Source organism: Perognathus longimembris, chromosome 6 (genome assembly GCF_023159225.1).
Source record: "Perognathus longimembris pacificus isolate PPM17 chromosome 6, ASM2315922v1, whole genome shotgun sequence".
Taxonomy (NCBI): Eukaryota; Metazoa; Chordata; class Mammalia; order Rodentia; family Heteromyidae; genus Perognathus; species Perognathus longimembris.
The window spans coordinates 68,757,944-69,272,781 of NC_063166.1; the positions used below are offsets into that span (position 1 = coordinate 68,757,944).

Below are 514,838 nucleotides of genomic sequence, written 5' to 3' on the forward strand. Positions count from 1 at the left end.
CCGCCACTCAGGTGACATTACATTTGGTTCCTGTGTTGAAGATGAAGACCTCTGCAAGAGCCATTGATTGATTGACATGAGAGCCTCCATCTCACTTGCTAGTTTGAGACAACAAAAATTGGTCTAATCCAGGGGCTGGGGATATAGCCTAGTGGCAAGAGTGCCTGCCTCGGATACACGAGGCCCTAGGTTCGATTCCCCAGCACCACATATACAGAAAACGGCCAGAAGCGGCGCTGTGGCTCATGTGGCAGAGTGCTAGCCTTGAGCGGGAAGAAGCCAGGGACAGTGCTCAGGCCCTGAGTCCAAGGTCCAGGACTGGCCCAAAAAAAAAAAAAAAAAAAAAAAATTTGGTCTAATCCAGTACCGTAGCCATGAGGCTTGAATAGAGCTAAGCTACTAACTACACAAGTAGACCTATTTGACACCTTCCTTTTATTTTTGGTGCCAGTCCTAGGGATTAAACTCGGGTGCGGCTAGTGCTCTACCACTTGAGTCACAGCTCCACTTCTAGCTTTATTTGTTTGGTAGCTAATTGGAGATAAGAATCTTACAGTTTCCTGCCTAAGATGGCTTCAAAACAAAACCCTTGGATCTCAGCATCCTGAGTAGCTAGGATTGCAGCTACTAGCACCTAGCTGGCCTTTTTTCTTTTTTTTCCTTCTGGGATTGTGATCTTTTTCAATCTCATTCCTCTCAATCCAATAATCCATATATGAGATAGAGGGACTCATTCTATAACTATCTTCCAGGATGTTTAGGATCCAGTTACAGCAACACTTCTATCCCTACTTGAAGATCTGGGGGTGCATTCCTAATGTTTCCAGCATTTGATAATCACTGTTTTATTAGTCCTTTTTAAAAACGTATGTAACAATTTTAGCTTTACAGAGCTCTGTTGCAAAGATAGTAGACCTTGTGTACATTCAACCAGCTTTCTTCAGCACAACATCCCACATCACTAATAGTTATCAAAACAAATTAACACTAGTAAAACTGCTCTTATTCAGATTTCCTCAGTTTTTCCACCAGTGTCTTTTTCCTTAGTCTCCTCTAATTTTGACAATTCCTCACTCATCCTTTGTGTTTTATTGGCTGACACCTTCTAGAATATCCCTTATTTAGGGTTGAATATGTCCCACTACCAGTGATACTAACTTGATCTGCTAGGTTTCTTCACTGTAGCGATTGTCCAATCACCTTAACAGGCAGTATTTCCTGGAAAGAACAATAAATCCTTCCCCCTGAAGAGAGGCTACTTGGAATGAAAATGTGGAGGTTGATCATCAGCTTTGAATTCAGTAAGCTCCAGAGCCAGAAAGAAATGGCATTTGTGGAGCTGGGGATATGGCCTAGTGGCAAGAGAGCTTGCCTCATATACATGAGGCCCTGGTTCGATTCCCCAGCACCACATATACAGAAAACGGCCAGAAGTGGCGCTGTGGCTCAAGTGGCAGAGTGCTAGCCTTGAGCAAAAGGAAGCCAGGGACAGTGCTCAGGCCCTGAGTCCAAGGCCCAGGACTGGCCAAAAAAAAAAAAAGAAATGGCATTTGTAAAGTGGAGATGTTACTACTCAACTATGAGATAGGCTAAATTATGGACATTAAAGTGTGGGAGATCTAAGAACACTATCGATCAGTAAGTTGAAGTCTCTCACCATTAGCCTGATGCACTAATGATTTCCTTGGAGTTCTGGATAAGTCCGCCCCCCCCCCCAAAAAAAGGAAAAAAAAATGACAAAATCTCACCCTTGGACTGAAAGGAAATCTTGTTAAAGGCAAATAACAGTCTCTTGATAACGGGCTTCTCTATTGTAAATTTTAAAGCACCTGGGTCTGTGGGAATCCCAAACTTAACCAGTTCTGAGAACATACAAGATACAATTAGATGGAGTGGGAATGTGGCTTAGTAGTGGAGTGCCTAGCATGCATGCAGCCCTGGGTTCAATTCCTCAGTACCACATAAACAGAAAAGGCCACAGGTGGTGCTGTGGCTCAAGTGGTAGAGCAGGTAGCTTTGAGCAAAATATAAGTTCAGGCACAGTGCTCAGGCTCTGAGTTCAAGCCCCAGGATGAGCAAAAAAAAAAAAAAAAAAAAAAAAAAGATGCAATTAGAGGAGAGTTGTTACAGCAAATGATTACCACGTTAGATGGTTGAAGGAAAGAAGACAGCACAGACAATTACATGTAACTCCTAGGCTGAACTGTGCCTTACAGACAGGCCTGATATAGGACTTGGCCACTTCTCAGACCACATTTCCAGCCTATTGAGGAGTGCTTTTGTATTTTGCGTTGCTAAACAAAACATAAACGCATGCTCAACCTTTCAACTCTTGTGTGTGACAATGTGAAGAACTAGGTCGACATGGGGGCAGGAACATAAGTCATAGCTCCGCGTCCTAGTGTTGAGGGTAGGTTCTCTGGGAACCTCCCTGGGCTTGAACTGGTCCTAGCTGCAGCTGGGGATGACTCAAGTACGTGTTCAGACACCAAACTCACTAAATGGCGATGTTTAAACAAGTTATTCCCAACTTGGAGGGAAAGGTTTTTTTTGGTCGGCGAGAGTAACAAATTTAAAAAGCAGAACAAGGACAATATAGGACTCTAAAGAGTCCCGTTCCCCCTTCCCCCGCCCCCTTTTTTTTTATTTTTTGGTGCGGGTCCTGGAGCTTGAACGCTGCCCCGGAGGTTCTTTGCTCCTCTTCAATCCTGGCCGTTATTTGGAGATGAGGGTCTCGCAGACTTTCCCGCTCGCGCTGGCTTCGTATTTAAGGGCTCAGCCTCCTGAGTAGCCAGTATTACAGGCAGGAGCCACCGGCGCCAGACCTATTTTAAAGGTGGCAAAATGAGCACCACGACGTAACGCGGCTTTTCCAAAGTAATGGGTGGGGCCGAGCCTACATCCCTAAATCCTAGACGCCGGTGGCAGCCCGACCAATTCATCAGGGTTTGCATATCAGGGTTTGCATGGACCGTTCCAAAGGGGGAGAGCGCATTCTGGCTCGAATGCGCCCCTCTGGGCTCTCCGTCACCGCTCCCGTCGACTTCATATTTTCCCACCGCCCCTACCCAGGGTTTTCCAGACCTCATTACTGTTGAAAGAGAGGAACAACATCTGTTCAACACCGCGGGAGTTGGGAATTTCCCGTAGTTCAAATGTTCCTTTGCTCCTCGCTTTTGGACAGTGGAGAGCCAACTAATGGCCTACACGCCCTTGGAGACCGAGATCCGCGCTCGGGCCCGCCCCGATTCCAGCGCTAGCTCCCGATAGGCTGCCCACGCTGTCCGTTCCGACAGGACGCGGTGCGCAGGCGCAGCTGGGAGCGCGGAACTGGAGCTAGTGTCGGCTCCGCGGTGGTAGAACATCCGTCCAAGATGGTGAGTATCTGCCCGGGGCTAGTGGCTAGAGGATACTTGCCACCTCGCGCCAAGCCGTCGGTCTTCCTTGGGAGGTCCCAGAACTCCAGGCCAGGAATCCTCGGGGTTGGGCGGGGACGCAACCGGACTGGAGAGCGGAACCCGGGAGGTGCGGGCCTTCCCATCCCTGCTGAGGCGGGGCCACAGGATGTTGCTGCTCCTTGACCGGAAGCAGGTCCGTGAGGCCAGAGCTCCGGCCCTCACGGCCGAGCATCCCGAACCTTAGCGACCCCCGCCTGTACGGGTGGCGTTTCCTGCAAACTCGGGGGTTGGGGCGGGCACTGCTGAGCGCCCTTCGGGTGTTGTTTGCCCTCCTCACGGCGTTGTGAGGTAGGTACGGCCTTACGTGTGGTTGCCTCAGAAATGGCGGTGTGTGGACGCCTGCCAGCCCCGGTGGGGACTTGGCCCGCGAGCCGCTCACCCTGAGGCCGCCGTCGAGGAGCCCCAGCCCCAGGCCTGCCTTCCGCCTGGTGGGCCGCAGTTGTGGGTGCTCTCATGGTGGTCCTCACCGGCCGCCACAGAACTCGAAAGATCTTTTAAATGGGGAACTGTGGAAATACCTTGCCCTGTCAGAAGTCCTAAGTGGAATGTAAAGGTTATCACAGAAATTGGTGATATCGCCCTCACCAGTTAGGCGGGTCACTTCAGCCTTTTTTTTTTTTTCACTTCAGTTTAGCCGCGGTTGAATCTTCACTCGTGGGTTCTGCGTTTTGTGCAATTCCAACCACTAAAAAATGTCTCCACTTTGTGAAAAAATAATGCTTCAGATATCTGTGACTTCATCTTTCACATCACTGCTTGAATGGAAATAATTAACAGAAAAAAAATTTAAAACCTAAATGAAAAATCTCCCCCCTAACCCAAACCTAGGGAAAAAATCTTCCCCCTAACCTCAACTCTAGGTTCATTCTCCATCATAAAGAACCAGTGCTGGTCTTTTCATACACAGAGGATAGCGTTCTGCAGTCTACTGTAGTGTTCTGTGTTTATACTCAAAATCAACACTTATTTAGATGCAAATTGGAAAGAACTCAAGCATCCTTGTTCTATATAATAGAGAAAGTGCATGAAGACCCTTTGTTACTGTGTCTGGTCACTGCTACTGGTAATTGGTGGTCTTTCCAGATTTGTTTATTACATAAGCATGCAAGCATATATATGTATATAGACATACATATATATATATACATATATATATTTGTCCACTGCATGAAACTATGAAACTGGAGCATGCTTATTTAAACATGGTAACTTTAAGCTGTATGTAAAATATACCTCATTCCACCATCAGCTTTGTTCATTTAATATAAAATATTTTATGAAACCCTACATTTGAATCCCGGTCCCATTAACAGTCAGTTTTCATGTGTACATACACAAACCTACTTCATTTTAAAGCTGTATAGTTCTTATTTCCACATACACATTTAGGTGGTAGCTTACAGTTTTCATTCTGGAAAGTGTACTAACCATTATTGTTTGTTTGGTTTTTAAATAATTCTGCTAATGCTTATACAGGATAGAGTCTACTTTGTTGAAAACTGCTTGCTAGAACAATGGTAAAAAAAATCTTCAATAATTCTCACAGAGCTATTTTCTTCTTTGTATGTTCTCCTTTCTCTTTGTCCACAAGTATATGTTTTCAAGGTGTGCATGCTAGTTTTTCATTTTTGCCTAATGTCCAAAGACATTTAACCTTGTTGCTACATTATCTTTCTAATAAGTTATTTTTATGATTACATACTAGTTTGATAAATAGTTATACTATAAGTTATAAAACCATTTCCCTAGTTACATTTGGGTTCCTGCTGTTTCTTAATTGGTAGTCATAATGCTATGGTGATGCTACTCTGTGTGTGTGATTTGTTTGGAGTGTGTGTGTGCGTGTGTGTGTGCATGCGTGTACACGCACATGCGTGGGTTTTTTTTCTGTTTTTGCCAATCCTGGGGCTTTTTGCCAGTCAGGGCTTGAGCTCTGTCCCTGAGCCTCTCTGGCTCAAGGCTAGCACTCTGCCACTTGAGCCACAGTGCCACTTCTGGCCGTTTTCTGTATTTGTGGTGCTGGGGAATTGAACCCAGGGCTTCATATATGGGAGGCAAGCACTCTTGCCACTAGGCCATATTCCCCGCCCCGGAAAATAATTTCTGAGGCAAAGGGATTGATACTTTTATGATCTTTACAATATATTCTATAGCTTTTCCAGAAAGGTATATTGAGCCCAGCAATGACAATACTGGAGTTTACAAAAGAATTTTAGCATTGTTAGGGTTTCCCATTCCTTTCTTTACAGGGATTGATTCATTTTTCTATGTACTTAAAATTTAGGTATATGTTCTGCTACCTATTGGATTATTGCTATTTTTCTGAATAATTTTATGTGATATTTTGGGAATTATTCTTTGATGCAAATGTTCTCCTGTCTTGTGTGATGCCTTAGTGCTTACAGAGGTTAACTGTTATGCTCAGTCACCAAATTGGTCACAGTTTCCTCATGAATCCTTTATTTCAGATGCTTATCCCTCCTGTGCTAAATCAATAAATAGCCCTGGAATTTTATTGCTGCTTATATTTCCATCTGTCAGCTTCAAAGGCCTGTACTAGAGAACTCAGGAATTTTATCTCCTTTCTCCATTGTTTTTCCCCATTTCTTTCTCATCATTTAGCTTAGGTTGAAGAATACATTCTCAGGTGTTCCTGAGCACACTAGCCAGAGTAGCATCTTTTACCTTTCAGCTTATCTCTTGCCGTACAAGAATCATTTTAAAACTTATTGCTGAATGCTGGTAGCTCATGCTTGTAATCCTAGCTACTCAGGAGGCTGAGATCTGAGGATCATGGTTCAAATCCAGTCTGTAAGACTTATCTCCAGTTAACCACCTACAAAAACAAAAGTGGAGCTGTGGTTCAAAGTGGTAGCACTAGTCAAGAAAAAAAATTCATGGGCAGCTGGGAATGTGGCTTAGTGGTAGAGTGCTTGCCTTGCATGCATGAAGCCCTGGGTTTGATTCCTCAACACTACATAAACAGAAAAGGCCAGAAGTGGCATTGTGACTCAAGTGGCAGAGTGTTAGCCTTGAGCAAAAGGAAGCCAGAGACAGTGGTCAGGCCCTGAGTCCAAGGCCCAGGACTAGCAAGAAAAAAAAAAAATCTCAAGGACACTTCATTAGATGTAGTCACGGTATCTTCAGCATTTGGATAGAGTCTCACTGTGTTGCCCTATCTGGTCTCAAACTCCTGAACTCTAGACTTAATTCAGCCTCCCTAGTGCTGGGACCACAGGCTTGTGGTCCTGTGCTTCCCTTTAGCTTATACTTTGATCCTTATGTGCTTTTGGTCAGAGCCCTTCTTTCTAAACCTCAGTTTCCTCATCTGTAAAGTAGAGATAATGCTAATCATGGAAGGTGAATGAGAGATTCAGTTGGTAGTTTCTGGTAAATGTTTGCTTTTAAACAGCCAGATCATAGTGCCTGGTTCTCCAGACCCTGTTTGTTTGGTAGTACTGAGGCTTGAACTCAGGACTCTGTGCTTACTAGGCAGGCAGTCTACCAGCCTGAGCATGTCCCTTCTCAGTGGCTAGTTTTCATCAAACTTAGGACTGCCTAAACTTTAGCTTTTGTTCTTCTGGTCCTCCAAGACTGTGTACTTACAAGGATCAGACCATAGCCAACAGAGCAGATCAAGTGATGACTTTGGCTTTCGTCTACGAGGACATGTGGGGGCAGCAGGAAATTGTGGTGAGCAATGGGACTGATGTCCATAAAAGCCAACTCTTGCTGAATGCACATAGCCTTCTGGAAATCCTGCCTCGCACGCTGGAGGCCCTGAGCTCAAAACCCTAGTACCACTGAGGGTGTGGAGGACCTTTTAATAGGGACAATCTAACAGTAAAAAGGGCTATTTTAAGGGGGAAAAAGGAAAGGATGATGGAGAAGGAGGAAGGAGAAGAAAGAAGTGGAGGAGAGAAAGGAGGAAAGAAGGAAGGAAGGTCTATAATTTTTCATGGCCTTCTTGTCATGCATTTGTAGTCACCATGCATTTTACTTTTGCATTTTGTGTCTCAGCATCATATCACAGACCTTTTGTGATAGTGTCAGTCTACCATTGTTAGTATGTGTAATTATGGGTGAGCATTGCCTTTTTTCTAGTTGTTGGACATTTAAAATCCTTTCTGGGGGCACAGAGTGCAGCTCAGTGGTAGAGTGTTTGCCTAGCATGCATGAAGCCCTGGGTTCTGTTCCTCAGTACCACATAAACAGAAAAGGCTGTAAGTGGTGCTGTGGCTCAATTGGTAGAGTGCCAGCCTTGAGCAAAAGAAAGCCAGGGACAGTGCTCAGGCCCTGAGCCCAAGACTGGCAAAATAAAAATAAAACATAAAATTATTTCTGCTTTTTGCTATTGCAGCTATTACTGCAGCAAACATCTTACTATGATCTTTTTCATCCTGTTAAAATGAATGTCTGGAGAGTAACAAGTCAGAATGTACACTGTTGACCTATTGTACTTATCTCTTGACTCCAGAATAGCTCCTGGTCATAGTAGGAGCTTTTGGATGACAGGACCTCCAGCATGCGTGACCCACAGCTTCCACAGAGCCAACCCTGTCCTTTTATTCAGGCTTCAGATATTTAACTGCTTGCTTTTTCAGGAGGCTCTTGTGTGCCCTTCCCTGCAACCTTTGAGAGTATTCTTACTTCACTGCAGAGTTGGTGGTAGTGACTGGATTGAGGCTATTAATTGTGCTATTTTGTCCAGCTATTGTTTAGGAACACACACACAAACAGAGAGAGACCAGTTGGCCTCAGGGTCTTTTGGTAAATGGAGCCTCTGTTTCCGTGACTATCAACCTGTGAAGCCCTTCTGACCAGATTGTGGGTGGTCTGGAAGGATGTTCTGAGAAGAAGCACACACTTAGGCCACAGGAAGACTTAGGCCTAGGTTTGTTGAATGTTGTGCTCATTAGCCTCTCCCGGCTCGGGTACTTACTTCTTCTTTCTTTCCACACTCCCTTTCGCGCCCTCTCCCCTAGTCACCCGACCCACAGATAAGCTAGGGTGAAGCGGGGGAGTCAGCACCGACCTGCCATGCATGGGGCCTGGTCGAGAATGTGTGCCCATCTCCTTACCAATAGACGAAGTGAGACGTACACATGCCTCGGGGTTAGCTTCTTAGAGCTAACTAACTTTATTGAGACAAGGGTGATGGGAGATGATTCATATTCCGAGGGGAGGGGATTGGCCAGGATGCCGATAGGCTGAAAGCTGTCACATGATCTCCCCTTGAGCTAACGTCACTAGCGCCGAGCCAGGGCGGAGCTGGTAGGTGGGCGGGCTGGCTGGAGAGTTGGGGGCTGGGTGCAAGGGCGAACCCAGATAGGGCAGCTTGCTTCCGCATTCCCCAGGGCTGGGGGAGGGGCATCAAGCCCCCCCTCGCCAAGGCTAAAGACCGGATCCCAACAGTTGAACAGTTGTTTATCAAGCTTCTACTCTGCAGACCATTTTAAGGATTCTATGTAGTTAGACAAATGCCTGACACATGTCCCAGAAAGATATAGCCAAGAGCATAGGGAATTAGAGGTAAGCAAGAGTCCATTCACTGTGTTGGGGATCCATAAGGGCTTTGTAGAAGAGGTGATGTCTTGGGTCAGGTGTGGTGAGACACAGTTATAATCCTACTCAAGGCAGGCATCAGGAGAATCATAGTTCAAGGCCCTGGAAAAAAATTAAGTCTCCATCTCAACAAAGAAGCCAGGCATGGTGGTACATAACTATAATCCCAGATCCCCAGGAAATGTAGGCAAGAGGATCACAATCTGAGGCCATTCTGGACAAAAAGCACAAGATCCTATCTGAAAAACAATGAAGGTGAAAAGGTCTGAGGGGAATAACTCAAGTATTAAGAGCATCTACCAGAAAGCATAAGGCTCTGAGTTTGAACCCCAGTGCCACCCCCACTTAAAAAAAGGTGCTATCTTAGGTAGTGTCAAAGACTTTGGGACATCAGAAGAGAAGAACCTCACAGGATAAAAAGATATGACAGGAGGTGCGAGCAGGTAGATGGAGAATGGAAGGGAAGGTGTCGGGGTAGGGAGGGTTTACAATGTAGAGGGCCTTGCATGACAGGGTGAGAACCCGAACATCATGGTTGCCTTACATGACAAATCCCATGTGCTAGAATACTCGAATATCTCACCCTGACTGGACAGTCATGACTAATGGCCCCTTCCTGCACATACCTCCTGTGACTATGTGTCATGTGTCATAGTGTCTCAGGTGTTGCCTTATTATGTCACTGAGTTTATCCTCATGGAGTCATTTGTTTCCAAATATTTTCAGCCACACATGACACAGTATCTCCTTCCTGTTAGAAATTGCTTAGAATATAAAACCTGTTGAAATTGTTTTAAGAGGAGTAGGATGGAATGGAAAAGAGTCCTAAAGGGATTGCAGCAGATCAGGATAAATTGTATACATGTGCACAAATGTTGCAAAGAAATCCCCTTGCGCAAGTAATGTATACTAATTTTTTTAAAGAAAACTACTGTTGGTTTTGACTTTTCTTTTTGCCAGTCCTGGGACTTGAACTCAGGGCCTGAGCACTGTACCTGGCTTCTTTTTGCTCAAGTCTAGCACTCTACCACTTGAGTCATAGCGCTGCTTCTGGCTTTTTCTATATATGTGGTGCTGAGGAATCGAACCCAGGGCTTCATGTATGTCAGACAAGCATTCTACCACTAGGCCATATTCCCAGCCCCTGATTTTGACTTTTTTCACCTCCCAACTGTACCAGATAGAGTCACATTCCCCAAGGAATGTCTTTATATTCTGCTCCCAAATAACTGAGGGACACAAGGCTAATCACATCTGCTGAGCGGAGGGCCAGGAGCAGCCTGCCTCATGCAGTGGTATAAACTGATGTCTGAGGAAGTGATGACCTCAGCACCCTGCAACACAGATGACCTCACGCAGGGTGGGCCTTGGTGATGTGCCAACCAAGTGCCTGATGGTACTATTTGTTAGTGGAAGGTATATCTGCCTGGGAACAAGCCTGCCTGGCATCTCCTAATCTTGGTCTTGTTTTCTAACAGGCAGAGGTGGAGGAGACACTGAAACGACTTCAGAGCCAGAAGGGAGTGCAGGGCATCATTGTGGTGAATACAGAAGGTACAGCCTCCCTCCAGCCGTGACTTACACCCAGGCAGGGCCCCAGCCGCAGCCAGACTCTGCTTAACCTTGGGCTTGGCCTTCGTGTGGTTACTATCATTTTAAATTCCCTAATGTTTTCTTTTTAACATTCCCAGTGTTCTGACACTATAATTGGAATTGGCATGTTTGTTTTTTTAAACAAAGTCACTGTGTAGCTCAAGCTTGCCTTGAACTCATCATGTTCCTCCTTCCTCAACCTCCCAAGTGCTGGGATTACATCTGCATGCTACCAGGTCTAGAATGCTAGTAGTGTAATTTTGTCTTGTTTCACTTTTGTTTTCTGGTTGGTCATGAGGCTTGAACTCAGAGCCTCAGCTCTGTCCCTGAGCTCTGTTGCTCAGGGCTAGAGCTCTGCTACTTGAGCCACAGTGCCACTTCTAGTTTTCTGGTGGTTAATTGGCATTGAGTCCCATGGACTTTCCTAGGGCTGGCTTTGAACTGTAATCCTCAGATATCATCGTATTTCATAGAAACAAAAGCAAAACAAAGCCAGCTAGGCTGGAAAGTCCATGAGACTCATCGCCAGTTAACCCAAAAAGCTAGAAGTGGGGCTGGAATGTAGCTTAGTGGCAAAGCGCTTGCCTAGCAAGTGCAGCGTTCTGGGTTCAATCCCCAATACCAAAAAAAAGAAAAGACAAAAAAAAAAAAAAAAAAAGCTAGAAGTGGAGCTGTGGCTCGAAAGGTAGAGCCACCAGAATTAAACATAAAAGCTGGGGCAGGGGATATGGTCTTGTGGCAAGAGTGCCTGCCTCATATACATGAGGCCCTGGGTTCGATTCCCCAGCACCACATATACAGAAAATGGCCAGAAGTGGCGCTGTGGCTCAAGTGGCAGAGTGCTAGCCTTGAGCAAAAAGAAGCCAGGGACAGTGCTCAGGCCCTGAGTCCAAGCCCCAGGACTGGCAAAAAACAACAACAAAACAAAACATAAAAGCTAAGGGCTGGTACCCAGGCCCTGAGTTCAAGCCCCAGTATCACACAATGAAAGAGACAGGAGAGGAGAGGGATAAGAGAGAATATTGCAACCTATCCAAAGGGAAATGGGGGAACAGAGCGAGAAAGAAAGAAAAGAAAGAGCAAGGAAGGAAGGTTGGGAGGGAAAGGGGGAGGAGGGGAAGGAGAGGAGATTCAGCAATGTATCCAAGAAAGGAAGAAGAGGGAGATGGGAGAGGGAGTTTCAGCAACTTATCCAAGAAGGAGAAATGGGGGAACTGGAGCGAGTTTGACTCTGTAGCCTCTGTCCAGGCTGCCCTCATGTGTCCAGGCAGAGGAATGGCTGACAGATGGGAGAATAAGCCCCCAGTGATACTCTGAAGCCACAAATACAGCCTTCAAAATATTTTCTTGTGGGCTGGGGATATAGCCTAGTGGCAAGAGTGCCTGCCTCGGATACACGAGGCCCTACTTCGATTCCCCAGCACCACATATACAGAAAACGGCCAAAAGCGGCGCTGTGGCTCAAGTGGCAGAGTGCTAGCCTTGAGCGGGAAGAAGCCAGGGACAGTGCTCAGGCCCTGAGTCCAAGGCCCAGGACTGGCCAAAAATATTTTTTTTTTCTTGTGTTATTTGGGCCATAAATGGTACAGTGCTTTTTTTCCTATTAGAAACTACTGTTGGTTAGAACTATGGTTAAACACCCAGCAGAGTGTCTGCTCTTCTGTATTCCCAGGACCTAGAACAGGTTTGGTACGTTAGTACTTAGTAAGGTTATTAATTTTTCTTGCAGTGCTGGGGACCAAACTGAAAGACTTGCACATATTAGGCAAATCCTCTACCACTAAGAAGCAACATTCTTAGCCTCCTTAAATTTTGTAATGTTTTTGTGGTTGAAGAAACTAAGTGTGGTGGGAGGCCCTGGCTGTACAACCACAAGACCTTCAAGCTGCAGCTTAGAAATCATGCCTCCCTGAGGGCTGGGGATATAGCCTAGTGGCAAGAGTGCCTGCCTCGGATACACGAGGCCCTAGGTTCGATTCCCCAGCACCACATATACAAAAAACGGCCAGAAGCGGCGCTTTGGCTCAAGTGGCAGAGTGCTAGCCTTGAGCGGGAAGAAGCCAGGGACAGTGCTCAGGCCCTGAGTCCAAGGCCCAGGACTGGCCAAAAAAAAAAAAAAGGAAATCATGCCTCCCTGAAACCAGCTACTTCCATAGGCAAGCCAGTTGCCATTTGTGAAGGCAGAGGCCACCTAATAATTAGGCCATCACTGAGGTCTCTCCAACTTTAGTATTTTATGAATCTGGAGTTAGTCCTTTGTCCTTAATTCTTCCCACTTTTGGTCCCTCTGTGTTTTGTTTTTAGAGTGAACCAACTAATGGCTCGTTTCTTGTCTCATTTATAGAAATGGGATCAAACTTATGCCAGGGTTTATCTGAACTACTGAAAGTAGGCCCAGTTGTCAACAGCATAAATTCTTATCACAGACTGTGATAAGCAATTCAGAGTGAGGGCACAGAGAGTTTACAGTGTGGTGGGCCACACTGTGGTACCAGGGTTAAGTAACTGCTCTGAGGACAGTGTAGGGTGCTAGGCCATAGAGGAGTGGCACTGCCCCTAGGAGTGGGTGGCATCTTGAGAAGGTAGAGTACTGAGAGATTAGTGAAAGTTATAAGTGAATTGGGGAAGGAGTGAAAGCTCCAGGCGGAAGGATCTGCAAAAAGGTGGCTCTGTGGTAGATAAATAAGAAGGGAGACAGAATGTGTGTGGTGGTACAAGCCTGTAATCCCAGAGCTCAGTAGGCAGAGGTAGGAAGACTGAAAGTTTAAGGCCAGACTGAACTACAGTGTGATACCCTGATTCAAGCCAAAATAAAAGTCAAGGGTCAGCTGGGTGCTGGTGGCTCACACCTGTAATCCTAGCTACTCAGGAGGCTGAGATCTGAGGATCAGGTCCAGGCAGGAAAGGCCATGAGACTCTTATCTCCAATTAACCACCAGAAAACCGGAAATGGCACTGTGGCTCAAGTGGTAGAATATGCTACCCCTGGGTTGAAGAACTCAGGGACAGCGCCCAGGCCCAGAGGTCAAGCCCCATGACAGGAAAAAAAAAAAAAAAAAAAAAAAAGGTCAAGGGTCTAAACACCAAGACCCTGCCAAGACTTGAGACTAAAATTTTAGTCTTCTTACCACTTGGGTAAACCCTACAGAAGGTTCCTGATCGGGTGATAGCAACAATCTGTCCTGGCTCCATCTGAACTCTGGTCCTGACCCTCCTTAGATGGGCTTCATGTTAGCATTGCTTCGGTAGGCTTAAGACACATCCCCTCAGGCTATAGCGTCTCTCTCTCTCTCTCTCTCTCTCTCTCTCTCTCTCTCTCTCTCTCTCTCTCTCTCTCTCTCTCTCCTGGTTCTGGGGCTCAAACTCTGGGCTTGGGTGCTGTCCTTGAACTCCCTTTTTTTCAAGGCTAGCACTCTACCACTTGAGCCACAGTGCCCACTTCTGGCTTTTTCTGTGATTAATTGAGGATGATTTCTGTGATTAATTGGATTTTCCTGCCCAGGCTAGTTTCTAACTGTGATCCTCACATCTCAGCCTCCTGATAGCTAGAATTACCAGTGTGAGCCATCGGCACCTGGCTGTCACATTTATTTTCATTTTATCTATCTATCTGTCTGTCTGGTCAGTTGTGGGCCTTGAATTCAGGGCCTGGGTGCTGTCCCTGAGCTTTTTTGCTCAAGGTTAGTGCTCTACCACTTTTAGCCACAGCTCCCCTTCTAGTTTTCTGATGGTTAATTGGAGACAAAGAGCTTCACAGACTTTCTTGCCCGAGTTGGCTTGGCTTTGAACCATAATCCTCAGATCTCAGCCTCCTGAGTAGCTAGGATTATAGGCGTGAGCCACCAGCACCCAGCTTTCTCGTTTCTTAAGTGTGTATACTCTTTTTGTTGTTGTTTTGGGGTTTTTTGTTTTGTTTTGTTTTTGCCAGTCCTGGGCCTTGGACTCGGGGCTTAAGCACTGTCCCTAGCTTCTTTTTGCTGAAGGCTAGCACTCTGCCACTTGAGCCACAGCGCCACTTCTGGCCTTTTCTATATATGTGGTGCTGAGGATTTGAACCCAGGGCTTCATGTATACAAGGCAAGCACTCTTGCCACTAGGCCATATCCCCAGCCCCACTTAAGTGTGTACTCTTACAAAGCATTCTTTGTTGTGGTTGTTGTTGTTGTTATTTTGCCAGTCCTGGGGCTTGAACTCAGGGACTGGGCACTATCCCTGAGCTTCTTTTGCTCAAGGCTAGCACTCTACCACTTGAGCCACAGCGCCACTTCTGGCTTTTTCTCTTTCTGTGGTAATGAGGAATCGAACCCAGGGCTTCACGCATGCTAGGCAAGTACTCTACCGCTAAGCCATATTCCCAGACCTTACAAAGCATTCTTAATGAACTAAGTAGTGCTCCTTGGCATAGTAGCACTTTGAAGCAATGGTTTTCTTTTACAAATGAAGTGAGGGAGACTAGAAGGGTTAACTCACTTGCCTAAGGCCGCACAGTACTGATGGGACAGAGCTAACTAAGCCCAGGCCATGAGAGTCCGAGTCCTACTCCGTCATCACCCCATTATGGACAGATGATAGCAGCGGACACTGCTCCTGCCACCTCCTTAGGGGGGCCTCATGGGACCTTGGAGTGTACTGTGGCCATCCAGGTCCCAGTAGCAGCTTAGCTGTCCTTTACAGGAACCACTGCAGCCTATGCCAGTGACTCTCAGAGGAGCCTCCCAGTTCTGCCTCTTTTGCCACCATATCATCTTCTGCACATGCTTGTGCCTCTGGTGCCTAAGAAGACACGGTCGTACTCCTTTGTTGCCACCCATTGGTTGGACTGAGGATAACTGTCTTTGAATAATCGCTGGGCTGCTCATTCATAGACCAAATTAGCAGAACCCTGCCCCAGTCTGACCCCTTGTATGTGAGGAGTTGTTCCCACCACACTCTTGAGAAGTGAGTGTCAGCTGGTGAGTCCTTCAGTCCCGTGGGTGGAGCCTTCTGCTAAGTGACAACCAAACACAGGCACCCAGTAACCCCATCATGACCTGAGGTGTCCACTTGATCGTGGCTGAGCCACATTCCTCACCTCTCTCACAGAAGGTGCCGGCCAGTGAGCCATGTACGTTTGTTTAGTATTTTTTAGCCTTTGTTTTTATTAGTTTACATTAGAAGGGGTTTTTATTGCCTTATTTTCACACATGTGAATGCTGTCCATTTAAAATGCTGTCCATTTTTTAAAAACTTGATAGACAATAATACTCATTGCCTAAATCATACGCAGCCTTGTTCTTTTTTTTTTTTTTTTTGACTATCAGGTTTTTATTACTTTTTTTCTTAAAAAAAAAAAAACCATGTCAATAGAATGCAAAATGAAAATTAAGGGTATATGGCATATTCTTTTTAGAAGTTGTTTTCTTTCCCCCAGAGGACTAGCTAGTTGATTTAAGCCATACTCTCTGGACATTTCAGCCTTATTCTTAAAGTTCTGACTTTAAAGTTCTCTTAATAGTAGGCGAAGGGTGAGTCTACAGATTGATCACTTAGTGATTTTCTTTTGTTTTGGTGCTGGGAATTGAATCCATGATCTTACACAAGCTAAGCACGTTTTATCACTGGCTGGAGCCCCAAGCCCATCATTGGCTCTTTGAAAGAGGTGACAGTGTTTCTTTTTTTTTTTTTTTTGCCAGTCTAGGAGTTTGGACTCAGGGCCTGAGCACTGTCCCTGGCTTCTTTTTGCTCAAGGCTAACACTCTACCACTTGAGCCACAGTGCCACCTGTGGCCATTTTCTGTATATGTGGTACTGGGGAATTGAACCCAGGGCTTCATGTATAGGAGGCAAGCACTCTTGCCACTAGGCCATATTCCCAGCCCAGGTGACAGTGTTTCTACAAAGGGTGTGCACAGGCACAGACTCATGCTGTAATTTGGGAGGCACCATCACGTGTACAACCATGTTTACAACTGGGCCCTAAGCTTCCCTCATAAGCTGGTTGTGGTGGCTCACACCTATTATCCTAGCTACTCAGGAGGCTGAGATCTGAGGATCACAATTCAAAGCCATCCCAGGCAGGAAAAAGTCTGTGGGACTCTTATCTCCAATTAACCACCAGAAAACCTGACGTGGCTCCAAGTGGTAGAATGGTAGCCTTGAGCACAAAAGCTCAGGGATAGTGCCCAGGCCCTGAGTTCAAGCCCCACAACCAACCATTAAAAAAAAAGGAATGGCAATAAGTTACTGGCAGTTTTTTTCTTCTTCCTCCCTTGTTGCCCTCCTGTTCCAAGCATTATGAAATAGCATCTCTCCTTTTGTTACTGGAACCAGTCCAGCAGTGTGGCCCTGGGAAAGGACTTGCCGTGGAGCCCAGGGTCCTGGCCTCAGTGCTCATCTGATGTGAGCATGTTGGCTGCTCACCCTTTCACTTAGGGCTCCTGTTGCTTCATTGGTAAATGAAGATGGCCACAGCACCCACAGAGGGTTCTGGGCCTGCCTGACACTGATATATCTAAGTCTAAGCACTGTGCGTGTCACAAAGCATTAAGTGTTAACTGCCAATCCATGTATGGAGTCAGGATCTTGGCAGATAGGGGCCCCCATGTCCTTCTTGGTTTTTGTCTACTCTTCCCTCAGGCATTCCCATCAAGAGTACCATGGACAATCCCACCACTACACAGTACGCCAGCCTCATGCACAACTTTATCTTGAAGGCTCGGAGCACAGTGCGTGAAATTGACCCCCAGAATGACCTGACCTTCCTTCGAATTCGTTCCAAGAAAAATGAAATTATGGTTGCACCAGGTAAGGTTTCCTCTGCCTCCCCACATAGGAGCCGCCCTCAGCACGTTCTGTGGCCCCGCAGGAAGCCCTGGCAGGAAAGGCCTAAGGGGTTGAGGCAGTGCCTTACTGCCTAGCCAACAGGTGTCTCCCAGCAGACCCTGATAGTGACTGTAGGCCTCAGCTGGGAATCTTAGACTAATGGGGAAGAAAGACACACAGGGGTAACACAGATCAGCCACCTTGGCACGGGAGATTCCAAGAACATTAGGAACACTGTGGGAGAGCATGATAAGGTCTGCCTGGAGCCATTGCAAAGGCTTCCCAGATGCAGAAATGTTAGAGCTGAATCTTGAGAGCCATCAAAGGATGGGGGTAAGTGGAGGGATGCAAAGCTATTTTTTAAGCTATATTTGAAGGGAAAAAAATTAGCAATTCTAAGCAAAACCAAACAGCCAGCACAAAAATAGATTGTTGCTTTTGTTTTCCATGGAATGGCCAGTTTGCCTTTGGGACTGTGTAGTACAAGTGTGTGTTGAGGCCTGACAATCATTCTTTTTTTTTTTTTTTTTTTGCCAGTCCTGGGCCTTGGACTCAGGGCCTGAGCACTGTTCCTGGCTTCTTTTTGCTCAAGGCTAGCACTCTGCCACTTGAGCCACAGTGCCACTTCTGGCCATTTTCTGTATATGTGGTGCTGGGGAATCGAACCCAGGGCCTCATGTATACGAGGCAAGCACTCTTGCCACTAGGCCATATCCCCAGCCCTGACAGTCATTCTTGAGGTGACAAGATGCTCATCCTAGAGGAGCCTACAGATGTGGGGACCACAGGAGGCATCCTCAGGGCCCCTTCTGCCCTGCCATGCGGAGGTGGCCTTAAACACTGGCCCCTCCCACATGCCACCCTTCCTGGTCACCCCACCAGTAGCTGCTTATATACATTTTGAACAGTCTTCTTCACTAGCCAGTAAATTCCATGTTCACATAAACAAATATTTATTCAGTAAATAAATGAAAGGCTTAGGCCAGGCATTGGTGGCTCATGCCTGAATTCCTAGAAACTCTAGTGGCTGAGATCTGAGGATCACAGTTCAAAGCCAGCCCAGGAAGGAACATCCATGAAACTTGTATCTTCAACAAACTACCAGAAAGCCAGAAAGGAGGGCTGGGAATGTGGCTTAGTGGTAGAGTGCTTGCCTAGCATGCATGAAGCCCTGGGTTTGATTCCACAGTACCACCTAAACAGAAAAAAACAGAAGTGGCACTGTGGCTCTAATTCAGAGTGCTAGCTTTGAGCAAAAGAAACTCAGGGACAGTGCCCAGACTCTGAGTTCAAGCCCCAGGACTGTCAAAAAAAGACAAGGAGGAAGCTCATCCTAAGCAGTGTCACAGAGAACCTAGGCAGAGTACAGCAGTGAGATTCAAATGGCTGAGGTAGCAAGAAAAGGTTCTGTGTACCCACAGAACCCAAATTGGCATTCTCATTAGAATCAGAGGCATAGATGGTGTGAGACCAAACTCCCACACGTTCTGCAGCCTCTTTGCCCTCAGCAGATCTTCAGTGGCAGCTCTGTTAAGCTCAGGCAGGTTTACTTAACATCGCTACAATGGAAATGTGTGTTGCATAGGGTTACCCAAACCTGAGTCAGTAAATGAACTTCAGGCTACAGATAGAGCCCAGTGGTAAGGTTCCATCTCTAGCACTACAATCAATCAGTCAACAAACAAACTAATCACAGCATGTGTATGGCAGAGTCAGTAACAAGTGAATTACTTGGACAAATAACAGATGACTGATCTCTTAGTAAATAAAGCATCATCTTCTTGGAGGATCTGATTCCTGAGAATTGCATCATTGGAAAAGAAGCAAATAACTTCCTGTGTCCTTTCAAATTGTCTCCATGGGGTGAGGTGAAGAAAAAGGCGGCCCATTTTGTAAAAGGTGGAGACCAGATCAACAGGTTTATTCCCTTGGTAGTTTTTAAATCCAGCCAATTAACAGAGTGACCACTGTCCATTGAGAAAGAGGCTCTCCCCGCAGCCACACTGGCTGGTGCCCACAGGAAATAGGCACGCGTTTCTTCTGATTCTAGCCCGGGGAGGCAGCTTTGGCATTGATGCTTTTGATTAAGGTTTCTTCTCTCTTCCAACCGCATTTTGTAGTTAGTGATCTAAGAAATTATTTGCTTTCTAGTATTGTGTTTTTTTTCTCGTTCCATATTTAGTGATTTATTTTTTCATTTTTTTCTTTTGCAGATAAAGACTATTTCCTGATTGTGATTCAGAATCCAACAGAATAAGCCACTCTTGGCTCCCTGTTCATTCCTTAATTTAATGCCCTCCAAGAATTATCATGTCAGCTGACCATAACATAAAGATCACCATAGATCCCTTATAAGCCAATCCAATGACCAAGGGTGGGTTGGCAGCTCCCCCACCACTACCACCAGGGGGAGTAATCTCCCCGCCCCCTCAGGCCCCAGAGCTCCCAGACACTGCTCTTCCTTCCCTTCCAGGCTTTGGAGCTGCAGCTTAGGAGAAACTCCCACATGGCTTCCTTCTGACCTTCAGTTCACTGTTGCCCTTTGGAAAGGTTGTTTTTCTGTAACTAAAAATAACCAAGCCACTTACTCTGCTGTTGTGTTTGTAAACACTGGGGTGGGAAGGCCCTGCCTCCCCATGAGTGGTCTGAATTCTAAACTCCTGCACTGGATGGTAGATGGTGTTTGCTCATGGGCCTCAGGCCTGCTGTCCTTGTGCTGTGGCCTCACTTCCTCTGTGGAGCTTGCCCTGGTTCCTGGCCTCGTCCAACCCCTTTTATCACTTCCCACTTCTGCCCAGATTTTCCTGTCGCACTGCTTGGGGAAAGGAGTAAGGGATCTCTATTGAGCCTCCTGAAAGCATCACCATACCTTAAGATGAACTATTGGGTATATGCTTGGCCGGATAGGCCGGGGAGGGTGAGATAGGGTGGGATTGGGGAAGCTCCTGAGGCCTCAAGCAGGAATACAATTCTCCAACTCAAATAGGACCCCTGGATGGGGGCTGGGAATATGGCCTAGTAGTTAAGTGCTTGTCTCATATACATGAAGCCCTGGGTTCAATTCCTCAGCACCACATATATAGAAAAAGCTGGAAGTGGCACTGTGGCTCAAGTGGTAGAGTGGGACAGTGCTCAGGCCCTGAGTTCAAGCCCCAGCAGGACTGGCAAAAAAAAACACCACCAAAAAACCAGAATCCCTGGATGGTCTCCTTCACCTGAGGGGAGCCCCTTTCAAGTGATCATCCACCCTCCCGCATGAAGCCTACCATAGATGCCTACCTGGGCATGTTCCCCACTTAGAAACCATATGTATTTGGCCAGGCATTAATATAAGCTCATGCCTTTAGCCCTGGCTCCATGAGAGGCTGAGATCAGGAGGATCCTGGGTCAAGGCCATGTGAGCAGAAAAGCACACAAGACCTCAAGCAATAAAAAGCTGGGCACTGTGGTTCATGTGTTATCCCAGTTGCCACAAACAACTGTACTTAAAAAATAGCAGCACTCTGTGCTAGAGGGCTCTGTGCTCTGGGCTAGAGGTATGGCTCAGGTGTGGAGCCACTAGCAGGTACAAAGCCCTGAGTTCAAACCTCAGTACCACACACATACACACACAAACCCACATGCTCCGTCCGTCATTCAGCGCCTGTAATCCTACCTACCCAAGGTCGCAGTCCATGCACACACCTAGAAGGGAAGTAAGACCCTATCCTAAAAATAACCAGGGGTGTGGCTCCAGTGATGAGCACCAGCCCTTGGTTGAACCCCAGAACCACAAAAACAAGCCCAGTGTATAATTGGTTTTGATTAGATTGTTCTCTTCCTTGCTGCTCTACTAGAGCACAGTGGGGAGTGGCCATGACCTTGTGCCCTCCACATGGGGAGGGGAGAGAGGAAAGTTCACGGTTGCCACATCTGGCATGTGCCAAAAGCAGAACTTGGGCTTTGCCTTCATTTTTCATGAATTTTCCAAGATGTGCCCCTCCACGCTTCCTTTTTGGTTTTCCTTTGTTGATCCACCTCCTCCCTCTAAGTGGAGAGGCCCATCTTGGCTTCACCCCCTCTGCCTCGAAGCTCCTTCCCCTGCATTGGCCCCGGGCTGTAGTCTCACCTTGTCCTGTGTCCCCTAGGGTCCCCTCAAGGGACCAGGCTTTGGAGATAACAAACACGCAGGTGAGGCCAAGCTCGTGCTGAACTACCTACAAATGGGTTGTTCTAAGCCAGGGCTGGGTGGCTCATGCCTGTCATCCTAGCTACTCAGAGGCTGAGATCTGATTATCAAGTTCAAAGCCATCCTGAACAGGAAAGTCTGTGAGACTCTTCAGTTGATCACCAGAAAACCGAAAGTGGCGATATGGCTCAAGCGGTAGAGCGCTAGCCTTGAGCTAAAGAGCTCAGGGACAGTGCCCAGGCCCAGAGTTCAAGCCCCAGGACTGACAAAACAACAACAAAATGAATAAGTAGGTCGTTCCTGGCTTTCTCCAAAAGGTAAGATGAAAGATTGCCAGCGTGTCTTCCTTCTCTGGGGTTTTATTCGTTTTGTTTTTGTTGCCAGTCCTGGGGCATGGACTCAGGGCCTGAGCACTGTCCCTGGCTTCTTTTTGCTCAAGGCTAGCACTCTGCCACTTGAGCCACAGCGCCACTTCTGGCCATTTTCTGTATATGTGGTGCTGAGGAATCGAACCCAGGGCTTCATGTATACGAGGCGAGCACTCTAGGCCATATTCCCAGCCCTCTCTGGGGTTTTGAATGCCTCTTCCATGCTAGGTAAAGGAGCACACTGCTCATCCCAAGTCTCCTGTAGACTTGGAACAGGAAGCTGCTCTGTGTGTCCATCCTCAAGCAGATGCAAGTGTCTACTTTGTGCTGACCTCATCTAGACAGAATGACAAGCATCCTCCTTGTGAGGACAACGCAAACACCTGCTCAGGCCCCGCCCAGCCCCTCAGTCACAGATGCTGAGAGAGAGGCCTGGGCCACCTACCAGGGTGCAGACCATTGATGGAGTCCCCTAGGCCCTGGTTGAGTTCAGACATGGGAGAATACTGGAGCAATTCAAAGTATGAAGGGAGGGGCGCTGTGGCTCAGGTGGTAGAGCGTCAGCCTTAAGCTGAAGAGCTTGGGGACAGCACCCAGGCCCAGAGTTCAAGCACCACGATCCAAATACACACACACACACACACACACACACACAAAGGAGTTGGGCACTGGTGGCTCACACCTGTAATCCTAGCTGCTTAGGAGATGAATATGAAGATCATGGTTCAAAGCCAGCCTAGGCAGAAAAGTCTGTGAGACTCATCTCCAATTAACCACCAGAAAATTGGAAGTGGTGATGTGGCTCAAAGTAGTAGAGTGCTATCCTTGAGCAAAAAGAAGCAAGGACAGTGCTCAGGCCCAGAGTCCAAGCCCCAGAACTGGCCAAAAATAAAAATAAAACATTTTAAATCAGCAGTACTAGGGTTTGGACTTAGGACCTTGAGCTCGCTAGGCAAGTGCTCTACCACTTAAGCCATGCTCTAGACCTAATAAATTTAAAGAATCAATCTTGGATATTCAACCTTAAGCAGGAGTTCCAGGACTGAGAACTAGGAGGAAAGTAATAGACAAACGACAGAGAAAGTCCCAGAAATAAGGGCATACATTAAATCAAAAGGCCTTTGAATTTTAAAAAGACTCAGGCGCAGCCCCATCATCTTGAAATCCTAGAACAACACAGTAGGCAAGTTAGACACAAGATTAGAAACTAGAACAGCACTAGGCATCGCCAGAACCCCCAGAAAGTAGAAGACTTCGCACCTCAGAGGTCTGAGATTCAAGAAAAGCCTGGGTGACGCTTGAGACCAGCACGGCCTACACAAATAATACAAGCCACTTCCCAACTACATTGCTCTTCCCAATTATTCTGTCAGACAAGTGTAAACTAAATATTTTTATTTCCCGATTTAACAAGGCTACATGTGTTTGTGTACACCCATCTACCCCTTCTCAGGGAACTACTGAAATAAGCAAGAAAACTAGCCAGGTATTGTAGCACACACCTGTAGTCTTAGCTAGGCTAGAGGCTAAGATCTTGGAGGATTGAAATCGGTTTTACACCTGGGCAAAAAGTTCATGTGACCTCCATCTCACCAAAAATAAAATTTGCTTGGTGGCACACACCTGTCATCCCAGCTATATGGGAAGTATAAGAAGGAGGACTGCAACCTGCTTTTTTTTTTTTTTTAGAATGCCAGCCACTAGCAAAAAAGCTAAGCAAGAATGCAAGGCCCTAAGTTCAGGCTGCAGCACCTGGTACTCACGCGCGCGCGCACACACACCCTGTAAGGACGTGCTGGTGTCTGGGGCCTGAGAAGCAGAGCATCAGCATTTCGGAAGTGGCCTGCCCGATGCCAGTGTGTCTAATAATGTGCTGGCCAGATGAGGGGACCTGCATTAGGCTTTCAACAGAGGTAGCGGGTAAAGGAGAACGCCACACAGTATTCAGAAAGGACAGAAAAGTTTATTACTGAACGGCTGGCCTGTGGCCGAGATGATACATGGCTGGAGAGAAGGATCCCCATCTGGCCCTGCTTTATCTAGAGCGGGAGGAGAGGGTGGCCAGGTGGATTAGGATGTGACCTCAAGGAAGGGGGAGCTAACTGCCTCCAGGTCTGCTGGCTACCCAGGCAACTGGGTGCAGACTTAATGAAGTGGGGGTGCATCTGCATGGAGCCCTCTGGGACGGAGCTTACACTGCACACATGGGCACACTGGTTCTGCTGTCCACACTGGATGTGTTAAGGAATTGTAGAAAGAAGGTGTGATAATTCCACACATGCATCTAATGTCCTTTGAGCAAGTTCTACCCTTTATTACTTTTTTTGGTCTTGGGGCTTGGATTCAGGGCTTTGTGGCTGTACCTGAGCTTTGGTGCTCAAGGCTGGTTCTCTACCACTGGAACCACAGCTCCACTTCCAGCTTTTTTAGTGATTAATTGGAGATAAGAGTCTCACAGACTTTTCTGGGCTGACTTTCAACTGTGATCTCAACCTCCTGAGTAGCTAGGATCACAGGCGAGCCACTGGTGCCTGGTTTCCATGGTGTTTTGTTTTGTTTTGCCAGTCCTGGGGCTTGAACTCAGGGCCTGGGCACTGTCCCTGAACTTCTTTTGCTCAAGGCTGACTTTTGTTCTACCACTTGAGCAACAGCACCTTTTCTGTGTATGAGGTACTGAGGAATTGAACCCAGGGCTTCATGCATGCTAGCTGAGCACTCTACCACTAAGCCACATTCCCAGCCCAGATTACTCTTTCTAATCCCCTTCCTTCTTCCATCCTCCCTTTTGAGCAGTTTTTAGTGGGTTTGTTATTTTCATACACACACACACACACACACACACACACACACACACACACACACACATATATATATATATATATATATATATATATAAAATTTTGATCTTATTTACCTCCAGCATCTCCCTTCCCCCTCTATTCTAACATCCATCCTTCAGTTGATGGGCACCTAAGGCTGATCTCATGTAGAGCCATTGTGAACTGGGCTGCTATAAACATGGGTGTGCAGATGCCTCCATTGTATTTGGATGGAGCTACATTCCTTTGGATTTATGCCCAGGAGTGGTGGAGCAGGATCATCTGGTAGTTCTATTTTTAGTTTTTTGAGGAACCTCCATACTGACTTCCATAGTGGCTGCACTAATTTAGTTCCAACCAGCATTGGGTAAGGATCCCCTCCCGCTCCCTGTCCCATTGTTTTCCTTTTCTTTTTTTTCTTTTTCTTTTTTGCTAGTCCTGAGGCTTGAACTCAGGGTCTGGGCACTATCCTTGAGCTTTTTTTTTTTGCTCAAGGCTAGCACTCTACCACTTGAGCCACAGTGCCACTTCTGGCTTTTCCTGTATGTGTGGTACTGAGGAATGGAACCCAGGGCTTCACACATGCAAGGCAAGCACTCTACCATTAAGCCACATTCCCAGCCCACTCTTTTTTTTTTTTTTGCTTTTGTTTTGGTTTTGCCAGTCCTAGGGCTTGAAGTCAGGGCCTGGGCACTGTCCTTGAGCTTCTTTGGCTCAAGGCCTCTACCCCTTGAGCCACAGCACAACTTCCTGTTTTCCTTTCTTTTTGTGCCTGTTCTGGGCCTTGAATTCAGGGCCTGGGCACTGTTCCTGAGCTTTTTTGCTTAAGGCTAGTGCTCTACTACTTGAGCCACAACTCCACTTCTGGCTTTTTGGTCTTCAACTGGAGATGAGTCTCACAGCTTTGAACAGAGATCCTCAGATCTCATCCTCCTGAGCAGCTAGGATGACAGGCATGCGCCACCCAATTTTCTTTCTTTTCTATTATCTTATTATCATTAATGATGTAGTTGTACAAAGTTAAATTCAATGTCAGGTTATGAGTATAATGTTCCTCAATGTCACCCCTTCATTCTCTCCCATTTTCCCCCTCCTGTCCCTATCCACAAGTTTTTTTCTTTTCTTGATCATGGCCATTCTCAATGGGGTGAGATGGAATTGCAATGTAGTTTTGATTTGTATTTTCTTTATGGTTAAGGATGTTGAACCTTTCATGTATTTGTTATTCACACCTCTTTAAGAACTCAATTTATTTGCTCATTTATTGTGTTTAAGTTTTGGAGTTCTTTATATATTCTAAGTATTAATCCTTTATCCGATGAATAGCTGGAAAGGGTTTTTTTCCATTCCATTTCAGTCTTTTTCTTTCTTTCTCTCTTTGCCAGTCCTGGGGCTTGAACTCAGGGCCTGAGCACTGTCCCTGGCTTCTTTTTTGGTCAAGGCTAGCACTCTACCACTTGAGCCACAGCGCCACTTCCAGCTTTTTCTGTTTATGTGATGATGAGGAATGGAACCCAGGGCTTTGTGCATGCTAGACAAGCACTCTTCCATTAAGCCACATTCCCAGCCCAGGTTTAGATCTTTGACCCATTTTGAATTACTCTTTGTGCATGGTGAGTAATAGGGTTCTGTCTTCAGTCTCCTACCTGTTGTTTGCCAGGGTGAAAGGCGGAAGTTCTCAGAACATGGAGAATTGTGCTCCAAAGGTATCCCCTGGGCCCCTCGGGGTGCCATGGGACCTTGCTCAGAGCAGTGTCCAGGAAAGCCAGTCACAGAAGCTGTTTCATTTAGGGTACAGTTCAGCTGCAGGAAACTGAGAATAACGGGGACTTTGATGCAAGAGCTGACCTGGTCAGCAGTCCAGGACTCAAGTTTTTTTCAACTTTCATTTCCACCACCTCCAAAGGGACCCCTGTCCTTATTCAAGAGAGCTGCTGGTGCCCTGGATATCACACTCAAATTCCAGGCAGCTGATGGAGGCAGAGAAGGATCTTCAAGATTTCCCAGAAGCCCCAGACAAATGCATTGGTGTTTCATGGACCCAAGTGGAATCACCTTGCCATTCCTGAGGGGAGGCTGGGGCACGAACTCCTGGAGCTGCGTGCATGGCTCCCAAGGACACACAGAGCCCACAGCCTCCGCCACAGAAGCTGAATTTCCAGAAGGAAGTGGATGTGAGGAGAATGGGAAAAATGCGGGTTTCAGATGGATATGGTGTGTGTGTGTACGTGTGTGTATGTGTTGCCACAATCAGCTTGTTCTAGTTACAAAAGGAGCAAGGGAGGCTGGCACCCACGACCCGAGGCAATTCTTGGAAATGGGATCAACTCCTCAGAAAATGGGGTGCAAAGGAGCAGGCAGTGGGGGCACAGGCAGGGGCCTGGAGGAGGGCGGGGAGGGGCAGGCACAGGCCCACTTGCTGGTTGTGTTTCTGGACTTGGAGGCTCCAGGCAGGAGGCCCCCAAACAGGCTCCCGGACCAAGCCTGTGACCCTGTAGCAAAAGATCCTCATCGTCATTTTAGGACACATCAAGGTAGAGAACAGAAAAGTTTCTTAAGCACAGCCAAGGCAAGGTGGTGGGCATGCAGGCCCTGAAGGATGGCAGCCGTGGCAGAGGCTGAGCAGCTCCAAGCTGGGGGTACCTGTGGTGCACACACATATGGGGGGGCCGGCTCACGCTTGACTTAGGATGAAGTGCCCCCCCCATTTTGTTCTGACACTTGGTGCCTTTAATCGGTTCTGCTGCTGCTCTTTTATCAGTTGGGCTCAGGGATTTCCAGGCTGGTTTAGTAAACCTGGGCTGTCGTGACACAGGGTGGGCGTCTTGTTAAATGAAGGGCGTCTCTGCCAGGTGCCCCCTTGAAGACAGATCCTTCCCTGAAAACCATTTTCCCTTGCAAACACTTTCAAGGCCCAAAGAGGTACGTTTCCAAGTGTCCCCCTCCCCCCCAGGACAAATGTGTTGCTTGAGAGCCCTGGTCTCACTCAGCTCCTGGCGAATCCTAACGACTGTATCTGGTCACCCACACAGGGCCAATGCCAAAGCGCTGCTGCTCTTCTCCCAGTACGTTGTTGGTGCAGGAGAGGGAGATTTAAAGCAAAGACAGTACTGTCTGTGCTTCTCCTCCCCTGCCCCAGAGTGCTGAGATTTGAACTCGGGACCTTGAGTTTGCAAAGTAGTGTGTCACGCTTTATGCCCAGAAAGGCCTGATCTTCAGTCCTCCTACTTGCTTCCCTGTATTGCTGGGGATGATAGGTGTGCACCCCGCCATTGACTGAGATGCAGGTTGAGGAGCCAGGGCCCTGCTCAGCCCTAGAGTGAGGGCAAGAGGGCGGGGCCGCGCTCGGCAGGCTGAAGGGAGGGGGATCGGCCTCGGCGATGACACAGGTGCAGGTGGAACAACCGGATGCCCAGAGCTGAGGCCAAGAGTGCCCTTCTCGGCATGTGTGGACTTCGAGGAGCGCCAGCCTGCAAGGCAGCCTCCCAGGTGGGCAGGAGAGGCTGGACATGGGGGGAGGGCAGCCGGGGGCGGGCCCCAGCGGAGTCTAGCGGCCGGGAAGGCAGCCCCTCAGGTGACTGCCAGCTTGGAGGATGGGCGCTCCAGGACCCTGTGGCTGGGGAAAGTGGGGTTAGACCTAGACAGGCTCATGAGGAGGGCGACAGGGAGAAGACCCAGGGGAAAGGGCCAGGCCAGGCCTGACCTGGTGGGCTGGAGGTGCCGCCCTGGCGGGTCTCTGTCCCTCCCTCCATCCCTGGAAAACTCCACTTGGCATCTGTAAACAGGAACTTACTCAGAGGCAATGACTCAGAGGTAATGGCGTCCTCCTCGCCCTCCCTCTTCACCGTCCTCAGGTCCTCAGGCCACCCCGCAGCCCTGCTGAAGTTAGTCCCACTGATGCCTGCGCCCGCTGGGCCCGGGCGCCTTCCTGACCCCCACTCACAAGGGATGTGTTTCCACTTTGCGGACAGAGACCCTGGGGAGAAGGACATTGCTTGATTATCCTGCAAGTGGCAAAGCTACTGTGGACCCAGTTCTGTCTCTGCCAGCGTGTAAGGCGCAGACAGCTCAGAGAGGATGTGTGACCCACCCAAGGTCACACGGCAAGGAGAGGTCACCACTGCCACGGGCAGCAGCTGGGTGGGAGTGGGGCGGGGGAGGGCACACTGTGAGAGGCAGTCCTTGCCTAGCGTGGGCAAGGCCCGCAGTTCAGTCCCCAGCACTGCACACACGGAGAATAAACAAACCTGTTGTTAGGGGCTTGTATTTTGTTTTTTGTTTTTGCCAGTCCTGGGGCTTGAACTCAGGACCTGTGCACTGTTCCTAGCTTCTTTTTGCTCAAGGCTAGCACTCTGCCACTTGAACCACAGCGCCACTTCCAGCTTTTTCTATATATGTGGTGCTGAGGAATCGAACCCAGGGCTTCATGTATACGAGGCGAGCACTTTACCACTAGGCCATATTCCCAGCCCAGGGGGCTTGTATTTTCATTGGAAGAAGAAAAATAAAAACTTGAAATAGTCTGGCATAGTAAGTTTAAAACCACAGAATCCATGCACACACACTACCATGGCTAAAATATAAAGAATGACAACACTACGTGTTGACCAGGGTGCAAGGCAACTGTAACTATTGTTGATAAGCATCTAATATAGAAGAGCGTTTTAGAATAAAAGGGATGGTAACTTAAGAGTAAAGCCATACCTGCTCCCTAGACCAGTATTCACCTTGGTATGTGTGCAAAGGAAACTAAAGAACATGGCCACAAAAGATGTGATGGGAATGCTTATGGCGATGTGCTAGTCTATGGATGGGAGAATGAGTAAAGTGGTGCACCCACACAGAAGGGCCTCATTCATCCTGTCAAGAAGCAGTCTGGGGCTGGGAATATGGCCTAAGTGGTAAAGTGCTCACCTCCTATACATGAAGCCCTGGGTTCAATTCCCCAGCACCAAATATATAGAAAACGGCCAGAAGTGGTGCTGTGGCACAAGGTGGCAGAGCGCTAGCCTTGAGCAAAAAGAGCTCAGGGACAGTGCCTAGGCCCTGAGTCCAATCCCCACAACAAAAAAGAAAGAAAGGGAGGGAGGGAGGTCCCGTGAGCCAGGCACAAGTGGCTCCTGCCTGTAATCCTAGCTGCTCCGGAGCCTGAGATCTGAGGATCAAGGCTCAAACCTGAAAGCAGAGGACCATGTGGAGATAATCACAGACAGGAGAAGAAGGGTTCATAAGGAGGTTTATTACTGGGGCCCTAGTTCCCACGGGAGAGGGAGCTACATGGCATCTGCACCTTATCCAGGTGGCAGCTTCTCTCTCTGGGGGTAAAGGGGAAGTAGTTAGGTAGTGAGTAGGAGTGGCTCATTAGGTATGAGTGGATCTGGGGGCTAGTGGGAGGAGCTGAGGACCTGAGGCTAGGGAAATGCTAACAAAACCCAGCCCGGGCAGGAAAGTCTATGAGACTCTGATCTCCAGTTAACCACCTGACAACCTGAAGTGGAGCTGTGGCTCAAAGTGGTAGAGCGTTAGCCTTGAGTAAAAGAGCCCAGGGACAGCATCCAGGCCCTGAGTTCGAGCCCCATGACTGACATGAAAGAGAGAAGAAAGAAAAAGGAAGGAAGAAAGGAAGGAAGGAAGGAAGGAAGGAAGGAAGACAGATGTCCTCTGTGGCATCAGCTCAGGGGAAGATGCTCGGCTGTAGGTGCTGCGAAGTTGTAGGCCAGCCCAGAGAGGGCAGCCAGGGCCTGGCCTTCCTCACAGCCTGAAACAGAAGCAGCCATATTTGTGTGCTGTATCTTTTAAAAAATTATTCTTAAGGTAGATCTTGCTTATGTCGCTCAGGTTGATCTCAAACTCCTAAAGTCCACCTCAGCCTCCTGAGTGCTGGGACTAGACACCCAGCACCATCCCTGGGGCGCTCCTCAACCCGCCGCCGGGGGAGCCAGGCTATGAGACCAGACTCAGTACCAGGGGACCTGCAGCCGTCTGCCAGCTTCACAGCTGGTCTTGTGCAGGCAGTACGGTACAAACTGCAACAATATTTTTGTACATAGGTGGTAGATGAAAGGCGGGGCTGGGCATGGGGTGGGGTCACCCCTTCTCTCCAGCCATGCATCATCTCCGCCACAGGCCAGCAGTTTGGGAATAAACTTTTCTCTCCTGCCTGAATACCACGTGGTATTCTCCTTTATCGGCTACCTACTTTAATAAACCTTACAACATCCTTATTCTGGGAAGGAGAGCTAAACAGTAAACAGCTTACAATTTGCATAAACCTAAGTCTACAGTTTAGGGTGGAGTTAGCCCACACCCAGGATAGAAATCTGAATTTCCATTGAGCAGGATGGATTGGCCTTTCCCGGAAACTCTCAGCCTTCAGAGTATGAGGGGAGGAGGCTTTCCAAACTCCCAGTCCTTTTGAGGGTATCACAGCCTGGAATTTCAGGCTCACCCTGGCATGTTCTCCTTGATAAGATAAGGGGTATCACATGGATGTGTGTGTTTGTCAAACTTAACAACCAGTGCTATTAAATTTTGCCCCAAAGGAAAAAAAGAACCTAAACGGACTGAAATGCATGTGAAAAGTCAAGTGGGGGAGAATGAACTGGTCTTTGCTCTGAAGTGCAGCAAAAAATGGAGATACAGGGTTGGGAATGTAGCTTAGTGGTAGAGTGCTTGCCTGGCATGCATGAAGCTCTGGGTTTGATCCCTCAGCACCACATAAACAGAAAAGGCTGGAAGTGGTGCTGTGGCTCAAGGGGTAGAGTGCTAGCCTTGATTGAGCAAAGAAGCTCAGAGACAATGGCCAGGCCCTGAGTTCAAGCCCCAGGGCTGGCGATACATAAACAAACATAAATGAAGATGCAGAAGTCAGATGGGGAAAATAAATTTTTTTTTTTTAAGTGGGATCTATCCTCCTACTTCTTCAGGCTCTGGAATTCCAGATGTATGCCACACCTGTGTGTGTGTGTGTGTGTGTGTGTGTGTGTGTGTGTGTGTGTGTGTGTGTGTATTACTAGGGCCTCAGGAATGCTAGTACAAGAATGCTTGTGGTCTCACACTTGTATGATTAGGTATTGAACGCTGTCTAAATAAAGTGCTTTAGGATTATACAGGGGTTGAGGATGTTAGGCAATGGTAGAGCCTATGGCTAGCATCGGTGAGGCCTTGGTTTCCATCTGTAGCCCTCAAAAACAAATTAAAAGCTTATCAGGTGATAACCACTCAGCAGAAAAATAAGTAGAGAACAAGATTAAGGAGGGAGAAGGAGGAAATGATGAAGAGAGCTGAAAAATAAGACCACATGGAGCCACATAGAGCTCCCAAGGTGGTGTGAGCTGCACACAGGACCCTGGGAAAGAAGAGTCCAGGCTGCAGTCACAAAGAGAGGGGGACTGGGAATGTGGCTTGGCGGTGGAGTGCTTGCTTAGCATACATGAAGCCCTGGGTTTGATTCCTCAGCACCCAAACACAGAAAAAGCCAGAAGTAGAGCTGTGGCTCAAGTGGCAGAGTGCTAGCCTTGAGCAAAAAGAAGCCAGGAACAGTGCCTCGGCCCTGAGTTCAAGCCCTAGGACAAGAGAGGGAGTGGGTAGATGAGGCTAGGGGGACTGGCAACGTGGGCCTTTGATTCCTAGTATGACCCCCAGGCACACAAGGGCTGAGGGGGCACCACTGAGAGGAGGCATTGCTTGCAGGTAGAACTAATGGGATCTGAGGATGGACTAGGTGAGGGGACAAGAGGGGGGAGACTACAAGATTTAGGACCTAAAAGACAGACAGGAAAGCCTACAGTTGATGGACCTTTTAGGGAAAGCCCACTGGTTTGTTCTGGGCTGGTCAAGGTCGAGGCATTTGTCAGACATTCAGGTAACATCAAGGAAAGGCCAGGCCTGTAGATTCAGTGAAGAGGGGCAGCCCAGGCTGCTGGGAGCAGGGGGACTGGCAGGCTCAGCCTGCAAGTGGCAGATAAGAGGAAGACCACATGTAGCCTTGGGGCTGGAGGACTGGCCCTCCTCCCCCTCTCCACCCAGGGCTCAGGGTTGGGTCTGACTAGAGACTGGTGTCACCTCTTACCCAAGGCTGGCTGACCCAGTTCTTCCACGCCCTCAGCTCCTCTGATCGCCCTCAGTGGCTCTGATCACAGCCTCCTGCTCATGGTTGGTGAGGTCTGTTCACAGTGACACAGCTCTACCTTTAAAGGAAACTGAGACCCTCAGGCTGTTTCCACAAAGTTTTATTGGGTTGCCCGTGCCATGCAAGTTGAGGCTGCCTTAAGGTCTCAGCAGAACCAAGTGGTTGTCAGCCAGAGACCTTGTTAGCTGCAAGGCTTCAACTTTACTGTTTTGACTCCAAAAGTTTGCTGATGCCTGTTCTCCATGACACTGCAACAAGAGGCTATGCCGCTACAGGAGCATGATATTTAAATGAGTCCAAACTATATAGTACATAAATAAACTTAGGAGAGTTCCAATTTCTTACTATCAAATTTTACAATAAACATCCTCTGGTACAGGGGCTTGAACTCAGGACTTTGTTAACTTAGCTTTTCTGTTCAGTTGGAGCTCTATCACTGGAGCCTTGCATTGTCTGGCATTTTGCTGGTTAATTGGAAATGGAGGTTGTTTTTGTCAGTTGTGGGGCCTGAACTCAGAGCATGGGCACTGTTCCTGAACTTTGTGGTTGTTGTTGTTGTTCAAGGCTAGTACTCTACCATTTTGAGCCACAGCATCACTTCATTTTGTGGGGTTAATTGGAGGTAAGAGTTTCACAGACTTTCTTGCCTGGGTTGGTTTTGAACCATGATCCTCAGATCTCAGCCTGTTGAGTAGCTAGTATTACAAGTTTGTCTGCTCTCTATTTTTAATACCCTTTATGGCCATTTTTTTCATGTGTTGACCATTACATGTTGCATTTCTAAACTTTTAGTGATCCCTGTTAGGAGTTTGAAATACACACTTAACTAGGCCAATGATCAGTATCTGTAGTTTTCTCCCAAACATATCAAATTCCCTAGGACATATTCATTTTATTGCTGCTATTTCCAGTCCTGCACGTTCTGTGTCCCAGAAGTGAACCACCCAGTGTTCCTGGTTGCGGAAACATATTCTCTAAAACTCTCAGCCATGGTCTTTACTAACTCTAGGACATTTTATCTTTTATTCCACCCCCCCCCCCCCCAGTCATTAGTTCTCTTTTCCTAGTTCCAGCGCCGGGCTTGAACCGAGAGCCTGGAGCTGTCCCTTGTTGGCTTTCGCCCCGGGCAGCGCTTTACTTCTGGAGCCACAACTCCACGTTTCTGGCTTTTTGGAGGTTAACTGGTGATAGAGGGAGATAAGCGGCTCACCCAATTCCCTACCGGGTTGGCCTCGAACCGCACTAGGATTTCAGAGGTGAGCCACGGGTGTCTGGCTCTCCCTAATTCTCGAGTTCACGGATGCACAGTTGGTTGACAGCAGTGGTCTGAAGAAACCGCGGGATCCCTGGCCTGGGGCGGAGCTGCGTTCCGGGGGCCCCGCGGACAGCAGGGTCTCTCAACAGAGGTGAGGGGTCACTATTCACATACTTAAAACCCCGCGCCCCAACGAAGCTGCCGGCGCCCGCGGCACCCGGGCGTGATGCCCCGAACCCGCCGCCGTCCCCGGAGCGCCACGCTCCCCGCGCCCGGATAGCTTCGGTCCATCCTGGCCGTCGAGCCCGTTTGGAAGTCCACCAGGCCCGCCCCTCGCCCCTCCCGGCTCCCCGCAGGCCGTTTTCTCTCCCCGAGTCTAATCCGCCTCACCCTTTGAGCCCGAGGCTGCTGCGGTTCCGAAGCCCCGCGTTCCCCGTCGGTCTCCGCCGCCCTCCCGCCTCCCGCGGCCCTGGCTCTCGGCGCTGAGCTCGGCGGCGGCCTTGGGCGGAGCCTCCGGGCGGCGGGGCTCCGCGGGTTCCGAGCCCGCGGTCGGATGTCGGGGTTCGGAGACTGGAGGCCGGGCCGCTGCCCCCCAACCCGCCTCACTTCGGCCGGCGCGGGCCGTGACGTCACGAGACTGTGACGCGCCCCTCGCCCGCCCCCTCGCGTCCCGCGCCGTGAATCCAGGCTCTCTGCGCCGTGACATCACGGGTCCGGGCGGGCGGGTTTTACGTCGGCCCAATGGGAGCGGCGCTCCGGCCTCCCCTTTAAGGAATGTTGTGACCTGACGTCACCCGGGCGAGTTACCTCCCGCCGCCGCCGCCGCCGGGCTCAGCGCGAGCCTCGAGCCCGTGAGCGCCGGCCCCGGAGTCCCCGCAGCGCCAGCCGCAGCCCCAGCCCCAGCCCCGAGCCGCGCGCCCCGGACACCCGGCTGCGCGCCCCGCCGGGCCCGCGCGATGCCCTCGGACCGGCCTTTCAAGCAGCGGCGGAGCTTCGGTGAGGCCCAGGGAGACCCGCGAGGGGGGTCGGGCTGGGGGGGCCCCGGCCGACCCCGACGGCCGCTGGTGATGTCAGCCGCATGACGTCAGGCACTGACCCCTGCCGGAGAGGGCACTAGGCCCGACGGGGGCCGCCCTGCTCCCTACTAGGTCCGGGGCCCGAGGGGCCTGGGGGCGGGCGCCGGGGCGGGGCGGGCCGGGAGCCGCCCCCGGCACGGGCGGGGCGGAGCCGGGGAGGTCGCGGAGGGCCTCACCCCCTCTGCCTGCCGTCCGCAGCCGACCGCTGTAAGGAGGTGCAGCAGATCCGGGACCAGCACCCCAGCAAGATCCCGGTGAGTCCCGCGCCCCCAGCCCCGCCTGCCGAGGCCCCGCCCCGGCCCCGCCCCGGCCTCACGCTGTCCCGGCCCGTCCCACCCAGGTGATCATCGAGCGCTACAAGGGCGAGAAGCAGCTGCCCGTCCTGGACAAGACCAAATTTCTGGTCCCGGACCATGTCAACATGAGCGAGCTGGTCAAGATCATCCGGTGTGTGGGCCGCGGCGAGGGGGCCTCGGATGGGGTGAAGCCAGAGGCAGGGGCTGGGAGGCTGGGGAAGGTCACCGTCCAGTCGGGGTCAGATGGGGGGGGGCGGGGGAGAGCCAGGGGAAGGGGCTGGGATGGGCGGGAGGGGGGAAGGGAGGGGAGGCTGGAATTACTCTGAGGAAGGGGTGGGTCAGAACCAGGCCCAGCAGGCTGTCTCCTCACCCACCCTGCCCTCCTGACCTGCAGGCGCCGCCTGCAGCTGAACCCCACGCAGGCCTTCTTCCTGCTGGTGAACCAGCACAGCATGGTGAGCGTGTCGACGCCCATTGCGGACATCTACGAGCAGGAGAAAGACGAGGATGGCTTCCTCTACATGGTCTACGCCTCCCAGGAAACCTTCGGCTTCTGAGCCAGCAGTAGGGAGGGATTGGTCTGGGCGTGGGGGTCTGGGTCAGGCTCTGCCAAGGGAGCCGCTGGCTCCTGAACTGCGCTGCCTTGCCCCTGGTGGGCTGGGCAGGGATGTGGCCCCCTAGCTAGAGGGCACCAGCCAACCTGGGCCAGTCATGTTTAGGTTGCTCCTCTTTCTCTGGGTGCTGGCTGGGATGGGGGTTGGGGAGGAGCAACCCTCAGCACCCTTGCTGTGTGATTTGTCTTTTTTTTAGGCCCATGCCTGTCTGCCCACCTGCCCCTCCCTCACCTGAGGCTCTGCCCCTGCCTGGACCTGCCCACCCCTGAAAGACTGGCCCTTGGCTCCCTTGGTCTCCACATGGTCCTTGTCCCTCTGCAGAATAAAGATTGCTCAGGCCTGCCTGGCCCTTTGTGTCCCGCTGTTTCCTTGGGAGTAGGGAGGGTGCAGGGGACTGCCCACCACATCAATGGCAATCACCAGGAGACTTGTGTTCTATGGACTTCTGGTTCCTTTTAGGGGCCCACATATGCCTGTAGGGTGCCACATAGAATAACGGACCTGCTCACCCCCTTGTGAGTGCAATATGGTCCCACAGTCTTCATAACAAAAAATTTATTAAGAAGCCATAACCTATTAAGCCTTGCTCACCTGCTCGCCCCTCCTGCCTGGAAGGGGATTCCTCGGTGTGCAGGCCACAAAGTGAGGGTCCAAGGGTGCTCAGAGGTGCTCCCCATGGGCCTTGCTCCCAGCAAGGATGCCCTTTGGTTCTAGAGATTTGTGACCCTGGACTTGAACCTCTTCTGCCTGAGGTCTTGCCTGCTGGCAACTCCGGATGGGGGAGTCTTGGCCCAGCCTCTGGTCTGTCCCCTCTGAGGTCTGTACAGCCCTGTGCCAGCCAGGTCTATTTGAGCACAAGCATGGCCTCCGTGCCGTCCTTGGCAGTCAAGTAGAGGCCGTGTGTGAGGTAGTACTCCCGCCGCAGGAAGGCGTAGAAGTAGTCAGATATGAGCAGGATCTAGGGAAGAGAATGAGAAACTGAACGGGGCTCCCAGTGGGGTTAAACAGGTGCTGGGTGACCAAAGAGGCCCTGCCCAACATCTCCACCGGTGTCCCAGGCTATCCCTGCACCAAGAGCCAAGTTCTCATCTCCCCTCAGAGCCTGGAAGACCTCCCTGCCCCTCAGCAGATGCCTGGGCCCCACTTCCTCTTGCCCACCTCCAGGTCTATATCTCCACTCCAAGCTCTGGCCTCAGAACTGGTGTTCGTGTACCCAGTGGCCTGTGTATCTCACTTCTCGGTGCCCATAGGCACGCCCACCCAGTCAGACCCCCACTTCTCCCAGTCAAACCTGCTCCCACCACGGGTCTGGGTCCCCACCTCCATCCAAGAGTTCAGGCTACTAATACTCCTCTCCTATACCCAGACCCATCAAGTCCTCTCCCTGCATTCTCAAAACCACCATTCCTATCCATGAAAAGCCACCAATGGGCAAAGCCACTCCCTGCTCCCAAACCTTCCCTTGTGAGAGGTAGCTTTTTCCTTTTTCTTTCAGTACTGGGGTTTGAACTCAGAGCCTTGTACTTGCTTAATGCCCTATCACTTCTAGCCAAAGCAAGTGTTTCAAAATAAATGATCCATGCTACTGCCCGGCCTGACCCACTACTGACCTCATGGTGACCCAGAGAGGAACAAGGATTTGTCAAACTCCCTACAAAACACACCTGGAAATCTATAATCCTACTCAGCCCAAACTGCCTGAGACCTTGGAGGAGGTCTACCCCAGGGGGGAGGGGAGAGGGGCCACGACAGCACCTGTGGACATTATCTGACCCAGGCACCTGTTAGCACAAATGTGAATTAACAAATACATAGGGGAGAAGAGACAAAAATTCCTTTCGGAACAATTCTAGACAACATATACATAAAGTTCTTCCACTCCCCTGCCCCTGGTGGGCTAGACTCGGGCACTTACTTCCTGCTTGGGAGCAGGAAGAAAGAGAGACCCTTGGGTGGAGAAACCTGGCAAACACTGAACCACGGGCTGAGGGATAACATCAGCTTGAAATCACACAGCTTGCTGGGTGCTGGTGGCTCACAACTGTACACCTAGGTACTCCGGAGGCTGAGACCTGGAGGATCAAGATTTGAAGCCAGTCTAAGGAAGAAAGAAAAGTCCAGTGGTCTCCATCTCCAACCAGCGAAATGCCACATTGAAAGCCTGGCTGAGTGGCAGCTATGAGCAAGAAAGAGAAGCCACACTGAAAAGCCAAGAGAGGGAGGCAGGAAGAAAGGGAAGAGAGAGGGAGGGAGACAGGACAAAGGGGGAAGGAGACGGAGATGGAGAGGAGAGAGAGAGGGAAGAAACGAAGGAGGGAGAAAGAGCGGGGATAAATTACACAGCTTATGGGGCTGGGGATATGGCCTAGTGGCAAGAGTGCTTGCCTTGTATACATGAGGCCCTGGGTTCGATTCCCCAGCACCACATATACAGAAAACGGCCAGAAGTGGCGCTGTGGTTCAAGTGGCAGAGTGCTAGCCTTGAGCAAAAAGAAGCCAGGGACAGTGCTCAGGCCCTGAGTCGAAGGCCCAGGACTGGCCAAAAAATAAAAAAATAAAAAAAATAAAAAAAAATTACACAGCTCACACCCTGAAAGGAAGCCCTGAGCAGAGCGCCTCAACTGGGGATTCTTTCCAAAAACTCAAACCCCAGTCTAATGATAAGCATCAGACAAACCTAACAGGATTGTCCACCAGGCACCTGACCACTGCTCCTTAAAATAATCCAAGTCTGAGTATGAGTCTGAGGAGCAGAGCACATGGGACTCCTATAGAAGAAGAGAAGGGCAAGACTGGAAAAAATTTGAAATCTTAATCAAGCCTGGCACTAACTAATGGTAATTTCTGGCAATGTTTCTTAGTTTGACAGTTTAAGATATTAACACAGGAAATGCGGTGGGACACAACAGGACTTCTCTGTACTATCTCTGCAACTTTTCTGCCACTCTAAAATGATTCCAAAAGAAAAAGTTCATCTAGGGGCTGGGGATATGGCCTAGTGGCAAGAGTGCTTGCCTCATATACATGAGGCCCTGGGTTCGATTCCCCAGCACCACATATACAGAAAATGGCCAGAAGTGACGCTGTGGCTCAAGTGGTAGAGTGCTTTGAGCAAAAAGAAGCCAGGGACAGTGCTCAGGCCCTGAGTCCAAGCCCCAGGACTGGCCAAAAAAAAGAAAAAGAAAAAGAAAAAGTTCATCTAAAGAAGCCAAGTCACAACAGGGATGAACCTCATAAACATTCTGGAAAATGGAAGAAGGCGCTGGCAAATATACATGTGAGATGTGTGGTTTTCAATGAATGTTAATTTTCTATATGTAAATAGTGAACTCTAGTTACTGATATACTTGCTAACATTATCTAGTAGGAAATATAGATGTCTGTACTGTCAACCTGAAAATTTAAAAATAAGATAAAGGACGAATATCCTGATCAAGGGGGTACAGCAGAATGTCACTGGTGGAATCCATGTGGCTGGGAGTGTGTTCAACAGGTCAAGATTTGCATATAACAGGGTGCATAGAAGGGCCCTCCTCCCTCGGGCACACATTCCAGCTCTCCCTTGGCTCGCAGCTCAAGGCTGGAGCTCTACCACTTGGGACACACTTCCAGCCCAGATCACACATTCTTGAGTCTTGGGGGTGTCCAATCTCCAGAAGGACACCAGGCTGGCTTGAAGCCTGGCTCTTTCCGAGGGACGTCTGTGGCTAGTGATGAGCTGGCTGACCTTGAGGCTGGCAGGAGAAGAGACTTCCCAGAGGCCCTAGGACTCTGCTAACACAACCCAGTCTGGGCAGTGCCCAGTGGGTAACGGGCACTGAAGACAGCATGGGCGGGTCACTGGCTGTTTGATCCCCTGTAAGTCACTTCCCCTCTCTAAAATGCACTTTCCTTATCTGTAAAATGAGGGTAATAAACTCTAGTCATTAACTCACAATGGTGGTTTCCTGGGACTTAGGGGTTCCAGAACCTGTCTCTTCTCTCCTTTATGGACCTGAGGCCTATTCTTAGAAACTGTCCCACCAGTGTGGCTGAGCTTCCATGCCTCTCCCCTCCCATCACACATGCTCCCCAGACCTGCTTCCCAACCCTCTCCCTGCTGGAGGTCTTCTTCATCACCCCTGGCACTCGAGAGATCCTCACAAGCAAGTGCAGTACACAAGTGCATGCACACACAGATACACACAGGAACACACAAGCCCTTCAAGACAAGCTCCAGCCTCGGCTGCTCCATTCTGCCAAGGCTCGCCTGCCCAGCAGCCTTGAGGCTCCTGTGATTCCCTCATCATGGGCTCAGTTACGTGAGCACAAACACAGTGGCACTGGCTCCGTTCTGTGGCCCCTGAACCAGCATGGTGTTGGCTTCCTGGAGCTGTGTCCATTCCCATCCTCTAGGCACTGTCTTCCACAGACAGCTCCATTGGACCATGTTCCTATTACTGGCAGCCATGACAGTCCCAGCCAGACTGTGGTGGAGACTTGATGGGTGGCTTGATGTAGGGGTAGCTAGGGATAGAGAGGGCCAAAACGGAAGTAGAATGAGACTCAGAACATGTCTTCTTATTGGGTGAGACAGGGGGCAAAGAGGGAAAGGAACATTTTTCTGCGTCTCTGCCCTAGGCGAGACCTTTTAACAAAAACCAAAACAACAACTAAAAAGCTATACCCTGAACATATCTGCCCAGGATCATATGGAAGTAAGGGCCAGGCTACATCACCAGTCTTGCCTGTCTAAGGCCAAAACACAAGTTCCTCCCACTACCCATAACCCCTTGGGCTCTGTACTCAGATGCTGAGTTCTGCACTGGCCTGGTCTGGGGAATTTGCCCGCTACATCTCTTGTAGGGATGCTCAATGCAGTTCATAGCTCTGTCACTTAGCCAGGAACAAAGAGATACTTTTTGGAAAAGATGAGCAAAGTACAGGAGACTTCCAAGCCAGTGGGAGTGACTAAATGGGTGTGCTATGAACCTGTAGGCCTCAGGATAGCAGCCTCTGCTAGCTGAGGCCTCTGGGCTACAATTCCCGGAGAGGCAAATGTGGGCACCCAGGCATGTCTTGGTCTTCCAGATCCCTAGATTTTTCTTTTCTATTCTTTTTTGTCAGTTGTGGGGCTTGAACTCTGGACCTGGGTGCTGTCCCTGAGCTCTTCGGCTCAAGTGGTAGAGTGCTAGCCACTTGAGACACAGCACTTCCTGTTGGTTAATTGGTGATGACAGTCTCACGGGACTTTCCTGCCAGGGCTGGCTCTGAACAAAGTCCTCAGATCTCAGCCTCCAGAGTAGCTAGGATCCCTGGCTTCTGTTGAAGATGTTGACACTCTTGGGCTCATTCATATAGCTGTCACCATTTGCAAAGTACAACTTCCTCTGCCTACCTGCCTAGAGTCTAGGATAGTGGGCACCAGAGGAGGACTACAGGTCATCACAAGACCTGACAATGCACAGGCCTATCTGGTCATTGTGTGGAAGGAGAGGACGAGCAGACTCCACCTTATAGCTCTGAAGGTACACACCAAGAGCAAAATCACTGGAGGTCAAGCTCACCAGGAAAGACTGCAGGTGGGGGCACAGTGGCAACTGTCATTTTTGTGGCTCTTTTTCTTTTTTCACTGTGCCAATACTGTGGCTCAAACTCTGGGCCTCATGCTCTAGCTAGGCCATTTCAATCACAGTTGGCTATTACTTGATCCATGTCTCCAGTCCAGCATTGTGGTTAATTGGAGAGGAAGTCTAGTAGATTTTCTGTTTGGGCTGTCTTTAAACCTTATCCTCTGATCTCAGCCTCAGTAGCTAGGATTAAAGGCGTGAGCCACTGCCCTCTAACTTATGTGGCCTTTTTCAAGTCTCAAAAGCACTCCGGCCCAAGTCCAAACTGAGTGCTCACAGCTCCTTTTCCAGGTGAGGAAAAGGGTCTCACTAGCAGCCTCCTGTGGCGGCCATCTCCCCTCACAGCTTGGATCCAGGGCTGCTGCCTGTGGAGTAGTATTCCAGATTTCTAGACTTTACTTGACCAGGGAAGAGGCAAGACAGGCGGAGTCCACTGAGGATGCAGACACAAGGAAGGGGGCTCTCAGTGCCAGGCCCCAGGGCAAGCGGGGAAAGGGCCCTGCCTGACACTCTAGGAACCCACCAGATCCTACCACAGGCCTGGCTCTGATGCAAACAGCCTGGAAGGTTAAGGTGTATTGTGTCAGTCACTGGTTGTAAAATATGGTTTCTGATCTCAGCTTGCATCCAGGCATTGGAATTAGTCACTAGAGAGTCTACCAGGTGCTAGATACAGCCATGAACTGGACGGACACAGACCGCACCAGTGGAACCTAAAATCTACGAATGTGACTGATAAATAAGACCACTTTCTGAGCTCTGTGACTCTGAATGAGTCTCATCCGCCCAAGCCACTGCCTCTTCATTTCTATCTTGAAATTTCTTTCATGAAATACTGCTTCCCTCAAAGAGCTGTTATAAAAATCAAATGAGTGCCTTCCTTACAACAACAAAACCACCATCACTACCACCATTACCATCACCAAAATCAAAAAAGGAAAACAACTAAAGGGCTTCAGAGAGCAGTCAGGACTTACACAAAGAGAGGGAGATTCTTATATTCAACCAAGGTGTTTTATTAGACTAAAACCCATCCTTTACAAGCATATTAGCACTTGGAAATGCAAAGGGAAAGGTACAGAGGCTACATAAACACATGATCCAGAAGATTAAAGGATCACATGGGCCAGCCTATAATAAACACTCCTTAAGCATGAGACACTATTAATAAGAATCTTATGGTAAGATTGTCTTAAGTTCTGTTTTTAAGTTTATTTAGGGTGACTGGGACAATTTACTGACTTTAAAAAGCTAAATTTATCACTTTTCCACTTATATGTAAATCCTTGATCAATATTTTTCTTCTGCTGCTCACTGACCCACAGAAGAAAAGGTTTTTTAAAAAAATTGGGGGGAGGCTGGGAATATGGCCTAGTGGTAAAGTGCTTGCTTCGTACACATGAAGCCCTGGGTTCAACTCCTCAGTACCACATATATAGAAAAAGCCAGAAGTAGCGCTGTGGCTCAAGTGGTATAGTACTAGCCTTGAGCAAAAAGAAGCTAGGGACAGTGCTCAGGCCCTGAGTCCATGCCCCAGGACTGGCAACAAAAACAAAACGAATAAAACCCCAGAGAAGGAAGACACACTGGCAATCTCCTTTCATCTTACCTTTTGGAGAAAGCCAGGAACAAGCTAGGGACAGTGCTCAGGCCCTGAGTTCAAGTCCCAGGACTGGCAAAAAGAAAAGTCAAAACCAACAGTAGTTTTCTTTAAAACTGGCAAAAACAAAAACAAAAAAACAATTTTTTTTTGTTGTTGTTGGTTGTAGGGCTTGAACTCAGGGCCTAGGTGCTGTCCCTGAGTTCTTTCACTCAAGGCTAGTGCTCTACCACTTTGAGCCACAACTCCACTTCCAGTTTTCTGGAGGTTAACTGGAGATAAGGAGCCTCACTGACTTTCCTGCTCAGACTGGTTTTGAACTGCAATCCTCAGATCTCAGCATCCTGAATAGCTAGGATTACAAGTGTGAGCCACCAGCACCTGGAGAAAAGGTTTCTATTTACTTATTTATTTTGCCAGTCCTGGGGCTTGGACTCAGGGTCTGAGCACTGTCCCCGGCTTCTTTTTGCTCAAGGTTAATACTCTACCACTTGAGCCACATTACCTCTTCTGCTTTTTCAGCTTATGTGGTACTGAGGAATCGAACCCAGGCCTTCATGCATATTAGACAAGCACTCTATACCACTAAGCCATATTCCCAGCCCTCCTCCTTCTTTTTAAAGGCATGGGCATTCTTCTGGTTTAAGGATTGACCGCTGATATTCTTGCTATTTCTCATGTCAACACACAGTCAATACAATAGGACCCACACATTATGTGTGCTAGACACCCTATGAGATGGAGATTATGAGCATGGATTTTGAGAGTGGGAAACTAACTCAGAGAAGATAAATCACCTGCTGAAAGCCAAACAGTGAGGAAGTAGGGAAAATCTCAACCAGTAGATCTCTACCTTCCCTTCTGTCTCACCCGTGCACCCCATGGATGCTTTACTGTTACCATTTCCTGCTACTGACTCTGAGACACAGCTGTAATTAGCAAACAATGTGTGCCACATGCTAAAAAAAAATACTTAATGACGCCCAGAGGAGAAGATGGGCTCTCAGTCACTGGTGCCTCCTGGTATAATAATCTACACATATTTCATTCTTTAATAGGGCATGGCACTGATGAACTGAAATAGAGCAGGACCTGAACAAAACAAAAAAATCAAAAGATGTTCTTTATATCCTATACAAATAAAACTCTTGATTTTGGTAATGATGGCCCAGCTCCCGGATGCCTACTTCTTTCTTCTGGCAGTGCTAGGGATGGAACCCAGGGCCTGTGCCTGCTAGACAAGTGCTCTTGATTTTCACTGTTCATTCAGAATTCTTTTATTTTGTTTGTTTGTTTTAAAGTACTGAGGTTTGAACTCAGGGCCTTGCATTTGTGAGGCAGCCACTCTTATCACTTGAACCAGGCTCACAGTCATTTTTGCTTCTCTCCTCCCCTGTCCCCTTTGGTATGCTGGTACTATGGCTTGAATTCAGGGCCTGGGCCTCACACTATCCCCCCCACCTCTCCCCAACCCGGCCCTGGCACTTAGATTCAGGGCTTGAGCACTGTCCCTGGCTTCTTTTTGCTCAAGGCTAGTACTCTGCCACTTGAGCCACAGCACCTCTTCTAGCCTTTTCTATATATGTGGTGCTGAGGAATCGAACCCAGGGCTTCATGTATACGAGGCAAGCACTCTGGCCACTAGGCCACATTCCCAGCCCCTTCACACTATTCTTTTTTCTCTTTGCTGGTACTCTACCACTTGAGCCATATCTCTACTTCTAGCTTTTTACTGGGGTCTGTAGATTTGCCTGCTTGGGCTGGCTCCTAACCATGATCCTCAAACCTCAGCCTCCTTAGGACCTAGGATTATAGGTGTGAGATACCAGCCAGACTGTTTTTTTTTTTTTGTTTTTTTTCAGATTGTTTTTTTTAACGATATGGTTGTGTGATTTTTTGCTCCAGTAGCTTCAAAATTGTAATTCTAACTCTGCCTCCCAAGTTGTTGGTATTGGTTATAGACATGAGTCACCAAGCCCAGGCCCTTGTTTGATTTCTTTGCTCCAACAATAATGAAGTCATGTATTACTTGTATAATTAAAAATGCATTTAAGGGCTGAAGGCATGGCTCAAGCAGTAGAGCATCTGTGTAGTGACTGCAAGCCCTGAGGCTTTCTTCAGTACCACCACCACTGAAGAAAAAAATTGCATTTAAAAAGCTATTTTTAGGGGCTGGAGATATGGCCTAGTGGCAAGAGAGCTTGCTTCGTATACATGAGGCCCTGGGTTCAATTCCCCAGCACCACATATACAGAAAACGGCCAGAAGTGGCGCTGTGGCTCAAGTGGCAGAGTGCTAGCCTTGAGCAAAAAGAAGCCAGGGACAGTGCTCAGGCCCTGAGTCCAAGGCCCAGGACTGGCAAAAAAAAAAAAAAAAAAGCTATTTTTAGGGCTGGTATGTATGTAGCTCAGTGGCAAAGCACTTGCCTACCAAGTACTACGTCTTGGGTGTGATCCCCAGTACCAAAAAAAAAAAAAGACAAAAAAAAAAGATATTTAAGATAAATGGTTTTCCTCTGGAGTTCAGGTACCAATGCACTTAATCCCCCTGCCTTTGCTTTCCAGCCCAGCCCTACATACTCTTTTCCACTAATTTAGTGTCTCCTGCCTTGGATGGCACCAGACCACTTACAAGCACTACAACCCTATTTCCTGAGCAAAACTGGAGACTCGTGTCACCCGGCTGAGGGCTCCACGTTAAATGCACCAACCTCTGGAGGGGCCAGGCAGGAGCAATACCTGCCCGTGCCAGCACCCTCACATGTGGAGATAGGGAGGGGATTCCAGCAAAGACAGAAGAGCCAGGACAGCCTTCTGGGTTCTGTCAAATAGGAAGTCAAATTCTTCAGATTTCTGCTAGTGTGGGACATAGGCAGGTAGCACGCTGCCCATTCTCCATCAGTAACTGCCACTCAGGCTGAGGCCCTGCCCCTTCTACTCTCACACCAAGATGAGCTAGATGTACCCATTCAGGAACCCCAGGCCCATCACTCATTTGCACAAATACTAGCCCTTCTTTCCTTCTAGCAGCTAATCTGGGAGGCAAGAAGTTCCCTGGAGCCTGCTCTCTGGCAGAGTGGATGAATCCATGGAAAGTTTGCTAGATTTCACTCCACCAAATGTCTTGGGAGACCTAGTTAAAAATATAAGACCCTGGGGCTGGGGATATAGCCTAGTGGCAAGAGTGCCTGCCTCGGATACACGAGGCCCTAGGTTCGATTCCCCAGCACCACATATACAGAAAAAACGGCCAGAAGCGGCGCTGTGGCTCACGTGGCAGAGTGCTAACCTTGAGCGGGAAGAAGCCAGGGACAGTGCTCAGGCCCTGAGTCCAAGGCCCAGGACTGGCCAAAAAAATATATATATATATTAAGACCCTGTCCTTGTTTTCCACACTAAATCAACATCTCTGGGAGTGAGACCCACTGCATGCTGGCGCTGGGGCTTGAACTCAGGAACTCATGCTCTCACTTGTGTTTTTGTTTTTCTTAATTCTGGCACTCTACCACCTGAGCCATATCCCTCTTCTGGCTTTTTGCTGGTTAACTGGAGATATAAGAATCAGGCAATGGGGCTGGGAATGTGGCTCAGTGGTATAGTGCTTGCCTAGCATGCATGAAGCCCTGGGTTCAATTCCTCAGTACCACATAAACAGAAAAGCCGGAAGTGTTGTTGTGGCTCAAACGGTAGAGTGCTAGCCTTCAGCAAAAGAAGTTCAGGGACAGTGCCTAGATTCTGAGTTCAAGACCCACGACTGGCAAAAAAAAAAAAGAAAGAAAGAAAGAAAAAAAAAAAATCAGGCAATGACCCCACAGCCTCTTCCTCACTACACTGAGCTGCATAATTTACAGAACTCACCCAATAGCCAGAAGGTCCTACTCTTCCCTTTGTGTGTTTTTCCCTTGAATGGAAGGCCATCTGTCCAACCTTACTTGGTTGTACCCATCTAAGGTGCAACCCAACACCTCTGCAGGAAGGTGTCTCAGAAATCAAGCCTTACCTGAATCTGGTTCTTGGCTCCACTGACTGACTGAGGAGCTTCGGTCCTCATTTTATAAGCTGTAGATGACACTGTGGTCACTAGGCTTGTAGTGATGCAATGAGGTGATTCTCAGGATAGTACTCAGCAACAGCTGGGTTCAAGGACAGATTGCTCACCTGCCTACCTCCTGACCTTCTCAATGAGGCTGTGAGCTCTTGAGGGAGGACCTGACTGCAGGCAGAAGATGTCACCGCTTTGTGCCCAAAGCCCTAGGTTGGGAACCCAGAGCCTTGGTTGGACACCTGAGATGACAAAATGAATCCCTCACCCCTCAGTCTTACCTGCCCAACGTTGAAGGTCAGTGTGATGGCATAAAAGAAGTTAGAGTTGGCACTTCCTGCATAAATCCAAAGGTGCCACAGGACAGGGAAGAGCAGGGAGCAGACGATGATGATGCAGGCGAGGACAAAGATATTCCGCAGGACTGCAAAGACAGAGTCACAGTCAGCTCAATGCTTGTTTCTAGCATGTTCTCCTTGCTGTGGCCCTACAAGGCAGAGAGGTTTAGGGAACAGCTTGTGTGGTTCAAAGCAGAGGATCCCAAGAGGCACTAGAGGGCTGGGAATAGGGCCTAGTGGTAAAGTGCTCGTCTAGTATACATGAAGCCCTGGGTTCGATTCCTCAGCACCACATACACAGAAAAAGCCAGAAGTGGTGCTGTGGCTCAAGTGGTAGAGTGCCAGCCTTGAGCAAAAAGAAGCCAGGGTCTATGCTCAGGCCCCGAGTTCAAGCCCCCGGACTGGCAAAAAAACCCCAAACCAAACCAAGAAGCACTAGAGTCGGGTGCCAATAGGAAAACCTGAAACTCCTGAGTCAAAGCCCACCCCCCAGGCCCACAGCTGGTCAGAGCGCCTGCATTTGGAGCATATGCCCCTCTGTGGGCTTGGTTGGCCAAAGGCCACCTACCATCAGCAATGCCAAGAAGGTGAGCTCTGAAAAGAGGCTAATTCAGGATGACACCAGCCCCCCACTCTCCAATCTTAGTGTCCAAGAGAAACGCCTCTTTCTCCCTATGGCCCAGTGGTGCGTGGGTGGGAAGTGCAGCGTCAGCCTTGGAGATGAGTCCCACAGTGACTCTCCATGGTGCCACGATCTTGGGGTTTTAGGAATACATTTTGTACTCTCCTTAATTGGTCTCATGTACTTGCATTGCTCTTTAAATGCTCCTCCTTAAATAATTTACAAATCTCTCTCTCACTCTCTCTCTCTCTCCAGCTCTGGGGCTTGAACTCAGGGAGGGCCTTGCTAAGTTTTTACATTCCTGGCTGATGGTCTACCAATTGAGTCACACCTCTGCTCCCAGCTTTTTGCTAATTAACTGGAAATAAGAGTCTCTCAGGTTTGTCTGCTCTGGCTAAATTAGATGATGATTCTCAGCTCTCAGCCTCCTGCATAGCTAGAATTATAGGCCTGAGCCACTGGCTCATTCTTAGGACTCTTGAATACCTTTCCTGACATTACTCCCTGCTCCACAGGAAATGCTGCGACCCTTAAGGAGGCCATGTTACTCAAGGGTGGTCGGCAGACAGACAGGCATCGTCCAGCTGGATAGGAAGGCAGATGTTGGCTGAACAGACTTTGTGAGGGAAAGAGTGGAATTAAAATCCTTATGTCATCCATCAGCAAAGTTCTCTATGTCTCAGCTTCTTTATCATTAAAAGGAGTCAATAGCCAGGAGCTGGTGGCTCACGCCTATCTATAATCCTAGCTACTCAGGAGACTTAAGATCTGAGTATAGAGATTCAAAGCCAGACCAGATAGTAGTCTGTGAGACTCTTATCCCTAATTAACCACCAGAAAGCTGGAAGAGAAGCTGTGGCTCAAAGTGGTAGAGTGCTAGCCTTGAGCAAAAAGAGCTCAGGGACAGAGCTCAGGCCTCAAGGTCAAGCCCTACCACGGACAAAAAAAAAAAAGTTCAAATGCCATAGGTGTGTGACTAAACCTGATCTGTGAAAGGGGGAGGCTATGGATGCACAAATCTCAGTGATAGAGGACGTGACTAGTATGTACCAGGCCTTGAGTTCCATCTCTGTCGATTCAAAATAAAGATAGTAAATGAGGATGAGTACAGTTTATTTGCAAATAATAAAATTGTATAACGATACCTGATAAAACTGTTTAAGAGGAGGGAGTATGGGTAAGGAGAGTGATAGAGGGAATGATTTTGATGGGGGTACATTGTATGCATATCTAGAAATGTCACAATAAAAGCCCCTTGGGAAAACTAATGTATGCTAATAAAAACATATTTAAAGAAGATATGTGAGGGGCTGGGGATATGGCCTAGTGGCAAGAGTGCTTGCCTCATATACATGAAGCCCTGGGTTCAATTCCCCAGCACCACATATACAGAAAACGGCCAGAAGGGGGCTGGGAATATGGCCTAGTGGCAAGAGTGCTTGCCTTGTATACATGAAGCCCTGGGTTCGATTCCCCAGCACCACATATATAGAAAACAGCCAGAAGTGGCACTGTGGCTCAAGTGGCAGAGTGCTAGCCTTAAGCAAAAAGAAGCCAGAGACAGTGCTCAGGCCCTGAGTCCAAGGCCCAGGACTGGCCAAAAAAAAAAAAAGAAGAAGATATGTGAAATATGAGCATGGTTCTGCACACCTATAGTCTCACAGCACATGGGAGGCTGAGGCTGAAAGATCTCAAGTTCTAGGCCAGTTTGTGCTGCACAGTAATTCACCTCAAACAACTAAAATGCAAACAAGGAGGGCTGGGAATATGGCCGAGTGGTACAGTGCTTGCTTTGTACATATACATGAAGCCCTGGGTTCGATTCCTCAGCGACCACATATATAGAAAAAGTTAGAAGTGATGCTGTGGCTCAAATGGTAGCCTTGAGCAAAAAGAATCCAGGGACAGTACTCAGGCCCGGAGTTCAAGCCCCAGGACTGGCAAAGAACAAACAAACAAACAAAAACATTTGAAAAATGCAAACAAGGAAGTAGCACTGTGGCACTGTGGCAAGTGGTAGAAGTGCTCGGGGACAGTGCCCAGGCCTAGAGTTCAAGCTCCATGACCAATCAAAATATAAGTAAATAAAAAAGCAAACAACAGAGATATGTGAAAAAAACTGGCATAAATATTTCTGTGTATGCAAGTTTTCTACTGTTGCTGTAACAAATTTCCATAAACTTAGTGGTTTAAGTAATATAATGGATGATTATTAAATAGTTCTGGAGATCAGAGTGCAAAATGGGCCGACCAGGCTGCCATCAAGGTCTGGGCAGGGCTGTGTTCCCTCTGGATTCTCTTGAGAGGAACCCCTTCACTTGCCTTTTCTAGCACGTGAGAGCTGCCAGCATTCTTTGGCTCGTGACCCCTTCCCATTTCAAAACCAGCACTGGGGGAGGGAGACCTCGTAGTTTATCCGCTCTGACCTCGTCTGCTTCCTTCTTCCAGTTTTCATTGTTTTTTTTTTTAAGTAGACTTTATTATTTTTAATGCAGTTTTAGACTCATAGCAAAATTGGAGGTCACATATACCCTCATCTTCCACCACTTCCACTTTTAGAGATACTTGTGATTACACCAGCCCACCTGGATAACCCAGGCTAATCTCTTCTTGAGGTCCGTAAAGTTCTTTTTTTTTTTTTTTTGGCCAGTCCTGGGCCTTGGACTCAGGGCCTGAGCACCATCCCTGGCTTCTTCCCGCTCAAGGCTAGCACTCTGCCACCTGAGCCACAGCGCCCCTTCTGGCCATTTTCCATATATGTGGTGCTGGGGAATCGAACCCAGAGCTTTATGGGTAGGAGGCAAGCACTCTTGCCACTAGGCCATATTCCCAGCCTCTGTAAAGTTTTTTTTGTGGTGTTGAGGTGACATATTCACAGCTTCTAGAAATTGTGAGGTGGCCATCTTTGGGAGTTGAGAAGAGGGGAATTAATGCTGTCTACCACATGGTGCTGCTTGTTTTGCTTTTGATTTAGTAGGGTTCTTTTTAATAGATGTTTTTATCTCTTTATACTTTATTATATTTTCAAAAATGAATAAACATTATTTAGAAATAAATTAAGAGGATAATTGAAACAACCAATTACCAGCCATCTGTCCTCATTTAATAGGATTTTTTTTTAAATACAAAAGATGCCTGCCATTTCTTAATAAAGAATAAACTGGCTGGGCACTGGTGGCTCACGTCTTGTAAGTCTAACTACTCAGGGGGCTGAGATCTGAGGATTGCAGTTCGAAGCCAACCTGGGCAGGACGTGCATGAGACTCTTATCACAAGTAAACTACTCAGAAAAAGCTTGACGTGATGGTAGCATGCTAGCCTTAAACACAAAAGAGGCTCATGACACTCCCAGGGCCTGAGTTTAAGCCCCAGGACTGGCAAAAAAAAATTGTATACTGACAGCAACCATCATCCAGAACTGTACAATATATTGTTCACTTTCCACTTCCCAGATGGGTGGAACTCTGCATCAGACTATCAGGCTCTCAGACAAAATAATAGCTTAAAAAAAGAAAAAGGGGGCTGGCAATATGGCCTAGTGGTAAAGTGCTTGCCTTGAGCAAAAAGAAGCCAGGGACAGTGCTCAAGCCCTGAATTCAATCCCCAGGACTGGCAAAAAAAAAAAAATTCTGCATGGCCTAGTTCCCAGCATGCACTTGATAAATGGCAGGACCTGTCTCTTCTCTGATCCTGAGTTTGGGGAGACTAAAGGGATGGGGAGACCACAGGCATGCAGTTGGACTCTCAGTTGTGTAACCAGAGGGTAGAAATGCACTGGAAAGGGACTGGATGACACAGGTAACTCTCAACCCAGGGGAAACCCTAACCAAGATGAAGATGGAGGCTTGAGGGTGGGGTCCAGGTATCGAAAGGTTTCACAAGTTTCATGAGTAATTCCAATCTAGCCAACACTGAGACCATGACAGGCTCCCTCTAACATGCTATGATGTCTGGAAGTCGAACTAATCAAGACAAAGTAGTCTGCAGTTCTTCATAAAGAGGGATGTTGTCAACATAGAGTTCTTTCCCCCTTCCCCACACCCGATACCAGGGTTTGAACCCAGGGCCTTATACCTGTTTCAATGGGCTTGCTTCTTTGGCTTGTGTGCTACCACTTGAACCATGCTTCTGGCTCAGAATTATTTTTTTGGTGCTGGTACTGGAGCTTGAATTTAGGGCCTCATGCTCTTGTCCATCTTTTGGTCAAAGGCTGGTGCTCTACCACTTGAGCCATACTTCCACTTCTAGGTTTTTGCTGGATAGTTGGATGTAAGTCTCAGGGATTTTCTGCCCAGGTTAATTTTAATCCTTCATCCTGAGTCCAGCCTTTCGAGTAGCTTGGATTACAGGTATAAGATATCAGAATCCAATTTGTACCCAGCTGGGTTTTTTTTTGGGGGGGGGCGGCGAGGAGGTGGGGGGCTGTCCTGGAGCTTGAACTCAGGGCCTGGGCACTGTCCCTGAGCTTATTTTGCTCAGGGCTAGCACCTTAGCATTTGATTTGCAGCTTCACTTATGGCATTTTGGGGGTAGTTCATTGGAGATAAGCATCTCAAGAACATTCCTGCCCAGACTAGCTTTGAACCAGGATCCTCAGATCTCAGCCTCCTAAACAGCTAGGATCATAGGTATGAGCCATCAGTAGCCAAGTCAACCTAGCTTTTTTTTTTTGCCAGTCCTGGGGCTTGGGCTCAGGGCCTGAGCACTGTCCCTGGCTTCTTTTTGCTCAAGGCTAGCACTCTGCCACTTGAGCCACAGCACCACTTCTGGCCATTTTCTGTATATGTGGTGCTGGGGAATTGAACCCAGGGCCTCATGTATACAAGGCAAGCACTCTTGCCACTAGGCCATATCCCCAGCCCGCCAACCCAGCTTTTTGATGGTGAACTGGAGATATCTTGCAGATCTGTCTGTCTAGACTGGCTTCAAACCTTCATTCACTGTATCTCAGCCTCCACCTTCATTCACTATATCTCAGCCTCCTGAATAACTAGGATTATAAGCATAGACCACTGGAACCAAGCTCAAGTTTATTCTTGATTGAGAAATGACATTTTCATTGTTTTAAAAAGTTCTATTTGAAAACAAAAAGTCCTATTTCCCATTAAATGGGAATGAGTGGCTATTAGTTGATTATTTCAATGACTTAATCAAAACAGAAAGTTGGCAACTGCCACCAGGATTCTGAGAACTATTAGTGGTCTAGGAAATCCCATAATTAGCACAGTGGCCTGTAGGCTTGGACATCCCCTTTTCTGAGTTGAAACCTCTATTGTTCAGATCGGAGGTTATCGAAGCTGGCAGTTAAAGCCCTGGATAGGCCTCCAAGACCTCCTAGGGAAGCCTGGGCCTCTACTCCTAGGACTACAGGGCCTAATAAAAGCGATATCTGCACTGAGACTTATTATTATTTTTGTTATTAAGCAATGTTACAACTCAAGAAGGGGAACCCATCTGCTTGCCACTCCTCCACTACAATGTCATTTTTTTTTTTTTTCTTTTGGCCAGTCCTGGGGCTTGGACTCAGGGCCTGAGCACTGTCCCTGGCTTCTTTTTGCTCAAGGCTAGCACTCTGCCACTTGAGCCACAGTGCCTCTTCTGGCCGTTTTCTAGATATGTGGTCCTGGAGAATCAAACTCAGGGCTTCATGTACACAAGGCAAGCTCTCTTGCCACTAGGCCATATTCCCAGTCCCAATGTCATTATTTTCATTTCCTAGTTGTTCTGTCTCATTCCCTGGAAATTTTTCTGATGAAAAGAACATATGCTATTCTGACAATAACATTTCTGGGGCCTGATAGCCCAGTTGGTTCTTGGTCCTGTGCCTCAACCAGAAATGGAGGCTTCAGATAGGGTGAGAGGAAGTAGACTGACAACAGAGACGAGAGAGGTTCACAGGCAGCCTCTGGGCTGCCAAGAGACATTCCTGTGTGCCTGGAGGACTCACCAGCATCCAATTGGCTTTGGGCTGCTGGTGACCTTTGCAGGAAAAGGGAGCTGCCGCTTACCCTTCCTGGCTGACAGGCTGGAAGATTAAAGCTATATGCCAGAGCAGATGGAACTGAGGATCTGGGGCACAGAACAGCTTGTTCCAGGCACCAGGAGGTGTCAGAGACGAACAGGGACTAAAGAGACAAAAGGGTTCAGCCTTCATCAGACCTGCAAGGCCGATGGAGCCTGGCTCCTCACTGCATTCACTGCTTATCCAATGTGGCTCCCCAAACTGATGAACAGCAACTTTTGGCAAGCTTCCTTCCTCCTCTGAGCCTCAGGCATTCAGAAATAAAATGTCATTGAAAAATCTGATGTCAACAGCCAGGTGCTGGTGACTCACCCATGTAATCCCAGCTACTCAGAAGGCTGAGATCTGAGCAGTTCAAAGCCAGCCTGAGTAGGAAAGTCCATAAAACTCTTGTTTCCAATTAACCACCAAAAAGCTGGAAGTAGAGCTGTGGCTCAAGTGGTAAAGTGCCAGCCAGCCTTGAACAAAAAAGCTCAAGGACAGTGCCTAGACCTTGAATTCAAGCCCCGAGACCAGCACCACAAAAGAAAAGAAGGAAGGAAGGAAGGGAGGAAGGAAGGGAGGGAGGGAGCAAGGCAGGGAGGAAAGAGAAGAAAGAAAATGTGATATCATTAGGAAGCATATAATAGGAATTAGGGTCCTCAAAGGTCAAGGTGATATTTTCTTTCTTAAACTACTAGCTGTATACATGGGAACTTACTGTGCAGTTATTCTTTACAGTTTACTCATATTTAGTGAATATTTTTATCTTTAAATAATAAAATTAATGAAAACAAAACAATAAAACACAGAAACACTCCACTCCAGGCTCTGCAGCTGGCACCTGCTATGCCAGCAGGCTGCTCCCTAACACAGCAAGTGTGCATCTGTCTGACTCATCCTGGACTCAGACTTCCGAGGCCAGGATACAGGCCTGCAACCAGGGCAAGGCCCCATTCCCCCTCCCTCCCCATCACTGACCAGTACAGAGAAACACAAGGGTGAGGCAGGAGCAGGGACACTGTATTTCTTTCTTTCTTTTTTTTTTTGGCCAGTCCTGGGCCTTGGACTCAGGGCCTGAGCACTGTCCCTGGCTTCCTTTTTGCTCAAGGCTAGCACTCTGCCACTTGAGCCACAGCGCCACTTCTGGCCATTTTCTAGATATGTGGTGCTGGAGATTCGAACCCAGGGCTTCATGTATACAAGTCGAGCTCTCTTGCCACTAGGCCATATTCCCAGCCCCGACACTGTATTTCTTGCATTGAATATATTCAACTAGGTCAAAATAGTTCTCATAGTCTTTATGCCCAGGAGTTCCAAGGCTCAGGGCTAAAGATGCTCATAGCTGGGCATAATGACTCACAGTAAAGTCCCTAACAGGTGCTTCATTTTGAGTACTCCCCACTGCAGGTGCAGTGCAGCAAATGAGGGTGGCAGCCACTGTTCTCAGCAGGAGCTTCAGACAAGATGAGTCTAAACTCCTTGCCCTGCCAGTCATCAACAGCTTCTATGAGATCATCTGGATTTCTGGAAACCCCACGCTTCTCTGCCTTACTACCCCCTCAGGGCCTAACACAGCTTATTTCAGGAAAGTTTTTTAAAAATTATGTTTGTTTCAAAAGAGGAAATAACCCTCAAATGTTTATCTTAATGATTCTGGCTGCCAAGCCTGATGCTTTGATAATGGAAATACGCAGGAGACTCTCCTGCATAATTATTATTGATGATGGTAATACAGTGCCATTGATATAGTTTCTTTTTCAAACTTCAAGCATTCCTGGTATCTATCCTTCCTTCCTTCATCCCGTCCTTCCTCCTTCCCTCTCTTCCTTCCTTCCCTCCTCTTATTTTGAGACAGGACTCTTTAAGTAACCTAGGCTGGCCTTGGACTCTGGATTCTCCTGCCTCAGCCTCCCAATCATTATAGGTATGAGCTATCACACCCAGCTTGTTCTCATTATTTAATAGGTGGGAAACTCAGAGGTTCAGAAAGGTCAAACGATTTGTCTCAAAACATATAGTTAGGGCTGGGAATGTGGCTTGGTGGTAGAGTGCTTGCCTAGCATGCATAAGCCCTGGGTTCGATTCCTCAGTACCACATAAACAGAAAAAGCCAGAAGTGGTGCTGTGGCTCAAGAGGTAGAGTGCTATAGCATTGAGTAAAAGAAGCCAGGGACAGTGTTTAGGCGCTGAGTTCAAGCCCCAGGACTAGGGGGCATGTGTGCGTGTGCGCGTGCGCGTGCGTGTGCGTGTGCGTGTGCGTGTGCGTGTGTGTGTGTGTGTGTGTGTGTGTGTGTAGCTAATGCTGGGAGAGCTAGGATGTAGTCTCAAGTCTGTTTGCAGACCAGATCTGGCAAAGTAGGATAGGAAATAACACTAAGAGGGGAAGAAGCAGTACCCTATGAGACAGTCAGCCAGGGACAACCAATTTTGGGGAAAAAGACTAATGTCCCCAAGACCTACCCTCCCATAGAAGGTCCATGTTTTGGTACCCTCATGGTTTGCGACTGGCCAATGTGCTGGGGCCACCACATCGACATGGAGCCTGATGGACTGGGCAATCGCTACAATGAAGATGTCACAGGTAGAAGATGCTGGTTAGCGCCCCCTAGACCCAGGTTCATCACCGGCAGAAGCAGCTAGGGCTTGGCTCACCCACTCAGATGTTTACCTTCACTCCAGGGCCTATCTATACCTGAAGGTAGGTTTCCTACTGACAGCTGGTCAGTTTCATTTCCTGGTTGATACCCAACCTCACAACAATAACAAAGTCTCACTTCCTCTGAAGCCTGCACTCCTGAGTTCATTCCTGACACCTTGCTGTTCTCCAGGTGAAGAAAGTTCAACAGTTCCCTTACTAGCTCTGTGATAAAGAATCAAGTGGGTTACTGACATTGCATTCTTTTTAGACTTAAAAAAAATGCACAACAGAAAAAAAAATAGTGGTATAGCACCTGCCTATCAAGTGCAAGACCCTGAGTTGAAAACCAGAGGTGGAGGCGGGGGGGGGGCGGGGAGAAGTCCCTTCCACAGACACTGATTCTTCTGTGTGGAGCTCCATCCTGAGTGCTCAGGACACAGGAGTCATGATAGCTGTCCTATGGATGCCCCCAGACAGAAAAAAACATCTCAGAGGTAACCCACAAGTGGATCAGGAGCATCTTGGTTTCAGGCCAGCCCAGGAAAAAATTTGGCAAGAGCTCAGCCTGCTCCAAGTTACTCAAGAGGCTGAGATCTGCTTGAGATTCAGAACCAGTTAGGGCAGAAAAGTCTGAGAGACTCTTAATTCTAATGATCAAAACACTGGATAGGAAAAAAATGCTGAGCAGAGTGGGAGAGCATTAGCTAGAAATGACAAAGCCTAGTGAGTATATAAGGCCATGTAAGTTCAAGCCTACACACACACACACACACAAAAAGACTCTTACCTCCAATTAACCACCAGAAAAAACAGATGTGGTTCTGTGGCTCAAAGTGGTAGAGCACTAGCCTTGAGTGAAAAAGTTGCACTAGTGATTACCCCGTTGGCCTATGCAGATATTGGGCATTTCCATCACCACAGAAAATGGGGTTGGACAGCACTGGGCAGGGGTCACAGATGTGTATTCTAATCCTAGCCCTTAGGTTATGTGGCTTTGTTTGTTGGTTTGTTTCTGACAGTCCTGGAGCTTGAACTCAGGGCCTGAGCACTGTCCCTGGCTTCTTTTTGTTCAAGGCTAGCATCTGCCAACTTGAGCCACAGCACCACTTCTGGCCTTTCCTATATATGTGGTGCTGAGGAATCGAACCCAGGGCTTCATGTATATGAGATGAGCACTTTACCACTAGGCCATATTCCTAGCCCAGTTATGTGGTTTTGAACAAGAGATTCTACCTTTCTCATCTGTACAATAGAGCACTTACCTCAAAGGCTGCTATAAAGTGAAATGAGCAAATGAATGTAGCACTCTTTTTTCCCCGTGCCAATACTAGAACTTAAACTCAGGGTCTGGGTGCTATCCCTTAGTTTTTTTTCACTCAAGTTTGGTACTCTACTACTTAAGCCAAATCTTTACTTTTGGCTTTCTGGTGGTTAAATGGAGATAAGAGTCTCATGAGCCAGGTACTGGTGGCTCACACTTGTAATCTAGCTACTCAAGAGGCTGAGATCTGAGGATTGTCATTCAAAGCCAGCCTGGGCAGGAAAGTCCGTGAGTCTCTTATCTCCAATTAATTACTAGAAAACTGGAAGTGACACCATGGCTCAAGTGGCAGAGTGCTACCCTTGAGCATAAAGAGTTCAGGGACAACACTCAGGCCCTGAGTGCAAGCCCCATAACCAGGGGAAAGAAAAAAAAATGTCTCACGAACTTTTTTGCCTTGGCTGGCTTTGAATACTGACCCTCAGATCTCAGCCTCCTGAGTTGCTAGGATTACAGGTGTGAGCTACTAGTGCCTGGTTAGATGTACACTCTTTTTTTTTTTTGGCAGATCACACACAGGACTTGAACTCTGGGCCTAGGCGATGTCCCTGAGGCTCTTCAGTTCAAGGCTAGCGCTCTACCACTTAAACCACAGTACCACTTCCAGTTTTCCAGTGGTTATTTGGAAATAAGACTCTCATGGACTTTCCTGTCTGGGCTGGCCTTGAACTGCGATCCTCAGATCTCAGCCTTCTGAGTAGCTAGGATTTATAGGAGTGAGCCACTAACACTCAGCAGATGTACAACTCTTAGACACACAATAGTTAGGTACACAGTAAGTGCTCCATCAACGGCAGTTACGCTATTGCCATCACAAGTCATAGCACCTAGAGGCACATACTATGTCTCAGGCCAGTACCACTCTCCTAGTACTTCCAGTACAGCAGATGCCCAGTGCATGCCTATCAATACCTTTCTCCCTGGCTCTTTCACCAAGGGTCAGTCTGACACAAATCTACCATCAGGGGGAGTGAAAGTACTCACATCTGTAGAGATGGTTCCACACGGGGAAGAAAGCCATGTAGAGGGCCACATCCCCCACTGTTGGATAGGACTTGAAGATGGAGATGATGGCAATCTGGATGAACATGAAGAAGATGGGGTGCTCCCTGGGATAGAGCATGAGAGATAGACAGAGAAGTCAGCCAGAAACCAGGCCAAGACTCTTGATCCCCTTCTTTAAACCAAAATCTCCCAAAGGAACTTGAGGCAGGGGCTAGCCTGTTACCCTCAGGCATAACAGGCCAGGTCCCAGTAGCAAAGCAGAAGACTGCAGAGATTCAGAAATGCCCAGGTATGGATCAGGCCTGGCAAACACTAGAGAAGTAGCCCATAGAGACATTACCCATCTACATCCACCCCTGCTTCTTGCGGCTCTGGGCTTTCCCCCAGGAGCCACAAGGAAGAAAACAAATGAAGTCACCATTGCTATTGCCAGGCCTAAATGACTGCTTGTCAGAGAAATCAGGCACTCTTCCCTACCAGAGGCCCCTATGACAAAAAGCCCTCGGAAGGGAGGTGCTCCTGGCTGATGCTTTGCTCACTAGCAATATGGTTAGTGGGGTGTGCATACCCTGGAGAGCTTCAGCTCTTTAAGGGCTGGACTAGAATTCCTGTTACCTTAAACTAACAATAGTTGAAACTGTAATTTTTAAACTAAAACAAGCGATGTCCTGACCCCTCACTATGGGGTATGCCCTGTGCAAAGCCTCTCTTACGCTTATCTCAGGAGATCTCCACAGTACCTCAAGTGTCACTCCAGGCAGGGAATTCTATTTCCTGTCCTTCAGATGATGACACTGAGGCTCAGAGAAGTGAAATGAGTTAACTTAGTAAGTGATAGAGCTGTCCTCAGAGCTCCTAACACCACTATATTGCTCTCCTGAACACTTCACAAACTTCATGGCCTTCATTTCCTCTTCAAGGAAAGAGGAGGGAACAGAGTTCAGCCTCCAGTACCCCTCTGAGAGCAGACTGAATGCTAGAGGGAAGTGAACAGGAAGAGGTCAGATCTGTGGCCTCTTCTGTGACCTAAGTGCATACGCATGACCTACTTCTGCACAGCACTTGGATGCTGACTGCTCATGAAGGTTTTCAGAGGACAAGCTTTCTGAAGCCAGGAACAGGGGATCACTTTCAAAGCTACTGCAGGTCCTCTCCTCAGGAGTCTGGCATGGCACAGGGATAATCATAGACTCTGGAGCCAGACAAACCTATGTCTGAATTCCAGCTCCACTGCTTACTAGATGTGTAATTCTGGGGGAAAAAATCACCTCTTTCCACATCCATCCCTCAACTATAAAATAAGAGCAATGGCAATAAGATAATGCTGACCTCTCTGAGTGACTGAGGTAGGGATGATTCTATTTTAGTCTAGAAAGGTACCAGGGAATGAGATGGCTCAACATACACTTGCTCTCTTATAGTGCAGAAGAGCTCCACAGACCACTCCATTTGAGAAAACCTGATTAGAAGATTAAACAGAGCTGGAGGTGCCCAGACTCCCAGCCAACCCAGGCTAAGTCCCTCTTGGGACAATCCCTGGAGTGTTGATCAAGGATGTATTCCTTGATCTACTGTTTCCAAAGGCACCCCCAACATAACACTTGCTTTTGCCCCAAATGGTGAGTGGGTTCAGTAGCCATGTGAAGTGAGGCGAGGAGAAGGCCAGGGTTATAAAGCACCCTCCTTGTGGCCTGCACTTGTTTATGACTATCAACTGTTGGCTCCGGCTACTGGCACCTGAGGTGACTGAGGACAGGGCTCCAAGGGCAAAGATGCTATAAACCTGATGGCAGGTGCCCCTGGTTGGCAGGGCACTTATCTAGAGGTAGAGGAGGAGAAAGGACCAAGCAGCAGCGGATCCTCCCACTTACTTTAGCTTGATGGCTAAGGGGACAGTGTAGAAGAAGACGTTGATCTGAAATACGCAGACAAAGAAGAGGCTGAAGTGCTCAAACATCTCTGCAAAGAAGTACCAGAAGAGACCAATGTTTGGAGTGAGATCTGGAACAGAAAGTCTGGAATTAAGAAAACACAGGGAGAGAGAGAGAGAGAGAGAGAGAAAAGAGCAGAGTTACAAATGGTCTGGTTTGCCCTTGTTTTCTCCTGAAGACAGAATCCTGGCTGGGCAGCCAAGACTGACTTCCTCCCTCTAGAGATCAGGGCGTGAAGGATTCCTCAGGTACCCCATATACAGATGAACAAAAACTAGGGCTAGGCACAGGCAATGACAAGCCATAATAAATATAGGTTAGGTAAAACAAATCTGAAACAAGGCAAGGGTTTATCCTGGATATCAAGACAGCAATCACTCTTTTCCTGCTCAGCACAGTTCACAAGCAGGAGCTACCAGAACTATAAATAAGATCTATTTGGGGGCATTCCAAAGTCCTGCCCAGAGGAATTAAGTGCAGAGATTTTGCTCCTTCCCATTCTTGCTCCACCTCCCCACAGCAGGAGGGACCCACAAGACTGTGCTTGAACCTGCAGTGAGACTTCCAGGGATGGCTTCAAGAACCTTTAGCAGGTTCTACCAGGGTCAGAGAGTTCATTTAAGAAAACAGGGTTTTGTGCCAGAGGCTCACACCTGTAAATCCTAGCTACCTACTCAGGAAGCTAAGATCTGAGGATTGAGGTTTGAAGCCAGTCTGGGCAGATAAATTTGACAGACTCTTATCTGCAATTAAGTATCATAAAGTTGGAAGTGGAGGTGTAGCTCAAGTGTTAAGAGAGCCAGCCTCCAGCAAAACAGCTAAGCAAGAGTATGAGATCCTGAGTTCAATCTCTAGTTCCAGCATGCACACACATACAATGAAACAAAACAAAAAAGTTTTATGAAAGAATTTTTGTCTGGTTATCAAAGAACAAGCTATGTATCTGGCTCTTCTAAAAGTTTACATTATATATACATACAAATTATTACATACATACATATACACACATTCATACATGTGTATATATGTAAAATATATATATAATTATTAATTTCTAGTCCTAATAATGGGAATTGAACCCAGGGCCTGCAGCATATTAGGTAGGTGCTTTACCACCAAACTACATCCCAAGTCCTATGTTATATTTTTTTTTGTTAAAATAAATAAATAAAAAGAACTGAAACTGGCCACAATTCACAATTTCAAAAGGACAACAGAGGGAGGGACAGGTAATATTTCTTGACTGAAGCCTCCGCCCAGGGGAAATCTTTGTCTCTGTGGCAAGTATATTTCCTCCGTGAATTTTGGCCCAGTAGAGAACCAGGAAAAACTCTTTACTAGACATCACAAACTCATCCAAGGCAGAATACAAAGAGCTCCAAGTCCCTGAGCTTTTGTTATGCCCAGCCAGAGTTTAACAAAAGGAAGTACCCTAGAGACCCAGCTAGGAGCTCTGTCTCTCCCATCTCTTTCTCACCCTCACAGGTTTAAAGTCTGTCACTCATCAAGCTGTGAGTTTCTCCAGGCTTAGGGAGCAACCAAGTTCTTCAGCACCTAGAGCCTGGCATACAATATGTGAAAATGTTCAATTTATGAACAATCATGAAAGCCTGAAATATTGCAACTCATCTGATTTATGTTAAAAAAAAAAATCAGGGGCCCTCGAGCAATAATGAATGGATACATTTCTGCTTGAAATTGAATGCGTACCTTCTAGTCAGAGGCTAGTTGGCTGTTTCTAGAAAATGTTTTCTCTAATCCCACCAAATGAAGGTGTGCATTAGAGCAGAAGTTCCCAAAACGTGTTTCTGAGACCAGAGGCAACAGCACCATTTGAACATCAACCCAGACCCTGGGAATAGGCCAGCAAGCCCCTTGAAGGGGTTTTGAAGTGACCTCCAAGTGTAAGAACATCTGCTATAGCTGCTGCCTGTAGGTCTCTGCCTCATTTCAACAGGAACTATGAAAAACAAATTAGCTTCCAGATTTCTCTAATGAGATCTTTACTTACATGAAGCCGTAGACTGCAGGGATAAAATCCCAGGAGCTGAGAAGGAAGAAGGAGAGGCAAACAATTACCACTAGGCTTCCCACATACATCATGGCATACTCCCAAGAGAAGATCCAGAAGGCTTTGCTCTTCACTTTCACAGGTATGTACTGCCGCTAGGAGAGAGAGCAGAAGAGGACATTTAAGGGATGCCAAGGACAGACAGCTCTCATCTAGTACCTAAAGATTCCTCGTGCAAAACCATGCCATGACGCATAGATTTAAGTTTTTGCTATCTTTATGGTTGTTTGGTTGTTGATTTTGCAGATAGGGTGTTTCTTATTATGTAGCGCAGGCTGGGCTCAAACTCAGGACCCTTCTCCTGCAGCATCCTGAGTACTGAGATTACAGGCAAGTGACTTTGCTGTCTTTAATTAAAACCAAAGTATGTAAGCATTTAAGAAAGTGTCAGGTGCATATACTCTGACTTGAGACTTAGTAAGATCATTCCAGGGATGCATCCTAGAGATAAGAAAAAAATGAAACAATATTCACAAACATGAACCTTTCAGCAGTGGAAAAAATAAACTGTGGTACAACTGTATAAATGATACACTGTTTAGCAGGTCACATGAATAAGCTGTACCTATTTCAATATAAGTAAATGTCATAGTAGTGCATATATGTAATGTCAGCACTTGGGAGGCTAAGGCAGGAGGATCCCACGTTCAAGGCCAGCCTGGTCATACAATGACTAACACCTTGTCTCAAAGGGGATGGTAGTGGTAAGGACTATACAGAAAGTGAACAATCAACGTAAAATCAAAATATCTGTAATATTTTGAGATTATGCCAAACAATAGTATTTTATTTATAGGTATATAGGAAAATGTTCTAGATGTTTTATAAAACAGATTAGAAAGATACATTCTGAAACCATACATTCTGAAACCATAAAAGCATTAGCCTCCCAGAATGGAGAAAGCATGATTTAGTTTTAGTATTTATAGAAAGTATATCAAAAGCAAATATAAAACAATATGGCAAAAAAAAAACCCAAAACAAAGCTTATTGGGTAAAGATAGCTCATGTCTATAACGATTGCTACTGAGGATCATGGTTTGAAGCCAGACAGGGCAGAAAAGCCTGAGAGATTCTTATTTCCAATTAACCACCAATAAGCTGGAAGTGGAGCTGTGGCTCAAATGGTAGAGTGCTAGCTTGAGAAAAATAAAAATAAAAAGGCTTCTAAGTGCCAGTGGCTCATGCCTGTAATCCTAGCTACTCAGGAGGCTGAGATCTGAGGATGACAGTTCAAAGCCAGCCTGGGAAGGAAAGTGTGTGAGACTTATTTTTTTTGCCAGTCCTGGGGCTTGGACTGGAGGCCTGAGCACTGTCCCTGGCTTCTTCAAGTTGGCACGCTGCCAACTTGAGCCACAGCGCCACTTCTGGCCTTTTCTATATATGTGGTGCTTAGGCATCAAACCCAGGGCTTCACGTATACGAGGCAAGCACTCTTGCCACTAGGCCATATTCCCAGCCCTGTGTGAGACTCTTATCTGCAATTACCTACCAAAAAATCCAGAGGTGGAGCTGTGGCTCAAGAGCTCAGGAACAGTAATCAGGCCCTGAGTTCAAGCCCCACAACTGATACACATACATACATAGACACATAGATAAGCAAGCTCAAGGACAGCATCTAGGGCCTGAATTCAAGCCCTAGAACTTGTGTGCGTGTGTGTGCGTGCGCACACATACACATAGTGAAAAATTTATGCCAGGAGCTGGATGCAATGATATACATCCATAATCCCAGCCAATAAAATGCTAATAAAAATGCCAACAATTGGCTGGGAATGTGGCTTAGTGGTACAATACTTGACTAGCATGCATGAAACCCTGGGCTCGATTCCTCAGCACAGACAAAGCCAGAAATGTCACTGTGTAAAAGTAGCTCAGGGACAGTGCCCAGGCCCTGAGTTTAAGCCCCAGGACTGGCAAAAAACAAACAAAAAAAACCCAAGAAGTCATGGCATGATGTGAGATATTAAAGTTTATGAGATTATACCATATAGTAAAGTTTATGGAGAAAAACAAACATGCAGAAGCAAATACTGATAAGGAAGGAAACTATGAAGGGAAGACCAGCCATATTAAACTTGCGAAAAGAATTCTAAAATCTCAATGATTATACAACCCAGGAAGATGGCATAAGAAGATGAAGCAGGAGTCAGGAGGATCTGGCAAACCTGGTCTGTATAGGGATTCTGAGTATAGCCTGAGCTACCTAGAAAGATCCTGACTAAAACAAAAACCAAACAAATAAAAACTTATGCTAATATGTTGGAAAGCTTAAGAGAAATGAAAATATTCTAGGGCTGGGAATGTGGCTTAGTGGTAGAGTGCTTGCCTAGCATGCATGAAGCCCTGGGTTTGATTCCTCAGTACCACATAAACAAAAAAGCCAGAAGTGGCGCAGTGGCTCAAGTGATAGAATGTTAGCCTTGAGCAAAAGAAGCTCAGGGACAATGCCCAGGCCCTGAGTTCACACCCCATGACTGGAAAAAAAAAAAAAGTCTGAAAAATATGAACGATGCAATTATACCTATGTCCTTTTCTAAACGGAAGAGAGACCAAAGAAGATGATAATGAAATGTAACACATGATCTATGATTAGATCCTGATTAGTTCGTCCCCACAAATCCTACAATGGTCATAAATTGGAGAATCTGAATTTGAAGTACATACTATACCATTCTATCAAGGTTAAACCTCTTGGGTGATAATAGTATTGTAGTTGTACATAAAATGAGAGAGACAAAAAAAAGGATATACAGATATAGACAGTATAACAAAATTATAACTGAAAAATAAAACCCTAAAAAGCATACTATGCATTCAACTTTCCTGAAAGCCTGGTATAAAAAAAAGTGAGAAAAAAAAACCCACTAATTTGAGGAAAAGTAGAAATTTTGAATGGTTCCATAACCATCTGAAAATTTGAATTAGTAATAGGTAACTTTCCCACAAAGAAAAGAGCAGGACTAACAAGTTTTACAGGCAAGTTCTTCCAGTGTTCAAGAAGTAGATAATTCTAATATTAAATTAACTCTTCCAGAGTAGATATTATAAGCTTGCTACCAAAAATACTTACCAACACAATCACAAATGCAAGACTATGAACTGAAGTTTATATAATTCAGCAATACATGAAAAAGATTATGATAAAGTTGAGTCAAAAACAGGTTGGGTTTGTTCCAATAATTCAAGGTTAGTTCAACATAAGAAAAGCTATTATTTTCTGTATTTCAAACAGCTTAAAGAAAACAATTATCATCTCTGTACATCAGTTTGATAATAAAAATTTGAAGAAAAAAAAAAGAAAACAATCATCATGATATCTATAGAAAAGTAATCCACACAGGCTGGGAATATGGCCTAGTGGCAAGAGTGCTTGCCTCCTATACATGAAGCCCTAGGTTCGATTCCTCAGCACCACATATATAGAAAAGGCCAGAAGTGGCGCTGTGGCTCAAGTTGGCAGAGTGCTAGCCTTGAGCAAAAAGAAGCCAGGGACAGTGCTCAGGCCCTGAGTTGAAGCTTCAGGACTGGCAAAAAAAAAAAAGAAAGAAAGAAAGAAAAGAAGAAAAGTAATCCAATGACAACTCATGTTAAAAATAATTCAAACAGGGCTGGGGATATGGCCTAGTGGCAAGAGTGCTTGCCTCCTATACATGAAGCCCTGGGTTCAATTCCCCAGCACCACATATACAGAAAACAGCCAGAAGTGTCTCTGTGGCTCAAGTGGCAGAGTGCTAGACTTGAGCAAGAAGAAGCCAGGGACAGTGTTCACTGAGTCCAAGCCCCAGGACTGGCCAAAAAAAAAAAAATAATAATAATTCAAACAGAGGAGGGATGTAGCTCAGTAGCAAAGTGCTTGCCTAGTAAATGGATTCAATCACTCATACCAAAAAAGAAAGACAAAACAATAATACAGTTAAAAGAAATAATTCAAACAATGTAATTAACTAAAGTTCCAGGCATAGCTTTTGTTATGAATAAATATTAAATGATTTAAGTATGCAATGGTAGGAAAAAAAACACATATAAAGTAACAGAAAGACGAAAAGTTGGAAGTCCAATTTAATAAGAAATATACAAAACCTATATAAGGAATTTTTAATGTGTGTGTGTTTTTGTATGTACTTGAACTCAGGACCACATATTCTCATGTGGCTTCTCTACCATTTGAACCAAATTTCTACTCCTCGCTTTTCGCTGGTTAACTGGAGATAAGAGTCTCATGAACTTTTCTGCCCAGGCTGGCTTTGAACTGCGATCCTTAGATGGCATTGTCCCTGATCTTCTTGTGCTCAAGGCTAGCACTCTACCTACCACTTGAGCCACAGTGCCACTTCCAGCTTTTTTTGTTTATGTGGCATTGAGGAATTAAACCCAAGGTTTCATGCATGCTAGGCAAGTACTTTACCACAAAGCCATATTGCCAGCCCTATCCCTTGTTTCGATTCAGGATAAGTCATCGTCACAAAGACATCAGCTGGGCCTAAATTAATTTAAAAATTCAATGCAATAATACTATGCCAATAAAAGGCAACAAGTCATGGAGATATACCAGACATTAAAGTTTATGTAGTTATACCAGAGGAAAACATGAAGAAATTAGGAAAACATTGATAAGAAAAATTATGAAGGGAAACTAGTCCTAATAGACTTAAAAAGTACTCTAAAATCTCTATAATTACACAGTAACAGACATAGTCACCTAAAAACTAGTAGCACTATGGCTCGAGTGGTAGAGCACTAACCTTGAACACAAAAGCTCAGGGACAGTAACCAGGCCCTGAGTTCTACTAAATTCACAGCCAGCTTCTACAGATTTTCACTCTGAAAATTCTGTTAGTAGCCTTCAATTTTAGTGTGCTACCATACTATGTTCTCAGTAATTTATTCAACTTAAAATGTTACAGTTGACCTCCCCAGATGTTCCAGTCAGTCCTGAGCTCTGCAAGTTTTTCAAGACAAAAATATGTACCCGTGGGGGGCTTGAAAAAACAGCAGCTGGTTCATATCCTTACAGGGGTCAAACCATTCCAAGTCAGAGGTTGGAGGGATAGCCAGGGTCATTAGATTCAGTCACCATGCTGATGTTGACACCAGAGCTAGGACTCCCCAACAGGTGCCAATTATCCACTGGCCTATAACACTGACTCAGGAGTCACCTCACTTTGGGACAAAATACTCCATTCTGTTACAGAACTGTCCCATACTTAGCTCACTGGTTTTTAGCTTCTCTCCTTGCAGCTTATGGATTTCTGTGAAACTCAGGTCTAAAGGGTCTACTGAATGGGTCTAAGAGGAACTTAGCCCTGAAGGATAATTTGCTTTTCTGGTTCTTCCTTTCTATTTAGACAGGAGGGTTTGCTTTCTGGATGTGACTGCGTTTTCCCATCATCCTACTATGCTTTTTAGGCTACTTTATACATCTCCATAAAGACATGTGCCAGGCGCTGGTGGCTCACACCTGTAATCCTAGCTACTAGGGAGGCTGAGGACTGAGGATCAAAGCCAGTCTGGGCAGGAAAGTCCGTGAGACTCTTTTTTTTTTTTTTTTTTCGTGAGACTCTTATCTCTAAATAACCACCAGAAAACCAGAAGTGGTACTGTGGCTCAATGTGGTAGAGCTCTAGCTAAGCTGAAGAGCTCAGGGACAAAGCCCAGGCCCAAAGTTCAAGTCCCACAACTGACCAAAAAAAAGAAGATATAAATAAGGTTTGGGCTAGAATTTTATTTAATTAATTAATTAATTTATTTATTTATTTATTTTTTGGGCCAGTCCTGGGGCTTGGACTCAGGGCCTGAGCACTGTCCCTGGCTTCTTTTTTGCTCAAGACTAGCACTCTGCCACTTGAGCCACAGCACCACTTCTGGCCATTTTCTGTATATGTGGTGCTGGGGAATCGAACCCAGGGCCTCATGTATATGAGGTAGGCACTCTTGCCACTAGGCCATATACCCAGCCCCTGGGCTAGAATTTTATTTTATTTTTTTTGGGCTAGAATTTTAATTCCTAGAAAAATGGGGTCCTGAAATTCATCTCAAATTCTTTGTAACTCTCATCCATTTCAGAGGCTGCCTCCAGAGCAGTCTTTGGGGTGCTCTCACTCGGAAACCTCAATTGCAGAGAACAGCATGTGTCTAGCACACTGTAGGTTTCAGCTCTGGATAGTTGGTGGGAAGAGCCAAGTCAACTAAATAAAGTGATAGGCCTAACTGCTGGATCTCATGACTCAGCCCTGTCCATTATTGTCTGGAGACATTTCCTTGAATTTTAAACAAATTCTTTTTCCTCTCTCTTCCTCCTTCTAGTATAACTGCATATTGTTATGTGTAAAATGCTTGGATTCAACAAAGATACAGAAAATCAAAACAAAGTAACTTCATTCTGTGGTAATACCTCTAATGAACCAGTAATCATAAATAAAACTTGAAAAGCGGGGCTGGGAATATGGCCTAGTGGTAGAATGCTTGCCTAACATAAATGAAGCTCTGGATTTGACTCCTCAGCACCACATATAGAGAAAAAGCCAGAAGTGCCACTGTAGCTCAAGTGGTAGAGTGCTAGCCTTGAGCAAAAAGAAGCCAGGAACAGTGCTAAGGCCCTGAATTCAAACCCCAGGACTGGAAAAACAACAACAACAACAACACAAAACAAAACCTTGAAAAGCCAGTGCTGGCAAAATGGGAAATAGCTGGTTTACTTGTCTTCAGACACTGGTAGTAGGTAGCACTGCAAACTGACTCAGGTTTTCTGGTAGCCAACCTGGTATTTCATAATGAGAGCTATAAAAACAATGATTCAGCTGGAGGAACATATCTCAAGGAAATGACTTAAAGAAAAACAAATTTCAGCGACAATAAAGATAGTTCCCTAAAGCTAACCATGCATCACTGTGTGCATCACCTCAACACTTATTACAGTCACTTAAAATGGCAAGCATATGCCCATATCAACAAGTGGAAGCAGTCAGCCTTCATTGCAATGTTTATGTCTAAAACAAGGGCTTTAGAACTGGACACTTCTGAGTTTGAGTCTAGATGCTGCCAAACTACATGCTTCCAGCAAATATTTTTCTTTCTTTCTTTCTTTTTTTGGTGCCAGTCCAGGGCCTTGAACTCAGGGCCGGGTGCTGTCTCTGAGTTGTTTTGCTCAAAGCTAGCACTCAACCATTTGAGCCATAGCTCCACTTTCCACTTTTTGGTAGTTAATTGGAGATTAGTCTTATGGACTTGCCTGCCTTGGTTGGCTTCAAACTGTGATCCTCAAATCTCTGCCTCGTGAGTAGCTAGGATTACAAGAATGAGGCATGAGCGCCCAGCTTTCAAATATTTCTAATGTGGATCTTGTTTTTGAGGATATATGTACTAGTCTCCTTTTTTGGTGCTGTGGATTAAATCCAGGGGTCCTCTATCGTGGAGCTACACTAGATCCCCAGCCTGACATGCATATTCTTATATTTTTTTGTGCTGATCCTGAGGCTTGAACTCAGGACTGGGTGCTGTCCCTGAGCTTCTTTTTTCCTCAAGTTTGCACTCTACCACTTGAGCCATAGCACTACTTCCAGTTTTGTTTTTGTTTTTGAAGATCTGTTTGTTTTTATTTATTTTTATTTTTTATTTTTTGCCAGTCCTGGGCCTTGGACTCAGGGCCTGAGCACTGTCCCTGGCTTCTTTTTGCTCAAGGCTAACACTCTGCCACTTGAGTCACAGCGCCACTTCTGGCCATTTTCTGTATATGTGGTGCTGGGGAATCGAACCCAGGGCTTCAAGTATACGAGGCAAGCGCTCTTGCCACTAGGCCATATCCCCAGCCCCTGTTTGTTTGTTTTTGTGTCAATTGTGGGGCTTGTACTAGGGCCTGGGTGCTGTCCCTGAGTTCTTTTCCTCAAGGCTAGCACCCTACCACTTTGAGCCACAGCTCCACTTCTGGTTTTCTGGTGGTTAATTGGAGGTAAGAGTTCTTAACTTTCCTGCTCAGGCTGGCTTTGAACCTTGATTCTTAGATCTCAGTCTCTTGAGTAGCTAGGACTACAGATGTGAACCACTAGTGCCTGGTGCTTTTTATGGTAGTTTTATTAGAGATAAAAAGTCTCATGGACTTTTCTGCCTGGCCTGGCTTCAAACTATGATCCTCAGATCTAGGCTTCCTAAATAGCTAGGATTATAGGCATGAGCCATGGGTACCCAACTCTGAGGTATGTATTTTTATTAAAGTAGAAAAGAGGGATGGTTAGAGAACAAACTGTCTCATTAGACTCCCAGAGCTATCACTTGCTGGACTTGGGTAAGTGACTTAACCTCCTAATGTTCTAGTCTCAATTCGTGTATATAACATGGCTACTATGACCTACAGCATAGAGTTTTTATGAGGTTGAAATGAGGTCGATACCTGCAGAGAGCTTATCGTAAGTGTCTGACATGTAGGACATTATCCATAAGGTCAGCAACTGGTATTCTTCAATTACTGTCATGTACTGATCATCCACTCCATTCCTGTCATTGCATCAAGAACACCCATTACATTTAATTCCTGTAATAATCTTATAAAATGAATGCTATTATAAAGAAAAGCTAAAGATCCTGCTAGGTGTTGGAGGCTTGCATCTATAATCCTACTCAAGAGGCTGAGATCCAGAGGATTATGGTTCGAGCCAGCTTGGGCAGAAAAATCTATGAGATTCCATCTCCAAAATAACTAACAAAGAGCAGGGCTAGAGGCATGGTTCCAGTGGTAGAGCACTAGCTGAGAAAATGTATAAGAATCTGAGTTCAAACCCCATACCAGCAAAAAAGAAAATAAGGAAATGTTGAAGAAATAAGTAGAGTAGGGATTATGTATATTAGGTAAGAAAAATGTAAGGCAGATGATCCCAACTACAAACATGCAAAGACAAATATGCTTATACATTTGGAATGATAGGTATAGTTAGAGTCTAATGATCATTAGGTCTGCTTTGTTAAAAGTTAGTCAAGTTCATCTTTTCAAGTGGAATCAAGCAGGTATGAGTTGGGAGACCCAGTCCCCAGTCCCATGCCCTTACTTCCCCCATAGGGGCAGGTTTTGTAATGTCTCTTGGTGCTGGCTTCTGACCAGTGAGTGCTTACCTGGAGGAGATAGAGGAGTCCTGGCACAAACAAGGTGACTGGGTACAGAGACTGGTATGTTGCTATGGCGAGAAAAATCGCACTGAGGAAAGCACTGCCTGTAAAAAGAAATGAACGTATGGAATAACCCCGCCTCATCAATCAGGCTTAGACTCAGCAAGTCCCTATCATATCAATATAAAACTTTCCATAATAGCTCAATCACCTGCCAAATGCTTCCTGGTCTTATACAAACTCATGTGCACTGAGAGCTTCTTGGCTGTATTCCTCCATGAAAGGAAACCAAGGAAATCAAAACCACCCACCTTTAGTAACCTGAGATGCCACAGGCATGTTTCTTGTGAAATTTTCAGTCCCAGAAAGATTTTACAAAACTTCAGCCAGGGCTGGGGATATGGCCTAGTGGCAAGAGCGCTTGCCTCGTATACTTGAAGCCCTGGGTTCGATTCCCCAGGACCACATATACAGAAAATGGCCAGAAGTGGCGCTGTGACTCAAGTGGCAGAGTGTTAGCCTTGAGCAAAAAGAAGCCAGGGACAGTGCTCAGGCCCTGAGTCCAAGGCCCAGACTGGCAAAAAAAAAAAAAAAAACTTCAGCCAAAGACATACAAAGGGATCAATCAAGTCTGTTAACATCCACGTCCCACTTAATGCACTAGTTCACTAAACCTGCAGTTACTGCTTGTAATATGTGGAACTGTGAAACTATTCTGTTGTGTTGTATAATATTTCATCACACTATCTGACACACTCCTTCCTTCATTATCTTTTTTTTTTTTTTTTTGGCCAGTCCTGGGCCTTGGACTCAGGGGGCCTGAGCACTGTCCCTGGCTTTTCCTGCTCAAGGCTAGCACTCCGCCACTTGAGCCACAGCGCCGCTTCTGGCCATTTTCTGTATATGTGGTGCTGGGGAATCGAACCTAGGGCCTCGTGTATCCGAGGCAGGCACTCTTGCCACTAGGCTATATCCCCAGCCCCCTTCATTATCTTTAGTCATGTGCTTCCTTTCTTTCTAAGTGTATGAATTTTTGTTAATAATGTTCCCATTCCCTATATAAAATGAAGTACTATGAAATAATTAAATGTCATATAAGAATTTGTGATGAGAAGGCTGGGAATGTGGCCTAGTGGTAGAGTGCTTGCCTAGGATACATGAAGCCCTGGGTTCGATTCCTTAGCACCACAAACACAAACACAGCAAAAGCTAGACGTGGCACTACGGCTCAAGTGGTAGAGTGCTGGCCTTGAACAAAAAGAAGCCAGGGACAGTGCTTAGGCCCTGCGTTCAAGCCCCACGACTGGAGGGAAAAAAAGAATTTGTGATGACATGGAAAGATATTTATAAAATCCTAGTAAGTTTATAAAATAGATATACACTGTGACTTTTAAAACATGATCAAAGGACTGGGAATATGGGTTAGCCGTAGAGTGCTGGCCTTCCATGCATGAAGCAAAGTTCGATTCCTCAGCACCACATAAACAGAAAAAGCTGGAAGTGGCACTGTGGCTCAAGTGGTAGAGTGCTAGCCTTGAGCAAAAAGAAGCCAGGGGTTGGGAATATGGCCTAGTGGCAAGAGTGCTTGCCTCCTATACATGAAGCCCTGGGTTCAATTCCCAAGTACCACCTATATAGAAAATGGCCAGAAGTGGCGCTGTGGCTCCAGTGGCAGAGTGCAAAGTTCGATTCCTCAGCACCACATAAACAGAAAAAGCTGGAAGTGGCACTGTGGCTCAAGTGGTAGAGTGTTAGCCTTGAGCAAAAAGAAGCCAGGGACAGTGCTCAGGCCCTGAGTCCAAGGCCCAGGACTGGCAAAAAAAAAAAAAAAAAAAAAAAAAAACCACAAAGAAAGAAAAAGAAGCCCAGGCCCTGAGCAAGCCCCAGGACCAGCAAAAAAAAAAAAAAAGTGGAGCTGTGGCTCAAGTGGTAGAGTACTAGCCTTTAGCAAAAGAAGCTCTGCATCAGTGCCCAGGCCCCGAATTCATGCCCCAAGACTGGCAAAAAATAAAAATAAAAAATAAGAAAGAAACATCACCCCATTCAGTCTAAGGAGTTTCATCCCACTACCAACCCAGCACCAGGGACAACAGTCAGAGATGATCTCTAGCTCCTCTGCTCAACAAAGTAGTCTATATACCAGAAATACCTAGAGCTACCCTGGAAGATGGGTGGGCATGGGTCAATGAATGTGATCACTTCATGGAGGAGGGAGTGGAGAGAAAAGAATTTTGGGTGTTCCATTTTTGAAACTAAAAAAACTTTTAAGCTAGGAACAATCATGGTGGGCAGAATATAAAGTGGAAGGAAGCAGAGAGCCAGTGCAAATATAATCAACTGTTTGGGAAGAAGAGATGAAAAGAATGGCAGTTTGAGACTAGCCTAGGGAAAAAGCAATAAACCAGTAAAATGAGCCAATAAAATGAGCAGGGTGGCATATACTTAAGATCCTAGCTATGCAAGAGAAATTTGGTCTGAGGCAGAATCCAAGTAAAAATTCAAGACTCTACTTGAAAAATAAGTACAGCAAAAAGAGCTGGAGGTATGCCTCATGTGATAAAGTGCCTACTTAGCAAGCACAAGGGCCTGAGTTCAAATCCAGTACCACAGGGGGAAAAAAGACAGAGAAAGAAGGAAGTTGGGTACAAAAAAAAAACCAACAAAGGATAAAGGGCAAAATTTCTCAAGTGGGGCTGTCCCACCAATTCATGAGTGCTAGGCGAGATGTTCAGCACCCAGGGTACTTATAAAAATGACTGAGCAGGGAGAGGAACAGCTAAGTGAAGCCACCAGCAGAGGCCTCCACACATCCATGAGCACCACACACCAGACTAGCACCAGAACCACGCTGGAGTGAGGAGATGGCACTAGTGGGAAATATAAGTCCTGACACCTAATGGTGAAGATGGCCTCAGAATGCTTGGCTGAAAATCTGAATGATGTTTTGTGGGGGAAAAGTGCAAAAAAAATAAAAATAAAACAACCCACAAACAACTTTTCATTTAGCATGGTTTTCTACACACAAACGTATTAAAAGAAACCAATGTTCTTGAGGAAGAATTCATGAAGTAGAAAATACATGGGCAAACACAAATCAAATCTAACTCTAGGCTGGAACAGAGCTTACAGAGGGCAGGGGCTGGGCAGGAGCTGGGCACGGGCATGTACTGTGGAATAATGACTGGATGGCTGAAGTCTGAAGGCTGCAGGCAGAAACACGGTGCTACAACAGGCAGTGGCCTAGTGTGGGTGTTCTGGGTGTGGGATGACAGGACAGGTGTGGATGGGCACATGCACAGCGTGAGCAAGTGAGGGGGAGTAGGCAGGCACACAAGACTCAGGAAGAGCTACTAAGTTTTGAGAAAAACTAAATGGGGCAAGAAGAATAAGTTCAGAAGGTACAGCTGGAACAATATGTGCTTGGGCAGGGGCAGGACAGATAAAAGTAAAAGGTGACTCCAAACATTGTAGACAAAACTGTGCAATAAGCAAACACTGCTGAAGTTTGCTCTCTGCCAAGCATGTGCTGGGTGGTAGGGAGACTGGTGACTCAGATAGCCTGTGTCCTCAGGCAGCTCCCATGAACAATGACAACACATGAGAGGAAAGGACAGGAGAAGCAGAGCTAGCCCATCGGGGACACTGACACCAGAGTTGTGAACAGTCAGTGTGTAAGGCCTAACATCTAGGAAATGGCACATGCGGGGACAGGAAGTGTGCTGGAGTGAGGTGTTGACAGCAAGTAGTTCAGCATGGCAAAACAGGGTGAACTCGAGGAATGACTGAAAGAAGCCCCAAAGGGGCTCCAAGGGCTCCTGAGAATGCTGGTTACATTCTGTCTCTTAATCTGGGTACTAAGACTCACCATTTTGTAAACATTTATTTATTTGTACATTATTTCTGTATACATTACATACCTCGATAAAAAGTCACAATCTAAAAAGTCTTAGCAAGCAGCCTGGGGTCAGATCATAGAGGGCTTAGCTACAAAATTCATCCAAAACATCGACCTACAGGCCCAGACAGGATACTGAAGTAATGTCTGAAATAGGGCTTTGTGTGGGCAAGAATGAGGGCAGCTTGCTACCCTAACCAGGTCAAACTATGCCAAGAGGGATATGAATTTTACCCCAAAATGATACCACTCGACCGTTGTCTGCTAGTGCAGCCAAGATGCTCATACTGTAGGTTTTCTGAACAAGTCTTGGTCTCAGAATATTGGGGAAAATCAATCAAGCAGGTTTGTGCACTTGGCTGTAATATCAGGGAACATCATTATGTACATAATCTAGCTTTGAGTATGTTTTCCAACTCTCCATTTGTGTCAGGGTGGGGGCCAAAACAAGCCTCCGCAAGACTGGAATAACATTTGGCCTCCAGGGACTGTACCTTAATCTGGGCCGGGGTGGGTGGCACAGCTGCAAGGGGAAGCAAGAATGAAAGGGGGAGGGGCTTGGGGGATTGGCTAGGGCGGGGGGGGGGGGGATATGAACTTCAAGGAGAGTGAGCAGAGAGCCAGAGACAGGCACAGACAATGTCCTGTCCCAGGATAGGCAGTGGGACCAACTGGAATGTGGGTAACAGGGCTACGGTCCCATGGGATTATCAGAAGAGGAAGATACACCAGTGACTGGGGCAACAGTGAGAAAGAGGGGTTGGTGTGGGGGTAGGGCAAGGCTGAGGCTCTACATTCCCTGCCGAGTATGCTCTTCTATCAGGGTAGGTGCAACATGTCCTGCCCAGTGACCATAAACACTTTACTTAGCCCCTTCTCTGTTCCAGCCACAACTATCAGCAATTTGCATGTCATGTGTCTTTTAGTCCTTTCAGTAACTCCAGCAAGTCAGTACTATTACTCTCATTGTACAGATCAGAGGATCACAAAGCCAGTGAATGACAGGACTAGGACGGATCCCAGGCAGTCTCACTTCAGATCTCATACTCCTTTCCTAGATCACTATGACAATCTCTTGATCTCAATTTGTATTTGAACCATAAAAAACATAATAAAGCAGCACAACTATTCATTGAATAGATTCTGCTAAGGACTCTGTATTTCTCATTTATTCCTCCACTAACTCTAGGAGGTAGATATCTCTGCGATCAAAGTGAGGCTCCTGAAGTAACACTTTTGCCCAAGACTACAAAGCTTATAATTAGAAAACCTCTTATGCTAGGCACTGGTGGCTCAAACCTATAATCCTAGCTACTCAGGAGGCTGAGATCTGAGGACTTAGGTTCAGAGCCAGCCTGGGCAGTAAAGTCTGTGAGACTCTTATCTCCAATAAACGACCACACAAACCAGAAGTAAAGCTGTGGCTCAAGTGGTAGAGGGCTAGCCTTGAGCAAAAGAAGCTCAGGGACATTGCCCAGGCCCTGAGTTCAAACCCCAAGACTAGCATTTAAAAAAGCAAGAAAGAAAAGAAAACCTCTTATTCTGATCTTATTATCCATGGCCCTTCCTCATATTATTCCTGTTCTGTCCTGCAGCTGTGTGTCTCTTACCCAAGCCCAGAAAAGACTATTTTAATCCTGACAGATCTTTACAAATGGCTACTACTAAGAGTAACAATCATCCATGCTTAGTACGTGCCTCTGTACTATGCACCATCTCATTTATTCTTTCCATTTGCTGTATAAGGTAGAGGCTGTTTCAATCTCCACGCTATTGGTAAGGGAACTACAACCCAGAACTGTTAAGAGACTTGCCCAAGGTAATGCAGCCAGTTAACAGTAGAGCTAGGATTAGCCACGAGATCTAACATCAGAGCAGCCTGAGCTCTTAATCACCCCTGACTGCCTTCTGATGGTACATCCTGATCCTTCTGTCTCCTTGGCAAGGAAGATGTGTCACATGGCTTCTTTTGGAGGAGTAAGCAAAGTTGAAAGGATCCTTACTGGCAAACTTTGTTTCCTGTTTGGAATATCTCATTGTTGACAAATACCAGCAAAGAATAAGCGGGAGTACCTATCACCATCAGTCAGTTTATTTTTCTTTTAAAAGCCTAATGAAGACTACTTCACAGGGATAAAGTATTTTAATTAGCTCACTGAAAGGCACAGTGCCCTTTGACCAAGGCAATAGCCTTCAAAGTGAAATCCATGCAGTTCACTATATTAACATCAACCCTACTCACAGTCCAGTGTTTCCCTGACAACACTCCATTAAGGACATCACAATGTAGTGACCTCTGCCTGGGCCTGCCTTGTCTCTCTCAGTGTGTCCCAGGCAACCCTGGGCTGCCACAAAGGAAGCCAAAAGAAAGCAAGTAGAAGTCAAGGGATCAGAGCAAATGAGGCCACTCTTCTTGGGGATGCCCACTGCAGGGAAGTCTAGGAACCTTTATATGCCTATATTATCACTCATTAATTTATATTTTAAATGTGATACTCTATTCCTATTAGCCAAAATGAGAAATAGTCCAAATATTTTTTTTGTGGGTGTGTTAGTACTGGGGCTTGAACTCAGGACCTCCTGGTCCTGAGTTTTGCTGAAGGATAGCACTCTACAATTTGATCCACAGCTCTACCTTTTGACTTTTGTGCTGGTTAATTAGCAATTAAGAGTCTCATGGACTTTTCTTTTCTGCCCAAGCTGGCTTCAAACTGTGATCTTCAGATCCCAGCCTCCTGAGTAGGTAGACTTACAGGTGTATGCCACCAGTGTCCAGCATCAAAAAATATATTTTTAATTCTCTTACTGAAAGAACTTTGAGAATAAAAAGCATACAAAAGAAAATAGAAATCACCTATGAATTTACTTTTGAGAGACAAATATTTATCTATTGGGGTATATTTTCTATTTTGTTGTCTTAAACTAGTTAAGTTTAATTAAAATATGTAGTTTTATAGTCTGCATTAAAACTACAAATGTCATTGTATACATGTGGAAATGTCACAATGAACCTCCTACCCCCTTGTATAGTTTATGTATGGTAATAATAACTTTAAAAAAGTCTGGCCACTGGTAGCTCATCCTAGCTCTCAGTAGGCTGAGGTCTGAGGACTGGGGTTTGAAACCAGCCTTAGTGGTACAGTGCTTGCCTAGCATGTATGAAGCCCTAGGTTTGATTCCACAGTATCACCTAAACAGAAAAAGCCGGAAGTGGCACTGTGGCTCAAGTGCAGAGTGCTAGCCTTGAGCAAAAGAGGCTCAGGGACAGTACCCAGGCCCTGAGTTCAAGCCCCAGGACTGGTGCATGAGTGCACACACACACAAAAACCAGAGCTATGGCTCCACTTGAGAGCAAAAATGCTCAGGGACAGCACCTAGATCCCAAGTTCAAGCCCCAGCACCAGCACCAAAACAAAACTTCAAATGTTCTAACATAATTTACAATTACTTAAAAATATCTACTATTCTGTTTTACTTAATTTTCTCTTAACCATTCCTCTATTTTGAAGTATTTTCCATTTTCTTCGACCCCAAATAACTCCACTAATAACTTTTGTATCATAAAAGTTTTATCTGTATTTCTACATTACTTCAGGGTAGGTTCTCAAAAGTAAATTTAGGAAATCAAAAAGTTAATAGTATAAAAACTTTAAGATTACTGCCAACCCCTCTGTACATCACCTGACAATAAAATTAAATAATAAAAAAAATTACTGCCAAACTTCTTTCCAAGAAGGTCATATAAATTTCTAAATAAAATTGCTATGTGGAAGATTACCTATTTGACAGAACCTTTGCCAGTACAGAGAATTATCTTCTAAAATCTATGCCAATTCCAAAGGCCAAGTGAGGTTTTTTTGGTCACCAAGTTAGAGGCATAGTTCACGTAATAGCTTGCCTACCTTAATATGTGGAAGGTCCTTGTGGATTCAAGTTCCAGCACTAACACACACATACACACACACACACACACACACACACACACACACACGATATCCTTATTTACTTCAATTTGCTTTTTTATTATCGGATTGAGTATTCTGGATTTTTGAGTGATTTTATATTTTCTTTCTTTTTTTTTTTGGCCAGTCCTGGGCCTTGGACTCAGGGCCCTTGCACCATCCCTGGCTTCTTTTCGCTCAAGGCTAACACTCTGCCACCTGAGCCACAGTGCCCCTTCTGGCCGTTTTCCATATATGTGGTGCTGGGGAATCGAACCGATAGCTTCATGTGTAGGAGGTAAGCACTCCTGCCACTAGGCCATATTCCCAGCCCTATATTTTCTTTCTTGAGGTTCTTTTTTCCCCATGTTCTCTTTTTAAAATAAAGACCAAATTAGAGTTTTAGTAATTTTACTATACAATAAAAATATGAATGCAGAAAAAGATATTGGGAAATGAATAAGTGATCTAGTTTTATTGTATAATACTTTTGAAGAGTCAAAGTGGTTCACAGAGCCAGCTAAAATAGAACTCTTCAAATATTTTAACAGATTAGGAAGTTGTTTGTGATAGTCTCTATTTATAGTAGCCACAATGGAAAACAACTTAAACCTCCAGTGAAAGGGAAGAGAGCTGGGACTTTAAGCACAGTTTTCATGACGAATGGAAGTTGGGGTGGGACAGGATGAGGAACAACTTATTTTTCAATTGATATGCTTGATTTCTTTTACTTAAAAAAAACAAAACAAAACATGGGCTGGGAATGTGGCTTAGTGGTAGAGTGCTTGCCTAGCATGCACAAAACCTTAACACCACATAAACAGAAAAAGCCAGAAGTGATGCTGTGGCTCAAGTGGTAGAGTGCTAGCCTTGAACAAAAAAAGCTCAAAGACGGTGTCCAGGCCCTGAGTTCAAGCCCTAGGACCAGTTAAAAAAAATTTTTGAGGCTAGCCTAATCTACATAAAGAGACATTTTCAAAACTATCAACAATGATAACAATAAACATGCTTATTGATATAAATGGTGGTAGATTGTACTTCAGGCTCCAATTCTCTACCTCTCTCTATATCCAGGCCCTTGACCATATAACTTTACAGTTATATATGGACAAAACAGAACAGTTCCCTGAGCTCATCATATGTTATATCTCAATCAATGGAATACTAGCATGTCTGATACAAGCAGAAATTTAAAGTGAATTCCTACTTGGGCTTGCTCAGTGTTGTAACTCTGCTATTGCTCTAAGAAGATTATGCTTAAGTGAATCCTCTGATTTAGGAGAATGACAAACATGTGAAGGAAGCCCTAGGTTAGATTAGCAAACTCCAGTCAGCCACTGATGCATGAATGAGCCTCACTGACTTGGCCAACAGATCAGTGATATCCACCCTAGAACAGTAGATCCCTGGCTTACATGTATGACCTAACCAAATCATTGTTGCTGTTTAAGCCATTGAGTTTTTGAGTGGTTGGTTAAATAGTATTTCTATGGCCTATCTAACTAATTCAATACTTAAGGATGTGGAAGAAAAGTGGAGTAAAAACTTTTGGAAATATATAATCCAAATATTAATGGAGGGACTTGTAGTTAAAAATGGTAGATTGGTCACATGTGTTTATCATTTATCAGAAAACCTCACTAAATGATGACAAGGGAATAAAACTAGCACTAAAGCACAAAGATTACAGAGCAAAAATATTTTAGAGCTGGGCATGGTGAATCACACTTGGAATTCCAGCACTTGGGAAACAGAGGCAGGAGGATCAAGAGTTAGAGGCTAGCCTGAGCTGCATAGCAATATCTGCCTCAAAAGAATTTTTTTTAAATGTATCTTTTTTTTTTTTTTTGGCCAGTCCTGGGCCTTGGACTCAGAGGCTTGAGTGCTGTCCCTGGTTGCTGCTTCTTCTTCTTCTTCTTCTTCTTAATTAAAAAAATTTTTTTCTTTGCCAGTCCTGGGGCTTGGACTCAGGGCCTGAGCACTGTCCCTGGCTTCATTTTGCTCAAGGCTAGCACTCTGCCACTTGAGCCACAGCGCCACTTCTGGCCATTTTCTATGTATGTGGTACTGGGGAATCGAACCCAGGGCTTCATGTATACGAGGCAAGCACTCTTGCCACTAGGCCATATCCCCTTGATCTCACTTTTTCACCAAGAACAAAGTGCAGCCACATACCCCACCCCCTCTCCACCCCACTGTATTCCACCCACCGGAGACCACAGTCTGAAGAAAGTTAACTAAAGAAGTCCAGGAGATACTAAGCCCAGTATAGGAGAAGTATGAGCCAAGAAGTAGTAAGGGGGCTGGGGATATAGCCTAGTGGCAAGAGTGCCTGCCTCGGATACACGAGGCCCTAGGTTCAATTCCCCAGCACCACATATACAGAAAACGGCCAGAAGCGGCGCTGTGGCTCAAGTGGCAGAGTGCTAGCCTTGAGCGGGAAGAAGCCAGGGACAGTGCTCAGGCCCTGAGTCCAAGGCCCAGGACTGGCCAAAAAAAAAAAAAAAAAAAAAAAAAAAGAAGTAGTAAGATTACATGGCAGTCTAGCTGAAAGCCATTTTCCCATTCCTGCTCTATATAGCTCCAACAGCTAGACATGTACCTTCTACTACAATCCAACTCCAAAAATTACTACCAACAGACAGGAAACAGGTGGATTCTTCTCCAGAAAAACAAAATAGCTTCAGAGAAAATACGATCTATATTTATAAAAGGATGGTATTTAGGAACACTTGCAACAAAAAAGGCCAGCCTACTTCCTAATCACCCTACAGTGGGAATGATCCACCAATAAGCCCTGCATTCAGTCTCAAGACAACAGGTGAGTGCCCCATTCTTTTTTAAGCAATTAATTTACTTTATTGTTATTATAGAGATGATGTACACCACTCTTTTTTCCCACATTTTTATTACCACCATCAATCAATTGCACAGGGGTTTCATTTTGACATGTCCATATATGCATACAGGTACCTTTGATCAGGCTCACCCTCTGTCACTCTCCTTCATTCTCCCTCTTGCTTCCAAATTACAACAAGCTTATAAGTATAAATGTTTCAGGTGACTCATGCCTGTAATCCTCCCATTCAGGAGGCTGAGGCCTAAGGATCCCAGTTTAAGGCCAGCCTACACAGACCAATCCTAGAGACTCTGATCTCCAAGTGACTAGCAAAAAACCGGAAGTGGAGGTATAGTGCAAGTTAGCGCATGCTAACCTTGAGCAAAAAAAGCTAAACAAGAGCATTAGGCCCAAAGTTGAAGCCTTAGTACCAGCGTGTGCATGCACATGTGCGTGTGCACATCACACGTATACACATAGGAACAACTACAATAAGAATTTTCATGTCATGCTTAGGTAGAGGTCATGCTAATCAATATCATTCCAATTTCAGTGTAAGTGCTGCCCAAGCCAGCACCTACTCTTAAATAAATAGACAGCCAGGATCTGTCTGTATATAATAAATAAGAGAAAAATCCTCCCATGTAAAAGAAATGTCACCAGAAAGACAAACTATGCTTGAATAAAAACTAACTGGGGGGTGGGGCTGGGAATGTGGCTTAGTGGTAGAGTGTTAGCCTAGCATGCAATGAAGTCCTGCGTTCAATTCCTCAGCACCACATATACAGAAAAAGCCAGAAGTGGGCATTGTGGTTCAAGTGGTAGAGTGCTAGCCTTGAGTAAAAAAGAAGCCAGGGACAGTGCTCAAGCCCCAAATCCAAGGCCTAGGACTGGAAAACAAAAACAAAAACAAAACTATATAGGGTCAGGAGCCGATAGTTCATGTCTGTGATACCAGCAACTCAGGAGGCTGAGATCTCAGGATAAAGGTTTGATGCAAGTGTGGGAAAGGAAAGTCTATGAGACTCTTATCTCCAAATAACCACCAGAAAACTGGAAGTAGCACTAAGGCTCAAAATGGTAGAGCACTAAGCTTGAGTGAAAAAGCTCAGGTACAGTGCCCAGTAGCCTGAGTTCAATCCCTACAACTGACCAAAAAACTAAACAAAACCCTAAATATGTATGTATATGTGTGTGTATATGTATGTAAACACAGTATACACAGAGAGACAAGAGGATATTGTGATAATAAAATAAGTACAGAATGCTTTAATGAAACAAATGGAAACCAAAAATAGAATCTTAAATGCAATAAATAAAGTAGGAATGCAACACACCACCAAATGCTATTTTAAAAAAGCAGAGGGAGGAATAGGAAAATAATGGAGATGGAAAATTTGTTCAAAGTATTCTGTGAGTGTATGAAAATCTTAAAATGAAACCCCTTCATATTATAAGTGTATGTTGTTAATTAAAAGTTCAAGGCTAGCCTAGGCTGCACAAATTCTGGGCTGGCCTGAGCTATGTAGAGATCCTGTCTCAAAACCATGAAACAAAACAAAGGAAAAAGTCCAACATCAAGAGGACAAAGAAAATACAGCATGAAGAAATTGAAATATAGCACAGGAACACCTTCTAGAACTAAAGTATCTTAGTTTCCATAATGAAAGCACTAACCAAGTACTCAGAATAATAAATGACGCCTCATGAGGCTTTAAAATACCAAGGGTAAAAAGAAGATTCTAGGGCTGAGAATGTGGCAGAGTGGTAGAATGTTTGACAAGCATGCATGAAGCCCTGGGTTCAATTCCTCAGTACCACATAAACAGAAAAGGCCAGAAGTGACACTGTGGCTCAAGAGGTAGAGTGCTAGCCTTGAGAAAAAGAAGCTCAGGGTCAGTGCCCAGGCCCTGAGTTCAAGCCCCAGGACTGGCCCCCTCCCATTTCCGTAGAAAGAATGGTGCTAAATGCAATGCTATTAAACTGTCCAGTCACAACAAAGACACTTCCATGTAAGTGAAGCAATAGCTTCAAAATTCTGAAGAAGAGTTATTACACTCCTAAATCCTTACCAGCCAACTACCTAATGTGGTAGTAAACTAGAACAAAGACATTTTTACAGATAAAGCATCACTCAGTGTATCTATCCTATACACCCTTTTTTTGGCCAGTCCTGGGGCTTAGGCACTGGGCACTGTCCCTAAGCTTCTTTTGCTCAAGGCTAGTACTCTACCACTTGAGCCACAGTACCACTTCCGGCTTATCCTGTTTATGTGGTACTGAGGAATCGAATCTAGGGCTTTACGCATCCTAGGCAAGCACTCTACCACTAAGGCACATTCCTAGCCCCCTTAAAAAACTATTATAAGAAATATTTCAATAAAGCCCAGGAGAAAAATCAATAAATCACAATGTAGCAGAAGAGAATTATGAAGGGAAGTTTCAGTGACAGCTTTGCACCAGGACCATGTAACAAAAGGTTAGAATAGATGTGTGAAAGAGTTCTCAAGAAAAACCATGTAACTGACAGGTATTTAAGTGTTCTCAAACAAAACTGTTAGGTACTTACTTGACAGATCTATTAGTGCAAATGAAAAAAAAATGTTTGCTACCAAAAAATTAGCAAAATACTAAATACTAAAAGACAATTGTTGCCAGGTGCCAGTGGCTCACACTTACAACCCTAGCTACTCGGGAGCCTGAGATCTATAGATCAAGGTTTGAAGCCAGCCAGAGCAGGAAATTACATAAGACTCTTATCTCTAATTATTAACTAGCAAAAAAAAAAAAAGTTAGAAAAGTAGAGTTGTGGCTCAAGTGGTAGAGTGCTAAGCCAGTGCCCAAGCTCCATTGACATTAAAAAATAAAATAAGGGCTGGGGATATAGCTTAGTGGCAAAAGTGCCTGCCTCGGATACACAAGGCCCTAGGTTCGATTCCCCAGCACCACATATACAGAAGCGGCGCTGTGGCTCAAGTGGCAGAGTGCTAGCCTTGAGCGGGAAGAAGCCAGGGACAGTGCTCAGGCCCTGAGTCCAAGGCCCAGGACTGGCCAAAAATAAATAAAATAAGGAAAAGAGAAAAAAAAAGTAGTCATAATTGCTACTGTGCAACAGAGAACAATACATAATGAGTCATAAAATAGAGGTATTGACTATGGATATTTTTCTTCCTTTGGAATAGTAGTGATTGAACCCAGGACCTTGTGAGTGCTAAGCATACACTCTACTATAACTATACCTCTATCTCTGACTTCTGCTTTCACTTAACACTGGTTAAGTGAAAGCAGCAATATAACTATAACAAGAAAATCAGAAAAAGCGAAAGTGAGAGTATTGGTACAAAAAAGGCACGGGAAATCTTTTCTATATGGGAATGCAATAAAGAGTATCTGAAATGTATAATTCATGAAGTAGCAATGTAATACTACAAAATGTATTCAAAAATACATAAGTACAAATAATAAAAGCCAAAATGTAGTTCAGAACCTTTAAAAAAAAACTTACATTAATAATGATTCTGAATAGATTTTCAGGGTGCTTTGACTTTTTTCTCTTGTCTTATCAAAATTTTCTATATTAAGCCAGGTGCAGGAGGCTCATGCTTATAATCCTAGCTACTCAGGAAGCTGAGTTCTGAGAACCTCGGTTCAAAGCCAGTCCAGGAAGGAAAGGCCTGGAGACTTTTATTTCTAATTAAACACCAGAAAACTGGAAGTATTGCTGTGGCTCAAAATGGTAGAGTGCTAGTTTTGAGTGAAAGAGCTCAGGGACAGCCACCTGACCCTGGTTTCAAGCCCCATGACCAACAAATTTTTTTTTCTATAATAATCTTATATTATTTGTATAGTTCAAAAGATACTAAATGTTGTTTAAAAAAAATCATAAGCTGGTTGCCAGTGGATCACACCTTTAATCCTAGCTACTCAGGAGGCTGAGATTTGAGGATCATGGCTCAAAGCCACCCTGGGCAGAAAAGTACCCAGGAGACTCCTATCTCAATGAACCATTCAAAAACTGGAAGTGGTACTGTGGCTCAAAGTGGTAAAATGCTAGCCTTGAACAAAAGAGCTCAGGGACAGCGGCCAAGCCCTGAGTTCAAGCCCCATGACTGACAAAAAAAAAAGTCATAGCAGAGAATAATCGATGATATTAATCTGACTAAATTATAATATATGCATATGTGAATTACCATGGTGAAACCTCTTTTTTTTGCCAGTCCTGGGCTGTGGACTCAGGGCCTGAGCACTATCCCTGGCTTCTTTTTGCTCAAGGCTAGCACTCTGCCACTTGAGTCACAGTGCCACTTCTGGCCGTTTTCTATATATGTGGTGCTGGGGAATCGAACCCTGGGCTTCATGACGAGGCAAGCACTCTTGCCACTAGGCCATATTCCCAGCCCGGTGAAACCTCTTTATACCATCAGTGTTCGCTGAAAAGAAATCAATCTCAGAAAAATAAAACAGGCCATGTTGTGTGGCAGGAGGAGGTGAGGTAGAATATGGTCAAAGAACTTTATATATATCTATGAAAATAATGAAAACTGCTGAAATTGTTTTAAAAAAACAATCTTCATCAGAAGGATGATGGAAAGAGATGGATATACTAAGTTTGATGGATGGAAATGTCACAAGGAAACTTCCTCTTATACAATTAATATATGCTAATTAGCATTATTTTAAAAAGCCATTGCATAGGTGTTATAAAACCCTACATAAAAATCAGGGACTAGGCCTTATATAGCCTCCTTGGGGCCTTACCTTTTATCGTAGTCAAAATGAAGAAAGCAATGAGGGTGTTGTTGATGGCGCAGGTAGATTTTGCAACACAAGACAAGACCGTGTAAGGATTTAAGAGATAGCTGGGGAAAAACATACATATTCGGTATTAGTAACCCTGATCAATGGACCTGTGTGTTCAGGCCACCACAGCCAGAACAGGAAGATCAAGAGCTTTACTAAAAGAATAGTCAGAAGAAAGTGATTGTTTCTTTCTTTCTTTCTTTTTTTTTTTTTTGCCAGTCCTGGAGTTTGAACTCAGGGCCTGAGCACTGTCCCTGGCTTCTTTTTACTCAAGGCTAGCATTCTACCTCTTGAGCCACAGCACCACTTCTGGCTTTTTCTCTATATGTGGTGCTGAGGAATCAAACCCAGGGCTTCATGTATGCTAGGCAAGCACTCTACCACAAAGTCACATTCGCGGCCTCAGAAAGTGACTTCTTAGAAATAAGTTCTCCCAAGTAAAACAGAATGAAGTAGAGCTGGGGATCAATGAGAAAAAAAGTACTTGACATTATGCTGTGTTGTATATTCAAAGCCATCATATTTAATCATCCCAAGATCCTACAAACTAGCAATAATATTATTCTAGTTTTGTAGATGATGAAATAGATTCTGATTAAAAATCTTGCCCAAGGTTTCACAAGCTAGTAAATACTTTCAAAAACAAGTCTTTCTGGCTATAAAGGTAACATTCTTTCTCCTACTTATCCCTGTTAGTAGTCAATCAGTATCCACTGAGCCAGATCATGACAGAAAATATATCTCCAGAATTTAACAAGCCTGGCATAGACATTGACAAGACTTCCTGACCTTCCATTGGGAAAAAAAAGTTAAGTTGGAAAGAATGGACTGAAAAAAATGAATATGAAGTGCTTGGGAACTAGGAAATCTTCTATACTCATAATGGATTATTTTTATTGGTTTTTATCCTGCTTCTACAGAAGATTTGCAGTGGCTAAAATGAGAACAGATAATAATAGTAGTAAATATAGCAATAATCAAGACCAAGGGAAAAATAAATAAAAGGAGAAAAGAAAGTCAAAGGGAAGAAAACCAAATGTGTTTTCTATAGTTTTATAATAATCGGCCTAAAATCTGACTCTGGATTTCCTAGCAAAGTAAAGGGGAGGCCAGTTACATAATTCTGACTATCAGAAAGGAAGAAACATACCAGTTTCTTAGGGAAATATTTTAATTATTATTCACAAAGACCCTAAATCTATACCTCCCAGGACTGTAAGATTAGCAATTCTAAAGCCAACAGCCTAGCATATTTTCCCTCAGCAATTGTAGACAAGCTTATTACATGACCTTTAAAACAACACCCGCTGCTATTTCAAAACTACCCCCAGGAGACATACAAGTCCATAAGGATTCATAAGGTTCATCTCTGGTCCTATAAATTAGTTCCCATCAATGTTTTTGAAATATATAGATGTGAATTGATACTCCAAATTTGTTTTGCTGGAAGAAAAAATAGCCATTTCTAAATAGCAATGCTGAAGAAGCAGCTGCCCAGATATCTAATTGGAACACTGAACAAGAAATTTACACAAAGGGCAAAGGACTGAATAATCCCTCCTTATCAGGCCCCTTCTAATTCTGAAACATTCTTTGTGTATGTTTGTGTGTGAGTATGTGCTGGTATTAAGGCTTGAACTCAGGGCCTGGGTGTTATCCCTGAGCTGCTTCTGCTCAAGGTTAGTGCTCTACCACTTAAGCCATAGCTCTACTTCTAGCTTTTTTTTTTTTTTTTTTTTTTTTTTTTTGCCAGTCCTAGGCCTTGGACTCAGGGCCTGAGCACTGTCCCTGGCTTCTTTTTGCTCAAGGCTAGCACTCTGCCACTTGAGCCACAGCGCCACTTCTGGCCATTTTCTATATATGTGGTGCTGGGGAATCAAACCCAGGGCTTCATGTATAGGAGGCAAGTAGTCTTGCCACTAGGCCATATTCCCAGCCCTACTTCTAGCTTTTTTAGAGGCTAATTGGAAAGAGTTTCATGAGCTTTCCTGCCTGGACTGGCTTTAAACTGAGATCTTCAGGTCTCAGCCTCCTGAGCAGCTAGGATTACAAGTACGAGCCACCAGCATCCAGCTTAATTCTAAGGGCAGTTTTGGGTGTTTTGTTTTGTTTGGTGGTTGTAGTTGTTGATCATGGGGCTTAAACTTAGGGCCTGGGTATTGTCCTTTAGCTTTTTCATTCAAGGCCAGTGCTCTACTACTTTGAGCCACAGCGCCACTTCTGGTTTTATGGAGGTTAATTGGAGGTAAGAATCTCATGGATTTCCCTGGCCAGGCTGGCTTTAAAACTTGATCCTTAGATCTCATTCTCCTGAGTAGCTATGATTACAGTTGTGAGCCACCAGCAAAGAGCATGTTTTTCCATAAGGAAATAGTGATTGTTTACTGTGTGCTCTTAGAAAACTGAAATATTACACATATTTAATAACTGTTGGTTGACTGAATAATTATCATGGGTCCATGTCAGGAATATAAATGGGAATAACCTGAAAGAAGTAAACTTCCTGGCAGCGCTGAGTACTCCTTGAGAATTCTTTCATAAAGCCTCAGTAAATTCTACTTCTCCACACTGGTCATCCAGATAGGATGGTTTTGCTTGACATTTTACTTCCATTTTCTGAATTACAAATGAGTAACTAAACTGTACAGAAAACATAGGAGCTGCTTGAAAACAACAACCATATAAAGGTCAGAATTTTATTTAATCCATATATTGAAACTTAAAAACTATTTTTTAGAAACAGTAGTTACAAGTAGTAACTAGCTCAACAACACTGAGTCAGAAAGCATTTGAAGGGTTTGATTGTACATGTCCCTGAGTGAGTCTTTGTCCCAACAGAGACAGAATGGCTCTGTCTCTTTTGCTGGCCAGAACCCCAGTTGTGCAACACAACTACAGCAAATACTTGATGACTAAGATTGAAAATCTCCAAAAATACAACAAACAGCATGGGAAAGTCTCATCAGATTTTCCTCACATTTGTTGGCACTGAGCTGTGGTTTATCAGACAATACTTACAACAGGGCCACTTTCAGAGGGATGTACCGCATTTCCACAGGAGTGCGGATGAGTTCAGCCACATCTGGGGCATACTGGTCGAGTTCAAGGAGGAGTTTCTGCTTTTTAAACTGGGGAGGGAGGCAGAGATAACAAAACACATGAAACAAAAATGCTTTTAGGATGAAGACAAGTCTGCCATGGTCCTGCCTGGTCTGTCCCTACATCTCCAGGCTCATCTCATACTCACTCTCCCTACCCCATCCTTTCTGAGTTCCAGCAAATGAACAGGCCAAGCTCCTCCTACTCCCAGGCCTTTGCAACTGATCTCTTCTCTTCCTATAGTCAGTTTCCACCACTTCCTCAGGAAGACATAGTATCCTTTACCAGGCACCCCACTGGTTGAGCAACACTATTACATGTTTTCATTGCTCATAGTTAGAATTTTTCTCATTTAGTTGTATAACTGACTAATGCCAAGCTTTCCTTAAGACTATAAGTTCCATAATTGTTCGCCATGTATGCCTAACACCTGGCACAGCTGGCAAACAATAGAGATCTGTTGAATAGCAGAGTGAATAGTGAGTGGCATGACCAGTTCCTAGCCATTTTGGAGATCAGTGGTCTTAGGATTCAAAAACTTCATTAGCAAAATATGTTCAAGCATCCTCTTTCTCTGTCTCAAGGTTTCTTTCTTTTTTCTTTTTCTTTTTAATTCCCATAAAGGAGGAGTGGAATAGTCATGATGAAAAGGAGAGCTGGGTGTGGCTGGGAGCTGGAGAGTTAATATGGATGGGGGTGGAAAGTCCCTGCCTTCTCCTGATGTGTCCCAACAAGTTCAAGGGTGTGTTCCAAAAATGAAAAGAAAAAAAAATGTAGGCAACCTTATAAACAAACATGGGTTAGAATATGTAAGGTAAAAACCTCTTAACCCCAAATGGATAGCCTTGCTGATTAAGTGATCAGAGAATCTTTAGACAACATAAAACTGTGGTAGAACACCAACCTTGAGTTTAAAAAAGCTCGGGGACAAAGCCAAAAATTAATTTTGTACCAAGAGTGTTTCAGAGAAGCCAAAGTGAAAAGCACTTTTTCTATGCATGATTAAAGATTTAACAATTAATAAGAAGATAACAATGGACTATATACTGCATTATGCCATTTTTATAAGCTTAAGAGCATATAATTTTTTTTTTTTTGCCAGTCCTTGGGTTTGGGGCTCAGGGCCTGAGCACTGTCCCTGGCTTCTTTTTGCTCAAGGCTAGCACTCTGGCTCTTAAGCCACAGTACCACTTCTGGCTTTTTCTACATATGTGGTGCTGGGGAATCAAACCTAGGGCTTGATGTATGCAAAGCAAGCACTCTACCACTAGGCCATATTCCCAGCCCGAGAGCATATAAAATTTTATAAAATTTTTATGAAGGAATTTAGGTGTAACTCCTTTGAACATCTACATACTATTTACCAAAATAAATTTTGGGAAAGAGAAACATAGGTTTTCATTGTTGGTATTGTTGTCTGTTGTTGTTTTCTTAAGTTTTAACGGGGGGTAAAGTGGGGGGATAAGAAATGGAGGAAGGGGGGCTGGGAAGCCCTGGGTTGGATTCCACAGCACCACATATATAGAAAAAGCCAGAAGTGGCGCTGTGGCTCAAGTGGTAGAGTGTTAGCCTTGAGCAAAGCCAGGGAAAGTGCTCAGGCCATGAGTTCAAGCCCCAGGACAAAAAAGAAAGAAAGAAAGGAAGGAAGGAAGGAAGGAAGGAAGGAAGGAAGGAAGGAAGGAAGGGAGGGAGGGAGGGAGGGAGGGAGGGAGGGAGGGAAGGAGGGAGGGAGGGAGGGAAGGAGGGAGGGAGGGAGGGAGGGAGGGAAGGAGGGAGGGAGGGAGGAAGGAAGGAAGGAGAAAGAAAGAAATTAAAAAAGAAAAAAGAAAGGAGGGAGGACAAATACAGTTATGATATTTAATATGTACCGTGTAAAAATGAATTATGCAACTTGTAGACAGGAACAGGAGGGAGAAACGGGGAAAGTGAACAAAGAATTGACACTGTCCAAGAATTGTACTCATTACTTGACTTTTGTTTGGTTGGTTTTGTTTTTGTTGCCAGTCTCGGGGCTTGAACTCAGGGCCTGAGCACTGTCCTTGGCTTCTTTTTGCTCAAGGCTAGCACTCTGCCACTTGAGCCACAGCGCCACTTCCGGCTTTTTCTATATATGTGGTGCTGAGGAATCGAACCCAGGGCTTCATGTATACAATATGAGCACTTTACCTCTAGGCCATATTCCCAGCCCCCATTACTTGACTTTTGAAATGGTAACCCCTCTGTAAAACACTTTAAAGATAACAAAATTGTAGTTAAAAAAAAGTTCAAAGTCAGTCTGGGCTACTTTTTTTTGTTGTTGTTGGTCCTGGGGCTTGAACTCGGAACCTAAGCACTGTCCCTGAACTATTTTGCTTAAGGCTAGCACTCTACCACTTTTAGCCACATTGCCACTTTCATTTTTCTGGTGGTTAATTGGAAATGAGTCTCTTGGGGGGGTTGGGAATATAGCTAGTGGTAGAGTGCTTCCCTAGCATGTATGATGCCCTGGATTCAATTCCTCAGCATCACATAAACAGAAAAAGCGGAAAGTGGCGCTGTTGTTCAAGAGGTAGAATGCTAGCCTTGAGCAAAAAGAAGCCCTGAGTTCAAGGCACAGGACTTGAAAAAAAAGACTCTCATGGACTTTCCCTTCCAAGGCTAGCTTTAAACCATGATCCTCAAATCTCAGTTTCCTGCTAGCTAGTATTACAGGCATGAGCCACTGGAGCCTGCTGCTATGACATTTTTTTAAAAAGCAACATTTAGTATTTTTAAATATGTAGCCCAGCTAGGCTACATATTAAGACCCTATTACAAACAAAAATAAAAGTTGGGTGCCTGTGGCTCACACTTGTAGTAATCCTAGCTACTCAGGAGGCTAAGATTTGAGGATCACAGTTCAAAGTCTGCCTGGGTAGGAAAGTCCATGAGACTCATATCTCCAATTAATCACCAAAAAAGCCAGAAGTGGAGCTGTAGCTCAAGTGGTAGAGAACTAGCTTTGAGCAAAAGCAGCTCAGGGACAGTGCCCAGACCCTGAGTTCAAGCCCCAGGACCAACACCAAAAATAAATAAAAACAAAACAAAATATGAAATTAAAAGATTTTTCCTCTACATACACACTAACTTGCAGAAGAATATAGCTACTGTCAATCTATCTTTGGATTCTTTAGCTTCTGGTTCTCATGCCCAGTTATTTTGCCCTTGGTCCCCAAGGGAATCTTGTTAGAACATTTTTTCTTCTTCTTTTTTTTTTTTTTTGGTCAATTCTAGGGCTTGAACTCAGGACCTGGGCTCTGTCGCTGAGCCTCTCTGTCCTCAAGGCTAGTGCCCTAGTGCATGAGCCACAGCGCCTTATCTGGCCTTTTCTGTTTATCTGGTACTGAGGAATTGAGCCCAAGGCTTCATACACACTGGGCAAGCACTCCATCAGTAAGCCACAGTCCCATCCCTTCTTTAAAAAAAAAAAAAAGAAAAAGAAAAATTAAATAGTTGTACAAAGATGTTGCCATTCAACATGTCAGTTCCTAAGTACAATACTCCTAGATCATTATCACCCCTTTCATCACACACTCCTCCATGTTAGAACATTTCATCCCGGCCTCTAAAGTTTCAAGTTGACTTTATTAGTAAGATTTACAGTCCCTAGCCTTAGTAATAATAAGTCTTCCAATAGTAGTTCTTAATCCATTAGGGGAGGAGTCAAAGGCTCTGAATAACAATAACAGGTAGGGACTCCAAAAAAGAATCAACACATTCACACACATGGGCGGGGGGGGGGGGGGTAGGGGGTGGGGGGTGGTGTGTGTGTGTGTGTGTGTGTGTGTGTGTGTGTGTGTGTGTCAGTCCTGGGGCTTGAACTGTGGTCCTGGGTGCTGTTCCTTTGCTTCTTTTGCTCAAGGTGAATGCTCTACCACTTGAGCCACAGTGCCACTTCTGCCTTTTCTGAATAGTTTATTGGAAATAAAAGAGTCTGGCCGAGTTTCATGCCCAGCCTGGCTTTTAAACAGTGATCCTCAGATCTCAGCCTCCTGAGTAGCTAGGATTACAGGCTTGAGCTGCCACCACACAGCTCACATATAATTTTTTCATACCATTTCAAGGGTTTTAAAGACCACTAAGTCTGGGCTGGGGATATAGCCTAGTGGCAAGAGTGCCTGCTTCGGATACACGAGGCCCTAGGTTCGATTCCCCAGCACCACATATACAGAAAACGGCCAGAAGCGGCGCTGTGGCTCAAGTGGCAGAGTGCTAGCCTTGAGCGGGAAGAAGCCAGGGACAGTGCTCAGGCCCTGAGTCCAAGGCCCAGGACTGGCCAAAAAAAAAAAAAAAAAAAAAAAAAAGACCACTAAGTCTATAAATGGTTCCCAAATTAAGGATCTGAAATCTAGATGTTTAAAAATCTTTCTGAGAGCTAAAATTCTAGAACTCAACAGCTTTATTTATTACTGATGACCAGTGTCACAGCAACATAGACTTTTATTTCTGGTTCTATTACTTGGTAACAGAAGTAAAAACGAACCACAAACTGGCAACACAAATGTGATACAGCCTTATCTCATGCCAGCCAAAATCTGCTCAGTGGCTCCTAGCCAATCAAGAAGGACTAAGCCAAAATTAATTAGTTTTATAACTACAAGGGAAGTACACATGGTTAATCTGTTAATTTCCTCAGATCCCAGAGGAAGGAGAGTGGTCCCAACATGCAAGATCCCTTGGCTATTACATAGGGAAGAGTAAACTTGCTGGGCACCAGTGGCTCATGCCTATAATCCTAGCTACTGAGTAGGCTGAAATCTGAGGATCAGGGTTCGAAGCCAGCCCAAGCAGAAAAGTCCCCATAAGACTCTGATCTCCAATCAACCATTCAACAACCAGAAGTAGAGCTGTGGCTCAAAGTGGTAGAGCACTACCCAAAAAAGTCACCACCTAGACCCTGAGTTCAAGCCCCATGACTACCCCCCCACCAAAAAAAAAAAGAGTAAAGTTTAAACAAATACTTTCAATAGGCATTCATACATGCCAAATTTTCTAATTACTATTTGGGGGCTAGGGGTTCTACTTCAATGGTAGGGCCCTTGCCTGGCATTTATGAAGCTCTGGATTCAATCTTTAACACCACCACTCCTGCCTCCACAAAGATTACTCTTGGGCTGGGAATGTGGCTTAGTGGTAGAGTGCTTGCCTAGTATCCATGAAGCTGGGTTCGATTCCTCAGTACCACATAAACAGAAAAAGCCGAAAGCAACCCAGTAGCTCAAAAGAAGCTCAGGGACAGTGCCCAAGCCCTGAGTTCAAGCCCCAGGACTGGCCAAAAAAAAAAAAAAGATTACTCACTATAGGGAAACTGTATCATCAATACTGGGAATCCAACTTTTATCTCAGAGAGGTCTAACATAGTGAGCTAACATCTATATTTATTTTCCTTTGAAAATAAAAAAGAGGGGCTGGGGATATGGCCTAGTGGCAAGAGAGCTTGCCTCGTATACATGAGGCCCTGGGTTCGATTCCCCAGCACCACATATACAGAAAACGGCCAGAAGTGGTGCTGTGGCTCAAGTGGCAGAGTGCTAGCCTTGAGCAAAAGGAAGCCAGGGACAGTGCTCAGGCCCTGAGTCCAAGGCACAGGACTGGCCAAAAAAAAAAAAGAAAAGAAAAAAGAAAGATTGTAAAGATTTTTAGGAGGACTCAGTAATATAACTACCATTCAGCTTTGTTCTGGAAAGTCTCAGTTTACGTGGGTGTGTGGCTACTAATAAGCTATATAAATTAAGCTGACATTTCTGTATCTACCAGTAAAACTGTCTGGTCAATATGGGCTTTTCCACTCTAGAAGCTTAACTCCCACTTGGGTTTTAAAACAGTTGGATCCTTAAGTACATGACCTTTGATTCTTTGCAAGAACAAAGACCAGCAGGCTACCAAGTTCCACCAGCTTGGTGCCACCCGCTAACTACTTACCACAACTTTATTGAAGTCCTGGATTGCAAAATACAGGGCAACAGCAGTAAGTGCATCAGCTATCTGTCAAGAAGAGAAAAGAGAAGTAATAAGAACAGAAGAACTGTTATTGTAGGAGGAATAGAATGCTGGCGGGCCCTCACTTTGACCACTCAAGAGGTCAGACTCACTCAGGGAAGTAGAACTGGAAAATTCTCAGCATTAGGACACATCCAGCCCATTTCAGTCTAGTGTCCCACATCTGCTCTACAATTATCAATTACTTCAGCTTTCTGTATGAGCCTAGTTAGTGCTCATATATGTCAAGTGTCTAGCACACAGAAGGTGTTCAATAAATAGCAATCATTAAAAGAAAACAATATAAATTTATTTCAGATGTATACAAGGCAAGCACTATTGCCACTAGGCCATATCCCCAGCTAAATTTATTTCATATGTAACAGTAATGTTAAAATTCATCATTTTATTGGGAGAAAAATGAAGGAGGTAACAAGTTTGACAAGAAATGTACTCACTACTTTATATGTATGTAAGTGTAACCTTTCTGTACAACACCTTGATAATAAAATTAAATGTTAGAAGAAAATCGATGTTTGACCAGGAGCTGGTGGCTCACATTTATAATCCTAGTGGAAGCTGAGATCTGAGGATTGTGGTTCAAAGCCAGCCCAGGTAGGAAAGTCTGAGACCCTTCAATAAACTACTAAAAACAGCCAGAAGTGGTACTGTAGCTCAAGAGGTAGAGTGCTAGCTCTGAGCACAAAGAAGCTCAGAGACAGCGCCCAGGCCCTAAGTTCAAGCTCCAGGAGCAGAAAAAAAATTTTTTTTCTGCAAGTTTAATTCTTTTTTTTTTTTTTTTGGCCAGTCCTGGGGCTTAGACTCAGGGCCTGAGCACTGTCCCTGGCTTCTTTTTTGCTCAAGGCTAGCACTCACTTGGGCCACAGCGCCACTTCTGGCCATTTTCTGTATATGTGGTGCTGGGGAATCGAACCCAGGGCCTCATGTATATGAGGCAGGCACTCTTGCCACTAGGCCATATCCCCAGCCCTGCAAGTTTAATTCTTAACTGCACCAAGTAAACTTAGGCATTTTAGTGTTTTTGAAGTTATTTTCTCTAAAAACTGAGAAAGCCTTTCTTTTCTAATATCCACATACCATAGTTTCAACAGTTCTGTCTAAAGACTTTCAATTGATAAGTAAAAGACTTTGGAGATACTGCAGCACTCCTTTCCCCAAATGAAAACTAATCTGGACAAATTATTTCTTGCATAGACTTCTCTACAGATTCTTTTCTTTAGAACCTAAATGTAATTTTAACCTAATTGTCCCACAGTAAAAAAAAAACTATCTGTCCTTAAATGTTTTTTGGGTTGGTTTTTATTTGCCAGTCCTAGGCTTGAACTCAGGGCCTGGGCACTGTCCCTGAGCTTCTTTTATTTTTGCTAAAGGCTAACACTCTACCACTTGAGCCACAGTGCCACTTTGGCTTTTGCTATTTATGTGGCACCAAGGAATTGAACCCAGGGCTTCATGCATGCTAGGCAAGCACTCTACCACTAAGCCACCTTCCCAGTCTTTTTTTTTTTTTGGGGGGGGGGTGTCAGTCATGGGGCTTGAACTCAGGGCCTGGGCTCTGTCCCCGAGCCTCTTTGTGTTCAAGGCTAGTATTCTACCACTTGAGCCACAGTGCCACTTTCAGTTTTTGAGTGGTGAATTGGAGATAAGCGTCTCATGTGGGTGGGGGGGGGGCGGCTGGGAATATAGCTGGGAATGTGGGGGACTGGGAATATAGCCTAGTGGTAGGTGGAGTGCTTGCCTCGTATACATGAAGCCCTGGGTTCGATTCCTCAGTACCACATATATAGAAAAAGGCAGGAGTGGCGCTGTATCTCAAGTGGTAGAGTGCTAAACTTCAGCAAGAAGAAGCTAAGGACAGTGCTTAGGCTCTTGAGTTCAAGCCCCAGGACTGGCAAGAAGAAAAGAAAAAAAGAGTCTCATGGGGACTTTTCTGCCAGGGCAGGCTTCAAGCCATAATCCTCATATCTCAGCCTCCTGAGTAGCTAGGATTATAGGCATGAGCCACTAGGCCAGGCTCTTAAATGCAATTTTAATCTATCCCATAGTATATGTGAACACTCTTCATCCTAAGGCATGATGCCAGTGGCTCATGTTTGTGATTTTAGCTATTCAGGAGGCTGAGATCTGAGGAGGGTGATTCAAAGCCAGACAAGGGCAGGAAAATCCTTGAGAATCTTATCTCCAATTAACCGTCCAAAAGCCAGCAGTGAAGCTGTGGCTCAAGTGACAGAGTGCCAGTCTGGAGTGCAAAAGCTCAGGGACAGTGCCCAGGCCTGAGCTTAAGCCCCAATACTAGCAATAAGAAGAAGAATGATGATGCTGATGTTTACCATTTACCCTACATAGAGATAAGATTTTTATACAAGAATCTGACATAAGATACATATTATGTATTTCCTTTAAAGTCAAATAACAGAAAACTCAAACCTTGGGTATTGTTTTAAAGTCTAATGAGAACATTTCTTGAACCTTTATTACTAACAATCTAAAAACTTTTAAATATTAAAGATGGAGCAATGGGCAGAAAACACAAGTTTTCAGATATCTCTCTTCCTTAAAAAGTTGTAATTACTAAGAAAGACTTCATTGGACTTCTTAGGTATTTCCTGACCCAGATTTTCAACACTAGACAAATGATTCAAACTGCTGTGCTCTCAAAATATAGCCATCATTTCATTTTTCAAAATGTTTGTTCTTGAAAGTCTTATCAGACCTATGCTTTCTTTAGAGACTCTCCTGGGAGAATGCTTAGAAATACCCTCTACACTGGCACAAAGAATAAATAACAAAGAAGGAAGTAGAACTGGTCATAGGTTGGAGACTGTTTTTCACACAGCTATAATTCTGCCGCAGGTCCATGCTTTTCAAACTAAAATCTTAGCTTTTATGAGCTTATATAAATTCTTAAAACAATTTTTCCCTTAAAACAAGATAATTATAAATTTAAAGTACAAACATAGTGACCTTGTGTAAGGTTACTTACCATAAATACCAATTCAGCGTAGTCAATTAGGAAATGAAAGAGGTATATTATTAGTGGAGTCTGTAGGAGGAAAAAAAATGCAAAAAATTTAGTAAAATCTTACTACAAATGATCAGTTGTAAATGAGGGAATAGTTTTAGCAAAAAAAATCTGTTCCTTCTCCATAATACTGTTTACCCAAGAAGAGAATTTTAGTTCTAGGAACTATCAAACAGCCAATGGGAACACTGTAGAGAGCAGAACTCATAAGCAAACTAGGAAATTATACCTTTCTCTATTTTCTGATAAATCTGTATACAAATGCTACTTTCCTTTGGTACAATTAATACACACCAAAAAAGACAAATGACAGGGGTAAAATAGGATCTGTTGGAAGACAGAATCCAGTGGAAGAGGGAAGGGCAAATGGAGAGAATGAATGAGAGTGAATATGGTTGAAGTATTTTATACACATGGATAAAAGCAAAATAAGAAAACCTGTTAAGTTTTCTTTTGTTTGTTTTTGTCAGTTGTAGGGATTGAACTCTGGGCTTGGGTGCTGTCCCTGAGCTCTTCAGCTCAAAGCTAGTGTTCTACCACTTGGTTGGTTTTTGGGTTTTTTTGGCCAGTCCTGGGGCTTGGACTCAGGGCCTGAGCATTGTCCCTGGCTTCTTCTTGCTCAAGGCTAGTACTCTACCACTTGAGCCACAGCGCCACTTCTGGCCATTTTCTATATATGTGATGCTGGGGAATCGAACCCAGGGCTTCATGTATAGGAGGCAAGCACTCTTGCCACTAGGCAATGTTCCCAGTCTACCACTTGAGTCACAGTGCCACTTCCAGTTTTCTGGTGGTTAATTGGAGATAAGAGCCTCATGGACTTTCCTGCCCAGGCTGGCTTTGAACCATGATCCTCAAATCTCACCCTCCTGAGTAGCTAGGACTACAGGAGTGAGCCACCAATGCCCGGCAAGATTCTTTTAAGAAGTGAAGAGGAGGCCAGGAACTGGGGGTGAACATTTGTAATGCTAGCTACTCAGAAGGGTGAAATTTGAGGATCAAATACAACCCAACCAGCATAAAAAAGTGTAAGAGACCCCCATCTCCAATTAATCAGTAAAATACTTATCTGGAGATGTGGTTCAAGTGGTAGAGTGCTGTGTGGGAAAAAGCAAGAATACAAGGCCCTGAGTTCAAACCCTGGTACTAGCAGGTCCACAAAAAAAGGGTTAAGGGCTGGGAATATGGCCTAGTGGAAGAATGCTCCTCTATATGAAGCCCTGGGTTCGATTCCTCAGTACCACATATATAGAAAATGGCCAGAAGTGGTGCTGTGGCTCAAGTGGCAGAGTGCTAGCCTTGAGCAAAAAGAAGCCAGGGACAGTGCTCAGGCCGAGTTCAAGCTCCAGGACTGACCAAAAAAAAAAAAAAAAAAAAAAAAAAGTGGGAGGATGGCTGGGAATGTGGCTTAGAGATAGAGTGCTTGCCTAGCATGCATGAAGCCCTGGGTTCAATTCCTCAGTACCACATAAACAGAAAAAGGCAGAAGTGGTGCTGTGGCTCAAGTGGTAGGGTGCTAGCCTTAAGCAAAAGAAGCTTAGGGACAGTGCTCAGACCCTGAGTTCAAGCCCCAGGACTGGCAAAAAAATAAATAAATAAATAAAGAGTGGAAAGATAAGGGAGAGTGATAAAAGGGGTTAAGGTGATGGGGTACATAGTATTTTTTTGGAAATATCACAAAGAACTACTCATACAACTAATATATGCTAATAAAGTCCTTGAAAAAAGTCCCCCACTATGATTACTGATATATTTCTTTTTTAGTTCATTATTTTTGCTTTATGTATTTTAAAACTATGCAGATGCAGAGTTTTGTTTTTTTAAAGCACTAAGGCTTGAACTCAGGGTCTTGAGATCTTGCTTAGCTTTCTCCCTCAAGGCTCTACCACTTGAGCTATACTTCCACTTCTAGATCTTAGTCTCCTGAATAGCTAAAATTTATAGGCTTGAGCTGCTGGTGCACCCAGCCGAGGTATATTTTTTTAAAGAAGTATATGGTTATTGCTCCTTAATCCATCCTGAAAGCTCTAATCTTTTACTTGTATTCTTAATATATTTACATACAATGCAGTTACTGATATACTGGTATATGTTTAACATCTTAATTATTTTCCAATATTCAAACTTCTCTTCTTTCTTGCTTTTTTCTGGATTAGGTTATATTACTCTACTTATTACTCTACTTATACTTAGCTTGTTGGTTAGACATTTAGCTACTGTTCTTTTAGTGGCTAACCTACACACTATGACAGACATCCTTCACATCAGAGTGTAATACAAATGATCACTTTTACTACACCCCAGACTGTATAAAAATCTTTGACCATTTTAAAGTCACACAGTATCTACTGGATTTATAGAGCTTCTTGAATACCAATCCTTAGTAAATTTTGAGGGCTGAAAGAGTAGCTCAAGTGGCAGAACATCTGTTTAGTAGGTACAAATGCCAGTACTAAAAAAAAAAAACACAACTTTTCAAACAATAACATCTTTAAATGCTGACTTCTACCCCATTAGTACATAGATCTACCCTTCTTTCTGGGTCTCATAGGCTTTTGAAAAAGGCTATCTTTTTCTTTGTTTCCCATCTTTTTTCAATTTAAATTTGAGTAGAGATTTTCCTTCCTTCTTTCCTTCCTCCCTTTCCCCTCCCTCTCCCCACCATCCCCACCCCCCCTTCCTCCCTCCCATGTGTAGATGTGCTACTGGGGCTCCTCAGACCAATTCTCCTGCATAGCTTAGCAGATTACAGAGTCACCATCATGCACCTCCCACATAGCTGGAATTACAGTTAAACCATGGTGCCTGACTGACCAGTCTAGAAATTTCTAAAGACTTTATCTTCCAGAACACTAAGCTTCTCTTTAGTTCTGTATAATCTGTTAAATTTCTTCTTTTTTTTTAGCCAGTCCTGGGCCTTGAACTCAGGGCCTGAGCACTGTCCCTGGCTTCTTTTTGCTTAAGGCTAGCACTCTGCCACTTGAGCCACAGTGCCACTTCTGGCCGTTTTCTGTATATGTGGTGCTGGGGAATCGAACCCAGGGCCTCATGTATACAAGGCAAGCACTCTTGCCACTAGGCCATATCCCCAGCCAATCTGTTAAATTTCTTATGCACTATTAATTTTTTAGTTCTAGGATTTGGATTTATTTTTATATATCTTAGTTCTCTGGTGAATTGTTTTATCCTGTCATCTTGAACATAATAATCATTGAAATTGAGTTTTGATACCTAGTCCTGGCTGGTCTAGAACTCACAATGCAGCTCAGGCTGGACTCAAACTTAAGATCTTTCTGCCTCTCAAGTGCTGGCATTACAGGCTTGCACCACACCTAACTGAGCTATTTTAAAATAAAAGTTTGATCATTCCTGTATCAGATTTGCTCATGAATCTATTTTTATTGCCATTCTCCTGTCTCTTATATTGGTAATTTTTTATTGCATGGTGGACACTATCTGAAAATCACAGAGCTCTGGATGAGGCTAGTCTAGAACTTTTGATGCCTTAAGAAAATAACACCTCATACTATTGGCCCCACTTTTGAATTCTGCTATTGAGTTTTGGTTATCTTGGTATTTTCCACTGTCTTTCTTTTTTTAACCAGTCCTGGGGTTTGGACTCAGGGCCTGAGCACTGTCCCTGGCTTCTTTTTTGCTCAAGGCTATCATTCTACCTCTTGAGCCACAGTGCCACTTTCGGCTTTTTTTGTTTATGTGGTACTGAGAAATCGAACCTGGGGTTTCGTGCATGCTAGGCAAGCACTCTACCACTAAGCCACATTCCCAACCCTTTGGTGGGCTTTCTAAGAAACCAACATTGCCTCAGTTTTCCTGGGAAACAGGTTTTAAAGAACCAATTTCATGCCACTTAGCACACAATCTCTTCATGAATTGGGAACTGTTTACAACTTATTTGCCATTAAAAGTAGTCATTTCTACAAAAGTCTCATTTATTTCCTCAAGTTAAAATCCTATTCTGGATCATTTCCACTGAAATTTTGAAACTTCCTTCTTATGAAGATGTCTAAAAATGGGGCTATTTCCAAATAGGATTTTCAAAAATAGACCTTTCTAAATGTTTGTACAAAACAGAGGCTAGGCTTTGGTATCCACAACTGCAAACTTCTCTTAGTACACTGAAAAGAAAATAAGAACACTTACTTCATGAAATACTGCTCCAGAATACGGAGACACTCCCAAGTCCAACAGTGAAAGGCCTTCAACCACTGGAAAGTAAGACATCCAAGTTTACTCAGATTTCAGAGACAGCAGCAAAGGGTCATGAACTAATGTTATGCTCAGGATCAAGAAGGGGCCTTAGAATTTATCTAACCATTTTACTTCATCCCCAGGAATAAGGACTTAAAATAAGGGCCTTGTGCTCTCACTCAGCATTTTCACCCAGAGTTGGTGCTCTACTACGTGACTATGCCTCCAGTCTAGTCTACCATTTGAATAAGGCCCTGAGTTCAAGCAGCAGTAGCCACACACACACAAAAAAATCTTGGCAGCCAAACAGAGAGGAATGGTGGACAAATTCAGCCATGATATATAAATTATTTTGAGTATAATTACCACCTAAAGTACTCATTAAATTTTTTAAATTTACTTTTATTGTCAAGGTGATATACTGAGGGGTTACAGTTACATAAGTTTACAAACTACCTTAAGTACTGAGTACATTTCTTGTCAAACTTGTTACCTCCTCCCCAACACTCATTAAATTTTAAAGTACTCATTCAATTATTTGAGAAAACAAATATGTTCTGGGAAAAAATGTCTACAAAGCCAGTGCCTACCTGCATTCCCAACACTTGGGAAGCTGAGGCAAGAGCAGTAAATCTGAGGCCAACCTGGGCTGTATAGTAAGTTCATGGCCACCTTGGACTATATAGTAAGAACCTGTACCTGTTTCAAAAACAACCAAGCCCAGGTGCTGGTGGCTCACACCTGTCATCCCAGCTATTCAGGAGGCAGAGATTGGGAGGATCATAGTTTTGGGGCCAGCACTGGCTAGCCTCAGGAAAAACAAAAACAAAAGCCACAGAAAAAGTTGAGCAAGGTGAAGTCCTTGCTATGGGAGGAAGTGTAAATAGGAGGATGGGATAATGGCCCAGGCCAGAAAGTGAGCTAGTATGTCAAGGGAGAGAAAAAGAGAGAAAGAGACGAGAGAGAGGAGGGGGAGGAAAGAAAGAATGAAGGAAAGAAACAAAAGCAAAAAGGAAAGAATTGAAAAGAAAAAAGGGATGGAAGGAAGGAAGGAAGAGAAGCAGGGAAGGATGGGAGGGAGAAGCAGGGAGGGCAGGCAAGCAGGCAGGTAGGCAGGCAAGGAAACATTCAGTAAAAAAGAAAGAGGGGGCTTGGAATGTGGTTTAGCGGTAGAGTACTTGCCTAGCATGCATGAAGCCCTGGGTTCGATTCCTCAGCACCACATATATAGAAAAAGCCACAAGTGGCACTGTAGCTCAATTGCTAGCCTTGAGCAAAAGGAAGCCAGGGACAGTGCTCAGGCCCTGAGTTCAAGCCCCAGGACTGGCAAAACAAGGAAGGGAGGGAGGGAGGGAGGGAGGGAGGGAGGGAGGGAGGGAGGCAGGCAGAGAAGGAGGGAGGGAGGGAGGGAGGAAGGAAGGAAAAAAGAAACTATGAGAACATTTTCTTCCTCTGGAGTATCTTCTAAAACAGTTATGTCAAAAGTACAAAAAGAAGGGCTGGGGGTTGGGAATATGGCCTAGTGGCAAGAGTGCTTGCCTCGTATACATGAAGTCCTAGGTTCAATTCCCTGGCACCACATATATAGAAAATGGCCAGAGGTGGCTCTGTGGCTCAAGTGGCAGAGTGCTAGCCTTGAGCAAAAAAGAAGCCAAGGACAGTACTCAGGCCCTGAGTCCAAGCCCCAGAACTGGCAAAAAAAAAAAAAAAAAAAAAAAGAAGGGCTGGGGAGGGTGGCTCAAGTGACAGAAGGCCTGCCTAGTAAATACAAGGCCCTGAGTTCAAAATACCAGTACTAGAAAAGAAAAAAAAAAGTATATCAGAATAATTGAATAACATTTTTTGTTTCACAAGATTATTTAATTACTATTTTGAAACAGTTTTATCTTTATGTAGTCTCATCTCTCTCTTTCATTTGGTGCTGGGGACTGAACCTATGGCCTAATGAATGCTAAGCAAGCACTCTACCACTGAGTCAAACCTCCAGCTCTAGAGTCTCTTAAGTTTAAGAATTCTCATTTAGTTACCTTGGTGTTCTTTTGTTTTGTTTTTTTTTTTGGCCAGTCCTGGGGCTTTGACTCAGGGCCTGAGCACTGTCCCTGGCTTCTTTTTGCTCAAGGCTAGCACTCTGCCACTTGAGCCACAGCGCCACTTCTGGCCGTTTTCTGTATATGTGGTGCTGGGGAATCGAACCCAGGGCCTCATGTATAGGAGGCAAGCACTCTTGCCACTAGGCCATACCCCCAGCTCCTACCTTGGTGTTCTTTTCCTGTGGGTGAAAGTAAAAGCATAGCACCTAGTATAAGACAAACACTTTGAGTTTCCCCTGTCAAGGACATACATCCAGCATGCTCAGGAACAGTGACTTCCTGATATCTCTAGCTGAGAGGGCCTAAGAAGCCCTATCACCCTAGTCATAATGAACATACTCAACACCCAGGTCTTGGTTGGTTGATTTTGAGACAGACTCTCACTTTGCAGCTCAGTTTGGCCTCAAACTCACTACACAACACAGGTTAGCTTTAAATTCTCCATCCTCCTGCTTCAGCCTCCCAAGTGCTATACCACCAGGTCGCTCCAGACTTGGTTTTGAAATATTGTTTTCCAATAAAAAGAGCATCTTCTGGTTCTGGTCAATTAACTTCAAAACGAAAGCCCAGCATAGTAATGCATGCCTGTAATCCCAGTACTGGAGAGACTAAGGCAGAAGGATCACATGTTTGAAGCTGGTTGGGCTATATAGTGAGAAATAAGTTGGAGGACAGCCTGGACTACATACTGAGACCCTGTCTTTAAATGAATATATACATGCATGCATACACACATACACACACACACACACACACACACACACACACACACACAAAATAAACTGATAACTAAAATAAAACCAGAATGGTTTATAAATCTGAGAATAAAATAAATAACGAGTCCATACTGATATAAAAAAAAAAAAAAAGATTGGGTAAGCCAGGCACTGGTTGCTCATGCCTGTAAGTCCTAACTACTCAGGAGGCTGAGATCTAAAGAATGCAGCTTGAAGTTAGCCTGGGCAGGAAAGTGAAACTCATATCTCCAATAAACTACTCATAAAAAGCTGGAAATGGCACTGTGGCTCAAGTGGTAGAGTGTTAGCTTTGGGCAAAAGAAGCTCAGGGACAGTGATCAGACCCTGAATTCAAGTCCCAAGGCTGGCAAAGAAAAAAAAAAAAAAGCTCAAGGACAGTTCAAGCCCCAGGACACCCCATATCCCTACTCCCAAACAGCAGTGATACTGGACTTTGAATTCCGGGCCTCACACCAGGCAATCCCTCTACAGGAATCAAGTGGCCTCAACTGAACTCAACCAAGTATTACATGCAAAAATATCAAATCCAAGTTAATATCTCACATATAAATTATTAGCACCTTTAATACCATTCACCAACTGAGAAACTTGGGCAAATGACCACTCTAAATCTGTTCCCTTGTTTGTAAAAAGGGGGAAAACTGCCATCTGCCACATAGGAATTACTGTGAGGACTGAGAAAAGGCAGATAAAAAGGCTTACCATAGGGGCTGGGAATATGGCCTAGTGGTAAAGTGCTCACCTCGTATACATGTATGAAGCCCTGGGTTCTATTCCTCAGCACCACATATATAGAAAAAAGCCAGAAGTGGGGCTGTGGCTCAAGTGGCAGAGTGCTAGCCTTGAGCAAAAGGAAGCCAGGGACAGTGCTCAGGCCCTGAGTCCATGCCTCAGGACTGGCAACAAAAACCAAACATAAAAGGCTTACCATATTCCTTGATATTTACTAAATATTTTTAGGAACTTTATTAATAAAATAGCCATTCCTTGTGTCATTCTCCATTCCAAAATGTTTATGGCATGACATCAAAACTCAAGCACTTAGCCCAGCACAGGTGGCTCATGCCTGTACCTACTCAGGAGGCTGAGATCTGAGGGTCATGGTATGAAGCCAACCCAGGCAAGAAAGGCTAAAGCTGGTCGGGGCAAGAAAGGCTGTGAGCCTTTTATCTCCAATCAACCACCAGAAAACCAAAAGTAGAGCTGGGTTTCAAAATGGTAGAGCACTAGCTTTAAGCAAAAAGAGGGAACTCAGGGACAGCGCCCAGGCCCTAAGTTCAAGCGCCATAACCAACAAAAACAAAACAAAACTCAAGCACTCGAACTTCCAGGATACAAAGGAAACTTCTGGGCAGGGTAAAATGTTGTTTCTTGATCTATGTGCTGGCTACCTGGGTTACATGGCTCATAAAAATTCACTAAGAGGGCTGGGAATATGGCCTAGTGGCAAGAGTGCTTGCCTCCTACACATGAAGCTCTTGGTTCGATTCCCAGCACCACATATATGGAAAATGGCCAGAAGAGGCGCTGTGGCTCAGGTGGCAGAGTGCTAGCCTTGAGCGGGAAGAAGCCAGGGATGGTGCTCAGGTCCTGAGTCCAAGCCCCAGGACTGGCAAAAAAAAAAAAAAAAAATCACTGAGCTCTGTCTATAGTTATATATGAATTTGCATGTATACTGTATTTGAAAGTATTTTTCTTTTATTTTCTTAATCATCAAACTCCCCCAACCTAAGCCCGACCATCTTACTTCTCTTCTTTGTATTTTTCACACCCATAAACATGTCTTGGCCCTATTTTTAACTTCTACTACCGGATATTTCCCTTCTTTCTAGTTTCCTTTTCCAAAGTCTATATAGTTCAAGAGTCAGCTCTAACCTGGAGCTAGTGACTCACACCTGAGTAATCCTAGCTAGTCAGGAAGCTGAAATCTGCAAGATGGTAGCTGAAGGCCAACGCTGGCAGAAAACTCTGTTAGATTCCATCGCTAAGCATCAAAAAGCAGGGCTGGAGGTTTGGCTCAAGTGGTAGAACACCATCCAAGCAAAGGGGGGGAACCTTAATTCAAACCCCCCAGTACTGGGCTGGGAATATGGCCTAGTGGTAAAGTGCTCGCCTCATATACATGAAACCCTGGGTTCGATTCCTCAGCACCACATATATAGAAAAAGCCGGAAATGGTGCTGTGGCTCAAATGGTAGAGTGCTAGCCTTGGACAAAAAGAGGCCACGGACAGTGCTCAGGCCCTGAGTTCAGGCCCCAGGACTGGCAAAAACAAAACAAAACAAACACCCGGTACTAGGGGAGGCAAGAGGCCAAGCTTTCCACTCTTCGAGAATCTAAAATACGGAGGCAGTTTATTCTGTGTCAGTACAATAAGAAAATAACTATGTGGACACACAAAAAACATATACTTTTCACAAATAATTACAACTACTTGTGTATCTCCCCCCACCACCACCACCAGTTCTGTGTCTCCTAGGCGCTTAGCATAAACCAATGTATGATTTAGAAAAAAGAACGCTAGGGCAAACTTCACTGCGAATCCTGCCCTGAGCCTAGGCGCCAAGTGCCCTTCTTCCCCCATTCCAGCTCCCGTCCCCAGCGAGCCGCTATCGCGCGGACCCCACCCCGCACCCAGTCCCTCCCCGGGCATCCCGCCGGGTCCTCGACGCCAGGGCCGGGGACACGCCCCCTCCCGTGCACCCCGCAGGGGTCCAGACTCCGCGGCTCCACCTCACAGCACCTCCACACCCCCTCCGCACCACGCTCCGCCCCCAGCTCGTCCGGGGGCCCCAGGCGCTGGCCAGTTCCCACAGAACCGCGCGCTGGCCGTCACTGCCCCTGCCTCCCATTCACCGAGTCCGGGCCCGCGGGCCCGGCCTGGCTGTCTACGGGAGCCTCATCGAGGCCTCACCTCTCTTCCAGGAGCTCAGCGGGGACACCACCTCCACCCGCTCGGAAATGAACTCGGCCAGACTGGAGCGAAACAAGGCTGCCCGTACAGTCACGGCCACCACCAGCACCAGGGCCAAGGGAGCCGCCATGATAACTAGGGCGGGCGCGCCGGCGGAGAGGGAAAGGGAGACGGAAGACCTCGGCCACCTGCGCGCCGCTCTCAGTAGTTCTGTGGTGGAGCGCGCGCGAGCACAGTCACCGGAGCTGGCCGACCAGGGAACTACCACCCCCAGAAGCCCCTGCGGCAGGACGAGCTGGACGACGGAAAGCGGAGTGTATCAAACTTGTGTTTGAGCGACACCTTCGATTACAGGTTCATTGTAAACTCGCGCAAGGACAAATCACAGTACCATTGTTATCTTCCTAGGATTGTGAACGAGTTCTAAAGATAACCTTCACTCTTGTGTGTATGCTTAAAAAAAACAACTTTGGAATTGGAGCTGAAAAGCTCAGAGACCCTGCCCTGAGTTCAAGCCCCACGACCGATTTTTAAAAAATGACTTCCCTAAAGCATTAATAATCTTAACCTTTATTGAAATTTAAACAATTTATTTCTATTATAAATGTGATGTACAGATACACGCATGTTTTTAATGTTAAAATAAAATAATGTTAAATTATTTAAAGAGTGCTAAATGTATTCTTTTATTCTACCATTGTTTATTGACCGCCATCTATCTGTCAGGCACCACATTGAGTTCTAAGTATGTTTTGCAGTAATAGAGTTAGTAGCACTGTGACCTTCAACAAGTTGCTTAGCCTGTCCTGTGCCCTATCTAAAAAATGTTTCGGTTGTAGGCTTGTGACTGAGATACTGATTAGAGAATCCAAGCCAAGGCATCAAACTATGAGTCAGGGAAGAACAAGATGTATTTGCTGATTAGAATGGAAATCAAATGTGGCCCAAGTGGAGAGAGTAGTAGAAATTGAGGATAGAGACACAGGAGACAATCAGGAAAGGACTTCTTGGTCATCATTAGGATTTGGAGCTTTATTCAAAAGATATTCCATGTACCACTGAAAATTTTTAAGCCAGAAAAATGGTGTCATATATATATATATATGTATGTGTATATATATATAATTTTTTTTTTAATTTTCCTTTTTGGTGGTTGGGATCGGGGTTGTTGGTTAGTTGGTTTGGTTTTAATGCTGGGGATCAAACCCAGGTCCTTGTGCACACTAAAGCATATTCTTTACCACTGTGCTAAAACCCTAGCCAATAGTATATTTAAAAAAAATATCTGGGCTGGGAATATGGCCTAGTAGCAAGAGTGCTTGCCTCCTATACATAAAGCCCTGGGTTCAATTCCCCAGCACCACATATATAGAAAACGGCCAGAAGGGGCGCTGTGGCTCAAGTGGCAGAGGGCTATCCTTGAGCAAAAAGAAGCCAGGGACAGTGCTCAGGCCCTGAGTCCAAGGCCCAGGACTGGCAAAAAACAACAACAACAAAAAAAAAAAGATGTCTATATTTGCGAGCCTGTTTTGGGTGTTGGAGAGTACTGCAATGATAAAATTTCATCTCCTGCCTTTCTGGAACTTGGAGAGTAGTCAAAGACATATGATAGCCTTAAGAATAATGTATGTTTACTGAGAATTGAACTCAGAGCTGTGTGCATGTTATACAAGTGTTCTGTCACTGACCTACCCCCACAGCCTATATGCTGTCCTAATGTCCCCATTTTCCAAATTTGTAAGAAAGTGTTCTCTCTCTTTCTCTCTCTCTCTCTCTCTCTCTCTCTCTCTCTCTCTCTCTCTCTCTCTCTCTCTCTCTCTCTCTCTAATCCAAGGGCTTGAACTCAGGGCTTTGGCGCTGTCCCTGAGCTTCTTTTGCTCAAGGCTAGCACCACTTCCAGCTTTTTCTGAGTACTTTATTGGAGCTAAGGGTCACATAGACTTTTCTGTCGGGACTGGCTTAGAACTGCAATCCTCAGATCTCATCCTCCCGAGTAACTATAAGATTACAGGTGTGAGCCACTAGTACTAGTGCCTGGCTGTCTCTCTTATAAAACCATCTGGTAATAACAATCTAGTTGATTCTGTTTTCATATACAGAAATATGCCATTTTAAATTATTAACACAACTAAACCAGGATGAGAAGGGGACTAAGATATCTAAGTGGAAAAGCAAAGAAAGAGTACAAGGGCTGGGCTGGGAATATGGCCTAGTGGCAAGAGTGCTGGCCTCCTACACATGAGGCTCTCGGTTCGATTCCCCAGCACCACATATATGGAAAATGGCCAGAAGGGGTGCTGTGGCTCAGGTGGCAGAGTGCTAGCCTTGAGCGGGAAGAATCCAGGGATGGTGCTCAGGCCCTGAGTCCAAGGCCTAGGACTGGCCAAAAAAAAAGAGTACAAGGGCTGGTAGAGTGCTTGTCTCATGCAAAGCCATGGGTTTGATTCTTCAGCACCACATATATAGAAAAAGCCAGAAATGGCTCTGTGGCTCAAGTGGTAGAGTGCTGGCCTTGAGCAAAAAGAAGCCAAGGACAGTGCTCAGGTTCTGAGTTCAAGCCCCAGGACTAGAAAAATAAAAAGAATTACTTGGAAGTTTGTTTGTTTGCCTCTGTACACACATGCATTCATGCATGCATGTGTGCTGGTTCTGGTGCTTGAACTCAGGGCCTGTAATCTGTCCCTGAGCTTCTTTTGCTCAAGGCTATTTGATCCTCAACTCCACTTACGGCTTTTTTGGTAGTTTGGCAATAAGAGTCTCATGGACTTTCCTGGTTAGATTGACTTCAAACCATGATTTTTGTATCTCATCCTTCTGAGAAGGATTACAAGTGTGAACTACCGTCACCCAGCAAATTCTTTTTTGTTGTTATTGTTGGTCATGGGGCTTAAACTGTGGGCCTGGGTGCTGTCCCTGAGCTCTCCAGCTCAACGCTAGTGTTCTACCACTTGAGCCACAGCACCATATCTCATTTTTTAAAATTTATTTTTGTCAGTTGTGTGGCTTGAACTGAGGGCTTGGGTGCTGTCCCTGAGCCTCTTTGTGCAGTGTCTCAAAGACTTTCCTGCCCAGGCTAGCTTTGAACCGTGATCTTCAATTTCAGTCTCCTCACTAGCTAGAATTACAGGCATGAGCCACCAGCAAATTCTTTATCTTTAAAAGTAATGCTAATGTTCACTCAGATGCCATACCTTGAAAACCCTAACCCTGCTGGTATAAGTATCCAGTAGCAGAAAGAGGAGAATAGAAATAAGTTAGCAAATATTGAGTGTTTATTAAGTGCCAAGCACTGTTTTTAAGTGCTTTACATATGCATGCACAATTACAGGTACTATTATTTCCCCATCTCCACCCACATATGAGAAAACTGAGACACAAAGAGACTTAGTAAATTGCCCAAGGTCACAGACAAGTAGCAGAACCAGGATCTATGTACTAGCTCCAAATATTGTGGTTAAGCTACTCTACCTGAGAAAATGAGAGGAATTTGGGTTGGGTTGAGTTGAGTTGGATTCTTTAGTTGTTACAGTTGGGGAAGAAGAATAAAGAACAGAAAGGAGGGAGTGAGCAAGCTGTAAAACCAAACAACCCAGATGATGTGTGGGTTAACTTGAGGAAGAAACCAAGGCTCTGAAACATTAAGTAAACAGTTTTAAGGCACACACCTGGGTATATTTTTCTTTATCATCTGTTGAGTGGCTGCCATGACTAGATCCTATGCTAAATTGTGCAGATGCAATCCATGCAGTATATTTGGTGCGTTCCCAATAGCAAACTGATTGCAACTATCATACACGTAAAGGAAATTAGTTAGGAGCCCACAGGATCAAACAGTACACCAGAGCATTAGCATGGTCAGGTGAGCAAAAGCATTGGCCTACCTGAACTTTCAGGTGTTGTTGCCTAACCTGAATCCTGACTAATCACATACAGTTCACTCATTCCAGTGTGAACTGCAACTGGTTTTTAATGACCTTGTACCATGTCATTCAGGAGTTACTATTCTTGGAAACCAAGTGATATTAGGTTCTGTACCTGCCTGTTGGCTGTGTATAGGGAAGCAAGGAAAGACGTTCTAAGAGAAGTTAGAAGGTGAGTTTACCATTCTTGCCTTAGGACAGGGCTCTTCAAAGGGAGTTGGGTAAAGTCAATTCAGAGACAGCAGTGGGGTATTTGATGCTAGGTTGGGGAAAAAATAGCAAACACCCACAAATAATGGTGACAAATAGGAAGGGCAGTCCTTTCCATATTGGAGTTTATAGTCTCACAGGGAGTTGCACTAAACATAAGAAAGCAGGAAAATAAAATAGGGTTCGTGATAAGACTAGGAGCAATGATAATGAATAATGGAAGACCTGTTGGTACAATTAATACTAAAGATTGAGTGGTCAAGATCTGTCTGAGGTGTAAACTGAAGTCTAAAGGAGTCATTGCTGTAGAGTTGACTGTGGAGTATATAGGGAGGAGAGGAATGAGCTCGCCAAGAACGTACAACAAGGGAGACCATTGTGGTTGGAGTGATGTGAGCAAGAGGTGAGATCAGAGAAGTAGGCAAAAGCCAGATGGCTTTTGTAGACCATGAATCTAAATTGAATTCTCACTCTAAAAACAGTGGGAAGTCAGCCAGACATCAATGGCTCATGTCTGCAATCCTAGCTACTCAGGAGGCTGAGATCTGATGCTCACAGTTAGAAGCTAGCCCCTTAGCCACCAAAAAGCTCCAAATGGAACTGTGGCTGAAGTGGTAGAACATTAGTTTTGAGGGGAAAAAGAAAAACTTCAGGGAAAGTCAGGTGCTGGTATTTCACACTTATAATCCTATCTACTCAGGAAACTGAGATCTGAGGATCAAGGTTGGAGGCCATCCAGGCAGGAAAGTCTATTAGACTTTCTAAATAAATAGTCTAAAGACTATTATCTCCAATTAACCACTAGAAAATGCAAAGTGGCTCTGTGGCTCAAAGTGGTAGAGTGCTAGCCTTGAGCAAAAAAGCTCAGGGACAGTGCCCAGGCCCTGATTTCAAGCCCTAGGACCAACGTACCCCCCCAAAATGGGACAGTGTTATTCACTGTAGCCAACCTGTAGAATTAACCAAGGTGTAAAATAACTGATAAATGGATAAAGAAGATAGGATACATACATACCACAGAATATCACAGTCATAAAGAAAAACAAAATCATGTCATAAGCAGGAAAGTGGATGGAATTGAAGATGATCATATTGAGCAAGATAAGTCAAGCTCTCATGTGCTCATTTGTTTGTTGACGCTAGAAGTAAAGGACATATATATTCGTATTTGTACTCATTAATATTTACTAAGTATTTGTTTAGATAGATAGATAGATATACACATATACATAGAAACAATTCTAACTACAGGATAGTTTAGGAGGATGAGGGTGAGGGGAGAGGAAAAAAAGATGGAGGGTAAATAATCATGAAATACATTGCAAGTGTTTTGCAGATGGCATAAAGAATCTCAGTGAAAGCTATTGCTTCTGAGGGACTGAGAAAAAGGAAGCAATAGAGAGGGTTACTCTGATTAAACTATAATCTATGCACATCTGAAATGCCATGGGTAAAACCTCTTGGTACAATTAATATGCTCTTTAAAAAATGAATGATGGGAAAGTAAACCAGGTTCTTTTGGCAGGGGACAGGTATGGTGGGAGGTGATGTGGGGAAGGTGAATGAAGAGGATGAATGAGGGGTGGGGGGAAGTAGGAAGCCCATTATATAGACTGTAAAACTGAGGCCCAGAGAGAAACAATGCCACACCGAGGATCACACAGCAAGACAGTGGCAACACTGGGAACAGACACCCAGTGTCTCACCAGCCTCCTATTCCTGAGTGTCTCTCTGAGGGCTCCATAACAGTTCCTTCTTCAGCCCTCTACTCAAGTGTTCTAAGAGTCCAAAAGGATCTGCACTTACATAATGTCCTGAGGACAGGTTTCTGCAACCCAATACCCCTAGCTGTACCAATTTCCTTCCTGTCCCTTGCTCACAATAGGCCGCAATTTCCAAAGCTATCTTATTAGTACAACAAGAACAAGATGTAAACTAGGCCTAAAACTCAAAGCCGAGGGTTGGCTTCCCCACTCCCCGCCTCTTCTCTTAGAACCCCTGACCCTCTCTGGAAATCACACTCCTCATATCTAAGCATCTAAGCTCCTTGTGTCTTTGCCCTAAATAGGCCCATACTTCCCTGCTCTGAGAAAGGAAGCACATACAATAGGTTTTGCTTGTTGCTGTCTGGCATCCATTCCCCCTTTCTCCTTTGCTAACAAGACGTTGAATTTCTGAGCCACATGATTTGAATGGGATTGACCTCAATCTCATACCAGGCTTGGACTCTGAAAGGCCTGAAATAAACAACTCTTTGCCAGCCCCCCCATCCATCATGATTGGTCGAGGGATGAGCATATGATACATATTAGGCCAATCAGAGCCGACAAAACTCAAATCTGGGATTTGGGGATGGAGCCATTTGGAGAAACGAGTCTATTCTTTCTGAAATAACTACCCAGCCCCAGGAGCGTGTGGCAGCCACTTGTTAAGTTTATATTTACAAGCCAAAGCAAGACTGAGGCTGAAACACACGACGAGCCACATTTAGATTTAAATCATTTGTTACCTGCATCAACAGCGAGAAAAACCAGCCAGCTCCTTGTGATTCTGTCTCACATACCCTAAAAAGATGAGAATGAAGCAAAATGAGGCCCCGATTGCTACTCAACTCATGGGGTACTATTCTGTTGTGGAAAAGTCAATTCTAGAGAGCAAATAAGAAGTTTTATATTCCACATGCAGCTGTGTGCTGAATGGGAGGGGTGAGAGGGAGCAAACCCCATGCTCATCACAACCTAGGAAACAATAAGACTCCCATGTTTGTCTCCCAGGGAACATGAGAGGCATGGGAATGGCCTTTATATCTGAGAAGCCTCTCACCCTCTCATAGTCTGGGAAGGTCACAGGGCATTCTGCCAAGATTCAGATCAACTTTTCCAGGCCTCTCCCTTTCCAAGCTCCTAGATTAATCGAGGGTCTTAAACCCTTAGGCTGCAATCCCTAGCTTCATCTCCACAAATACCTGTTAAGAGCCAAGCCGTTGCAGGTTGACTTGAGCCTTTAAAAAGATATTTGTTGTTTTTGTTTCCAGCATTTCCACGTCTGATGTGGCAGGAAGTTCCAGATATTGTTAGAAAAGGAAGTCCAAGTCAGTAGATTCAATCATCACTATCTGTTTACTTGTGTGTTTTTCCTAGGAGTTTCAAGCTCTGGGAGGGTAGAAACTGAGGCTGACTCATCTCTCAGACAAGACACCAAGCCCAAGACCTGGCACGGAATAGATATTCAGTGTATTCATTGATACTAGCTTCTAGTGATGGAGAGCTCACTTCCTCCTAGGTGGCCTCTTGGCTTTGGAAAGGATTGGGTACCAGAGGGACCATTTGGCTGATGGGGTACAGCTTACCCCTTTACCCATAAGTATCCTTTCCAGTTCTCAGGATTGCTCACCCACTATTCTGCAGCACCAGGCTAAGGGCTTGGACTATCATTGACTGAGAAGGAAGCACACTGGCCAGGCCTCATTCTAAGGGTGACACTTTCATGCATCACTGATGGAACTCATTTTGAGGGATTTGGTAGTGTTTAGCAGGGTCTGTTTAGTTTGAAAAGTGAATGCCAGTCTTGTCGTGGGCTGGGAATGCGGCTTAGTGGTAGAGTGCTTGCCTAGCATGCATGAAGCCCTGTGTTCAATTCTCAGTACCACATAAGCAGAAAAGCCAGAAGTGGTGCTGTGGCTCAAGTGGTAGAATGGAAAAACACAAACAAAAACAAAAAATAAAAAGAAGGGGCTGGGAATATAGCCTAGTGGCAAGAGTGCTTGCCTTGTATGCACAAAGCCCTGGGTTCAATTCCCCAGCACCACATATATAGAAAATGGTCAGAAGTGGCACTGTGCTAGCCTTGAGCAAAAAGAAGGGACAGTGCTCAGGCCCTGAGTTGAAGGCCCAGGACTGGCCAAAAATAAATAAATAAATAAATAAATAAATAGAGTCACTGGAACATTCTTTGTGATTAAGACACTGAAACTGCCTAAATGTCCATCAATAAACGATTAAAATCTATATTCAAACAATGGAAAATAGTAACATACTTTTAATTTAGAGTATGTATGTGTGTGTTTGCATGCACATTAATGCATGCACTCACGGATCCTGGGGCTTGAACTCAGGACTTGAATGCTGTCCCTGAAGATTTTTTTGTTCAAGGTTAACATGAACCCACAGCTCCACTTCTGGCTTTTTGGTGGTTATTTGGAAACGAGTCTCACAGATTTTCCTGTCCAAGCTGGCTTTGAACTGTGATCCTCTTATCTCAGCCTCCTGAGTAGTTAGGATTTACAGTGTGAGCCACTAGCTGCATCATCCTCCTCCTCCTCCTCCTCCTCCTCCTCCTCCTCCTCCTCCTCCTCCTCCTCCTCCTCCTCCTCCTTCTCTTCCTCCTCCTCCTTCTCCTCCTCCTCTTCCTCCTCCTCCTCCTCCTCGAGCTTGAACTCAGGACCTGGGAAAACATCTTGTTTTGTTTTTTTCTTCCTTTCTGCTCAAGTCTGGCACTCTACTACTTGAGCCATATCTCCACTTCTGACTTTTTAGTGGTTAATTAGACATAAGAGTCTCAAAGACTTTTCTACCTTGGCTGGCTTCAAACCACGATCCTCAGATCTCAGCCTCCTTAGTAGCTAGGATTACAGAGACAAGCCACTTGTGCCTGGATATGCATGAAATGTACAGAATTCTCTGGAAGGAATTACAGGAAGCTTGAATTGGCGGCTGCCTCCAGGAAGGAGACTCATGGTTGGGAACTAGAGGGAGAGACACCTGTCTTTCATTGGATTATCTATTAATCCTTTGGAGTTTTGAACTGTGTCCTTGTAATTATGTAAATAAAAAATAAAATATAATTCTAAGACTAGAAGCCAAACAAGCCCTAGAGGGGAGAGAAAGGAAGAATACACTCCATATGGTTGGTAGTCACAGGAAGTCTCTGTCTCCTCTTTCTGAAGCAAGGACTCAGACTACTCCCTTGGTCCCACGTGCCTCTCCCAAGGACAGCCTGGCTTGGAGAGCAGCACCTGGGCTAATACCGACATCATTCCAAACAGCCTCTCCTGTCACCTCTCACTCACTTGGCTCCTATCACCAACATGCTGGACTGAAAAGCAGAGCCAATTGACCATAGAGTCATATTTCCAGAGGGCCTATCAATGGAAGGTAGGGTGGAGCTAAGCCAAGAAAAATAAGACATTTGATTTGTTCACTTTTCCTCACCACATTTTCCCAATGTGTGTTTCTCTCTGACTCATTCTGTGGATAAAAGGCATCTGAAAGTTTCATTTCACTCCATATGTAGGTGCTCAGCTTTCTAGATTAGATGTGTTTTAGGGGGTGTCAAAAGAGGGCAATGTTTATGAAGGAAAGTTTGAGCAATGGTGGAATTTCTGGCATCCTTAAAGAAGAGATTCAGAGACAAAGAGACTTTGCTCTCATTTTTTGCCATACTAATAGGCAGTGCCGCAGAGTGCTTAAGGCTCTGGAGCCGGCTTGCCAGGATTCATAGCCCAACCTGTCCCTTAGCACTTGTTGATTCTTGAACACTTGTTAAATCTTCAAGACTGGAATAATAAGAATAGCTTCCAGGGATTGGAATGAGGCTTAGTGGGTAGAGTGCTTGCAAAGAAAAAGCTGGAAGTGGTGCTGTGACTCAAGTGGTAGGGTGCTAGCCTTGAGCAAAAGAAGCTCAGGGACAGTGCCCAGGCCCTGAGTTCAAGCCCCAGGAATGGAAAAACAACAACAACAAACAAACTAAAAAAAAAAACTCCAGGGGCTGGGGATATAGCCTAGTGGCAAGAGTGCCTGCCTCGGATACACGAGGCCCTAGGTTCGATTCCCCAGCACCACATATACAGAAAACGGCCAGAAGCGGCGCTGTGGCTCAAGTGGCAGAGTGCTAGCCTTGAGCGGGAAGAAGCCAGGGACAGTGCTCAGGCCCTGAGTCCAAGGCCCAGGACTGGCAAAAAAAAAAAAAACAAAAAAACAAAAAAAACTCCATAGGCTAGAGTTGTAGCTAAAGTGGTAGAGTGCCTGTTTATCTAGTATATAGGAGACTATGAGTTCAATCCTCAGACCTACAAAAAGAAAAAGAAATCAAAATAAAAAAGAAAGAGAGAGATAAAGGAAGGAAAGAGGAAAGAAAGAAGACTTTCCTCTTCAAGCCTTTCTTCTTTTCTTTGTTTCTCTGTTTCCATCCTAGTTCTGTCACCTGTTATCTCAGTTCTGTATCTTTAAAACCTTGAAGGAAGGAAGACAAGACAAACTTTTCCTTAGTCCTGGACAGATAAAGGCTCTACACAAAAATCTTCATCATGCTCCCATTGAACAGATAGAGAAATGGAGATTCGCCAAGAGCTAAAGTCATTCATGGTCATATTGCAAGTAAAAAAAAACAGAACCAAGAGCTGAGAATGTGGCTTAGTGGTAGAGTGCTTGCCTAGCATGCATGATTCCTTAGTACCCCATGAACAGAAAGGCCAGAAGTGGCACTGTGGCTAAAGTGGTAGAGTGCTAGCCTTGAGCAAAAACAAAGCTCAGGGACAGTGCCGAGGCCGTGAGTTCAAGCCTCAGGACTGGGAAAACAAAACAAAAAAACAAATACTACAGAACCAAGACAAGAGTTCAGGGCTCCTAATTTGAAATAGTATTTCCAGGCCTTTTAGTCATTTGTTCAAAGGTTGTTTATAGCCTGGCTCAAATGTCCTCTCTCCCAAAGACACCTTCTTTGAATCCTCCTTTTTTGAATTCCTTTACCATCTCATTTTACCCACTATTCTAGCCCATATCTCCACATAGTCAGTCTAGAGTCTCTGATTATGTTTCTGTTTACATTGAATGAAGTTCTTAAATATAGTAAAGGCCATCTGCCTACCATAAAATCACACAGGCATTCCTGGTATGTGGTAAACTGAAAGTGTACAGTGATGTGAGTTAGGCCATGTGTTTGGGGGGCTCCAGGGGCTCCCCACCCAAAGAAAGTCTGAAGAACTTCCTGAAGAAAGTGCCATTTGGGGCTGGGAACATGGCCCAGTGGTAAAGTGCTCGCCTCATATACATAAAGCCCTGGGTTCGATTCCTCAGCACCACATATATAGAAAAAAGCCCAAAGTGGTGTGGCTCAAGTGGCAGAGTGCTAGCCTTGAGCAAAAAGAAGCCAGGGACAGTGCTCAGGCCCTGAGTTCAAGCCCCAGGACTGGCAAAAAAAAAAAAGGTGCCATTTGGCTGACACATAATTGTAAAGTTGTACCCCACACATTCAAATTACTGTTTCAACTATATAACTGGCAAAGAAAGACAGAAAAAAATTGTTTTCTCCAAGCGTAACACTATTTACAAAAATAGTTGCATTTAAACAAAATATACAAGAGTAAGATTAGTACTTCAAGTTGTTCCTCCACTTCAAGCATGTTAGGCAAATGAGCTATAATCTGAGCTATAATCCTGGGTCATCAGTTTTCATGTAAAACCAATCCAAACCACCCAAAAACTCTTCTTAATATAAATGCATTTCTGGGATGGGGAAATGGCCTAGTGGTAGAGTGCTTGCCTCATATAAATGCATTACTTTTCTATTGCTGCATAATAAACCACTACAATCCTAAGGGCACAAGACAATGCCCATTATTTAGCTAATAGTTTTGTATATCAGAAATCCAGGCCAAGTCTTGTAGGTTTTCTGCTCAGGGTTTCACAAGGCTGAATCAATGTGTTGGCCACCTCTGTTCTTCTTTGGAGGCTTAATTAGGGAAGACTGGCTTCCAGGCAACTTCAGGTTCTTGGCAGAATTCATTTTTTTTTTTGGCTGTATTACTGACCCCTCACCCCATTTTTCTATCTGTTTGTAATGGTTACCTTCTCCTTTAAAAGGCCTTCCTTGAGTTCTTGTCATGTGGTCCTGTCACATGATAGTTTACTCAGGAGGGTCTGCTGCTCAAAATGATTTTGTTATGTCAAAATACAATGCATTTGGGCTCATGCCTGTAATCCTACCTACTCAGGAGGCTGAGATCTGAGGATTGCAGTCCAAAGCCAGCTCAGTCAGGCAAGTCTGTGAGACTTTTATCTCCAAATAACCACCAAAAATGCTGGAAGTGGCCAGGTGCCAGTGGCTCATGCCTGTAATCCTAGCTACCCAACAGGCTGAGATCTGAGGATCGAAGTTTGAAGCTACTAGAGCAGGAAAATCCATGAAACTCTTAGTTCCAATTAAAAAAAGTTGGAAGTGGAGCTGAGGCTCAAGTGGTAGCGTGCCAGACTTGAGCAAAAAAGCTCAGGGACGGTTTCTAGGCCATGAGTTCATGCCCCAGGACCAGGATGCACGTGCATTCACATACCCACACAAGTAGAGAGGGTCCAGACACAGGGAGCTTAGGTGAGTGCCAGACAGGATTTCCTAGGAGGAGAAAACTGCAAGCGTAAGTTGCTTAAAGCAAAAGGTGGTGGTGGTTTGTGGAGTGTGTTCATTTGCATTTTGTGTGTACACAGAGGGAAAGAATAGTAGACCGTGCTGCTCACCTTTCTAGTCCATCTGGAGTCATGTGAATTTCAGCTTGGAGTAAGAAGCGACACTGTGACCAGGAGAGAGAAATGGCTCAAGCTTCAGGAGTTTATTTGTTTCTGGAAGAGTGGTGGTTTCTGCAGGCGGGAAGTCCTGTCCATACTCTCCTCTCCAGCTTTAAAGCCTGCTGGGGACTAGGTCCCTAAGCCACCTTCCAGGAGGGAGGTACAGGATCCAGCCCTGCTCGGGCAAAGGCAGAGTGCACAGCCCTAACACCCCTTCCTTTCCTTTTGTTCCTGGATGGCTCCCAAGCTGTCTCTTCCCACCACCGATGGTCAGGAATGGATGCAACCATTTCTCTCTAAAAAGTCTACAGTGAAGGAATCTATGATGAGCACACAAATGGGAGTAGTTCACTTAGGTTCTAATCCATATTCACAAACACACCTCCAGGGTCTTAAAGTTGCCACCCTACCCACACACCTTGGGTAGATAGATAAAGCTAAGCCAGGTCTGCTTTGGGCTTCTAGCCACTTGCCTCCCTCTCTGAAATAAAATCTTGTCCTGATGATGACTTCCTCCCTGACAGGGGCACTGAGCACAGTTCACACAAGCAAACCTGAATGTTTAGAGGTTGACATTGGAGAGGGTACTGCTAAGGGAGCCTGGAGCCACCTATTTTGCAGTTGGGGAAATGGAGGCTTAAAGAAAGAGTGTGCCAGGCTGGGAATATGGCCCAGTGGTAAAGTGCTCGCCTCGTATATATGAAGCCCTGGGTTGGATTCCTCAGTACCATATATATAGAAAAAGCCGGAAGTTGCGCTGTGGCTCAAGTGGTAGAGTGCTAGCTTTGAGCAAAAAGAAGCTCAGGGACAGTGCTCAGGCCCTGAGTTCAAGCCCCAGGACTGGCAAAAAACAAAACAAACAAAAAAGAAAGATAGTGGCTTTCCCAGGTTTTATACTGAGACTTGAACTCTGGACCAGATCTTTGTTCCTGATCTTTTTTGCTCAAGGCTGGCACTCTATCACTTGAAACACAGTTGTACTTCTGGCTGTTTTGGTGCTTAATTGGAGATGTCCCATAGCCTTTCCTGCCTTGGCTGGGTTTGAACTACACTTCTCAAGATCTCAGCCTCCTGAGTAGCTAGGATTACAGGCTTGAGCCAGTGGTCCCAGGCCTCCACCTTGATCTTAAGGCAAGGGTGGAGTAGAAAAGGAGTAGAGAAGGTGAGCCAGTTCCCCCACCAGGAACACAGACTGCTTCATACCTTCAAGCAGACTCAAGGTCCTGTGAGCAGCACACCCAGGCTGACACATGCCTGCCCTTCGAAGTGGTGGCCCCAAGCCAGTGGAGAGTCCTCAGGGCATAGTGTGGACAAGACCAAGGCAGGAATGGTAAGGTGTCCTCTTGACCTGTGATCTTGGTGGCCATAAAATTGGGCAGGTACCCACATCTGGCATGGATGAGATGGACATGGGCAGCTGTTTACCCCATGAGTGTAAACCCATAGTGCTTGTGTATATTCATACATAGACGTCTACAAGTGTATGCATGCATATCTATGAAAATGCATGTAAGTACACAGGAGCAGCACTTTGTGTCTGGTTGGAAATGAAACTCCAGGATTACCCCCAGCAGGCTGCTGCCTCTTTGTGTGTGCGTGTTGGGTGTTACTGAGCCTGGGTGTGCTACTGATCTACCTCTCCAGCCCCTTTTAGTTAGTGCTGGTTATTTTTTAGGGTCTTGCTTCTGGCTCAGATATACATCTGGACCAACACCCTGTCTATTTTAGGTTTCCTATCATATCTGGGATAACAAGTATGTGCCACTATGTCCAGCTCTTTGTTGCCTGGGCTGACCTTTAACCACAATCCTCTCAATATCAGCCTCCCAAGTAGGTAGGATTACAGGCAAGAGCCACCAACACCAGGCTCTGCTATTTCTTCTTATAGCCCACAGGCTAAGACTAGGGTTCTAAAATACTAATTCTACTCCCTGGGGCGAGGGTCAGTAGACTGGCATCTGGCCTAGCAGCCTGCATTTGGAATGCAGACAATACTGGGAAGCAAATTGAGGTCATCTCAGGTTACCAGCATACATATGAAGAGCCCTCTGATCTAGGGTTGGGGAACCATAACACTGTGACCCATAGAACTCAGTCTATACCAGGATGGAATATCCAGATATTGACTCCTGTGCTGTTCACCCTTGTTGAGCTTCAGGCTGCAACTACTGAACTTTTGATTCTATTCTATTCTGTGACACACCCACTACAGGCTGAGTAGAGAGTATGCAGTCAAAGACCTTGCCTTTGGAATGCCAACTGTCTACTTGGGGGATTTTTTTTTTTTAATGTGTGCTAGTCCCAGGGATTGAGCTTTTGATCCTAAGATTAGTGCTCTACCACTTCTAGATTATTATTAGTAGTAACAGTAGTATCATCATCATCATCATCATCATCATCATCATCATCATCATCATGTTTAATTGGAACTAAGAGTCTCACAGATTTTTCCTGCCCAGGCTGTCTTTGGACTGCAATCCTCAGCTCTCAGCCTCCTGAATAGCTAAAATTACAGGCATGAGCCACGGGCATCCAGTGTTATTTACTGGTTTGTTTTTTTGTTTGTTTGTTTTTTTTGCCAGTCCTGGGGCTTGGACTTAGGGCCTGAGCACTGTCCCTGGCTTCAGTTTGCTCAAGGCTAGCACTCCATCACTTGAACCACAATGCCCACTTCTGGCTTTTTCTGTATATGTGGTGCTGAGGAATCAAACCCAGGGCTTTATGCATGCTAGGCAAGCACTCTACTGCTAAGCCACATTCCCAGCCCCATTATTTACTTTTTAAAGTAAATGTTGCTTGGGCTGCCCCCAAATTCCTGGGGTCAGTTAGTGCCTGTAGTCCTGGCTCCTCCGAAGGTATGCTACAGAAACATACAACAGCCAGCTACTTGCTGTTTATTGAACAAATAAATGACTATCCATCAAACTGGCCATTGACAATAAATAAATAAAAAAATTAAAGCTGAGATTAGTAGAATCATTTTTTAAAAATATTTTTTCTTTTTTATTGTCAAAGTGATGTATGGAGAGGATACAGTTTCATACGTTAGGCCTTGGGAACATTTCTTGTACTGTTTGTTACCTCCTCCTTCTTTCCCCCTCCCCTGTAAGTAGAATCTTGACAACAGTAAAAATCTGGATTTCAGAAAGTCCTGAAGAAAGCTTAAAGAAAATCACAGAGGTTAGTGCACATTGAAGAGTCTAATGGGGAGTTTGACTTTAGCACAAAGTGCCTGGAGGAGAGAAGATGGCGCTGGAGAGAACTGGGTCTGGAGCATGGAAGACCACGAACGCCATTCGGAGTGTGGGGCTTTGCCAGCTGGTTTTAGAGCAAACAGTGGGTGTAAGAGACGAGGTGTGTTAGGGATTATCTAGTCAGCAAGGAGCCCAAGAGAGGGTAGAGGTTTAAGCAAGAAGTGTCTGTGACAAGTGAGGAATGAGGACACTTTGGGGTCACCACTCCAAGGAACACAATATCACCTTCCCTTTTCCCAGGTAGCCTCTGGAAATTACTTCCCAGATCTTCTAGGGCTGGGTCCTCACTTGGCTTCAAATTAGTCTGGGATAGGTTTTGTTTCCTTCTGTCCATAGAATGATCTTCTGGACGAGCTCCTGTTAGCCGGGCGGGTAGCTCCCAGAACCTCACTCAATAGCCCTCCTCTACTGAGAAAATTAAAGCCTTTGGCCCTGGACATTCTTTTTTTTTGTCCATAGTGGGGCTGGAACTCTGGGCGTGGCCACTCTCCCTGAACTCTATCAACTCAAGGCTAGTTCTTTACCACATGAGCAGCAGTGCCACGTCCTGTTTTCTGGTGTTTAATTGAAGATGAGTCTTGAAGACTCTGGGCTGGCTTTGGAGCACAAACCATGATCCCCAGATCTCAGCCTCCTGGGTAGCTAGGATTACAGGCATGAGCCACCAGCACCTGGCTTGGCGCTGGACATTCTGAGAATATGTATCTATGATCTCTCTGCAGGTGTCATGTAGGCCATCAGGAGAGCCAGGGCCTGAATCACGGAATTGGCAGAATCTTGAAGATGGAGAGTTTAGAAGACTCTCACAGTGAGCTCTGAGAAAGCCTGAATATGACAAGGAAACGGAGGCCTAGAAAGGTAACCTGACTTGCTTGAAAGCACACAGCAAGTTTAGGGCACAGGACTGGAAACCAGGTCCTCCTGGAGAGACTGAAGGAGTCTGGACTATAAACACTGATTGCAAGTAGAGTGGAAATATGCATTTAACTCCTGGCTCTGACATTGGTTACAGGTAATTACATTGGGAACTAGGCTTTCCCAGTGTGTTTACTCAACTGTTAATTGAGAATAATACTTTTGGGGATTTGTTGTGAAGATAAAAACCATAGCTGTGGGGCTGGGAATTTGGCCTAGTGGCAAGAGTGCTTGCCTCATATACATGAGGCCCTGGGTTCGATTCCTCAGCACCACATATACAGAAAATGGCCAGAAGTGGCGCTGTGGCTCAAGTGGCAGAGTGCTAGCCTTGAGCAAAAAAGAAGCCAGGGACAGTGCTCAGGCCCTGAGTTCATGGCCTAGGACTGGCCAAAACAACAACAACAACAACAACAACAACAACAACAAAAAAAACCCACAGCTGTTGTGTTGAATGTTGGCTAGTGGTCTCCTAGTGGCAACAGTAGATGCCCAATAATTTTTTTTTTTTAACGCATCCCTAAGTATGAATTCACACACCAACAGTGAGATTTCATAAACCTGTTTTTCCGTGTGTAAATCAGTTCTAGTAATCCCTGTCGTGTCTCTCCTGTCCAGTTCCGGTAACGACGTGGAGTTAATAAGGTGTGCAAACATTCCAGGGCTGAGCTGTCTTTAAGTGAATGTTTACTCGGCTCAGAGCAGTTCCTGTCCAAGTCCTACTGTTTTGCAAAATTTCCCGTCAACCTAACTCTCCCACATTTTCAGGTGCTCCCCTGCAATTTAGGAAGGGGCAAGTCCCCTTTCCCTCAAGTTTGCTGAGGGAGAAAGAGATGTGTGTGTGTGTGTGTGTGTGTGTGTGTGTGTGTGTGTGTGTAAAAACAGAAAATGTGTAGAGATAAGGGAGATGCGACAGTAGAGGCAGAGTAGGCCGAAGGGCAATGTGGAGAAAGGAGGTGCACGGGGAGATGTAATTTAAAAAAGGGTACAGACACATCGGGGGTCATGCAGGCGATGTGGGAAGGAGTGGAAGAGTCGAGGGTGTTGGTACAAGTACAGGCAGAGCAGGAAGAGGGGGACCTGTGGGAAGGAGCTGGGGTAGCCTTCCGTGAGAGGTCTGCGAGTGACGGAGGACCAGGAGTCCACGCTCCCAGCAGTCACCTCCCCGAGGCTCAGAACGCGACTTCCCTGCTGGAGCCCGCCGCCACCAAGCGGTGAAGGGGCGGGGACGGGGGGGGGATCCACAGCCTGTGATTGGCCGCCGCTCTGCCGGCAGGTGACGCGCGGCGGGCGGGCCCCTTTGTGACGTCACAATCAGCTGTTTGAACGTTCCAATTTGTGCCGTGAGCCCCGCCGCAGCCGGCCGCACAGACTCACAGCCCCGCAGGTGAGTGCAGCCGCTCGGAGCGTTCCTTCGCTTCGCGCTGCCACCTACCCGCCCGGCGGCTCCAAGATGCGGCCCAGCCTGTGAGCAGCCGGCCACCCTGGGACGCCCGGCCGCACAAACTACCTCACGCATCCCCGCCCGCCGCAGCGCTCCAGCCCCTAGGTGAGTCCTGATTAGTGCGGGTCCCAGGGGCTCCCCGCGCCCCAGGACACGCCCTGCACCCCTCGCCGGCCCTCTGGCCTTTGTTTGTCTCCGCCGGCGGCCGCTGGGGCTGCTTTCCCCGCTTGCGATTGGTTGCCGCACGCCGGTAGGTCGTGACGTCGCCATATTTGCATATGACATTGAGACGTCACCAAGGCCAGCACCGCCCCCCCCCCCCCCCCCCCCCGGCTTGAGTTGCTGTCCTCCCGTGACCCGGTGGGCGCTGTGTCGGGTTGGGCCAAGGGTGAGAGACGCAGAAAAGGCAAGCGGGGCCAGAGGGCACTCAGCTGTTTCCTGGGTAATCTTGGGCTGGGGTTAAGCCTCTGACCTCCTGCATTCAACTTGCGACCTGAGAGAGGGTCCCACGGTACAGCTGGATCTAGGTTGGTGTGGGGGTGGGGTGGGAGGATTCGTTAGGGGATGAAGCCAGCCTGGAGATCCAAGTCTTTAGGACAGCGCCAGATGGTAGTGGAATCCCCTCTCCCGCTTCAGACTCCGCCCCAGAAGGACTAACATAATAACAACCTAATCCGGGACTTGTGTGCGGTGCCTTAGTTGATGTCACTCAGCCTCCAAACACGGAGATCTTTTTTTTCTCTTTTTCTGTTTTGGCTGTACTAGGGATTGGATCCCAAGTTCAATCCCTAGAGGTGTGTGTGTGTGTGTGTGTGTGTGTGTGTGTGTGTGTGTGTGTGTGTGTGTTTCCATTTCATGGAAAGGGAAACTGAGGCACAGAGAGCATTAGTATTTCACTGGAAGTCTCATAGCCAATTAGAGTCAGGGTTACTGAGTAAAGTGATGGATACATAGTCATGGACATATATATGATAGGAGTTCAATTTAAGTAACAAGTTGCACATTCTTCCCTTGAGAGACTATTTTGGGCTCTGCACCCATCCTGATAAAGGGCTCCTATGCTCCTCAATCCCTGGCCCTTTTCCATAAGATCTCTGGAGATTGTGTTTCATTCATGGCCCTGATTCCCTCTACCCTCACTGTACTTTAGAGCCCAATAGAATTGTTGTTCTCCCAGCTGTTTTGACCAGAGAAAAGTGAGTCACTAGCTGCCCGCCTCTGGATGTCTCTAGGGCTGATGCTGGTTAAGGGTGAGGTGAGGTTCTCTCTATTAGCTCCTCATCTTCTCCACAGCTTCCAAATCTGTCAATGACTAGGAGGGACTCAATATTCCTTAGTGCTGGCATTTCAGAAGTTGAGCTGTCCCCTCTTCTCTGCTCACAGAGGGGTAGAAGGGGATAGAGGAAAGCTTCTGACCTTCCATATGGGTGGACATAGAAGCTGTACCTGGAACCTTATGCCCAGGCTAGGGTTTACTCAAGAATGGGCCGGGCTAAAGGTGGCTTTGGACACAGATGTTGTAGTTATAAAAGGGAATAGTTATTCCTGGAGCCAGAGCTGGGAATCTGAGAACCAGGAAGCTGGCAGGCTGGGAAAGAAAATCCAAGAGCCATACCCTGGAGTGGTCAAGGGAGGGGAAAGGCACTGGTTGGCGGGTGGGGTTGTCATTCTTGGCTGACTGACTTGCTATTTGACCTCAGGGAGGGAGTACCTACTTGGAACCTCCCTTTCTTCTGTTGGTCTCTAACTGAACAGGCTAAGTGCAGGCTTTGGTATACAGTAGGTAGTCTGGGAGATGTGTGGTGAATCTTGGTACCAAGAACCACAGATATTTATGGAGGTGGGCTGAGCGGAGGGGCTGTGGCTGGATCAACGACCTTATCACTTCCCTAACGTCTGGATCATTATATCCTTGGATATTTTCTGTTGAGGCTTTCCTACCTGTATATAATTTGGACTGGATGTTCAAAGACTTGAGACTAGACTTGCTCCACTACTGCCTAGTTATGTTTGGGGATTGACTTTTGTTCTCTTAGATTGCAAAATCAGCTGGAGTAGATCTATAGATACCACTTTGGCATCTTCATTCCTTATCTTAGCCCAGAAAAGGACTGGGTGATGGCTTGGGTTCTGTTCCAGCCTTTAGTGCTTATCATTAGGGCTTTTGGGACCTATCAAATCCCTTCCTCCCTCATCACCTCCCACTGACCTGCAGTCTCACTGGGGCCAGGCAACCCCATCATTTTCCTCTTGGCCAGGATGCTGTCCTTGAGCAGGATCCTGGAAAAAAAAAAGGGGGGGGGGTTCAGTGGGGGGAGGTACTATGGGGAATAGGATTTTAGGATCTTCATATCTCATCTGACAGATATGTATGAAGCTTGCCCAGTCTCATTTGTGAGATCCTAGTAGTTCTGTGGGGTTTCTGCTAGCCAGCACTTTTCAAGCCACACAGGCTTCCACAGTCGTTTTTAGTCTCTGGGGTAAACGACTGCTGTTTAGGAAATCATGATGAAATTCAAAGTCCTTTATGGCTTCAGTCACCAAGTTCAAAATGCCTAATGAAGACACACAGCAAGCAAAGGCAGTATACTACAGTGGTTGTGAATGCTGCTTCTGACTACACAGGTTCAAATCTCTCACCTTTGTCTTATTAGCTATGTGACCTTGGGCAAATTACCTTCCTCCCTGAGCTTCCTCTGTTTTCTTCTGCAAAAGAGAGATATGCCCACTTTCTATATTTATTGTGTGAGGTAATATTTGTCCACTTGATAGTGCCCATCACATGGATACTTATATTTTATGATAATAATCACAATATGGACAATTCATTCCCTGCTTGGAGAATTTCTATTTTCAAGGTCCAATTTGTATGTTTCGTCTTTTGGAGACCTTCTGTGATAGAGTTGGTCATATATCAGGCCTTCAAAATTCCTGCAGAACCTTATAGTAACTTGTTTACTAGTTTATTGAGTGACTATCGTGTACTCAGACCCTGTTAAGTGTTTGGTTCATTCAATTCTTTTTTGTACTGGTCCTGGGCTTGAACTCAGGGTCTGGGAACTGTCCTTGAGTTCTTCCCGCCCTCTTTCATCTTTTCCTTCCTTCCTTCCTTCCTTCCTTCCTTCCTTCCTTCCTTCCTTCCTTCCTCCTTCCCTCCTTTCCTCCCTCCCTCCCTTCCTTTTCTTTCCCTTTTAAACTCTGGGCATGGGTGCTGTCCCTGAGCTTCTTTGTGCTCAATGTTAGCACTCTATGACTTAAGCTACAGCTCCACTTCTGGTTTTTGAGTGGTTAATTGGAGATAAGTCTCACGGTGACTTTTCTGTCCCAGCTATCTTCAAACCTCGATTCTCAGATCTCAGCCTCCTGAGTAGCTAGGATTGCAGGCATGAGCCACCTGTACCTGGCTTTGAGTTTCTTTTGCTCAAGGCTAGTGGCTACCACTGGGGCCACAGCTCCACTTCAGACTTTTTTTTTTCTCCGATTAATTAGAGCTTAGAATCTCACAGATGTTTCTGCCCAGGCTAGCTTTGAACTGCGATCCTCAGATCTCAGCCTCCTGAGTACTTAGGATTATGGGTGTGAGCCATGAGTGCCTGACTCATTTAATTCTTATTAGAGGCCAGAAAAGGGTACTTACTATTAGTAGTCATTTGACAAAAAAAAAAAACAACACAGGTAAATAACTTCCTAAGTTCACACAGAAAAGCCTGGATCTGTATGCAGAAAGACATCAAAAGTCCCCCCCCCAACCCCCATTCTTTTCACTAATGGGGGCCGGCGGGGGTGGACTTCAGCCATCCTGACGCCTTGCTGTGATCCCCAGGATTTTACACTGCCATAGGGCGCCCCCTTGAGGCCGTGTCGCCCCTCCACCATGTTCCAGCGCCTCACCAGCCTCTTCTTCAGCACCCCCTCGCCTCCTGAAGAGTCCGACTGCCCCGGCGCCTTCGTCTCGGCAGAGGATGAAGTGGACGGCTGGCTCATCATTGACCTGCCGGGTGAGAGCCGAGACCCCGGTCCGCACTCTGACTCCTGGGCCGGAGCACACGGCAGTGGAGGGGAAGATCGCTCCTTGGGGGTTGGAGGTCCCCAAGACAACTGGCAAACTGAGGTTGGAGCCTCAGGGGACCCTGGAAGTGGGGTACCCTGTCCCCTTCCCTTGCAAGCCTGGGCTCCTGTCTGTCCCCGAGCGGCAGGGTTGGGGGCCCACCCCCTGGGGTCCCTTGGGGCATCCGGGAAAGACTCCCATGGGTGCTGCCTGGGCAGGACGACGCACAGGGCTGCGGGTCTGACTAACGATGCCCTTTCTCTCCCCGCCCGCCCCCTGTGTCCGGTATGTGTGTGTCCCCTCCCCCCCCACCCCGCCCCGCTCTTCCCCCTCCTCCGCATGGCTCCCGCCTTCCTGCACCCCGTAGACAGCTACGCGGCTCCCCCCAGCCCCGGGGCCGCCCCGGTCCCTGCCGGCCGCCCCCCACCCGCGCCCTCCTTGATGGACGAGAGCTGGTTTGTTACCCCTCCCGCCTGTTTTACTGCAGAGGGTCCCGGCCTCGGGCCCGCCCGCCTCCAGAGCAGCCCCCTGGAGGACCTCCTCATCGAGCACCCCAGCATGTCTGTTTACGTCACCGGCAGCACCATCGTGCTGGAGCCCGGGCCTCCTTCCCCGCACCCTGAGGCTGTCTTGCCCGACGGCGATCTCAGTGAAGGGTGAGGTGCAGGTGTGGGCAGCGGGGGGGGGGGGGTGGGGGCGGAGGTGTCTGAGGCCTGCTATGAAAAAAAAGGCCTTCGGGTAGAGGGCGTGGGGGTGGTGGGCGGGGCTTTCGAGCGGTGGGCGGGGCCTCGAGGCAGGGGCGGGGCTTGCTGGGACCTGGCTTAGAGACTCAGACCAGAGAGGGCCTGGTGGTTGGAGCTGCCCAGGGGCTTGTACAGATTGGGAGTTGGGGGCTGTCTCCCCTCCCTCCCTCTTCCTGGTCCAGTTTACCCGTCCCAGGGACTAGAACCAAGGAGGCATTTCCAGTTGGTGTCCGGAGAAGGGTTGTACCCACCAGTTGGATGTCAGGTACCCCCACTGACCCGCAGAGTGAGAGTAGGAGATGCCTGCGGTGCCCCGGTTGCAGGTACCCCGACAGAGCCCCACTCGCTCTATCCTTGCAGAGAGTTGGTGGTCGCCCGCCGTGAACCTCGGGCCGTGCACCACGCCGCCGCCGCCGCCGCCGCCGCCGCGGCTCCTCTGCCCGCGCGAGCTGTGCTGCTGGAGAAGGCGGGCCAGACGCGGCGGCTGCAGCGGGCCCGGCAGCGGGCCGAGCGCCACGCGCTGAGCGCCAAGGTGGTGCAACGGCAGAACCGCGCTCGGGAGAGCCGCCCTCGCCGGCCGAAGCACCAGGGCAGCTTCATCTACCAGCCGTGCCAGCGCCAGTTCAACTACTGAGTGCCCCCACCGCGCCATGGATCCCTCACCGTCTTTGCATCCCTTGCAGCAGCCAGTGTGCTGCTCGAGGGGCTGCTGGGGTGGGACACCACACCTTCCTTAAGTGTGTCAGGTGGGGTGGTGACCCTTCCTTTCTTAACTCCCTTGGTTTTTCCCCCCTCTGGGATCCTCTAACCCACCTCTGAGTCCCTCCTTCTCCCAGCCCCCTTCATCCTTCCCAAACTCAGCATCTAATCCTGTCTCCTCACTCTCACTCCCCATCTTCCATACTTTTCTGACTCCCATCCCTGTATCCCTGTCTCTCCCTACTTTGCCCTTTTGCACCCCCCCCCGCACCCCCTGTTTCTAGGAGCCATTTTTTGCTCTGATCTGGCTCATACCCCATCTTTAACTCCTACCTTACAGGATTCACCCTTTCCTACTTTGGCATTACATTCACTCCTGTTCCCCTATTCATTCCTAGCAATTCCCTCCGAAATGGATGAAGAAAAGGGACTCTGAGCCTCATCCTGACCAAGTACAACTTGCCATGCCTGGGCCAGTCAGTCAGGGGTCAGGCTCAGGGTTTTGCTTCTAATCTTCCCCTTCTCCCTGTTCTGAGGGGCTGGGCTTCTGAGAGCTGCTTAGGCCTAGAAAGGTAAAGTATGTAGAAGAGGGCAGTGAAATGTGAGTTTCGAGGGAGAAGGTGGAGGGATAAATGGAGGGAAAGAGCAGCCTCTTGGAGATGCAGACAGGACAGACAGGTTGAGAAGCTGTAAGGGAGCAGGGCAGGATGGGAGCTCGTACTGTGTATGTTCTGAGAAGACAAAGCCCTGCTCTCAGGCCAGAGCCTGGAGTCAGCCCAGATTTCCCTTTCCTATAGTCACACCTTCCAAGTCTTTTCCTTAAATTTACCCCTCCTCAGGTCCCTGAGTCTGAAGGGCTTAATACCTTGCCATCCCACCTTTATATGTCACCCCAGGAGTAGAGGCTGGGTAAGGGCCTGCTATCCTGGCCATTTATTTGTTCACATGCCTAAGGTGCTAGAATTAGCTTAGGGGAGATGCAGGCCAGAGGGCTTCTGGTCAGAGAAAGAGCACATACCCCAAGGGAAGATTGCAGAATGATGCTCAGAAGGACAAGCTGTGGGGTGAAGCTCTTGTCTCTGGTCTTAACAACTAGTATGGCTGGCTAATAAACACTCCTAGAGCTCTACTCTCAGTCCCCAAATTTTCCCTGTCTAGGCTCAGGGCCTTCAGGGGCCCTCTTCTTTTTCTCCTCCAGGGATTTTCCTTTTCCAGGTTGCTGGGGGAGAACTGGTGCCCTATGGCCCCCTTCCCTTCCCCTCCAGGTATGGAGAAAAGGATCGGAATCCCTGGATGAGGCATACAGGACGGGGGGGTCAGCTTTCCTACTTGTGCTAGGACTGAATTTTGGGCTTAGACACCAGCAAAAGCCTCTTAAAATGCCCGGAGTTGTTTCCCATTCTCTTTCTAGCTGTCCTTTTCTAGTGTGTGCTCTTTCTTCTTTGAAACTTTTAAGATTTCCTATTATATACTAACATAGATATTCCCCTTCACCCCAATTCCAGGTTTTGAGTTTTCAACCCCAGACTTGGGGTTGGAGAACATACTGCATTCCTAAGGGCAAAAGCAGCTGTCCTCCCTGATTCTCTACCCCTTGGCCTGATGTGGTATGTGGGGGCAGGAGAAAGGAGCTATCCCTATGGATGCTGGGATAGGGGCAGAAGCCCTGTTGTGGTCTTCTATTCCAAGGAAAACGCCAAAATCATACTCTAGGGAGATCAAAGACCCCACACTAGCTACATGGGTTCAATCAGATGACCTTCTTTCTCTCCTCAAATTCTTCAGTTACAACATAGTACTTTTATTCTTCAAGCTACCCTTAGGTCACTTCCCAGCCAGCTTAGGGTCTTCAGCACTTGTAAGAGCTGTAATTCCCTCCAGCCCTTCTTGCCTACTTTTCACTGCCAGCCGGAGCCTAGGGTCAATCTTGAGCAGTGCCCATGATCCTGCTTGGTGGGAGAAGAGTCTGAGTGATGGGGCATTTGACTTAAATTTCAGAAGGCCTTGACTCTTACCTGTATTTCTGGAGGCTCCTGTAGTTCTAGAACTCTCCAATCTCTTCACCTGGCTGGTTGCAAAGCTCATTTTTTTTTGTACTTTCCTATAAATTCTGTAGCATTGGAGTGTGGCAATATTTTAATTATGTAGAGATTTCTAAGAACCAACACTACTCAGTCTCCTGCTAGTCTGACTCCTGAAGCATCAGACCTTGTCATACTGTATTGATTGTGTATGTGCCTTTCACCTTGAGCATGCTTCAGGATTTTTTCATAAACTACAGAACTTGAATACACAAGGGAACCAGAATCCACAAAGTCCTATGCAACCTTAGACAGGAAGGGGTGAGAGAGTTTGTCTCACTTGGTTTCAGAGATCCTAGAGAAGTTTGTACCAGTTTGTATTAATGTCAGTACTACCAGCACTTTGCCAAAACTAAGGATGTCAGAGGGACCTGTTTCTAGAGTGAGTCCCAGTTATATCAAAAGGTGACTTCCAGCTTTCCCCAATAAGTCTAAGTGGTTCTCTTGAGCTGGATGTCACTTTCTAACCTTTGTCAGTCTGGCCCCAGCAGGCACCATGTGTGTATGAGTGCAGTTTGGTGCTGTTTTGGAGTATGCCTGCTCCCTAGTCCCCTGCCTGAAACCTTCCAATCAACTTGCTATGACCCATCAAGTCTTAGGTGCAACAAGGACCTCATCAGGGCTCTTGGATGCCTCCCAGGATTCATAGCTTTACGTGAGGGGACTGAATGCAGACAAACCATAGCCTGCTTCTAATAACTTCCTCCCTACCCTGCCACCTAGTTCCAAATGGAACCAAGTTGAATGCATCTCTGTTGGGTGTTTTATGTTGAGACTGGCTGAAATGAAGAGACTTTGGTTGACCATGTTGTGATGTGTCAACAGATTCAAGGACACAAACACCTTGACTTGGTCATGTGGCATGCCTGTGTATGTGTGTAACAGGATTCTGATTGTTAGATTGCATTGCTATTCCTCTATGGGAGAAAAAAATTAATATAAAGAAAAACAAATAAAAATCTATTTAAAGCACATTATGCATTCTTCCTGAGTGGAGCTAAAATTTGAGGAGCACTGTGTAATCTGAAGCAGTTGAGGCACAGGGTATTATTATGTTGGCTTTGGTTCTGGTGTATGTGTGTGTCAAAGGAGGGGAAGAAGGTAAGTATCAGAGAACAGAGTCAAACTGGAGCCTGACTCATAAAAGCTATTTTTAGAGGATCCTTATAATATTAGACATATATTAAGACAGCTGAAATAGAGCTGGGAATAAGTACTGCCATCATCGACTCATTCTTTTGGTATTAGGCACTAGGTTATGTGGCAAGGGTAAGGAGCCACTGGAAGAGAGGTATAAATCTAGCTCTAGGAAATATGGCAGAAGACTAGAGGTGAGGCAGACACAAGGATAGTCTCAAACCCTGAAATTCTGGAAGTAGGGTAAAGGTAGAATTTGGTCTTAGAGACCACTGATTTTGAAGAATTGAATCCAGGAAAAGGAAAAAAAAAAAAAAACACCTGGACATGTTGATAAGCCACTCCTAGGTCTGAAACAGGCAAGAAATAGGGCAGTTGCAGAGTAGGATATTGTGGATATCTCTAAAGTATATAATACGAAGTGACCCTTTTTAATTTGGGAGCTACCCATCTAGCTGCAGAATTAAACTAAAGATGGAAACCTGACCTAACTGGGCTAAAACTCAGGGTCTCATATTCTCAGCTGTTTTGTTCACACTTGCACTCTACCACTTGACTACACCTCCAGTCTATCTTTTTTGCTGATTAATTGGAAATAATCTCTGAGACCTTTCTGCCTGGGCTGGCTCTGAACTGCAACTCTCAGATTTCAGCCGCCTCAGTAGTTAAGATGGTAAGAGTGAGCCGCCCATTCCTGGCTTAAAGTAGTTAAATTCTTGATGCTGGTCGGTCTGGGTTTATCTCCTGAATGGTGGAGGTGTAAACACAGTTGTTTTGGGCAACATATGCATAGAGAAAAGATGTTTGAGGTGACAAAAGAGTGCCATGTGGGTAGCTGACATCTTCGTAGCTAGAAAATCCTGAGCAGCTTTTAATCCTATATTCTGTTATTTGCAATCAAGGGAAATTTGACCAAGATCTAAGTACTTGGTATACTGCTGGACAGGGCTGTTTCTTCAACAAGAATCAGATGAGAAGTACATATATTGTCCTCAACTTTTTAGGTGGACATTTCAGATGCAGTGTGTCTTGAGTCTCAGACTCATTTATGGTCTAAAGGAAGAGCTTTCCCAGTAAACCCTTACCAATAATATACCTTTATGTTCTATTACAATGACATTTATTTAACACATTCAGTATTTCACATTGTACAAACCCCTTAGATTCTCTTTATTCACTGGTCCATTTCTACAACAAATACATCCAAAACACTATATAATAAAATTATTTACAACATTTTCAAATGACAAGATTGCTTTTGCCCTGCTACTGCTATTCACACACAGTACTTCCCACAGCACAAGACATCATTAGAAGATCTAAAAATGCTCACCCTGTACTCTAGGCTGCTTAGGAAATGTGAAAACTATTAACATTTATGATGGCATTAGCTCCTCTCAATACATGGCAACATTTTAGAAACCTTGAATTTCATCTTGTAACACCAAAAGGGCCAAACAACCCTGCTTTCCCCATTGCACTTTAAAAAACAGGTGGCAAGGACTAGGAAAAGGGTCACATTATTAAAATGACTAACTGTACAGAAATAGATTTTAAAAAGTCACAGCTCAAAATTACTCTTTGTAAAATTCACACACATTTACAAGGATCAAGTCACCGTCCAGCTTGTTTACTTGGATTTTCTTCGCTTGGATTGCACCGCACTGGTAATGTCTGTGGGGGAAAGGAAGGACACATTCAACTGAAGCCATTGACTCACAGTCCACAAGGCTAGGGCTGATGAAAGTGAAACCCCACTAGACTTTGAGACAGTTCAAGGGACACCTGACGTGCAGTCACAGGCTTTGCCTCATGACTTAAATGGGAAGGGTATGGTCTTGCACATTAGAGCCTGGCTGTTGTGGAAATGTGATACAGGTGAACAGGTGGTGGGAACCAACACACACACATACACACAAAATGTCTAGAACATTGGCAGGGTAAGGAAGAGCCTCCCCACTTTTTGGTGGTACTGAGGTTTGAATTTGTGCTGTCACACTTGCTAGCTTGATGCTCTACTACCTAAGTTATGCCTCCAGCCCTGCTTTTTGCTGGTTATTTTGAGATGGCATTTCTAAGACTTTTCTGCCTGGCTCTGAACTGCAGTGTTTTACATCTCAGCTTCCTAAGTAGGTAGGATTATACGCATGAGCCACAGGTTCCCCATTAGCCTCCCTTACATTGGGCAACTAATCTGACAATCTTCATCAATCCCTTTCCATAAAGCATGGATAGGCTGACAGTGTACTATTGGTAAGAAGCCAATGAGTGATGCCATAGTGAATAAATTGTGTCGAAAGCCTAGCCTTTAGTTCTTTTTTGGAGCCAAGTCATTGTTTGTAGTAAGGGGACTCTTAAAGTCTCTAAACATGACCACAAAACCCTGGTTACTAGTGCCTACTGTGGTCTGGTATCTCAAGGCTAAAGATATAAACATGGAAGCAGTTCACAACAATCACCTTCTCTGAGCCTCAGGGCTATATGGAAGAAATGGGAACTAAGTGATTTATATGCAGTAACAGTGATATGAACTGGATGACTTTTCCTTTAATTTCTTTTGTACAATCAATTTTCTTTCTATTTTGAGATGTGTCTTCCTATGGAACCCATGCTGGCCTCAAGCTCTCAATTGTCTGCCTCTGCCTCCCCAGGGGTATGTGCTACCATACCCAACTACTTAATCTTATCAAGGCTTGCTTGCTCTATTTTTGTGCTAGTCCTGGGGCTTGAACTCAGGATCTAGACACTGTCCCTGAGAGTTGAGTTGTTGTTTTTCTCCCATTTCTTCATTGTTAAAGTGATGTACAGAGGGGTTACAGTTTCATACATAATATCCCTGAGTTTCTGTGCTCAAGGCTAGCACTCTACTACTTGAGCCACAGCTCCACTTCTGACTTTTTTTTTTTTGGCCAGTCCTGGGCCTTGGACTCAGGGCCTGAGCACTGTCCCTGGCTTCTTCCCGCTCAAGGCTAGCACTCTGCCACTTGAGCCACAGCGCCGCTTCTGGCTGTTTTCTGTATATGTGGTGCTGGGGAATCGAACCTAGGGCCTCGTGTATCCGAGGCAGGCACTCTTGCCACTAGGCTATATCCCCAGCCCCCACTTCTGACTTTTTGATGGTTAAAGGAAGATTGTTACAGACTTTCCTGCCTGGACTGGCTTTGAATCATAGCCGCCTAGTAGCTAGGATTAAGATAAACAGTTGAAGTTTGTTGTGGTTTTTTGTTTGTTTGTTTTGTTTTTTGGCCAGTCCTGGCCCTTGGACTCAGGGCCTGAGCACTGTCCCTGGCTTCTTCCCGCTCAAGGCTAGCACTCTGCCACCTGAGCCACAGTGCCCCTTCTGGCCGTTTTCCATATATGTGGTGCTGGGGAATCGAACCGAGAGCTTCATGTGTAGGAGGCAAGTGCTCTTACCACTAGGCCATGTTCCCAGTCCTTGTTTTTGTTTTTTTTAAGTAGTATTGGGGATTGAACTCAGAGTCTCAAGCATGCTAGGCAACTGTTCTGCCTTCTGAGCTACACCCTCAGGCCCTATTTTCTTTCTTACTGTGCTTTGAGTGGCCTTCAACTCATGATCTTGTGTCTACCTCCTGAGTGATACAGGTGTGTACCACCACACTCTCCTCATTATTTGTATTGATTTTAAAAAGTCACTATTACTTTACATGCTGCTCCATAATAGGCATTCTGATCTTAATATAAAAAGTGTTTTAAGGGGTTGGGGATATGGCCTAGTGGCAAGAGTGCCTGTCTCATATACATGAGGCCCTGGGTTAGATTCCCCAGCACCACATATACAGAAAATGGCCAGAAGTGGCGCTGTGGCTCAAGTGGCAGAGTGCTAGCCTTGAGCAAAAAAGAAGCCAGGGACAGTGCTCAGGCCCTGAGTCCAACCCCCAGGACTGGCCAAAAAAAAAAAAGTGTTTTAAGTACTTTTCATCAAGGTAATAAAAAATTTCTAGCACATTAATATGAGAGACAATTTTCTAGGCACAAGGGCACATATCTCTATATAAGCCCAGCTAGACAGGAGGCAGAGATAGGAGAATCACAGTTTCAGGCCAGTGTGGGCAACCTTAATGAGACTCTATCTCAAAAAATAAGCTGGGTGAGGCACTGGTGGCTCCTGCCTATAACCCTAGCTACTCAGGAGTCTGAGATCTAATGATTGTAGTACAACGCCAGACTAGGCAGAAAAGCCAAGAGAGACTTATTGCCAGTTAACCAAAGTGTGGTTCAAGTGGCAGAGCTCCAGCAATAAGCAAAAGCCAAACAAGAGCATGGGCCCTGAGTTCAGAAAGCCTTAATAACAGCATAAAAACAACAAAAAACAAGTTGGCTGTGGTCTTTTATACCTGCAATCCCAGATAAATGGGAAGCAGGAAGACAAGAAAGAGAAAAAGAGCTGGGCACTGATGGCTTACACCTATACTAGGTATTCAGGAGGCTAAGAGCTGAGGATCATGGTTCAAAGCTAGCCCAGGTAGTAAAGTCTGTGAGATTCTTATCTACAAGTAACCATCAGAAAACTGGAAGTGGCACTGTGGGACCTCATCCAAGCCCCACAACCAACAACGAGAGAGAGAGAGAGAGAGAGAGAGAGAGAGAGAGAGAGAGAGAGAGAGAATATGAATCAGATTCATCCATTTCTAGAAAGTGACCTGAATTTCTTCACGCTGCATATTTAGGTTTAGTGTTCTAAGCAGTGTTTCTCTTGTCTTTTGTATTATAATATTCTAAGAATCTAAGCTCCCATAAATACATAGATGTAACAAGAAAACATTTTACTGATGTTAGCCATGGTAATTACCAAGAAGTGAGATAAATTCTAAAAAGACCTATGAAATGTTCTTAGGGTCCTGTAGGTGAAAATATTTTCTAAAAATATCTTATTGGGAAGTCATATTGCTTGTGCCATTTGATAGCTTGTTTATTTAATATGTAAAGTAAAATATAATTATTTAATTTTAATAAAAATTAAAAAGGTTATATAAGATCTTATTTAGCAATCTTTCATTAATCAGAAGACAGACAGATCAGAAGTTGACAGAATATTAAAAATGGTGTTAATTTGGGCTGGGGATATAGCCTAGTGGCAAGAGTGCCTGCCTCGGATACACGAGGCCCTAGGTTCGATTCCCCAGCACCACAAAGTGTGGGGGGGGCTGGGGATATGGCCTAGTGGCAAGAGTGCTTGCCTCCTATACATGAGGCCCTGGGTTCGATTCCCCAGCACCACATATACAGAAAACGGCCAGAAGTGGCGCTGTGGCTCAAATGGCAGAGTGCTAACCTTGAGCAAAAAGAAGCCAGGCCCTGAGTCCAAGGCCCAGGACTGGCCAAAAAAAAAAAAAAAAAATGGTGTTAATTTATGTAAATGAACTGAGATGAACTGAGTTTCACACAGCTTCCCATAACTCATCTATCTGTCCTTTCTTTGTTTCTTTCCTTCTTTCTTTCTCCCTCCCTTCTTTCCTTTCCCTCCCTCTCCTCACCTTGAGTGCCTTTTGCTGCACTCTACCACTTGAGCCATTAGTGCCACTTCCAACTTTTTATGTTTTTAACTAGAGATAAAAGTCTCACAGACTTTCCTGCCTAGGCTGGCTCAATCCTCAAATATGGCAATTTTCAAATTTCAGCCTCCTGAGTACCTAGGATTATAGACATAATTAGTTCTTTATATCTAATGTGCAAACTTATTGTTCACTGCAGCAAACTTATTTGCACTAAAAATATACAAGGTTTTGTCTTGATTCTGTTCACCCTTTAAAAGAAATCTATCAATTAGATCAAATTTGGAAGCTTCTTCCTTGTTATGAGATAAAGAACTAAGTATGGTGTTTCTGAGAAACACAGGTAGCTGGGAAATGACATGGAGAATGGAAAACTAAGCAGTGTCAGGCTCCCCTTCCTCCTCTGCTTGTTCCCATCTGTCCAAACCACCCAATGAACTGGCATCTTCCCTTTGAGGACGAATCAGTGAGTAGGGCCACCTACAGAAAGCAACTAACTTCTGCTAGGAACTGCCAAAAAAAAAAAAAAATTCACCTTTTGGATACTAGGGGAGTGATGATAAAGGATGTACTTTTATATTATCATTTAAAATTTTTGTAAAAATTGATTTTCAAGCTGGGTGCTGGTGGCTCACATGTATAATACTAGCTACTCAGGAAGCGGAGTTCTGAGTATCTCGATTTGAGGCCAGCTTGGGCAGTTACGTTTGTGAGACTCTTATCTCCAATTATGCACCAGAAAGCCTGAGGTGGAGCTGTGGTTCCTGTGGTAGAGCTCAGAGAGAGCAGTTAGGCCCCACATTCAAGCCCCAGGATTGGCACAAAACAAAACAAAGAAAAATCATTTCTATGTTAATAGTGAATTAATTTCAGAAGGCAGAGTACTCATTTGCATATTTGTGGAAACATACCCAGTCAAGTGCAATTTTAAAAAGAACTTTACTTTTTTGTGGTAGTGAATTTTGATGTTTGTAATTAAAAATAGAGACCTAATCAACCAAAATAAAAAAATGGATCAGAGTGACCAACCAACCATGTAGGTCTCTTTGGCTGTGCCCAGAAATCATCTATTGTACCTGCTCCAATCTGGCAGTTTAGTAGGCCATTGCCAGCATGCTAAAACAAACCACTCTCACAGGAGGAATGTGATTAATGTCACTGATTCCCCTAATACAAAATTAATAACTCTTCTTATTATAAACTATGGTATTTCTCAGATTTCAAGAATTTTATAAAAAACAATGTTCTGATTTTGTTTATTAAGTGCAAAAAGGATAGTCTTCCCTCTTCAAACTGTGAAAAGTATAGATTCTTCAGGAATATACTTCCATATTTCAGGTATACAGCATTATATAGTAACAGAAGTCAGCTCTACCTCCCTTCCCCTAGCAGGGTCTTGCTTTGTAGCCCAGGCTGGCCTTAAACTCTTTTTTGTTGTTGTTGTTGTTGGTTGTGGGACTTGAATTCAGGGCTTGGGCGCTGTCTCTGAGCTTTTTCACTTGAGGCTAGTGCTCTACCACTTTAAGCCATAGTGCCACTTCTGGTTTGGGGGGTAGTTAATTGTAGATAAGAGTCTCACAGATTTGGGGCTGGGAATATGGCCTAGTGACAAGAGTGCTTGCCTATGAAGCCCTGGGTTTGATTCCCCAGCACCACACACACATATATATATATATATATATATATATATATATATATATATATATATATATATAAAACGGCCAGAAGTGGCGCTGTGGCTGAGTGCTAGCCTTGAGCAAAAAGAAGCCAGGGACAGTACTCAGGCACTGGGTCCAAGCCCCAGGACTGGCAAAAAAAAAAGAGTCTCACAGATTTTCCTGAGATCCTCAAATCTCAGCCTCCTGAGTAACTAGGATTACAGGCATGAGCCACTAGTGCCTGGCTTGGCCTTAAACTCTTGATCCTTCTGCATCAGCTGCCTGAATGGGATAAGTATGGCCACTATCTCTAGCTAACCAATTTTATATTTATAATTTCTGGATATGAGTTCAAACACAATTACAGTTACAGTTATTTCATGACTTGTTTCATATTTTTAGAAATAACACAGTTGACAAGCAATGTGTTGTTGTTTTTTTTACTTTTCTTTTTAAGTGATAGGGACATGCTCTAACCACTGGGATAAATTTCTAACTTAATAATATGCATGTTATTCTTTCATTTGAATACAAGAGTTTTAACACTTAAAATCCTAAACAGTACTAATTTCTGACATAAAAGGTAACATATCCTTAAACAGTTAAGAGAATAATAGCCTAAAGATTTGAGACTGATGTGGGGATTTGCAAGTAACTTTCCACTTGTAGGGCTGGCCAGACCTAGAGAGCCACTCACCATCCCTCTGAAGTTATGATGGTCTCTTTCAAGTCAGTCGTTAAGCCTCAAAGCCTGGATGCAGCAGGCATTCCAAAATTACTATTACCATCTGGAGACCACATCCAGACTTTTCCCTAACTCTAGACCTCTCTCTAAAATAGTCTCAGATTTCCATCTTTTCTTGGCTGGCATTTCTCTGCAGACTAGCGCTAACTTGTTCATTTCTTCTAAACTGTCCCAGATGCTCCTTAGATTAATTCTTTCTGGTGCACAGTAACTACTACCTTTAGTACCATGAGGCTCTGGGCTCATGGCTACAATCCTAGAGATCTGAGGATCATGGTTCAAAGCCAGCCTGTTCTAGAAAGCCTGTGAAACTCTGATCTCCAATTAACGACCAAAAGGCCAGAAGTGGGGCAGTGACTTGAGTAGAATTGCTAGCGTAGGGGAAAAAAAAGACAAAACAAAAAAAAAAAAAAACAGACACCATTGACTCATGCCTAAAACCTTTGCTACTCTGGAGGCTGAGATCTGAGGATTGCAGTTCAAAGATAGCCGGGACAGACAAGTCACTGTGAGACTTTTTTTTTTTTTTTTTGCCAGTCCTGGGGTTTGAACTCAGGGCCTGGGCACTGTCCCTGATCTTCTTTTGCTCAAAGCTAGCTACTAAGCCATTTTTCCAGCCCAAAAGGTTTTTTGTTGTTGTTTTGCTAGTCCTGTGGCTTGGGACTAGGGCCTGAGCACTGTCCCTGGCTTCTTTTTGCTCAAGGCTAGCACTCTACCACTTGAGCCACAGCACCATTTCTGGCTTTTTCCGTTTATGTGGTGCTGAGGAATCAAAACCAGGGCTTCATGCATGCTAGGTGAGCACTCTACCACTAAGCCACATTCCCAGACCAAGGGTATTTTTTTGAGCTGTATTGTTTTTTCTTTTCTTTTTGGTATTGGGGAGCAAACCCAGGACGTTGCACTTGCTAGGTAAGTGCTTTGCCAATGAGCTACATGGCAGCCCTGTGAGACTCTTATTTCCAATTAACCTCCAGAAAACCAAAAGTGGAGTTGTGGCTCAAAGTGGTAGAGAGTTAGCCTTGAGCAAAAGAGCTCAGGGACAGCACTCAGGCCCTGAGTTCAAGCCCCACATCTGACAAAAAAAAATAATTATGTATCATATTTGATAGCTTCAAAGACCTTGACCCTTTGGGAAAGTAAGGGCCTACAAGAACAGATAGATCAGAGGGGAAGTATATTTTCCCATAGCTTTAACCTAAGTTTCTTTCTTTTTCTTGGCAAGTACTGGGACTTGAACTCAGGGCTTGGGGGTTGTCTCTAAGCTTCTTTTGCTCAGGGCTAGCACTCTACCACTTGAGCTATAGCTCCACTTCCAGTTTTTTCTGTGTATGTGGTACTGGGAAATCAAACCCATGGCCTCATGCATGCTAGGCAAGCACTCTACCACTAAGCCACCTTCCCTGCCTGAATGTAAGTTTCTTAAAGTCAGGAAAAATAGGAATAGAGGCACAAATAGAGGCATTAGCCTTAGACTTGAGGAGGGGCAGTTCATAAGTAGGACAAAGAAGGCTATTTACTAACTTTTTGATCCTGGTAGTAGGAAATTGATAGAGTTCTAATTTTTCTGTGAAGATGTCAGAGCCTCTATTAAAGAAGAATGGAGAAAGTAGGAGCTAGAAGTTTAAAAAGAGCACAGGCAAGCCAGGCATTGGTGGCTTATGCCTTATAATCCTAGCTGCTCAGGAGTCTGAGATCTGAGGATTGAGGTTCGAAGCCAGCCTGGGGAGAAAAGTCTATAAGACTTTTATCTCCTAACTACTCAGAAAAAAAAAAAAAAAAGGCTGGCAGTGGCACTGTGGCTCAAGTAGTAGAACACTAGCCTTGGGTACAAAGATGCTCAGGGACAGTGCCCAGCCCTGAGTTCAAGCCCCAGGACTGGCAAAAAAAAAAAAAAAAAGTACAGGGAGCTGGGTGGCTCATACTTGTACCCTAGCTGCTGAAGAGGCTGAGATCTGATATCACAGTTTGAAGCTGGACTGAGGAAAGACTGTAAAACTTACTTTCAGTTAACCATCCAAAAGCTATGGTTCAAGTGACAGAGCACTAGCCTTGAGCATAAAAAGCTCAGAGTCTGGGCCCAAGCCCTAATTTCAAGCTCTAGGACTGGTACATAAACACAAAAATAAATAAGATACAATACAGATGATGTGATGGTGAATGTCTGTAATCCTAGCAGGATTACAGGCCGAGGCAGGTGGAATTTAAGGCCAGTGTGAATAACATAACAAGACCCTGCCCTTTAAAAAGCAGGGGGAGAAAACCAAAAAGAAAAAAAGAATAGAGATTAGGAAAGAATCTTTTTCACAGAAAAAGGAAGATAGCTGAGCTATATTCAGGATCTATTTGAAGTAGGTGATCATGAACTCAAACAGATCACGCTGCCATGTTACTACATTCTTTCTTGTTCAGCAGTGTTCACTGCCCTTCTGTACACACAAAGAAAACATATAGTTATGTGAACTGAAAAATAAATGAAAAAGCCAATAAGTAGCAAAAAATCAAGTAACCAGCCAAATTTAAGGAACAGAAGCAAACAGGAAGGACAAAGTCCTCTGCTCCTATGATGAAGACCTTATTCCTCCATTTGACCTGCAAATAGTCCCCACATCCCACTGCTAACCTTTAGAAGAGCTGGAGGCTGAAGCAGGTCGAGAGGATCGTTTACGATGTCCATTTTCCACACTTTCAGAAGCCACAGCTGGCTCTTCAGTTCGGGAGTTTCTTCGGCTTGGGGTTTTGGATTTTTCAACTATCTCTTTTGGCTCACTGCTGAAAAAAAGGAAGCATAAAGTTTCCAAGGAGCCAAGGAATCAAGTCACATAAAAAGTACTTTTTCTGTATTTATTATGTTTTAAAAATTACTTTATTGTTATTTTAAAGGTGATATATGGAGGGATTATAATTACATGAGTCAGGTAATGAGTATGTTTCCTTTTGTACAGTATCTTCTTCCCTTTCTCACTCTCTTCCTGTCCCTTCTTCCTGTCTCTACCCACAAGTTGTATGGTTTACTTTCATTAGTGTACAGTAAGCTCTTCCTGCTGCACTTTTCCACCTCCTTTTTCTTCTGTAAAAAAGTATTCATTATAGAATTTCATTAATAAAGTAGATTAAGCTGGTAATGAACCTTAGTGGTAAAGTGCTTGCCTAGCACCGAGCATATTGGGCTCGATACCCAGAACAGAGGAAAAAAACCCCAAGCAAAACAAAAAATAAATAAATAACAGCAACGTGCTGGTGGTTCATGCTTGTAATCCTAGCTACTCAGAAGGCTGAGGTCTGAGGACCACAGTTCAAAGCCAGCCCAGGCAGTAAAATCTATGAGACTCCAACCTCCAATTAAACACCAAAACAACAACAAAAATGGAAGTGGAGTTGTGGCTCAAGTGGTAGAGCACTAGCATTGAGCAAAAAAGCTCAGGGACAGGGCCAAGTTCAAGCTCCAGGATGGGCATGAGAAACAAAAAGAAAAACAGACAATACAGTCATTTTGGAGGGAGAACTATATTCTTCCCTGGGGACAATAAAGTGATTCTTTGCTACACTACTGACAATTTAAAAGTAAGTCTAGCCTATTATATTAGTAACAATAAAATTCTAAATAAAGCATAATGCTGAAGAGCTTACTGGAAAACAGGAACATAGAACTTAGAACAATTTCCATAAAACAAATCTTCATCAGTTTTCCTGGTAATAATTTTCCTCTTCAAAAATTTAAAAGAAGCTGGGTGCTGATGGCTCACACCTGTAATCCTACTCAGGAGACTGAGAATTTGAGGATCCAAGTTCAAAGCCAGTCAGGACAGAAAAGTCCATGAGACTCTTATCTGCAATTAACCACCAGACAACCAGAAGTGGCACTGTGGCTCAAAGTGGTTGAGCATTAGCTTTGAGCAATAAAGCTCAGGGACAATGCCCAGGCCCTAAATTCAAGCCCCATGATTGACGCCCCCCCCCCCAAACAAAACAAAACAAAACCCAAACCCTGCATTTTGTAATTTTATAAAAGAGTAATGAAAAAGGTATTTAAGATGTGTGAAGACTGCTACTAATTCAAAATAGTACCTAAAATTATGAATATGTAACATTTACTATGAGCCTAGGACAGTTATAAGTCATTTTATGGGAATATATTTATACTATTCTGTGAACCCTTTCCCCTCCCTCCCTTCATCTCGATTTCTTTCTTTTCTTTCATTTTTCTTTTTCTCTTTCTCTCTTTCCCTTTTCTTTCTTTTCCCTCCCTCCCCTCCTTTCTGGTACTGAGGCTTGAACTCAGGGGTCTTATATTTGTTCAGCTTTCTCATGGGCTAGCACTATACCACTTGAGCCATGCCTCTAGCCTAGCTTTTCCTGGTTAATTGGAGATAGAATCTTTAGTACTTTACTGCCCATGTTGGCTTTGAACTCAGGGCCTTCTACTTGCTAGGCAGGCACTCTACCACATAAGCCCTACTTCCAGCTTTTTTTTGTTTTTTGTTTTTTTTTGTTTTTTAGGTAGGGTTTTGTTTTTGCCCAGGTTCAGCTTCAGACTCACATCTTCCTACCTATGGCTTCCACATAGCTGAGACCACAGGCATGCACTTTATGGATTGAGATAAGGGTCTCACTAACATTTTGCCTAAGTTGGCCTCAAACTGTGATCCTTCTAATCTCTACCTCCTGGGTGGATGGGATTACAGGTGTGAGCTACCATTCCTGCCCCTAATTACTTTTTTTTTCTGGTGCTAGAGGATGACCCCAAATCCTTGTACATGCTAGGCAAATGCTCTAAATGGGAGCTACATCCTCAGCCTTGGAGATATCTTTGACTCTCATGACTTGGAGGGGTGTTACTACATTTTTCTTTTTGTAATGGTATTGAGGCTTGAAGTCAAGGTCTCACGCCTGCTAGCCAGGTGCTCTATCACTTAAGACACCCACTCCCACCAAAGCCTTTCTGGTTTTTATTTTTTCAAATAATTTCTGCTTTTTGCTCACATGGATTTGGACCACCAAACAGAAGGATCTGATCATTCTATTTTTCTATTTATGCTTGATATATAGCTGAGAAGACAGAAGTGCAGTATCACATCCAGATTTTTTTTTTTTTTTTTTTGGCCAGTCCTGGGGGTTGGACTCAGGGCCTGAGCACTGTCCCTGGCTTCTTTTTGCTCAAGGCTAACACTATGCCACTTGAGCCACAGCACCACTTCTGGCCATTTTCTGTATATGTGGTGCTGGGGAATCGAACCCAGGGCCTCATGTATATGAGGCAGGCACTCTTGCCACTAGGCCATATCCCTAGCCCCCACATCCAGATTTTTACTGGGAGATGGGGTCTCATGAACTTTTTGCCTTGGCAGTCCTCAAACCATGATTCTTCCAATCCCAGCTACCTAAGAAGCTAAGGTTACAGTTGTGAGATACCAGGTCCTGTTGCTACTGGCATCTTTTTTTTTTTTTTTTTCAGCTGGCATCTTTTTAGTAGAGGTCAGGGATGCTGCTAAACATCCTATAATGAATAAGACAGCCCTTCATAACAAAGAATTATCTGATCAAAAAAGTGAATAGAGCTGAAGGGCTAGGAGGTAGCTCAGTGGCAAAGCACTTGCCTAGCAAGTGTAATGTTCTGGGTTCCATCCCCAGTACCAAAAACAAAAGACCAGAAGGAGGCTGGGAACATGGCCTAGTGGTAAAGTGCTTGCCTCATATACATAAAACCCTGGGTTTGATTCCTCAGCACCACATGTATAGAAAAAGCAGGAAGGGTTGGGAATATGGCATAGTGGCAAAGAGTGCTTGCCTCGTATACATGAAGCCCTGAGTTTGATTCCCCAGCACCACATATATAGAAAACGGCCAGAAGTGGCGCTGTGGCTCAAGTGGCCGAGTGCTAGCCTTGAGCAAAAAGAAGCCAGGGACAGTGCTCAGGCCCTGAGTTCAAGCCCCAGGACTGGCAAAAAAAAATAAAATAAAAAAGCAGGAAGTGGCGCTGTAGCTCAAGTGGTAGAGTGCTAGCCTTGAACAAAAAGAAGCCAGGGACAGTGCTCAGGCCCTGAGTTCAAGCCCCAGGACTGGCCAAAAAAGAAAACAAAACAAAACCATGAATAAAGCTGAATGAGGCTGGGCACCAGTGACTCATGCCTATAATCCTAGCTATTTGGGAGGCTGAGATCTGAGGATCAGGGTTCAAGGCAGGAAAGTCCATGAGACTCTTGTCTCTAATTAGCCACCAGAAAAATAAAAGTGAAGCTGTGGCTCAAAGTGGTAGAGTATGAGCCTTGAACACAAAAAAGCTCAGGAACAATGCCCAGGCCCTGAGTTCAAGCTCTGCAGCCAAATTAAAAAAATAATAAATAAGGTGAATAAGATTAAGAAACTACAGTGTAATCCTTTACTTTAGGAAAAATTCCATTCCTGAATAAATCCATTTCTAACAAAGTAATATTTTTATAGAGCTATAATCACACACAGGGGATGTCAAAATGCTTTGTTTATATTAATGAAAATAGATGACTTGAGCCCGGCACCTGTGGCTCATGCCTGTAATCCTAGTTACTCAGGAGGCTGAGATCTAAAGATCACGGTTTGAAGCCAGATTGGGCAGAAAAGTTTGTGAGACTCTTATCTCCAATAAACTACTCAGAAAAGGCTGGAAGTGGCATGGTGGCTCAACTGGTAAAGTGCTAGCCTTGAGCACAAAGAGGCTCATGGACAGTACCCATGCCCTGAGTTCAAGCCCCATGATTGGCCAAAGGGGGAAAAAAAGATGTGAAACTGCTTAACAACAACAGCTTACAGGCCTAGAGGTATGGCTCAAATGGTAGAGCTGCTTCCTAGAAAGTTTAAGATCCCAAGTTCAAACTCCAGTACTACCAAAAAAAAAAAAAAAAGAAGAAGAAGAAAAGAAAAGGGCCAGTTACTATTGCCTCATGCTTATAATCCTAGATACTCAAGGGGCTAAAATATGGGGGTTGTGGTTAAAAGCCAGCCAGGGCAGGAAAGTCCATGAGCCTCTTATCTACAATTAATTAGCAAAAAGCCAGAAGTAGAGCTGTGGCTCAAGTGGTAGAGTGCTAGCCTTAAGCCCAAAAGCTCAGGGATAGTGCTTAGGTCCTGAGTTCAAGCCCCAGCACTGGCACAAAACAAAATAAAACAAAACGAGAAGAGGGCTGGGAATATGGCCTAGTGGCAAGAGGGCTCGCCTTGTCTACATGAAGCCCTGGGTTTGGTTCTCCAGCAGCACATATGTAGAAAATGGCCAGAAGTGGTGCTGTGGCTTAAGTGGCCGAGTGCTAGCCTTGAGCAAAAAGAAGCCAGGGACAGTGCTCAGGCCCTGAGTCCAAGGCCCAGGACTGGCCAAAAACACACACACATGCACACACACAGAAAAAAAACGAAAGGAAAAAGGAAAAAGGGCTGGGAATATGGCCTAGTGGCAAGAGTGCTTGCCTCCTACACATGAAGCTCTCGGTTCGATTCCCCAGCACCACATATATGGAAAACGGCCAGAAGGGGCGCTGTGGCTCAGGTAGCAGAGTGCTAGCCTTGAGCAGGAAGAAGCCAGGGAAAGTGCTCAGGCCCTGAGTCCAAGGCCCAGGACTGGCCAAAAAAAGAAAAAGGAAAAAAAAGCCAATAATAACGAAAGTACAGCATATCCATATTCAGTCATAAAAACGTAATGTTGCAGAAGAAAGTTTATTAAATTTTTTTGTTATAAGACAGTACTGGGGGTTTTAACTCAGCTTTTGTGCTCATACCTCTTTTCTCTCTATCACTTAAGTCATGCCTCTAGTTCTGGCTATTTTTTGCTGGCCTTTTTCTTTTTCTGGTTAAAATGAGTCTCACAGACTTTCCTGGCCAGGCTGGCTGTGAAATTTGATCCTCAAGATCACAGCCTCCTAAGTAGCTAGGATTACAGATATGAGCACTGATACTTGTCTTGGAAAATTATTTTATAATTTACAAACTGTTCATGACCCAGTATTAAGTGAGAAAAAGTTATTAACATTAAGAATACTATAATCTAATTTTCATTATATAGCCATATTTGTATGTTACCACATGGAAAGCATATTTGCTACAGTGTTGTTATCTGTATGCATCTTCCAGGAAGAACATTGGAAGGTGATAAACTAAAATATATTCAGTAAATATTGTGGAAATGTAGGAGAACATATTTCTTTGGTAAACTTTGATAAACTTTGCTTTGATAAACCTTTTACTAGTTTCATGGTTCAAAACGTGTATATTGTGGGGCTGGGAATATGGCCTAGTGGCAAGAGTGCTTGCCTCCCATACATGAAGCCCTGGGTTCAATCCCCCAGCACCAAATATACAGAAAATGGCCAGAAGTGGCGCTGTGGATCAAGTGGCAGAGTGCTAGCCTTGAGCAAAAAGAAGCCAGGGACAGTGCTCAGGTCCTGAGTCCAAGCCCCAGGACTGGCAAACAACAACAACAACAAAAACCCTTGTATATTGAAGTCATTAGAAAAAAAGTTGATTAATATACCACAAGTGGCAGAGCTCTTGCCCAAAGTATTCAAATCCCTTGGTTAAATCCTCAGTATCATAAGCAAAACAAGACAAAAGAAATAATAATGCAAGGGCTGGGAATGTGACTGAGTGGTAGAGTGCTTGCTTGCCTAGCATGCATAAAGCCTTGGGTTCAATTCCTCAGCACCACATAAACTAAAAAAGCTGCAAGTGGCACTGTGGTTCAAGTAGTAGAGTACTAACCTTGAGCAAAAGGAAGTCAGGGATCTGAGTTCAAGCCCCAGGACTGGCAACCCGGCCCCCCCCCCCAAAAATAAAACCAGAAAAGAAAAAGAAATAATAATGAAAGAAAACAAAACTGGTCAAAGAGTGCCCTTTCTGAGAAGTCTCCCATGCTTCACTACCTAACAGAGATATATCTTCTGACTTTTGAGTTTCAGTCCATATATGGCATTCTAGAACACCTATCAGACTGTACAGCATGTTCTATTTTAATGTCTCTAACCTTCCATTGGATTTTGAGCTCCTTACAAACATAAATCATGGCTTGAATATGAAGCCATTGTTTATTCCTGCAAGAGGATCCTTTGTTAGTAGCATTATGGCTGGGAATTGAGCCATACTATTCACTACATGAACAGTTTTATGCTTTATGTGAAACAGCTACCCCATACTCAACCACAGCCAAAGCAAGTTAAAGAGAGACCAGACCAGAGCAACAGCAGAATTACAAATTAAAGGGATTAGCACCTCCTTTTACGGGCGGTGAGGATGCTTGTCTGGCTGGGATCCCAGGAAATAATAAAAAAAATTCTGAGGAAAGAAGATTCCTAATGAAGGGCCTCTTTATAAAACCAGATAGATTGAGGGGCTGTGTGGCTTAGTGGTAGAGTGCTTGCCTACCATGCATGAAGCCCTGGGTTCGATTCCTCAGTGCCACATAAACAGAAAAAGCCAGAAATGATGCTGTGGCTTAAGTGGTAGAACACTAGGCTTGAGCACAGAGAAGCTCAGGGACAGTGTTCAGGCTCTGAGTTTAAGCCTCAGGACTGGCAAAAATAAATAAATAAATAAGAAAAAACGGGGCTGGGAATATGGCCTAGTGGCAAGAGTGCTTGCCTCCCATACATGAAGCCCTGGGTTTGATTCCACAGCACTACATACATAGAAAAGGCCTAAGATGGCACTGTGGCTCAAGTGGCAGAGGGCTAGCCTTGAGCAAAAAGAAGCCAGGGACAGTGCTCAGGCCCTGAGTTCAAGCCCCAGGACTGGCAAAAAGAGAAAGAGAGAGTGAGAGAGAGAGAGAGAGAGAGAGAGAGAGAGAGAGAGAGAGAGAGAGAGAGAGAGAGAGAGAGAGAGAGAGAATAAAAAACATTTAAAAAAAAACACCTGATAGGCAGAGTATTATTGTAGGAATAGCAATGAATTTGGAATAAGATGATCAGGAGTCAAATCAAAGATGTACATTTAATAGCCAAAAAATTTAATTCTATACATTGAACTATTTACTGTGGTGAGAAATAAACATGTTATCTCATTCAGTTTTCAGAACCATAGACAGTATAAACTCAGCCATCAAGTTTATTAAGAGAAACTGTTAGTGAAACCCCAACTGAGGAGTTGGAACTTACAGTTGCTCTCAATGTGAACAGTAAAACAGGTTAGTGTAAGAGAAGAGGTTTAAAGACTAAAATAGCTGATGCCCTCAAAGAGGCATATGCCACAGTTAAGTGGCATAGTTAAGATCATCTTACCTTTGTCCAGAGACTATGGCCACATTTGCCTCAAGTTCTGTAAAAAATAAAAAAATACAAAGGACAAAATGAGATGTGGACGCTCCTGCTGTATAGGCCCACCGGGAAAAACTGGATGCCTATGAAAATCCTGAATACCTTATTTAGGCTAATAGGTCTGTATGCCCAGCAGGATTTTCACCCAACATGGTATGGAGAGAAAATTGGCACTGACCCAACTTGGTTTGCTGGGGACATAAGATACTTATTTGGTCTATTTTTATTCCGACTTCACACTGTGAAATGATCCTGTTTGGAGCAACAGAACTAAATTCACACTGCCTGGTTTATATTTCATCTAGCTACAACTAGGTTAGTAAAATAAGCATCTTCCTTTCATGTAGAGAGATTGTTTTCATTCTGAAAATATCTCTACCCTTCTGTACGTTTTTTTTTTTTTAATGCAGCAATCTGTTTTCTTTTCTTTCTTTCTTTCTTTCTTTCTTTCTTTCTTTCTTTTTTTTTTGGTGTTGATACCGGCGCTTGAACTCAGAGCCTGGACACTGTTACTTAGCTGTTTCACTCAAGGCTGATACTCTACCACTTGAGCTACAGTTTGACTTCTAGTTTTTTGGTGGTTAATTCCTTCTTGGGCTGGCTTTGAACGAGGATCTTTTGGTCTTTCAGTCTCCTGAGAAGCTATGAACCACCAGCATCTGGCTTAAAGGCAGCAATCTTTAAACATATATTAAATATCTGTTACTGTTTTTTTTTTTTTTTTTTGCCAGTCCTGGGCCTTGGACTCAGGGCCTGAGCACTGTCCCTGGCCTCTTCTTGCTCAAGGCTAGCACTCTGCCACTTGAGCCACAGCGCCCCCTCTGGCCGTTTTCCATATATGTGGTGCTGGGGAATCGAACTGAGAGCTTCATGTGTAGAGGCAAGCACTCTTGCCACTAGGCCATACGCCCAGCCCCAACATATATTAAATATCTATTAAGAATACACTTTCCTCTCAACAGCTGCACTGAGTTTTAGAGAACTAAGTGCCTTGTTTTGAGATACTGCCCACAGACATTATGATGGTCTTTTTATCCTCAACCTCTCAGTACTATCTGCCCCGCCCCCCCCAAAACAATCTCAATGTTTGTTTAGCAGATTTTATATCAATATATACTTCTTTACAGCACTAGCTGGGAATGTGGCTTAGTGGTAGCGTGCTTGCCAAACCTGGGTTGGATTCCTGAGTACCATATAAACAGAAAAAGCCGGAAGTGGCATTGTGGCTCAAGTAGTAGAGTGCTAGCCTTGAGCAAAAGACTGGGGGGAAAAAAATCTGTCTTTTTTTTTTTTTTTTTTTTTGCCAGTCCTGGGGCTTGAACTCAGGGCCTAAGCACTGTCCCTGGCTTCTTTTTGCTCATGGTTAGCACTCGACCACTTGAGCCACAGCACCACTTCTGTTTTTTTCTGTTTATGTGGTACTGAGGAATTGAACCCAGGGCTTCGTGCATGCTAGGCAAACACTCTATCACTAAGCCACCTTCCCAGCCCAAATCTGTCATTTTTTAATCTGATACATCAGGTAGTGAGGATCTCTTCTGCTCTGACCTCCCAAAACCCTGAAGCTGATCCCTCATTTAAGGTATTCAGCACCGCACACTTGGTGTAAACATCTAAGCTGTGCTATATGAGTACTCAGAGGCAGTTAAGTCAGTTTCAGTCAGGTTCCTGGCTTAAGATCATTTCTTAATAGCCATATGATTTTGGACAATGACTTGACCTTTAAATGTTCAATGCCCCATATGAAAAATATAGGTAACCATACTACCCATTTCAAAGCTAAAGAGATTAAATCAGGGCTTGGGTGTGTGGCCCAAGTGGTAGATCACCTGCCTAGTAAGTACAAGGCCTTGAGTTCAAATCCTAGTACCACATACAAACAAAAAAAGATTAAATGAAATAATGAACACAAAAATTTAGTATAGTACCTGACAATCATAACTAATTCTGTTAGCTATTATTTTTGCTATGATGAATATGTTTATATACTTCCCACATGAGGATGCTGGACTACTTTACCCTCAATGCAATATGTTGGTGGAGGGGCTGGGAACGTGCCTTAGTGGTAGAGTGCTTGCCTAGCATGCATGAAGCCCTGGGTTCGATTCCTCAGCACCATATAAACAGAAAAAGCTGGAAACAGTGCTGTGGCTCAAGTGGTACAGTGCTAGCCTTGAGCAAAAAGAAGCCAGGGACAGTGCTCAGGCCCTGAGTTCAAGTGCCAGGACTGGCAAAAAAATATGCTGGTGGAAGGGACGCTTTGCTTCTCGTGCTGCTTAGCTCCCCATACTGAACCCACAAAACCTGGAAAACACTCGAGGAGAAATAGATGTCAACTCCTTGGATCTGTACTACCTTCCCAACCCAGCTAGTACATACAAATTTAGGTAATAATACAAATATAGCTCAAGTCAAAAGAGGTGCTATCCTTAATTAGTTTGTTCTTTTGAAACAAAGTAAAATGTGACCATTTTTAGAATTCTAACACTACTATTGATAATTCATGTAAGTGGAGTGGCCTGGAGGCATTTTAAAATTCATTTAAGCTAAATTTTAACAAGGAACAGAATTATTTGGCCAATTACTCTCAGGAGGAAAAATGATCATGGTAAAGATGATACAGTGATAAAGATAAATAGATAAGATGAGAAAATGATACTAGTAAAGAGTTGGTAGAGGAAATGTTATTTCCTTTCCCATTCTAGTTGGTCATTTCTTACCAGGGTGAATGGAGAGTTTTATTATGAGACTCCTTTTCTGAATAATTCGCTCCATTCTAACACTCCAAATGTCAGTCCTCATGGAGGCAGTTGGTAGGTAGCAAGGAAAGAGTCTGGGTGCCTGAAGTGTTTTCTGCTCATTCCTTTTTCCCCCAGAGGCCTGATTCTTCCCAGAGTATGCAATAGAAAAAAGTTCTATCCATCATATAGGGTATAGTACCCTAAAGCAGGCTTTAAAATAGTCATGCTATATCATCACTCACGAAATTAAACATGGCTATGTTCCTCTTTTTCTTACAGATTTTGTCAAGTATATATCTTCAATGATAGTTTAATCTCCTTGCAGAAACCATTTATGCTTTTTCTAGTACTCCTCAATGACCTTAGTGACAAAGAACCAGGCAAAACTAAACTGTAACATATCTATGCTATTTCTCTACATTAACACTCTAGTCTGTGAAAGCAGAAAAAGCGCTGTTATCATGTGTTCAGAGCTGACTCAGTGTCCTGCAGCAGTTATATATCAGATTAACATGGACTCCTCTTTCTAGAAACACCATTCTTGTTGCTATTTATGGTATCTTGGTAATGGGGAAAAACTTAATATCGCTCGAGTTAACTGAAATGACTATGCCTCTCTGGAGGAATGTCTGCCTTGTAGAAGCAGATACTCGGAACAAGCTTCCACTCCTGCCATGATAACATAACCATTATCTTGGTGCTATCTCAGGAAGTCACCATATGCCAACTAGTTAGCTATCAGCTATTGGTATCGGGGCATGGATCAGGCCAAACTACAGTGGAAACCATTCATGGCTGGTGGCAGACAGACAGCATAGGTATAGAGATGCCCTTCTTGAGTTTTGTGACTTTGACACTACAGATATGGAAGAGAATAATCATGAATTCTGCCACTCAGGTGAAGTCTATGGAAGCAAATAGGTGAGACAGTTCTGTACATTTACAGCTATGAGAACACATGATGTTGAGGACAGCAAGCCCCTTCACTTGTAACCCACCCCACTTCAAGAAGTTGTTCTGAAGTCTGCCTTACCTGGTCTGGCAACAGACCCCTGCAGTGCTGTGGCTGGAGTTTCCTTTGGGATTAAATTCTGTGATGGGACTAAAGCAAGAAAAAAAAAAACCCACAAAATATTACAGGCCTTTTACTTTCTTTTCTAAATAAAACAGAAAGCATTAACTAAATCAAACTTTTTAAACTGCTGTAATACTGTGTTATTATTGCTGCTGTTTTTTGGTTTTGTTTTTCTTTGTAGGTACTAGAGTTTGAAGCCAGAGTTTGATGTTGTAGCCAGCCGTGCAACCCTCCTGCGTCAACTGTGATTACTGGAATGTACCATTACACCAAGCCTGACAACTATTTAAAAACTCCAAAGCAAGCCGGGCACTAGTGGCTCATGACTGTAATCCTAGATACTCAGGAGGCTGAGCTCTGATGATCTTACTTGGAAGTAAACCCAGGAAGGAAAGTCTATGAGATTTTCATCTCCAATTAACCACCAAAAAGCTAGAACCAGAGTGTTAGTCTTGATCACAAAATCTCAGAGACAGCACCTAGCCCCTGAATTCAAGCCCCAGGACTACCCCCCAAACAAACAAACAAACAACAAACTGCAAAACATGAAACCCAAGCCATTTTAAGAGGAATGACTGATTATACCATTAACTTGAGCATTTTCAAAATCCGTTTTTACCCCTCCTAAAACTAAATCAGAACCAAAAAGCAAATAATTTTGTATTGTTTCTATAGCAGAGTGAATAAATAAATCTGTTACTATTTGCCTTGATACTTACAATGCAAGACTGCACTATGTACCCTTAGAAAAACAAATTACATTTTCTTGAAATCAGAAACTCAGATTAAATTTTTTTTTGGTCAGTCATGAGATTTAAACTCGGGGCCTGGGCACTTGTCCCGGAGCTCTTTCGCTCAAGGCTAGTGCTCTACCACTTTGAGCCATAGCGCCACTTCTGGTTTTCTGGTGGTTAACTGGAGGTAAGAGTCTCATGGACTTTTCTGCCTGAGCAGGCTTTGAACTGTGATCCTCAGATCTCAGGCTCCTGTGTAGCAAAGATCACAGGTGTGAGCAACCAGTGCCCAGCTTCAGCTTAATATTAAGCTTAAGATGAACATGTGTGGAGTTGGAGGCATGGCTTAGTTGGTAGAGTGTCAGCCAATGAGCAAGGCATCATGTACCAAGTTCTGGTCTCAACAAAGAAAGAAAGGAGGGAGGGAAGAAAGGAGCGAGGGAAAGAAAGAAAAGCACATGTGGTATATTGATTGGAATATACCAGTAATGTGACATGAAGGAAATGCAAAACCTACTAAGTGCCATGGAAGTCCAAATCAAAAGATTCTAGGGGCTGGGAATGGGGCTTAGTGGTAGAGTGCTTGCCTAATATGCATGAAGCCCTGGGTTTGATTCCTTAGTACCACATACACAGAAAAACTGGAAGTGACGCTGTGGTTCAAGTGGTAGAACACTAGCCTTGAGCAAAAGAAGCTCAGGGACGGTGCCCAGGCCCTAAGTTCAAGCCTCCCAGCATTGGGGGAGAAAAAAATATATACCAATTCTAGATTGAGAAGTCTAATGGCATGCTAAAGGGATCAACCTCAGAATTAGTCTTTGAAGGACAGAAAGAACTTAGGTCCTCAGGGAATAGAGTAACAATGTGTTCTAAAACAGAACCTTCCTGGATTATACAGCAAAAATTAAAGGCTCAGACATGTCACACTCAAGGGTACATCTTGTCATCTTGACACTTTATTCTAAAATCCTCAGGAAACTTTACAACACTAAGTTTTATCCTCCTATAGAATTTTGTACATTCCTCTCTGCTTAAAAGCAGTCAACACATTTGTATCAAGAATTTATTTTGGAAGCTTCTGTGATAACACTTAAAACTACACCTTAAGGGGCTGGGGATATGGCCTAGTGGCAAGAGAGCTTGCCTCATATACATGAGGCCCTGGGTTGGATTCCCCAGCACCACATATACAGAAAACGGCCAGAAGTGGCGCTGTGGCTCAAGTGGCAGAGTGCTAGCCTTGAGCAAAAAGGAAGCCAGGGACAGTGCTCAGGCCCTGAGTCCAAGGCCCAGGACTGGCCAAAAAAAAAAAAACCAAAAAAAAAACTACACCTTAACTTCTTGTTTTAACTTCATACTGGTTTCTTTAAATTTTCAAGGTAAAAGCAAAGAAGTTACTTGAAAAAACAATAGAAAAAAATCACTATGAGCAAGTGGGTGTCCTTAACTAAAGAGAACTTTTTCTAATTACTGGTTCGTATCCCTTGTATTACATATGATCCAAATAATAAAACATTTTCTAGTCACTTCATCACTATTCTTAGTATTGGAGGAAAAGTTCTTGAAAGGATATAGATATGGAAATGTTTAGTATCAGAGGCTATATTTAGGTCATAGCAGTTTCTTCTCAATTCTTATGGTTACCTCCAACAACCGAATTCCAATGGGAAACAGCTCCCACCATGTCTGTGTCTCCTAAGGGCCACAAACTCTTATCCCTCCCAGCATTATATGAGGTAAAGTGACAGAGAGAAAGGAATTAGCCTTTCCCAGAGCTCTGCATGAGGATGTTAAATGCTCATGCTACTTGATGTTAAATGCTCTCACTGAATCCTTGTGAAAATTCTGGGAGGTAGGAATTGTAATCTCTATTTTATAGGTATAAAGACCAGGAACTTACCTGATTGCAAATGGTAACCAGTGAGACTAAAATTTACTCTGATCATACCCTGAAGTGTATGTTCTTTCTGTGTGTGTGTGTGTGTGTGTGTGTGTGTGTGTGTGTGTGTGTGTATACTGGGACTCGAACTCAGAGCCTCATACACTCTTGCTCAGCATTTTTTGGTTATTCATGGGGCTTGAACTCAGGGCCTAGGCTCTGTCCCTGAGCTCTTTTGTTCAAGGGTAGTGCTCTACCACTTTGGGCCACAGCACCACTTCCAGTTTTCTGGTGGCTAATTGGAGATAAGAGTCTCATGAATTTTCCTGCCTGGGCTGGCTTTGAACTGAGATCCTCAGATCTCAGCCTCCTGATTAGTTAGGATGACTGATGTGAGTCACTGGGGCCTGGCTTGCTCAACTTTCTTGCTCATAGCTGATGCTCTACCACTTGAGCAGCATCTCAAGCATGGCCTTTTTGCTGGTTAATTGAAGAGTGGGTCTACAGCAGACTTTTTGCTCTGACTTAGAAACTCGATCCTCAGATCTCAATCTCCTGAGTAGCTAGGATTACAGGTGTGAGCTATCAGTGCCCAGTTACGTTTTCCTCCTGTTGATAGCCTATCACTCAAAGTATTTTAATTGCATTAATAAGAGAGGTCTGGGACAGTGAAAGAGATCCAGTGTGAGCCTGGGCAATGTGAGAATGATTGGCCTCAAGGGACATGGAACTTCTGCACCACTTAAACCCCATAGGAGCAAGAAGGCAAGAGAAGTAGGCATAGGAAGAAAGGGAGCTGTAGGGACACCTATGCTGTAATCCCACCTTGACAGTGAGTGAGTAGAAAATAATCTGAACTAGACATTCATGAATGGAACTGATCAATTTAGAAAGCAACTATATCAGAAAGAAACTGGTAATAACTTATTTACAAACTGTTTTCTGGTCAAACTGCTATATCCTAGGACCATGTGCTAAGTATGTTTTTACAATGTGAAATCTTGTAACTATTGTTCTCATTTTACAAAGGAGGAGACCAAATTTTGGTGTAGACAAGTAACACTGCTGGCATGCCTTACCTAATGCAAGTAAAAATATTTATCTTGTACTATGTATGATCCCAAATTCATATTTCAGATGAACATTATGGACCCAAAGTATAAATTTTGAATCACAGATAATACCAAACCTATCTGACTTTTAGCCACTCTAGTTCTTCCAGGTCTATTTTTATAAAACCTGATTTTCTGGAAAACTCTTCTCTAGTAATAATAGCCCAGCCAGAAAGGGAACCGTTCCTGAAGAACAGAGAACTGGAGAGAAGAAATGAGAGTCTGCTCTGAGACAACTGAAAACAAGCCTTTATCATGGTAAGTGGCAATTAAGAAGCAGCTATTCACACTTGAGGGGTACTGTTAGGACACATGCTTGCAGTACAGACTAAATACTGAACTTCTCACCCATAGCACAGTGCAAGACTGCATAACGGTCCACATGATTGACATGAAGATGACGTGAGATAATGTATGTGAAAATGCTTCCTTCTAGCTCATCCGTGTGGCAGCTTTGCATAAGGGAAGTAACAGCTCTGAACTGGAACTGAACTGCCTTCCTCATGGCTTAGCAAAGCATTAACGAGGGGGGAGGGCAGTCCATGATGAATGCGTGGTAAGTAGAGAAAAGGTAAAGAATGTTTCCTGCCCTATGTTTTCTTTGTCCTTGGGCCACTCAGCTAAGAGTAGGTAACCACTGTTGTCAAGGAACCAGCCAAACGTTGCTAGCTTGGTTCAGAGTTCGTTACATCCTTAGCCGTGAGTGCCTTTTGGTCTGGAAAGTTGGCCTGTCTCATCATACCCACAGCTAGGACATTCTCTCTGTAATCATGAATTGTTCTTGTTTTGCCTAAACTAAAAGAGAATGTCTTTGGTCATTAGAGTTTTTCAGTGTTGGATTGTTTCAACTGTGAGGTTCTTAAACTTTTTTTGCTTCATGATATCAAAATAATTCATGTTAGAGACCCTGTCATGTGAAAGGTTTGTAGTTGAGACATTACATATATTTTACTGTTTGTAACAGATATAATCTATTACATTAAGAAAGAAAATGCTTCTTAGTAAACTGAGAAACTTTTACATGCATTTAAATGAAATGCCATCATTATTTCAGAAGTTGAAAACCATGTTAATGAATGTAAAATTAACATGGGATCCAAAAGCATATTTTCTAATATTTTATTTGAGCAGTACTGGGGATTTAATCCAGGGCCTTTCACTTACTAGGTGGATGCTTTATCATTTGAGCCATGTCTCCAGCTCTGTAATTTACTTTTTTTGGCCAGTCCTGGTGCTTGATCTCTGGGCCTAGGTGCTATCCCTGAGCTTTTTCAAGGCTAGTGCTTTACCACTTGAGCCACAGCTCCACTTCCATTTTTTTTGAGGTTAACTGGAGATAAGAACCTCATGGGCTTTCCTGCCCAGGCTGGCTTTGAACCAAGATTCCTCAGATTCAGCCTCCTGAGTACAGGTTTGAGCCACAGGCGCCTGGCTTCTAATTTACTTTTAATGAGTAGAACTACTACTCATGCCATCCCTTTCTCCAAGTAGAAATGAATCATGCTTTCTCTTTGTGGGACAGACAAGTCAGCAAAACACTCCAACATGAGCAGATGATGCTAAGACCAAGTACATACCTATGCTGGGTAGAAGCTCTGGATGGGATCCCACCTTCTCCTCCACTAGGCCACCTGCAAGAGGTTCAGATGCTATGCCACCATGATTGTTTTTTGTGGATGGCGCTGGAGTGATGAGCTCAGAGGGTACCAGAGTAGTTACTATTGAGCGTACACTGGTGGGAAGAGCACCGCCAGGTAAGATGGGTCCAGCTGAGGTGGAACCTGGGCCCATGGGGCTAGAAGTCATTTTTAGCAGAGTGGGTGCTGGGGGTGTTGGGGTTTTACTGTCCAACTCTGTTGAGCACTGTTCAGTTCCCAAGAGCCCAGGAGTAGTGGTCTCTGGTCCTTGGCCTTCGGTCTCTCCATCTGCACCATATTGCTCTTCTCCTTTCTCAAGAGAACCTGTGACTTTCTTACAAGCTTTGGTCAGCAAAATCTGGCCAATTTTGTCCACTTTTCCTTTGCCCTTACTAGATGAGACTGGGCTTCGCCGGTTGACAGAGGAGCCTGGACTATTGGTCAAAAGGGGAGAAACCATTGTGGTTGGTTGTGAAGGCGGCAGAGTGCTCTGATCTGCTGAGGTGTTCACCTGAGGACTAGCCTCATCTGGATTTAATTCTTTCACTTGTTGGACAGGGGGATGAGGAGCAACAACAGGAGAAGATGTACAAGGTGGGGAAGGAAGCTGAACGGGAGTGGCTCGAGAGTTAAGGACCAAGGGTCGACTTGTCTGGATGTTTGAAGCAGGACTACTGGAGGGGACATTAGGTGGTACAGGAGCTGAAGAAAATTTTATGTTCTGAGGTATGTGTAAAGGGCCAACAACTGTGACAGACGGAGGCATCAGGCCAGAGTTGGTAGTCAGTGGAGCTGCAGGAATTGTGCTTGGCTGTGATCCTTTCATAACCTGAATTATTGAAGATGAATTGATAAAGACAGGTGTAATGAACTGAGGCCGGGCATTAGACTGGGCAGCTGACTGTCCTTCGGAAACCATAACCTTGTTACCCACACTGGGCATTGTGACCACTGTTGACATCAATGCAGACTGCAAGTGTGTTGGCAAGGCTGCTGATGTGTTAGCTGAAGTGGTTATGGGATTGGAAGTGACAAAGACAGTTATTTGATTTGGGGGCAAGGGAGTGGAGATGGAGGAAGAGCAAACAGGTCTTGACATAACTGGAGGGATGCTTGGTGCAACATTAGAACTGACCTCGTTCAATTCTGGATGCACAATGGTTGAACACGGCTCATGACTGTGAGGTAAGTTCAGGGAATTAGAGGATTCTTTAGAAGATGGGTCCTGCAGTGTGGGAATGACAGATGCTTTCTTGAGGTCCTCCCCTGCGGTTCCTGGAGGTGTTACTTCTAAATCTGTAAGCCCCGGGGGTTTAATAGTCACATTAGGAGCTCCAGAGTTGTCAAGAAGTTGGCTTAATGATGTTGGAGCTTCCCTCATAGCAGGAGACATCAAAGTTTTGTTTTCTTCAACACTGGGAAGTTTGTTAGGATCTGAAGGTTGTCCATCCTTTTTGGATTGATCTTCAGAGATGACCATTTTAAGTTCTTGGGCAGGGACTGCTTTTAGCTCGACATTTACCTGCTCCTTCCTACCCTGGTAATTCTGGCAATCACTGTCCTGAGGTACATTCAAGCTCTCCTTGTTATCATCAAGAACAGCCCCTACTGCAGCCACAGGCATGGAGGGATTCTGAGAATTCAGCCCATTATTGTTAGGAAAACTCCCAGGTATGGGGGGATTGGCCAGAGGGGTAGGGTTGACCAATACATTTCTTGGCAACTCCACATTCTGTAATAGGGCTGTGCTTGTTTGAGAGGCCAGAGAAAGTTTAGGAGCTTTTGAATTTTGCCTCCCAGGACTTGGGGTAGTTTTCCTACTAGACCCAGGACTAGACCTCCGACTGTTACTTGGACTTGCCCTTTTTGTTGCTCCAGAATTAGACTGCTTTCCAGAATTCACCACCACAGAATCCACTTTGTGAGTTTGTGGAGTAGCAAAATTGGAAGGATTATTTATGGTAAGATTTGAAGGCGCTTGCCCAATAGCCTTCAGAGTTGTTGGATTTAGGCCCTGTTGATCAAAACCCCTGTTTAAATTTGGCCTAGGAGGTAAAGGAATATTAATCTGTGGAGGGAAGAGTCCTGCTATGGAGGCATTGAGTCTTTCAGGGGACAGACTGATTTCTGAAGGTTCTGTGCTGGGAGGGCGGTTGTTGGGTGTCTGAGGATAATATGGTCTTGGGCTGGCTCTGTTTGGTGTTTTAGGCCTTGCTGTCTGGGTTGGAGCAGCCACATTTGGAAAGTGGTGGCCATGGGAGCTGGGCAAGGAATTTACAGGGGGCTGCTGAGGAGTTGCACCTTGAGTTGCTGAAAGGGGTGATGGTCCAGGTTTGGGCCCGGTCATCATTAACTGATTCTGAGAAACTACTAAATGGGAAGGCATGTTGTTTGGGCCTCCTGAGACAGATGGTACTTCACTGCCACCTGCTTCAGGAAGTGAGGGTATCTCTCCCAGTGGTGAACTAGAAGGATTCTGTGGGTTTTCTTGGTATACCATTTTCCTTGAATTACTTCCCAAAGGAGTATTCACAGGCATTGGCATTCTCTGTTTATCAGGTGATGGTGGCACAGAGGCAGGTCCTTGCAAACTGACCATGACAGGCACATTGCCACTCTGCTGCATGGGCATTCTCTGAGAGTCTGTGTTCAGAGGGCCCCTTGGGGGATGGACATTTTGAGAGACTGGAAGCCTAATGGATTTAGGGTCTTGCTGCATCATAAGCATCATCATCATTTGTTGCTGTTGCTGCTGCTGTTGCTGCTGCTGCTGAGATTGTGACTGACTAGGAGGTGGTGGTGGTGGCGGCGGTGGCTGCTGCGAAGGCAGTGGTGGCTGTGGCTGCTGCTGTGGTTGCTGTGGTGGGGGTGCCACATGCTGCATGAGTTGAGGAGGCATCTGCTGAAGTGGCCTCTGTTCAACTGGCTGAGTAGGATAACCTAAAACAAGCCCCCCAAAATCAGGGAAGTTAGATTTGCTCAAGAAAACTTTGCTACCTTTAGAGTATATATATATATACTCAGGTGGCAAATCGTGTACAACCAGCTCAGGTATGCCCACTCCTGGGACAGGCACCTCGTTATCTGACATGAGCAAAGAGGCATGCTGTTTAAAAAACAAAAAAAATAAAGCATTAAGAACCTGGAGTCTCTCAGTGTTCAGAGTCTGAATGATGCAATACCATCCTAAAATTCTTATAGGTACTCTGTGCTATGCACGGCAAATGGTGGAGACTACCAGCCAAGCATGATTAGCAAGTAGCTGGCCACCAAGCATTCAGGTCTCATGTAGATATAATCAGCACTTTGCTGTACATGTGAATGAAGTAAAGCATTTAAGTAAAATCTGCTTTTTTTTTTTTTTTTTTTTTTTTTTTTTTTTTTTTTTGGTAGCAAAGGATTAGCTTCTTTTAAGCCTTGGTTTTTCTTTTTTTTTTGTTTTTTGTTTTGCCAGTCCTGGGTCTTGAACTCAGGTCCTGAGAACTGTCCCTGGCTTCTTTTTGCTCAAGGCTAGCACTCTACCACTTGGGCCACAGCGCCACTTCTGGCTTTTTCTATATATGTGGTGCTGAGGAATCAAGGCGAGCACTTTGCCACTAGGCCATATTCCCAGCCCTAAGCCTTGGTTTTTGTTGAAAACATCAGCACTGAAGATGGCCTTTTTTATTCCTTCAACAGAAGTAAAATATAAAATTCTTGGATTCAGTTCCTTAAGAGGATTTTTAAAATGATTCCAATCCATTGGCTCCATACACTATGCTGCAAGCTTTGGGTTCAATTCTTTGAAGTAAACTGTAAGAATTACATAGCCCCTTGGTTTGTATCAGTTTAATAAATAAAGGGAGCAACAGGGGCTGGCAATATGCTGAAAATCAGGGTACTCAAGTTTTTATCCATATTACTTTCTATTCACTTTCTTAAAGTAAACTTCTATTTGGAAAATATTCTTAATGAAGTCACATTTAGAAAATAAATAAGTCAGAAGCATAGCCCCGTGGAATAAAAAATAATTTGGGGAAAAGGACTTTGGGGGGCAATGCTGTCCAGACATGCAGAAAGCAACATTTCAAATGATTCCCTCGTCAGTGAGAATTTTACTTGACATTTTAGAACACAAAAGCCTTACATGATCAGCAGAAAGGATAGGAAGACACTCAACATAAACCAATTATGAAAATGACTCAGTGGGGAAAAATTGAGTAAATATCTGGAATCCAATTCCACAAATCCGATTATCCCATGGTTGCATGACAAATACATTCAGAAGGTCTTCAGAAGGTGCCCACATGTGAATGGCTGGCTCTGGCAGTTGGAAGAAATGCTGGCTTAAGATTTTTTTGACAGTTTTATTTTATTTTATTATTTTTATAGGCTTAAGAGTTTTATAAAATAGCTACCAAAAGCTCTGGGTCAGACTCTGTACTCAGTAGCTAGCGAATTTTTCTATCCAACCATGTCCATGATACCAATGAGTACAATGAGCGAAATCTAGTTTTGGAGATCTTTCTTAAAAACTTTTTTTGTTTGAAGCTCAAGTTAACTTCTTGACCTTTATAAAGCCAGTAATATAAGGCATTTTTACAGTGTATTTTTATTTTGTACATCTACTGTAGGATTCATACATTAAGAAAATAATAATTTCTGCAAAAGTTTGTTCATGTCAGGTACAAAACTAATGACTTTCTTCTCATCTTTAAAACCAGCTTACTAGATAGCATAGTAAATGCCAAGAGGCACAGACAATATAGCTGATACTCAAAACAGCTCAAGGCATGACTGCCATAATGAGTCCAGAAGCTAGAGGCAGTTATACAAAGGACATTAGTAATAAGAATATAGATGAGGTTCATGTGACAGAACGATGAGAGGGAAAGCCAGGACACACACAGTGCTCATAACACAATAAAAAAACACATTTATTAGCAGAGGATTCAAATTTATAACAATTTTAGGCATCAGGCAAGTAGTAAATAAAAGTAGGCTTGTATAGGATAGCAAGAGTCATATGGACTCTTTCAAACTGAAAAGTAGAGGCCGATTCTAAACTGCATTTACATTTGTATCTTTAAGAAATTGCATGGCAAATCCAAACCTATCACAGGCCAAATTTAGCCTGCAAACCTCCTGCAGAAAACAGGCAACAAATATATATATATAAAGACACTTCTGGAATTCATACAAGAGTTCAGATGTGTCTGAGGAAGGAAAATACCTTCCTGCTCACAATGCCTTCTGGACATATTCATCAAAGACTGGAGACCTCCCAGCCCCAATTGTGCTCACTGGTGGGAAGTGTGCTATGCTAAGCAATTCATAATAAATGTCACCAAGTATTGATATGATGGATTTCTTAAAATTTACTTTAAAAATGTATAAACTAAGGGTAGATTAAAGTTTATCCCTAAAATACTACCTTTATTTATGGTCACAAAGAAGATGAAATCCCTAGTGAGGAAGAAACAAAATAGGGAAGAATGAAGACACAGGGGAGAGTGGCTAAGTATGAAGGGCTTTGATTATATCTTTGACTATGTCATGAAGAAATAAAGTGATAAGCCATTGTTTAGGACAAGAATAACCAGGTATATAATAGGTGAGTTGAAATGAATTTTAGAGGCTTTTTCCTCTTCAAGATAATTTACCAACATTGAAAGGAAAATATTTTATAATTAGAGAAGGGGTCCTCAACAATAAGAACACTATTCCCAATAAATTATGAAGCTAGTAGGGGGTACATGGATGTGTCTTTTATTATTCTTTTTAAGTAGTTTATGGTTTGAGATTAATAACAAAACTTTTATTTAAAAAAAAAAGACCATCTTGTTTTAAATCCCTGGTAGTTCTCTGCTTTGAGAAAGCCTCAGGAGACAGACTGCAGGAAAGGCAGGTAAGCAGGATTAGAGTGAAAACATTTCTCCATTTAATCTTATTTCATTCTGATGCAAACTAGAACCTTAACACTGACAACAATTTCAGCCTATTTTTAATGAGGACTTAAAATAATGACTCTAACTTGAACAGAATGTGTGTAAATGTGTGTACAAGCACACACATGGTTAAAAGCCTTTAGAAGTTACCTTTGTAACAGTTACTTATATTCAAGACAAAAGTTCCAAATACTGGGCCTATTAAGTTGCTAAAGTAGACTAGTTAACAGACAAAATATTGTTTCCTCACAGAGAAAGTAGCCTTGTAATGTTGTGCACATGAAATAAATACATAATCTTTAGCTAAAATTTTATTACCTGGTGGCCGGTTTGAAAACTCTGGCAGTTTAGGGCCTGTATTGTCTAAATTAATTCCTTGTTCTCCAGGCAATGGTTGCTGATCAGCATCTTCCAGACCAGCTGGGCGATTATCTGGGGTGCTGAAAAATAAATAACAAATTTGATAATAGGTTGTATAAGAAATACATGAAAGCTGCTCAACCTTTCCCCTATTTCTAAAGAATTATAATGTTTGCTTTATCATCCCTATTATTACTTACATATCCTTAGGCTGTATAAACTATTCATATTAACATAAAAAACCTGGCAATTTCATTAAATGGCAAAATTCTCTTAATCTAATTGAACTATATCTAAGTGTATCCCCAATTCCTGATGCAATGTTTACATGTGTTTGTTGTTGTTGTTGTTGTTGTTATGGGCATGAACCCTGGGCCTGGTCACTGTCCATGAGCTCTTTTGCTCAAGGCTAGAGCTCCCTCACTTTGAACTATAGCTCCACTTCAGTTTTTGGTGGTTAATTGGAGATAAAAATCTCAGAGACTTTCCTGCTCCGGCTGGCTTGGAACTGAGATCTAAGGATCTCAGCCTACTGAGTAGCTAGGATTGCCACCAACACCCTGCTTACAATGTTTATTTAACCTAGTCATGGTTTGGGACTATCAGTGTTTTAAAGGACCATAATATAAGCGGCAAAACTATTAAATTCAACCAAGATCCAATAATCCATAACACCCTACAGCAGGTTATGAATGGGCTGATGAAAATGGCATTCAGAGAACAGAGGCGAACACAACAAAGTTAATTCTGCTGCAGAATGAATACTTGCAGACATAACCATTGGCTTTGTGATGTCTTCATTTTCGTATGTAGTTTAAACTTAAGTGGGGAAGAAATGAAACATCCACTGATATCCACATATCGAAAGAACCAACATGTTCATATCCTTCATTTAGTTTGTAATCTCATTTCTAGCTTCATCCTTCTTTGCTATCTCTAGTTTCCCTCTCCCCTGATTATAGTCAGGGCACTTTTAGAGTCTCATTATATGCTGGGTAGTTTTATAAGGCACCATAAGTGAATTTGTGTAAGTGTGTATGCATGTGTGTGCACATGTGTGCATGCACGTGCCAGTCCTGGGGATTGAACTCAGGGCCTAGATGCTGTCCTTGAGCTTTTTTTTTCTCAAAGAAAGCACTCTACCACTTGAACCACAGCTTCACTGCAGCATTTTGGTGGTTAAGTGGAGGTAAGCATCTCACAGGACTTTCCTGTCCAGGCTACATTTGAACTGAGATCCTCAGATCTCAACCCCCTGGGTAGCTAGAATTACAAGCAAGAACCATTAAGTGTCCAGACCCTAAGTGCACTGTAAAAGCACTAGCACTTGGGAATTTAGAAACTGAAGCAAGTCCCCAGCATATCCAGACCCCTACATTAAGTTGTTCTTTATATGACTTCCCTCTCATTTCATATTACAGGCAATGCTTCTGTGGTTATCTTTTACTTTCAAAGGACTATGGCACACACTGGTTAAGTGGGGCACCAATGGCTGGCTACTCAAGGAGGCCAGGACTGAGGCCAGCTCAGGCAGAAAAGTCCATGAAACTTTTATCTCCAATAAACCACTAAAAAAGGTCAGAAGTGAAGCTGTGGCTCAAGTGGTAGAATGCTAGCGTGGAGTGCCCAGGCCCTGAATTCAAGCCCCAGGACACACACACACACACACACACACACACACACACACACACACACACACACAGAACCCAACTCTATAGCTAAAAAAAAATCTCAGATATTGCTAGAGTGCCCTCATATTTTTAAGTTCCCTCATATTAATATGGATGAGAAAACAAATGCCTTTTCACGTATAGGCTCAAGACTCCACAGTAAGCTAGGGACAGAGCTAGGTACAGATGCTTTGATTAAACCTATTCTCTCCTTTTCCTAGAAGCTTGAGACTGGACAAGGTCCTTTTCATAATGTGTTAGCCTAACAAGTAGGCAACCTCTCTCAAGACTAATGAAGACAGCAGAAATGCATACCAATTGTAACCGGCAATATACTCCCAGCTAATTGAAGGGAATAACACAAATATCCTCACAAAATGTTATTCTTGTATGCTGACATAAGTAAAATAAATTAACTGAGAAAGAAATACCAGAAAAAATTAGTTAAATAAAGCACAGATTAAGTTTGAATTCAGGAAAATACAGATTAACATACAATGATTGGCTATTGCATAAGATTTAAGCAGAAAGTTCATATAATTTAATAGGTTAAACCAAAGAGTGTTGTGAAAGGCTGGATAAAAGTAGTTGGTTTCTTCCTTATACAGCCATTTGAAGATAATAAAAATAACGCAACAACAAAAAACAGTAGCTGATTTTAGTTTGAAAATTTAAGATTATTTAAGTAAGATTTCCCTGTTGTTCAGGGGCTTAATTCAGAGGCCTCATACTCCCTCAGCTTGCTTGCTCATGGTTGATGGCCACCACTTCAGCCATGCCGCCACTGGGACTTTCTGCATTAAATGGAGAGTCACATAGACTTTTCTGCCTGGGCTTGCTTTGACCATGATCCTCCACGTCTCAGTCTCCTGAGTAGCTAGGAATATAGGAATGAGCCACCAGTGTCTGGGCCTCTGTTCTTTTATTTATTAAAAGTTCTAGCAATTTGTTTCACTTAATGTTTTTCATATATATATGTATATATATATATATATATGTTACTATTCCTGTTGGTATCTGTGCATTTATTTTATAATTAAGGGCTGAAAATCAAGTTCAATCAATATTTCTCTGGAAACATCAAAATCAGAAACCCTTTAAATACTTAGGCTCAGAAAATATAAATTATTAATTTCCCTTCATGTTGTGATCTAGCAAAAGAGCTCACCTGGAGAAACTTTACAGAAAGGGTAACTGACTTAAAAGATCCAATTAATCATGGAGTTTAAGCTTCTAAGTATGATAAAGGGTCTCTAAAGAAAAGGCACTTGTACAAAAGACCATTTTTATTTGAGAGATAGAAGGGTGTCTCCATAAGTAGTTTGCATTCCCAAAATACATTGGTCCCTCTGGCTCAACAAGCCATGATAAACTGGAAGCTAATGCTTTGTTCAGTTGCAGTGTGTAGCACTGGTTTACATTTTAGGCTTTGAGTGCTACAAGACTAAGTCAAGTTCCACTAAGACTCCAGAATTAAGAGGCATCAACAAATAACAAAGTAACAATACTATTTGGATCCTTAGTTGAACAAACACATTGCAAGAAAAAAATAAGATAATCAGAGAAATGTGAGCACTGTTTGGACATATGATACTATTAAAGGACTGATCTTTTTCTTCTTTTTTGGTGCCAGTACTAGGGCTTGAACTCAGGGCCTTGCAATCTCCCTTAGCTTTTTTGCTCAAAGATGGCACTCTACCACTTGAGTCACATCTCCATTTCTGGATTTTTGCTGGCTAATTGGAGATAAAGACTCTCAAGGTTTTCTCCCTGGGCTGGCTTTTTTGAACCATAATCCTAAAATCTCAGCCTCCTGAGTAGCTAGGTTTATAGGCATGAGGCACCAGAGCCTGTCAAGGGACTAACAATTTGGTAGGTGTGCTATTGGTATTGTGTGGTCATACAAAAGAACTATCCTTATCTTTTTGAGGTAGCGTTGAAATATTTACATTTGCCTTAAAATTACCAAGAATGTAATAGAGAATATAGATGAAGGCAATGTATACAGTGAACTGAAAACTGTTGAAGTAGATCCCATTATGCTCTTCTAATTTTATATGTGCTTTACATTTTCCATCAACAAAAGTGTCCACATAGAAATAAATGAGTAAGATTTGAGGCAAAATGATCACAACCTACTTTAGGTCTTGCTGACTATTTTTCTTCTTCCGAGGGGGTTTCTTCTTCTTCGGTTTATTTGCATTGGAATTATTTTGTTTATTGTTTACACCAAAATGGCCTGCAGAGATGTCACTCTGCAACAAGTTGACCAACAAAGGGCTTGTTAGTGTTACATCCTTATTGACTGGGAAGCCTGGATTCTGACCACAGGACATCTGGTTTCCGTTCGGTGCTCCACTGAAAGGTGCATTGAAAGGCATCCCATGGCCTGAGAAGTGGTTTCCCGAGGTACTGTTTCCCTGCATGGCCTGCACATGAGGGGGGACCAAGTTGGTTTGTTGCATGCTAACATCAGGCATCATCTGAGACAAGCTGACATCATTATTTGCTGTAGTGGCAGGATCACCATGCTGCTGAGCCATGTGTGGGCTGGGCCCTGGGGGCCTCAGGACCTGCCCTTGAATCCCCATAACCTGAGATGGACTGTTGTTCACAGGCCCTTGCTGGGGCAGCAGTTGTCCTGACATCTGTCCTGTAAACTGCACCATGTTTCCTTGCATGTTTGGAGTTGGTCCCCTCATTATCTGTGCTGGTCCCGGCATGACATTGGATTGGTTCTGAGTGTTAAATTGCTGCTTATTCCCCTGCATCTGATTGGTCATGATCTGATCTAGCATTGGGTTTTGTTGAAGCAAAACTTGTCCCTGGGGGCCCATCATCTGGTTATGCGGAGCCATCATTTGTGGGCCCTGCTGGGAAAGCATCTGCTTGGGTGGGGTCATCCTTTGGGGTGAGGGCCCAAGGTTTTGGTTCTGAGGGTTCACCATCATCTGGCCCTGTGGCAAAAGCTGGGCCCTTGAAAGGATCATAGGGTTCTGAGGGTTCAAAGTTCCTTGTTGTTGGACCATCTGGCCCTGGGAGGGCACAATCTGCTGGTGCATGCCCATCAGTTGAGATGGTGGGCCCTGCTGAGGCTGGCCTTGCATGTTGCCCAGGTTCACCTGAGGAACCCCAGAACTACCAGCCTGCTGGTTGTTCATGTTGCCATGAATTCCCATGAGGCTTGGTTGCATCATATTTGGTGGCCCGTGGGACACCTGCATCTGGTTTTGAGGAGGACCAGCTCCTTGACCACCTTAAAAATAAAACAAAGACACCGTTTCAGAAAGAAATACTACTTTTTTCAGATAGAAATATTATCTTATTAGACATTCAAATTATTTTAGAAACACAGCACCAGACTAATATAAATGTACTACATTTGGTATTTTTTTCTGTAAGGTAAACTATAGAGATGTCACAAGGAACAACTTATACTTTGCATGACCATATAGCAAAGGAGAAACAATTTCTTTACTCTTTTTGGTGACTTAAATATTTAAAAAATCCATGAAGTCTACTTTCTTTCAGATTAAATAAAGAGAAAAACTGTATCACATTGCTCTAACATATCCTATTGCTATGTATTGTGAAAATCTAACAAGTACTGTAGGCTAGTGAAATAAGTTCTGCCACGAATGATCAGTGAAACAAAGAATTGTGCAGGTGTCTTTATAGGAAAGCCTCAGCAATGCTGCAAGACATTTATTTAACAGAATAGAAAAAGGCAAATGAGAAGAAAGCTATACTAGATAGGCTAATTGTGCAAATCAAAACAATAGGTGGAAGATACCATATTAAAAAAAAGACAAAACAAGTGCTGGAAGTGGAGGAATTAAGAATTTCATCATTGTTCTATAAGTTCCTATTAAAAAACCCATTAATTCATGTAAGTCAGGAATGCAGTTTTGCAATAGCAGATAGGAAAAGTCAAATAATCTGCTCCATCCTTCTTTCCCCCATAAAGGTAGTTTTAACTTTTATTTTCATTAAGTCAGGCTTTTCTTATTCTTTAGTGACTTATAACTAAAGCTGTTATGACATAAGAAATTAACTCCAAGTGAAGATGGGAGTTCAGAAAATATTTGAATAACCTTAAACCAAACTGCTCAAATAAGAAATGGTAGGGCTGGGAATATGGCCTAGTGGCAAGAGTGCTTGTCTCGTATACATGAGGCCCTGGGTTCAATTCCTCAGCACCACATATATACAGAAAACGGCCAGAAGTGGCGCTGTGGCTCAAGTGGCAGAGTGCTAGCCTTGAGCAAAAAGAAGCCAGGGACAGTGCTCAGGCCCTGAGTCCAAGCCCCAGGACTGGCAAAAAAAAAAAAAAGAAATGGTAAAAGGGGGCTGGGGATATGGCCTAGTGGCAAGAGTGCCTGCCTCATATACATGAGGCCCTGGGTTTGATTCCCCAGCACCACATATACAGAAAATGGCCAGAAGTGGCACTGTGGCTCAAGTGGCAGAGTGCTAGCCTTGAGCAAAAAGAAGCCAGGGACAGTGCTCAGGCCCTGAGTCCAAGGCCCAGGACTGGCAAAAAAAAAAAAAAAAGAAATGGTAAAAGGATAAAGTCACATGGTCTCTAAACAACCAGAAACTCAAAAACCACAAAGTGAGCATTTCTACAATGGTGCTTTACTGATATTACCTTTTAGCCATTCTATTATATCTTATTTTCTCTCTAACATTTCCTCTCATATACACTATACTGCTATCAGTACTAATTAAGTTTGAAAAGTACCACATCCCTATTGTATATCAGAAGTCAGACACTCAGCAAAAACAAAAGCTAACTTGTATTATCTAGAGGTGTTTGTGCGCACGCGCACATGTCAGTTCTGGGGCTTGAACTCAGGGCCTGGGTGCTGTCTCTAAGCCTTTTTTTTTTTTTTGGCCAGTCTTGGGGCTTGGACTCAGGGCCTGAGCACTGTCCCTGGCTTCTTTTTGCTCAAGGCTAGCACTCTGCCACTTGAGCCAGAGTGCCACTTCTGGCTGTTTTCTGTATATGTGGTGCTGGGGAATTGAACCTAGGGCTTCATGTATGGGAGGCAAGCACCCTGCCATTATGCCATATCCCCAAAGCACTCTGAGCCTCTTTTTGCTCAAGATTAGTGCTGTATCACTTTGAGCCACAGTGTCACTTAGGGCTTTCTAGTGGTTAACTGGAGATAAGGAGTCTCACAGACTTTCCTGCTGACTTTGAGAACTAAGATTCTCAGATTTCGACCTCCCGAGCAGCTAGAATTATAGGCATGAGCCCTTGGAGCTTGGCAAGATTTTTAAATTGCAGTTGTTCAAACATGCCATATGTCTGTATGCCTATGTATTTATAATTTCTTCTCCCACAAATGCCTTTTGCCTTTTTACTACTGAGTGAGCTCTAAGAGAGTCAGCAAATCAGATCCATTGCTGCTTTGTAAATATTTGGAACACTTTTTCTCAATAACCAGAAATAAATACTTACAACAAAGACAATATTACCTAAAAGATCTAGCCCTTTAGAGAAAAAACAAATTGCTGACTCTTGTTCTAACTCAAATTTAATCTCCCTTAAGTTTTTCTAGGTTGCTGAGACATGTTACCTATTTTTTTCATGTATTACTTACTACTCTGAAAGATTAGTCATGTGTTTGAAATTAGGGGGAAACCTGTTAATCTGTATACCCCTGTTGCCTATCAAAGTTTTTACCACACAATCAATGCTCAATAAATGCTTGCTATATAAATCATAGGAAACAAACCTGCATGCTGGACATTTTGATTTGCTTGCAGCTGAGGGGGTCCTGAATTCCCAGGGGTGGTTGCTGTGGTAGAAGGCACCTGACCTTGCATAAAGTTTGGATTGGCCTGTCCTGCTGAGAAGCCAGGTGGGAGGCGTTTAGGCATTCCTTAATAGAAAACAATGAGTAAGGCAGTTACCTAGCAAATTTATACTCTTACTTAGATATGGAATGAATAAGGAAGGATGAGCTGCATGAAGTCTCCACTGGCTTAGCTCTCTCTGTCACACTGGTAGGATCTTTAATAATAAGGTTGGGAAAGATGGTTAAAAAAATCAACACAATTTCTTACATGAGCACTGTCAAGATGAAAAAGAAATACTAAAAAATTTACACTTAGAACATGCCAAGGAAAAATGGCAATTTGTTTCCTAAATGTGATTCTTAGGCTATGACACCACAAGATTTGAGGGCTCACTTTTCTCTGTAATACAATGGACACCAAAAATTTACATACTTTATTTAACACAGACACCAGAGGAATATGCTAAATTCTCATATTCAAACAAATTGATATGAAATACTAAGAGCTGGGTCTTGATATTAAGGATAGATGATTTTTTTTTTTTTGCCTGAAGGGAAATGGATGACAGTCTCCTTTGCAAAGAATTTCCCCCAGTGTTGTACTTGTCTCTTAGGAAGAGAGACAGGACATTAGAAAGAGTTCATAGGAGCTTCAAAGTGAGGCTATGTTAAACTTATCATTATGCCTTCCCCTCATAAAGTTTGCTGTGATTCTGACAGCTACGGTACCAAAAACCATGGAATTTTGAATTCAAGCACTATTTTCTTTTAGGAAGGCCTAATTGCAGAAAATAAATTTGTAATGAGAACCTCAGACCAACTCATTGTTTGTTTAAAATGCAGGCCTTGATGTGACCAGATCACATAGGTGAGCTGCCTATCATCTACTGTATGAAAGCATCAAGACCTAAATCTCACTTAAATTTTTTTTTTGTATTTGTCCATTTTTAAGAGGGCCAAATTTCCAATCCCCTGACAAACTATCCTTTCTTTAGTAATGACAAGTTCCCATTTGCACGCTTCTATTGCAGAAAGGACTACCCAGGTTCCAATGATTCAGGGCTAGATGCCCAGAACTGAAATATTCTTGCATTTTCTAAAAAACTTCTTAGGATTCAAGTATTAGAGCCTGTATGTCAGCAAATTAATTACAATGAAAGAAAAAGATTGATGAGCAACTTAACTTCACCAGAAACCATGGGAACATGTCTTTGCTATGTTGCACTAAAGATGCAAAGTATTTTCTGGATAGGCAATGGGTGTCTTTTAGTGAAGGATATGCTTATCAGATGACAGCATTACTAATGCTCTCTATACCTTACTGTAAAGCTCCAAGCACATTCATGTGCAGTAGATCAATGATTAATAAGAATAAATAATAAACATGGAGATGGATAAGTTTTACTGTAATCGTTTTACCTCTCACACATTAAGCTCCATTGCTTTTTCTTCATACAAGAGGCACCTTACAAAATAAATAAATAAATCTCCTTTAGGTATAACTAGTGGAATTCCCTCTCTAAGGAGCAGGCATTGGCATTATAAAACTATAAAAGTCAATGATTTCTGAACTTATTCCCCTTTAAATGGCAATCAAATTAACAAATACCATGCTTATAATCTTACTACATAGGATCATCAAAACTGATAACTAGAAGGGCATTTCCCCCAACAAGGCCTTGTATTTATCTTTTTGCTCTATTGCATAATCTTAATTTTTCAACTGATGAGAAGTTTGTTAATAAAATGCATGTTTCATCTGGACATTTAACTTTACTAATAGAAGATCAAGCAAAAATCAGAAACAAAATGAACATCTCTATATGGAATTTTACCTGCATTTTATCCAGCTTATATTTAAGCAGTAAGATGCTGTATAATGTATCATGATAATAATGCATCTAGTTAACTAAGTTATATCAAGTGTAACTGCCATATCACAAAACCAAATAATTACATCCTATTTCATCTCCTCCATTAACTCTGTAAACTGACATTCTTACTCAGTTCTGTCTCAAGCAAATTTAGCAACACAGTTTTAGCATTTCTCACCTCCTAGGCCTGGGTGTAAACTCTGTGGCCCCTGGTTTGGTGGCTGCTGCTGCATCACCATGAAGTTAGGTGGCACATTTCCCTGTTGAACCATAGGATTCCGACCTGGAGAGCTGACAGGCTGTTGAAATCCCTGGGGAAGTGGGTTATTTTGAGGTGGCCTTGGTCCCATCTGCTGTTGAGTTTGGTTAACTGTTGGGGAAGATGCAGGGGATCCCTGCTGGAAGGAGGAGGGTGAGGAGGCAGGAGACTTGTTGGTGAGGTGGGGCTGTTGCAGGGGGGTTGGGACCCTGGAGGGCCCTCCCTGCAAGCTTTTCATCTGAGGAGCTGTGAACTGGCCTGGGTTGCTCATCTGAGGAAAGTTTGTGTGGGCTTGTGAGGCTTGCTGGCTGCCAAAGGGATAAGGAGGGGGAGGGTGAGAAGGTGTCTGTACCGTGGCTAAAGATGGTCTGGCCTGGAGTTGCTGTTGCATTGGGCCAGGCAAAGGAGCCTTCTTCCACCCTTGGTTTGCAGTCATTGTGCCCAGAGAACCCTGGGCTGGAGGAGGCTGAAGGGCTCCTGAAGGCAGTTGGTTCCAGCCTGGAGGAACAGGCACCTGAGTTGGGGCAGTAAACTGGGGTCGAATCCCCTGTGGCTGTTGCTGCTGATGTTGTTGTGGGGGTCTTGTCTGCAATTGCTGCTGCTGCTGCTGTTGCTGTTGTTGCTGCTGCTGCTGTTGCTGCTGCTGCTGCTGCTGCTGTTGTTGCTGCTGTGGCAGCTGGGGAAAATTAGCTGGGTTCATTTGTCTGTTCACAGGGACAGGCTGCATTGAATGGTGTGGAGGAGGTAAAGATCCTGAGGGATGACTATGCTGTTGTACATGTAGTCCAGAGAGGAGTGGATCCATTGCATCTGTTTAAAGAGAGAGCCAGAAATAATCTACTAACACAGTGGCCTAGATCTTCAGGTACCACTCATGTTGCCATATTTGTGAGACCTTCCAGGTGCAAAGCAATCTATCAAAGACCACAGGAAGAGGAATCCTACCGTAAGGAGAATTTATGGTTTAACACTGGATAAAGGCACCAACATAAAATAGACACTAGTATCTTCCAAATCATATTATTAATAGCTGCTATAAGAAAGCAAGATAAGCAGGCATCAGTGGCTAGTGGCTATAATCCTTCTGAAAGGGGCTGAGACCTGGGGGATTGAGTAAGAAGCCAGCTTTGGCAGAAAGATCTAAGAGATTCCATCACCAATTAATGAGCAAAAGGCTGGACTGGAGGCATGGCTCCCGTGTTAGAGCATCCGGCATGAGCAAGCAAGTCAAGTGAGTGTGCAAAGCCCAGGTTCAAGCCCAGGTACTAGCAAGAAAAAAAAATCAATCAGGTTTAGGAAACACTGGGTGTAAATGTTGTTTCCTTTTCAGTATGAGATGTTCAGTGCCTCCAATATGTTAATTTTTAACCTTGAAGAGGCAGGGTAAGAAATGATATTTGCTAAATTTATTTGACTACATGTAGAATTCTGTCATGGAGTACCTTGTAGGACTAAGTAATCCAAGGCAAAGTTTTTAAGAATGTTGGGGCATGACTGATAAGTAGTGAGAAATTCTGAAGGAAATGATGACATTTAGCTTAATGAAATAAGGGAAGATTTTTTTTTTTTTAAAGTAGCATTCAAGCTGGGCGATTAGGAATTCAGCACCAGAGAGCTTAATTTCATAATGATCTCTACAGGAAACAAGAGCCTCTACAGTTGCCAAAGACTGGAAGTCATTACCTGACTGAGAAGCAGGGCGAGGATTCCTGGGCTGCAGCTCTGGATTGGGACCTGGTGCCATCATGGAAGATGACATGTTTCCACCCTGGGGCATCATAACAGTGGCAGGACTAGTCATCCTTATTAACCCTAGAAGAAAAGGGATGAAAATTTTCTACCTTTTTAAAAATCTAATTATCTTTTCATTCTCAGATAAACATGTAGCTGTATCAGAACTCCCCTATTCCTTCTCAGTGCCATTCCATATCCTCCTTTTTAGTGTGTTAGTGTCAACAGTTCCTTCTACGCTTTATTAGCTCTTTCTTGCATATGTAGCTAAGCTGCATGGTTTTTTTTTTTTTTGGCCAGTCCTGGTGCTTGGACTCAGGGCCTGAGCACTGTCCCTGGCTTCTTTTTGCTCAAGGCTAGCACTCTGCCACTTGAGCCACAGCGCCACTTCTGGCCGTTTTCTGTATATGTGGTGCTGGGGAATTGAACCCAGGGCCTCATGTATACGAGGCAAGCGCTCTTGCCACTAGGCCATATCCCCAGCCCCGCTGCATGGTATTTTTGCATGCATTTAATCTTTGTAAAACTGGCACTATAAATATTCTTCAGCTTCTTTTTCTACTTAGTATTATTTTTGAAGTTCATCTCCCTTGGCTAGTATTAAGTGTTCCATTCATCCATCCACCCATTCATCCATTCTTCTGGTGCTTTTCCCAACTTTTTAATATTGAGGTTTACAATGCCATGTATTTGTTGTGAATTCTTGTGGACATGCAAGAATGCCTTAATACATATACTTAGAATTACTAAGTTTTAAGGTCTAAGCACCTTCAATTTTATTAGATATTGAAAAATTGATTTTAAGCATAGTTATACAAACATTATCAAGTAGCAGTTTGAGAAATTCTCTTTTCCACATCTTCTTAATTTCTTTACAGACTTTTTAAAATGTAGCATCTATGTTCATGATAATAGCTTCTCTTCTTTTCTTGTCTTTTGATTTTAGGCATCAAGATTAAAATAACTTTGAAGTAAGTTTGAAAGCATCGTTCTTCTTTTTCTATGCTGAGGAAGAATATGTGTATCTGTTCTTTAGAGATTTAATAGAATTTACCAGTAAGCTAGGTTTGGTGGCTTATGTCTGTAATCCTAAATTTCTTGGGAGGCAGAGAGTGGGACAATTGTGGTTTAAGACAAAAAGTTAGTGAGGGTAACTCCACCTCAAAAAACAAGCTGTTATGATGGCTCACACCTGCAATCCCAGATACACAAATGGTGTAGATAGGAAGCTCTTGGTTGGAGGTCAGCCTTGGGCAAATACCTCAAGACTACATATGAAAAACAACTAAAGAACGAGGGAAAAAGGGTCAAACAGTACAGCAGTGGAGCTCACTGGACATTGATGAAATCGAACTATACAACTCATGGATGGAGAGAACAAGGGAACAGAAGACACTATATGAAAGGAAATGTACTCATTACTTGACTTATGTAATTGTAATCCTTCTGAACATCACCTCTATAATAACAATAAAGTAAATAGTAAAAAAAAAAAACTGAAGCAAAAAGGGTTGGGAGTGAGGCTCAAATGATGAGTGCTTGACTAGCAGGTACAAGGCCCTGAGGTTAAACCCTAGTACTGCAAAAAAAAAATATATATATATATATTTATAAAACTATTTGGGCCTGATTATGCTAACTAAATCACAGGGAAATGGATTTTTTTTATTAATTTCTTATGTGGTTATAGACTTTTCTATGTGCTATCAAGTCAGTTTTGGTTAAATTATAATTTTTTGACACATTCTATTTGTTATCATGAACTTATTTGTGTGATACATCTTTTTAAATTCTTAAAAAGATTAAAAATTAATAACACACATATTTAAAAATTTTACCCTTTAGTTTGAGGTTCTGGAGATTGAAACAAGATCTCATACATGCTTGGCAAGCAGCACTCTACCACTTAAGCCATACCCACAGCCCTTTTGTTTGTATTTTAGATAGGGTTTCTCTAACTTTGCTTGGGCTGGCCTTCAAGTAACAATCATTTTACCCATGCCTCTTGGGTAGCTGGGATACAGGCATGCACAAACCCATGTGGTGGTGTTCATTATTTTCTAACATATTACTCTGCTGTTTTTTTTTTCTCAGTTCTTAGGTCAAACACTTAGCTTAGTAATTTTCAGTTAATGTTTTTCATACATATAACTGACAACTTAAATTTCCTTCTAAACACTGTAATGGTTACGTTTCACAATGTGTGTGTGTGTGTGTGTGCACGCACGTGCATGTGTGCATGTATGCCAGTCGTAGGGCTTAAACTCTAATGCTCTACCACTTAAGCCACAGCTGTACTTCCAGCTTTTCTTTGGTGATCAATTGGAGACAAGAGTCTTATGCACTCTTTTTTTGCCTGGGCTGGCTTTGAACCATGATCCTCAGATCTCATTCTCCTGAGTAGCTAAGATTATAGTCAGGAGCTGAAATGATTTTTTTTTCATCATACCTTCCTCTCTGTCCTTCATCTCCTAGTTTAGAAGTTATATATTCTATTATTCTACTGACATCTTTAAAATGTCAAGAGATGAGCTCAGTGTGATGGTGCACATCTGTAATCACAGCTACTTGAGAGACAGAGGTAGGAAGGTCAAGGTCCAAGGCTAGAGTGGGCAAAAGCTTGAGACCCTGGCTAGAGACAAACTAAAAGCAAAGGACTGGGACATGGTTCAAGAGTAAAGTGCTTGCCTAGCAAGTATGAGGCCTTGAGTCCCATTCCCAGTACCACACACAAAAAAAGCAACATATAAACCTGACTTAGTCTAATGACAACATATGATTACCACTATTACTAAATAAGTCAGTACTTATTTAGATTTACCCCATGTTTACCAATTCTTTAGCTCACCATTCCTTCTTAGATCTTATATCTTCCATCTTAGGTTCAACTTTCTTCTTCCTGAAGTACATCCTTGAGTAGTTCAATTAGCAAGGGTCTGTTAATAGTAAATTCTCTTAGTCTCTGCGAAAGATCTTTATTTCTTTCTACTCACGATAGTACAGCTAGGTTTAAAATCCTAAGCTGCTAACTATTTCCTCAGGTCTTAAAAATACTATTGTAATGTTTTCTGGGTTCGAAAGCTCTGTTGAGAAATTAGGAGAAATCAGCTGTGAATCAGAGAGCCTCTCCTTTGTAAATAATCTGTCTTTTCTTTTGGATTGCCTCTAACATTCTTGTTTTTGAGTCAGGGTCTCACTATACAGCCTAGTTTTCAACTTGTAAGCCTCTTGCCTTAGAATCTTGAGTACAGGGATTACACAAGAATGCACCATCATTCCTGGCTTTAACATATTTTTTTTTTCATGTTCTGAAGCTTTGCAATATTGTGTTTGTGTGGATTTGTTTTCATTTGTAGGACTTCTGCAAATGCAGGATTAGTGGTCTTCTGATAATGAGGATTTATGTCATTTTTATCAATATCATTCTGGAAAACTTATTCTCTCTTGTCCCTTCTCAAAATTTATCTTCTTCTTTTGGAGGTTTTTGTTTTGGGCCATACTAGGGTTTGAACTCAGAGCCTTAAACTTATAGGCAGGATCTCTACCATTTGAGTTTTATCACCTGAGTTATATCACCTGCTTTTTGCTTTAGTCTTGCTTTTTGCCTGGTCCATGATCCTCCTATTTATATTTCCTGCATAGTTGGGATGACAGTTATACCATTACATCTACCTTTTTACTGATAGAGGTCTTGTGAACTCTTTGACTGGGCTGATCTCAAACTGCTATTCTTCTGCTCTCAACCTCCTAAGTAGCTAGGATTACAGGCATGAGCCATTGCACAGTGTGTGTGTGTGTGTGTGTGTATATGTGTGTGTGTATACACGTGTGCACAAACCCACATATGCATGCTGGTAGTGGGGCTTTGAAATTCAGAGACTTGTATTCTTTTTTTTTTTTACTCAAGCCTGGCATTCTACCACTTGAACCACATCTCTACTTCCTGAGCCCTTTTTATTTTTGTTTATTTTTGTTGTTGTTGTTGGTTGTAGGGCTTGAACTCAGGCCTAGGCCCTGTCCCTGAGCTCTTTTGCTCAAAGCTAGCACTCTACCACTTTGAGCCACAGTGCCATTTCCAGTTTTTGAATGGTTAATTGGAGATAAGAGTCTCATGGAGGGGGGGAGGGGAACTTTTCTGCCCAGGCTAGCTTTGAACCATGGTGAACTGTGGTCCTCAGACCTCAGCCTCCTGGGTAGTTAGGATTACAGGCGTGAGTCACTGGGGCTCAGATGGAGCTCTTTCTAAACACACGTTAAACTTTATCATTTTATCCTTTATAGCTCTTGACCTCTTCTTTTTCTGTGCCAGTACTGGGCTTAAACTCAGGGCTTCACAATCTTATTTAGCATTTTCCATTCAAGCTGGTGCTCTGCCACTTGTGCTACACACCTCCACTATGGCTTCTTGCTGGCTAACTGGAGATTAAGTCTCATGGACTTTTCTGCATGAGCTAGCTTCAATCTTCAGATTCCAGGCTTCTGAGTAGCTAGGATTACAGGCAACCAGCTCTGGTAGTTATCTTTAACACTGTTTTCATGAAATAATTAAAGATGTTTGCACATAACCAAGACCAGAAAATATTAGGTGCTTTGGACTAGACGTTAACACCAGAATCCAGATTTTGGGCTGACATGCCAGGTCTACTTGTTCTTTCACTAGTCATATGTGGCTAAACTCCTTCTGCTTTTGGTCCTCATTCTCCTAGAAGAGCAACAATGTCCCTTATTTAGTAAACCTATCTGCCTATTCACAGTTTTACTGCACAGAATTTTGACCCACTGTACTTAAAAAATACTGAAATTTTTTTTAAAGCAAAAGAAATTTCAAAACGTAAATTTTAAGTTCTTGCATGTGCATTACACAGGTTAGTGGATGCAGAGAAGTTCTCAGTCAGTCCTGTATCATTGTCAGTTGTGTTTAAATTATATTGCAATTGAGTGTTTTATTTTGTGAAAATATGCCTCCCAAAAGCTAATGGTGTCCAAAAGGCAAGGCAAAAGTTATGGCAACCCTCTCAACCCAACAAGAGCATATGATGTGCTTAACTCAAGTAATAAAGTGGAAATTTTAAGATTTGTTGACAAGTAGTGGTGTTTCTTAATAGAAACTAGGTGGTGTTTATGGGAAAAATAAACCAAGCATCTGCAGTATTCAAGATATTAGAGCACGAAACAGATCTAGTTTTTGGTGAGCAGTTAGCAATGCATCCAACAATAATTCTGTGGCAATAATGGAGCCAATTCCATGTAGTTGAGTTACATATACTCAGACCTACTATTCTAGTATAGGTAAATCTAAGTTGTTTTAGAATATTGAGCTCTGAGCATCCTGAGAATTCACAGTTTTCCTCAACAGTAGTCTCACTGGTATCATATACTTGATACCAAAGAGTCTCCTGTAACTTCTCACCGAGCTGCCTTAACACCTGCTCAGACTTCTGTGGGGAATTATATCCATGTGTAAAGCACAAGTTGAGTATTTTCCATCTGCTCTGTGGTATCCCACATCAGTAACAGGAACTTGAGAAATATTTGCTGCATAGGAGGGCTCATCTACTTTCAAGCATGAGTTATAGGTATGTATAGGTATATTAACTCAGATAAAGTAGCTAGAGGTAATAAGTAAACGCAATGTCAGGATACAAACTGAGTTCCAATTCTCCAGCCAAGACTTAAGCTACAGTTTAGAAAAGCAGCTTATAAACTGAATTCCTCTGCTGCATTTTCTCAAGAGTTATTGTGGTAGGCAGGAGTGAAATGACAGTCGTTTCAGACCTCTAGTCTGCTTCAAAAGGCAGCTGTGCTTTTCTGTTATATTTGAATGAAAGGCTATAAGGCTGAACAGCTTTGAAAGCTCTGGGTGTAATGCAAAGAGCACTGAACCAGGAGTGAGGACATCTGTGATACTAGCACACTGCTATCTGAGTCTGGACAATTGCTTTTTCTGTGAGTTCCACAGCTCTCTCAACTTTAAATGAGAAATCCATCCCAATTCTAATATCCCATGAATGATGGAATACTGAGTTCAACCACTGAAGAAAAAATTTCAAGATTAGTAAAAAAGGAAGAAAATAATTTATAATGCTCTCAAAAAATACTTCTTTGAGACAGTCTTGCTATGTAACCCAGGTTTATCTCAAAATTGTAATCCTTTTGCCTCTGCCTCCCATGTGCTAGGTTTACAGGCATGTACCACCATAGCTGCTCTCTCAAATTCTAAATCTGTAGAAACACATATTCTCCTGCATAAATACAAAATATAAGCACACACATGAACACTATACATTTTCAGACTCAGAGAAAGTGGGAGTTGGAGAACTACAGTCTTCATTATACTATAAAAAATATTGAGGGTTTCATTCTGTTCAGGGGTTCATTTCTGTTTCCAACTCAATATAGGTAGTCATTCAACAGCATCTCAATAAATGTCTACTGCATGGCCCACTATTCATTAACCTTTAAGGAAAATAATTCAAAGACCCTATTCTTTATGTCTGGTGAGCCAAGTATTCTTAGACTAACTCATGACTCACTTTCCTAGTTTATTTGGCAAAGATATGGATATGCCATGAAACCCCTCTACACCAACTCCCTCCACCCCATATACCTTGCAGGACTTGGATGATCAGACCTTAACAAATGAAGAGTCAAAAAAGGAAATTAGTTAAAATATCATACAACTGAGTAGGTCTCACCTGGACCACCTGCCATAGGAAATCCTGCCTCCATTCTAATGGAATTTCCAGCTGCCATGGGTCCATTCATTCTCACATCTTGGCTTCGGTTCTGAGCCAAAGCCAGATTGATAGCACCTTCCCCTGAAAATGACAGTCAAGTTAAAGAATGGAAATTATCAGAATAAGATGAAAATTTTGTTTAAAGACAGGTACACACAAGCTTTACTTTTCTGCTTTTAAGGAGTTATGTTAAATTTATCACCACAAAAAAAGGTGGATTCTTACATGGATTCTGAGGGCACTGAGATAGCACCTCATATAGTTCAGGATGGCCATAAACTCAAAATACTTCTGCCTCTACCTCCTGAGTCCTCGTGTTACAAGTATGTGTCAATGTGTCTCCCCATGCAGCTTAAGACTCAATGAATCTTTGACCAGCCCATCTGAACAGTTTTACTTATATAAGGAGATCACAACCATTTCTCACTTATAACAGGACAACTGGTCAACCATTAGCGATGCTTTGTATCACAGAGAACTTGGAACTGTGAATATGTATTTTCAACCAGCTCACCAATTGTAGTATATCAGTGTACATGTATATATGCAAGAGAATTATAGAGAAACAGCCTCAGAAACTCTCAAGATCCCAAATTTTGAAAATTTCTATGATAGGATGGTGTTAGAACACTGTTAATACTTGTGAGCAAAATACCAATTTCCTTTCAATAACTTCAACATGAAAAAATTTCCAGCAAAGAAGGTCATATAAAAAAAGAGTAGAATGGTTGCTACTAATCTATCTTTGTGATACTTAATAAGACTAGTATTTATATAGCTTTCAGTTCTGGGAGTCTTGCTTATTCTAAGCGTGTGCTCCACCAATGAGCTATATCCTTTTCTCTGTATAAGGTTTTATTTATTTCTTTTGCTTCAATGATGCATTCATTATTTTCAGAATTGAAAACCAACATACTGAATTCCAAAGAGAATCCATTGGCCATTTACAACATAGGTTACATCCATTTTTTTTCCTTTAGCATGCTGTATAAAATTTTTAGTGTTTACAAAGTTTTTCTCATTTAAACGTCATAAATCCTAGTAGGTATTTACTATAACTATTCTAATTAATCAAACCCTACACATATAGGCAACTATATAGGTAGTCACATAACTGTTCCAATTAATCAGACACTATACATACAGGCAACTTAAATTTTACTTGGTCCATTGATAAAACCATCACTGAAGTAAGTTTTAGAATTTTTCTTGCACTTACTCCATATTTTGATATTGTTGTTACAGAAGACATGCCACCACCTTTTGGACAGTTAAATATAGCTAGCCTTTTCCTGAGTGGTCAAAAGTTTACATATACCAACCTGGTCCCTATAACAGTCTTGGCTTTCAGTCCAAAGATAAAGCGGAAAGCCAAGAGGGGCACAGTGCACTCTCCACTGTCTGTTTAGCTTTTGGTGTATGCTTTAACAAAGGAAATTCATAAGGAACAATGTCTTAATATTAAGGGAACAATTACTAAAGTCTATAATATGCTCTGACTTGCTTAGAGGAGGAGTCAAGAGTATAAGACTCCCAATGATGATCATTTCAGCTGCTAAAGTTTCATTGAACATTTTGGTTCTAAACCAAATCAGTAGAGGTTGGCCTATAAGTGGAAGGGAGGGCTGGAATCTTTGGTTGCCAACTTGTTTGCATCAACACAGAAGGGAAAGAAAGGGTTCTAGTATACTGTGCCATCAAAAGAGATGAAATTCCTGTGTGCTCCTCTACACACTTTTTGCTATCTACACTCCTCTATTTCTCATACATTTATCTCCCTTACCAAGGTCAAGAGCCCCTTGAATTCATAACAGCAAGGGCCACATTTTATTTATCGTTATATTTCAAATGCCTGAGCAAAGTGATGCTATAAACAGTATTCCCTTGCTTCCATTCAACATATGTTTACTAAGGCAACTCACATGTTGAGGTGAGCCAGAAACACAAAAGTGAACAAAATCAGACATGTTCCTGTCCTATTGAGGCTTCCAATCTACAGAGAATAACACAATGATCTTAATTATTCTGGGTACGATAATGCATACTTGCACTACATAACGAGAACCTATCTCAACAAACAAAAGGAAGTAAAATAGAATTCTTGTTCTAAGAAAAGTATATTGCCATATATTTTCTTTAAAAAATGATCTGAGACTTTTGTTAGAGCAAGAAAGTTCAGAAAATACATCCCCATGATTACAGCTGATATTTGAAGGCTGAGTAGACAATAACTAAAAGGAAAATGAGAAAAATGAGAGAGGACAGTACTCTATATACAGGAAGGCATCAATGCAAATGACCCATAGCAGAATCATGTGTTTGTTCAAGAAACCAAAAAAAATGCTCCAGAGGCTGAAACACAGGGCAAGAAAGGAAAGTTATCTAAGACAAGGCTGATCTGGAAAAGTGGAAGTCAGATCACAAAGGCCTGATGATGGTCTGTATTCTTTCAAGAGCAGTAAACAGTCACCAAGTGTTTACTCTTTCAAGCTAGTAAACAGTTGAAAAGTCATTCCAGTGAAAATATTTGAAAGTGAATAGTGCTATTGTATATATGCCTACCTGATCTAGGGAAGGGAAAGAAAAACGAGGGTGTAAGATATCACAAGAAATGTACTCACTGCCCCATTATGTAACTGTACCCCTTTTGCACAACACCTTGTCAACAAAATTTAATTAATAATAAAATAAATAAATAAAGTAGAAGCAAAAAAAAAAACACCAAAATACTTGTTCAGGCTCTCTCAATTTGATAGATAAATAAAATATTAAAGTCTACTCAGTAATGGGAAGCTATTAAAGTCAGACACTCTTTTTTTTTTTTTTTTTTTTTTTTTTTTTTTTTGCCATTTCTGAGGCTTGAACTCAGGGCTGGGGCACTGTCCCTGAGCTTCTTTTACTCAAGGCTAGAACTCTACCCCTAAGCCACATTCCTATCCCTCAGGCATTCTTTAAAAGACAAACTAGTTCCTGGCTGGGTTAACCAATAAATTCAAAGCCTGAGAATAATCACCAAAACGAGGCAAATGACTGGATGGACTCTGAAGTTAGGAAAGCTGAAGAACACCAGGACCCAGCTACAATCACAATCCTCCCTCTTTGCTTTTTTAGGAGCTAGGATGACAGGTATGAGCCACAAACACCCAGCTCAGCCCTTCTTTATCTCAATGTGAAGCACAGGTTACACAAACTATGTGGCATTCTGAGACTTAAGAGTAAAGGAATAGCTGGGCACTGGTGGCTCACACCTGTAATCCTAGCTACTCAGAATGAGAACTGAAGATTGAGGTTCAAAGCCAGTCTAGGCAGGGAAGTCTCTGAGACTGTTATCTCCAATTAACCACCAGAAAAACAGGAAGTGGAACTGTGGCTCAAAATGGTAGAGCACTAGTCTTGAGCAAAAGAGCTCAGGGACATCACCCTAAGTTCAATTTCCATGACTGACAAAAAATAAAGAGTAAAGGAACAGACAAAGTAGCACTGATGCTAGATTCTACTGTTGTTACATTTTGGTCCACAAAGGCATGAGACAAAGTTAAAAGACCTTCAATCTGAACAGAGAGAATCCCCAGATCCCGCAGCTGCTGGTTGTTGCTCTGAGCCAGGATCCGTAATCGCTCTGCTGCTTCCCGGGGGATGTTGAATGTCACACGCACGCTGTTCCAGGGCTCCACCTTCTGTACCTTTAGTTTGCTGGATTCTTGGTTATAAAGAGAAGAGAGTAATGTTAGAAATTTTGTACAGATCAGAATATGAACAACTAAAATGCAAATGAAAGAGTAAGAGAAAAAGTTAACATTTGGACTGAATTTAGGCTTTGGCATTAAGACTGACTTCAAATCTAATTCCTGAGTTGTCACTTAAGTATATAGGTGACCATGAATAACTTCTTTCTGCAGCTTACATTTCTCTTCTCTAAACCTATGGAAAATAAAACTACTTTAACCTGGCACAGTGGCCCACACCTGTAATCCCAGCACTCTGGAGGCTAAGGCCAAAGGATCTTTTTTTTTTTTTTTTTCTGCCACTCGTAGGGCTTGAACTCAGGATCTAGGCACCGTCCCTGAGCTTCTTTTTCTCAAGACTAGTACTCTACCATTTGAGCCACAGCACCACTTCAGGCTTTTTCTGTTTATGTGGTACTGTTGAATCAAACCTAGGGCTTCGTGCATGCTAGCTAGGCAAGAACTCTACCATTAATAGCCACATTCCCAGGGCACTGAAAAAAATAGGAGTAAAATGGTATGAAGAACAGACAGAGGTCAAGTCTAAATGAACTATATGAAGTTTGCTTTTGGACTTAGTTTAATGTACACTAAATGAGAAGTTGAGAACATGTTAGCCACAAATTTCAAACAAAATTCTATAGAAATATGGGATGCAGTGGGGAGGGAAGTGGGGAGGCAGAAGAAAAATGAGGGAGGAGGTAACAAGTTGGATAAGTGTATGCACTGCCTTACCTATGAAACTGTAACACCTCTGTACATCACTTTGACTATAAAAAAATAAAAAATTTTAAAAGAAATATTGGATGTAAAAAAACAAAAAACTGGGCCAGGTGCTGGTGGCTCATGCCTGTAATCCTAGGCTGAGATTTGAGGACAGCAGTTCAAAGCCAACCTAGGCAGCAAAATCCCTGTGAGACTCTTTTTTTTTTTTTTGCCAGTCCTGGGCCTTGAACTCAGGGCCTGAGCACTGTCCCTGGCTTCCTTTTGCTCAAGGCTAGCACTCTGCCACTTGAGCCACAGTGCCACTTCTGGCTGTTTTCTATATATGTGGTGCTTGGGAATCGAACCCAGGGCTTCATGTATACGAGGCAAGCTCTCTTGCCACTAGGCCGTATTCCCAGCCCCCCCCCCCCCCCCCGTGAGACTCTTATTTCCAATTAACCACTCAAAAACTGAAAGTGGCACTGTGGCTCAAACTAGGATTACAGGCATGAGCCACCAGCACCCAGCTTACTCTTAACATTCTGTAAATGTTTAGCAATTTTCAGGCTGAGAATATGGCCTAGTGGTAGAGTGCTTGCCTTGCATATATGGAGCCCTGGGTTCGATTCCTCAGCACTGCATATATAGAAAAAGCCAGAAGTGGCGCTGTGGCTCAAGTGGTAGAGTGTTAGCCTTGAGCAGAAAGAAGACAGGGATAGTGCTCAGGCCCTGAGTTCAAGCCCCAGGACTGGCAACAACAACAATAACAACAAATGTTTAGCAATTTTTTTCTCTCCAAATTAAATATTTAAAAATTTCCGGGCTGGGAATATGGCCTAGTGGCAAGAGTGCTTGCCTTGTATACATGAGGCCCTGGGTTCGATTTCTTAGCACCACATATATGGAAAACGGCCAGAAGGGGCACTGTGGCTCAGGTGGCAGAGTGGCTAGCCTTGAGTGGGAAGAAGCCAGGGACAGTGCTCAGGCCCTGAGTCCAAGGGCCAGGACTGGCTAAAAAAAAAAAAAAAATTCCCTACTTAAATATTCACTTAGCAACTCTGTGCAAGATATGTGTAGAAACAAGACAAACACTTCTTTCAATGTTCTGTAATGCTTTAGCTTTAAGTTGACTCGTTATGTTGTTGATGTTTACAATCTTTTCCTCCTCTAAGAGTAAAGGGGGGCTGGGGATATAGCCTAGTGGCAAGAGTGCCTGCCTCGGATACACGAGGCCCTAGGTTCGATTCCCCAGCACCACATATACAGAAAACGGCCAGAAGCAGCGCTGTGGCTCAAGTGGCAGAGTGCTAGCCTTGAGCGGGAAGAAGCCAGGGACAGTGCTCAGGCCCTGAGTCCAAGGCCCAGGACTGGCCAAAAAAAAAAAAAAAAAGAGTAAAGGGGTGTAGCTCAGTGATAGAGCTCTTGCCTAGAAAGCATGAGGCCCTGTGCTCAATCCCTAACATTGGCAAGAACAGTTTCCACTGAAGTACACCAAATTGAGGGGCAAGAAACAATATCAATTTGAAAAATAACTACCAGTTAGGATAGAGAAAGGATATTTTAGGTTCATAGCAATCCTACAAAGTCAATGTAAACTTAATGACATTCTTTTAAAAGACACAAAAGCTGATCGAGTACCAGAAGAATTAGGTATCCATATGCAAAAAAGTATTCTACCTAATAGCATAATAAAAATTAAATGGAAAAAAAAAGCCTCAACACTCTTAGAAGAAAATATATGGCAAAAACTTCATATCACTGGATTTGGCAGGGGGGTTATCAATATGGCACCAAAAGCAAGAGAAGAAAAAAAATAGAAAAATTAGAGCCAGGCACAGGTGGTTCATGTCTGTAATCCTAGCTACTCAGGAGACTGAGATCTGAGGATCTCAACTTGAAGTAAGCCCAGGCAGGAAAGTCTGTGAGACTCTTACCTCCAATTAACCAACAAGAGTTAGAAATGGAGGTGTGGCTTAAGTGGTAGAGTGCCATTCTTGAGTAAAAAGCTAAGAGTCAGTGCCCAAGCCCTGAGTTCAAGCCCTAGTACCAGCATAAAAAGTAAACAAAAAAAAAAATCCAATCCCACAATGCTAAAGTTAAATAACATATGGTTGCAGGATAGATCCAATAGGCTAGCAATTAGTGACCTCTGGCCTAAAATTTAAGGGAACAAATTTAAATTACATTACAAGAAGACTTGTAGAATAATGAAGCTGGACTGAGAATGTGACTTAGTGGTAGAGTGCTTCCTTAGCATGCATGAAGCCCTGGGTTTGATTCCTCAGTATCACACAAACAGAAAAAGCCGGAAATGGTGCTGTGGCTCAAGTGGTAGAGTGCTAGTTTTGAGCAAAGGAAGCTCAGGTACAGTGCCCAGGACTGGCAAAAAAAAAAAAAAAAAGAATAATGGAACTTTCTAAGCTTCAAGGAACCTTAAAAATCCAATTAACCTTGTCATTCCTTGATAAGAAAATTAAAACCAGAAAATTTCAAACAATAAATAAATTTGGGCCTTGATCACTAGGGCAAATAAAGTTTTCTATGCTAAGCAATACTTTTCTAGTTCAATTATACCATGTACTTAAGATTATAAATTCCGGGGCTGGGGATATAGCCTAGTGGCAAGAGTGCCTGCCTCGGATACACGAGGCCCTAGGTTCGATCCCCCAGCACCACATATGCAGAAAATGGCCAGAAGCGGCGCTGTGGCTCAAGTGGCAGAGTGCTAGCCTTGAGCGGGAAGAAGCCAGGGACAGTGCTCAGGCCCTGAGTCCAAGGCCCAGGACTGGCCAAAAAAAAAAAAAAAAAAAAAAAAAAGATTATAAATTCCAATGTCGCACTTAAAATCAGCCCTTCAATATAGTGTTTACTTTGCAAAACTGAAGGTGGGATGGGGATATAGCCTAGTGGCAAGAGTGCCTGCCTCGGATACACGAGGCCCTAGGTTCGATTCCCCAGCACCACATATACAGAAAACGGCCAGAAGCGGCGCTGTGGCTCAAGTGGCAGAGTGCTAGCCTTGAGCGGGAAGAAGCCAGGGACAGTGCTCAGGCCCTGAGTCCAAGGCCCAGGACTGGCCAAAAAAAAAAAGCAAAACTGAAGGTAACATCAAAGGAGCATAGATTTTAAAAAACAGTAATGGGAAGGAAACAATGTTAAAGCAAATTACCCATGTGTAACAAATTGGGCACATTCTTCAATATTGCATCCAATTTCCATTTGAAGTCCTTATCATCTATATTTCCTTGGAAGGCTACAAAAATTGTGGAATCTTCCAAAATACTGTCACTTTTTGTGTCATCATCTTCTAGTCCAGAATCAAAATCCATCTCTGAGTCTTCCACTGTCGATGAACACAAAGAAGTATAGATGTCTTCTAAGTTTGGAAGGTCATCCAAAACCATGGTGAATATTATTCCAGAAGCATATGCAAAGTAGACAGTGAAAGAACCTTTGAAAAGAGAAAGGGATGCAAAAAGAGTCTTACATGTATTATTATGTATTTAACAATGTATAATCCATAAATCTGTGGAAACTGGTTCATCTGCTAAATAATGACATGCTAAAATACAAGAAATCACAAAAAAACAAACTATTTCATCAATATATTCCATTTAAGGGTCAGCTGTGCCCTTCACTTGCATACAACACACACCTGAATACAACACTAAACAGTATGGTAGGACCCACAACAGGTTCAGCTACAACTATAGAGCACAGTCCCTACACTTAGCAGATTCCAACATTAGAATCCACAAAAAAGTATCTACAACTCTCTTGGTTTTGTTGTTTTTTTTTACTATTATGTTTTAGTATTTCTTGGATGCTGTTCTTCAGTTTCTTTTGCTCAAGGTTAGTATGCTACCACGTGAGCCACAGTTATGCTTCTGGCTTTTTTGGTAGTTTATTAGAGACAAGAGTCTTATGGACTTTCCTGCCACTAATGCCCAGCCAGTACTGCTTTCTAAAAAAGAAAGAAAGTCGTCCCCCCACCCCCATGAAATGACTTATGAACACTGAGAATGGTGGTGCATATCTATAATCCCAGAATTTGGGAGTCTGAGGAAGGAAAACCTTGAGTTCAAAGCCAGCTTAGGCTCCATAGTAAGTTCAAGGCAAGCTTGTGGTTACATAGTGAGACCCTATTTCAGTTTTTTCTTAATTCTTCTTATCTTTTGTGTTTACTTAGGCATTTTAATTTTGTAGCTGGATGTTTTAAATCTCTTGCTCTATTCATGATGCTCTTTCTTTTTGTGTGTGTGTGACTGGGTGCTGTCCCCTACCACTTGTGCCACACAGCTCCATTTTCCAGTCTTTTGTTGGTTTATTAGAGATAAGAGCCTCACAGATTTTCCTGCCTGGGCTGGCTTCCAACCATGGTCCTCAGATCGCAGTCTCCTGCGTAGCTAGGATTACAGGTGTGACAATACCTGGCTTCTTTTCTTTTAACCATGCTTGTTCGCTTTCTCTCTCTCTCTCTCTCTCTCTCTCTCTCTCTCTCACACACACACACACACACACACTTTTTCTTCTTTCTCTCTCTTCCTTTTTCTCTCTTTTTTTTTCCTTCTTCCTATTCCCTTTTCCCTTCCATGTCCCATTCTTTATTCCATTCTTTTCTTTTGGGGGGGACCAATACTAGATTTGAGCTTAAGACTTGCTTGACTTACTGCTCTCCCACTTTATTTTATTTTTTTGGCCAGTCCTGGGGCTTGAACTCAGGGGCTGAGCACTGTCCCTGGCTTCTTTTTTGCTCAAAGCTAGCACTCTACTCCTTGAGCCACAGTGCCACTTCTGGCCTTTTCTGTGTATGTAGTGCTGAGGAAACAAACCCAGGGCTTCATGCATGCTAGGCAAGCACTCTTGCCACTAGGCCATATTCCCAGCACGCTCTCTCACTTTTTGCAGATGAAATCTCTCTGATTTTTCTGCTTGAGAAAGCTTCAAATCATGATCCTTTGTATTTCAGCCTCCTGAGTAGCTAAGATTACAGGTGTGAAGTAGCAGCACCTGGTTCATTTCAGTCTTATTATTGCTTTTGTTTTAATCAGTTTTTGGTGGCAGTGGGGATTGAATTCCAGACCTTTTACTTTCTAGACAAGCCCTCTACCACTTGAGCTCCTTACTTATAGCCCTTTTGCTTAGTTTTTTCAGATAGGTTCTCATGGTTTTGCCCTGGCCAGCCTTGGTCTGAATTCTCCTACCACTATACCCTGAATAGCTGGTATTACAGACATGCACTACCATACTCAAAGCCTTACTAATTTTATTCATGACTTAGCCTACATTATTTTGCCCTTTTCTATGGTATTTTTTGGTAGAGTTGTCTTTTTTGACATATGTTGATTTTAACTTTCTTGCAAAAATTTTAAGGTGTGTTCCATTATGAATTTTCTGAATGAACTTCATATTGTACCTCTTTATCTTCTCCCTTACAAAAATATGAAACATTTTACAAATTTACGTATCATCCTTGCTCAGGAGCCATGCACATCTTCTCTGTATTATTCCAATTTAAGTATATATATTAAGCTAGCCCAGTAGTTGTTTTTTATTAGTTTATTATATATCTATATCTGGTTTGTTTTGGTGTTGTACCTGTTTTGTTTTCTCCTTTCTGAGCAATGTTGGGGACTGGATCTTGAAAAGAATCCTAGTCAATAAGAAGGCTCACATGTAAAAATATGAACACATTGCAGCACAGAAACATAAGAAATATGAGAAAGAAAAACAAGATGACACCACTAAAAGTTCATAGTTCTTCAATAACTGGTTCAAAAGATTATTAAATGACTGAAATGCTGGACACAGGATCCAATCAATAAATGGGCTAATCAACTGAACAAAACAATTCTCAAAAAACTACAACAGATGAATGGATAAAGATAAGGTGGTGGAAAGAAAAATAAAATCATAATGTTTACAGGAAAAATAAACTGGAGGGTATCGTATTAAGCAAACAAACCAGACCCAGAAAAACAAACACTAAATGTTTTCCCACATATGGAGAATCTAGATTATAAAAACAAAAACAAAATGACACGAAAATAGAGGCTGAGGAGGACTATTTGGAAAGTGGGAGTCAAATGGGAAGAATATGAGAGGAGGGAAAAGAGAGGATAATGGCAGGGAGGAGGTGGTAAATAAAGTATATTATATACATGCATGAAAATATAATGAAGTCCATTAATTTGTATGATTAGTATATATTAACAAAAAATTACATGAAAAGCCCTGTTCTACATTAAAAGAGATTTATGAGTTGGGTGCTGGTGGCTCACACCTACAATCCTAGCTACTCAAGGCTGTATCTGAGGATTACAGTTTGAAGCTATCCCAGGTAGGAAAGTCTGTGAGACTTTTATCTCCAATTAACCACCAAAAAGCTAGAAATGGAGCCACAGCTCAAGTGGTAGAGCACTAGCCACTAGCCTTGAGCAAAAAAGGTCAGGGACAGCACCAAGGACCTGAGATCATGTGCCTTCATGAAGCTTCTGTATAGTCCTCTTTGCCAGCTTAAAACCACAATGACAGCCCCCAGGTGAGGCCTGCCAGGAACAATTAGAGTGTTATATACAAAGGCCATGGGAAATCTAAGTTTTAAGATTAAAAAAAATCTAATTTGGTGAGCTTTATTTAGCTTACCTCAAATCTAAACACAGCATTAAACTGAGTTGTGTTGGGTTCTCAGCTTTTCACAATTATTTATTTATTCTGGTGGTACTAGGGTTCTTGAACTCAGGGCCTCATCACTTGCTAACTAGGTGTTCTACTACTTAAGCCATGCTACCAGCCCCATGTAACTACTCATTTTTCCCCATCTTTAAATTGTTATTATAAAGGTGATATACAGAGAAGTTACAATTATATGTCAGGAAATAAGTGTGTATATATATATATATATACATATATATATATATATATATATATTTTTTTTTTTTTTGCCAGTCCTGGGGCTTTGACTCAGAGCCTGGGCACTGTCCCTGGCTTCCTTTTGCTCAAGGCTAGCACTCTGCCACTTGAGCCACAGCGCCACTTCTGGCTTTTTCTGTTTATGTGGTACTGAGGAATCGAACCCAGAGCTTCATGCATGCTAGGCAAGCACTCTACCACGAAGCTACATTCCCAGCCCTATATTTCTTTTTTAACAATATTGCTTCCCTCACATAACTATTTTTAATTAAAAATGTGTTTGTAATCAAAGATATTTTATTTGATAATAGTTGGTTGTTTTTTTTCCAGTCCTTGGGCTTGAACTTGGGCCTAAGTGCTGTCCCTGTGCTTTCATGCTCAAGGCTAGTGCCCTACCACTTAAGCCACTCACTGCTCCATTTCCAGCTTTTTGTAGTTAACTGGAGATAAAAGTTGCATTGACATTCCTGTCCAGGCTGGCTTTGGACTGCAATCCTCAGATCTCAGCCTCTTGAGTAGCTAAAATATTGGCCTGAGCCATAGTGGGAATAGTTTTATGCAATATAATTTTTTTTCTTTTTGGCTAGTCCTGGGTCTTGAACTCAGGACCTGAACTCTGTTTGTGAGCTCTTTTTCCTCAAGGCTAGCACTCTACCACTTGAGCCACACTGCCACCTTCAGCTTTTTCTGTTTATGTGGTAATGAGGACTCAAACTCAGGGCTTCATCCATGCTAGGCCAACACTATACCACTAAGCTATATTCTCAGCCCCTCAATATAAATTTTAATAATTATTATTCACTATTCTTTTACTGTGTTATACAGGGAAATCTGAAACTACATTTAAAAGTCTATAATAGAAAGACTGTTTTAAAAGAGATAAATAATATTCATATCTTATTCAACTTTATTCAGTGAATAAATACATTTTTGGGGGTGGCCAGTACTGAGGTTTGAGCTCAGGACTTCCTGCCTGCTAGGCAGTCACTCTACCAATTGAGTCACACCTCATGCATTTTAGCAGCTCCACCAAAAGAAGGGGAATACCAGAAAAAACCTAAAGGATACATATTATTTTGGGGCCTTATCTACTCTCCTACTTAAGTTTTCACTCACCAAAACGTGTTTCTTATTTTATTTTTTTTATCACTTATCCAGGTCATCTTCTAAGTCCAAACAAGATGGCATTTTGAGGGCTTGAATCTCAAAGTAGCAGCCAAATCAGAAATCTAGAAAAAGAAAGTGATAGAAAGAGAAGGGAGGGTGGGAGGGAGGCAAGGAAGGAGGAAGGGAAGGAAACTTAGTATTATAAAGAAATTAAAAGATGACTTATCTTTGCAACAGAAGTCAATGCAAATCCCACACATTATCAAGTAAATTTTGCATGTAGAAAATGTTAAACAATTGTCATACAGGTTTTAGAAATTTTTTTTTCCTCAAGAACTTATGTCAGCTTCATGTTAAGAATCATAAAACTGCCTGGGCATTGGTGGCTCACACCTGTAATCCTAGCTACTCAAGAGGCTGAGCTCCGAGGATCATGATTCAAAGCCAGCCAGCAGGATAGTCTGTGAGACTCTTATCTCCAATTTAAGACCAGAAAACTGGAAGTGGAGCTGTGGCTCAAAGTGGTAGAATGCTATCCTTGAGCAGAAAATATCAAGGACAGCTCCCAGCCCCTAAGTTCAAGCCCCAGGACCAACAAAAAAGAAAAAAAGAAAGAAAACAAAACAAACAAACAAAACAACAACAACACATGAAACCAAGGCACTTACTTAACAGCACTTACTATACCTCCACATCTAATCTTTCAAATGCAAAGAAATTAACATAATGCACACTAACATACATGCCACAAATCTTTAGTTTAAGGTCTAAAATATACCTCATGGTAGAATAGATATAGAAGTTATGCACACTTCTGTGCATTATTTTTGCATAGTTCAAAAAAATCAACTACTTTAACAAGATAAAACTATATCATCTTTAAGCTGGGTGTTACAGTTTTACATTAGTTCCAAGTATTGGTTTTAGAATGTTGAAATTCTAAGTATACATTAGTAGTTCATAATGGGGGAAAACTCATTGAATTATTTTTAATTCAAAAATGGAACTTATTAAGGAACGTTATATAGAAAATCTTAAAAACCTAGGACAATGAAACAATGAAAATACACAGAAATTATAATTCAAAATAAAATAAATAAAGACTTAAAGTTAACATCTTAAAGTTAACAGCAGAACCTCTGGACTCAATTTAAAACAGAAATACAAATCAGAATTGTAAAAAATCAAGAAAACTATAAGGAAATAAAACATTTATGAACCTAGGAATATAACCACGCCAGTGAATAAGAAAATTCAGTCATAAAATACTTATGCAGATTGCTGGGCGCTGGTGACTCACACCTGTACTCAGGAGGCTGAGATCTGAGCATCTATGTTTAAAACCAGCCTGGGCAGGAAAGTTCATGAGGCTCTTATCTCCAATTAACCACCAGAAAACCCGAAGTGGTGCTGTGGATCAAGTGGCAGAGTGCTAGCCTTGAGCTGAAGAGCTCAGGGACAGCACCCAGGCCCAGAGTTCAAGCCCCAAGACCGACCAAAAACAAAACAAGACAAACATATGTGGAGGTGTAGGGGGAAATGACTTAAATATCTGATTTAAAAACTAACCACCACGGGGCTGGGAATATGGCTTAGTGGTAAAGTGCTTTGCCTCATGAAGCATGAAACCCTCAGTTGGATTCCTCAGTACCACATACATAGAAAAAGCCAGAAGTGGCACTGTGGCTCAAGAGGTAGAGTGCTAGCCTTGAGCAAAAAGAAGACAGGGAGAGTGCTCTGGCCCGGAGTCCAAGCCCCAGGACTGGCAGTGGTGGGGCGGGGGGGGGGGGGGGGGGGGGCGCGGGTAGGGGGGGGAGGGTGGTGGTGGTGGTGGTGGTGGAGGGAAGACCTCCACCACCAATAAGCCAGTTGTGGTGGCAACCTCTCTAATTCTAGCTATTTTCTAGCTATTTGGGAGGCTGAAATTAGGAGGCTGGCCTGGGTAAAAAACTTCAACAGATTCCATTTCAACCAATAAAAAGCTAGATGCAGTGGTCTGCATTGTCATCCCAGCTACACTGTAAGTATAAATAGGAGGACTGCACTTTAGGCTGGCCTGGGCACGAGATTCTATGCAATTAATAATGAAAACAGGGGGTAACAAACAGTACAAGAAATGTACCCAAGGCCTAACATATGAAACTGTAACCTCTCTGTACATCACTTTGACAATAAATAAGAAAAAAAATAAACAAGGAAAAAAATAATGAAAACAAAAAGGGCTTAGAAGGCATGGCTCAAATGGTAAAGTGCCTGCTTGGCAAGTGGGAGGACCTTAAACACCAGTACTACCAAAAACAAAAGGGAAAAGGAAAAATAAAAGATAAATTAACTGAAAGAAAGGAAAATAAAAGCTGGGCACTGGTAGCTCACACCTATTGACCTATTCAGAGGGTGAGATCCAGAGGATTGTGATTTGAAGCCACCACAGGCAGAACAGTCTGAGAGATTCCATCTCGAAAATAACCAGTAAAAAGCTGAGCTGCAGGCCTTGCTCAAGTGGTAGAGTGCTAGCCAACCAAATAAAGTGACTAAGCACAAGACCCTCAGATTCAAATCCTAGTACTAGCCAAAAAAAAGATGAAAGACTTTTTTTCAAGCTTTTGTTCCTCTACTGTAAATATGCTAAGACTTTCAAGCACCATATACAAATTTAGCAAATACAATTAACCATGCCTGGCACCAGTGGCTCACGCCGTTGTAATCATAGCTACTCAGGAGGCTGAGATCTGAGGATCACAGTTCAAAGCCAGCCCAGGCAGGAAAGTGTATGAGACTCTTATCTCCAATTAAATACCAGAAAGCCAGAAATGGAGCTGTGGCTCAAGTGGCAGAGCTCAGGGACATCTCCCAGGCCCAGAGTTCAAGCCCCCCAAATTAGCCTTTTAAAGAACATATACATCTACAAATCTACCAGTCCCCCTCCCAATCTAATCATCTGAAACTAATCCATAACATGAATACACACACAGAGGCATGTGCATTGTACACACAACATGTATATGTGTGTGTGCAATATTTATACAGGTAAATTATCTAAGTGGCAGAGAATCTGATATGATACCACTGACAAAAGAGCAAATTCTGGGACTGAGCATAGCTCAGTGTTAGATTGCATGCCTACCATGTGTAAGGCCCTGTACCTCTCCCCCTAAAAGCTAACACCCATCTCCTACATATAAACATATTATAGAAAAAAAAACCATGTACAGGTATGTGTGTTCTTATATAGATACATAAAGTAAAAAGAGAACCAATTTGGATATGGACATGAACACAAAATTCAAAATAAAATTCATATATATAGAACTTAAATATATAGTATGCGACCTTACAAATAATATGCAAAAACAAACATTTTACTTATCAGATTAGCAAAAATCCAAAAGTTTTAATATACTGTCTAGGCAAGGTTATGGGGGAAACAACACTCTCATTCATTGCTGGCAATAGAGCAAATTGGTGGAACATCAGCAATTAAATAATATCTAGCCAAACGACAATTACATATGTATTCATTCACCTATTCCATTCCACTTCTTAATAGTGATTCTATAGATACACTTGCCACCAAACAAGATAACACATGTACAAGGTTATTAAATACAACAAAAAGATAGGAAATTACACAGATGTACATCAACAGAGACTATTTAAATTATAGTACATCCATACCCTAGGGCAGTTACATCACAAAGGGTAGGGAGAGAGGGAACAAAGAAATCAGTAGTTTTCTAAGAACTATGGGCCATTCCAAAGTGAACTTTGGGAAATCATAAACTAGAGTTTTTATCTCAACAATGATAAAGTTCACTGTTGATAACAGAGAGAAGTAACTGGTAATGATGACTATATACATCAGCCCTTCTGAAATCTAGAAGGCAGCCTTTTTTTCTTCACCAATGTTATAAATTCTGAGAACAGCAGAAAGGGTCAAATTATAGTTTTCTTTTTAGGATTTATCTATTCCTTCATTCCCTTCCAAAATCATGGGTGATTCATATCACCCAGAAATTCATATCATCTTTTGTTCCTCCCATGGAGCCAATAAAGAGTTCAGCTATATTAATATTTAACCTAATTAATAAAGACATGATTCAAATGCTTTTCTTTTCTCTCCACCCTAACTCCCACTTTTCAAGACTGGTTCTCTCTGTGTAGCCAGGCTGGCCTCAGACTAATTCTTCTGCTTTAGCTTCTCCAATGCTGAGATTATTATAGTCAGGGACAAATACTTTTTATTACATAGATCCTATCTAGTTAGTTTAGATCCAACTCATAAGACAAATGCAGCTTGCCCAAGTAAAATACCCTACTGGATATTGAGATCAAAATAACGTCTTAAAAAGTAAAGTTTATTTCTAATTTAATCCTTTAAGTTCAAACTGAATGGTTTATAAATCAAATTTTAATTTGTATTCTATAAAATCAACAGACCTGTTTAAGAACTCTGACCATTCTCAGAAAAGATAGTCAGTAGAACCCCTCTCCATTCCTCCCAGGACCTAGACAAAAAGAAAAGGGCAAAGAAGAAGAAGAGAAACATCAGAGATAAGTAACTATAAACCAAGTAGACCTATTTGAAGTGAAATTTTTGAGACTGACCAAATTACTTTTATCATTTCTGCTAACTTTACTCTAGAAAGAATTGTAAAGGATGAGACATCATTTATAGTTTCTAATACAGTGTTGTTGTTGTTGTTGTTGTTGTTGTTGTTGTTGCCAGTCCTGGGCCTTGGACTAAAGGCCTGAGCACTGTCCCTGGCTTCGTTTTGCTCAAGGTTAGCACTCTGCCACTTGAGCCACAGTGCCACTTCTGGCCGTTTTGAACCCAGGGCTTCATGTATATGAGGCAAGCACTCTTGCCACTAGGCCATATTCCCAGCCCTTGTTGTTGTTTTTAACAAGGAAACCTTATTATAATTACCAAAGAAGTTCACAGGATTTTCAAAATGCATCTGTAGTGGTTACTTACACAAGTATGTGCACTCTATTTTTATGGGTGTGACAGTGCCAGAGCTTGAACTCAAGGCCTTATACTCTTTACTCAGCTTTCTTGCTCACAGTTATCCATTTACCACTTGAGTCACAACTCTAGTTCAGCATTTTGCTAGAAAATTAGAATAGTCTCAAATGCTTTTCTGTCCTGGCTGGCTTTGAACCTCTGGGTCTCAGCCTCCTAAGTATCTAAGATTACAAGCATGAGTGACCAGTGCCTGGCAGAATGTAACTTTTATAATTCATTATACTTAGGTTTTATGCACATTTCTTTATCTATATTATAGTCTAATTAACATACTTCAGAAAAATACATTTTTCCTGAGCAGAACCCCTGATTCTAGCTAGTTTCATATACAGAAATCCCAAAGAAGTTTCATGATTTTCCCTAGTTCACACATGTTACTCTTCTTGTCACTTTTCTTCTGCTTTAAAACCATAAATATATTGGTAATAATGACTAGGAACATGGCTAAAGTGTCAAGAGCACCAACAAGCTCAAGGCTCTGAGTTCAAACTCCAGAATAGGAAAACACACAGATATAACAATATGCACACATATTTTATCATTTACTCATACTCTGAAAAAATTATATTACAAATGACAATTTGTCAGAAACAAGGAAACAAATAAATAGAAAATAGAGATATTCTGAGTTCATAACTGCACTATCACACCTGCTTCACCAACCATATAAAGAAATGAAATAAAGCCTAACACCCATGCAACCATTTCCTAACCTCAATATTATGTTTTAAAAAAAATCTCTTTAAGCTGGGCACTGGTGGCCTGTAATCTTAGCTACTTAGGAGGCTGAGACTTGAGGATCTTGGTTTAAAGCCAGTCCAGGCAGAATGGTATACTGTAGCACCAGCCTTGATTGAAAAAGCCAAGTAAGATCACAAAGCCCTGAGTTTAAGCCCTAGTACTAACACACACACACACACACACACCTATTTAAGGGGCTGGAGGTGTGTGTTGGTAGAGCACTAGCAAATAAGCAAGTGTCAGGTACTAAGTTCAAGTCCTGGTCTAAAATCTCCTTTAAAAATGTGTATTTGGGGGCTTAGTGGTGGAGTACTTGCCTAACATGCATGAAGCCCTGGGTTCAATTCATCAGTATCACATAAACAGAAAAGCTCAAATGATAGCGCAGAGAGGCTCAGGGACACTGCCCAGGTCCTGAGTTCAAGTCCCAGGACTGGAAAAAAAATGTAGTGGCTGGGAATATGGCCTAGTGGTAGAATGCTTGCCTTGCTTCCATGAAGCCCTGGGTTCGATTCCTCAGCACCACATATATATATAAAAAGCCAGAAGTGGTGCTGTGCCTAAGTGGCAGAGTGCTGGCCTTGAGCAAAGGAAGCTCGGAGAGAGTGCTCAGGCCCTGAGTTTAAGTCCCAGGACTGGCAAAAAAAAAAAAGTATATTTGAGTTGGGAGGGGCAGGTTAGGGGTAAGAAAGATGAAGGGGTTCACATTGATCAAGATACATTGTATTTGTAAACTGCTTTGTTGAATAGCAACTCCTTTGCACAACTACTTAAAAGTTAATTTTAAAAAGATATTTTGGGCTGAGAATATGGCCTAGTGGCAAGAGTGCTTGCTTCATATACATGAAACCCTGGGTTCGATTCCCCAGCACCACATATATAGACAAAAGCCCGAAGTGGCGCTGTGTCTCAAGTGGTAGAGTGCTAGTCTTGAGCAAAAAGAAGCCAGAGACAGTGCTCAGGCCCTGAGTTCAAGCCCCAGGACTGGCAAAAAAATAATGACAAATAAAATAAAAAGATATTTAATTTAGCAGTAAAATCAACTAAGTATATATTCAGAATAGATTAGCTGTATGTATGTATATGCATGCATGCATGAAGACAGGATCTAGCAGTAAAACCCAGCTTGGCTTCCAACTTGCCTTCCTCTTTAGCTTCCCAAGTCCTCTGACTACAGGTGTGTGAGACCATACTTGGCTTTGTTTAGTTATTCTTATATTTTTTGACATGAGAATAAACTCAGCATTTTATTAGCATACATTAGCTGTACAGAGGAGTTTTACTATGACATTTCCACACACATAAACAATGTATCTCAATGAACCTCAATGCCTCTATCATTCTTCTGATCATATTACCCCTTCTTAAAACAATTTTAACAGATGTTATTGTTCTATTTTCTTTGTTGTTCCCATACTGAGGCTTGAACTCAGGGCCTCATACTCTTACCTGGCTTTTTCACACAAAGCTGGTGCTCTATTACTTGAACCACACTTCTACTTCTGGTGTTTTGCTGGTTCATTTGAGATAAGAGTCTCAAACTATCCTGTCTAGGCTGGCTTCAAATTACAATCTTCAGATCCCATCTCCTGAGGATTATAGCTACATCTGTGTATGATAAAGTCATCCATCTCTGTCTGCTTCTCTAGTTCCTGTCCTTTAATTACCCAAGTAGAATAGCCTAGTATGCTTCTCCAATATATTTCTCTATGTTCTTACAATTATAAATTATACTGATATATTTTCTCTCTCAATTTAGGGAGTCATGATACCATACATTTTGTTCCTCAAGTGTGTGTGTGTGTGTGCATGAATGTGCGCACACGAGCACATTACTACCAGGACATGAAGTAGGTGTCTTACGCTTTTGCTTGACTTTTCTTTCTCAGTGTTGGTGTTTTACCACTTGAGCTACTCTTAAAGTTCAAGCATTTTGCTGGTCCATTAGAGAGGAAGCTCAAGGATTCCTCCAACCCCACCCCCTGCCCTGCCCACAGGGGTCCAGCTCTGAACTGAGATCCTCAGTTAAAAGAGAATGTGAAACTCTAAGTTCAAGCCTCAACACACAAAAAAAATTGCCTCCACTTGACAAAGAAAAGTGTTGACTCAAGAGCTTAGTTTTAAGGTTTGCTCTTTTAAATGTCTTTTTTAAAAAACAAACATAAGCAAGGCACCAGTGCCTCACACCTGTAATCCTAGCTACTCAGGAGGCTGAGATCTGAGGATCATGGTTCCAAGCCAGCCTGGGAAGGAAAGTCTATGATGCTCTTATCTCCAATTAAGCACAGAAAAAGCTGAAGTAGAGGTGTGCCTCAATTGGTGAACAAAAGAAGCCCAGGGACAGTACCCAGGCCCCGAGTTCAAGTCCCAGGACCAGCAATCAATCAATAAATAAATAAATAAAAATAAGAAGACACAAACCAAGCACTGGCCCTGGATTCAAATACTAGTATAACTGAAAAGAAAATATGGACAATGCAAATACAAAACCAGATAGAGCCGTCTAGACACAAATACGGAAAAGCACTTGAAGATAATTTTTTTTGAGTTTCTAGGATTTCGTTCAGATTTTGCTTGTGACTCATGACAGTAGCGTTCTTTATTATTATTATTATTTTTTCCAGTCCTAGGGCTTGGACTCAGGGCCTGAGCACTGTCCCTGGCTTTTTTTTGCTCAAGACTAGCACTCTGCCACTTGAGCCACAGCGCCACTTCTGGCCATTTTCTGCATATGTGGTACTGGGGAATTTAACCCAGGACCTCATGTATAGGAGGCAAGCACTAGGCCATATCCCTAGTCCTGAAGATAATTATTGACCACAATCTGAATGAGGATTCACAATTTGCATTCCTTATTGTGGACAGAGCCAATATAACTACTACTAAAAAGACACAGAAAAAGAATGAATCATTAGCTTCGGCAATAAATAGTCTTTCTCAACTCTTTCCATTAATCAGATGTTTTAAGAAATATGGAAAGTAGGCTGGGCATTGGTGGCTCACGCCTGTAATCCTAGAAAGCTGATCTGAAGATTTAGGTTCAAAGCAAGCCCAGGAAGGAAAGTTCATGACTCTTATCTTCAATTAATCACCAAAAAAAATCCACAAGTAGAGCTGTGGCTCAAGTAGTAGAGTGCTAGCCTCAAGCAAAGGAAGCTCAGGGACAGTGCCCAGGCCCTGAGTTCAAGCTGCAGGATCAGCAAATGTACACACACACACACACACACACACACACACACACACACACACACACACACACACAAAAGCTGGACCAGGCTCAGGAAAAAGAAAATCAAAAGATAAAGAATAGAATGGAAAACAGAAAGTTTGAAGATAAGTTTGAAAGAAAATGAAGAACACGATTATTAACACTAAAACCCATGGAGATGCTTTTGCACAGACATACCCGAAAGCTAAGTACTTATCACTCCTCACAGATGACTGACCAAGATGAGAGGTCTAATAATATCATTAAAGCTGGTTGAGGGGGCCGGGGATCTGGCTCAGCGGAAGAGCCCCTGCCTGGCAAGCGCAAGGCTCCGGGTTCGGTCCCCGGTTCTGGGAAAAAAAAAAATCACAAAACTATAAAAGCTGGTTGAGTTGTTTTCATGAGGAATTTATGGTGGCTTACACTTGTTAATTCTAGTTACTCAGGAATCTGAGATCTGAGGATCGCAGCTCAAAGCCAGCCTGGCAAGAAAGTCTTTGAGACTCTGATCTCCAATTAACTAGCAAAAAGCTGTAAATACAGGCTGGGAATATGGCCTAGTGGGAAAAGAGCTTGCCTCATATACATGAAGCCCCGGGGTTCAATTCCCCAGTACCACATATATGGAAAACGGCCAGAAGTGGCGCTGTGGCTCAAGTGGCAGAGTGCTAGCCTTGAGCAAAAGGAAGCCAGGGACAGTGCTCAGGCCCTGAGTCCAAGGCCCAGGACTGGCAAAAAAAAAAAAAAAAAAAAAAAAAAAAAGCTGTAAGTGGAGCTGTGGCTCAAGTGGTAGACTACCAGCTTTTAGTGAAAAAGATAGCAACTTGTCTCTGAGTTCAAGTCCTGGTACTGTATAGGAAAAGGAAGAAATTTCTTCTTGACTATCATGATGAAAAGTTACTAGCATAGGTAAGTGAGGGAGGCTGGTGATGTTAAATCATGGGCCATCTATTTATTTCTCCAGGGTGCTTTACCCATGATCACCTAATCATAAAACCTTCTAAAGCTTGAATCAGTTATTCAAAACTTCAGCAATCCACCACTTCAAAATTCTCAGTGATCTGAGCTTCTTTGATGTAAGGTTACAGTTCAAAATTCTGTGTTCATTCAGCAACATTCATTTATCCTAGACCTGGCATCCACAGCCCCAACAACCTGCTCTGAATTCATCTCTTGGTAACTTCTCAATGCACCAGCAAACCAGACTCTTCACTATTTTCTTTCTTTTTTTTTTTTTTTTTTTTTTTTTTTTGGCCAGTCCTGGGGCCTGGACTCAGGGCCTGAGCACTGTCCCTGGCTTCTTTTTGCTCAAGGCTAGCACTCTGCCACTTGAGCCACAGCGCCACTTCTGGCCGTTTTCTGTATATGTGGTGCTGGGGAATTGAACCCAGGGCCTCATGTATATGAGGCAAGCACTCTTGCCACTAGGCCATATCCCCAGCCCCTCTTCACTATTTTCTTTGCTATATCCATTATTCCCTTGGCTCATCTCTCCTTAACACCACTTGTAATCTTACTTTAACATTGATTTAGTAAACCTTAATGCCTGTCATCTCAAATGCCACTTGTTAGACTAAATTGTGTTCCTTCAAATATACATTTGGGTCCTAAACTTTAATACCTCCAAATGTAACTTGAACACTGCACATGTATTTGGTTAAGATAAGGTCATAGTGGAGAAAAGTAATATCTTAATCCAATGACTCTTGTCCTCACAAGAAAGGACTGGGGGAATGGGACATGGTGACATGCACCTCTAATCTCTGATATTTGTATCAGACAGTTAATGGATTATTCTATATAGAATATACAATTTTCCCTAAGCTAAAGAGGTGGTCTTTTGCTTTACATGGGTTGTATATATAAAATACAGTATATCATCAAACTGTAGGGCTGTCATTACACCTCCCACCCAAGTCTTCATATTCTCTATAGTCACTGCACACATCTACATTACCCCTAGTCATTTATTAACTTAGCAAAGGTATACTGAGCTCCTAGGCAGCCACTGTAGTCTTAGAAAAAGACGAAGTACCAAGAAGTACTGGACATGTTAAATTGTAACCCTCTGGTACAACCTTTTGAAGTTCAGAAATAAAATAAAATGAAAATTTGAAATACATGATGAGGTGGAAAAGATCAAAAACTATCAGCAGTACCTGGGCTTGAACTCTTGGCTTCAAGCTTGTTAGTCCAGGTGCTCTACTTCCTCTTGTTTTTGGTTTTTTTGCCAGTCCTGGGGCTTGAACTCAGGGCCTGAACACTGTCCCCAGTTTCTTTTTTGCTCAAGGCTAGCACTCTGCCACTTGAGCCTCACCACTACTCCTTGCCTTTTTCTATATATGTGGTGCTGAGGAATTGAACCCAGGACTTCATGTATATGAGGCAAGCACTCTTGCCACTAGGCCATATTCCCAGCCCAGGTGCTCTACTTCTTGAGCCAAGACTTTAGCCTTATTGCTCTGGTTAGTTTCTGTGTATGTGCCAATCCTGGGGCTTGAACTCAGGGCTTGGGCACTGTCCTTGAGCTTTTGTGCTCAAGACTAGCACTCTAACACTTGAGCCAGAGCTCCAGTTCTGGCTTTTTGTTAGTTAACTGGAGATGAGAGTTTCAGATTTTCCTGGCCCAACTGGCTTCGAGCAGTGATCCTCAGATCTCAGCCTCCTGAGTAGCTAGGATTACAGGTGTGCCACTGGTGCCCAGCTTGTTCTGGTTATTTTTTAGATGGGTACAGGCTTTTTTTCCCCCATTTGGGATCCTGGATGTCAAGCGTACATACACTTCCAAACGTTGCTAGGGTATGACAGTCACACCTTGGAGATCCTAGCTATTGGTTGAGATAGGGGTCTTGCTAACTTTTGTGTTGGCTGGCCTCAAACCATGATCCTCCCAATCTCTTCCTCCCAAGCAGCTAGGATTATGGGCATGAGCTAGCCTATATGGTGTCAGTCAAGATCAATTTTTTTTAAATAAATGTCAAACAAGACAATTGAATTGTCTATTGACACTGAAGGGATGGAAGAAGGAAGGAAGAAACACTGGCCCAGACCTCACTGGGCATTCCATCTAGTGAGCAGAAAAGCAAATTAGATCCACTGCTCTTTTCTCCCTATTTTTCTCCTCTATGTCACAACCATGTTTCCTTTCCTAATGAAATGCAATAATCACATCACTAAATCTTTGATGGCTTCCCTTTATTTATCCAACTAAGTTCAAACTTCCCAGCTTGAAACAGAAAGGAGTATTCAAAGCTTTCTATGATATGGTAGCATAATATGCAGAAACTGGGAAGATAGAAATTGTAATTAGACTAGTTGAAGACACAAATTATCAATCTTTAGCTCTATTCCTCAGATTGGAAGTAGGGATTAAAAACAGTATATAGGTTTCTATGAAGATTAAATAAAATACCACTTGTAATGTGCAGCACGCTGTCTAGTAAGCATGCAAAAACGAACCATTTAGTTTTGCTTAGCCTACTATTAATGTTGTTATTGTTCAATCTCAACTTCCAACCTTTTTAACTCCAGCAACACCCTTGTACCAACTTTATTCTCCAGGCAAAATGGACTCTACTCTCCCCTGAGCACCCACTATTGTACTCATGCTTTCATCCACCTGGAAAATACTCTCATCTCTGAGTATTAAGATCCTAAACATTCTTGGGGGCTCTGCTCATGGGTCATCTCTTTCTGGTATTATACTCTGGCATCACAACTCCGCAACACATTACTGACACTTATAAACTGTAGCTAGAGTTCTCTTTCCCATTGAGTTCTAGCCATTTTGCTATTGTATACATGGTAACTGAGATTGCAGATATTCTCTGCAAAAAAAAAAAAAAAAAAAAAGGTGCAGGAGGGGCTCCATTCCAGGAGATATTCTAAGACAGCCTTTGCCACCACCTCCTACAAACATTCAGCCTAGCCCTCAACAATTTGGATTTAACTTGGACACTTCTGTTAACTATTGTAAGTCTTTACTGTCTATGAGGTGCTGGGGAATCAGAAATGAATAGAAATTAGTGTTAAATAGCAGAACACACTTATTGAGCATTTTGTAGGTGCTACAATTGTTCTACAGGTACATGAATTAACTAATTTTATCCCCTCGACAACTTTATTTATTTATTTAATTTAGGTTTATGGTTTTGGGATGGAAATTCAGGGCCTCCTGAACAATGCTAGGCAAGCAGTCTAACTAGGCTACTCTCTAGCATTACTACCCTTAAAGATGAGGAAATTGAGGTACAAAGAGGTTAAGTAAACTGTTCCAACATCATACAACAAACAGTAGAAATTAGAGCCTTAGACAGACTTCATAAAAAAACTCACAAGCTGAAATCAAGCCCGACTCAATATATGGTATTGGGATCACTTTTCCCCCTTATACACAGGGGAAAAGAACGAAACCATGCTCCACTTTACACCAAACACAAGAATCAATTCCAGATGAATTAGAAATCTAAGCAGTAAAGAAAAACCAGGGAAGGAGCTGGGAATATGGCCTAGTGGCAAGAGTACTTGCCTCGTATACATGAGGTCCTGGGTTCGATTCCTCAGCACCACATATACAGAAAATGGCCAGAAGTGGTGCTGTGGCTCAAGTGGCAGAGTGCTAGCCTTGAGCAAAAAAGAAGCCAGGAACAGTGCTCAGGCCCTGAGTTCACCGCCTAGGTCTGGCAAAATAAATAAATAAATAAATAAATAAACAGGGAAGATCCTAGAAGATAATGTACAGAATAACTTCAAATCTTGAGGAAAAGCTTGACAGTCTGACATAATTAAAATTCAGAACTTTGTAACAACAGGGATCTTCAACAGTCACTTCAATTTACTTTTAGTTAGTTTTGCAGTATTAGAGATCAAATGCAAGGCCTTGTGTATGTCAGGTAAGTGCTCTATATCTGAGCTCCAGACCAATCTCCAGATTTTTCTTTCCGCAGTACTGGGGCTTGAATCAGGGCAAGACAAACGCTCTACAGCTTAAGCCATGCTTCCAGCCCATTTTGCTCTGGCAGTACTTAGGTTTGAACTCAGGGCCTTGTACTTGCTAAGCAGGCACTTTCACTTAAATCATTCCACCAGCCCCCTTTTTTGTGTGTGGGTTAATTTGAAAACAGGATCTCATTTTATACCCAGGGCCAGCCTGGACTGCATTCCTCCTACTTGTGCTTCCCTCTGTCACAAGTGAGCACCACTGTGCCCAGCTGTGTTAAGATGGAGTCTTGAACTTTTTTGCCCAGGGGTGGCAATCCCTAATCTCTGCTTCCCAAGTGGTTAGGATTACATGCTTGAGCCATGACACCTGGCTGCTCTGGTTATAAGAGGGTCTTTATTTTTTCTTTTCTTCTTTTTTTGGCTAGTCCTGGGGCTTGAACTCAGAGTCTAGGCAATGTCCCTGAGCTTTTCCTCAAGGCTAGCACTCGACCACTTGAGCCACACTGCCATTTCTGACTATTTCTGTTTAGGTGGTACTGAGGAATCAAACCCAGGGCTTCATGCATGCTAGGCAAACACTCTTAACACTAAACCACATTCCCGGCCCTCTTTTTTTAAACTAGATAGGGTCTCACTTTTTAAATTTCTGCCCAAGTTACCAGATGGCTCTGTGGTTCAAGTGGTAGAATGCTAGCCTTGAGGAAAAGAAGCTCAGAGACAGTGCCCAGGTCCTGAGTTCAAGTCCCAGGAAATAAATAAAAAATAAAAATAATATATATATATATATTCCCCCAGTAAAAAAATGGCAGAACAAGACCCAGCTTGGTTTAAGCAGTGTAAACCTGGCAGTATTACAGTTGCTACACAATGGACTTCACAATAGCAGACCCTGCTCTCAATGACAAACAGAAAATATCATAGGATCTATGCCATGTTTCAGGAACATGGAGGATCTAGTCCACAATGGTAGAGCCAAGATGGTTATTCTCCACAGTTCAAAATGGATGGCAAAGTCTAACATGCAGATTTGTAGACAAAGGATTAGAAATGTTCTATAAAGCATTATATTTTCAGCTTGGTGAGCAAACACAACTCTTCCACAACTGCCCAACTCCCCCACTGGTATCACAAAAGCACCCACACAACATGCAAATGAGTAAGTTGGCTATGTGCCAATGAAACTTTATTTACAAAAACAGGTGGTAGAGCTGGGAAGGTGGCTTAGTGGTAGAGTACTTGCCTAGCATGCATGAAGCCCTGAGTTCAGTTCCTCAGCACCACATAAACAGAAAAGTCTGGCAGCGGGGCTGTGGCTCAAGTGGTAGAGTGCTAGCCTTGAGTACAGGGAGGCTCAGAGACAGAGCCCAAGCTCTGAGTTCAAGCCGCAGGACCGGCAAACAAACAAACTTCAAAAAAAAAAAACAACAAAAAAAAAACAGGTGGTAGACCAGATTTGACCTATGGACCATAGGCCACTGAACCTTACCAAAGGTAGCTATAATTTTCCTACTTTCTATATCTTCCATTATCTTTTATATCTGTTGACACCTCTTATGTTTCTGAGGAAAAACTACACATTTAACAGCTTTATAATTGTTTCTAAAAGCCTATTACTCTACCCTCCAAAAAATTCTCTTATTATCTATAAGAATTTTCCCCTTTATCTTTCTTTTCTTTTCTTTTTTTGTTTTTGGTCAGTGGTGGGGCTTAAACTCAGGGCCTGGGCACTGTCTCTGAGCTCTTTAGCTCAAGACTAGTGCTCTTCCACATGAGCCAGAGTGGAACTTCTGGTTTTCTGGTGGTTAATTGGAGATATGGGTCTCACAAAGTTTCCTGCCTAGGCTGTCTCTGAACAGCAATCTTCAGATTTCAGCCTCTTCAGTAGCTAGGAGCCACCAGCACCCAATAAAGTTCAGGATATTTTTTAAAAGATGAAGGGAGCCAGGTATTTGTGGCTTTTATCTGTAATCCTAGCTACTCAGGAGGCTGATATCTGAAGATTTCGGTTCGAAACCAGCCCAGTGACCCAGGATCTCTAATAAACTACCAAAAAAAAAGCCCAAAGTGGAGGTGTGGCTCAAGTGGTGGAGTGCTAGCCATGAGCAAAATAAGATCAGGGACAGCACCCAGGCCCTGAGTACAAGCCCCAGGATTGGCAAAAAGGGAAGAAAATCCTGAATTAGAATTATTTAAAAATCCTCCCTCTTTGCCACACAGGATCTCAATGACCACCACTTGGAAATTTGAATTCCACTCAATGCCCACAATATCTCCGCCTTAGTTCAGGCCCTCATTATTTCTTCCCTACTCTTCAGTCTATCCTTTCAGATGTGATCAGGAACATTCAGGGTAGTATGGCTGTAGACTTCAGTCTATCCTTTCAAAAGAGCCCTCATTCATATCCTAAAAAATGAAGCCTCCTAATACATTCCCTTCTCAAAAACCTAGCCTCCTACTCATCTGAGGATTCAGGCTGAACTCCTTAGCAAGGTCCTTCACAACCAGATTCTACACTAGCTTTCCAGTTTCATTTCTGCCTCACGTTCACACAAACTTTATGCTTCATACTCCAGTCCATTCAGCCACACTGCCTGAAAAACTATCCAACTCTGACTTGCAAACTCTTACATCTTTCAGAATACATTTCAAAAGTCACTCCTTCACAACATTCCCTGGTTAACAGAACAAAGACACATCTATCTCTGTGTCCTTACAATATTTAATAATTAGCACTCCGAACTATCACTATTTACCTATCTACTTCTCTCTTAGGTCTGAATAACCAAAGTGAAATGATTCTGCTTTAGACTTTTGAATCATGAGAGCCTAGTATAATGCTTCACATCCACTTGACTACCTGTTTTTTTGTTTGTTTGTTTTTGTTTTTGGTGGCACTGCAGTTTAAACTCAGGGGCTCACACTACCATTTGAGCCATGCCCACAGCCTACATTAGCTAAGTCTTGCCATATATTAAATGTCAGTCACCCATGACTGGTGGCAGGAATAGAAAATCTGGGGGTTCACATAGGTAAATCTACACATGAAGTTCAGGAGACAATCTATTAATTTGAATAGGAAAAACAAACCTCTTTGTTTTCATGAACATAATCTATCTAAAAGCCAGTGTTTTATTTGAATATGAGTACATGGAACAAATCACTCTAATAGAAATATCTGTAACTCTAACAACAAAATCACTAATATCCTTACATTATACCACAGTTGTTACAGAGATCTTGGAAGTATTATTTATGCTAATTGTCTTACAAAAACAGAACCATCACTAAATCTGGCTTCTTGTATATACAGGGCTTGGTTTATAGCTCAGTGGTACAGTATGACCATTTGCCATTATGCACAGGTCCTGGTTTGATCCTTAGCACAAAAAATTAAAATTTTAATAAAAACACACATTTTAATAAATGTATTTTGGTATAACTGGTTTCCTTCATAATCCAATGTGCTTTATTTTATACAACAAAAAATATTCTAAGGGGTCTAACATGCTTCAATAGATATTAAAGGGCACACTGGCATAGATAAAGTCAGACTTCCCTGCTGGTGGCTCACACTTTGTAATCCTAGCTACTCAGGAGGTGAGATATGAGGATCACATTTGAAGCCAGCCCAGGCAGAAAAGTCAGTAAGACTCTTATATCCAATTAACCAGCAAAAAGCAGGAATTGGAGCTGTTGTTCAAATGGTAGAGCACTAGCCTTGAGTGAAAAAGCTAAGAGCCTGAGTTCAAGCCCTAGTACTGGCACACACACAGAGAAAAGACAGACCCAGAACATTATCACCTCAAACCCTCATGTCCACCTCCCTCCTTTTTTTTCTTTTATGTGCTAGAAGTAAAATCCAGAGCCTTATATATGCTAGGCAGACACAGAGCTACATCCCCAATCCCTGGAAGTCCTTTCTGAGGATTAAGGTGTACTAGGATTTTGAACTCTGGGCCTAATGCTTATCTCATGCAGGAACTCTACCACTTTAGCTATGTGTCCCCAGCCTTTTTTACTTCTAGCTATTTTTTGAATAGGTGTTTATGCCTGGGCTAGACCGGACCATGATTCCCCACTATTAATATTTCCTGCATAGCTGGGATGACAAGTGCACACCACCATAGTCAGCTTTTATGTTGAAATGGAGTCTCATGAACTTTTTTTTGCCAGAGGCTGACATTAAGCTATGGTCCTGAGTCGTTAGGACTACAGGTGTGAGCCACCTCACACAGATTGTTAGTCTTTTTTGATTCCATGGGGTTTGGATATATTCCAGCCAAAATCTGATTCTAGAACCCCTAAGATAACAAAATCTGCAGATGCTCAAGTCCCCTATATAAAATGGTGCAATGTTTGTATATCCCCAGATACTTTCAATCTTACCAGATTAGTTATAATACTTAATACAATGTAAATACTATGTAAACAGTTGTTACAATGTCTGGTTTAGGTAATAATGACAAGAAAACAAATGCTACACTTTCAATGCTTTTAAAAGACTATTTTCAACCTAGCAAATGGTTGAAGTCTCCCATGCAAAACTCATGGATATGAAGAATACATCAATGACTGATTTGCATAGTTTGCCTCCGAACGCTCTCAAAACCATGTGAACTTTGAACTCTCCTCTATCATGATGGAAGTTCAATTAAACTGAATATGATAGAGATCCCAGGTCTCTATCATTGTTCATGTTTCTTTCTTCTTCCCCCATTTTGGTCATTGGGCTTGAACTCAGGGCCTAGGTGCTGTCCTAGAGTTTTTCTGCTTAAGGCTAGTGCTCTACCACAGCTTCACTTCCTATGTTCTGGTGGTTAACTGGAGATGAGAGTCTTACAAACTTTTCTACCTGGGCTGGCTTCGAACTGCTATCCTCAGATCTCAGCCTCCTAGGTAGCTAGGATTACAGGTGTCAGGTACCAGTGCCCGGCTTTTCTTTTTTCCTTTACATTTTTGTAACCTTTTGCTGAGCAGTAAACAGAAGAGAAGGAGCATCTCTTAAAACTCAAAGAAGACGTTCATGAAGGTTAACATTTTTTTTTTGTACAGATTCAGGTGAGCTAGGACATATCAAATAGCTAATTACTTATACTACTCTGTATCTTCCTCAGCCTTTCTACTGGCAAACTTGTCACAAAAACAAATTAATGCTGTCATGCTTGATTTCTTAACACTTTTCTCTCAGCTAGCAAATCCCTTTAAGGCAACGTGTGTTAAACGAGAAGGCAGCAGACAATTTCCAAAGTGTACGATGTTAACCTTACTATGTCGCCACTAAAATCACTATCCAGCTTAGAACCATAACATGACTTCTAAGACCTTTGTAGTCTGTACACATTCACTCTTCTTCATCATTTTTAGTTGCTTCAATGAGGCCTGTCTGATGACCTCCCCAGGTGACCCTGCTTAGGCAGTGGGCAGTCCCCTTCCTAGGAAGACACCTCGGGTTACCGCCCCCAAACAGCCGGGTCCCTCCTTTTAAAGTCACACAGAACTCCCTAAATTGATAAGAGTTTCTCTCTCTTCTTGTCAACCAGTTCCACTCTCTGCACCCCAGTTTGATGACCAGCTTCGAATGCCAACCCTCAGCCCCTTCCCCTTTCTCTCCCCAACAAGCTCTTTCTTCTCTTTTCCTGTTGCTCTCCCTAGCAGGGAGTGGAAGGTCCCGGGGGCTGGCTCCGAGGTCTTCAGCTCCTCGGGAGTCCTAAGGACTTGCAATTCAGCCTCAGGACCCCAGGACTACCCTAATCTCATCTTGGCCTCTGGACCACCCCCCCCCCCCATTTCTAAGCAACAGCCTCCTCCCTTCTCGCAAAGAACTACTCCAGCCCTGACACCCGGTGCTTGGTCCCCGGGCCTCCACCCCCAGCCCCAGGACCGATCTGCCTCGGGGTTCGGAACACTGCCCGCGGGCTAACCCAACTGTACGGCCGGCCATCCTCTCAGCCCACGGACCCGGAGCCCGGTTCCATTCGAACCCGGTGTCTTTCCTCTGCGTCCCGGGCCGCGACCCCGCGTCCGGCTACGGCCAGGTCCTCGGGCCTGGAGCGCCACCCCGCGCAGCCCCCCAGCCGGGCCTGCACTCCCTCGGCGCCCCGAACCCCGCGTCCCGCACCCTCCCCAGCCCCGGGTCCCGCCGCCGCTCCCTCCCGTGCCCCCGCCCGCAGGCCCGGGGCCCGCTCCCCAACATGGCGACGGGGACACGAGCACGGCGGGCGGGCGGCCGGGCGGGGCGGCTTCGGGCTGGGCCCGCACTCCGACCGAGCTGCACGGCCGCCCGGCGCCATTTTCCCGCGCCGGGCCCGGGCGGCGCCTGCTCCCCGCGAAGCTAGCCGGGCCGGGCCCGCGGACGCCCGGCAGGCCCACCCCTTACGGGCCCGCGTCGCCGTCGCCTCACCTGAGCGCGGCCCCGGCCCTCCCGGGCGGGCCTCGGAGCGCCGGCCCGGGCCGTGCGTGCCCCGCCGCCCTCCGTGCGTCCGTCCGCCCGTCCTCGCGTGCGCCCGTCTGTCCACCCGTCGGCGCCCGGCCGCCCGCAGCCCGACCCGGCAGGGCCTCAGGGAGCCGGTGGGGAGGGGGATGGGCCGGACCGGGCCGGGGAGGGAGGGGGAGGGAGGGAGAGAGAGAGGGAGGGAGCGCGGGCGGGGGCGGGGCGGGACCGAGGGGCGGGGCCCTGTCCACGTGACCCAGCGTCCCCGCGAGCGGGCTGTGGTGTGCGCGCCGGCTCACTGGGGTGCTGAGTGCTTGGTGCTGCGCGCGGATGCCCGTGGATGTCTGTCTGCTTGGGGTTGCCGCGATCTCCTCAGTGGCTTGGCCCGCGTATCCTGCCTGGCTACCCTTGCACATGTCCAAACCTTACTTTGCCCGTCTGAAATACTGGGGATACTTCCCTGGGAAGAGGACAGAAGGGAAGAAGTGCAAAGCATTTGGCAAGATGCTTGTCACGTTAGTGTGTAATAATGCCGTTGTTAGCTTTGCATCAGGTAGTCACCATGGTAATAGAGATAGCAGCTGCCTTTGGTATTCTTTATGAATCTCCTCCTGGTTTTTCCCATTATCACCAGCACCCTATCAAACTCAGTAGGTGCTCAAAAAATGTAATCCTTCAATGAGCAAATGAATGTGGCCTTTCGCCTCCAGTCAAATGCAGAGAAACCATCCCTGGGACTTGCAGATCATCCAGGCCTGGATTCGGATCTGCTCTCATACAGCTTCCTCATTTTCTCTTCCTTTCGGGAACTCAGCTTTCTTTATCTGTAAAGTGGGAGTTAAGGATGTATTACGAGCATTACAGAAGATGAGCAGCTCAGTCATATTAGCCCTATATAAGAAAGGGAGTCAGGGATTATAATTCCCCCAAATACCAAGCACATACTATGCCCTTCGACTGGCTCAGGAGCCACTCCCAGCTTTCTCATATGCACATCTACAATGTTTCTAAATCAGAAGTCTGATCATGTCACTCCTCTACTAAAAATAATCTGATGGCTCCTTATTTCTCTTTTTAAAAAGAGAAGAAAAGAGCCAAATAGACAGGCACAGGTGTGAAGCCAGGAAAAGGAAAGAAAGTCCCTAAGGCTCATATCTCCAATTAAGGCCCACCAAAAAGCCAGAAGTGAAGTGTGGTTCAGGTGGTAGAGCTCTAATCTTGAGCAGAAAGGCTAAGTGAGAACACGAGGTTCTGAGTTCAAGTCTCAGTTCCAGCACACATACACACACACACACACACGATTTTTTAGGGCTGATACCTTTGAAAATTTTTCCTTTTCTTTTTAAAATAACAGGTGTGCCAGTCCTGGAACTTGAACTCAGGGCCTGGTGCTGTTCCTGAGCTGCTTTGCTAGGCTAATGTTTTACCACTTGAGCCACATATCTACTTCCAGCTGTTCTGATGCTTAACTGGAGGTAAGAGTTTGATGGACTTTCCTGCCTGGTCTGGTTCTGAGCCTCAGTCCTCAGATCAGAGCCTCCTGAGTACTTAGGATTACGGATTACAGCTGTTAGTCACTGGCACCCAGCTTGAAATAACTTTTTAATCAACTCATATTAATCATACAAAATGGATTTCATTATGATAGTGTATTTTATTTGTGTATTTTTGCCAGTCATGGGGCTGGAACTCAGGGCCGGGGTGCTGTCCCTGAGTGTTCTCGCTCAGGGATAGTGCTCTATGACTTTGATCCACAGCTCCACTCCCATTTTTCTGATGGTTAGTTGGAGATAAGAGTTTCATGGACTTTCCTGCCTAGGTTGGCTTTGAACCCAAATCCTTAGAGCTCAGCCTCCTGAGTAGCTACGATTAGAAGCGTGAGCTATCAGTACCTGGTTTGATATTTTATTTTTAAATTTCAATTTCAATTTTTTTCATTTAAATGCAAAATATGTTTTCAGCTCATAGGTTAATTTGAAATCATGGTGTCTTCTCAAAGCAATTACCATTATTTTTATAGTAGTCGTAGGTCTTGAATTCAGAGTCTGGATGCTGTCCCTGCGCTTTTTTACTTAAGGCTACCAGTCTACCACTTGAGCCACAGCTCTGCCTCTAGCTTTCTTTTTTCTTTTTCTCCTCTCGGGGTGTGCTATCCCTGAGTCTCTTTGTGCCCACAGCACCACTTCTGGCGGCTTCTGAGTGATTTATTGGAGATCAAAGTCCTATGGACTTTTCTGCCTGGGCTGGCTTCAAACCATCATCTTCACATCTCAATCTCCAGAGTATCTAGGATTACAGGCATGAGACACTGGTGCCCAGTTCACTTCCAGCCTTGCATGCATGAAGCCCTGGGTTCTATTCCTCAGCACCACATAAACAGAAAAGCTGGAAGTGGCGCTGTGGCTCAAGTGGTACAGTGCTAGCCTTGAGCAAAAAGGAAGCCAGGCCCTGAGTCCAAGCCCCAAGACTGGCCAAAAAAAAAAAAAAAAAAAAAAAAAAAAGATCCTGAGTTCAAGTTCCAGAACACACTCTCTCTTACACATACATACACATATACACATAAAAGAAAAAATGAATTTATTATCATTTGATATGAACAGTCTAATTGGTATTTGGAAAATGTCTACTTTTGTATGTGAGTCTAAATGGGCTAAAACTAATAGTGAATCCTTAAATAATGTCTTCAAAAAACACTGACAGGACTGGGAATATGACCTACTGGTAAAGTGTTCGCCTCCTATATATGAAGCCCTGGGTTCGATTCCTCAGCACCACATATATAGAAAAAAGCTGGAAGTGGTGCTGTGGCTCAAGAGGTAGAGTGCTAGCCTTGAGCAAAAAGAAGCCAGGGACAGTGCTCAGGCCCTGAGTCTATGCCCCAGGACTGGCAACAAAAACAAAACAAATAAAAAAAACTTTGACAAGGGCTGGGAATATGGCCTAGTAGAAAAGTGCTGGCCTCATATACATGCAGTCCTGGGTTTGATTCCTCAGCACCACATATATAGAAAAAGCCAGAAGTGGTGCTGCGGCTCAAGTGGTAGAGTGCTAACCTTGAGCAAAAAAAGAAGCCAATGGGGCTGGGGATATAGCCTAGTGGCAAGAGTGCCTGCCTCGGATACACGAGGCCCTAGGTTCGATTCCCCAGCACCACATATACAGAAAAAACGGCCAGAAGCGGCGCTGTGGCTCACGTGGCAGAGTGCTAACCTTGAGCGGGAAGAAGCCAGGGACAGTGCTCAGGCCCTGAGTCCAAGGCCCAGGACTGGCACAAAAAAAAAAAAAAAAGAAGCCAAGGACAGTGCTCAGGCCCTGAGTTTAAGCCCCAGGACTGGCAAAAGCAAAACAAACAGACAAACAAAAAACCCACTGACAAATAGAGTAAGGGGAAAGAAGGGAAAAAGAACATCCACCTAGAGAATATCAGTTGCTATTTTCCCCCCTCCAGTCCTAGGCTTGAACTCAGGCCTAGGGTACTGTCCCTGAGCTTCCTTTGCTTAAGGATACCATTCTACCACTGGAGCCACAGCACCACTTTTGGCTTTTTCTGAGTAGTTTACTGGAGATAAGAGTCTCACGGCCTTTCTTGCCCAGGCTGGCATCGATCTGCAATCCTCAAATCTCAGCCTCCTGAGTAGTTGGGACTACAAGCATGAGCCACCCGTGCCTGTCGGAAATCAGTCTTTTAATGTCTTCAGGGCTCCTCAGAACAAGGATGTTTCTCAAAACAGGTCACCACATTTAGTTGGGTGAGTTGTGCCCTACAAAAGGCATTACTTCTCAGTAGGTATCTACCACTCATGTGGCAAACCTTGTACTATGTAAAGGTATTGTGACAATTTACCAATAGGTGGCAGAAAAGTGCCTTGTTATCACAGTATCACCTAGTAATATTCAGACAAATGGAAGGGACCTCCTTTGAAAAGTGGGCCTCTTCTCTGCATTAATGCTTAATTTGGATGAACAATGGGTTTTTTTCTTTAGGATAAAAAGCTTTGGAAAATTAAAGACATAGGGTGATAAATGGTTTAAAAAAACAAACAGGGACAATATCAAGAAGTGACCAAAATGGGGCTGGGGATATAGCCTAGTGGCAAGAGTGCCTGCCTCGGATACACGAGGCCCTAGGTTCGATTCCCCAGCACCACATATACAGAAAACGGCCAGAAGCGGCGCTGTGGCTCAAGTGGCAGAGTGCTAGCCTTGAGCTGGAAGAAGCCAGGGACAGTGCTCAGGCCAGGACTGGCCAAAAAAAAAAAAAAAAAAAGAAGTGACAAAAAAAAGGTGGGGTAGTTTTCTTAGTATTTTAAACTTTTTTTAAAAAAAAATAATTTTCTTGATGGGCTTAGGGGTACAGTGCTTGCCTAGCATGCACAAAACCCTGGGTTCCATTCCTCAGAGCACCACATACACAGAAAAAGCCCTAAGTAGGCACTGTGGCTCAAGTGGTAGAGTGCTAGCCTTAAGCAAAAAGAAGCCAGGGACAGTGCTCAGGCCCTGAGTCCAAGCCCTAGAACTGACAAAAAAACAACCATACAAACACAAACAAAATTATTGAGCCAGGTACCGATGGGTCAATCCTAACTACTCAAGAGGCTGAGATCTGAGGATCATGGTTCAAAGCCAGCCTGGGCAGCAAAATCCATGAGACTCATATCCAATTAACCACAAGAAAACTTGAAGTGGCGCAGTGTCTCAAGTGGTAGAGCGCTAGCCTTGAGCTGAAGAGCTCAGGGGACAGGGCTCAAGCCCAGTGTTTAAACCCCAGCACTGAAAAAAAAAAAATTCTTGAGATTTCAAAATGTTTAATAGTCTATCACACTAGATATAAAAGTATACACATTATGAGTGCAAATCCTGATACCTGATGAATTCCCAAGTGAACACAGATGTCTGATCAGCATCCAAATAAAAAAATAGACAAAGTGAGTGGTGTAGCTTAGAGATAGAACAGCCCAAGTACCATAGAAAAAGAGAGGGGGACAAGAGGGGATGAGTCACTAGTACCCAGCTTCATTTTTACTTTTAAAATATGTTGGTATACAGAAGAAAACAGTGGGATATATAAACTATGGACATGATTTTGGAAGAGCTGGGACCTTGAGGCATGGATTGCTCATATATTTATAAGACATTTGGATCATTGTTTCATCTGTAATCTTCACTTATTCCCTCTATGAGGAATACTATGGAGCTATTGTAATGACAACTACTTTAATTATTTGTGTCCTGATTGCTTGTTGTTTTTTTTTTTCTTTGTTTTTGTCAGCCATGGGGCTTGAACACAGGGCCTGGGTGCTGTCCCTGAGCTCTTTTGCTCAAGGATTGTGCTCTACCACTTTGAGCCACAACTCCACATCCTGTTTTCTGGTGGTTAATTGGAAATAAGAGTCTCATGGACTTTCTTGCTGGGGCTGGCTTCCAAGTAGGATCCTCAGATCTCAGCCTCCTGAGTAGCTAGGATTACAGGTGTAAGCCATCAGTATCCAGTGTTTGTTTTTGTTTTGATAGTGCTGGGAATCTAACCCAGAGCTTGGCATGCTAGCAAAGTGCTCTACCAACTAAGCTACATCTCCACCCATGTGTCTCCTAATATCTTTAACATTTGACTCCCTCTGTAGGCTGCAAATGTGATCAGTGCTGAATTCCAGTGCCTGGAATATAATGGATGAGTGCATGCATATATGAATAATAAAAGATAAAAAGCCTTTGATACTATGATACTGTGATAGTATGCAAAATATACTTTATAATAGTGTACCTAGCCATTGTGGAATTGGTTAAGAGCACAGATTAAGGGGTTAGACATGCTGACACTGAACCCCAATTCTTCTACTTAATAGATGAGGAACCTTGAACATTACTTAATTAATTACTTTTGCCTTTTCCCAACTATAAAATGAAGGTGGCCAAGTCTACAACCCTAGCTACTTAGGAGGCTAAGATCTGAGGATTGCAGTTCAAAGACAGCCCAGGAAGGTTATCCAGGGGGCTCTTATATCTAATTAAACAGCAAAAAGCCAGAAGTAGAGGTATGGCTCAAGTGGTAGAATGCCATCCTTGAGCAAAAAAGCTAAGAGACAGTGCCTAGGCCCTGAGTTCAAGTGTGAATCTCAGCACACACACACACTAAATAAATAATAAAGATTACAGATGTAAATGCTTAAAATAGAGCCTAACATAATATAGTCTATCTACAATAATAGCTCATTCCCAGTGCAAGTTTTGGATATATAAACCTTACAAATTTAGCTGTCTCTAGAGTCAGGGCTTTTGGGTGCGGGATGAGCCAAGGTATCCTCTCCCACTGCCACTCCCACTACAGTGAAATAGAAATCAAGACAGAGCCATGGTTAAGCAATATTCTTTCTTTAATTCCCCTTCGCAAATGGAAGCCCCTGAGCTGGCCCCATCCCCACCCCTCCCCCAACCCGAGGGACCCTTAGATGCAAGGTCCCTGCCTTAACCTGATGGTAAGAGAGGGTTACCCCCTCCCTATGATGGTCCATTTAAAAAATCCTAGTCACTTAAGAAATGAGGCTGGGGACAGGAGAAGGGATCTGGAAGACAAGGCCCAGGTCAGACCAGTCTGGAGATGTTGGGGGTGATGAGACCCTTGAGAAGGGTTTGCAAGCACATCCCTAAGCTCAGGGCCAGCATGGCTGAGAGAAGAGAACAGATAGATGGACAGACAGACAGACAACCAGACAGACAGATAGGCAGGCAGTCCAATTCCTCAAGGTCCTGCCTGCATAGTCATGGACACAGCTGTCCACCACCATCACCACCACCACAACCTCCTGATGGTGAATTTTCCAGTTACTCTGGGATTAGGGTTTGCTAAGCATCCCCTCTAGCCCCTGATCTGAGGGCATCCCTGGGGTCCCCCTGAGACCAAACCTGGGAGAGAGAGGGACTCTGGGAACATGCAAAGGGGGGGAGCAGAGACCCCCACCCCACCCTGCTGCTCTACAGGATGGTGGCTCCAGCTGCATCTGGGCTCCGAGGGTCCTTCACACCAATGATGAAGTTGTTGGTTCTCCGGCTGCCATGGACCCAGGATAGGACATCAACCTTCTCCACGTGGTGACCTCTGGCTTCCAGGAACTCAATCTCTTCCTCTGTGAACTCACCTGAAAACCAATCCCCAATGTACACACATTCACAGTATGCACAACATTAGCTCAGAAGTCCTATAATTAAACTTGATTCCTGATCCTAGCTGCTCCACCAAAGAGCTGTATGACCTGGGGCAAACTGCTTTACCTCTCTGGGCCTCAGATACTCATGTTTAAAAAAGGGGATTATAGGGGTTGGCCTAGTGGTAAAGTGCTCATCTCGTATACATGAAGCCCTGGGTTCAATTCCTCAGCACCACATATATAGAAAAAGCCAGAAGTGGTGCTGTGGCTCAAGAGGTAGACTGCTAGCCTTGAGCAAAAAGAAGCCAGGGACAGTGCTCAGGCCCTGAGTTCAAGCCCCAGGTCTGGCAAAAAAAAAAAAGGTGGGGGAGGGATTATAAGAAAATCTACTACTTGAAGTTGTCACCGGGATTAAAGGAGGTAGTACCCAGAAAGTACTGAGTTCAGAGCCTTGCATATAGTGATAAATAATATACAGTCATCCTGTGTATATGTGTGTGTGTGTGTGTGTGTGTGTGTGTGTGTGTGTGTGCACGTGCGTGCTGCTACTGGGGCTTGAACTCAGGTTCTTTGCACTCTTGTTTAGCTTTTCATTCAAGTTGGTGCTCTACCACTTGAGCCACTTTTGCCTTTTTGTCTATTAATGGGAGATAAGTCTCCTACTGTCAGGTCAGGTTGGCTTAGAATTTCAAGCCTCAGCTCTTAGCCTCCTGAGTAGCTAGGATTACAGCCACTGGCCCCTGGCTACAGTCATTCTTAATATTAAAAGAGGTACTTGAGGTCTTCATCTCTACCTGCCTAGGCTAAACTGCCATCATTATTTGCTAGGATTGCTGCATCACACACTAACTGATTTCCTTGCTTCCTTACAGCCTCTTCCACAGGCGCCAAGGTGATCCTTTAAAACCATTTGTCAAACTTTGTCACTTCTCCCACTCAAAATTCTCCAACAGCTTTGATGAATCAGTCTTAGCCAGGTCTCATCATTATCTGGGTCCTAACTCTAAATTCTTCTCCTATTTTCTATTTTCTTCTATTGTCCACTACTCTCCACTATGTTCTTCTTATTCTCCACTATATTGAACTCTGTTCCTGCCATGCTGGCCAAACATATTCCTACTTCAGATCCTTTGCACTTGCTATCCTTTCTTCCTGAAATAATCCTCCTCCTCTTCCTCCCTCCTCTTCCTCTTCCATCTCTTCCTCCTCCTTCTCTTCCTTCTTTTTTTTTTTTATGGTTCTGGGGTTTGAACTCAGGCCCTTGCTCTTGCTAAGCAGGTACTCTACCACTGGAGTTACTCTACCAATCCCAGTGCTTCCCTTGATAGACACAAAGCTGACTAACTTACTTCATTCTAGTCTTTAATTGAGTCACCTCTATTATCTAGAATAGCTACCCATGCATCTTTACCATGCTTTTGTTGGTGGTGGTCGTGGGGCTTGAACTCAAGGCCTGGGTGCTGTCCCTGAGCTTTTTTCACTCAAAATTAATGTTCTACCACTTTGAGCCACAGAATCACTTCCAGTTTTCTGGTGGTTAACTGCAGATAAGAATCTCACGGACTTTCTTGCCCAGGCTAGCTTTGAACTGCGATCCTCAGATCTCAGCCTCCTGAGTAGCTAGGGTTACAGGCATGAGTCACCAGGGTCCATCAGCATTATTTTCTTTTTAAAGTACTCACTACTACCTGTTTATTGATCATGTCTTCCTTTTTATAAGAGTTTGTGAATATGGATGTGTGCCAGTCCTGGAGCTTGAACTCAGGGCCTGGGCACTGTCCCTGAGCATTTTTTTTGCTCAAGGCTAGCACCACTTGCACCACAGCTCTACTTCTGGCTTTTTGCTGACTAATTGGAGATAAGAGTCTCACTGAGGGCTGGGAATGTGGCTTAGTGGTAGGTGCTTGCCGCATAAACAGAAAAGGCTGGAAGTGGTGCTGTGGCTCAAGTGGTAGAGTGCTAGCCTTGAGCAAAAGAAGCTCAGGGACATTGCCCAGGCCCAGAGTTCAAGCCCAAAGACTGGTTAAGAAAAAGAAAGAAAGAAAGAAAAGAAAAGAAGAGTCTCACTGACTTGTCAGCTAGGGCTGGCTTCAAACTGATCCTCAGATCTCAGCCTCCTGAGTGTCTAGGATTACACATGTAAGCCACTGGCACCCAGCTGAATCAATTTCTTTATCAGCAAAATGGTGATAACACTGATCAGGCAAAGATTGTGTCTCAATTAATTCTGTATCCCCTTTGGACTAGCATAGCATATTGCTATAATAAAAGCTCCTTACAGGTATACACATACTTTCCTATTACAAAATGAAGCTACGTCCAAAATTAACCCCCTGTTCCTGTAAGGGCCATGATCTGGCCCATGTTTGTCTTTCTAATCTCATTTTATCCTCATTCCCTTTTATTCCTCAAAAACACCAAGCCCCATCCTGTGAGTTCTTTGCACTTGTTCCCTTAGTCTACAAAGCTCTGCCCCAGTTCTCTGCATGGTTGGTACTTTCTGACCCTTCAGATCTGTCCTTAGAAACGACCAAAGAGAAGCCTTCCTTGATCATAGTTCTATTGCATCATTCTGCTTTAAAACTGAACCCAGCATTTTGCTAGCTCACACTTCTTTGATTATTTTCCTGCCTGCCTGTACATGCAGTATTCCCAGTTCCTAGGATGATGGCTGGCACACAGTGCCTGTTCAATACAAACTTGAATGGATGAAGGTTTGTAAAGAGAACAACAATATCTTATTTTACAAATGAGAAAACTGAGGCCCAGAGTTGAGTTGTGGATTTCTCAAGGCCACAAAGCCAGGAAATGGCAAGATGGCGCCAGTTCCCCACATCTTTCATTGTTACAGATCTTTCATAGTTTGTGAGGAAAAATCTAGCTTAGCCCTATAATCCCATCTATGCAGGAGGCAAATATAGGATTGGGGTCTGAGGCTGGTACAGGCAAAAAGCACAAGACTATTTAAAATAACTAAAGCAAAAGGGATGGGTGGAGGTATGACTCAACTGATAGAGTGCCTGCCTAATCTAGGGCACTGGAATTCAATCTGTAATACTGCCCAAATCTCCCAATTTCTCACTCCAAACCTAAACTTTCACAAGAAGGAAGCTGGTACTGGTTAAGGACAGAGGGAGGAGGAGTTTGTCTCCACCTGTCCCTGTGCCCACCCCATGGGAGTCTGCTCTGTACTCACTGTCCACCTGCAGGAGGTTGGACTGTAGGTCTGGGTGCAGACGGCCTCGAGCCAGGCTGTCACTCAGGTTCCGGTTCAAGGTCAGGACATTCAGCAGAACCTGTGGGTCATCATAGGGCAGAAAAATAAAGGGTTCAAGGCTCCTCAGCATTCACCTTTAGTTCATGGGGACAAAGGCTATGAGGGAAGCTACGCCTTTCAGGAAGAACTTATCCCTCCCTGTCTCTGGGAAGGAGGTAAGGGGAAAGTCTCCATGAGAACACAGTAATGACATAACCACAATGCCCAAGCACAGCACCTTGAGCCAGGGTAGTTAACCCTTCCTGAGTAGACAACAAATATGAACTGTGTTCTAAAGATTTGTCTTTAAAATCCTCACACCAGCTATGTCATCTGAGCCTCTCAACAGTCCTGGACAACAGGTGGGCCTTCGGTGACTGACTTCATTTCATAGAGGAGGAAACTAAGAGCTAGAGAAGAAAATGACTCACTCCAGAGTTTAGAAGAAATCTGGGAAGAGCCGCCACTAGCACTGGTCTTCTTTGATCCTAGCCCAGAAATCCCTTTGCCCTCTTCTCTGGACAGGATGTATGAGCTTAATAACTAGGGGTGGTTCAGGGAACAATGTGAGTACTTCTAGCCCAACTACCTGTAGTAGATGAAGGAACTTGAGTTAACAACTTCTTCTTCTTCTTCTTCTTCTTCTTCTTCTTCTTCTTCTTCTTCTTCTTCTTCTTCTTCTTCTTCTTCTTCTTCTCTTCTCCTCCTCCTCCTCCTCCTCCTCCTCCTCCTCCTCTTCCCCCCTCCTCCTTCTTTTTCTCCTTCTTCCCCATCCCCTTCCTCCTCTCATCTTCCTCCTTTCTAGTCATCATCCTCCTCTTCCTCTTTTTCCTTCCTTCCTTCCTTCTTTCCTTCTTCCTTCTTCCTTCTTCTTTTTGGTTGGTTGTGGAGCTTAAACTCAGGGCCTGGGCACTGTCCCTGAGCTTTTTTGTTTAAGGCTAGTGCTCTGCCACTTTGAGCCACAGCACCACTTCCAGTTTTCTGGGGGTTAATTGGAGACACAAGTCTCATAGACTTTCCTGCCTGGGCTGGCTTTGAACTGCAATCCTCAGATCTCAGCCTCTTTAGGAGCTAGGATTACAGGTGTGAGCCACTGGTGACCAGCTTGACCTAACTTCTTAACCTCTCAGAATTTCAGTTTTTCATCAATCAAACAGAAATATGCATTCTTCCCTGTGTTGGGGGTGGGAGGGAGCCAATAGGTTTGACATCAGTTGCAGTGTGATGCACACAGAGAGAACTTTATAAACATAATTAGCTACTGTGATGACTTCTATTTTGCAAGTGAAGATATTAAGATTGAGAGAGGTCAAGTGAATTCCCCAGTATCACACAGTTGGAAATTGGCAGCACTTGGGCTGAAACACAGGGGGAGCCTTAATTATAAAATTATTGTATCACCAGCCAAAATAAGTGCCTGGCACATATATCAGATGCTCAAGACATTTGTGAAACCACCTTGAGATGGTCTGGAGAGTGGTAGAGCCTTCCTTTCAAAATCAAGCCCAAAGAGGATGGTTTATTCAGCTGCAGTGTTAGAGGAATGATAGAGCTTGATGTGGACAGAACATAGGGAACCCAGATGCTATGTTACTTTTCACTTCTACTTGTCTTGTAATTCCCTCTGAATCCTGGGGAAACAAGAAGCTCAATACAGCCCATTTGTGCTCACGACTGGCATGGCCCAAAACATCATAGCTCATGCTTTTCCATGTTTCCATGTAAGGGATGCAAGACCAAGGCAGATAGGAGGGACTGCTGAAGCAAGGTCACAGCTTGGCTCCCGACTGCAAAAGGTCCATGACGGGGGGAACCTCACCTGGGTGAGGCCGCTGAGACCCCGGGCAGCTCCGTTGGCTCCCAAGGCGAGGTAGGTTCCACAGAGCCCTTCTGCTGGACGGACCACAGTGGGCAGTAGGAAAGACAGTGGCCTCTTTCCTGGCTGCACTGAGTTCTCCTGTTGTCAGAGAACAGAGATGGAAAGGAGGATATGGAGTAGGATGAGACAGGGAAAAGACCACCCCACCACCCTTCCCACACTTCTCCCTCATCTACATCATCCTCAGGACCAGTTCAGGGTGGGGAGGGTGCCGCAGTAGTCACTTCCTGGGCAACTCTGTGGTGTTATGTGAAATGGGGAGGGCCTTTGGAAGGGTAGATAAGAGGGCACAAGGATGAGTGTACTCATTTGCTATGAGGCTGCTATGGATGGAGCAGGAAAGGACTGAGCAATGGGGAAGAACGGTAGAATCCCCACCGGATTGTTTCTATGAGTCCTTGATTTATAGGGACTTCCGGTACAGAGTATAAGAGTGCTAGTCTCCTACGAAATAACTTCTACCAGCTGCCTGCTGGTGGCTCAGACTTGTAATCCTAGCTACTCAGGAGCCTGAAATTTGAGGATAGCAGTTTGATGCCAGCCTGAGCAGGACAGTCCATGAAACTCTTATTGCCAATTACCTAAAAAGCCAGAAGTGGAGCTGTGGCTCAAGTGGTAGAGTGCTAGCCTTGAGCACAACAGCTAAGAGACAGTGTTGAGAGTTCAAGCCCCAGGATCAGAGAGAAAAAAAATCCCTAAGTGCCTCCTCCTTGGTCCCTCTCAGAACACTAGTGCTAGAAAGGACCCAGAGCATCAATGAGGATAATCCCCTCATTGAACAGGTGAAGCAACTGAGGTCCAGAGAGGGACGAGACTTTCCCTGGGTCATCAAGTGAGACGGTGACAGAATGGGACAAAGATTCTTCACACCCACCAGGTTGCATGCTCCATATATGTCAGGGCTAGGGGTAAAATGGACATCTTATTTCCTCATGACAGAAGTTCCTGAAGCAAACAGGGAAGGAAGGGGCAGCCATACCGCCTTATCTCTTACTTAACCTCAGGGTTCCCTGAGGAGAAAGAGAAGCAAGATTTTACCAGGCTAGGTGCAGAGTGGTTAGCAGTCCTGTTGGGCCAAGAGAAGTCCAACATTTGGCTGTTGAGCAGGATCCCAGAGGGAGTGATGAGGCCACTGCCAAAGGGCCTATTCAAGGAGCTGGGGGACAAAGTGGAATAGAGTAAGCCTTGTAGCTGCCTTTACCTCTACTCCCCCCCCCCCCCCCCATCTTTCTCTTGGTTCAAAGGATCTCTTGTTCCAAGTTCTAAGCCTGAGCTGGCATACCTGACCATGGCCACAATAAAGTCATCAGGACCCATAATCAGCACCTGGGCAGCTGTGGGAGCCCCATCCAGCTCATAGACAGGCAGGAGAGGGGTAGGAGCTGCCTGGGAGTCATTGATGTGGCCCCGGAGGTAGGCGGCTTCCACCTTGCTACAAAGACAAGAGGTGGGGGAATGAGCACACATCAAACTCTCATTACACTCCTCCCTGTAATGTTTATCTATTTATTTGATGAAATCTGCCTTCCCCCCACTGGACTATAAGACCTGTAAAGGTCTTATATATAAGGCCTGTAAGGCCTATTGCTAGCACATAAGATACACCCAAGAAACAACTGTTGAACTGAGTCAATTTATTTAGATGTTATGCAGACTTTTTTTTCCCTCAGAAGCAGCTTTTAATTTAATGTTTAAGTCATGAGTCATTTAATTACTTGGCTTTATTCAATCCTTTCTATGAAAGTGTCTGATGCACTTCAGATGCTCTGAAAATTTGTTTGGAATAAATGAACTGTATTCATTTCACTTAATGTTTGTGGTCTAGAACTAACATTAAGAGTTTAGTTGGAATTGGGTGCACCTCCCCACACCTGTAATACTAGCTACTCAGAAGGCTGGATCTCAGGATCTCAGTTTGAGGCCAGCCATTAAAGAAAGTTCATGAGAAGGGGCTGGGAATATGGACTAGTGGTAAGAGTGCTTGCCTTGTATATATGAAGCCCTGGGTTCTATTCCTCAGCACCACATATATAGAAAATGGCCAGAAGTGGTGCTGTGGCTCAAGTGGCAGAGTGCTAGCCTTGAGCAGAAAGAAGCCAGGGACAGTGCTCAGGCCCTGAGTTCAAGCCCCAGGACTGGCAAAAAAAAAAAAAAAAAGAAAGAAAGATAGTAAATTCATGAGATTCTTATTGCCAATTACCCAGCAAAAAGCTGAAAGCAGGGCTATGGCTCAAGTGTAGAGGGCTAGCCTTGAGCAAAAGAGCTCAGGGACAGAGCCTAGACCATGAAAGAGTTTAGCTGGGGGCCAGATGCCTATGGCTCACACCTGTAATCCTATCTACTTGAGAGGCTAAGACATGAGGATAGAGGTTTGAAGCCAGCTGGGGAAGAAAAGTCTATAAGACTCTAGGTACATGGGCTGGGAATATGGCCTAGTGGCAATAGTGCTTGCCTCGTATACATGAGGCCCTGGGTTCGATTCCTCAGCACCACATATACAGAAAATGGCCAGAAGTGGCGCTGTGGCTCAAGTGGCAGAGTGCTAGCCTTGAGCAAAAAGAAGCCAGGGACAGTGCTCAGGCCCTGAGTTCACGGCCTAGGACTGGCCAAAAAACAAACAAACAAAAAACAAACAAACAAAGACTCTAGGTACAATTAACTAGCAAAACACTGTACTGGAAGTGTGGTATTGGAAGTGCCAACCCTTATACCACTTGAACCATAGCTTTTGAATTCATAGCTTTTTGGTGGTTAACTGGAGATAAGAGTCTCAAAACTGTCTGTCCAGGTTGGCTTTAAATTGTGATTCTCAGATCTCAGCCTCCTGAGTAGCTAGGATTATAGGCATGAGCTACCAGTGCCTGGCCTCAAGGTGACTATGTTTATTGCTCTTAGACGTTCTTTTTTCCACTCAAAAGGTAGGAATAGATACATCCATACCAACTCATAGTGTAGGCTGAGAAGGTGACCTGTTGGCAGAGGTTCTCAGAGTTACACTGTAAATTAGGAGTCAACTGAAATAGACCAGGGATTCACAAGCTTTTCACATGATCCTTCCTCCTCCCTCCCACCGTTACATCCATGACCCACCTGAGCATGTCGTCCATGCTCTCCATGATGGTAGAATCATAGACAGGATCTCCCAATCTGCTGGCCAGGGCTAATGCGATCTTCAGGGTCTGTAAATAGAACAAGGGTGTGGAACAGGGTGCCAAGCTGATCCCAGCAACCACACTAAGGCAATCTTGGTGTGCCAAACAAACAAACAAAAACCCACAGAAGTGTTTTAGTCCTGCCTTAAGATAGTACCCCATTTGTAGTGTCCCTAAATCCAGGTGATGGCAAGGGGTTGGCCTTACCTCTGCCACCCAGTGAAGCGTCTGCTCTCGGGGTACCAGGCTGGTGAGATTGAAGCCCTCGAGGATGTTGAGAGCACTGATGAGAGCAGGGCCTGTGTGCGGGGGTGGGGGACTGAGAACCAGGTGGCCTGAAAGGACAGGAAATGACCAGATGGCAGGGGAGGGGTCAAGTCATCTTCACATCCCACGTCCCATGTGCACTTATCACCATCACACACAGAGAACACTGCGCTGAACCCCCTCATCAGATGGGAAAATAGAAACACTGAGACGCAAAGGGACCCACTCAAGTTTACATGCCAAGTCAAAGGTGACTCCAACTCAGAGCTCTGCTCTTCAATTTCCTTGGCCATAGAAGGAAACTAAGGACTAAGAGGCAGTGGCATGCTGAGAGTCATATTTCAGGCCACACTGGCAGGAGTAGACAGGGGACCAAACATCCAGATTCTTGGCTTGCTTTGTGCATGCTCCCCTCAGCCCCTGTGTCCAGGGGCCCTAAAGGTCCTATTCAATGTGAAACTTCTTAGAAGCAGCAGCCTTCTCTTTCCACTTTGTTATTAGATGTTTGGACACCAAGGAATAACAATGTCTAACATGCCACCTATATTAACTACTTTACTGATTTAATCCACTCACAATGGGTAGTGTTATCACTTTCATTCTATACATGCAGGAACTTGCATAGAGAAGCAACTGGTCCAAAGTTATAGGGGATAAGGGGAGCCCAGAGTACTCAAGATACTGGCATTGTTGAGAGAAGCCAGTCTGGGGAGGGAAAATGGGAAATCAAGTACACATTTGGTGCCCATGGGGGTCAAAGCAACTTTCTATATCATCTCATCCAATCCTCATGGGTACTCTGAGATGTGGGCACTGCTCTCCCCATTTTAAGGAAAGAACCAAGGAATAGAGTGAGAATTGACTTGTTCAAGGACTTTGGTCTTACAATTCCTTTCAGGAGGTATAGAATGGCTAAGTATGGGGCTGGGACAACACAGAATACAAGTCTAAACCTATGAGGGTTGGGGTGTATTAAAGTATTTGTGTAGGGCTGGGAATATGGCCTAGTGGCAAGAGTGCTTGCCTCCTACACATGAAGCTCCTGGTTCGATTCCCCAGCACCACATATATGGAAAAAGGCCAGAAGGGGCGCTGTGGCTCAGGTGGCAGAGTGCTAGCCTTGAGCAGGAAGAAGCCAGGGATGGTGCTCAGGCCCTGAGTCCAAGGCCCAGGACTGGCCAAAAAACAAACAAACAATAAAATATTTGTGTAGTTATGTGCAAGGTTCTAGATTCAATCCCGGACATATACTCAAAAAAGAAAACAACCCAGGGGTGAGGGGTGGGAGAATGAAGAAAACATATAGCCAGAACCCCTACTTCTAAGTCTGAGCCTTTGGCTCAATCTGCCTATCACCTATTGTTGCTTGGAGCAACTTCACAAAGTGGGCTGGATTGGTCTTGTTCAACAGTTGGCTGCTTAGCAGCTCACTGCCTCTCTTCCACGAAACAGGTCAAAAAGGCCAAAAAGATGTGGCCATGGACTGAGAAGCTTCTCCTGAGTGGGGCCCTGGGAGCTGGGAGAGAGGTCACCTCTGTACACGCCACACACAGGCTTCTCCACAAGGGCGCTGTAGTTGCTGAAGTCCTCTTCAGTTATGACACCCCCTGCGTGCTGAGCCTAGAGGGGAGAAAATGACCACCCACCACTGTGAGCACGTGGACTTGCCCTGTGATACATATCTGAATTATAGGACATATGAACTATTTTAAAACATTTTTGCCTTCTGCAACAACCAATCATCCTGGCCTTTAGGGAGCCTGCCAACCCTATGTATCATGAGAGAGAAAGGGGAAAGAATATTTGCCTAGGAAATAGCAAAACTGACTTCTGCATATCATTATAACAAAGAAAGCCACTAAAATGTTGAAGTAGCTCAATGGTAGAACACTTCTCTAGCCTATACAAGGCTCTGAGTTCCAACTACAGCACTGAAAAAAAAAAAAAAGGCTTTGGTGGGGTGGGGTGGCTCATGCAACCTGTAATCCTAGCTACTCGGGGCTGAGATCAGAGGAGGGTGGCTCAAAGCCAGCATATGCAGGAAAGTCTATGGGACTCTTACCTCCAATTAACTGCCATAAGAGCCAGAAGTAAAGCTGCGGCTTAAGAGATAGAGTACTAGCTAGGGACCCAGTGGCTCAGGCCTGTAATCCTAGCTACTGAGGAGGCTGACATCTGAGGATCATGGTTCAAAGCCAGCCCAGGCATGAAAGTCCCTGAGACTCTTATCTTCAATTAACCACTAGAAAACTGGAAGTGGTGTTAAGCTTCATGACTCCCACCGCCCCCTCCCCCGCCTTCCCCCCCAAAGTCACTTTAAATGACCCTTAATGGACACAACGGAACAGTTTGGGTTTTTGTTTTGTTTTGTTGTGCTGGTTCTGGTTTCTTTTCCTGTACCTTTTAGTACTTGAAACCTTTGACTTCTTTACTTTTAGAGAACTACACATTGAGACAGGTGCTGATAGTTCATGCCTGTAATCCTAGCTACTCAGGAGGCTGAGATCTGAGGATCTTAGTCTGAAGTCAGCTTGGGCAGAAAGTCCTTGAAAACTCTTATCTCCAATAAACTATTCAGAAAAAAGCCAGAAGTGGCATTGTGGTTCAAGTGGTTGAGTACTAGCTTTGAACAAAAGAAGCTTAGGGATACCTCCCAGGCCCTGAGTTCAGGCCTCAGGACCAGCATAAAACCAACAAAACAAACAAACAAAACCCTGCACATTAAATTTCTTGGCTAGTGAATGTTCTTTTTTTCGTTCTTTTTTTTTTTTTTCTTGTAAATTAACCAACACATTTCTTTTTTTCTTTTAAAACTCTGATGGTCTTTGTTAGAATCCTCATTTCCCAGTCCAAGTGAGAGCACATGATCCAGGCCTGGCCAATCAGAACTTTTCTTTCTGTGCTATGATGACTGGCTTAGTAATAGTCATGAGACCTTTGATAAACCAGTAAGACACAACCTTAAAGCTTTTTCTGGGAATCCCGGAATGACAAATGCTCTTTCTTTGGAATAGCTTGTGGAAGAATGGCCTAAGAGTCTGGTGGGAGCAGATAGAGAAAGGATCTGAGCGGGGGCTGGGGATATAGCCTAGTGGCAAGAGTGCCTGCCTCGGATACACGAGGCCCTAGGTTCGATTCCCCAGCACCACATATACAGAAAACGGCCAGAAGCGGCGCTGTGGCTCAAGTGGCAGAGTGCTAGCCTTGAGCGGGAAGAAGCCAGGGACAGTGCTCAGGCCCTGAGTCCAAGCCACAGGACTGGCAAAAAAAAAAAAAAAAAAAAAAAAGAAAGGATCTGAGAGAGTGAATCTAAGGGTTGTAGGAGTGGAAGTGGGATTGGGGAGAGAGAAAAAGAGACTTGACAATGTGGATCCAGCAGGACCTAAAGTGAGCACTCTGGACTTTCTAGTTAAGTCTATTTGGGATAAGATTCTATCACACATCCTTATCTCCAGTATGCAATATGGGACCTGGTTCAGAATAGGCTCTCCTGAATGTATGACACACCTAGGTTATTTCCCACAAGTGTGAGAGCATGACTGAATTAGTCTACCTGTCCTTTTTTACAATTTTTTTTAAAAATTGTTATTATAAAGGTGATGTACAAAGGGGTTACAGTCACATAAGTCAGATTAAGAGTACATTTTCTTTTTGAACAATGTCACCCCTTCCCTCACTCTCCCAGTTTTCCCCTCCTGTCACCACCCACAAGTTATATAGTTCATTTTCAACACAGTGTCTAGTAAGTACCACTTGCTGCATTTGTTCACCCTTTGCCTTTGTCCTTCTATTTCTGTGCCCCCTCTTTCTTTCTTTCTTTCTTTTCTTTTATTTTATTTTTTGTCAGTTTTGGGGCTTGAACTCTGGGCCCAGGCACTGTCCTTGAGCACATCAGCGCAAGGCTAGTACTCTACCATTCGAGCCACAGCGCCACTTCTGGTTTCCTGGTGGTTAAATGGAGATAAGAGTTTCACGGACTTTCCTGCCTGGGCTGGCTTTGAACTGTGATCCTCAGATCTCAGCCTCCTCAGTAGCTAGGTGTGAACCACTGGCACCTGGTGCCCCGACCTTTTTTTAAAAATTGAATTCATATTTAATAATTACAGGTATCAGTCCCCCTTCTCCCTGCCCAGGCGGCAGCAGGGCTCCCACCCTTTTCTTGAACAGAACTTTTCATTAGGAGTTTGGGACTACTGAAAAGAATTCTCAGAATCAACCCATCATTTACTCAGACTACGTCTCTGGGACTGAGTAGTGTCAATCTCCCCAGTCCTGACTGTTAGTTACCCAGGAAGAAGGCTTTTTTTCCCCCTCGGTCCTTAGGAAATTGTCCTTAAGAACCACTGGTCACATTTCTACCACCAGAGGTTAATTTGGGGCATTCTATAATTTCAAACAAATCTGTTCAGAAAACTATATTTTAAAAAAGGCAGAGAAGGAAGGGAGAAGAAGACATCCTGGTAGCAGGACCTTAGGTGCATACTCTCACACACACCCCACCCTCAGACTAACCTCAACCACCATCTCCAGAGTGAGGTTGCCACCATTGTAGAAAGCAGCAGGGCCAGAGGTGCCAAGTGCCTTCAGTACCTCAGCCAGGTCAGGCCTACGCAGCAAGGAGCCAGGAAGTGGTGGGTGGCCCAATGGCAGGAATGTCTCCAGGAAGCGCTCAGATGCATTGGGAGGCAGTTGTTCAGCCAAGGCGTGAGCTGAGGGCAGGGATAAGAGGCTGGGTGGTAAGGTACATGGACTAGTCCAGATGACTAAGATGCCCAATAGATAGGATGGATGAAGGACCAGCCTTAAGTGTCCTGCCCCCCACCAGAGGCCTGTTCCAAGGGAGGCAGGGATATATATATATATATATATATATATATATATATATATATATATATATATATATATATATCTAGGCCCTTTTCAGATGCCCTCATTTGAGGCTGCCTCCAGGTAAGGGTGGGATGGGGAAGAGAAATCTGAGGAGCAACCTGGGTGGGGGGAAGTCCTTTCTGGCCCAGGGCCCCAAATCTTAAAGGATCCCCCCCCCCTCCATCAACCTTAGGCCTCTACCCCCCCACGCCCAGGCCCCACTGACCTAGATCATGGGTCACGTTGAAGCCATCTTGGGCCACAGCTGCTGCGAAGGCCAGGACTTGAGACCATGGCAGCCTGAGGGGGCCGGAGAGCAGGGGGTGGAGAAGGTCCTGGGGGGAGGAGGAGGGGTCCTGGGGGGAGGGGGGTTCCTAGGAAGGAGAGTCCTGGCAAGGGAAGGGGATATTAGGAGGGGAAGTTGGGAAGGAAAAAACCGAGGAAGGTAGGAGAAGGCCACCCAAGGAGAGATGCAGTCAGGGGCCCCTGGTCCCCAAGGGAAGGTCTTTACCTGCCATAGAGCTGATGAGCTTCATGTAGCCCTTTCACCATTCCGGGTACCCCCACCAAGAGCCCAGGCTGGGCAAGGCGGGCAGGCGAGGGAGAGAGGAGACCAGGTCACTGGAAGGGGGGGGCTGGGCTGAACTCCGCAGAGCCCCAAGCCAGGGATGGCTGGCACAGGGGAGAGACACAGGCCAAGTATCCCAGGGGATGGACAAGTTTTCCTGGGCAGGTACCCCTCCCATTTCCCTGACTTCCTACATACTATAGTTATCTACCATAGTTGAGGGATTTAATGAATCAAGCAAATCCTTTCAAAAACCAGGACAAAACCAGTTTAGAAAGAAATCTGTCACACTGAGTAATAGTTACCCTTGCTTTTTAAAATGGCAGACTAGGGATCTTCGTTGAACCAATTTTTTTTCATACACCATCACTCTGAGCTGTGAGAACTCAAGAATGTGTTGGGCTCTTGCCCCTGCATTTAAATAATCCAATTTGCTGTTATTTTAGTTCCTTTTTGGCTTTCAGCCAATTGTGGATTTTCCTCTAGCAGTTCTTCTCATGAGCTGCTAAGGTTATAGTTACAGGCTCAGATGAGATATGGTAAGTTTTCCTGCAGCAACTGTATGACATCTCAGAATACTCAGTGACCTTTCATTTCCTTCCTAAATTCCACATAGATGACTACCATTATCTTTTTGTCCATTGTCCGATTTTATCATGATTTTGATGATGCCAGTACTAGGACTTGAACTCATGGCTTGGGTATTGTTCCTTAGCTATTTTACTCAAGGCTAGCACTCTACCATTTGAGCTATAGCTCCACTTCTGGCTTTCAGGTGGCTAATTGAGAATAAGAGTCTCATGGATTTTCCAGTCTGGGCTGGCTTCAAACTTCCATCCTCAGATCTCAATTTCCTGACTAGCTAGGATTATAAGCATGAGCCACAAGTGCTGGCATTATTCATTATTTTGTTTTGGAGCAGGGAGGGCCTGTCTTCCTATAGCCTAAGACATTCTGCTCAGCTCTTTTCTCCAGCCCCATAATAGATACTCAGCAAATTCATACTTGGATTAACAGAAGGGCAATGGAAGAGGGTACCCCTTGCCCTTCTGCTCCCCCTTGAGCCCACTCTTCTCACCAGGGTCCCCACCTTGGTCTCCCAGGATCTCTGCAGGGCTTCTTCTCTGAGGGCCCCTGGTGCAGACTCCCGGAAATCAATTAGGTGGCTCTCATTTCGTCGGATGTCATGTACCAGCATCACACCTCCACTGGGAGAGACACAGGTAATAACATGTCAATCCTCTGAATGCTTAACCTGCCTCCTCTCAGTCCCTTGTAGTGAGGGTTGTAGGCTCAGTTTGTCATCCTAGGTCAGGTGCTGGAGCCCCCTCCCAAGTCATCCTACAAAGGGTGAAATCAAGGGGGTAGAGTAGGGGACCCAGGTTACTGGAGACTTTAATCCCTAAATAGGGAAAACCCAGAGACTGGAAGAGCAGGATGTTTGGCCTTCCCACCTCCCACCCTCCACCCCCATCCTACACCAGATCAGGACCCTTGCCAGCTTCCTGAACCTGACTACTTGGTATGCCTCCTACCCCTCCCCCAGGACTGGATTATGTAAGGATAGATTGGGTAAAGCCAAAAGGGAAATTTCTTTGGTAGAGCCTGGAGGGCTGGTTTTGCAGGAATCAAGATATGGATTTTAACTTGTTCCTTTTCTGAGTCTTAAATAAGTCTGAGATGAGAATTGCAAATGTAAATGTCTACAGCCAAGTAGCAAAGTAGAAAAAGCCTGATAGCTGAGCCATAGAGTGGTGGGAAGTGTGGCCAAATGTCAACCCCTGCCTCAGCTTTGGGAAGCAGCTTCATAATCAGTCAGGCAAGAATGTGGGATCTGTATTACCAGAGCTCCTGGTTGCTCAAGAGATGGAAATCTGGAATTTTATGAAAACTCCTCAGCCTTTTAACAATAGCAAACAATTTAAGAAGTTTTAAGTGTGCCAACCAAACTAGTCTGTGCGCTGGAGGTATGGACCATGATTTTTAGAGTTCTTAGCCTGGAGTGTATTTTTGGAGGACAAAGGGTTCACAGCTGTCAGTGGATTTACAGGGATCTATGGACATAAAAGTTGAAGCCTCATTGCTTCATTTGAAGGACAGTATGTTTCATTATGTCCTTCTCTTTATAGTTTACAAATTTCCTTTGGGGGAGGGGAGAGGAAAAAAAAAAAGACTGTGAAGACGACGCCTCCATATTTCCCATATGGTAGCTTTGCTCTTCTGAAACCATCCAGGAAGAAAAAGAGCAAAACTGGGTAGAGAAAGAGAAAATTCAAGGAGCTGGGGCCCCGTTTCTCCTCTGCCCAGCAGACTTCTCCATCCCCTGAGTGCTCACCCAGCTCCTTACCCGCCCAGGCCAGAACTGTGTGGAGCCACAATCCCCAAACACAAGGCTGCTACCACTGCTGCGTCCACCGAAGAACCCTGTTTACTGAGCACCTCCATGCCCAGTGCGGTGCAGCGGGCGGCATCGGTCACCACAGCTCCCTGCTGGAAGATCTGAAAGACAGGGGACTCTTAGCCAAGGTGGACAAGAGGGACAGCTTTGCGTCCCATCCCCTGTAGAGGTTCTCCACGGGTTCTAGGGTTAGTGGAGGTAGCTTTAGAGAGGCTGGGTCTGTCCACCTTGGCTCTCCCCTGTGTGTGACCTTGTCTCTTCTACCTACCTGATGGAGTCCCCTCTGTCTCTCTCCTGCCCCAGAGCCCTTCCCGCTGGGTCTTTCCCCTCCCAAGACACCCTTCATTTGCCCCTTTCCATTTCGTCCCCCACCCCATCCATTGCCCTCCCGCGCCCCCCCCCCCCCCCCCCCGCAACCGTTCCCCAATTGCCACGACTTCCTGGGGCTTTTCTTCATTCGCTCCTCCCCAGTTCCCGCCTTCTGCGCCTCGGCTCCCCTCACCTGGGGGTCTCCAAAGTAGATCTGCATGACCAGCGCCACAGTGACACCCGTGGCGAAGGTGAGGCAGGCCGTGACGATGACCGTGAGCCCGTCCTGGCGGCAGGAGCACTCGGCCGCGGCCGCGGAGAACGGGTCCTTGCGCGTCTCCCGGAGGGGCGACCCATCCTGGCTGCCCATCTCCGACGACGAGGACGGCAGCCGCTGCAGCCTCGCCGACTTCAGGAAGGAGTCCGGGTCTGTAGCAGGGGGGCGGGGGGTCGGTGTGGGCGCCTCCTACCCGGTCCTGGGGCGGGGCGCTGGTCAGTGAAACTCCATCTGCCAGCTTGGCTCACTTTGCCAGTCTCTGGGACACACCCCAGGGCCGGCCCAGGATGGCGATCCCGGGCTGGGAAGAAACAGGGACTCCCTCAAGTGAGCAACTGAAAGGCTGGATTCCGGCCTGTGGCTGATACCAAGCCCAAATTTCCTGGGATCAGGACCCAGGGCTGAGAAAAGCAGGAGGGTTTAGCTCTTCCTGGTAACCAGATTCTGTCTTTCGTTGAGCCTCAACTTTCTGTGCCAGGATGCAGCTACCAAGCAGGACCCTGGCCTCCAACCTTGCTCTATGTAGCCATTTAGCCAACAAAATGGAAAAGCCTATTGTGTCTAGACCTGTGCTAATTAGAAATAGGTGGCTCCTGCCCTCATGCAGTTCACAGGCCAGTGGAGGATGAAAGCAAGGACAAGTAAACAAAGGAGTATATAATTACAAGTTGTGGCAGGTGCTAAGACAAAAAAAAAAGGATAGTGCCTCACACTGGTGATTCACACCTAGGATGAGATGTGAGGATCCTGGTTCTAAGCCAGCTGGGGCAAAAAAGTTCATCAGACTCTTATGTCGTTAACCAGAAAAAAGCCAGAAGTGGAGCTGTAGCTCAAGTAACAGACCCAGCCTTGAGCAAAGTAGCCACGCAAGATCCTGAGGTGCACACACACATAACCAAAGAGGATAAAATGAATAGAGAATGGCTGTGAGGAGATGGCTGCTTACAGGGGGAAATCAAGGAAGACCTCATTAAGGAAGTGACATTTGAGCTGAGAACTTGAGCAGAAGGACCTAGCCACAGGTAAAGCATGGAGTGAATATGTGGAATGTTCCAGGAAGGGGAAGGAACAAGTACAAAGGCCCCTAATATGGGAATAAGCCTGGCACCTTAGAAAGAAATAACCAGCTGGCCTCCAGGTGGCTCATGCTTGTAATTCTAATTACTCAGGAGACTGAGATTTGAGGATCACAGTTCAAAGCCAGCTTGAACAGGTAAGTCTGTAAGGTTATCAGCAATAAATGACTAGAAAAGCTGGAAGTGGAACTGTTGCTCAGACAGTAGACTGCTAGCCTTGAGTAAAAGAAGCTCAGGGACAGCACCCAAGGTCTGAGTTCAAGCCCTAGGACCAGTGCGTGCACGTGCACGCACACACACACACACACACACACACACACACACACACACAGAGCACTGGGCATTGGGCACTGGAAAGTCCCTAAGATTCTTTTTTTTTTTTTTGGCCAGTCCTGGGCCGTGAACTCAGGGCCTGAGCACTGTCCCTGGCTTCTTTTTTGCTCAAGGCTAGCACTCTGCCACTTGAGCCACAGCGCCACTTCTGGCCATTTTCTGTATATGTGGTGCTGAGGAATCAAACCCAGGGCCTCATGTATACGAGGCAAGCACTCTTGCCACTAGGCCATATTACCAGCCCGTCCCTAAAACTCTTATTTCTAATTAAGCACACACACACACACACAAAAAGCCAGAGTAGAGCTATGGGCCTAGTGGTAGAGTACTAGTATTGAGCAACAAAAACTCAGTGACAGCATCCAGGCACTGAGTTCAACCACAGGACTGGCACCAAAAAAAGAAAAATAACCAAGATCTGGTGGCTCTGCTGTAGTAGCAGGAAAGAAGAAAGAGTAAAGATGGAGACTAGACCCCATTCCCTGGATCCTATGGGCCTTGTGAGAAGCTTGGCTTTTACAGTAGAGAGATCACTCCAATTCATAGTTTTAAGCAAGATCATAAAGCCACTTGTTTTGTATTTCTCTGACTGCTGTCTGGAGAACAGATTGGAGAATAATAATAATGGATTTATTTTTTTAAGCTTATATTCTGTGAGGCTCCCTTAGTTGGTCATGTTCACCTGTAACTCTAATTACCAGAGTCTGTAAATGAAATTAGAATGCATTGAACAAAGAGATATTAAATAATCATGGAAACAGAACTCTTCTTGGCCCTTAGAAGTACCAAAAGAAGTGCAAGAAAAAGTTTTACACTTCAGTGCATTAATATTGATCATAAACCAGGCACTTTGAATATAGTTCTTCACTGAAATGTTCATATGATAAGATAGGAACCCATATGATAGGCCCCACCTTGAGGGTAAGAAAGGTGATATCCCTGTCTAAAGTCATAACATGGACAAGTGGGAAACTCAAGAGTCAGTGGAAGTAAACTGAAAGCCCCTTTTCACTGTTCCAGGTAACATCAGGAGCTATTTCCATCTTCAAAAATGAACCTTACAAGTTAATTTTAGTTATTCCTAGCCACTTCTTCATTTAGATCTAAGGACTCAGGAGATGATATGACCCCTTCACAACTGGATCTATTTAAAACTATCCTGGCTGGGAATGTGGTTTAGTTGTAGAGTGCTTGCCCATCATGCATGAGGACCTGGGTTTGATTCCTCAATATCACATAAATAATTTTTTTAAAGACTCTATCCTACCAGTCCATCATTGAGTTATTTATCTACTTAACAAAAATATTTATGGAGAAGAGGGAAAAATAACAAAAATAAGCAATAAAAATTGCTGAGTGCTTATTATGTACACTCTGTAATATTACCATTGATTTCACTGGCATATAAGAATAAAAAAAGGACTGGGAATGTGGCTTAGTGGTAGAGTGCTTGCCTAGCATGCATGAAGCCCTGGGTTCGTTTCCTCAGCACCATATACAAAGAAAAGGCCAGAAGTGGCACTGTGGCTCAAGGGGTAGAGTGCTAGCCTTGAGCAAAAAGAAGCCAGGGACAGTGCTCAGGCCCTGAGTCAAAGACCCAGGACCAGGACTGGGAAAAAAAAAAAAAAAGAATAACAACAGGCTGTGTGCCAGTGGCTCAAGGTTGTAATCCTAACTACTCAAAAGGCTGAGATTTGAGGATCTTGGTTTGAAGCCAGCCCAGGCAGGAAAGTCCTTAAGACTCTTATCTGCAACTAATCAAAGAAAAAGCAGGAAGTGGTGCTGTGGCTCAAGTGGTAGATTGCTAGCTTTGAGCAAAAGGAGCTCAGGAACAACACCTAATCCGAGAGTTCAAGCCCCAGGACTGGTGAAAAAATAAACAAACAAATAAATAACAACAGGACAAAATTTAGTTTGGGACTGGTAGAAACAAATTTTTGGGGAGAAAAATGATGAGTTTAATTCTGACTATTCTTAATTTGTGGGGCCCTAGGAATAGCTGCGTGGAGGCAGCTAGACTAGTAGACATCTGATTTTTATCATTCTCCATTCCATTTTCTTTTAGGCAATTTCTTTTCCCCTCCTTCAGTCAACTCCTTTCTTTCTTTCCCAGGATAATTAATAGCTCTGTTCTTGCTAATCTGTACAGACATCTCTATACATTGATTAGTTCAGGGACAAGCTTGTGACCCATACCAGGTCAGTAAGACTCAAACTTTGTCTTTTGCTAGGATTATTGGGAAATAGAAAAGTTCTCTTTCTGTCTAAGTTCCCAGGTTGATAGAATTTACCCTGTAGTTGTTGGGGGCATCTGTTGCCAAAATGAGGGCTTTCTGATAATGCCTACAAAAAGGGAAGTAGAAGTATAGTTGAAGCGCCATATTCCTGCATTTTTCCATCATGCTACCCAATAAAATTCTCCTTTGAGCCAGGTGCGGTAGTTCAGGTATGTAATCACAACTATTTAGAAGGTAGAGATCAGAAGGATAATGGTTCAAGGCCAGTGTGGGCAAAAAGCTTACAAGACCCCATCCCAACCAATAAAGCTGGGTGTGCTAGAATGTATCTGTCATCCCAGTGGAAAGTATAAATAGGAGAACTGTGATTCAAATTGTCAGGGATGGGCTGGGAATATGGCCTAGTGGCAAGAGCGCTTGCTTCCTACACATGAAGCTCTCGGTTCAATTCCCCAGCACCACATATATGGACAACGGCCAGAAGGGGCGCTGTGGCTCAGGTGGCAGAGTGCTAGCCTTGAGTGGGAAGAAGCCAGGGACAGTGCTCAGGCCCTGAGTCCAAGGCCCAGGACTGGCCAAAAAAAAAAAAAAAAATCAAATTGTCAGGGACAAAGACACGAGACCCTATCCTCAAATATAACTAAAGTAAAAAGGGCTGGGATGTTGTCAAGTGGGAGGACTTGCTTTAAACCCCTAGTATTACTGCCCCCGCCCCCCCCAAAAAAAATCCCTTTGTAGATGTAACTGTTTTAACTGAGTTCATAACAAAAGAATCTAGAACAGAGTTGATTATGAGTACAAAGTTCAAGAGGGAGATCTCTGTTGAAGACCGAAGTCATAGCTGGCTTGCTTACTATCTTAAGAGAAGGCTCACTAAATAGTTCTGAGCCAGATAGTGACATGATCAGACATGCGGGGAAGTGGATGGCTTGGGGTGAGTGTAGAGGGATACACAGGCATATCTAGTGGAGCAGGGTACAGTGGTGATGACAGATGATGGAGATAATTTAAAGGGGATATAGAGAGCAACTGATTAGCTTTTGGAAGTGAGAATCTGGAAAGAAGATGTATCATGGGCTTCTAATTTACAGCCTAGCTGAATGGCAGTGTCATTCATTGGTCCTAGAGGAAGAACAGGTATGTAGAAGAAATGCTGAGTTCAGCATAGAATGTAATGAAGGTAGGGGCACTTGCAGGATATCTAGAGGCTGGGAAGGAAAGGCACACATGAACTTGGAGGTATTTCCCAACCTTGGGGTGCCCTGTTTTCCACAGGGCCTCTAATGTGGGACATCTGGCACTGATGGTCTTAACTAAGAAGATAGGTGGTACCACTAGGTGGCACTGTTAGGTTGAGAACCTAGAAGGCCTCCTAGTCATCAGGCTGGACCAAGGGGGCCTTGGACTTGGAAGCGGGGTTAGGTGACATGACATTGAAACACAGACCAATATGATGGCAAGGTCCTTGGAACTCTTGCCTTGGAACAAAGTAAGTGCTTGAGAATTTTGGAATTTTGTATTGTTTTAAGTTCCCAGATGCTCAAGTGATCAGGGTCTCTGCTGGATTTCTGTATACCTGAGGGCAGAGTCTGCAGAGAAACCCCTCAGTAAACTCCCTGAGGGTTCGGAACTCCTTTCCCTGCCATTTAAAAAAAATTAATTCAACAATTATTTACAAAGTGTCCAACACTGTGCTGGAGAAGTTATAATAAAATAGTCATCATCCTTGCTCTTCTGGGGCTTACAAGCATGGAGTAATCACATCATTGTGTAAATAAATCATCACAAGTTTTTATAGGTACTATGACATTTATAGGGGAGCTGGGAGAAAAGATATTAAGGGAGCTCAATTTTTAGGTTAGGAGAGAAGGGCATTCTTCCAAGATGGAAGAGAAAAAGGCCCAGTATAGATCCCAGTGTAACACAGTGAGTCAGGAAGTGCTAGAACCAGAAGCATTATTCCTGACCTCTGAATAAAAGCCCTGGCTTCAGGCTGGTATCCAACAAGGACACCTCTTCTCATCTCTTCCTGCTACCTCCTGATTCCAAGGCCACTCTCCCTAGAAAAGAATCTTTGATCTACAGCCTTGACATTTGTGACCCCAAAGCCTCCACACTCTACACCCACCATTCCCTCATCCCCATCCCAGTACAGTCTAGCCAGCTTAGACTTAGGATACTAGCCAGGGCCACATAGCCAGATTAGAGAAGAATTGGGAGGCTATCAGGCTGGGAGCAACTATGGAAGAGCCAGGCCAGAGAGAGAGAGAGTTGGGCCAGAGAAGCAGCATCTGCCAGGCTGGTAAGGGATGAAGCTCAAGTATAAGCACTGGGAGGAAGAGTCAGGCAGAAGGATGCTCTAATGCCAGGAAGTGACGTTTAGAGAAAGGGGGGGGGGGAGATAGAGGATGAAGCATGGAGGTGAACATACAGCTGAGCCATATGGAGAGAAAAGAGGAAAGCCCCAGCTCCCAAGCCTAGTCTCTCCTCCTGCCTCCTGGAGCCCTGTACAGTTCCTGCAGAGGGAGAAGACTGAGAACACAGTAAAATTTGGAAGCTCTTCCTGGGGATCAGGTTAGCTTACTAAAATTCCAGCTAGATCCATGGCTCTGGGAGGGGTAGAACAATTCACAGGGCACTCCAGTCCCCAAGGACTTTGAGAGGTCATGCAGTCCATCCCCCCTGTCTCCCAGGACCCAGCACTCCCAGACCCTGGGACTCAAGATTCGCAGCTTCTCTCCAGATGCTGTTTTCGCACCACGGTCCCCGGGCCGTGAGGAAGTTCTTCAAGCCCTACACTCTCCCTTTCCTTGCTGCAGTCTCTGACTTGGTGTTTCTCCTGATCCTGTCCTCTGTGACTGGGGACGAACCTTTACCAGGTGGTGATCGCAAAGATGCTTAGGATCTCCCGCACGGCACCCCTTCCTTGCTGGATGGCTCTTCCTAAGAAGTAATCCCAGGTCCTCCAACTGCAGTCCCTGGCATGGCCTCCCATGGCGCATCCCATACCTCCCGGGGAGGCATGCACCCCCTTCCCCAGCAGATCACTGACAGGGGAGGAGGGGGAGGGCCAGGAAGAACCGAATGAATTAAGTAAGGCCCCATGGAGGCCCAAGGAGGATGCTCAGCGGCACGGATACCCGAGGACCAGGGACCTAGCCAGGCGGAGCAGGAAGGGCGCCAGCGGGCCTCACCGGTATCGGGGTCTCCCAGGAAGGCGTCCTCGTCCTTGCGGCCCCGCAGCGGGGCGGCGGGCGCCGGCTCATCCTCCGGCAGTCGCGGGAAGCTGGTGATGCTCATGTAATCCACCGGCGAGTAGGCGCCCAGGGCACTCTCCTGGCTGGCTTCGTTCTCCGCCGCCATCCTCGCCCGCACCCCCCCCCAGAAGCGCAGCGCCTGCCGGAAGTGGCAGCGGCGGGAGTGGGGGGTGCGAGGGCGGAGGGCGGGGACTGAGCTCCCGGGCAGCCGGGAGGGGGCGCCCCCATCCTCGGCAGTGCCCGGGTTTGCCAGCCTGCAGTGGGCACGCAGGGGCGGGTGGGGAGGAGGGATGCAAGCGCGGAGGGGGGCGTGGAGGGGAGCGCGGAGGGGGGGTGAGGTGGGGGAGGGGGAGGGAAGGCGGGGGAGGGCGGGGACTGAGCCCCCGGGCAGCCGGGACGGGGCGCCCCCATCCTCGGCAGTGCCCGGGTCTGCCAGCCTGCAGTGGGCACGCAGGGGCGGGGGGGGGAATGCAAGAGCGGAGGGGAGAGCGGAGGGGGTGGAGGTGGGGGAGAGGAAGGGGTGGGGGAGGGCGGGGACTGAGCCCCCGGGCAGCAGGGAGGGGGTGCCCCCATTCTTGGCAGTGCCCGGATCTGCCAGCCTGCAGTGGGCACGCAGGGGCGGGGGTGGGGGGGATGGGAGCGCGGAGGGGGGGTGGGGAAGGGAGTGGGGGAGGGCGCGCGGCTTCCACCTCCGCAGGCAAAACCATGGCCCCTTCTCCCTATATCCTTCCGACCCCAGACCCCAGACCCTTTCACTGACCGCAGGTCCCTCTTCTACTCTAGATCCTCTATGTGACCCCAAAGTCATCTTGGATTCCAAGATCCACTTCCTTCTACCTCCGACTGCGCCTCCAACTCCAGACTCTTTCTGATTTCGACTCTTCAAGGTTGTGGGTGACTCACACCTGTAACCCTGGCTTCTCAGGAAGCGGAGTTCCAGGTCTGAAGCCGGCCTGGGCAGAAACGTCTGTGAGCCTTTTACCTCCAATTCACCAGAAAAACAAGATAAAGAAACCAGGAGTGGAAGTATGGCCCACGTGGTAGAGTGCCAGTCTTGAGCACGGAAGAAGCTGAGGGACCACCTTCACCCAACCTCTATACTCCTTTTAAAACTCCAGCCACTACTTCACCCGCAGAACGCTTTTCCACCCACAGACCCCTTAACCAACAAATCCCTCTTCTGACCTCAGATCCTTTCCTGTACCTCTATGCATCTGACTCCTCTTTCAATTGCAGTCCCTTGTGGAAAGCCACTTCCCCATCCACCAGCATTAGGAGAGTGATCCCTAAACTTTAGCATAGTTTAAGGATCAGTGAGGGCTGGGGATATAGCCTAGTGGCAAGAGTGCCTGCCTCAGATACACGAGGCCCTAGGTTCGATTCCCCAGCACCACATATACAGAAAACGGCCAGAAGCGGCGCTGTGGCTCAAGTGGCAGAGTGCTAGCCTTGAGCGGGAAGAAGCCAGGGACAGTGCTCAGGCCCTGAGTCCAAGGCCCACGACTGGCCAAAAAAAAAAAAAAAAAAAAAAAAAAAAAAAAAAAAAGGATCAGTGAAAAGCACGTTCTCAGATTCCACTCCAGATATTATGTCTGTAATGAGGTCTCTGGAATGTTTATCATCATTCTGAGAGATTTTGTTGTAATTCTGTAAAGAAGAAAACAAGCAATGGTTGTGTGATTGATAGGACAGGAGGGAGTGGGACCGAAAGAACAAAAGGGTGAGAATGGGGGCTTGGGATACAGCTATTACCTAGAATAGGTGAGGCTCTGGGTTTGACCCTCAGCAGGAGCAAGGGGAGTGAGACTGTGTCAGTAATCCAGTGTCTTGGTTTCATTCCTAGTACTACTTACTGTTCAGAAGCTTTGCAATCTTGGGTAAAACTCTTAAATATATTGAGGATCTGTTTCATCCTCCATAAAGTGCAAAAATAACAGGATCCTTCTCAGAGGAAAGTAAAATAAGGCATGGATAATGTTTCATGTAGGATTTGACACCTACTCATTAAATGACATCATCATTATCTTGATCTTGTGGATTTTCATCTCTTCCAAACCTATTCATCCTCTCAGGAATTCCAACCACACTACAGCTTGCATTACTTCCCCATCTTCAAGTATCCAAGAGGTTCCTTCCCTTATGCAGTTTCTGGTCAAAATTTCAATTACACAGCCAACAGGCAGAGGGAGTGGGCTAATAAAGCCTCTAAACAGCATTCTATTTTTCCCCAATCCCAGATTCAGGGAGGACCTTCTTTCCTCAATCTCAGGCTCAAAGAGAACCCAAATGGCTTTAGCATTTTCCATGGGCACAACAAATGCAGTGCTATATGTTGACAGGAGAGGGCAGCAACAGGTGGAGAACAGCTGCAGGAAAAAGGTTTGGGAGAAGACAGAGGGCTTTTCAGGGCTATGGTGAAGTTGAGAGGGGATGATGATTATTACATCAATAGTTAGAATTGCACAGGCCTTCTTTCCTACAATGAGCTTCTTATCTTCTCTATGGGATTTGTACGGCCTATTATACTGCTCTAAATGAGGTCTGTACACCTTCAGTGATGTCTGTCTACTTAGTGTAACTATTGTTTGAGTACTTTCACGATCTAGGTTTCTTTTCTTTTCTTTCTTTTTTCTTTTTTTTTTTTTTTTTTGCCAGTCCTGGGCCTTGGACTCAGGGCCTGAGCACTGTCCCTGGCTTCTTTTTGCTCAAGGCTAGCACTCTACCACTTGAGCCACAGTGCCACTTCTGGCCGTTTTTCTGTATATGTGGTGCTGGGGAATTGAACCCAGGGCTTCATGTATATGAGGCAAGCACTCTTGCCACTAGGCCATATTCCCAGCCCCTGATCTAGGTTTCTTAAAGTCTGTATTCTCAGCTGGGTGCTGGTGGCTCACACCTGTAATCCTAATTACTCAGGAAGCTGAGATCTGAGGATTGTGGTTCATAGCCAGCCCAGGCAGGAACGTCCATGAGAGTCTTGTCTCCAATTAACCAACAGAAAACTGGAAGTGGTGTTGTGGCTGAAGTGGTAGAACACTAACCTTGAGATGAAGAGCTCAGGGACAGTGCCAAAGCCCAGAGTTCAAGCCCAAGCCCCACTACCAACCAAAAAGAAAAAAAAATCTGTATTCGCTGTATTTCCTAGGGGGGAAGTCCATGTCCCTCCAATAGGGTCAGTGCCCTTCAATACCATTTATGTCCTATTAGCAGGGCTCTAGCAAAATGCACACTTCACTAATGGAGTCCATATACTTTTTTTTTTTTGCCAGTCCTGGGCTTGTACTCAGGGCCTAGGCACTGTCCCTGAGCTTCTTTGCTCAAGGCTAGCACTCTACCATTGAGCCACAGTGCCACTTCCAGCTTTTTTTGTTTATGTGGTACTGAGGAATTGCATGCTAGGCAAGCACTCTACCACGAATCCAAATTTTGTGTGGTTGATTTCTCCCTATTGAAGTCTGTGCCCACTCCTTCATGTTTTGTATGCTTTCAGTGGGCCCTGAGTGGTAGGCAATGGATCATATGTGTCTTTGTAGGGATGTTTCTTTTAGCTTAGAATGTGCTGGCAAAGAATAGGGAAGAGAATTAAAGGGAAGCAAGACTAGATGAGGTCACAGCCCTGTGTAAAGTACCAGGAGGCAGGGACTGATTGCTTCAGACTTCAGACTCACTACTGGAGTTAGATATTTAAAAACAAAACAAAAAACTTTTTGCCTTGACAGCCAGTCTGAATTGTCAGGTGGGATAGATCCTTCTTGGTGATGAGTATAGATAGAAGATGGAGAGTCCTCTATAGAGGATAAGAGGTAATTGAGCTCAAGTTGTGGTAGATGGAAGGGGTCTCTGAGTGAAGTAACCAAACTGAGAGGTGAAGAAAAGAATGTGAGCAATCCTTTATATTTGCATAGACTTGCTGTTTTACAAGCTTTACTTTCAGACCTGAGCTGGGCACTGGTGGCTCATGCCTGTAATCCTAGCTACTCTGGGGGCTGGGATCTGAGGATCACAGTTCAAAGCCAGCCCAGGCAGGAAAGTCAGGGAGACTCTTATCTCCAATTAACCACTCAGGAAGTGGGCTGTGGGTCAAGGTGGTAGAGCTCTATCCTTGAGCACAAAGGCTGAGCGCCCAGGTCCTGAGTTCAAGCTTCACAACCACCACCACCACTAATGACAACAAAACAAACATGAATGATCAGGGAGCCCAGGGTAGGTCCTAACTAGGCTACGTTTTTCTCCAGGACCTTGCAAGTTACTTCCCTTTCCTGGGCTTACCGTTTGTACAATGAGGAGCCTTTACTTAATGAGACTTGTACTTTAGATCTAGAGCTTTGTAGAAGCTAAACAATAAAAATGTCCTCAGAGGTATGATGAAGTCGGTCCAAGAGTTAGTAGAAGGTGGGGTCTTATCCCAAAGGTTGTATTTTCAAGGTCGCAGGATTTTTCTCGAGGACGGATTGGGAGTGTCGCTGGGGGGCCAGGAGACCACTTGAAAAGGACACAACTCCTCCTACCTTTTATCTAGTAGGAGAGATTGTGCAATCAGACCCCGGGGCGAGTCTAAGATGGGCCTGATCCAACAACTGCTCCCATTAGCTTAGCACTCTCCTATTCAAACCGCGCCCTAAACCAACTCGTAAACTGTTTTTCCAAGACCCCAACGTGGTCACTCCACTGCCTCGCCTCCTCTCCAGTTACCTCCAGCCAGTTACTCCCTGTCACTCCATCGGCCCGCCTCCTCTCCTGTCACGCCTGGCCCCGCCCCTCCTCTGGTCAGTCCATGGTCCCACTTCACCCTTGTCACTCCTAGCCCCGCCCCTTCTGCGTTCACTCCGTGGCCACACCCTTTCCGGCAAGTTAGCCCCACCCCACCACTGGCTTCTCTCTTTGCTAAACCTGACCCCGCCCACGCCACCCGGCCCCGCCCTCTACTGGCTGTTCAGGCCCCGCCCCAAAACAGGCCCCGCCCCTCGCCTAAGGCTTGGTCTCTAGAGTCGGCCTGTTTTCCCTGCCTGGGCACCCGCGGCTTCTGCAAAGGCGGCCGGTGCTCGCACCTTGGGGCGATGGGGCTTCCAGAGGAGCGGGGCCGGAGCGGGAGCGGGGCTGGGAGTGGGGGCCGGGAGGAAGCTGGAGCCGGAGGCCGGGCTCGGAGTTGGTCTCCGCCGCCCGCGGTCAGCCGCTCGGCGCACGTCCCCTCGCTGCAGCGCTACCGTGAGCTGCACCGGCGTTCGGTGGAGGAACCGCGGGGTGAGGCTGGGCCCCGGGCGAGCCTGGGGGGCGCCACTGAGGAGACAGCGGGGGCTCCCTCGGGAATCTGAGGGGTCCGTGAGGAGGAGAACGAGGGAAGACCGGCGGTCGCTGGGGGAAATGGAGAGGGGGGTCCGGGAGAGATAGAAGGGGTTCCATGAGTAGGGCTCCGGGAGCTGAGGGCTCCCTGGAAGTTGGGGACCTTGCTGGTGAGCTGGCAGTTTTGTGAAGAAATGTGGTTTCCGTGAGGAGAAGCGGATTCTGTGAGGGGATTTGGGGCCTGGAGTAGACTGGAACAGGGAGCTGGGTGAGAAGAGGAGGCATCCTCGAGGGGTTCACAGGGGCGGGGACACCTTGAGGGAAGGAGGGCCGTGAACAGAGCTTTCATTTCAATTCAGGCTTTGCCTAGTGAGAGCTGTAGCGGTAGCAAAACTGGGAGGTTGGACTCAGCAGGGAGTCTGGTTCTTTTCTGGGGTCCCAGCTCTCTTTACCTTTGCAGGGCTCTCACCAGACACCAGTTGCTCAGGCTTATAATCCTAGCTACTCTGGAGTCTGAGATCTGACGATCAAGGTTCCAGACCAGCCAAGGCAGGTAGCTACCAAAAAGTTGGAAGTAGAGCTCTGGCTCCAGTGGTGGTAGATCTCCAGCCCTGACCAGAAAGGCTAAGGCACAGAGCCCAGGCCCTGAGTTCAAGCTCCAGTACTGGCACACACGCACACACAGAGCAGCAGCAACAGTAACGATCTCAATAAAATAACCCAATGTAAAACTGAATGGGCCACTAAAATGTCGATTTGTTGTTGTTGCTTAATTTGGTCTGGGATTTTAGTAACAGATTCTGATATGGGTCCTTGTCTTTTAAAAAATGTGCCAGGAAACTTCCCTACCCTTGCCTTCAGACTAGGCAAGGGGACCAACTGCACTCCAGCTTGGAGTCATCATGATGTTTGGTAGTGGGGCACACATGGGCCACAAATCACAGATTTAGAAGAAAATGTTTGTTTTGGGCAAGACTGGGACTCAAACATGACACTTGATGCTTTGCTCATTGGCTGGTGCTCTACCAACTGAGCCATACTTCCAACCTCCAAATAGGTAAAATTTAGATCTTGCCTCTGCCACTCACTCACTGTGTGTATGGGGGGGGGGAGGGGGAAAATGTCTTAAGGCAGGTTTTTAAACCTGAGATTTATTCTCTTCATTTTTAAGGTAGTACTTCTTAGGTTATAGGAAGACTAAAGTTGGTCATTGTGTGTTATATAATGTCTGATTCAAGGCAGGTGCTGGTGGCTCATACTTGTAATCCTAGCTACTCAGGAGGCTGAGATCTGAAGCTTGAGGTTCAAAACCAGCCCGGGCAGGAAAGTCTATGGGACTATTATCTCCAATTAACCACCAGAAAAGCAGAAGTGTCACTGTGGCTCAAGTGGAGAGCACTAACCTTGAGCTGAAGAGCTCAGGGACAGTGCCCAGGCCCAGAGTTCAATGTCTGATGCAGGGTTAGGAATGTGGCTTAGCAGTAAAGTGCTTGCGTAGAATGCATGAAGCCCTGGGTTGTTCGATTCCTCAGTACCACATAGACAGAAAAAGCCAGAAGTGGTGCTGTGACTCAAGTGGTAGAGTTCTATCCTTGAGCAAAAGAAGCTCAGGGAGAGTGCCCAGGCCGAGTTCAGTCTCCACACTGGCAAAAAAAAAGTCTGATGCACAGTAAACACTGATTTGTTCAATAACAACAACATGGCAGAAAGCAGTTACTAAGGGAAAATGTGGAATCAAATGTAAGGTATTGATTGCTGCAGGAGTGTTGAGGTTTGAGTGCTCAAACCTCTTATCACTTCTCTCGCTATATTTTCTCCCATTAGGAGTTTATCTGTTTCCCAGGAATGAGCTATTAGTACCACACAATAACTCCTATATGATATATCTATCTATATTCCCAGCATTTCACTTTTATACTCTGGTCCTTAATTTCCTAGGACTAAAGAAACCATTTGAATCCACACATTTTAATGGTATACTATATTCAACATAACTGTGAATGAGGTCCACCAAGTTTCCCTCCCAAACCTGCTTTTCCTTCCTAATTTTCTAATTATCCCAGACTGGAAATGTCTTCCATTAGTCTATCCTCTAAAAATACCTATCTATATCTCTTACCTATTGACAGATTACTTAATGCTTGCAAAGCAAAATTCCAATTTGATTTGATGTGAGGACTGTTAGAATCCACATTTTCAGAGAAGGAAACTGAAGCTTAGGCAGATTAACTAACCAACTTGCTCAGGGTCATTAAAGTAGTTTAGTGGTGGAATTTGAATTTGAACCAACAGGTCTTAGCTGCAGAACCTACCTGCTATACTGCTATAGTGATGCAATTGTTCTCCCCTGACCCCACAGTATGGTTTTCACCAAATTCTGTCAAATATTCCTTCAAAATGTCTCATATTTACCTCTTATTCCATTCCCACAGACATTTTAAATTGAAGAAATTGCCTCCTAATTTGTTCTTTCACCTCCATAACCTTCATTCTCTCCTACAGGGTTATTTAACCATAATTATGTTTATATTTTGGAAACATTGCTTTCCTGCACCACCACAAAAAACGTTCAATAGTTCCTTATTTCCTAATTAAAATTCTTTTATTTGAGGCCCCGGAGATAATCTAACCACACCCCACCTATTAGTCTTTATCTCCATACCACACCCTTCATTGGCAAGCTATTCTCTTTGATATCCTACATACACAAAAGTCCCTTCCCACCTCCTTACCTTTGCCTATTTCCTTCTGCTTCTTTTTATCCAAACTCTGTCAATGTCATAATGCATTCTCCGATCATCCCAGCACAAGCTCATCTGTTTTTTTCTGTTCTGAATATTCAGTACTTAGAATGTGTACAAAGGAAACATCCATATTCTTACACACACACACACACACACACACACAGAAAACATCTGACACATAACTTGTACAAGTAGTAATAGCAGATTCTTTGAAGTAATTGCTAAAAGAGAATGAACAAGTTAAGAAAGTGATGATCCTGAAAGGCTTTATGGGTAAAGAACTTTACCTCAAGATTTAATGACTAGGGCTGAGAATGTGGCTTAGTGGTAGAATGCTTGCCTAGCAGGTATGAAGCCCTGGATTTAATTCCTGAGTACCTCATATATAGAAAAAGCCAGAAATGGCGCTGTGGCTCAAGTGTTACAGTTGAGCAAAGACAGTGCCCAGGCCCTGAGTTCAAGTCCCAGGACTGGCAAATAATAATAATAATAGTGACTAACTAAATAAATGTTACTGACTGCCTATAGAATTACTGGTGCCTACTATGCACACTAGGCATTATAGTATAGTGTGAATAGATGCCAAAAAAGTACATGGACATTTTGAGGACAAAAGAAGGATTTTTGAATCAAAATTCAGCAGAAAGGAATGGGTTGTCTGTTAGGGGAATGGCAGGTAATAAGATTAGATAAAGGAGGGATCAAGTCTTAAGATGGGGAAATTGTAACTTGATCTTTTGTATATAGACTAGTAAGCCATGTGATGATAAATACATCTGAGAAGCTTGGCTGATTTCTGTGCACTTTTTTTTTTGCAGAGTTTTGGGGAGACATTGCCAAGGAATTTTACTGGAAGACCCCATGCTCTGGCCCATTCCTTCAGTACAACTTTGATGTGACTAAAGGAAAAATCTTCATTGAGTGGATGAAAGGAGCAACTACCAATATCTGCTACAATGTGTTGGATCGAAATGTCCATGAGAAAAAGCTTGGAGATAAAGTAGCTTTTTACTGGTAAAAATGTTTGTCTATAGTCTGTGGCACACCAGAGTAGAGCTTCATATTTATATAGTGTTGTCACATTTTACAATGTACTTAGACTTATTTCTTGCTAAGATTTAACCAGCTTAATTCATGTGGTGTTTAAAACAAACCAGTAGAGTAAACAAAGTATTACTAACTTAATGTCTCAATGAGGAAAAATGTCTCAAGGGTTATGTCAAATGACATAATCAGTATATGACAAAGTTGACATAAAGCTGTGTCCTGATTTCTAGACTGTTCATGTTGGAGAGGAAGGAAGACAGCAAGTAAATGAAAGAGAACAGGACAGACTAGCTTTTTTCTCATTCTTTCTTTGGGAGGGAAATGGAGGTATTGGGCTTGTCACTGTTTCCATTGCCTTGATTCAGTTATGTCATAGGCACTATGATTAGGTGCTATTGAGTATTATTGAATATTATCTCACTTGTTCACAGCAACTACAAAAGCAATATTTACTTCATCTTACATTTAGAAACCTGAAATTCTGAAGTTAGTGATTTATCTAAAATCAAACACCTAGCAAGAAGTAAGGTTAAGATTCAAATCCAGTTGGGAATATGTTCTAGTGGCAAGAGTGCTTGCCTTGTATACATGAAGCCCTGGGTTCGATTCCTCAGCACCAGATATATAGAAAAGGCCAGAAGTGGCGCTGTGGCTCAAGTGGCAGAGTGCTAGCCTTGAGCAAAAAGAAGCCAGGGACAGTGCTCAGGCCCTGAGTCCAAACCCCAGGACTGGCAAAAAAAAAAAAAAAAAAAATTCAAATCCAGGCGGTGTAGTTACAGAGCTGAAACTCTTAAATCATGACCCTATCCTACCCTTCTAACTCAACACCTTTGCAAAATCAATATAAGAATCAAATAAGATGATGCAACAGCATTTTACTTATTCATTAGAAAGCATTGTAGAAATGTCAGTGGTTATGATAGTATTGTTGCTGAATGAGAGGTCACTTTGCCTCTGAAATATAGTAGGTCTATTGACACTCTATTTCCTGTTCTAAGGCTTATGCTTGAGTGCTAAGGTGGTGGCATTTGAGTTCATTCCTTAGGCTCCTAAAAGATCAGAAAACCCATGTCAAATGTGGATAAACAGCTTTTTAATCTCACAAAATTATCAACCGAGGGGCTGGGGATATGGCCTAGTGGCTAGAGTGCTTGCCTCCTATACATGATGCCCTGGGTTCGATTCCCCAGCACCACATATACAGAAAACGGCCAGAAGTGGCACTGTGGCTCAAGTGGCAGAGTGCTAGCCTTGAGCAAAAAGAAGCCAGGGACAGGGCTCAGGCCCTGAATCCAAGCCCCAGGACTGGCCAAAAAAAAAAAAAAAAGACACAAAATTATCAACTGAGTAAGATAAATAGGATGATATAATAAATATCAGTTATTATTATAATTCTTTGGGCAGTAAGAAAACCAAGTCTGTTTGGAATAAAAAGTTATGCAGAGAACAGTGTATTCATTCAACAGATAATGAGAATTTATTTGCCAGGCACTATTCTGGTTTTATGTTATTTTATTTTGTTCTGTTTTATTCTTGCCAGTCCTGGGGCTTAAACTCAGGACCTGAGCACTGTCCCTGAGTTTCTTTTGCTCAAGGCTATTGCTCTTGAGCCACAGTGCCACTTGTGCATTTTTCTGTTTGTGATACTGAGGAATCGAACCCAGGGCTTCTTCATGCATGGTAGGCAAGCACTCTACCACTAAGCCACCTTCACATATTTTACTTTTCTAAGATAGGGTCTTATTGTGTAGTGTAGGCTGGCCCTAGGTGTGACATCCTCTGCCTTGCAGTACTGGTATTACAGGTGTACTCTACCATGTCTAGCTCTGGGCACTATTCTGAATCTAAGTTCTGTCTCCCATTTTAGTGAAGAGACAGTATGCAAAGAAAGCAATAAATTCATGACAAGTTGTAACAATTGCTATTGAAAAATACAGAGCAAAGGAAAAGCCAAAGCCAATGCACAGTGGTGTTAAAGGAAGAACCCTCAGAGAAGGTGACATTTAGGTAGATATTTAAAGGAGATTGATGGAATGCATTCTGCAGATATTTGGGTTCGAGAGGGGAAATGTTCCAGAAGATGGAAGACCAAGTGTATGCTGCTGCCTAGTATGTTTAAAGACTAGCTTACAAGTTGATAAAATTCAAACAACATGAGATAGAAAAAGGCAGAATAATAGTGAGGTCAGCAGGATGCTGGGTAGAACCTTGAAAGGTAATATATGCAGACTTTGGCTTTTATTCATGGTGAAATAAGAAACCAGAGCTAATTTTGAGCATAGATATGGTAATTATTTGGCTTATATTTAGGATATGTCTTTTGAATTGACAATCGAGTATAGAAGGGCAAAGGAAGAAGTAGGGCAATGAATTATAAGGCTGTTATAGAGATTTAAGTGAGGAGGATGACATAGGACATAGTCGTGAAGGTGGCTAGAAGTGGTTGAAATCTAGATCTATTTTGAATCAAGAGTACATAGAATTTGCTGACATGGACTGGATGTGGAGAGTGAAACCAGAGTCAAGGTCATCTTCAACAGTGAATGAGGTCCAAGTATGAGAGATCACACTCTTTTTGAGATCTAAGAAAGGATTTTAGGTAGGAGGAGGATGGGGTCTCAGGTGGGCTTGGGAAGATCACTTTGGACACATGAGGAGGGGCTGGGAATATGGCATAGTGGTAAAGTGCTTGTCTCGAATACATGAAGCCCTGGGTTCGATTCCTCAGTACCACATATATAGAAAAAGCCGGAAGTGGCACTGTGGCTCAAGTGGCAGAGTGTTAGCCTTGAGCACAAAGAAGCTGGGGACAGTGCTCAGGCCCTGAGTTCAAGCCCCAGGACTGGCAAAAAAAAAAAAAAAAAAAGAAGAAGAAGAAGAAGAACCCTAGCTCTAAGTTCAGTAGGTCACTTTGATCTTCAGTAAGTGATGACATCCTTCTGAGCCTGTTTCCTGAGCTTTCAAATGCTCGTCTCAAAAGACTGCCACAAGGATTAGCTGAGAAGGGAGATACATAGATACGCACTTACTGCTATGTAAATTATAAAAATCTCAAGTTTATAGAAATGTTGCAAATATAATATAGCTTTTATTCTTGAACAATTTGTGGGTAATATGTAGCCCCTAAGTACTTTAGTGTGTATTTCCAATGAATAAGAAATTTCCTGGGCTGGGGATATGGGCTAGTGGCAAGAGTGCTTGCCTCATATACTTGAAGCCCTGGGTTCGATTCCCCAGCACCACATATATGGAAAACGGCCAGAAGTGGCGCTATGGCTCAAGTGGCAGAGTGCTAGCCTTGAGCAAAAAGAAACCAGGGACAGTGCTCAGGCCCTGAGTCCAAGCTCCAGGACTGGCCAAAAAAAATAAAAAAGAAAAAGAAATTTCTCCTGTGTAACTATAACTATCAAAATAAGGATATCAATATCCATATGTCAGTTGTTACTTGATCCTTAGACCTCATTGCAGTATTGTCAAAATTGTTTTGTTTTGTTTTTTCAGTTATGGGGCTTGAACTCTGGGCCTAAGCACTGTCCCTGAGCTCTTCTGCTAAAGGCTACCGTTCTACTACTTGAGCCACAGAGCCGCTTCTGGGTTTCTGGCAGTTTATTGGAGATAAGAGTCTCACAGACTTTCCTGCTGGGGCTGGCTTTAAACCTCAGATCTCAGCCTCTTGAGTAGCTAGGGTTACAGGCATGAGTCACCGGCCCCTGGCTTCACTAGGCTTTCTTGCTCATGCCTGATTCTCTATTTGAGCCATATCTCTACTTCTAGCTTTTTACTGATTAACTAGAGTTAAGTGTCTTGTACTTTTACAGGCATGCTCATGCCTGGAAAGCACTTAAAATTTTGAAGGGAGGGAGTAAAAAAAATTACAGAATCTCAAGCCTACGAGAGCTTTAGATATTACTTCATCTCTTTTGGGAACATAAGGCTTTGAGAACATCCCATACACAGGTTTTAAGTCTTATTTACTTATTAAAGCCTTATGGTTGTATGAATACGGAGATCATCTTGAAATATATAAGACTCTAAAGCTGTTCATCCTGAAACACATTGCGTAGAATTAATCACTCATGTAGAAAACATCACTAGAGCCTATCAACACCTATATTCCTGAGTGTACTTTTTGTTTAGATGCTCATTCTTGAAATCACTATTTTCTTCTTTTTTGCATGATATTTAAATACTTGAAAATCTATCCAAACAGTCAGTTAGATAGGCCTCTTATTGAATGATTCTTGTACCTACCTATTTTAAGTATTCTTCAAACTACCACACATATTAAGTTAGAAAAAAATTTTTTTTTTCTTTTCCAGAGCCGGGGACCGAACCCGGGGCCTCGCGCTCGCCAGGCAGGCACTCTTCCGCTGAGCCAGATCCCTAGTCCCTTAAGTTAGAAAGTTTTAAATATGGCATTCAGCGTTGGTGAAAAGCTATCTGGTTGTCTTCAAATGATATGGAACAAACTGACAGAAATCTAGTTTTCTTTGTATGGACACTCATGCCCCTATACAAATATATCCATACACTATCCATAGATAATCTACTATCTTTGAGCTTAAATTTTTCTACTTACAGATATGCGTCAGGCACTATACTAAGTGCTTAATACATAGCAATAATCCCGAGGAATATGCTCTTTGTCTTCATGGAGCTTACAATCAGATGAAAGGCAAGACTTTTACTGGTAAACTGCAAATTTATTCAGGAATGAACTGTTAGGAACAAGGTGGTTTTCCTATTGCAAGGGAGAGGGTGAGGAGTTGGGGGTCATATCTCCTGTGACTTGTGACAATGCTAGGACTATTAAGGTGGACATACAAAAGTTTCCTTGAGGGGCTGGGGATCTGGCTCAGCGGAAGAGCGCCTGCCTGGTGAGCACAAGGCTCCAAGTTCGGTCCTCAGCTCTGGCAAAACAAAACAAAACAAAAAAACACAAGGCAACAGCACAAAAGTTTCCTTGATGTCAGGATATTGAAGAGATCATGGCAATTGTGATCTTAGCCAGTCTACAGGTCAAGGTACATAAGAGTGTTCTCCTCGGCTTTTCACCGTGCTCTCACAAATCTTTAGGAGAGAGACTTCCCCATGTTCATTTGAGTATACCTTTCATTGGTATAGTTGGAACAAACACTAGTCTGGAACCTGGGACCTAGTTACACAGTTTGCCTTGTCAAATGTTCCCATGAAATTCTTGGATATTTTAAATGGGGAAAATAGGTGAGGCACTGGTAGCTCATACCTTCAGTCCTGATTACTCAGGAGGCTGAGATCTAAGGATCTCAGTTTGAAGCCAGCCTGAGCAGAAAAACCCTCAGGACGCTTTCTCCAGTTAATCAGCAAAATGCTAGAAGAGGGCTGGAAATGTGGCTTAGTTATAGAGTGCTTGCCTTGTGTGCATGAAGCCCTGGGTTGGATTTCTCAGCACCACATATACAGAAAAAGCCAGAAGTGGTGCTGTGGCTCAAGATGTAGAGTGATAGCTTTGAGCAAAAAGGAAGCCAGGGACAGTCTCAGGCCCTGAGTCCAAGCCCCAGGACTGGCAATAAAATAAAATAAAATTTAAAAAGCTAGAAGAGAACATATGCCTCAAGTGGTAGAATACTAGCCTTGAACAAAAAAGCCAAGTGAGAGAACAAAGTTCCAGTACTGCCTACCGCCCAATTGGGAATTTACAGTGCTTTCTCTAAGGTAAGGTAGTTGTGAGAATCAAGTGAGGGAATATCTTTTAAAGAGGTTTTACATATTATCACATGAGGAATTATCTGGATTTGTATTGATTTACACAACATTCATGTGAGGCAAGTATGGCAGGTTTCATTATTCTGCTTTGGTCTCTATATCAAGTTTGTTTTTCTCTTCCACGTGTAAATTAAGTATTGTATTCTCAGGATATGATTCCCATATCCTCAATTTCAGCTTCTCAACTTCAAGTGCAGTTTCCTGTCTTGGAATAACCTTCTGTAGGAACTAAAGAAACTCTTCTTGATGTGACTCCAAACTTCATTCCACAAGTTTGATCCACACTCTTCCCCTCTTTGGCTATCTCTTTTCTTTGAACTGATTTTGAGGCTCCATTCTTCCATTCCCTCTCCTTCCACCTTTCTCTTATTCTTCTTTCTTATCTCTTATGCTTTACAGAAAAGGAAACCAAGGCTTCATTTGTGCAAAATTCATGCATTAAGATAGGGGGTAAACAATAAACCTAGATCTGGTGACTTCATATTCAGAGTCAGGGGTTCCCAAATTTTAGTGTGTATAAGTACCCAAGGATCTTCTTAAAAGTTCATTACCGGGGCTGGGAATATGGCCTAGTGGCAAGAGTGCTTGCCTCGTATACATGAGGCCCTGGGTTCGATTCCTCAGCACCACATATACAGAAAATGGCCAGAAGTGGCGCTGTGGCTCAAGTGGCAGAGTGCTAGCCTTGAGCAAAAAGAAGCCAGGGACAGTGCTCAGGCCCTGAGTCCACGGCCTAGGACTGGCCAAAAAAAAAAAAAAGTTCATTACCATACACTAGCCTAGTGAATCAGAATCTTTAGAGGATAAAATCTGTATCTTGTTGTGTATGTGTGTGTGTGCACATGCGTGTGTGTGCTTGTGCACGCATGTATGTGCATGTGCATGCTAGTACTGAGACTTCAACTCAGGGTCTAGGCACTGTTTTGAGGTTTTATTTGCTCAAGGATAGTGCTCTACCATTTAAGACAGATCTATTTTTGGTTTTGTTTTTTGAATAATTGAAGATAAGAGTCGGGCTTTCTGGCCAGGGATGGCTTTAAATGGCAATCCTCAGATACCAGCCACCTGAATAGCTAAGATTACAGGCATGAGCCAGTGACACCAGCAGTGTTTTGTATTTTTATAACCTCCTCAGATAATTGATGTTGTCAGGCTATATTAAAAAATAGAAAAATAATTATTTTATTATTTAGGAGTTAGAGGGAGAGAGATCAATGGTAGCATGCTTAGCATGTTTGAGCCTTGGGTTCAATTCCCTCCATTATGAAGTCTGGGATAAGACAGAAACTATGTCATTATTTATAACATGGGAGAGGAGTAATTGTAAAAGAGAATTGGAAAGGGGAATCAATTCCAGATTTCCCAGTAAATGTCTGGAAATATTACATATGAAAGTTGAAGATGTAGACTAAAATTTTTTCTCCTCAAGTACTCCCAGAAATAGAGCATACTAGATTAAGGAATAATGATCTAAGCAATGCTATTTACCTAGACATAAACAACCACTGTAATGAATAGTCTCATATGGGTCTTTTATACTTAAAGGATCTGATGTACATGTAAAATAATACCTCTGGCTGTTTTGTACATTATTTTTCCTGCTCAAGGCATAGTCCCCTTTTAGGCAGAATTCCAAATGATGAGATAATAAAGACAGATATTCCTTCATTCTCTTGCTATAAGTATGCCAATATGCATCAGAGGATGGTAGGAGTAAGTACATATGGTTTCTCTCCTACAAGCAGGCATGTAGACAGTGATCTAAGTGCTGTCTTCCCATCAGACAAGAGTTGCAGAGTCAAACTGGCACCCAAGCTACTTTGGTCAAGGATAACAGGGACAAGGTCTCTGGATCAGGCCTGAAAATAGTTGGCAAAGAGACAGGGTACAATAATAGCACAGAGTACAGGGCAAGAGTCTCATACCTTGAACCTCATCTCCAGGGCCTTCTTCCAGTTTAATGCCACAGAGTCCAGTTTTGAGCCTTATGCCAAGAGCTCCAGAAACATCTTGAAATGACTCTGACTTCCATTCCAGAAGTTCTATTCTGTTCTTTTCTGTGTCTATCCTTTCCCCTGCCTGCCATGTATCTATTTTTTTAAGATTGATATCTTCTCTTTTCCACTAAGTCTTTCCATATTTCCTTTCTCTAATCAGTCTAGATCCAGAAAGACATGCAAGCAGAGATGTTTGTTCATGTGTTATTTGATCTATTCACTTCACAATTATGTTGTAAGTATATTCTGTATATTAATTTTTTTTGCTAGACATGGAGGAAGAAACAGATATCCTGTCTACCACTAGGGAATTCATAACCCAATGAGAGAAGTACATGTACTCATGTGACTATATTGCTAGGGAAAAAAGTTCCAATAGTCTTTGGACAAGAACTAATGAATGAATAAATGAATGGCTAGATAGTGTTAAATCTTTCTTTTTTGGTTGTTTTTTTTTTAAACTATATTTTTTTGTCTTTTCTTTTTTTGGTACTGGGGATCAAACCCAGGATGTTGCACTTGCTAGGCAAGCACTTTGCCACTGAGCTACATCCCAGCCCCAGTGTTAAATCTTTCTGATGAATGAATATAATTTTTCTGGAAAGGAAGCATTTGTAAAGATGTCTCCTTTTTTCAGCTTAATATATGTGTATTGCAATTCCAATAAACGTTTTTATTTTATTTTATTTTTTGCCTGTCCTGGAGCTCCAACTCAGGGCATGGCACTATCTCTGAGCCTCTTTGTGCTCAAGGCTAGAGTGCTACCACTTGAGCCACAAAGCCATTTCCAGCCTTTTCTGAGTACCTTATTAAAGACAATAGTCTCCTCATGGACTTTCCTGCCCAGGAAAGTCCATGGCTTCAAACTGCAATCCTCAGATTTCAGCCTCCTAAGTAGTGAGGATTACAGGTGCAAGTCACTGGCACCTGGCTTGTGGTGTTCTCAAAAAGAACATTTTCTACAGAAGTGAGGGGAAAAAACAAACAGAATGATAGACTTTTGAAAAGTATACTAATAGTTCATTTTTTGTGGTCTTCAACCTTACAATTCTCAAGGCTCTTCAATTTTGATTTTCTTTTCTATGCTCCATAAGTGTGTGCGGGGGGCGGGGGGGGGGTGTTTGTATGTGCATAGATAAGAGTCTCATAGACTTTCCTTCCCAGGCTGGCTTCAAACCACAATCCTCAGATCTCAGCCTCCTGAAGAGCTAGGATTATAGATGTAACTAGAGATGTAATTACAGCCATCATCTCCTGGCTATCTTTATGCTTTTTTTTTTTTTTAAGGGTAGAGACTTATTACATGACAAGGGAAGACTTTATGTTTATCATTGGTTTAGAGTATGAGCCTTCTGGAAGTTTAGTGTGGATTCTTAAAGCCCGGGGCACTTCTCAATTACTGCTCTCTTACTTTTCCACACTAACTTTCTTCCTCAAAGAGCTTAGGACCCTGTTTCAGGGGTATAGATGGTGAGGTCAGTCTGGCTACTTTCTTTTGACTAGAGACTATTAAAGTTCTCAGGCAGAGTCTGGCTGGCTGTCAAGACAAAGGCAAGCTGATCAGGCTTGGGCAGAGGGGGCTGCTAAGAACATGGCATTTTTTGTTGTGGGGACAGCAGGACTGTAATTATCATGAAGTGAAGTGGCCGCCATGTCCAAAAGGAACCAGTGCAAAGTTGCTGGATTGTCTGAGGATGAAGATATTCTGCAGCCACTTTGGCAGATCCAAATCATAGCACTAAAAGTTACTGGTGTCTGGGGCCGTTAAGCAAAAGAACTACAACAAATAATAAGAGCATAGTAGAGTCATTGATTAGGAAAAAATGATACTTGGTGGGGCAGGCAATCATGAAAAGATTGTGTGGAAGCTGTCCATCACTTAGGGTTATTCTATTTATCCTGTTGCTTTCTCATATTTTCCTTTCTGGCTTTGGAAACTATGTCATTTAAGAGAAGAATATCTTGAACTAGAGACTTTTAGACTATGAAACTGTACTATCCAAAATGGCAGCCACTAAATATGTAGCTTTTTATATTTAAAGCCATTAACATTAAGTTAAATAACAACCAACTCATATATATGTGTGTGTGTGTGTGTGTGTGTGTGTGTGTGTGTGTGTATTTATATTTCAGTAGCCACTGGCTAGTGAATATCACATTGGACCACTGAATAAATAATACTGCTAGTAAGTGCTCAGTACTTCCGAGGCCACCATTCTGTGCCTTAGGTTTCACATCTGTAAATAAAAGTGGTGGCCCTCAAAAGCTCCATCTCCTTTAGCATTCTGGGTGATTTGTGATTTAGTGTTTTTGGTTTGCCTTCTTACAACCTCCTCTTTCAACCTTTCAACTTCAGCTAGGGCAGAAATACCCAGAGGGAACATTAAGCTGCTAATTTGTCCTTATATTGCTTCCACTCCCTGCTCCCTTGGAGAAAAGGAACATGACCTGAGGGTACACTTACATTAGCTTGCCTTGCATTTATGCAGTACTTCATGGATCATAGAACTCTCATATTATCTCTTCATTTTATGGAATCCAAGAATATTGAAGTTGGGAGGGCCATAAAGGTCATCTCAATCTTCACTAAGCATGAATTATATGGGAAGCTTATAGAATGAAACTTTTGAGGCCTTGTGCCCTGGAGAATGATCTAGTATAAGCAGGTGCTAGTGTTTCCTTAGCCCAAAAATATGAATTACTAACACTATCTGGCCACTGTGAGAATCCCTGTAAATCTTTTTTTTCCCCTAAATTACTTTATTGTTGTTTTAAGGGTGACATACATGGGGTTACCTTTACATACATCAGGTAATAAGAACGTTTTCTGTTGCATGTATCATCTGTTCCCTCATTCTTTCCCTATTCCCTATCTCCTCTCTCCACCCACAGATTGCATAATTCACTTTCCTCTATGGCCTAGGAAGCCAGTGCACTCCACTGCTGCACTTTTCACTGTTCCTCCCCCCCATTCTGTGCCCTCCTCCCACCCTCCCCAGATGTGCATGTGAATACAGCTTGTGTAAGGTAAAGAATTCAGAGTCATCAGCAAATGTAAAAACATATTAAGAAAAAAGTCCTTTGTTTCCATATCTTTGGAGTTCCTTTCAGTATATGTATTATTTTATTTTATATACATCTGAAGAGGCGCTTGGGTATTGCACCTTTGTGATTCTCTCCTAAGACTATCCTCTTTTGTTCTCACTATATGTGAGTGTCTGGAATTCTGTGTAGTTTGTCATATCCCAGTGCATTTTAGATCTAACTTCCACATATCAGGGAGAACACGAGCCATTTATCTCCCTGGTCTTGGCTTATCTCACTTAATATGATTGTTCAAGTTCCATCCATGTCCCTACAAATGACATTATTTTAGAGAATCCCTGTAAATCTTAAATCCTACATGACTTCAGAGTTTAGGGAGCTCCTAATGGAGTACTTCCATCTTTGAACAGCTCTGACAACTAAAAGTTCTTTATACTGAGCTCTTCCAAATGGCCTAGTACTATTTAGAGTTATATAATATTGTTATGCTTCTTTCTCCTAATAAAATTGCAGACTTATTCAGAAAATTTAGTGAGGGGCTGGGGATATGGCCTAGTGGCAAGAGAGCTTGCCTCGTATACATGAGGCCCTGGGTTCGATTCCCCAGCACCACATATACAGAAAACGGCCAGAAGTGGTGCTATGGCTCAAGTGGCAGAGTGCTAGCCTTGAGCAAAAGGAAGCCAGGGACAGTGCTCAGGCCCTGAGTCCAAGACCCAGGACTGGCCAAAAAAAAAAAAAAAAAAAAAAGAAGAAAATTTAGTGAGCACATATCATGCATAAGGTTTTATGCAAGGCATTAGGGATTCTGTAGTAAACAAGACCAATTTTACCTCTACCTTAAGAAACTGCCTTCTGTGTGGCAGGGGAAATTATTAGCCAATAAAATGTAAATACATAAATAAATAAAGAGAAATATAGTTGGAGAAAATGCTATAAAGAAAACAAACAGAATGTTGTGCTGAAGAGTAACAGGAAGCCAGGCTTCCTTATGCATGTAATCCTAGCTACTCAAGAGCCTGAGATCTTAGGATCACAGTTCAAAGTCAGCCTGAGTTGGAAAGTCTGTGAGACTCATATCCAGTTAACTACCAAAAAGCCAGGAAGTGGAGTTGTGGCAAATGGTCGAGCTCCAGCCATGAGCAAAAAAAGCTAAATGACAGTATGCAGCGCGCGCGCGCACACACACACACACACACACACACACACACACACACACACACACAGGAATAACAGGAAGAGTCAATGCCATTTAGTATGGTCAAAGCCTCACTAGTAAGATGACATTTAATCTGAGATCTGAAACATAAGACAGAGCAACTCAAAGATTTGTGGGGAGATAGTAAAAGAATGTGGCAAGTCCTACCTTCATCAGAAGAAGAGTGTATTAGGAGCCTACTATGCAGAATAGGAGAACGAGACAAGAGGCAATATGGTCTGATTTATGTTTTTAATAGATCATTCTGAATAATGGATGGATTGGAAATCAGAAACCAGTGAGGGGACCTTTGTGGTCATCCAGGCAACAGGTGAACATAGCTGAAGTAAGGTAGAGACAATAGAAATGTAGATATTTGAGACTTACTATTCTATTCCTCAATAAGGTCGCTTTCCTAAGCTAATCATTTCAATTTGGTGCTCCTCTAATAACAGATTTGACTTCTTACCGTTTTCTTTTCTGGAAGGCCTAACTCACCAGGATAGAGAACCCTCCCTCCAATGTGTCTATGAAGAAACCAGTTTTTATACCTACCTTTATGTTTTTAGTGTTGGAGAGCCAACCTAGAGTCTTGTGCATGCCAGAGACCCTTCTGTTTTCCTTTCTCTCAGCAGTTCCCTCCTATTTTGTGCCTTATTTGTGGTTGGAAGAAATTCAAATATTTAATCCACTTGACTATGTCTTTCATATAAAGAAGGGAACAATATTCTTCCAGGTTGCTAATCAATTATAGATTTTTTTGATGATATGACTGCATCCCTTGAGTTCCTACTATGCCAACTGTACTTGGAGGAGATAGAGAGGAAGACTTGCCCTCCTAGAGGCCAGGGGGGAAGAGAAAAGACCCATATACAAGTAATATACTTTAAAAAACAAAACAGAACCAAAACAACAGATCACTAGGTAAGTGAGATAAAGGGCCTTGGGAGGAAAGGACAACTTTGAGCCTTGCTGTAGGAAGAGGAAAATCTATGTAGGAAGATTCCACAGATGTTAATTTGGAGGTCCTAAGGCTAAAGGGTCAGGGAATACATGCAGAGTTCAAGAATGACCTCCTTGGGGCTGGGTGTGGCTTAGCAGTAGAGTTCTCACCTATCATGCATGAAGGTTCCATTCCTCAGCACCACATAAACAGAAAAGGCCGGAAGTGGAGATGTGGCTCAAGTAGTAGAGTGCTAGCCTTAAGCAAATGGAAGCCAAGGACAGTGCTCAGGCCCTGAGGACTGGCAAAAAAAATTTTAAAAAGGAATGACATCTTTGAGAAGCCAGAGTTTGTGAAATGACTTAAAGATAGAGAATAAATTGTATGGTTCACTGGGAGAAGTAGAGAACAAAAGGCTTTGAAGGGTGTGTGTGTGTGTGTGTGTGTGTGTGTGTGTGTGTGTGTGTGTGTGTGTGTGTTTTGCCAAATGGAGGATAACTAAATGGGTAGAGAAAAGGGAGAAGGAAAGGAAGAGAGGGTGCTAGAGGCGGGTAGAGAAAAGGGAGAAGGAAAGGAAGAGAGGGTGCTAGAGGCATGGCTCGAGTAGCAGAGAATAGGCCTTGAACGAAAAAGTTAAGCACTATCACTGAGAGCTCATCCTCTCCACACAGTCAGGACACACCATAGCCCTCCCTCCACCCCAGATCCCAGGAGGATGGGAGAGCAGAAAACTGCTGTAGTCTGGCATGGCTCCCACAAAAGTGTATGTTAGCCTTAAGCCTGGCTCCTGGGCAGATTAGGATTCTTTGGCTGTGACAGCTGTGAAAACCTTCTGAAGCCTAGGAAAGAGAAGAACCACCACAGTCTCATTAGATCCTCTCTGCAAGGATCTTCATACTTCCAATAAAGAAAAATAAATAAAATCAGAAGTTCTGAAAAAATAGATTCTAGATCTTTCTTGAAAAAAATTGCCAACTTTAAGCTAGTAGGCAAAATTAGATAAGAACTAAGCTAAGATACTAAGTCTCCTGCCAGAGCATATATTTATTGTTTTTTAGTTGACATCCCTATTGTTTTCCCTATAATCCAAAGCTAATGTTATTGTACACTTGTTGCTATTTTCTTATAGAAAAGTAAAGGGGAGGAATGATTCTTTTCTTTCATATGATACATTTCCTGTGAGATGATACATTTACATTACCTGTCTTGATCTTGTTAACTTTTTTTTTTTAATATTCTTTGGTGCTGGGGATGGAACCCAGGGTCTTGTACACTCCAGGAAGTGCTTTTTACTAAACTATAGTCTAAACTCTGACTCTGTTTAGCCTTAACTCGCAGTATGGTGGAAAGAGGCCTCGATTCCAAGTCCTTTTCCATGCTCTCTGCAATAGTTAATAACCCGTAATAGTTAATAGCCTTTTGAATCTCGAAGTAGAAGATCAAGTTGGATATTAAGAGTCATAAAACATCCTAGTGGGCCTGGGATCTTACAGAAGGCTAGTACCTTCTCCCCCTTCTGACTAGCCAGGGGCCCCAGCCTGGCTTGTATGTCAGGGAAAGATGACACTGGAATAAGTAAGGTGCCTATATTAATAATGTATAACTTGAGCCCATAGCCAGGGAGAGGAACCCACCCTGTGTGTGCGCGCATTTATGTGCATGCATGTGTGTGTGTGAGCTCAAGTGAGTTGTACTTTCTGTGTACCAAGATCTATCCTAGGTGCTAAAGATTTTGCAGTAAGCAAGACAGACAAGGTCTCTGCTGTCCTGGAGCTTATATACCAGTAAAAGGTCTGGATAATGCCAAGCAAAAATAAAATAAATGAGATTATTTCAAGTATTAGAATGGTGGGGGGGAGCCCAGAATGATTTGATTATGTGTTTCTAGAAAGGTAAGATGTACCAGGTGCTGGTGGCTCACGCCTGCAATCCTAGCTACTCAGGAGGCTGAGATCTGAGGATTGCAGTTCAAAGCCAGCTCAGGCAGAAAAGTCCCCATGAGACTGTTATCTCCAACTAACTACTGGGAAAATAAAACAAAACCTGGAAGTGGTACTGTGGTTCAAAGTGGTAGAGCATTAGCATGAGCAAAAGAGCTCAGAGACAATTCAAGCCCCATAACTGATTAAAAAAGGTAAGCTGCAAACACCATGTAAGTGTGGTTCATATATTTGTGTATGAATAATTTGAATTCTGGGCTCACATGTTTATGCTATTTTTGACCACATATGCATGTGTGCACTCTAGCTTTGAGCCTAAAATGTTTCTATATTACATGTGAGCTGGTATGTAGCACACAGAGGGGATACATACATTTAGCCATATCTGAAGACATTCTAAATTCCTGTGGCATTTACCAGTTTGCAGATTATGAAAATGGCTTTCCTGACTCTGGCATCCAGGGCCATTTGCCAGCTTCCTCTCTCCTTATTGCTTCTCACTTTAGTAAGCTTGCTATGCTTGGCCAAGGAGAAGATAGTAACTGACTCACTGGGCCAGAATCTGAAAGGAGGCTGATAATCTACATAACCTCTGTCAGAAAGAAAAGGCTTGGCTTCCCTGCCTGTCCCTGTCCTTCCTACTACGGAGGAGTGAGTCCTGACTTGAAATTAGAACACTTGAGGATCTATTCCTGGCTCTGTCACTTATTATTGTATGACCTTGGCTGAGCGTTGCTTCTCTCTAGGTTTCAGTTTCCTCTTTCACAAGTACTCTGAGTAGTGAGGTAGGAGAGAGAATAAGATGGTCTATAGCACAGAGGGAGAGCTACAGGGTGCTGTGTCTAAAGAAGGGACATTTCAAGTGGAAGCAGTAGCATACGCAAAAGTGTGAAGGTATGAGCTTTGTGTATAAAGAAAGTGAGGAAGAACCCATTTAAGGCATTAAATTCAAATGTCTTATCACCGCCTACAAGGACCTATGTGACCCGGACACTGCTTAGTTCTCATTCTTACTCATCCTCTTGCTCCCTGTATTGCAGCCACACTGGCTTCCTATATGTTCCCTTCCATTTGATGTTCTCTTTGCCCAAACATGCAGATACTTCGCAGAATACTCTTTGCCAAAATTAATATGATTACCTATTTATTATTCAAGTTGAGCTGAAATATCCTAAGGAGAGGCACTCTGGCACCTAAAGCGGCTGTCCTCTAATATTTATTAATTTAATTTAATTAATTTATTAATTAAATTTTTTTTTTTTTTGGCCAATCCTGGGCCTTGGACTCAGGGCCTGAGCACTGTCCCTGGCTTCTTCCCGCTCAAGGCTAGCACTCTGCCACTTGAGCCACAGCGCCGCTTCTGGCCGTTTTCTGTATATGTGGTGCTGGGGAATCGAACCTAGGGCCTCGTGTATCCGAGGCAGGCACTCTTGCCACTAGGCTATATCCCCAGCCCCTAATTAATTTTTTGCAAGTCCTGGGTTTGGACTCAGGGCCTGAGCATTGACCCTGGCTTTTTTTTTTTTTTTTTTTCTTTTGCTCAAAGCTAGCACTCTGCCACTTGAGCCACAGCACCACTTCTGGCTGTTTTCTATATATGTGGTGCTGGGGAATTGAACCCAGGGCTTCATGTATAGGAGGCAAGCACTGTTACTAGTAGGCCATATTCCCAGCCCCCCAGGGCTTCATGTATAGGAGGCAAGCACTCTTGCCACTAGGCAATATTCCCAGCCCCCCTCCCTAATATTTATTAATACTTAAAATACATGTCTGTTTTTTAATGTGTCTGCCAGTACTGGGGCTTGAATTCTGGGCCTTGAGCTCTCACTCCCATTTTTTATTCAAGGCTGGTACTATAACACTTGAACCATACCTCTACTTCTGGCTTTTTTTGTTTTGTTGGTTAATTGGAGGTAAGAGTTTCATGGTCTTTTTTTTCCTGGGCTGGCTTTGAACAGCAATCCTCAGATCTTAGCCTCTTAAATAGTTAGGATTATAGGTGTAAGCCACCAGTATCCAGCTTTTAAATTTCTCTCTCTCTCTCTCTCTCTCTCTGAACAATGCCAATGCAGTCTTCCCTTCACCCACTTTTTTAAAGTCAGTATCCTCATTATGCAGCAAAGACTGGTCTGGACCTTGCTATGTAGCCCATGTTGGTCTTGAACTCATGATCCTCCTGCCTCAGTCTCCTAAGTACAAGGATTATAGTGTGTACCACCAGGCTCAGCTACCAATGTAGTCTTCATACACCATCAAAACCAGTCACATCTGTGATGCGATTTCACCTTAATACTGCCCTAGGATAAAAGGGATCATCCTCCTGTTTTTATCAGCATAAAAAATAAGTCTCAGAAACAGAATATATGCATTTCTCAAATATTATAGTGAAACTCCTTGATGTACTTAATGTACATTTTTAAAAAAATTAATGACAGAAAAGTAAAACAAGTTTGAATTGGGGGGAGGGAGGCAGGCACTAGCAAGAACAGGAAGGGCTAAAAAAAAAGAGGGTGAATATGCTTGATATTATTTATTTGCATATGGAAAAATAGAACAATTAGGCCTATTAGAATTGTTTTAAGAGGCTAGGAATGTGGCTTAGTGGTGGAGTGCTTACCTAGCATGCATGAGACCCTGGGTTCAATTCCTCTGTACCACATAAATTATATATATATATATAAATTTTATATATATATATGTTTATATATATATATATATATATATATATATATATATATACACATTCTCCAGTCCTGGGGCACTGTCCCTGAGCTTCTTTTATGTCCAAGGCTAGTGCTGTACCACTTGAACCACAATGCCACTTCTGGATTTTTTTCTATTTATGTGGTACTGAGGAATGGAACCCAGGGTTTCATGCATGTTAGGCAAGCACTCTACCACTAGGCCACATTCCCAGCCCAATAACATAAATATTTTTTAAATTTTAAAAGAAAGAATTGTTTTGGGGCTGGGAATGTGGCCTAGTGGCAAGAGTGCTTGCCTCATATACATGAAGCCCTGGGTTCGATTCCTCAGCACCACATATATAGAAAAGGCCAGAAGTGGCACTGTGGCTCAAGTGGCAGAGTGCTAGCCTTGAGCAAAAAGAAGCCAGGGACAGTGCTCAAGCCCCAGGACTGGCAAAAAAAAAAAAAAAAAAAAAGATTGTTTTAAGAAGGGGAAGTGGGATGGGGAGAATGATAGAAGGGGTGAAGTTGACAGGGATACATGGGTTACATGTGTGGCAATGTCACAATGAACCATCCCCTGTACAACTAACATATACTAATAAAAATAATAAAATAAGTAAGGATCAGAGATGGACAGTGAACTTTCCAGTGATATGTCACATGTGTGCCTTCCTTCCTTCCTTCTTTCCTTTTCCTTCCTTCCTTCCTTCCTTCCTTTCTCTCTGTCTCTCTCTGTGTATCTCTCTGTCTCTGTCTCTCTCTCAATCTCTTTCTCTCTCTCTCTCTCTCTCTTTCTTTGCCAATCTGTGGGCTTGAACTCAGGACTTGGGCACCGTCCCTGAGCCTCTTTGTGCTCAAGGCTAGCACTTTATCACTTGAGCCACAGTGCCACTTCTGGCTTTTTCTAAGTAGTTATTGGAGATAAGAATCTCATGGACTTTTCTCCCTAAGCTAACTTTGAACCATGATCCTCAGATATTAGCCTCCTGAATAGCTAGGATTACAGGCATGAGCCACCAGTGCCTGGCCACATGTGTATGAAGTATCTTGAGGAGCCAAAGTATCTGTTCAGTCAGCTCAAGGTATGGCTGCAAAGAGTTCACCATTATAGGACAGTCCCAGGCTTTAGTGTTAACAGATGCATTTTATGACTGCTCCTATCTTGATGATGAAATTATATCCCTAATCACTGGTTCTTTCTGGCATATCTCAGGGAAGGAAATGAGCCTGGAGAGGCTGCTCAGATCACATACCGTGAGCTTCTGGTCCAAGTGTGTCAGTTCAGCAATGTTCTCCGTAAACAAGGTGAGTGTGGGGGTGCAGGAAAGAGGCTGGAGGGCCTGGCTTTGGGGTATCTGAAGATTTGTTGGGAGAGATGGAAAGATTCTGGTAACAGGAATAAAAAAAGTTAGCTAGCTGGGAAGGGGGACAGCTAGATGGGAGAGTGTACAAGTAGCAGCAGGAAGAATCAATGGTCCTGTTCTGTATCTTTTACCTGCAGGCATTCAGAAGGGTGACCGAGTGGCCATCTACATGCCCATGATCTTGGAGCTGGTGGTGGCCATGTTGGCATGTGCCCGCCTTGGGGCTTTGCATTCCATTGTGGTAGGAATTTGAGCTGGGGAAACGGGGCAGGAGTGGAGATGAGATTGGGAGGTGGATTGGATCTGGATGATGAAAGATTTTAGAGTGTTTATGTCATAGATCAAAATCATGTACTCATGAGCCTGGGAATATGGCTTTGCAGTCGAGTACTTGCCTTGCATGCATGAAGCCCTGGGTTCGATTCCTCAGCACCACATGAACAGGAAAAGCTGAAGTGGCGCTGTGGCTCAAGAGGTAGAGTGCTAGCCTTGAGCAAAAAGAAGCCAAGGACAGTGCCCAGGCCCTGAGACTAAGCCTCAGGACTGGCAAAAAAGAAAAATCAGTTACTCAATTTTATCTAGGGCCCTGGCTTGGAGATGCTATTTCATGAGCAATTCTTTTTCTTCTTTATTTACTGTCTAGGTCTTTCCTTTCTCCTTCAGTTTTTTTTTTCCTTCTCTAGTTTGCAGGCTTCTCTGCAGAGTCTCTATGTGAACGAATTCTGGATTCCAGTTGCAGTCTTCTCATCACTGCAGGTGACTAATTCTCTCCCCCTTCTCCAGAATTCCCCCACACCTGGAAACTTGGTCTCCATTCCGCTAGTTGGCTTGGGTCTAAAAGGAGGGCCCAGGGACTGCTTGCTCTTGGTCTCTTGGTCCCACCTCAGCTAACCCTCAGCAGCCCAAGTCACCTGGAAAGGCCAGGGTCAAAAGACCCACTAAGGAAGGGTCCTATGGACATGGAGCCTACTGGGGATTGGGGTGCCTACTAAGGCCTGGAATGTCTGTTGCTCCCCAAAGATGCCTTCTACAGGGGGGAAAAGCTTGTGAACTTGAAGGAGCTGGCTGATGAGTCCCTGGAGAAGTGCCAGGAGAAGTGAGTATGCTCACCTCTTAGCTACTGCCCTGGGTGGACTGGGCCTTTCTTCAGTGCCAACTTTCCTTTGTTCCTCCTACTATGGATGGATATGGGGTGAGGATCTTGCTAACTTCTCTTTAGAGCCAACTAGACTACTACTTCAGGTTCTTCTCTCCTCCAGGGGTTTCCCAGTGAGATGCTGCATTGTGGTCAAGCACATAGGGCGAGCAGAGCTGGGCATGGGTGACTCCCTCAGCCAGTCTCCCCCAATTAAGAGGCCATGTCCAGATGTCCAGGTGAGTGACACTACTATGCTCTCTTCTGGGCTCAAATTTCCTACTTCTTTTTGCTCAAAAAGTTCCCAGTGTCTTCCTTTCATCATAATGCTGAGGATCTGGGAACAATCCTAGCAGTGCTTTCTCTGGCAGGGCTAGTTGGGAGCAAGGGACTTGGACCTTGAATGTGAATAGACCTCTGGATCTCAAGAATTAAGCATGAGATGTTGTGAAGGAGAATCCTATGTTGGTTAGAGTATCTTAATAGGCACACAGGACTCCCAGGGGTTGGAGATGGGTTGGAAATGTGTCACTTGTGTTTCACCTGGGTGACTATATGGAGCTGTCTTAGCTAGACTGTGACTTGGGATGGGATAAGCTTGTGGTCTAGGGGATGCCTACAATGGAGGGACTAGAGTCCAGCCTTCAAGATGGTTCTTGTTAGCTTTGGATCCAATGCTTCTGGTGAGAACAGAAACAAAGCCCAATTATGGCTTCCAGGTCATTCATATATATATATATATATGGAAGTTAGAGGATCAAAAGGACAGAGGTTTACAGATTGTCTGACTTAAAGGGCTGTAGTGTTACTTTAGTGAGATTGGAAAGTCCAATCAGTATTAGAGATTCTGCTGGATTCAGGGTGAGGAAAATAGAGGCTGGAAAGACAAGTGAGAGGGCAATCTGGGGGAGAGTGTATCCAGGAGTTAGGGCATATTTACCCTTCCCTGCTCTATTCTTGGACCCTGCTCATCAGCCTTTCCATTCCATGGGCTCTTAACAGGGTAAGCTGAAAGAGAAATCCAAGCGCATCCAGCCCCAGGTACATTTCTGCTCTGCCTTGGGCACTGCTTCCCTGTGTGCTTGTCTGTGAATCCATCTGTCCTTTGTCTGTTCGCCTCAGTGAGGTGTGTTGTCAGATCTAACCCCTTGACATCTACACCACTCTGAAGGGTTGTAAAATCAAATGTCAGTTTCTACCTTTGTTAATTAGCATACAACAAGGTTTCAAGAGATGTGGCAATGGACATCCTATTTCACAACTGCTGCCAGGTCTTTTCTGGGAAGGAGACCAGGATAGCTGTCAGTAAGCATTTGTTTTCTGTGCACTTAGATGGGGTAGAGCTAGAAGAGACCAAGGAAGGGCAAGCAGAGAAGGTACGGTCCCTGACCATAGGAATTTGTCATCATTTAGGGAGTTAGATATGTATTATAAATGGAAACAAAAGTTTTATACAAGACAGAAGAGAAGAAAACATTTGGGATTTATAAAATGCATTTAAGTCTCTAAACTAAATTCAACAAAAGTCATACTGTAGGATGTTCTAAGAAGGGAAATCTGTAAGTAGGTGCATAGAGATCATTACATAGGCATGGGCTTGGAATCCAATGGCCAATTATTTATCCCCAAGTCCTGGGGCTTGAACTCAGGGCCTGAGCACTGTCCCTGGCTTCTTTTTGCTCAAGTCCATCACTCTACCATTTGAACCACAGCACCACTTCCAGCCTTTTCTGTTTATGTGGGGCTAAGGAATTGAACCCAAGGCTTCATGAATGCTAGGCGAGCCCTCTACCACTAAGCCTCATTCCCAGCCCCCCAATGGCCAATTTTTATCTATAAGACCTCAAATAAGTCACCTCTCCTCTCTAGGCTTCATTTTACTCATCAGAAATAGAGATGATAATGCTTAAAAGAAAATGAGTTTCCTTTCTAACACAAAACATAAAGCTCACTGTTCCTGTGAACTTTATCATCATCACAGGTTACCTTACTCAAAGTCCGCTATAATTAATCTTTTATGCTAAAGGTATATATAGGATATATATACATATAACCCCCTTTTGTCTTTTCTCATTAGTATGGTGGAGACAGATCTGATTTTTTGAGAACGTGGCTTTCCTTTTAAAACTCAAACACAAATGTCTTTTTTTTTTTGTGGTATTGGAGTTTGAACTCAGCGTTTTGTACTTGCTATCCTGACACTCTACCATTTGAGTGACACCTCTAGCACTGACTTTCACTGGTTATTTTGAGATAGGAGCTGGTTTCTCACTTAGATGCATGCTGGGATCATAGGTATGGTCCACCATCAAATTCAGCTACCTGCTGTGAATAGTCCCAAACTCCTCCCAACCTCCCGGCTCCCAAGTGGTTTGGATTATGAGTGTGAGCCACTGGTGTTAGGCCACTGGTGGGTGGCCTAACCAGTTCTTTTGAAAAGAGGTAACTAACTTAATGATTTAGAGTATAAGTGCTATAACCAGATGATCTATATTCAAATTCTGGATCTGTCACCTGAGATAAGAGCTTAAATAACATCACCAGATAAGCATGGGCATGTTATTTAAGCTTTCAATTTATTTAAGCTCTCACCCACCTGTAAGATAAAGATAGTAATTGTACCTGTTCTATAAGGCTTTTTTTTCAATCTATGTGAGGTGAATGGCATATATAACTACTCAATCAATGTTAGGTGTTACTGCTTCCCCTTTCTCTTTAACATAGCACACAGACTGGCATTTCTAAAAATGAGATAGAAAACAAATAAGAAACTTAATTCTGCCTCAGGTTCAGGCTTCTGGGCTTTTATTTCTTGGAGACCAAAAAAAAAAAAACAAAAAACCCCACAACCAATCAGTTACCAAAACCCAAAGAACATAACAATAGACTTCCAAAGTCCGGGTTTGTTGGTCTAAAAACAGCACTAAAATCTGCAGAAGCCTTGGCAGAACTCCAGACACTTTAAACCTTCAAAGGAGGCCTGGTGTAGTTTGCAGGTGCACTCTTCAACCGTATCACCCATGAGTTCCTTCATATTCCTCTTCTAAGAACAGCTGCCCTAGTCTAAGGACAAGGGCCAACTCTTCAATTTTTATTTTAGAAAACTGAAACTTTTTCCTGGTTCAAAGCCCTAGGCCCAGTTTATATCAGGAAGTCATTCTGCTTCCTGGTGCACCTGGAGTGCCACACCTCTTCCTCCTCCCTAAACACACACAGCCTCACAAAGGAAACAGTTTTTGTCAGATTACCAGAATCCCCTCATTGCAGAGCCAGGTGTAACTATGTCTTACATTATGACAATTCACAGTACTTTAGACCTGCACCTTTTATATAAAGCAATATTGACACCATTCTACTTACATACATAACTGCCCTCAAGCAACCACTTGGCAGGAAACATAAGAATTCATGTGCCAATGTACACATAAACTCATATAGATCTTCCACTAAAAAATGGGATGTGTTTTATGCTTTTTGCTAGGGCATCTTATTTTCTCTCTCCCCCCACCTGTCTCTCTCTTTCTGTCTGTCTCTCTCTGTCTCTGTGTGTGTGCATCTCTCTCTCTGTCTCTGTCTCTGTCTCTCTCTTCCAGTCCTGGGGTTGAACTCACTACTACTTGAGCCACAGCTTCACTTCTATCTTTTGCTGATTAATTGGAGATAAGCTATTTATGGACTTTTCTGTCTGGGCTGGCTTCAAACCACAATCCTCAGATCCCAGCTTTCTGAGTTTCTAGGATTATAAGCATGAGCTACTAGAACCAGGCCTTTTTTTTTTTGCCAGTCCTGAGGCTTGATCTCAGGACCTGGGCACTGTTCCCAAGCTTCTTTTTTGGTTCAAGACTAGCACTTTGCCACTTGAGCCACAGCACCACTTCTGGCTTTTTCTGAGGAATCGAACTTAGGGCTTCATGCATGCTAGACAAGCACTCTACCACTAAGCCACATTTCCAGCCCGCCCTTCTTTTTGGCCAGTCCTGGGCCTTGAACTCGGGGCCTGAGCACTGTCCCTGGCTTCCTTTTTGCTCAAGGCTAGCACTCTGCCACTTGAGCCACAGCGCCACTTCTGGCCGTTTTCTGGTTTGTTTTTTTTTTCTTGTTTTTTTTTTTTTTTTCTTGGCCAGTCCTGGGCCTTGAACTCAGGGCCTGAGCACTGTCCCTGGCTTCCTTTTGCTCAAGGCTAGCACTCTGCCACTTGAGCCACAGCGCCACTTCTGGCCGTTTTCTGTATATGTGGTGCTGGGGAATTGAACCCAGGGCCTCATGTATACGAGGCAAGCTCTCTTGCCACTAGGCCATATCCCCAGCCTCTGGCCGTTTTCTGTATTTGTGGTGCTGGGGAATTGAACCCAGGGCCTCATGTATACGAGGCAAGCTCTCTTGCCACTAGGCCATATCCCCAGCCCAACACTGGGAAATTTTGAAACCAGATATCCCCAGCCCCCACCCTTCTTTTTAATAGCACCCTTACTTGAACTGGGATTGTCAGTCTTATGAGCCTCAACTGACAAAAACTTTTAAGTTCTTTAGACTAAGAGTCCCATAGTTAGTCATTCTATAATTTGATAAGGTATGTGTATAACACTGGGAATTTTTTTTTTTTTTTTTTGCCAGTCCTGGGGCTTGGACTTAGGGCCTGAGCACTGTCCCTGGCTTCTTTTTGCTCAAGGATAGCACTCTGCCACTTGAGCCACAGCGCCACTTCTGGCCATTTTTTGTATATGTGGTGCTAGGAAATTGAACCGAGGGCTTCATGTATATGAGTGGAGCACTCTTGCCACTAGGCCATATCCCTAGCCCAACACTGGGAATTTTTGAAACCAGATGTGCACATGATAAATTAGCAGGGATCCATATAATGGGGGAAGGGCATTTATGTCATCTTACTATGTCTGTCTGCCATCCAGGGTCATAATAACAGACAAGACTGTAATGTGTATGAAAGGGCTTTCAGGCAGCTAAAGCAAGCCCTAAACATCATCAGATTTTTACATTTATCTCCCAGAACTTACCCTATCCCTTGTGTCATCCATCAGTCTTCTCTACCTCACCCAATTTCTACCTCCTAAGATAATCCAAGGTTTGCTGTTTATTAGATAGTATCTTTTCTCTTTTTATGTTTCAAAAATCCTTTGAGACCATTAAAGTAGGAATGATTACATTCCTTTAAAAAAAAAGATGGTCTTGAAATAGAGTGATTTAACCAAAGTCATATAGGTAGGAAGTGACAAAATTGAGACTGAAATCCAGTCTCAATTCAATGAATTCATTGAATCCAATTTCACCCAACAAAGAACAGTCTGAAAAAAAATTGGCATTCAAAGAAGGAAGAAAAATGTCTCAAAGGAAGTTAGAGAAAGTTTAGAATAACAGACCCAGAAGTTATTATTAAAGACAATCAAGTATAAGAAGATATTCCTGGGGGCTGGGGATATGGCCTAGTGGCAAGAGTGCCTGCCTCATATACATGAGGCCCTGGGTTCGATTCCCCAGCACCACATATACAGAAAATGGCCAGAAGTGGCGCTGTGGCTCAAGTGGCAGAGTGCTAGCCTTGAGCAAAAAGAAGCCAGGGACAGTGCTCAGGCCCTGATTCCAAGCCCCAGGAGTGGCAAAGAAAAAAGAAAAAAAAAAAAAGGTATTCCTTTCCTGGGAGGAATCTCCTTGGATTTTTCTCCATCAGCTTGAAGCAGGAAGTCTTGCTTCAAGTTGATGGAGAAAAAAGCTTCCTGTTGAATGAAGCCTATTTCCATGAGCAGAAGTTGCCATGGTGACCCCGCTGGTTGTCTATGCTATAAAGGTAGGAAAGAAACTTCATAATTTGATGGGAAATGGACATGTAGGGAAAAGTGTTTGAACTGAGATGTTAATTTCTTTTACAACTAACTACCAAGGTCAAGAACCCACCTCACACAGTTCTCTGAGTGGTTTTGCTTTTCTGAGTTGTATGGTGTCCACATTCCTACTGATAGTCTATTAGTCTCATAGTATATATGTGTGTATGCAGGCTGTGTGTGCAGTTATTTATCTAACAAAACTTTACTAAATGTCTTTTGAGTATTAGGAACTTTACTAGATGTTGGAGAGGAGAAAGACATGCCACTCCCCTCCTAGAAATTACCTTCTAGTTGGGAGAGTCAATAATCAAGGAAATGATTAAATAAAATAACTGAAAAGTATGTGCTGTGTAGAAAAGACATGTGTTGCTGTGATTAATAATAATAACAGGGGGTGGGATGGGAATCTGTCAGATACTGTTCAGGTAAAACCTTTGTAAGATGACATTTCAGCCAAGAATTGAAGGATGAGAAGGAAGGGTCCCTTCTCAGCCTAAGGCCAGGTGAGAGAAGTTCTGGAGTGAAGGCAGAGAAAGGATGGCAAGATAGGAGAACCCAGCAAGTCTGCCATTCTGTTTCTGTTCTCTCTGTCCCATTACATCCTTGTAGGGCCCTCCTTCCCTTCCTGCACCTCCACCTACCAGTCCTACACCACTCCTCTGGACGCCAGGTAGGGGGTATCTATTGCCGTGTCTTGAATTATTCACACTTCTTTCCTGTCCATTCCTATCTTATTCTCTCTGCAGATCTCCTGGAACCAAGGGGTTGATTTTTGGTGGCATGAACTCATGCAAGAAGCTGGAGATGAATTTGAGCCTGAGTGGTGTGATGCTGAGGACCCACTCTTCATCTTGTACACCAGCGGTTCCACAGGCAAACCCAAGGCAAGTGTGTGTGTGTGTGTGTGTGTGTGTGTGTGTGTGTGTGTGTGTGTTGTGTAGGGACGAAAAGTGAGTTACTGAGGAAGCATCCAAAGGCTTAGGTCCCTTGTCATATATTACCAATCAGTCCTATCATTCCAGGAACCCAAGGTGATTTTAGGAGAGGGAGAGGGGAACGGGGCGGGGGAGGGGGGTACTAAAAGTAAGGGATATGGATGCAATAGAAATGCCAAGCTTTTAATCCCATTTTTGGTTACCTTGTGGGCCCAACCCTGAATTTACAAAATGTCATATTAAATCGAATTAAGACAAAAATCCTCAATCACTAGATGGTGAGACCCAAGATGGTGGGGGCTTCCATAGTGCAAAAAAAAAAAAAGTAGGAAGGATGAATCCATGTGGATGAAATGGGTGTCCTGTTCCCATTTTCACATGGTTCTGTTGAAGGAGTGAAGGAGAGCAGTCCTCTTGACTCAAGACCAAGGGTAACACAGTGAACCTTCTTGGGCTTGTAAGATCATAGCTCTCAGTCATTTCCTTCTTCACAACACATTATTAACATCTAGTCCTCTACTAGAGTACATCTCACAATACAAACTACTAGATTTGAATAAGCTAAGGATATGATATGCATATGTGATTGGTATGGATGGCTCAGAAATACGACCTCGGGGCGTACATAGAAATGACAGATATATATGGGTACTATTAGGAATATGGAAGAGAGACAGATGCAGTGAGAAGGGTTTGGGCAGGATCAGAGAGTCTTCTTCCAGCCTCCATTTGTCAGACCTATTCACTGAGACCCTATTCTTTCCACAGGGTGTAGTACACACAGTTGGGGGCTACATGCTCTATGTGGCCACGACCTTCAAGTATGTGTTTGACTTCCACTCAGAGGATGTGTTCTGGTGCACAGCAGACATTGGCTGGATCACTGGCCATTCCTACATCACCTATGGGCCACTGGCCAATGGTGCCACCAGTGTTTTGGTGAGAAAGGAGCTAGAGCATGGAGATTATGTTGGATGACTACTCCTTAAGGCTACTTAGTCTAGAGGCAGAGGGACTTAGACCAATGATATGTCTCATGGAGAAAGAGGAGTGCTGAGGGGGTTATGTGTCCTCATAGGTAGGTGCCTTAGTTTCAAAGTGAAGAATGGTTGGTCAGAAAGAAAGAAGGAGTAAATTTGAGGCCATAGTAGCAGAATAGAAGAAAGGACTTTGGGGAAGGCCCAGGAATAACCAGCTTTCACTGGGGTCAGTTTGAAGGGATTCCCACATACCCAGATGTGAGCCGCCTGTGGAGCATTGTGGACAAATACAAGGTGACCAAGTTCTACACAGCACCCACAGCCATCCGTCTGCTCATGAAGTTTGGAGATGAGCCTGTCACCAAGTAAGACTCCCCGCCCCAGTTGCTGTCCCTTGGGTATCCTTCAGATCTGTGTGCTGCCCTTTGTACCATTTCTTTCTTTCCATTATCCCAACTCTCTGACCTGGAATAGGGGAGGGGGCCAGAGAAGAGCTGGGGCATGTGCACCCTGGCTCTTGGTGCTACTCAAGACTTTCCCCTCTTGCATCTCCCTGCTCAAGGCACAGCCGGGCATCCTTGCAGGTGCTAGGCACAGTGGGTGAACCCATCAACCCTGAGGCGTGGCTGTGGTATCACAGAGTAGTAGGGGCCCAGCGCTGCCCCATCGTGGACACCTTCTGGCAAACAGAGACAGTGAGTGAGGGTCTCAGGAAGCAGGGGCTCGGGTACAATGTGGGAAAATTGACTCTAGCCCCTGATCTCTGACTTCTACAGGGTGGCCACATGCTGACCCCCCTCCCTGGTGCCATACCCATGAAGCCTGGTTCTGCGGTGAGTGAAGCTCCCCTGTGGTCCTGGGCTTGGCAGGGGTAGGGTTTTGATGCATTGGCCTTCTAGAGAGTGGACTGACAGGTACGAAAACTTGGGGTATTGGGGGAAATCCTTGGAAATTGAGACAGAATTGCCTTACTCCTTTTCTTGGATTCTCTCTCCTATTGGCTTCTAGGCCTTCCCATTCTTTGGTGTAGCTCCTGCAATCCTGAATGAGTCCGGGGAAGAGTTGGAAGGTGAAGCTGAAGGCTACCTGGTGAGCCCCTAGCCCTTGGGAGTCTTTGAGAAGGGAATAAGACACTTGAATAGACCCATTCATAAAATTGGTTTATATATGTATGAGAAAGAGAGAGAGACAGAGTATCATTGTTTCCTACAGGTGCTTGATTGATTAAATTAGATAGCCCATGCAAAGGGATTAGCTTGGAACCCAGCAGTTAGTACTCAACAAATATTAGCTGCTGTAATTTTTAAATTTTATTTTATTTTTATTATTTTAAAGTAGTTGTACAAGGGGATTATCACTCAACTAATCAGCTTATAATACAACACATCTTGATCAATGTCACACTTTAGTTGTAATTTTGTGGAAAGATCACACTTTTTTTCACTTTTCCAAAGTCAAGTTAATAACAGGGGCAGGACTTGAATCTAGGACTTCTGGGTTCAGGCTAGAATTTTGTGTCTCTTATCAATCTGCTGCCACAGAATGTTATATATGTTAGGCAGCACTTATTCACTCAGGTGTAGGACCTATTTCTTTTACGTGACTGTTTTCATTTGCAGTAAAGTGGATCTGCTTTGCTGAAGGAGAAAAGAGAGGTTCAAACTAAATGCTTATCACTAACAGAACACCATCAGGCGTTTCCACATACTATTAATTTAATACTCACAGTAACTTTGGAAGAAAGAAGCTATATTCTCAGATTGATGGGTGAGAGTCCCGAGGCTCAGAGCAGTTACTGGCCTATGTAAATTGGCAGTTAGGATTCCAAGCCAGGTTCATCCATTTCCAAAACCTATCCTACTTGTCAGTAATGGCATTTAGAGTGCTTTTCCTTAAATGTAGCAAAGATGAGACAGCCTAGAAGATGAGATCACTATGCTTCCTCACGTCCCAGGTGTTCAAGCAGCCTTGGCCCGGGATCATGCGCACAGTTTATGGGAACCACACACGCTTTGAAACCACCTACTTTAAGAAGTTCCCTGGGTACTACGTGACAGGAGATGGTAAGACTTGGCTGTCCTGCCCCCATAGTTCTTACTAAGACATGCACCTTCACGTTCCACTAAGAAGTCTCTAGTGATGGCCATTGTACAAAAGATAATCAGAGAAGGCCTTTCTGAAGTGATGTTTAAGTAGAGACATGAGGGATGAGATGGAACTAGCGACTGGTTAATGTAAAGTAAGAGTATTGTGTGGGTAGGTAACAAACTTGAAATGCACAAGCCTTGGACTGAAGCTGGTATGTCAGAAGTGTGCTGAACACCTGGAGAAATAGTACATGAAGCTGGACAGTGTTGTGGGCCACAGTGAGTAGTCTGTGGATTTCATTCAACATACAGTAGCAGACCTTTATGGGCTTTAAGCAGAGGAGTGGTAAGAACTAATTTCCTGTTTAGAAAATAGCTTTTCCTGAGTTACAGAAAATAGATGGGTTTATTAGCTATTGGAAGACGAAAATACCACATACCATATTATCTCAGTTTCTGAGGATTCGATTCTAAAAGCACCTTCGTGTTTCTCAGTCATGGTCCCTTGTAAGTTATAGTCAGGCTGTTGGTAGGGGCTGTAGTTATCTAAAGATCTGACTTAGCCTAGAGGATCTACTTCCATGCTTATTCCTATGGTTTTTGGCAAGAATCCTCAGTTCCTTCACCACCTGGGCCTCTCTAAAGGGCTACTCTCAGCTAGCAGAGCAAATGATATGACAGAATACAGGTAATATGGAGGCCAAAGTGTCTTCTGTAACCTGATCTTAGAAGTCACATCCCAGCATTTCTGCTAAGTTCTGTTGATCACATAGACCATCCTATATAATGATGAAGAGAACTATGCAGGGCTATAAATGCCAGGGGTAAGATCACTGGGGTCATCGGAGACTGACTTAGAGTAGAAGCTGGAAGACTTGTGAGAAAGCCCTGCAGTGGCTAAGACAGCTTGGTAATGGAGATCCTGCAACCTGCCGAGTATTTATTATCTGTTCCCCTCCCCTCCCCCAAGGCTGTCGGCGGGACCAGGATGGTTATTACTGGATCACTGGCAGGATTGATGACATGCTCAATGTATCTGGTGAGGGCCCGGATTCCCCTTCCCATTTCATTAGCTCAGTTTCCCTGGTAACTCCTAGAAAGCCTTTGAGCGTGCTAGAGCTGTCCTTTAGCTAGAACATGTGTGGAATGTGGCATTCAATTCTGGGCCCATGTTTTAGAGGAAGAGTGATGAATGCTGGAATGTGCCTAGGTAAAGAGATTGAGGGGTGGTGAAGTAATGGAAAGAATGCCGTCTGAGGAAGGAATGACCTTTCTCTTATGACCAGACCAGGTCTTCCCTATGGATACAGATGGAGCAAGCTGGGGTGGACAGAGGCTGGGATCTCTCTCATAGTATTTTCTTCCTCTCCACAAGGACATCTGCTGAGTACAGCAGAGATAGAATCGGCACTTGTTGAACATGAGGCTGTGGCAGAAGCAGCTGTGGTAGGCCACCCTCATCCTGTGAAGGGGGAATGTCTCTATTGCTTTGTCACCCTATGTGATGGCCACACTTTCAGCCCCACCCTCACCGAGGAGCTCAAGAAGCAGAGTAAGGAGCCTCCCTGGGCAGGGACTACAGGGCATATGAATTACTTAGGAGGGGGCTGCATCAAGCTGGTCCCCAAACTATGAACAGAACTCAGGGATCCCATGGGCTGGCTCATTCCTCCCACTGAATCTCCACTAAGATAATGACAATAGCAGATAAGTACAGAATACTTTTTCTCTGCTGTCACTGGGTTCAGTGCTTTGAATGCATTATCCTATTTAATTCTTATAATCACCTCATTGAAACAGATCCTATTGTTATTCTAGTTATGAAGAAACTTCTGACATAGAGAATTAAACCTCTTGCCCAAGGCTACACTGCGAGAAAGTATTGGGATTTAAATCCTAGCAGGTTGATTTCTAGAGCCAAAGTTCTATAACTGGATTAAGATACAACAAAGAGGGTAATGAGTCGATGTTAAGGGGGAGGGGACAGTGAACATGAGAATGCTTATGCAGGCTTTTGGGAATCTAGCTAATGATACTTAAGAAATGCCTGATTTGTTGGTTATAGTTAGAGAAAAGATTGGCCCCATTGCCACACCAGACTACATCCAGAATGCACCTGGCTTGCCTAAAACCCGCTCAGGTATGTTCAGAGATCTCCAGGAACTGGGATGGGTTGAGGGCCCCGTGGTTGGTGGCATTTGTGGATTAAAATCCTTGCAGGGCTGTGATGGCTCAATGCTATCACCAAGTAACCAGAGGCCTGTATTCCCTTAGGGAAAATCATGAGACGGGTGCTCCGGAAAATTGCTCAAGATGACCATGACCTGGGGGACACATCTACAGTGGCTGACCCGTCTGTCATCAGTCACCTCTTCAGCCATCGCTGCCTGACCATCCAGTGAACAAGACTGGCCTTTGCCTAGGATTCCCCTTGCTTGGCTCTCCCAAGTTCTGCCAAGCTTTCCTACCCCCATCCAGGTGTAATGAGGGCCACACTTTTCCCCAAGTAAAGACAATTTCTTGTGACTACCAGGCAGAAGGGGAAGGACCCAGGCCAGTCTCGGATTGATGTGCCCCTTGACTTCGAAGAGCTCTGTAAGCCCAGAATAGGAACCTCAAGGCCATGTCCCACTTAAGTGTTCAAAGGGCAAGGGAGGGCCTTGAATAGGGCAGCAACTCAATCCTATATCAACTCTCTCAGGAAGCACTACTTCTAACCTTGTGCAGGCAATTACCTTAAACCCTAACAATGTGTGAGTTTAGGAATAATAATTTTTTTTAATACTCTGCTGCTTTTGTTCCGAGTCTGAATTCCCAGATGGCAGTACTGTCTGCCCATTTGCTCCAGGGGCTATGCATGTGGACTCAGTCTCCAGAGGACTTTCATATTATCTGCTTCTTTGAAGGAGTAGATTGTTTTGTTCCCAGGACCAAAGGAGTTTCTGTCTTCCTTGTCCTGTCCCCAGCCCCCATGAGAGACACTCTCTCAGATTAAATTCTCTTTTCTTGACCCAGTCATGCTCAAGCCCCATGGTTCTAAGAATAAAGTCTGTGACCTTAAAAAGGTGGTGAGTGGCTGTGATTTATGTGGCAGATGAAAAGGGGAAGGACATTTCCCAGGACCATCCTGGTATTCTTCCTCCTAGAATACTTGGTTTTGGTAGAGGGAGTCAAGGCTTCGCTCACAAGACCTCTGGCCAGCTCCTGAGCTAAGCAGGTGTGAGTGGACGCTGTTCTTAACTGTGATGTCCCACCATGCTTGCCTTCCCCAATGGGTTCCTGCCAGGGATCCTTTCTCCTCCCCAGGACCTTGTGGTAACTAAGGATTGGAACTTCAGGGTTCCATCCTTTGGGGCTAGATCTACAGAGGCCCTGAATATAGCCCAGCCACCAATCAACCTTGAATAGGAAGATCTAGATTGTGGCTCCCTGCTTCCTGCTGGGTGCATAGCAATGAATCACTGAATCAGCAAGGTCATTTTATTTAAGGCAGAGCTAGGCAAAGTCTATACCCTTCCATCCACCTCTTCCTACCATCCAGTCTTCTCCCAAGTCAGGCACTGTGGAGGGACCCACAGGAAGAGGGCAGGGTTTATAGACCTTTACCTCAGAATAGCTTCCCTTCTCACACTCCAGGGGCTTGAGGGTCTTTAGAGCTCATCTAAAGGGAAATATTGCTTCTCTGATCCTCAGATGGAGGGCTGAGAGAAGGCAACAGCATTTCCCCTTCCCTGAAGTCTCAGGAGGGCTAGGAGAGGAATGACAAGTACAGGGGCTTAGAAGGCGTCTTGAGTGAAGTCCAGGCTACGCCCTCACACAGGGTATGGGTTGTCCAGGACAGCCACTCCTGCTGCCACACCACCGTCTGCATGTTCAATGGCTTTGGTTCGAAGCAGATGGCCCGCGTGTGTGTTCATCACAAGTGTTTTTCCCTGCCTGTAGAAACAGGGTCAGGAAACACACAATGTCACCAAATCTAGGACCTTCCCAATAAGCAAGAAGTCGAGTGACTACTTTCAAGAAATGCTAAGACTTTAGAGTCAGATTTGGATTTGTAGCCTTGCTTGGAAATTACTAGTTCTATGACTCTGAGCAAGTTCCTTAGACTTTCTAATATCACTTTCCTTCATTTAAAATTGGGATATCTCTTACTTTTTTATTTCGGTGCTGGTCTGGGGCTGGAACTCAGGGCCTGGGTACTCTTCCTGAGCTTCTTTTGCTCCAGTGCCCTACCACTTAAGCCACAGCTCCACTTCTGGCTTTTTTGGTAGTTTTAGTGGAGGTAAGAGTCTCACAGACTTTCCTGCCTGAGCTGGCTTCAACCATAATCCTCAGATCTCAGCCTCCTGAATAGTTAGGATTACAGGCATGAGCCACTGGTGTCCAGGATACTTCTGTTTTTTGTTTGTTTGTTTTTGTTTTTGCCAGTCCTAGGGCTTGAACTCAGGGCCTGAGCACTGTTCCTGGCTTCTTTTTGCTCAAGGCTAGCACTCTACCACTTGGGCCACAGTGCCACTTCCGGCTTTTTATGTATATGTGGTGCTGAGGAATTGAACCCAGGGCTTCATGCATGCTAGGCAAGCACTTTACCACTAGGCCACACTCCCAGCCCTCCAGGATACTTCTTACTAGGACAATGATGATCATCATCATGATCAACCTGATCATGAGGATGAAATCAATCAGGAGAAGCACTCAGCATATCAAGACTCACATTTCATATCCCAAACCATGATTTTCCTTCTCTCCCTCTCATGATGGCTGTGGGATGGTGTCAGGCGGAGATGCAGCAGGTCATTAGGGAAGGCTGTAGAGAGGGCAGGCTTGGGTGGGAGGCGGGGGAATGTGGTATCTGTGTCTTATCCTCATCTTGGGAGTCATGTTACAGCACATGGTATAAGGGGCCTCATTCCTTATACTTCAAGTCCACTTCTCAGAATTACTGATTTTTCTTTTGGAGGGGGTACTTGTCTTGGGGCCTGAACTGTCCCTAAGCTTTTTTTTTTTTTTTTTTTTTTGCTCTTCCACTTGAACCACAGCCCCATTTTCAGCTTTTCTGGTGGTTAATTGGAGATAAGCGTCTTATAGACTTTCCTGCCAGGGCTGGCTTTGAACCTCAATCCTCAGATCTTAGCCTCCTGAGTAGCTATAATTTCAGGCATGAGCCACAGGTGACCTCTTCCTGATTTTTAGTGCTTAAATCCCCAAACCAAGGAGTTACTCAGTTCTTCAGAGCCACTCAATATCCTGTAGCTGACAAATCTCATCTTTCCCTAGAATCCCCAGTGGCCTTGGAGCTGGACCTAAACTCTCCCTAGAGTCTCCTAGTTCTGTTTGTCACACCATGTTTTCTCAATCCTTCTGCTACTATGTAGAATTTCCTTTATAGTTACAAAGCAACTCTCCTCTGAGCGTCACTTGTTAGCCCTGTGAGTTGGGCAGGTCTTGGGTCTTTAGCCTCACTTACTAGACCAGAAAACAGGTAACAAAGCTAGGGATTGGCAAGGCTGGGACTGAAGCCCAGGACTCCTGACTCTGTTCAAAGTTCCTTCTCAGCTTGCCTGGCTAGCACTCATATAGGGAGGTAGAGAAAAGAGCTCACCTGACATAGACTCCAAAGATACCTAGCTCTGAGACACACTGGACCACTCGGGCAGGGCTGCCAGGCCGTAGCAGGCAATTCCTAAAAGGCTCTGGTTCAATCTTCTCCATAAGGATGTAGGAAGCCCTCTCCTCACTGTCCTTCAGCCGCTCCAGGGCTTGCACCATTTCCTCCCCATACAAGTTGTTACCTGCAGTGAAACAGCCAGCCAGTCAGTCAATCAGTCTGCCTTCTGTGTACCTTCCGCACCCTGTGCCCTCACTTCAGGAGCCATGTGAACAAGACACCAGTCTCACTTCCTGCCTCTAGCCCAGAGAGTCCAGAGCACATATGGCTTCTGAGACAGGTCACTTGACAGTATAGCCCTTACCCAAACAAACATGCCTGCCATCACACTGCCCTGCCTGGCTGTCTCCTGCCTAGGGACGTTTCTTCCCAATCTCCATTATTAGGCCTCCTCTTCTTAAATATTGAGTTAAATGTTGAGGTTCTGCAGGAGTTGTCTTCACTTGGGTTCTCCATGTACCATTTTCCCTCCCCAGAAAGACTTGGTCCATTCCCAAGGCTCCATCTCTACCTAGAATCAGATTCCCCTGTGTTCCATAGCACCTGCTCACAAGGTCAAGGTCTTGGTGGACATTATCCAGGATGGATCCCTTCTCGTATCCACCAAGCCTGGCGCTGTGTCCATAGCAAGTGCCAGTGAACACTGCCAATACTGCTAATCCCTTCACTTAGCAGCCATACAGAGTGGGGGCTCCACCTACCTCCACCCTCTCTCTGGGGCTTCAGCACAAACCGGCTAGGGGCAGTGAGAGCCTCAGCAATGGTCTGGTCCCCTTCTTCACCCTGGTAGGAGGCAGAAAGTCATCACCAGCAGTCTTAAGGTGAAAGAGGCAGTTGAGGTCCTACTGGTCATTCTGAGCTACATCAGGGGGAGAACAGGAGGGAACAGCCATAAGCTCCTTTAGGTTGGATGCTTCTATCTGGATGTGAGCCCCCACAGTAAACCCAAGAACAGGTTTTTCTCTCTAGCAATATGACGACTCAGCAGCAGGTGACCTAGAAAGTGGGTTCAGATATCCCCTAGTCCTTTCTACCTGCCTTAGTGTCCCTTCCCTGCTTGCCATTCCCATCTCTACCTTTGTTCAGGGGAGCTTCCAGTGAATCTAGCCCCTGAGATGGCCTGTTATCACGGCTCTAGGACCTCAATTACAACGCCAATGATAGTGCCAGCTCCACCCTCCCCCAACCAATGGGTTTCAGGTATCTGCCACCCAAGAGAGCTGTGAAGAGAAAACAGGCTGCTTATGTACCATGTCCAGGGAGTAGAGGCCGGCAAAGGTGGCACGGAGGCGGGCTATGGGCTCAGGCTGGCCAGGGAGCAGCATCTCCAACATGCCCACCCTGCTCAGCTCCTGTTGCACCTTCTTAGTCCCCGCCAGCTGAGTAGCAATGTCTGGGCACTTGACAGCACACGACCTTTCCAGCAACAGGCGTGCTTTCCAGTTCTGTAAAGGGAAGAAGACAAAAGGAAGTCTATTTTACTTCAGCTAACCTTTACTGAGTATCCCTCAAGTGCTGGCACTATGCTTTTTATCTTCACGTTGATCATTTCCTCCCACCCCCTATGATTGCAACTTGCCTACCAGGCAGGTGTGAGCTCTAACATTCTGCAGGATTCTTGCCTTTAGGGAACTCATGGTCTAGCACACTGGTACATGACCATAATTAGAGGGAAAAGGAAAAAAACGGGAAACAGCCTTTTTTAAAGATATAGGAAAATTGGTGGATTTTGTTTTTGTGTGTTTGTTAGTTCCTGGAGGTAAGGTCTTGAATTTGAAACCTGAAATTGCACTCCTACATTAGCCTCCTGAGTGCTAGGATGACAGGTATATGCCACCACAACTGGCCAGATGGGAAGTTTTAAAGAGCAGAGTATACTTGTTTATAAGCTATACTTCCCACTGTATTCCAAATAAATTCTAATAGTCTGATTATATAACCCTTTGCCTTTTATCAAATAAAATCCCAACATCTTACTTACGGCCTAAAAGACCCTGAAAGATCTAGATCCTGTTCTTTTTAACTTTTCCCTCTGCCATTCTCTTTGATTTCGACATCTCACTAGCCCAGACTAGACTTAAATTTTTAATTCTCCTGTTTCAGTCTTCCAGTTGCTAGGATTACAGGCATGTGCTACCATGCCCAGCTTATTCTCATCTTAACTATTAATTCAGTCACCTTTTCAGAGAAGCCTTCTGTGACCACCCTGTTTAATGTGGATTTCTTCATAATTCTCTATCTTTTCATACTGCTGTTCATTCAACTGAGAGAAAACTTTTTTTTTTTTTTGCCAGTCCTGGGCCTTGGACTCAGGGCCTGAGCACTGTCCCTGGCTTGTTTTTTGCTCAAGGCTAGCACTCCGCCACTTGAGCCACAGCGCCACTTCTGGCCATTTTCTGTACATGTGGTGCTGGGGAATCGAACCCAGGGCTTCATTTATACAAGGCAAGCGCTCTTGCCACTAGGCCATATCCCCAGCCCCGATAGAAAACTTTTTTAAGCTGGGTATGGTGGTACATCCCTGTAATTCTAGCATTTGGTAGGTTGAAGAAGGAGGATCATAAGTTTAAGGCCAGCCTGGACTACACAGTGACCTTGTCTCAAAACACAAAACCCTAAAAGCCCTTTCTTATTTCTTCTTATTTCCTGACCAGGGTGAGCAATATGAGGACCAATCCCCACTTGTTTGCTTTATTTTCTGCTATGTATCTCCACAAAATGCAGTTCTGGCACTTAGGGGGTACTTCTGACATTCTTTTATTGCTGCTGAGTGAAGTAGAATTTGAGTAGTGTCAGAGTGATAGGTGAGACTCGGTAGAGAAGAATATTCAGGCTCACAAAATAATACAAACAAGGGTGTGACAGTATCTCATGAATGGTCTGTTGTCCCAGAAGCTTAAAATATAAGAAGCAGGGAAATGGCAGAGGACTAGAGCTCCCAGCTCTGGTCCCTGTTCAGGCATTGAGCAGATAGTCTCTCTTTGGTTCCAGAACACAGTATATTTCCCACTGCAGGATCAAGGCTGAGGCCTGAGGAATACCTACCAATGGCTAAGTCTTGGGAGACCTACCTCTATGTTCTAACCCTACTTTAAGTGTCTCAGTTCCCTTAAAATGTCCATCTCCTTGCTCACAGTACTTTCCATCTTTGTTAGCTCATCTCTTCTCTAAGTTTTCTTTGGTCCCTTCCCCTTCTTCTATCTTGAAACTTGGATCCATTAGCCCAATAGACAATTTCTCTCTTCTCTAGTCAGCAAGTACCCAGTATTGCTATGCACCTCTTTAGAGGAAGGGCCCTCCTCAAAGATGCTCCCTCTGTAGAGCTGCCCACTATGGAGCTCAACCCTGACAGAAAACCCAGATAAAACTGTAGTTCTGGAAGGAGCTCCTTTAATTTTCCAGTGTACATCCTGCTCTGAGAAACAGACCAAGAAAGAGCAAGAAACATGCCTATGTATGGTCAAACAAAGGCAAAGCCTCGCTTACAACTCCCAGCCCACTACTCATTGTATGTCTTGACTATTTCCTTCACTTATCTTTCCCTGTTCAATGCAGGGCTTCTTAGCTGGATGCTGTAATCCTAACTATTCAGGATCTGAGGATCACAGTTCAAAGCCAACCTGGGTAGCAAAGTCCAATTAACAACTATAAGGTTCACAGGAAAGGAAACCCACCATGTTCAGGCAGAAAGGCGTTTATTGGGGGGAAAGCAAACTGCCAGCCCACACAAGATGGAAGAATGGGGAAATAGGGAAAGGAAGAAGGGAAAAAGAGAGAAAAGAGCAAGAGAGAGAAAGAGAGAAAAGGAATGAGAGTGGGGATTCGTGTTGAGCCAGATTATATAGGGAAAGGTGGGAGGTATGGCCAGGTGGATTGGATGTGACCTCAGAGAAGGGGGAGGTAACTGCCTCCAGGTGTGCCAGTTACCTAGGTAACTCTGGTACTGGATGCTGACTTAAACAGGTGGGGGACATCTGCATGGAGCCCTCCCAGGGGTAGACCTTACAACAACAAAAAGTGAGGGAAGCTGTGGCTTAGGTGGTAGAGTGCTACTAGCCTTGGGTAAGAAGAGCTTAGGGGCAGACTCCGGTTCTCTTCAGATCATATAAATCGTTCGCTTTTTACTAACAAAGCTCAGGGACACTGTTCAAGCCCTAGGACTAACATGCACACAGGTGTACACACACACACACAAACACACACACACACACACACACACACACACACACACACGCAGGGCTTCTTAGCTTCCCTATAGTCTGGATGTTAGAGGCATGGAGGAAGAATGGTTTACTGGGAATACCATTTCTGACCAGAGTGTCAGAAAGCTGGGAAATTCCTTTGTGGTCTTAAAGTAAGCCTTGGCCTCTCTCTCTAACCTTAGTTTCTCCATCTTACAATGGGATTGATTATATGCCTTCGAGGGTAGTTGTAAGAGTTAAATGAGATCATGGATGTGGAAGGTAATTTGAAACTGAAGGATCAGATAGCAAAATGAATCAATATCACCATTATTGCCATGAACATGTATGAACATGTGATAAAAAAAACACCTTTGTAATTCAGGTTAAAGGAGAGGTAAAGAGGAAGGAAATAACCAGTGGTGTGCTGGAACTGGCTTATACTGGCTAGTGCTTGGTTGTACCATTTCTTCATGACTCTGTGTTCAAAGATAAGTTGGGTAGTAAAAAATTATACTACGGAAATCAGCAAATATTATAAACTGAGATTCACTCCCCTCTCCCGCAGAAATATGTCTCTTACACATTTGCTAGCCTATCTTTGGGAAATGCGTGGCTGGCTAAAGCCTGGTGGAGGATTCAGATTCTAGAAGACAATGTGCCTATAGAGGAAGAATAGCAAAAAGCTTGCAGTAGGAGAGGAGTTTCTAACAACAGGTTCCCTGAGGAAGAACTGAAGCTAGAGCTTGGAGAAAACCCCTGGTTGTTGTGACAACCATGTTGGGTCTCTGTGGAGCTAGCTAGTGGGTCCCAGGAGGCAGTGACTGGCCCAACAGAAAATACCAACCTGGAGACTGTATTGACTTGGCATGTAACCATCTCGGAAGTAAACCACAGCAACTTCCTGGCCATCCCTATAACACAGAATTTAAAAAAACAAAAGCTTCTGTGTTAAAGGAATCAGACATGTTCAGTGTTTCAATCCATTTCAGGGTACATTCAAATGCATTTGGCTTCTCTGAAAGTCAGTCGATTCATACAGGGAGGCTGGACAGTCCTTATTAGAACCAGTGATAACCAGACAGATACTAGCATAACCACCGAAGTGTGCCACGTTGGAAAGCTTTCCAGAAATTCCACATCATTCTAAAAAAGGCTACAGAGAAACAGAAAGGTAACTAGAATCCAATTAAGTAAATTCCAAGAAAAATGTGAATTCAGTTATGACATAAGATAGCCTTGTTAAGCTTCTTTCCCTTTTCTTTGACCTACTTGATATTATCTAGTTTATCAGGAAAGTAAAATAATTTTGTTATGCTAAAAGTGTATTTTTAAATAATATGGTGGGTGGCAGCGGTATTATGAAATTTCATGAAGGTTTGTAACTTTGAACAGTTCAAGTTCCAGGTGTAACTATGAATGCTGCAATGCTATCCAAAGATTTAGCAACAAAGCCCCCTTGTGGTGGCCTATGAAAGGGCCTCTTTTGGAAGACAAATCCAGGCCTGAGCTCAGAGAGCAACATCCGGCTGGGTCCCAAAATGGGCCAGCTGCCTCTCCTTGATGGCTCAGGACCCGCTTGACAGCCATTAAGAGGGGGAAAGAAAACTTATGGCAGAAAGAAAACCAGGGCAGAGCTTGGCTGCCCTTCTCCAGAATTTCCTGTGAGGATAAGATATTTCAGAAGTTAGGAGAAAAGAGAAGAAAACAAGCCATCATATCTTCCAGAAGAAAAGATCACTTGGTGAAAGAGGGTGGCATGAGAGTTTTCACAAACCAGCCATCTTTGGGAACTGGGGATGCTTACATAAACAGCCTTCGGTCTTGATCCAAGGTCCCCTTTTCTGAAACATCTTCAAATCGTCGCCGGATTACATGGATGTTCCTGGCAAAGATGGATGGACAAGAATCAGAAGGAGTGCGTGCTATGTTCTCAGTTGCCCTCTCTTGGGGCCACATCTGGAGGTCTCTTCCTTTATTACTTACCTGGCTAGCAGCTCATTCTCTATAGCGCGCTGGTCAAATATGTTCCTTTCCTTCTCTTGAGCAATTAGTAGCACCAGGGCACTGGAGAAAGAGCACAGGTGGCCCAAAACTGCTAAAGAGCCTGTCCTTGCTCTGACTCATCCCCTTCAGGAATGAGAACAGAGGTTTCTTTAAAAAGTAGATGTCGGGCTGGGAATATGGCCTAGTGGCAAGAGTGCTCGCCTTGTGTACACGAAGCCCTGGGTTCGATTCCCCAGCACCACATATATAGAAAACACAGTAGTGGCATTGTGGCTCAAGTGACAGAGTGCTAGCCTTGAGCAAAAAGAAGCCAGGGACAGTGCTCAGGCCCTAAGTCCAAGGCCCAGGACAGGCAAAAAAAAAAAAAAAAGTAGATGTCCAACTTGATATTGCCTCAGGTTTTTGTTGTTGTTGCTGTTTTGCTGGTCCTGGGGCATGAATTCAGGGCCTAGGTGCTGTCCTTAGCCTCTTTTTGCTCAAGGCTAGTGCTCTACCACTTGAGCTATAGCTCCACTTCCAGCTTTTTTTGGTAATTTATTAGAGATAAGACATTCCAGCCTGGGCTGGCTTTGAACTTCAATCCTCAGATGTCAGCCTCCTGAGAGCTAGAATTACAGGTGTGAGCTACCAGCTCCCACTATTGTTTCAGGTTTTAACACATTACTTGCTGAAAATAAAAAAAAAAATTGGGGGAAAAAAAGAAAATAGATGTTTCTGCCCCTTTCTCCAGCAATGAGGTGAATTTTCTATACAAATTATAATTTACATTTAAAACCATCACAAAAACTTAAGAGGATTTTTTCTTAGAATTTAATATAATGATTCTAAAATCTATCTGAAACTATAAAGAGGTAGCAGTATTAAAGGATATTTTGAATATAAACAATAACCCTCACTGCTGAGAGTTGGGTACTAATGATTTACTAGATTGTAAAGGACATACTTTTTTTTTTTTTTTGGCCAGTCCTGGGGCTTGAACTCAGGGCCTGAGCACTGTCCCTGTCTTCTTTTTGCTCAAGGCTAGCACTCTGCCAACTTGAGCCACAGCGCCACTTCTGGCCTTTTCTCTATATGTGGTGCTGAGGAATCGAACCTAGGGCTTCCTGTATACAAGGCAAGCACTCTTGCCACTAGACTACATTCCCAGCCCAAGGATATACTTTTTAAAAGCAGGATTTTTACATGAAAAAATAGAATAGCTAAGTAGAACCCTTAGAAACTCATAGAGCCAATTACAATTAAGGCATTGTCTCCCAAGGCCTTCCAACATTTCTGTCCACAGAGCTATGTCTGGTTTCATGTTTTTGTTTCATTTTGTTTTAGTGCTGGAGTTCAAATCCGGGGTATAGGAAGTGCTAGAAAAGTGCTCTACAGTTGAACTAATCCCTAAGCCCTGGTTTCCTTAATGGGATCACTGGGGTGAACTGGGTATCTTTCTCTGTTTATCTGTATTTTGTTTGTTTGTTTTTGGCCAGTCCTAGGCTGTGAACTCAGGGCCTGAGCACTGTCCCTGGCTTCTTTTTTGTTCAAGGCTAGCACTCTGCCACTTGAGCCACAGCGCCACTTCTGGCCATTTTCTGTATATGTGGTGCTGAGGAATCGAACCCAGGGCCTCATGTATACGAGGCAAGCACTCTTGCCACTAGGCCATATCCCCAGCCCTGTTTATCTGTAGTTTTAAAAGAAGTAGGAGTTAGCCTGGTGCCAGTGGCTCACTTCTGTAATCCTAGCTACAAAGGAGGCTGAGGTGTGAGGATGGAAGTTCAAAGTCAGCCAGGTAGCAAAGTTTGTGAGACTGTTATTTCCAATTAACCAGAAAAAAAAATCCAGAAGTAAAAGAGAATGCTAGCCTTGAGCATAAAAGCTCAGGGACAGTGCCAAGGCCCTGAGCTCAAGCCCTAGGACCAGCACACACATATCAAAGCTTGAAGTGGAGGTGTGGTTAAGTGGTAGAGTGACAGCTTTAAGTAGAAAAGCCAAGCAAGAGTGCAAGGCCTAGAGTTAAAGCACCAGAACTAGTACCAAAAAAAAAAAAAAAAAAAAAAGAGCAGGTGCTTGAGTCTGACAAGTGACAGAATATCAGAGGACCCTAATTCAAACCACAATTCTAGTAAAAAACAAACAAAAAACAAATACAAAAAAACAGGTGCTTGAGAGCTCAGGAAAAAGGATTGTCTCTTTAAGTACCAGTTAAGCTATTTTCAGGGTCAAAGGTAGATACATCAGACTCATAAGGCCAATTTTAACAGTAGCAAACTATTTTTGTTGTAGCTATACTTTTTGTGCCTGTGGTGTCTTGCAATGATCTGTGGAAGCCCCCAGACTCTGGCTTAGAATACTGTGTGTATTCCTGACCTCCTGTACCTGGCCTTGTCTCTTTGTCTCTGCTTCTCTTTACCTTAGCTGAACCTTTTGGACTGAACACTGTTTACCTAACTTCTTTCCAAATACAAGTCCTATTATGTCACCTCTCAAAGCCTGGCTGAAACCTCATAAGGTTATATATGCTACTAGCAGAGGTCAGATATGACACTGGCTTTGAGCATGTTCTTGTCTGAAAGACAAGCTAGAAATGGTGCTCTTATACCCCTAAGAAGAGTCCCAAGGGCCAAAGACCTTGCTCTTTATTTTGCAGGCCCAATTACTCTGTTTATGGTGGAGGAGGTGGTGGCACCTAGCCCAGGCAGAGAGGGAAAGCAGGAGGGTAAAGTACAATTGCATGCTCTGCCCAATTATGTCGTCAGCCTGCCACATGTCAAACAATGGGAGCCAGGCCCAGAAAACATATTCTACCTCCCCCTGGGTAGTCAGAACTGAGCATGGCTATGAACCTCAGTTTCCTCATCTGAAACAGGGCAGATGAACAGTCTCTACCTTATAGCATTTGTTAAAAGAGTTCAATGAGATCCTTAGCACAAGTGGTGGTACAAGTAAGTGTTCATTCTGGGACAACTATCAGTGCCATGTTAGCACCACAGTAATCAGTATTGCAACCCCTCAATTATCTGGAAGTCACTTACCTAGCATCTTCACACATCTGGAACATGGTTGAGAAATAGGAAGAAAGCAAAAAATGCCCTAGGCAGTCAAAATAGACAGCATAAAATTCCTAAGTCAAATCTTATGCACTTAATCATCAAAGGGGCCCTCCTACTCTTTGGGTACAAATTGAATCATTATTTATTTTTTCCAAACAACAGCCAATCAGAGAGGAAGTAGTAGAAGGGGAGGGAAAGATTCCACATTCAAACCCACTGATGGCAGTAAATAGTAAGCACTAATAGTCAGGAAGTTTGATGAAAGTTCATCTGACTCAGCACTAAAGCCACTGGTGCAGGCAAACAGACTCATATGCCTCTCTGACCCTAGGTGGCATCCCTGAATTATAGCAAGACACAACTGCTGACAGTCACAATGATAACTACCAGTCCATGAGGAAAGGTTAAGTTATACACAGCCTCTCTTATTTAAAGAAGCCCAAAATGCCATTAAAATAGTGTTGGCACTTGAGAGTTAACGTTTCTGTTCCCAGGAAAATCCCTTTATTGCTTAAAGATGCCTAACAAAGAAGAAGCTGTGGATCTCATGAATGCTGACTCTAAAGCAGGCTAGTGCTGCCATTTTTTCTTCCCCCATGCTTACTTGGCTGAGCCATAGAGCTCCCAGGCTTTGGCGATTCCCAGGGCCAGTCCCCTGCTAGGATTATTGGAGAGGATCTTGGCAGCTTCTGTGGTCTTGTTCAGGACACTTAGAACATGTCTGTTGGAAGAGAGATGGCTGTTCAGTACTTGGATGGACTAGAAGACACCTCTGCCTATGACTTCACAAACACATACAGGGATATGACTCTGCAAATCAATCATGCACATTAAAAGCATCTTTACCATCACACTCCTGTAGGATCTACTTTAGTTGGAATAGGCTGGACTGAACTCACAGTGATTCCCTGATCCATATGCCCAGAGGAGCCAGAGGCTTTGTGTCCCCCTGCCACCCCATCCCAGCCTCCATGTGAGTTGGATCCCCTTACGCTGGGCCCCAGGTGCTGTCTGGAATCCTGCTGCAGACCATGTACAACGATAACAACCTGAAACATCCCTGTCAGGTAAGGATGGCTACCTTGACAACACAGCCCTTACATGTAAGCATCTATAGTCCCCTCTGCTTTGCATTTGGAATCCCTTCCAGGCCCTCAGGTATGTCCATCTCTTTCTTACCACAGGCCCCTGGAACATACTGGGACATACTGTTCCTCTACCTGGAACACTAACTTGCACAGTGAAGAAGCAGGACTAAATGAGCCATGAAGTCCTTTCTCTCTCTGATGTATCAAAAATCTAATTGCAAGGAGCAGATTGGGGGATGTAAGGATGAAGGGGGAGGGGGATAGACACATGACCCAGGGCCCAGGCAGCCACCATCATCACTGGGAGATCCCTTGCTCAGTGACTATAGGTTCTTAAAGCTATGTCCACAGCTGCCCAAGAAACCCACCGGTGCACATCTGGAGTTCGAGAAGCGAGGCCTCCAAAGCTGGCAGAAATAGTGTTGATTTCAATCTGTTTCAGGGCTGGGGAGCCATCTGCACTGTGCTGGAACATGTAGTCAGAGCGGTTCAGGCCCAGGAACACAGTCTGTGGGCGAAACTGAAGGCTGAGGACATCTGTCCTGGGGCTGACTCTGAGAGTCTAGCCACACAGCAAAGAAGTACACAAACTATGCCGACAGGAGAAGTATCAGCCACCATTCCCAACCCCAGAGGGAAGCAGCAAGAGAAAGATTACCAGGAGATTAAGGTTAAGATCAATTCAAAATACCAGAGAGAAGGGTAGGTTCCAGAATTGTTACCTGTGCAATGCCCTCTTTCAGGACTTGCTTGTAGATGTCAAACAGCTGAGCAGTAAAGGTGTCTCTTTTGATGGTGCTGGAAGAGGAAATAGAACATTCTTCTAGACTACATGGGATCTTAAAGATCCTACCCTTAACCATGGGGTCCTGAATCCTTTTTGGTTCTACTGATCCAAACTAGAAAACCCATTCCAATCTAGTACAGAATTACAGTTAAAGATCGTGTCTATAACCATAGCTATTCAGGAGTCTGAGATCTGAGGATGGAAACCTGAAGCCAGCTTGGACAAGAAAGTCCATGAGACTCTGATTTCCAATTAACCCAGAAAAAAGTCACGAGTAGAGTTGTGGCTCAGGTGGTAAAGTACCATCCTTGACCACAAAAGGTAAGGGTTTCCCAACTCTATTCCATATGATTCCTTCTTATATTCCCCTCACACCAATGGGACACATTTGAAAACAGATTTGGTCTTTAACAAAATCATTTTCTAGATTATCAAAGATACATAATCATCTATATATACATCTAGCAAATATATAACACTTATACATTTAATTCTAAGAGAAACTGAGATGTAATTCTAAAATAAATCAGGAAATTTCACTTGCTCGAGGATCTGAAAAAGGGAAAAAATAAAAAGACCTAGAAAGAAGAGAAAGAAAGGAGTGACTATGAGCCATTGCAGAAGTGGTGTCCTTGTGCCTTGGGAGTGCCTCAATCTGCATTCTGTCCCACCAAAGCTAAGACACTGAGGTAAGAAGTAAAAAGTCTAAGTTTAAGTCAATAACCTTCCCTATTCTTTTCTCCTCCAAACTAAGCTGACTTTCCCTAATTTCAAATGGAAACTTCAGTCTTTGAAAGCAGGGGGACACAGATCACAGAATGTTAGCACTAGAAGGGAGCTGAATTTTAAGCCAACTTCTTCATTTTTCAGATAAAGAAACTAAGGCACAGAGAAGGAAAAGGACTTCTCTGAGGCCATATAATCACAGGGTGGAGGCAGGAAGTGAAGCCAACATTCTTGACTCATTTACTAATTTGTGTTTTTCCTGGAGTACCCGCCCTCTATCCCACCAAGTCAGCTGACACAGAAGCACCTCATGGATTCCCAATCTTCCTGTCCTTTGCTTCCAACAGGTCCTAGGTTCCTCAAGTTTGACCCAGTACCTGGAGAGAGTCTGCTCCAGGAAGGCAGCATTCTGGCTGACAGCATCCACTAGCAAGTTGAAGTCCATCTGCACAGCATAGGCCTGCTCCAGCAGGGCAGAGGGGACCAGAGAGGGGAAGAGCGTAAAAGGGGCATAGCTCACCACCTGATCAAAGAGAGAGATGGGTAGGAGTGAACAGGGTGTCTTCCTGCAAAGGACTCCATGCAAAATCTGGCCTACATTCATTGAGGATAAACCAATTTCAGAATCCTGGTTACCAACACAAATGGAAGGACAGAAGAAAGGTGAGGAAGGGGTACAAAGACAGCACTCAGCTTCTGTGACAATTTATCTCCACAAATTTAAAAAAAATTTAAAAATCCACCACCAGGTGCTGGTGACTCACATGTGTAATCCTAGAAACTCTGGAAGCTGAGATCTGAGGATCACAGTTCAAGGACAGCCTGGGCAGGAAAGTCTGTGAGAATCTTATCTCCAATTAACCAGCAAAAAGCCAGACATGGAGCTGCAGCTTAAGTGGTAAAGCACTGAGTGAAAAAGCTAAGAAACATTACCAAGGCCCTGAGTTCACGTCCCAGTATGCATGCATACACACATGCACGCACACATGCACACATACAATCTACAAGTGACTAAGCACTTCCTGTGTGCAAAATACCATATTAAATATTTAAATGGATTCATCATTTAACTCTATGAGGAAGGTACCATATTACCCATACTTAAGAGTGAAATATGGTCTGGGAATGTGGCTTAATGGTAGAGCGCTTGCCTAGTATGCATGAAGCCCTGAGTTCGATTCTCAATACCACATAAACAGCAAAAGCCGGAAGGGGCGCTGTGGCTCAAGTGGTATGGTGGTAGCCTTGAGCACAGAGAGGCTCAGGGATAGAGCCTAGGTCCTAAGTTCAAGCCCCAGAACCAGAAAGGAAAAAAAAAAAGAGTGAAATATGGATACTGGGGCTGACTGGCACCATCTTGGCTTCTAGATGACAGGGACTCTCTTAGAGGTGAAATTCCACCTGTCTACCCCCTGGTGATAGGCTTGCCTGAATTCCTAGAAGCAGGGGTGGGGACTTGGACAGCAGGTTCCCAGACCTGCCAGACTTGTACCATTAACTCAGAAGACTCTGAACTTTCTAGCTCCCTGTGATCCTGCCCCTTGACCATGACTCTATTTAGGCCCTACTACCCCTGCAGCCATTGTGCCATGTCTCCTGTCTCCTGAGGTCACTGTGGCATCCCTCTTCAACTCTCCATTAGAGTTGATCTGGTTGAGATTGTTTTTTGTTGTTGTTCTTTCTTTACTACACTCGTGGCTCCATTTCCTAACAGTATTAAGTGCATTGGGGGCTGCAAGATTTGGGGACATATGTTTACTCATAGTCACTGGCTTTCTAATAAAAATAAATCTGGATTCAATCTCTCAAAATGTGGTTCTTCTGTATTTCATGATAGAATTCTCATATAAAGAAGATACAAGCAGGGTACCAGTGGCTCACACCCGTGACCCAAGCTACTCATGAGGCTGAGATCTGAGAATCCCAGGTTGAAGCCAGCCTAGGCAGGAACGTCTGCAAGATTCTTTTTTTTTTTTTTTTTGCCAATCCTGGGGCTTGGACTCAGGGCCTGAGCACTGTCCCTGGCTTCTTTTTGCTCAAGGCTAGCACTCTGCCACTTGAGCCACAGCGCCACTTCTGGCCATTTTCTGTATATGTGGTATTGGGGAATCGAACCCAGGGCCTCATGTATATGAGGCAGGCACTCTTGTCACTAGGCCATATCCCCAGCCCCATGCAAGATTCTTATTTCCAATTAACCACCAGAAAACCAGAAGTGGCTCTGTGGCTCAAAGTGGTAGAGCCCTAGCCTTGTGCAAAAGAGCTCAGGGACAGCATCCAGGCCCTGAAGTTCAATCCCCACAACTGACCAAAAAGAGAGAGAGAGAGAAAGAGAGATATACAGGACCCCAGACAGAGGCTAAGTAATAGGTCTAAAAGTATATTCAGCTGGTAAAAGATGCTGGGATTTCAATCAAGATGGTGACTAAACTCTTATCAACACAACCCACACCCACACCTCCCTCTGTGAACTCATATCTGATTGATTCAAGCCCAGGCCCTGACCTGTGTCAGAACCTCACACCCCAGCTCCCTGGCCTTCTGGTTTGGGTAAAGGAGTCCTACTGGTAGGGCTGCAGCAGAAGTGAACTCTGCCCCCAAGTAGAAAACTGGAGTGGCTCCCACTTAGTGCTTGAGATGCTAACTCAGGTTAACAGGCTTGGAGTTTAGCTGCATTCTGAGGTCTTTGGAGTTCGATGTAGTCAAGTTTCTACAAGGGGAGGAAAACGCATTCTGAGACTCCCAACAAATGAACTAGAACTTGGTTAAAGAGATAATAAGAAGGTTCAAACAGTCCTGAGTTGAACTCTCAAGTTAATATCAGTTTGCCATTACAGAAGCAATGAGTGGGGGCTGGGAATATGGCCTAGTGGCAAGAGTGCTTGCCTCGTATACATGAAGCCCTGGGTTGGTTCCTCAGCATCACATATATAGAAAAGGCCAGAAGTGGCACTGTGGCTCAAGTGGCAGAGTGCTAGCCTTGAGCAAGAAAGAAGCCAGGGACAGTACTCAGGGCCCAAGTCCAACCCCCAGGACTGGCAAAAACAAACAAAAAGACTTCCCAACATGCCTCTCCCACAAGTCTCATCTGCTGTAAAAAATTCCCAGAGTTTTTCTGCCAAGACTTCCTTCTGCCTCAGCTCCTAGGACCCATTACCTGAAATTGAATTTAGGACTGCAGGCATGCCACTACTTCCTGCAGGCCACAGGCTAAAGGCTGTCGTGCATAGTCTCTTGCTTTAGATAAATGGGCATTAGAGTAACACTAGTTCACTGTAAGGAACACTACAGCACATGCGATGACAAGAACATTCTGCTTGTGTCAAGGGAAACACCAGGTGATGAAATGGTGGTGAGAAGTGGTATCTTCTCTGAAAGGGCAGCCAGAACATTGTTCCAGCTGATTGCCACCATGTAGTGAAGTGGGTCAGACTTGCCCAGTTGATCTGATTGTTCAAGAAAAGCTGGGAAGCTTTCTTTTGGGTGCCAGTCCTGGGGTTTGAACTCGGCCTGTGCACTCTGCCCCTGAGCTTTTGTGCTCAAGGCTGGTGTTCTACCACTTGAGCCACAGCTCTAATTCTGGCTTTTTGGTGATTAATTGGAGAAAAGAGTCATAGATTTCCCTGCCCAGGCTGGTTTCAAACTATAGTTTTCAGATCTCAGCCTCCTGAGTAGCTAGGAATACAGGTGTGAACCACTAACGCTGGCTTTGTTTTGTTTTTGTTTTTTGGCCAGTCCTGGAGCTTGGACTCAAGGCCTGAGCACTGTCCCTGGTTTCTTTTTGCTCAAGGCTAGCACTCTGCCACTTGAGCCATAGCGCCACTTCTGGCCATTTTCCATATATGTGGTGCTGGGGAATCGAACCCAGGGCTTCATGTATATGAGGCAAGCACTCTTGCCACTAGGCCATATCCCCAGCCCCTGGCTTTGTTTTTAATATCATGAATTTATTTGCTTTTTTTCCCTGAATAATTATTTATTGATTGTCAAAGTGATGTACAGAGGGGTTAGTTTCATACGTAAGTCAGTGGGTACATTTCTTGTAATATCATGAATTTTTAAAAAGTGTTGGCTAACACTGGGAATGTGGCTTAGCAGTAGAGTGCTTGCCTAGCATTCATGAAGCACTGGGTTCGATTCCTTAGCACCACATAAACAGAAAAATCCAGAAGTAGTCCTGTGGCTCAAGAGGTAGAGTGCTAGCCTTGAGCAAAAAGAAGCCAGCCACAGAGCTCAGGCCGTGAGTCTCAGGCCAAAACAACAACAACAAAAACAAAAACAGCATCCTGGTTTCAAAACAAAACAAAAACCTCAAAGCCTGTAAAAGAATGATTGCCTCTGTAGAGGAAAGAGCAGTGAGTTGAGGAGGTTTACTCTACATGCCTCCTCTTGAAAGAGGCAGGTACCCTGTTCATGGGTTAGTCAGACAAATGAATTAACTCCCTAAGTACTGCAGGGACCAAGTCATCAGCCTGCATGCTGTGGCTGGTCTGCACCTCTTGGCTCCAGGAGCCAAACTGCCTGGACTTCAGTTCTAGTTGTGCCAACTATTCTACCAGTTAAATGACCTCAGGTAAACTACTTAAATTCCTAGATCCATTGTTCCTTTTGCCATCCCCCCTCCCATCTGTGGTGTGTGTGTGTGTGTGTGTGTATACACTAGTCCTGAGGCTTGAGCTCAGGGGCTGGGTGCTGTCCCTTAGCTATTGTGGTAGTTAATTGATAAAAGAATCTCATGGACTTTCCTGCCCAAGTGGTCTTTGAATCACTACCCTCAGACCTAAGCTTCCTGAGTAGCTAGGAGTGAGCCACCAGCACCCAGCAGTTCATGTTTGCTGCGCTGAAGCAGAAATGAGCCAGCAAGTCTAAAGTGTGCAGGACAGCACCTGACCACCCCCCAGAGCATATACTCAGCAAGTACTGTGAGGCACCCTGCCTGTGTTTCCTGAGGGGTTCAGTTTTGGTTTGTGTTCTCCAGAGAGAGCCTGTGCTCCAGAGGCTGGACCTCTAGCTGACTCACTCTGAGCTCAGTGCCTAAAAGGCCTTGGCCTAGAGAAGGAACCTGGTAAAGATTTAGAATGAAATCACATACCGCATGCACGCACATGTCTCTGGATTATATTCTCATTGAGGATTGTGCCTTTTCTTGGCCATGAACTCTCAGAAAGACAAATTAGACCTTTATAGAATGCCTGGTTATCAACAGGTAGTAACAGGAAATAGAAGTTTGAAGAGGGATATGTTTTATCTTGAATTCAGAAAAATCACAGTCTAAGACATTTTATTGCCAAAGCCAGCCACCTTTAGGGGATACGTGTTTTCATTGACTCCGTAGTTGGCAAATATTTACTGAGTTTGGGCTGTCCACCAAGTCCATAGTAAGTATTGATTTCACAGAGACAAAAAAGAAAGTGTTTAGATTTGAAAAAAGAAACCATACTGTTAGCTCTTTAATAACCAGTGTGGATGGTTTTAAAGCACACTGTTAATTAGGAAGACAAAAAAAGCAAGGTACAGAAGTATTTGTCGAGTATGCCTTTTGGTTTAAAAGTAGGGCCAGGGGCTGGGTATATGGCCTAGTGGCAAGAGAGCTTGCCTCCCATACATGAAGCCCTCGGTTCGATTCCCCAGCACCACATATACAGAAAATGGCCAGAAGTGGCGCTGTGGCTCAAGTGGCAGAGTGCTAGCCTTGAGCAAAAAGAAGCCAGGGACAGTGCTCAGGCCCTGAGTCCAAGCTCCAGGACTGGCCAAAAAAATAAAATAAAATAAAAGTAGGGCCATGTACTGTATATGATTTTGGTACACTGGATATTGTATATATGCCTACCTGATCTAGGGAAGTGAAAGAAAAACGAGGGCGTAAGATATCACAAGGAATGTACTCACTGCCTTATTATGTAACTGTACCCCTTTTGCACAACACCTTGTCAACAAAATTTATATAAGTGGGGCCATGTATGGTAACATATGCCTGTAATCCAAGCATTCAAGGAGGAAGCAGAAAGATTGTAAGTTTAAGGCCAATTTAGGCTACATAGTGAGAAGCCTGTCTCCAAACAAGAAGAAAAGGCTGGATGTTATGGCTTATACCTGTAATGTTAATTACTTGGAGACAGAGATTAGGAGGATCACGATTTGAGCTCTCTGGACAAAGAGCTTCATGTGAATTTTTTTCTTTTAATTCCCCTCTCTGACCAATTCTACAGGCCTTATCATTATTTCATTCATGTATCTGTAGAAAGCTAAGAGAGATTAAATAACTTGCTCAAATCACACTTCAAAGCACAGGTTTAAATTTGATTACTCCGGCTTTTTACTTTATATATTTTCAGAGATCAGCTTAATTACTGAATAAGATAGATTAAAGCTTGGGGGGGGGGGGTCGTGACCTGGGCTGGCAGAGCCCGGGCAGTGGGATGGGGGGCGTGGTCAGCGTGTGGATGGGACTGGTGCTTACATCAGAGGAGTTGGGCTCCTGCTTGGTTCTCAGCAGAACTCCCTCCGCCAGGGCCCGGTCCACGGCCTGCTTTGCCAGCTCCTCTAGCTGCTGCTCATCCTGGAAGAGGCTCCCCCAGCTGGTGGCCATCCCAGCCTGTGATTGTCTGGTGACAGAGGGCAGGGGTCCAGCAACCCTGAAAGTTGCTACTAGACACCTCCCAAACACTGCAGGACTCTGACCAGGTCGCCTGAAAAGACAGTGTGGTGCAGGGAATGAACACTGGCTGGTCCCAGTGGTTCATTTCTACGTACTCAAAAGAGTTAGCTTGACAAAGCATTTCCACCGCCACTCTCTAATTCCCAATACAGCAATGGTATTTTTCTCACAGTAAGGAAGTGTGAGGCTCACAAGTATGGTCTCAGACTTGTAAAGTCCAGACTTGTACCCAGGTTTCTGAATTCCCAGCCCAACCCTCTTTAGAGAAAGGAGTAATGTCATATGTGATTGGGACAAGTTCCTTCCCCTCTCACAACTACAGGTTTCCTACACTAGAAGCAAAGTGGCTGGGGGAGATCAGCAGTGATAAACCTGACTGAACCTTCTGGATTGCTTGGGATTGTCCCTCCCCACCCAAGAGATTGTGTTTCAAAAGGCCTGAAAGGAGGAAAGGGTTAAAGGATTGAGGTTCTGGTGTTTTGGAGCTTTTTTTTGTTGTTGTTTTGCTGTTGTGGGATTTGAAATCTGTGCCCCGGGCACTGACCCTGAGCTCTTCAGCTCAAAGCTAGCGCTCTACCACTAGAGCCACAATGCCACTTCCAATTTTCTGGTGGCTAACTGGAGATAAGTGTCTCATAGACTTTCCTGCCCCGGCTGCCTTGTGATCCTCAGATCTCAACCTCCTGAGTAGCTAGGATTATAGGCTTGAGACACAGATGCCTAGAGAGGTTCTGTATTTTTTTTTAAAGTTTTCCTGGGATGAGAATCATTGTAGATTAATTTTCCTTTTCACTCCAGCAACTCATGTAACATACCCAACAAATTACGAATGAGGCAAGAGCCCTTTCTGGAATATCATGAAAATTAAGATAAGGTGAAGTAAGAGAGAGAGAGAGAGAGAGAGAGAGAGAGAGAGAGAGAGAGAGAGAGAGAGAGAGAGTGTGTGTGTGTGTGTGTGTGTGTGTACTGGGGCTTTAACTCAAGGTCTGGGTACTGTCCCTGAGCTTTTTTGCTTTCCCACTTGAGCCACAGCTCCACACTTCCAGTTTGAAAGGCAATCTTCAGATCTCAGTCTCCCAAGTAGCTAGGATTATAAAAAAATCTACTAGCAGTAAACAACTGTATTTTGTGTGGACATCTATCATCACAGAAAATGAAAAGGCAAAAAAAAAAATTGGACAGTACTGGGGTTCACACTCGGTCACACTGCTTGTTAGGCAAGAGCCATACCCCAACCCAGAAAATACTCATTTTGCAATGGGGTAAGAAAGGGATTTGAGTAAAAATCTAAAAACATCAGTCATTAATTTTGTTCTGCCTTGTCACTCAATTTTAAGATGACATGGCTGGGACCAAATCACAGTGGGCCCCAAGACCAGCGTTAGAAATAATACGTTAATTCCAGCACTTTCAGCCCTGTCTCCCTCACCACATGACAGAACTGGTATTACACCAATTATGCAAATCTGCCAGTCTCAGCACAATGTTTTGAAAGAATGGCTCTATCAACTCAAGAAGGTTCTGATTAACATCTGTCTGGTGAGCAATAAATGACAATAGTCATAATATAGAACAAGGCCCTGGAGTTAGGTAGACCTGGCTTTGAGTTCATAATACTATTATTTCCCTTATAAGTAATGTCAGTATATGGATTAAATGAGAAAAATCAGATCAATGTGAAGTTTCTCAGCAGTATTTGGAACTTTTATTAGTCTGTTTTCTGTTACTATAATGAAATGTCTAAAGCTGGAACTTTTTTTTTTTTTTTTCCAATCCTGGACACTGTCCCTGAGCATCTTTTGCTCAAGGCTAGCGCTCTACCACTTGAGCCACAGTGCCACTTCCAGCTTTTTCTGTTTATGTAGTACTGAGGAACTAAACTCTGGGCTTCATGCATGCTAGCAAGCACTCTACCACGAAGCCACTTTCTCAGCCCCAAAGCTGAAACTTTTTTTCATAGTTTTCAAGGTCCAAGGGCATAGCACTGGCTATGCACTGTTAAACAATACAGTGGCAGTCTTGAGAGCAAGCCAAAAAGAGTGACTCACTCCCAGAACTCAGGGTCCCACAGGAACTATCACAATCTCTTCCAGTGGCAATTACTTCAACTACCTAAAGACTTTCCACTAGGCCTTACCTCTTAATGCCCCTCCTCCCCATGTCACAACCTTGGGCCCCAAGACTCCAATATATGAACCCTTTGAGAGACACATTCAAGGCAGGCCCAAACCATACAGAAAATAACACGAGAGGTTTTTGCTTGTTCATTTGTTTTGTTTTGACTATACCTACTTAACAGGCAAGGAGGTCTCACACAACAGCCTAGCGGCAGAACTAAGACAAAACCCCATGACTCTGGATTGGAGGTATGGCTCAAGTGGTAGAGCACCATCTGTGAGCAAAAAAGTCAAGCAAGAGTGCCAGGCCCTGAGTTCAAGCCTCTGGTACCAGAAAAACAACAGAACCTTTCAATAGCCCCCAACTCCCCACAACTTTGGAATTCCAATATTTCTGCTGCCTGGCTTTTTTGCTTAGCAAACATTCCTAATGCTAGGTTCTTTGGCTAGGTACTAGGGACACAGAATGGTAAGACATAAAAATAATCACTATGGCCAGGTATAGTAGTGCATACCTGTAATCCCAACACTCAAAAAACTAAGACAGGTGGATTGCAAGTTCAAGGCCAGTGTGGGTACATAGTGAGATCCTGTCTTAAAATAATTAGTATTATCCCCTCTCCTCACTTTTTTGGACAGTTCTGCAGTTTGAACTCAAAGCTTCCTCCTTCCTAGTGTTGTTCCACTTGAGACGTTCCACTAGTCCCTTTTGCTAGAATGCTAAGTACACACCACAGCACTCTGCCACTGGTTGAGATGAAGTCTCACATGTGCCTTCAGTAGTGTCAAACCATAAATACAGGTCTGAGACACCATGCCAGCATTGTTTTCCTTATTGTGTCTCAAACCTCCTTGTGACTTAAACCTGCTTTGCTGAATGCCATACAGATCTGTATTTTTCGTCTTCTTTCTGTCAGTTATGTGGCTTGACCTCTGGGCCTGGGCACAATCCCTGAGCTCTTCAGCTCAAGACTAGTGCTCTACCACTCGGTTTTCAGACTTTCCTGCAGGGGCTGGCTTTGATCTCAGCCTCCTGAATAGCTAGGATTACAGGTGTGAGCTACCAGCGCCAGGAAAATCTGTATTTTTTTCAAAGCAGTACTTTTCCCGAGCTCCAGCTGCTTCCAACAGAAGTTGTTGCCCCCTACTCCCTCCCCCCCAAAAAACAAATAATCTGCGTCTTATCCTATGAACCTTACTCTGGCACCAAGCCTCCTGTGTACTTTGCTCCTAGGTCCTTTTCTCCTTCAGTCCTCCGGATTCTGCTGCCTCAGTGCACACTGCTTTGAAGTCTCAAGGCCTACCTCCACTGATGGCCGCTGAGCTCCTCCCCGCCCCCCATCTCCTCCCGGGACACTGGAGGGTTCATTCACGTGAGGCATCTCCAGTGTGCCGACTGCACCGGCGCTCTCCCTCTTCCAGGCCTTGGAAGATGCGGTTTTCCCTCTGCAACACTCGCCCACTACTCCTGATTGCTTCCGAAGCGGCCCCTGTGCTCTGCCCGGCCTTCTACCACCCGGCTTCTTCCCGTGCCCTGTACGGTGGCCTCGGTCACTTCTGTTCCTAGCCCGGTACTCCAGGATCCTTAAATAAATGAATGACGAAGGAGTCACCCGAAGCCGTCCACGCAGCCGTCCACCGCCCACACGCACTCCCCGGCCGGACTCCATCCTCCCCAGGCCAGGCTCCTGCCGGCCGCGGGCCTGGGGAGGCCGCCCGAGGCTGTCCGACCCCCGCGGGCCGCTCGCTCCCACCCGGGGCGACGTTTGGTCCCTGCTCTTCTTTGCTTCCTTTCCCCTTTAAACTCGAGCTCGGATCTCCCGAGCTGACACCGGCCGGATCTGGAACAATCCAGGACCCACACGCGCCGGGCCGACCCCACCCCCCTCACTGGACACAAGCTCCCAGAAGCCCGCGAAGGGCTGGAGCCGCGACGTCCTCGGGCCTCCCGCGCTCCGAGCGCTCTCCGACACTCCCTCCCTCCCTCCCTCCCCTCGGCGCGGCCTCCCCCCGCCCCACACCCGGGGAGCGGGGAGGAAGCGTGACCCTCGCCAGCCGCCGTCGCCGAGCCCCAACCTACTCTTTTCCTCCTTCGGCCGCGCACCGCACTCGGACTCCTGGCGCCGTTACCCAGGCGTGGTGGGCGGGGCCTCGTCGCGGCCCACTGCGCCTGCGCAGGCCACGCCCACCCTTCCGCTTCAGGCACTGGGCGGGACTTGAGCGGGGCTTGGGCCTGTGGAGCTGGGCGGCGGCTGCGAAGGTGCCGTTGGGGTGTGTGTGTGGGGTGAGGGTCACCCAGGCTTTAGGGCTGCACTCAGGTGGTGAGGTCAGGCCACTTCAGCGTGCTCGGAGCTGGCGACGTCCATTGTAAGATGAAATCATTGTTCAGAGTGGGAGCGGCCACTCCCCACGTCGGGCTCGGCCCTGACCCAGGGGCGGGCTCCCCCCCCACACACACCGGCCGAAGCCGGGTCGCACTGTACCTTAGAACTGCAGAGCCAGTATTAGAACCCAGGCTGTTCTCCAGCTCAGTCAACTCCTCTTCCCCTCCCACCCTCAAAAAACACGGGGTTTTTCTCGCCTAGGGCCACAGCAAAGAAAGCCTTGGAGGCCAAAGGAAAGCTTTTTTTTTTTTTTTTGTATTTCTGTGAATTTTCAAGTTTGGACAGCTTGAAGGATGGCCCAGTGTTTTCCAGCTTCAATACCATCTGCATCGCAATCTGGGGAAGTTTGTAAAATAGGTGAATTCATGATCCTGCCCCATTTTACCTCTTGGGAACCCCCAATGCCTGAACTTCCCCCCTCCCCCACCCCGGTTTGTTAAGAGGATGTTTGCAATCTGAAGACTTGATAAGAATTTTAATTTCTTAGGTTTAATCATTCCACCCTTAGGGAATTAGCCATTAATAAAACATAGCCCCTGCTTTCAACCTGATTTTAAAAGATAGTGAGTAAATTGCTTTTTGGCAGATTCAGTGAAGGATGAATGAGGGAATGGACAGGCAGTGACAGAGGTAGGGGTGGAGGTGAGAAGCTGAGTGTTCCAAGTAGCTGAAACCAAAGCAGCAAAGGTACAGCCAGGCACTGGTGGCTCACACTTAGCTACTCAGGGGGCTGAGGTCTGAGGATGATAGAAGCCAGCGGGAGCAGGAAATCTGTGAGACTTATCTCCATTTAGCCAGCAGAAAAACAGAAGTGGCTGAAGTGGTGGGGTGCTGTCAGTGAGAGGAAAAAGCTGAGGAAAGGCAGGTACCAGTACCATGATGCAAAAAAAAAAAAGTGGACCGTGAGCTCCATCATAACAGAACCAACCAATATCTGTCTTGTTCACCACTTTACCCCAGAACCTGGAATGGTTTCTGCCACATAGGAGATACTCAATTGTATTTATTGCCTGGTGGAAGTAGACTGGAGGGGGATGTAGGGGGAGGTGAACCTGACATTCAGTGAGCTTATAATATGTCAGCTGCTTCTCCCAGATTGCCTCTTTGAATCCCCTCACAGCCTTTCAAGGTAGATACTGTTACCTCCATTTAGTGATTTGTTACTTTTCAGGCTACATTTGAGACTTGAGAAGAGGCATTAGACACATACTTTCACAATTTTATATACCATGTAGAGGAATGCACAGACCTTTTAGGGCCCACTCAGAGCTTCCAGACCAAGAAACCTCAGATGAGAGCTGAGTTGGTTTAGTGATAGATGACTTGCGTAGCATGTATGAGACCTGGGTTTGATCTACAGCCACCCACCACCACCCCATATGGTCTATCTGCATCTGTTCATAGATAGATCTACTGTCTCTCTTTTAGAAATGATATCACCCCTCCTGGCATTGTTTGTAAGACTGTCTCCCCACTTGGCTGGGGGCCACTGTTCTGATCATTCATAGAGGAATTCTTTGCCTTCCAGCCCCTAGCATGGGCCTAGCTCATTCTCATTGCTCTGGAAATGCCTATGGAATCAAAGCGAGGATTCTTCCACATGTGGAGGATTTAGTGTGTGCCGGCCCTGTCCCAGACACTTCATAGGTGCCATCTCCTTTACATTCCTGCAGTAATCCTGGGAGGGACACATCTTTATTTTACCAAAAAGAAACAAACTCAAGGAATTTAGAGTTTTAGCCCCTTAGTGGCTGTTAGCACCAGGACTAGTTCTAGGGCCTTCACTGTTACTCTGCGTGATGAACTCTTGGGAGGGCTGTGGACTGACAAAGAGGATTTCTAGGCTTCTGGATCCTCCGAGACCTTTGGGTGACAAGCTTCTAATCTAGCTCTCATTTTATTCATGAGCGAAGAGAAAGAAACTCAGAAAAGAGAACTGACTTACCTGGAGTCTTCTCCACTTACTGTTTCCTCACTTATATTTAGGCAGGATGGAATCTGATTTTACCATGCTGTCACCCAGGTAGCCCAAATAGATACAGATCTAGACTAAGGAAATACTTTTTTTTTTTTTTTTTGGCCAGTCCTGGGGCTTGAACTCAGGGGCTGAGCACTGTCCCTGGCTTCTTTTTGCTCAAGGCTAGCACTCTGCCACTTCTGGCCGTTTTCTGTATATGTGGTGCTGGGGAATTGAACCCAGGGCCTCATGTATATGAGGCAAGCACTCTTGCCACTAGGCCATATCCCCAGCCCAAGGAAATACTTTTAAATTTTACTTACTATAGAACCATTGAGAAAGACTTAATGACCAATACCATGAATACTATCCAGCTTGTAAAAGAAGTATTTCCAATGTGATTCTGCCTTATCTGTGTGTGTGTGCGCACACACACACCTTACTGGTGATTGAACTCAGCCTTCTGATACAAGCAGCAGCAACTGCTAGCATTGTCTGGATGACAAGAATAGCATAGGCTGAAGATCGGAGGCTGATGCCAGAGAGGGGAAAGGGAGGCTGTGCCACACCCCCTGCTGCTGCTTGGCATGGAGGCTGCTGGGCTTTGGCTTTTGGCCTTTGGCTTACCATTTGCTCTAGGATGGTTTTGAATGGACATACTTTCCACCCCTGGGCTGGCTGAAAAAGGGTGCTCCCAGGACTCAGAACTAGGCTGAGGCTGGTGGACCTGTAATCTGGGGACCAGTCCTTGCCCATGCTGCTCCCCAGTAACACCCATAAGGGGGTTGTTTTCAAGGATGGTGTTGAACATGATCTTGATTCATTTAGCAAACACCAGTTAAAAAACGTGATTGAGTCTCCACTAGTATTAAGCACTCAGATATTTTAGCTCATAGGACATTCCCCACAGTCCTATGCTGTTAGCATTATGTAGGAATATCTGCTGTTAAGAGGCTAAATGATTCTCCAAGATTCTGAGGCTTGCAATTGGCAGAGCCAGGATTCCAATCTAGGCAGTCTGATTCTAGACAAGACATTCATCACAACTCTGGCCTGCCTCTCAAGCTTGAGTCGCTTCTTTCCATAACACCATCTCCTTCTTAAAAGCCAAGGTCAGGGGGCTGGGAATATGGCCTAGTGGTAGTGCTCGTCTCGTATACATGAAGCCCTGGGTTCAATTCCTCAGCACCACATATATAGAAAAATCCAGAAGTGGTGCTGCGGCTCAAGTGGTAGAGTGCTAGCCTTGAGCAAAAAGAAGCAAGGGACAGTGCTCAGGCCCTGAGTTCAAGCCCCAGGACTGGCAAAAAAGAAAAAAGCTAAGGTCAGAACTACATATGAGAGGCTGGGAATGTAGCTTAATGGTAGAGTGCTTGCACAGCATGCATGAAGCCCTGGGTTCCTCAGCACCACATACACAGAAAAAGCTGGAGGTGGTTCTGTGACTGACAAGAAAAAGAAGGAGGAGGAAGAAGAAGAAATGCGTATGAGGGCTGGGGATATAGCCTAGTGGCAAGAGTGCCTGCCTCGGATACACGAGGCCCTAGGTTCGATTCCCCAGCACCACATAAACAGAAAACGGCCAGAAGCGGCGCTGTGGCTCAGGTGGCGGAGTGCTAGCCTTGAGCGGGAAGAAGCCAGGGACAGTGCTCAGGCCCTGAGTCCAAGGCCCAGGACTGGCCAAAAAAAAAAAAAAAAAAAAAATGCGTATGAAACACTTGCCAGGCAGAGTCTAATGTATAGCAGAGTATAAGAAAGACCAGGTCTCTGCCCTTATTAGACTGCCCTTGCAGTCTAATACCCCTGAATATCTGCCAACCACATGTCTCATAGCCACATTCCCACATACAGGTCTGCTATTCAGACACAGCCTGGTCCCTTATTCACAAGTCCTACAGTCATAGAGCCTTTGAGCTGAAAGGCTTTGAAGCCCAGAGTTATATGTAGGAGCATTTGGGTCTAGACAGATGGCCGCCTATGGAAGATCACCATGGAGCCCTGGTAAAGCTCATCTCCTGCCCCTTGAGATCCGTTACAGCAGGACTAGTGGGGGGTATCTCTAATCCAGGGCCCAACCATTGTTTGAAGTTGAGAACAATTGAAGGGCAAGGGAGCTATAGATAGACCCACAGCTGCTGTCACCTGTCCTAGCCTGGGCACTGGGCCCAAGCATTGTCTACATTGGGTCACTCTACCATTGAAGGCCCCTTGGGTGGGAGGTTGACCTAGCTCAGCTTAGCTCTAGGCAGACAGAGTCAGAAACCAAGACAGAGAAAATCAGTCCCAGAAGGTAGAGAGATATGCAGTAACACAGAAAGAGCAAGACCCTTAAGAGATACAAAGAACCCAGCCAGGTGCCTTTGGCTCACTCCTGTAATCTTAGCTACTCAGGAGGCTGAGATCTAAGGATCCAGGTCAAAGCCAGCCCAGGCAGGAAAGTCTATGAGACTCTTTTTTTGTTGGTGGTTGTGGGGCTTGAACTCTGGGCCTGGGTGCTGTCCCTGAGCTCTTGAGCTCAAGGCGAGCGCTCTACCACTTGAGCCCACAGTGCCACTTCTGGTTTTCTGGTGTTTAAGTGGAGATAAGTCTCATGGACTTTCCTGCCTGGTCTAGCTTTGAATTGGGATCCTCAGCTCTCAGCCTCCCGCGTACCTAAGATTACAGACATGAGCCACCAGCGCCCAGCTTCTATGAGACTTAGCTCCAACACATTTTTTGTTTTAAAGCCAGAAGTGGTGCTGTGGCTCAAGTGGTACAGTGCTAGCCTTGAGCAAAAGAAGCTCAGAGACATTACCCAAGCCCTCAGTTCAAGCCCCAGTACTGGCAAAAGAAAGAAAGAAAAATAATTTACTGTGTGATCTTGGGCAAGAACCTGCTTCTCTCTCTATGCCTCAGTTTCCCTGACTGTTCAACAATAACTTTGCCCCTAAAGGCAAAGTGGGAACTCTTAGTTCTGTTAGGATATTTCCCTTTCTATGTCCAACCTTCCTCCTCTTGCTGCAGCTGAGGCCTCAGTCTCTGTCTTTGTTTGTCCTTTGTGGGGATGGGGGACAGCTGGTTCCCTCCCTCCCCCCCCCCATCCCCATAATCTTTCAGCCATAAATCCGTGCTGAGGCGTCTCTCCTCCGGATAAACAGCCCTGATGCCTTTTGGCTGCCCTCATCCTATTTCTGCTTGAAGCATCAGAACTGGGGCCCACTGGAGACCTCTGCAGCTGCCCAGGGCCTCAAGTGGGGAACAGACCTGGGACAAACAGGGGCCCATCTTTCCAAGGGTGCCATAGTGGCCGACCCCAGTTGGGGCCTCAGCACCTTGTGTGTGGACCATTATGGCAGCCTCCTCCTGAACGAGTCTTCCTGCCTGCCACCGGTCTCACCCCTTCACACCAGCTGCCACGGGGATCCGATGAACACATAAATCTGACCACATTCAAATTCCCTTCCTCAGAGCTCTTTGATGAAGAAATAAACAAAAAATGCCTTTGATGGTGCCCCAACTCCTACAGGGAAAAGCTCTCCATTTTAATCTAGCTTTTGAAGCCCTTCAGTCCCTCCCAATTGCTTAGTCCCAGCTGAGCCCCAGATCCAGCCTCACCCCCACTTGAAGCCCCAGGGCTCAGCCTCAGCCCTCACCGCTGCTCAGGTCTCCTTTCCTTCCCTCCCACTCTGGACTGGTGGTTTATGTTGTCGGATTCCTCTCTTCCACCTTCAGTGCCAGTATCCATCCAGGACCATCAGCTTTTGGAGAGCCTCTTCAAGGCTCCCTTCGGTATCATTTGAACCTTCTGGTTCATTCTGCAAAGCCAGAGTGGCTATTATTACTTTAATGTCCTAATTGGTTCCTGTTGCCCTTTTAATGAAGTCCAGAGTTTCTTCCAAATCATTCAAGATGATTTGCAATGAACTGCCTACCTCTCCCTCTCTTTACCCTCACCTGGGAAAACGACTCCATCCCTCAGTGTGCCCAGCCGCACCACGGATGGGATCCCACTTTTTGTTTATTTGTTGTTGTTGTTGTTGTTGTTTTTGCCAGTCCTGGGGCTTGGACTCAGGGCCTGAGCACTGTCCCTGGCTTCTTTTGGCTCAAGGCTAGCACTCTACCTCTTGAGCCACAGCACCACTTCGGCTGTTTTCTATATATGTGGTGCTGAGGAATTGAACCCAGGGCTTCATGTATATGAGGCAGGCAGTTTACTACTAGGCCATATTCCCAGCCCAGTATCCCACTTTTTGATGTTGTTGTTTCTTCTGCCTACCTCTGGCCTACCTCACTCCTTCTCATCTTCCTAGTTCCACAATGGATGTCCCTTCTTCAGAGAGGCCTTCCCTGGCCAACTTCCAGAACATTGCTGTTTATTTCCATCTTGGCACCTGCCGTAGTCTTTACCTTCATAAACATATCTGCTTTTTGTTGTTGTTGTTGTTGTTCTCCAAGAGAATGCCAGCACTTTGAAGAAAGAGACCTTGTGTTCATGGCCTTGTCCTTGCCACTCTGGGTATCAAATATTTGTCCTTCAGGCCCATCTGGATGTTTTCTTTGAATGTCTTTCTTTTCGTGGACAATGACTGTTTCTTGTTACAATCCTGGACACAGAACAGAAAGCTTCCAGGTGCGTGTTGACTTGGATTTGTACATTCCTCCTGGCTATAGGAGCACTTCAGAGGAATGCCTCAATAGCTCCCCAAAGAAGGGCTTCCATCTGAAGGAGGACATCCAGGCATGGCAGTACGTTGATGGCATACATACTTTGGGTTCAGTTCTAAAATCCTGAAGTTGGACCCAACTTTACAGGTCACCCAGTCGACAGCTCTACCCCTGTGGCAGCCTTTGCTTGAGTCCCTTTTGGTATCTTCAAATCCAATTTCTCCTTTCCATTGTGGTCAGGTCCTGAGTGTAAAATAGTCTTCCTCTGTGTGCATCCAAACTACTTCCTTGTCCCTGTCTCCTAGTCTACATGGAAAGCCACACATATCCCACAGATTCCCTCTGCTCCAGGACAGATCTTCAGTTTTGTTTGTTTATTTGTTTTGCCAGTCCTGGGGCTTGAACTCAAGCCCTGGGCACTGTCCCCGAGCTTCTTTTGCTCAAGGCTAGTGCTCTACCACTTGAGCCACACCGCCATTCCCAGCTTTTTCTGTTTATGTGGTGCTGAGGAATCAAACCTAGGGCTTCATGCATGTGAGGCAAACACTCAACCACTAAGCCACATTCCCAACCCTCTTTAGGTTTTTTGGAGTCCGCACCTTAAGTCCTGTCAGATCTCAGTCTTCCTTGCATCTCTCAGGAGGTGGTGTTTCCTCTTTGCATTGTCAGGGTTATCTGTGAGCTCATCTCAGCAGGCAGATGGGCCCTGGGTAGCGAAGGGGAACTTAACAGGGCAGTTGTTCTGGACCTGAGTTTCAGGTTGGTCTATCAGTACCAGGCTAGACACTGAGCAGGTAATTCTAGAATTTGACCCACTTGATATTTGGTATAGGCAAGGCTGTGGAAGGCTCCAATTCTCAAGGCCAATTCTGTTGTTTAGCCTCTGGGCAGGAAACCCTGCATTCTGAGCATCCTCAAAGAGTTTAGAGTTTTCTCCAACTTGCACTATCTATAAGGTTTTCTAGAAAACTGACAGCTGCTACATGCCTGTAATCCTAAGCTATTCAGTAGGGTAAGACCTAGAGGATCACTATTTGAAGGCAGCCTGAACAGGAAAGGCTGTGAGACTCTATCTCCAATTAACCAGGAAAATGCTGGACTGGAAGTATAGCTCAAGTGGTAGAGTGCCAGCTGTGAGGAAGAAAGCAGAGTGGGAGTGTGGGGCCCTGAGCTCAAGCCCTGGTACCAGCATGCACGTGTGTATACACACACACACACACACACACACACACACACACAGAATTGTTGTGCTCAGCTCCCAGCCTCTGATCCCGTGATTAAAACTATAACCTAGAGTATCACCTTTGGTTCATGTTCTTGCTCAAGAGATATTTGATAGCTTTCTAATATATGCCAACTCTGTAAGGTGCTAAAGATATAAACCATGCTCCTGACCTTAAATTTTTTCTTTCCTTTCTCTTCTCTTCTTCTTCTTCTCCTTCTCCTTCTTCTTCTTCTTCTTCTTCTTCTTCTTCTTCTTCTTCTTCTTCTTCTTCTTCTTCGTGTGTGTGTGTGTGTGTGTGTGTGTGTGTGTGTACGTGCACCATTATCAGGGCTTAAATTCAGTGCCTTATGCTCTCACTCAGCTTTCTTGATCATGGCTGGTACTGTTAACACTTGAGCCATGCCTCTAGGACAGCATTTTGCTTATTAATTAGAGATACAGACCCAAGGACTTGTCTGCAGGGCTGACTTGGAACCTTGATCTTCCAGGTCTCAGCTTCCTGAGTAGCTATGGGAATTGTTTTTTATCTTCATTGGGGGGGCTGGGAATATGGCCTAGTGGCAAGAGTACTTGCCTCATATACATGAAGCTCTGGGTTCGATTCCCCAGCACCACATATATAGAAAAAGCTAGAAGTAGCTCTGTGGCTCAAGTGGTAGAGTGCTAGCCTTGAGCCAAAAGAAGCCAGGGACAGTGCTCAGGCCTGGAGTTCAAGGCCCAGGACTGGCAAAAAAAAAAAATCTTCATGGGGCTGGGAATGTGGCTTAGTGGTAGAATGCTTGCCTAGCATGCATGAAGCTCTGGGTTCAATTCCTCAGCACCACATAAACAGAAAAGGCCAGAAGTGGTGCTGTGGCTCAAGTGGCAGAGGGCTAGCCTTGAGCAAGAAGGAAACCAGAGATAATGCTCAGGCTCAGAGTTCAAACCCCAGGCCTGGCCAAAAAATAAAAAATGTCTTCCTGTACTAATCATACAATAGGGTGCCTAAACTGTTATGCACAGCCTGATTTGTTTTACCCAGTGGACACACCTGTGTTGCCACTTAGCTCAGCGCATGGAGCCTTTCCCACATTCCACAGGCCTCTCAGTGCCCTGCTGAGTCATCATCCTCTCAGAGGGCCACTCTTGCACAGAATAGTTTTGCTTGTTCTTAACCTGTACCTTTGGGCCAGTGGCTCACATCTGTAATCCTAGCTACTCGGGAGGCTGAGATCCGAGGGTTACTGTTCAAAGGCAGCTGGGGAAGGGAGACCTTGAGACTTCTATCTCCAACTAACCACTGAAAAACCAGGAGTGGAGGTGTGGATCAAGTGGTAGAGTGCTAGCCTAGAGCAAAAAAGCTGAGGAATAAAGCCCAGGTCCTGAGTTCAAGCCCCAGGATTCATTCTCTCCCTCTCTCTCTCTCTCTCTCTCTCTCTCTCTCTCTCACACACACACACACACACACACACACACACAGTGTCTTTAAAATGACTTTATATTTTATTTGACACAGGTACATATTTGGAATTCATAGGCAAAGGATTTTCTCTGATGTCTGGTTGGAACCCCAGCTCTACTTTCTAGTTCTGTGTTTTCAGTGTCTAAAGTTCTTGGATCCTTTGATTCTGATTCTAAAACTTTGCAGTATCCCCAAGCCCTGCATGAAGTGACAGACAGGAGGATCTGCAAGGCTTTCGGAAGCCTGTATCTGTTGAAGTGACTGCCAGCACCAACCTCAACTTCTGATCAGAGTAGTGTGCAAGAAATTGGCTTCCACGTAAGATGGAAGAGGAGGAGGGAGGAAAAGAGGAGGAAGGAGAAGGAGGAGGAGGGCAGGAAGAGGAGGAGGGGAGGGGGGGAGCAGGGGAGGAAGGGGAGGAGAACGGTGAAGGAGAAGAAGGAGGAGGGAAAAGGAGGAGAAAGAGGAGGAGAAGGAAGAGGAGGAGGAGGAGGAGGAAATAACTGGCTTTTTGTGAATCTTAAATGTCAGAATAAGAAAGGGTTCCTAATTGGTCTTAATTTTCTAGATTTACTTAGACTCCAGCCAACTCACTCCTTTAACTTCCGATTCCTAGTTTTCTTCATATTTGATTTCCTGGATGGGGGGGGGCTCAGAGAATGAAGCTAGAGGCAGAGAAGAAAGAGATGCTATCTGGGTGCTGGAGAGGGGTGTCTCACTCTGAGCTCTTCTTCGCCCATTTCTGACACTGCTCATTGGTGAGCTTGGCCAGTGCTCTTTTCCTCTGGGACTCTTTGGATGTACACACACAGTTGTACTAGGTGGTTCAACAGTGCCTTTGTTTCCCATCTCTTTGCTTTCTTTCTCAAGGTATGAGCCCTTTTCTGTGACTCAGTTTCTGACTCTCAAGTTGCTCTCTGCCTGGTTGCCCCTCTCAGTGCCTGAATCCTGCCTTCCGGTCTTGGTCTCTGGATTTGGAGTGTCTCTCTCCGCCTTTGTGATCCCTTGACAATGGGAGGTAAAAATAGCCCAGGGGCTGTGCTGGTGGAGATAAAAGGGAATTTGCCTTTTGTGTCCCGTGGCCAGGCTGGGGAGGGGGGGGCTGTGACACGTGGAGATTGCTGACATAGCTCTCCTCTGCTGACCTTGACGGTAGTAATAAAAGGAGTAGTGCTGCTTCCCAGCCTTTATCGTGGTGCTGAGGTGGGTGATCCGGGCTTGGGTTAGGGCTGGAAGATAGGTGGGTCCAAGGCCTGTGGGTGAGCACAAGTCTTCTGTATCTGTATGTGTGTGTGTGTGTGTGTGTGTGTGTGTGTGTGTGTGTGTGTGATCCCGGGACTCCTTTAGTATCAGCTCCTGTAGTTGGAGGATCACGTACCAAGTACAGGGCCCCTGGTCCATCAGTTGCTTCCTCATTGCCATTTTCCAAAGCAGGCTGCCTACAACTGCCTTGAACCGCCCAGATTTCCAGGCCACCCTCTTCCTCCACCTTTCATCATCATGATGGACATGAGTGAACTTGGGGAGTCAGCCTGCTACCTCCGCCAGGGATACCAGGAACTGATGAAGGTGCACACTGTCGCGTGGGATGGTAAGTGAAGGCCAAGGGGGTGAAATACAATGAAATACAACAAAGCTTTTATGGACTCAGATCAGGAGTAGTGAGGAGTGGCCTTCCACTTGGGGTAATCTGGTTTTGACAAGTGTTATTAGCACTGGATGTTTCCCTCAGGTGCTGGGGCCTGAAGGCTCAAACCCCAGAGAACATTATATGTATCACTGTGTCTGAGCTAGCCTTAGTTTGTCCCTCTGTAAAATGGGACAACAGGACTTGCTCCTAAAACTGCAATCTGTGAAGTCATGGGCTGGAACCTGAGATGAGGCTGACTGGCATGTATGCAGGCGGCCTCCACCTGTCCACAAAACCTGTGCTGGACTTATTTTTAGTGCTTTCCCCAGAGCCAAATCTACTGTTTGTTAGGGACAGGAATAAAGATTACTATTTATGAGTTGGTTACTCATAGGTCATTAATAATAGGCAATGTGTATTAAGTGCTTATGGTGCCAGGTCCAGCACAGATAACTTTCCATGAATTCATTCAACAGCCTGGGGAGGTGGAGACCAAGATCTGGGGCAGAGCCAGCTTCCAGGGTTGTACCGGGCACCACACTTAGGAGGGCTTTGTGCTTGATTTAACTATGCTATTGTCATCTCAGGCTTTTAGATAAGTTTTAAATAATGGATGGAGTTTGCATTATTTTATAGTGTGGCTTTGTTATGTAGATGGTCCTCACCAGGACATCTTGACTAGCAAAGCCAATTTTTGTTGTTGATCTGTGCCATGACTGAGGTTTGAACTCAGAGCCTCATGCTCGGCTTTTTCCCCTCAAGGCTGGTGCTCTATCACTTGAGCTATACCACCAGTTCTAGTTTTGTTTGTTTTTGATAGTGGGGCTTGAACTCAGGGCCTGGGCAATGTCCCTGAGCTTTCTGGCTCAAGGATGGTGCCCTACCACTTTGAGCCATAGCACTATTTCTGGTTTTCTGGAGGCTAATTGGAGAGTCTCATGGCCTTTCTTGCATGGGTTGGCTTTGAACTGTGATCTTCAGATCTCAGCCTCCTGAGTAGGTAGGATTGCAAGCGGGAGCCACAGGTGCCTGGCTTCCAGTTCTAATTTTTTGCTGGTTAACTGGAGATAAGAAGGTCTTAGATTTGTCTGCCTGTGTTTGATTTGAACCACAATGAGAGCCTTAGATCTCAGCCTGAATGGCTAGGATTATAATCATCAGGCACTAGCTTCCAGCTTGAGTCTGTGTGTGTGTGTGTGTGCGCGCGCGTGCATGCGTGCACACGTGCTTGTGAGTGTGCTGGTCTTAGAGCTTGTGCTCAGGGCCTGGGCACTGTTCCTGAGCTTCTGGCTTTTTTTTTTTTTTTTGGTAGCTTATTAGAGATAAGAGTCTCATGGACTTTCCTGCCCAGACTGGCTTTGAACCACAATCCTCAGATCTCAGCCTCCTGAGTAGCTAGCATTACTGTCATAAGCCACTGACATCTGAAGACTCCATGTTTTTAGCCACCATAAAATCTGGGCACCACAAAGCTCTGGGGCCAGATGGCTAGACAGAAAAATGCACATAACACAAAAGACCCAAGTCTTCAGGAAAAGGGGAAGGCAGAACCACCTGCTGAAGACTTAGTGTGCCTAATATTGAAAGGCTGTTCTACGTAGGCATTTGAGGGAACAGGCCCAGAGCAAAATGAGTGTTTTCCCAAGGTTGCAGGGCAAATATGGCTGATGCACAACCCAGACTGTAAACCTCTAGGGATCCTCACTGTTCTGCCTGGCTTCAGAAGGGGCATCAGTAGGATTTCCATCCCCCCTACCACAGGGGCTTCTGAGTCAAGGCACTGCTGCATAGATACAGCTTGGGAACCCTTTGAATGGTGTCCCAGTCCCTCTCAAAGCCCCATCCCACCTCCATGGTCTTTCTGAAACTCAGGAAAGAAAAGAGTTTGGATACCTGACGAGCAAGACGCCTATGTGGAGGCTGAGATCAAGTCGGAGGCTACTGGGGGCAAAGTCACCGTGGAGACCAAAGACCAGAAGGTTGAGCTCTGCCGCGCCCCCCCCACCCCGAGTTTAATCCCTCTGTCCCTGGGGTGCAGCTTTAGGGGTGGTAGGAACAGCTGCCACCAGGCAGTGGGAGGAGAACAGACAGCACTTTGCAGCCTGATACTGGAGTGTTATGCCCCAGTTTGGGACCCCTGGTCTCCAGATCTGCAGGTGTAAGGAGCCTGGAAGCATATGGGTGGGAGTGGGGGTAAGGTCAATTGGTCCATCTCTGCCCTCACCATTTGTCAGGTGCTGACAGTGCGTGAGACCGAACTGCAACCCATGAACCCGCCCCGCTTCGACTTACTGGAGGACATGGCCATGATGACACATCTCAATGAGGCAACAGTGCTGCACAACCTGCGCCAGCGCTACGCTCGCTGGATGATCTACGTGAGCCTCGGACCCGGGCGGGGCTGTGGTCGGGCAATGGGAAGCCTAGGGCAGGAGCTAAAAGTAGGGCAGTAGGAGCAGAGCCGTAGGTATGGAGTTGGGGCTAGGGGTTGAGCGGTAGGGTCAGCCCCACCTCTACGGGGGCGTGGCTAGAGGTAGCGTTGCAGGGGCGTGGCCATAGTCCTGGGGCCGGGGCCAGAGGTTGAGCAGTAGGGTCGGGTCCATCTTTATGGGGGCGTGGCTAGAGTAGAGCTTTGGGGCGGGGCCATAGTTATGGGGGCGTGGCTAGAGGTAGCGCTGCAAGGGCGGGACCCTTAGCCGTGGGGGCGTGGCTAGGGTATAGGTATGGGGCGGGGCCATAGTTATGGGGGCGTGGCTACAGGTAGAGCTGCAGGGGCGGGGCCGTAGCTATGGTGGTTGGGCTGGAGTGAGAGATGGGCTGAAGGGTCGGAACTGGCGGCAGAGGCAGAGCTAGAGAAACTTAGGCGAATATTGCAAACCTACAGGCTAGCGACCAGTGGCTCGGTTGCCAGCCGGGGTGAGGGGTGTGGGCGGTCGGAGCTGGAGTGGGGGTTAGACACGGTGTGGGAGGTAGAGAATGTGGTGACCTGGCACCCCGAGTGGTCCCTGGAGGAGTATTGCAGGGGTCTCAGTGCTGTGAAGACTGGGGTCAGGAAATGGGAATTTGGACTTCCCATCCAAAGCTAAGAGACACCTACTGGTGCGCTCTGTCCCCCCAGACCTATTCAGGCCTCTTCTGTGTCACCATCAACCCCTACAAATGGCTCCCCGTCTACACCGCGCCTGTGGTGGCCGCCTACAAGGGAAAGCGGCGCTCCGAGACCCCGCCTCACATCTACGCGGTGGCCGACAATGCCTACAACGACATGCTCCGCAGTAAGGGCTGCTGCCTCCCTCTTCATCCCACCCAGGACCCTCGCCTGGCTCCAGGGAAGCCGCTCTCAAAGCCCTCCTCCCTCACTTGCACTACCTTTCTTTCTTTAAAGCTCCTGGATGCTACTGCAATCCTTCTTCTGCCTTACCAAACTAGAAGTCCCTCCTGGTCTATCTCATTTGGGGCCCTGGGTGGTAGAGCCCTCACCAATACCCTGGGTCCCCCAGATGTTCCACTTGGGGCAGGCCCCTCACTCTGGCTGATTTTTCTGTCGCCTCTCCTTTTCTCTAGACCGAGAAAACCAATCCATGCTGATCACGTGAGTCAGGGAGTGTGGGTGTGGGGTGGAAAAGGCTGGCAGGAAGGGGACAGCACCAGTCATTTCTTAAATTGAATCCAAAATGCCTAGGGCAGAACCTTTAGCTCCTACAAGCCAGTGCCCCAGATGAAGCTAAATCAGGCCTGAGCAGTTTGGCAATGCTTGTACATGCACACACATACAAGCACATGTGCAAAAACTTGGAGCCTGGTGATTAAGAAAAAGGACTTTAGCAGATCTGGATTCAAGTGCTAACATTTTCTTTTTTTCTGGTACTAGGGTTTGAACTCAGTGCCTTGTGCTCCCACTCAGGGCCTGCACTCTACCACTTTTTTTTGGGGGGGGGCGGGGGTCAGTCGTGGGGCTTGAACTCAGGGTCTGTTTGCTGTTCCTGAGCTCTTTTGCTCAAGGCTAGTGCTCTCTACTACTTTGAGCCACAGTTCCACTTATGGTTTTCTGGTGATTAATTGGAGATAGGAGCCTCCAGTTCCAGTTTTTTATTGGTTAGAGTCTCTTGTATTTGTGTGCCTAGTCTGTCTTGGAGCCATGGCCCTCAGATCTCAGTCTCCTGAGTAGCTAGGATTACACACGTGAAGTACCTGGGCCTAGTTACCATTTCCATTTCTTGCTTTATCTTGTGCCTTTGGGCTTCTGAGCCTCACCAGTAAGAACAGAACAATCCTACTTACTATGTAGAATTATAAGGTGTCCATGAATTGATACACATGCCTGGCAAACAGTAGGGACAGTCACAGAACTTCTGAGGCCCATTTCCTTACCTCAGTGATGCCTGTCTAATACACTTTTTATAAGGCATAACTGAGACAATGGAGGGAGAGATACTTGGCATAGCACCTGGAGGTAGATTAGCACTGAGCAAAGCCATGATATCGTCATGTGTATCATCTCACTGGGGTTGCCTATACTGCCTTGCTTTGTAAGCAGTCGTTAGGGTGTTGATCTCCCCTGGGGCTTGGATTTGGTGGTACAGACTGGGGGAGAGGAGGAAAGAGGTGTCCTGCTTGGGAGGAGGGTGCACTGGGGTCTGAGGGAAATGAGAGAATCTGATGAACATTAGTGACTTACGTTTGTGTCCTCTAAGCGGAGAGTCGGGGGCCGGTAAGACCGTTAACACCAAGCGGGTCATTCAGTACTTTGCCATCGTCGCCGCCCTGGGAGACGGGCCGGGCAAGAAGGCAGTAAGATTTGCCCCTTTGGGCGCTGATCCCCATTGCTTCTCGCTGTTTTTTGTTTTGTTTTGTTTTTTCTTTTCTTCTCCCTCCTCCCCTTTTCTTTTTCTTTTTAAATTTTTGACTTCCCCCAGCCCCCAGCCCTGCCTGGGCCTTCTACTTTGGTAGGAGGCTCTGGCTTGAGCAAGGCTTGACCAGAAAAACTGTGGCGATGCTGTGCCGGACATTTTGTGTTTTATATTTTAGAAGAGTTTATTTAATAAGGCTGCTTTGTACTTTGAAGTGATGGTTTTTCTTAGTTTTCATGCACTGAAGACTTGGTCATTTGAGGCCAATCTTACCCATAGAACTTAATTAGTCAGAGCGAGGACACTGAGCTTTTGGGACAATTGTTATAGCTTGTGAGCTCTGCAAGAGTTTTTGGAAATTCACTAAAAGTGGGCCTCGGGTACTTTTGTTTGTTTGTTTTGTTTTTTTAAGGCACACATTGTATTCCTGGCCCCAGGGGCAGCTGTCCAGAGCTCTGTGATTGCCCTTGACTCCTCATCTACCCTCACTGGGCTGCCTTTTCTTCCCCATAGCCCAAGACCCACTCTTGTCCTGGTCTTGTTAAGCCTTGCTTTATTCTGGGGCATTTTTCTTTTTTTCCCTGCCTTTTTTTTTTTTTCCTTTTTCCTCATTTCAGTTTCTTGGTTTTTGATTTTTTATTTCAGTTTTGCTTTTTGATTGTGGTCATTGTTGTTTTTGTCAATTTGTTTTTGCCATTGTTTTTTGGTTTTTTTTTTAAGTAGTCTTTCTTCGTTCCCTTTCCTACACTTTTTCCAAACACCAAAGGCTTGTTGAAAATACTAAGTGGGTTGCTCTAGTGCCAGGAAGAGCTGGCCAGAGTTGGCAGGAATATAGCTGGAAGGGCTGGGAACAGGCAGCACCTGGGCAGAAAAGAGTCCTGATCAGGAGTGCAGGGAAGAGGGTCAGGCAGGGAAGGCAAAGGAAGGCTGCCAGCAGGAGTTGAGGATTTAAAAGCTATATTAATCCCCTCACTTTGACCCCAAATGTGGGCAAACTGGCCAGAAAGTCCTGCATCAAAACAATGGGCAGGACTGTGTGGAGCAGGGACTCCTGCTATCATCCTCCTCACCTCCCTTTCCCCAGCCATGTGTTAAGTTTTGAGCTCCCTGGAGGTGAATAAATAAATGGCTGTCCATCCAGTCTCTGGGACTTCTCTGTTCCTTCTATTTGTTCCTTTTTTCCTCTGCTTTTCGTCCTAGGCTCTTGGCATCCAGGGTAGAGAAGAGAAGGAAAGGAAAAAAATGAAGGGAAGAGAAAGCAAAGGCCAGGAAGGAGAGAGGGAGTGTAGGTTCAGTTCCAGAAGTCCCTTTATGTGAGACATAGGAGAGCTATGGGCATGAGAGAGCTACGATGTCTGGATTCATGCCCACCGTTTAGGCCAAGGCACTTGCCTTGTGGCCTTGGGCAGATCAGCACCTTGCTTCTGGTAGGGTCAGTCACATGCACCTGGCATGTTATCATCCACTCTGAATAATAGTAGGTATACAGTATTCAGTGAAAACCCACCTGATCATACTACAAAGGTTATCAATAATAAATGCAACATGCATATTTATTTTTTTAAAGGAGCAGGCATCAGAGGGAGATGAGGGTAGGAATATCCAGAGTCTCCTCCCTCCCTCCTCAGAGGATCAGGGAGGAAAGGCCCCATCCTTTCTGGAACGAGGAGGCTTTGGCAGGGCTCTGAAGGAGAGCAGACTTCATGAGAACACCCCCCCCCCCCCAGCTTGAGGCACGGTCTTCTGTGGGAAACAAAGGGATGCAGGAAAGGACCAAGAACTGGTTGAGCGAGACAGAGTGCTGTGATTGGAAGACCCTAGCTCAGCTCCCCACCTAAAAGCCCGGGTTAGGGCCATGCTTGTTCCTTCTTTCCAGAATTTCTCCCTTTAACAGTCTTAGGTGGGCCAAGCTGTGGGGGGGGGGGGGTGTGGAAAGGCAGGGGTGCTGCATCGTGAGTAAACATTTGGGAGTCTAACATTCCCTGTCTTTCTAACGGCTGTCTGTCCTTCTCACCCTCTCCCCTTATGAGACTCATAGCCTTTGACATTTTCTTCCTTCTCCTTCCAGCAATTTCTGGCAACAAAGACTGGGGTAAGTATGGAGCCAGTGGACCTGGGGCAGGCAACAATTCTGAGATCTCGGGGATTTCTTTTCACAACCAGAGACTGTGGGTCCCCCTGGCCTCCTAGTCAGTGAGTACCAGGACTGAAAGGCCCTTGTCCCTGCTGTCTGTCACCAGGGCACTCTCGAGGATCAAATCATTGAGGCCAACCCAGCCATGGAGGCTTTTGGTAATGCCAAGACGCTGAGGAATGACAACTCGTCTCGCTTTGTGAGTGGCCACAGTGGGAGCCGCTGCTGGGGTGGGCGGGGCGGGGTCAGCAGCCTGGAGGGCCCAGGTAGTGGAAGCCTTCAAACAGCTCATGAAGTACTGGCTGAGCCCCTTGACTGAGGGGGGGCCCCTCTGCTGCAGGGCAAGTTTATCCGCATTCATTTCGGACCCTCTGGGAAGCTGGCCTCTGCGGATATTGACAGCTGTGAGTCTGGGAGAGGGGGAAGGCAGGAGGGACGGAGGCTGCCTGAGCCTTTCCGCTTGGACTTGGTGTCTGTCCACTCCTCTGGATTCATCTGGCTTTGGCTTTCATCTCCATCCCTCAGTCCATTTTACACCCTCCAGCCTCTGCACAGGGTCTCCCAGCCTCCACTCCTCTGCTTGCTCTTCCCGTTAGTCTCTCTGATCCTAACTGAGCATATTCTATCCGTGCTTAAAGCTGGGCATGGTGGCACACATCTGTTACCCTAGCATTTGAGAGACTGAAATAGAAGGATCACAAGTTGGAGGCCAGTCTGGGCTACAGAGTAAGTGCAAGGCTAGTTGGGACCACATAACAAGACCCCATTTCACACACACACACACACACACACACACACACACACACACACTTTCTTTAGATCTTGTCACCTGGAGATGGAGACTCATCCTTATCTGGCCAGACAGACTCCTTATAACTGGACCTCTACCATACCCAGTCTTTTCTCTGCCCTTTGGTCCCCTGACCCCCACCTTGTCTAGCCTCATGTCTCATTTCTACTCTCCAGCCCTCTCTGGCCACCTCCTAGGAAGCTCATCCTGCCCAGAGATCAGTTGTTCAGACCCTGGCTGCCAGGGCTATACTTATAGACCCCACACACCCAGGAGCCCCTACACTGGCCACTCTCCATCTTGGGATGCACAGCTCATTATGATGGATAAGCATGCTGAGTGACACCAACACATAGCCTAATACACATCCATGTGCACACCCCACCCCAAGGACACCCACTGGCCAGAGAGACGCCCAGAGACAGACACATTTCAACAGTGACAGAGTTGATGGAGCAGTACCCTCCTAGCACATGCTGGCCTGAGTGTGGACAGAGCATTCTGCACATGGCCTACCCATTTTTTATGGTGACCGCCCTCCCCATTCCTCTGCTATTGGGGTGCCTGGCTTAGGGAGGTATAGGAGATGGCAAACTGTTGCCCCTTTTCTGCAGACCTCCTGGAGAAGTCACGAGTGATATTCCAGCTGCCTGGGGAGCGTGGCTACCATGTTTACTACCAAATCCTCTCAGGGAAGAAGCCAGAGCTGCAGGGTGAGTGCTGGGGATGGAGAGAAGGAGGCAAATCAAAGGGCTGCCGGGTCCTTCCTGGCCTCTCAGGCCAGCCCTGGGATGGTGGTCCCGCCCTGTGTTGGGAATGCCCTACTTTCCTGAGCACTCAGAGTCCATTGTGTTCCCTCCTTCTTTTGACTTCTGGTTATTTCTGAGACCTTTACTCCATGCATCTTGTTCCATCCACATTGTACAGCTTCCCACAGATGTGCAAGTCCCTCCAGCCACGCTGAGACTGGAGGTCCCCAGCACTACAGAGTGCCCAGTGGCTTGACTCTACACCTAGTGCACTCGGGGTCTCTCTTTCTCTTTCTCTCTCTCTCTCTCTCTCTCTCTCTCGTCCCTTGAGGATAGAGTCTATCTGTCCTGTTTCCTGACACTCAGATCAGGATCCAGGCCAGAAGGGTGGCTATGAGCAGTGGTCAAAGGGAAATGAGATGTAGGAACTAGGCCTCCTTCCTCAGAAACCATAAAGAAAGAGAAGCCTCTCAAATCTTGAAAAGTAAGCCAGGCACTGGTAACTCATGACTGTAATCTTAGCTACTCAGGACGCTGAGATCTGAGGATCAGGGTTCGAAGCCAGCTGGGGCAGAAAAGCCCATGAGACTCTTATTTCTAGTAACCCACCCAGAAAAAGTTGGAAGTAGTATTGTGGCTCAAGTGGTAGAGTGCTAGCCTTGAGCAAAAAGAAGCTCAGGGACAGTGCTCAGGCCCTGAGTTCAAGCCCCAGTACTGGTAAAAAGAAAAGAAAAAGGAAAAACAATGAACAGTTAAAAAAAATAGGTGTCTTTAAGTTCCCATTTCTTTCATGGGGAGTGAGAAATATGTCTCCTATTTCTCCCTCTGTTCACTGTCATACTAAAACAAATCATTGCTAAAACTTAAAAATGTAAATGAATAAAAGGGACTGGGGATGTAGCTCACTACTAGAACATTAGTTTACTATTCACAATGCCTTAGGATCCTCCCCAACACTGAAAAAAAGAAAAAAGAAAATGAGAGAGTGTGTGTGTGGGGGGGGGGGAGAGAGAGAGAGAAAGAGAGAGAGAGAGAGAGAGAGAGAGAGAGAGAGAGAGAGAGAGCGCCAGACACACCTGCAATGTAGCCCGGGAATCTGGGGCAGGAGGATCACAAGTTTGAGGCCAGCTTGGCCACATAATGAGACCTTGTTTATTAATAGTCATGAACATGGAGATGGGGATTAGAAACCCAGGCTCCAGAGACGGCCTGGGAGGGCCTCAGAAAGGAGAGCAGTCTAGTGAGCACAGCCTGAGCCGCTCTCGTCGGCCCCGTGTCCGCAGACATGCTGCTCCTGTCTATGAACCCCTATGACTACCACTTCTGCAGCCAGGGCGTCATCACCGTGGACAACATGGATGACGGGGAGGAGCTCATTGCCACGGATGTAAGGGGCTGCGAAGGGCGTGGCTGAGTGGGCACCTGTGGCATGGGGTGTGTGTAGTGGTGGGCTGGGTGGGGAATCAGGGAGCACTGTCAGGGGAGCAGTGCCTATCTGGATCCTGGAAGGGTCCATCCAAACTTCTCTGAACCCCCTGTGCTCCACCCCCCACCCCCAGCATGCCATGGACATCCTGGGCTTCAGCATGGATGAGAAGTGCGCCTGCTATAAGATTGTTGGGGCCCTCCTGCATTTCGGCAACATGAAGTTCAAGCAGAAGCAGCGGGAGGAGCAGGCTGAGGCTGATGGCACTGAGAGTGAGGCCCCTGACTCTAATCTGTCCTGGCCTTCACCTTGACCCTGATTGCCTTGACTCGTTCATGAGCAATAATCCCAACTCTCATCCACATCCTTGACTACATTCCTACCTGTTCTTGACATCATCCCAAGACTGATAATGTGCAGGCCCTTAAGCTGACTCCTCCCTCCCCTCTGCCTCTCCTAACCCCAGACTGAGGCAGTAGTGCCAGCAGGGTCCCACATTGTTGCCTTCCTCCTTCCTCCTCTACCCTATGCACTGTCAGGTGCAGACAAGGCTGCCTACCTGATGGGAGTCAGCAGTGGGGAGCTTCTCAAAGGCCTTCTGCACCCCCGGGTGCGTGTGGGGAACGAGTATGTAACCAAAGGTCAGAGTGTGGAGCAGGTGAGCAATCCCCCCAAAGCCCACTTGGGGACAGCCAGGGTGGGGCTCCCTCCTTGCCAGGTTCCAGCCCAGCCTCCCTGCACCTGTAGGTGGTATTTGCAGTGGGGGCTCTGGCCAAGGCCACTTACGACCGGCTGTTCCGGTGGCTGGTGTCTCGGATCAACCAGACCCTGGACACAAAGCTACCCCGGCAGTTCTTCATTGGGGTCCTTGACATCGCTGGCTTTGAGATCTTTGAGGTGAGAATGGCCCACAATCCCCGGCAGAGGGCACCTCAGGTGGGAGGGGACAAGCTAGCTTGGGCGCCTTTGGTTCCTCTGTGGGCCTCCTGGTCCCCATCTGCTAGGAGCCTGCTGAGTGGGTGTCACCCTCTTGTAGTTTAACAGCTTCGAGCAGCTTTGCATCAATTTCACCAATGAGAAGTTACAGCAATTCTTCAACCAGCACATGTTTGTGCTGGAGCAGGAGGAGTACAAGCGTGAGGGCATCGACTGGGTCTTCATTGACTTTGGCCTTGACCTGCAGCCCTGCATCGACCTCATTGAGAAGGTAGGGCCTGGGGATAGGGCATTGTGAGGAGGACAGCATGTGTGTGTGTGCACACTCATGTGCAAGCCTGTGCCGGCATTCAAGTATATTGTTGTGCACTGAAGTCAGCGTGTGTGTGACTGTGTCCATGCACACAGGTGGGAGTGGGACTTGTGTGTATGTGGGAGAATGGGTGTGCTGGCTGGAGAGTTGGAGGGTGGGTATGAGCAATAGGAGCTTGAGGTATACATGGGAGTACTGAAGTCAGCTCATGGTTCTGTGTGGTCACCAGGATGATGGCAGCCAGGTTCCCTGGGTCCTCAGACAGGGTCTGCCATGTTATCTGATTGTGAACCATGACACATACCTCCCCATGGTACAGAGGATGGAAGGAGAAAATTGGCAAAATTGGAAAAGAACGTTTTCTCCAATCCTATACTACAGCCTGTGCCCTGGTCCTTGAGTTGATTTCTTTTCAATGCTTTGCCCTGGGCAAATGTGTTCTCTCCATGAGCACAGTCTCAGTTGGCATCCCACGTCTCCACTTTGCAAGCCTTTGTGTGTGAGCCATGGATGTTGGTAACAGATGCCACTTTGCATTTGTATATATCATATAAGCAAGAGAAAAATTTAGGGGTATGAACTGCACAGAAAGAAGAAGGAAGTCAGGCCACAAAATCTTTCCTAGAAAGTGGGACTCCTTGGAGTAAGTTTGGTCCCTGACCCCTTTGGTGAAATGGCCAGAGTTAGGGATCGGGGGGGGGGGTGGTCCAGCACCGCCAGGATGGGCTGGCCCTTCAAGATGTTCCCTGTCCCCAGCCACTGGGCATCCTGTCCATCCTGGAGGAGGAGTGTATGTTTCCTAAAGCCTCAGATGCCAGCTTCCGGGCCAAGCTCTATGACAACCACTCAGGGAAGTCGCCCAATTTCCAGCAGCCTCGGCCTGACAAGAAGCGCAAGTACCAGGCCCACTTTGAGGTGGTCCACTATGCAGGCGTGGTAGGTCTGTTGGAACCCCAACCTTGACCACTCTCCTCTTGGGGTCCCCACCCTAGCTGATTACACATCTCACTTCTTCTGTAGGTGCCTTACAGCATTGTTGGCTGGCTGGAGAAAAACAAGGATCCTTTGAACGAAACAGTGGTCCCCATCTTCCAAAAGTCCCAAAACAGACTCTTGGCCACTCTCTATGAGAACTACGCAGGCTCCTGTTCCTGTGAGTAGCTGGGGAGACGCTCGCCATTTCCACAAGGGCTCACAGGGTGGCCTTCCCTGGATTGAGGGGGCGTTCCATGTCTCCACTAGCTGAGCCCCCCAAATCTGGGGTGAAAGAGAAGCGTAAGAAGGCAGCATCATTCCAGACAGTGTCCCAGCTCCACAAGGTGAGGCCCAGGCTGGGCCCCCACCCCACCCTGGGGAAAGGCCTTCACCCTCCAGCCTCCTCCCCCTCCACTTCCGGCCATCCTGCACCCTGGGCGGGAGGCGGTTAAGACTTGCAGTGATGTTTAACTGCTCTCCACGTGACGTGAACATCACAGCAAGTCTGTGCTGCCTCCTGTCCCCACACTGCCAAGGCAGGGCTGGGGGGGCTGGTGGACAGGGAGCCATGGGGCCTCTGAGGGATGGGATCTGGTGGGGGGAGTGGAAACTTCGGTGAGGGTGATGGGAGAGGGCCGAGTGTTACCAGGGGCAAGAGTGTAAGAACTGGGGTGCCGGGCATACTTAGCCCCCTGTACCCAGTTCTCATTGGCTGGATCTCCTGCAGCATCCAATTCTGGTTCTCTGCCCCTTCTGTGCCTTTTCCCTGCTCTCCCTACTTCCAGGAGAACCTCAACAAGCTGATGACCAACCTGCGGGCCACACAGCCCCACTTTGTCCGTTGTATTGTCCCCAATGAGAACAAGACCCCAGGTAATGTCCCCAGGGCTGGCTGGGGTGGAGAGTGAGTAATGGGGTAGAGACCAGGAAGTGAGTGTTGTTAGACCTCTAACCTTGTCTTCTAACCCCCACTATGCCTAGGGGTCATGGACGCCTTCTTGGTGCTACACCAGCTACGCTGCAATGGGGTCCTGGAAGGAATCCGGATCTGCCGCCAAGGGTTCCCCAACAGGCTGCTCTATGCTGACTTCAGGCAGCGGTGGGTAGCTAGCTTCGACCCTGCCTGGCTCCTCCAGCCTTGCCTTCAGCCACCCTCCCTGCCCTCAGCCCACAGTGGAGGCCGGGGTGGGGTGGGGGGGGAGGGACATGTTCAAGTGGAGGAACAGAGGGAGGTTCTAGTCGCTGAGCAGGGAGCAGGGGACCATGAGGGCCCGGAAGGCATGCCACGAGAGAGGGAAGGTATGCCCACAAGTGATGTGGAAACTCCGACCTGGGAGAGAAGCCAGTGAATATGGGAGATGGCATCTCTCGTGTCTGTATTCTGGATACAGAATAAGAAAGAACCAGGTATGGATGGCTCATGCCTATAATCCTCGTTATGCAGGAGGCTGAGATCTGAGGAGAGTGGTTTGATGCAGTAAAGTCCACGAGGCTCTTATCTCTAATAAACTTCCTCCCCCCAAAAAGACAGAAGTGAAAGTGGACATGTGGCTCAAGTGGCAGAGCATTCACTAGCTTTGAGCAGAAAAGCTTAGGGACAGCACTCAGGCCCTGATTTTAAGCCCCATGACCGGCACAAGGAAGGACGGGAGGGAGGGAGGGAGGCAAAGTCTTGGTTAATTCCCAGGTTATGGCCTGAGCAAATGGGGAGTTAGGAATAGATTTACTGCACTATAAGGCAGAGTGGTAGGATTTGGGCAGACCAAGCAGTGATTGGTATTCTGCTTTGAGTATGTCACGGTGGAAGTGACTCCAGCTGACATTCTAGAAGAGAGAGTTGGACTTATTATTCTGGAGTTCAGGTGGAAAGGGCATATAGGATTGAAAATCGAGTGGAAATCACATGACTGGACTTCACATAGTAGCCTGTGTGTCATGAGTGCTGTCAATGCCATCAGCTCCCTTCCCCTTTCCCTTGATAGACTTGCTTTTCTTTTGTCAGATTTTAAGTGTCTGTGATTTTATCCCCCTCAAGAATTAACTGTGGCCCACATTGGATTTCTATACAAATACTGGCTCTATGGCCATGTGCATACACAGGTCTTTTTTTGGCCAGTCCTGGACCTTGGACTCAGGGCCTGAGCCCTGTCCCTGGCTTCTTCCTGCTCAAGGCTAGCACTCTGCCACCTGAGCCACAGCGCCCCTTCTGGCCGTTTTCCATATATGTGGTGCTGGGGAATTGAACCAAGAGCTTCATGTGTAGAAGGCAAGCACTCTTGCCACTAGGCCATATTCCCAGCCCCACACACAGGTCTTTTTGGTTTTTTGGTCGATTGTGGGGCTTGCACTCTGTGCCTGGGCACATGTCGCTGAGCTCTTCAGCTCAAAGCTAGTGCTCTACCACTTTGAGCCACAGTGCCACTTCCAGTTTTTCTGATGGTTAATTGAATATAAGAATCTCACAGACTTTCCTGCCGGGGCTGGCTTTGAACCACAGTCCTCAAATCTCAGCCTCCTGAGTAGCTAGGATTACAGGTGTGAGCCACTGGTGCCTGGCTCACACATACCTTTTGATATTCATTTTCAGTCTTATGACTGTTCCTTACCCACAGGCAAAAGTCTGTATTATCATTCATTTGTTTGGCTGTTAAACACCCTGTCGTTCACTGACCCATGGCCTTGTTTAATGGAGCTCCTCTAGAACACCTAGAAACCCCAAATTGAGGAATACAGGGATGAGAATGCCCCTGTGGAACCTGTGACAGCCCAGGAATAAGCCCAGGTGCAACCAAGTGGGACTTTGTTCTGGAGGGCCATCACCCCGGGGCAGCCCTGTCCACAGAGACCAGGAGCTTCCTGGACAGGTCCCCAGTGAATGGCCTGTCCTAGTTCTGGGCTATCCCTTCAGGGTGAGCCCACCTCCTCCCCATACCCCTTCTCCCATCCCCTATGCATACATGTCTACTTAGGTGCATGCACTAGAAATTCTTGCTTTTATTTATTTATTTATTTATTTTGGCAAGTCCTGGGGCTTGGACTCAGGTCCTGAGCACTGTCCCTGGCTTCTTTTGCTCAAGGCTAGCACTCTGCCACTTGAGCCACAGCGCCCCTTCTGGCCGTTTTCTGTATATGTGGTGCTGGGGAATTGAACCCAGGGCCTCATGTATACGAGGCAAGCTCTCTTGCCACTAGGCCATATTCCCAGCTCGCTTTTTTTTTTAAAGTAGAATTTTCTCCTAAATGTTTCTTCAATTTGTGGTATAGTATAGCAAGTTACTTTATATGTTTTGTCTTTTACAATATAGGGCAAGGCACAGTGGCTCATGCCTTTATTCCCAACCGCCTGGGAGGTAGAGATTGGGAGGCTTACAGTTTGAGGTTAGGCCAGGGAAAAACGTAGCGATACTCCAATCTCAACCAATTAGCTGGACATGGTGACACTTGCCTGTGATTACAGCAAAATGGAAGGCCTGTATATTAAGGGACTGTGGCTTGAAGCTAGCCCCAGGCAAAAACACAAAGACCTTACCTGAAAAATGACTTAAAGACTGTGGGCATCGCTTGGGTAGTAGAACAGCTATCTAGCAAGTACAAGGCCATGAATTCAAATTGCAGTATAACCCCCACCCCCACAGAGAAAAAGAATTATAGAACTAGCACATGCTTTTTGTAAAACTACATCCTCCTTAAAAACTTACTGGATACATGTAAACGTACTGTTTCCTCTCTCTCATTTTTCTTTTTAGGGGCATAACTGGGTTTTTGAACTCCAGCCTCAAGCTTGCTTTGTAGGTGCTCTACCACTTAATCCATGTCCCCAGCTCCTTTTTGCTTTATTTGGTATCTCCCCCACATCCCCCTGCCCCAGGGCTGGCCTCAGATTACCATCTTCCTACTGATACCTTTCATGTAGCTGGGATCATAGGTGAACACCACCACACCTAGCATAGTGGTTGAGTTGAGGTCTTGCTAACTTCGAGCCTCTGTTTCCCCACCAGCCTCTTCTGTTCTTGGCATTCCATCCTCAGAGGCGTGTGTCTATCTCCTCACCATCTGTTCCCGGTCCCCCTAGGTACCGCATCCTCAACCCCAGTGCCATCCCGGACGATACCTTCATGGACAGCAGGAAGGCCACCGAGAAGCTCCTGGGCTCCCTGGACATTGACCATACCCAGTATCAGTTTGGCCACACCAAGGTTGGGGCACGCTAGAGTTATGGCTGACCCTGGGCATGGGTGTCACCCTGGGCAGGAGTCACAGCTGGCGCTACCCTCCTCCATTGGCCCCACAGGTGTTCTTCAAGGCTGGGCTTCTTGGAGTCCTGGAGGAACTCCGGGATCAGCGTCTGGCCAAGGTGTTGACGCTGCTGCAGGCACGGAGCCGGGGCCATCTCATGCGCCTTGAGTACCAGCGCATGCTGGGAGGCAGGTGGGTGTGGGGTAAGGGCAGCCTTGTGGCTACTGTGCCTTGGCCCACAGAGTCACCCAGGCTTTCCAAGCCCTGTCAGGCTGCCCTTGGGTCAGCTCATCCCTCGTGGCTGGTTGGGGTGAGGTTCTGTGTGTGCTCCTAACCCTCTAACCTCTAACTGTGTAAGTGCACCCATCATGGAGCTTCAGGTCATGGTAGAATTGTGGCCAGGGGAGGTAACAATGGCGGTCCAGGGTTTTCCAGCCCCTGGGCCACATGCTTGACTTGTATTTTCTTTTTTTTTTTTTTGGCCAGTCCTGGGCCTTGGACTCAGGGCCTGAGCACTGTCCCTGGCTTCTTCCCGCTCAAGGCTAGCACTCCGCCACTTGAGCCACGGCGCCGCTTCTGGCCGTTTTCTGTATATGTGGTGCTGGGGAATCGAACCTAGGGCCTCGTGTATCCGAGGCAGGCACTCTTGCCACTAGGCTATATCCCCAGCCCGACTTGTATTTATTTATTTATTTATTTATTTATTTGGCCAGTCCTGGGCCTTGGACTCAGGGCCTGAGCACTGTCCCTGGCTTCTTCACGCTCAAGGCTAGCACTCTGCCACTTGAGCCACAGCGCCACTTCTGGCCGTTTTCTGTATATGTGGTGCTGGGGAATCGAACCTAGGGCCTCGTGTATCCGAGGCAGGCACTTTTTGCCACTAGGCTATATCCCCAGCCCCCGACTTGTATTTTCTTGATCATCAAGAGAGGCAGTCCTCAGCGGAGCAAGGCCTGAGTCAGAGATCTAGGAACAGCCTTGGGCACTGGCATGTGAACCTTGACATGAACATGAACTCTGACCCGAGGGCCTAGTGGCTTAACCATTGGGTCTTTATACTTGGGGTTCATGAGCCATGCCTTGGAGGTGGGACCCCTTAGTCTCCCCTCTTCGAAGTATTGGCACATGCTTAGTGGGGTGCCAAATGTCAGTGCTAGGGGCAGCTCTGCCCTCACCTCCAGGGGGTCAGTACTAGGCTGGTCACAGCAACTGCCCCTCCCCAGGGACGCCCTGTACACCATCCAGTGGAACATCCGGGCCTTCAATGCCGTCAAGAATTGGTCATGGATGAAGCTTTTCTTCAAGATGAAGCCCCTGCTGCGCTCCGCTCAGGCGGAGGAGGAGCTGGCGGCCCTGCGGGCAGAGCTGCGGGGGCTGCGGGGGGCGCTGGCTGCGGCCGAGGCCAAGCGCCAGGAGCTGGAGGAGACGCACGTCAGCGTCACCCAGGAGAAGAACGACCTGGCCCTGCAGCTGCAGGCCGTGAGTAGGATGAGGGTGAGGGCTTCCCCTTGGTGACTTGGTGTTACCTTGCTGCTCCGAGAAAATGGCACAACAAGACCTGCCACCGGGGAGGCCCTGGGCTTTACCCGAGTCTATCTTCCTGCTCTGAGATACCCCAAGATAGCTTTGCAGGCTCTTGTCGACACCCTGCCTTCCTGGATGGACTAAAGTCCTCACGCCCCTTGTTGTCCCCGAGGCAGACCCTTGCTCCCTTCCCTGGTGAGGGGGCCACAGGAACAAAGTAATAACCAGAGGACAGTGGCCAAAGGTTCAGAAACTCCCCAACCCCACAGAGCAACTTGTTGCTCCTTCAGCACAGATTTTGAGTATCTCCTGTGTGCTGGCCTCAGGCTCATGCTAACACCCTGGTGGGTCAACACAAACGGCCCTGAGGTCCTAAGGCTCATCCACTAGTACAGGAGTATTATGCAGCCGGGTTGTGACAAACACAGGGAAAAGAATACCCCGCCCCTCTCAAGATGGCATCTGGGAGCTGCTTTGTGGTCTGAGTTTCTGCCTGGCAGCGCCTGGCAGCAGCCCTTGAAAGCCAAACCCAGTGCACGGGACTGGGCAACGCGCTTCTCTCCTAGAGCTGTTCTCGTGGCCTCTCTCTGGGTTGTCCTTGGCCTGTTGGAAGGTGGCCCTCTGGGTGGCAGCAGTTCTGTGCCTGTGCTTCCCTCCCCAAGAGCCCTCCAGGGCCAAGAGCAGGCCAAGGCATTGGTCCCTAGTGTCCAGACAAGTGTGGCCATCAAACCATTGCAGACAAGCAGTTCCTTCTCCAGGGAGGCACCTGCTGTCCCTCAGTTGGATCTTCTTTGATTGGCTTCACCCCGTTTCCCCTCCAGGAACAGGACAACTTGGCAGATGCTGAGGAACGCTGTCACTTGCTGATCAAGTCCAAGGTGCAGCTCGAAGCCAAGGTGAAAGAGCTGAACGAGCGGCTGGAGGACGAGGAGGAGGTAAATGCAGACCTGGCTGCCCGCCGGCGCAAGTTGGAAGATGAATGCACAGAGCTCAAGAAGGACATAGATGACCTGGAGCTGACGCTGGCCAAGGCTGAGAAGGAGAAGCAAGCCACAGAGAACAAGGTATGGGTGCAGTTTCAGAGGGGAATGGCTCATTGAGATCTGACAGCTGGAGGTTCCCTTCTGGCCTCTGCCAGGCCTCTTTGGTGTAGCCTGGGATGTGTCCCTGTCTCTCATGGGACTCCGTGTCCTCAGCCTTCAAATGAGGCTAGCAGCACATACCACATTCGGGTGGCTGAGGAGTGATGCACAGAGGGGCTTTGCACACAGAAGGTGCTCATCGAATGCTCTGTCCTGACTTGCAGGCCAGTGTAGTGCTTCATCCTCCACATGGCTTGTCAGTGGGTCCTTGTGATGTGCTCAGAGTACTGGGAGGGGAAAGTGAGGCTGGGGATACTAAGCTACTTACTCAGGTTCTCACAGGGGCATGGACTAGGCCGGGACTCGACAACAGTGGCTGACATCCACTGGCCTCTGACTGTGGTCCAGGCACTGGGTTCGTCCGTGAAGGGGAAGCAGTGGGGGCTCACAGTGTCCAATAGTTTGGAAGGGGTGGTGGTTGCTCAGACCAGAGTGTGATGGCGGGATGTGCTCTGCTAACCCTGGCCCAGGTCAAGAACTTGACTGAGGAGATGGCCACACTGGATGAGTCGGTGGCCCGGCTGGCCAAGGAGAAGAAGGTGTTACAGGAGGCCCACCAACAGGTGCTGGGCGACCTGCAGGCAGAGGAAGACCGAGTGGGTGCTCTGGCCAAGGCCAAGCTTCGGCTGGAGCAGCAGGTGGAGGACGTAAGTTGAGGCCCCGAGGGGGCTGTGGAAGTGGTAGACCTGAGAGGGCCGGTGTGAGGCTGAGGCCTGCTCTGCTCCCCAGCTGGAGTGCTCCCTGGAGCAGGAGAAGAAGCTGCGCATGGACACAGAGCGCGCCAAGCGCAAGCTCGAGGGGGACCTGAAGCTGACCCAGGAGACAGTGACAGACACCACCCAGGATAAGCAGCAGCTTGAGGAGAAGCTCAAGAAGTAGGTGTGGGGTGTGGAGTATGAGGACCTCTGGAGATTCACTGGGCCCTCCTTCCCTGCTGGCTTCAGTGGTGGGCCACCCTGGGAGGTGAGGGTCGCTAGGGCGAGAGTAGCGTCCTGCTGTGCCTGGGCTTAGGCTGAAGGCAACAATCCCAGAGCAGCATGTGCAGAGGGGTGAGGTGACTTTGGGGGGCCCTGAGCAGGTAGATGGCAGAGATGAGTTAGAGCTCATCCCACCCTGTGCTTCCAGAAAGGACTCAGAGCTGAGTCAGCTGAACCTGCGAATTGAAGACGAGCAGCTCCTGGGCACCCAGCTGCAGAAGAAGATCAAGGAACTGCAGGTCTGTGGGGGTCTGGGTGGGTCAGGCCCAGGTCAGAGGCCTGATGCCCAAAGCTGATGTACCATCCTCCCCTGCCACCCCCACTTAGGCTCGGGCGGAGGAGCTGGAGGAGGAGCTGGAGGCTGAGCGGGCGGCCCGGGCCCGGGTGGAAAAGCAGCGGGCAGAGGCAGCGCGGGAGCTGGAGGAGCTGAGCGAGCGGCTGGAGGAGGCGGGCGGCGCGTCGGCCGGGCAGCGCGAGGGCTGCCGCAAGCGTGAGGCTGAGCTGGGCCGCTTGCGCCGGGAGCTGGAGGAGGCAGCTCTGCGGCACGAGGCCACCGTGGCTGCTCTGCGGCGCAAGCAGGCCGATGGGGCGGCAGAGCTGGGGGAGCAGGTAGACAGCCTGCAGCGGATACGGCAGAAGCTGGAAAAGGAAAAGAGTGAGCTGCGCATGGAGGTGGATGATCTGGGCGCCAGTGTGGAGAATCTGGCCCGAGGGAAGGTATCTGACGCCATGCCAACCCTGAATTCAATAGCTGAGCCCCTGCCCTCTGACCTCTGGCTACCTCATGCTAGTACTGACCCCACAGTAGCATCTTTCCTGTGCCTGATCCTGACTTGTGGGGCATTAGCCTGGCATCTAACCTTCAGCCTGGACTCCTAATCAGATTCCCTGAGTCATACTGACTCAATACTCTTTCTAACCTTAGTCCTGGTGCCTCGTCCTGATCCCATCGCCAGCTTCAACTCTGACCCCTGACTCCTGACTCCTGTCTCAGATGATCCCAGCTCTAGTATCCTAACCCTCACCTGAGTTGGCCCGGAGGCTGGCCCAGCCCTGTCACTTCTGATGCAATCCCGTTGAACTTAGCCCAGCAGTAGAATCCCTGACCCTGAATTTGAAGCTCTGATTTCTCAATCCTGGGCCCTGTTTAGCTCTCTAGTTCCGAATCCCAGGTTCTTGTTTTGTTTTTGGTTTTGCCAGTCCTGGGGCTTGAACTCAGGGCCTGAGCACTGTCCTTGGCTTCTTTTGCTCAAGGCTAGCACTCTACCACTTGAGCCACAGCGCCACTTCTGGCTATTTTTAAGTGGTGCTGGGGAATAGAACCCAGTGCTTCATGTATGCTAGGCAAGCACTCTACCACTAAGCCACATTCCCAGGCCCCCCCCCCCCCCAAAAAAAAAAACCCAGGTTCTAGTCTCTGTCTTAGCCCCTGACTCTGGACTCCAGGCCAGTGCAGAGAAGCTGTGCCGGGCCTACGAGGATCAGCTAAGCGAGGCCAAGATCAAGGTGGAGGAGCTGCAGCGGCAGTTGGCAGATGCAAGCACCCAGCGGGGACGGCTGCAGACAGAGAACGGTGAAGCCAGGGCTCAGCTGGGCCACACCTGGTAGGGCCACAGTGTTGTCCCTCACCAACCTGACCCGCCTGCTGGCCCCTTCATCTGCAGGGGAGCTGGGCCGGCTGCTAGAGGAGAAGGAGTCTCTGATCAGCCAGCTGGGCCGTGGGAAGGCCTCGGCTGCCCAGAGCCTAGAGGAACTGCGAAGGCAGTTAGAGGAGGAGAACAAGGTGGGTGAGCAGTGGCGACTGTGGGTAGGTGGACACTGCAGCCATTGGTTTGGGCTGATGCTGAGTCCCTGATGTCCCCACAGGCCAAGAGTGCATTGGCGCACGCTGTGCAGGCTTTGCGGCACGACTGTGACCTCTTGCGGGAACAGCACGAGGAGGAGGCTGAGGCCCAGGCTGAGCTTCAGCGATTGCTCTCCAAGGCCAATGCTGAAGTGGCCCAATGGAGGACCAAGTATGAAGCAGATGCCATCCAGAGGACTGAGGAGCTGGAGGAGGCCAAGTGAGTGGCTGCTACCCAGGCCATCGCCATGACAGGTTTATGCCTGTGTCTGGCGGGGAGGTAAAGGTCGAGGCTGGCATCCTTCTGCTGGCCCTGCTGCCTACACAGTCCCCACTCTGTCCATGGCTCAGGAAGAAGCTGGCCCTGCGGCTGCAAGAGGCAGAGGAAGGTGTAGAGGCCGCGAATGCCAAGTGCTCCTCACTAGAGAAGGCCAAGCTTCGGCTGCAGACCGAGTCTGAGGACGTGACCCTGGAGCTGGAGCGGGCAACCTCCGCAGCTGCTGCCCTGGACAAGAAGCAGCGACACTTGGAGCGGGCCCTGGAGGAGCGACGGCGCCAGGAGGAGGAGATGCAGCGCGAGCTAGAGGCAGCCCAGAGGGAGGCCCGCGGCCTGGGCACGGAGCTCTTCCGCCTGCGGCACAGCCATGAGGAGGCGCTGGAGGCCCTGGAGACACTCAAGCGGGAGAACAAGAACCTGCAGGGTAGGACCGGGGGTCCGGAGCACCTTGGAGTCACACTTACCTTAGGAGAAAAGCCAAGGGGTGACACTGCCCATAAAAAGAACTGTACTCATGACTTGACTTACAAAGTGGTAACCCCACTGTACATCATCATCATAATAACAATAAAATTAGTCGGGTGTCAGCGGCTCGTACCTGTAACCCTAGCTACTCAGGAGGCTGAGATCTGAGGATCACGGTTCAAAGCCAGCCTGGAACGTCTGTTGAGACTCTTTTTTCCAATAAATTACTCATTAAGGGCCAGAAGTGGTGCTGTGGAATGAACACACACACTGAAAAAAAAAAAAAGTGACGTGGGTCAGGGCACAAGCTGTGAGGGTGATTCCTGACCACCCTGTCCACTCCACAGAGGAGATCAGTGACCTCACGGACCAGGTCAGCCTCAGTGGGAAGAGCATCCAAGAACTGGAGAAGGCCAAGAAGGCCCTGGAAGGGGAGAAGAGTGAGCTGCAGGCGGCACTGGAGGAGGCTGAGGTCAGGGCTGGCTGCAGGGGTAGGCGGGCACTAACTCAAGGTTCCCCGATAACCTGGCCTCCACTCTATATTGCCTGCTCTATGTCCTCAGGGAGCCCTGGAGCTAGAGGAGACAAAGACTCTGCGGATTCAGCTTGAGTTGTCCCAGGTCAAGGCGGAAGTGGACCGGAAGCTGGCGGAGAAGGATGAGGAGTGCACTAACCTGAGGTCTGCAGAAGACAGCATTGCTAGGCTTATGGTGGCATGAGTAGTTTGCCCCTGCCACATGGCTTTCTCAGGTGGATGTCACCATTCCAGAGGAAAATTTCCACAAGGGAGGCTAAAGGATGCCCCAAATCCCACAGTGGGATAGAGTGAGCATTCAAGCCATCTCTATCTCGGGACCTCCCTCTTCGTGGTGAACTTGCTCAGAAAAGCAACAGGTAGCTCCAGGTGCTTTAGAATGGGGAAGGGCGACTCGGTTGTTGCCCCAGCAGGCTCCTGTCTCTAGTAGGCATTTGGAAGCACATTGGTGGTGCCCATGCCACTCCTCTCTCACAGGCTGAGCCCTTCATTCTGCCTTCTCCTAGGCGCAACCACCAGCGGGCAGTGGAGTCCCTGCAGGCGTCTCTGGATGCGGAGACGCGGGCCCGCAATGAGGCACTGCGGCTCAAGAAGAAGATGGAGGGCGACCTCAATGACCTGGAGCTGCAGCTGGGCCACGCCACCCGCCAGGCCATGGAGGCCCAGGCAGCCACAAGGTTGTTGCAGGCCCAACTCAAGGAGGAGCAGGCAGGGCGCGATGAAGAGCAGCGGCTGGCGGCTGAGCTCCGTGAGCAGGCGCAGGCCCTGGAGCGCAGGGCCGCACTGCTGGCTTCGGAGCTGGAAGAGCTTCGTGCTGCCTTGGAACAGGGCGAGCGCAGCCGGCGGCTGGCAGAGCAGGAGCTGTTGGAGGCCACAGAGCGCCTCAACCTCCTGCATTCACAGGTGGGACGCAGCTGGGGTGTCCAGGAGGCCAATGGGGGCAGAGGCCTGATGCCAACTAAGCCTCTGCTCCCCTGCAGAACACAGGCCTCTTGAACCAGAAAAAGAAGCTGGAGGCGGACTTGGCCCAACTGAGTGGTGAGGTGGAAGAAGCTGCTCAGGAGAGACGGGAGGCCGAGGAGAAGGCCAAAAAGGCGATCACTGATGTGAGGCGCGTGCGTGCGTGCGTGCGTGCGTGCGTGTGTGTGTGTGTGTGTGTGTGTGTCCCTGGGGACAGCCTGCTCTTGACCATGCTACTCCCTCCCCTCCCCCCACTCCAGGCAGCCATGATGGCAGAGGAGCTGAAGAAGGAGCAGGACACAAGCGCACACCTGGAACGGATGAAGAAGACTCTGGAACAGACAGCGCGGGAGCTGCAGGCACGCCTTGAGGAGGCAGAACAGGCTGCCGTTCGGGGTGGAAAGAAGCAGGTGCAGAAGCTGGAGGCCAAGGTGTGTGTGAGCCTGCAGCCTTTCCCCAGCAGGGTGGCAGGCTTGGGCAGCAGGCTTACCCCCTGGCCGTCCCCAGGTTCGGGAGCTGGAGGCTGAGCTTGATGCGGAGCAGAAGAAGCACGCGGAGGCCCTCAAGGGTGTGCGCAAACATGAACGCCACGTCAAGGAGCTTGCGTACCAGGTGGGTAATGAGCCCCCCATGTTGCGGGAGGTGGGAAGGAGTGGTTCCGGAGCGGGCCCAGGCCAGGCCATGTGTCCCCCTTTGTTTGACCAGGCCGAGGAGGACAGGAAGAACCTGGCTCGCATGCAGGACCTGGTGGACAAACTGCAGAGCAAGGTCAAGAGCTACAAACGTCAGTTTGAGGAGGCGGTGAGCACGAGTTGGGTACCTGGGACTATGCAGGCTGCTGGGGTGAAACACTTTGAACTGTGACCACAGGCCCTGTGGCCAGTTGAGGCATGAATAACAGGCTGCCTGAAAGGGTGGCAGCTACATCCTCTCAGCTCAGTGAGCTCTACCCCAGCAGGAAGAGAAATTCCCAAGGGCTTGGCAGAGCTGAGCTCTTTGTGGCCCATGGCACTTTCTGAAGGAGTTTCAGCTTGTTTCCCTGCTGTGTGGTCTAGGGAGGGGTAAGGCTTGTGGTGAGACGTGGAGGACTAGAGTGACCACTTTGGTTTCCAAAGGTACAACAAGGCCGTGTGCCTTCCCCCCTCCGTCCCTCTTCCCCCCAGGAGCAGCAAGCCAGCACCAACCTGGCCAAGTACCGCAAGGCCCAGCACGAGTTGGATGATGCAGAGGAGCGGGCAGACATGGCAGAGACTCAAGCAAATAAGCTGCGGGCACGGACCCGGGATGCCCTCGGTCCCAAGGTGAAGGGTTTGGGGAACACTGCCCCTCCAAGGTGTGTGTTGTGGGGGGCTGAGGGGCTGAGCTCTCTCGGTGACCCTTGCCTCTTAGCATAAGGAATGACAGACGGCTTGAGACCCACTGCCCTGTGCTCTGACATCCACGGAGATCCGCCACTTCTTCGTCCCTGCTGCCCCTCTGCTCTCCCCAAGCCTTGCCATACCCTGAATAAAGGTGACATCTGCAGGAACAGCTGGTGTCCCTCTTATTCCTTGGAGTTCTGGAGGGAGAGTGGAACACATAGTCCCACAGACAAAGTCAGGTCCACATCAGCCATTTAAAATAAAGTTCTTTAATAGTCTCCATTTAATTGGTTTATTTGCTGTTAATAAATTGGCAACACAGGAGGGGCCACAGGTGAGCTCCCAGCTAGGCTCCTGTGTCTAGGCTCAGGCAGGAGATGCTGCCATGCCCAGGGCAGCACGGGCACTCTGTGCCCTAAGGGATGGAGAGATAAAGCCCCCCTACTTCTGAAGGAACCTCCTGGGATGAACACAGTGGCCAGTGAGCAAACAGAACCAGAGGAGCTAAAGGAAGATGAGGCAAGGAGGGAGAAAATATGGGCAGGTCTAGGGGAAGGCAGCATTCTCCGGTACCCCAACCCTTGCCTGGGGTTTAGGAGCCTCTATGGGGGCTCAGAGGCCAAGGAAGCTGGGCTCACGGCAGGGAGGGAGGAGGTCTACATCCCTTCCCCACCTGGGATGACAACCAGGAGACAGGGCAGGAACTCAGAGCTATTTTCCTAAGTCCCCTTTCTCTGAGCAGGCCTGGGCCTCACAATTTTGAGGGGAGAGTGGGCATGGTGCCCCTGTCCTCATTATGGGAATCGTCAGGGAACTGATACTTCCCAGTGACCTGGGCCCTCAGACTCAGGGGCTGAGGGCTCCAGGATGCTCCTCCCACTAAGCCTGTCCCTGAAGACCTGGGCAGGCAGATTATCAACAGGGAGGCAGGGGAGGGATGGAAATAGGCAGGGCGTGTGGTACAGGTACCCACGCTCACCCATGCTGGCCCTGGCCCAGCAGCCTCCCGAGGCCTGGCCCAACGTCACTCCTCAGTGAAGTCTCTGTCTATGTCCATGTAGGGCTCCTCAATGTAGCTGACCAGGGCAGAGGGTGACTCGCGGTCTGGGTTCAACAGGATGGACACTGTCTCCTTCCAGTATGAGAAGCTGATACAGGAGCTCTGGGTGAAAAGAGAGGGGATGAGGTGCTGCCTGGAGGACTTGGCTGAGTCCAGCATCCCATGGAGGGGAGAAGAAAGGAGGAGCAGCCTGCCCATGGCCCAGGCAGGGTGCATGCGTCCTAGCCACTCCTCTGAAGGCCCCTGGGTCTGTGCACTATTGCCCACCCACCTCCCACATGGGGCTGGGCTCTCACGTTCTCCAGGCAGGTGCTGTCCTTGTCCTTGTGTAGGTAATGCTGTTGCCAGAAGCGCAGCAGGTTGTGGAAGTTGTTGAGCAGGAAGCCGGGATACTTCTTGCTGTGCTCCATCCGCTGCAGTAGCCGCAGGTATAAGGGCAGCCGCTCTTTCCGCCGGGCCAGCATGAGGATCACCAGGCTGGTGTTGAGGCAGCTGACATTCTCCTGCAAGGCCACAGGCAGCCGGGCTGAGAGTGCGTGTCGGCAGCCCCAGTGGCAGCTGGTGAAGCTGGGCCGACACATGGCAGGGAAGATGGTGTGCCAGGCCTGGTCCTGGCAGGGTTCCAGTACAATCTATGGGTCCAACCCCCAAGGGTGCTCCTGCCTAAGCTCCTTCCTGTTCCCTAAACATATCTCCCACTCTCCACACACTGACAGAACGTGTCATCGACTAGATCTCAGTTCAGGCATGCTTTCTTCCAGAAGCATCTATCTCCCAGCAGTGTTGTATGCATGTGCTAGGTACTGTTATAATGTTCATGTCTCACTAGACTGTGAGCAGTCTCAGTCTGCCTTGTCCATAAAGAGCACCATCTCCTGAGGGGCCTACCTTCCCAACATGTCTGTCAGACAACAGAACAAAAGACCACCTCTGAGAAATGCTTGTAGGTCCTCCATTTTAGAAAAGGGCATGAAGCTGGAAGAGGAAAGGCTGATAGTAATTCATACAAGGAGTTGGGGGCAATCTCAGGTCCGATTATACACATACCTTGGCATGGTTGCAGGGTAGCGATGTGGGACATGGGGGAAGAGTCTTGGACTGCGAGTTGGACTAAGCAAAGATGGAGTACCAATCTCAGCTGTGTTCCAACTTAGTTGGTGACCTCCAACTTGCTACTTGTCTTAGGCTCCTCTGCAAACTGGAAGCATCAGGCAGAGCCCTTGGGAGGGATGTACTGCTACAGTGTGTGTGTGTGGTGGGGCCGGGTGGGGGTTGGGGGAGACAGACACAGATGTGCTGGGCTCCAGAACTGTGATGACTTTCCAGTCTATCTTCCCCTTGACATCGGCCTGGGCTCCTCACCTGAGTCAGTGTCTGCACGTGGATAATGTTGATGAGTCGGAAGAGGAAGGACATCTGTGTGGGCACCTGGGATATGTAGGCGAGCAGGCGGCACTCAGATAGAACTTCTGCCACTATGGAGGGAGGCAAAGGCATAGCAGTTGGCTCAAGTACAGTGGCAGGGCCAGCTGTGCCTCTGAGTCTCAGATGGGGCTTCTCACCACCAAAATAGGGACAAGAGTCGCTGCTGCAGGACAGCTTCCAACCATTCTGCCACTGGGATAAGCCAAGCTTCCATCTGGTCCTTCAGAATCACTTAGGGAGCAGCCCTTCCTCCTGCAGCCCCCCCTCTCCATCCTAGAACCAGTACCCAATTCCCCTATACTTCCTTCCTTTAAGACAGACAGATCTATGATGCTCATTATGACATACAGTAAGGAGCTGGGAATCTTGCCTAGTGGCAAGAGTGCTTGCCTCATATACAGGAAAGCTTGGGTTTGATTCCTCACAGCACCACATATATAGAAAACAGCCAGAAGTGGTGCTGTGGCTCAAGTGGCAGAGTGCTAGCCTTGAGCAAAAAAAATTAGCCAGGGACAGTGCTCGGGCCCTGAGTTCAAGCCCTAGGACTGGCCAAAAAAAAAAAAAAAAAAGACATATAGTAAGCTGGGCACCAATGGCTCATGCCTATAATCCTAGCTACTCAGGAGGCTGAGATCTGAGAATGGCAGTTCAAAGCCAGCCCAGGCAGGAAAGTCCATGAGAACCTAATCTCCAATAAACTACTCAGAAAAAAACAAAAGTGATACTCAAGTGGTAAAGTGATAACTTTGAGCAAAAGAAGTTCAGGGACTAGGACCAGTTTAAAAAAAAAAAAAGGAAGACAGTGAACTCAATGTCAGTTATTTATGCCTATAATTCTAGCTACTTGGGAGGCTAGGATCAGGAGGATCATGGTTCAAGGCCGGCCTGGGTACAGAAGAGAGACTCCTCAACCAAGAGCTTGGTGCAGTGGTTCAAGCCTATAATCTTTTTTTTTTTGGCCAGTCCTGGGCCTTGGACTCAGGGCCTGAGCACTGTCCCTGGCTTCTTTTTTGCTCAAGGCTAGCACTCTGCCACTTGAGCCACAGCGCTGCTTCTGGCCGTTTTCTGTATATGTGGTGCTGGGGAATCGAACCTAGGGCCTCGTGTATCCGAGGCAGGCACTCTTGCCACTAGGCTATATCCCCAGCCCCCAAGCCTATAATCTTAACTGTGAGAAGCTGAGATTGAGAAGACTGGGGCTCCAGGGAAGCCTGGCAGAAAAATCCATGAGAATCTATCTCAGCAGAAGCTGGGTATGGTTATGTGTGCCTGTCATCTCAATTATGATGAAAAAGTATAAAACAGGCAGATTGTGGTCCAGGTACAGGGTCTAGAAAAAAAAGATCTTGGGGGCTGGGAATGTGGCTTAGTGGTAGAGTGCTTGCCCTGGTTTTGATTCCTCAAGCACCACCTAAACAGAAAAGGCCGGAAGTGGCACTGTGGCTCAAGAGGTAGAGTGCTAGCCTTGAGCAAAAAGAAGCCAGGGACAGTGCTCAAGCCCCAGGACTGGCAGAAAAAAAAAAATCTTATCTCAAAATTAACCAGTACAAGCTGGGTGTGTTGGCTCAAGCCTATAATTCTAGCTGCTTGGGAATTGGGAGATCACGAGTCATGGCTCACAAGGCCAGCCAGGACAAGTAGGTTTGTGAGACTCCACCTCAACCAATGGCTGGTTGTGGTGGTCTGCACTTGTCATCCCCAGCTATAGGAAAAACCCCAATGGCAGGGTGCAGCAGTGTGCACCTGTCTTTCCAGGGACAAAGGGAAGCACCAAGAGAAAGACTGTAGTCCAGGCCAATTAGGGCATAAAACAAAGACACAATCCTGAAAACTGACAACACAAAAGGGAGTAGTAGTGTTACAGCACTTGCCTAGCAAGCACAAGGCCCAAAGCTCTGAGTTCAAATCCCAATATTGTCAAAAAAGAAAGGAAGGAAGGAAGGGTGGGTAAAAGTTTACATTATTTCCCAGAACTTTCATATATCTGTGCCCACAGTTGGGTCACCGGGCACAACAGTAAACAGGTTCCCACATTATAGTGGGGCAACAACCAAATGTACCAAAGACCATGTAGTCAGTCCTCAGAAATAAACAGAAATGGTATGCTTCTTGCTACCAATGACAATGACTGAGATAGGGACAATAGTCTTTTTGGAGGGACTCACCAACTTGTGAGAATCTACTGGATTCCACAGCCTCTTATGGGGGAAAAAAAAACCCCACACATACAAGCCTACATAGAAGAGTACATGCAATTCTACACGGCAGGCACTCCACCCAGCCACGCTGTCCACGGCAGCAGTGCACAGGCAGACAGAACAAAGGGTCCTGCGCATCCCAGATGGTCCTGCCCAACCCAGAGAGAAAGTTGGTCTTTGACATTTTCTAGAAAACAGTGACTTTTATGTCATTCATTATGTGTTCATTAAAGGAAACATAAACAATAGAAAATAGTCAACACAGCAGAGTAAATTAGCTGGGACCACCCTCATGACACGAACCACACTGATATGTGGGCTACTTCAGTGGCTCCCATCTCCTGGCTGGAGGCCAGGAGTCTCCTGCCAGTGAGTGCAGTCACACTGTACCCATGTGCCATCCTAGCTGCCCCTCACCTTTCATGTCCACCTGGTTTTCAAATCGGTCCAGTGACAGGGTGACGCAGCGTACCAGCATGTTGGAATCCACCAGTGAACTGTTAATCTGCTTCAGGAACACCTGGAACTGGAGCAGAGATGCTGCTCACTGGCGGCAGGGCACCACAGATCCTCCACCCCAGCCCTGCAAGCCGGGTGACCAGTGGGGACCAGGCTGGTACAATCTTGTCCAGTGGTTCTGCACTAATGATGGCTTTCTACCACATACACTCTTGGGAGCCTAAGGAGTCAGGCCCAATCTGATGTGGACCTCTACCCTAGCAAGAAACCCAGCGATTTCTCAATCTGCCTATCCCCATAAGCAGCCAAGGTTTTCATCCCTGTATCCCCCGGCCCAGCACAAGGTAGGTAGGAAACGTTTGCTCACTGGATTCTTATAATCTCCAACTGTAAACCCACACTTGAAGACTGGTAACAGGGCTCCCAGACAACTTCTGACAGTGTGGCAAACGTCACAGGGCCCTGGTCTAGCCTTACCTTGGCATCAGTATTGATGTATTTATTGAATCTTTTGAACGCATCAACATTGAACTTCATCAGCTCCCCCAGGAGATCGAAGTAGCTTTGGAGCACATCCCTTGATTTGCACTCGCTGTCCACGATGCAGTATAGGATGTGCTGGGGTGAGGAAGGGCCAGGATGAAGAGAGAAATGTGGCTGCCTCCACCTGTCTCCCACCTGGGCCTGGTCTGGGGCTCAGACCATATATTTGCTTCTAGCAAGCACCTAGGTGGAATCTTGTCTAGATACTTCTCTGAGGATGTGGGAGGTGACAGAGCCCAGCAGGATGGGCAGTGGCTTAGTTTATGTAGCGTTTGCTCTCACTGACATGGCCAGAGCTCTAGTTTCCAAGAGGGGTGGCTGTCTCCAGGTCTGTCCTCAGCCACTGCCCAAGCAGTGAGGCAGTCAAAGAAGTACAGGACAGAGACTTAAGGACACATAGCATATGTTGACCCTATGGGTTTCCTTTGTGCTTATGAATGAAATTCTTCAAAATTTGTATCAAAATCAATGGATGTTTATCAAGAACACAAAGCCAATTTAACTTCTTGGTAAAGGTTTCTACGGCAGTTAAACTGTTTTCAACATTTTCCATTTTCTTCTTTTTCTTTATTTTTGAGGAGGTCTCCGTATACAGCCCAGCCTGGCCTGGGACTGTACATTCTCCTGTCTGAGCCTCCACATGCTGGGATTATAGGAACACATGGAGTATCACATTCAGCTCGTTTTCCTGGAGTTACACCCATTTAGATTCATTCCTTTTCCATATGGATCTTATAACACGCGTCAAATTGTTGTGGGCACTGACAGGGGCCCACAGTTGGAAACCTGGGCAAATGCGAGGACAATCTGCACTGGCTCAGGACAGGAAAGCAAGGTGTGGGGCTGGGGGAGAATAGCCACCCAACACCCCAGCTCCTCCAGGCCATACCTCTAGAAGGCCTCGCTTCAGCAGGAACATCTGGTCTGCATAGGAGGTGGTCCCTCGGAGGAAACTCTCCACAGCCCGGGCTTGCCAAAACCTGTGACCCAAATATTGACCCCTGGCCCAGGTGGCTAAGGCTGCCCTCTCCTGGCCCAGGTTCAATTACCCCCAGGGTTGGAAGATGTCTGTTGCCCATTCATTCAACATTTACTGAACATCTACCAGGTATGGGGGCCCATCGTGGCCTTAGGCTCCAGCAAGTCAGTAAGCAAAGCCCCATCCTCATGGAGTGGACAGTTAAGTGGACAGTCTCCATACAGGTCTGACTTAAGGGTTTGCACTGCTGAGAAGGTGGTATCTGTGACAGTAGCATCAGCAAGTTCCATGTGAAACTATTCTAGGCTTTAGTCTTCCAGAGAGTGAAGGGACAGGGATTTGGGGGCCAGGAATGTGGAAAGCAGAAGGGCTTGTGTGGATGACGTGCAACTGTGCTCACATGCACCAGGCTGACCCAGAGGAGAGGTGGCTGACACTAGTTTAGTGGTCCCAGCGCTCAGGGGGACCCGTGATGCTAAGGCAGGCTAAGGAAGGCTCCAGTGACAGGGATCTGCTTGAGACAAGGCCAACTGACAGCTTCACATCCAGCCCTGCCACCATTTCTCCTGCGTATAACCTTCATGACTCTTCTCTGAGGGGTTTGGAACTCTAAGCAGGCCTCCTCATCTGCCCGTTGCCAACAGCCACAGAAGGGAAAGGGGCCAACTCCTGGCTCCACTCCTTTCCACACTGCAATGCCCTGAAGCATGTTTCTTTTAGTCACACTTGTTTCCCACAACCCAGCTCTCTCCCACCTGTCCAGCACCAACACAACAGGTACTTGCTGGACACACAGCTACCACCTGACACACCTTGCTGTGTTACAGCAAGAACACATACACTTACCTGCAACAATACCCACGCCTCCCCCAACCATGACCATCTTCAGAAATAGACACTGGGGACTAAAGGAAGCATTTCTAACCACTTGGGACCACACCTAATCTCTTGGGCCCCTTGCAAATGGCAGGCAGCCGTCCATAGACTCACCTGAATGATGACTCTGCTGGCTCTTTCTTCATGACCTGCAGCAGTCTAGTTAATAAGCCCCTTTTCCCATCACACACCAAACTCCTGGAATACAAAGCACTAACGTTGGTGGCAGATCTGAGGGGTTGAAGGGGCTGGGGTGGATAAATGTGCTGGCTTAGGCAGGTGAAAAAAATCTGGAGGCACTCCTCCTCCACCTTGGCCTAGAGTCCCACAGGAGTGTACAGTTATCACCAGAACAGTGGAGGACATTGCCACCACACCGCAGACAAGAGGCAGACACACCCAGTACTAGGCAGGGCTCAGGGCTGCCCTAGGAAGACTGTTTATACCACAAGTGGGCTTGAGAGAGACCATGTCAGATTTTGACAGATGGGTCAAGATCTGTGCCAACACAGTAAGACCCCAAGGTCTTTCCTCTCTGCCTCAGGTTTGGTTCTGGCCTAGCCATGGCTAAATAAAATCACTTTCAGGCCTTAGCTTGTTGTTCTATGAATCAAAGACAGTAGGTAGGGCAATAGCTCAGGCCCCATCATGGAGAAAAGTAGACGGCTGAGCAGGCAGAGGTCTGACTCCTTAAACACCATCTTCAAACAAAGCAACCCTACTTTTATCCCTTAAAGTCACCAGGGTTGGACAGTATCCAATTTCATCTGCATCTGAGGCATTCTGTCACCTTATTGCCTAGTTCCAGAAGACAAGGCAAACACAGCAGGTAACAGGACTTGACTCTTGGCAGAGGGGGAAAGAGACTGCTTGGTTCACCGGGCTGGTCAAGCTGCCACCAGCAGGAAAGGACCTCAGCAAGGAGCCCTGTGTATGTGACAAGGGGACAGAGGACTTTTGGCAAGCGGCTCTTTGGGCCTCTGTCCCTCATCTTTAGAGAAGAGTTAATGATGGTACTTCCTCTCCAGGGCAGCTTTGAGGCTCAAGGAGAAAATGCAAGGGGCATCAGTGTTTGCACACAGGAACCCTGGGGACGGCACAGCTACATGTGAGTAAGGGCAACCGTGTGGCCACAGCGCCCCCACCAGGTCACCTGTCAGTGTTGAGGACGGCTTCCACCTCAGGGATGTTGGCCTTGAGAGAGATGGCACTGAGTTCATTCAGCTCCTGGTTGTTGAGGAGCAGGTACTTGTTTCTGAAACAGATGAGTTGAGAGGTAAAGGATGGGAACTGGCATTGCCAAGTAGTGCTGTGTGAGGGTCAGGGGCCTTCCGCTGCCCACTTCTCGTGGGGAGGGCAGCTGAGAATCCACCAGTTTCCCTCCCAGGACCTGCCACCTCTGTGCCAGCATTCCAATAGACAATGTCCTGACAATGCCAGCACCATCCCTTAGCAGAGGTGTTATCTTAGAATCTCTAGATTTATGTTGCCCACAGGCTGTATTTACTTGATTCCACAAAGGCACCAGCACCTCTGTATGTCCAATCTCACTTCCTGCTGCTCCTGCTGCACCACTCCCAACAGCCACACTGTTACCCACAGAGGCCTGGTTAGCTGTGACACATTTCCCCTACAGGCCTGTCATTACCTGAACCTAAGCATGGCACCTATGTGGTTTTCCACAGGAGTGGTGTCCTCTCATAGAATCATGCTCTCTACTTCCACATATTATATCTGTCACCATACATGTAGGTCCATATATTCATTCTCTGATTAATGCCCAAACCCTTCCCAGAGGACACTCACATCTCTGTGGAGCTGTGAGGCTGAGGTGCCTGGAACTCGTACATTATGTTAGCTTATGCAATGTTCTAAATTTTTTAACATTTAAAACTCAGAACTGGATCCCCAACACTGCAAAAACCAAAAACCAAAGCATACACAAAAAACAAGAAAGGGGCTGGGAATGTGGCCCAGTGGTACAGTGCTTGTCTAGCATGCATGAAGCCCTGGGTTTGATTCCTCAGTACAACTTAACAAGAAAACAAAAGAAAAAAACTATAAAAAAACAAACAACAACAATAATAAATAAATACCCAGGACCTTTTACATAAAACTTAATTTCTGACTTTCCCTAGGGAGCTGAAGAACCAGAAGCCATACAAGAGCAGGCCCAAGGTTCCCATTCACACACAGCTGCTGCAGCTGAGTGGCAGCCTGTCACACCAGGTCACCAACATTCCCACGGCATGCCAAGGTAAAAGGGCCAGCTGTTCTTCCTCGATTCCCTGCATTGTCTCCCTTACAGAAGAGAACCATGTTCTTGTTCAGTCTCCATAAAAAAAGGTTGGAAAAAAAAATCAGAAGGCAGAAATATCTGAAGAAATAAGAGAGACAGCCATCATGTGTCATAGAGGGGTCAGTGGTGCTGCCTGTGTGAGGTTGGAGGTCAGTCAGTGAGAGACATGTTGACTGCACGATAAGCAGCAGCCAGCAACCTCCACCTTACCTTTAGGGAAGCAGTGAGGGCTGAGGGAAAGCTCAACACCTGGCAGGAAAGAAAGCTGGCAGCTCTTACTGTGGGGCCAAGAAAATGCAGCCACACTTGGTCACCCTGAGGCCAGAGGCGCTCTCCCTAGCTCCCACAGCCTCCTCCTGAGCGGAGGGGTCAGCACAGGATGAGGACAGGGCGACTTCAGAACACAGCCCACCAGCCCCACTGCAGGGACAGGCGTACTTACTCGTGATGGTCACTGAAACTCTGGAGAAGCCTCAAAAACTGGATCTTCAAGGTGATGTCCTAAAATATATGTTAAAATCACAGTAGTCACAGTGTTCCTAAATAAGAGAAAGCCAAGGCTCGTGAGAGCCCAGAGACAGCACTTAGTGAGCCTCTTTTTTTAGGTTGGAGGTCACCCCATCAGACTTCTACATCTAACCAATTGCAAGTTAAACTAATGTAGACACTTCTTGCTAAAAACACCCCAGAATACTGGATTTAAAAAAAATAGGGGCTGGGAATATGGCCTAGTGGCAAGAGTGCTTGCCTCATATACATGAAGCCCTGGGTTCATTCCTCAGCATCACATATATAGAAAAGGCCAGAAGTGGTGCTGTGGCTCAAGTGGCAGAGTACTAGCCTTGAGCAAAAAGGAGCCAGGGACAGTGCTCAGGCCATGAGTCCAAGGCCCAGGACTGGCAAAAAAAAAAAAAAAAAAAAAAATCCAGGTTGGTGGCTCACACCTGTAATCCTAGCTACTCAAGAGGCTAAGATCTGAGGATCAGGGTTTGAAGTCAGCCGGGTCAGGAAAGCACACAAGACTCCAGTTAATCAGCAAAAAAATGGAGCTGTGGTTCAAGTGGTAGAGTGCTAGCCTTAAGCAAAGAAGCTCAGAAACAACACTCAGACCCTATGTGCAAGCTCCAGGACTGGCACATACAGAACAAAAAATTTCTTAAAATTTCTTTTAATGTGAGTTCGGTTCCTAAGCTAGAAAGGAAAGCCTGTAGGAATCAGAAATCAGATATGTCTGAGTCTAGTGAAGTCAGGCAATGGTGCTCAGGTAGCCAAGGGCAGTGTGTGGAGGAGGAAGAGAGGCCTGGCCCACCCAGGACTGGGATTCTAATGTCCCACAGTGACCAGACAGTCTCAGGCCTATGCAGAGAGAGCTGGTTAAGAAGCCTGGTGTCCCTGGCATAAGCCTCCAGAAGTGAAACCTCAGGTTCACTCCAGCAGAGCAGCAGGGCTGACAACAGAGTATGAAAACTGGCCCCAGAAACTATGTCCCTGAAGGCAAAAATATATGTGCTTTGGAAAAATACTACCAGGACCAAGGTTCCCAGGAAAAGCAAGCCCCTCTAAAGGTGGCTTCCTCAAGCAAGTTACAAAACATGAGAAGCAGTACCCTGAGGGCTTGACGACCCAAAGGCTTTGGTACCCTGTGAGTAATTGAAAGAGATCATAAGAAAAATAACAAACATTGGAAATTTGAAACCAACCAACCAGAAAAAGCAGAAGGCATTCATATGATAAAGCAGTTTAAAAAAAACAAGAACAAAAAACAGCCATACAGAGTGCTTAGAAACACAAAATATATTCGCCTGAAATTAAAAACTCAAATGGTGGCTGGGAATATGGCCTAGTGGCAAGAGTGCTTGCTTCTTATACATGAAGCCCTGGGTTCGATTCCCCAGCACCACATATATGGAAAACGGCCAGAAGTGGCACTGTGGCTCAAGTGGCAGAGTGCTAGCCTTGAGCAAAAAGAAGCCAGGGACAGTGCTCAGGCCCTGAGTCCAAGCCCAGGACTTGCCAAAAACAAAACAAAACAAATAAAAACTCAAATGGTTTAGGTGTGGTAACTCATGCTTATATGCTTAGTTACGCCAGAAGTGGAGATTGGTTGGCTCACAACTGTGGAGGTGGCAGTTTTCAAGAGGCTGTCTCAAAGAAAAGGCTGAGTGGTATGTGTCTGTCATGCTAGCTACTGCTGTTACATGTAAATAGGAGAATCGTGTTCCAGGTGAACCTTAGCAAATAAGATGCTGTCTCAAAAATAATCAAAACAAGTCAGGCAGAAAGGTCTCCAAGATCCCTTCTCAACCCATAGCTGGGTGTAGTGGTATGCACTTGTCCAAAGCTACATGAGCGGCTGAGATTGGAAGGATCAAGAGTCCACCTCCAGAGAGGGGACAGAGGAGCTGGACACAGGGACGCACACCTATGATCCTAGTGAAGATGAGAAGACCAGAGGGAGACAGATCGAGGCTCAGGAGCATAGCTGGAAGGAAATAAGACCCTATCCTAAAATTAAGCAGTGAAAAACAGGTCTGGGAGTCATGGTTCAGAGGTATTACACCAGCCCAGCAATGTAAGATCTTGTGTTCAAACCTCAGTACTAATAAAAACACCCCAACAAACAGCTCTATAAAAAAAAATAAATATCAGGTTGGGATGTAGCTCAGTGGCAAAGCGCTTGTCGAGCAAGTGTAATGTCCTGGGTTTGATCTCCAGTACCAAAAAAGACAAGACAATAGTACTTTAGTAAAGCAAAAAGGGCTGAAGGTATAGCTCAGTAGAAGAGCATCTGCCTAGCAAGCATGATGCTTTTAAAAAAGTAAAGGAAAAAAAAATCTCAAATGGACAAACTAAAAGGCACCCAGAGAAATTTGTGGGGGTTGGGGGAGGGGAAGGGGGAGTATAGATGGTGGGACACAGGAATGCCCCTAAGGCAGAGATCAAGAGCTTTCTGGGTCTTGTAGGTACATAGCACTTAGAAGTTCGAGGGTATTTTCCTCCTATGTTGGTAGGCAGGACATCGCCTGAGGCCAAAGAGGCCCGTCATCTTCCTTTTGCAAGAAAGGGCTCAGAGACCCAGTGACTCCTGAGTGGCCATGAAAAGGCCTCTGACTTCCAGTCCAGTGCTCTGTCTAGGGCACTGTGAGAAACGTAAGGTTGAGGTGTGAGTTCTTGGCCTCAAAACAAACAAACAAAAAAACCTACCACATCTCAAAACACTGCCTGACTTAAGACATTACTGGTGTACAGAACCTAGAGGACAGACCACCAAAAAAAGGAAAACCTGCTTGTAAGGACAGAGTGGCAGCCCTGCCTTCATGGAAGTGAGATCGCCACCTAGCGTTGCAGAGGGAGCTGGCACATCTTAAAAGGGATCTTAGCAAAGGCAGAAGCACAGGCACAGGTAGGTCCACTATGGGTCATATCATAGGATTTTCTGTTTCTGCTCTATTCCCAAAGAACCAGAGATCATGGGCCAGCAAGTCTTGAAACAACTACTTCTAGCAAGTAAAATCACAAATGTCCCCAGGGCCCCTTGCTTACTGGGCTACAGTCACAGTTCTGGTTGTGACCATGGAGAACAAGGGCAGATGCGGAGTGTTTCCTCCAAATCAGCTTGTCAAACAGATTATTGAGTCCGGGGATCAGCTTGAACTCTGCAATCATCCTGTGGACCTGGACAAGGAGGGAAGAAGAGAAGGACTATGACAAATGTGTTTTCAAGAACAGCAAAGATGCATGCGCAGTACAGACCCACATCCTTCCAAACACAGAAAATGTCAGCAAGCTGAGTTTTAAAGAAAATCTCTATACACCGAGTACTACATCCTGACTACATACAAACAACTGTTTTTTGTTTTGTTTTGTTTTTTGGCCAGTCCTGGGCCTTGGACTCAGGGCCTCATGTATATGAGGCAAGCTCTCTCGCCACTAGGCCATACCCCCAGCCCCACAAACAACTGTTAACTCTGCAAATAGTTGCTCATAATAGCAAGAAAGATACAAATATGAAAAAAATGAAACTGGGGACTAGGAATGTGACATAGTAGTAGAGTGCTTGCATAGTAGCATGCATGAAGCCCTGGGTTTGATTCCTCAGCACCACATAAATAGAAAAAGCCAGAAGTGGCACTGTGGCTCAAGTGGAAGAGTGCCTTGAGCAAAAGAAGCCAGGGACAGTGCTCAGGCCCTGAGTCTAAGAGCCAGGACTGGCAAAAAAAAAAAAAAAAAAAAAAGAGATTGGGGTGAGAATCAGTGTCAAGCATCTATAATTACAATTGCTGGGGAAGCTCAGAAGGATTACTTGAGTTCAGGAGTTCAAGGCCAGCCTAAGCAACATAATACCTTATGTTAAAATAAGATTAAAGGTGAGGTACAAAGCTGAAAAAGAAAGGGGGGCCTTCTTTTTTTTTGGCCAATCCTTGGCCTTGAACTCAGGGCCTGAGCACTGTCCCTGGCTTTTTTAAAAAAATTTTAATTTAATTTTTATTGTCAAATTGATGTACAGAGAGGTTAGTTTCATACGTTAGGCCTTGGGTATATTTCTTGTACTGTTACCTCCTCCCTCATTCCCCCCTCCCCCCTTCCTTTACACCAAATGGTTTTGCAAGCATTGCTTTTGGAGTCATTTGTCTTTTTATCCTTTGTCTCTCAATTTTGATATTCCCTTTCACTTCCCTAGTTCTAATACCAGTATATACAATATCCAGTGTATTCAAATGAGATACAGTGATAGCACAAGTACAACCACAGGAAGGGATACAAGAGGATCATCAACAAAGAAGCTATGGTTTCATATGGCGTGTTGAAACTAATTACAACAGTGATATAACAGTTGTTTCCATAACATGGAGTTCATTTCACTTAGCATCATCTTATGTGCTCATAGGGGCATAGGCTCATGTGATCCTCTGCTGTGACTAGCCTACACCTGTGCTAATTATTCCCTATGAGGGAAACCATAGAGTCCATGTTTCTTTGAGTCTGGCTCACTTCACTTAGTATAGTTTTTTCAAGTTCTTCCATTTCCTTACAAATGGGGCAATGTCATTCTTTCTGATAGAGGCATAAAATTCCATTGTGTATATGTACCACATTTTCCTGATCCATTCATCTACTGAGGGGCATCTGGGTTGGTTCCATATTTTAGCTATGACAAATTGTGGTGTGATGAACATTGGTGTGTTGGTGGCTGTAGTGTGTTCTTGTTTGTGGTCTTTTGGGTAGATGTCCCAAAGTGGGGCTTCTGGGTCATAGGGGAGCTCTATGTTTAGCCTTCTGAGGAATCTCCATACTGCTTTCCAGAGTGGCTGAACCAGTTTACATTCCCACCAACAATGAAGTAGGGTTCCCTTTTGGCCACATCCCCTCCAACATTTGTTATTGTTAGTTTTCTTGATAAAGGACATTCTTACTGGGGTGAGGTAGAATCTCAATGTTGTTTTGATTTGCATTTCTTTTATGGCCAGTGACATAGAGCACTTTTTCATGTGTCTTTTAAAACTAGATCCTTTTATATCACCCTGCACCAAAATAAATTCCAAATGGATCAAAGACCTCAAAATACAAAAAGATACCCTGAAAACACTACAAGAAGGAGTAGGAGAAACACTTGGGCTCCTTGGCACAGGACAAAACTTCCTTAATAAAGGCCCAGAAATGCTACAAATCAAAGAAAGGTTGGACAAATGGGACTGCATCAAATTGCAGAGCTTCTGCAGGGCAAAGGACATAGCTTACAAGATAAACAGAAGGCCCACAGATTGGGAAAAGATCTTTACTGGCTATACAATGGACAAAGGCCTCATATTTAAAATATATGCAGAACTAAAAAAATTAAATTCCTCCAAAACAATACCACAAAGAACCAACAGCCCCCTCAACAAGTGGGCTAAAGACTGAAAAAGAGACTTCTCTGATGAAGAACTCAGAAGGCTTAGTCTCTTTATCTCTAGTTAACCAACAACGGTATTACAAGAGAAAGAGAGAGACAGAGACAGAGGCCATGTATATCAGCAAATGAATTATGCAGATAGTAAAAGGAAACAGCTTCTGGGTTGGTGGTTTAGAGGAAATGAATGTGGGAGATGTGTGAGAAGGATTCAGGATGCATTCTTGAAAGATGGGTGGATTGTTGGAGAAACAGAATGAAATTCCCCTTGCTAGAGAGAAAGGACATAGGCAGAGCCCTGGCTTCCTTTTGCTCAAGGCTAGCACTCTGCCACTTGAGCCACAGTGCCACATCTGGCCATTTATCTATATATGTGGTGCTGAGGAATTGAACCCAGGGCATCATGTATACGAGGCAAGCACTCCTGCTACTAGGCCACATTCCCAGCCCCAAGGGGAGCCTTCTGAAGCAGACTACCACTTAAAAATCAAGCAAATGGTAGGTTTGATCCTTCCTTTTCTTCTTCCCTCTCCCTCTCCTTACTTCACCCCATGGGTTTTGAGCTTAGGGCTCTGAGCTTGCTAAGCAAATCTTCTACCAACTTGAGCCAGCCCCTTTAGCTAAGGCCAGTCTTGGACCACAAATGTCCTACTTATCCCTCCTGAATAGTTCATATAACAGATATGAATCACAACACCAGGCTTGTTGGCTAGTTTTTTGCCTAGGCTGGCTTCGAGCCACAATCCTTTCAACCTCTGCCTCCCATAAGCCATCATGCCAGGCTGAGGTTTCTGTGATGCTATTTCCCATTTGTCTAGTCTAGATTCTTCTCTGACAGTACTTGTCAACTGCTTCATCCTGCTCCTTATTTGGCTTCCCAGTGAGGTGGTGGTAGTGGAAAACAGGAGGCAGATATACACCCAGGCTTTGAGACCCTGTTGGTCTTCAGCTCTGAATACTGTTGAACACTGTTCTTTGAACCTTAGTAACCTTGGGTGGAACATGGGGGACAATGGAGCTATGAAGAAGACTTGATATGGTAAGGTGGGGGAAGTACACTGAAACAATGACTGTTACACTGAAGATTTACATAGTAGAAAAATGCAATTCAAGGCATTGGGAAAGTACTTCCTGTCTTGTGATTGCTATTTGGATGAGACTAATCAGAGAAACTGGATCAATTATACATTAATAAGAAGGCTACTCTAAGAAGTCAGACTTTAGAGGGGTTGCTGGTAGCTCCTACATATAATCCTGGCTGCTCAGGAGGCTGAGATCTCAAGATCATGGTCTGAAGCCACCCTGGGAAGGAAAGCCTGTGAGAACCAACAATCTGGAAGTGGAGCTGTGGCTCAAGTAGTACAGCACTAGTCTTGCACAAAACTAACTCAGGGACAGCACCCAGTCTGAGTTCAAGCCCCAGGACCAGCACCAAGTAAAGAAAAAAAGGGAAGATATCTGCAAGGCCTGGCTCCTTGGCCAGAAAATTCTTCTCTCAACTTCCCAGTGGGGGTGAGGGGGAAGGGGGGATCAGTGAATCCTTGAGCTCACAGTACCTGGCACACAGAAGGACTTAGTAAATGGTGATTGCACATACAAGAAAGTACTGACAAAATGCTGGTTCTCAGTGGGGCTGGAATTCAAGGCCACCAACGGTGTCTTCCCAATGAAGTAGTGCCTGAGAATCTTTTTTTTTTCTGTGCCTTGGACTCAGGGCCTGAGCACTGTCCCTGGCTTCTTCCCGCTCAAGGCTAGCCCTCTGCCACTTGAGCCACAGTGCCACTTCTGGCCATTTTCTATATATGTGGTGCTGGGGAATCGAACCCAGGGCTTCATGTATACGAGGCAAGCGCTCTTGCCACTAGGCCATATTCCCAGCCCATGCCTGAGAATCTTGACAGCAGGAAGGTTCGGAGGACAGAGGAGGCAGATCGCTGGCCCTTAGATTGGCTCTCCCAATGCTTGCACACTGAGAGCATGGCTCCTTTCGTACTTTGATTTTCCCAACTATCATGTGTGGGGAGAGGGAGTCCTCTTTCCTGCGGGGTAACTTCCCAAATTATCTGAACATCCAAATATGGAAGTGGAGCTATGGCTTAAGTGGTAGAAAAAAAGTGGCAAAAAAAAAAAAAATTCAGGGACAGTGCCCAGGCCAAGTACAAATAATGAAGTGCCTCAAAAATGTAAAAACACATTATTACCATCATTATTTTTTTTCCTGCTACTGGGCCTTGTGCTCTTGCTCAGCTTTTTTACTCACAGTGGGTGCTCTACCACTCGAGCCACACTTCTAGCTCTGGCTTTTTTGCAGGTTATCTAGAAATAAGAATCTCTCAGGTTTGTCTCCCCGGGCTGGCTCTCAGCCTCCATCCTGAGTAGCTAGAGTTAGAGGCTTTGAGCAACTGACACTCAACCCACCAGGTTTTGTTTTGTTTTGCTAGTCTTGGGGCTTGAACTCAGGGCATGAGCACTGTCCCTGGCTTCTTTCTGCCCAAGGTTAGCACTCTACCACTTGAGCCACAGCACCACTGCTGGCTGTTTCTGTATATGTATGTAGTGCTGAGGAAACGAACCCAGGGCTTCATGTATACGAGGCAAGCATTCCACCTACCACTAGGCTATATTCCCAGTCCCCCACCACGTTTTTTATTGTTTTAATTTTGTTATGTACTGGTTCTGGGTCTTGAACTCAGGGCCTGGGTACTGTCCCTGAGCTTTCTTTTTTTGCTCATGGGTAGCATCCCACCATTGAGAGCCACAGCTCTACTTCCAACTTTTCGATGGCTAACTGGAGAAGAGAGACATGGACGTTCCTGTCTAGGCTGGCTCTGAGCCATGACTTACCCAAGATTTTTTTGTTTTTTTTTTTATTCATTAAATTTTGTTGACAAGGTGTGCAAAAGGGGTACAGTTACATAATAGGGTAGTGAGTATCTTGTGATATCTTACCCCCTTGTTTTTCTTTCCCTTCCCTAGATCAGGTAGGCATATATACAATACCCAGTGAACCAAAATCATATACAGTAGCCACGTGGCGTACGCCAAAGGAAATTCACCTAGAACTTTAAATATAAGGCCAACAATAGAGTTTGCTTATCCTTGCCTAGGTTTTGAAAGTGGAAACCGCTCTGGGCTCCAGCCCCCACACTAAGCTTCCATCAGACTGGCATCTCATCCAGAGCCGGGTCAATTTTTGTTGTTCACAGTAATGGGAGAAGATACCACTCTTGGACTGTACTGCTTAGATGCTGCCTTGAAATTCTGCCACAGCAAAGTGCAGTGGAAAGACTCCCAAGCTCTGGAATCAGTCTGGTTTTCTTATAAGAAAGGAAAACATCACACATATTGGTGAGCTAGAATGAGTGTTACTGCCATTCTGAGAGAAGGCTGGAAAGTGTATACGGCCCGCCATGCCAAGCAGCACTGTTCCCAGGTCCCTTATTCTGAGGTGTTGGGAGGTGCCCACCTGGTTTCGCTGACGCCCCATCAGCAGCACACAGAGGACATAGAGCACTTCCAATTTGTACATGATCTCATGCATGATCTTCATTGACTGGGGCAGTTGGGTCCTGGCTGAAGTGTGCGGCAGCCCATTCTCCTCAGAAGCTCCTGGAGGAGGGAACAGAGTGGAGGCTGACACAGCCCCCAGGAGAAGGCTGAGTTATGGTTCGTAAGGAAACACTGTCTGCCCTCAAACTTGTTGACAGAGCATCAAATGGGCTCTACCCCCCATCACACATTTTAACAGTCACACAACTTCCCCTCGAGCCAGGTGAGCTTAGAAACCGAGAAAATGACTACTGTTCTGGTTCACTCTAAGGGAGCTCTACGAGGTTTCTATAATTAGCTAGCAACACTTTTTAACAAGTTCTGATCTAGGACAGCCTTAAAAAAAAGTCAAAGGTAAGCAAATTTGTATTGTTTTTTTCTTTAGGAAGGTGATTAAGAATGTATCCAGGGGACTAAAAAGACTCACCACTCAGGAGATCTCCCAAAGTACCTTGATTGTGCTCCGATTCCTCATTGGCCACTCGCATCAGAGCATCTAGCACCAAAGCATTATCTAGCCATGTGTACCACTCCTCCAACTCCTGAAGGAAGCTAGCTGTGCCTGTTGACTCTGACACTTTTCGGGTGGCCAGTTTGCAAAGTCGCTCGACAAAGCCAGGAATGCTGAGAAGGGCCGCTGCAAGGAAGAGAACAAGAGAGAAAAATTTAAGAGCCGAGTCTCAGACTTTTCTGTATGGGCTGGCTTTGAACTTCTATCTTCCAGGTCTCAGACTGAAGAGGGAGGATTACAGGTAGAAGCCACCAGCATCTAGCAGTAATATATTTTTGTATCAACAATATGATTTCTGAATTTCTAGCTGATAGCAATCAAGAGTTAACTTTATAGACACACAAATGACTTGGTTATAAAATGGATATCTATATTGGTATGCCTACGTGTACTCCCCTAAACCTTCTTAGGTCAGAATATTTGACCAACATAAGAGTTCTATTACTGAAAACAATACCTGGGGTAGATTGGTTAGACTAGTGTAGAGTGTTTTCTCTTTTAAGTAATTTATACACTCAAGTGGTTCTAAATCAAACAACACACAAAAATATACAATAAGGAGTCACATTGACATTATCTACAGTTAGCTAGCAGCCAACTACTTTTAAGTTTCTTATGTATCCTTTCAGTTTCTTTATGCAAACTATATAATCTTAATTTTCTCCCTTCCTAAAGTATCATATCATCTGGGCACTGGTGGCTGATTCCAGTAATCCTGGCTATTCTCAGAAGACTGACAGCTGAGGATCATGATTCAAAGCCAGCCCAGGCAGGAAAGTCCATGAGAGTCTTATCTCCAATTAAGCACGCACGCACGCGCGCGCGCGCTAGAATAGAGCTATGGCTCAAATGGTAAAGATCAGGGACAGTGCCCAGGCCCTGAGTTCAAGCCTATGGACCACCACAAGAAAAGGGCTGGGCTGGGGGGCAGGAACCAAAGCCCAGACTGAGGCTTAGGGAATCAAAAGGTATATGTAGTTCTCCTAAATATTGTTTTGTTTTAATTCCAAATCTATTAAAAAAACAAAACCTGATGAGAGAGAGCTATGGAGACATTACCTTGGTTGATTTCTGCTGCGGAAGGCCCCAAGCTCAAGCTCTTCTTCTGTTGAGCATTTTTGGCAAGAAGAGTATGCTTGTCATCGTTCCCTGTATCCATCTCTGAAATGGTGACAGCCAGAATCCGGCAGAAATTAGCAAGCTGTTGTTGATCGAAATTGGATACTAAGGAACTCAGATTAGGAACTTCATCTAGTCGAATCATTTCCTAAAGAAGACACAAATAAAACAATCCCCATTCTCAATTCACTTTTACATGCCCTTATACATTCTCCCCCAAACAGGGCTCAGTAATGAGATCCCTGAGGTTCAATTCCCAGCTCTGCAATTCAATGTGCAACCTTAGGCAAGTTATGACATCTCCTGCTTTGCTTGCTAGATGCAAAATGCAACTACCCTACCTTGCAGGATTAGTCTATAAAGGGTTAAATTTACCTCCAGGAACTCCTGTTCTCATTATTTACCTTTGCTCTTATGGCATATTTTGCCTATTAAATAAAGAAAGCCTACATTCAAGGTTTTTTTTTTTAATTTATTAATTTTTTTTGACAAGGTGTTGTGCAAAAGGGGTACAGTTACATAATAGGGCAGTGAGTACATTTCTTGTGATATCTTACACCCTCGTTTTTCTTTCATTCAAGTTTTTAAAGTCATAAATCACTATTCCTGCTAAAAACTTTAAGAAGGGGCTGGGGATATGGCCTAGTGGCAAGAGCACTTGCCTCTTATACATGAAGCCCTAGGTTTGATTCCCCAGCACCACATATACAGAAAATGGCCAGAAGTGGCGCTGTGGCTCAAGTGGCAGAGTGCTAGCCTTGAGCAAAAGGAAGCCAGGGACAGTGCTTCAGGCGCTGAGTCCAAGGCCCAGGACTGGCAAAAATAAAAATAAATAAAATAAAATAAAAAATAAAAACTTTAAGAAACATTTGAAACATAACTGAAGGCCTTTATGGATCCCCCACACAACTGCATTCTATTTTCTCTCCCAGAGGTAATCATTATTTTGAATTTAGTGATTATTCCTCAAGCATATTTTTATTCATACAAATATTTTCACTTAACTGTATGGTATTACTCTGAAAGCACAGTGAATGTACTATCCCTTACTTTTGACTCAACACTGAGACTTATATACCCTTATCCCAATAGTCTTGCATCTATTACTTTTCAATGGTTTGCTACACAGCTATTCTTATTCATACATATTTCGCACACAGACACACACACACACACACCACACTTTTCCAACCCTGCCCATACATACACACCCACTTTTCCAACCCTGCCTTTGCTGGTTATTTATTTATTTATTTTGGCCAGTCCTGGGGCTTGGACTCAGGGCCTGAGCACTGTCCCTGGCTTCTTCCCGCTCAAGGCTATTTGCTGGTTATTTTGGAGATGAAGTAGTGAACTTTTTTTTGCCTAAGCTGGCCTCAAACCTTAACTCTTTTTTTTTTTTTTTTGGCCAGTCCTGGGGCTTGGACTCAGGGCCTGAGCACTGTCCCTGGCTTCTTTTTGCTCAAGGTTAGCACTCTGCCACTTGAGCCACAGCGCCACTTCTGGCCATCTTCTGTATATGTGGTGCTGGGGAATCGAACCCAGGGCCTCATGTATATGAGGCAGGCACTCTTGCCACTAGGCCATATCCCCAGCCCAAACCTTAACTCTTTAGATCTCCTTAGTAGCTACGACTACAGGAGTGAGCCACCAGAGACTGGCAGCAGTTCAATTTCTACTACTTTAATATCCTACTGTATACATAGATGGACTTGCTTTTAGTGTTTTACTCTAAAACAATGATACAAATGTTCTTATCTATAACTTGATGCACATACAAGTAAGTTTTTCTCAGGCAACAGTTTCCAATGAATAAATATATTTCCCATCATAACTCAATAAATATTGATGTCCGAATGTACAGATGGCTTAAAACAATATCCTTACATAATAAAAATCCTGTTATTTTCCAATGAGCTGGTAATCATCTGAATTTAAACTACCATTTTTATTTCTAAAAATCTGTTCTAGTACTGAGCTCTCTAGAGAGTGCACTAATAAGGTGGAGGTTACAAGTGATCCACAGCAAAATACTAAATCCCGTGGGGCTGGGAATATGGCCTAGTGGCAACAGTGCTTGCCCCATATTCATGAAGCCCTGGGTTCGATTTCTTAGCACCACATATACAGAAAACAGCCATGAGTGGCGCTCAAGTGGCTCAAGTGGCAGAGCGCTAGCCTTGAGCAAAAAGAAGCCAGGGACAGTGCTCAGGGCCTGAGTCCAAGCCCCAGGACTGGCAAAAAACAAACAAAAAAGAAATCCTCAGCCCTTGGGTAGAGCTTTATTAGGGGCTGTGGTACAGATTATAGGCATATTGAAGTATAAAAGCCCCAAACAGCTGGATGCTATGCCGTAAGCCTATAATCCTAGTTTTTTGGGAAGTGGAAATGAGGATTGGGGATCCAGGTTTGGGGCTGGCTGGGCATAAAAGAAGTCTGCAAAACGTTACCTCAACCAATGGCTGGGCACAGTGGCACATGCCCATCATCCCAGCTATGCACAATGAGTTGTGCCTGAAATTACCAGCAACTAAGAGAGGCTTAAGTAGGATGACAGTGGTCTAGACTAGCCTGGGCATTAATTGAGACCTTACCTTAAAAATAACCAAGAGAAAAATGGGTTAGTGGTATGGCTCAAGTGGTAGAGTGCCTATCTAGCAAGTACAGGGCTCAAAGTTCAATTGCTAGTACTGCCCCTGCCAAGAAAATAAATAATACAATCCCTAAGTGCATACACATATTCTGTTAATACTGAAAACAAAACAAAACAGGGCTGGGAATTTATAGGGCTTAGTGGTGTAGAATGCTTGCCTAGCATGCATGAAGCCCTGAATTTAGTTCCTCCTCAGTACCACATAAACAGAAAAAGCCAGAAATGGCGCTGTGTTCTAGTAGTAGAGTGTTAGCCTTGAGCAAAAGAAGCTCAGGGACAGTGTCTAAGACCAGAGTACAAGCCCCAGGACTGGCAAAAAGTAAAACAAATAGTCAAAACACAACCAAAAAAACAAAACAAAAGGATATAAATGCTTTTATTCATAGCATTTTTCACCAACATTTTCTTTCCATCCTCTTATGGTATAAAATTTGCCTCTCCCTGTCTATCAGTGAAGTTAAACATCTAATATTTGTGACATTTCTTTTCTGTGAAATTATTGTTCCTATCACTGCTCTTTTTTTTTTTTTTTGAGTAGGCTAGTTGTCTTTCCATGCTGATGTGTAAGAATTCTGAATACTAGGGGGCTGGGGATATAGCCTAGTGGCAAGAGTGCCTGCCTCGGATACACGAGGCCCTAGGTTCGATTCCCCAGCACCACATATACAGAAAACAGCCAGAAGCGGCGCTGTGGCTCAAGTGGCAGAGTGCTAGCCTTGAGCGGGAAGAAGCCAGGGACAGTGCTTAAGCCCTGAGTCCAAGGCCCAGGACTGGCCAAAAAAAAAAAAAAAAAAAAAAATTCTGAATACTAATCCTTTGTTTGTTGTATAAATTGCAAATTTATTTTTCCAGATTGTGGTATGAAGTTTTACTTCTGTTTGTGTATCTATTCCCTCTTTGAACCACAGTGAAGTATCCATAAAATGTAGAAGGAACCATTATCATTTTTGGTAACACAGACAAAAGGACATGAGAGACCAGATAGGAAAAGCTGAGAAAGAGCAATCACTGCTTTTATGCTGAAACATCTAGGAGTCTGGAGTTTCTACCATGGAGGCATCCTCTCACACTGGCTGAAACCCATGATTGGAAAAATAACAAAGCCTTTTTATTGAAGGGCACAAAGGGTCTGTCTGGGGCCTGCACATATGTATTCCTACAGACAATGGCCTCCTGTGCTTCTGCCTCAATGATGACAAGCAAGGCCTGGGCAACAGAATGGTTTGGATCACCATAATGCATGTGGGCATCCTCTTCTTTGCAATCGTGATTTCGAGGAGGCTGCTGGGCTTTAATTAAAAGGAAGAAATCTGCCAACTGACCACCACCATGAAGGCTTAGGACAGAGGACTGAGGAAGTAAGCTGCAAGTCTAGCAAATTTTTATCAACTGGGCATCAGTGGCTCACATCTGTAATCTTAGCTACTAAGGAGGCTGAGATCTGAGAATCGTGGTTCAAAGCCAGTTTGGGCAGGGAAGTCCATGAGACTCTTATATCCAATTAGCCACCAGAAAACTGGAAGTGGTGCTGAGGCTCAAAGTGGTAGAGTGCTAGCCTTGAGTGAAAAAAAATCAGGGACAGCACCCAGGCCCACAGTTTAAGCCCCATAACTGACAAAAGAAAAAAAAATGTATACAAAATTCTAACATAATGAATGAGTCTCTCTAGAGACTCTTTTCTATTCTTTTCCTATAAAATTTTAATTTAATGGTTTTCACCCCCTTTCTTTTGGAGGGAGTGGTAGGATTTGAACTCAGGGCCTCCAGCTTGCTAGGTTGGCATATTGTTTGCCTTTTAGGATCCATACCTCCAGCCTGGATTTTTGCTAATTATTTTGGAGATAAAGTCTTAGCAAACCTTCCTGTACCCTCCTGAGTAGTTAGGCTTATGAGTGTGAGCCAATAGCACCTGACTAATTTAGTATTTTGATTTTTACTGTATTTTTCAAAAAGTTACCGGCCATCTCAGTGTCTACCTTATGACCCAGTGCCAAGATTTCAATACAGTAAGCCTGGCTTATTTGTGGTTTCATTATACACAATTTTTATTAAGACAACTGAAACAAACAAAATTTCCCTATGCCTTATGTAGTCCTGTGTAATTAGTGTTTAAGTCATTGTGTGATCTGGTGAGTGTTTCTCTACCCCTAATTTTGTGAAAATATGCCTCTTAAAAGGCAACAGCATCCAAAAGCAAGGTAAAAATCATGGCAATCCTCCCACACCAAAATGGGCACACAAGGTGCCTAATTAATGTAATAAAGTAAAAACTTGAGATTTGTTGAAAGGCAGCAATGCCTTTATGGAAGCTAGACAGTATCCGGGAAAAATTGCATGAAAAGATCATCTAGTTTTTGGTGATCAGTATTCATGAATACAAAAGTAAGTTTTGTGACAATAATGTAACTTACTCCAAGTGGTTTCAAGGTATAGCTGTATATAGGCAGATTTAAGTGATTTTTTACAGTACTAAACTCTATATATTCTGAGTACTCTTGGTTTTTCCTCAAAGAACTCTCCTTTGAACTACATAACACACACATACCAGGGGTCTACTCTATTCACATTTCTGTTTCCTGCGTTGGTACCAATTAACCAACTTTAACTGAGGACTAATAAGAAAAAATATAAGTGAGAGTGCTGGGAATATGGTTTTCTGCTTTGAGACCAGAGTCATCACACAGTATTATATAACAGTACAGGTGTGCTAAAAAGAAGTTGTGTCATAATTAGTGAGAAGAATTTTATCTCAGCATGAAATGTAATTCATTGAGTTTACCCGGGTTAATATGAGGTTTTGAGTTCCATGGTCAGTCTGATTTCTAGTTATATATTTATTTAAGTTTCATAGTCATAAAAGACCCACTAGTAAAAGGAGTATGACTCAATTTTATACTTGAATATGTCTAAATAATGCAAAAAATAACTAACCCTAGGGTATGGAAGAATTTATTTTAAAAGTGTATTTACAGGAAGCTGGACTAACAAGGAAAATAAAATATGTTGAATACTGTTGAAATAGATGAACTAGAATAGTTGAAACTGTTTTGGGAAGAGAGAAGACAGAGTAATAGAGGAGGTAAGATTGATTGTAGCACAGTATAAATGTGTAGAAATCCATCCTCCCTGCATAGCTAATGTAATTTTCTTTAAAGGTGCTCTGTACATTGTTAAGGTTTCAGACCCTCCCCCATCTGATCAACTACCTGCTCGATGAGTTAGCTTACCTTTTTAACACCCAAAATATCTTCAATGAGAGTTGCTGTTTGTAAAAATGTTTTTTTACTTGTCATCAGTGTAAACAGGAAGATCACGAAATCATTCTTTTCTGCCAAACGCTTTGTAACTCCTTCAGTCTGTCACAGGGAGAGAGGAAGGAAGGAAAGGTGAACAAGTTATGAGCACAAAGTAAATATGAAGAGTAAAGTACCCCTTCCAGTTACCAGGAAAGCAATGCACCTTGGAAAATTGGCATGAGCCCATAAGTCTGGGATGATGTGTGTTAACTGTGTGGAACACTGGTACTCCCAAGCTATGGAACAAAAAGTCTCTTGCACTAGACTTCACAGTGGGACCACTACAGAGGAAAGAAAGCAAACAGGCTTAAAGCCTAAGCCCAAATGTCTCCAGTTAGAGAACAAAACATCAGTTAAGCAAAAACTGGTGACTAATATGGGTAATTCCACAAGAGCTCAACCAGAGTAAAAAGCAACACTTGAGGCAGTGTTTCCCCTTGGACTGGCCAGTCCAAATCTGAAACCCAACAGCATGTGAAGCATAACGTCAGAGTCAGACCCATGTGACCACTCTAACCCCTAGGCCTCCATTTCTTCATCTGTAAAATGGTTATCGCAAAAGCATTTGGAAGCCAGGCACCAGTGGCTCACACCTATAATCTTAGCTACTCAGGAGGCTGAGATCTGAGGATTGAGGTTTGAAGCCAGCCCAGGGAGAGATATACTAGCGGTATGGCTCAAGTGGTAGAATACCAGTCTTGAGCAAAAAAAGCCAAGGGAGGGCTGGGAATATGGCCTAGTGGTAGAGTGCATGCCTCCTATACGTGAAGCCCTGGGTTCGATTCCTCAGCACCACATATATAGAAAAAGCCAGAAATGGCACTATGGCTCAAGTGGTAGAGTGCTAGCCTTGAGCAAAAAGAAGCCAGGGCCAGTGCTTAGGCCCTGAGTTCAAGTCCCAGTACTGGCACAACAAACAAGTAAAAATTATCCCCCAACCACACAAAGAACCTACATTTGGCTAAGATGTGAAATGGGTAATTCTAATCAAGACCAGCAAAAGCTTAGAAATTCCATTTCCACTTTAAAAAAAAAAAGATAAATTTATAATTTTCTCAAATCTTAAACATGTATCTCTAGAGGATGAGGGTATGGCTCAGTGACAGAGCATTTGATTATCATGTGTGAAGCCTTTCATTGAACACACACACATACACACACACACACACACACACACACACACACACACCCTTATCACCCTTATCTATTTCCTTCCTAAGTGTTACCCATTCACTTTGTTGCCCTAACTAGCTACCCTGACCACCCAGCCATCTCTTTCTTTCAATTTATCAAAGATTTACTCCTCCTAGAGACTGGCTAAAATGCATCCTCCTCTCGAAAGCCTTCCATAATCAGGAATAACCACCTGAATATATCCTTTCTTTCCTCTTTATCACAAGATTTTTGTTTCTTTGTTTTTAAACTGGGGCTTACACTGAGGGCTTCACATTCTCCCTTAGTTTTTTGTTCTGGTTTTTTTTTTTTTTGTGTGTGTGTGTGTTTTTCTTTTTTTTTGCTGATAGTGCTTTATCACTTGAGTACAGCAAACCAGTTAACTGGAAATAAGTGCCTTAGATTTGTCTGCCCAAGCTGGCTGTGAACAGAGATCCTCAGATCTCAGCCTCCAGAGTAGCTAGGATTACAGGCCTGAGCCACAGGTACCTGCCTTATCACAAATTCTTTTTTTTTTTTTTTTCTGGTCCCGGGGCTTGAACTTGGGCTTGGACACTGTCCCTGATCTTTTGTTCAAGGCTAGCATTCTACCATTTGAGCCACAGTGGCACTTCTGGCTTTTTCTTAGTAGTTTATTGGAGATAAGAATCTCACAGACTTTCCTGCCTGGAATGGTTTCGAACCACAATCCTCCAATCTCAGCTTCCTGAGGAGATAGGATTACAGGCCTGAGCTACGGGTGCCTGGCTTCATCACAAATTCTTAACCAAGGTCTTAAATCTCTAAAATAATATACAATGCAATTTTTCAGGGGAAGATTTTTTCCCATGTAATCCAACCAAAGTTCTAAACCTAGTATCTAAATCAACAGATACAAATGGGCATCAATAGACCAAGTCTTACTTGGTCAATGATACTTTGTATAATTTTTTATTTAAACATCTTTAGGTAGGATGTGCTTGTTCTAGGTTAGTCATGATTTTCACAAGCCCTTACTCTTAACATGGGCAATTTTAAACATTGCCTGTTTCTGCCTGATCCCTGGAGGAACTAGTGTCTGCAACTCTAATAATGTGAGGTCCTCCAGTAACCTGAGAGCAAGCCAAGTAAGCAGAATTGGGCCATATCATCGTGTGTGTGTAGGTATGTGTGTGCACACGCGCATGTGGTCCTGTCTTGAACTCAGGGCCTGGGCACTGCATTGTTCCTTCGCCTTTTTGTGCTCAAGGCTGTTGCTCTGCCACTTGAGAGTCAGAGATCAACTTCTGGCTTTTTTTTTTGTGGGGGTAGTTAATTTAGAGATAAGAGTCTCATGAGCTTTCCTTCCCAGGCTGGCTTCAAACTTCAATCCTCAGATCTCAGGCTCCTGAGCAGCTAGGATTACAGGCATGAGCCACTGGCACCTGCCTCATCCTATATGCTTAATCGTTTTTAACTTAACTGTTTTATCAGAATTGTCACTGACAAACAATTTTTAAAAGTCTTAGGGGGCTGGGGATATGGCCTAGTGGCAAGAGTGCCTGCCTCATATACATGAGGCCCTGGGTTCGATTCCCCAGCACCACATATACAGAAAATGGCCAGAAGTGGCGCTGTGGCTCAAGTGGCAGAGTGCTAGCCTTGAGCAAAAAAGAAGCCAGGGACAGTGCTGAGGCCCTGAGTCCAAGCCCCAGGACTGGCCAAAAAGAAAAAAAAATAAAAAAATAAAAGTCTTATAAAACTAATAACTAGGGCTGGGGATATAGTCTAGTGGCAACAGTGCCTGCCTCGGATACACGAGGCCCTAGGTTCGATTCCCCAGCACCACATATACAGAAAACGTCCAGAAGCGGCGCTGTGGCTCAAGTGGCAGAGTGCTAGCCTTGAGCAGGAAGAAGCCAGGGACAGTGCTCAGGCCCTGAGTCCAAGGCCCAGGACTGGCCAAAAAAAAAAAACTAATAACTATCTGGAGTCTTTAATCAATATGTATTCTGCCCATGTGTGTATGCATACACATGCATGCATATATGCACATGCACACACACATATATAACCTTAGTTACAAGAACAGTTGTGCTTATCTATGGACAACAGCTATATGCATGGCTATTATAACTCTTGAGGGCTTGGTACACAGCTAGTCCAAAGTAGTATGTGGTCTGGTTGTATAATTTTGAAGGCTTACTACATAGAAGAATGAAAATATTTCATTAAAGTGATTTCTGTGTTTCAATAATATTCTTGATATGTATTAAATAAAGTATATTGTTAAAATTAATTTAATCTATTTTTCCCATTTTCTGTTTTTTAAAAAAAATCTCACTAAAGTGAAATTTAAAAGAACTAAAGTAGCTTATATATTTCTATTGCACAACACTATTATAGATATTATCTATTTGTGTTGACTGTTAAGAAATTTAAGCCCACATATAGTACATATTTTATGGTCTATAGTTTTTGTAATAACTCAATCTCTGAGTATATATTATGTCTATAATCCTGTTTTACCCTTTTTCTTTCTTGTCTACTTCTTTTTTTTTAAAATTTTATTGTCAAGGTGATCTACACAGGAGTTACAGTTTCATAATAAGGTAGTGAGTACATTTCTTCTTCTTCTTCTTCTACATTTCTTTTTCTTCTTCTTTCTCTTCTTCTTTTTTGCCAGTCCTGGTGCTTGAACTCAGGGCCTGAGCACTGTCCCTGGCTTTTTTTTGCTCAAGGTTAGCACTCTGCCACTTGAGTCACAGCGCCACTTCTGGCCATTTTCTATATATGTGGTGCTGGGGAATTGAACCCAGGACTTCATGTATACGAGGCAAGCGCTCTTGCCACTAGGCCATATTCCCAGCCCTCTTGTCTACTTCTAAATTCATCATCTCGGTAGATTTTACATGCTTGAAATCTGTCAGGCATAGTGGTGCACACTTGTAATCCTAGCAACTGGGAGACAGAAACTGGAGGATTGAGCGTTTGAAGTCAGTCTGTGCTATACAGTAAGACTATTTCAAAAAGAAACAAAAAGCAAAGAAAATAAAAACAAGCAAACAATAAAAATATGTCTGACACTTTTTTAATAAGGCAAGAAAGGAAGTTAAATCTTTTATATTTCCAAAGCATATGACTCTCACTTCTTCCATAGTATTTCTCTCATTCAGCAATGTATTCTGATTCACTGTTAACCGTATAATATAAATCTAAAAGATACTGTGTTTTTAAAAACTAGCACTTACATATTGCTTTAAAAGAGCATTCACATCTATTATGTCATTTAGTTCTCACAATCACTCTGTGATGTTAGTATGACTGCTAACTGTACTATATGGATAAGCGAATGACTCAGTGAGATGTTCTAAGCCGGAACACAAAATGAACTTCTAATACTAAGTGCTCTGCTCTATTCTCACCAAATTGCTTCCTTTATTCCCCATTCTTCCTGGCTCAGTGGTCAATCTAGTAGCATCCTACTCAATATATTGGTAGGATTTCTGGTTCTGGATTTTTTTTTGAATAAAGGAAATAAGAAAAGCATAAAAAGGTTAAAGATCATCTTAAAAACATAGACACTCTGCTAATGCTTACTGTTCTTTGACCTATAATCACCCAGCCTCTGCTTGGACATAAGTAGCCTTGGCTTTTAACAATTACTACAAAAACTCTGCCTTTCCATATTCATTAGTTCTATTTCTTGGGTACACAAAGTGAGTCCAACTCTCTCAAATGCGAGGACCGTTCTTCTATCTGCCACTAGAATAGTTCCTTTTTAACCGCTGGAGATGTGGTAGAGATAAGTGGCGCCTCAATGTCAGGGGTACTTACACAAACACAGGTGTTATACAGGATGCTCAAACAATCCTTGGACATTTCATCACTTACTGAAAAAAAAAAAGAAGGAATGTTATATTTCTCAACGAAAAGATAGTGTAACATTATTACTTTTCTTAGAATTTAAGAACAGTTATACTTCTACTTTTTACTTTTTACTTTTTACTTTTCTTTTAGCATATCTCCTTCCAATCTCTTTCTTTTAGCATATTTCCTTCCAGTCTGCCTACTAAAGATTTTTATTGTGCCTATCAGAATTTACAATAAACATGCATTCTGAATTTATTTGGTTTAACAGCCATTTTCAGGAACAAACAGAAGGGAGAAAAATGAGGACGTATAACAAGAAATGTATTCACTACCTTAAGTATGTAACTGTAATCCCTCTGTAAATCATCTTGACAATTAAAAAAAAAGAATAAATAAGTGCACCAAGTCACTACAAGATGCTACTTGCTGTCAGGGCAGATAGAGAACCAACTTAGGAGGACAAAACAGAGCTATTAGATATGAATGTGATTTTCTTAACCACTACTGAATATATAAATGAGGTCTTATACTGTTAGGTCTTATGGATATTAGGGGTGAAATTTTTATAAATATTAAAAAACATGTACATGTGATGCTTGTAGGTCATTCATCAAATGTTAACTGAAGTGATCTTTTAATAGCAGAGTGAACTGCACATAGTTTTTAAAAATTAAACACTGAGTACCTAAGAAGATGATTTGTAATATATAAGTAGGTTATAAAAAAAACAGAACTCCTACATACCTTCCACACAGCTTTAAAAAAGTTATGCACTATCAAAGTACAATGAGGGCTTATCATACACAATTTGGTAATGGCTGAACTTTTTATAAGAGCATGTATTACCCTTGTAATAAAAATCGAATTTTATACTGGGTGCTGGTGGCTCATGCCTGTAATGCTAGCTACTCAGGAGGCTGAGATCTAAGGATCATGGTTTGAAGCCAACCGGGGGCAGTAAAAACAGTAAGACTCTTATCTCCAATTAACTACCAAAAAAGCTGGAAATGGAGCTGTCACTCAAGTGGTAGAGTGCTAGCCTTGAGCTAGACAGTGCCCAGGCCCAAAGTACAAGTCCCAGGATCAACACACACACACACACACACACACACACACACACACACACACACACACACACACTCTCTCTCTCTCTCTCTCACTCTCTTAATTTTTAAAAATAAAACAAGCCAGACAACAGTGGCTCACATCTGTAATCCTAGCTACTCAGGAGGCTGTGATCGAAGGATCACAGTCTGAAGCCAGCCCAGGCAAAAAAAAAAGCCTGTGAGATTCTTATCTCCAATTAACTACTCAAACACCAGAAGTGGTGCTGTGGCTCAAAGTGGTAGAGCACTAGCCTTGAGCAAAAGAGCTCAGGACAGCATCCAGACTCTGAGTTCAAAACCCACAACCAACAAAATAAATAAATATATAGATAAAGCCAAGTGCTGGATGCCAGTGGCTTATGCCTGTAATCCTAACTATTCAGGAGGCTGAGATCTAAGGATATGGTTAGAAGCCAGCCCAGGCAGAAAGTGCAGGAAGTCCGTGGGACTCTTATCTCCAATAAACCACTCAGAAAAAGCTAGAAGTGGCACTGTAGCTCAAATGGTAGCATGCTAGCCCTGAGCACAAAAAAAGGCTCAGGGACAGTGCCCAGGTCCCAGTCAAGTCCCAGGATGGGATAAATAAATAAATTCAATAAATACAATAAATTAAACAAAATCTAAATTATCCCTTACCCTCTCAGCTAATTACATATACAAAACAGGATTTGGAAACAAAGCCAAGTGCCAGTGGCTCATGCCTATAATCCTAGCTTCTTGGGAGGCTAACAGGGAGGACTGTAGTTCCAAACCTTCTCCAGGAAAAAAGAAGTTCTTGAAACTTCTTCCTGATCAAGAGTTAGACCTGGTGGCATGTACCTGTCATGTAGGAACTGTAAATAAGAGAGTCATGGGACAGGTACTTACCCAGACAAAAAAGCTAGACATTATATAAAAAATAATTAATGTCAGGGGGCTGGAGCTGTGGAGGCTTGATCTGTGGTACAGAGCCCACCTAACAAGCACATAGCCCTGAGTTCATGCTCCACTACTACCAAAAAAATTTTTTTTCAAAGAAAACATAAAGCCAGGTTAAAAGACTATTAACAGGCTGGGAATATGGCCTAGTGTCAAGAGTGCTTGCCTTGTATACATGAAGCCCTGGGTTCAATTCCGCAACACCACCTATGTAGAAAACGGCCAGAAGTGGCTGTGGCTCAAGTGGCAGAGTGCTAGCCTTGAGCAAAAAGAAGCCAGGGACAGTGCTCAGGCCCTGAGTCCAAGGCCCAGGACTGGCAAAAAAAAAAAAAAAAAAAAAAAAGACTATTAACATACAAAGATGCAATGCTCTTACTCAAATTGTTTTCTGCTTTTTCTTTCAAACCACTACATCTATATTTTTACTCAGTGTTCAATAAATGAAGAGAGCTGCTTAGCTGGGGATAGAGAGAAACACCTGCAATCAAATCTAAGACATGTCCTCACTAAACAGCTAGGAAGGGAAAGATAAGCAATTACAGGGAACTGACACCATATTGACAAGTGACCAATGCCTCACAAATAAGACTTAAAATATACTTACTTTTTAATTTCTGTCCCCGGATAGAAATTGTAGGCCTCATAAGAATTTCTACAAGAAGCTATAAAAACAAAAAGATAAAAATCTTCAAATTTGAAAACATAACTCATAATCTGTATCTTGAAAACTCAAGTAGCTGTCATAAGTACTCCAAATACTCAAGTACTCTCATTCTAGGAGGCAGTAAGGTTCAATGGAAGAACACTGTCGCAAGGGTCTGGAAATCTAGGTTCTAGTGCCAGCTATCTAGCTCAGCCACTTATTTTCTACACAGACATGAGCAAATCAAGGCCCATCCTTGAACCCCAGCTTCTGCATTTAAAAAATGAGTTAGGGAAGTGGAGCTGTGGCTCAAGTGGTAGAGTGCCAAAGTTGAGCAGAAAGAGCCAAGTGATAGAGTGAGGCCCTGGGTTCAAGCCCCAATACCAGCACGCGTGCACACACACATGCGCACACACACACAGACACACACACACAAGCTAATCTCTGAAGTCCAATATGGCTTCACTTTGTGTGTGTGGGCCAGTACTTGGTCTTGACCTCAATGACTTGGTGTTATCCCTGAGCTTTTGTGCTCTCAAGGCTAATGTTCTACCATTTGAGTGACAGCTCTACTTCCAGCTTTTTGGTATTTAACTGGAGATAAGAGTCTCAGCAACTTTCCTGCCGGGGCTGACTTCAAACCATGATCCTCAGATCTCAGCCTCCAGCGTAGATAGGATTATAGGCACGAGTCACCAAACTTGCCATGGCTTTATTTTTAAAGCTGAAAAACACTACTGCTAAGATAAGAAGTGGTGGCTCAAGCCTGTAATCCTAGCTTCGTAGGAGGCTGCAATCAGAGGATTGCTGTTCAAAGCTAGCCTAGCAGGAAAGTCCATGGGACTTTTATCTGCAATTAACTAGCCCATGTTTGTACTAGAAAATAATGTGTGAAAATTATAAATGCCCATGCACTGAGGCATGAACAAATAAAACATGTTACAATTACATTAAGAAATACTATTTGGTTATTTCAAATAATGAGACATTCACATACACTGAAATGAAGTATCCCAAAACCAGGGTTATATGGGGAAAAAAAGGTATTGTAGGCAGGCACGAGTGGCTCATGCATGTAATCCTAGCTACTCAATGTTGGGGATTATTATGGCCTGGGAAAGGCTGCCCTTCCACCAGCCTTGGGACAATGGAAGTCCCTCCCACCTTCTGGCCTCCACCCCTTGGGAGGTGAACACGTGCGTGCCACCATGATGCGGTTGTCCCGCCCACAAAGGGAAGTTTCGTGAGGTCACTTGATGAACGTGATCCCTAGCCTATGACTGGCCCTTTGGCCAGCCCCCTTTCTTTCCCGCCATTACTTCTATATAAGTGCCCTTCCATATTAAAGTCTTTGAGACGCTTCCCACCACCACAGCGTGTCCCTGATGCCTTCCTTTTCGCCTCTGCCCTTGGTAACATGTGGGGGGACTGGGGGGAGGGGAAGCATCAGCAACCCTTCCTCAACTTAGCGCTTGCCCATGTGAGCACGCCTTTAGCCTTCCGCTGGCGGAGGGCCAGGCTGAGTGCTCTTTCATAGAGTTTGTGGTTACCATTCTCCCCGTGGGGGGAGAAAGGGATCGTCCAGATCCCAACAACTCAAGACGTTGAGATCTGAGTATCATGGTTCAAAGCCAGCCCAGGCAGAAAAGTCTGTAAGACTTTTTATCTCCAACTAATCACCAGAAAACTAGAAGTGACACTGTGGCTCAAAGTCAATGAGAGTCCAAGCCCTGAGGAGTTCAAGCCCACAATCGGAAAAAAAAAAAAAAAAAAAAAAAAAAAGGTAGTATGTACCCAATAGTTATGCCACTGTATGTGGGGAGAAAGTAAACTAAGGTGGAGATGAGGGAGAAGGGGAAATACACACAAATACACACACACACACACACATACACACACACACCACTGCCAGAAAACATCTCCAGAAGGAAATTCAAGAAATGTTATCACAACTGATTCTGAAGAGAAACTGGGAATACTCTGTAACTTAGATATATTATCAATTCCAATAAATTCTAAAGAAAAAAAAAAACCTAGGGGGCTGGGAATATGGCCTAGTGGCAAGAGTGCTTGCCTATGCATGAAGCCCTGGGTTCAATTCCCCAGCACTAGGTATACAGAAAATGGCCAGAGGTGGCGCTGTGGCTCAAGTGGCAGAATGCTAGCCTTGAGCAAAAAGAAGCCAGGGATAGTGCTAGGGCCCTGAGTTCAAGGCCCAGGACTGGCAAATAAGTAAATAAAATAAAAGTGCCAGAAGAAAAAAAAAACTAGGTTGCTTCAACATGCTGAGGTTCTAAAAGTTAAATATGAAATGTCTGCTGTAAAATCTGAAATGTGTCTTGTCTCTCATTTTAGTCTTTACATTCTCAAGCTGTTAAAGCAGTAGTGACAATAAGCAGCTACTTACATCAACACCTCCAAATAAGTCGAAAATATATGTATTTGGGTAAGTGGTTTCTTGAGTAAGTTTCCTATCTTCAGTCACAAATGCCATGGCCTCCATGGACAGAAGAGGAGAAATTTCCTGGTTAAAAAAAAAAAGAAGAAGAAAGAAAACAGCAGACATTCTATTTTATGACCCTGACACAGACCAGACATTAAAATATCCACTGGTATTTCAAAGCCCCATGAGCACATCCCCCAGAGAATCACACTTTGTAGTATCCAGATCTGAGAGTCCTTTCCCACCTAAAATCTGGGCTAAGGTTAATTAATGTGGCAGAAGTGGCAGTATGCCACTCCTGCATATGCCTTAAGGCCTGGTAGAATGGGCTTTTGCCATCTTGGAACTTAATTCTCATGCTGCGAGAAACCAACATGGGACAAACTGGGAGGAGGAGAACTGAGATCAGGACTTAAATCCTTAGCCAACCTCCAGCTGACAACCAGCACCAAACTACCAAGAATGTGAGACCATTCGAGATAGTGAATATATCACCATATCCTATCCGATACCACACAGAGCAGAAGAATCACTCTACCAACCAAGAATGGCTAAGTGTTAAATGGTGGTTGCCATCAATCTATTAAGTTTTTACCATTAACTGGCTTCACAACAGTAACTAAATCTGTTCAAATGCCACCTCCTAAAGGAAGTCTGTCTTCCCTGTTTCTTCCATTCAAAAGCACTCTGCTCCTCCTCTATCAAGCCTATCTTATTTCTTTCCTAAATGTTCCCTAAGTATGGCCAAAATAGACTCTTTGTACTCCCTTTTTACTTAAGACAAACAGAGCAGTAGTTCTCATTCCACAGCACGTAGAATACACAATGAAAAAAAACTGCAGAAAAGTCTGCCGTGAAGTAAGGTTTCACACAGAATTTTGCTGGATGAATAAAGAAATGATGACCTCATATTAAAAGCACATAGATGCTAATTTCCTCTCCTTCAATTTTGCCTCAACTCTGTATCTTAGAGATTTTGCAAAACACAAATGAAGTAATATACTTCTTTCCGGTGGTACTAAGGGTTAAACTCAGGATCATGCACTTTAGCTACACTCTCATTCCTTGAAATAATGTATAATTTTTGGAAAGCATTTTTAAAGCAGGAATAAGAGGTTATAATTACGTCTACCAGAATGTGAGATTAGAAATATGAATCTCAAAGTAAAAATAAGGTTTACTTAGAGACTATTTTTGCATGTGTGTGCCAATTCTGAGGCTTGGACTGAGAACTTGGTGCTGTCCCTAAGCTTTTTGTACTCAAGGCTAGCACTCTACCACTCTGAGCCACACACAGCTCCATTTCAGACTTTTTGGTAGTTAATTGAGATAAAAATCTCAAAGACTTTCCTGCCCAGGCTGGCTTTGAACTGTGATTCTCACATCTCAGCCTCTTGAGTAGCTGGGATTATAGGCATAAGCCACTTGTGTCTAGCTGTGACTTCAAACAATGTCTATGATCCAACCATTAAACCTTCATCTCTGAAGTATCACTTAGTTTCTTTGGGATCAAATATATTTACAAAGGTTGTAACTGTAGCTAAAGCTGGTTACTCTAAGACTTTAGAGTCTTAAGCATATTGGGCCCAATACTATGCTAAAGTTTGAATGATGTAACCTCATACCTACTTACTCTAAAACTCAGCAAGTGGAGTGAAGCACTGTGACAGACTCTCAAGTTTGAGAACAGTTCCCTAGCACAATGTCTTTGATTCTTTCATCCCTTTCCAGCATCAAACCTAAGGCCTTCGATTTATTTTATGTTAATGATAATTAACAACAACCACAGGTCTCTGCCATGAACCTTCAAAAATATGAGATTTTTAAACTCTGTTCATAGGGAATGTCATCTAGGTCTGGGGTATATGTAGCTTACAGTGATTAAATAGCATGTGTAAGGAAGGCCCTGGGTTCAATTCCAATCACTGCAGGGTGGAGGACAAAATAGGGGGGGAAAAAGTTACAGAAAAACTTACTGTGAAGTAAGATCTCAAGATGATTTTGCTGGATGAATAAGGAAATTATTATCTCATTCAAACCCAAGGCATAGTGTTGATGACCTTCCTAATTAAGCAAGCACTACTATAAAATAAACATGAAAAAAGCCAGAAGGATACACACAGGAAACCTAATAGCAATTATCTTTAAATGGTGAATACTAGTGATTTTCTTCTTTGCACTCTTTCTTTGAACCGAGACCCTCAAATCTCAGCCTCCTGAGTAGCTAGGATTACAGGTGTGAGCCACCAGCGCTTGGCAAAAACAGGCTATTTTTGAAAGGTAAAAAGTCACCTTGAGATCCTGAATACAGCCCCTTCAATGTCCACTAAGAGTTACCTTGAGGATGTTTTGGCACTCAATGAAGTCACTGTGGAGGTGGCTGGTGGCATACAGCTTAAGGAGCAACTGAGGAATTCCACTCCATTTGGACTGTTTGTCCCTCTCAGTCAAAAAAGTCTCAGTGAACTGTGAACCAATAAAAAGATAAAAGAACATTTTACTGGTGAAGAAAGACATACTCCCAAGACATGACAAAGGATAGTAGATGACTCCTAAACACCCCCAGGAGAGCAATTCAAAGGCCACTTTGTAGAAATCTTCAAAGATTCCCTAATGGCCTAGAAGCTGGAAATCCAACCTCTTGCCTTGTAATATTAACACCCTCTACAATCTACCCTCTACTTTTCCAAACTCATGTGTTCTCTCTATGCTTCTCCGTACATGTTCTTACCTTGCCCAAAATGCTGCATTTTCTATCTGAAGTGCTCAGTCTTCAAAATGCAACCCATAGGTCAGAAACATCCTAGATTACTCTTCCTCTCTAAGAGAAGAGATGACCCCCTCCTTTGGGCTTTATCTCTTATATAATTTATCCTTCTGTGTCACAACTAAAGGTTCATTTGTGCCTTTCTTCCTATATCAATTAGTTGAAGAGTGCCTGGCACAGAACAGGGATTCAGTAAGTATTTCAAGGCATGAGTAATAGCAACAACACAATGACAGGGCCATTAGTCAAGACAATTTTCACTAAAAATGTTTGTGTCAGGGGCCATAGTTGAATTGCTTCCATGTGCCTCAATCATATAAAAAGTTTTCTATAAAAGCTGTTAGTATCAGACAAACAGATCTTCAATAATGTTCCAATTCTATCCTGATGCATACATACTAGTCCTATGATAATGGAAAGTCCCATTATTCTTCCCTAGCTTATTTTTCCTTAGGTTGTAACACAAGGGAATGGCACAAGGCAATGAGACATTCAGAGGAATGGTTTGTCTCTGGGTAAAACAAGAAATTACTTCTGTATACCGGGAAATGACTGAATACCAATAATTCCTTATTATTCAAGTGGGCCATAATAGATACAAGCTCAAAACAAATATGCCTATATATTTCCCTCAATGTCAAAGAAAAAAAAACAAGTAAGGTTATGAGAGCTAGCAAAGAAGTACTTATGGAAAAAAGTGTAGTTGTAAACAATGATATTTTTTAAAGGCATATTATTCATCAATATTCTAGCCTTCCACCATGGAAAAACTATGAAAAAGGGGTGTATTAAATACAATCAAGCACAAGAACATATAAAAGATTGTAGCAGAAATAATAGAAGAGTAAAATCAATTAAATCAAAAGCTTCAAATTTCCCTGAAAAGATTAATAAAACTGACAAACTTTTAGCTATATTGGCCAGCTTCTACAGGTTTAAATTACACTTATGAGGGCTGGGAATATGGCCTAGTGATTGAGCACTTGCCTTGTAAACTTGAAGCCCTGGGTTCGATTCCTCAGCACCACATATATAGAAAACGGCCAGAAGTGGCGCTGTGCCTCAAGTGGTAGAGTGCTACCCTTGAGCAAAAAGAAGCCAACGACAGTGCTCAGGCCTTGAGTTCAAGGCCCAGGACTGGCAAAAAAACAAAACAAAACAAAAAAATTATATTTATGAGTTAAAGTGGGAATATTACTACCAACTTTACAAAATTAAAAAGGATTACAATGGAGTAATATGAAGAGTAACACGTCAACAAATTAGACAATGTAAACAAAATGAGCAAACTGCTAGAACAATCTGTAAAACTGACTAAAACAGTGCAGTGAATATACCTATAACAACAGGAAACTAAATTAGTGATGTTTTAATTTATTATTATTGTTATTATTATTATAAAGTTTTTCCCTCAGTTGCTTTTTTAAAAGTAAAACTTGAGCTGGGCGACAGTAGTAGCTCATGCTTAGAATCCCAGTTACTCAGGAGGCTGAGATATGAGAATAACAACTTGAAGCCAGTCAGGGCAGGCAAATCCATGAGATTCTTATCTACAATTAACCACCAGAAAACTGGAACTGGCACTGAGGGAAAAACTCAGAGACAGCAAGTGAAGAGGTGACACTGTCTAACTAGAAATGTCCCAGTCCTGAAGCTTGAACTCAGGGCCTGAATACTGTTCCTCAGCTTCTTTTTGCTCAAGGCTAGCACTCTGCCACTTGAGCTACAGCACCACTTCTGGCTTCTTCTGTTTATGTGGTGCTGAGAAATCGAATCCAGGGCCTCGTGCATGCTTGGCAAGCACCCTACCACTAAGCCACATTCTCAGCCCCAGGAATGTACTCTTTTACCTGGCTTATGAGACTGTAGCACCTCTATGCCCACCCCCCTTCCCCTCCCAAAGATAGATAAATGAACAAAGACAAAAAGAAAACAAAATAGCAACAAAGAAAAAAACCTTGTTTCCATTTCCTGGATTTCATTTTAATAAATAAATAAATATATATATATATATTTTTTTGGGGGGGGGCAGTCCTGGGCCTTGGACTCTGAGCACTGTCCCTGGCTTCTTTTTGCTCAAGGCTAGTACTCTGAATAAATATTATTTTATATGATCACATACATGTAGCTATTGTGCCTTTGTGAGTCTCTCCTAAGAATATCCTCCTTTGGTCTCACTGTGTGAATGCCTATAGAAACTCTTAACTCTAACCACTAAAAGCCAGAAGTGGATCTGTGTCTCAAGTGGCACAGTAGCAACCTTAAGCAAAAAAACTAAGGGGCAGAGTCCAGGCTCTTGAGTTCAAGTCCGAGGACTGTCACCAAAAAATAAAACAAAAATAACTCTGTTAAAAGAAATTAAGACACTCAGAAAACTGAGGCAGGAGAACCAAGTGCTAGCTTGAGTTATACAGCCAGACCTTGTCTCAAAAAAAAAAAAAAAATAGAAAGCTATCAGTATCCATGGATGGGAAGATTTAATGTTACTGAAAAGGCAATACACTCAACATTGGTTATTATTCCTAAAATAGCAGTATTCTTTATGTTGATTCAACTTAATTCCTCCGAAAATCGCAGCTGGCTTCACTGCATAAATTTACAAGCTAATCTTAAATTTCATATGGAATTTGATTAGGATATAGTGCCCAAAATGTACAAACTTGCAGCTCACAAAAAGAAAACAAATAATTCAATTACAAATTTTCTAATTGGCTAGATGCCAGTGGCTCACACCTGCAATCCTACTCAGGAGGCTGAGATTTGAGATTGTAGTTCAAGCCAATCTAGGTAAGAAAGTCCATTAGATTATTATCTCCAATTGGCCAGCAAAAAGCCAGAAATGGAGCTGTGGCTCAAGCGGCAGAGCATTAATTACCCTTGAGCAAAAAAAAAAAAGCTCAGTGACAGTGATCAGACACTGAGTTCAAGCCTCAGAACTGCCACATGCACAAACAAGATGACATAACAGAAAAATGTGCAAGAGACTTGAACAGATACTTTATAAAAGGGGTGTCCAAACAGGCAATAAACTTCTAAGAAGAAGCGCAACCTCATTAGGTCATCAGTTGAATACAAACTGAAACCACAGTGACATGCCACTAAACACTTGTGAGAAAGGCTAAAGTTAAAAAGATACAAAACTATGGGTTCCAAGAGTATGGAACTAACAGAACTGGATGATGGGAGTGAACCACATGGGAAACTCTTTGATAATAGGCATCAATGCTGAGCCTATACATATACTATAACCCACAAATTTTACACCTAAGGACTTGTACACCTCAACTGTGCAAACATGTACCAAAGATATAAACAAGAATGGATCACAAAAGTAGAATTCATTAACGCAATAGAATACTATGTTGAAACAAAAATGAACTACCTACTTCATGAACAAATCTAAGAAACAATGTAAACTTGAACAAGTGCACTTGTTTCAAGACGATGGACCAGTATCAGTTACAATTTAAGGGAAAATAACTTTCTAAATCATACTTCTATGAGACTAGTTAAATACACAAGGGTTGGAATAAAGAGATATATTCAGACACGTAGGCTTAAAAAAATAGTTCCTGAACCCACATCAGCGAAGAAGAAATCAAATTATACCTATTCGCAGACGACATGATCTTATATCTGAAGGACCCAAAAACTCAGTCCTACATCTAATAAACCATTTTGGCAAAGTAGCAGGATACAAAATCAATCCACAAAAGTCAGCAGCTTTTCTGTACACCAGCAATGTACAAACAGAAAAGGAAATTATGGAAACAATTCCATTTACAGTAGCCAAAAAAAGAATAAAGTACCTAGGGATCAACTTAACCAAGGACATGACGGACCTATTTAATGAGAACTATAAAAATCTAATAAGGGAAATCAAAGAAGACACAAGGAGATGGAAAGACCTCCCATGCTCATGGGTAGGCAGAATCAATATAGTGAAAATGGCCATATTACCCAAATTGTTATACAAATTCAATGCAATCCCTATCAAAATCCCAGTCACATTCTTCGCTGAAATAGAGAAAGCAATCCATAAGTTCATATGGAACAGCAAAAGACCTAGAATAGCCAAAGCAATTCTAGGCAAAAAAAGCAGTGCAGGAGGTATCACAATACCAGACTTCAAGCTCTACGATAGGGCCATCATAACAAAAACAGCCTGGTATTGGTATAAAAACAGACCAGAAGACCAATGGATTAGAATTGAAGATCCAGAAATAAAACCGCACTCTTACAGTCAGCTGATATTCGACAAAGGAGCTAAAGCATACAATGGAATAAACATAGCCTCTTCAACTACTGGTGCTGGGAGAACTGGGCAGCCATATGCAGAAAACTCAAAGTAGACCCAAGCCTATCACCATGCACCAAGATCAACTCAAAATGGATCAAGGACCTCAATATCAGACCTGAATCCTTGAAACTACTGAAGGACAGAGTAGGAAAGACGCTAGAACTTATAGGCATAGGAAGGAACTTCCTGAATATAGTCCCAGGGGCACAACAAATAGGGGAGAGACTCGACAAATGGGACTACTACAAAATAAAAAGTTTCTGCACAGCTAAGGACATAGCTACCAAACTAGAAAGACAGCCAACGATATGGGAAAGGATCTTTACCAGCACAGCAACAGACAAAGTCCTAATATCTGTCATCTACAGAGAACTCAAAAAACTGGGGCTGGGGATATAGCCTAGTGGCAAGAGTGCCTGCCTCGGATACACAAGGCCCTAGGTTCGATTCCCCAGCACCACATATACAGAAAACGGCCAGAAGCGGCGCTGTGGCTCAAGTGGCAGAGTGCTAGCCTTGAGCGGGAAGAAGCCAGGGACAGTGCTCAGGCCCTGAGTCCAAGGCCCAGGACTGGCCAAAAAAAAAAAAAAAAAAACTAAGCCCCTCCAAGCCCAATAAACCAATTAGGAAATGGGCAAAGGAGCTAAAGAGAGACTTCACAAGAGAAGAAATAAAAATAGCAAAGAAACATATGAGGAAATGTTCAACATCCTTGGTAGTAAAGGAAACGCAAATAAAACAACCCTGAGATACCACCTCACCCCAGTTAGAATGGCCTATACTCTGAACTCAGGCAACAACAAATGCTGGAGGGGGTGTGGGGAAAGAAGAACCCTTCTCCATTGTTGGTGGGAGTGCAAATTAGTACAACCACTTTGGAGAACAGTATGGAGGTTTCTCAAAAAGCTCAATATAGACCTACCCTATGACCCAGCCATACCACTCCTAGGCATCTATCCTAAACAGCAAGTCCCAAGATATCAAAAAGACATTTGTACTTCCATGTTTATTGCGGCACAATTCACAATAGCCAAAATATGGAAACAACCCAGATGCCCCTCCACAGATGAATGGATCCAAAAAATATGGTACCTATACACAATGGAATACTACATAGCGATTAGGAATGGTGAAATATTGTTATTCGCAGGGAAATGGTCAGAACTTGAACAAATAATGTTGAGCGAAGACAAGCCTAGAACACAGAAAACAAAGGGGCATGATCTCCCTGATATATGACTGTTAAGGGAGACGAAGACACAGTAGAGACCAGGTCTGTGAAACCAAAAACTGCTTGTCAAATGGTATTTCCCACAGGATTGGGGCAGCGACCCAAAGGTATGTAACTAAAACCAAACAACTACTCAACATATAAAGGTCAAAAATTGACCTCTCAGTGGAATACAATAGCTCAAAAGCTATGTATGTACGTTCATATAAGACTACTGTCGACATATTGTCTAATATCGACATTACATTTAAAGCCCTAGGCGAATTTTCTTGGGCTTGGCCACGTTGCTACTGTATATGTTCTTGATACATTGTATACTGTATATATGTCTACCTGACCTAGAAAAGGGAAAGAAAAACAGGGCGTAAGGTATCACAAGAAATGTACATACTGCCCTACTACTATGTAACTGTACCCTTTTTGCACAACACCTTTTCAAAAAAATTTGTGTTCAATTAATAAATAAATTAAATTAAAAAAAATAGTTCCTGAGTAGTCTTTCTTGGGAGTCTACTTAGGAACATACTGCAAGAAAAAAGGAACATAAAGGATTTAGGAAAAGAAGTCAAAAACATGAGAAAAGCCAACAAATGTTCTGGATTTGGTGAAGAGAAGTCTGGAGAAGAGAATTCTGTTGTATAGCAAATTCCAAACTCTAGTAAAGAGAAGACTGGTTGACTTAAAAGGGGTTAATGTTGGGGTCAGATTATAAGTATACAGAAAGCAAATCAAAAATTAAAATGATACAATATTATGCTAGTGAAAGAAGCCAATCCAGAAAAATGAAGGGGAAAAAATTCCCCAAAGCAGAAAGAAAACAGATGGTAGAAGGGGTTGACTTCTACAACAGCATTTTCTACCTTCATACTACAGTGGTAGTTACATGACTATATACATTTGTCTAAATTCACTAATACACTAAAAAGGATGAACCATAGCCAGGTGCTGGCAGCTCACACCTATCTTGAGATTTGAGGATCATAGTTTGAAGCAGCCCAGGCAGGAAAGTTCAGGAGACTATTTACCCACAGTTAAACAGGAAAAAGCTGAAAATGCCAGGAACTGGTGACCTGCATCTGTAATCCTAGCTGCTCAAGAGGCTGAGATCTAAGGATCAGGGTTTAAAGCTAGACTAGGCAGAAAAGTCCATGAGATGCTGATCTCCAATGAGTCACCAGAAAACCGGAAGTGGAGCTGTGGCTCAAAGTGCTAGTTTTGAGCAAAAAACCTCAGGGATAGTGCCCAGGCCCTGAGTTCACGCCCCAGGACTGACAAAAAAAAAAAAAAAGCTGAAAAAGTAGAGGGTATGAATCAAATGGCAGAGCACCAGACTTGAGCCAAAAAGCCAAGTGAGAATACGGGGGCCTGAGTTAAGCTCCAGGTCTTGGGCCTTAAATTGTGAATTTACAATATTGTGAGCTTTAATTTTTATTTTTTGCCATTCCTGGAGCTTGGACTCAGGGCCTGAGCACTGTCTCTGGCTTCTTTTTGCTCAAGGCTAGCACTCTGCCACTTGAGCCACAACGCCACTTCTGGCTTTTTCTGTTTATGTGGTGCTGAGGAATTGAGCCCAGGGCTTCATGCATGCTAGGCAAGCGCTCTACCACTAAACCATATTCCCAGCCTGAGATTTCATCTTTTACACAAGTAAGAAAGTAGATAAAATCAAACTGAATTTCAAGAAATAAGCATGTTATTTAGAAATAAAGTCTGGCTCTCTAGTTTCCTGATTCCTTCTTTTGCAGAAGTAATAGCTACATAGGAGACAGTGCTTGACTCAGGAGTATACAATTCAGAGGTGTAACTGTGAACAGGGTACTGCTTTTTGTTACAAACCTTGAGAGAGCCAGAGAGATCCAATCAGCCAAATATTCAATTTTACAAGGAATTTCTACTGCTATATGTGTACTGTCTTCAAGGCATTATTCTCACTTAAAACTGTTCATCTAGACTTTTCTTTGGGAACAGCTGAGCACTGTGATAAAAAGGCCACCATCCAGTCAGCTTCATAGCTGAATTACTGGCAGATGCATATGGGTTTTTCTCTTGGAGTACTTGTGGTTTGACAGTTCATAGCAGTGATAATCTCTTGCATCATGTTCCCTAAGCTGTCAACCTGTTCAGTCAATGTAACATTTCCAGACCTTTTATAGCCTTTATTGCCTATTTAAATAATTAAGTGATAAATTTCCTAAAAGACAAATTATATATTATTTGTTTAATCTTAAGTGCAAATAGACATTTTAAAGGATTGTTAAGGAAAATTAAATATCTTGTTAGGTTAGTCTTACAATAAATGTTAACCACTGAATGAATACTTGTGTTCTTTAATGGTGTTTATGTTGCTTCAATGTAATTACTGAATTTTAGGTTGCGTGCACACAAATACCTCCTGTCAAAATTAATGGTATTTAAGTACTTATGTGAAGTTGTCAAATTGCCCTTGACAGATAAGAAAAGCTATAGTTGACTTAAATCCTGAGAATTCAGAATACTAATGCTTAGAATAAATATAAAACAGAGTGCCAGGGGCTGGGAATTTGAACTAGTAGTAAAGTGCTTGCCTTGCATTCATGAAGCCCTGGGTTCGATTCCTCAGCACCACATATATAGAAAAAGCTGGAAGTGGTGCTGTGGCTCAAGTGGTAGAGTGCTAGCTTTGAGCAAAAAGAAGCCAGGGACAATGCTCAGGCCCTGAGTTCAAAACCCAGAATTGGCCAAAAACAAACAAACAAACAAAAAAACCCAGAGTACCCCTATAATCCTAGCTACTCAGGAGGCTGAGATCTGAGAATTGTGCTAGCCCAGGCAGGAAAGTCTGTGAGACTCTTATCGCCAATTAGCCACCAGAAAACAGGAAGTGGCCCTGTGGCGCAAGGTGGTAAAGTGCTAGCCTTGAGCAAAAAAGCTCAAGGCTAGCATCCAGGCCCTGAGTTCAAACCCCATGACCAGAAAGAAAAAAAAGTGTTTGTTGAAATTAAGGGGAAAAAAAGTGGGGCTGGGGTACAGATCAGTGATGGTGCTTGTCTACTATGTGCCAGGCACTGAGTTTGATTTCCAGCACTGCAAAAAGAAAATAAAGTAAAAAAAAAAACACATTCCGGTGAAATTTAAATGTCAGTAATCATAAAGGATGCAGTGAGTAGCATCTCGGAAACAAATATCCCATAAATCAGTCTGTCACTTGACTGCCAAACTGAAGGTGGTCTGGGGATGGTGGGGCACGATCTATATGTAGTATGAGTGTCCCCTTACTAATCATGAAGGACCTTCCATAGTAAGGAATCCACATTTGATTCTAGGTTCAATGGGAAGGAACTGGGACAGTTTCAAGCAATTACTAAGACCTGATATGCTTGAAGGATCAAATGTGCTAATGAATGTGAAAAGGCTCAATAAACTCTAAAGTAGCATTCTTGCATATTTTATTACCTTGACAGAGGGCAGAATGAAAAGAAAAGAACACATACTACAATCCAAGTAGGGCAAGTTCATTTTAAATCATGTAGTCTGTACCCTTGTCCAGGCTCCCCTTATTTCCCATTTAGGGAGACAGGGAAGACTACGGAAGATCAGATTTAGTGGAAGAGGAATTGGTTTTCATCATATTAAGTTTGGGATATCTGTGACATATCTATGTGGAAAGTTGGACAAGCATTTGGATACATTTACACATCTGAAACTAAAGAGAGAAATCAGCAAAGGAAATACAGATTTGGGAACTATCTCAATATATTTATTAGTAGTAATACAACAACACAATACAGTAACAATACTAGCTCATCTTTACAGCATACTTAAATAACTTAAGCATACATTAAATAACTTGCCTAAAGACACAAAGCAAGTATATACTAGAGCCAGGTTTCAAATCTTAGCCAATCTTACCCTGAAACTCTTAAAAGTCTTAGGTCTGGCACTAGTGGCTCACACCTTTAATCCTAGTCAGGAGGCTGAGATCTAAGGACCATAGTTTAAAAGCCAGACCAGGCAAGAAAGTCTTTGAGAATCATCTATAACTAACCACACAAACACGCACAAAAAAAAAAAAAAAAAGGTTGTAAGGGGAGCTGTGGCTCAAATGGGAGCTAGCCTTGAGCAAAAAAGCTCAGGGACAGCACCCAGGTCCTGAGTTCAAGTCCCAGGACTTGGCACACAAACACACACAAAAACCTGTCTTGGGATTGCTGAGGAGTAAGTTAGACTGATATTCAGGACTATACAAAGTTTCAATTCAAGCAATTTCCTGAATCCTTAGTATCAAGAACCTGGCATGGTTTCACACCTGCAGATACAAAGATATAAAGAAAATTAAGACATTGTCTCAGGAAGCCCAGTTTAATAACTAGTAGCTGAGAGCAAGTGTTTACTAAATATCTAATATGTGTTATATTAAGCACTTTTTTGGGGGTTCAGGTTCTGGGGCTTGAACTCAGGGCCTGACCACTGTCCCTGAGTTTTTGTGCTCAAAGTTAGAGCTCTACCATTTGAGCCACAGCTCCATTTCTGATTTTTTTTTTTTTTGGTCATTAAATGGAGGTAAGAGTCTCATGGACTTTCCTGACTGGGTTGGCTTAGAATCACCACCCTTACAGAGTGCTAGCCTTGAGCAGGAAGAAGCCAGGGACGGTGCTCAGGCCCTGAGCCCAAGGCCCAGGACTGGCCAAAAAAAAAAAAAGAATCACAACCCTTAGACCTCAGCCTCTTAACAGCAGGCATGAGCCACTAGCACCCAGCTATATTAAACTTTTAAAACGTACTATTCCACTAAATTCTCCTAAAGCCATAGAAGTGGTATCATATCATTTTATAAATAAGGAAACTGAGATTCAGTGAGATTAAGTAACAATCTAGGGTAACTCAGCTTGTTAAGTGACAGAACTAGGGCTCAATTCAGGTCCGTATTACTTCAAAATGTTCTTTTTCAATTAAAGTCCATCACATTTACTACATGGATGAAGCCTGATGACATATTGCTAAGTGAAATAAACTAAGTTCTGCAAAAAGAGCAATACTGCATGGTTCCACTTATATGAGGATTTTTTATCTAAAGTAGTCAAATTGGCTGAGCATGGTGACACTAGAGAAGTTGAAATAGGAAGACAGCAAGTTCAAGGCCAGCCTGTGCTACATAGTGAGACCTTGCCTCAAGAAATAAGAAATCAAGTAATCAAGCTCACAGAAAAAAAAAAAAAGCAGAAGAGCGATTACCAGCAGCTGAAGGAGGGACTTGCAAGATTTACAAAGTTCTAGACAGTGCTGGTGGCTCACGGCTGTAATCCTAGCTACTCAGGAGGCTGAGATCTGAGAATCAAGATTCGAAGCCAGCCAGGGCAGGAAAGTCCATGAAACTCTTATCTCTAATCAACTTCAAAACAAGTCAGAAGTGGAGCTATGGCTCAAATTGTACAGCACAGTGCTAGCCTTAAACAAAAGATCAGGGCTGCACCTCCCCTCCTCAAAAACAACAACAACAAAAAAAAAAGCTAGAGATTAGATGCACAGCAATGTAAATACAGTTGAGATTGCTGACTTATGCAGTTAGTAGTTTATGTTGCACACAAAGACATGTGTGTATCTATATACTTTAAGAAAGTAAAGACCTGGTACTTTCCTATACTGCATGCAACATGGATATGTTTACTCTGTTATGCAAATATAAGTAAAAAAACAATTTATTCTAGAATAGGAGAGGCAAGAGGGAGAAAGATTAAAGAAAAAGCTTAAAGAAAGTTACTAGGTAAGGTAACACATGTGAGATGAAGGTCCCTTTATCCTCACTGTAGTTCTAGGCAGGAATCACTATCTCAACTCTGAAGTAGCTTCTATACCTTTGTACACAGACCAGTGACCACAATGATAAACTAGAAAATATATTCTAGTAACCTTAAACTCAGTGAGTTATTCTAGTTACTTCCCACTGAAACCTTTCAGCAATGGAAACAAATTAAGTTTCCTAAATTGCCTCATTCATGATGCTAAATAATTTCTAAAGTTCCTTATTGTTCTAAGTGTATAGATTATCAAGGAGGGAGGGGTGTATAGGAATACACTAACTACCTGTACAAGGTATGTGCTCATTAAAGCTTGGTTAGAACTGGGTCCAGCTGTTCATACCTATATCCTAGTTATCCAGATGGCTGAGATCTGAGGATTGCAGTTCCAAGCCAGCCTGCACAGAAAATTCCATGGAATTCTTATCTCCAATAACTAGCAAGAATCTGGACGTAGAGCTGTGTGTGGCTCAAGTGGGTGAGCACTAGCCTTGAGTGGAAAAAGCTGAGACAGTGGCCAGGCCCTGCAAGCCCACTACACACACACACACACACACACACACACACACACACAGATGCAGATGTTAGGTCCCTTCCTGACATCCCTTATGTATGCCTATCCCTAATATATCCAGCTCAGTACCTAAAGAGAATTTCCAGCATTATTTTAAGGCAGATAGAGGGGAAGAAAGATATCCAGGGTGATGTCTGGGAAAATACATCACACAGAAGGGCTCTTTTATCTACATCCCTTCCCAAACAGACCTTCTAGCCTTTATCTTTTTAGTCATTTGAGAAACCATTCAAATGGTTCAAAATTCAATATGTAAAGTTATACAGTGCCAAAGTCTCACTCCCTGCTCTCTCCTCCATTCACCCAATTCCCAACCTTCTTCATGCAAAACTTTTTTTTCTTTAAGCTAATATGGGTAAGACTATATTGTGAACATATGTGAAAAATCTAATAATGAAGTCCCCCTGTTTCACTAATGTAAAGCTAATAAAATAAATAAAAATAAGTGAAACTAATGTTTCACAGGTACATTTTTTACAAAGTAAGTTCTGGGACCACAAGGGTGTGAGAAGAGTGAAGAGGCTGCCTCTTAATCCATCCTCCTTACCTTAAAGCAGTATCTTACACACACACACACACACGGAAAACAATCACTGATCATATATTGGGCACAGATTACAAAGCCAGGCACTAAAGGATAACATTAACTTATTAACCTTCACCTTCTTAGTAAGTACCAGAAATGCACTGACATTCTAACACAAGTCGCCTTTGAATTTCACGACGACCTGACAGGTTAATGATCCTCATCCCCCTTCCTACAAATGAGGCACTGAAAGGCAACTCGCCCAAGCCAAGGGGAGAGCAGGGGTTTTGACCATCGCTCTACACTGGCAAGACAGACAAGACTCTTAGCACCCGCGGGAGCCCTGCCTAATAGGCAAGAAAAAGGCAGACAACAAAGAAATATGTAATTACAGACTAAGAGAGTAACGTGAACGGCACGAATTCCGGTGTTGGGTCGAGTAACAATGGGGACGTACTTGAGAAACGAGGAAGGAGGTAGGTGAAGGAAAGGTCCCCGGGAGAAAATGACATTTGGGGATAACGCTTGGGAACCGTTTGGGGGGGGTGGGGGAGGGAAGGCTGCGGATGAGGACAGTCACCACCACCACCCCTTCCCCACCCCACCCTCCAAGGAGCCGAAGAAGAAACGCCAAGGCCCACAGGCGATCGAGCCGACACGACAAGGTTCCCCAGACGTGCAGACGTGGCGCAGGGAAGGGAGGACCCAGAAGCTGGGCCCCGGGCTCGTCCACGCCATCAATTGCCCATAGCAGCCCGGACCCACTCGGCCCCTAACCCGAGACCTCGGTCGGCCGCTGCCCCGGGGGGGCCCTCTCCGAGGGTGACAGCATCCGGGCGGCCCACGACCAGGCCCACCCCGCCTCCCGCAGCTGAGTTAGCGGGGGTGGGCCCCGTCCCGCAGCGGTCCGGGAAGGCCTCTGCCCCGGCCCCCGGCCAGCTCCCGCCGGGTCCGCCCCGCCCCGCCCCTCCGGGCCGGCCTCGTACCTGCACCGCCCGCACCAGGCCCCGGCCGGTCAGCTGGCCCTGCCGCAGCTGCAGGAGGATGTTTCCGGGCCGCGGCCGGCCTCCCCATCCACCCCACGCCGCCACGGTTGCCGCCGACCGTCTCCCTCGGCCGGCCCCAGCCCCAGCCACCGCCGGCGCCGCCGCCATGTCGCCTCGTCGGACAAACAGGAAGCGAGCGGCCCCGGGGCCGCGTCGATTTCTACGGGGCGGCGGAGGGTTCGACGCAGCGCCCCCAGCGGGCCGACCAGGCAGGAGCAAGCCGCGTGGCAGGGGCCGTGCGCGCTGCGGGACGTGCCGGGAAATGTAGTCCCCGGCGGAGTCGCCGCACCGGTGGCGGAGCGAGGAGGTGGGGCGGAGGGGTGGGGGCCGGGGGAGGGATGGCGGGAGGGGATGGCGGGAGGCGAGGTGGGGGGTGGCGGGGGTGTTCTTGCTGCCTTTGTTTCTATCGCTCCTACGTCTGGCATTCCCCCGGGGGCTCTGCCGGGGGGGGGGGCGGAGGAAGGCGGGGCCTGGCGTGCACACGCTTCCACTTCAGGGGGGTAGAATGGAGCCTGCTGGCCCACGAGGGATGGTAGGCGCCAGGCCTGCTGGATGCACTGCCCTGTGGAGTCGGATCGCCACCTGCTTCTCCCCGCCTCCCACGCGCCGCCGGCCTCGGGCGAGTCACCGCATTCTGCCCCTGCCCCTGCCCTTCAGTGGCCTCCTCAGTTCGTGGCCTTGCGTTCCCGTGAGCCGGATCCGTGGGTGCCTGAGGGGCGTGCAGGGCGCCGGGCACGGGTCCCGTCCCTGGGGTACGAGGAGGGCCCGGGAGGCGGGGAGGCGGGAACTGAACCCCCGCCGACCCTGCTCCGGAACGCAGTTCCCAGGGGAATGACAGCTTCTCCCGCCCCCACAAACTCGATCGACCGATCGGCCGGGAGGCGGACAACGGGCTGGGGAGCTAAACACACTAACCGAAGGACGCGAGGGCAGTCAATTGTGACATCACCTCTCAGAACTCTGCCCTCGTTTTCCCCTCGCAGTTGTTCATTTAAGCCAGCATGCTGCTCTTGACAAATTTCTGGGGGCAACATGGTGTTGAAACTCTTCTCCCCCCCCTCCCCTTTCCTATTAGGAAAGTGGCAATATTTGTAACAAATGAACGTGGTTGAATGTGCTGAATGAGGACATGGTAAACACTTTCACTAGCGACTAAGGAGGCTGCAAGGCACTGCCCAAAGAGTGAAAGAGCATCGGATTTCTACTTCTTGAATAGCTAGGATTTACAGGCAGGAGCCACCTTGCCCAGTGCAAAGCACTGATCTGTAAAATGGGGGCAGAACTGTAAACTACTTCGTGGAAGTGTTGGATTAGAAAAGTAACCACACATGCATAGCACCCTCCCCCACCCCCAAGCATTCCCTAGCAAACTGTCAAGACTGGGCAGTGAGCTATCCACGTCAGAACCTCTTATCAAACATACATGTGGTACTGAAAAATGGGTGGCAAGGGGGAGAACAGTAAAAGGAGGTAATAAAAATTATACCAGAACAATAGGTATATATGGGCACTGTCCTAGACCAACTGAAACTGTGGTTATCATTTTTATGATCATTGTAAAATCTATCTGCTCTTCAGCAAGTTGTTGCTGGTTGGAGAAAGCAACAACACAAAGTCTGCATTTTCATTCCAAGTTGCCCAATTCGGAAATCTGTGTAGGCTTTGTGATTGTTAGAAGGAGACTAGAAATAGACACACACACACACACACACACACACACACACACATTTTCATGTGCTCTACCACTTTGAGCCACAGCTCTACATCCAGTTTTCTGGTGGTTAATTGGAGATAAGAGTCTCATGGACTTTTCTACCTGGGCTGGCTTTGAACCTCAATCCTCATATCTTAGCCTCTTGAGTTGTTAGGATTGCAAGCATGAGCCACCAGTGCAGGATAAATGAATCTTATACATATTAAAAGCTAAATACTTAAAAAAAAAAAAACCACACACACACAAAGTAAAGTTCTAGCTAGGTGCTGGTGGATTGCTCCTGTAATCTTAGCTATTCAAGAGGCTGAGAACTATGGATCCCAGTTAGAAGTTAGGCCAGGCAGAAAAGTCCTTGAGACTCATATCCAAATTAACCACCAAAAAGCTGTAAGTAAAGATATGGATCAAATGGTAGAGTGCCAACCTTGAACAAAAAAGCCAAGCAAGAGTGCAAGGTTCTGAGTTCCAGGCCCAGTACTGGCACACATGCACGTGCGCACACACACTCATACACAGTATAGTTTTTTTTTTCTCATCTTATTTGTTTTTTCTTTTGTTTTGTTGGTGGTGGTGATCATGAGGCTTTAACTCAGGGCCTGGGTGCCCTCCCTGAGCTTTTTAACTCAAAGCTAGCACTCTACCACTTGAGCCACAGCACCACTTCCAGTTTTTGAGTGGTTAATTGGAGATAAGAGTCTCACTTGGACTTTTTTTTTCCAGGGGCTGGCTTTCAACCACAAGCCTCAGATTTCAGCCTCCAGCTGAGTAGCTAAGATTACAGGCATGAACCACAAACACCTAGCCTTTAAAAAAAAATGTGTTGGTCCTAGGACTTGAACTCAGCATCTGGACACTGACCCTCGGGTTTTGGTTTGTTTTTTTTATAAAGGCTAGCACTCCATTACATGAGCTACAGTTCCACTTCCAGCATTTTGCTGATTAATTGGAGATAAGTCTCATGGACTTTAAGTGTGCTGGCTTCAAACTGTGATCCTCAGATCTTAGCCTCCTGAATAGCTAGGATTATAGATGTGAGCCACTGGTACCCAGCCAAAATTAAAAAAACAAACAAACTATAGTTGTAGAACTGAATTATAGTGATAGTAATATACCATACATTTTTTTTAAATCATTGACTGTACACTAAAAATAGGTTTCACCACCAGAGGGCATAGCACTCTTCCCACAAGAGGACTGTAGACATTCAATTTGGGTTCATGCTAGAAAAACTGAACCTCCCAAGCTGGTTAATTTTTTTTCCACAGAAATCCCAAATGATTTAACTAAATACGATGATGTTATTTTGAGACTATTCCCTCTTGTAAATGAACTACTGAACTCATCTCAGTTGGACAAACGTTTTCTGGGACAATTTTTTAACTCTATTAAATCATAAAATTGTTTTGTCTTCTTCCTCAATGCTGTGGATTAAACTCAGGCTTTGCACATGCTAGGCAAGTGCACTGCCACTTGAGTTATGCCTCTGGCCCTTTTGTCTTTTTATTTTGTTTTTAAGACAGAGTTTAAAACACAGACCTTTGGGGCTGGGAATATGGCCTAGTGGCAAGAGTGCTTGCCTTGTATACATGAAGCCCTGGGTTCAATTCCCAGCACCACATATACAGAAAATGGCCAGAAGTGGCGCTGTGGCTCAAGTGGCAGAGTGCTAGCCTTGAGCAAAAAGAAGCCAGGGACAGTGCTCAGGCCCTGAGTTCAAGGCCCAGGACTGGCCAAAAAAGAAAAAAAGAAAAAAAAAAAAACACAGACCTTTAACTTCCTATTCTTCTGCCTCTGCCTCCCAAGTGGCTGTGATTCCACCACTATACCAGATCTAGCGGTACCAGCCATGATCCCAGGGCTTTGTACATACTAGGCAAATGCTCTTCCTCTAAGACACTTGAGAAATTCTCTCCCGCACTTCCATTGCTAGGGATTGAAGTCAAGACTTCAAACTTGCTAGGCAAGCACTTGAGTCATGCCCTCAGTCTTTTTGCTTTTAGATTGTTTTCCAGATAAAGTCTCATGCTTTGGGACAAGATGAACGCTGACCAAGATCCTCCACCTCATAAGTAGTTGGGAATACAGACATACACCACCATATCTGCCATTTGAGAAATGATTTTCATCAAAGCAAATTGGCACAGTTATATTCAACATAATAACAGCTTTCTATGTAAACACCCATATCATCCTGTGATGTCATTTTGGACACTATCACATTGTATTTCTACTATACAACTTCTCAGTGATTTGAGGTTTGTGATTGTTGTTATTCTGTTTGTTTGATTTGTATGTGCTGGTCCTGGGGCTTGATCTCAGGGCCTGGGTGCTGTTCCTAAACTTTATTGCTCAAGGCTAGAGCTCTACCAACTGAGCCACTTTGGGGTGGTTAATTGGACGTTTATGCCAAGGCTGGCTTTGATCTGTGACCCTTGGATCATAGCCTCCTGAGCAGCTAGGATTACAGATATGAGCCACTGATGCCCAGCTACACATGTTTTGTTTTGTTTTGTTTTGTTTTTTGTCAGTCATGGGCTTGAACTCTGGGCCTGGGTATATCCCTGAGCTCTTCAGCTCAAGGCTCGTGCTCTACCACTTGAGCCTCCAGAACCACTTCCAGTATTCTGGTGGTTAATTGGAGATAAGAGTCTGCCCGGGTGGGCTGGGGATATGGCCTAGTGGCAAGAGTGCTTTCCTCGTATACATGAAGCCCTGGGTTCAATTCCCCAGCACCACATATATAGAAAATGGCCAGAAGTGGCGCTGTGGCTCAAGTGGCAGAGTGCTAGCCTTGAGCAAAAGGACACCAGGGACAGTGCTTAGGCTTTGAGTCCAAGCCCCAGGAATGGCCAAAAAAAAAAAAAAAAAAAAAGAGTCTGCCGGGCTGGCTTTCAATCACAATCCTCAGATCTCAGCCTCCTGAGTAGCTAGGATTACAGGCATGAGCCACCTGCACCTGCCAAACTGTCCCAAATATGACCATTCAAACATTGTCCTAGTGACATCTTCTGGAATAATATTAATTGGATATGACCCCTGGGGGACTTGCACTTGTCCTTTCAATCAGATCACATACAGCTACAGGGGGAAACAATGTCTGGGCACAGTGACATGGTTCTGCCATCCCCACTGACTCAGGGAAACAGAAGTACTCTGATCACAGCCCAAGCCTGCTAAGCAAAAGCAAAACTCTATCTCAAAAATAACCAACACATTGGGCTGGGAATATGGCCTAGTGGCAAGAGAGCTCACCTCATATACATCAAGCCCTGGGTTTGATTCTCCAGCACCACCTATCTAGAAAACGGCCAGAAGTGGCGCTGTAGCTCAAGTGGCAGAGTGCTAGCCTTGAGCAAAAAAAAAAAAAGTAACCAACACAACACTAGGCATTCACACACAGGAGACAAGAGGAGGATACTCTTAGGAGATGAACACTGAGGTGTTATGCCTATGTGCATCTGATCATATAGAATAATATTCATCAAAGTGGAAACAAGAGGTGTTTTCTTTGCTGCTGTTTTTCTTTTCTTTCTGTCTTGGTTGGTCATTTATCTAGCTCTAGGAGGGTGAGAAGTGGCATGGAAATGAAAGGACAAAGGGTGAACAAATGCAGCAGTGATACTCACTGGATACTGTGTTGAAAATAAACTATACAACTTGTGGGTGGAGACCAGAGGGGAAAACTAGGAGAGAGCAAGGAAGTAGTAACATTGTCCAAAAAGAGATGTACTCATTATTTGAATTATATAACACCAATCCCTCTGTACATCACCTTCTTTTTTTCCCAGTCCTGGGCCTTGGACTCAGGGCCTGAGCACTGTCCCTGGCCTCTTCTTGCTCAAGGCTAGCACTCTGCCACCTGAGCCACAGCGCCTCTTCTGGCCATTTTCTATATATGTGGTGCTGGGGAATCGAACCGAGAGCTTCATGTGTAGGAGGCAAGCGCTCTTGCCACGAGGCCATATTCCCAGCCCTGTACATCACCTTTATAATAACAATTTTTTAAAAACTTAAGGGGCAGGGAATGTGGCTTAGTGGTAGAGTGCTTGCCTAGCATGCATGAAGCCCTGAGTTTGATTCCTCAGTACCACATCAACAGAAAAAGTCAGAAGTGGTGCTGTGGCTCAAGTGGTAGAGCACTAGCCTTGAGCAAAATAAACTCAAGGACAGTGCCCAGGCCCTGAGTTCAAGCCCCAGGACTGGCAAAAGAAAAAGAAAAAATTACTTAAAAAGTCTCTGTCCATGAATCTGTTTTATGCTTTTAAACCTCCTTACTGATGACAAATTAGCATTGGCTGATGGATATCAGTCTTGTAAACAATCCAGAGACTTCTAACTAGAGCTTGATGAGTAAGTGGATGATTAATGCCATTAAAAAAAAACAATTTTTTGTGCTCGTCCTGGGGCTTGAACTCAGGGTCTGATCACTGTCTTTTAGCTTTTCTTGCTCGAGGCTGGCTTTCTATCACTTGAGCCACAACTCCACTTCCTGCGTGGTGTGTGTGTGTGTGTGTGTGTGTGTGTGTGTGTGTGTGTGTGTGTGTTGGAGATAAAAGTCTCAAGAACTTTCCTGCTTGAGCTTACTTCAGACCTCATCCTCCTGAGTGGCTAGGATTACAGGTATGAGCTATCAGTGCCCAGACAGGGGAATGGGAGACTTTTTTCTTTTGGCTGTGGTGGGTGGTAGAGGCCTGTGATCCTAGCATCTAAGACACTGAGTCGGGAGGATTGGAGTTTGAGGTCAGCCTGGACTACACAGTGAGACATTTAAAAAAAAAAAAGTTCAGGGGTTGGGAATGTGGCTTAGTGGTAGAGTTTTGCCTAGCATGCATGAAACCCTGGGTTCGATTCCTCAGTCCCACATAAACAGGAAAGGCTGGAAGTGGCTGTGTGGCTCAAGAGTGCTAGCCTTGAGCAAAAGCAGCTCAGGGACAGAACCCAGGCCCTGAGTTCAAGCCACAGGACTGGCAAAAAACAAAGAACAAAAACGTTCAGCTGGGCACCGGTGGCTCATACCTACAATCCTAGTTATTCAGGAGACTGAGATCTGAGGATCACGGTTTAAAGGCAGCCCAGGCAGGAAAGTCTGTGAGACTCTTATCTCCAGTTAAACACCAGAAAACTGGATGTGGTGCTGTGGCTCAAGTGGTAGAACCCTAGCCTTGAGCTAAAGAGCTCAGGGACAGCGCCCAGGCCCTGAGTTCAAGCCCTATGACTGACAAAAAAAATCAAAGCAAACAAACATCTAGCTTGTTTTATGCTGGGACTGGGGCTTGAACTCAGGACCTGGGCCCTGTCCCTGAACTCCTTTTTTCTCTCAAGTTTAATGTTCTACTACTTTGACTCAGAGATCTATTCACAGCTTTTTGGTAGTTAATTAGAGATAAAAGTCTTTTGGACTTTCCTTCTTGAGAAGGCTTTGAACCGTGATCCTCAAATCTTAGCCTCCTAAGTAGCTAGGATTATGGGTGTGAGCTACCAGTGCCCAGCTTCTGACTTAATTTTGGACAAATTTCATATTTTCAGGACAGTGAAATGATAGTCCAGCTAACTTGTTACACCTTTCACTTAGCTTCTCCTAAAATTAAAATATTAATTTCACATTAATGTTAAAATTAATATCTCATATTAATTTGATATATTAAATTTCTTCTTGCCAGTCCTGAGACTTGAACTCAGTGTCTGGGTGCTGTCCTTGAGCTCTTTTGCTCAAGGCTAGACTCTACCACTTTGAGCCACAGCACCACTTCAGTTTTCTAGTGACTATTTGGAAATAAAAGTCTCACTGACTTCCCTGCCTGGGCTAGCTTTGAACCTCAATCCTCAGATCTCAGCCTCCTGAGTAGCTAGGATTACAGTTGTGAGCCACTAATGCCTTGCTTGACTTTGTCTTTCTAAGGAATTATACTATTAGCGTTCTCCCTAGAGTGTACTATATTTCAGTTAATACATTTGTGATCACTTGCATACCACTCAATGTGGTTACTTCTACATTTTATGGGCTTAAACCCTAGCTACGACAATGGAGGGAAAACATGCAACCTTTGTCTCTCTGAGTATGATTTACTTTACTTAATATAATTTTTCCAAGTCTTTCCATTTCCTTACAAATAGTATAATGTCATTCTAATGGATGAGTAAAGTTCCACTGTGTATGTATACCACATTTTCTTGATCCATTTGTCCACTGAGCAGTATTTGGGCTGATTCCATATTTTGGTTATGGTGAATAGTGCTGCAATGAACATGGTGGTGTTGGTAGCTTTACAGTAACCTGGTTTGTGATCTGTTGGATAAATGTGCAGGAGTTGAATTGCTGGGTCATAGGGTAGCTCTACATTTAGGTTTTTGAGGAACCTCCATACTGCTTTTCTGGAGTGGTTAGCAAGCTTACATTCCCACCAACAGTGCATTAGCGTTCCCTTTTGGCCTCATCCTTTCTAGCATCTGTTGTTGTTTGTTTTCTGGATGATAGCCATTCTGACTTGGACGAGGTGGAATCTTGGTATTGTTTTGACTTGCATTTCTTTAATGGACAGAGATGTTCAGCATTTCTTCATGTGCCTATTAGCCATTACTTTTTCTTCTGAGAAGTACCTCTTGGAGTCCTTAGTCCATTTATTAATTGGGTTGTTGGTTATTTGAAGGTTTCATTATCTGAGTTCTACATATATCCTGGATCTTAGGCCCTTGTCTTATGTATAGCTAGTAAAAATCTCCTATTAGGTAGTATTTCTTTTCACCTTTTTGGTTATGTCCTTTGCTATGCAGAAACTTGTAAGTCTAATGAAATACCATTTATCAAGTGTTTCTTTGAAAAGTTGTGCTTTGGGATCTTTACTTATAAAGTTATTTTTTAATGCTGTAAGGAAAAGAAATCTCAAACTGAGGAAGTGGGAGGCATAGCTCAGGTGGTAAAGTGCCAGCTTTGAGCAAAAGAAGCTAAGGTAGAGTGAAAACTTGCTTGCCTGAGTTCAAGCCCCAGCAACAGAAACAAAAGAAATCTGATTGCTATGCTGATAAAGTATCAATCAGGTTAGAACAGATCTCAGAATGAAAAAGATTCTAATCAAAAGTCTCATCAGAGGGGCTGGGGATATGGCCTAGTGGCAAGAGTGCCTGCCTCATATACATGAGGCCCTGGGTTCGATTCCCCAGCACCACATATACAGAAAATGGCCAGAAGTGGCGCTGTGGCTCAAGTGGCAGAGTGCTAGCCTTGAGCAAGAAGAAGCCAGGGACAGTGCTCAGGCCCTGAGTCCAAGGCCCAGGACTGGCCAAAAAAAAAAAAAAAAAAAAAAAAAGTCTCATCAGAAATTTAATATATATATATATTTTTTATTATCAAACTGAATTACAGAGAGGTTACAGTTTCATACATTAGGCATTGGATACATTTCTTGTACTGTTTGTTACCTCATCCCTCATTCCCCCCTCCCCCCCTCATCAGAAATTTAAAAAGGGAACTTTGTTTCAGATTTTTGAGCATTAAGAAGATAATAGAGGGCTGGGGATATAGCCTAGTGGCAAGAGTGCCTGCCTCGGATACACGAGGCCCTAGGTTCGATTCCCCAGCACCACATATACAGAAAACGGCCAGAAGCGGCGCTGTGGCTCAAGTGGCAGAGTGCTAGCCTTGAGCGGGAAGAAGCCAGGGACAGTGCTCAGGCCCTGAGTCCAAGGCCCAGGACTGGCCAAAAAAAAAAAAAAAAAAAAAAAAAAAGAAGATAATAGGCAGGCTGGGAATAGTGGCAAGAGTGCTTGACTCCCATACATGAAGCCCTAGGGTTTGATTCCCCAGCACCACACATATAGAAAAGGCCAGAAGTGGCGCTGTGGCTCAAGTGGCAGAGAGCTAGCCTTGAGCAAAAGGAAGCCAGGGACAATGCTCAGGCCCTGAGTTCAAGGCTCAGAACTGGCCCGAAGGAAAAAGAAAAGAAAAGAAAAGAAAATAATAGGCAGCAGGATGAACAATTTTATTCTTAAATATTTAAAGATTAAGGTGAACAAACTTCTAGAAACAAACACAGGAACAAACAACAGACTTTGTATGCATGGAATATAAGCTCTGAGCTTTGCCTGAAAATTTGCACCTCTAATAAGTTTCCAAGTGTTGCTGGTGCAGCTTATGCCTGTAGTCTTGGTGTCAATAGAACACCAGGGTCAGTGGGACATGTATGGACTCACACCCTTCCTTGGGCCAAAAAATTTAATGTTTTCCTAAAGGTTAAACAATTCATAGTAGGCAAATATTGTTCCCAATAAAGTCCCCAAAAAGCCAGGCTTTGGTGGCTCATATTGTAATGCTAACTAGGAGGCAGACATCTAAGGACCACAGTTCAAAGCCAGCCTGGGCAGAAAAGTCTATGAGAGTCTTAGTGGTAAAGCACCAGCCTTGAATAAAGAAGCCAAGTGAGAGTGCAAGGCCCTGAGTTCAAGCTCTAATACCACACACACACACACACACACAGAGAGAGAGAGAGAGAGAGAGAGAGAGAGAGAGAGAGAGAGAGAGAGAGAGAGACCAAAACCAACCACTTGCTTAAATTGTTGCAAGAAACAATAGAAATCTGGAATCATCCTGTACCTATAAGCTTTTGAAGGAATGCATGATTAGGCAATTTTGGCTTTGTGCAAATATCACAAAGAATACCTACACAGATCTAGATGGCACAGGTCATCCAGTGTGGCCTCTGGATGCACAGAAACAAACAGTGATGTTCAGGAGACACAGTAAACATGAAATATATGAGGCTGTTCCAGCATAACATAGTATAGTGTCTTAGAGTAAGCTTCTCTAAGTAGGAGTACCAGCTAAAATACTTATTATATAGTATGGTAAACACATAAACCAGTGACATGGTTGTTTATAACCATTATCACGTATTATATGGTACATATAATTGCATGTGCTAGGCTACACACAGCATCACCAAAACACATGAGGAATGCATGACCCATGACGGCAGCTCTCCGTGCTGCCTAGACAAGGGGATTTTTCAGTTCCATTGTCTTTGTGGGACCACCATTATATATGTGGTCTGTCACTGGTCATCAGTATTACATTAAATCAATTTTGTGCATAAACCTTTCACACAAAGAAACTCCTGGGTGCACCTGTAATCCTACTTACTTGTGGGGGAAGGGAACAGAGATTAGAATGATCACACTTGTAGGCTGAGTGGGATAGGACACATCTGTCATACAGTGGGAAGTGTAAATAGAAGGATGTGGTCCTGGCCCTAAGAGAGACTCTACCACAAAAATGGCCAGAATATAAAGAGTTGGAGGAATATAGGAGGCTTGGCTCAAGTGGTGAGAATACCTGCCTAAGAAGCACAAAGCTCTACATTCAAACCCTAGTAACACACACACACACACACACACACACACACACACACACACACACACACACACAAATTCAAGCCGGGCACTGGTGGCTCATGCCTATAATCCTAGCTACTCAGGAGGCTGAGATCTGAGGATCAAGGTTCAAAGCCAGCCCAGGCAGGAAAGTCCATGAGACTCATCTCAAATTAACCACCAGAAAACCGGAAGTGGTGTTGTGGCTCAAGTGGTAGAGTGCTAGCATTGAGCTAAAGAGCTCAGCAACAGCACCCAGGTCCAGAGTTCAAACTCCATGACTAACCACCCCCCCCAAATCAATTTGACTATGAGTATAAAGGTTTATTAATGAACTCAATTGTATTCCATTAATTTAAGGCTGGGGGTGTGTCTCAAGTGGTGAATGCAAGCTACAAGGCCCTGAGTTCAAGTCCTAGTATTCCCCAAAGAAAAAACAATTAGGGAGGCTGGGGATATTGCTTAGTGGCAAAAGTGCTTGCCTCATACACATGAAGCCCTGGGTTCAATTCCATAGCACTGCATATACAGAAAAGGCCAGAAGTGGCGCTGTGGCTCAAGTGGCAGAGTGCTAGCCTTGAGCAAAAAGAAGCCAGGACAGTGCTCAGGCCCTCAGTCCAAGCGCCAGGACAGGCAAAATAGAAAGGAAGGAAGGAAGGAAGGAAGGAAGGAAGGAAGGAAGGAAGGAAGGAAGGAAGGAAGGAAGGACGAACAATTAGGGCTGGGAATATGGCTTATTGGTAGAGTACTTACCTCGTATATATGATGCCCTCTTGAGTAGGTTGAGCCTACTGGTTATAGGCATGAGCCACTGATGCCTGGCTACTGCTTTATTTCTGAACCACTCATTCCTCTACATAGCTGGAAAGGTGGTTTTTACCCCAGGACCTTATATAGCTTTCACTACCTTCCTCACCTTTGCATAGGAGCTTTGGTTAACTCGGCTGCAGTTCCAAGGCAGCCTTGGCCACCTTGATAGGGAGCCCTCCAGCTCTTCTTTTTGACATATTGCCTCGAATAGCAGCTCAGACCTACACTTAATTCCCATAGCCAAGGCATGGTAGGAGGAAATATACCACCCAGAAACTAACAACTACCATTAGCTCTGACTTCTCTTGATACTGTAATCAAGACAGTGTGGCACTGGTGTAAGGATCAACATATAAACTAATGGAATAATTGTTTTTTCTATTGCAAGATACTCACATAGCTGATAAGGGGCAATCATCCCATAGATAACAATCCAGTCAAATTAGAGCATCAGTCCTTTAGGAGCCTATTGAAATAATGGCTATGGCTATTATTTACGAACAATTCTTTTCTTTTCTTTTTTTTTGTCATTCATGGGTCTTGAACTTAGGGCCTGGGCACTGTCCCTGAGCTCAAGGCTAGTGCTCTACCACTTTCAACTTTCTGACGGTTAATTGAAGATAAGAGGATAAGAGTGTCATGGACTTTTCTGCTCAGGCCAGCTTTGAACCATTATCCTCAGATTTCAGCCTCTCCCGTAGCTAGGATTACAGGTGTGAGCCAACAGGGCCCAGCTTAACTAACAATTATTAAAAAATAAAAACAAAATTTAAAATCTGATGATTACTCTAAATCTTAATACCAGTTTGCAAAAAAAAAAAGTGCCACATGTTCAACACAGGAATACAATTAGCCAAATCATTATGGGAAATCTACAGGACAAACAACTCAGTTTCTTCAAATTATTGCAATGAACAGAGGATTAGAAAGAGAAGGGACAAAGAGTACACCTGAGATCAGAAGAGACTGCAGCCATATACTAATTCCAAACATGCATCCTACTTAGATCCTGACTCAAACAAACAACACAGAATCCTGAATCAAACAAAAGGAACATTGAACATTAATTGGATATTGAGAGGTATTATGTAATTGTATTGTTTTTTCTGTAGGTATGCTTTGAAGATGCATTCTGAAGTAAGTTTTTTTGTTTGTTTGTTTTTTGTTTTTGGCCAGTCCTGGGGCTTGGACTCAGGGCCTGAGCATTGTCCCTGGCTTCTTGATGCTCAAGGCTAGCACTCTGCCACTTAAGCCACAGCGCCACTTCTGGCCGTTTTCTGTATATGTGGTGCTGGGGAATCGAACCCAGGGCCTCATGTAGACGAGGCAGGCACTCTTGCCACTAGGCCATATCCCCAGTCCTGAAATAAGTTTTTTGATTTATTTTTTGAGACAAAATCTCTTGCTATGCAGCCCAAGCTGGCCTTAAATTAAAAATTCTCCCACTTTAGTTTTTCAGTGCTGGGTTTACAGGTGAACATCACCCTTGGCTCCTGAAATACTTTCACGGATGAAATAACATGTTTGGATTCTATTCTTTAGTGATTATAAATGAAATAAAATGGGCAAATGAGACCATCTTTGAAGCTGTTTTGTTGTTTGGTTTTTTTCCTGATCCTGGGGCTTGAACTCAGGGCCGGAGGGCTATCCCCTTAGTTTTTTTTTTGTTTTTTGTTCAAGGCTGGCCACAGCTCCACTTCTGGCTTTCAGTGATTGGTTAACTGGAGATGAGTCTCATGGACTTTCCTGTCCTGGCTGGCTTCAAAGCTCAGTCCTGATCTCAGCCTCCTGAGTAGCTAGGATTACAGGCAACAGTGCTATCAGTGCCCAGCAAAGCTGGGTCTTTTGAAGACAGGTGATAGATTGATAAGTACAGGATTACTATTCTGTTTGTTTCACTTTTATGTAACATTTTACATAACTTAAGTTTACCCTTCTCCAGGCCTTTCTAGACCACCCTAAAAGGATTGTCTACCCATTGCTAAGAGAACGTCTTATTTTCTTCATGCAACTTCTGCTAATGTAATTGGATACATTAACCAGTTTACTCCTCTCTGCTAGAATTTAGTTTCTACAAGAATAAAAACTGACTGCCTTGGGGGTTATGGCTGGCACCCAAAGATGCTTAATAATCTCTACTACCTAGAAGGACAGATGGGTGAAAGGGACAAATACAGGGCAAAAGCATAGGTTGGGGCAAGAACAAAGACACTTTGGTTAATCACATCTTCCCCAGAGATATCCAAAAAGGGAGAGTTACCTACCAACTAACTTGGGGTTTAACTTTTCTCTATCTACTATTAGTCATGAGCCTTTTCATTTTGCTCCTATCTGTGTACATGTGTTGTGTGTTTGTGTGCCAGTACTGGAGCTTGAACTCAGGGCTTCAAACTCTCTTAGCTTTTTGGCTCAAGGCTGGCACTCAAGGACTTGAGTTACACCTTTACTTCCTGCTTTTTTCCCCAACTGTTGTAAGGGAACTCAGTCACCAGAAACAGAGAAGGCACCATTTAAGAGGCCGAATTGTGAGTCTTTATTGGAGAGCTGGTAGACTGCTGGTGGACTCTTGCCTCAAAGACCACCAGCCCAGCTGGTTAGCAATAAGAGTCTCATGGAGTTTCCTACCCGGGCTGGCTTCAAAGTGTGATCCTCACATCTCAGCCTCTTGAGTAACCAGGATTACAGGTGTGAGCTACCGGCAGTCAGCACCATTCAACTTTGAATTGAATCTCATGAAAATAGTCCAATATATGAAACGTGATAGCCAAAAGCATTTATTTTTATAGTTTAGTCTCAAAAAATAAAAGTTAAAAAAAATCATCCAGTGGTTATGAAGAATCTAGGAACACCTGTCCAAGCAATGCCAGTTTAGAGGTAAAGGGCTGGCTGGGGCAGCTGAGAAGTGGGACTTTCTCCTCGGAAGGCTGCTTCTCATTTTCCTCTCCATGAGTTTCAGGTGAGGAGAGTGTGCCCGACCCTGCTGGGGGTTCCCAGGACCCTGAACGTTTGGTCTTTTTCTGAAATCTGGACCTTCTCCGATTGAGAGAGTAGAATTCCCTCATCAAGTCTTCCACTTCCCACTGCTCCTCCTTCAGCCTGCGGCAACAGTGCAAGGCGGCGGGGTCGATGGGGTGAGCTTCTGTGTTGAAGATGTAACCCCCGGCCCCCAGGATGCATTCCCCATATGGGGTCATCACTGCGTCGAAGGTGGAACCGTTGTTGTGGATGAAGTTGGTTGGATCAAACAGCAGGTAGAGGTATTTCACAGTCTCAGCCAGGAAGAAGGACTCCATGCGGTTGTCCAGCTTATGGTCTCGGAGGTCTTTGATCTGCCACGTGGGAGAAGGAAGCGAGTTACAGTCCAACACCTTTTGGTAGTAAGAGTCAGGAGACACTCGCTTTATGAGCTGCTTTGCTACTACTAGGCAGCCTAGGCCCTTGGGAGAAACCACTTCTCAGGGCCTCACTCTTTTCCAAGACACCACCATCTCTTACCTGGATTTTCACAAGTGGGCTAGCAACGTCCATCCCTACCCTAGAGTATACTTAGGTCATGAGTCTTACCAGTCACTCTTCTCTTCATAACAATCTGCTGACACTCCACTTCATAGGCTAAAACCTTAAGTCCTTACCACAGCTACCAGGTCTTTCATGATCTGCCTTTTCTTCCAGCACCAGCCACATGGCCTTGCCATTCCTGAGCTACTCAGTTCACTCCCACCTCAAGATCTTTGCCTGCTATTCTTTCAGCCAGGAGCACTCTTCATGCAGGAATACTCTCTCATCTCCTGTAGGTCTCCGTTCAAATTCTGCCTCCCCTAGAATGGTCCTCGCTGACCTTCCTACATCACGGGGCAATCCCCACACTCTTGTATCATGCCTTTTTGTGACTATGATCATAGAGCTAATTGTCGCCTTTAACAATGAAATGATATTCCATCATCAAAATGTATCACCACTTGCTGAGCTAATCCTCCCTTGTTGGGCCTCAGGGTAGTCACCAAGTTTTTGCTTATGAACCAAAAAATTTAGATCATTTCAACAGAGTTGACAGGTATAGAGTAAGATAACTTGCTATAAACATTTATCTTTCGGTTTTCTGAATCAACAATACATCTAAACAAAACTGTCTCAATGACATCCACCTTACACAAAAAATGAGCATCAAGTTGGGTTGCTGGTGGCTCACATTGATAGTTCTAGTTGCTTAGGTAGCTGAGACCTGGAGGATGATGGTTTGAAGCTAGCTTTGGCAGAAAAATCCTGGAGAGGGCTAGGAATATGGCCTAGTGGTAGAGTGCTTGCCTCCTATACATGAAGCCCTAGGTTGGATTCCTCAGCACCACATATATAGAAAAAGCCAGAAGTGGCACTGTGGCTCAAGTGGTAGAGTGCTAGCCTTGAGCAAAAAGAAGCCAGGGACAGAGCTCAGGCCCTGAGGTCAAGCCCCAGGACTGGCAAAACACAAAACAAAAAAAAAAAAACAAAAATCCTGGAGACTCAATCTCTAATTAACCAGCAAAACACCAGACTGGAGGCATGGCTCAAGTGGTAAAGCTCTAGCAGTGACCAAGAAAGCCAAATGAAAGCACAAGGCCCTGAGTTCAACCCCTAGTACAAGCATGCGTGCATGCACAAACATGCACACACACACACACACACACAATTGTGTCTTGAGTTAGGAGCCAGTAACTCATGCCTATAATCTTAGCTACTTGGGAGGCTAAGATTGGGATTATTGTGATTCAAGTCTAGCTTAGACCTTATTCAACCCATAGCTCAGCACAGCAAGATGTGCCTATCATCTTAGCTAAGTTAGATCAGGAGGATTGTAGTTTCAAGACAATCTGGACAGAAAAGCCCATGGATTCCATGTCAATGGAAGAAGCTAGGTATGGTGCTTCATATCTATCATCTCAACTATGGTGGGAGGAGAAAAACAGGAGGAGGATCACAGTCCAGCTACATGCCTGGACAGAAAGTGAGACCCTACTTTAAAAAGCAATCAGTACCAAAAAAGTCTGGAGGCATGGTTTAGCAGTCTAGCACCTGTCTAGCAAGTGCAAGGCTCTGAGTTCCAATTCCATAGCACCAAAAGAAAAAAAAACACTTAAATATGGACTAGATGCACCAAGAGTTTTCTTTGCCTTGTTTGATAAAGATAGGATCATTTTTCCATCAAGTACTTGGAGGACCTCCAAATGGCTTCATTTTCATGGAGTCTAGCATTCCTAAAATGGTCCCAATGGTCACAGCACTTTGGTCTTTTCCAGGATATAACATATTAAAAGCCAAAACACAGCCCTGTTTTATTCCCTCCCTATACATACAGGGCTTTTCTTTCAAAACATGGATCTGAATTTTACTTATAAAATATAATCATATTATGAAATTTTTCAAAAGAATTTTTTTTAATCTAACATAAACCCTGTTGGATTATTTTCTGCCAGACTTTTTCTTATATATCTGTCTGTATGTATCTATAGTAGTTGTTTATTTATATCTTGTCTGCTTGGGTTCTGTAAAATGGGAGCAGCTCCCATCCACTATCCACAAGGGGCACAGTGATGGCGTCTCATTCATTCCAAGCTGACCCTAATCTTAACTCTTTCCCATGGCCTACATGAGGTCCTATGGTCCCTCTGCGACTTTCTCTCCCTCAACTTGACTCCAGCCACATCTGTTTTCTTTTTGTCTCTCAGATACATTTTCATTTTGTGTGTGTGTGTGTGTGTGTGTGTGTGTGATTTTGGGGGGAGGGTGGTTGTTATTTGGAGATAGAATCTTACTGTTTAGCCTAGCTAGTCTTGAATTCACAGTCCTCCTGCCTCAGCCACTCAAGTGCTGGGATTATAGGTATATACCACCGCATCAACTCATTTTCATTGTTTTTCTGAGAAAACATAAATTCTCTAACCATAGGGCTTGGTCTTTCTGCATCACTATTACCTTTGGACCTCTCACATTCTTGGTGCTAAAAAGGCATTAAAGAAAATACCCGAGACAAATGGGATTTTATTAAGGATCCCTACCTAGGTTTGAATATGGGGCTGTGCAACTCTGGATATCCCTTTTCAAACTCCACTTTATAAACCTTCTCACAAAACTGTCTACAAAACCCACTTTGCAAAACAGCCCATTTCGACATATCAGGATCTGTGAGACAAGGGAAAAGACAAGAGAACCAGGGAAAGCCCCTTGAAAATTAACCCTATCTCCACCTCCACTAGATATGTGTCCTTCAGCCAGGCTCTCAGCTTCCCTGTTCACCGGTTTACACTCATCTCTGAGGCCTCCTCTAATACTAATGTTCTAGTGCTCCACAGCCCCACCCTTGAAGAGCTTCTCCAGAAGCAAAGCGAGAGACTTCCCCCACTTTTGGGTCCCTAAAGCACTTACTGTGGCAAATCCGCATTCCACCTTGCTGATTTTCTCAATGGATTCCACAGCATCTCTTCCAAGTTCTAACAGGGTGGGATCCCCCGTGGCACGATAGAGGTACATGGCACTCTCAATGAGCTCTGCAAAGGCCAAGCAGACCCTCCTCACCCAGTGGTCAGCAGGCAGTGCCTGGGGCCCTCTCATGACCTGAGGGACTCCTTTCCTCTATACCTGGTCCACAGGATCCCAACAAGGAGGAACGTGGGGCGATCCCACCCAGTGCTGTTCTCAGAGCCTATATGCCCAAGGGCTGATATCAGCACACAGGAGACCGCTTAAGGCTAACCATGAACTCCTACTCCTGGGGGCAGAGAGGCAGCCAGGCTCTAGGACAGAGAAGAGGGCTGAGGCTGCACTGTTTCCCAATGTCTGTTCTATCTTCCTCCCGAGTAACAGTATCCCGTTGCTTAGACTGACAACTATTCCCAGTAGCTCCCTAGGGAGTACCATCTACTCAGACTATGAGAAAGAAATTCCTGTCTTTATTAAGCATCTATTTTTTTTCTGTCATTCACAGCCTAATTTAATCTTGAAGATAGGAGCCTGTCATTTTAAGGCCCTCTCAGAGATGAGATGGACAAAAAGGTTGAGATACTTAAGCACCCAGTTTCACTGGGTCACTATGCACAGAAAATGTGTCTAGCTCCAGCTGCACCACAAGTACAGTATGACACTTAGACATCAGCTTCGTCTTAAGACAGATATTAGCTAACAGGTATAGGTCCAGATGAGAATATTCTGGGAAAATACAGATAGGAAAACACATCTATTACTTTTAAATATCTAAGAAGTGTTGGGGGAAAAAATAAAAAGATGTTACTGTCCACTGAGCATGGCCTCAGAGGGCAAAAGCTATAGCTCAATATGCTTTCCTACTTTAGAGTCCATTTTTTCTCAGAGGAAAGAACTGCTCTCCCTTCCCTTTGCCAGAATCTCCCCCTATCTTTTCCTTTCCTGTGTTCTCCTGGATTTAAATTAGCACCTCTTTCTTCTGATCTACTACTGCAAACTCTAGCGCTTATTTCATTCATTCATTCTTCTGCAGTGGTGAGTACTTTTTGAAGGATAAGCACATTCTTCCACCGAGCTACAGCCACAGCCTCTAAGATAAGTGCTAGTCCAATTGCTCATTTTCTACAACACAATCTGTGACACCTTATTGGAAGATGCACACACATAGACAGAAAAGACAGTGTTCTTATGGAGGATATCCTTCTGTTCTAGACGTGGCCAGTCTTGCTTCTGCTTCTTCACACATAGGCACAGTATGCTAACTGGTGCTTCACTTTCCAGCACATCATCCAGTCAACTCCAGAGGAGACATCCAAGATTTAGATTGAGATTTAGGAGACAGAATGGGCAAAAGAAGTAGAAAGCTAGACCCATGGCTCAAAGGCAATCCATGTGGTAAATGGACAAGACAAAAGTAACATAACCTACATGAGGTAGGGTTGAGCCTCTGTTCCCTTTCCATCCTATGGTTTTTAAATTTCCTACAGTGAATTAGAGGACCTCACAGCTGGCAAGAAACATAGGACAATGTCGCGTATGTGATCTTGACTTGATTCTGAACTGCAAAGGGAAAACAGAATGAAACAAGACAGAGCTTAAGGTCTATCCTAGTGTTCTAGTATTCTGTACCTAATGTTCTACTATTCTGTACACAGAAACAGAATGTACCTGCCTGCACTGCTGAACAAACAGTTCATCCTGGTGGCAGAGTTCCAAAAGAAGCAACCTGGTTTTTTTTGTTGTTGTTGTTTTTCTTTCTCACTCACTTCTGAGTTTGAAAGAACAGAGAACTTAAGTTAGCAGATCTGGGTTCCAGTCCCAATTCCTACACTGTAACAGCCTTGTACAAGCCATTTCAACTCACTAGGTCTCAGTTTCCAAACCTGAAAGTATGCAAGTATATAATCCTTAGTAGAAAAACCACATAGACCCACTGGAGAAGATGGAAAAAAAATAGCCTTGAGAGCCTCTGTGCAGAATTAGGGTGTGAAGGAACAAAGCCCGTGAGCTGGCCACAATCAGAGACACTACGCACCTGGCCGAAGTGGGTAGCCCTCTCGCTTCTCCACTGTGTATCCCTGAGGAATGTTGTAGAATTCTGGAAGCCCTCCAAACTGTTTCCATACAGTGTAATAGTTGAGGAAGGTCCTCATGGCATTGTCAATGTCCCCAATGAGGCTCTGTAGGAGAGGAGCAACGGTTAGAGAGCAGATGCAAGGCTTAAAAATCCACAGATAAGACCTCATAATTGAACTCAGAAAAAGGCAAGCAGTCTTTGGAGAGAGAAAGAAAAGTTCTCAATCAAACCCTGAGATTGACTCACTGAGTGGTCCTGAACCAGAGTTAATATCAAAATGAACTTGCTTTGCCATTCCATAGAAACATGAAGCCAAGCAACAGTGTCTCAAACCTATAAGCCTAGCTACTAAAGGATCTGGGGATTGAAGTTCGAAGCCAGCCTGGGCAGCAAAGTCCGTAAGACACTTATCTTTACTAAACTACCAAAAAAGCCAGAAGTGGAGCTGTGGCTCAAGTGGTAGAGTTCAGCCTTGAGCAAAAAAGCTCAGGGACAGCACCCCAGCCCTGAGTTCAAGCCCCAGGGCCAGCACACACACACACAAAGCAAAAAAACTCATTAAAAAAACACCACCTCTATTAAAAAATGACCACCCTCTTTGATTGTTCTTACCTGAAGACCAGGCCAATAGGCTTCCAAGGACTGGAAGACAGGCATGGATACAGTCCCCTTGTACATCTGCACCCAGAGGTACCAGTCATCGAAGCGGGTGTAATTCCGAATGGCTTTGTTATACTCTGTATCATGGGAAATGGGATATAAATATACAACTGATTAAGGAGATAAATGCCGGCCTTTTTTTTTATTTTTTTATTTATTTATTTTTTTGGCCAGTCCTGGGCCTTGGACTCAGGGCCTGAGCATTGTCCCTGGCTTCTTCCCGCTCAAGGCTAGCACTCTGCCACTTGAGCCACAGCGCCGCTTCTGGCCGTTTTCTGTATATGTGGTGCTGGGGAATCGAACCTAGGGCCTCGTGTATCCGAGGCAGGCACTCTTGCCACTAGGCTATATCCCCAGCCCATAAATGCCGGCCTTGACCACAGAAGTGTGGAGTTTACACTTTTGAAATAGTGTATTTTGAAATACTAGCCTCAAAGCAGACAAGGATAAAATGAGGCAAGCACACTAGCAGGTGTGGAGGTCCTGGAGTCAGACTTCTACACTAAATTCCAGCCTTGGTGAGAGCATCTTCCCCCCTTCCCCCTCCCTGCCTCAGTTTTACTATTTGTTAAATTGGAAAAGTAATGTTACACATCTCATGGGATTATTCAGTCATTTATTCACTTAAATAAGCAAGCACCTTACTGAGTGCTGAGTGGTCAACGAGACAAAAGTCTAGTCCAGAAGGAACTAACACTCCCATGAGGATATGAACTCATACCTCTTTCCTAGATTCCTAAATTCATTAGCACTGGGACTTTATTCACTACATAATCCCCAAACTAGGACAGTGCATAATAAATATACAAGTTTAAAATTTGTTTTTGTCAGTTGTGGGGCTTGAACTCAGGACCTGGGTTCTGTCCCTGAGTTTTTTTTTCATTCAAGGTTAGTGTTCTACCATTTAGGGGCACAGCATCACTTCAGGTTTTCTGGTGGTTAATTGGAGGTAACAGTCTCATAAACTTTCCTTCCTGGGCTGGCTTTGAACCATGATCCATCCTCAGATCTCAGCCTCCTGAGTAGCTAAGATAGAGGCATGAACCACTGGCATCTGGCTCAAAATAAATAATTGAATGACCAAAGTACCAAATATACATTCAGATAAATAAGACAATATCAAAGAGTGTTAGTTCTTGGAATAATTTGGGTTCAGAGCATAGAATAGTACTTGGTACATCAGTGGTACCAAATAAATATTTGCTGAATAAACGAATAGTAGCTATAATTATGACTAGGTACCCAACAATTCCTCAAGATAATTATTATGCATCTAGGGTTCTGTAAGATACACATGTTTATTCAATAGGCATTTATCTATTAACTACCTCATTGTGTAGAGCACTGGTACAGCCATAACTGTTGACAGCTGACTGCAGGAGACATGCTGAAGGCCCTAAATTATGAGGAAGGATCTGCTTCCCAGACATAATGACATTTACGTTGGACTTTGAAGGATGAATAGAATTTGGACACATGAGGACAAAAAAAGGACTTGGGGCAAACAAGGACAAAAGGGACTCCAGGCAAAGGAAACATCCATCATGTGCCACGGCCAAATGAGGATGAAATGCATGTGGTGCAACTGGCTTTGATAAAAAGACATAAAGAGCTGGGTGCTGGTGGCTTACACCTGTAATCCTAACTACTCAGGAGACTGAGAGCTGAGGATCACAATTTTTTTTCTAATCTTTTTATTTTTTTAAAATTTTTATCACACTGATGTACAGAGTAGTTTCATACATTAGGCATTGGATACATTTCTTGTACTGTTTGTTACCTCGTCCCTCATTCCCCCCTCCCCCATCCCTGAGGATCACAATTTGAAGCCAGCCAAGACAGAAAAGTCCATGCAACTCTTATCTCCAATAAATGACTCAGAAAAGGCTGGAATTGCACCACGGCTCCAAGTGGTAGAGCACTAGCCTTGCACCCAGGCTCTGAGTTCAAGTCCCAGGACCAGCACAAAAACAAAAACAAAAAATAAAAATAAAAAGGCATGAAGAACCAGGTGCTGCTGACTCGTGTGTGTAATCCTAACTATTCTGAAGGCTGACGATTGTGGTTTGAAGCCAACCAGGACAGGAAAGTTCATGAGACTCATCTCCAGTTAACCACCAAAAAGCTGGAAGTGAACCTGTTGCTCAAGTTGTAGTGTGCTGGCTCTGAACAAAAAAAGCTCAGAGATAGTGCCCAGATGGAGTTTAAATCCCAGGACTAGTAAAAAAAGAAGTAGTAAAAAAAGAAGGCATGAGGAAGTGCAGTAGATATCAAGTGGACAGTCTACTCTGAAGGTAGGCTCAGATATCTGAAATAGATTCTGGAGGTACTTGGCAGAAACAGCAAGTTTAGAACCCATAGTTGGACAGGAAAAATTATGGAAAAGCCCTTTACCCTGCCCTTTTTTTACCCAGGAACATGGCCATGAGCTTCTTATCCTGAAGTAGGATGGCTCCTTTCACCAGGTACTCAAAATACGAGTCAACACCAGCACCAATGCCTGCATCCTGGGCTACCCATTTGCCAGTGAGCACATCAATGTGGTTGCCAACCTAGAAAAGAGAGAGAGAGAGAGAGATTCTCTGAGGAGGGCACAAGGCCAAGGAAGCGTCTGTATCCCCTCCTGCCTCACCCATGTGTGACTGACCAGCAAGATGCAAGGCAGGCAAGCACCTCAGTGCTTCCTGGACCCATACAGGAAGAGCAGTAAGACTGGACGGCGACCAGCCTTCCTGCACATCTGTACAGCGGAGATGTATCTCATGCACATCCATGAGGACTTAATTAGACACACTGGGCAAAAACGAAGTGATTTGGACTGTTTATGCACTGCTTAGAGTGAGTGTGAGATACAAGAAGAGAAGTTGCTATTCCCATAATCTGTCTCAGACTTCGGGGACTTTGGCTTGCGATTCCATGTCTGAAGATTAATGATACACTTCACACGGTTCCATACCTTAGCTCAAGAAGGATACCCAGGATGCTGATAAAATTGTTGTTTCCAAGGAAAGGAACCAGATAGCTGGGGACAGGGATCAGAGGGGACTTTACCAATAACTGTTTTTGGTAGTACTAGGGTTTGAACTCAGGGCTTTATGCTTGCTAAACTGGCAGTCTACCACTGAGCCACACCTCCAGCTCTATTTTTCACTGGTTAGTTTTAGGATAGAGTCTTACTTCTCCCTGAGACACAATCTACCTATTTTATAGAGCTACCCTCTCCATGAGGGGAGACTGAAAGGAGCTGATTTGTAAGATGAGTCCCTAGAGATACCAGTCTCTAGAGGAGGAAGGGGAAAGTGAAGCAGGGGAAGGGAAGGAAGCATGTTAAGAGGTGAGTGATCAGTCTGTCCTGGGGAGCTGTGGGATTCAGTGAAGAGGACACACCTCAAGTGATCTCACTAAGGCATGGAGCAGCAGGACAGAATGTTTATCTACAAACTCCATCAGTATCAGTCACTGGTTGAGAATCGCTCATGGGTAGCAATATGTTCCAGGACTTCCAGCCAAAGGCAAACAACACAAGGCTCCAGGCACCATAGAAGGCCCACAGGGACATGGATGATGGCAATGGAGACAGGCCTGGAGGGCATGGCTGGAGAAAAACCTGCCTGTGCTGGGCTAAGTAGGAGAGATGGGAGAGATCTGCAGTGGCACCTTCTTAAGGTGGCACTTCTTAAGTGGTATCTCCTCACATTAACTCTACTTTTTAAGCTGACTCAGCACTAAATTCCACATAAAATGGTAGAGTGCCAGCCTATTCCTGAATTATTTTCAGTCTTTGGAAGTCATAACGACTCAGCAAAGGAGGTATTAGTACATTAATGTCATTGCTGGAGTAACTGAGGACCAGAGAGGTTATGCTACTTGCCTGAGTCACAGTTTCAAGGTGGCAAAGCTTCAATCTAGTTCTTACTACATCCAGTGTTAGATCCTGAATATTTTCGGCTTCATTACTGTTAATTTCACTGCACTGTCCCTTCGAAGAGCCAACACTAACCTTGGGGATGACCAATTCTAAAATCGGCTAACTTGCCATTATTAACAGGAATTGGAGTTGAAAAGGAAGCTCTGGGGTCAAATAAGCTTGGGGAATGTTAAACCAAGTTAAATAAATCTCTTTATCAGTAGATTTTATATTCTGTCCAAGTTAAAAAAAAATCCCTTTAATTGACCAGAAACCCATCTTTCACAGGATTCAACATCTCAATACTGGTGTTCTAAGACACACAACTTTATGCGTATACTAAAAATAAAAGGCAAGATGGGCTGGTTATCTAGTTACTAAGTGAGTTAGGGGTACGAAGCACCAACATCCTTCTAGAAACCCAGCAGGCTCCAGAGCTCAGAATAAGACTGCCTTGCTCCCTGACAGAGGAGGGACTTTCTGTTTCTCTTTTTGCAAAACAGGAATAGGGGTCAGTCTACTTTTTGGCATTCTGAGCCCACACACTAGGCCACTTGTATAACTTGGTCCTTGGACTTCTGAGCCTCACAAGCAGGAGCCAGAATGGCAGACTTGACATACAAAAGGGGCAGCAGCTGACCTACCAGCCCGATATCTGACCGGCTCTCCCAGAGGCGCATCAAGGCCACTCTGGCCACATCTTCAAACACGGGGTCACCAGTGAGACTGCTCAAGGTGGCAAATTCCACAATGAAGGTCCCGATCCCTGCCGTACAGGTGACAGGGGTCTCTCCTGGGTTCACGCCATGAAGCAGGTTCACCGTTCCATAGGGCATACCAGTGGGGGTCTGAAAGGCTAAACAATCAGGCTATTGTTACGACTCCACAGAGGAGCAGAGAGGTCAAAGTGGTTTAGACACAGGGATAAAGCTTTAAGATCTTCGCCAGGACTTTCCTCTTTCCTTCTGAGTAAACTGCCTGAGACTGAGCCAGAGAACAGTAACTGTCACTCTGAAGGACCCTTAGCGGACACCTAACCCAGATAGTGGCAAACACTGCTATCATATTTCTGGCTCCTGCAAGAAGGAAGAGAGAGACAAACTCCAGGTTGCCACCATTCACATGATCTCTTTTTAAATTTTTTTTTTAATGCTAAGTCTTCTAAGACCAGGCAGATAACCAAGTGTGAAGTAAGCAGGGCTTAAGCTATGAGGATAGTGAGGTTTAAGGCACATGGACAAGAGCAAGAGCAAGACAAGTGTGCCCCATGGAAGCCACTTACAGACCTTTAAAAAACCACTCTGACCAAATGAATTTGGCAGATCCTAAGCAATCCCAGAGGAGCCAGTTTGAGAATACTTTTAAAAATAAAGCATGGAAGGGCAGTTATTTTTAAAATTTAAAAAAAAAAAACAGGATGTAAATTCCTAAGCCATTGATATAGTACAACTCTAATTTACAGGTAAGGAAAATCATGCCTGTCAAGAAGTGATTCAGCCAAGGGTCATACAAGACCATCACACAGAGCCGAGTTGGAAATGCCTGCCCTGAGCCCCACCCTGTGCCCTCACTCCAGCCCAATGCTCTGCCTCTACCACTCTGTCCTTTTGAATTCAAGGCAAGAACTCAACAACCAGCCCAAGGAAAAATTTCCTCTCCAGGCCAAAAGGTCAAGCAACTGCAGAGCAACCTGTGCGTCACCAAATTTTGAACAAAACTGTCAAAATTTCCAAGAACTGCAGGGTCCAGCAACTTTGTTACAGACAAGAAATTCGCCACTTGGCAGGCATGAGGGACAATCAAGGAGAATGCAAGTCACAATCAGGAAGGGCTTAAAGAAATATTTTAGAAAAAGCAGGAAGCATTAAGAAAAGGAATAGCAAGGTGCTAGTGGCTCAAGCCTGTAATGCTAATTACTCAGGAGACTGACATCTGAAAAACATGGTTCCAAGCGAGCCCAGGCAGGAAAAGTCTGAGATTCTTATCTCTAGTTAACTACCAAAATGCTGGAAATAGAGCTGTGGCTCAAAGTGGTAGAGTGGTGCTAGCCTTGGGGGGGAAGCTCGGAGACAAGGCCCAGGTTCTGAGTTCAAACCTCAGTACTGACACTGACACACACACACACACACACACACACACATACACACACACACACGGAAAACAAAAAGGAATAAAAGTTCTTGACTTGTAAGGGAGATGCAAAGGTGCTTGCTTTATACACACTATGTAGTTCTGAACATATATATACATATATTTGTATATGTGTATTTATAAATGTATAAATAATATGTATAGCTATACATTCCTCAATGTAAAACAAATTAGGTGACAAAAAAAGATGCAAAAATTGAAGCAGAAACAAAGCAGTTTCCTCTAGGGATGAATCACACAAGACATGATGTTTTCTAGGAGACATGAGGCCAAGAGACATGGGCCATGAATGAGGCCTGAACCCAACTCACCCAATGGCCTCCACTGTCCCCAGAAATGAGAGGCAAATACTGCACACAAGAGTAAATAAGTGAGGTGGCCAAGGGGCCAGTGGAAAGCACACTGTGACGTGTTTAGGTGTGAGCGTCTCAGACCTCTACCACACCCTGAAGGGAACACAGTGTCTAGCTGACACTTCAGAGCCCAGCGGTGACTGCCTCTGGACCAAAACACCAAGGCTTGGCCTGCTGCCCTGGACACAGCTTAGCCATAAAACAGATTCCTCTCTTTTCACAAGTGCCTGTGAAAAGCACTTTCTCCTTCTGACCTCACATTAGACTTCCAAAAACCCATCATGGGAAGGAGGCAGGAATTATGGTAGAGGAGGAGGAAAATTAACCATGGAAGGAAGAATGGCTTACTCAAGATAAAGGCTGGCAGAGAAGAGTCTAGAACCCACAGTTCCTAATGCTCAGACTAAGGCTCTTTCCTGGGATCATTATTCCAGCAGCATGTGGGTTTGGTAGGATGCAAAGCACTCATTCAAACTAAAGAACCATGTGCCTGCCAGAAATGGACCTCAGTCCAAGCCTGTCAAGAGTAATGAAGTTAGCTCGCCCAGCCTGGCCCATACCAATACAAGGCCTTTAAAATGTTCTGGACTCCCTGATTTCCATGGCAGCTGGATGGAATATACAGTAGGAGATAGGAATACAGAGTATTTGTGTAAAATATGCCAAGAAAGGTCTAGAGGTGTGGCTTAGTGGTAGAATAACTGACTAAGAAGTATAAAGCCCTGAATTAAAACCCAGGAGAAAAAAAAAGCCAAGAAATAATAGAAATAATTCAGCATCATTACTCTCATCTTCAGCAAGAGAAACAAGAGGTACTGGATTTCATATTTCCCCCATCTGTGTCTGTGTGTGTTTTTATTACCTGGGAGGAGTTTTCGGGCTGCCTCCTCAGCCATCCTCAGGAGAGGTCCAGAGCAGGGCCATCCAGCCTCTACTTCTACCCCAGCCTTCTTTGATAGAAGATGAGCAGACAGGAGTCCTCCTACCACTGCAAATAACATAAAGCACACGTGTCATTATTCCAAGTACCAGTCTTTCCCTTGTGCAAAATAAACAGCACTCTCCTGGGATGGCTCAGGGACTACAGCCACCCAGAGAGAGGTATCCTTTGGCCCCACATATTTAATACAGTGTTAAGTTCACAAAATTGGTTCTCTTAGTGGGTCATAAAAACAATGGTTGTCTTTTGAGCTCTCTATTGTGGCCCAAGTGCTAGGTACTGCTAGCTCCTCTTCAGAGAAAGATACTAAGGTTCAGAAAGGCAAGATGACATGTCTTAATCACCCATCTTGTGGGTAGCAAGAGTAGGTCTGTTTGATTATAAGGCTCCTGTTCTCTATACTCTGCCACTCTAGTTCCCAATGATGTATCATAACTAGTAGGGTGGAATGCGGGGGTTGGGGGGGATGATAAAATGCAATGATTATCTGGTAACAAACAGTAAGTAGGTTCTTAGTACTCTATTATTTTGGTTGGTAATGCAACATTTAGGACTTATAAAAGGACAGTGGCTAACTAGATACTAGAAATGGCTCGCTAACTAAAAATAACCAATGACCTTCAGTTTCCCTCCTCCTGGCAGAGGAACAGAGACAAACGCAGAACCTGGCCAACATGGGGCGTGGATAAAAGGTCCCTGCATCAGGTTGAGACCTGAAAGAATTCTATATTCTCTGTAAGGATGAATTAAAAATAGACTCTGAGCATTTCCCCTAGGGTACATAAGGAAAATTACATGCCTCAAATCTTGGTGCCCAAGAAAAAGGCAAACAAACAAAACAAATCTTCCCTAAGAATTAATAACTACAACCTGGAACTTACATTTTATAGTTTAAACTCATACTAACTGGACAGTCTAAAAAAATCTCAAACCTTTAGCATACAGTGGGTTTTGATATCTCAAGTCTGAATCAGAAATCAATAAAAACGTGTATCTGGGAAAATCTACATCAATCCATGCAACCCAGTTCCCAAAAAAGAACCACACAAATAAAGTCTAGGAAAAGAACTGCCTCTGGACCGAATAAAGCTACTGACTAAAACTTTAAAAATTTACTCATGAAGGAGCAGGGAATGTGGCCTACTGGTAGAGTGCTTGTCTAGCATGCATGAAGCCCTGGGTTCGATTCCTCAGCACCACATATACAGAAAAAGCTGGAATTTGCGCCGTGGCTCAAGTGGTAGAGTGTTAGCCTTGAGCAAAAGCACCTCAGGGACAGTATACAGGCCCTGAGTTCAAGCCCCAGGACTATGGGGGGGGGGGGATATATATGTATACATATATAAAAAATATATACATATATATATCAATTGAAATTAAAAGTTGCATGATTAGGCCTGTAACTTAACTTATAATCCTAGCTACTCAGAAGGCTGAGATTTGAGGATGACCATTCAAAGCCAGCCAGGAAAAAAGTCCATGAGATTTTAATCTCCAAAATAACCAGGGGGCAAAAAAAAGCCAGAAGTGGTGGTGTGGCTCAAGTGGTAATGGTTTAGCTGTAAGCAAAAAAACTAAGCAATAGCACAAAGTCCTGAGTTCAAGCCCCAGTAACACCCCCTCCCCACACACATACAGGGTTCCATTAATAGCAGTTAAGATATTATTGAAGAGAGAATTAGTGGAATTGAAGACAGAGTCAAAACAATTATCTCAAATATAACATAAAAAGAGAAAATGGCCGGGTACTGGTGGCTCATATCTGTTGTGATCCTAGCTTACCCAGGAGGCTGAGATCTAAGGACTGTGCTTCATAGTCAGCCTGGGCAAGAAAGTCTATGTGACTTTTATATCCTATTAACCATCCTCTAAAAAGCCAGAAGTGGAGTTGTGGCTCAAGGGGTAGAGTGCTAGCCTTGAGCAAAAAAGCTCAGGGACAGCACCCAGACCTTGCCCCAGGATTGGTATTTTGAAAAAAGGACAAAATGCTCACTAGGATATAGAAAGGGACTTGGAGAATACAGTGAGAAGATGTGACATACATCTAGTTGGAGCTCTTAGTTGGAATGTTCTCAAACCAAGAATCTAACAGTGGTTCTCAGAACCATCCCAAGCAAGATAACAAAAAGAAATCTTCCTTTAGAATTTTCTTCAGTTTTTTTTTTCATGTGAACGAAAGAATATATCAGTATGATTATATTTTTCTTCGTGGTACCAGGGTTTGAATTCAGCCCTTTTTGCTTTAGTTTATTTTTCAGCTAAGTTCCTGTGCTTTTGCCCCAGATGGCAAGTAACGTAAGTATCATATAACTGAAATATAAGTTTCATTGCAGAGATTACACCAAATAAGAGGAAAAAGCACAATCCCATCATGTAGAGGTGACAGTTGTCAACCAATGAGTCTTCTAGATTGCTCAAAGTAAGGGCTATGGTAGCCTTACAAGAATCACTGATAGGCTGCTAAAACTTGGTGTAGTGGTAAATGTCTGTATCCCAGCACTCAGTAAGCTGGGCCAAGAAAATTCTGTTTGTTTTGTTTTTGTTGCCAGTCCTGGGCCTTGGACTCAGGGCCTGAACACTGTCCCTGGCTTCTTTTTGCTCAAAGACAGCACTCTACCTCTTGAGCCACAGCGCCACTTGCAGCTTTTTTCTACCTATGTGGTGCTGAGGAATCAAACCTAGGGCTTCATGTATATGAGGCGAGCACTTTACCACTAGGCCATATTCCCAGCCCTGGGCCAAGAAAATTCTAAGTTCCAAAACATCATGAGCTACTTAGCAAGATATTATCCCCTCCCCGACCCGGAAAAAAAGGCTGACAAAGTTATTGATCCTAGGACTCAACCCAGCGATTCCAACTCCTAAGTTTAGAGTAGATTCTCAACTTTTAAAAAAGATCCCCATGTGGTTTTGATGGGTAGCTACATTTGGAAACTAATGCCTGAATGTGGACTGCCTAGTACAGTCATCATTAACCAAATATGGCAATTTAAATTTAAATTCATTAATGCTAAATGAAAAATTCAGTTCTCTAACTGCAATGGAGAAATTTCAAACCCTCAGAACCCCCTCCCCACCATGGTTAGTAGCCACTAATCAGGTAATACCAACATAAAACATTTCTATCATCCCAGAAAGTTCTATTGGACAATCAGTTCCAAGAAAGCAGGGCTGTCCACAGCACCAAATAGATGCTATTTATGTGAATAAATGTGACATCTTTCGTTTTAGACCTTTTCTGTTCTCTGTTCATTTTCATTTCTGAAACTGATGAGAGATCCTGATACTCGCGCGCCCCCCCCCCTCCCCCGTCACAGGTGCTCTGACAGGCACTAGTGTTGGTGAATTCCAGGCAGGGTGGGTCTTGAAGATCCTATTTGATCACTTTCTTTTGTGTGTGTGTGCGCGCGCGCATGCGCGTGCGCTAGGGCTTGAACCTAGGGCCTTGTGTTCTTGATTGGCTGTTTTGCTCAAGGCTGGCACTCTCCCACTTGAGCCACCTCTCCCTTTCCAGCAATTTGCTAGTTAACTGGACTTAAGAGTCTCACAGGCTTCAATGTGCAGGCTGCAGGCTGGCTTTGAAATAGGATCCTCAGATCTCAGCCTGCAGAGCAGCCAGGATTACAGGTATACCACATAACGCAACTCTTGTTTTGTTTTTGTTTTACAGACAATTCCACACTGTCTTCCTTCTAAAAGACCTAGAAAGGAGCCTTACCTCGAATGTTGGTCTCAAATACAGAGGCATTCACATCAATATCAAAGTCCACATTGTCCTGGAGCACTTCCACCACTCTTTGGAATTCAGAGATATTCCCCAAAATCTGGAAAGAGAAAGAGACCTGACCAAGAGGCTCTCCCAGATGTGGAGGCACAGAAGAGGCCGGACCTAGAAGTGGGTGGCGATGCTAGTAGCCCTCACTCATTCAATTAGTACTTCTAGTTTCTGTTCTAACAACAACAACAAAAAGCCTACTTAACCAGAGATCATCCAGAAACCCAGTATTAGGCACGGGTTAAGTAAATTCCTAGGCCCCAATTCAAGAGTTACTATGAAGCCATTTCAATGGATCCAATATAGCTGGTTGCTGGTGGCTCACACAGGTAATACTAGCTACTTAGTAGGCTGCGATCTGAGGATCACAGCTGGAAGCCATCCCAGACAGAAAAAGTCCCTAAGACTCTTATCTCCAATAAACCACCCAGAAAAAGCCAGAAGTGGCACCAGGGCTCAGGTGGTAGAGCGCTAGCCTTGAGCACGAAGAGGTTCAAGGATTGTGCCTAGGCTCTGAGTTCAAGCCCCAGGACCAGGGGGGAAAAATAATGGATCCAATATAAGGAATGAAGACTCCAAAAAGAAATTTTAGTTGGGCATTAGCAGTGGGTATCAGTGTTTTAACCCTGTCCTGAGTGTCAAAGCTTGTGGAGAACCTCACAGGTTGGTTCCCAAGTTTCCATGGTGCCTATGGCCTCTACTACAGAGGTCAAAAGTCCAGATGCTCACCTTCTCAGAGTCCTTTGCTGACTGTCCCCCAGTCACTTCTGACCCTTGTAAAGGTTATTGAGGACACCTCTGGGAGAGCTTTGGTTTACCCATAAATAAGAAATCAACACAGCTGACATTACTTTTACTCTGTCTGTGCCTTTTTGCTTTGGAAGCTGATCCTATTTCTAGAGCTGTGGCAGCTATGTTCTACCATGAGGTACTAATCAAGACAATGAAAGCCAATACACCATTGGCAATAGGCTCAAACGCTACAGCCTATGTCTCTGTTCAGTAGTATTAACTCATGACTTTTTTACTTGAGAAAATAATCCTCTTCTGTTTAAACCATCTGCCAGATTAAATATTGATACCTTTTCTTCTGCATAAGCATGCCAATCTTCCACAGTCCTTTCTTTGGTTTAGGAGAGAGTGACTCCATGTCTCCAACTGTAATATGGCACCTAACTTGATCCAACCATAGTACCAAGTGATTTGATTCAGGAGTATGCGTGTGACCTAGTTCCTGGAGTTAATGGGGGTAAGGGTGGTTCTTTCCAGTGTAGTTTCCTAAGAGTGGAATATAAGTAGAGTGCCTGTTGGCTACCCTGCCAGCCTATGAAGAGCCTGAGAACAGAGCAGCAAAGAAGGCAGAGATAAGAGATGGAGAAAGAGATTAGTAATGAAATCTTTGTAGGTCTGGTTTCATCTGGGTCTGAGGCCAGCCTTTATCTGGGTATTTTAGTTACCTGATTCAGTAAATTTCCTTCTTGCCTAAATCAACATGAATTGAGTCTCCATTATTTACAATAAAAAATGTCCCAACTGGCTGGGAATGGTGGCTTAGTGGTAGAGTGCTTGTCTAGCATGCATGAAGCCCTGCATTTGATTCCTCAGTACCACATAAACAGAAAAAGCTGGAAGTGGTGCTATGGCTTAAGTGGTAGAGTGCTAGTCTTGAGCACAGAGAGGCTAAGGGACAGAGCCTAGGCCCTGAGTTCAAGTGCCAGAACCAGAAAAAAAAAAAAGTTCTGACTATCCCAGCAAACAAAGTCCTCTATGATTTACACAACTTACCTTTCTGATCCTGTCCCTCACAGTTCCTCTTCACCTAACCTCTCTTCATCTACTTCAGTAAAACTATACCCACAATTCTTCAACTTCCGGACTTCAGACCTGCTACTTCCTTCACTAGAAAACACTTCCTCTATGTTTTCCCTTTTCCAAATCCAACTTGTCTTTGCCTAAATGTCACTTTCTCTAAGAAACTTTTGATTCCTCTTTTAACTTCTTCTTCCTTTAAGTAAAAAATCCCAATTGCACAACTCCCAGGGCATTTATTTTTTCTTTTCTTTTCTTTTTTTTTGGCAGTCCTGGGGCTTGGACTCAGGGCCTGAGCACTGTCCCTGGCTTCTTTTTGCTCAAGGCTAGCACTCTGCCACTTGAGCCACAGCGCCCCTTCTGGCCATTTTCTGTATATGTGGTGCTGGGGAATTGAACCCAGGGCCTCATGTATAGGAGGCAAGCACTCTTGCCACTAGGCCATATCCCCAGCCCCGGCATTTATTTCTTTCCAAGTTAAGAAAACCTTTGCGTGGACAGAAGCTTCACTACTGGCTACATTTCCCCAGAGTGTCAGGCATAGCTCATGAAGCAATGACTGAAAATGCTTGTAGAATGATGACACCAATCTTTCTTCACATTGCAGTCAATGATCTCAAGACAGAAATCTTATCATTTCCTGCCTTCTATGTAAGGAATTCCAGTGGCTTCCCTTGCTCTAGAAATAAGCCTCAAAATCCTTAGCACAGTAAAGAGCATTACGTCATCTGGCTGCTCTCTGCCCTCCAACTTCATTTCCTGCATCCTTCTTCACTCCCTAGCCAATTGGGCCTTCCTTCAATTCTCTGCATTTGCCAGGATCTCTTCTGCCCCAAGGCCTTTGCATTGGCTGTTCTCTCTGCCTAGAACACTCTTCCCCTCCCACTTTCCCAATCCATACCTTGCTTCTGCAGATCCCAAGTAAAATTGATCAGACTCTTCTTTTACATCCATTCACAGAACTGTGTTCCTCTCCCACAGAGCACTCGTCTTATTTTGTACTTCTACATTCTTTAAGGTTACTTTTTTTTTTCTTTTGCCAGTCCTGGGGCTTGATCTCCAGGCCTGGGCACTGTCCCTGAGCTTCTTTTGTTCAAGGCTAGCACTCTACCACTTGGGCCATAGCGCCACTTCCAGCTTTTTCTGTTTATGTAGTACTGAGGAATCGAACCCAGGACTTCATGCATGCTAAGCAAGCACTCTACCACTAAGCCACATTCCCAGCCATAAAGTTAATTTAAAAAAAAATTGTTTCTTGACTTTCCTTGCTAACACCACAAACTCAGACAAGAAACCATGCCTATTCAAACTCATCACTGTAACTTTTTTTTTTCAAATTTTTATTATCAAACTGATGTACAGAGAGGTTACAGTTTCATACGTTAGGCATTGGATACATTTCTTGTTCAAACTCATCACTGTAACTCTTAAGAGTTTAGAATTATGCTTGGTACACAACTGGCCCTCAACTATTTGATGAACAGGTAAACACACAAAAATTAACATTGAACAAAGAAATTAAAACCTATATTATATTTATGCATTATTAAAAATCTCATAAATGCTATCAATACATAAAAGGAGGAGTAGCCATGGTATGTTGGTATGTTATTGCAATGCTAGCATTCAGGAGACTGAGATTGGAGAATGAAAAGTGTAAGGCCAGATCCAGGTACCAGTGCCTCACTCCTATAATTCTATCTACTCGGGAGGCTGAAGATCAAAGTTTGAAGCCAGAAGGGTCAGGAAAGTCTGTGAGATTCCTACCTTCAATTAGCCAGCAGAAGCCAGACGTGGAGCTGTGGCTCAAATCATAGAGCACCAGCTTTGAGCAAAAAAGCTAATCAGGAGCCCAAGGCCCACTATGGGTACCAAAAAAAAAAAAAAAAGAAAAAGAAAAAAAAAAAGAGTACAAAGCCAGTATGGACTGCATATGAAATCACGTCTCAAGGTGGAGAAGTAGAGAGGAGGATAGACAGAAATAATAAAATTGTGGAAAAGTTGTTAAATCCTTTCCTGTGGCCTTTTTAAGAAAAGTAGTCAAGGTCATAAACAATTAAGTTCAAATCCTACCTCTGATTTTTAGTATATTGCCCAAATCATTTTACCTTCTTTAAACATTCAACTTCTCAGTTGGAGGAAGGCTTTGAAGTACTTAACCTCCTAAGGCTGAGAAAATTGAATATATGGAAACTGTTTAGCACAAGGCCTATACATGACAAAGTAACTAGTTTCTGCTTCTTTTTTTCTAGTCTTAGCTTCTTTTACTCAAGGCTAGCACTCTACTACTTAAGCCACAGAGCCACTTCCAGCTTTTTCTGTTTATATGGTACTGAGGAATCAAACTCAGGGCTTCATGCATGCTAGGCAAGCACTCTACCACTAAGCTACATTCCCAGCCCTTTGCTATAACTTTACTATCCTGCACATGGCTACCAGAATGTAAGCTTCAGAGCAGGCACTGGTGGTGTATGCATGTAGTCTTAGCTCTTCAGGAGGCTGAGACCTAGAGGACTGAGGTTTGAAGCTAGGCCTAAAAGGAGAATTCACTCTTTACTTATAATCAGACTACCAAAAGAGGAAAGCTACTAGTTATGCAATGGAGAGGGAAAAGAATAGATGAGATACTTACCAGCAAGGTATCCAGAGCATCAATTAGAGTCAGAGAAAAGCTGTAAAAGGAAGAAATCACAGCAGATGTATGACTGTTTAACCAGATTTCCCTTCCCCCAAAAAACTAAGTGAGGTGCAATGATTGGTCTCATTTGCCCACCCTGCTTACTGTGACAACAAAGAAACCACAAGGAAAATCACTGGGATCATCCGACTACCTTAACACATGGAAGGGTGTGCCAATATAAACTGTACTAAATATATTACCTGTACTGACATTCTTCTTTGCCATGGGGAGGCAGTATAAGATTATAGCTACAAACATAGGCTTTTCAGAAATTCTTCATCCAGGAATTTAGTTGTTTGAGATTGCTCATGAAAGCATTATTTAGAACAGCAAAAGGTTAGAAAGACTCTAATGTCTACCAGTTGCAGTGATAGCTATGAAGTTATCAAAAAAGATGGAACATGATTGGATGACTTCCATCTCATGTTATTAAATGGAAAACAAAGTACAGAATAGGCAGTATAGTATGCTTTCATCTGCTTTTCAAAAAAGGACATGCCAACAGAAAGCAGATTAGCAGTTGTTAGGACTGGTGATGACATACAGATTCACTATAAAGGAACAGTTAAAAAAAAATTTTTTTTTTTTTTTGGCCAGTCCTGGGGCTTGGACTCAGGGCCCGAACACTGTCCCTGGCTTCTTCTTGCTCAAGGCTAGCGCTCTGCCACTTGAGCCACAGCGCCACTTCTGGCCATTTTCTGTATATGTGGTGCTGGGGAATTGAACCCAGGGCCTCATGTATAGGAGGCAAGCACTCTTGCCACTAGGCCATATCCCCAGCCCCACAGTTAAAAATTTTTGAGGCAAGAAGGATTCTATGTGTTGACTGTAATGGTTATTATACACTCAAAAGAGTATTTTTTTTTTTTGGCCAGTCCTGGACCTTGAACTCAGGGCCTGAGCACTGTCCCTGGCTTCCTTTTGCACAAGGCTAGCACTCTGCCACTTGAGCCACAGCACCACTTCTGGCCGTTTTCTGTATATGTGGTGCTAGGGAATTGAACCCAGGGCCTCATGTATACGAGGCAAGCTCTCTTGCCACTAGGCCATATCCCCAGCCCCTCAAAAGAGTATTTTACTACATGGAAATTAGTTTGAAAAAGTTAATCTTCAAAAGATAATATAGTAGTTGGGCACAGTGGTACACATTTGCAATCCCAGCACTTGGAAGGTTGAGGCAGGGAGATCAAGAGTTGAAGGCCAGCCTAGGCTACATAATAAGACCTCTATCTCAAACAACAAACAAGCAACAAATAAAAAAAATACACATACTCACATCTACATAATAGTTACACAATGAGAACATTCCAGAAAGGTGGAAGTGAAGATGGGGCTCAAGCTATTGCTTGCCTTGAGCAAAAAAAACAATTGAGAACACCAGATCCTGAGTTCAAGCATCAATACTAGGACACACACACACACACACACACACACACATATGACACATATACATATATATGACAGGTAATAATCATTCTGAGGTATGAGATCTTTATATCATATTGTGTATGATTTTGTACTTGTTTGAATTTACCTTTTCCCAGCTAAAAAAGTGAAACCAGCACAAGTTGAGTTTACTTTCCTAGTTCTTAGCTTTGAAGGGAAAAGCCATCATTTGTAAATATGTGTAAAACAGGAATAGTTGCACCTGACTCCCGGAAGTGTTGGCTGAATTTAGAGATAGCAAAGTGAAGCGCTTAACACAGTATTCAATGCAATGAGTCTTAGCAAGAAGCAAAACATTCTGTCAGGTCTAGATTTGCATAGAAATAAGACAAACCTGTAGATACAGGAAAATAATAGTATCTGAAAAGTGCTACAAAGAAAACAGGTGACTTGTAAGAGTAATCAGAAGGGAAGGTGCTTGGCAGAGCTGATACTAAACAGGTAACATGGAGCTAAGGAATGAAATAAGACAATAAGATGAACACAATGGGGGAGAAATGTGTTTCTGTTATAGAGAACACCAACTACAAAGCTCTTAAGTTCTGGAGTAAGACCCACTCCCAGACCTGTTTCTTTACCTAGAAAATGAAGGGCTCTTGGAGCCCTTTCACATACTCTGACTTTAGTTGTATCCAAGTCCCCACAGCTGGTGCCTGTTACAGCTGACGCTAGGCCCGAGCGCTAGCCTGCCAAGAGAAACCAGGACATCTTGGCACTGCCAGAAGAAAGGGTACATTCTGAGGGTACTAGGATTGAGGGGAGGGGCAGGCCTGGGAACTTTCTGGAACCATTGAGGAGACCATGAAGCCACAAGCCCAGGAGGGGACTGCCAGACCCCAGCCCGTGCCCCCTTAGCCCTCCGCTCGCTCTACCTGCCCCAGGTGTCATGCCCGTCACAGGTGAGCGGCCTCAGCTCGTCGTAGGGAAAGGCATTTTCCAGGTAGCTGTCGTAGGCGTGGTAGAACATGGCCTTGACTCGCTCCCTGGTGCGAGGGGTGAGAAACAAGGCAAGGAGGTGAGGGCGGAACAGAAAACCAGGTGAGAGAAACGACCAGAAGTAGGGCAGGAAGTGGGAATCGCCAGCTGATTTCTGCCCAGCACGTCAGGGTCGGGGTCTTGGGGTACTGGGACCGGGAAGGGACCCGGTCCGCGCCCCCCATTCCCCAACTGTGGAAGGGCGGGAGCCTGGTCCCCTTCACCTGTAGTGGGCAGGGTCGGGCGCGGTGCCATCGGGGCCAGGAGCACCACGGGGCAGGGGCAGCAGCGCGCACAGGAGGCCCAGCGGGATGAGGAGACGGAAAGGCATAGAGCTCGCGTCGGGTCACGGCCGCCACAGCAGGGGCAGCCACCGCCACCCGCTCATTCTGGGAGCCGCTGCCGGTTCTTCCGGGGAAGCGTGCCACGACGCCTGCGCAATGTGAAACCCGCCACTCACTTCCGGACTACACACTCCAGAATGCAATGCGGGGGGGGCGGGACCCGGGCCCAGCGCTTCTTGGGGATGAACCGTTTCCCGAGTCGAGATCCACGTGTCTTGAGTTCAGTGGTTGCTGTTGCTGCTGTTATCCATGAGTGGTTTAAATAATTCCAGTTAGCATTTGTCGGGCACTTTTTGTGTACAGAAGTTGTATGAAGCGCTGTAAAGGCATTTGTCTCTTATTAAACATGAGGACAAGAGCTAGCAGAATCCATGGTTGAGTGGATTTATGTATGTAAAGATGGGTAAGAAATGTTCAGCTTTGACCATTTGAGGCAACTAAAGCCAGGACTTCCATGTTCACATTTCGTGTGATTGGTTTCAAAGTTCTTGAATGATGGGGGGGAGGGCGGAATTTCTATGCTCTGGAAAGCCATTAGGTACTCACTCTTCCATCCTGGTTTCATCTCTCACTCTGCAATATTGGGTGCCAGAAAATTGCGGTCTACCAGTGAAGAGTCGAATTTGAATATTCACCTGTAAAGAGACCCCGAATAAGGAACCTACCTTCTCTGAGCCTCAATTTTCTGATTTGAAATGCAGAGCCACAAAGAATTAGATGAGATAATGGAAGCAAAAATAGCCTTAGTGCAATCACTTGTGCATATTAAGTCTGTAATAAACGTTAGTTATCTACCTGCCTTCCCTACTCCTCTTTTTTTTTTTTTAATAGAGGAGACAGTGAGTTTTATGCATCTCACCGCTAAAATCTGAAGCAGGCAATACCTCCTACCTTCATGAGGTTGAGGCTTACTACTGGACAAACAACTAAGAGTCCAAAGTAATCAAGCCACATTCTTTTCCCTTAAAATGCTTGTGGTTTTGTTAAAAAGGTAAGATACTTTTTGGAGAATGCTTGGAATAGAAGAGTAGTCAAGCCTTCTGTGGATAAATAGAATTTGGAGGGCATTTGGATCCTATCAGTAACTGAGATCAATGTCCTTCAACTCTGTGTTGAATGGACCAAGCCTTGGACTGGTAGTAGCCCATGGTTCTGTTACTGGTTTAGCGACTGTCTTTGTGTCATCTTGGGCAAATCACTTTCCCTGTTAGGGACTCCGTTTTCATACTGCAAAACAAGAGTGAGGCTATGTTTCAGCATAGGAAAATATTAACAGACCTATACAGAGTCCAATCACTGAGAAAACAAAATTCAACATCAGCATCTCTCCCCCAATTATCATAAAGTCGAATGAAACTATAGGGTAACATTCCAAATGGAACTGAAAAGGGAGAGGGGGGGAGGAGGAGGAGATGCTTAAATGTACTGGTAATATGCATTTATATAGCAATTAATATATTCCAGACATTGTTTGTCATACTTTATATTCATTATACCACCAATCCTTACCCCAACTCTCTGAAACAGTCTTATCACCATTTTACAGAGTTTAAAAATTGAAACATAGGTTTTAAAAGTGAAAGAGTTTAAAAGGTTAGTAGCATAATCAATGTCTCATAACTAATAAATATCAGAGCCAAAATTTGGACCCAGTCTATCCTTTCCAAGTTAATGAGAATAGTGGCAAAATATTAATAGAAGGCCAATAGAGGGCTGGGGATATAGCCTAGTGGCAAGAGCGCTTGCCTCGTATACATGAAGCCCTGGGTTCGATTCCCCAGCACCACATATACAGAAAATGGCCAGAAGTGGCGCTGTGACTCAAGTGGCAGAGTGCTAGCCTTGAGCAAAAAGAAGCCAGGGACAGTGCTCAGGCCCTGAGTCCAAGGCCCAGGACTGGCAAAAAAAAAAAAAAAAAAGAAGGCCAATAGAGAATTTTTAAATGGCAATCTGGTCCACTTCTATAGTTCCCCGTTGCTTCAGTTTGATGTGATTCCAGGGTCAACATTCCCTTACTTTTTGCTGTAAAGTCAGAGGAAAAAATTCAACTCCCTCAGGCTGAGTGTTAAATCCCTTTGGCCCAAACTGCTTGACCATTATCAGAGAGTCTCTGGGAATCCCTTTCCTAGCATCCGGGGGTCAGTTTATTCCTATGGTTTGTCTCAACTCCCAAAGCCAAGCCTGTATACTACATACTTTTGGACTGCCAAGAAATAACTAGTATTCCTGGGAAATTCCCCATCTGTTGCCTTGTAGAAATGCTTGCATTTCCCCTGTGCCCAGCATGTCCAAATGTGTGATGAATGACTCTCTGGTCAGAGCCCCATGTTTTTACAATTATGTTACATGAGAACTCAGACTTGTCCCTTTATCAGCCATTGAACTGTGTACTTAAAAATAGTTAAAATTTCTGATGACGGTGGCTCATGCCTGTAACCCTGAGGATTTCCAGCCTAGGCAGATGTGAAGCTGTGGCTCAAGTGGCAGAGCTCCAGCCTTGAGTGGAAAAGCTAAGGGACTAATCCCAGGCCCCGAGTTCAAGTCTCAGTTCTGTATTTCTCTCTCTCTCTCTCTCTCTCTCTCTCTCTCTCTCTCTCTCTCTCTCTCTCTCTCTCTCTCTCTCTCTCTCACGGAAAAGTGATACATTGTGTGTATTTTACCACAATATTTTTAATTTTTTTTTCTTTTGATTTATTTATTTTTTGCTTATGTGGTATTGAGGAATCAAATCCAGGGCCTCATGCATTCTAGGCAAGTACTCTACCACTATATATGTTATGTGTGTATGTACGTATGTATGTATGTAGGTAGGTATATGCCAGTCCTGGGGCTTAAACTCAGGCCTGGGCACTGTCCCTGAGCTTCTTTTGCTCAAGGCTAGCACTCTACTACTTGAGTTACAGCCTTCCAGCCTTTTCTGTTTATGTGGTACTGAGGAATTGAACTTCAGGCTTCATAAATGCTAGGCAAGCACTCTACCACTAAGCCGCATTCCCAGCCCACCACAATATTTTAAGTGAAAATGATGATGAGTGATCCAAGAAGTTTCCATGGTGTTTACTGCCTCTTAGGGAGTATCTATTTCGTTCATATCCATTTTTTCCCAAAGAAAATACGTTCTTATTGAGCCAGGATGGGTGGGTAGTGCCTGGTTTAGTAATGTTCCAAAGCAAATTCTTTGTCTATTTAGTGATATGGAATGAGCCATAAATCACACTAAGGAGGGAAGAGGACTGGTGTCCTACAATGTACACCATAAACCCATCAGTCCTATCACCCCAAATTCTAATGCTATTCTAAGATCATATAAAGAGGAAAATGTAGGGAAGGAAAGAGTCTAATAAAATGAAAATTCTTCCCACAAAAATTTATTGAAAGCCTTGTAAACCTAACTGCCAATGGCTACTGAATTAAACTCACTAGTGTTAAGGAAAATGATTGTATGACATTTTGATGTGATAAGCATTGATTAGCAAGTCCATTTAAGAGTCATCTGAAGCTGGATTTGATGACACCACTCTTCTAATCCTAGCATTCAGGAGGAAGAGGCAGGAGGATCATGAGTTCAAGGATGGCCTGACCTAAAAGAAAAATACTCTGTATATATATATATATATATTTTTTTTTTAATTCATCTGTCTCTGAAAAGAAATGTCAATTTATTTCTAGAATTGGTGATAACCTAGGTATTGTACAATTCTGTAAAGTAGTAATTTTGATCCTTTTCTGTCTTGTCTACTGCTGAAGAAAATCCAAATGGCTATAATTTCACTGTTCTCTGGGATTCTAACCTATGTTTATTTTATTTTCTATTCATAATAAAAAAAACTCTAATGCCCTGAGTTCAAGCCCAAGTACCTCTACACACACACACACACACACACACACACACACACACACACACACACACGAGAGAGAGAGAGAGAGAGAGAGAGAGAGAGAGAGAGAGAGAGAGAGAACAAATTGTAAAGCTAGAAACTTGGTTATCTAAAAAGTGTAAAGATAACATTTGTGTGTTCTGTGTTCAGGAAACTAGGAGGAGTGGATTTGGCTGACAGAAATACAGGGAAAGATAAGACAAGAGAGAAAGGCAGGAACCACACCAAGAGTACCAGGCAGGCCAGAACTGGAATCACCCTGATCTTATAGGACCCCTTTCTATGTTCACTAAATTGAGAAGTGCTGGGGGACATGGATGAATCTACAAGGGGAAAAAATCATAATGAAAACTTGTATCTAGTCTTTTGCTTTTCCTTCAGGAATTCATACTCCTTATCTACTCTCCATTCTCTCTAGGACAGGTTTGGTTCAATTTGCTGCTTCTAAAGCCAAGTTCCCTTCTTATTTATCTCCTCCTCCTACTTTATGTGTATTTTGTTCTGAGCACTTGGGATCAATAGGATGTGCCGATAATGAAGAAAGAATGTTTTTGCATTTTTTATTTTATTTATTTATTTATTTTGCCAGTCCTGGGCCTTGGACTCAGGGCCTGAGCACTGTCCCTGGCTTCTTCTTGCTCAAGGCTAGCACTCTGCCACTTGAGCCACAGCGCCACTTCTGGCCATTTTCTGTATATGTGGGGCTGGGGACTCGAACCCAGGGCCTCGTGTATACGAGGCAAGCACTCTTGCCACTAGGCCATATCCCCAGCCCCAATTTTTTTTTTTTTTTTTTTTTTTTTTTTGCCAGTCCTGGGCCTTGGACTCAAGGCCTGAGCACTGTCCCTGGCTTGCTTTTTTTTTTTTTTTTTTTTTTTTGCTGCTTAAGGCTAGCACTCTGCCACCTGAGCCACAGTGCCACTTCTGGCCATTTTCTGTATACGTGGTGCTGGGGAATCAAACACAGGGCTTCATGTACACAAGGCGAGCACTCTTGCCACTAGGCCATATCCTTAGTCGGGAAAGAATGTTTTTGGAGTCCCACTCATCTGGGTTTGAGTCTCAGCTCTACCCTTTACCAGAAGAGTGGGTATCTTTACTTCTGTGCCACAACTGTCTTCATCCATAAAAGGGGACTTGTGGATATTTGTCCAGGTCATTAATGCAAATCAAGCCCATGTATCTCCTTACTAATATAGTATTAGATATCATAAACTCTGAGACCTATAGTTTTTAATCCAAATCCTAAGATATGTTTCTGCTGTGGTCACTCTCTGTTGCTACCTGAGTTGGGTCAGGTCTGTCTTCAGAAGCTAACAGGAAAGGGATGAGGGTCTTCTGAAGTTCAGAAGGCACAGTGCCAATCCCTGGCTCAGCCAGGTTCCTAGGGCCCTGGCACTTACCCATTGGGCCTGCACCAGCACTGGCCCCAGCTTGGCTTCCTGTTTTCCCTTATCTTTCCCCGGCATGTGCTGGCTGAAGTGGGAAACACCACTGCCTGCTTCTCCATTTCCCTTTGCTCAGTAGGACTCTTATTCTTTAGGCCTCAATCAAATCCTGCCTACTGGCTGGATGCCCACTGTTCTGTGATTTTTCTGTCCCTCAGCTCCAACTGCAGCATTTTTCTTTTAGTTCCCACTCAGCCCTGGGTGTACAATGGGTTTATAACTTCTCAACTGTTCCCACTCACCAACTTCCTACACTCAGTATTCTTTCCACTCTCCCTGTAGCCACCCTCCATAGCCCCTCCTTTCTGAGTTTAAATCTTTGCTCTGTACTTCTCAAACTCAGTGATATTGGGCAGGCTACTTCACTTCTCTGAGCTTTAGTTTTCCTACCTGTAAGGAAGAGATAATGAGGTTGGTCCACCCTAGAGGAAATGATGACAGGCCCTAGAATATTTTATCATGTCTACTATATATTAAACATTTAAATACATCAGATATGGAGCAGGAGTTGGCCTAGTGGTAGATTGCTTGCCTAGCATGCACTAAGCCCTGGGTTCAATTCCTCAGTACACAGAAAAAGCTGGAAGTGGCACTGTGGCTCAAGTGGTAGAGTGCTAGCCTTGAGTAAAAGGAGCTTAGGGACAATGCCCAGGCCATGAGTTCAAGCCCCAGGACTGGCAAAAAAAAAAATACATGTACGTATTGATGAGGCACCAGGGCATGGCTCAAGTGGTAGAGTACTTGCCTAGCAAGCACAAAGCCCTGAGTTCAAACCCCAGTACCATTTTTTAAAAAAAGGTATTGAGGGCTGGGAATATGGCCACAAGAGTGCTTGCCTCGTATACATGAAGCCCTGGGTTCAATTCCCCAGCACCACATATATAGAAAACGGCCAGAATTGGCGCTGTGGCTCAAGTGGCAGAGTGCTAGCCTTGAGCAAAAAGAAGCCAGGGACAGTGTTCAGGTCCTGAGTCCAAGGCCCAGGACTGGCAAAAATAAAAATAAAATAAATAAGGTATTGATGGAAAGTGACCAAAGAAATATTAAGTATATAATCCTAGCTACTCAGGAAACTGAGGTCTGAAGATTGAAGTTCAAAGCCAGCCTGGGCAAAACAAATCTGAGAGACTCTTATCTCCTATTAGCCAGCAAAAATCCAGAAGTAGAAGCATGGCTCAAATGACCCACAGCACCAGATGGGAATGAAACCTCCAGACTTTGAATTTAGCACATGTGCACACATGCGCATGTAAAAATACTATGTGAAGAGTAAACGCATAAATGTTGGCATCATCTTGACAAAAGGCCAAATTGTAACCTTTTCTGTGTGGCCTTAGGTTAAGTGGCTTAAACCCTGTGAGTCTCAGTTTTTTGGTAAGATGGTGATGCTGATGAAATCTATCTACTGGGATTCATATATGAATAAATGATGTAACTATTTATGGAACCATGTGAACACTTACTACCAATAAATTTTACCAATAAAACCAATTATTGCTGTTTCCCTTGAATTTTCAGGGCTCTGGTGTGTGAGGAGGGTGCTTGGGAAAGAGCGAAAGCTGCTGCGGCCTCTGCCCATGGCAGATCTTAGCCTGGTGGCACAGGCTCCTGTGCCATTAGTGCTGTGGAAGATGATCTAACCCCAGAGGCCCAGGCCCCACCTGCTGAAATCAAACTCCTAGGATTTGATTTCAAATTGAGTCCAAGGACTTAACTTCCTTCCATCCCTAAACAGCCTTCAGCCCTTCAAGGTGGGGGCGGGGGGAAGCAAAAAGATGCACAAGCCTATTAGGGATTTAAAAAAAAAAAAAAGCAAAAGCAAACCAGACTGAAGTGCCATTTTACACCTACCCATATGGCCATGCCATGGGTTGGCAAGAATGGGAATTTCTGGGAATGTAAATTAGCACGTCTTTGAAAGTGGTTTGGCAATAACTACTAAAATTGAAAATCATATACCCCGTGACTCAGCGAGTATACACCCAAGTACCCCTATAAACACTTTCCACGTATGCACAAGGAATTACAGGCAAGAATGTTTGTGCCAGCCCTTCCTGGCATGATAGTTCATGCTTTTAATCCCAGCACTCAGGTGGCTGAGGCAGGAAGATCAAGAGTTCAAGGCCAGCCCGGGCTGCATGATGAGTTGGAGGTAAGCCTGGGTTACATAATGAGGCTTTCTCTCCCAAAGCCAAGACAAAAGAAAATAATATTCTCTCTGGCACTGTTCATAATAGATTAAAGAACAACAACAGGAAAAAGCCTTTAATATCAAACACCAGAGAATGGGTAGGTAAATTGTGATATACATGTTTTTTAACGGAATGTTTTTAAACAGTGAAAATGACCACACCATTAGTAAATTTTATTCATGTAGTGAGTGACAGAAGCAGGGCTGTTACAGGGTTCAAGGGAGGAGTTTCCCTGTCCTTCCAAGAGTCCACCACTCAGAGACAGTCTCAAGCAAAAAGGTGGATTTATTGGGGAAGCATAAAGCGAACTGACTGGCCAGGGACAGGGCACAGACTCGGGAGCTGAACTGTGACAGTGAAAAGTGCGTTGACCGGCCAGGGACACAGTGCAGACTCGGGAGCTAACACCATGACCACGAGCAGTCCTCAAATTGGGGTTTATAAAGGTAAGAGCATAGCATAGATGTAGGGGCTTGACACAGGGGGTAGAGCAAGCAACAAACAAGTTTAGCAAACCATTTACAGAAGCAGAATTTGGGGGTCAGGTTGACCTAATCTACTCCCCCCAACATTTCCTACTATGTTTCCTAATCAAGATGGAGTGAGCTCTGTTCCCTACAGCAGGGTGGGTATGGTGATTGAAGCCTTTAACCCTAACTACTTGGGAGGCAGAGATTGGGGGAATCTTGGTTCCAGACTAGCCTGATAAAAAGAAGTTTGAAAAACCCCAGCAATATGGGAAACAAAAATAGCAAGAGCACAGCCCTGGCAGGCCTGGACATAAAGCAAGACCCTACCTTGAAAATGACCAGTAGAAAAGAGATCTTGGAGTGTGGTTCAAGTGGTAAAACCTTACCAAATAGTCACATTCTTCTCCCTGACCAGACCTGTGGTGAGTTGTCAAAAGACTTTGATGCTATTCCATCACATCAACTTTTAAAAAGTTCCTTGCCACAATCTCAGTTCATATGTATGTATGTACACCTGATATATGTATACCTGATATATGTATACCAGCTGGATGTTCAGGATTTGCCCCAGATTTCACTATAACACCAACTCTTTCTCCTGGGAGAAGGATATAAAATGAAAAATGAAAATCACTCAGTCAATGCTTGACCCTATCTTCTGGATGTTAGCCTCTTGAGTAGCTAGGATTACAGGCATGAGCTACTGCACTTAGGCTTGAACTGAGAGCCTGAGAGCTCACCCTGAGCTTTTGTGCTTAAGGCTAGCACTCTACCATTTGAGCCAAAGTGCCACTTCCAGTTTTCTGATAGTTAATTGGAAATAAGTGTCTCACAGACTTCCCTGCCTAGGCTGGCTTTGAGCCACAATCCTCAGGTCTCAGGCTCCTGAGTAGCAAGGATTACCGTGTGAACCACAAGGGCCCAGCTACATTCTTTTTTTTTTTTTTTTTTTTTTTTTTTTTTTTTTGCCAGTCCTGGGGCTTGGACTCAGGGCCTTGAGTACTGTGCCTCAGCTTCCTTTTGCTCAAGGCTAGCACTCTATCACTTGAGCCCCTTCTGACTTTTTCTGTTTATGTGGTACTGAGGAATCAAACCCAGGGATTCATGCATGCTAGGCAAGCACTCTACAACTAAGCCACATTCCCAGACTCCAGTTATATTTTTATTGTTATTGTATTTATTTATTTGTTCGGTTGGTTGGTTTTGGTGGTTGTAGGGCTTGAACTCAGGGCCCGGGTGTTATCCCTGAGCTCTTTTGCTTAAGGCTAGTGCTTTACCACTTTGAGTCACAGCTCTACTTCTTGTTTTCCAGTGGCTAATTTGAGATAAGAGTCTCACAAGGACTTTTCTGCCTGGGCTGACTTTGAACTGCAATCCTCAGATCTCAGCCTCCTGAGTAACTAGGATTACAGGCATAAACCACCAGTACTTGGCAAAATTTTTATTTTTTAATTAAATAAGAAATATATGGTCGTTTTAAATGTAAAAGTAAACATTTAAAAACAATAGAGATAAAATGATAACTCTTCACTAGAGTTTTTATACGATTGTCTACTTCACATATTTGTACATACATACACACATATTATGCACATTGTAAATATTACTAATCCCAAGCCACTCCTAGAGGCAAACTCTTGTTATTGTTATACCTGATATATAACCAGACCCTTTTACCTCCATAAAGAAACATATGTTTGTCTGTTTCTGGAAAACAAATGATTCTAAATGGTACAAAATGTTCTATAAGCCAAGAGCCAGTGGCTCATACCTGTAATTGTAGCTACTCAAGAGACCCAGATATGAAGAACGTGATTCAAAGCCAGCCTCATCAGGAAAGTCCCTGAGACTTTTATCTCCAAAAACTACTCAGAAAAGGCTGGAAGTGGCGCTATTGCTCAAGTGGTAGAGCACTGCCCTGGAGCCAAAGAAGGGACAATTCCCAGGTCCTGAGTTCAAGCCCCAGGACTGGCGTGTGCACGCATGTGCGCACGCACATACATGCACACACACACACATTTTACAACTTACTTGTGGAGATATATTTGCTTCACACCTGCACAGTCATTTATTGAGATACTTGTTATATGCTACGTACCATCCTAGGCATAGGGTGAAATAAGAGGGATGGTCAGCCTCTGTCCTCATGGGGCTTACATTCTGGTGGGCTATTTAAACCTAGAACATGTAAATAAGTGAAATAACCTCAGACAATGCTATGTAATATAAGGAAAATGAGGTTGGGCAAGGGAAGAATTTTTCTTTCCTTTAGTACCATTACTGGGGCTGGAATGTAGGGTCTCATGCCCTTATGCCCTTGCTTAGCTTTATCTCTCAAGGCTGGTGTTCTACTACTTGAGCCATACCTGCACTTCTGGGGTCTTTCTTTCTTCCTTTCCTTCCTTCCTTCCCTTCCTTCCTTCTTTCCTTCCTTCCTTCCTTCCTTCCTTCCTTCCTTCCTTCCTTCCTTCCTTCCTTTCTCTCTCTCTCTCTCTCTCTCTCTCTCTCTCTCTCTCTCTCTCTCTCTCTCTCTCTCTCTCTCTCTTTCTTTTGCCGGTTAATTGAAGATAAGAGTCTCACAGACTTTTCAGTCTGGACTGGCTTTGAACCACAATCCTCAAATCTCAGCTTTCTGAGTAGCTAGGATTACAGGCATGAGCCATTGGTGCCTGGCAAAAGAAATTTTTTCTTAACCACTGCATAGCTTTTTGGGAGTGACTTTCAAATTTCTCTACTTGCTTCTTAGAATAGAAACCACATTTCACACCACAACACAAAACTTAACATAAACACACACATACACGCACAACCAAAACACCCATAGACAGTAATGCTTACTAAGGGTGATACTCTGTAAAAGTTCATTCCTTAAAAGCATGCTAATTGTGACCTGTTATATTGTTTTCATTGCCCAGTAATAAACTATGACTTCAGGTTGAAAAATATTGCTTTATGTAACCAACTTTACTGAGGTTTATATAAATTGTTCATAATTCTCTTTTATTACACACAATGATTCCTTTCCACTCATTCATTTGGTGACTATTTCTGAGCACAAGATCCCCGATTGTGTAATTGCGATGCATTTAAAATTCTGATAAAAATATAGTCAATTGTACTGGAAAACTAAATTCTAATCCTGGATCTGTGGCCAGGATGCTGATCAATTTGGGGCAAGTCCCTACCCCCCTTGAGGCCTCAGTTTCCCCATCAGTCACCTGCTGATCTCTATACCCTCAGGTCCATTCCAACTTGAAAGTAGAAACCCCACCCCCTGACTCAGCGGCCACGGGGACTCCTCACCAAGCCACCCGCCCCCTTTTCCGTTCCCAGTTCCTCAGAAACAGCCTAGGGAGAAGGGAAAAAGGGCAGGTCTGGGCAGGAGAGTGCAATTCGGGGCGGGGCCGAGGGAGGGCTGGAGGGAGGCCGGCCCCCTAGTAGGAAATGAGACACATAGAAATAATACTTTAAAAGCCTGACACCCTCTTCCTCCTCCCATTCCCTGACCTCTTTCCATCCTCCCAGGCTCAGCCCTCTCACTCCTCCAGGACAGCCTCAGTTCTTAGCCTGCGGGAGCCAGGAACCCAGGTGGGATCAAAACTTCAGCCCCACGATGGTGACCACATCGCTTCATTGGTTGCCGGCATTGCTGCTGCTGCTGCCTGACTGGGCCCTTTGTAGCCAAGAAGACTCAGATGGTGAGTTTGGCACACGTGCCCTGCCCGGGATTGATTCTGGAGACTCTCAAATGTATCTGGGTACTTGGGCAAGACCGGAGGAGAGCTAATCAATCCCACAGCATCTGTGCCTGCAGCCGGCTGGATGGCCCTGTAGCACAGGCACTGGTTTGTGTCCCAAAGGCAGCGCAAGGAAGTCATGTTAGCTCTCAGGGAAGGAAGAGGGGAGCAAGGCTGTGGGGAGGAGGAGGACTGGAAAAATAAGAAAAGGACCAGTAGAGAGGGTGAGAGGGCGCCAGAGAAGGTGAAGAAGGAGAGGAGGAGCTGAGGGTGATGAGAATAAAAAGCAGTGTATGGAAGATCAGAAGAGACTCAGAGAGGAGAGGAGAGAGATCAAGGGAATGGCATGGCACTAGGAGAACCCCTAAAAGACTGACTGAGACTGTTGCTGCAGAGGGGGAGATAGGGAAGTTGGGGGGCCCTGGGGGCTGCTGGTGAGGTGGATATTGGGGGAAAGGGAAGCTGTGGCCAATAGAACAACCCACTGGGGATCAGGCTGCATTTAAGCAGAAAGAGGCATTATTGGCTGCCTTTTCATTGTACAGGGTCTCCTCCCTCCCACTGTTACTAGAGCTTCAGCCTCCCCCTTAGAAAGGGAGCAGTTACCACCCAATATTAAATAAGTGCTTACTATATTTATTTAATGCTCTATTAAATCATTTAGCCACCACAGTACCCCACAAGGTGGATAATATTATTCTATCCTTTTTACAAAGGAAGAAGCTGGGTTCATATAGCAGTTAAAGACAATGTCTAAAGTTACTCAAACCGGCATACTGATTCACTCCTGCAGATTCAGCGGGAGACTTTCCAGGCGCAAAAATGGGCAACACACTCATACACAGATTTACAAGCCCATACTCATTCAAACATTCTCTGGGCACTAGCACTGTGCCAGACCCTTTTCTGGGTGTGGAAAGAATAGATAACCAATTATGGTCAACCAACCCAATTTTGCACATAAAGAACTCAGATTTTGCCCAAGAAAGTATGATTATGTTTTGATTTAGTATGCTGAAATAAACTGGATCATCGCTATAAAAAAAAAGAAAAAAAAGAATAGATAACCAGATTTGATTTCCTAGCCTAGAGGAGTTCAGTGTAGCCTGTATGTACTTACAGAAATGTAGACTCCTATGATGTACATGCTAACATAGAGTGGTCTGGGATCACTAAGACACACCCAAGTGGGCAGGGGAATAAGAGACATCTGGAAAATTCTCGAAAGAGAGGGCAACTGAGTTGGAGTCTTTTTTTGGAGGGAGAGGTACCTGTCTGGGGCTTGAACTCAGGGTCTGGGCACTGTCACTGAGATTTTTTTTTCTCAAGGCTAGTACTCTACCACTTGAGCCATAGCTCCAGTTCTGGCTTTTTTGGTAGTTAACTGGCAGAAAGAGTATCGTGGAGTTTCCTTCCCAGACTGGCTTTGAACTGTGATCCTCAGATCTCAGGCTCCTGAGCAGCTAGGATTATGGGCGTGAGCCACCAGTGTCCAGCCTGATCTGGGGTCTTGAATCATGACTAGAAATTTGCAAGGCAGAACAAGGGAGGCAGTGCAACCCTTATATGTGATTAACATGTCAACCAAAAGTCAACATAAGGAATCCCCAGTAGTGTGATATTTTTAAGCAATTAGAACACCCCAGAAGATGTAGTGGGGCCCTGGCAACCTTAAATCTCAGGCTAGATCCTGAGGACAGGTAACCCATGGGGAGGTGGCACACAGCCTGGCTATGTGTGCTGGACTTGGGCTACCTGTACTCAAACCTTGGCTCTGCTATGTCATCTTAGCCTCTGTTTCCAAATACACTGTGGTTAATAATAGTAGCTACTACATTAAGCCATGGGGAAGAAGGCACAAGTAAGCTAATAATGTGTGCAGCCCCAGGGCCTAGGTCACAATAAGCACTTAATAGATATTAGCTATTATTATTTTTGAGTTGGTGGAGGAGGGCCATGTCATTGGAGGACTGGACTCTAGGGAGAACTAGATCTGGGCTTTGGGTTTGGTAGATTAGAGGGGTTGAACATGACAATGAAAGCCCTGGAAAAGGCAGGATGTTAGTACCCCAGGCCAGTGCAGTGGCAGAAGAGGGAGGGAACAGGAGATGGAACTGGGGTCATATAGTAAGTAGGTGGGACCCGCCAGAAATGGGGAGAGGAGGAGAAAGGAGACAATGTCTCCTCAATTACAGGTCTCCGTTTCCGCATCTGTAAAATGAAGATAACAATCCCTGCCCTCTCCTCCTGGCAGTGTTACTGTGAGCTTGGCCTAGGAGGAAAAGTGGGAGGGCACTTTATAGGGTCACAAAGGTGGGAGGCTGGCCTCTGGGCAGGGGGTTATTATCTCCCGCTGCCAGCCACCCCCTCCTACGCCCCTGACGCGATGACTCTGTCCCCCCCCCCCCCAGCTCCTCAGAGCCTCCACATGCTCCACATCTCCTACTTCCCCGACCCCTCTCATGTGAGGCACCAGGGCAACGCATCCCTGGGGGGGCATCTGACCCACACTCTGGAAGGCCCTGGCAGCAACATCACCATCCTACAGCTGCAGCCCTTGGAGGAGCCAGAGAGCTGGGCCCGCACGGAAAGCAGCCTGCAGCTCTACCTGAGCCAGTTCCAGACCTTCGTGCGGCTGGTGCACCAGGAGCGCAAGGGCAGTGTCTCCTGTGAGTAGTGGAGCACCCCCCCCCTCCAATCCCTTCCCTCTCCTTCCCCCCCCCCCCGCCACACCCCAAGGGGGGGGGCAGAAGGGGGGCAGTGCTTGGGATGGGACCTGGGCGGGGCCTTGTGGAAGGGCGGGGTTCTCAGGAGGAAGATCCAGTGCAGTGGGTGGGCGCGGTCCTTGGATGGTGGAGTTGATCTGTGGAGCTCCTGGGCTCCTGGGCCCCTGGATTGCCGGGTGGAGCTGGAGAACAGTCGGTGTCCTAGCTGAGAGAGCCCTCCATTAGGCTCTCTTCGCACCGGCGCGATTTAGTGGGGCAAGTTCTGTTAGGAGTCCCTCCCTGTCTGACCCCTCCAAAGTGTCACCAAAGACTCCCAGCCCTTGACCCACGGCGCCAGCTCCTGTCCCTCTAAGTGGGTTCTCACAGTTGCTGATGACTTTGCCCACACTTCCTCAGCCACCCCACATCCTTCTCGAAGACCCTAATTTTCCTCCTGTAGCCACTAATTCCTTTCTCTCATAGTCCTCCTTTTTCTTCATAGTCCTTCTTTTTTTGTTTTTGGTTGTGGGGCTTGAAGTCTGGGCCTGGGAGATGTCCCCGAACTATTCAGCTCAAGGCTAGCGCTCTACCACTTGAGCCACAGCGCCACTTCTGGTTTTCTGGTGGTTCACTGGAGATAAGAGTCTCACAGATGCTCCTACCTGGGCTGGCTTTGAGCCACGATCCTCAGATCTCACCTGAGTAGCTAGGATGACAGGTGTAGCCACCAGCACCCTGCCTAGTCCTTCTTTTCCTTCATAGCCCCTCCTTGCCACCCTAACAGCCTAAGCCCAGACCCCTCCCCCCCTGCCCCCTTTCCTCCAAGCCTTTGTCCCACAGCCCAGTTCCCTGTTCCCTTTCCCAAAGTGAGCAGCTCCTAGCCTTACTTGCCCCTGGATCCTTCTCCATGTAGCCCTGACCCTGAATCCCACCCCCTCCACAGTTCCTCTCACCATCCGCTGCTTCCTGGGCTGTGAGCTTCCTCCGGGGGGCTCCAGTGCCCATGTGTTCTTCAATGTGGACTTGAATGGGAGTTCCTTTGTGAGTTTCCAGCCAGAAACAGCCTTGTGGGTGGCAAGTCCCCAGGCCCCCTTAAGAGTGGTCACCTACACCCTCCAGCAGCTCAATGCCTACAACCGTACTCGGTACGAACTGCAGGAATTCCTGCAGGATACCTGTGTGAAGTATGTGGAGAAGCACATAGCCATGACAAACAGTCAAGGTATGATGGGGCTCAAGCCTGGCCTGAGTATTGGGAAGGGGGAGATCCCCAGGCAAATGATGGGGCTGAAGGATGGATCTTGAGTAACAAGAGGCCCAGGGCTGGGAGTTGGGAAACAAAGTACACAGCTTGAGTCACGGGGTGAACTGGCCCCTTTCCTTTGGGGATTAACTCAAACTGTGGACTTCCTTGGGGGCATGTTCTTAGGCTAACCCTCTGCGTGTTCTTCAGGGAGCCAAACAGGCCGCTCCTACACTTCGCTGGTCCTGGGTGTCCTGATGGGCTGTTTCATCATTGCTGGTGTGGCGGTGGGCATCTTCCTGTGCACAGGTGGACGGCGCTGTTAATTACACCCAAGTCCTTTCTTAAGAAAGGGCTGGATTGACAGGGGCTGGCAAGAGAAAGGTCTCAGCTCACAGAAAGCCAGACTCTACAATTGAAACCCCTATTACGAAAAGGCTTGAAGTGAAAGCTCCTTTTGCCTCCCAGATCTGCTCACCAAGAGTTTGGGAGAGGAGACCTAGGGATGCTAGGTAGACCAAGAAACTTGGTTTGCTAAGAACCTAAGAACTCTGTATGTGTTGTTGAATTGGCTTGAGAACGGAATGCTTACCTATTTTTGTGGAAACCATGGTGAAGGCGAATCACGGGGCACTTACAAAGACAGAATTACGTGAAGCATTCAAAGCATATAACAGTAATAATAATAAACTAAGTTGTTCACAGCCAAAATAAACAACACTGGGTACTTCCATATGTGTTTGAGTTAAGAGGTGATGCTGGTATGATTTGGCGGATAAGAGCACCAGGTGCTGGTGTCTCATGCTTGCAATCCTAGCTGCTAAGGAGGCTGAGATCTGAGAAGCATGGTTCCAAGCTAGCCTAGGTAGACAAAACTTGAACACTCTTACCTCCAAATAGTCAGGGGAAAAAATTCCAGAAGTGGGGATATGGCTCAAGTGGTAGAGTACTAACCTGGAGCAAAAATCCCAAGCAAGAGGGGCACAAGTGGCTCATGCCTATAACGGTAGCTACTCAGGAGGCTGAGATCTGAGGATCATGGTTTGAAGCCAGTCCGGGCAGGAAAATCTTTTTAACCCCCAGAAAATGGGAAGTGGAGCTATGACTCAAAGTGGTAGAGTGCTAGCCTTGAGCAAAAAGAGCTCAGGGACAGCGCCCATGCCACAACCACCAAAAACAAGCAGAGCCTGAAGCCCTAAGTTCAAACCCCAGTATCAGCATACACACACACACACACACACACACACACACACACACACACACACACACACAGAGCCAGAAAGAAGCTAGAGAAATGGGTAGAAGTGTAAAACCCAAATCTAAATAATGTGGAAGATATGAATGAAATTGATCAATTAAATATTAAATTTCTTATTTATATAAGAAACATAATTATTTCCCCTGTTACAAAGTTTCTGAAGAAGTGCCCTGTATCCTTTGTTTCTACTTCCTCATCTCACTCTTATTCTTCAACCCATTACAGTTTGTCTGTTGATCTACAACCTGTAATTTTCCAACTCTCATCCTCCATGACATCTGCCATGTGTAACTACATGCCCTAGAAGCCTCATTTTACCCTGCCTTCTGAGGTACCTTGCTCCTAATTTATAGAAACAGTCTGGCCACTCTTGCAATCTTTTTGACTACGTAAACCTACTCAATTCACCCTGTAAATATTGGCTTCCTTAAAATGTCATTTTTTCTTCTTTTGCTTCTGTAATTTTTCCTGGGTATGTACTTTCTACCTGCTGGCTTTCATGGCTCCAGATATCATTAATTTGTGGAGATTTATGTGAAGAAGCAATATAATTTTATCTAATAAGAAACACATATTTTAGGCAAGGCATGGTGGCACAGGCCTATAATCCCAGCTACTCAGGAGGCAGAGCCAGGAAGATCTCTGCTTGAGAACAGCCTAGGCAAGTATTGAGACTTTAAAACAAACTTAAAGCAAAAGCATCTACATATCACAAGTAGTAGAGTGCTTGCCTAGAAAAGTGCAAGGCTGTGACTTCAACCTCTCATAATGAAAGAGAAGGAAAGGAAGGAAGGAGGGAGGGAGGAAGGGAGGGAGGGAGGAAAGGAGAGAGGGCAGGAGGGAAGGAGGGAGGGAAAAAGTGTTTTGTCATCAGACTTGAGTTTTGCTTCTTCAAGCCAAGCATTTAGCTTCTCCACGTTGGTTTCTTCATTCACAGAAGGAATAATAAAAAATACAAAAAGGATGTGAGAAAAAGATAACACCATCTCATAGAGACATGATAAATATTAAATAAAATAACACATGTATAGTTCGTTGATCAAGACGGCAGTGGCTGCAGACCTTCAAGCCTCCCATTTGCACTGTTTTTTCCTCATTTTGTGGTTGTGAAGATTTAACTGAGGTCCTCACAAAGGTTAGACTCTGAGCTATGTTTCCAGTTCTGCACTGATTTTTTTTTTGTACCAGTTCTGGGACTTGAACTCAGGGCCTGGACACTGTCTTGAGCATCTTTTGCTCAGGCTAGCTCCATTTGAGCCACAACTCCAATTAAGGCTGTTGGATTTTTTTTTTAAGTAGTTTATTGGAGATAAGAGTCTCACACACTTTCCTGCCTACATTGGCTTTGAAGCATGAGTAACTAGGATTACAGTGTGAGCCACCAGTGCCCAGCCATTCTCTCTATAATACCACATCGCTGTCGTTCAAGATAATTCTACCTACTCAGGAGGCTGAGATCTGAGGATTGAGATTCAGAGCCAGCCCGAGAAGGAAAGTCCATGAGACTCTCATCTCTAATTAACTACCAGAAAACTGGAAGTGGCACTGTGGCTCAAGTGGTAGAGCACTAGCCTTGAGCTGAAGAGCTCAGGGACAGTGCCAGGCCCAGAGTTCAAGCCCCATGACCAACAACAAGAAAAAGATAACCATAATTTATTTTTCTCTGTGATTGGCATGGAGATGTACCCCTTAGTGCAACCTCCAAGGAAAGGCTTGCAGTTCAATGAATGTAGCCTTCATGGGCTTCACTTCCTAAGTATTTGCCTCAGCCTCAGAGAACAGTCTTGCCCAAAGTAGGTCATGCCCATCCCTATGGCTGCCCTCATCTGATGACTGGGGGAGGCAGAAGTAATAAAGTTTGGACTTGTGTTTTGTGCCAGTCCTGGGGCTTGACCTTAGGGTGTGGGCACTGTCCTAGACCAGTGCCCAGCAGGTCTTTAATAAAGTTCCAATTTTGGCAAGACAGCTCTGATGAGCAGTATTTTTGCCAGAGCTTCCTGCCCAGTTGCCTGGGTCTTTTTTGGATCTGTAGTGCAGTTTGACTTTCTCCTCAGGTCAGCCCTGCTTCCTCCCCTTAGTAAACATCCTGCACGTCAAATTCTGTCTCATCATCTGCTCCTGTTTGCAGAAAACTCAACACATATGCCCAGATATGCATGTGCCTCTTTCTCTTCTTGAAATGGGGACATTCTCTCAATCTTTTTCTGGACCATGGTGAGAGCTTTCATCAAACTTTTCTCCTTTCTCTACTCTTTTGATACTTGAATTCACCTTTTATATCATACTAAAAAAACTGCAGTTCTGATTATGTCATGGTTTTTCTTTATAATCTCCTATGCATTCAAAATTCTCAAAACGAGATTCCAAGTTGTCCACAATGTAGCCCCAACCCAATTTCCTAATTTTGTTCTTTTGCCATTGCTCTTTTCCCAAATGTGTTTAGGTTTAGGTTTTAAAAAAATATTTAAAAGCATTTTGTGGTACTGGGGTTGGAACTAAGAGATAGGCAGTGCCTTATATCTTTTTTTTTGTGTGTGTGTAAATTTTATTGTAAAGGTGATTGATGTACAAAGGGGTTACAGTTACATAAGTCAGGTGGTAATGAGTACATTTCTTTTTGAACAGTGTTACCCACTCCCTCATTTTCTTACCTTAGCTCATGAGCCACAACTCCAGCTCCTTTTTCTCTGGTTATTATTGTTGTTGTGCTACCAATACCTGGGTTTGAACTCAGAATCTCACACTTGTGCAGCTTGATTGCTCACCTAGTACTCTACCACTGGAGCCATACCTCTACCTCTAGCCCAGCTTTTTGTTGGTTATTTTGGAGATGGAGTCTCACAGATGTTTTTTTGCCAAGGCTGGCTTCAAACCATGATCCATCAGGTTTCAGATTCCTGAGTAGCCACCAATCCCAGCTTCTCTGGTTATATTTGAGCTAGGTTCTTGTTTTTTTGTTTGTTTGTTTGTTTTTGTTGTTGTTGTTGTTGTTTTATGTGTACCAGCCTGGACCACAATTCTCCTATTTACACTTCCCAAAGTAACTCTGATGACAGATGTAAATCACTACCCTGGCTTTTTTTCTGTTAATATGGAATCTCCCAAAGTCTTTTTTTTTTTTTTTTTTTTGCCAGTCCTGGGGCTTGGACTCAGGGCCTGAGCACTGTCCCTGGCTTCTTTTTGCTCAAGGCTGCACTCTGCAACTTGAGCCACAGCGCCACTTCTGGCCGTTTTCTGTATATGTGGTGACGGGAAATTAAACCCAGGGATTCATGTATAGGAGGCAAGCACTCTACCACTAGGCCATATTCCCAGCCTCCCAAAGTCTTTTGTCTGGCTTATCTCCAGATAAGGAGAGGAGGGGATGACAGACAAATGCCATCATGCCCAGCTAATGGTTGGAATGAAGCCCTGTGAATTTTTTTGTCCAGGTTAGCTTGAACTTCTATCCTCCTAATCTCCATCTCCCGAATAGCTAGGATTACAGGCATGAATCACTGGCATCTGGTGGAAAGTATATTTTTAAATGACCAAAGTAATACAACAGTGACAAAGAATTTACACAGATAAAAAGCAAATGGTCTGTTTTCTCTTTCTTCCCAAGTATCTACCTAGAGATATGCCAGGATTCTTAGTTGCAAGGAACAGAAACCACCTCTGCAAACTTAAGAAGGAAATACATATATCCTAAGGTCATCAAACAAATCTCAAATTTGGTACGAAGGTCAGCTAACCAAGCTCAGAAAATAGAACCAGCCCAAGCACCGGTGATTCATGCCTGTAATCCTCCCTGCTTTGGAGACTGAGATCTAAGGATCGTGGTTCAAAGCCATCCCAGGCAGGAAAGTCTGAGACTCATATCTCCAATGAAGCACCCAAAAGGCCAGAAATGAAACTGTAGCCCAAGTGGTAGAGCACTAGCCTTGAGCCAAAAACTTTAGGGATACCTCCATGGCCCTGAGTTCAAGCTCTACACACATAGATGCACACACACACACACACACACACACACACACACACACACACACGTTCTCAGCCAGCTAAAGGGACTGAGAAAGAATAAAGTTGAGCAGTGAACATTGGTGAGCAATAGAGCAAGCTTATATTGTTCTTTCATAGCAATAGCCACATACTAGAGTTGTCTAGTTAAAGGTACTGCACAGGACCATGGCCTCCTTCATTAATGCCTGCTGCTGTCCTTATGAGTTCTCCTCTGTCTCCTGAGTCTTTACCTCATTTGTTCAGAAAATTCAGATTCCTTGGAGCTGCGAATGTGGCCTAGTGGTAAAGTGCTCACCTTGTGTACATGAAACCCTGGGTTCGATTCCTCAGCACCACATATATAGAAAAATCCAGAAGTGGCGCTGTGGCTCAAGTGGTAGAGTTCTAGCCTTGAGCAAAAGGAAGCCAGGGACAGTGCTCAGGCCCTGAGTTCAAGCCCCAGGACTGGCAAAAACAAAACAAAAAATTCAGATTCCTTGGTGGGAGTATCCAAATGGCCAAGCTTCGGTCATGTTTCCTTTGCCTTAGCAGCAGAGGGGTAGAAGGCTTCTCTTGGGGTAGGCACTGCCTTCTCTCCCTCAAGAGTCATATACAAGAGATTTCAGATGCTGGGAAACCAAAAAATAAAAACAAAACAAAAGCAAAACAGGAAAGCAACCAATCCCCTTCCAGATGTTTACAATAATCATCAGTTTATTTAGTCATTCAGCAAACTTCCACACACAGAGTTTACTCTGTGTACATTGGGAAATATAAAATGATAAGGCATGACCCTTGGAAAGCAGCTTTCTCTGAGAGACTGTTTTCTGAATCACCCTGTGATTGCTCTCAATCTGTGATGTTTATTTAGCTAATACGGCAATACTTCTCTGAAGAAAATGCAATGTATAACATTTGGCCAGTTTTTACATTACAATCAGTTGTATTAAGCAGTGGGGGGAAAAAGACATGGTCCTTTGCAAATAGTCCCATGTTAAAAAGATAAAACATACAAATAAGAAAATAAATACAAGATGGGATGTCATAAGGGGCTCGTACCTGTAATCTTAGCTACTCAGGAGGCAGAGGTGGGGAGGCCTATGGCTCAAGGCCAGCCTAGGTTCACAAAATCTCACCTCAGCAGAAAAAAAGGCTGGGTATGGTTGCACATGTCTGTCATTCCAGCTACAGCAATAAGTGTAAATAATAGGTCCAGGCATATGCACTCAGGCAGAAAGCAAGATCCTGCCTTAAAAAAAAAAATCAATGCATTGGGCTGATGGGGTGACTCACGTGGTGGTGCACCTGCCTAAAATGTCCAAGGTCCTGCAATCAATCCCCAGTACCATAACAAAATAAAAGACTGGGGGGCTGGGGATATGGCCTAGTGGCAAGAGTACTTGCCTCGTATACATGAGGCCCTGGGTTCGATTCCCCAGCACCACATATACAGAAAATGGCCAGAAGCGGCGCTGTGGCTCAAGTGGCAGAGTGCTAGCCTTGAGCAAGAAGAAGCCAGGGACAGTGCTCAGGCCCTGAGTCCAAGCCCCAGGACTGGCCAAAAAAAAAAAATAAATAATAATAATAAAATAAATAAATAAATAAAAGACTGGAAGAAATATACAAATAAAAATGCTGTACTGTGATTTGCTGCTGTGCCTATCACTTATATATTCATATTTTTTAGTTCTTTGCCTTGCATTTTTCACTTAATATTCACTGAGGTCTTTTTTTTTTTTTTGCCAGTCCTGGGCCTTGGACTCAGGGCCTGAGCACTGTCCCTGGCTTCTTTTTGCTCAAGGCTAGCACTCTGCCACTTGAGCCACAGCGCCGCTTCTGGCCGTTTTCTGTATATGTGGTGCTGGGGAATCGAACCTAGGGCCTCGTGTATCGGAGGCAGGCACTCTTGCCACTAGGCTATATCCCCAGCCCCTCACTGAGGTCTTATAAGACACATATTCTTTATATGTTAGATTGGGAAATACACTCTCACTGATAATCAAAGTGAATGGCAGAGGTAAGGTTTGAAGCAATGCCTTAGTGGTATGGAACCTATGTGTTCTTTCTTCTATTAAAACTGAGGGGGTCTGGTGCCCATGGCTCATAAACCTGTAATCTTAGCTACTTAGGAGACTGAGATCTGAGGATCATGGTGCAAAGCCAGTCTGTGTGACTTTTATCTCCAATTAACTACCCCAAGCCCAGGAGTGGCTCTAAGTGGTAGAGCACCAGCCTGAGAAAAAGAGTTTAGGGACAGTGCCCAGACCCTGAGTTCAAGCCCCACAACTGAGAGATTCTGAAGCAAAAGTACTATGGACATGGCTCAAGTATCAGAGTGCTTGCCTAGCAAATAAGAAGAAAAAAAACAAACGAGAAGAAAAAGGCAGAAATTATTGGCGGAACAAAAACCAGCATCCAACTTTATGGTGATTTTTAGAGAGCTAAAATAGCAATTCAAATATCAGACAAATTAACTTCTTATTTTTGCCAGTCCTGGGTCTTGAACTCAGGGCCTGAGCACTGTCCCTGGCTTCTTTTTTATCAAGGCTAGCACTCTACCACTTGAGCCACAGTGCCACTTCTGAATATATATATATGTGTATATATATATATACACATATATATATATATGGTCCTGATAAATCAAACCCAGGGCTTCATGTATACGAGGCAAGCACTCTGCCACTAGGCCACAGTCCCAGGCCCACACAAATTAACTTTAAGATAAAAAATGTCATGAAAGGTAGTAAAGATGTATAATGAGAAAAGTGTCTATCCATCGCAAGTATGTAACAATTATAAACAGAGATGTGCCTACCGATGTGCCTAACAGTAGTGAAAAAAATTATAAAAAAAACAAAAATGAAAATAATTGGAGGAATATGCAGTTCTATAATAATTGAAGTCAGAAACTGCAATTTTAATAATGGCAGAAAATAAACAAAGTCCCAGAAGACTTGACTAGTACGATCTATAAGCTAACCAGAGCAGACTTACCCCTATGGAAGACCTCATTCAACAATAGAAGGATACAAATTCTTTTCAAGCACATATGGGCCATTTTCAAAAAGAGATCCTATGTTAGGTCATGAAATAAGCCTCACTAACTTGTCACTTCTTCAAAAAATTAAACAGACAGCCTTGCCTATATAGTAAGATCCTGTCTTAAACAAAAACAAAACAAAAGTTAAGGGCTGGGAATATGGCCTGGTGGCAAGAGTGCTTGCCTCCCATACATGAAGTCCTGGGTTCAATTCCCCAGCACCACATATACAGAAAACGGCCAGAAGTGGCACTGTGGTTCAAGTGGCAGAGTGCTAGCCTTGAGCAAAAAGAAGCCAGGGACAGTGCTCAGGCCCTGAGTCCAAGCCAGGACTGGCAAAAAAAAAAAAAAAAAGTTATACATAGCTGCAGGGCTGGGAATATGGCCTAGTGGCAAGAGTGCTTGCCTCCTATACATGAAGCTCTTGGTTCGATTCCCCAGCACCACATATATAGAAAATGGCCAGAAGTAGCACTGTGGCTCAAGTGGCAGAGTGCTAGCCTTGAGCAAAAAGAAGTCAGGGACAGTGCTCAGGCCATGAGTCCAAGGCCCAGGACTGGCACAAAAAACAAAAAACAAACAAACAAACAAAAAACATAGCTGCAACATGTTACCCAGCAATTCCACTCTTAGGATGTACCCCAAAGACTTGAAAACCTATGTCCACATGAGTATTTGTATATGCAATACAGCATTATTCATAAAGAAGAAATCCAAGCTATTTCTGCTACACGATTCTATGAGAAGCAGCACAAAGTATACATTGTAGAGGTAACAAGATTACTTGCACAGTGTCTTAGCTCATTTTCTTTTCTATTGCTATAGCCAAGCACCCTGAGGCTAGGTAATTTATAAGGGAAAAAAAGGAGGTTTACTTAGATCATAGTCTGGACACTGGCAGTGAAAAATCTGACACATGGTACCAGGACTTGAAGGAAAGATCCCTGGAGAGAGAGCTGGCAAGAGTCAGGAAGAGTCAGCTTGATCCTTTATAACAACCTGCTCTTGTCGAAACTAACGCACTCCTGTAAAATAGATTAACATTAAAATTTACATTTAATTTATTTATATTTTGAGTAAATTTTAAATTGAACTAAAATTCTTTGGCTGGGCAACCATGGGTGATACTCGGAAACTTGTGGGTCTAATCACAGCTTTATGCCCGTTGTACTAGAAATAGTACCACTAAAATGTTTCAAAGCATGATCTACATTAATCTAGCCACCAACCCATCCCACAAGGCTAACAATTGAATCCCAGTACCACAGCAGTTGGTGACCCATCAACCTCCCTCTGGACCCATGTCTTAAAGGTTCCATCACATTTCAATACCACTACATTGCTTCAGCCTGAGTTCTGGCCAGAACAAACCACTGTCAAATCACAGCAAAGGGATTCTCTGTGAATTATGACCAAGTCCAAAGGGAAGAGAACTAAAGAATCAGAAAAACAGCGGGATGAGTCACTCTGACGTTTCAAGAAGATATGATCATCATTTCTAGGAGGTAAGACACAGATGAACTGTCCCTTCACTATTTGCCTAGTTTAACTTTTCAACTAGTTACTTAGAAACAGATGCTTATCTGTATGTGCTTACGCACATGAATATGTGTTCATAGTTGTGGGACCTTACACAAGTCAGTGTCCCTCTGGGAAGTAGATAATTTTGGAAATAACCACTGCTTCTGATAACTAGAATTCTAGTTCCCAACTCCAGAGAGCTGACATTTGCAGCAATTTTTAAGGGTCCAAGATGACCAGTCTTCTTTAGGGAAGGAGCTCAGGATGTTTGGCTTAGGTCTGACCTCCAAGGCTAGAATGCTGGAGATGTTTACATGAGAAATAAATAAATCCAGAATACACTTAAACAAGCATCTCCCTAGACTATTCTAAAAGACTCCTGGGTGGTCTAGTTTACCATATTCCTGCCATCTTTTCAGGTTAATGAATGTCTTAATTTTATACCTTCTGCTGGCAGGAGGAAGTTTAGGTTTCTGTACCCCATTCTTTCCCCAATCCAGCCAACTGTTGCTCATGTTGACTTTGGGTTAACCACTGTGCTCACTCCTAGTGGGAAAGCAGAGGTGGGTAAAACATGATTTCTGTCCAGGAACACCTGGACTAGAGGGAGAAGTATTTAAAATACCCGTTTTACACAATATTAAACACATGCACACAAACACACAAAGTGACTGTAAAACATACTATGGGAAAGGAATCAGGAGAACAACGCAGAGAACATTGATCTTACAGGGACCTAGAAGAAAAGAATGTCAATAAGGAAAGATAATCCCCCCTTTTTGGTACCAGTACTGGGGCTTGAACTCAGGGCCTAAGTGACATTCCTTAGCTTTTTTGCTCAAGGCTAGCATTCCACCACTTTGAACCACAGCTCCACTTCTGATTTTCTGGTGGTTAATTAGAGATAAGAGTCTCATGGACTTCAAACTGTGGTCCTCCGATCTCAGCCCCTTGTGTAGCTAGGATTACAGGTGTGAGTCACCAGCACTTGGCTAGGCTAAGACTTGGCATTCTGCAGTTGTTTCCTGCTCCTCTTTGTGTTTAGTACATCGTTGTTCAATGAATGTGAGTTCCAGGCTGATATAACAGCATGAAGGTATAGAGGGGAAGATATAGGGGGATGGAGGGGAGTAGCAAAATATCTAATGTGGCTGTAGTGAATGTAGATTATAGGGAAATTATTATTTTTTAAGAACTTGTTTGGTTTTTTTTGCCAGTCCTGGGGCTTGAACTCAGGGCCTGAGCACTGTCCTTGGCTTCTTTTTTGCTCAAGGCTAGCACTCTACCACTTGAGCCACAGAGCCACTTCTGGCCATTTTCTATATATGTGGTGCTGGGGACTCAAACTTCATGTATGGAGGCAAGCACTCTAACACTAGGCCATATTCCCAGCCTAGGGAAAATTATTATAGAAATAAAATGAGATATTTCGGTACATATAGTTTAATTTTGCGATGTTGTGATTCACTTATTACAGCTTCACTGTATCACAGGTTTTTGTTTTGTTCTGTTCTGTTTTGTTTTGTTTTTGCCAGTCCTGGGGCTTGGACTCAGGGCCTGAGCACTGTCCCTGGCTTCTTTTTGCTCAAGGCTAGCACTCTACCTCTTGAGCCACAGCATCACACCACTTCCAGCCTTTTCTGTTTACATGGTGCTGAGGAATCGAACCCAGGGTTTCATGCATGCTAGGCAAACGACTCTACCACTAAGCCATATTCCCAGCCCTGTATGGCCTAGTGGTAAAGTGCTCGTCTTATATACATGGGTTCGATTCCTCAGCACCACATGTATAGAAAAAGCCGGAAGTGGCGCTGTGGCTCAAGTGGCAGAGTGCTAGCCTTGAGCAAAAAGAAGCCAGGGACAGTGCTCAGGCCCTGAGTTCAAGCCCCAGGACTGGCAAAAAATATATGTATATATATACGTGTGTGTGTGTGTGTGTGTGTGTGTGTGTGTGTGTAAATAGTGATCCCTCACCTATCACAGGAGGTATGGTCCAGAAACCCCAGCAACAGGTGGAAATCATGAAGTGGCAATAAATGATCTGCAATATAGCGAGGACGGCTATCTAACACTGCTACTTTGTGGGTTTTCACTTATGGCAGGGTCTCTGGAACATAACTCCCACCATAGGTGAGGGATCACTGCATAGTAAGTGCCATGCTAAGGACCTGATAAGTGGTTCAAGAGGTAGAGCACAACTCCCGCAAGGTCCTGAGTTCAAACACAAGCACTGCCAAATAAAAAGTTTTCCATCATGGGGCTTGAACTCTGGGCCTGGATGCTATTCCTGAGCTTTTTTGCTCAAGGCTAGGTTCTACCACTTTGAGTTACACTTCTGGTTTTCTGGTGGTTAATTGGAGATGAGTCTTCCAAACTTTCCCGCTTAGGCTGGCTTCAAATGGTGATCCTGTGATCTCAGCCTCCTGAGTAGCTAAGATAATAGACATGAGCCACCAGCATTCAGCTTAAAATGATTATTTTATTTTATTTTTTTTGCCAGTCCTGGGCCTTGGACTCAGGGCGTGAGCACTGTCCCTGGCTTCTTTTTGCTCAAGGCCACTCTGCCACTTGAGCCACAGCGCCACCTCTGGCCATTTTCTATATATGTGGTGCTGGGGAATCGAACCCAGGGCTTCATGTATATGAGGCAAGCACTCTTACCACTAGGCCATGGTCTCAGCCCTATTTTAATGTTATTCTAAGAAGTTATGCTACATTTCATAAGAAATAATCATTTCTTCCTCTTAGATCATCGTTCACCTTTGTATCATAGTACCTAGAACAGTGCCAGAAATTTAGAAGTCAGAATGTCTACTTGAATAAATGAAAGTGAATTTCATTTTGCTAATAAATTTTATTTTATTCTGTCTTCATCTTACTTTAATGATAATACCCCCCTACTTTTACATATAATTTTTACAGTCACAGAAACATTTCGGTTCTACAATTTCATTTAATATTTTATTGATACTTCCCATAAGTTTATTTTAGGATTGAAAGGTTGATATTGTCACCATTTCCTACAGATGTTATTATTCTCATGCCCATTGTGGAATAAACAAACTCAATTTCCTCTAGTATCGCTGTTATGCGTTGACTTGTATGTGGCAGGTCTCACCTGAGTACTATACCCAGGATTGCAACACATCTGACAAACAGATATAGTTCACAAATACAGGAATATTTTTACTTCATGGGGAGCCTAGGAAAAAGTTCATCACATCCCACATTTTGGAAACTTAGTCAACCTCTTAGACATTTCTGTTCTTTTCCATGGCTATTAATCAGATCATTCTTCTTGTTCTTTCCCCTTGCAACAAATCAAATATATCATTTCCTCAAGTATTTTTTCAATATGTGTACTCCTCTCAGTAAAGCAAAAGTCCTATACTTTTTAAATTTCTTTAAGCCTAACTTTTGCTGTCTCACTTTATTCACTTTCAAGTAAATAGAGAATTAAAGTTGGCCCATCGACCTCCTGAGGACAGATTAATGAATGAGAGGAAGTAAAAAAGAATTGGTTATTACTTTAATATATAACGTTTGACAAAGCAATTCAATAGGCGATCTGGCTGCTTCCCAAAAATAGTGAACTCCCGGTATGGAGTTCAAGTTCTGCCCTCACCACATGTGACAGCCTTACACATTTCCTCAGACATTTATCATGCTGTCTCAATTTTTTCTTCTGTAGGTTAAATGTCCCTAGACCCTTCAACAGTTCCATATTTCTTGTGACATTTCAGTAACCTGATATTGTTCTCCTGGACTAGGTATTATTTCTCAGTTTATCATGCAGTTATGCATATGTACTTAACCGAAAGACTTCTGGGGTTCAGATACCACTTTAGGCAGCAGGGATATAGCAATGTCACGTTCCTGATCTCATACGGCTGTCCACTGGCAGAGACAGATAATGATTAAGTAAAAATGATTTAAATGTCAGATATGGTAAGTAAGTCCACCCGGGAAGGGCTCCTGCAGATGCCCCTACCTAGTTAAGTCTCCACCCAGTTACCTGGGTAACCAACAGACCTCCCCTTTCCCTGAAGTCACACCCTAATCCACCTGGCCACACCCCCTGCCCCTGCCTTACATAAGACCGGGGTTGGGTGAGGGTCGCCCCTTCTCTCCCTTCTTTCTGGCCATGCATTGTGTTTGCCACAGGCGAACAGTTCGGTAATAAACTTTTCTCTCCTGCCTGAATACCGCGTGGCATTTTCCTTTTTATTCTGCTACCTACTTTAAAAACCTAATAAAAGTGCTAGGTAGACAGATAAAGGAGGAAGAAGGGTATAGAGTGCCAGGAGTTTGTGAACTATTTCAGACAGCAGGGTTGGTCAGGGTGGGCCACTAGAACAAGGTGACAGTCAGGCAGAGGTGTAAAGGCAGCAAGAGAATGAAAAGAATGGCCAGGACATGGGAAGACCAACACAGTCAAAGTATTTGGAACAAGTGTGACGTTCTTGAGGAGGAAATATGATTTATTTGATGATGTTTCACACTATGGGCAAAGAGAAGTAGCAAGAAAAAATGTGTGGGGCCTTGTAAGCCAGTTACAAGGGCTTTGGTTTTTATTCTGTGTGAGAGAGCAAGCCATTAGGATTTTAAGGAGGCAACATGATCTAAGTTGCATCCAAAACCCATCCATTAAAGCTTCTGGGAGGGGGACAAAGTTTAAGGTATTGTAATAAAGTCCCCCCCACCAAGGGAGGGGATTCCTGGTTCCTCCAAGAGTCCACCACTCAGTCTCCAGCAAAAAGATGATAAAAGGATGGATTTATTGGGAAAGTAAAAAGCAAACTGATGAGCCAGGGTCGCAGTCCAGACTCGCAGGCGGCCTTCCAGGCTGGGTTATAAAGACAAACATCAGGGGCTGGGAATATGGCAAGAGTGCTTGCCTCGTATACATGAAGCCCTGGGTTCGATTCCTCAGTACCACATATATAGAAAATGGCCAGAAGTGGCGCTGTGGCTCAAGTGGCAGAGTGCTAGCCTTGAGCAAAAAGAAGCCAGGGATAGTGCTCAGGCCCTGAGTCCAAAGCCCAGGACTAGCAAAAAATAAAAAATAAAAATAAATAAATATTAAAAAAAACAACAAATAAAGACAAACATCACATAGGTAAACCTGCCACATTCAGGTGGCCAATGAGGTTACAACACTTACAGAGCATGCTAGGTCACATGCAGGTGGCCAATGGAGTTATAATCTGCCTCATAGTATCTGTTTGAACCAACCCACCATTCTAGTTAGACTTGGTGCATGGATTTGGCGGGGCTCACATGATGCAGGCGGATATACCTACTCAAGGGACACAGGTTTAACCTTGACCGTCCCACAACTTAGGTGGTCAAGCAGTTTACACAATCTTATCACAGCGAAGGGGAAGATCTTAGTGAAGATGGAGTCAGCTTCTGCTTTCTTTAACTAATCTGAGGTGGAGTCAATCTGACACCCCTCAACAGCCAATGATGGTGCTGGCTAGATCTGACCTCTATATTACAGTACAAAGACAAATTCAGGGAGCTTCACAATGCATACACAATTAGAAAGGGGCTGATATATAATGAGAAGTTCTGGTGTCATTGACAGGTATTAGCAGTGAGGATGATGAACATAGTTGAATATTGTACATATTATGAATGTAGAGCTAATAGAATTTGCTGACAAACTGGGTATGCATGTAAGAGATAGAGAGGAATAAAATTAATACTTCCAAGAAATGCAAATTAAAGTTATTAGAAAGTCAGTGGTGGACATTATCAAGACAATTCTAAGTAGAAAGTTAGCAATAGCTTGCTTGCACAGTGACTTGAGGATATGACAAAATTCATATGTTGGAAAGCCTCAGTGATAAACAGGATAGAAGGGAAAGAATGGGCCACCATAAAATGAGAAAATGGGGTAGAAACTGTAAGGTCCACCCTGGGAGAGCTCCATGCAGATGCCCCCACCTGGTCAAGTCTCTACCCAAGTTACCAGGACTGGCAAAAAAAAAAAAAAAAAAAAAAGAATCAAATGATTAGCAGGGCAAGGTGGCGAATGAGAAGCATCTGCCATTTTCATTCTGTGAATAAGAAGGATCTGGTGACACAGAAGAGGCTCGATTCTGAAGATAGAGAGGGAAGAAGAGAAGTCAGAACCACAAAAGAGGTGGCAGGAGGAAGAAAACTACAGAGCAACAAACCCAGCAGAAGAGAAGCAGTGGGGAGATCTGAACCAGTGCCCAGCTCCCCAGATGGGGAAGGGGAGATGAACTCCAATACAAGGTGAAACAGAGCGTCCCAGCATGCACTGCCAACTCCAACTGCAGCCCCCACAACCCACATGCCTTAGCCTGGCACAGGGAATAGTGAGGCAGCCACTGCCCTGAGGTGGGAGGCCAGCCAGCCTCAGTGAGGAAAGGCATTCTGTGGCTCCCCTTATCTCTGTGTGGGACAGTGAGTCACCATCTTGTGAGAAAGTCTATTGTCAGGACTGAATTAAGGAGATAACTGAGATAGATAAGGAGCAACCTTGGCTCAATGACTCACTGGGTACCCAGAGCAAAGTCAATCACCCAGATGGTTGAGGAGAGGACAGAGTGTCTCACGGGGTCCTGAAGACATGTCTAATCTTGGGGGAATTACCCTGTCAGCCTAGATGCTAGAGGCAGTGGCTTGAGAAATCTGTTAGTGCCAGATTAGGAAGGCCTGGGACTGCCTGCCGAATCACACAGCAGAGACATTGGCCTAACAGATGTCATATTCACCGACAGAGGAGTGCAGCCGGGACCATAACACTCAGCCATTAGAGGTGCCATTAGAGGCAGCTGAGACAACAAAGGCAGCTGCTCCAGCTGATATCTATAAAGGAGAGTTGGGACTTCTGGCTGAGTCGTGTTAACAGAGGCGCTAGTAGACTTGGGACTCACCAGCTGTTAGTGGCTCTACTCCTCCAGCCAGCTGAAGAGAGAAATCACCTGAGGCCAGGGCAGCAAATCTAAGCCTGAGGTGGAATGAATTCACTATTCCTGGCCTTGCACCTAGGCTATACATGTGTGTAGTGCTGAGTGGTATGTGTGTGTGTACAAAAGTAATTGAAGGGGCTGGGAATATGGCCTAGTGGCAAGGGTCTGAACTCAGGTCTGGGCACTATACCTGAGCTTTTATGCTCAAGGCTAGTGCTCTACTTCTAGTTTTTTTTTTTTTTTTAATGTTCAATTGGGGGGCTGGGAATATGGCCTAGTGGTAGAGTGCTTGCCTCGTATACATGAAGCCCTGGGTTCGATTCCCCAGCACCACATATATAGAAAACGGCCAGAAGTGGTGCTATGGCTCAAGTGGCAGAGTGCTAGCCTTGAGCAAAGAGAAGCCAGGGACAGTGCTCAGGCTCTGAGTTCAAGCCCTAGCACTGGCAAAAAAAAAAAAAAAAAAGTAATTGAAAATTCTTATTTTCTATGTAAGTCTGTCTTTGTTGCTGTTTGGGTTTGCTTGTTTTGATCTTTTATTTACTTGGCTTTAAATTTTTCCCCTGTATGTCTGCTATAGGCTATTTGTTGTTTCATTTTGTTACGGGGTCCGAGGGAGGGGACTCCCTGTCCCTCCAAGAATCCACTACTCAGAGACAGTCTCAAGAAAAAAGATGGATTTCTTGGGGAAGCATAAAATGAACTGACCAGCCAGGGATGTAGCCCAGACTCGGGAGCTGAAACTGCGACTGTAAAAAGCAGGCTGGCTGGCCAATGCCACAACACAGACTCAGGAGCTGGGACCGTGTGCCCCAGGCTGCACTTAAGGTCCAGTTATAAAGGCAAACATCACGTGGTCAAGCTTGCCACATGCAGGTGGCCAATGAGGTTACAACACTTACAGAGCATGCCAGGTCACACACAAGTGGCCAATGGAGTTACAGTCTGCCTCATAGTAACTGAACCAAGCTATCATTCTAGTTAGAATTGTTGCATGGATTTGGCGGGCTCACATGATGCAGGTGGATACGCCTACTCATGAGGAGGGCACAGGTTTAACCTTAAACGTCCCACAACTCAGGTGGTCAAGCAGTTTACATAATATTATCACAGGGAAGGGGAACTTCCCTTGATAGGGTGGGGGATGTTAGGTTTTTTAAGTTGGTAGACGGTAAAGGAGAACGCCACGCAGTATTCAGGCAGGAGAGAAAGTTTATTACCGAACTGCTAGCCTGTGGCTGAGGTGATCCATGGCCGGAGAGAAGGGAGAGAGAGAGAGGGACCCCCACCCAGCCCTGCCTTATATCTAGGGCAGGGGCAAGGGGTGTGGCCAGGTGGATTAGGATGTGACTTTAGGGAAAGGGGAGGTAACTGCCTCCAGGTCTGCAGGTTACCCAGGTAACTGGGTGGAGACTTAATGAGGTGGGGGCATCTGCATGGAGCCCTCAGGAAGAGGACCTTACAGGGGAGATCTTAGTGAAGATTGAGTTGGCTTCTGCTCTCTTTAACTAATCTGAGATGGAGTCAATCTGACACCCCTCAACAGCCAATAATGGCGCTGGCCAGATCTGACCTCCATATTACAGGGGGGTGACGCAGGGAGTAGAGCAAGCAACAAACAAGCAAGCATGGCACAGATGTAGGAGGTTGACGCAGGGGGTAGAGCAAGCAACAAACAAGTTAAGCAAGCCATTTTACAGAAGCAGAATTTTTAGGTCAGGTTGACCTAATAATCAAGATGGAGTCAGCTCTACTCCCCCCAACATTTCCTACTATGTTTCCCTAGTCAAGATGGAGTCAGCTGTACTCCCGACTGTAATATGGAGGTCAGATCTGGCCAGCGCCATCATTGGCTGTTGAGGTGTGTCAGATTGACTCTATCTCAGATTAGTTAAAGGGAGCAGAAGCCGACTCGGTCTTCACTAAGATCTCCCCTGCCCTATCCAGGGAAGTTCACCTTGGCTGTGATAGGATTGTGTAAACTGCTTGACCACCTCAGTAGTAGAACATTCAAGGTTAAACCTGTGCCCTCCCATGAGTAGGCGTATCCACTTACATCATGTGAGCCCTGCCAAATCCATGCGCCAAACCTAACTAACATGATAGGTTGGTTCAAACAGTTGCTATGAGGCAGACTGTAACTCCACTGGCCACCTGCGTGTGACCTGGCATGCTCTGTAAGTGTTGTAACCTCATTGGCCACCTGCGTGTGGCAGGCTTGACCATGTGGTGTTTGCTTTTATAATCCGACCCCAAGCCTGTCCCAGCTCCAAGTCTGGGCTGCGGCCCTTGCCGGTCAGTATACTTTTTACTTCCCCAATAAATCCATCTTTTTACTTGAGACTGTCTCTGAGTGGTGGAGTCTTGAAGGGATGGGGGATTTCCCCCCCCTCGGACCCTATTACATTTGTGGTCCCCTCCCTTGGGGGGACCCCATTACACCTACAACAATTTTACCCCCTCCCATTTTACTTTTTTTTTTTTTAAAAAAGCACAAAATGCAAAAACTCAGTATTTTAAATGGTTCTTGTATGGTATGGTATGATATGGTATGGTATGGTAAATAGTTTTTGCTGCTATGGCACTTTACCAAGGAAAGAAGAGTTTACATGTATCAGTAAAAGTTGTTTAATAAATAATGTGTGTGTGGACAGACCCTGGTGGCTAATGCCTAGCTAACAGGAAGCTAAGAACAGGAAGCTAACACTGCAGTTCAAAGCCAGCCTGGACAAGAGATTCTGTGAATTAACTAGCATTTTGAATTAACTAGCAAAAAGCCAGAAATGTAGCTGTGGCTTAAGTGATAGGGCACCATCCTTGAGCTAAAAAATCTGAGAGACAATGCCTACACACTGAGTTCAAGTCCCAGTACCTGCACAGGAAGAAAAAAAAAAAAAAAAAGAGGGGCTGGGAATGTGGCTTAGTGGTAGAGTGCTTGCTTAGCATGCACAAAGCCCTGGGTTCGATTCCTTAGCCCCACATAAACAGAAAAAGCCAGAAGTGTCTTTGTGGCTCAAGACGTAGAGTGCTAGCCTTGAGCAAAAAGAATCCAAGGACAGTGCTCAGGCCCAGAGCCCAAGCTCCAGGACTGGCATCAAAAAAACAAAACAAGGGGCTGGGAATATGGCCTAGTGGTAAAGTGCTTACTTTGTATACATGGAGCCCTGGGTTCGATTCCTCAGAACCACATATATAGAAAAAGTCAGAAGTGGCACTGTGGCTCAAATGGTAGAGCGCTAGCCTTGAGCAAAAAGAAGCCAGGGACAGTGCTCAAGCCCTGAGTTCAAGCCCCAGTACTGGTATAAAGAAAGAAAGAAAAGGAAAGGTTCTTTACAGATTATTCAGACATTGAAAGGATAATAAGGAATATTAAAAATAACTATTCTTTTGACAATCTTTTGAAAGATGAAAGTTACCAAAACTCATTCAACAAAAAATAAATAAAACAAATAGTCCTATATCTACTGAGGTGAGGTGCCAGACTTTGAAGTCAGGCCCCACCACGTGAACCCCATTTTAGAATCGAACCCTGAGCCAATCAGATTTGTACCTGTGTTCTAATCTTGCTTGCACAGCTGATTGTTGTAACCTTGTTCTTTGCCTTTATAAGCCCTGTGTAATCATAGCTCGAGGCTTCCTCCTAACCTCCGCTGTGTCGGTGGGTAGGACGAGGCCCGAGTTGGCAGTTCGTTAAATAAAGCCTTGCCTTGCTTTTGCATTTCGGAGTGTCTGAATCTCGGTGGTCTTCTTGGGGGTGGTCTTGCGACTTGGCACAACATTTGGGGTTTCGTCCGGGATAGCCCCAGAGACCCCGAGATCCCAGACTCCGAAGGTAAGAAAACAGCGCTGTTCATTTGTCTTGTCCTGTAATTTGTCTGTCTGTTTTGCTTTTGCTTATACTTGTAGGGCGCGAGTCAGTTTGGTTTTTGGCCGGAACTGACCAGGAGGGCCTCCTAAACGAGACTCAACCCGCCCACCTTGTACTTGGGTCTGCTCCTTCTGCTTATCTGGCAGGAGGTTGTGGGCCAACTTGGGTCCACTCCTTCTGCACCCTTGCAGGAGGTTGTGAGCCAACTCGGGTCCACTCCTTCTTGCAGGAGGTTGTGGGCCAACTTGGGTCCATTCCTTCTGCACCCTTGTAGGAGGTTGTGGGCCAGCTTGGGAGATCTCCAACTCGTAGCTTTTCTTAGGTCTGTGCATTTTCCTCCTTTTGTATTACATCTGATCAGAGCTATGGATAACCTTTTATCTTGAGGACCTCCATCTAGCCCCCTAGACTTGATCCTAGCTCACTGGAGGGAGGTTAAGGAGATAGCTCATTTTTGTGTGTTTCTTTCTTGCACTGTGCCTGACTGACAAACGGATAATGGGGAACATTCCTTCCACTCCCCTGGACTTGACTTTAGCTCACTGGAAAGATGTACAGGCGATGGTTCACAATCAGAGTGTGAGTGTCCACAAAAAGAACTCTGGGGGGACCCCCACCCAGCCTTCTTAAGCAGAAAATTGTTTGGTGCGCTAAAATGTTTTACTAAGACTAAAAATGTTTTTACTAAAACTATCAAGCCCTGGAAAATGAGGTTGGAGAATGCTAAAATCATTTGTTAAAAGTTTTTTGTCTTAAAATGTACGGCCGATGCTTATTCAGCGCGCTTTAAGATCTTTTGAAAATGTATGTGTGTGTGAACATGTTCAAGACTGCAGTATGATACAAAACTAAGTTTAAATTCAAAGGTCTTCATGCCATGCAGTAACTGGGACTGAAAAAAAAAGGGGGGGCTCTTTTGAAACAAGCATCCCATAAAAGCTAAAATGTTGTGTTAATGGTGGGTTAGTAAAAAGGCTTTGGAAATCAAGAATACATTTCTAGATAAGAAATTTGGAAGTAAAATTGTCCTAAATAATTATCGCAAAGTGAGAAAAGGAGAATTATGGCTACCAAAATGTTTAATTGCCATTCTAGCTTCTTTGTAGTTTTTTGTTTTGTAACAGTTTCCAGCAGGCCCACAGAGAAGCACAGGTGATTCCTACAAGTTTGTCAAGATCTAATACTGACCCTTAATAAGTTCCAGGTAAGAGAGCATGCTTAAAAACTACTCCTGTGTGGACCACCTTGTTGCTTATAATTGGAGTAAAGTGGACCCTTATAAGACTCATTGATCTGAATCTACGGTTCAAAGCCAGCCCGGGCAAAGAAAGGTCCCTGTGAGAGACTTGTCTCTAATCAGCCAGCAGAGTGCTGGGAACTGAGTGGTGTGGAGCTCAAAAGTGGTACGGTGCTAGTCTTGAGCTGGAGAGCTGAGGGACAGCACTCAGGCCCTGAGTCCAAGTCGAAAGTCACTCCTCCTGGGACAAAAGTGATGGAGCATCCAGAGGCAGTAAGCCACTGCTTGGATGGCAGAGATGGTGTCAGATCCTAGAGTCACTACTGTTGGCCTTTCAAAAGTTAAAGCCAGGAAGTCCTAGAAGAATAGTTCGTAAGCATGCCTTTCCAATGCCCATGTCTGTCTACTGGGCAGGAATTTGCCAGTCATCTGTGATAGTGGTTAGTAAGGGTAAGTTTGTCAAATGAGAGGATAAATTAAAATCTCACCCCCCGCATTTACTCAAAGCCCTGACTGGCAGTAAGAATTTTAAGCTCATACGTCTGTTTAGTAAAGAAAGCTTGTAGACCTGAGATTGTGTCCTTATTGAGATCTGTTAAAGGCCTGTCAGCTTGCCAATGCCCCCAATCAATAGATTACTAAAGGAGCTCGCCTCTGTGGGAATAGGCCAGGTGTGTATTGGGAAGTAGATTTCACAGAAATTACAAATGTTTGCTAGTTTTTGTAGACACCTTTTCAGGATGGGTTGAAGCCTATCCAACAAAGCATGAGACTGCGAATGTAGTGGCTAAGAAGATCCTGGAAGAAATCCTACCCAGGTATGGCTTCCCATCCACCATTGGGTCAGACAACGGACAGGCTTTCGTCTCAAAAGTCAGGGAATAGCTGCAGCACTGGGGACGGATTGGAAATTGCATTGTGCTTATAGACCCCAGAGTGCAGGACAGGTAGAGAAAATGAATTGGACTCTAAAAGATATGATTCTGCTTCTGTCCCTACCCCCCATTTATTCAGACCAGGGGACTGAAATCCTAAGAACCACGGTGGAAGGAACCCTAGATGGCATCGCCACTTGGGTTCATTGCTTCCACGCCAGGCCAGCTGACCCCTTTGCCCTGGATGACAACTACCATGGTGGAACATGAGGTCTCCAAGCACCCGACTCAGCCGCTTCGCCTTCGCCTCAACAAAAGAAAGTTAGACTGAATATTGTTATAATTTTCTTTTTGCCTTCTTTCCTTACTACCCTGGCTAGTGTTAATGTTATTTTGGCAGCTCACTCCAAAGTGAGGTGAATTCTGCAGTCCCTTGGTAAAGTAGACTAAGGTTATAGGTTCCTGGCTAGGTAAGGTCAACGCCCCTGAGTCAGCCTGAAGAAATTACAGAAGATGGATGATCTTCACCCCATCAGCCCCCCTTTAAAACCAAGGGACCAGAGTTATTTTCGGATACTACTTTTGGCCCTACTGGCCCATGCCTTACCTCTATATCATCCCCTAGACATGCAAGCCATTGAAATGGACAGAATGGAGCCATGATTGGCTCCCAAGGTACCAAAAAGAAAAAGGGGGAAATGAGGTGCCAGACTTTGAAGTCAGGCCCCACCACGTGAACCCCATTTTAGAATCGAACCCTGAGCCAATCAGATTTGTACCTGTGTTCTAATCTTGCTTGCTTGTTGTAACCTTGTTCTTTGCCTTTATAAGCCCTGTGTAATCATAGCTCGAGGCTTCCTCCTAACCTCCGCTGTGTCGGTGGGTAGGACGAGGCCCGAGTTGGCAGCTCGTTAAATAAAGCCTTGCCTTGCTTTTGCATTTCGGAGTGTCTAAATCTCGGTGGTCTTCTTGGGGGTGGTCTTGCGACTTGGCACAACAGAGGAAAACAGAACTTTTCAGTGACAAAAACTTCAGATCAGACTGGGAATGTGGATTAACAGTAGAGTGTTTGCCTAGCATGCATGAAGCCCTGGGTTTGATTCCTCAGCACCACATAAACGGAAAAAGCTAGAAGTGGCGCTGTGACTCAAGTGGTAGAGTGCTAGAAGAATCCAGGGACAGTGGTCAGGCCCTCAGTCCAAGCTCCAGGACTAGCAAAAAACAAAACAAACCAAAAACAAACCAACTACAACAACAAAAAAAAACCCAAAAAAACCCTCCAGGTCCAGATGGCTTCCTAAGAAATTTCTGTTAAACATTAAAGAAAAAAAAAATATCAGATCTATAAAAACTTTCAAAAAATAGAAGAAAAAAAAAAGATACTTTCCAAATCATCTTGAGGTTGTTCCCGAAACCCATATGAGAAAAAGCTACACAATAAAATTTCTTCAAACTACAAAGTGCTGTCTCTTTAGTAGCCAACATGAATGTCTAGTAGAAAATATGGCTACAGCTGGGTGCGGGTGGCTCATGCCTCTAATCCTAACTACTCAGGAGGCTGAGATCTAAGGATCTCAGTTCAAAGCCAGCCCAGGCAAGAAAGTCCGTGAGACTTTTATCTCCAATTAACCACCAGAAAACCAGAAGTCACTCTGTGGCTGAAGTGGTAGAGCTCTATCCTTGAGCTGAAGAGCTCAAGGACATTGCCCAGGCCCAGAGTTCAAACCCTATAACTGTCAAAAAAAAATAATAATCTGGGGCTGGGGATATGGCCTAGTGGCAAGAGTGCTTGCCTCATATACTTGAAGCCCTGGGTTCGATTCCCCAGCATCACATATACAGAAAATGGCCAGAAGTGGCGCTGTGACTCAAGTGGCAGAGTGCTAGCCTTGAGCGGGAAGAAGCCAGGGACAGTGCTCACGCCCTGAGTCCAAGGCCCAGGACTGGCAAAAAAAAAAAAAATCTGGTTCTACCTAAAGGTTGTAGAATTAATGCTTTAACAATGACACAAAATAATCACAAATATCAACTGTATTTCTATGAACAATTAAAAATCAAAATTAGAAAAAATTAAATAAACACATGACTTATAATAGCACCAAAAGAATAAAACAAGGATAATCTAAAAAAAATACATGCAGAATCTTTATGCTGAAAACTATAAAATACTGATGAAAAAAAGAAATGCAAAGAAATAAAACTGTTGTGCCAAGTCGCGAAACCACCACCAAGAAGACCACCGAGACTCAGACATTCTGAAATGCAAAAGCAAGGCAAGGCTTAATTTAAGCGAGCTGCAACTCGGGCCACATCCTACCCAACGACACAGCGGAAGTTAGGAGGGAGCCTCGAGCTGCGATTATACAGAGCTTATAAAGGCAAAAGACAAAGTTACAGCAATTAGGTGTTTAAGCAAGCAAGATTACGGGTACAAATCTGATTGGCTCAGGGCTCGAGGTATTCTAGGGGCGGTTGGAGTTAAGCATTCCCAGTGGTTAGAGTTCTTGACCGACTGGGCCCTAATAAGCTTGTCCTGGGTTTGCTCACAGGGCCTGCTTATCTCAGGTTCACGTGGTAAAGTGGGGTTCATGTGGTAAAGTGGGGTTCACATGGTAAAGTGGGGCCTGACTTCAAAGTCTGGCACTTCAAAACATTTACTGGGCTCAATTTTGCTATCCCTTAACTGATGTGTAGAAAATTCTCATATACATCAAAACAGAATCTTTCTTAATGTAAATTACAATTAAATTATGTATGTAACTGGGCACCAGTGGCTTACACCTGTAATTCTAGCTACTCAGAAGACTGAGACCTGAGGATTACAATTTGGAGGCAGTCCAGGAAGCAAAGTCTGTGAGACTCATCTCCAATTAACCACCAGAAAATGAGAAGTGGTGCTGTGGTTCAAAGTGGTAGAACAGTCACCTTAAGCAAAAAGTTCAGGGACAACTCCTAGGCCCTGAGTTCAAGCTCCACAACTGACAAAAAAAAAAAAGTTATGTGTGTGTATGTATATAACACACATAATTTTTCTATTATACATATGTGGGTATAAATTATCTATTATATATATGTGGGTGGGAATGGATGAAAATTTTAGTCTTTTTCTTTTATTACTATCAAATCATGGCTCATAGATTCTGTGTTTGTATAATTATGTTTCTTGAGTCTGAAATTAATATGATCTTAATTCCTGCTAACTTTCCATTTCCTCTCATTCTACTGAATTTGTTTGTTTTGTGTTTTTGCCAATCCTGGGGCTTGAACTCAGGGCCTGAGCACTGTCCCTGGCTTCTTTTTGCTCAAGGCTAGCACTCTACCACTTGAGCCACAGCACCACCTCTGCTTTTTTCTATATATGTGGTTCTGAGGAATCGAACCCAGGGCTTCATGTATACAAGGCGAGCACTTTACCACTAGGCCATATTCCCAGCCCTCTACTGAATTTAAAACTTAAAATTGTAAATCATTTGGGAGCTGGGAATGTAGCTTAGTGCTAAAGTGCTTACCTTGCTTGCTTGAATTCCTGGGTCCGATTCCTCAGTACCACATAAACAGAAAAAGCCAGAAGTTGTGCTGTGGCTCAAGAGGTAGAGTGCTAGCCTTGAACAAAAAGGATAGTGTTCAGGCCCTGAGATCAAACCCCAGGACTGGCAAAACAAACAAAAAACAAAAAAGTTATCATTTGGAATTTATTCCTCTTTTGTATTGTTGAGACAAGTCTGACCTTGAAGACCTTGAGGTCTTTGAGGGGTTAGGACATGGGACAGAGGGGCTTTGGAGCAAAGGAAAATCAAGATCCAGAGTGCAGTAGAATAACAGGGTAGCAGAGGCTGTGGTAGAAGGGGGAAGCCAGGGACAGGGTGCAGAGATGAGCAGCTGCCAAGAACACAGAGTGCTGACCTCATAGCTTTGCCTCAGGCTGGCTCTGGACTTAAGCCAACCTCTTCCTTGAGCTTCCATTTCCTCTCTTCTGAATTGAATCTGTCAGATCCTAACTCAAATCTGTCACGTAGTTGTGTAATCCAAGTCCTCTTCCTCTCCATGTATTCCGCAAACATTTACTTTAACTGGCTTTAGTAACACTTTCTCCTGTTGTCACAGCCCTTTTGATTCTGTTTATCTCTTTTGATCCACAGGAAGAAGAATTAGCCCTACTTTTCTGAAAAGAAAATAGTCTCAGAAAGGTTATTGTCTAATGTCACCTTTTTTAATGTGTCCTAGACTCTTTCCATTATCTGTACTCTACCGCACCCTACTGGGAGCATAGCATAGGTATTAAATCACAATACAATTACTGCAGTCCTTTGGTTACTATTAGTTCACTTAATGAATTTTCATTAAGAGCCTACTGAGTGCCTGAAACAAAGTGGGCGTGGCCCTGTGCTCATGGGGCATGTGGTGTAGAGGGAGAGATGGGATTACTCAAATGATGACTTCATTTCAATTCAGGTGAATGCTATGCAGTACAAGGTGATGTATGAAGCTTAGTGAAATCTTACATGAAGAGGGATCCATAGGAATACGTTCTTTTTTTGCCAGTCCTTGGGCTTGAACTCAAGATCTGAGCACTGTCCCTGGCTTCTTTTTGCTCAAGACTAGCACTCTACCACTTGAGCCACCGTGTCATTTCCGGCTTTTTCTACATATGTGGTGCTGAGGAATTGAATCCAGGGCTTCATGTATATGAGGCGAGCACTTTACCACTAGACCATATTCCCAGCCCAGGAATACGTTCTTGATTGGCAATAAGGGAATTAAGAAGAGATCAAGGATGTCCACCAGGTCTCAGGCAAGCACAGCTAGGCAGATGGGGAAGCCTCGAGGCGGGTGAGATTTGAAATGGAAAGAACAGGAGCTTGCTTGTCTTTGGCCTTTTGTAAACAGTCTTTTTTTTTTTTTCTTTTTCTTTTTTTTTCTTTTTTGGCCAGTCCTGGGCCTTGGACTCAGGGCCTGAGCACTGTCCCTAGCTTCTTTTTGCTCAAGGCTAGCACTCTGCCACTTAAGCCACAGCACCACTTCTGGCCGTTTTCTGTGTATGTGGTGCTGGGGAATTGAACCCAGGGCTTCATGTATGGGAGGCAAGCACTCTTGCCACTAGGCCATATTCCCAGCCCTGTTGTCTTTGGCCTTTTGCAATTTGGGAAGTTGATGAGATAGTAAGATGTAGCTGTGGAATAAATAAGCTATTGGACTTAGGAGTTTGGGGTCAAGGCCTAGAAATAGACATAAGAATTGAGGAATTATTGGAATGCAGACAGTATTGGCAACTGGAGCAACGGATAAAAGCTCTTAATGAAAGGAGAACAGACAAGGAAGACTGGTAACTGCCTTGAGAAACCTTCGAATCTCAAAGGCCAATTGGAAGAGATGGAACTAACAGAGAAAACCGAGCACGAGGGACCAGAGAAGTAGGGAGAAGAATGTGACAAAGAGCTAATAGATGGAATGGAAGAGCTGGAGAAAATGTGGGAGAGATTGTGTGGAGTGACAGGGTTCAAGGAAAACTTGCCAAAGCAGGTCACATTGGAGTTCTTTCTTGGCAGGTATGTAGGTCATGTAAGAAAAGAGATGGAGGTGTTGAATGACGGTGAGAAGCAGGGCCAGCTCCTTGGCCCTAAACCTCTGTAGTCACACAGGTTTTAATTCTCTACCATTATCATCTTCAAGTTCTAATTCTGTGTGTGGTGTGTATGGTGTGGTGTGATGTGTGTGTGTGTGTGTGTGTGTGTGTGTGTGTGTGTGTGTGTGTGTGGGTACTGAGACTTGAACTCAGGGTCTAAGTGCCATGCCTGAGCTTTTTCACTCAAAAGCTAGAGTGAGTACTAACTCTTGAGCCATAGCACCACTTCTGGCTTTTTACCGGTTAACTAGAGATAAGAGTCCCATGGACTTTCCTGTCCTGGCTTGCTTTGAACCATGATCGATCCTCTGATCTCTATCTGCTGAGTAGCTAGGATGACATGTAAGCTTCCAATGCCCAGTTTGTATATGCTCTTGTGGGGAAAAACCTAAGCAGGCTGGGTGCTGATGGCTCATGCCTGCAATCCTAGCTATTCAAGAGGCTGAGATGCGAGGATCATGGTTCTAAGCCAGCCTGGGCAGAAAAGTCCATGAGGCTTTTATTTCATCCACTCATTTTCTATGTAATTGGACTTTAAACATTATCTTCATTCTCAGATCTTTCAAATTCATGTTCCACTATTGGCCTCTTTCCTGAATCCAGAGCCATACATCAAAATGGCCATCGCCACTGGAGTGTTTGTTTAGTAGCCATCTCCTACTTAAGGTGCCTAAACTGAGCTCTTGATATTTCTACTCAAACCTGTCCCTCCTGGGTCTGCTTTCTGACAGATAATGACAACAATGGTCTTCTAGTTGCTCAGGTTCAACACTTGGGTATAATTTGACCCTTCTCTTTTTCTCATACTCCATATCCATTTCATTACCTAATTAATCAGCTCTGTTTTCAAAATATATTAAGAATACAGCTGGGCACTGGTGGCTCATGCCTATGGTCCTAGCTACTCAGGAAACTAAGGTCTGAGGATCATGGTTCAAAGCCAGCCTGGGCAGGAAACTTGAAAATCTTGTCTCCAGTTAACCGCCAGAAAACTAGAAGTGGCTCTGTGGCTCAAAATGGTAGAACACTAGCCTTGAGCTAAAAGAGCTCAAGGACAGTGCCCAGGCCCTAAGTTCAAGCCCCATGACCAACAGAAGAAAAATAAGAACAACTACAAGTCTGGCACCAATGGTTCACACATGTAATCCTAGCTACTTAGGAGACTGATATCTGAGAATCACAATTCAAAGTCAGCCAAGACAGCAAAGTCCATGAGACTCATCTCCAATTAATCACCAAAAAAAATAAAAAGGAAATGGAACTGTGGCTCAAGTGATAGCATAATAGTCCTAAGCACAAAAACTCAGGGGCAATGCTCAAGTCCTGAGTTCAAGCCCCAGGATGGACACACACACACACACACACACACACACACACACACACACACCCCTACACCTCACTGTTTCTACTTGGACCCTGGCTAAAACCATCATCATCTTGTACTTCCTCAGCCTTTTTGCTCTTGGCTTTTGGTCTGTTCTCAGCCCAGGAACCAAAGTGGTTGAACTAAAGAGGCTATCCTCAGAGGCTTCTACTGGCTTTGTATCTCCTGTAGAACACTCCTCTCTTGTGACCTTACTGTCTAGTACTCTTCCCTCTCCTTCCTCTCCAACCATGCTGGGTTTTCCTCAACTTTCCAGCCATGCTCTTTTGTCTCAGAACTTGTACCCTCACTCTTCCCTCTGCCTGGAATTCGTTTCTCCCAGATAACTGCATCTTCTACTTCCTTGTTCCCTCAGACCTTAAAAACAAACAACAACACAAAATTCTCTTCTTCCTGAGGTCTTCCCTACTTAATCTATGCAAAATATATCCCTCCCTCCCCCTCTCATGTTCTCTCTCTTTCTCTTTCTTACACACAGATATGTACACATGTGCACACACATGCACACACGCCTCACACCCACATATAAACTCAGATTTCATGTCCTGGATTTCTACTTTTCTCAGAAGTTACTACTATCTAAATATATATTTTAAGAGAATCAAAGGATGTTACACACATACACACACACAAACAACAACATAATGAGATGATGTTTGAAAAAAGGGGAAGAAAGGAGGGAAATTGGGAGATGTGAATTTGTTCAAAGCATACTATGTGCATATATGGGAGTATTACAAAGAAACACCTTCATATTACTAATCTAAGTTAACTTGAAAATATTTTTTTTTTGTTTTGCTGGTCCTGGGGCTTGAACTCAGGGCCTGGACACTGTCCCTGAGCTTCTTCTGCTCAAGGCTAGTGCTCTACTCCTTGAGCTACAGCACCACTTCCAGCCTTTAATGAGTTTATTGGAGATGAGTCTCACAGCCTTTCCAGCATGGGCTGGCATCTCAGCCTCATGAGTAATTGGTATAAGCTACTGATGCCCAGCAAAAGAGAAAATGTTTTAAAAAAAACTGTTTAAAAAATTGTCTGTCATTCTCATTATAATGGAAGTTCTATTAAAATAGATTTCCTCTTTCTCTCTTTCAGGTGGTACTAGGGTTTGAACTCAGGGCCTCTTTTATGTTATATTTATGTCTATTTTTCAGATAGAGTCTTATTTTCTGATTGGGCTGGTCTGGAATTCAATCCTTCCACTTGTGTTTCCTGTGTTGCTGGAATAAATGGCACACTGCATCTAGTTATTGGTTGTATCTAGCCAAAAATGTCTCACAACCTTTTTTTTTGCCCAGGCTAGCCTTGAACTTCTATACCTTTATCTCTGCCTTCCAAAGTAGCTACTGTTACTGGCTTGAGCCACTATGCCCAGCAAAACCAGTTGTTGTTGTTTTTAAACTCAGTTTACTATTCTATACCAGCCCCTAGGAAAGTGTTCAACACAACACCAAGTAGTCATTTAATAAATGTTTGTTGAATTTAACTGAATGAAGTCAAATGTTATTGTGCCACTCTTCTATTTAAAAGCCTCAGGGGCATTACTCAAATGCCTGTAATCCCAGCACTTGGGGAGCAGAGAAAAGAGGATCATGAGTTCTAGGCCTGTCTTGACCACATTGTGAGATTCTGTCTCAAAGAAACAAAAACAAAACAACAACAACCACAAACAGCAACAACAAATACCTCAGTGATACTCTACTGCCTAGAACAGCATTTCTCAAATTTTTTGGTTTCAGGACCCTTTTTATTACTTTTTTTTTTTTGGCCCATCCTGGGGCTTGGACTCAGGGCCTGAGCTTCTTTTGCTCAAGGCTAGCACTCTACCACTTGAGCCTCAGCGCCACTTCCAGCCTTTTCTGTTTATGTGGTGCTGAGGAATCGAACCCAGGGTTTCATGCATACAAGGCAAGCACTCTACCTCTAAGCCACATTTCCAGCCCTCAGAATCCTTTTTATTCTCCTTGTTCAGTCCATTCTGCTTCATTTCTCTCCTTGAGCATATTATTTCTTCCTTCTGAATACACTCCCTCCCAAACCTTCCAAATCCCAGCAGTTCATTGTCTTTCTTCAGTGTTTCTCCAATGCATTGTCCCCATCACAGTCACAATGTATACAACCACGATTATTTGTCTATCTCTCTCCTGGACTGTGAGTTGTTAATGGTGGTCACCGGTCTTCTTCCATCTTGGAACTCCAGAGGCTGTCTACTCTTCTTTCTCAGAATCCCTTTCCCATGATACTCCACAATCCCAATTCTTCAGTGTTAGGTTGCATTTTTCTTATGGTGATGGGGACAAATGCCAGAGGCTTGTACATGGCAGACAAACACTCTGCCACGGAGCTACATTCTTGGCATTCTTGACTGCTTTTCAAACTTCCAGGCTTTTCCTCTTAGATGTCTCAGGAGGGGACCCTTGGTCTTTTGTCCTTCTCTTTGATATTTAACTTCCAAACTGCAGGGCAAGAAAATATCCTTCCTTTACTTTCTTCTGAACTCACTGATATACTCATCTCAATGACTTTGTGAGCACTCCAATTCCTCATCATCTCAAGTGAGTTGCTTGTCATGAGGACTCCTGTTCTGTGAAGATGCCACCACCCACCTTCTGGGTTATCACAAACTCCTTTCCATCCTCTTTAATGCCCTTTCTCTACCCCACCCCCTGCCATCATAGTGGGGAAAAGTGGGATCTGAGGTCAGATTGCTCCAGCTGATTAATTATAAATCATGTGAGCGTGACAAATGTATTCACAACCTCCATTTCTTTATCTTGATAGTAATAACAGCACCTGTTTCATAGGGTTTAATCCATGAGGACTGTATGAGATATAATTCAGTAAGGTGCTTGGCACAGTGCTTGGCACATAGTAGGCACTGAGTAAATTTAATTATTATTGGGATCATTTTGTCCTTGTATGGAGGCTTCTACAGTAGATTCCCACTCATCTCCCTGCCTCTTTAAGAGACAGCTTGAAAGATGCTTTTGCAAGGCTGGGAATGTGGCTTTGTGGTAGAGTGCTTGCCTAGCACGCATGAAGCCCTGAGTTCAATTCCTCAGTACCACATAGACAGAAAAGGCCAGAAGTGACACTATGGCTCAAGTGGTAGAATGCTAGCCTTGAGCAAAAGTAGTTCGGGGACAGTGCTCAGGCCCTGAGTATAAGACCCAGGACTGGCAAAGAAAAAGGAAAAAAGATGTTTTTGCTGAATCCTGCAAATGAACGAAAAGTCCCCCAGCTTTGTATCTGTGCCCTTTGATCTGGACTAATCTCTGCTTGCTGTCCCTTTGCAATTACCTTGTTTGCAGAAGGAAAGAGAGGATCAATCTTGTCTGGAACAAGCAATACCTTCTTCTTGTTATCTTAAAGCAGTCAACATTTTCGGGAGACCACCTTGTTCCTGTTCTGTTTCAGTAAACAAGCAATAACTTCTCTAGAACTTCTCCAAGGGTAAAGACTGAGCTAATAGCTAAGCCAGCCATACCTGTGACTTGGGACTGTTCCAACTATGCATACCTCAGTGGGACCCCTTTGGCTCATGCCTGTAACCCTAGCTATTCAGGAGGCTGAGATCTGAGGATCAGTGTTAGAAGCCAGGAAAGTCTGTGCAACTCTTATCTCCAATTAACTACACACACACACACACACACACACACACACACACACACACACACTGGAAGTGGACCTGTGGCTCAACTGGTAGAGCACTGACTTTGAGCTAAAAAGTTATCTCAAGGACAGTGCGTAGCCTCTGAGTTCAGGTGCAAAGGACTGGTACACACACCAAATTAATTGTGCATACTTTTCTCAGCCCCGGACCTCATTTTTCCTATTCAACATGAAGTCAATATCTGTGCCTTTGAGGATAGCTGAATGTGCACTGAAGTGCTATCTTCCCATAGATGTAATAAATCTCCTTTCCCTGTCCTTCCCCATGTCTCTCTTTGGCATATGGAGGTGAGTGCCTGGACCTCACTTGGGACTCCTGAACTTTGGGGCCTGGGGTTAAAAACACAGTTTCTCCTATTTCAGTTACTATTCTCTGCCCTAGGAAAGGAAATAATATAGACTATCTAGTGCCAAGGAGCAAGTTTTTAAATGAAAGGAATTTATTTTAATAGAATTTTTTTACTGTTATTATAAAGAGGGGTTACCATTTCATAAGTCAGGTAATGAGTACATTTCACTTTGGATAATGTCCCCCTTCCTTTGTTCTCAGTTTTTCCCTCCTGCCACAAGTCGTATATTCAACTGAGCACCTTTGCTGCATGTGTTCACCTTATGTCCCTCCATTTTTGTGTCCCCCCTTTTGCCCAACTGAAGATGGACACATGAACAAACAAGACAAAGAAGAAGAGAAAAGAAAAACTCCTTGTTTCCAGTTCCAAAGAGCCATCTTCAACAGTAATATTTGCATTCTTTTATCAAAGTGCAACGAGCCAAGCTTTGGGCACACATCTAATCCTAAAGTCTGTGCCCTTTGCCACACCTCTGAGTTTTCAGGTAACCATAAAACACCAAATGTTCCACACATCACTCTAGAAGCTCAAGAAGCCTTCAGTCCCCAACCCCCTTAGAAGGGGATCCCGCCTCACAGTCTCAGCTTTGCCCAGCACTTTGCTAAAGGAACTCTGTACTCCCCCAAATCTCACCCACCCCCACCCCCCAATCCCAGGCTTCACCCCCCACCCCCTTCGATTGCCTCCTCTCTGCTCCCCTTCCCTAGTTGAATTCCTAGCGTCCCACCTCCCTCCCCGGTGTGTGCGTGTGTGGGGGGGTGTCTTCCTGACCACCCCGACCCCCTGAGTCCCTGGAGCGCGCGCCCCGCGGCCCTTCTTGCTATGTAGAATTTCCCTGTTGCTGTTGTTGTGATTAAGGTGCAGTGGTGTCACCGCCTCTCCCTCCGCTTGCCCACGCTCGCTCGCATCCCTTTCTGAGGTCCCTCACTCTCGTGTGCCCCCTCGGTCCCTCCGTCGAGGGGGCTTCCCCGTGCGTGTGTTTTCGGTGTCTCCGGTAGCCCCGGGCCCTGCGTAGCAGCAGCGCCGGGTAAGCGGATCCTGCCGGCCGGGTGAGCTCGGTGGCTCCAGGGTGAGGGGCTGAGCGTCACCTCAGCTTCACCTCCAGCTCCCAGCCTTTAACCCCCCCCCGCCCCACCCCACCCCCGGCACGGGTCCGTCCCCCCCTCCCTCCCGCTTCTCCGCGCCCCGGCCCCGGGACGGCCCCTCGGGCCCCCTCCTCCAGGGCGCCCGCTCGGATCCCAGCGTTCCTCCCCCTCCCTGTCCTCCGGCCCCGCACGGGCCCGCCCCCCGCGGGCTGCCTCCTCCCTCCCACGCGCCCCCCCCCCCGCAGACCCTCGCCCCGGGGAGGACGGACCCCGATCCGGGGGCGCTCCCGCGAGACCGGGTCGTTTATTCCCGCCGCTCCCCCCCCCCCGCCTCCCCCACCCGGCCCTTCCCAGGGCCGCCCGGGCCCCCGCCGCGGAGCTGCGCCCCAGCCGCGGCGACCTCCTCCCCAGCGCGGCGGCGGGGCCCGGCCGCCCCCCAGCCGGGGCGGGGCGCGCGGAGGCGGGGGCGCGCTGGCGGCCGAGGCGGCGGCGGCGGCGGCAGGCGGGCCGGGCGCGTGTCCGCGGCGCCGTGACTCGGCGGCTCCGCAGCGGCTGCAGCGGGAGGACCCGGCCCGAGCCGCCGCCGCCGCCGCCGCCGCCCCCGCCATCGCAGCCGGGCGGCCGGGCCCCGCCGCGGGGATGCCGAGGAGCCGGGGCGGCCGCGCAGCGCCGGGGCCCCGGTTGCCGCCGCCGCCGCCGCTGGGCCGGGCCCCGGTCTCCGGGCGGCGGCTGCTGCTGCTGCTGCCCGCGCTCTGCTGCCTCCCGGGCGCCGTGCGGGCGGCGGCGGCGGCGGGGGCCGGGGACCGGGCGGCGGCGGCGGCGGCGGCGCGGGCGGCCGAGGCGGAGGCGCCCTTCGCCGGACAGGTGGGGCCGGCGCGCGGGGCTCGGGGGCCTCCGTGCGGGGCGGGGCGGGGGGCGGCGCCGGGCCGGGTCCCGGTGGGCTCCGGGGCGGTGCGCGGGGGCCGGGGGTGGGGGACCGTACACGGGGTTCGGCGCGGGGGAGGCCGCACCGAGGCCGCCCGCGCCCGGCGCCCGGCGCCCGGCTCCGTTCAGCACCACGGACAGGGGCGGCGGGCGGGGGCGGAGCCGCGGGGCGCGGCTGAGGGGGCCGAGGGGGCTGTGGTGGCCCGTGGTGGCGCCGAGGTGGGGCTGAGGAGGGGGCGGCGTCGGGCCTCGCTGGAGGCGCGGGCGGTGCGGCCTGCGTGGCCGCGTGTGAGGGAACCTACGACGCGGCGGAGTAAATAGTGAGCACGGCGGTCTGTGGTGGGCTGAGGAGGAACCGGGGTGCTCGCGCTGGCGGGGGGCGGTGGGGGGGAGAGGGCCGGGAGGGAGGGGGGCGAGGGCTCGATCGCTGCTCCCCCTCCCCCGCTGCCCCAGACCTGGACAGTGGTCAGGATAGACTGGCCCCATGTGGCCCCCCGCGGGGCAGAACTGAGGTCAGCAGGGGTGGAGGTGAGGCTTTGGGGGGGGGGAGGGGGCAGGAAGGCGAATTTCAGCTCGGTGCGGGGAGAAGTTTGTGAGGATCCGAGCCGCTCAGCCAGTTTGGGGAGGCAGCGAGCTGATCAGCACTGGCATGTGCGAGCCAAAGCTCCGGGCGGGCGGGGATTGGATGGATACGCGCATAGTACCTGCGTGGATACGGGCAACACAACAAAACGGGAAGGCCAGCGAGCACTCGGTGCACTCGCTGCGCCCGCCCTCCCGCCCGCTCGCAGAGGGATGGGCCTGCCCGCTTTGTCTCACAGGAATGAACTCATAATGCTCTTCCTTGATTCTCCATGCAAGTGTGGCAATTAGTATCCCCCTTTTACAGGTGAGGCTATAGACTCAGAGAGGTTACAGAAATTTGCCCAAGGTCACCCGACTAGTGAGTGATGGAGTTGGGGTTCTAACCTAGGCAGGCATATCTCATTGTGACATTATTCTGTGTCACATGGGTTAATTGGCAGGGCAGTCAGACTAATTTCTCTGACCTCTTCCAACCTAGGAGTCTGCAGTTCTAATAAAGAATATTGAGAGAGTGGGGGGTATTCTGATGGGAGGGGGGAAAGCAGAATGATTGCCTGAATTATCCTGAAAGAGTGTATTTGTTGTAACAGGCAGTTTAAGTTGTTCAGAAGAGCCTACCAGATGGTATTTTTAGTTGAGCACAAGACTCAGTGGTTCGTAAGTTCCCTGACATTTTGGGCAAATTTGTGTTTGTGTAAATGTATGCTTTTCTAGGAGAACCCACACATTTCTTCAGATTCTCAAAGGGTTAAATGTCCCAAAAATGGAAGGTTTTAAGAGAATGTTTAGCACCAACCAGCTCATACTATTCTCCAAAGATCTTATCATTGTTAGTTGACTTTTAGAGAAAACTTTCTGTGGCTTGTGTTTTTTCTCTGTCTCATGTCAAAGTAATGTGTTTGATGAGTTTTATGCCCTAGAAAAGGCAGTATGCTCTTAGACTTTCTGAGTGCAAGAAGGTGAAGGGGCAAGACCCTGGGCTGGGATTTAAAAGCCCTGAACTTGCATCTGCCCTTGGCCTCTGTGACCTTGAGCCATTTTCTTGCCCTCTCTAGGCTTGAATCTCACCATATCTAACACAAAGAAATAGAGCAGGATGATTGAAAGCTTGAAACCTTTTTATTCCTGTGGTATTTCAAGCATTAAAAGGAGGCAATTTGCTTAAATATATCAAGATTTGAAGAGAAGGTTATGTTTACCCACTAGTGCTTAGCCTTACCTATTTTACAGGCTTTGATTATTCCATCCTGCTTAGCCTTTCTGTTTTCAAACTTAAGTTGCCCTATTATGTCAGGCTACCACCAGAATAGCCACATTCATCTAGAGGATCATTTTAGTTGCTCTTTTGGGGGCATTTTCAACCTGATCATTATCCCCAGATGAGGGACCATAGGCTTTCAAGGGACTGTACCGTTTCTTCATAAAGAAAGGATGGTTTCGTTTTTGGTTTCCAGGTCCTGCTTCTGCCTATCCCTTTGCCAGTGTCCTGGCCACTGCCTTGAGGACACAATCTGTAATAGTTCCCTGATCCCTTTCCTGGGTCAGAACTGATAGCCTGAAATGCAACACCCCACACGTGCATTCTTTTTATCAGAGTGCATTGCCTTACTTTTCCCCACATTGATGTTCAGCTGCCATTTTGCATCCCACTCACTTTCTTCCTTCCTCCTCTTTCCTCCAACATAGCATTTCCTTGCCTGAAAGGACTCACTGAAATTTTCACTTTGCTCTACTTCTTCTAGATCACTTATTAAAATTTTTAAGTCAGACAGATCCCTGCATGGTCTCTTGGGGCCCCCTATACTCCTAATTCCTTTCCATCCAGAGAAATGACCATTTGTTTCCATCTGGTGTTTCCTACCTCTAAGTGAGTTCTCAGGCCTTGAAACATGACCCTTTATTCCATTCCATTTTCAATGTCTAACACATTGTCCAAAACTTTCTGAAAGACAGAGGAATGATTACCAGCTGCTTCTCTCAACAATTTATGCCTAATTATCCCTTCACTGAATACTAGTGGATCATGTTGTTGGAACCCTGTAGAAATATTGTTGCTTTCCAGCCAATAGATAATACTGCTCACTCAGCTTTCAGCCTCCAAAGCCCCTAGAGTCTGGCCCCACCCTGCCTCCCCATTAGCAGGCTGCCTTTCCCAGGGCTCAATGATAATGCTTCCTGACTCCAGACAAGCTAGGCTCTCCTTTATCCTAAACAAGCAGCCCAGGTTTCCCTGGATATGGTCTCATGTTCCTCACTGTGGACTTCTCTGGGTGTCACTTATTTTGCTTCCCCCAGTGGAGCCCGTTGAGGCAGCCCCAGCCAGTGTGTCTTTATTTGGGAGAAAAAAGTTATGGTTTTGACTAGTCTAATCCCTTTGTATTTTTAGACTTGATACTACCCCATCTCTCAAGGCTCATCATTAAGTGTGTAGTGAGCATTCATGATTTTAATCGTGTGTGTGAGTGTGACTGGGATTTGAACTCTGGGCTTGGGGGAACTGAGGAATGAGATACTATTGGCCTTGTGTTTTCCAGGCAGGCACTCTCCTACTTGAACCATGACCCCAGTCTTTTTTTTTGCTTCTTTGTTTTTTCAGAGAGGGTCTCATGTTTATATCCACATCAGCCTGAGCCACGACCCTCATATTTATGATTCTTGAATAACTGGGATTATAGGCACACACCAGCATGCCCAGCTTTAAAAAAACACTCAGTAGTTGTAAAAAAGATTTCAATTCCATAATTTAGATTATGAGTGCAGTGCATTTTGATCAATGTCACCCCATCCATTATGTTACCTCATTTCCCCCTCTCTCATCCCTGCCCTTGAAACCCTTTATTTATTTATTTATTTATTTATTTATTTATTTATTTGGCCAGTCCTGGGCCTTGAACTCAGGGCCTGAGCACTGTCCCTGGCTTCCTTTTGCTCAAGGCTAGCACTCTGCCACTTGAGCCACAGTGCCACTTCTGGCCGTTTTCTGTATATGTGGTGCTGGGGAATTGAACCCAGGGCCTCATGTATACGAGGCAAGCTCTCTTGCTACTAGGCCATATCCCCAGCCCCCTTTAGTTATTTTTTTAATAATTGGTTGAGGTAAACTAGCCTCTAACCAAGATACTCCCCAATCTCCTCCTTCCAAGTAGTGAGCCATTGTCCCGGTTACTCTTTATTCTTTATGTCTAGAAGTCACAGAGATCTGAAATAGGCACTCATAGTCTCAAGACACCTTCTAAAATACTTTTATAGGGAAGGGACTTATTGTCTGTCCTTCCTTCCATGGAAATAGAGGTCCTTTCCACTTAGAAGTATGTCCCATTCTAGTTCTTGAAAAGGGTAGTTTTAGAACTAGTAGAAGTTAGTTGTATCAAAGACACCAATCTTAAGAAATGCCTAGGCTGGGGATATAGCCTAGTGGCAAGAGTGCCTGCCTCGGATACACGAGGCCCTAGGTTCGATTCCCCAGCACCACATATACAGAAAAAGCGGCCAGAAGCGGCGCTGTGGCTCAAGTGGCAGAGTGCTAGCCTTGAGCGGGAAGAAGCCAGGGACAGTGCTCAGGCCCTGAGTCCAAGGCCCAGGACTGGCCAAAAAAAAAAAAGAAAGAAATGCCTAGCTTTAGAACAATATGGTATCCTTTGAACTCTAAAAAGGAGGAATAGTGTAATATTTTCTCCTCGGTACTCAGTACCATATCTGACACCTTGTACACATGTGACAACCATTGGAAAATTAGTTTTATTATCTGTGTCCCCCACCAACTTCTTCATACAATTCTTATCATCCAAGTCAGTTATAGCTCTTTGGGGGAATAAATGGACACAAGCTAGAGGTATACATAGGGTGCAAGGAGGCCCTGAAAAGGGAGGAGGAGAGGCTTCCCAGCTAGAATTGGAGCAGAGAAGGCTTTAGGAGACGGTAACATCTGAGATGAACCTTTGAGGGAGGAGAAGGATACAGAATGAAAAGCAGGCAGTACAGAACCATGACTCCACATGGTTCCCATGTGTTTAGGGAAACTGGATAATTGGCTGTGCCTGGAGCATTGAGTTACTTGCTGTTTCCAGTAAGAACGTGAGGAGAGGAGGCTGTGTGGAAAGGGAGGCAGAGAGCAGATTGTAAAGTTGGCTTTTGTCCAAAGGCTGAGGGAAGTCATTAAAGGTTTCTGAGCCATGTTGAGGAGGCAGAGAGGCTGGGCTGGGTTTCCTCCTGAGTTGTTCTAAGGGCTGTCTTCTGTCTCAGTGTTGCTTTTTTAGTAAGACTTAGACCTGAGTGTTTTAGGGAATGGTATGTGAGTAAAGATGTGAGTTCTGGTTCTGGCCCTCTCTCACTGAAAGGTTTTATTTCTTTGTTTTGTGATGTTGGGAATAGAACCTGGGCTCTTGTGCATGTTGGGCAAGTGCTCTACTGCTAAGCACACCCATCTACTGCTGTAAGGTTTTGTTTGGAACCAATCATTTGGTTTCTTTGAACTTCAGTATTGATTCAAGCCCTTCACAAGTTTTACTTCAGACATTTGTTTTTAAAGTATTACAGTAGGCATTTGTTTTAAAAGTCTATTTTGAGCAGGTGCTGGTGGCTCATACCTATGAATCCTAACTACTCAGAAAGCTGAGATCTGAGAATCACAGTTCATAGCCAGCCTGGAGAAAAGTTTGTGAGACTCTTATCTACAATAAACTACTCATAAAAATCCAGAAGTACTAGGCACTGGTGGCTCACGCCTGAAATCCTAGCTACTCAGGAGGCTGAGATCTGAGGACTGAGGTTCAAAGCTAGCCCAGGCAAACTCTTATCTCCAATAAACCACTCAGAAAACTGGAAGTGATGCTGTGGCTCAAGTGGTAGAGTGCTAGACTTGAGATGAAGAGCTCAGGGACAGTGTCCAGTCCCAGAGTTCAAGCCCCACGACCACAAAAAAAAAAAATCAACTTTGATCTAGGCTTTAACAATATACAAGGTAATAGTAAAGTCACATATATGTATAAACACATATACATATCTGACTTTGTGTATATATATATATATGTACATGTATTGGTAGATAACATCTTCCCAATAGTTATACAAGTTAAAAAAATACGTTATAAAAAAGTAGAAAAAAGCAACGTATTATTATTGTTGTTATATTATTGATGGTACTATATTATTGACATATTATTTAGGCATAAATTGATATTCATATTATTGTTATATTAACAATATTATTATTGTTGTTGTTATTTTGTCTTTTTGATTTTTTGTTTTTTTTTTTTGGCCAGTCCTGGGCCTTGGACTCAGAGGCCTGAGCACTGTCCCTGGCTTCTTCCCGCTCAAGGCTAGCACTCTGCCACTTAAGCCACAGCGCCGCTTCTGGCCATTTTCTGTATATGTGGTGCTGGGGAATCGAACCTAGGGCCTCGTGTATCCGAGGCAGGCACTCTTGCCACTAGGCTATATCCCCAGCCCCTATTTTGTCTTTTTGAAATGGAGTCTATGTAGCTCAGACTGACCTCAAGCTCACAGTCCACCTGCCTCAGTTTCTAGAGGGCTGAGATTAGAGCATAAACAAACATGCCTGGCCTGCTTTAAATTTAATAACAAAATTTAAAAGTATACCAAAAACCTGACTAACCTGTTACTCTCACACTCATCTTGCTTTAAATGGCTTTTAGGAAAAAGCATAAACTACTAGTCAACTACTGGAAGTGGTGCTAATTTTAGATACCTATATTTTATGTAATGGAAAAAATTCTGATACAAAAAAAAATTCTAATACAGATGATAATAGCAAAAGCAGTATTATGAGCCCCTTGGACCTGGCACCCACTAGACTGCTTCTGTGACTTGTGAGGCCTTGTGTGACTGAGTCCCTTCCATTCTCTGGCTTCCCTTTTTTCCTACCCACTCTCTTCATTGTCACTGGACTCCAACCACTTAGGCCTTCTATTTTCCTAACACACTTTGTTCTTTCTCTTTTATGAATAGAGGACCTTCTTTTTCCCAAAACGTTGTATCTTCAGCTAGCAGGTCTTACCTGAGATGTCATATTCCCGGAGAGGCCATCCCTCTCTTCATGACCTCCAGCTCTTGTAATGCACTTTTATGACACCTTAACCTTGCCTTTTATTCCACTTAACATGATTGCAATGAAATGTTTAATATTTCCATATCTATCTCCCACACCAGTCAGTAAGCTCCATGAGGAAGAGTTCAGTAGGGTTAACAGGTATGTATAAAGCCTTATTTATAAAGCAATATGAAATGTGCTGTAAATGAGAGACATGATAATGCCTTTGGGAGCACAGAGGACATCCACTCAACCTGGAATAGATAGTCCTCTCCCATGGAGTGCCATTAGTGGTACATTTGGAAGAATATCCAATAGTTCATGAGGACGAGGCCAGAATATATGTGCTAAAGGTATTCTAGGAAGCGAGACTAAAGCACAGGCATAGAGACAGAACCTGCAAGACCTGTGCAGACAACATAGTAGGTCAGTAAAGCTAGAGTATAAGGAACTTAGGATGGGCAAGAAAGGGCTTGACATCTATTGAGGACCATGATAAGGAATAGGGACTTTCCAGCTGGCAATGAACAGCTAGAAGATCAGCTCCACACTCAATCCACCTATGCTAAAATAATGAAAACTTTTTGTTTTGTTTTTTTTGCTAATCCTGGGGCTTGAACTCAGGGCCTGAGCACTGTCCTTGGCTTCTTTTTGCTCAAGGCTAGTACTCTACCACTTGAGCCACAGCACTACTTCTGGCTTTTACTATATATGTGGTGCTGGGGAATTGAACCCAGGGCTTCATGTGTACGAGGTGAGCACTTTACCACTAGGGCATATTCCCAGCCCCTTGTTTTGTTTTTTTTTAATGCCAGTCCTGGAGTTTGGACTCTGGGCCTGAGCACTGTCCTTGGATTCTTTTTGCTCAAGGCTAGCACTCTACCTCTTGAGCCACAGTGCCACTTCCGGCTTTTTCTGTTTATGTGGTACTGAGAAATTGAACCCAGGGCTTCATGCATGCTAGACAAGCGCTCTACCGCTAAGCCACATTCCCAGCCCTCCTATCCTCATTTCTTAACTCTCTACTGGCTCCAGCCCCAAGGGACAAGAGGCACTGGAAAGAGTAAAGAAAGCTAAGACTCTGGCCTTGGGCAGGGGCCTCCCTAGAATTGGAAAACTGGGATATCCTGATGCTGACCCAAAACCCCAAATGTGCCACTCTCCTGGGCCTGGTGGTTATCTGGCTTGTGGTGGCCTCCTGGGAGAAGGCCAAGGACCTGGTGTGGAGCGCCAGGGAATTCCCATTAATGCACTCTCTACCCACTGAAGAACCAGTGGCAGCCAAAGGCAATGCTGCGCTGTGAAGGTGTTTGTTAAGAAGCTAAAGTGGGCAGTGTGGGCAATCCTTTTTAGACTAGCTAGAAGTGAAGGAGGAGGAGGAGGAGGAGAGGAAGAAGAGGAGAAGGAAAAGAAAGATAATTTGAAAGTAACCTAGAGTATGGGGGTGCAGCATGACAGAAAGAACCCTCCCTGAGAGGCAAGGACATTGGCCTCCATTTCAGGCTCCCCTACCAACTTGCTCTTCAACTTTGAATAAGTCATTTTCCCTCCCTGAGTTTTATGTTTCTCTTCTGCAAAATAAGATGCATAATTTCAGGGCTGGAGATATGGCCTAGTGGCAAGAGCGCTTGCCTCTTATACTTGAAGCCCTGGGTTCGATTCCCCAGCACCACATATACATAAATGGCCAGAAGTGGTGCTGTGACTCAAGTGGCAGAGTGCTAGCCTTGAGCAAAGAGAAGCCAGGGACAGTGCTCAGGCCCTGAGTCCAAGGCCCAGGACTGGAAAAAAAAAAAAAAAAAAAGGGCTGGGGATATGGCCTAGTGGCAAGAGAGCTTGCCTCATATACATGAGGCCCTGGGTTCAATTCCCCAGCACCACATATACAGAAAATGGCCAGAAGTGGCGCTGTGGCTCAGGTGGCAGAGTGCTAGCCTTGAGCAAGAAGAAGCCAGGGACAGTGCTCAGGCCCTGAGTCCAAGCCCCAGGACTGGCCAAAAAAAAAAAAAAAAAAAAAAAAAGATGCATAATTTCTAAGTATTATTGACCAGTACATTCCCCAGAATAGTTATGCTTTCATTATGAAATGTTAAAAAGTAGTCATGAGTCAGGTGGATGCAGAAAAAGACTATGACCTTGATTTTAGGGATAGCGGAGAAATGATAGATTGGTTTGTTGCTTGCTTTCTCTTTTGTTTTTGTTTTTTGTGCCAGTATTGGGGCTTAAATTCGGGGCCTTGTGCTCTGGAAAGGCTTTTGCTCATAGCTGTCATTTCACTACTTTAGCCACACCTCGGAAACAAGATTTTAGTTAAAAAGGAGTTGAAGGGGGGAATGAGGAGAAAAAAAAAAGGAGTTGAAGGGAACTGACCAGTGACTCCTATAGGAGTCATAAAGAGATTTGGTGATTTGGCTTGGCATCTAAGACTAAAGATGACAATCAATCTGTTCTTGAGAATGTAGGAACAAGAACATTGGAATAACATTTTTTATGTTCTAGAATCAGTAAAATATTCTATGTGTGTGTATTGCTTTCTTTTTGCTGTAATGATTTGCCACAAATTTATTGTGTTAAAACAATACAGCTGTAGGTTTAGCTCATTATTAGAGTACTTGCCAACTTATACAGGTCCTAGATTTGATTCCTAGTATCACAGAAAAAACACAAATCCCAAATGTGTCTTACATTTCTGGAGATTGGAAGGCTAAATAAAATAGGTCTACAGGACCAAAATCAAGGTAGGCAAGACTGTGTTCCTTCTTCAGGCATATGAGGAGGATCCTTTCTTTGTCTTTTCCTGTTTCGTTAGGCAGACCTCATTCCTTGGCTTGAGGTCCTTTTCCATCAGTGGTCTCCCTCTGGTCTCCACTTTCTGTCATCATGGCTGTGACTCTGACTCTCTTGTCTCCCGTTTGTAAGAATTCTTGTGATTCTACATGACCCACATGAATACTCTTGATAGTCTCCCCCGCTGAAGATCTGTAATCTAAGACCATCCCTACCCTCAAGCATTCATAGTAAAGAGGAAACAGAAAATTCCCTTGTGACCCCAATGCAGTATGGTAAGAAGGATGGACTGCTGAGAAGGGACAAAGGAAGAACACCTGATACAGATTTAAGATTTAAGAAGTCAAGGGAGATTTCCAGAGAGAGATAAAGAGAAAGCACACAGTGATCTGGCCACATATGTAGGTATATGTATATGAAGTCTAGAAAAACTAGAACACACTGGAAGCAAAAACACTAGTCAGAGAATGGTAGACAAGTGCAGAAGTCAGAGACCATCACAAAGGCTCTTGACTAAACAGATATAAATCTCTCAATACTCTTGAATTCCTTTGGCGGGTACTCACACTTACTGTTACTTTTTTTCTGGAACATTTTGTCTAATAGCCACATGGCTCTCAACTCCTTCAAAACTTTTTTTTTAATGTCAGACTTCTCTGACCACCTTCTATAAAATTGCTGCCCCACCACTTTCTATCTCCTTAGCCTACTTTATTCTTCATGACACCTATTACCATGTGGTTCTTCTATTAGACACTCCACTGGAAAATACCTAGAAAGTTTTATCATTGTGGCTCTAGCACTCAGCCCCTGTCTATAGAAGGTCATCAAAAAATATTTAGTGAATGGATAAACTGAAACAATCAGATTTGATTTTTAGAAGGAAGAACCAGTAATTTTTTGGTAAAATGCTGGATGTGGGCAGTAAAGGAGAGAGGAGTCATGGGTCACATGAGACTTCTGGTTTGCATAACTGGAATCTGTGATGTAGGAACCACAGCACCTGTGTAATAGGGTACTGTGATCTAAGATAGGACAGTGCATGTTAGGAGTGTGAGAACTAGGAAGTCCCAGGAAGGGAGGATGCCTGTCCAATAGTCAGTGTAAAATGCCTGGCTCCTGCCATGTATTAGTTTTGTGACTCTGGGTGATCACTTGATCTGTCTAAACCTCAGTATCCTGGTCTGCAAATTGTGGATCAGCATTCTTCCCTCATGAAGTTGTTGTATTCTTGAGTGCCTAGCACAATGCCAAGTTCATAGTAGGCATTCTTAATAATAATGGCTATGATCATTCTTATTATAATCTCTGGCTGTTAAAAACTTGTTTTGTGCTGGGCACTGGTGGCTCACACCTGTAGTACTAGTTACTCAGGAGGCTGAGATCTGAGGAGAGTTGTTTGAAGACAGCTGAGCAGAAAAGCCCATGAGATTCTTATCTCCAACTAACCACTACAAAAGCAGAAGTGGAGTTGTGGCTCAAAGTGGTAGACTGCTAGCCTTGAACAGAAAAGCTCAGGGACAACACCCAGTCTCTGAGTTCAAGCCTCACGACTTCCTCCCCCTCGAAAAAAAAGCCCCAACAACTTGTTGTGCTTTTGCAGTTCAGAGGGTAGAACCTAGAGCCTCACACATGCTAGGCAAGTGCACTACAACTACCCTCAGCAAAGAGTAGCTTCTTTTTTTTTTTTTTTTGGCCAGTCCTGGGCCTTGAACTCAGGGCCTGAGCACTGTCCCTGGCTTCCTTTTGCTCAAGGCTAGCACTCTGCCACTTGAGCCACAGCGCCACTTCTGGCCGTTTTCTGTATACGTGGTGCTGTGGAATTGAATCCAGGGCCTCATGTATACGAGGCAAGCTCTCTTGCCACTAGGCCATATCCCCAGCCCAAGAGTAGCTTCTTATGACAAGTCAGTATCTATGTCTGCAGCTTCTCATTCTGGTCTTAGTGTTGTGCTCTGTATAAATGAACAGATCTTCCTCATGTTCATGGTTTCCTTTCTTGCAGTGTTCCTGACTCTAGCCTAATTTAGGCAATCCTCATCTGTCCTTTTTCTCTCCTGGATGCTCTCCCTTAATCAAGCTCCAGTTTGTCACAGCCCCTTCACAGATAAACCTCTAAAACAGGACTTGAAACTTTGTCCATGTTGCTCACATCATCACCTAGACTGGAACTTCAGTTCTCAAATATTTTGATCAGGGTCTTTTATTCTTTGTTCCCCCTTTGTAGCCTTTACCTCTTACCTTTCTGATAATGCCACTTGGCTACATCATTCCTGATGGAAAACCCAATCCTAATCATATTCTCCCATTGTTGGTCTAGGCAGTGCAGTCTGGTTTCAACTTGATGCTCTGGAATGCCTCTGAGCACCTGTTGTAACTGATCCAGTACCCTTGTCTCTGTTTTCCAAGTGCACTCTTCAGCACCGCCAGCAATCTTCCTTTTCCACCCCCACGGCCACTTCTAATCTCACAACCGCCTCTGCCGTCTGCCACTCTCTTCCCTCTTCTGTCCATGGTATTTTTTTCCCCTCTTTGTTACCCTCTTCTCTCTCCTTTCCCTGCTACTACTTCAGAACATCTTAGCTTTGGCTTCTTGGGAACCAAAATTTGCCTTCTGGCCAGTGAACCAATCAAACTCTTTCATCTATGATTGCTACATCCTCGGTTCAGCCCAGCTATTTCTGTCCCTGCTGTATTCTGCAATTCTTCTCACTTTCCTTTGGGTTTACACCTCCTTCAGCACTTAGAGGGTGACAGACATCTTGGCATTGTTAACTGAGCTGTAAAAGTTAGACTTCTGACCAGCCACGGATTGATTAATGGATCTAGGTATAAAAAGATGAAAGGTAGGTCATTCTGTTGAAAACTGAATAAGCCTTTTTTTCTCTTTAGTGGACTTCTTAAAATCTTCTTTTCAAATGGTACAGTGGAGCCTGTTGCCTCATCTGGCAAGGAAATCAAACCAGGAATGACTGAATTTCAGCAAATGTGTTTTTCCAACTTCTAATAGATACCAGGAATTATGCGCATTAAACCTTCTCAAGACAAATTCCCTTCTTTGTACCTGGGCAGTGCCACAAAGACCAACTGTTCATTTATGCATGAACTCAGTGACTATTGTACCAGACACTGTGCTAAATGCTGTAGCATGTACAAAAAGGACTGTGACACAGTCTCTGGTCCCCAGGAGCTCAACCTAGTAAGAGAAAACAAATACATTGTAGTTCTTGCATTTATGGTATATGTACCAAGTACTGCAGAGCAGAGGCAATTTAGCTGCAGTTCTGCTGAGTTAGGCTTTCAGAGAACCAATCAAGTTCATTAGCAGGGAGGAATTACATATACTTTATATTGACACCACACTTCTTTTGTAATGGCCTGAGGCATCTTATATATTAAAATGTTTTTAATTTTTTAATTATCTTTAAGTCATTATACAAAGGAGGTGCCATATAACAAAGTAGTTTTTTAATACAATGCATCTTTGTCAGTGTCACCTCCTTCAACATTCTCACCCTGCTTCGAACTACCCCTTTCCTTACTTTTCTTAATTTTATGGTGTATATACAATGAATTCTTGACTTCATCTCCCTCATTCTCCCCTTCAGTCATCTACCCCCTCTCCTTGGCCCCACCCTATCCTCTCTTGGGTATACTCATTTCCTGGTGTTGAGTTTGTTGAGCTTTGACCTAGTCTTTCTAAAAGATTATAGTACTTGAGCTCTCCATAGAATCTATTATACTTCAGTTAATTCACTTGTAATTCATTTGTTAATTCCACTTGCATAGGCCCATCCCAACACGTTTACTGAGACTTCTCAGAAGAAGTAAAAATGGCTAATAGACACATAAAGAAATACTCAACATCTCTGGCTATAAAGGAAATGCAAATCAAAACAACACTATTTCATCTCACCCCAGTTAGAATGGCCATCATCAGGAAAACAAACAATAACAAAGCTGGGGAACATGAGGCCAAAGGGAACTCTAATACACGGTTGGTGGGAATGTAAGCTTGTTCAACTACTCTGGAAAGCAGTATGGAGAATCCTCAAAAAATTAAACATAGAACTACCCTATGATCCAGCAATTCCACTCCTAGGAATTTATCCAATAGAGCACAAGTGAATTCCAATAAAAGTCACCAGCACAACTATGTTCATAGCCAGTGTATGGAATCAGCCCAAAATATGTTTGTTTGGGGCTTTTTTTGCCAGTCCTGGGGCTTGGACTCGGGGCCTGAGCACTGTCCCTGGCTTCTTTTGCTCAAGGCTAGCACTCTACCACTTGAGCCAGGGCACTACTGGCTTTTTCTGTTTAGGTGGTCCTGAGGAATCAAACCCAGGGTTTCATGCATGCTAGGCAAGCACTCTAGTGCTAAACCACATTCTCAGTCCCCAAAATATGTTTTTAAGTAAGACATTTAAGAAAAAGATATAACTTGGCGATATGAAGAATGAAAAATGTAATCATTACTTCCAAGTACCACTGTGCTCAATATTAAAGCTGTATATTTGGCTGAAAGGTCTGTATCAGAGAGGAAATGGGGAAATTCATTGGGTTACCATATGTTCCTTTTCTTACCCCTCAACATGAAGAGAATTTCCTCAAGCTAAAGATTGGTCTGAGGGGGCTGGAAATATGGCTTAGTGGCAAGAGTGCTTGCCTCGTATACATGAAGCCTTGGGTTTGATTCCTCAGCACCACATATATAGAAAACGGCCAGAAGTGGCACTGTGGCTCAAGTGGCAAAGTGCTAGCCT

General features: G+C 44.8%; 12 protein-coding genes, 3 long non-coding RNA genes and 1 other non-coding gene across 38 annotated transcripts; 9 read left to right on the forward strand and 7 right to left on the reverse strand.

The window, feature by feature from the left end:
- Positions 1-3,273: 3,273 nt before the first annotated feature.
- Positions 3,274-20,003, forward strand: Dynlrb1 (dynein light chain roadblock-type 1). 3 transcript variants are annotated; one of them, XM_048349038.1, is made up of 5 exons: positions 3,328-3,377; positions 10,502-10,577; positions 10,762-10,852; positions 17,232-17,399; positions 19,631-20,003. In XM_048349038.1, exons 3-5 carry the CDS (start codon positions 10,798-10,800, stop codon positions 19,672-19,674), a joined length of 267 nt encoding a protein of 88 aa, XP_048204995.1. In that variant the 5' UTR covers positions 3,328-3,377; positions 10,502-10,577; positions 10,762-10,797; the 3' UTR covers positions 19,675-20,003. The 3 variants fall into 3 exon arrangements, with proteins under 3 accessions (XP_048204994.1, XP_048204995.1, XP_048204993.1); XM_048349037.1 differs by lacking the exon at positions 10,762-10,852 and having other exon boundaries at positions 3,274-3,377; XM_048349036.1 differs by lacking the exons at positions 3,328-3,377; positions 10,762-10,852 and adding an exon at positions 4,619-4,663.
- On the forward strand, positions 13,972-16,664 carry LOC125353396. The gene is made up of 4 exons (XR_007211314.1): positions 13,972-14,047; positions 14,963-15,886; positions 16,071-16,254; positions 16,477-16,664. It is a non-coding gene; the product is annotated as an uncharacterized LOC125353396 (long non-coding RNA).
- Positions 20,004-34,899: 14,896 nt separating the features above from the next.
- Positions 34,900-36,492, forward strand: Map1lc3a (microtubule associated protein 1 light chain 3 alpha). The gene is made up of 4 exons (XM_048349039.1): positions 34,900-35,154; positions 35,433-35,488; positions 35,575-35,681; positions 35,925-36,492. The coding sequence occupies exons 1-4, from the start codon at positions 35,115-35,117 to the stop codon at positions 36,085-36,087; spliced, it is 366 nt and encodes a 121-aa protein (XP_048204996.1). The 5' UTR covers positions 34,900-35,114; the 3' UTR covers positions 36,088-36,492.
- A 190-nt stretch (positions 36,493-36,682) lies between these two features.
- Positions 36,683-111,083, reverse strand: Pigu (phosphatidylinositol glycan anchor biosynthesis class U). Its single transcript, XM_048349034.1, has 12 exons — positions 110,006-111,083; positions 104,196-104,260; positions 99,996-100,055; positions 96,935-96,997; positions 90,914-91,023; positions 87,854-87,954; positions 72,427-72,524; positions 63,265-63,419; positions 61,194-61,337; positions 59,302-59,426; positions 47,676-47,818; positions 36,683-37,102 (listed from the first exon to the last, which is right to left on the reverse strand). The coding sequence occupies exons 1-12, from the start codon at positions 110,133-110,135 to the stop codon at positions 36,989-36,991; spliced, it is 1,308 nt and encodes a 435-aa protein (XP_048204991.1). The 5' UTR covers positions 110,136-111,083; the 3' UTR covers positions 36,683-36,988.
- Positions 40,510-57,550, forward strand: LOC125353397. Its single transcript, XR_007211315.1, has 3 exons — positions 40,510-40,520; positions 49,269-49,276; positions 57,299-57,550. It is a non-coding gene; the product is annotated as an uncharacterized LOC125353397 (long non-coding RNA).
- A 17,098-nt stretch (positions 111,084-128,181) lies between the features above and the next one.
- On the forward strand, positions 128,182-136,846 carry Tp53inp2 (tumor protein p53 inducible nuclear protein 2). 2 transcript variants are annotated; one of them, XM_048349049.1, is made up of 4 exons: positions 128,182-128,408; positions 132,127-132,301; positions 132,719-133,007; positions 133,455-136,846. In XM_048349049.1, exons 2-4 carry the CDS (start codon positions 132,178-132,180, stop codon positions 133,726-133,728), a joined length of 687 nt encoding a protein of 228 aa, XP_048205006.1. In that variant the 5' UTR covers positions 128,182-128,408; positions 132,127-132,177; the 3' UTR covers positions 133,729-136,846. The 2 variants fall into 2 exon arrangements, with proteins under 2 accessions (XP_048205006.1, XP_048205007.1); XM_048349050.1 differs by having other exon boundaries at positions 132,839-133,007.
- A 1,268-nt stretch (positions 136,847-138,114) lies between these two features.
- Positions 138,115-221,678, reverse strand: Ncoa6 (nuclear receptor coactivator 6). Of its 8 annotated transcripts, XM_048349042.1 has the most exons (16): positions 221,507-221,678; positions 205,628-205,695; positions 201,200-201,312; positions 196,341-196,622; positions 192,286-192,441; positions 188,700-188,822; positions 181,957-182,085; positions 180,193-181,083; positions 178,078-178,224; positions 174,473-175,589; positions 170,622-170,743; positions 164,317-167,316; positions 158,973-159,041; positions 155,163-155,199; positions 147,551-147,699; positions 138,115-138,685 (listed from the first exon to the last, which is right to left on the reverse strand). In XM_048349042.1, the coding sequence occupies exons 4-16, from the start codon at positions 196,573-196,575 to the stop codon at positions 138,642-138,644; spliced, it is 6,219 nt and encodes a 2,072-aa protein (XP_048204999.1). In that variant the 5' UTR covers positions 196,576-196,622; positions 201,200-201,312; positions 205,628-205,695; positions 221,507-221,678; the 3' UTR covers positions 138,115-138,641. The 8 variants fall into 8 exon arrangements, with proteins under 8 accessions (XP_048204999.1, XP_048205000.1, XP_048205005.1 ...); XM_048349043.1 differs by lacking the exon at positions 201,200-201,312; XM_048349048.1 differs by lacking the exon at positions 221,507-221,678 and having other exon boundaries at positions 178,078-178,188; positions 205,628-205,843.
- On the reverse strand, positions 198,608-198,715 carry LOC125354071. Its single transcript, XR_007211454.1, has one exon. It is a non-coding gene; the product is annotated as a U6 spliceosomal RNA (small nuclear RNA).
- Positions 221,679-227,889: 6,211 nt separating the features above from the next.
- Ggt7 (gamma-glutamyltransferase 7) lies at positions 227,890-252,711 on the reverse strand. 4 transcript variants are annotated; one of them, XM_048349052.1, is made up of 15 exons: positions 252,494-252,711; positions 245,570-245,805; positions 245,017-245,168; positions 243,760-243,877; positions 242,613-242,680; positions 242,328-242,401; positions 241,745-241,941; positions 238,765-238,852; positions 237,173-237,300; positions 236,904-236,992; positions 235,096-235,245; positions 234,852-234,969; positions 233,754-233,891; positions 231,875-231,974; positions 227,890-228,669 (listed from the first exon to the last, which is right to left on the reverse strand). In XM_048349052.1, the coding sequence occupies exons 1-15, from the start codon at positions 252,660-252,662 to the stop codon at positions 228,506-228,508; spliced, it is 1,989 nt and encodes a 662-aa protein (XP_048205009.1). In that variant the 5' UTR covers positions 252,663-252,711; the 3' UTR covers positions 227,890-228,505. The 4 variants fall into 4 exon arrangements, with proteins under 4 accessions (XP_048205009.1, XP_048205008.1, XP_048205011.1 ...); XM_048349051.1 differs by having other exon boundaries at positions 243,748-243,877; XM_048349055.1 differs by having other exon boundaries at positions 227,968-228,669; positions 231,882-231,974; positions 252,494-252,675.
- Positions 237,314-238,065, forward strand: LOC125353402. The gene is made up of 2 exons (XR_007211316.1): positions 237,314-237,816; positions 237,863-238,065. It is a non-coding gene; the product is annotated as an uncharacterized LOC125353402 (long non-coding RNA).
- A 4,824-nt stretch (positions 252,712-257,535) lies between the features above and the next one.
- Acss2 (acyl-CoA synthetase short chain family member 2) lies at positions 257,536-294,587 on the forward strand. Of its 2 annotated transcripts, XM_048349063.1 has the most exons (19): positions 257,536-257,797; positions 261,399-261,594; positions 280,399-280,490; positions 280,687-280,790; positions 281,233-281,305; positions 281,570-281,645; positions 281,809-281,923; positions 282,687-282,725; positions 288,268-288,405; positions 289,225-289,395; positions 289,668-289,801; positions 289,999-290,131; positions 290,213-290,269; positions 290,445-290,525; positions 291,391-291,499; positions 292,494-292,562; positions 292,899-293,075; positions 293,589-293,663; positions 293,798-294,587. In XM_048349063.1, the coding sequence occupies exons 1-19, from the start codon at positions 257,614-257,616 to the stop codon at positions 293,923-293,925; spliced, it is 2,151 nt and encodes a 716-aa protein (XP_048205020.1). In that variant the 5' UTR covers positions 257,536-257,613; the 3' UTR covers positions 293,926-294,587. The 2 variants fall into 2 exon arrangements, with proteins under 2 accessions (XP_048205020.1, XP_048205021.1); XM_048349064.1 differs by lacking the exon at positions 282,687-282,725 and having other exon boundaries at positions 257,537-257,797.
- A 398-nt stretch (positions 294,588-294,985) lies between these two features.
- Positions 294,986-319,991, reverse strand: Gss (glutathione synthetase). 4 transcript variants are annotated; one of them, XM_048349067.1, is made up of 14 exons: positions 319,624-319,638; positions 317,969-318,068; positions 315,479-315,707; positions 309,396-309,541; positions 308,228-308,303; positions 307,874-308,013; positions 307,022-307,138; positions 303,359-303,439; positions 303,180-303,257; positions 302,220-302,286; positions 298,442-298,636; positions 297,893-297,974; positions 297,126-297,315; positions 294,986-295,459 (listed from the first exon to the last, which is right to left on the reverse strand). In XM_048349067.1, exons 2-14 carry the CDS (start codon positions 318,025-318,027, stop codon positions 295,336-295,338), a joined length of 1,584 nt encoding a protein of 527 aa, XP_048205024.1. In that variant the 5' UTR covers positions 318,028-318,068; positions 319,624-319,638; the 3' UTR covers positions 294,986-295,335. The 4 variants fall into 4 exon arrangements, with proteins under 4 accessions (XP_048205024.1, XP_048205025.1, XP_048205022.1 ...); XM_048349068.1 differs by lacking the exons at positions 317,969-318,068; positions 319,624-319,638 and adding an exon at positions 319,874-319,991; XM_048349065.1 differs by lacking the exon at positions 319,624-319,638 and having other exon boundaries at positions 317,969-318,320.
- Myh7b (myosin heavy chain 7B) lies at positions 313,731-356,845 on the forward strand. Of its 3 annotated transcripts, XM_048349058.1 has the most exons (42): positions 313,731-313,935; positions 324,102-324,106; positions 330,874-331,035; positions 332,947-333,053; positions 333,309-333,452; positions 334,193-334,349; positions 334,639-334,666; positions 335,769-335,865; positions 337,993-338,016; positions 338,165-338,257; positions 338,399-338,462; positions 339,463-339,561; positions 340,881-340,984; positions 341,157-341,295; positions 341,563-341,681; positions 341,771-341,920; positions 342,060-342,230; positions 343,029-343,208; positions 343,293-343,425; positions 343,515-343,591; positions 344,033-344,120; positions 344,229-344,346; positions 347,320-347,443; positions 347,539-347,675; positions 348,707-348,962; positions 349,829-350,071; positions 350,620-350,796; positions 350,879-351,024; positions 351,275-351,365; positions 351,454-351,843; positions 352,573-352,699; positions 352,791-352,909; positions 352,993-353,189; positions 353,321-353,670; positions 354,059-354,183; positions 354,275-354,390; positions 354,753-355,149; positions 355,227-355,352; positions 355,467-355,637; positions 355,714-355,818; positions 355,912-356,007; positions 356,370-356,845. In XM_048349058.1, exons 3-42 carry the CDS (start codon positions 330,945-330,947, stop codon positions 356,598-356,600), a joined length of 5,907 nt encoding a protein of 1,968 aa, XP_048205015.1. In that variant the 5' UTR covers positions 313,731-313,935; positions 324,102-324,106; positions 330,874-330,944; the 3' UTR covers positions 356,601-356,845. The 3 variants fall into 3 exon arrangements, with proteins under 3 accessions (XP_048205015.1, XP_048205014.1, XP_048205013.1); XM_048349057.1 differs by lacking the exons at positions 313,731-313,935; positions 324,102-324,106; positions 330,874-331,035; positions 332,947-333,053; positions 335,769-335,865 and having other exon boundaries at positions 333,313-333,452; positions 356,370-356,507; positions 356,596-356,845; XM_048349056.1 differs by lacking the exons at positions 313,731-313,935; positions 324,102-324,106; positions 330,874-331,035; positions 332,947-333,053; positions 335,769-335,865 and having other exon boundaries at positions 333,313-333,452.
- Positions 356,821-409,933, reverse strand: LOC125353404 (transient receptor potential cation channel subfamily C member 4 associated protein). Of its 4 annotated transcripts, none has more exons than XM_048349062.1 (19): positions 409,697-409,933; positions 395,876-396,004; positions 393,503-393,619; positions 391,057-391,114; positions 388,393-388,448; positions 383,356-383,484; positions 377,416-377,623; positions 376,297-376,482; positions 375,763-375,905; positions 369,950-370,081; positions 366,849-366,907; positions 365,261-365,362; positions 364,222-364,305; positions 363,142-363,232; positions 362,187-362,327; positions 361,668-361,776; positions 358,990-359,102; positions 357,924-358,130; positions 356,821-357,729 (listed from the first exon to the last, which is right to left on the reverse strand). In XM_048349062.1, the coding sequence occupies exons 1-19, from the start codon at positions 409,862-409,864 to the stop codon at positions 357,592-357,594; spliced, it is 2,370 nt and encodes a 789-aa protein (XP_048205019.1). In that variant the 5' UTR covers positions 409,865-409,933; the 3' UTR covers positions 356,821-357,591. The 4 variants fall into 4 exon arrangements, with proteins under 4 accessions (XP_048205019.1, XP_048205018.1, XP_048205016.1 ...); XM_048349061.1 differs by having other exon boundaries at positions 375,763-375,929; XM_048349059.1 differs by having other exon boundaries at positions 375,763-375,929; positions 376,273-376,482; positions 409,697-409,927.
- Positions 409,934-424,394: 14,461 nt separating this feature from the next.
- Positions 424,395-449,338, reverse strand: Edem2 (ER degradation enhancing alpha-mannosidase like protein 2). Its single transcript, XM_048349070.1, has 11 exons — positions 449,094-449,338; positions 448,767-448,877; positions 446,401-446,440; positions 441,903-442,008; positions 438,107-438,232; positions 435,385-435,596; positions 433,244-433,385; positions 430,786-430,910; positions 430,132-430,276; positions 428,043-428,164; positions 424,395-424,972 (listed from the first exon to the last, which is right to left on the reverse strand). The coding sequence occupies exons 1-11, from the start codon at positions 449,198-449,200 to the stop codon at positions 424,472-424,474; spliced, it is 1,737 nt and encodes a 578-aa protein (XP_048205027.1). The 5' UTR covers positions 449,201-449,338; the 3' UTR covers positions 424,395-424,471.
- An 11,342-nt stretch (positions 449,339-460,680) lies between these two features.
- Positions 460,681-465,665, forward strand: Procr (protein C receptor). Its single transcript, XM_048347460.1, has 4 exons — positions 460,681-460,899; positions 463,350-463,607; positions 464,587-464,865; positions 465,097-465,665. Exons 1-4 carry the CDS (start codon positions 460,815-460,817, stop codon positions 465,210-465,212), a joined length of 738 nt encoding a protein of 245 aa, XP_048203417.1. The 5' UTR covers positions 460,681-460,814; the 3' UTR covers positions 465,213-465,665.
- The last annotated feature ends 49,173 nt before the right edge of the window (positions 465,666-514,838 follow it).

Bases quoted from the DNA above. Each gene is read 5' to 3' on its own strand.
- Tp53inp2 (XM_048349049.1), top strand. From the start codon at position 132,178: ATGTTCCAGCGCCTCACCAGCCTCTTCTTCAGCACCCCCTCGCCTCCT. The intron at 132,302-132,718 runs GTGAGAGCCGAG...TGCACCCCGTAG, and splicing joins GCTCATCATTGACCTGCCGG to ACAGCTACGCGGCTCCCCCC. The intron at 133,008-133,454 runs GTGAGGTGCAGG...CTATCCTTGCAG, and splicing joins GACGGCGATCTCAGTGAAGG to AGAGTTGGTGGTCGCCCGCC.
- Acss2 (XM_048349063.1), top strand. From the start codon at position 257,614: ATGGGGCTTCCAGAGGAGCGGGGCCGGAGCGGGAGCGGGGCTGGGAGT. The intron at 289,396-289,667 runs GTGAGAAAGGAG...CACTGGGGTCAG, and splicing joins ATGGTGCCACCAGTGTTTTG to TTTGAAGGGATTCCCACATA. The intron at 293,664-293,797 runs GTATGTTCAGAG...GTATTCCCTTAG, and splicing joins CTTGCCTAAAACCCGCTCAG to GGAAAATCATGAGACGGGTG.
- Procr (XM_048347460.1), top strand. From the start codon at position 460,815: ATGGTGACCACATCGCTTCATTGGTTGCCGGCATTGCTGCTGCTGCTG. The intron at 460,900-463,349 runs GTGAGTTTGGCA...CCCCCCCCCCAG, and splicing joins TAGCCAAGAAGACTCAGATG to CTCCTCAGAGCCTCCACATG. The intron at 463,608-464,586 runs GTGAGTAGTGGA...CCCCCTCCACAG, and splicing joins GCGCAAGGGCAGTGTCTCCT to TTCCTCTCACCATCCGCTGC.
- Ggt7 (XM_048349051.1), bottom strand. From the start codon at position 252,662: ATGGCGGCGGAGAACGAAGCCAGCCAGGAGAGTGCCCTGGGCGCCTAC. The intron at 238,853-241,744 runs GTTAGTCTGAGG...TCTCCCCTCTAG, and splicing joins CTCTGGAGATGGTGGTTGAG to GCTCAGCACGCAGGGGGTGT. The intron at 235,246-236,903 runs GTGGGTCATGGA...TTGTCTTTGTAG, and splicing joins AGCATGGACGACATGCTCAG to CAAGGTGGAAGCCGCCTACC.
- LOC125353404 (XM_048349059.1), bottom strand. From the start codon at position 409,864: ATGGCGGCGGCGCCGGCGGTGGCTGGGGCTGGGGCCGGCCGAGGGAGA. The intron at 393,620-395,875 runs GTAACTCTTAGT...TTTTTTAACCAG, and splicing joins AGTGCCAAAACATCCTCAAG to GAAATTTCTCCTCTTCTGTC. The intron at 359,103-361,667 runs GTGAGGGGCAGC...CTCCCTCCATAG, and splicing joins AAACCAGGTGGACATGAAAG to TGGCAGAAGTTCTATCTGAG.
- Edem2 (XM_048349070.1), bottom strand. From the start codon at position 449,200: ATGCCTTTCCGTCTCCTCATCCCGCTGGGCCTCCTGTGCGCGCTGCTG. The intron at 446,441-448,766 runs GTAGAGCGAGCG...TTCCTTTTACAG, and splicing joins GGGCATGACACCTGGGGCAG to CTTTTCTCTGACTCTAATTG. The intron at 433,386-435,384 runs GTAGGTCAGCTG...TCTCTTTTCTAG, and splicing joins GCCGGTCAGATATCGGGCTG to GTTGGCAACCACATTGATGT.
- Dynlrb1 (XM_048349036.1), top strand. From the start codon at position 4,634: ATGAAACTGGAGCATGCTTATTTAAACATG. The intron at 10,578-17,231 runs GTACAGCCTCCC...CTCTTCCCTCAG, and splicing joins CATTGTGGTGAATACAGAAG to GCATTCCCATCAAGAGTACC. The intron at 17,400-19,630 runs GTAAGGTTTCCT...TTTCTTTTGCAG, and splicing joins TGAAATTATGGTTGCACCAG to ATAAAGACTATTTCCTGATT.
- Myh7b (XM_048349058.1), top strand. From the start codon at position 330,945: ATGATGGACATGAGTGAACTTGGGGAGTCAGCCTGCTACCTCCGCCAG. The intron at 344,121-344,228 runs GTAATGTCCCCA...CACTATGCCTAG, and splicing joins CAATGAGAACAAGACCCCAG to GGGTCATGGACGCCTTCTTG. The intron at 355,353-355,466 runs GTGAGGCGCGTG...CCCCCACTCCAG, and splicing joins CCAAAAAGGCGATCACTGAT to GCAGCCATGATGGCAGAGGA.
- Map1lc3a (XM_048349039.1), top strand. From the start codon at position 35,115: ATGCCCTCGGACCGGCCTTTCAAGCAGCGGCGGAGCTTCG. The intron at 35,489-35,574 runs GTGAGTCCCGCG...CGTCCCACCCAG, and splicing joins AGCACCCCAGCAAGATCCCG to GTGATCATCGAGCGCTACAA. The intron at 35,682-35,924 runs GTGTGTGGGCCG...CCTGACCTGCAG, and splicing joins GAGCTGGTCAAGATCATCCG to GCGCCGCCTGCAGCTGAACC.
- Ncoa6 (XM_048349045.1), bottom strand. From the start codon at position 196,575: ATGGTTTTGGATGACCTTCCAAACTTAGAAGACATCTATACTTCTTTG. The intron at 192,442-196,340 runs GTAATTTGCTTT...TTTATAACCAAG, and splicing joins GCCCAATTTGTTACACATGG to AATCCAGCAAACTAAAGGTA. The intron at 155,200-158,972 runs GTAAGGCAGACT...TATTTTTTACAG, and splicing joins GGGGTCTGTTGCCAGACCAG to AACTTGAGGCAAATGTGGCC.
- Pigu (XM_048349034.1), bottom strand. From the start codon at position 110,135: ATGGCGGCTCCCTTGGCCCTGGTGCTGGTGGTGGCCGTGACTGTACGG. The intron at 87,955-90,913 runs GTAAGTATTGTC...GTTTTTCCCCAG, and splicing joins CCTCTGAAAGTGGCCCTGTT to CTATCTCTTAAATCCTTACA. The intron at 59,427-61,193 runs GTAAGTGGGAGG...GCTCTATCCCAG, and splicing joins CCCTTAGCCATCAAGCTAAA to GGAGCACCCCATCTTCTTCA.
- Gss (XM_048349067.1), bottom strand. From the start codon at position 318,027: ATGGGGTTTTGTCTTAGTTCTGCCGCTAGGCTGTTGTGTGAGACCTCC. The intron at 307,139-307,873 runs GTGGGTTTCTTG...CTCTTCCAACAG, and splicing joins CGAACTCCAGATGTGCACCG to ACATGTTCTAAGTGTCCTGA. The intron at 303,440-307,021 runs GTAAGCATGGGG...CTCTTTCTCCAG, and splicing joins GAGCTCTATGGCTCAGCCAA to TGCCCTGGTGCTACTAATTG.